Source organism: Ambystoma mexicanum, chromosome 11, assembly GCF_040938575.1.
Source record: "Ambystoma mexicanum isolate Mex_15411 chromosome 11, UKY_AmexF1_1, whole genome shotgun sequence".
NCBI classification, from domain to species: domain Eukaryota; kingdom Metazoa; phylum Chordata; class Amphibia; order Caudata; family Ambystomatidae; genus Ambystoma; species Ambystoma mexicanum.
Genome location: NC_090934.1, coordinates 1,095,001,033 through 1,095,577,748, shown reverse-complemented (window position 1 = coordinate 1,095,577,748; position 576,716 = coordinate 1,095,001,033). Strand labels below are relative to the sequence as shown.

General features: G+C 48.5%; 1 protein-coding gene across 17 annotated transcripts; it reads left to right on the top strand.

Annotated features, from left to right (window-relative positions):
- Nucleotides 1-91,342: 91,342 nt before the first annotated feature.
- SLTM (SAFB like transcription modulator) lies at nucleotides 91,343-424,412 on the top strand. 17 transcript variants are annotated; one of them, XM_069624374.1, is made up of 20 exons: nucleotides 91,343-91,585; nucleotides 106,378-106,465; nucleotides 108,310-108,365; nucleotides 114,176-114,301; nucleotides 139,820-139,844; nucleotides 141,253-141,724; nucleotides 142,211-142,257; nucleotides 196,119-196,228; nucleotides 225,841-225,990; nucleotides 226,162-226,673; nucleotides 226,759-226,949; nucleotides 249,012-249,091; nucleotides 260,693-260,832; nucleotides 291,240-291,399; nucleotides 315,194-315,318; nucleotides 333,912-334,079; nucleotides 367,176-367,466; nucleotides 387,117-387,258; nucleotides 420,790-420,938; nucleotides 423,707-424,137. In XM_069624374.1, the coding sequence occupies exons 1-20, from the start codon at nucleotides 91,457-91,459 to the stop codon at nucleotides 423,813-423,815; spliced, it is 3,270 nt and encodes a 1,089-aa protein (XP_069480475.1). In that variant the 5' UTR covers nucleotides 91,343-91,456; the 3' UTR covers nucleotides 423,816-424,137. The 17 variants fall into 17 exon arrangements, with proteins under 17 accessions (XP_069480475.1, XP_069480468.1, XP_069480463.1 ...); XM_069624367.1 differs by having other exon boundaries at nucleotides 91,344-91,585; nucleotides 226,759-226,892; nucleotides 333,912-334,040; nucleotides 367,281-367,466; nucleotides 423,707-424,412; XM_069624362.1 differs by having other exon boundaries at nucleotides 91,344-91,585; nucleotides 226,759-226,892; nucleotides 333,912-334,040; nucleotides 423,707-424,412.
- Nucleotides 424,413-576,716: the final 152,304 nt, after the last annotated feature.

Genomic DNA, 576,716 nt, shown 5'->3' with positions numbered 1-576,716 from the left:
AATATTGGCGCTAAGCATTGACTTAGGAAGTTGGCTCCGGTCGCTGCTTCCGAGATTACTGTGTGGAGCTTCGGGGCAAGTTCGTCAATGGCGACTTTGTACATATCTATTGGGATACTGCCAGGGCCCGAGGCCTTGCCCGGGTTCATAGCGGGTATCGCCCGTTTGATGTCGGCAACGGTCAGCGGGGTATCTAGCGCTTCATGTTGAGCTTGGGTAATTTTGGGCAACCGGATCGACTTCAAAAATCCCTGCATTGACTGTGTAGGAGTTGCTTCCGGGTTTGCATACAGTTCCGTGTAGAACTCAGCAAATCTGGAATTCATGCCGGGGTCCCCCACTAATAGATTTGCCTCCCCATCCCGAACAGATATGATAACAGTGGCTGCTTGGCGTTGTTTTAGGGCGAGCCATCGACGTAGAATTTTTGGAACCAGCTTGAGAGCCTCATCACGACTTGGGCGGTAACGGTAACGCTATTTCCGCGGGCGGTATTAACCCTACCGCCGAACTCCCCGGTGCTAATAGCGGCGGATCACGAGTTTGGCGGTAATGTAAGTCCCCATTCCCCACTGAGCCCATTCGGGAATGCCCCATTCCCCATTGGGCTCAATGGGGAATCTTTGCGCTAATACTGCGGGCGGATTTCCCGCCGGCGGTAATAGCGCAAATTTTTGGCGGATTTCCCCCCAGCTCAGAGCTGGGGCGAAATCCGCCGAAGCCCTGATTCGGCGGACCCTTAAATCCGGCGGTAATAGCCCTACTGCCGGATTTAAGGGTTACCGCCAAAGTCTTGATGCGGCCCTGAGAATGATTTCTGGGCTCTGGTGGTCATGGTTTCCTTTATCTCAGCTTGGGTCCTGCGTAGCTGCAGGAGTGTCTGTTGATGGTGTGTGTTTTTGTGCCACTTTTCTTGGGCTGCCACTTCGGCAGTCAGCCGTAGTTCCTTGTCGCGCCACAGGCACTGGCCTCTCATATAAGCCTTAAATGTGTCCCAGCATACCCAGGAATCATAGGAAGAGCTAATGTTAACAGCCCAGAATACTGCTATGTCTTCCGTTATATGTTCTACAAAGTCGGGGTAAGCTAGGGCTCTCAAGTTCAAGCGCCAGTTGGGGAGGTTCTGGGAGGTGTCAGGCAGTGTTAGTCTAATGTTGATGGGTGCATGGTCTGAGACCGTTGTGGGGAGGATCGTACATTCCCCTAGTGCATGAAGCAATGTGTCTGGGGCCAGCCAGTAGTCTATTTGTGAGTAGCTGCCAGGAGAGAGGTGAGTGTGGCGAGTTTCCTTGGGGTGCCCGGGCCAGGGGAGTTTGCGCTCTGTCTGCCCAATCTTGGGTCTAGTGCTATATTTAGGTCCCCTCCGATCAATGTGAGTCGTCTCATGAATGGGGCGCATGTAGCGAAGGTGAAGGTGAAGATGGAGGGGGTGTCCGTCGTGGGGGCATAGATGTTGATAAGGGTAAGAGGGTGTTGGTGTAATTGAACTTGGAGCAGGACGTATTTCCCCTCCCTGTCCGCTACTGTGTGCTAGATTATGAAGGGTAGTCATTTGTGAAACAGTATTGAGACCCCTCATTGCCCTCTATAGGGGGCGTGCACTGCAGCACCCACCCACCCCCTCACCAGCTTTTTAGATTCTGCCTCATGTAAATGTGTCTCTTGGAGAAACAGTATGTCCCCCTGCAGGTCACTTAAATGATTTAGGACCCGCGTATGTTTTATAGGGTGGCCCTAACCCTGCACATTCAAGGTTATCAGGGAGATCTCAGCCATAAACTTGGTGCGGGGGGCCTTTCCGTATTGATCCTCTCACATGGATCAGCGCCAGTGTCAATCTCCCCAGAGATAGTGCGGTGTGGTGACACCTCTCATATTTCCGGTATCCGTGTATGTGTCTTGATCCCAATTAGTAGATAAACAGTAACCCTTAACTGAATTTAGAACTGTAGGGAATAACATTTCCCTAACAACATTGGGGGTAGGTATCCCTCCCCCAATACCAGGCAATAAAGCCCAAGCGTGGGACTTCCGAGTGCTGGTCCGAGCGACCACACTCCTTCCCATGCATAGTGATGATCTCTCCGACTGGGGCCTGGAGCCATGCGATCCCTTTGAGGAGCATGGGCCAGGCAGTGGCAGCATTGGTGATTGCGGGCCACCCTCCTCACACACTCCAGGACATGTTTGCGTTGATGTGGCAGTGTGGAGAGTCCTCGCGACGAACATTGTGGGGGTTCAGATGCTGCATGGTCCATCTGCCCCTGCTGGGCCGGTGCCCATTATGTGCTTGCATGGCCGCATCTCCTTCCCCTGGAAATAGCTGCGTATGGTTGTAGGTCAGAGTGAAAGTCACAGTTCAATATTGCGATGCCAGGGCCGAGCCCGTGGACGCTCTTAGGTTCTTCATCTTTGCATAGGGTCATCTTGAGGTCAGCTCTATATGAGAAGCCTCGGGTCCAGTCTGGCCAGGTCGTGGGCTCCCGCCTCCCCCGGTCAGGTCCTCTCAGACTTCTGCCCGATCTATGTCTCCTGCCTCTGCTGTGCGGCGGGCGGAATTCAGACGAACTCAATATATTTTGATGTTGCAGGAATCGCCAAGCATCCTCCGGGTCTTCGCAGAAGCGCCACTGGTGTTCTATTTGGATACACCATACCGCCGGAAATTTCAGGTAGTGCCTGATCTCTTGCCCCTTCAGAGCCTCAAACACAGGGTTGAACCCCTTCCTATGGCGTGAAACCTCTGCCGAATAATCACTGAAAAGCCTATGTTGACTTGCCCAACTTCCCTGTATGCCTTCAAGATAGTTAGTTTGTGCTGGAAGTTGAGTAGCCTGAGCGTGATTGGTCGTGGGTGCTCCCCTGTTGACGGCTTTGGGATGGGTGCCCTGTGGATCCTTTCTATTGTCAGGTCCCTGGGGTTTTCAATGTGGAGCATGTCTTGCATAAAATTGTACATAAAGGTCTCCAGGTCGGGCCCTTCTGCATTTTCAGGGAGGCCAATCATGCGAAGATTGTTGCTCCTGGACCGGTTTTCCTGGTCCTCCATCTTGGCGCTGAGACGGTGGACTTCCCTGATTACACCGTCCAGCTTGGTCGCAGTCGAGCTTTGATTGTCCTCTAGGGAGCTGATGTGTTGCTCGTTATCTGTCGTCCTTTCCGCCTGGACGTTGAATCTCGCCTGGACGTCCTGGAGATCTCGTTGTATGTCCTGGACAGTCGTATTAGTTTCTTGAGTGCACTGTCCTATTAGTTTCATTTCGGCCAGGATGGCTTGGAGCTGCGCCGGTATGTCCATTGTCGTTTTGTGCTGCACGGACCGCCTGGGCTTTGCGTCTGCAGTATCATAGTCTCCTACTGGTTTCTGTTTGTTGTTTGTGCTCTCTTTCAGCATATCCCTCCAGACACTTCTTGACTTTTATTATTGACTGGGGGCTGAGGGGCCACCAACCCTGCGAGAAGGGCGCCGGCGTGAAGTGACTATTGTGTGGACGTTGGTAGCCTCCCCAGGGGGTCCTCCCCCGGGACTGTATTCCCCTCCGTCCCAAGGCGTCCGGGGTGATATATCAAGGTGGTGAGGCGAAGGTCGGTTTCCGGCCTATGTCAGATATGCCAGTACCGGGCACTCCGAAATTGCGGGAGCAGGGTCCTGCTCTGGCATCGCCCCTGAACATTCGTCGTCCCCCTACCATGTGCTGCTGTAGGGGGGGTGTCGGGCGAGGGGGGGAAGGCTTTTTATCCAATGTGGGGGGGGGCCTGGTGCCTTCCTATGGGTGGTGGTGGCGGTGTGTCCAAGCCCTGCTTCTGGCTGCAGTGGGGTGCCTGGGCCCGTGGTCGGCCTCCTCCTATCGTGTTTGGTAGGCCTGGGGTTTAGGGTGAGTTGATCGGCGTCCTGGCTGGGGCTGCCACCGCCAGAGGATGTTGGGTGAGGAGGCGGGCTTCTTTTCCAGTGAGGGGGTCCTGCCACTGGTGGTGATGGCGGTGTGGCCAGGCCGTGCATGTGGCTGCAGTGGGGTGCCCGGGCACCTGGTCGGCCCTGTCTGCTTTATCTGTTGAGTGGGGCCTGAAGGTGATCCCAGCCCCCATGAAAGGGCTGGCTGGGGGGAGAGGACCAGGTGAGCCAGGCACCGGACCGCTCCTCCTCCGTCGGTCTCCCACCCCTCTCAGGTCTCAGACTTCTGTGCGTGGGACCGGGGGGGGCGTATGGTAGCACAGGTGTCTGGCCACCGCTGTAGGGGATCCCACGGGTCTAACGAGGGCCTGGTGCCAATCTGTCCTCCCCCGTGCAGCAGCTCCCCTCCTTGACTGCTCTCCTCACCTCTCACCTCCAGGCCGTGCAGGAGTGTAGGCCCTCTGTAGCACCGCTGTCATTGGGTCAGCCTGTAACAGAGGATATGGAGACTTGAGTGTGGCAACCACAGTGGTCATAGGGGGCCGCCAGTCGATAGGCCGCCCCAGCTCTGGACCCCTCCTTCAGGTCTCTCAGGCGGTCCTGCGGTGGTCACTACGCCCACCTAGTTCAGGGACCTGATTGTTGTTTTTTGCAGTTCTATATCCCAACCCCGCCAAGCTGGCTCACTCGATGTGTGGGGGGGAAGCGGATAGCGGGGGTGGCCCTCTCGTGGTCATCGCAGTCCGACTGCATCTGGCCAGGACCCCATGGGCTTATCCCTCTCCCTCGCCTCCACTGCACCTTGTATGGTGGGTGCTGCCGCTTTGTTCCCTAGCAGTGGCAGAGGGCTCTGTCGGCCCCCCGCGTCCAGCATCCAGTATGTGTGGTGCTGTGGAGTCGGATCCCCGCGTTTACTCCGGAGCGGGGCCGCGAGCAGGGCCGACAGAGGGCACCCACCACTACATCACCCCTCCGCCGTCTCTATCACTGTGCCTGCCCATGTGGGAGCGGTGTAGCCCGGGGCGCAGGATTTATGGTGTCAGAAGGTGTGTCAGCTCCAGCGTTGGGGGCCAGGACTTTCAGGTCTGATGCTGGAAGATGTCATCTTCATGCTGGCGAACTGTTTTGCAGCATTCCGGGGGTCGGTGTGGATGCTTCACATTACGCGATGGCGGGCTCCGGCGGAGCTTCAGAGATCAGCAGCCATCTTCGTTCGGGCTCCCCCATTCCCTGTTTTGAGTTCATTCAGTTTCTGAAGGGCTAATTCACTTCCTTGTAACTCTGTTTTTAATTTGCTTACTTCCTGGCATAGGGTGCCTTTCTCCTGATTTAGGGTGCCTCTCTGCTCAGCCAGGTCATCCCTTTGTTGCTTGATGGTATTACATTTCTGGCGCTCTTGATCGAATTCTGCTTGAGAGTGGAGGTCTCTCATAATTAATTTATTATTTTCCTCTTTTAACCTTTCAACCTGATCTTGCAACATGGTTATCCTGAGCAGACCCTGTTATAGGTTAATTGTTGAGTCAGCTTCTGTTGACTCTCTTCCAGGGAGTCAACCTTTTCCTGACCCTCTAGTCTTATTGCGTCTAATTGGGCCTCTTGATCTACATTATTCTGTTGTTGGAGGATCAAGTCCTCTTTAAATTTTTTATGTAATTTCCAGATTCTACCTCCAACCCGTGGCTTTTTTGTAATTTTTGTTCTGCTAATTTTAGTTCAGCCTGGATTTGATTGAATAGTTCAGATTGATTCTGTGCTAAAGTTTCATTTTCCTCATGCCTTTACCGCATCATGTGGAGATACATGTAGGCCATGAATCTGGCAATTTTAATGTCCTCCTCTCTCATTTTTGGGGTCATATATAATTCACTCAAAGCTTGGTGTAATAGGCCACCGTCCTGCCATGTATCCAGGTTCATGGCAGTGACCTGTTGTGTTATTTCTTGTAGCCAGACTTTTTCATCCTGTTCTGGCCATTTACCTCTGAATTAATAGCTTGTGCAGGCGGTGCTCCCTAGCCATATTGATTTCTTCTATGGTCATTTTGGACATGTTCTTTCTTTCTTAATTTATTTATTTATGTAAGGGTAAACTGTATTCAATGGCTATTTGGGGGTTTATTTAGCTTTAATTTTTAGACACAGGCCTGGTACTTACAGTATTTGTTTTTGGGGGGCACTTGTACAGTGTAACCCAGTAGTCCAACCACACAAAGTAGCACTACCTTGTAGGTTAGTCTGCTATGTTAGACTGCACGGGTGGTAACCAAACTCAATCCCGGATTCGAGCCCCCAAATTTTTTAAGGATTTCAATCAGGCGACACATACCTTGGTCTCGGCCTAGTATGCAGCGCACAACTGAAATTCCTATCTCTTTATATTATATAGATTCAATATTGAGATGTTACAATACTGAGGTGTACCATATCAATGTTGAATCTATATAATATAAAGAGATAGGCATTTCAGTCGTGCGCTGCATACTAGGCTGAGACCAAGGTGTGTATCGCCTGGGACCTGCGTGATTTTTCCGTCGCAGAAAAGTCAGCGACGGAAAAGTTTGCATGAGAAATGTGCGAACCACAAAAGGTTCGCACATTTCCCATGTAAACATGCATTAAAACCCCTACAAATCCACACCACCACCCACACCCACAACACACCCACAACACATCCACAACACACCCACACCTCCAACATACCCAAAACCTACATACCTACATACCTTTCCTTCACGCTGTCTTTGACATACTGATTGAGGAATTGCTGCAAAGATTTGATTAAGCATTGGCGAATATTACATATTGATGTGCAAGGCCATTTGTAGGTGAGGCATGTTGGTTTGGTGGAATGGAGAGTGACAACTAAGTTTGTTTGAACATGGTATTTCCGAAAGCTGTGTTTCTTCTTCCATTATAGTATTGTATATCTTCTCATACCCTCGTCCACTCCGATGTAAGGCAATTTGGTTTGTTTGTTTTTGTTTGTATGATTCTTCATTGAAGCGTGGCTCTGTGTAGGTGGTGTGACCCCATTCACCAGTACAAATGTGGCCAAAGGTATCTATGCTGATACTGTGTTTTTTTCGAAGTAGTGCTTGCAATTTACCAATTAATGTTGTTAGTGGTTTCATTCTGTTCAAAATTACTAAAAACAATTTCCGTTTCACGCTCATTGTACTGTCTACAAGAGCTTCCAGGATGACTTTTTTTGTGCTAGGTTTTGAGGGTTGAACGTGATTTCTGCCCTCTATTTATAAGGATCTGAAGGACTCAAAATTTTTTGTAAAATTAATTTTTTTGAATGCTTGCCTGTGGTTACATGTGTACGTGCTCTGTTAGTAGTAGTCCGCGTTGCACTGTTTTTAGTGCTTTTGTTTTCATTCTCACATTTTGGCAGATGAACTAGCCTGTCTTTACTGGTAGATGCATCCGTTTTCCTTAATGACTGGATTAGCTCTTCTCTTTCAACTTTCTGCAGAAGTTCTGCTTGCAGTGGATGGCTACTGTCTATGGGCCTCATTACACGGATGGTGGTAGGGATTTACCGGTACCGGTAAAATACCGGTACCGGTAAATCCTTACCGCCTTAATACGAGGTCCCTTTGCGGGTTGGGGGATTTAACGCCTGCTTTTTGCAGGCGTTAAAATCCAACCCGCTAAGGGACCTCGGAGCTAATTACGGCACCATTAGCGCCTTCCCCATTCCCATAGAGCCCTATCGGGCAGAAATGGGAATGGGGAAGGGCAATGGTGGAAGGGGGATTTACCGCCCCTCCAACCTTGGAATGGGGCGGTAAATCCCCTTTCCGCCAAGGCGGTGCCGGTATTTTACCGGCATGAACCATGGCGCTAATAGTGCCATGGCTCACCGCCTACTGTGTAATGAGGCCCTATGTTTTTAGGTTGTGTGGCTCTATGTCTGCGTTGCTTTCTACGGAGTTGCACTTTGGTAGGCATTGTGTAGTAGCTGTTGGCGACGAAAGGGAAGTGTGGGTTTGAAGATTTTCAAATGTATATGTGTGCAATGTACATGACTGGGTCAATAGGAGGGTAGGCTTATAAATGGAAGTGTTTCACTGTGTAATGGCCTCTAACTTTCAGTTAGGGACAGTATCTTACTATGTGGTGATTAGTCTAATGGTGGCGACATAGCAAACATTGAGCACCTGTAGACGTGTCATGAGTAACAATGAAGTAAATACTGGTGGATTGCCGCAAATCTATATGCTACAATACAACAATAGTGCACCCTTCCAGTATGACATAGAACACTATGATAGTTTTGTGCTTACTTTGTTGCTTGGTGAGAGTAGCTTTATTGCAGGTTGTATAAGTGCACATGCCAGTGGCTTTCCGGAGAAAGATGGGTACTGCACCTGTATAAGAAGATGGTAAGAAAATATGTAGGCTAATGGCATAGTGCTTACATTTGTACAATACATTCTTTAAAACTATAGGGGGATGTCTTGGCAGGAAGACAAAGTGTGTGTGTATAAATGGCTGGATTACGATATGAATGGGGACTTGGGATGTTTGTTAAGGGAGTAGGTGGGCTATTTAGGAGTGTATTGCATGACGTCTTATTGAACACATGTGTGTATTAGTGTAGGACTATTTACTTTCAAAATGGAGTACTTCGCATTGTGGAAGGATGACAAAAAGGTGCGGAAAGATGTACAGCATGCAAAGCAGAACGTTTTTGTATGTACATTTGCATGTACTTCTCTGCATATATATGCTTGCTACATGAGTGGTGCCAGTGTTTCCGGACTTTAATTTCCTTATGCGCATTTAAGAATGTTACTGTTGTCAATGCACACATACATTTTTTTCTTTTTTAAGTAATGTTGTAATCTATGAAGTGTGAAAGGTAAGTAGCAGGAAACTGTTGTCATGCATGCAATGTATGCACTTGGCTTAGTTTGGTGGGATACGCTGACTGATCCTTTTGTGTGCGATTTTTACAAATTTCATAGGAGGTGCGTTAATGGGGAAAGCATCGTGAAATTGACGGAACAAAAGAACAGAGTAACCGTTTGCATATAAAAATGACCGCTATGGGCAAATGGGAACTTTGCCAGCACCTACCACTGTAAGAGCCATTTCATGGTAGGTGATGGGAGAAATAACAGCCGGAATTTTGAGTACCTTATGGAGATTCAGTCCCAGGTACCTTGGTGCAACAAACTTATAACACAGTTGCAAATGTACTGTACAAAATGCAAAATGTAGTGATACCTACGAGGCGTGGTGATGGGTAGTGATGCCGATGTATGTGGATGCAGAATGCGTAGATCGTTTTACAGTACTTTCTAGTGCAGGTGCTTTTCATTTACAGAACACTTGACCTCTGCGTGTTTAACGGTCGGAATGGACTGTTCAACATAGGTGACAGCGTTACATGCAGAATTCTTGGATGTAATTGGTGGATGCTTATGTGACCGTTTAACAGTAGCCAATGAGGGAGTGCGGGGAAAAGACTACTGGAAAGGGAAGAAGGACTGGCCCTGCTTTACTGGGGCACGGGCCTCGCGGTTGTTGGGGAAAGCGCACATGCTACATGCTGTCTTTCTTAATATGCTTGCCATGTAAATGGGACTACGGATTATCAATTCAGGTGTATGTTTGCTTTTCTGCTCCATGCTAGGATGTTCTTCTGTGCACATGAGAATTTTTGTGCTTCTAGTGTGACGTTTGGCAGTGGAGCTGATATTTTTTTCCCCTATTGAAATTAGTCTTCTGTTCCACAATGTAAAATGTAGTTTGCAGAGACTCGTGTAATAATGTAAGGAGGAAAAGCAGAGAGCAATCCCCAACAACTACCACACAAAAATGTGTTTCTTTACACGTCGCTTTACAAAAAACAAAAAAAACATTTCAGAACTACCGACAAAGCGGCCATTATCTATCATGCTACACATGTGTTTGCGCAGCCCCCCACACAGGACAATATGTTTGCGAAAGCCACGGCATTTGGAGGTGTGCACGTGCTACATCCAGGTCTTTTCAGGGTGGCTGGAATGGAAAGGGGACTGTGCAGGAGTTGCGACTGGTCAATACAATTTCCTGGGTGTGGTGTGTAGCAACAGATTGTGCCAGAACGTGTGTTTGCAAATAGGAGTGGAGATGGCTACGGGTATGGATGTGCCGTTCAGTAGGCAGACTATATGGCTTTTAGGCCTCTCCTGGATACATTGGGTACAGGTTTACACAAAACGCTGTGCACTGGCAGCACGCTGTCATGGTCACTAGGCAGGAGACCAGTCCTCCACTACATACAGGGTCCCAATGGACCCAGTCTTGGTGCCTATGGCACCAAGCTCATTTCAAAGTGTGCTCAGCACACAGAATACCAGGGGCACATGCAGCAAGGCCGGGCGGGCCCGAATATCTCTCAGAAGGCAGGAGGAGGAGCTAGGTGGGGCCATAAGGCGGAGCCTGCAGGGAGTGGCTGGGCCAGGCTATATAAGCCGGCCCCACCCAAATGCTGGCGCTTCTTGTTAGTTTGCTGAGAGCAACGTAACGCTTACCGCTGACTCTTACCTGATCCAACACGTGCGCTTCCAGCCTCCGGAACCCTTCGACACCTACCTGGTTCAGCACACGCATCTTCAGCCACCTCGACCATCTTACCTCGAACGCATCATCGTCGGAAGCATTGTCACTCGCTTCCCTCTCTACAGTCACAGCGCACGCCTTAACTGAGATCACACCATCGTCGGAAGCACAGTCATCTGCTTTCACTCTGCAGTCACTGCGCAAGCCTTACCTGTGATCGCTTTGTCGCCGGAAGCATCGCCATCTGCTCCCGTCGCGACCGCAGCCATACTCGCCTTCCCGGAGTCCTCGACAGGTACAGTCCAGCAACCTTACCTGTTCCGAATTCTATCTACCCAGGACCTTCTTCGGGTGTTGCCTCCACGCGGGCCTTCATCTCCAACCGCTATCAGGAGTCGGATACCGTTCACCAACCATCGCCGACCTGCCACACCTGCAAAGAGAGTAAGAGATACAAGGTGAGCAATCGCACAGACCTTAACTTGCTAAAGCGACATCATTTACGAACTTAGTGCAGTTTCAGAAACCACCCGCTTACTACTAGTGGTGGAAACTCCAGAGCTGCTTCCTTGTCATCACGCTCTCCTGGATCATCATCTTCATTGCTACAGGGGAGAAAGAACAATATGCCATTACGAACAATATCCCTTGGGACAGTATCATTACAAGAACATGGACAATAAGAAAGTCATAAACACTTACCTTCAAAACAGAATGGTCGCAGCAGGCCTGGACCACCACAATCAGGACCAGTGACGTAACTAGGTCCATCCGCAGCGCCCCTGCTGAAGGAAAGCAGGACGAAGAGCTTGCCCTTACATATTATCAGGTGAGCCTGCTTGGGTAAACTTCTGCACACCACATTCTGGCATGAAAGGGCGGAAGGGAACCGCGACTCCACTACGCTAGCCTCATTGTCTCTCATCCTCTCGCCAGAATAGGTCCAGCCTTCCAGGCCTAAGAAAAGGCAGCCGTTGAGGGAAAAGAAGCGACCTGAGGGAGTCAGCTCCAGGGAGGGCTTCACCATACCCAAACACCCCCGCAGAGACCAGGTGAGCATAACACACACCTTGGGTTCCATAATGTTGATGTGCACTGGTATAGAATACGTAGGATGAAGTGGCTCCATGTGGGTCCTCTTTGTGCTAGTTTGGTGACGCTCGCTCATCCAGACATTATTATTGTTCATTGTGGAGGGAACAGTTTAGGACATGTTAGCAGCATTTCACTGCAGTTTGCGATGAAGGAGACATTTTGGCAACTCGTGGAAATGTTTCCAAAGTCGCACATAATTTTTTGTCGCATTGCCCAGAGACAGATGTGGCTGCGTTCTTCCTCGCGTGGGCCACAAATGAACAAAGTGCTGCGCAATGTGTACAAGGCTGTTTGCGCCATTTTGCGAGACGTTGGCATGTTCTTCTTCCACAATGAAAACATTAATTTTCATAGTAGCAACATTTTTAGTTCAGGTGGAGTTCATCTGACTGATGCTGGCAATGAGCTGTTTCTGCGTAATATTCAAAATGCAGTGCAGCACTTTAGCATGCATTTTCTCTGTGGGTGTTCACCACTTCGAACGCTGCAAACACAAACAGCACAAAAAGGCTCTTTTTAGAGCCACCACTTTGTTTTGCTAATGCGTACAATGTTTTTTGACAGAGTCCCGCTGCCCATTGTTGAAAACCGTGTACGCTGCGCTCATAGGCTGCGCCACCGCCTTCATGCTTTCATTCCAATTCTATTTTTGAACAGTGCAAGGTGGCTCTGAAAAGAGCCTTTTTATCACCCACCCACCCTCTTCTGGTTGTGTTGCATTTTTCCTGTTGTTATAAGAAACGCCACAGAAGGCCAGGAATGGAAGGGAGGTTTGGCAAAGAGTACCAACCACAGGGATAAGAAAATGCACGTGGAGAGTACAAGATGTTGCGGGCACCTCACTTTGGTAGGGGGCACTCTTTGTCATGCTCCCGGACCGAAGCCTCAAAAGCGTCAGAGTACATGCACAAGACAGTGGGCAGCATTCCGAGCTTGGAGGTAGCCATGGTGCTATTTGCACCATGGCTGCCTCCAAAACCGGGTCCGACTCCGGTTTGATTAGATGGGGACTTACCGGTCCATTCCGACCTTGGAGGGGCCGGTAAATCCCCATTTACCAAACCATTCCCCATTCCCATTTGAGCCCCCATTTGTGCCCGGGTCCCCTAACGGGACCCGTAAGGTACATTTGGTCCAACCAAACGTACCTTACGGGTCCCGTTGGGGGACCTCGGAATAGGGTGCAAAGGGATTACTGGCGCCGGTGTCCTTACCGGTGACTGGTATCCCTTTGCGCCAGGGTCGGAATGAGGCCCAGTGACTTTTGAAAGGTACGGGTCTGTTGAGGTGCGTATGGCCTGCAAGGCTGGTTGCAGGATGCGCTGGCCCACTGGAGTGTCACTAGTGGTGGCAGGAGCAGAGGCGGAGGATGCTGTAGAGGAAAGAGGAAAGTAACCTACTGCCTTCTTGGAAGCGGACAACCCTCCGAACAGCTGCCTTGTGGTTCAATTTCAGGTGCCGCTGCGTGGACGTGGTGCTGTAGCTGTACATAGCAGGTTTTCCGTGACTGAGTACTATGTTGCATTCAGTGCATTTTAACTGGGTTGCATGAGATTTGGGCACATCTCCAATGGTCGTAAATAGTTTCCACACCCACGACTCACACTGGCTGCAGGCAATGGCGATTCCCTGTAGTTTATCCATGTTTCCTTTTTGATGTTCATCCACATTATCACACCTGTTCCCTTGCTCAGGCCCTTCAGAAGGAGGTGGTGGTGGTGATGGTGTGGGTGCTCCTGAGTCAGAGACAGTAGCAGAAGCCCTGGTGGCCATTACTTGGAGCAGTACTTTCCAGGCACAGAATTGTTCAGAAAGCAATTTCTGCATGAACGAATGTGCACCGCTGCTCTTCTCTGGAAAGCCAAACACGGATTACAGTGCAGTTGTGGGATGTGCCCTTTTGTAGGACTGTTGTGACGCACGTGCAACCGGAAAGTGGCCCTAAATCTTTTGCTACAATAACTACACGCAGAAGGGAGCGTGTAGGATCTCTGTAAGGGTGCACTCTCACTGTAACACGCCATCCATTGCAAAAAATAGTTATTTTTCAATGTGCATGGGTTCGGATTGCATCCACCAAATAAAGGCCCATGCGCAGCTTGGTTCCGTTCCCATGGTGATGTCGCCATTGTTCTCCATTTAGACGGCTGTCTGCGGGACGCATATTGGTCGGAATACTTTGTGGTCACGTGCATAGATCTCCTACGGATACCCTTCGCATCCGCGGACTACTAAAATGTATGGCACACATGCACTTTACATTTCCAAATAAGGTTGGTGTGTGCACGATACACTAGGTGGAATGTTCACGTGCAAAGGTACTCGCAGGTCGTGGGTGAGCGCTTCCACTTACTAAAACTACATCACACGTTTCTTTGCATATCAAGGCATAAAATAAGCGGTATCGCATTGCAGTTTGCAATACAATACTGCATATTTGCTTTTTATTTAAAGCATCATGTCGCACTAACTGCAACATGATTTTTAGAAGAGATTAATTTAGTGAGCCTGGCCTGCCTAGGCTTCGGCTGCACAGCTAGCAGGCGAGGCAGAGGTAGAGGATCCTGGGCTGGGCTCAAACAGTGTATCAATGTATGTGCCCAGCCCAGGCGCTGTGTCAGCCAAGCACATGCGCAGAAGAGTGGCACGAGCAGAGCAGCAGAGCGAGTCATGGGCAGCTTGGCTTCCCAGTCTTTTACATGGATGCCGAACCGTTGCCGAAGGTAAGGTTAACTAAATTTCAGTGTCTTCTGTAAGTATGGCTGCAGGCTTGCCACCAGTGCAGGGACGGTGTGCTTCCTGCACAGATAACACAGTTAAGAATTTCTGAACTTTTTTTAAGTGATTCACTGCTGTTCTGCGCTTCAAAGTACATTTAAAAAGCCTTGTTAGGCTGTTTTACCAGTGCAGGAAGGACACTGCCCTTGCACTGATAAAACAGCATCCAGGCAAAATGCCTTCTTAATGTCTTTGAAGTGCAGGACAGCAGTATTTTTTTATTTTTTTTTATTTTGGTACAGCTGAAATCAATCAACTTTTCAAAATTACGTGTACATAAACATAAGATAAGAAAAACAATTTAAATTACACTTTCATTTCACATTCAGTTACAATTTCACATAGGATACTTATCGAGACGGGAAAGGAGCAATATAAAAGAAGATAAAATAGAATAAGTAAAATAGGTAAAATAAAAAGCAGAAACTCAGCCAGGGAATCAAAACAGATGTAAACAGCTGAAAGAGCATTTTAGATCTGAATTCACATTTGTCATTTTAACTGACTAAGTTCTACTTCATGATCAAGTTATTTCAGTCGGTAAAATTTTTTCCAGAAATTGTACCAGGGCTTTTATGACAGTAAACCTGGGACTGTTTAATAAAATGCTCCACGTCTCAATTTCATTCCTTTCCATATGCAAATTTAACAAATTAGAAAAATATTTATTTCTGATGTCCTTCAATTTTGGACACGATACTACCCCATGTTGCAAAGTTTCTCTTACAAAATGAAGCTCGCAAAATCGGCAATAGTTTAAGTTAAGGGAGAGGATTTGACGCCTCGCTAACTGCTCTCTCGTAGGCCATAAGTTTAGCCTTATACGCAAATATTGCTGTCTAATTTTTGCTGAGGGGCATTTCAAGAGGTAATTCGCCACTTGACCCAATTGCTGGTTACCAAAGATTCTGATGTCAAAGTCTTTGTAATTAGTGCAGAGTTCATAATTCTGAATCCAAGCCCATTGATAAAAAAAAAAATCTTGGCACTTATTGGGCTATCAAGTAAGAACTGTAGAGAAATGTTGGCTTCCACAAGAGTTTTGAGAACAAAAATTCGCCATGTCGTCAGGAAAATTAAATCGAAAGAGATCAAATAACGGGCAACTGTGCTCAGAATATTATTATTTGTCACACCCAATAAACATTTGCGAAAAAAAGCGCACATTCTCCATTTTATTCTACTCGCTAGTGAATTTATACCCAATTCAAAACGCAGAATGGGCATGGGCACACAGTTAGGTAAATGTAGCACCTTTTTCCAAAACGCAGCTTCTAGCTTGTCCCATGGTTGATCATTTGAATAGAGTTTTGATTCAATGCCATATAATAGGCTGGCAATCACTTTTTGTTCATAAAACATAAATAGGTGCTTTAAAGTGAATTTGCCATATCTGTAAACAAGTATTTTGGCTTGTGACAATAAGGATAGTAATTTAGACTGCAACATGGTCAAATGTTTGGGATCCCCAATAGTATTCTGAATAAAAAGACCTAAATATTTATATTCAGAAACTATGTGCAATGGTTCCAGTTGGAGATTCCAAGCGACATTTTGAGCCATGAGTTTCCCCTTTGGACTACATATCATAATTTGTGATTTTTCCAAATGTATCATTAAATGGTTTTTCGCAGCATACTCTGCAAGCACAGATAACATGTTCTGGAGGCCCCAAGGCGTTTGCGATATTAAAACCAGCTCATCAGCGTAAAGTAACCATGGTATACGCTGATGACCCAATTCAGGAGCATCTGATATAATGCGATGAAAAGCGTTAACTATTTCAAAAATAAACAAATTAAATAAGAATGAAGCCAGAATACACCCCTGTTTGAGTCCCAAAAATGTGGCAAAAGATGCAGATAAAGAACCTTCGATGGAAAGTCTAACTCGCATAGTAGTTTCTGAATGTAGTTGAATAATTAAGGATAACAAAGTGGACGGACAACCAAGTGAATGTAACTTATAAAATAACAAATTCCGATTAATAGAGTCAAAAGCAGAACGAAAATCAATGAAGGCAAAATATAAGGATTGTTTTCGGGCTGCATATTGGGACTTGAGCATATTTAATGAAATCATATTAGGTAAGGTGCCAAGGCCGGAGACAAAGCCCGATTGTAAAGGATCCATTTTTGAGCATTTCTTTGACCAATTTTTCAATTCTCTAAGAATTAGGCATAAATAGATTTTACCCGCACATCAAGAAGGGAGATGGGCCGATAGCTGGCAGGATTGGCTCGATCCCGCTTCTTATAAATTGGGATGACAATAGACTGCTTCCATGATATAGGAATGATCTGTGAGGCATTCATAGACTCAAACAGGAGATAGAAAATATCTGCCCAAATGTCCGGAAATTGTTTGAGATGTGTATTAGCCAAGCCATCAGGGCCAGGGGCTCTAGAATTGCTTGCCGGTTTTATGAAATACATTATATCATCTCTATCAAAAACCAAATGAAACGGCGGTAGGACCTCTAAATTCGGTAAATTTCCAATATGGGGGGGCTCAGCAAATAGAGTTGAATAGTGCTGGATCCACATAGACTCCGTCACATCATTTGCCTGGACAGACACCTGATGCCCCGCTGTAGATTGGATAATAATAGTCCAAGATTGAGCCGAATTCTTTGCAGCTAAAGCCTTTAACATAGAGTAACCATCAGATTGATATAGTTTTGCCCTCATGCCCCTAATCCAATTCCTGTACTTTGTTCTGATTTGGGATAAAACGGGAGCATGCATGCCTGGTGGTAGCTTAAAGGCAGCTCTCCTATCTGCTCGCATGGTGGCTTTTTTTACTCTAATTTCCTGATCAGGTAAATGTAGATGAGGTGTCTGTTTCTGTTTATGGAGGGAAGAGTTTGGTTGGAACACTGCATTGAGTCATGGTAAACAACATCACCCGGAAAAGAGCTCCCTTTTCGTTTATTCAATTTTGCTTGATAGTGATCTCTAAAGGCTATAAGTGATGTTTCCGACCATTTCAATCTGTTCCTCGCAGGATTGACTTTAATGGGACCCATTGTATTTGAAGGTTCCAAATTTGGTGTAACAGATTTTGAGGAGAACATCATATTTAAAATATTATGGTCGCTAGCTTCTGTATCAGTTATTTCAAATGCTGTGATATTATTTAAAAAACATGCATTTACATACATAAAATCAATGATACCTTGACTTCGACCACGGTGCCAAGTAGCTCTGGGTGGTATGTCCTGAGGATAAGTTCCATTTAGCATAAACAGATTACGAGATTGAACCAAACTCGTCCACTTTTGTATGCAAAGTTTTTCAGAGTTACATGGGGGACTCAGACAATGCAAGTTTAAATCACCAGCCAATAAAATAAAATCAGTAAAGCCCTCGAGCAAGACTATGTCCAGGGCCTTGGTCACAGAATTTAGAAAACCATTATCAGCAATTCCCAGGGGATTCCAATAAACATTTATCACAGCACATGAGAAATTGTTACCCATGATTTTTGACTTTTGTAAAAAGGCGTTAGGATAGAACCATGCTTCAATTTTTAGCAAAGAAGATTGCTTCACCGCAGTTAACAGTCCCGAAGTGGGACGCCCCCGGCAACCCTTTTCAGCTGGATTCAAAAGCACATCATAGGTGTTCCAAGATGGTACAGTCGTAAACCAAGTTTCTTGCAACATGATAACATCACGACCCAAAAGCTGTGCATTATTGTTGTTTAGCAGATGGGCATGTCCTCTTGAATTCCAACTAACAAAGACCAAAGAGCAAATTGTGAGATTGTGAAGCTTGCATTGGTTACTCTTGGAGTCACACAAACAAGTATGTGAGGTCACAGCCTTTGATTTGTTTAATGATTGAATACAAGGGGAAACATCAGGATGAATTGAAGACGAGTTTGATGTCTCTGATATAGTGTGAAGCAAAAAACCCAGATTAGAGAGTTGGTGTTTAACGGCCCAGATAGAGTTTACCACAATTCGCGAGTTTATCCAGAGATTTACAGATGAGCAATTGCCCTTGTTAAAAAATTCCACAAGCTCGATGTCTACAGAGCCGATGTCATCTAATGAAGGAATATCGCTAAAGATTGCGAGAATGGAAGCACGATTAAGATTATGCTGTTTGGCTGGAACAGGCATACAAGTAAGCGTAACAGCATGAATCGCTAGTCGTTTAAGGCCGCCAATCAGAGGTTTAGATTTTTGTGGCGGAGGCACAGCTTTAGGCATTTGCAAGGGTACACTAGCAAAATTAGGTTTCACAAAGGCAGCATTCTCAAAGAACTTATTCAAGGACGTGTGAATCAGTTTTTCTATGTCTTTGGTAGTATTATTTTCAGCCACAGAGCCAATAGCCATGGACTGTCCAGACACTTGAGAAGTACTTCGAGGTAAAGGCGCGTTGACAACTTTTAGAGGCGCAGTTTGCAAGTGTTGCGCTGGACAAGTCTGTAAAATAGCTTGAGGAGCAACAGCATTTGCGAATTGTTGTGGAAATTTGTGCACATGCTGCGGCGGCGGAACAAGAGATTCTTTTATGGGCAGAGACTGAGACGGAGCAAAGATCAACTTTTTGATAGTGGAATTGGATGTCATGTAATCATCAATAGCTTTTCTTAATTCTTTTAGTTGTATATCATTATCTGCAAGGCCCTTAGACAAATCTGCTTTATGTGCCAAATCATTAGTTGTCTGATACAAGAGTGTATTTTTGGACATGTCAGTCGCCACTCTTATTAAATCATTTAGCGGGCTATGCTCCACTGGCAATGACAAAACCCTCTCTTTCCGGTTCAGAGACTGCATAGAGTATTTTTTGCAACTAGTTTAGCTGCAGCAATCGTAGTAGCGGCAGATATAGATAGATTTTTGACAAATGCTTTGGTTTGCCTACCGCGTTTGGCCACAGATTTGATGTTTTTGGATTTTTTGACGGGGGGGCTTTTTAAAATCCCCTTTAGTGATGTCAAAAGAATTTAATTTGCCATTAAATAAGGGATGAATTGGTTTCATTGATTTTATTTGCTGAACTGGAGGAGAGTTATGTACAACACTCATAAGATCTATGATGGGGTTAGGAAAGCACGGAATGGTATGGTATTCTTTTAAAGGGGTGGTCGACAAAGAAGAGGTCTGAGAACCTATGGACCTCCTGATTTTAGAAGGGCCATGAGGTAATTTCAAACTTTCTAATTTGTTGGCAAGTGTAAGATGCTCTGCCAAAACTTGATTTAGTCGGTTGGAGTGTAGATCAGCCTTTGTGGCTAGGACCTCAAACAGTTTGGCTAAAGCCAAAATCGCTGTGTTCATTGATGTCAAGGCTATTCCAGTTTGAACACTATGTGATTCTGTTGGGCCCAAATCAGGATTGCCATGAGAGTTTACTTTGCGCGGGGTAGGGGCACTGAATGACAAATTTGCTACGGAATTCGCAACACTGATGTTGGTAAATAGGATGGGAGATTTGGACAGATTGTCAGAGAGTGTATGCGTGGAAAAAGCAGTATCGTTTGAATCAAGGTCTATTACCGGCATGTCACCGGAGATTACACTTTTTGAATTTGAATTTCTAATGGAAGTAGCATGCTTATCTGGCGTTACAATAGAAGGAACAACAATACCAGTTAATATATTTTTTAGCAAAATACTATCAGACAAAGATACATTTTCATTTGCAAAGGAGACAATTGCTGGGGTCACAAGGCCGGATTTTACCATGTCTTCGTTTTTGTCATTCACCGAAAGATTCCTGGCTGGATGTCCATTTTGTGAGTCCTTTTGTGGCACAAGGGAACTTTGGACATCCTGACCACATGCTAATAGTTTGATGTTTCCATTTTCAGTTTCCACGGATAAAGCCTTGCTTTGATTACTACAAAAAGGTCAATATCCATACCAAGAAGAATTTCGGCTCTCGTTTTCCCTTTTATATTTGAATTGCCTGCTCGAGGTGTGGAACTCAGGTGAGGTTTTCTTTTAGCCGCAGGTGAATTTTCACCATTGGAGTAGTGAGATGCTGTAATAGGAGGCATCCCTATTTTTAGGGTAGAAATGCCTCGCTTCATTATTTACCAAAGACCCACAAAACGAAATGGTAAAGAAGGCGTAATTGTGCCAATTTAATACAGAAAAAAAAAAAAGTAAAAGAGGGGATAAGAACGCCACCCGCCGCGACGAGCGCGGCGAAGCGGCAAAGCGGGACTTCTGGGACTTGCTGGGAGCACGTGCGCGTTGTGCGTGCAGCAGCCCTTATGTAAGTCCCGCCTCTGAAATGAGGAGAAAAGCCTTCTGGGCATCGGAGTCCAGTAAATCCAGATAGATTCCAAATCGAGGAGAGCACAACAGACGAGTCTCCCGCGGCAAAGCAGGACTTCTGGGACTTGCTGGGTGCGCACGCGCAGTGTGCGCGCAGCAGCCCTTATATAAGTCCCACCTCTGAAATGAGGAGAAAAGCCTTCTGGGCGTCGGAGTCCAGTAAATCCAGATAGATTCCAAACCGAGGAGAGCACAACAGACGAGTCTCCCGTGGCAAAGCGGGACTTCTGGGACTTGCTGGGTGTGCGCGCGCGGTGCGCGCGCAGCAGCCCTTATGTAAGTCTCACCTCTGAAATGAGGAGAAAAGCCTTCTGGGCGTTGGAGTCCAGTAACTCCAGATAGATTCCAAATCGAGGAGAGCACAACAGACGAGTCTCCTGCGGCAAAGCGGGACTTCTGGGACTTGCTGGGTGCGCGCGCGCGGTGCGCGCGCAGCAGCCCTTATGTAAGTCCCGCCTCTGAAATGAGGAGAAAAGCCTTCTGGGCATCGGAATCCAGTAAATCCAGATAGATTCCAAATCGAGGAGAGCACAACAGATGAGTCTCCCGCGGCAAAGCGGGACTTCTGGAACTTGCTGGGTGCGAGCGTGCGGTGTGCGCGCAGCAGCCCTTATGTAAGTCCCGCCTCTGAAATGAGGAGAAAAGCCTTCTGGGCGTCGGAGTCCAGTAAATCCAGATAGATTCCAAATCGAGGAGAGCACAACAGACGAGTCTCCCGCGGCAAAGCGGGACTTCTGGGACTTGCTGGGTGCGCGCGCGCGGTGCGCGCGCAGCAGCCCTTATGTAAGTCCCACCTTTGAAATGAGGAGAAAAGCCTTCTGGGCGTCGGAGTCCAGAAAATCCAGAAAGATTCCAAATCGAGGAGAGCACAACAGACGAGTCTCCCGCGGCAAAGCAGGACTTCTGGGAGTATTTCGCTGCTGTCCTGTGATTCAAAGCACATTTTAAAATTCTAATCAAGCTTCAAAGAACTTTTAAACAGCCTGATGGCAAAACCCTTACTGGCTTGGATGGTGTCTGGGCCTTTCAACCTTTTCAACTGAAAAGAGCCTCGAGCCTCAGAGGAGCTTTCAGCAACTGCCCTCATGTTGGCAGTCAGCAGTCTTCTGACAGAAGCAGCATATTTATTTCAAGCTTTAAATGTGCGCTTTGCAGAGCGCCTATTACAAGCTGCATTTGCTGGAGCCCATAATGCCGTCTCCTCCCTCGGGGTATACAAAAGTGGGCTCATCACTTTTACACTTTTACACTGATTTCTCTGCATCCTCCCCAGCTGACTAAGAAGCAGTAATAGCTTTTGAGTGGATGTTTAGTGTGTGTGCTACCTGCTGGCTGCTGTTTCTTAGTCTCCATTATAATGTATACCCCCCCCACAGGTGATTATGACTATTTTCCTCGACTATGTTCCTCTGCTCTAAGCAGGGAGGGACCCAAACCTGTTGAAATTGGCCAATACACATCTTTAGTTGGTCCTGAACCCAGATATTTGAAATGGGCCCTGACACACCTTCACCAAGCCCTGTTAATATCTTTGAAGTGCAGTACTACGGTGATTCACTGTGGTTCTGCGCTTCAAAGAACATTAAGAAAGCCTCATCCGGCTGTGTCATCATTGCAGGGCTCATGAAGCCCCCATGATAAAGCAACCTGCAGGCTTAAGCAGTGATAAAAATGTAAATTATTAACTGCGGGATCCCACCAGCAGGGGTGGGGGAGGATTGAGGGCAGAGGAACTCCGGAGTGTTTAATTCCGCCCATAAATAAACATTTCCATTTCAGGAGATTTATTTATAAATAAACAACTGAAAAATAACCCAAGGAAGGATGAGCATTTTCTATAATGTTGCAAACAAAGTATAAAAGGTGCACACCTTTTAAACCTGCAAAGCTGTACTGAAACACGTTTTCTACAGAGTAAAATCTTAACAAGCATATTCACAAGTGTCCTGATAAGATGTTCCAGTGGTCTTGTGGGTACGTTTGACCTGAACCCGTCGGCAACAAATGCAGTTCGGAAACACTAAAATACCTGAAGGGTGCAAATTGGATCCAAGACATTTCTTGTCTGATCCCAGATCTGGGAAAATCCGGCCCAATGACAAGGGCTTCTTAATGTCTTTGAAGTGCGGGGCGGTAGTGATTGTTTCTTTGATTGGAGTGTTTCCACTGTCCCCTTCATTTCCCCAGCATAGGATGCTATGCTGGGGGAGAGGGAACACTTCAAGTGATGTCTTCACTGCATCAGGAACAATCACTGCCGTCCATCTAGAAGGCCCCCACATTCTGCATGGGTAAGGCCTTCTAAATATTTTTTGGAGTGTGGAACTGCAGTGATTCGCTGGTGTCCTGCCTTTCAAAGAACATTTAGAAGGCCTTATGCCTGTAGGCTGTGTTATTAGAGTGGGGCTGTGTGCTGTAAAGTGTCTGGAAAGAATCTTTCTCCCACCCGATGATCAGCAGGAGAAATATTAAAACCAACCTAGAGACAGAGTATTCTTCACTCTTGATTTGACTTGGCTTCCGGGGATAATCAGTTCAGTTCAGGGCTGTAGTTGGGACCCGGACGGTACTCCTGCAGCTTGCCAAAAACAAAAATGCAAATAAAATCAAGGTTGCCATGGGCGCTGGCTATCAATCCTTTAGCCAGTCGTCTGGCAGTAGTCAAAAGAAAAATGCGAACCCTCTGGTAGCTGGTTTTCCGCTTCTTGCTTCTTCACTAAAGTCCAGTTTTTCTTTCAGCCAGGCTCTGTCTTGGAGGACGCAAGGGGTACGGAGCCTCTCGGTGCCTGCTCCTCTGTCTTTTAGTATTCCCACTGGAAATCTCCTGGGGTTTCACTTCAATCCTCCTCTGTGATCTCGGGCAAGCTCCGCTCCTGCAATGAGAGACAGCCCTTGAATACCCTTGTTCGGTCTTTAACCCCTTCTCCGCTCCTTCCATCCAATTAACCTCCGCCCATCCCTCCAACCGTTTCCCCGCACCTGAAGTTTCCCTCCTCCCTTCCGTACAGACTGATATGATTCTAATCTTGACCCATCCCACCCCTCTCTTCTAAGTGAGGGATCACAGCTATACGGTAGGGCTGCTTTATGCCTACAGTGTTTTCTCCAATTCCTGTTATATTTCCTGTATCCCTGGTTCTGTCTCTCGTGGGGTTTTCTGGGAGATGTAGTATGCACATGGGTTGGTTTAGCATTGTGGTTCGGGCATACCGCCCCTGGACGGGTCTTTGAAGACAATTTTGTCAGTCATTCCCTTTACAAGTGATGCCTTGTGATCTTCCTGCTGGTCTGCTGGGTTAACCCCCTCCTGCCCTGTCCGGATCATGAGAACAGTATTTTCCTGTGGTTTCAGCACAGCAGTGACAGCTCCCTTCTCACACAGCCCCGCACTAATAACAGCCTGCAGGCATGAGACCTACATGTGATAGAAACTCAAGACTGCTGCAGGGCTGGCGTTCAGGCTTTTCATCTTTGTCATTTGAAAGGTGTCTAAGCCTAAGGGCTCCCCCCATAGTAACTGCCCCGAGTTGACAGTCAGGAGTCTTGTGACACGGCAACTATTTTCATTCGGGACTTTAGATGTGCACTTTGCAGTACACACGGTACACGCTGCATTTGCTGGAGCCTTTCAAGATATTGGGCCTCATCACGAATTGGGCGGTAACGCCGGCGCTAATAGCGCTGGCGCCATCTGCCCTACTGCCAAACCAACCGGCGCTATTATTGCCGGATCACGGGTTTGGTCGATTTGCAAATCCCCATTTCCCCATTGAGCCCATTCGGGAATGCCCCATTCCCCATTGGGCTCTCAATGGGGAAAATTCGCGCTCATACCGCCGGCGGATTTCCCGCCGGCGGTATGAGCTCGAATTTTTGGCGGATTTCCCCCAGCTCAGAGCTGGGGAGAAATCCGCCAAAGCCCTGATTTGGCAGACCCTTAAATCCGGCGGTAACAGCGCTACCGCCGGATTTAAGGGTTACCGCCAAACTTGTGATGAGGCCCATCACCTCCCTGGGCCAATGCGGAATACCAAAGTGTTCTTATCACCTCTTTGCCTTTTTAACAGGTTGCTCTACATTAGGCCCTTGCTGACAAAAAATGTATAGCTTTTCATGAACATTTAGTGTTTCAGCTCCCAGCTGGCTGGCCGTTTTGTGATAATCTGTGGCTATTAAACCCCTTGTCTCCATCATAATGTATGCAACTGTTGCTCAAGCTGTTTTTATCTGCTGTAGGCAAGGAGTGGGTTCCCAAACATGTTAAAATAGGCCCCCACAAGCTGTGACACATCTCTGGCATTGATCACAGCTCATGGGGACACATTTCAACATCATTTTTGGAGTCTCCCTGTGCCTGGAGCTGAGTAAAATACTCTGAGGCACCTATGGGATGCATACATTATAATGAAGACCAGGAAATACAGCCACGGGGTCTGTCGCCAAAGAGGATCTGAAACACTAAACTTCCACTGAAAAGTATTTAAACACCTAGACGTCCTGGTGGTGGTGGTGATGAGTTAAGGCATAGCTTGCTCAAAAAGAACTGATGTACACCAAGCACATCTCAAAACACATTGTAGCCCTACAGGCCTTTAAACATTTTTTTTACCCAGTTTTCAATGAACCAGTAGTCTGTGGTTGTTCGCTTGTAGGGCAAACATTGGTATTAAAATAAAACACACACACAGAAACCGTTCATTCTTTATTGATGCAGTGTTGTAGTTAACTGCTCCTCCCATTGATAAAAGTGATATAAAAATTGCTAATCATTTAGGTTGGATTGCTAATCAATTTATTTTTATTTAGCAATTTCAGCTGATCAATTTTGCAAAACTAATTTATGCCTTGCATATCTCGGCCAGGGGCGGTGTTACCAGGGGTCACAGAAAGAGATACGTATGTGCGAAGTTGTGCGACTGACAAACGTACAGTACTACAGCTACTTACAGGAGGTTCTGTGCATGCAAACATGCGGCCCGTAGTGGCATCCTATGGATGCTTCCATTGTGATTGCGGATAGGGCAGTCAGGTGCGGCGGTCGTATGAATGCTCCATTTCCCTCACGTGCGCTCATCCCCACCAGTGTTGCGCCCTTCACAGTTACAATGGGCTTCTTAAAACAAAGGAAAAGGAACATATTCATTCAGTAACAATTTACATATCAATCTTTATTAGCACACATTCATAGCCACTATTCGGAAAGGGAAGGAGGACCAGAAACAGATACATATACCAGGGATTTCGGCATTTCTACAAGTTGGTGGTTAGGGGAAGAAGGGATTGAGGTCTCATCGATGCGTCACTCATGAAATGCAATCTGTGGGGATGGGGGACTGGGAAATGGGGAAAGGGGTCATGTGCAGGTGGGCAGTGGTATCTTATTTTCTCCATAATGTGTTCTTGTACAACATTTTTCAAGGCGGCAAAATTGTTCATCAATTCATCCATTTTGGTGTCCATGTGGTCTAGTTTTATATTTACAGTGTTTCCTTCAGTTTCTGTGGCCGTATGTTGCTGTGGAAAGGTGCAGCTTCTCGTGTACTCCTTTGTATTCCCGTATGTTCTGTTTAAGACAAACAAATGATTTTATTATACAAGAAGCAATATATTGTCATTGTGTTACTTTTTACACTGCGCTCCCTGCCTATGGGGTTACTATGGTCACTCATTTCGTCATGCAGGAAATTCTCCTCCAGCCATTCTAAGGTGCTTGCCCTTGCAGTAAGTCTTTCACTTTTCACACTGTGGCGGGTAGCAATGGGTTTATCGTCCTCACTCATTTCTTTGTGAGGAAAATTCTCTTTAAGCCATTCTAGGGTGCTTGGCATTGCTGCACACAAACAGAAAGCATCATGCTTTGCTGACATTGTATGCTACAGGACCTGTGCAATTATAACATAAGCTTTAGTGTACTTACCATGTTGCAGTGACGTTCTGCTCTCAGTAGTTGGCGTCCCTAAATCCAGCTCTTTGTCCTTTTCTGGAATGTGAAGCAGGTGTGTGGTAAGAGTGTTGAAGGCAAACGTTACTTCTCTTGTTGGTGCATTCCATTATGCTGCATACCCTATGCCATTGCGCTGTTTGTTTAGAAAGTACAGACTTTGTGCAGCTACTGCATTTTCCCTTCCCATTCACGCTCTTGCTGCTGTTTGTAAATGTTTCTTGTCTTTGCTGCATGGTACCACTTTGTACGACCACCCCTCCCTTTCTTGGCAGGCAGGTTGGACCCCACCCGATGTCTGTGAACAGATGCACTGTTCGCAACCACTGTGGCTATTAGTATAGAGCTACCAGCTTCAGTATGCTGTACAGTACATTTATACAAACTAAGAGTATCCTGTTAAAAACCTATGGAATTCAGTGAAAAAAACATTATTAAAACCCTATCATATTTACTGAAAAAACTATGATAAAGGAATGTTATGGTTAAAGTGCTTTACTAAAAACCTATGAAATTCACTAACAAAAAACATTGTTAAAGGGACATTATGGTTAAGTTGCGCAACTAAAAACCTATCCCCTTTACTGAAAAATCTATGCTAAAGGAACGTTATGGTTAAAGTGCCCTACTAAAAACCTATCCAATTCACTGAAAAAATGTTGTTAAAGGGACGTTATGGTTAAGTTGCTGTAAGAAAACCTATCAAACTCAGTACAACAACTATTAGAAAGGGACATTATAGTTACTTTGCACTAATAACAACCTATCCACTTTATGGTTACAAGTATAACCGAAAAACCTCAGAAATTTGCCAGTTATGGTAAGCTAAGCAACCATAACTTGCACCACCACTGTGCACTGCTAAGACTAACTACCATGCCTAAAGCGTATTCATGTGGTTCTTTACCGGATTACACCTTTATCAATTTCATCCACTGCATTCCTTTTGGGCCCTTAAACTCAACCAGCCCACAAGCTTTCTGCACTACTGTTAAAAATGTCAACTGCAACGCATGTGTATAAAAACCAAAGAAACAATCACCAATTGAACCCTCTCTTCGTGCATTTCCATTCAACCTTAAGATGGGACAGCCTATCTTCTTTCATGTGTTATTGAAACCAAAAAGGGAAGAAAAGAGGTACAAATTTCATCATCCTAAAAATGTATAGAGTTCCTCGTCGATATTATGCCCATTCGGAAATGTACTTTTGAAGTCCAGAATGCAACAAGTCTCTTTTTGTCGCAAAAGTTTTTCTTTATTTCCTTCTCCTAGTCCTGTTTCGATTTTGTGAATCCCAAAGAAACCAAAACTCCCCATGTTTTTCTTATGGCAATCTGCAAAGTGCTTGGCCATCGGGTAATTTACATCACTGTTGATAATGGCCCGTACGTGTTGTTGTATGCGTGTCTTTAGTTTGCATTTCGTACTTCCTATGTACCATTTTTCACAGGCACATGTGAGGACATAAACAACATATTCAGTTTCACATGTACTTTTGTCCGGTATCGAAATCGTTTGGCCTGTGATGGGATGTTTGTATGAACCACAGGTCTTGGCATACTTGCAGATGCTACATCAGGTACATTTGAAAAAACCCTTCTTTTGATTTAATAACCACTTATCTTATTGCTGTCTTCTTCTTTGGTCATGTAACTTTGAACTAGAGTGTCTTATGGCTCGATTCCTTCTAAACATATTTCAGGGCTTGTCTTGAGATTACTGCGAAGATCTTGGTCCACCATAAGGATTTTCCATTTTTTTTTCAGGATTCGCCTAATCGAAGGTGCCTCGGTATCAAAGGTTACAATCAGGCGAGTACTATCTTTTTCTGTCTTCGTAATGTCCTTCCTGTCAGATCCTACTAGGAGGCTTAATCGCTCTTTAGATCTGGCTTTCAGATATGCTCTCTCAATCACTCTCTTGGGATACATCTGTCTTGCGAAGCCATGAGCCGTGATTTTGCTCTCTATGTCATAGGACTCCAGTGTACTGTTATTTCTTCTCAACCGTATGAATTCTCCATACGGGACACTCCAAATTAGATTTTTTGGGTGTCCACTGTTCGCATGCAGTGGTGTGTTCGACCCTGTGATCTTTCTATGCAGCTCACAGGTTATCTTCTCATTCACAATCCTTACGTTGACATGTAGGAAAGTGATTAGTGTGCGGCTGTGTGTTTCCGTGAATTGGAGGTTGTTTTTATTTAGAGTCAAACGGTTGACAAAATCCATCCATCCCTGCTCCGTTCCCTTCCAGATTATGAAGAGATCATCTATGTATTTTAGCCATAAAATAACGTTGTCAGTGAATTCACGATTGCCGTCTGTTCAGACGTCGAGTTCCTCCCATGCGCCCATTGTTAAGTTTGCTATGACGGTGCAAAAGTGGTGCCCATTGCAGTGCCCTGCATCTGTTTGAAGTATTTATTGTTAAAGAGGAAAACATTATTTGTGAGGCACAGATCAATCATTGAGAGTATCATTTTTGTGTGTTCCAGATAGTTTAGGGATTTCGTATGCAGATAGTGTTGGCACGCCTGTTTACCATACTCATGGCCAATGGACGTATAAAGTGAGACCACATCCATACTGGCCAACAGATATTGGGCCTCATTACCACCCGGGCAGTAAGGGATTACCGGTACCGGTAAGGGCACCGGTACCGGTAATCCCTTACCGTCCTATTACGAGTTCCCTTTGGAGGTCCTCCCTTAACGCATGCTTTTACTAATAGCGCCATGGTTACGTCCAACCTCGTAATGACCCCCATTCTGTTTCCGATGGTATATCCTCAATTCTTGATAGGAAATCCGTTGTGTCTCTCAAGTAGGACGAAAGTACAGAGACAAAAGGAAAGAGAACTTCATCTATGTACTTAGACATATTTTCCAGAGCTGAACTGATCAAACAAACAATGGGGCCCTCATTCCGAGCTTGGAGGTAAGTACCGTCCCTTACCGGCATGGTGCAAATAGCGTGTCCGAGCTGGCAATAGACTGCTAAAAGCGCACTATTCCGAGTTCACGGGCACAAGCTTTGCGCCATGCCGGTAATGGACGTAGCTGCATGCCGCAAAAGGGCCCAAAAACCCCCCTACCAGCATGAACCGCACCGTAGACAACACTACCGGCATAGATCAATGCGGCATTAGCAGTGACCGTAAATAGCGGTCACCGTTATTTACGGTCACCGTTACATTGCGGAACCGGAAATAGAGTCATCGCACAGTAACGGGAAGGATCACGGTGGCCATCTTTAAAAACACAATCCATTGCCATGCTCACCAGACATGACCCCTGGCACACTGGTGACCTACCGGAAACTAACTGCAACCACCCAGGAATGCCCAAAGCATCAAAGAAGGGAGCTGCCCGCCTCCGAAAGGAGCGGTACAGCCCAGATGAGCTGCAAATGCTTGTAGATACCCTCCACAAGCATGCTGGGACTGTTTTTACCAGCAACATGCAGAGGGAGGCGGTGCTGAAAAAAAAAAGAAATCTGGGCACTAGTATGCCAGAAGGTGAGCGCAGTGGGCAACACCCCCCACACCATAAGGGATTGCCACAAAAGGTTGGATGACCTGCTGCTGAGGGTACGGAGCATCCTCTCTACAAACAGAAACCAGGCCTTGGAGACCAGAGGAGGCCCAAGTTTGCCAATTAAACTCATGCCATGGGATGAGACATGTGCGGCCATGATAGGGGCCGAATCCATTGAAGGGGTCGGAGAAATGGAGTGTGGCGCGACGTCATCCGCTGATGGAGGTGAGTGTCCAAAGTAAATACTGCTAACGCAAATGTTATGAAAGTCACTGCTAACATGTCACGCCGAGATTACTGCAATGTCTATGGACACCTCCGTCCCCAAGCACCGGTCAGGGAGAAATCAAAGAATGCTCCCTAACCAGTTATTGAGACCACAGGTGCACAAGAGGCAGGAGTGCGGGTACCAGGTAGCTGCAAGGGAAGCAGGTTAGGAAATCGTGAAGACAAGGTCAATAATCACAAAGGGCAATAGTAGGAAGGAAGTAAGAACAGCACCTACCAATGTTGTAGTGAGAGGAGGGAGCAAGTAGACCCCAGGTTTGGAGAATAATAGAACACCCAGAGGAGGACGGGTAACCTGGTTCCCCTTGATGGAAGCACCTGAAGTAGTGCTCAGCGTTCAAAGGACAGAGTCCACAAAAGCAGAATGGTATCCAGAGCCAGTCCTAAGTCCGTGAGCCAAAGTTCCAAAATCCTGAGAAGCAAAAGTTCCAAAACACCAATTCCGAGATACAAGCGAAGGCAGTCCATTAACACGAAGCACGAGGTCAAAAATCCAATAAAACATAGTTCCAAGCAACAAATCCAAGGTAAAAACGAAAACAGTCCAATTCCAAAACTCAAAGTATAATAGCCAGAAGAACGAGATCCAAGCAAAACGAAACGCCACTCAAACACTGTTGAACAGCTGAGAAGCGGAATAGTCCGTGATCAATGTTCCTTTATGCCAGAGACCAGATCATGTGACTGCATCCCCATCAGGTCACATGGGCGGCATGGTGTTTCACGTGATGCAGAGGAGCAGGAAGCGGCAACGGGATTCGTTGGGCGAAATCTCCTAGTATCACGTGACCGGTATCGGATGGCACGTGACCAGGAAGTGGTGCCGGCGTTTCGTGATGCACCCCATCGCCATCAGGGCCACAATCGCCAGGAGCCCGATTGATGTTTTCCCAACGCGGAACTCCGCACGTGATGGATTCTAGGGATGTGAATCCGTGTGGAACGTCTAGAGCAGGTCTCAGGTGGGGTGGTCTGGATTGTACGTGTGGGTGTCATGACAGAACCCTCCCCCAAGGGCCCACGACCGCGTGGGCAAGATGGATGATCCCGATGAAATCTAGCAACTAGGAGGGGGGCATGTACATTAGAGGCGGGTTCCCAAGATCGTTCCTCAGGACCAAAACCAAGCCAATCCACCAGGTAATACAACACCCCTTTTCGGAGGCGTGAGCCCAGGATATTCTTGACTTCATATTCGGTAGAGGAACCCTGCACGAGTGGAGAAGGTGGCAGAAGCGGTCTGGTATGAGGAAGGCAGGACTTCAACAGGGAGGTGTGGAATACCGGGTGGATGCGCCATGAAGGGGGCAAAGACAAGTGGAAGGCCACCTGATTGATGACCCTGGTGATACGATAAGGGCCTACAAAACGAGGAAGGAGTTTACGACAACCCGGTATCCGTAAATGTCTAGAGGACAACCAGACCTTGTCACCAACCGAATACTTAGGGGCATCTGCACGCTTCTTATTGGCAGCGGAGCACATAGTGGCCTGTGCTTCTCTCAGGTGAGTGAGGGTCTGTGCATGCATGTCTTCCAAGTCCCTGAGACAAGAGGCCGCGGCCGGAGCAAGAGCCATGGAAAAATCAGGTATGGGTAAAACCCGGGGATGTTGGCCGTACATGGAATAAAACGGGGAGAACCCAGTGGCAGTATGAGGTGCGTTATTGTATGCAAACTCCGCTAAGTGTAGTACTTGGTACCAGGTGTATTGATGCTGCAAAGAGAGACAGCGGAGATACTGCTCCAATGTTTGATTAACGTGCTCTGTTTGGCCATCAGTTTCGGGGTGATAAGAGGATGAGTACCTGGCATCTATGCCCAAAAGACTGGTGAGGATGCGCCAGAATCGGGAGGTGAATTGCGAACCTCTATCGGACACTATAACAGAGGGCAACCCAAAAAGACTAAAAATAGATCGAAAAAACAACCTGGCTAGTGTGTGGGCGTTAGGGATACCGATACAAGGAATGAACCGCGCCATCTTGGTGAATGTATCTACCACCACCCATATCGTATCATGGCCTTGGACTTTCAGTAAATCAGTGATGAAATCCATGGTAACCGTATGCCAGGGGCGCAGAGGTATGGGTAAAGGTTGTAGCAGTCCTAGGGGGCGTCCCTTCCTGTTTTTACATTGTGCACAGATGGAACAGTTCGAGACATAGGTGGTTACATCTCTGCGCATGGTAGGCCACCAACACCATCTGTGCAACAATGCAAGAGTTCTTTTCTGCCTAGGATGTCCGTTAATTGGAGCATCGTGTGACCACTCAAGCGCCTGAATACGGGTGTCCTGGGTGGGAAGGTACAACCTGTCCTGCATAAAAGGTAATCCTTCATGAAACGTTAAGTCCCATTCGTTGGTGTCATGGTCATGAAGGAGTTCCCACTGGCGGATGGATTCAAGAAGGTCGACAGGAGGGGTACAAAGACAGATCACATATTTGTCAAGCAGAGTCTCAGGAAAAACAGGAAGGGATACACCACCCGGCAGACGCAACAAGGCATCCGCCTTGCCGTGACCTGTACCGAACGTGCCGTATAATGAAATTGAAAGAAGAGAAGAACAAAAGCCAGCGGACTTGCCGACTGTTCACACATTTAAGGGTCGCTAGGTCCTGTAAATGACGGTGGTCAGAATACACTGTGATCTGGTGTTTGGCCCCTAATAAATGGTGTCTCCATACCTGGAATGCATCCTTTACTGCTAAAAGTTCCTTTTCGGTGACAGTATAGTGTTGTTCCGTAGCAGTGAATTTACATGAGTGATAAGCAACAGGGTGCAGCAATCCCGTGGCAGGACAATTCTGGGACAAGACTGCTCCCAAAGCGAAAGAGGAAGCGTCTGCTTGCACCACAAAAGGTAGGTCAGGGTTTGGGTGTTGCAAGATAGGGGCAGACGTAAAGGCAGCTTTCAGTGTCTCGAATGCCTTGTCTTGTAATGGAGTCCAAATGTTGGGTGGGTGCCCGTGGACTAGTAAGGCTAGTCAGGGGGGCTGCGATGGAGGAAAATCCTGCAATGAATCTCCTATAAAAGTTTGCAAACCCAAGAAATGATTGTAAGGCTTTGACTGTTGTAGGTACTGGCCACTTCAGAACAGCATCGACTTTAGCTGAAGTCATAGAGAGACCCTTGGAAGTAATGTGGAACCCTAAGAATTCCACCTCTGTGACATGAAACAAACATTTCTCGGGTTTGGCAAACAGGGCATTGGTTCTGAGCCTGTGGAGTACTTCTTTGATATGGGATACATGAGTTATGGGGGATGAAGAATAGATTAGGATATCATCTAGATATACTATAACATATGCATCCATAATATCATGAAATATGTCATTCATGAATCTCTGAAACGTTGCGGGGGCATTACAGAGACCAAAGGGCATGACGGTGTATTCAAACAGTCCATGTCTGGTACAAAAGGCCGTCTTCCATTCATCCCCTTGTTTTAGTCGTACTAGACTGTAGGCACCCCTGAGAACAAGCTTGGAAAAAATAACTGCATGAGTCAGGTTGTCCAAGAGTGGAGTAATAAGAGGAATTGGGTACCGATTCTTTATAGTGATTTGATTAAGGCGACGATAGTCCACACACGGGCGTAAATCGTCTTCCCTTTTGGGCACAAAAAAAATGGGACTCGCAGCGGGAGACTGGGATGGGCGAATGTGCCCGATCCTCAGGGCGGTATGAAGGTATTGTTTCAGGGCCTGGTCTTCCTTAGGGGATAGGGAATATATTCAACCACAAGGTATGACAGCATCTGGAATGAGGTGGATGGGGCAGTCATTCGACCGGTGTGGTAGGAGATGTTCAGCTCGTTTTTTTTAACAAAGACGTCAAGATAATCCTGGTACTCTATAGGAATACCGGAAAGAGTGGCCCCACAACGTGGCCTTGAGGTTCGCAATCCATGGCTTGCTCGTCATTGAGCTGGAGATGGGCCAATGCACCTAATACCTGCGAAGGAGAGGTTACCGGATTAGTGGTCACCAGGCAGTGATTTTGGCAATAGTCTGACTCAAAAAATAATTTACCATGTGCCCAGTCAATGACAGGATTATGAGTTCGTAGCCATGGGAGACCCAGTATAAGCCCGAATTGTGGGGTAGTAATCAGGTCAAATGAAAGGGTTTCTCTATGTGTTTCCTGTATGACTAGAGTCAAAGGTGCGGTTTGTTGTTTTATTGGACCTGATATGAGTGAAGACCCATCAACAGCTTGCACAGGTTCCGGTCGCTGCTTGTTTAATAGAGGAAGATTGAGAGAAGCGGCCAATGTTATGTCTACATAGTCACCCGTAGCCCCAGAGTCGATGACTAAGCGTACTTGGTGATGAGTGCTGTCTACTGAAATCAGAAGGGCCTGGATATGCAAGGGACCGACGAGTCCTGAGACTGTTTCCGAGGAGGGGAGAGAAGGTGAACCCGTCCGATCCCCCTCATTTAGGGACGGGCTCTCTGAAAAACCGATGACTTAGGTTTGGGGCGTCGGGGGCATTCTCTGACATAGTGGCCATTCAGGCCGCAATAGAAACATGCATTGGAGGACCTACGTCGCTCTCTTTCTGAGGCTGTAATAGGGCTGCGAATACCACCTATTTGCATGGGTTCGCCCTGAGTATTGTTGGTTGGCAGGCTGGCTGAGAAGGGCACGGACTTCCCGTTCTTTTGTCTTCTCTCGGCCCTTCGGGCGTCCACTTGTAGGGATAAATCCACAAGTTCGGGGTATTGGTCTGGTAAGAATGGTATTACAGCTAATGCATCTTTCATAGCATCATTGAGACCACGATAAAACACCACAGCCTTTTTGTTTTCTGGCCATGCTGTCTCTACCGACAACTGGTTGAAACGGGTAATATAGTCAAACAGTGTTGTCTTACCCTGGCTCAATTCAAGCAGTTCTAAGTCCCGAGCCTGTGCTTTATGCCGGGTATCAAAACCTCTGGTCATTTCCGTGATCAATAGGTCAAAATCATATAGCACAGGACTATTGGTCTCGAGTAGTGGGTTGGCCCAGGCAGCAGCTATTCCCCCCAAGTGTGAAAGCGTAAATGCTGCCTTCGTAGCGGAGTCTGGGAAGGCCTGTGGGCGACACAGGAAGTGGAGATTACACTGATTTATAAAGGTTTGAAACATCCGGGGGTCGCCCTAAAACTTCTCGGGAGGGGCCAAGGGAAAAGGAGTCGGGACATAAACAGGCGTAGGGTTTGGAGCAGGAACAGGTGGGGCCCCCTGGGGGGGGCATCCCCGAACTCAGGATCAGGGGGAAGCACATGACGTTCGCTTTGTATCGTGTCCAGCCGCTGATGGATGGCGGCTGTGGCGGCTGACATGTCTGCTCTAAGAACTGTAATGGCTTGGACCAAGGCAGCCACCTAAGCCCCGGCGGCGGCGTCCATAGTCAAGGCAGAAGGCTTCTCAGTCTGTCCCGCCGAGATTACTGCGATGTCTATGGACTCCTCCGTCCCCAAGCACCGGTCAGGGAGAAATCAAAGAATGCTCCCTAACCAGTTATTGAGACCACAGCTGCACAAGGGGCAGGAGTGCGGGTACCAGGTAGCTGCAAGGGAATCAAGTTAGGAAATTGTGAATACAAGGTCAATAATCACAAAGGGCAATAGTAGGAAGGAAGTAAGAACAGCACCTACTAGTGTTGTAGTTAGAGGAGGGAGCGGGTAGACCCCAGGTGGTGGAGAATAATAGAACACCCAGAGGAGGACGGGTAACCTGGTTCCCCTTGATGGAAGCACCTGAAGTAGTGCTCAGCGTTCAAAGGACAGAGTCCACAAAAGCAGAACGGTATCCAGAGGCAGTCCTAAGTCCGTGAGCCAAAGTTCCAAAATCCTGAGAAGCAAAAGTTCCAAAACACCAATTCCGAGGTAGAAGCAAAGGCAATCCAGTAACACGAAGCACAAGGTCAAAAATCCAAGAAAACAGAGTTCCAAGCAACAAATCCAAGGGAAAAACGAAAACAGTCCAATTCCAAAACTCAAGGTCTAATAGCCAGAAGAACGAGATCCAAGCAAAACGAAACGCCACTCAAACACTGTTGAACAGCTGAGAAGCGGAGTAGTCCGTGATCAGTGTTCCTTTATGCCGGAGACCAGATCATGTGACTGCATCCCCATCAGGTCACATGGACGGCATGGCGTGTCACGTGATGCAGAGGAGCAGGAAGCGGCAACGGGATTCGTTGGGCGAAATCTCCTAGTATCACGTGACGGGTATCGGATGGCACGTGACCAGGAAGTGGTGCCGGCGTTTCGTGATGCACCCCATCGCCATCGGGGCCACAATCGCCAGGAGCCTGATTGATGTTTTCCCAGCGCGGAACTCCGCGCGTGATGGTTTCTAGGGATGCAAATCCACTTGGAACGTCTGGAGCAGGTCTCAGGTGGGGTGGTCTGGATTGTACGTGTGGGTCGTGTGGGTGTCATGACATAACATCTGGCCAAAGAGTCACAGCATGATTGGCTACACCCCTCCCCCCTGTAAATCATGCCGAAGCAAGTGAGACCCAAGCCAGTGCCAGGTGCAAGGCGTAACATACATGCCACATACCACACGAAGTTGCCCATCCCGTGAGGCCCACAGGGTAGTTGATGTAAACAGTGTGCATGTTAGACAGCACGATACCTGGACAACATGAGTGACACCGACATATGCATGCATTGACCACCCAAGTATGGAATGACGTGCCCTTGCCTACACAAATGCTGATTACCCACAATTGTCTGAATGTGCTATCGTAGCCATGTATGAATGCTGGCTATCCAAACATCACTCATGCCGTCCCTCTCTTCCACCCCCACAGGCAGTCAGCATGACAGTGAGGAGCAGGAGAGCAACCGTCCCAGCACTTACAGGGGCCAAGGCAGGGGCCGCCGTCTCCCAGCGACAAAGACAACACTGGGACGTACACCACCAGCACCAGCAAGGCCCGTGGAGGGTGCACCACCCCTACCCCTCCATGACTGGCTGCATACACCTGCCCAACACCACGGTCCGAGGAGTACAGTGTGGCTGGGGAGGTGGCAGCCACGGCCCCCCTCGAAGTTGAGGACATCCCCAATGACATCTGGGGAGCGACTGAGGACGACGCAGTGGAAGTCGTGCACACCCCTGAAGACTACTCAAACCCCCAGGTATCCTTCAGTGACTCTGGTGAGAATGACACACTGGAGCAGTCTGGCCAAGGACAGACACAGGGACATGGCAGTCCTGTGTACAGTTCCCTTGAGGAAGCACCGGCAGGACACGTCTGCCCGATCCCCAGCAGGGCCACTGCTTCATCCGCCGATGCACAGCGGGCTGACCAGCTCACAGCCCTGATAACGGAATTCGTGCAGGACAGACAGCAGGCCAGGGAGGAGTGGCGTGCTGAATTGAGGGCACTGGGCCAGAACATAACGGAAAGCACCAACTGCCTCTGCGAGGTGCTCGGCCACATAGCCGATGCTCTGGAGGCTGCTCATCCTGGCCAACAGCCTCAGCATGAGGACACACCTTCAATGAGCAACTCCACCCAGACCAGCCCACTCCGTCGGTTGCTCCATGCGCTGCGCCGCCAGGACATGCCTCCCCCTGGCTCCGGGAGCGCAGAGTGACTTTACTGCCAGCCACATCTGGGCTACGTGGACCCTATGGGACTAGTGTGGGGTTGTTGTGGTGGTGAGGGTGTGGGGAGTTTTGGGGGAGGGAGAGGGGGTGAGGGTGTGTTGGGGAGTTGTGGGGGAGGGGTGCGAGGGTAGTGGAGGGTTTGTTTTTCACGTTGATATTTTCACTTTCAATACACCGGTTGTTCATCAAATAAATTACCAGAGTGGACATTCATCATTGCGCATGTGTCATTTATTCTTGCACAGTGCATAGTGTACATGTATCTCCACGCCCAGTGCCCTATGTCCTAACATTATGTCACCCTCTGCTGACATGTGTGTCAGAAATATTGTGAAATCAATGACTACTGCACGGCACGCCCCTCCTGTGCATCGGCACCATAATGATGTCCTGCCACATCTTCCTCCTCCCCTTCATCATCATCAGGTGGTAGCAGTTCCATGTCAGGGGGCAGGGGCACGTTCCGACGGATGCACATATTGTGCAGCATTACACATGCCATGGGGATCTTGGCCTCCTTCTCATGGCTGTAGAGGAGAGCCCCACCTGACCGGCTGAGGCAGCGAAATCGTGCCTTCAACAGGCCAAAGGGCTGCTCTATCACCACACGTGTATGGGTATGGGAACGATTGTAGTCCTCCTCGTGCCTGGTCTGTGGGTTTCGGACAGGGGTCATGAGCCACGGCTTCAAGGGATAGCCACAATGACCTGCATGAAAGTGGAATAAAGGTAAGTGATAGCACATTCATGTAGGACAACTGTACTAGTCTCACATGGAAGAAGGTAATTTGTGCCCACACGCACATGTCCCTGGATGCATTGACCCCATTTCTGGCCCCGCTATGTGCCCTGTGCAATGGACTAATGGTGTGGGTTGCATCTTCAAGATGGGTCATGGTGTGCACTGACATCTTGCTGCACGTGCATCGAATATGCATACAGCAGTGTTGGTGTAAATTGAGTGATGAGTAGTGTTCTGTGTAATTTGGTCGTAGGGAGCTTTGGCTGTAGTCAATTCTATATTGGACATTCTCCACTGATCAGTTCCATGCTGACATGCAGCACTCCTACTGTGGTGTCCCAGGTCGACTCAGTTCAATGCACGGCCAGGCCTAACTGTCCTGTGTGGTGAAATGCGGCAGTCAGCAAAATAGCGCATATGCAGTGCAGAGTGCTGGATGACCTAACAGTGTCTGAGGACGGTGATGAGTTGTGCATGTGTTGTGGGATGTGGGCTGGTTACCTGTTAGTCGTGTAGTGATGGGTGTCGGCCTTACTTCATCACTATGGGATTTGGTTGTCATGTACCATTTCAGTTGCTTTGGGGCACAGTGTTCGGTGATGTGCACATCGTGCACTGACGTCAACATTCCCACCCAGGTGGAGTATGCATCCCCCCCATTCCCACCCAGGTGGAGTATGCAGCCACCCATCTCACAACCCCAATGCACTGCCATGGCCCAGTCAGGCAACTCACCAAGCAGCCAGGCACGTCGTCCAGCATGTCGCTCCATGTAGCCTGGTAGCGTGGAGTTCCACAGTACCAAAGAGTCATGAGTTGATCCTGGATATCGGGCACAGCAATGTGTGATGATCTTGCTGGCGTCGCATACCATCTGCACATTGATGGAGTGGTATTGCTTGCGGTTGCGATTCACCACCTCCATGGCATGTGGGACCACCAACTCCACGTGGGTGCAGTCAAGGGCACCTACACAATTTGGCATGCCTGCCAGTGCATTGAAGGCAACTTTTGTATCGAATATCTCCTGGGGAGTCCGTGGTAGGGATATGTAGTCCCTTGTGTGCTTGAGGAGGGCATCCAGCACTTGGTTCAGTATCTGGGAAAATAAGGGTTGTGATATGCCATGCATGTGCCCCACTTTGTGCTGGTAGGTGCCTGTGGCAAGGAAGTGGAGCACAGACACTACCTTCAGTAGAGGGGGGATGGCGGTGCGTCTTTCTATGAGGCTCTCTATGTCGTTGTGTATCAGGTCCACTATGGTGGTGATGGTGTCACGGTCAAGCCGGTACAGGGTGTGGATCTGCTCAGGTGTTAGGTTGAAGGGGGTGGCTCTGATGCAAGGGATTGGGGGCTGCCGGCGTGGTAACGGTGGCTGCACTGGTGGGGCATGCTGGGCCTGTCTCACCCTCCTTCTCCTCCTGCGTCTCCTCTGTGGTGGAGGCTGTTGTTGTTGTTGTTGTTGAGGCATTGCAAGCAGGGCCTCCAGCTCCAGTAATGCTACTACTATTGGTATCATCTTGGTGTCGGAGGGGGTGTGGTGTGTGGGTGTGCTCCTTTTGTACTGGCCCTGACTCCATTGCCTCCACCTGTGCTGATTGTGTGCACCTGTGGCTCTTGAAAACACTGCTCAGGGTTCTTAATGCCTGGTCGGAGATGCCGGTATTTACACCATGCCGGTAAGCACTTTTTCAGCATTCAGGAGGCCGTTATTTGCATGTCCGCATCACTTGTGGTCATCTCTGGTTTACGGCATGCCGCTAATGCCGACATGGTGTGTCGCGCGTGTGCACCCAGTCACCTATTTACGGCATCGTTAAGTACGATGCCGTAAATAGCGGTCTGGTTGGTCAGAATAGCCCGTCGCGGTAAGCGATGCCGGTAATTCTTTACCGGCATTGTTTTTCCTTTACCTCCAACCTCGGAATGACCCCCTGGGTCTTCATGGCGGTTTTCTCATGTTCTTGTGAACCTTTGGGAGAAAGTAAATAGTCGGTGTGATTGAATTTGTAGTCGATAAGAACTTGTGGCTCTCTTCTGTCAGTAAACCCTTTTCTTCCCATTCTGCGAGGAGCACATTGATCTTCCTTTCCAGTTCTTTAATGGGATTGGTTTTGATCCTCATGTAGCATTTGTTATCATTGAGCTGTTTAAATGCTTCTCTTATATAGTCTGTTCTGTTCTGTATTACTATATTTCACCCTTTATCGGATGGTTTGATGATGCAGTTTTTTAATTCATATAGCTCTTGTAATGCTTGTCTGTCTTGGGCTGACATGTTATCGTTCAAGATTTTCTTCTGTTCTTTCCTTCGTAATTTTTTTAGGTCTTAGACTACTAGGCTCTGAAATGCCTCAATGTTGTTCCCAAGGTTTGTCACAGGATTAAACCTTGATTTCAATTTGAGTTGGCTCTGGGCTGTCCAGTCTGTTCTGATGTCAAGTTCATCAAAATCTATGGGTTCGCCTTCATCACCCACTTCTGTTCCTTTTTCCAAATCCACTAGATCTGATAGTACATTCAAATCCTTGATTTTCACCTCAGTTTGACCCGTTTCTTTTTCTTTCGTGAGTTTCTTGTATGCATTTGTTGCAAAAAATGTCTTCAGACGTATTTTGCGTATATATTGATCAAAGTCTATTCTTGTTTGTACGTAGTCATTCTTGGCTTTTGGGCAGAAATTGAGACCCAGACTAAGTACCTTAGTTTGGTTAACAGTGAGAACATGTTCTGATAAATTGATTATTTTGAATTTGGTGTCATCTTCTTCAGGTTTCTCACTTATTTTTCAGAGCGCAGCGATCTGGCTGGGGTACTGTTCATTGCATTGCCTGCTCCTCTGCCCCCTCCTCGCTGTTTTCGGCCACCTCTGCCTCTCCCCCGACTTTGATTTCCACCTCTTTGTGGCTTGTTTTTTCTGCCATATTGGCATAATAAACACATTTCGTCTAAAAAATTAATTTGAATATTCGGTTCGTCATTCTCACTGCTTGTTAAATCTGACTCCGAAGCTGATGAGTTTTCACTCGTGCTTCCCTCGGTTTTCGTCAGTGGGTTTAGCTGGTTTCGACAGGGATGCTTATCTCAATTGGTCAAACCTTCTGGCAAAGGTATAGACTCTTCCTCTCTCATAGTCCTCTTTGTCTCTCAAGAATTTCCTCTGTTTCCTCTGTTTTATTTCCTCTTCATAATCGACCAAATTCTTCTCCATAATGCTCTTAAGTTTCTTTCCTTCTTCAGTTTCGGGTATTTTTTTCAATTGTTTTTCCACTTCGCTTATCTTTTCCAGTGTCTTAATAGGTCAACACCTGCATATTTTACCAACAACTGTAAAAAGGTTTTGGAGCATCCATTTGTTGTAACACTCCATTCTTTAAGCATTATTGGGTCCAGCTCTTCAAAGGAAGGAATGGTGAGAATCCTTAAACCTCGTGGGATTCTGCCCACTTCAATGTAATTTTGAAGTGAGTGTTCCTCCCACCCTTTGCTTACTTCTTTACGTTGCAATTTTTCTAGTTCCTTTAATAGACCAATTTCACTGTTGCTTTTGGGTGCTATTAGAGTGAGTATAGTGGTGTGGTCGATTTGCAGAGTCTCATTGAATAATGATACGGCTTGTGCCTTTGTTATTGCTTCTCTGTTGCTCTGGGAGTTAGCCATGTTGTAAGTCCTCTCTTGGAGGATCCTATAAAAGTTCCAGCACTAGCAATATGTTTCCAATCGCTCGTGAAGTGTTGCTGATGTTGATGTGAAAACACAAAATACGGCTGTGAAACTATCAGGCACAATATTGGTTAATCTGTGCAATTTGTGGGCTGGCATAAGGTTGTGGTGTGTTGTGGTACAGGTCTCATCCAATACCTCTGTGGCAATCAATTGCATTTGCAGCCCAACATGAGTACTCATATATATATATATATTTTGATATAATGTCACCTGGCACATATATATATATATATATATATATATATATATATATATATATATATATATATATAATATTATCATCATCAGGTTTTACCTGCAGACTCTCTGTGGCCTGCAGGGGCACTGTGTTCGGTATAGCAGGTCGCAATTCTGTCTCATAGAACGCTGTCGGCGGAAGGAAGGGAGCGCTGGAACTACATGGTCCCGTTGAGCTCCTTCGTCCGTGAGTATGCTGCCCTCTCTGGGGCTCACTGTATGGTTGCCGTTGCCAGATCACCAGCCCCGTTGCCACCGCAACTTTCCTGACCCCACTATATGCGGATATGCCCTGCCAAATTTACACGCTGCGCACGCGTGATTCTGTCCCTATAACACCATAACATTTACAGTATATAAATATAATAAGGAGAAATGAAAATGTACTTAACTCATTGCCGAGCAGCAAAGAAAGCTTAAGTAGAAGAGGAGGGTCAGTGTGGTCATGGTTAAGGACTGGACTGATTGGTTAAGTTTGTCACATGATCAGTTTTGAGACCAATAATATCAGGACTACCAAAGACTCTTTTCTCAATGGATATTGAAGTTTTGAGCTTATTTTAAAAAAGAATTCTATTGGTTTTACATTTCTACATGTACACATCACTCCACAGAGAAACAGAAGAAGACAGAAGAAAAGTATTATGTTAGGTCAATCATTGCTACGTATACATTGCACCAATAACAGAGAAAAATAACTACTAATTTCTGTTAACTCCCCAAAAGTCCAACCCCACCCCATAACAGCCCTCCCCTCTAATGCCTGTAATACACATGTTTAGTACATCATTCCCATGTTGTGCTAGAGTTGGTCTATCTGTATGGTCTCTCAGGTCACCTGTTCCATCTCTGTTTCTAATGTCAATGATGAAAACAGCGAATGGGTAAGTGTGTTCCACGCTGCTATGTCGGCATTAGCATCCGAGAAGCAGACGTGTGTCGCCCGCTGCCATGCTGTTGTCTCGCCCAATGCAAACTTCCTGAGATCCCGCCACCAGTCTTCAATGTGAGGGCCTCTCAGGGACTTCCATGACATTGATATCCTGCGATTAGCCAGTACAAACGCCAAGTCTTTCATCCTAGAGGCTGAACGTAAATGTTCAGGGCGCGTGAACCGTCCAAGTATACAAGCAGTGGGCTACAGCGGGTGTATATTGAGATTGGCTCTACTCATTCTCTCTGCTATGTTCTCCCAGTACTGTCTCACAGTGGGACAGGACCAGAACATGTGCAGTATGCCTGCATTGGGGGCTGCACACCTAGGGCAGTGTTGTGCCTTTGCTCCAGAGAATTTGGATATCCTAAGGAGTGTCAAGTATGCCCAGTGTGTTACATACAATTGTATCAACTCCAAATGCGTTTTCTGGGATACCGTCTTGTGGTATCTCAATATATGTGCCCAGTGCGTGTCTTGGATCGGGGTTCCCAGATCTTCCTCCCATCTAGCACTCAAAGTCATTTCCTGTAAGGGTTTGCTCGTAAGGAGGAAGGCATACAGCCTAGAAATTGTATGTGTGCCTGTGGTAATATCATACAGGGTGTCTATCGCTGTGTGTGCTACCAGCATTTCCCCATACGTGGGCCACCTGCATACTATCAGATTTTTGATGGTTTGGTGCAATAGGAATTGGCCCTGGTGTAGATCTGTATTGTCGACTAGCACCTGGAAGGGAGTGAAAGCCGTGTCCGTAAGCAGATCCCCTATTGTTGCGACACCTTTCGGCTCCCATTGTGTCTGAATGCCCAGGTACGCCTGAGTTACATCTGTGATTAGTGAGACAAGGGGAATCTGTACCGAGAATGGGTCTTTCATTATAAGCAATGCAATTGCCCTATCCCATAACTGTATGCCAAGTGTTAAGGGGTGGCTACCTACTCGCAGCCATTTGATTCACAGCACTGCTTTCAGGAGGATGCCTGCTTCTGCAGGTTGGAGTAACCCAGTGTCTAAGGTGGGTTCATCCACCAGCCATCCCACCACAGACTTCCGTTGCCCAGCTATGTAATACATCTCAAAGTGAGGCACCCTAATCCCTCCTTCTTCGTAGGGTCTCCGTAGTTTAACTAGTGCTAACCTGCATCTACTATTATGCCACAAACATTCCCTGCACCATGAAGCTAAGGTTTAAAAGAAGGACATGGGAATATTATATAGGACATTGTCAAAGTAATGCATGAATCGTGGGAGAGCGACCATTTTTAACAGTGGCACCCTGCCCATCAATGAAAGGGGCAATTTGGACCAAAATGCCATAGAGTTCTTAACCTCTAGCAGCGCTTGTTGTCATGTTCCCTGACCAGATCATGGTATATGTCAACCCCTAGATACCGAAATTTGGAGTTGCACCACTTGAGGGCCAGCACGGGGAGTTTATCAGGATGTATTTTAGCTAGTCCGGCCAATATGAACAGAGACGACTAGTCCACGCTGACTGTAATGCCTGAGACATGGGAGAAGCATGCAAGTGCGTCTATTACAAGTTCTAGGTAGTCTTCCGGGTTCTGCACATATATTAGAGTGTCGTCTGCATACATAGAGATCAGTTGCTGTGTCCCTAGAACCTGTATGCCCGCTGCCATGTGTTCCTTTCGCAGGTATGTAGCCACCAGTTCCATTGCCAAAATGTACAGCAGTGGGGATAGTGGGCAACAGTGCCTTCTGCCCTTCTCCAGCACCCAGGGCTTTGAAAAGTGCCTGCCTGTCCGAACTCTCGCCACTGGCTCTTTATATATCATTGCCACCCACCGTAAATAATACGGACCAAAGTCCAGCCTTCGTAAGGTGGCATGTAGCCAGTCCCATGTAATGGAGTCAAAAGCTTTCACGGCATCTAACGCTGCTACGGTGCACAGTGTGTCCCAAGACGCCGTGCTGTACATAATATGATGCAATCATCTCAGGTTCCAGGACATATGCCTGCCCGGCACGTAACCCATTTGGTCCGGGTGCACTATCGTGTGTATGATCTTTTTTAATCTATTGGCTAACTTTGCCGTAAGGATTTTGCTATCTTGGTTGAGCATAGATAGGGGTCTATATGAGCTGCAATCCTGTGGCGGCTTGTTAGGTTTCAGCAGGGGTATTATTACTGATTCTCTAAGGCTAAGCGGAAGAATGCCCGAATCATATGCCTCTGTTAGGGCATTCAGAAGATGAGGAACCAACTCCATTACAAATTTGTTATAGAATTCGCCCGGCAGGCAATCCGAGCCTGGGGTTTTCCCAGTAGGGTAGCAGCCTTATTGTATTTATCAATTCCTCAGCTGTGATCGGTGTGTCTAATTCGTGTATGGCCTCCTTGCTCAAACTAGGAAGGTCTATCTCACGTAGGACCTCATCCGCCAAAGTGGACGTGTGCTTGCGTGCATCATGATATAAACGTCGTTAGAAGTCGTAGAAGACTGTGTTAATCCCCTCATTGGTGTTGTGTGTAGTGCAGTGTAGTGTCTGTAGAGTATAAGTGTACGTTGTTCTTCTTTTTTTGCATATCCAAGACAGACGTCTACACAGCTTATCCCCCTACGCATGTTGCCTTTCTATGTGTTTGTCGTAACTGTGCTTCCCCAGGCGTTCCCAAAAGTTCAAGCATGGTTGCCGTAAACCTATCTCCTTTGCTTCCTATCCACTTGATCTGCTTGGGATTGCATCAGTGCTTGCAGAGCATCCTCAGTGGAGGACAGTTCCTTGAACAGTTTAGCTTGAATGCCCCCTGGCTTGGCGATTACCATATCTCTAATAACCAACCACCTTTAGAGCTTCCCATAAGGTATCTGCACAGCTCACACTGCCAACGTTGTGCTGGAGATATTGCCCAATACTCTCTTTAATGTGGTCACGGAAAGCAATGTCCTGCAGGGCTTCACCTCTCAATTTCCAAGTTGGGATAGGGGGCCTCAGGGCTGCGTACTGCCATTGAAGCAGCAGGGGGACATGGTCAGACAGAACTGTGCTCTTATATTCTCCATCATTGATCCATCCATCAGGTTACCCCCCGCCCCCACAAAAAAGAAGTAGAGTCTAGTTTAGACAACATGTGAGGAGGAGGTGTGAGAATAATGTCTAATGCCTGGGTGGAGCTTCGTCCAAACCTCACCAGCTCAAATGACGTTAACAATGTTTGTAGGGACCTGGCTGGTGGGGCTGGTCTCAGGCTTTTAGAGTCTGACCCGTCCATACAGGGGTTCATAACACAATTAAAATCTCCCTCCATATTACATTACCACTTCTATATGGGTTGAGCCTAGGATACAAGGTATGGAAGAAGGCTGCTGTGTTGTGATTGGGTGTGTAAGTATTTACTATATAGGTGTCCACACTCTCTAAAAGCCCCTGCATAAGCACCAGTCTGGCCTTGTTGTCTGTTTTAAACTGGGTTACTTTAAAGGGCACTGTGGGTGCAATCCAGGTCAGTACTCCACGGGCATACACAGATTATGTAGAACCTATGATCCGCTCTCTGCATTTTCTGGCCAGCAGCGCCTGCTTTTCTGCCGTGAGGTGGGTCTCCTGTATTAAGGCTATATCGATATGGTGTCTAGGAAGATAAGAGTATACTCTATTTCTTTTCACATAATTATTCAGGCCCCGAACATTCCAGGTCAATAGTTTAAACCCTTTTATCTGCAATCGGGCATTTTCACCAAATGTAACATGTCTCCAAGCTCTCCCGACCATCTTTCCATATTACTCCATAGGGAGGGCTCTAGTTCCAGGGAAATGCTTTGAAATGTAGCATATAGTACAGGCAATCCCAATTCACTTCTAACTTCCCCAACTATCCTAACTAACAACAGTTGCCCAGTGTAGTTGCCCATACTCAGGCATATCCGCTCTTCGCAGCTGGCTCCTAGAATTAGTACCAAGAGTCGTGCGCACCAGTCGGGTGCAGAAACAAGCGCCCAGGAAAAGAAAGCAAGATTAACAAAACTTTGTGGGTGGGTTTTCGGCCGCTGTAGGTGTAGTCTTGTCAATGAAGGTTGAGAGTCAAATCAAGAAATGGATCCTGCTGCTTGAGCAATCAGGGCAAAAACATGAAGAGGAATGCAAGGGGGTATCACCCTGTGCTGGGTGCCAAGGGCAGCCCTTTCCGATGCACACGTACACTTAATGTGCGTCCCTCCAGTCTTGATCACTCCTTTGCTTTTTCATCCAAGTTCAAAGTGTCATTATGCCTAGTGGGGGGAGCGCTGTCGTCCGCCCGAGGATCCATCCTCTCCTTGTCCATCCATTCTTTTGTATATTACCTTAAGTCTGGCAGGATACAATGAATATGAATCCGAGGGGGTATCACCTTGCACTGGTTTTAATCTTAGACCGGGGGCCAAGGGCAGCCCTTTCCGATGGACATGTACGCTCCAGTCTGGATCACTCCTTTGCGCTTGCAACCAAGTTCAAAGTGTCATTGTGCCTAGTTGGGGGGGGCTGTTGTCCGTCCGAGGAACGATCCTCTCCCTGTCCATTCATTCTTTTGTATATTACCTTAAGTCTGGCAGGATACATTAATATGTACTTCAAGCCTGCGGAGCGGAGTCTCGTTTTGGCCGCTACAAATGGTGCCCTGTTCTTCTGGACTTGGAAGGTGTAGTCCAGGTACACCGCTATGTTTGAGGACACTCTCCTTTTCGTGCCACCCTGCCTTGAGTAGGATAAGATCTTTTCCCTATCCCTGTAATTCAGGACTTTCGCTATTATAGGTCGTGGGGGAGCTCCAGGCGGTCTTCTGGTGAGGGCCCTGTGCACCCTCTCTATCGTGAAACCCTGAGAAAGGTTCTCTGTCCCAATGTCTTGCAAAAACATGTTCTCAATGTATGTCATGGGGTCTGTACCCTCTTCCCCTTCCGGTATGCCCACAGTGCGGACATTGTTTTGTCTGACTCTCCCTTCAGCATCCTCCACCCTGCTCTCTAGGAGATTAACCTTTTGTTGTAGAATGTGGATTTGGGTGCCGTGTTCCTGCATCGCCGCTGTGTTTTCTTTCAGTAGTGTTTCCACCGTAGTAGTCCTCTCAGATAATTTACTAACATCTTGGCGCAGTAGTCCCACATCGACTATAACTGCATCTATCTTGGCGCCAAGCGAGGCTTTCAGCTCCGCGATGGCCAGTAGGATCTGGCTGTTTGCCTCACCCACCTCCTCAGGCTTATCATGTGCCATTGCCATATTGGTGTGCCGCCAATGATCTCTGCCTTAATGCCGGTAAAACTGAGATTCTCCTCATCGGCACACCTGCTCCCTCCTTTCCTGTCACTCTCTGGTAAAACCTTAGAAGTTGTGCAATTGCAAGCGCTACCATCGAATAGACAAGCTTTGCCTCTTAATAGATCTGCTAAACTGAGTCTATTTCATAACATCGTCCTATTACGTGTAATTGTGTCTGATGGCATACAACCAGTTGATCAGGTTGACCATAGTCCAAATAACATTACAAATGTGCATTTTAAATCTGAGCCTTGCTGGAATACGTAATGACATATCAAGATGCATTATTTAAAATGGGATATATTAGTATAATCTCGCAAATACCTGCAAGTAAGGTTAATCCATCTTGTAAAACAACTCCCCTCAAAACTAGTGTACCTGTAATTGAAGTACCCCTTAAGATTGTTGATCCTAGGCACATAATGAAGCAGACCGGAATACTAAAAACTAACAGTATGCAACAATGTAACTGTAGTAATAAGACCCAAGTGACAGGTCATTCGATAGATAACTATCCTAAATGTGACAGGCCATCCTCTGACCCTCAGTGCAATAATGCTACACCAGTACCCAGTACTACACAGGTGAATAACAACAAGTCTAAATGTGGATACTGATAATGGCTGCCCATGGTCTTCAAAACCCATTTTGTGCAAATGTCACGATGACATCGACATAGCCATGTCCTGAAGCACTAGATGGTTTGCTCACATCTTTAGTGTGGATGGGCTAATTTCTTATCTAGATAATTATTCCCTGATCGCACTACAAGAGACTTGGCTACGTAAACAAGTCGACTTTGACGGTCGGATAACATTGTCAGGTTGGCTACAAAAGGGCCTATAGGGAGACCAAAAGGTGGGCTGCTGATCTCAGCAGCAGCACCATGGAAAATGGAAGAATTTGAATGCACTATCGAGACAGTATTGGTAGCAAAATTGTCCCTTGGGGCAATAAGTTTGCTACTCATAATTGTTTATGATCTGCCGAATAACGTTACCACGGTAGCAAACATCGGTGCTGTGAGAGAGACCCTAAAGAGATTTAACAGAGCCGTTCGGAAAATTGTGGTAGGAGACTTGAATGCCTTTATTGAACTCGAAACGTTAAATCTAAGTCAGGATAAACGATCGGCCCCTAGGTCCATCCAAAATAATCCTAAGAATAGAGGGAAAAAATGGAAATGGTTATTGGAAGAGTACTCTATGATTAGATTGAATGGCCACTGTCCAGGGGACATTCCCATGGCTTATACAGAAGCAAGTGGCAAATCAGCAACAACTCTTAACTATATATTTGTCAATAAATTAGGGTCATGCTTAATTTAAGACATGGCTGTAATACAACGAAGTGAAAGTGATCACCTACCACTTTGTGTCTTATTATAATTTATTTTTTAATTGGTTTATTCAACCTTTAATAGGAGGCATGACAGAACACAAATCACTCCATTATGATTATCCCTTTCCTCCCTGCCGCCCTCCTTGTGACTTAATGTATCTTTAGAAAAAGAGAAAAACAACCTTCCTTTCATCCCATACAGTACTTATCTTTATCCCTTTTAGGTTATTTCTTTTTCGTCTAGCCAAGTTTTTAGAACTTGTAAAAATGTTATTAGAGCAAACAGTGCTGCTCTGTTAAGTCCTTCAAAGAGAACTTTCCACCACTCTTCAGTGCTCTTTGTACGGTGTGTATTAGTCACTGGGGCAAAGCTAAGGCCCCTTTGATGCTCCAGAGCCGGACATGACATAAACAGGTGTTTCAAAGTTTCTTTGGCATCATTACAAAACCGGCAGTTAAAGTTGAAGTTAGTTTGCTTGGACCAAGTTCCTATACGATCTTTTGTCAGAAAGGCATTTAGTCTGAATCGCATATATAATGCCCTTGCGTGCTGATTTGGAAGGCGCATTAAGTAATTGGAGCATTGGTCGTATGCTTTATCCTCGCCCGGTACTTCGAGCATTGTTGTGGAAATTGCTCTTCGCTCGCAGGTCTTAATCCAATCCAGTCTCCAGAACTTCTTCTTTGCCGCCTCTGGATTTTCCAATAACAGAGTAAGAGTGATATCGTATTCTTCCAGTAAGTCTTGACACAGGCGATTCCATTTCGCTAGAATGGTGTTCGCGTTTTCCGAGTCAGGCCTGTGTACAATGCTGAATTGGGGTGCCGGGTCCTTCATCATTGTTTTGCGGTATAAACTTAATAGATTCCATGCAACTCTAGCATGTATCGAAATCAGCCCTAATTCATGCCGTATACAAACGGTTGATGTACCCTTTGGTAATTTCAGCACTCGAGACCAGAAGATATTTTCTAGTGTGTTCCAAAGCTCGTACGAGGAACCAAATGCATTTTCCCCTTCGTAGATCAAGATAGGTACCACTTTCTGTTGATAAAACGTAATGATTGGTTTTAATGAAAGTATTCCATATCTATTATTGATCAGCGAGGCTTGGGATGCTAGCTGATGACACTTACTTTTAACTGCTTCTGCTCAAGGTCTGTCGTTTCGGCTCGCACTGATTCTCATACCCAGATATGTCGAATGTTTTACAAGCTGAATTTTGTCCTTGGCAATGTGCCAGGTTAATTTCTTACCCCTTCCACAAGAACCTTGTAGCTTTTCCAAGATCAGAATTTCACATTTTCGATTATTGATAGACAATCCGTTTGAAGTTATGTATGAGTCTATGAGATTCATGTTGCGTTAAAGCCCTATTGGGGTCTGATCTATCAACACAAGGTCATCGGCATATACCAGATAGTCAATGGGCTCACCATGTATTTTTGGGGGAAACGTTTTTGCGCCGGAAAAAACTTCTTGTATATCTGATATAAACAGGTTAAATATTGTTGCTGCCAGTGGGCACCCCTGTTTTACGCCTTTATGTGTGTTTATATTAGCAGACAATGTGCCCATCATATCTAGACGTATCTTAATGGAGGTTTCCGTGTGCAATTCACGAATTGCACCCACTAGGCTCGAGGGGCAGTCCCACTTGGCTAGTTTTTTCCACAACAACTCTCTGTTCATACTGTCAAATGCCTGCGAAAGGTCTATCATTGCCAGCTACACCTTGATGTTTAGTCTGATTGTTTCCATCTTTAAGATGTTCAGTATAAGTAGATTTAGGCCACAGACAAACCCCCCTTACAAACCTAGCTTGTCTAGGGTCAATATGGTTGGAGTATTTAGCCCACTTCAGAAGTTTCCGTTGGAGCAGTGTTGCATATATCTTCCCCAAGACATCGAAAAGTGCTATCGGTCTGTAATTTTTCGGGTTCGTTCGATCCCCCTTTTTGAATATTGGCACCACAACAGCACTTTTCCAAGAACTAGGGGTTGAGCGACTCAAAACAATCCGATTGAATAAGGTAACACAAAAGTCTGCCCATAAGTCCGGATTAAGTTTGATCGTGTGGTTTGTTAGGCCATCCGGATCTGGGGCTCTAGATTCTCGCACACTTTTAATTGCGAGTAGGATATCTCTCAAACTCCAGGTCCCATTCAGTTGCAGTCACTGGATCACAGGCTACTGTTGGTACTCCTTTGCAGAACAGGGCTGAGTAATACTCCTCCCATACTTTTTCAGTCACTGCATTGGCCTGAAGAGCATGTTGAGGCGCTAAGTTAATATTTATTAATTTCCAGAATTCTGCTGCTTTTTTTCCCTCCATTTTTGATAGCATGTTCTCAGCGTCATTTTGCAACATGATTGCCGCATGGGACTTGAGCCAATTCTTGTCGTTTTTTTAAGTATCCTTATACTCTGTTTTGTATTTTCGTTAACAGGCCCCATTATCTTCCTTATTTCTTGTCTCATCAGTCGTTTTCGTTGCAGAACGGTCACATCAAATTTATGTTTTGGTCGTAATTCGACTTGATTTAGCTTGTGTTTGCGTTCTTCAAAGTTAATCAAAAGATGTTGATATTCGAGGCCCTCTGTATTTTCCATAAAGTTAGATGTGATCTCTGCTACTTCAGTAACGAGAAGGTTTAAGTGCTGCTAGACCCAGTACCTACCGAATGTGGCCAGTACGAGCAAATGAGTTTGTTCTGATTTTCAAGAGTAAGTTACACCATTTCGTGGTCACTATGAGTCATTTTGAGAACGTCTAGGTGCAGCACTCTCTTGTGGATGTTTTCGCTGACAAATATGTAGACAAGTACTGAAGTTTGGTTCAACCTTCTCCATGTGGGCTGAGCTGGCATGTCGCCCACAGTTTTACCATTCAACATATACATTCCGTGTGAATCCATTTCTATGCACCGTTGGGTCGCTTTTGGCACCAGGTGATTTTTCTCATTTAGACATGTAATGTTTAGGTCCCCACATAGAATCAGGTCCAGCGGATGTATCTTTTCAAGTAGCTCGTCAATCGCTGTTGTCACTGTATCTGAAAATTACTTTGCATCTTTGCCTGATGATTCCAATAAACGTTAATGATGTATAGGTGGTCGCTCTTGAGATTTTCAGACTGTGTGACACCTATTGTAGTTATCTGGATGTAGGGCAACAAGTTATGTGATTCGATTATCCTAAACCCTGAGACCTTTCTAACTGCCGTCAATGGCCTGCCATCGGTCTACCCTTTGACTGACAGATAGCTGGGTTAAATGCAATTTCAAATCCTTCAAGTAGCAGACTTTCACTTAGCCATGTTTCTTGTAGGCAAATAAGACCCAGATTCTTTGCCCATGAGATTTTGAACAAATGGCTGTAGCCTTGGGTGTTCCACGAGGCCACTGTGCAGGTACTTATTATTAACATCTCTAAAAAAAGTGAACCAGCAAACACTGAGAGCAGGGAAATAGAATAAGATGGAACGACCAAAAAAAGGATAAAGCAGCTAACATATCAGCGCCCCTACTAATTACATTTAATGAAATCTATATGATAATAACAATGGGGGAACTGATAGGGAAAATATTGTACAGGCGTTTCTAGATATGACTGTCACTATAAAAGATGCCTCTATAGAGAAGTCTCGGGAAGATAGCTCAGGGGCAACGTGCTCGCCTTGGAAGGAAGACGAAACAGAGCAACACAGGTTCGATCCCCGGGTCCGCGCTTAGAAACCTCTGGGTATTAAGCGCGTTATAAATACCCAATCATATCAATTATATCATGAATACAAGCATCTTACGGAAAGAAGAAATAAATGACAACATAGACAGATAATAAAAGATCCGGATATTGCTGCCGCAAAATGCGATCTCTGAAAGGCTATCCGGAAAATAGTACTCAGTCAGACAAGCTGCAACCCAGCAAGTGAAGTTGCGTCAGGTGTTCCAATGCTTAAAAAATATTATTACAGGTGGTTGAGACACCACAACTAAATGCGAAATGAGAACTTGTGGAAAGGAATAGCCCAATCAGCGTTAGAAAAACATACAAATCGATTTTGGGAAATCATGGAAGGAACTTAGTTACGTTCCTTACCTGTCATTGGGGTCCCTGAACCTTATTGGGAAATACACATCACTAATACCCTGGGGTCAGAGTTGGGTGAAACAGATCCCACTCCAATGGTAACAGACATGTGGACATGTTTGTCTACACCATATGATATAGCCAATATCATCAGAAAACCTAAACAAATCCAGAGCAACAGGCCCCAATGGCATCTGTAATACTCTAATAAAAAGGAACCCGGTTGACTGGGCAAATGGGTTGAACTTGCTCTTAAATCATATTGGGACTTTTGGAATTATTCCAGCGACTTGGTGAGAAAGCCAAATCTTGCCAGTTCATTTTGCTCCGTGTGTCACAGCCCATCTGATGAGTGTCTTATTTTTGGTGCCTCCCCCGCCATCTTGCCTCCATCCACTTCCCTTAGCCCCACTTCGCCCTGATTCACCCCGTAGCCCCTCTAGTTCGCCACTTCCTGGTCCCCCGCCTCCCGACCCGCCCACCGTGCCCTGATTGGCCAGCAGCCCGTGTGCTTGGGAAGTAATATCCCGCTCGTGCAGGAAAGCCGCATTTGCTCCGTGTGTCACTGCCCATCTGGTGAGTGTCTTATTTTTGGTGCCCCCCGCCATCTTGCCTCCATCCACTTCCCTTAGCCCCACTTCGCCCTGATTCACCCCGTAGCCCCTCTAGTTCGCTGCTTCCTGGTCCCCCGCCTCCCGACCCGCCCACCGTGCGCTGATTGGCCAGCAGGCCGTGTGCTTGGGAAGTAATATCCAGCCCGTGCAGGAGAGCCGCTTTTGCTCCGTGTGTCACTGCCCATCCGGTGAGTGTCTTATCTCCTCCCACCTCCCCTGATTGGCCGGACCGCTCCCTCCCTAACCCCATTGGTGCAGACGAGAAGCTCCCCATTTCTTTGCTGGTCCTCCCAAGGCAGCCCTCTGCCTGGCAGCCATGCGGCTAAGGACCCGAGGCAAAGGACGACTCCTTCAGGGATGACTCCAGATCGTATTCTGCAGGTATCCGCAGGAGAAGCAAGAAGCCAACAACAAGTAAGTGTGGCAAGGGCGGGGCCAGAAGCAACTTCTTCAGGCCATACTACCCTACCATTCATCTAACGAAGCATCACCACCACTTTAAATTCATTAAAGTTGCGCTCTGAAACTCTGTCCTTTGCATGTGAAAGGTGTACCCAATTGCATTTAGAAGTGTACCCAATTGCATTTAGAAGTGTACCCACTAGCGTGCCCTACTCAATCAAGTTGCGCCCAGTAGTCCCTATGAGAAAGTTGCATTTAGACGTGTCCCCAATTACATTTAGAAGTTGTGACCAATAGCCTCTCTGAGGAAAGTTGAATTTAGAAGTGTACCCAATTGCATTTAGAAGTGTACCCAATTGCATTTAGAAGTGTACCCACTAGCGTGCCCTACTCAATCAAGTTGCGCCCAGTATTCCCTCTGAGAAAGTTGCATTTAGACGTGTCCCCAATTACATTTAGAAGTTGTGACCAATAGCCTCTCTGAGGAAAGTTGAATTTCGAAGTGTACCCAATTGCATTTAGAAGTGTACCCAATTGCATTTAGAAGTGTAGCCACTAGCGTGTCCTACTCAATAAAGTTGCGCCCAGTAGTCCCTCTGAGAAAGTTGCATTTAGACGTGTCCCCAATTACATTTAGAAGTTGTGACCAATAGACTCTCTGAGGAAAGTTGAATTTAGAAGCGTACCCAATTGCATTTAGAAGTATACCCAATTGCATTTAGAAGTGTACCCAATTGCATTTAGAAGTTGTGACCAATAGCCTCTCTGAGGAAAGTTGAATTTAGAAGCGTACCCAATTGCATTTAGAAGTCTACCCAATTGCATTTAGAAGTATACCCAATTGCATTTAGAAGTGTACCCAATTGCATTTAGAAATGTACCCAATTGCATTTAGAAGTTGCGCCCAATAGCCTCTTTGAGAAAAGCTGAATTTAGAAGTGTAGCCAATTGCATTTAGAAGTGTACCTAATTGCATCTAGAAGTTGCGCCCAATAGCCTCTCTGAGAAAAGTTGAATTTAGAAGTGTACCCAATTGCATTTAGAAGTGTACCCAATTGCATTTAGAAGTTGCGCCCAATAGCCTCTCTGAGAAAAGCTGAATTTAGAATTGTACCTAATTGCATTTAGAAGTTGTGACCAATAACTTCTTTGAGAAAAGTTGAATTTGGAAGTGTACCCAATTGCATTTAGAAGTGTACCCAATTGCATTTAGAAGTTGTGACCAATAGCCTCTCTGAGGAAAGTTGAATTTAGAAGTGTACCCAATTGCATCTAGAAGTGTACCCAATTTGAATTTAGAAGTGTACCCAATTGCATCTAGAAGTTGCACCCAATAGCCTCTCTGAGAAAAGTTGAATTTAGAAGTGTACCCAATTGCATTTAGAAGTGTACCCAATTGCATTTAGAAGTTGCGCCCAATAGCCTCTCTGAGAAAAGCTGAATTTAGAAGTGTACCCAATTGCATTTAGAAGTTGTGACCAATAGCCTCTCTGAGAAAAGCTGAATTTAGAAGTGTACCCAACTGCATTTAGAAGTTTACCCAATTGCACTTAGAAGTTGCGCCCAATAGCCTCTCTGAGGAAAGTTGAATTTAGAAGTGTACCCATTTGCACTTAGAAGTTGCACCCAATAGCCTCTCTGAGAAAAGCTGAATTTAGAAGTGTACCCAACTGCATTTAGAAGTTTACCCAATTGCACTTAGAAGTTGTGACCAATAGCCTCTCTGAGAAAAGCTGCATTTAGAAGTGTACCCATTTGCACTTAGAAGTTGCACCCAATAGCCTCTCTGAGAAAAGTTGAATTTAGAAGTGTACCCAATTGCATTTAGAAGTTCTGACCAATAGCCTCTCTGGGAAAAGCTGAATTTAGAAGTGTACCCAATTGCATTTAGAAATGTACCCAATTGCATTTAGAAGTTGCGCCCAATAGCCACTTTGAGAAAAGCTGAACTTAGAAGTGTACCCAATTGCATTTAGAAGTTGCGCCCAATAGTCCCTCTGAGAAAGTTGCATTTAGAAGTGTACCCAATTGCATTTAGAAGTTGTGACCAATAGCCTCTCTGAGAAAAGCTGAATTTAGAAGTGTACCCAATTGCATTTAGAAGTTGTGACCAATAGCCTCTCTGAGGAAAGTTGAATTTAGACGTGTACCCAATTGCATTTAGGAGTGTACCCAATTGCATTTAGAAGTTGCGCCCAATAGCCTCTCTGAGAAAAGTTGATTTTAGAAGTGCACCTAATTGTATTTAGAAGTTGTGACCAATAGCCTCTCTGAGAAAAGCTGAATTTAGAAATGCACCCAATTGCATTTAGAAGTGTACCCACTAGCGTGCCCTACTCAATCAAGTTGCGCCCAGTAGTCCCTCTGAGATCGCATTTAGACGTGTCCCCAATTACATTTAGAAGTTGTGACCAATAGCCTCTCTGAGAAAAGTTGAATTTAGATTCGTGCCTAATACCCTCCCTGTATAAGCAAATTGAATCTAGAGGCTAATGTAGAATCTAAAACGGCGACTAATAATCTAATACAAAGTTGATTTAGATTCATGCTTAATACCCTCCCTGTATAAAGGTGAATTGAAAGAAGTCCACCCACTAGCGTGCCCTACTCAATCCTATTAGTATAACTAACAGTGTAGCTGTTTAATGTAGAATCTAAAACGGTAACTAATAATCTAATACCCCCTCTAAGCAAATTGAATCTAGAGGCTGACTGAATATCTTCTCTGTGTACAGGTGAACTTAGAAGTGTACCTAATAAACTAATATCATCTCTGTCTACAATTGTATCTAGAAAGCACCAAATAGTCTTTGACCAGTTGAACCTGGAAGTGTGCCTAAAAGCGTGAGCCACCGATCTTAGAACTACAATCAGAAAACCCTCCTAAATCAACCTAAAGCTCGCACCAATCATGAGCACACCCACTCCACCAGAGTCTGTCAGAAACGACCCCTGTGGACCACCCCCACTCTCCGATCTGCCTTCCCTCCCGCCCCCCCTCCCAAATCACCCCATCCTCCTCCGCACTCCCTGCCATTCCCCTCTCCAAACACCAAGCCAGGGGGGCACGATGGCGAGCCACTCACCCTAAGATCACTCATCCCCTGAACCCCACCCCGACCTGCCAGCATTGCCCATACCCGCTCCCCTCACTATCATACCTGGCACACCCCACCCTGCAATCACCCACCCCCCGCCTTGCCCTCATACCCCTGCCACCTTCCCCCCCGACCGTACACTTTGCCCTCCCTAAAAACTGCACGCCTAGCCCTAGCAAGAACCGAAGCTGCTTCCCTTTCCCCCTCTGACCCCCCTACCCTCTCTCACACACCAGTCGCAGCATAGAAACTAAAGAGGAAATCTTCCTGGTCCCCCTCAATCTCTCAGCACTCCTCGCCTCCCCTGTCTCGACCCACCACCTCTCTCCCACAATCTCCTCCTTCCCCCGTGGCCTCTCCCTTCCTGAAACCCCTCTCCCTCGATTTCTCTTCAACTGCAACTGAAACTCCCAACCGCCCACACCCCATCCTCAAATCCCCCAACCCAAACCCGATCATCCTATCACACCAGCCACCCAACCCCGCACGAAGCCTGCCACATTTTCTGCTCGCCCACTATTCCCTAGCACCACCAACCTTACCCCTCTCCCTCCACTCTCTCCGCCACCGCCCCATCCCGCTCCAGCACCAAAACCAACCTTGCCTGCCGATGTTAACTGTATCCTATTTAACGCCCGATCTGTAGCAAAAAACAGACATTGCATCTTTGACCTCCTCGCCTCTGTCAAACCAGACCTAGTTTTCATCACTGAAACCTGGTTCTCTGATGACTTCGGCCCAATCGCTAATGAAGCCTTTCCCCCTGACTACTGCCTCATCCCACTGAACCATCCGTCCAGAGGAGGGGGGGGTTGCATTCGTCTTCAAATCTCTCTTCCGCGCCTCAATCATGGACAACCAACCCTCCATTCCATCCTGCGAATCTCTCCTCGTTAAACTATCCCTCTCCCCGTCACTCTCACACAGCTTCCTAATAATCTACAGGCCCCCTGGCTACGATAGACAATTCGCAAACAACCTTTGCGATTCTATCGCCACCCTCCAACTAAACCATCCCAACCTCACCCTTCTTGGAGACTTCAACATATGGCTCGACATCCCCACCAACCCTATGACACACGCCCTGGTTGACGGTTTAGATGCAATTAATCTCCAACCCCACATAAACGGCCCGACTCGCTATAAAGGACACACTCTTGATGCCATCTTTAGCTCCAATACCCTGATTCATTTAAAGCCCCCCACCCCTATCATCTGGTCCGATCACTTCATTCTCTCATTCGCCATCCACTCACCCGGCCCCCTTCCCGTACTCGCATCTGAACCTCCGAACCTACGCAAATGCTGGAAAAAACGAATAATCACCCCGGACCTAGCCGAGGCACTCCTCCAGTCTCCACCACCTACCTGCCGTCCCAACAACCAACTAACCCCTGAGGCCTTTGACTCATGGCTCAACGCATCTCTGATGCAAATCACCCCCCCGTGCAAACCATCAACCCGGCGTGGCCCTTTCCCCAGATGGTTCACTCCTGAGTTGAAGACCACTAAACGACATTACAAATATCTAGAACGCAATTGGCAAAAAGAGAAAACCCACGAGAGCAGGACCACCTTGGCCCGTCACCTGTATCGGTACAAGGCCGAAATCCGGAAAGCAAAAAAAGCCCACTTCAACACCCGAATCCTAAACTGCAAAAACCCAAGCAAAGAACTCCACAAAATCATCTCCGAATTCACCAATCCAGCTTTTAATACAACCGTCCCGACCCCGTCACAATCACTGTGCGACTCACTCTCCCTCTACTTTTACACCGCGGCTCTTGAAAGGACAAAAACTCTAAACACCAAACTGGCTCTCTTACAGCCACTTGACAATCCTCCGCCCGTACCGGCCAGCCCATCAGCTGCGACCTCTATGCAACCAACGTTCGAATCCTTTAGTCCAATATCACCAGAACAATTTCTCAAACTTCTATCTGCCCGCAAACCATCTGGATCACCACTGGACGCTTGCCCAGCCACAACCCTTAAAGATATTTTTGCTTCCACCTGCGCAGGAGAACACGCAAGATCTATCATAAATGCCTCCCTTTCTTCCGGTATCTTTCCCGAAGCATTCAAAATGGTGCACGTCAAACCTCTAATTAAAAAACCTTTGCTCGACCCTCCCGAGCCCAAAAACTACTGCCCAATCTCAAACACCAGGTTCCTTGCCAAACTCATTGACCGAACCGTCTACTCTCAACTAAATGCCTTTGTTGAAGTCAACAATCTCCTAGACCCCGCCCAATCAGGTTTCAGAACACATCACGGAACTGAAACCACCCTAACCTCGATCTGGAACGACCTTAAAATGACAGCAGACTCCGCGGGATGTGCCGCACTAATCCTTCTCGACCTATCGGCTGCCTTTGACACGATCAATCACTCAATCCTCCTAGACCGCCTCCACTCCCTAGGAATTCGTGGAACCGCTCTTAAATGGATAGCTTCATTCCTCAAAGACAGGCACCAAATAACGACACTCTCCAGCTTTACCTCCCAAGCTCGACCAGTCGACACGGGAGTCCCTCAAGGAGCATGTCTATCCGCCCTCCTGTTCAATCTCTACCTGATCACCCTCCCATCAATAATTTGTTCACACAACATCCTATGTTACAACTACGCCGACGACACTCAACTAATTCTAAAATTCCTGAACTCGAAACCCAACTCCCGACCTGACCTGGCATCCTGCCTCCTTAACATAGAACTCTGGATGACCCAAAGCCACCTCTTGTTAAACCCCTCCAAAACAGAAATCATGGTTTGCGGCAACTCCGATCTTCTTCCGCACCCACTACCCTGGCCACCCGCCATGGGCAACTCACTGACACCCTCCAACACAGTGAAAAATCTTGGATGCACCCTGGACTCCGACCTAACACTCTCGCGCCAAGTCAACAATGTCTCAAAGTCCTGCCACTACCACCTTAAAACCCTTAGGCGCATCTTTCCATACCTCTCATTTCCAAACAGAGTCCCCGCGGTCCAATCAATCGTTATATCCAGACTGTCATTGTGCCTAGTTGGGGGGGGGTCTGTCGTCCGTCCGAGGATCGATCCTCTCCCTGTCCATTCATTCTTTTGTATATTACCTTAAGTCTGGCAGGATACATTAATATGTACTTCAAGCCTGCGGAGCGGAGTCTCGTTTTGGCCGCTACAAATGGTGCCCTGTTCTTCTGGACTTGGAAGGTGTAGTCCGGGTACACTGCTATGTTTGAGGACACTCTCCTTATCGTGCCACCCTGCCTTGAGTAGGATAAGATCTTTTCCCTATCCCTATCCCTTCAGTTGAGGGCCCTGTGCGCCCTCTCTATCGTGAAACCCTGAGAAAGGTTCTCTGGCCCAATGTCTTGCAAAAACATGTTCTCAATGTATGTCATGGGGTCTGTACCCTCTTCCCCTTCCTGTATGCCCACAGTGCGGACATTGTTTTGTCTGGCTCTCCCTTCAGCATCCTCCACCCTGCTCTCTAGGAGATTAACCTTTTGTTGTAGAATGTGGATTTGGGTGCCGTGTTCCTGCATCGCCGCTGTGTTTTCTTTCAGTAGTGTTTCCACCGTAGTAGTCCTCTCAGATAATTTACTAACATCTTGGCGCAGTAGTCCCACATCGACTATAACTGCATCTATCTTGGCGCCAAGCGAGGCTTTCAGCTCCGAGATGGCCAGTAGGATCTGGCTGTTTGCCTCACCCACCTCCTCAGGCTTATCATGTGCCATTGCCATATTGGTGTGCCGCCAATGATCTCTGCCTTAATGCCGGTAAAACTGAGATTCTCCTCATCGGCACACCTGCTCCCTCCTTTCCTGTCACTCTCTGGTAAAACCTTAGAAGTTGTGCAATTGCAAGCACTACCATCGAATAGACAAGCTTTGCCTCTTAATAGATTTGCTAAACTGAGTCTATTTCATAACATCGTCCCATTATGTGTAATTGTGTCTGATGGCATACAACCAGTTGATCAGGTTGACCATAGTCCAAATAACATTACAAATGTGCAGTTTAAATCTGCAGCCTTGCTGGAATACGTAATGACATATCAAGATGCATTATTTAAAATGGGATATATTAGTATAATCTCGCAAATACCTGCAAGTAAGGTTAATCCATCTTGTAAAACAACTCCTCTCAAAACTAGTGTACCTGTAATTGAGGTACCCCTTAAGATTGTTGATCCTAGGCACATAATGAAGCAGACCGGAATACTAAATACTAACAGTATGCAACAATGTAACTGTAGTAATAAGACCCAAGTGACAGGTCATTCGATAGATAACCAACCTAAATGTGACAGGCCATCCTCTGACCCTCAGTGCAATAATGCTACACCAGTACCCAGTACTACACAGGTGAATAACCACAAGTCTGAATGTGGATACTGGTAATGGCTGCCCATGGTCTTCAAAACCCATTTTGTGCAAATGACACAATGACATCGACATAGCCATGTCCTGAAGCACTAGATGGTTTGCTCACATCTTTAGTGTGGATGGGCTAATTTCTTATCTAGATAATTATTCCCTGATCGCACTACAAGAGACTTGGCTACGTAAACAAGTCGACTTTGACGGTCGGATAACATTGTCAAGTTGGCTACAAAAGGGCCTATAGGGAGACCAAAAGGTGGGCTGCTGATCTCAGCAGCAGCACCATGGAAAATGGAAGAATTTGAATGCACTATCGAGACAGTATTGGTAGCAAAATTGTCCCTTGGGGCAGTAAGTTTGCTATTCATAAATGTTTATGATCTGCCGAATAACGTTACCACGGTAGCAAACATCGGTGCTGTGACAGAGACCCTAAAGATATTTAACAGAGCCATTCGGATAATTGTGGTAGGAGACTTGAATGCCTTTATTGAACTTGAAACGTTAAAACTAAGTCAGGATAAACGATCGGCCCCTATGTCCATCCAAAATAATCCTAAGAATAGAGGGAAAAAATGGAAATGGTTATTGGAAGAGTACTCTATGATTAGATTGAATGGCCACTGTCCAGGGGACATTCCCATGGCTTATACAGAAGCAAGTGGCAAATCAGCAACAACTCTTGACTATATATTTGTCAATAAATTAGGGTCATGCTTAATTAAAGACATGGCTGTAATACAACGAAGTGAAAGTGATCACCTACCACTTTGTGTCTTATCATAATTTATTTTTTAATTGGTTTATTCAACCTTTAAAAAGAGGCATGACAGAACACAAATCACTCCATTATGATTATCCCTTTCCTCCTTGCCGCCCTCCTTGTGACTTAATGTATCTTTAGAAAAAGAGAAAAACAACCTTCCTTTCATCCCATACAGTACTTATCTTTATCCCTTTTAGGTTATTTCTTTTTCGTCTAGCCGAGTTTTTAGAACTTGTAAAAATGTTATTAGAGCAAACATTGCTGCTCTGTTAAGTCCTTCAAAGAGAACTTTCCACCACTCTTCAGTGCTCTTTGTACGGTGTGTATTAGTCACTGGGGCAAAGCTAAGGCCCCTTTGATGCTCCAGAGCCGGACATGACATAAACAGGTGTTTCAAAGTTTCTTTGGTATCATTACAAAACCGGCAGTTAAAGTTGAGGTTAGTTTGCTTGGACCAAGTTCCTATACGATCTTTTGTCGGAAAGGCATTTAGTCTGAATCGCATATATAATGCCCTTGCGAGCTGATTTGGAAGGCGCATTAAGTAATTGGAGCATTGGTCGTATGCTTTAGCCTCGCCCGGTACTTCGAGCATTGTTGTGGAAATTGCTCTTCGCTCGTAGTTCTTAATCCAATCCAGTCTCCAGAACTTCTTCTTTGCCGCCTCTGGATTTTCCAATAACAGAGTAAGAGTGATATCGTATTCTTCCAGTAAGTCTTGACACAGGCGATTCCATTTCGCTAGAATGGTGTTCGCGTTTTCCGAGTGAGGCCTGTGTACAATGCTGAATTTGGGTGCCGGGTCCTTCATCATTGTTTTGCGGTATAAACTTAATAGATTCCATGCAACTCTAGCATGTATTGAAATCAGCCCTAATTCATACCGTATACAAACGGTTGGTGTACCCTTTGGTAATTTCAGCACTCGAGACCAGAAGATATTTTCTAGTGTGTTCCAAAGCTCGTACGAGGAACCAAATGCATTTTCCCCTCCGTAGATCAAGATAGGTACCACTTTCTGTTGATAAAACTTAATGATTGATTTTAATGAAAGTGTTCCATATCTATTATTGATCAGCGAGGCTTGGGATGCTAGCTGATGACACTTACTTTTAACTGCTTCTGCTCAAGGTCCGTCGTTTCGGCTCGCACTGATTCTCATACCCAGATATGTCGAATGTTTTACAAGCTGAATTTTGTCCTTGGCAATGTGCCAGGTTAATTTCTTACCCCTTCCACGAGAACCTTGTAGCTTTTCCAAGATCAGAATTTCACATTTTTGATTATTGATAGACAATCCGTTCGAAGTTATGTATGAGTCTATGAGATTCATGTTGCATAAAAGCCCTATTGGGGTCTGATCTATCAACACAAGGTCATCGGCATATACCAGATAGTCAATGGGCTCACCATGTATTTTTGGGGGAAACGTATTTGCGCCGGAAAAAACTTCTTGTATATCTGATATAAACAGGTTAAATATTGTTGCTGCCAGTGGGCACCCCTGTTTTACGCCTTTATGTGTGTTTATATTAGCAGACAATGTGCCCGTCATATCTAGACGTATCTTAATGGAGGTTTCCGTGTGCAATTCACAAATTTCACCCACTACGCTCGAGGGGCAGTCCCACTTGGCTAGTTTTTTCCACAACAACTCTCTGTTCATACTGTCAAATGCCTGCGAAAGGTCTATCATTGCCAGCTACAGCTTGGTGTTTAGTCTGATTGTTCCCATCTTTAAGATGTTCAGTATAAGTAAATTTAGGCCACAGCCAACCCCCCCTTACAAACCCAGCTTGTCTAGGGTCAATATGGTTGGAGTATTTAGCCCACTTCAGACGTTTCCGTTGGAGCAGTGTTGCATATATCTTCCCCAAGACATTGAGAAGTGCTATGGGTCTGTAATTTTTCGGGTTTGTTCGATCCCCCTTTTTGAATATTGGCACCACAACAGCACTTTTCCAAGAACTAGGGGTTGAGCGACTCAAAACAATCCGATTGAATAAGGTAACACAAAAGTCTGCCCATAAGTCCGGATTAAGTTTGATCGTGTGGTTTGTTAGGCCATCAGGACCTGGGGCTCTAGATTCTCGCACACTTTTAATTGCGAGTAGGATATCTCTCAAATTCCAGGTCCCATTCAGTTGCAGTCACTGGATCACAGGCTACTGTTGGTACTCCTTTGCAGAATAGGGCTGAGTAATACTCCTCCCATACTTTTTCAGTCACTGCACTGGCCTGAAGAGCATGTTGAGGCGTTAAGTTAATATTTATTAATTTCCAGAATTCTGCTGATTTTTTTCCCTCCATTTTTGATAGCATGTTCTCAGCGTCATTTTGCAACATAATTGCCGCATTGGACTTGAGTCAGTTCTTGTAGTTTTTTTAAGTATCCTTATACTCTGTTTTGTATTTTCGTTAACAGGCCCCATTATCTTCCTTATTTCTTGTCTCATCAGTCGTTTTCGTTGCAGAACGGTCACATCAAATTTATGTTTTGGTCGTAATTCGACTTGATTTAGCTTGTGTTTGCGTTCTTCAAAGTTAATCAAAAGATGTTGATATTCGAGGCCCTCTGTATTTTCCATGAAGTTAGATGTTATATCCGCTACTTCAGTAACGAGAAGGTTTAAGTGCTGGTAGACCCAGTACTTACCGAATGTGGCCAGTACGAACAAATGAGTTTGTTCTGATTTTCAAGAGTAAGTTACACCATTTCGTGGTCACTATGAGTCATTTTGAGAACGTCTAGGTGCAGCACTCTCTTGTGGATGTTTTCGCTGACAAATATGTAGACAAGTACTGAGGTTTGGTTCAACCTTCTCCATGTGGGCTGAGCTGGCATGTCGACCACAGTGTTACCATTCAACATATACATTCCGTGTGAATCCATTTCTATGCACCATTGGGTCGCTTTTGGCACCAGGTGATTTTTCTCATTTAGACATGTAATGTTTAGGTCCCCACATAGAATCAGGTCCAGCGGATGTATCTTTTCAAGTAGCTTGTCGATCGCTGTTGTCACTGTATCTGAAAATTACTTTGCATCTTTGCCTGATGATTCCAATAAAAGTTAATGATGTATAGGTGGTCGCTCTTGAGATTTTCAGACTGTGTGACACCTATTGTAGTTATCTGGATGTAGGGCAACAAGTTATGTGATTCGATTATCCTAAACCCTGAGACCTTTCTAACTGCCGTCAATAGGCCTGCCATCGGGCTACCCTTTGACTGACAGATAGCTGGGTTAAATGCAATTTCAAATCCTTCAAGTAGCGGACTTTCACTTAGCCATGTTTCTTGTAGGCAAATAAGATCCAGATTCTTTGCCCATGAGATTTTGAACAAATGGCTGAAGCCTCGGGTGTTCCACGAGGCCACTGTGCAGGTACTTATTATTAACATCTCTAAAAAAAGTGAACCAGCAAACACTGAGAGCAGGGAAATAGAATAAGATGGAACGACCAAAAAAAGGATAAAGCAGCTAACATATCAGCGCCCCTACTAATTACATTTAATGAAATCTATATGATAATAACAATGGGGGAACTGATAGGGAAAATATTGTACAGGCGTTTATAGATATGACTGTCACTATAAAAGATGCCTCTATAGAGAAGTCTCGGGAAGATAGCTCAGGGGCAACGTGCTCGCCTTGGAAGGAAGACGAAACAGAGCAACACAGGTTCAATCCCCGGGTCCGCGCTTAGAAACCTCTGGGTATTAAGCGCGTTATAAATAACCAATCATATCAATTATATAATGAATACAAGCATCTTACGGAAAGAAGAAATAAATTACAACATAGACAGATAATAAAAGATCCGGATATTGCTTCCGCGAAATGCGATCTCTGAAAGGCTATCCGGAACATAGTACTCAGTCAGACAAGCTGCAACCCAGAAAGTGAAGTTGCGTCAGGTGTTCCAATGCTTAAAAAATATTATTACAGGTGGTTGAGACACCACAATTAAATGCGAAATGAGAACTTGTGGAAAGGAATAGCCCAATCAGCGTTAGAAAAACATACAAATCGATTTTGGGAAATCATGGAAGGAACTTAGTCACGTTCCTTACCTGTCATTGGGGTCCATGAACCTTATTGGGAAATACACATCACTAATACGCTGGGGTCAGAGTTGGGTGAAACAGATACCACTCCAATGATAACAGACATGTGGACATGTTTGTCTACACCATATGATATAGCTAATATCATCAGGAAACCTAAACAAATCCAGAGCAACAGGCCCCAATGGCATCTGTAATACTCTAATAAAAAGGAACCCGGTTGACTGGGCAAATGGGTTGAACTTGCTCTTAAATCATATTGGGACTTTTGGAATTATTCCAGCGACTTGGCGAGAAAGCCAAATCTTGCCAGTTCATTTTGCTCCGTGTGTCACAGCCCATCTGGTGAGTGTCTTATTTTTGGTGCCCCCCCCGCCATCTTGCCTCCATCAACTTCCCTTAGCCCCACTTCGCCCTGATTCAACCCGTAGCCCCTCTAGTTCGCCGCTTCCTGGTCTCCCGCCTCCCGACCCGCCCACCGTGCCCTGATTGGCCAGCAGGCCGTGTGCTTGGGAAGTAATATCCCGCTCGTGCAGGAGAGCCGCTTTTGCTCCGTGTATCACTGCCCATCCGGTGAGTGTCTTATCTCCTCCCACCTCCCCTGATTGGCCGGACCGCTCCCTCCCGAATCCCCATTGGTGCAGATGAGAAGCTCCCCATTTCTTTGCTGGTCCTCCCAAGGCAGCCCTCTTCCTGGCAGCCATGCGGCTAAGGACCCGAGGCAAAGGACGACTCCTTCAGGGACGACTCCAGATTGTATTCTGCAGGTATCCGCAGGAGAAGCAAGAAGCCAACAACAAGTAAGTGTGGCAAGGGCGGGGCCAGAAGCAACTACTTCAGGCCATACTACCCTACCATTCATCTAACAAAGCATCACCACCACTTTAAATTCATTAAAGTTGCGCTCTGAAACTCTGTCCTTTGCATGTGAAAGGTGTACCCAATTGCATTTAGAAGTGTACCCAATTGCATTTAGAAGTGTACCCACTAGCGTGCCCTACTCAATCAAGTTGCGCCCAGTAGTCCCTATGAGAAAGTTGCATTTAGACGTGTCCCCAATTACATTTAGAAGTTGTGACCAATAGCCTCCCTGAGGAAAGTTGAATTTAGAAGTGTAGCCAATTGCATTTAGAAGTGTACCCAATTGCATTTAGAAGTGTACCCACTAGCGTGCCCTACTCAATCAAGTTGCGCCCAGTATTCCCTCTGAGAAAGTTGCATTTAGACGTGTCCCCAATTACATTTAGAAGTTGTGACCAATAGCCTCTGTGAGGAAAGTTGAATTTAGAAGCGTACCCAATTGCATTTAGAAGTGTACCCAATTGCATTTAGAAGTGTACCCAATTGCATTTAGAAGTTGTGACCAATAGCCTCTCTGAGGAAAGTTGAATTTAGAAGTGTACCCAATTGCATTTAGAAGTGTACCCAATTGCATTTAGAAGTGTAGCCACTAGCGTGCCCTACTCAATCAAGTTGCGCCCAGTAGTCCCTCTGAGAAAGTTGCATTTAGACTTGTCCCCAATTACATTTAGAGGTTGTGACCAATAGCCTCTCTGAGGAAAGTTGAATTTAGAAGCGTACCCAATTGCATTTAGAAGTATACCCAATTGCATTTAGAAGTGTACCCAATTGCATTTAGAAGTTGTGACCAATAGCCTCTCTGAGGAAAGTTGAATTTAGAAGCGTACCCAATTGCATTTCGAAGTGTACCCAATTGCATTTAGATGTGTACCCAATTGCATTTAGAAGTGTACCCACTAGCGTGCCCTACTCATTCAAGTTGCGCCCAGTCGTCCCTCTGAGAAAGTTGCATTTAGACGTGTCCCGAATTACATTTAGAAGTTGTGACCAATAGCCTCTCTGAGGAAAGCTGATTTTAGAAGTGTACCCAATTGCATTTAGAAGTTGTGACCAATAGCCTCTCTGAGAAAAGCTGAATTTAGAAGTGTACCCACCTGCATTTAGAAATGTGCCCAATTGCATTTAGAAGTTGCGCCCAATAGCCTCTTTGAGAAAAGCTGGATTTAGAAGTGTACGCAATTACATTTAGAAGTGTACCCAATTGCATCTAGAAGTTGTGCCCAATAGCCTCTCTGAGAAAAGTTGAATTTAGAAGTGTACCCAATTGCATTTAGAAGTGTACCCAATTGCATTTAGAAGTTGCGCCCAATAGCCTCTCTGAGAAAAGCTGAATTTAGAATTGTACCCAATTGCATTTAGAAGTGTACCCAATTTGAATTTAGAAGTGTACCCAATTGCATCTAGAAGTTGCACCCAATAGCCTCTCTGAGAAAAGTTGAATTTAGAAGTGTACCCAATTGCATTTAGAAGTGTACCCAATTGCATTTAGAAGTTGTGCCCAATAGCCTCTCTGAGAAAAGCCGAATTTAGAAGTGTACCCAATTGCATTTAGAAGTTGCACCCAATAGCCTCTCTGAGAAAAGTTGAATTTAGAAGTGTACCCAATTGCATTTAGAAGTGTACTCAATTGCACTTAGAAGTTGCGCCCAATAGCCACTTTGAGAAAAGCTGAATTTAGAAGTATACCCCATTGCATTTAGAAGTTGTGACCAATAGCCTCTCTGAGGAAAGTTGAATTTAGAAGTGTACCCAATTGCATTTAGAATTTGTGACCAATAGCCTCTCTGGGGAAGGTTGAATTTGAAGTGTACCCAATTGCATTTAGAAGTTGTGACCAATAGCCTCTCTGAGAAAAGCTGAATTTAGAAGTGTACCCAACTGCATTTAGAAGTTTACCCAATTGCACTTAGAAGTTGCGCCCAATAGCCTCTCTGAGAAAAGTTGAATTTAGAAGTGTACCCAATTGCATTTAGAAGTTGCGACCAATAGCCTCTCTGAGAAAAGCTGCATTTAGAAGTGTACCCAATTGCACTTAGAAGTTGCGCCCAATAGCCTCTCTGAGAAAAGTTGAATTTAGAAGTGTACCCAATTGCATTTAGAAGTTGTGACCAATAGCCTCTCTGAGAAAAGCTGAATTTAGAAGTGTACCCAATTGCATTTAGAAATGTACCCAATTGCATTTAGAAGTTGCACCCAATAGCCACTTTGAGAAAAGCTGCATTTAGAAGTGTACCCAATTGCATTTAGAAGTTGTGAACAATAGCCTCTCTGAGGAAAGTTGAATTTAGAAGCGTACCCAATTGCATTTAGAGGTGTACCCAATTGCATTTAGAAGTGTACCCAATTGCATTTAGAAGTTGCGCCCAATAGCCTCTTTGAGAAAAGCTGAATTTAGAATTGTACCCAATTGCATTTAGAAGTGTACCCAATTTGAATTTAGAAGTGTACCCAATTGCATCTAGAAGTTGCACCCAATAGCCTCTCTGAGAAAAGTTGAATTTAGAATGTACCCAATTGCATTTAGAAGTTGTGACCAATAGCCTCTCTGAGAAAAGCTGAATTTAGAAGTGTACCCAACTGCATTTAGAAGTTTACCCAATTGCATTTAGAAGTTGTGCCCAATAGCCTCTCTGAGAAAAGCCGAATTTAGAAGTGTACCCAATTGCATTTAGAAGTTGTGACCAATAGCCTCTCTGAGAAAAGCTGAATTTAGAAGTGTACCCAACTGCATTTAGAAGTTTACCCAATTGCACTTAGAAGGTGCGCCCAATAGCCTCTCTGAGAAAAGTTGAATTTAGAAGTGTACCCAATTGCATTTAGAAGTTGTGACCAATAGCCTCTCTGAGAAAAGCTGCATTTAGAAGTGTACTCAATTGCACTTAGAAGTTGCGCCCAATAGCCTCTCTGAGAAAAGTTGAATTTAGAAGTGTACCCAATTGCATTTAGAAGTTGTGACCGATAGCCTCTCTGAGAAAAGCTGAATTTAGAAGTGTACCCAATTGCATTTAGAAATGTACCCAATTGCACTTAGAAGTTGCGCCCAATAGCCACTTTGAGAAAAGCTGAATTTAGAAGTATACCCCATTGCATTTAGAAGTTGTGACCAATAGCCTCTCTGAGGAAAGTTGAATTTAGAAGTGTACCCAATTGCATTTAGAATTTGTGACCAATAGCCTCTCTGGGGAAGGTTGAACTTGAAGTGTACCCAATTGCATTTAGAAGTTGTGACCAATAGCCTCTCTGAGAAAAGCTGAATTTAGAAGTGTACCCAACTGCATTTAGAAGTTTACCCAATTGCACTTAGAAGTTGCGCCCAATAGCCTCTCTGAGAAAAGTTGAATTTAGAAGTGTACCCAATTGCATTTAGAAGTTGTGACCAATAGCCTCTCTGAGAAAAGCTGCATTTAGAAGTGTACCCAATTGCACTTATAAGTTGCGCCCAATAGTCTCTCTGAGAAAAGTTGAATTTAGAAGTGTACCCAATTGCATTTAGAAGTTGTGACCAATAGCCTCTCTGAGAAAAGCTGAATTTAGAAGTGTACCCAATTGCATTTAGAAATGTACCCAATTGCATTTAGAAGTTGCACCCAATAGCCACTTTGAGAAAAGCTGCATTTAGAAGTGTACCCAATTGCATTTAGAAGTTGTGAACAATAGCCTCTCTGAGGAAAGTTGAATTTAGAAGCGTACCCAATTGCATTTAGAGGTGTACCCAATTGCATTTAGAAGTGTACCCAATTGCATTTAGAAGTTGTGACCAATAGCCTCTCTGAGGAAAGTTGCATTTAGAAGTGTACCCAATTGCATTTAGAAGTGTACCCAATTGCATTTAGAAGTGTAGCCACTATCGTGCCCTACTCAATCAAGTTGCGCCCAGTAGTCCCTCTGAGAAAGTTGCATTTAGAAGTGTACCCAATTTCATCTAGAAGTTGCGCCCAATAGCCTCTCTGAGGAAAGTTGAATTTAGAAGTGTACCCAACTGCATCTAGAAGTGTACCCAATTTGAATTTAGAAGTGTACCCAATTGCATCTAGAAGTTGCACCCAATAGCCTCTCTGAGGAAAGTTGAATTTAGAAGCATACCCAATTGCATTTAGAAGTGTACCCAATTGCATTTAGACGTGTACCCAATTGCATTTCGAAGTGTACCCACTAGCGTGCCCTACTCAATCAAGTTGCGCCCAGTAGTCCCTCTGAGAAAGTTGCATTTAGACGTGTCCCCAATTACATTTAGAAGTTGTGACCAATAGCCTCTCTGAGGAAAGCTGATTTTAGAAGTGTACCCAATTGCATTTAGAAGTTGTGACCAATAGCCTCTCTGAGAAAAGCTGAATTTAGAAATGTACCCAACTGCATTTAGAAATGTACCCAATTGCATTTAGAAGTTGCGCCCAATAGCCTCTTTGAGAAAAGCTGAATTTAGAAGTGTACCCAATTGCATTTAGAAGTTGTGACCAATAGCCTCTCTGAGAAAAGCTGAATTTAGAAGTGTACCCAACTGCATTTAGAAATGTACCCAATTGCATTTAGAAGTTGCGCCCAATAGCCTCTTTGAGAAAAGCTGAATTTAGAAGTGTACCCAATTGCATTTAGAAGTGTACCCGATTGCATCTAGAAGTTGTGCCCAATAGCCTCTCTGAGAAAAGTTGAATTTAGAAGTGTACCCAATTGCATTTAGAAGTGTACCCAATTGCATTTAGAAGTTGCGCCCAATAGCCTCTCTGAGAAAAGCTGAATTTAGAATTGTACCCAATTGCATTTAGAAGTTGTGACCAATAGCCTCTTTGAGAAAAGCTGAATTTAGAAGTGTACCCAATTGCATTTAGATGTTGCGCCCAATAGCCTTTCTGAGAAAAGCTGAATTTAGAATTGTACCCAATTGCATTTAGAAGTTGTGACCAATAACCTCTTTGAGAAAAGTTGAATTTAGAAGTGTACCCAATTGCATTTAGAAGTGTACCCAATTTCATCTAGAAGTTGCGCCCGATAGCCTCTCTGAGAAAAGTTGAATTTAGAAGTGTACCCAACTGCATTTAGAAGTGTACCCAATTGCATCTAGAAGTGTACCCAATTGCATTTAGAAGTGTACCCAATTGCATCTAGAAGTTGCGCCCAATAGCTCCTCTGAGAAAAGTTGAATTTAGAAGTGTACCCAATTGCATTTAGAAGTGTACCCAATTGCATTTAGAAGTTGCACCCAATAGCCTCTCTGAGAAAAGCTGAATTTAGAAGTGTACCCAATTGCATTTAGAAGTTGTGACCAATAGCCTCTCTGAGAAAAGCTGAATTTGGAAGTGTACCCAATTGCATTTAGAAGTGTACCCAATTGCATTTAGAAGTTGTGACCAATAGCCTCTCTGAGGAAAGTTGAATATAGAAGTGTACCCAATTGCATCTAGAAGGGTACCCAATTTGAATTTAGAAGTGTACCCAATTGCATCTAGAAGTTGCACCCAATAGCCTCTCTGAGAAAAGCTGAATTTAGAAGTGTACCCCTGCATTTAGAAGTGTACTCAATTGCACTTAGAATTTGCGCCCTATAGCCTCTCTGAGAAAAGTTGAATTTAGAAGTTTACCCAATTGCATTTAGAAGTTGTGACCAATAGCCTCTCTGAGAAAAGCTGCATTTAGAAGTGTACCCACTTGCACTTAGAAGTTGCACCCAATAGCCTCTCTGAGAAAAGTTGAATTTAGAAGTGTACCCAATTGCATCTAAAAGTTCTGACCAATAGCCTCTCTGAGAAAAGCTGAATTTAGAAGTGTACCCAATTGCATTTAGAAATGTACCCAATTGCATTTAGAAGTTGCGCCCAATAGCCACTTTGAGAAAAGCTGAACTTAGAAGTGTGCCCCATTGCATTTAGAAGTTGTGACCAATAGCCTCTCTGAGGAAAGTTGAATTTAGAAGTGTACCCAATTGCATTTAGAATTTGTGACCAATAGCCTCTCTGGGGAAGGTTGAATTTAGAAGTGTACCCAATTGCATTTAGAAGTTGCGCCCAATAGTCCCTCTGAGAAAGTTGCATTTAGAAGTGTACCCAATTGCATTTAGAAGTTGTGACCAATAGCCTCTCTGAGAAAAGCTGAATTTAGAAGTGTACCCAATTGCATTTAGAAGTTGTGACCAATATCCTCTCTGAGGAAAGTTGAATTTAGACGTGTACCCAATTGCATTTAGGAGTGTACCCAATTGCATTTAGAAGTTGCGCCCAATAGCCTCTCTGAGAAAAGTTGATTTTAGAAGTGCACCCAATTCCATTTAGAAGTTGTGACCAATAGCCTCTCTGAGAAAAGCTGAATTTAGAAATGCACCCAATTGCATTTAGAAGTGTACCCACTAGCGTGCCCTACTCAATCAAGTTGCGCCCAGTAGTCCCTCTGAGAAAGTCGCATTTAGACGTGTCCCCGATTACATTTAGAAGTTGTGACCAATAGCCTCTCTGAGGAAAGTTGAATTTAGATTTGTGCCTAATACCCTCCCTGTATAAGCAAATTGAATCTAGAGGCTAATGTACAATCTAAAACGGCGACTAATAATCTAATACAAAGTTGATTTAGATTCATGCTTAATACCCTCCCTGTATAAAGGTGAATTAAAAGAAGTCCACCCACTAGCGTGCCCTACTCAATCCTATTAGTATAACTAACAGTATAGCTGTTTAATGTAGAATCTAAAACGGTAACTAATAATCTAATACCCCCTCTAAGCAAATTGAATCTAGAGGCTGACTGAATATCTTCTCTGTGTACAGGTGAACTTAGAAGTGTACCTAATAAACTAATATCATCTCTGTCTACAATTGTATCTAGAAAGCACCAAATAGTCTTTGACCAGTTGAACCTGGAAGTGTGCCTAAAAGCGTGAGCCACCGATCTTAGAACTACAATCAGAAAACCCTCCTAAATCAACCTAAAGCTCGCACCAATCATGAGCGCACCCACTCCACCAGAGTCTGTCAGAAACGACCCCTGTGGACCACCCCCACTCTCCGATCTGCCTTCCCGATCCGCCCCCCCCTCCCAAATCACCCCACCCTCCTCCGCACTCCCTGCCATTTCCCTCTCCAAACACCAAGCCAGGGGGGCATGATGGCGAGCCACTCACCCTAAGACCACTCATCCCCTCAACCCCACCCCAACCTGCCAGCATTGCCCATACCCGCTCCCCTCACTATCATACCTGGCACACCCCACCCTGCAATCACCCACCGCCCGCCTTGCCCTCATACCCCTGCCACCTTCCCCCCCGACCGCACACTTTGCCTTCCCTAAAAACTGCACGCCTAGCCCTAGCAAGAACCGAAGCTGCTTCCCTCTCCCCCTCTGACCCTCCTACCCTCTCTCATACACCAGTCGCAGCAAAGAAACTAAAGAGGACATGTTCCTGGTCCCTCTCAATCTCTCAGCACTCCTCGCCTCCCCTGTCTCGACCCACCACCTCTCTCCCACAATCTCCTCCTTCCCCCGTGGCCTCTCCCTTCCTGAAACCCCTCTCCCTCAATTTCTCTTCAACTGCAACTGAAACTCCCAACCGCCCACACCCTATCCTCAAATGCCCCAACCCAAATCCGATCATCCTATCACACCAGCCACCCAGCCCCGCACGAAGCCTGCCAAATTTTCTGCTCGCCCACTATTCCCTAGCATCACCAACCTTACCCCTCTCCCTCCACTCTCTCCGCCACCGCCCCATCCCGCTCCAGCACCAAAACCAACCTTGCCTGCCGATGTGAACTGTATCCTATTTAACGCCCGATCTGTAGCAAAAAACAGACATTGCATCTTTGACCTCCTCGCCTCTGTCAAACCAGACCTAGTTTTTATCACTGAAACCTAGTTCTCTGATGACTTCGGCCCAATCGCTAATGAAGCCTTTCCCCCTGACTACTGCCTCATCCCACTGAACCATCCGTCCAGAGGAGGGGGGGTTGCATTCGTCTTCAAATCTCTCTTCCGCGCCTCAATCATGGACAACCAACCCTCCATTCCATCCTGCGAATCTCTCCTCGTTAAACAATCCCTCCCCCCGTCGCTCTCACACAGCTTCCTAATAATCTACAGGCCCCCTGGCTACGATAGACAATTCGCAAACAACCTTTGCGATTCTATTGCCACCCTCCAACTAAACCATCCCAACCTCACCCTTCTTGGAGACTTCAACATATGGCTCGACATCCCCACCAACCCTATGACACACGCCCTGGTTGACGGTGTAGATGCAATTAATCTCCAACCCCACATAAACGGCCCGACTCACTACAAAAGAACACACTCTTGATGCCATCTTTAGCTCCAACACCCTGATTCATTTAAAGCCCCCCACCCCTATCATCTGGCCCGATTACTTCATTCTCTCGTTCGCCATCCACTCACCCGGCCCCCTTCCCGTACTCGCATCTGAACCTCCGAACCTACGCAAATGCTGGAAAAAACAAATAATCACCCCGGACCTAGCCGAGGCACTCCTCCAGTCTCCACCACCTACCTGCCGTCCCAACAACCAACTAACCCCTGAGGCCTTTGACTCATGGCTCAACGCATCTCTGATGCGACTCACCCCCCCCTTGCAAACCATCAACCCGCCGTGGCCCTTTCCCCAGATGGTTCACTCCTGAGTTGAAGACCACTAAACGACATTACAAATACCTAGAACGCAATTGGCAAAAAGAGAAAACCCACGAGAGCAGGACTACCTTGGCCCGTCACCTGTATCGGTACAAGGCCGAAATCCGGAAAGCAAAAAAAGCCCACTTCAATACCCGAATCCTAAACTGCAAAAACCCAAGCAAAGAACTCCACAAAATCATCTCCGAATTCACCAATCCAGCTTGTAATACAACCGTCCCGACCCCGTCACAATCACTGTGCGACTTACTCTCCCTCCACTTTTACACCACGGCTCTTGAAAGGACAAAAACTCTAAACACCAAACTGGCTCTCTTACAGCCACTTGACAATCCTCCGCCCGTACCGGCCAGCCCATCAGCTGCGACCTCTACGCAACCAACGTTCGAATCCTTTAGTCCAATATCACCAGAACAATTTCTCAAACTTCTATCTGCCCGCAAACCATCTGGATCACCACTGGACCCTTGCCCAGCCACAACCCTTAAAGATATTTTTGCTTCCACCTGCGCAGGAGAACACGCAAGATCTATCATAAATGCCTCTCTTTCTTCCGGTATCTTTCCCGAAGCATTCAAAATGGTGCACGTCAAACCTCTAATTAAAAAACCTTCGCTCGACCCTCTCGAGCCCAAAAACTACCGCCCAATCTCAAACACCAGGTTCCTTGCCTAACTCACTGACCGAACCGTCTACTCTCAACTAAATGCCTTTGTCGAAGCCAACAATCTCCTAGAACCCGCCCAATCAGGTTTCAGAACACATCACGGAACTGAAACCACCCTAACCTCGATCTGGGACGACCTTAAAATGACAGCAGACTCCGCGGGATGTGCCGCACTAATCCTTCTCGACCTATCGGCTGCCTTTGACACGATCAATCACTCAATCCTCCTAGACCGCCTCCACTCCCTAGGAATTCGTGGAACCGCTCTTAAATGGATAGCTTCATTCCTCAAAGACAGCCACCAAATAACGACACTCTCCAGCTTTACCTCCCAAGCTCGACCAGTCGACACAGGAGTCCCTTAAGGAGCATGTCTATCCGCCCTCCTGTTCAATCTCTACCTGATCACCCTCCCATCAATAATTTGTTCACACAACATCCTATGTTACAACTACGCCAACGACACTCAACTAATTCTAAAATTCCTGAACTTGAAACCCAACTCCCGACCTGACCTGGCATCCTGCCTCCTTAACATAGAACTCTGGATGACCCAAAGCCACCTCTTGTTAAACCCCTCCAAAACAGAAATCATGGTTTGCGGCAACTCCGATCTTCTTCCGCACCCACTACCCTGGCCACCCGCCATGGGCAACTCACTGACACACTCCAACACAGTGAAAAGTCTTGGATGCACCCTGGACTCCGACCTAACACTCTCGCGCCAAGTTAACAATGTCTCAAAGTCCTGCCACTACCACCTTAAAACCCTTAGGTGCATCTTTCCATACCTCTCATTTCCCAACAGAGTCTCCGCGGTCCAATCAATCGTTATATCCAGACTGGATTACGGAAACCCCCTATACCTCGGAATCCATGCCTACTAACTGAATAAACTCCAAAGAGCACAAAACGCAGCGGCCAAAATGCTACTTGCGCTCGGTCCAAGAGACCACGTATCCCCAGCCCTTAAGACACTGCACTGGCTTCCAGTAGCCCGTAGAGTGGCTTTCAAAACCTTATGCCTCTCCCATCGAGCACTGCATAAAACTGGACCTCAATATCTTCAAGACAAACTAATACCTTATCATCCCACTCGCACCCTAAAATCAAGCTCAGCCGGCCTCCTAGTATTTCCTAAAACAAACTCAGTCAGGTTAGGCGGATCATCATTCTCAGCCCTGGCCCCAACCCTGTGGAACTCGCTCCCACCCCACATCCGCCTAACTGAGGACATAACGTCCTTCCGCAAACTACTGAAAACCTGGCTCTTCCCCTAAAACCAACCGGTTTCCAAACTAGCATCATCACAGTAACACCGACCCAACAAACTACCTGAAGCGAGAAATTGACACCTAAATAAACTCAAATGTAAACTAGAAAGACAAACAGAGCTAAATGAGTAAAGTAGATCAAAACAGTGAAGTGGATAATAGGAATAAGTCATTGGGAAACTAAGGAGATCTGAACTGATGAAATGGACATAATGAATGAGGAGGGAACATAGTGAATGACATACATGAAATAGTTAGAATGGATGAAGCGTATAGGACAGATGAATACACTAAGTGGAAGAGTGCATGAGTGGAAGAACAGACGACTGGAAAGATCAAATGAGTATGGAGATCAGATGAAATAGATGAACATACTAAAGCCAATGAGTATGTAAAGTGGTTGGGTGTGTAGAGCGGTCGAGCGTGTAGAGTTGATGAGTAGGTGTAGAGTTGACGAGTACGCAAATACAGAGAAGCGAACAGAACGCAGGAGGGCGTAGAACTGATGACTATACTGAACGGATGAACGTATAGACTGGATGAACGTTTGGCCAGACGAACGTGTGAGAGCGAACAAGCATGTAGAGAGGATGAGCGTGGGGATCGGATGAGCGTGGAGAGCAGATGAGCGTGGAGAGCGGATGAGTGTGGAGAGCGAATGAGTGTGGGGAGCGGATGAGTGCAGAGAGCGGATGAGTGTGGAGAGCATATGAGTGCGGAGAGCGGATGAGTGCGGAGAGCGGATGCGTGTGGAGAGCGGATGAGTGTGGAGAGCGTGTGAGTGTGGAGAGCGGACGAGTGTGGAGATCGGATGAGTGTGGAGAGCAGATGAGTGTGGAAGAGCGGATGAGTGTGGGAGAGTAGATGAGTGTGGAGAGCAGACCAGTGTGGAGAGGGGACGAGTGTGGAGAGCGGATGACTGTGGAGGGCGGACGAGTGTGGAGGGCGGATGTGTGTGGAGAGCGGATGAGTGTGGAGAGCGGATGAGTGTGGAGAGCGGAGGAGCGTGGAGAGCCGGTTGAGTGTGGGGAGCGGAGGAGCGTGGAGAGTGGAGGAGCGTGGAGAGCGGAGGAGCATGGAGAGCAGAGGAGCACGGAGAGCGGAGGAGCGTGGAGAGCAGAGAAGCGTAGGGAGCTGTTGAGTGTGGAGAGCGACTGAGTGTGGAGAGCGCAGGAGCGTGGAGAGCGGAGAAGCGTAGGGAGCAGTTGAGTGTGGAGAGCGACTGAGGGTGGAGAGCGGATGAGTGTGGAGAGCGGATCAGTGTTGTGGAACGGACGAGTACGTAGAGCGGACGAGTACGTGGAGCGGACGTATGTGTGGAGCGGATGAGTAGGTGGAGCGGATGATTTTGCGGAAAAGGTGAGTCTGTGGTGCGGATGAGTGTATGGTGCGGATGAATGTGTGGAGCGGATGAGTGTGTGAAGCGGATGAATGTGTGGTGCGGATGAGTGTGTGGAACAGATGAATGTGTGGAGCGGATAAATACATAGAGCGGATGAATGTGTGGAACGGATGGATACGTAGAGCAGACGAGTAGTATTGTCAAGCGGACGAGTAGTATGTTGTGCCGATGAGTAGGTGGACCGGATGGGTGTTGTGGACTGGACGAGTGTGTAGACTGGACGAGTGTGTAGACTGGACAAGTGTGCGGACTGGACGAATGTGTGGAGCCGACGAGAGTGTGGAGCGGACGAGTGTGTGGAGCAGACGAGAGGGTGGAGCGGACGAATGTGTGGAGCAGACGAGTGTATGTGGAGCGGACGAGTGTGTGGAACGCATGAGTGTGTATGGAGCGAATGAGTGTATGTGGAGCGAATGAGTGTATTTGGAGCGGATGAATGTATGTGGTGCTGATGAGTGTGTGGAGCGGATGAGTGTGCGGAGCAGATGAGTGTGTGGAGCGGATGAACGCATGGAGCGGATGGATTTGTAGAGCAGATGAGTATGCTGAACGGAGGAGTATGCTGAATGGATGAGTACATAGAGTGGATGAATAGTATGTTGAGCGGATTAGTGTGTAGACCAGATGAGTGTGTGGACCAGATGAGTGTGTAGATCAGATGAGCGTACTGAGCAGATGAGCGTACAGAGTGCATAGGCAGACAGGAGTACATGCGCGGGGTAGACTGGAGTGCATGCGCAAGAAGGACAGGAGTGCATGCGTATGGAACACATGAGAGCATGCCTGGGGCACACTGGAGAATGAAGGATAGACTAGAGCACGCAAGGTGAACCAGAGTGCGCGAGTATGTCAAGCAGACATGAATGTGTAGGACAATCTTGAACGCCTGAAATGAACAAAAATGAATAGAACGGACCTGTTCGCACGCAATTGCGTGACGTACATAATATGCCTTGGAATGCAGGGAACAATGGAAAGAGCATACAACATACCACACCCCACGCTTACTCTCTCCTTTGCACCACCACTCAACTAGAACACAGAGATACTATGACACCATTCGGTATAACTGTTCTCATATTCAACATCTGCCGCTCACTCCCCATCACTCTAAGTAAACATTGCTGGTTTCACACCCCCCAGCCAGGCGTTCTCCTCAGGCCTAACACAGCCACACTCGGTCTGGATAATTCCGGCCAGAGCGAACACATACTCCTGATCTCTCAACCACCACACCTACCGCTAAGAAGCAGCTACCACATGAATTCCGCACCAGCTGCACACATACCTGGTGCGCACACGCACTTTTTGGACTCTCTCTACTCTCTCTACTGACCCGAACTTCGGTTCCCAAGGGCGTTCAACCTACCAGCGCCTTCAGACCATACCAATGGTATGTAAGGCGCTATATTAATGCAAAATAATATAACATAACATAAAAAAGAGCCGATGAATCTTCCAGGAAACTATTGATTGCTGGCGATGGTCGATGTCCCCTCAAAAATTCTGGCCACGGTTTTATTAATAGAACTGAATAGCTGCATTGATACAAACAAGATACTCCCGACAAATCAGATGGGTTTCATAAAACATTCTAACACGGCATACAACCTACTGACCTTAACAACTTCAATAGAATACACTTGGGAACGAAGAAACACCAAGGTTTATGCAGCATTTATCGATTTCTCGGCTGCGTTTGACACCATATTAAGAGGGCGGCTTTGGAGAAAACTCCAAGATTGGAATATACCAAGTGGTCTACTGAAGATGTTAATATTACTATACACTGACACCTCAATTAAAATTAGACTAGATGGGGAAGGCAGATTATCAGCACCATTTAAAACCAGACATGGAGTGAAGCAAGGTTGTGTAGTAGCGGCCACACTCTTTAACCTTTATCTGTCAGATATGGGGCTAGAATTCATATCATCTGTGTTATGTCCTGTGAAGGGTGGGCGATATTTGCTAAATTGGTTGGCGTACGCCGACGACTTGGTCTTAATTGACCATACTCCTCAAGGCCTCCAGAGATTGGTAGATTTACTCGGGATGTATGCTGGTAAGAAAGGCTTAGTAATAAATACCGCAAAAAGCAAGGCAGTGGTATTTTCAAAAGACATACGCAGAGCTCGAATTTACCCATGCACAGTAAATGAGGAAACGTTAGAAAATGTAGAGCCCTATAAGTATCTAGGTCTCCATTTACAGAGTAACTTAAAATGGGACATTGGTGTGAGACAAAGAAAAAATGCAATCAAGCATTGAATGTAATAAATTGCTTTGTGTGTAGACAACAAGGAATGTCATTTCAAACTGTCTTATTGCTTTACCTAGCGAAAGTTAAATCCATCATATTGTATGGTGTGGAGATATGGGGCAGTAATCTCTTGGCCATTCTGTAGATATAAGAAGCAAAGGCACTGCGCAAATTGTTCTCTCTTCCGCCAACTCTCCCAGTCAAATGAATTTATCTGGAATTAGAAATGGCTGGAATAATATATGACATAACCAAGAAAATGATGTGCTTCTACGACAAAATGCTGAAAGTTCAAAATGATACTATGATTGGGGAATTTATAGATGCCTTTTGCAGACTGGACAATTATTTAAAATTGGGTACTCTAGGAAAGCTGCTTTGTACATGTATGAAATGGGAAGATGGATGCTGCGTGTTGAGCAAAGACGGTGTAATCTATATGATTAAAACCCGTATTAAGAAAACATTATTGGAGATTAGCAAAGAACAATACCTGACCAATCTATTCCCATTGAAAAATCAAACTGAATTTTGCGAATATATAATAAAGAAACAAAGCCGCTGTATCTGACAGCATATCCAAACAGCGCAATAGCGAGGCAATACATAAGACTAAAATGTAATATGACTATTGCCTTACAAACAATGGGTGCCTAGTTGAACATACCATGCGATAAACACTATTGTAGGTTATGTGGAGTTGACATACTACAAACATTGGAACATTTGCTATGTGAATGCGAAAGCTTGGATGGATTGCGCTAGCAATATCTAAAAAAATATGATAATAGATTAAATTCAGCCGATCTACCCAAAATGGGACCAGTCTTTTTTAAAGGAACATGATTTTAATTAGATTTTTTACAATGTAAAATTTTACTGGAAATGTAAGCAAATCAAGGAAATATTAACTTGAATGGTTTTTAACACTGCTCTCTACTGTGCTTTTAATTATTTTTTGTAAATGTTTATACAATGTATTATGTAGTAATTTTATGGAAATTGCTATACTTATGTTGTTGTCATTTTGTATACACAAAGCTTATTGCTCAATGTGTAATAAAATAAAGTTTTAAAAAATTACTCCGTAGGGAGTGCTCTAGTTCCATGGAAATGCTTTGAAATGTAGCATATAGTACAGGCAATCCCAATTCACTTCTAACTACCCAACTATCCTAACTAACAACAGTCACCCATGCTCAGGCATATCCGCTGTTCACAGCTGGCTCCTAGAATTTGTTTCAAGAGTTGTGCGCACCGGTCAAGTGCAGAAACAAGTGCCCAGGAAAAGAAACCAAGAAGACCAAAACTTTGTGGGTGGGTTTTTGGCAGCTATAGGTGTGATCTCCTCAATGAACGTTGCAGAGTCAAATCAAGGAATGGATCCTGCTGCTTGAGCAATCAGGGCAAAAACAATTAATATGAATGTGAGGAATGCGGGGGGTATCACCCTGTGCTGGGTGCCAAGGGCAGCCCTTGCTGATGCACACGTACGCTTAATGTGCGTCCCTCCAGTCTTGATCACTCCTTTGCGCTTTCATCCAAGTTCAAAGTGTCATTATGCCTAGTGGGGGGGGGGCGCTGTCGTCCGCCCGAGGATGCATCCTCTCCCTGTCCATCCATTCTTGAGCTTCTTCCGGATGGTAACGAATAGGGCACGGTTTTTGTTTATTACCTTGAGTCTGGCAGGATACATTAACATGTACTTCAAGCCTGCGGAGCGGAGTCTCGTTTTGGCCGCTACAAATGGAGCCCTGTTCTTCTGGACTTGGAAGGTGTAGTCCGGGTACACCGCTATGTTTGAGGACGCTCTCCTTATCGTGCCACGCTGCCTTGAGTAGGATAAGATCTTTTTCCTATCCCTGTAATTCCGGACTTTCTCTATTATAGGTCGTGGGGGAGCTCCAGGTGGCGGTCTTCTGATGAGGGCCCTGTGCGCCCTCTCTATCGTGAAACCCTGAGAGAGGTTCCTGGCCCAATGTCTTGCAAAAACATGTTCTCAACGTATGTTGCGGGGTCTGTACCCTCTTCCCCCTCCGGTAGGCCCACGGTGCAGACATTGTTTCGTCTGGCTCTCCCTTTGGCATCCTCCGCCCTGCTCTCTAGGAGATTAACCTTTTGTTGTAGAATGTGGATTTGGGTGCTGTATTCCTGAATCATCGATGTGTTTTCTTTCAGTAGTGTTTCATCCGTAGTAGTCCTCTCAGATAATTTACTGAGATCTTGGCGCAGTAGTCCCACATCAACTATGATTGCATCTATCTTGGCGCCAAGCGAGGCTTTCAGCTCCGCGATGGGCAGTAGGATCTGGCTGTTTGCCTCACCCACCTCCTCAGGCTTATCATGTGCCATTGCCATAGTGGTGTGCCAATGATCTCTGCCTTAATGCCAGTAAGACTGAGATTCTCCTCATCGGCACACCTGCTCCCTCCTTTCCTGTCATTCTCTGGCCAGCCTCTATTGGCCCTCTTCCTGCTCCCACCTGTGAGGCTAGAAAACTTGGGGTTATCTTCGACTCTACACTCTCCTTCTCTCCCCACATTACCTGGTAAAACCTTAGAAGTCACACCACCAGCTGCACCTCCTCAGAGGTATTCTTCCTTTCCTCTCCTTCCCCCAGAAGCTCACTGTCTCCAGAGCACTGGTTCTCTCTAGGCTGGACTACTGCAACAGCTTCTTTCTAAATCTGCCTGCTTCTACTCTCCGCCCTCTGCAGCTCATCCAGAACAGGACTGTGAAACTTGTCCATAGACTTAAGCCCAGAGATCGTATCTCTCCAGGACTGAAATCTCTGAACTGGCTCCCAATGGCTGTGAGGATTAAGTTCATAACCCTCTGCATTGTCCACAGGGCCTTCTGGGGCCTCAATACCTTCAACTCTCTCTTCCTAAACATCTTCCTTCTCGAGCTGTTCGCTCATCCACCTCCAACTCCCTCAGGGTCAGTCGCTTCTCCAAACAACGAGTTGGTGGTAGATCTCTTTCTTCGGCTGGGGCCTCCCTCTGGAACAGCCTCCCGAAACTTGAGGAGAACCTTCTCCGGTTCCGTAAGCACCTCAAAACCGTCCTCTTTGCTTCTGCTTTCTCTCCTCCTCTCCCTTGCTGAAATCCTGGCTGAAACTGAAATTGCACTGGTCACCTGGCCACCCTCTGCTCTCGGGCCCTGGTCCACTCCCCCGCCAGTTGCACACCTGCACTGCCGGCAGTCCCCGCACTTGGGGACTGTTTTCTGTATCCATACAGTCCCCTACCAGCTGACACCTGGTGTCTGCACTTACACTTGCACTTGCCACCAGCTGGCCGCACTTTTTACTTATTGATTGTATTTATTCTATTTATTTTTACTGTCCATCCGATGCACTGCACTTTTCCCCTTCCCCCGCACTTGCACGATCTCAATGTCACTGGGCCTAGTAAGATCGTTGTCTCTGTCTTCCCTCTGTTTGCCCTCCCTTGCCTCGTCACGCCTTGAAACACGTGTGTATAGACGCGCTATAAATGCCATATCATATCATTGTCCATAGGCCTTTGTGATTGAATTGCAGTATAGCTGTTGAGGGTCGACTGTTTGCTCTTTGCTTTCGCCTTCCTGGGAGACATTCAACTTGTTCAGTACTATAGGGGCAATCCCTGAGGTGGCAGGCTATTGATCTTTCTCTCCAATCACAGCATTCAAGAGGTGCTTTAAAGTGGCAGTGTGCTCCACAATGCGCTTGTGTGGTCGTACCTCCACTACTTCGTCTGCGTTGGGGAGAAAGAGGAGGATCACTCTGGCATAGAATGTCATTGGGGGTATCCAAGGGGTGCCCACCTCAGTTAGGTGAGACACACTTCAAGTGGCGCAGTGGGCACTCTCTTCAGGCTACTTCCAGTGTGGTATCTTCGGGCAGAATCAAGTGCCCTCTTAGTGGAGCGGCCAACCGGGGTAAACTCCTCTGTTCCCCTTTGCTATGGTTCAGAGCACGAGCATCTGTGCTCCAGTGCGTGGGCCCCTGTTCAACCGTGGAGAGCGGAGGTGAGTCTGTCGCACGGGAGGCCCCTTCTGCATTTGCCGTTGCCCTCCTATCTGCCCTTCTTTCTTCCAGCCCCATGATGCTGTCTGCCTGTTAAGGTTTGCTGGTTATGCGACAGGGTCTATACTTAAAGGGAGATTGAGTGATCGGTCACTTGGCAGGGTCTGCGCATAGAGAACACGTGCCCCTGGTTCCAGCTTGTAGCTGCGTTTGGGAGAGGATTCATGTGCTCCCTCAGGCAGCCCCTTGGCCTTTTTGGTGGTGTGAGGAGGTTTAGTTTGTCCCACGGCAATGGCTCAATGTTGCTCCACAAGCCCTACTTTTATCGTGCCCAGGCCACCTTCTACGGCTAGGCACGAAGGTTTGCGGACCCCGCGATAATAAGTTGTGTACATTTCTGGGCACAGGGTGTCCGGATAATCACCCAGGGGATGCTGCTCACTTTACTCCTTCTGGGGCTCTTGGGCCACTAGTGTAGATCACGTCTCTGGATCAGTCCTCCTCCCCAACAACCCGGCTGCAGCATCAGCTGTCGTGAGCGGCTGGCTCACTTGTGTATATTTTATCCCTCACTCCAGCGGGTCTTTTCTCACGGGTTTCTTCTTCTGTGGCACTCCGTCTGCACACCCGGAGCTTCAGGACGGTGCTGGCTCCTCCCTTCCTTAGATGGTTCCCTTCTCCGGCTCGTCCGCTGTTGATGTTTAACCCTCACAGTGCAGCTGTGAATCTCATTGGGCGCTGTCACACGGGTCGATCCTCACGGGTCCCGTCATTACCATGGGGCCAGTTCCATTGCAGCAAACGACTCCCTCCGCTCACAGCTGCTACTGTTGCAATTTTCGTTGCGGCTCTGCTAAACACCAATGAATAAAGATACTGATCTTGGTCGCTACCAAAAAAACAGACACAAACAGAACCCAAGGAACGGGCTCCACGACAAGCCATAAGACATTATGAGAAATAGCCACAAAAGGAGGACACTAAAGACTGAACACATACTCAGACCAAGACGAAAGCACTTAGACGACTCAGCCACAGATTCCCGGCCTGTACTACACCCAAAGTTCTGGCAGACACATTCACATAGACAGTATGGTAAGAGGAGTCCACAACTCCTGCTCCGACACCTAAGGAGGAGAATAAACACCCATCCCCACTATACTTAGTTCATTAGAATTGCAACACTATACAGAGTTCATTAGAATAGAACAGGGAGCACGTCGCACTAAAAACCTACATTTCTGTCAGGCGTAGGCTCCTTCTCCCAATACAGTACGGACCCTCTAATCTAGCTGTGCTTTAGGATTGCACTTAACTAACGGGACTCGCAAACCTAGCTGTTTCTCACCATGCAGGACTCCCGAAATCGAGGTATTCAGCCACACTGTGATGATTAGCTGCATAACATATAACCCACTAACCAAAAAAAGCTCACATTTTCTGCATATTTAACTCACTCACAAGACTAACACAACCACCTCTCGCACTGCAAGCCGCATCACTTCCTCACACCGCAACAACACATAAACCGCACCAACAGCACATGAGGACTGACATTGCTCCAATACTCGCACCAAAGCTCAGCGCACGGTGTATACCAAGATGAAGCTGCCAAGAGAACACCACTCCTCTCACTATCCTACTCCCTCTTCACCCTACTAACCCATCCCGCCTTCTCCTTTGCAGATCCGCCAGAGCACCTGGGGACCAACTCTGTTGGTGATGGTGCACGGTACAAATACTTTTATTTATTTATTTCCATTTATAAAGCACACAAACTTCCCTCAGCCATTGAGGCGCTGTTACAGCATTTTCACTTGGCAGCAGATTAAAACATAGTTACAATATTTAGGTACAGGTTCAGTGGATAGTTACATATGCTGCTCATGTTCCAAGGTTACAGTGGAGACAGCGGAGCAGGGGTGGTTTACTTGAATAGTTTGGTTTTCAGTGCCTTTCTGAAAGCCATGAGGGAAGTTTGTGTTCTGAGTTCAAGTGGAAGTGAGTTCCAGGATTGTGGTGCTAGTAACACGAAAATGGACCCACTGGCTTTGGTTCTATTGAAGGTAAGAATTGTGAGCTGGTGTGACTATATGTCACGTTTTGGTCTGAGTGTTTGAACTTGGTGTATTCATTCAACTAGATAGGTGGGTGCTGATTGGGATAGGCATCTGTGGGTTATTGTAAGTCTCTTGAACAGTATGTGGTCTCTGATGGGGAGCCTGTGGGCATCTTTTCCTGCCTGACAGATGTGCTCTCTCGTAGGGATGCTGAGAGCTGCTCTAATTGCATTGTTTCGAGCAATTTGTAATCTGTTGATGTTTTTGGCGCATGTGCCGAGTAGGAGGACATTACAATAGTCTAGTTTTGCACCTATTGTTGCTCTGGCGATGTTGAGACAATTTTTGGCTGAGATGTAGGGTTTTACAGCATTGATCATTTTGGTTGTGAGTGGTGCTGCTGAGGAGGAGATATAGCTGACTTGTTGAAGTAGCCGCAGTATATATTATGAATATAGGAGGCAGTTAAACAGGTAAGTATATTTATTGAAGTAAATTATATGATAATATAAGTATAATACATTATAGGAAAAGGAGGAGGGAGACAACAAGTGACATAGGGAGCTGGACAGTTATAATTTAATCTCGGTGCTCCCTTCTAGAACTCTATCAACACCTGAGTTCCAAGTGTTCTGATGCTACCCACCATACAGTGATCAGGCATGTCCCACACAGATCAGGCAGGTTCTGTCCTGTCAGAATAGAAATACTACACTTGTCTATCCATAAATAGGGTTGAGTCCAGAAAGACTCCAAAAGTTTTTACAGCAGTCGAGACCGTGACTGCAATATTCTCTATTTTGAAACTGCAATAGTTCTTGTCTAGTTTTTTGAGTGTCTCCTTGGTGCCAACCAGTAGGATTTCGGTTTTGTCTCCATTGAGACAAAGGCCATTTGCTGCCATCCAGGCCTGGATGATGGCATATGTTTTTTGTAGGATTGTGAGGTCATGTGCATAGTCACCAGTAAGTGGGAGAAGAATTTGTGTATCATCAGCATAATTGGTGAACCTTATGCCGAAATCTTCTAGGTCATTGAATAGTTGTAATGTGAAAAGGTTGTGGAGTGTGGGGGAAGTTTGTGAGCCTTGTGGAACACCACACCCAATAGGGGAGGGAGTGGCTGATGCCTGGTCTGAGAAGACCCTCATGGCTCGGCCCACGAGGAAAGATGTTATCCAGGAGGTGGCCTCATGGGAGAAGAGTGCAGAGTCTGTGAGGTGTTTCTTTAGGATCTTGTGGTCAACCAGGTTGAACGTTGCAGGTAGGTCAAGGAGCAGGAGGAGCACTGATTTGCCCATGCCCATGTTTCCTAGTAGTTGATTTTTTAAGTCAATCAGGGCTGACTCAGTGCCATGCAGGTGGTGAAAACCAGATTGCCTCTTTCCCAATATGTTGTGCAACTCGAGGTAGGATTGGATCTGCAGATATGCAGCTTTGTCGAATATTTTCAGCAGGAATGGCACTGTGGTGATGGCCTGTGATTGTTTGAGGAGTCAGGGTCCTATGTGGGCTTTTTTAGCAGTGGCCGGAACCCAAGCTTCTTTTAGGGAGGATAGAACAATGCGAACGAAGCATTAATGAAGGCTGTGACGAAGGGGGCTTTAACATATTATTGGATTGTCATTTGCTGCTTCAGTAGTAAATTGAAAGAGAAGCATAATCCGAGCCTCTGGTCTTGGTATAGAGTCCAAGCGTTATTCTTACCCTCTGTGTCTTCAACAGATTTATGACTTTCTGGAACAAACGTGTTGAGAATCTGAATTATTTAGATTTCCCCAGATGGAAATAAATTAGGTGGATAGTGAGTTTAAATTGAGCTGTTATTTTTTCAGATATGAGCGTGTGTGTATCTATCATAGCTCTCAACCAGTTGTGTCGCAAAGGCGGGTATAATCACCCGGTTTTGTTTTTGGCGGGTGAGAGCCCATTGGAATGAATGGGTGCGCAGGAGGCTTGGCGGGTGAGTCAGCCCTTTACAAAGCGGGTGACACCCGCTAAAAGCGTGAGTTGAGAGCTATGATATATATATATATATATACACATGTATATGGGTTTTTGATTTTCAAATGTAGGCAGGTCTACAAAGTTTCTAAAGTGTCCTGCAAAGCCATTTGCAAAGTTGGCCTCCCTACCTCCCCCGAGTTATACATTTTGTATTTCTATGGTTTAGTGTATATTTATAAACAGCACAGTTATCAGTCCGCTGCTCACATTTCATGTTCCAATTTATAAACTCTACCTGTCCGATTTCAAGCCACCTCCTGTAAAGCTCCCTACAAAAGGACTGCTTGGCTCGTTGTTCTAGGTATAAGGACTGCTTGGCTCGTTGTTCTAGGTATACCTTCTAGAATCGAACCACTATCCCTTTTATTCAATAAACACTAAAACGTTCTAACCAACTAAACTACGGCCTGATTGTAAAATGGCCGACCAGAAGGACGTATTGTGACGCATGCGTATTCCAAGGTCTATGACGCCTCGTTAACGTTTTTCCGCTCATTTCTCTTCCGACTCGCTTCCATCTGGCTGCAGCTCTGTTTCTTAGCACGTACTTCTTGCCGGGTCACCGCGCGTCTGCCTGTTCCTTCCGTACTCTGCATAATGGCGGCTGCTACCACGGAGAAGAAAAATATCACCGAGTTACGAGTCATCGACCTCAAGTCCGAGCTTAAGCGACGCGGCCTAGATAGTACTGGAATTAAGAGCGTGCTTATCTCGCGCCTTAAGGAGGTAAGCACCGGGCCCGCCGAAGCACAAGGAAACATGCTTAATGTATATGTTTGCCGGTACGCCTATCCGTTTCGCAGCGTAGAAGGGAAGCTACCTGGTGTTTGCGGTCGGTTTACGCGACGTTGTATTTAACTGATGACTGCGTGTAGTGTTCGTCCGCTGTACGTATCTCTGAACCTCGCCTTACCGGTGCGGCCGTCGCCATGTTTGATACGTTGCTTCCTACGTTTCACAGCGCTTATAATTTGCGCACGGTGGAGTGGGCCTCGATCGGTGCACTTCACTTCCGGAGTGTGTTCAAGGCTCGTTGCAGTGGACGGATGTACAGGCATATCGTTCGTTCTCTCTCTCTCCATTCCACCCCTCCCCTCCCTAATCACTCTACTTTTATAACGACAATACAAAAAGTTTATTTTCCCGCATTCGTTTCCGCAGTCATCTGTAGCTGATCGTTTTTATCTTTTCATTTTTGCAACGTCATGTACTACTTAATTGCACATGGCCTCACTGGCAGTTTTACCGAAGGCTTGTGATTTCACCCTGCACCTCTCTTGGTGTCGACGAAAGTTGTATTCGAAATGTTAATAGGTTATCTATATCGAAAGGCAATCGGGTCCTTGTTAATTTTGGTTATTAGATGCTGTAAAGCGCCGCACATAAACCTAAACTATTGCATGCTGCTAGGGAGGCACAGGAGGGACTCGGCTTGTAGCTGATGTTTGGTTGTTTGGCTACCTGTGGCCATGCTAATTACTGTGGCCGTTCACTCCCACTTCATGTCCCTCGCTGACCAAAACACGTTCTCTTTGAGCTAGCTTTAGCAGCCATGCCATCATACTTTGTGCTGTAGGTTCCTGCGCGTGTTTATTTAGCCATATCGGAATCGCGAAATCCTTGCCGGGATACAGACCTGCAGGTCACACGTGCGAGCTGCTATCTTACTGGCTTTAATTGCACTACAACTATAGGCATTTCAGGTTGGTCCACTGAAACTCGCGCGTCTCGCATCGAGCCGTTTACTGGCATTTTTTTCTTTTTTTTTCCTTTTGTTGTGTAGGGCAAGGTCCTATGTTTACCCCGTTGCATAGTTAAACAGAAATTGGGGCAGCACCAAATGGTAGGTGGTGCTCTGGCTCAAACTAGTTTCGTTTTTAATAGCAATGTACATATCCCCCACAAAATACTGACTTGCTATTCTACTATTATTATTGCCGGAGATTTGCACCTTGTTTTCTCTTTACCAGTTGACCATAGACCTTTTATAAACAATTCTGATGTGGGTGCTTTACCCAGGAGCTGAACACCTGTAACTTTTGCATGATCGCATTCCTGCTGCTGTGAACAAGCACGTTATCAAACACCATGTATAACAGTAAAGGCTGAACTGCCTGCCCCTTTGGTGACGGGGCATGGCTATTTTGATTATATTTTTACCTTCCACTGTGAGTTTTGGACGATGTAACGGGAAACCGTTCAGAGCCGTCTATATTGGCTTTGATTACATTGAAAGGTTTGCATGCATCTCTTTTTGGTTTAGGTTTTGCGGCAGCGCCTCTTTTGTAGGACTCGGCGATGTGACTTTTGAAGCATATCTCGGTGTTTTTGTGCTGAACAGCGATATACTATATATTCAGTTGTAAGTAAACTACATGTAACACCGACTCCTTTTTAAAGAGTTCGAAATTCAGATTGGATAAGCAGGAGTTACAAGTGACTTCTGGTTATTCCTTGTTAACCAGGGAAGATGAGCCAGTACATTGCATTCCTCAAACTTCCACATAACAGAAAATGTTTTATATTTGCATCTAGAGATGTATGGGTAATGCATAAGAAGTAGTATAGAGGAGGTGTCTGTCCCAAACAGTTAAATGCATTTAGTTGCGCGTGTTCAGCGTAAGTTAATCTGGGAGCCAACAGTAGCTGTTGGTGCCAAGCAGGAGCTAAATAGTTCCCAGCTGCCCTCAATGTTCACCCCCGCCGTATGACATTGATCAAAACAAAGTGGAAATACAGGGTTTCCCTTCCTGTTTGAGAATACACACAGCTGTGTAAATATCAAATTGTGAGTTAATGGTGTGTATATATCTCAATGTTAATGGTATCGTTTCCTATATCGATATCTACAGCTCAATTTATTGCCCAGCCCTATTTTTTTTGTCAGGTTCGAAGACCCTCCTTTTTGGCTTGTGGGGAGAGTGGTGGTGCTTCTTGTGGGTGATGGCTCTGGAGTTGAACATGTAATTCTGCATGGTCAACAGGTAGTGATGATTAGATGCCCATGTCGCACAAGATGGGTGTGTACATGCATATATCACTGAAACTTCAGTTGACCAGATTTATCGCAACAAAACCCTTGCAATTTAATGGACATGGGAAATCAGGACTGGCTTAACGCTGCATTTTCCTGTTGATGTTCCCCACAATGCCATTTCGAATGTGATCGTCAATTCCTTCTTTTATAGTGTTTATGGACTCTGCATCAGGAACACGCATTTAAGCTGGTCATGACTTTCCACATCCACTGAATTTGGGTTTTTCCGGTCCTGTAGGTTCTTTCAGCAAGCTGCTGAACCCCACAGCCCCAAGAAAAGTTGGGTCAACTGTATCCACAACACGCTGAAATCCTTCCCCTTTGAAAAGTGGGGAGAAAATTAAAAATAAGATATGGGTCTTCTGTAAATGGCACCAATCTGCAGGAACTGAGAGAACAAGAAATCAGAGCACAAACATTCTACTTTGCTACTTCCCAAGAATAAGTCATACCTGTTATCATCGGCAAAGCTGCAGAGAGGATTTTAAAATGTCATTTAATTTAGCTGAATCCTAAAAGTGAAATGTCCTTTACTTCCAAGAGTCTTTCTTATAAGGTCTTTTCTGAACCTTTTACACTTGACCAACCAAACTAGCAACTTGGCTTCTGAAGGAACAGATAATGACCCCATCTCAGTCTGAACAATTTTCAACTTTCTTCCAAATTGAACTTGCAGGAATATAACTTAACCAATGCTGAAGTGGGAGTACATTAACTGTATTAGTCTAGTTTAAACTAGACAAACGCACACAGCCCTCCACTGAGTGAGAGCACCTGAAGGGTCATCCATCCCAAGGTGCATTGTGCACCCCTTATCCACACGAGCACTTTTTCCACGTTTGGCCCAATATCAATTCCCATTTTCTATTGAACTAGACTAGACATGGCTCTCTCGGGATCAGAGCGAGAAGGGACAAACATCAGACTGTATGTGTCCACCCTGAACCAATTGGAACAGCTTTATTGGCAGCCGCTTTACAGATGCACTGTGCATCTTTGATGCATTCGGGGTCCCTTTTCCCTTTCCCCCAAAATTGGAGTATCAACATATACATACTAATATGGCATACAATGAATCAATAAGTGTGGTACCACACAATTGCTAATGCGTGGGCCATGAACCCCCTATGATGCACTTTTTGGCCTACAGACAATATAGTGTAATACCGGATAATATCTGATTGTAAAATCACTAGCATGTTAGAGCCACATGCAACATCTAAAAATGCGAGTTATACTTCCAAGAGGCCATCCATCCCACAGCAAGTGTGCTACTCCACTACAAATTGGCCGCCACGTTTTCATTAACGATTGCGGCTATACCAATGGACCATACGCCTCCTTTGACGAACACGGACATTACTTTACTTAGCCCGCGCTCGCCAGGTTCACGTTTGTTTACCCTAGAGGATCACAGTGCACAGTGGCCAAAGTACAATCATAGGAGCAATGTTACCAACCGCTTCTGTATGCCATATGCCACTCAATGATAAACAGGTTGCTCGCTGGTGCTCCATGCAACGCCCCTCTGGTTTTTCTACTTTAAGGAATCAGTGTTCGGCAAGAAGCGTAGAACACTACAACCATGTAATTTCCGCACCCATATTGAAATTTGAAGTCATAAAGGTAGGTGTGCACCCAAGCGTCGTTGATCACAACACCCCCCCACCCCCATATAATATACTTCTGTCAGTATTAAGAGGTTAGAACCAGACTACAGGGACTATAAGAACTCAGAAGCACCTATAGCTTTGCATATCTTTTTTACTTGCATAATAAGAACTAGTATGCATCTAAAATTTCGTGTGCTTCTTCCGACCCCCCCGCCCCCTCTCGAAGTATTGGAGAAAGCACACAGAGCTAGAAATCTTAACAATGTGGCTGCACGTTTGTCAACATCAGACATTAAGCTATGGGTTTACCCATACCCAGCTTTTTGTATCTTTTTGTCCCCCTATTGGCACGCTGGAATCTGAATTATCTCAGTACAAGCAACGGTACTGAAGAAGATGGCCTAATAGCACATGCCATTGAAACCAGTCGACCAATTGGTCATGAGGGGTCTCATGGCCATTTTGATATCCCTGATAACAAGGAGGGGTACGAGATATACAATCTGTAATTATACTCAGAGTTCGGCTTTAGGATGTCCCAAACACATGGGATTTGTTTGATTTTATTTATTCACATTTGTAGAGCGCACAGCAGGCCATAGGAATTGTGGCGCTAGTTACATGGATGATGTACAGGCTTAGTTACATGGTACATAAGACATAGTGAAAAAGCAAACGGTGCATTCTTGCAGGGAAAAACGGAGACGGGGGTGAACCCGTCTGTCGCGGAAGGGTTAGTAGAAGAGGGTGGTTTTTAAGGCTTTCTTGAATGCTGGACGAGAAGGTTCAGCTCTTAGTGAGTTTGGGAGGGCATTCCATAGTTTAGGGGCAATGTGCGGAAAGCCACTGCCTCCTGCTCTGTTCCTTTTTATGGTGGGCGATGCAGAATTTGTGGAGTGACCGTCTTTTAGCACGCGTGGAGGCCTCTCGTGCATTAAGGTGGGGCATTGAGTGTAAGACATGTGTTTTAGGAGTGTTGAGCGCTTGTCTAAGGGCATTGTTTTGAATAACCTGGAGCCGATTTAGGTTGGTGTTGGAGGTGCCTGCAAGGAGGACGTTGCAGTAATCCAGTTTAGCTCCTATGGTGGCTCTAGCTATAGCAGGGCAGTTTTGTTTTAATAGATATGGCTTTACTTGATGAGTTTTGTCGTGTGTGCTGAGGCTCTTGCATTAACCTGACGTGTCATGGACAATGTGGAGCCTAGGCAGACACCTAAAGTTTTGACAGCATGAGAGACGGGGAGGGCTGTTTGATCTATGGCGAAGTTTCAATATTGGTCCAGTTTAGCTAGGGTTTCTTTGGGGCCTATGATGATGATCTCGGTTTTATCACCATTGAGGCAGTCCATTCGTGGCCACCCATGCTTGGATTGTGCTATATATCCAGAGAATTGCCGCTGTGTCTGTCATAGGCGCCTGTAAGGGGGCAGAGGGCTTGAGTATCATCAGCATAGTTCGTGTAAACTATGCTGAGGGAGCCCAATTTGTCAGTGGTTTGGTGAAGAAGTGGGGCCGTGCAAGAACCCTGAGGGACTCTGCAGTGTATGGTAGTGGGTGTAGCGTTAGAATGACTAGAGAACACTTTCATGGCTCTGTCGTTTAAGAAAGAGTTGATCCATGTAGCTATCTTATTCGTGAGGCGAGGGTCTTGTGATCGACAAGATCAAAGGCGGCTGAGAGGTCTAGGTGAGGGAGAGCAGGTTTGCCTTTTTCCTTGATGGATTCGATTTTTAAGATCGAGGAGAGCAGTTTACGTGCCATGGCCTTACGGAATCCTGATTGTCTTCTGTCGAGGGAATTGTTGGTTTCCAGATAGTTGAATTTGATTGTGACCTGCCTTATCCAAGATTTTTAAGAGGAAGAGGACAGTGGTAATGGGGCGGTAGTTATTAGATGATGGGGTCAAGTGTTTTTTTAATTAGAAGCCGGCGTACCCAAGCTTCTTTCAGGTTGGCTGGGACGGACATGTAAGAGAATGAGGTGTTGACTGCTTTGATGAGGTGCTAGTTCCTTGGAGCATTCTTTGACTAGGTTGGGGGGGTGGCCAGATGTTCCCTTTACACATGGGGGGTTTGAGTTGCTTCAGAATGTTGATGACCGCTACTTCTGTAGCTTCCTGGAAGGAGAAGAGCTGTTTGGGGGCGTCCTTAGGATTTTGGGTGGGTGGTGACATGGGGTTGAGCTTTGGAGGGATTTTGGCTTGTGCTAGGATTTTTTTCCTGGAGTAGTCCTTGCATTTTTAGCATGGCTGCTTGAATGTTCGAGCACCATTTTCGTCTTTAATGATGTCATCGGGGGTAGTAGGAGGAGTGATGAGTTCTTTACAGATAGAGAAGAGTTCCTTAGATTGGGAGTTGGCTTTGGTGATGCGTGCGTTAAAAGAGAAGGCTTTGGCGTGGGTGATGGCTTTTTTGTATTGTGACAGTATTTTTTTGCAGTTTTCTTTAGTGGTGGTAGGGTTGGATTGCCAAGTATTCAGGGCTTGACGCTTAGCTAATCTTAGAGTCACTAGTTTGTCTGCGAACCATGTGTTTAGTGGAGTGATTTCTTTTCTTGTTTTCCAGGGGGGCAATGGTATCAATGGCTTTAGTCATCGTGCTGGCGTAGATGTTGGACAAGGTGGTAGGGTCATTCGAGAAGGGAGGCTTGAGAGCAGGGATCTCCAGGTCAGTTTCTTAGAGCGTCTGGCTAGCGCGAGGGGTGCTTTTATGGGATGTTTTGCTGATTGAGATGCTGCAATCGAGGTCAGTCCATGGGAGGGCTGAGATATCGGTGATGAGGGTCTGGCAGTTGTGGTTGGTCACCCAGTCTAGGGTATGGCCTTTACAATGTGGGAGTGGTGACATTTTGTTGGAATCCCATGTTCGAGAGCTCGTTGTCAAGGGCAGCAGCGCTTTTGTCCTTGGGGTCATTGAAGGCAATATTGAGGTCTCCTATTAGCAGTGTTTTTGGTGTTTTTCTTTAGGTTGTCTCCTAGTAGGGTGGGAGTTGTGCTTGGAATTCAGGGGTTGGGGGGATCCTATAGATGGTGTGAATATTTATAATGCAGCTAGGTGATAGTGACACTTGGCTTACAAGTACAAACAATTGTATGTGATATATTTGATGCCAGTGGGAGAATAAATCATTACCAGAAATCCCAAGGTCCTAACTTGTACTGCCTGTCAATTAGCTATTCCGACATGGTCTAATAACCAGTCCTGCCTAGCTAATTGGTTGTTCCTGTTTGTTTCAGGCCTAATAAAATTTTATATACTCAATTGGTAGCAACGATGGACAGCTGCCTCTTTTACTATCCCTGTTAGATAGGCAGCGCACCATTCACCACCTAGGGTCAGGGTGTTAGGACATTGTTTTTCCACTTGTTCTCCATTCATTCTTTCTCCTGATGAACCGTTCGGTGTAAGACTGATTAACGGTTAGGGAAGGCAATTGTTTCCCGGTAGGTTTTCGAATTTACCCTGTTGTAACTTGGTCTTACTGAGGCATGGTTCACGGCTAGCTCTGTCACAAGCTTTGACTCTCTCCTACTCTCCTCCCTGATAGCTACAAGGTACACTCCGCTCCCAGATCCTCCCGGTTTGGTGAAGGGGTGGCCCTGATCTTTGAGTGGACTCCTGCTTCTATCATTCCCACTCAGACCTACTCTTTTGACTGCCTCGTCTGTAGGCGCTCTCTCTTAGCCATTCTCTCACCATTGCTACTATCTCGCAGCCTCTGGGTCAAATCATCTAATTTATCTGAGTGGGATGACCTCTCCTCCCTCCTTGCCTCTTCCCCCTCACCTTCTCCTCCTGGGTGACCTCAATATCCATCTAGACTCTCTCCTTGTTCCTCCACTTTACTCTTTTATGGCCTCTGCGACTCACTATCCCTGTCCATCCTCCCCTCAGGCCTGACTCACTCTGCAGGGCACACTGTCTTGATCCCTTCTGAACTCCCCCTTGACAATTACTCTCTCCTGGAGCCATCAGTCCCTCATCCACCGCCCCACCCAAGCCAAACCCACCCCAACATTTCCACCTACCTTCTTGGGCATCCAGCACATGAAGTGTCAGTTGAGGCTTTTGCCGCCAAAGCCCCCCTCTTCCTTTGGCTGACTCTCATCCTGACACAGCCCTGTCTCTACTCTTCTATTTTCAATACTCTTGATGCTCTTGGCCCGGCTATATCTGTTTGAAGTCCAAAGCCAAGTGCAATTCCTGATATGACTCCGACCTAGCTACTATTAAACGTAAGTGTAGGGTGACTGCGAGGAAATTGAGGGCTTCACCTGCTCCAAAGGCAATACAGACTGTCCTTAACAAGAAGAGTCCACATTCAAGCCCGTGTTCCTGCGGCATCTAACCACTCAGCCAAACTTTTTAAAATCTGTAAGGAGCTGACCAACCCTGTTGCAGTCTCTACCCCTCCTGTTGCCTGGCAGACTCTTTGCAATACCCTTGCCTCTCACTTGATCTAAAAAAATCCAGGGCCTCCTGTCCACCCTCTCCTCCCACCCCTCCATCTGTGCATGCCGACCCTCCTTCATCCACCCCCACCTTCTTTCTCATCCTTTCCTCTTTTCTCCCCCGATGTGGCCGCTAGACACGTCCGATCTCGTCAAAACAGCTTCATCTGTGCCTCCTCTCAAGAACCCCCCACTGGTCCTTCTTGTCTGGCGAAGAAGAGTGCATTTAGGGTGTGTCCTGCAGTGTGGATCGGGTGAGGTCATTGAGACGGGTAGAGAGCTTGCAGTTTGTCAGAGTCATGTGGTTGGTGGAGACATAAAACCAGATGTTGAAATCTCCTAGCATAGTGAGTGTGGAATGCTGGATCAGGGTGGGTGAAAGGGAATCAGAATCGGCAAAGCGATGGCTGTAGCCGGAAGGCCTGTATAGGAGAAGGAATCGCTGAGTGACTGAAGAGCAGACACGGAACGGAGCGAGGAAGGATTCTTATTTGGCGTTGTCATGCAGGCTCTCTGTGGCAATTACTGACAAACGTAGTTTGTGGGGGATAGCTAGGCCTCCTCCTCTGCTGGGCCTGTTGTGTGGGAGTAGGGAGTAACCAGCAGGACAAGGTTTTGGTCAAATGGGAAGTCTGGGGTTTCAGTCGATAAGAGTATGCCTGATAGATTGAGGTAGGCACGGGAGAGTGCTGGTTGCGTGTGGGGGGGTGGATGGAGGAGCATGGTTGTTGTGGGAGGCTCAGAAGAGGGCAGGTTGAGGGGGACCTTGGTCAAGCTAGGGGGTTTTGTGGAGATGTCAAAAGGGCTAGGACAGGGTTAGGATTAGGCGGCGAGGTCTGGCAGGATTGGGGATGGTGTGTTACATGAGAAACTAGACAAAGGGGATACTGAGTAACCCCGCCAGCACCCTATCGTAAGACAGTGTGCTGGGTCTAGAAAAGTTACAAATGTAAGTAGTCAATTTCACTTTGCTGCTCTTGGAAACAGTAGTTTAACCAAGAGAAGGTATTTAAACCTTTGGGAATTTGAGACTTCCCTGTGCCACTGCACTAAAGTTGCTGTGTCACAATGTAAAAAGATGATGCCCATGGAGTTTGTCGGACTCCAAAACCACAAACACAAGTTCAAATTAAATAAAAATACCTGAGATTGGGGGGGGGGTCTTTATCTCTCAGGATAAATAAAGTCAAGCAAAAAGAGCTGGCGGTCTCTAAGGTAGAAGGGGGAAAAACCCCATTTCTGAGAATTCTCCCTAACCACTCCCTCCCCCTGTACTTGCCTGATTCAGCCTTGTCCATGGCATGTGGACCCGCCCTTTTCCCTGCACTACCTGCTTCCCCCGGCAGTAGTCCTCCTGTCCTCCCCATAGCACTTGCCTAGCCCAGAGCCCCACAACTCCCAGCACTTGCGTGCTCGCCACTCTTCCCTTCCTGTCTTAGCTTTCTGTGTTCTGTACACAAACAAGCCACTCGCATACAGAGAATATAAGACAACGTTCACCCTGGGGCAGAGGGAAAGATTTTGCTAGAGTCAAATTTGACTTTGAATTTCTAACGGAGATAAAGAAAGGGGGTCTGAGGGAACCCACAGGTTTAGAATTAACCTTCCCAGGGGACTGGCCCAAGAATCACGTATTGAAATGTTAGACTCCTGGAACCGGCGGAGGACCTAGACCTTTACCGTACATGCAGAAGTGAGGGGAGGGGCAGGGGGGGGATCTGGAAGTGGGAATCCAACCAGCATCATGAGGACATATCTGGGAATGGGATCGTAGCCCTTCTTACTGCAGTGGTCTCAAATAATGGGAGTACAAAAACCTTCTGCTGGTACAGACCCCAATTGAACTCCATGGTATACATGCTAGTGTCCCAGATAATTGTTGGTGTTAGAAAAGGGTACTGTGGGGCGTTTATGGTGGAAATGCAGAGTCTCTCAGGTTTATTGGAAGAAGATACTTTCCCATTTCAGAACACACTGGGGTTTTAATCCCAAGGGTGGTGATATTGGGTAACGTGGATGAAGAAGGGAATTTACCCAAGGGATGGGCCGAAAGCGAAGGTTGTCACCCAACTCCTTGCACCTAGACTCCCCTTGGCAGCAGCCTGGAAGTGATCTGACACAATCAGAAGGCCCAATGGTAGCACAATGGTGGGTGAGAATTTAGTCCCTAGTTGCTGTCAGAATACTGAAGTAGTTGGATCCTGCAGGAGTGAAGCTGGCCCACCAAACCCCCTAAGCCTGCCTGCTCAACAATCCTGTTTCTTTTAAACTATTGGCCAGGCAAATGAAAGGGGAATGGAGAAAATAAAAGACAAGAACTCCCACTGCAGGTACTTCAGACTGTCTTCACTGGAGTGTTTCAACACAGTTGAGTTCCTAAAAGGGAAATACAACTTTCAATATATAATGTCTTCAACTCGCTTTTAAACTATATCCTTTGACTTAATCCTTAACTCTTAATTACCTGTTGCCTAAGCTTGATTTGCCATTGGGCTGCTTCAAGATTCATGCTGCTGACTGTGGATACTCAGATTACTATGTCTTCAACTTGACTATCTTCTCAACTTTTTCTTTACTTCTTGAATCCTTTTAATAATACCCAAGCAACAATGTGATTATTATTGAATTAATACTACTGTGCGATTGATAAAACTAAATTCTTCCTATGTAAGTTACCTGCTAATTTCTCTATCTGTAGTCTCCATTATATATTCTGATATAATGTTCTCAAATATTTTGCGTGTTCAATAAATGTCTTTTGTAAATAAACTTGTCAGATAACACTCACTCGATCAGCTGCTATAACGAACACACGCTTGCGCTGTAAATGAAACTGACACCTTCCCTTAGCACGTGTTGTATCGTACGACGCGCTATGCAGGATAAACATTAGCAATCCACAAAATGGCTGCCGCGCACATTAGTGCTACGGCGGTTACGATCCGCACGCCTTAATAATACAGTTAATATTAACAACAAATTAACTTGCAGAAACTTTCATGTATTTTTCTTTCCCTTTATTAAACTCTTGTTTAATCCTCAAACAAATACAGAATTCAGTTTCTTTTAAAAATGCAATCCAAAACAAACTTTTACAAAAGTATTAGTTCAAAAGTCTGAGTTTTTTCACAAATACGAAAATTCACTTAGCTCAGTCTTTGTAAACAATGCAGAGCAACTCGGCATCGTGGTTTTCATTGGAAATCTTCCAGTAGATTTCTGCAAACATGTTCTTGGTTGAAAATACTGTGATCTAGAACTAAAGGTTCTATATTTTTTAAATTACCTTTACTGGTTTTACCCAGAGCTAAGAAATATGACCTACTCTAATGAATACTTTAATGAAAGGCAGTTTAGACTCAACCTTCCACAATGAATGCTGCCTGCAGTAAACTAAACCAATCACTGCTGGGAAAGTGCTCCACCATCTTGGCTTGGGAGAATCTCATCTTTCTGATTTGAAAACTTAGTTAAGGGAATACGAGCAAACTTTAAGTGAAAATGTCTACACTCACACCAGAGATGATTTAAATAATTTAATACTTAAACCTCCCTTTTCTAGCTTTCCAGGAATAATATGTGAAACTTCTCAAAGGACCCTTGCAAATGTGAGGTACAAAATGTGAAAACCTGACGGTGGCTATGGAAAAGATCACTTCTATTCCTAATGCCCACTTTCAAACTATCCGATATGGTTACCTGTTATGGATTATTTAACAGACCTCTTAACCCACAAGCCCCAATGTTTTATTAACGACTTTTTGTGAATCGGACCATGAAACCAATGGCGTTATAATGGTGCGACAGTTTCTTTTTGTTTTCCCTTCCTTTGTTTTACTGTTTGATTATACATTGCTTGTTGCTTATGATGAAAACTGTTGTGACTACCCAAAGAAGCCTGATTTAAAAAAAATGACTTTTTCCAATAAGGCAGGAAGTTTCTTCCTGTGGTACTAAGTGCGCTACTGGCCCAACATATCCATGGGTGAAAACAACGGCACATGGTTCTACGTGTCTCTATCTTGAGTGTTTGCATTTTTTTAGGAGTATCTGTAGGGTTGCAGATGCCACCTTGATGGCACTGCTGCAGAATGAGGAGCGTATACTTAACGTGCACCATATCTAACTTGCACGTTAGATGCAAACTTTAACTTTTAGTCCACTCTTCTTTAAATGTCTAAGTCTGTAGTTCGAAGTTACGATTCAATGAGCAGGAGCTAAAAACAGCTCCTGGGGGTCAGACAGGAGCTAGTGCTGGGGATCCAGGAGCAAGTACCCAGCGCACTGCAAACCTTGCTTCCACGTGAGATGCACATTTCAACTTTTTCTCTCTTTTTTTATGATTCATTAAGTTTAAATGTATTAGATGTGCCATAACTCTTTTTGATAAAAAATGGATTAGCATTTTGTAACGAGAGGTTAAGGCACTCGAAGAAAAAGGATCAACATTGTCGTGTCCTTACTATGTGGGGTTTAGCTCCCCCAGTGTGTAGCCCCTACATCCACAAACAACTTTCAAAGGCATTTGTGAGCACCTACATACGCTAGCCCTCAGACTATGCACAATACTTAAAAAAAAACGGTAACCATAAGTCTCCAATTTTGACCCTGAATTCATTGAGAATGTATGTCAAATATTGTATCTCCTAGATCGTCCTGATCTTTTCAAGCCATTCCCTTTCCGTAGGGGCTTTGATCCGCTTCCAGAACAGAGCCACACATCTGGCTGCTACCAGGAGGGTACAGGCCATGGGATTTCCCTGTTCCCCTCACGCATCCTCCTCCTTCCATACCCCAAAGAAGAGCCCCCATGGGGAGGTCTACCAACACATGCAACTGATTTCCCTGTAATATGTTCCCAGGTCCGGGAGCACCCACCCCATGGCAGGATGATGGTCACATGTACTATCCTGGGCCTCTTACCTGCCCATAGGAATCTCAGTAATCTGCATTTAACCATATATAGAAAGGGTGCAGGGACAACCACTGGGAGCATCTGGGAAGGGGGACCATTTTAATGCAGTTGTCTCGCCATCCATGACGGGCCAAGAGCCCCCTTATTTTCTCCCATAACGGGGGTCGGGAGGTAGTGCCTGTAAATGGGTCACCATGGTTTCCTGGGATCTCCACCCCTAAGTAAAAGAACCTGTTTCCCCTGCACCCAAAACCCAAGTTCTTTCATGTATTCCCCAATCTGAGGTTTCTCTGGTCCTATCTGGCATGCCACGGATTTTGAGCCTTTCCAGTAGTCCTGGAATGGAGGCCTGGCCGCTATGTATGTAGGCATCATCCGCAAATAGACTTACCTTATATTCTTCCTCCCCACCCGCACCCCTTGAATTTGGCTGTCAGCCCTGAGCTCTATTGCCCACTGTTCCATGACCAGTGCATATAGGAGCACCCCTGCCTGGGTCCCCTTCCCAACCCGAAGGGATGTGACTTTTTGCCGTTCACCATCACCCCTGCCCTGGGACTGCAGAACAGCCGCTATCCATCTCTCCCATCCCCACCGATGCCAACACCCCTTTTCAAGGACTACCAGCTTATGCAGTCAAAAGCCTTCTCAGCATCCAAGGATGCTCCCCTTTCTTTATCATGGGTCATTGTCTGGGTTGACCAATCTAGGGAGAACCCTCTCAAGCCTGGTGGCCAGAACCCTCGAGAAAAAGCTTAGTGTCCACATTCAGAAACGAAATGGGCCTGTACGCCAGACAGTATGTTTGGTCCTTCCCTGGTTTGGATAGAACCACTAAGGCCTCCAAGAAGGTGGGGAGAACTTTGCCTATTTCGCTGGAGGCATTAAAAACCCTTGCCAATGGTGCTGCCAGCAACTCCAACGCCTTACTTGGCAATGTTGGCAGGACTCACCCGCTCTTCGGTCTCCATGGGGTCCATTGCTGCAGTTCTCGTTCTCCGGGTGCACTGCGTGCTGGAGATGACATCCGGGCCACTTTGCTGGTGTTTGGGTATGGTCCACGGAGCTTGCACCAGAGAGTATGTCGTGTGTCTGCCTGTTTTTCGGTAGCTTTCTCGCTCGGGTGGGTATCCTTATAATGAGCATGGAGCTCCACACTCACGCAGCCATCATCCACTCCCCCTGGTCTCCATAATTTTCACTTAGAAGCATATGAATGTGAAGGTGCCAAAAGTAGCTGTTGGTTTTTAAGCTAACAAAGTTCTCCCAGACAGATGCAGGAGCTAAATGGCTCCCAGCTCACCCCAATTTCAAACCGTGTAGGCCTAGTCTAAAGCTTATTATACACATTCTCAAACAGTCACAATTCACATCTCTATGGCACCAGTTTGGTGGCTTGCCTGTGCGCCTGGTTGTCAGTCAGTGGTTAACCCTGCACCCTGGTTCAATCTGATTTTTTTTTTTTTTTTTTTGAACATGATTTTATTTGTTTCCTTCTTTCAGGCTGTTGAAGACGAAGGAGGGGATCCTGATAACATGGAAGTAATCCCTGCTTCTGATACGCCTACTAAGAAAATAACGAAAGTAAAGGGTAAGTAAGCTATTGGTAGTTTGCCTTCCTTTAGGCATCCAGTACAGGCATTTTTGAAGTAATTTGAATGATTAAAGCTACCCTCCATGCGTTTGTAGTTGTGCTTTTGGGGGTGATGGTGAGTGCTCTGTAAATGTGTAATTGTTAAATGGCAATTGACAACTGCTGAGTGTTGGTGCCTTCCAGCCATTGCTGTTTCCTGTTTTTTTCCCTCTTGGGACATGTATCATTGGGCTCTAAGCAAATGGGGCGTCTGCTGGCTTTTGGTTAGCTGAGCTGCTGCACATCCCAGGACCCTATCTGCACTAGCTAATGCTGCACTTGTAGCTAATGCTGCACGTTCACTAGATGAGTGGGTCTACATATTGGTTTTCATTTTTCATATTACCTTGATTTATATACTCTCAGGCCCCTGGTTAAATTGCACGTGTCCTTTTTCAACCACTGGGATGGGTAAGATTTGGGTTTTGTAACAGAAAGCCATATTCAAATTCTTTGCTATACTTAGACTCCCAATGTGAGTTCACATGTCCTATACCTACTGTAGCAAATGGACCTAGATTTTTTTAATGTTATGTCACAGTTGGGGAGGGGGGTCAGTTTTAACTCGCCTTGCTGGCTCCAGAAGCCAGATCTGCAACCAGAGCCCTGGGTGAAGGCAAACCTGGGCACTTCATAGCACCCCCTCAAGACCACTTGGGAAGAGCTGGGCTAGACTGAGGCAACAGGGGAGCACATTGGGGGTGGGGCGGTTTCATTAGGACATCAAATGCTTTCCCCTCTGGGTGGGCTGTAGGAAGCTTCCCGAAATGAGTAGCTGCTGCAGTGATCAGGTTACAGTGCTGGTGCTAGGGGATGTCGGGGGGAGGGGGGAGGGCCTGGGTCATCAACTCTGCATGAGTTTATTATTGGGCCCAGGAGCAACCAGAATTCAATGGAGGAAGTGCCTCCCACAGCTTTCCTCTGCTTGATTGAGCAGGAGAGCGCTTCTTTTTCAGCATGCAAGGTTTGGCAGCAACGCAATTTACAGCGAGTCCTTAGTGTTCTAGTTTCTCAGGATCCCCACAGATAGTGCTTCAATCACCCCAAAAAATGTTTGCACTCAAGACCCAAAGCATGCATTTTGGGGATTCTAAAGGAAAGTGGTGGCAAAGATATTTTTCCAACACTGGCTCATAATGGTCCGGCTAAACTCCCCCCTCACTCAGTGGCATTATTCCCCACCACAAGGAATGCCTTGGGCCTCCTGGAATTATTCAGCAATGCTCCTGCCACTTAATATCCAGCGGGCCAAACACCAAACCATCCCCCCATGGTACACCCCCAAGCTAACAAATGCTCAATCAGAGCTCTAGAGAAACGGTGGCGCAAAAACCATTACTCGGGAGACCTCTCAAACCTCTGTGCAAACCGCAGGATTTGGGTGACAAGAGGCCAAAGCTTACTACTCCATTTCGGCAGCCTCTAACCAGAGCAAAGCCCTCTTTAAAGTAGTAAAGCACTGTACCAAACCCTCACCTGACACTCATCTTAGATTCCCTCGCCTTGTGCCATCCACCACCTCTTTGCCCACCTTCTTGTCATGGGCCCCCACCTTCTCCTAGTAATTTTTCTCAAAATGCCCATTGTGATATTTTTTTGTAGTGACTTCACGGAAATGCCCAACTACTTAATGTTCTGCCTCTGTAGAAGTGCTTTTGGAGTTGTACATGGTTTTATCTAAACTATTGTCTTGTTCTGGGCTATGGCTCCAACATGGAAGTGTTAATTTAAAACCAATACTGTACCCCCCCTCCCCCCAAACCGCACCCTCATGGTAAATATTTTTCTTTAACTATTTTTAGGTAAAAATGTAGATGGAGATTGCGATGCTGCAATGGAAGATGATGCATCTGCAAAGGTAATGGAGTGTTTTTAAAGCCCTACAGTGTCGACCCATGTGCTTTGTTGGTGGGTGAGAGGTTCATAGTGTCTTCTATTGTCATGCTCTTCCTGCTACGTTACTGGGCAAGTCCTTTGGGTGCCATGTGTTAAAATCGCAGCAAAAATGGCCATGGTTACAAAATATTGCAGCAAAAAGGCTGTAGTTTTGCCGCCGCAATCCATGGAAACCCCTGCACCCCTTAAATGGTATAATGGGGTACACCTTTACCGGGTCAAACCACAGCATTTTTGCCTGTGATTTTTATCACTGCATACCGTTCTGTGTTGGGTCCTAGAAAATACTGTTAAGTTGCTGTCACGTTTCAATGGAACCAGATTTTGCTATTGTGTCCATTCTCAACGAACACAACGCCCACCAACAGTCATTTTCAGTCACTGTTCTGGATATTCCTATCCTTGTAGGCTATGATGTCCGACCAATCCGTCCGGTTTTAAAAAATGCATTAACTGATTGGCACTCTGATGTGAATGCACATTGTCTCGAGAAAATAGTCTGGCAAGACCTTGCACACGTTTCCTTGGACAGCTGGCTGTGTAGTGTGCACTGGTTGATGGGATCCTTCATAATCTGTCCTTACTCAAAACTCCATATTAAATAAAGTGTGATGAGGATATGAATGCGACCTAGAGAATTAACATATGTGGCAGGACCGTAGAAGAACACCAGCAAAAGTTATGTGGTTGGAGGAATACTTCAACCCTTTGCGTTACATTGGTATCCAGTTATATGGAAAGGAAAACAGTTTGGGAAATGTTATTTTTTTCCCCCTCACTCTCCAGCCTTTTTTTCCACATATTCTCGGACTGCAGTGTTTATGTAATTCTACCACTCGTAGAATATTTTGCTATGTAGCAGAAAAAATATTGATTTTGACAAGGTTTTATCTGAGGATGTAGTAACTCTGAAACTGTGACATTTTAGTCACGATTAGGCCAACGGTTTCTCTGGTCATACAGCCCATCTTAAACCGTTAGCAGATTTTGCATAACCTATGTCTTTAAAACTGCTATTTTCAGTGAATATTTATAGGTCAAACAAGCCACTTTTAATTAAACCAGCCTTTCTGCATCCACGTGATTGGCACTGAAAAGGCAGTTATTTAAATATAAGATGTAAATAACGATTAGCTGAATACATTTGTAAAAAAAAAATGAAATCGCACGACACAAGGTATGCAGCCTGAGCTAAAAAGACAACAAGCATTGTCTTGGTGTTCGCCAAGACTGGCAGAGCACTAGGTAATTCAGCAGCTGTTTCCTGTCTATCAAAAGCCCATGCAGGCTAAACAAGGTTTTAAGGGGAATTACTGGACCAGATAGAGTATATTGAGTGAAGTATGGAGAGTATTATGACATGATGATAAACGGGAGATGCATTGTATTCTTAAATAGGCTAGCATTATGGTAAGAAGTAGTTCCCAAACGGATACCCGGCCATGCAGGAAGGAAGACTGCAGCACCCCTTGTAAGGGAAGGACAGTTTTGGACAGAGCCATGCCAGTATCTCTTGACAAAGTCAAGAGTATTTAAGCTCCCTGGCACCAGTCTGCAGGAGCTGGGAGCGGTAGACGGACAGAATATACCGTTCAGGAGCAGTTCTTTGCCCCATCCTCATTTCTGTACAGATTAAATTTATCCTTACAAGATAGACTCTTGGCCTTAATTCCCTATGGTGGTGAACTTTAATCTGGTATGAGCGTGATTAGGGGGAACCCCTCAAAGTTGGGGCTAACTTTCAGTGGTTATGACCCGACCATAGTTTTTTACCCCTGTACTTCGCGAAGACCAAGGCCAGTCAGCCACGCCCATCTATAGTGACCAGTGCGATTAATACATTTTAAAAAAAGCTCTTCCATAGTGGTTTTAGTAGAGGCCATTTTAAAATAAATCCTCTGCTTACTGAAGCAGGGCGTGGCTTCAGAAAGAAAGGACAGCATGGGGCCTTCGTGGCGGAGGAAAAGTGAAACACGCACGTGAGTATACTCTTGCAAGTGAAAACATGGGAACATGCATGATGATGTGAATGATAGTATGGTCATGTGGACGATGTACAAGGTCAATGGCATAGGACTTTTTGGTGCTATATTCTGGAATAGGACTTTTTGGTGCTGTTGATGAGTAGATTGGATAGGAGGTGGGTTATGTATTGTATTGAAATTGTATTTGTTTTTCTACTTTTTATAATGGAAAAAAGAGCCTCGGCGTATAAAAGATTGAGATGAAAGGGAGCTCCAGCTTATAAGGACTGGGCGGTAAGGGATCCTCGGCCAGAACAGGTTGAAGGTGGTTGCACACATGCTTCTTTTATGACAATGGAAGCAATAGGATACTCGGCATATTAACCCCTTAAGTGCCATGGGCGAGGTATCTCGCCCTTGGGGATTACCTCCCTGTTGGGGAGGTAATACCAACCCAATGGCAGTTAAGTGGTTAAAAATGGTGGGGCAAGTGGTAGTACAAAGGATATTAGGAAAAACAGTAATGGCTCAGTAGAAGTAATGCACCTGGATTGTAGTCCTTTTTTTGTACATTTTCTCTCGCTGTCTTTTGTGGTAGGGAAGGAAGGTGGATGAGTCGCGGTGTCTGTGTGAAATCAAAGTGGATAAAGTATCAGGGGTGGGGGAAGTGGGTTGATCAGTATTTTTATATAATAAGCAGAAGGATGCGCAGCATAGCAGTAGGGTTTAAATGAAGCATTAGGGACGTGCACAACATGGGGGAAGAAACTACCAATAAAACACATGCATAGGGTTCTGCCACTGTATTGTGACAGAATAAATAAACAATAGATAGTAGAATCAAAGGAAGGGGGGATATTTCCAGGAGCAGGGCTCCCATAACAAACATGCTAGGAAAAAATGTCCATCTCTTTAGCAGCAAAATACAAAGGGAACAAATCCCCAAAAAGAAGATTCTAGATCTCTGGCAAGTATTTGAGGATATGGAAGTTCAGGAAGGTGAAGGAGATCCAATATACAGGGATACCCTGTAATGCCTATACCTGCAGTAGGGTATACACACCCAGCCTATAAGCCTCCAGTTGTATAGATTGTCAACAGGATTAGCAACTAGTGCTGGAGGAAACTAGCTTTTCCACCTCCCCATATTACGCCTCGAAACACATGTTAATAGGCACGTTATAAATGCCCAATAAATACATTGCTAAATAGAAATAAAGGGATCGACCCTCCATAGCTTTGTCTCCAGGTCTTAATTTGCATAGCAGTTTCCAACACCACCCTTAGCCTACGTGGACCAAAATGACTGACCCAGCTGCCCGCTAGTAGTCCTGCGCTCCTCCCCAGCCTTCTTTGTTGTCTCCTTCAGGAACAGGATATAAATTATGCCCAGTTTAATTCGCCCCACTCCCAACGCTCTCTTCATCGGGGAGTTAATCCTGTCGCAGTAAGCATCCCCCTTCTTGCGCCCTTACACACAGCCGTCGCCTCGGGGTACAATGTTGACATCCAGTGAACACTACACATAATTGAAATTGTCACATTAGGATTCTGGACGTCCAACAGTCAGCGTTTTCAACCCCCTCCTTCCCAGTAAACCCTCCTCATCTCCACCGGTGACCACCATTTTGAGGTGGCACACTAAGATTAAAAACTACCTGCCCCGCCTAACACTGCAACCAAAACTACCAACTCCTAAAACTCCTCCCCACTGAACTAGTCCCATTTCTTCTCCACAGTATACTGCTCAAGTCCACTCCCTCCAGCTGGCAAACCGCTGATGTTACTTGACCGGGAAAGGAGTACCCATCTTAATAAATGTCTTGCCTCCTGGTACTTTTCCTACATTGCACCTGTCTTTGGTGCGGCCTCCTTCCTTTTCCCAAACAAATCTTCAGAGCTTACGGGTGCATCTTAGTCTGAAAGAACCAGTCCGAAGTTGCCTCAGCTCTGTCATAATCCTATAGTCGCTCTCCATTTTAAAGACCTCCGCAAAAGGAAACTACTATTCTTCCTTGACTTTGTGTGAACTGTCGACAATCTCTTAAGTGTCTGGTTCGAGCGTACCCGATAGATTCTTGCTGTCTCCAATCTGGCCTCACCTGCCTACAGGACATCCATCATTCCCTCCAAGCTCAATTGACTTCTTCATAAAATGGGAATGCCCACAACCTCCTCCAGTCCACAAGATATATAATAACTTAGACTTATTTTGTAGTTAAGAAAACTCTTCAGACCATTGAGTGTTGCACTTGGCACAACCTTGAGGAAGCATTTCAGTTTACGGTATTGTTTGATCACTGGGTTTAGTGAACTGTTTCACATGTTCAAAGGTGATTACTACTCTTTGGAGCCTGTGTTCACTGATATCTTTATGCTGTTTCTCCCTGATTTCTAATTCTAGTAAAGTATTGGTGGTCTGATTCATTTGGGAATATAATTTTCTATCAAGGTCCCTCATCCAGGCTAAAAATAATTTGTCGGTTTCAAGGAGAAAGCCGAACCCTGTTTGATCATCCTAGATTGAAAAGCCCATCCCGCAATTTGAAATCTGGAGCAATATGTATGTTCTTGTCTAGCTTTGCAGCAGTTCCTGAACTGGCTTTAGGAATAAGCTCTTTAGAGTGCGCTTTTACCAGATCTGCAATAGCTGGTGTGGCTGGTTACACTAAACCCTGGGGGACTTTGTTTAGTCTGATTTCCAGCTGAATGCTTCAAAAGTATGTGACATTACCAAAACCAAACCTTAAAGAAACAACGGTCAACATTTTTGTAGGACTTCATTAATTTCCCTTATGCGGCTATGCTCCAGCAATTCTTGCCTTTCGGGCCATTGGTTAGTCCCCTACCACACTCCCTCCCTTTCAACTCTTTGGTTTAAGTCCTGTTTAGTTCAATTACTTTGTGGTTTGATGCCTAAAATGACTTCATATAAATGCCAGCTGACTCCAGAGAAGATTTTGAAGTGAGATTTTACTCCCAAATTTTACGTTGGTAGTAAAATAATTTTGATGGGGAGCAAACAATCTTCTATTTCCAGTGCATGTATTTGATAAGCGAGTAAAGATGCTCTAACAAATGAAGAAATGTTTCTTTTTGGCAAGTTATGTAAGCACATTAAAAGATGTATTTTTACCTTTTCAGTTCAGGTATTAAGCCCTCTTATGGCACTACATACACTTCCGATCACCCCCCCCCCCTCCCCCCCTGGAGCTGTGAGGGTGAAAGCAGAATGTTACCAATTTTGTGGGGGTATTTTTACTCCCTGGTTTAATTTTTGGCGAGTATTTGGCTATTTTTAGGTACATGAGACTGATGCACTCTTTAACTGTAGGACTGCCAGCAGTTCATATATTTTGGTGGGTGGATTCCAAGAATGTAGCATTTTGCCATCTTTTTCAAATAAGTAGGATTTTTGGAACTGGCAATCTGCCTTTTTTCGACACATACAGGTGCACTTGGTATTCTAAAATGTTGCCAGTGCTTTGCTTCTGCCATTGCAGAAGCTGTTACTACTTCCTGATGGTACTTCATGCCAAGGAACAGTTCCAGTAGATGGTTGATTGTTTTGGTGACCTATATTTTACCTTTTTTTTGTTTGCTCTGCCACATAATTGACTTCCCTTTTCTTTCCATGGAGACACTACTTATGTCTGAGTGTTGCATACATCCTGTTTCTATGATTCTGGTGTTAATTGTGATGGGAGCGTCATTTGAAATCTAATGAACAATCGAAGTTGAAAAGTTTGTTGGCTTTTTTTTGTTGGTTCTATACTGCAACAATCCTAAATGTTTCTAACACTAAAAGGAAGATGAATTGGAGAGTGCAGATGCAAGTGATCAGGAAGGCAGTGATGATCTGAGGGATCTTGAAGAATCTGCTGAAAATGAAGAGTATGAAAATGAGGACTCTGCTGAAGAACCAGAACTCCAGGTATTTTCCCATACAGTAGAAGCCTCCAGCACCTGGGACCAGCCTTTTTCGCCAGGGTTTTAAGTGTTTTCAAAGTATAACGTTCTCCTCATGGCCCCCTCGTTCATGTATGTATTTCTTTCCATTTTTATTTTGGTCTGGAAAGAAAAATGGTTTGCATGTCGAGTTCTCGGGCGTGCTTGGTATGCTGTTATCTTTCTTAGTGTGCTACCAAGGAAATGAGACTTGTCTGACATACCGTATAGGCTACACATCTTTCAGAATTGCATGGGCCCTTCAAATGTAGTGTTGCAGGTATCCATAAAATCAGTTTTGTACCTTTGTGCACTATTTTGAAAATGTCCAGGGCATGAGTGGTTCTAGACCCGTAATGACTCAATCCTCATTTTGTCCAATATTACTAGAATTTTGCATTCAAATATACCCACTTTCCTGAATTGTTAAAAAAAAATTCCTACACTTTCGGTAAGTTGAGTGCTGGCATATTGAGTAGTTGAATGCTTCCTTATTCGGGTGCTACACCACCGAACCTGCCACCAGATTTTAAAGTTTATGCAATGGTTAAACTACCTTAATGTTCACTGAAAATACCTCACTAATGCTTGAAACAATGTTGCATCATCGTTCAGACAGTGGGCATCCAATCTTTCAGGTGACGTGGTTTTCTAGGTTCTTGCCAAATATTTTAGACCTCTTGCATGCATGTTGTCATCCTATTTCTGTCAGCCAAATATTTTCAATACCCTGATGACTAAGGCTAATGGTTGGCCAACGTAGCAGCACACCTACCACTCAACTGTAAACTATTTTTGACCACCCATAAGCTGTATCCAGTACTACTGACGCACAAACATGCTCCACTGAGGTTGCACATATTAAACTGTACCTCTAATGGGGGGATCTGCTTTCCCTGAATCTGCCTACACCTGCTAGCATTACCTTTAACATTCACTTAATACTTATTATTGGAGGTGCTCTGCGTCATCAGGACCAGTATCCTGCTTGGCCATTTATAAACTGCTTTTTCCTATGTTTCTCCTGGTGATGCAGATACGGATCTTGAGAGCAAATGGTAGTGCCTGAAGTATTCTTTTTACATTGAAAGAGGATACAAATAGTGTACTGGCTTGCACAATGTTGACTAACAATCCAAGGAGTGAATACTGTTCACTTATGTATAAGCATCCACTGGAACTTTATTCTACTGCATCATAAGCCACCCTGCTTCTAGCCTAAGACTGGAAAGAAAATCCAGACATTTCATTACTGACTTACTGAAACCCCGAGCATGGTGTTCTATACAACTCAAATCATTGTAGTTTAAGGGCATTGTTGGAAATGTTATTATCTTGAGTAATTGGTAAATGCATCTTGGAAGTAGTCAATTAAGACTAAACTGCTCTGGTGTCTTCCGAAATTGGGTTAATTTAGGTATGGTGAGCCCAGAGGAACTATTGATCTTCTGCCTTTATTGGAGGAACTATCCTTGCGCTGAAAATTGCTACCTCTACATATTGGACCCCACCCCCACCCCACATCTTTGAAGTTCATGTTAGACCATAATCGCTACCAGTTGGAATTTTTCAACGCCATTAATTTTTATTTGGCATTTATCTAGCGCTCTATATATCAGTATGATCTCAACGCGTTTGTGGGTTGAACACCCTTGGGGACAGTAGTCCAGGTCAGTCGCAAGTAGGGTAGTAGAGTGCTTGGGTGCACTCCTATGTTTGCAGCTAGTGATTTTCCTGATGGTAGCTGCGTCTTAACACTAGGTGCAGTGTTAGTGAGATCAGTTGAATGTGTGCAGTCGGGTGGTTGGTTTCCGAGGCTGCATTCTGGCTGCATTAGGCCTGTGTAGGGCGATGGTGGCCAGCTAGGCTGGTTTATTCCCCCTGCACCCCCCCCCCCACCCCCCCCCCCCTTCCCCAAAAACGGGATAAAGCTACATTCGAGCAGGATGTGAATGGAGTATTGTTCGTAATTGATTGCGGGGTATAGCTGCACTTTATTGTGTTGTGAAGTAGTGAGCATAGTGGTAGGAGAGGTGAGTGTCTGAAGTGGATGGTTTATTCTTACAAGCCCACTATTCAGGATTACATTCTGGATGAGCTGGTAGTGGTTGTCTTCGTGTTTCGCTGCTATGTGAGGTATGTTCTCAGCTAGCAGCAGAGTAATCTGTTTGCTCGGTCAGAGGGTTATTCTTAGGCACTGCATCACAGGGGCCCGGTTTCTGGGGTCACTGGTTGTGGTTTATGTTGGGTTGCAGGGTAGGTCTAGGCAAGATATTTGGTAATAGGACAGGAGGTATCTTGCACCAACGTAGTAACATCAAGGCAGTGACACTAAAGGATAGGCTGGTCACAGGCATTGTAGAGTCTGGGTGTTCAGCACCTAGGTAGGATCGTATCTTTGGTATGTAGTTTGGCAAGCTATGGAGCGAAAGGGTATTAGCAATTTGATGGTGCGAGAGCCTGCTAGGCCTGTGTAGTAGACTCCGGAAGCGGAGAGTCAGCAGTTATATCCTAGAGTCTGCAGGACTCCAAGGTTGCCATCTGTGGTATCCATTTCCTAATTTTGTCTTGGTGACTTATTGGTCGCTTTTTGGTCTCTTCGTTTAGTACCTCCTGGAACCTTTGTCCGCAGGCTATAATTGATTTCCAATGTAATGTCATGGTCCATGTTGTTGGGTTTCAGCGGCCCTAGATGGTCCTAATCTCAGGCTTACGGAAAGAGAATGGTTTTTAAAGCTTTGCGGAAGGCCATGCAGTCTTGTTTGTGTCGAATGTGTGGAGGTAGTTTCACAGTTGGATCCAAGGATGAGAAGGCGGGCCCTCCAATCTCGGCTGAATTGGAGGCTGGCATCACTAGTAAGAGTGATTACAATGTCCTAGTACTCGGCTCATATGCCATTGTAGGACAGATGATCACTTTAGCAGATCTCAACACTCTTAATCCGAGTTGAAATTTCACAAATCTTCATCTTGTTTTCTCTTGGAACCATGTAGATTATACCAAAAAACAGTATAGGAAATTGTGGGAAGGCTTTATTGACGTTTCCCACCCCATTGCCCGGCAAAGGTCTGTTATATTCATGGAATTTCTTTATTTTTTTTTGTACCTTGCATTCAAATCTCTTAAGCAAGTGATTAACTGTTCTGTTGGAAAGCCATATACTGGAAGACTAAAGGATTGTTAGCACATCTGAAGGTATGAAGATATACAGATTAAGAATTTCTCATATCAAACAGCCCTCTGTCAAGTGAAGAACTGTGGATTACTCAGACTTGTTTTTATCACTTGCTTGGTGGTGTTGTCTATTGCCTACTTATCATAATTCAGCTGGTCCCACTCTGGGCCCTCAACCACTTTATTTGAAGTATGCCAGTTTGAACAGATCCCGCAAGCACAATCTGCTATGCTCTGGTTTATTTAATTTTTTTTTCTTCCTCAAATTGGCACCCTCTCATCCTACCTCTCGAGGCTGTGAGCTAATGTGTGGTTTGCGGGACCACTCAATCTACATATTTTCTATGCTTACTTGAGGAGTCTATTGGGACATTAATAACTTGCCCTGTGACTCAGGAAAAATGTTGGTGTGGCAGTACTTTGGGTAGATGACCATCTACTTTCAAAATATGCATTTTTCACCCCTAATTTGCCTTTTTGTCGCAATTTTTATTTTATTTTTACTTTAGGGAAAGAAAACAAAACTGTAGATGTAAGCTTCCCAACAGTTTCACTTCTTTGGGCAAATGCTTTCCACAAGGAAAGAGTTTGGTCTGTTGCACAGATGAAACAATCATAGTACATGTTTTACTATAGCTTTATAAGGCATGTCTCGCAACTTATGCCGACATTGTGGCTGCCAAAACTTTGTTCTCTCTCAGATCGAAGCTGGCTTATGTAAACCAAAAGCGCTGTTCTCCGTTGTTAGAGCATCTAAAGATGAGTGACTAACAGCAAAGGTTAGACCTACACAAGGACTATGCGAAGACCTATCCCAATTTTTTATAACAAAGATTGGTGATATCCGTCGAAACCATCGCAAGCGCTAAAGCAACCTCTCCTAGTAACAATCCTGTTTATCTTGTGGCCCCTAGTGCTGACTCTGCGGTATGGTCCTCATTTTCCTTGTTTACAGAGGATAACGTGTTGTCAGCAATTCAAAAGATTAAATCTTGTTCCCTCTGATGCCATCCCGATCGACGACATGGAAATAATCTACCCAGACCTCTTGACAGTACTCACAGCTGCTGTGAACAATTCCTGTCAATCTGGCTTAGTCCTGCCTGAACTTAAAGCGGCTAGAGTTATTCCTCTTTTAAAAAAGCCATTACTTGATCCTACCACTTTGGCTAATTTCCGTACGATTTCTCTTCCCTTCCTTTCTAAACTACATGAATCTTTGGTATCACCTTCTCTCTTCATTCTTTGAATCTTCTCACCTTCTGGACCCAGCACAAACCGGTTTCAGACCTGGTCGAGGCAGTGTGTACTGATCGCCGTCCGGGGTGATATATCCAGGCTAGTAGACTCAGGTGGGTGTTGGAGCCCTGATATTGTTAGATCTGTCAGCGGCCTTCGACACTGTAGACCACCCCATTCTGTTGTCTCGGCGGACCCAGATGGGGATATCTGGCCAGGTACTGGCTTGCTTCACCTTGTTCCTGGCGTATCATACGCAGACCCTCTCCATGCCTCTGTTTCTATTTGCCCCCTGTCTCCTCACGTGTGGTGTCCCTCAGGGCGCCTTGTCTCTGATCTTATTTAACATCTATATATTTGGGCACTTGTCAGTCTCATCCGCTCCTACGGCATCAGGTGTTACTTGTATGCTGACGACACTCCGATCCTGATCTGGTTGGATCTAGATCAGGCTGAGATGTCATTGTGCATGCAGGGATGCCTGTCAGCTGTGGGTGAATGGATGAACCACAACTGGCTCACACCTAACGGGACAGAAGTCCTGGTGGTTGGGTGTCCCCCAGATACTACACTTTGAATTTCTTCTTTCTGGCCTTCCTCTTGGTGCTCTTCCTTCTCCTGTAAGTAAAGTAAAAAATCTGGGTGTAATTATATTGGCTTCTCGCTCAATGGCTAATCGGGTTGCGACTGTATCCAGCTGAGAACTTTGAAAAGGGTTCTTCCCCTGATTCTTAAGCCCCTCTGCCCCCATGTGGTGGCAGTGCTGATTTTATCCCGGCTAGATTATTGTAACTCATTGTATTTATCCCAACCCAAGTGCCTTATCCAAAGATTACATCGCCTGCAAAATCTGGCGGCCCGGATGGCTACTGGCACTCCCTATGGAGCCCACATATCTCCAGTCTTGCGTTCACTACGCTGGCACCTGTTAGCCAGCATACAAGATTTACTTTATGACCTAGGTGCAGAATTCTTACAGGCTAAATTTGTGCACTATCGTCCTAATCGGCAACTTCGCTCACTTTCTACAGGCATGCTCATTGTACCCCCTTACCGCCGCATTAGCATTGGCGGTAGTTTTCCGTTGCTGCTGCCAGACTATTGAACGCCCGACCTACCTACCTCCACAAAGAAACTCTCGAATCGTACAGCCTTCAGGAAGGCGATGAAGACACTTCTGTTTTAGTTGTTGGCTTTTTTCAATCTTTCATCTGAAAGGTTGGCTCTTTTCAGTCTCATCTGAAAGGTCCTTCACTCTCCAGCGCCAAGATGCTTTCGGGCGAACGTTGCGTTTTAGAAATGTCAAAACCAAACAGAGGTGTTCCAATGTGAGGCCCGGTTGAGACACACTTGTTTCTAGAGCTTGTAAATCTGCTTAGCTTCACATGCTAGTCCTGTGCTACATGTATATGGATATCGGCCCGCCCCCGAAATTATAGGTGGTTGGCTGACCTACAGAGCCGTGGTGGGACAGTGCAGAACACTGACAATAAAAGTTGCCTGCGGCTTCAGTTAACGGCACGGCAATCACTAATATAAATGGCAGCATTGTTAGCACCTGCATGCATACTACTTGGGGTGTATGAAATGTGTTGAAGTGTTAATACTTGCATGTCAGGAGATTGATTCCAATGGTGCGCCGGGGGAGGTGCAGGGGACATCTTCTCACAGCAGTTCTTAAGTTTGTGGTTTCAGACATGAAGGCGTGTTAACTGCTTTTAACATTAAAGCTGCACCACAGTAGTCACATTAGAATGTGTAAAAATGTTGGATTCCCCCCACGTTCCCCCTGCCCCCTTCTCTCACCCCTTCCTCCCCCAGTGTAAGCCCACCTGATAGTAGCCTGGTTGGACCATGACCATTCAAACATAGGCGTTCCTCGATTGTTCCCGCTGCTGGGGGCTAATTGTGCCGAAATCCACATCTGAAAGCGGAGATGAGTGGTGGTGCAGCGAAGGAATGCCTAAAAGGTGTGGCGCGTTTAAGGTGATAGAGTTGTAATTTCTCATTCTTTCTGTAAAATTAGGTAATTTCTTTAACCCACACTGGACACATCTTAGTGTGCTCGTTCTCGTCCATCCCATTGGAGAAAACTCCTTTTGAATTTTGCCCATGCTGTACGACAAAGTTCCCTTGGAAGGAGACATACTGTATAACAGCTGCCTTCCAAGGGACCACGATGAGACACTAAAGGCCTGAACAATAAAGGAGCATTGAACCAAAAAGTGGGCAGATTTCAGGGACCGCCTTCCCTCAGAGGAATTTTGGGTACGGGTGGCTATTTCGCACTCAATCCTACACATGAAGCCAACACCACTTGCATTGGAGCAGTCTCACCTTCCAAACAGCCACACACGGAGCAGGTGGTCCCTCGCCCATTCCCCATCGGGGTTGATCATGTGGCAGACGGAAGGCCTTTAGAGGCACACCCCTGCCAATAAATGACTATCCAACAGCAGTCCCCTCAACCCCAGTAGGACGACTCAAAATGCATGCGCCCACATAGGGGAGGGTATAACATCAGACAAGTGAGTCTTAGTACAGTAAGGAAAGGGTACTTCATCAAGCTTTTACTAAAACACACCATCTACCAAAAAGAGGCAACCTTCAGAACGCTTAACTGTTCAATTGGAAGAGATCTAAGAACTATTGCGAAAGGGGACAATACAAAAGTAACAGTAGACCAGGTAAACACAGGAATATACTGTGTATGGTCCCGAAAAAGGGACAAATCGGTGAGACCAGTCCAAGATTTAAGACCAGCAAACAAATGTCGAAAATTCAGGATGATCCCATTACAAGAAGTCATACCCCTACTAAAAGAGGGACATTTCACGGTGACCTTAGATTTGAAGGCATCTTTTCAAGTCGGGAAATGCCTCTGGTTAAAAATTACTGAACAAACAATACCAATACCAATTCATGGTATTTCCTTTTTGGAATTGCCTCTGCACCCTTTGTATTGTCATTTATATAGCACCCATTCCCCATTTATATGGACTCAAGTTTTTTGTGATTGGAATACCCTCAGTGACTGTAGTGCATGTGAGGCAGATAATTGGAAGATGTTTGTGTGCATTTTGCCAGATTAGAACTTGTGGGCTGGTTGGCTGTAGTAAGCAGCCTAGAGGACAGCAAGATACTTGCAGTGGCGTGGTACGCCAACGTGGTGTTCCCAGGTGAGCTGCAGGGACCCTCCGTTCCATTTTTGCCATTATGTGGCCTGGAGTCATGTGCCCCAAACCCCCCACATGTTGCTCTGTTCCCAGTCTCCTTTGCTTTCCTCTTCCCCCGCCCTCCGCCGGACCTCCCTCGACCCGTGATTGGCTGACTGTCCTGTCTTCACTGAACTGACCAAGGGCTTAAGGCAAAGGGCAGCTCCTACAGAGGCGGCTCCAAGTAGTGTTTGCAGGTGTCCGCAGGGGAAGCCAATGAACCCAGCAGCGATCAGTGTGGCATGGGTGGGGTGTAGAGCAATTACTCTACTCCGAAAGCCCCTGCCACTCTAACCATAACATAAACTGCCATAGACTTGCACCATGCACACTTAGAGATTTGACCACCGACCTAAATCTATTCATAGCTGGGCTGTAAATGTCTTGCATTAGATACTAACATAATTGCCAATTTTAACTAGTGCCACACCTTGAGAAGGGGAAGATTAACAAGACTCGCATTTAGACAGATGTAACAATGTTGGTATATGCTACACTTAGATGGAATTCTTAACTTTAGCCTGCGTCACAACTAGATAGAATTGTGAATGTTGTCATGTGCCATACTTGTATGGAATTCTCCTGCGTCACATATAGATAAGATCGTAAAGGTTAGCATGTGAGATTCCAGAAAGTTGGCAGCAGCTTGAACCTGCAGCTCCTGGCCTTATCCCTGAAGAAATGTCATTGATTATGAACTCTGAAGAAGAAAATTCCAGAACCCGATAAGCCAATTCCTAAGAAGCAGAAGCAGCTCTTGGAGACTTAAGAAAATCCTAGCACACAGGATGTTTACTAATTGCTGATGCAAGTTGCACAGGATGTCAATGAAATTGTAACCATGGCTGAACTCGACTAAAGTTTAATTTGATGTTACTATCAGCATGAGCTTGGAAATTTCGGGAAGCTTTAGAGCTTACAACAACTTAAACTGATCTACACAGGGAAAAGGAGAGGCGTATGGAAATGGGTCTGAAACTGAGGCAAGAACATCAGGCTGATTGGAATTGAAGAAAATGCTGATCCTGGTGGCGAAAAGTTAATACCCTTGGTTCTGCAAGTATTTAAGGATTGCTATGGTATTGACTCTCTTGGCGAGGCTGATATTGAACATATATACCTGGTTGGAAGGATTGTTGGCTCTAAACCTATTCTGGTAACTTTTGTGATTTCCTGTGTAAGGGAGATTATTTTAAATGCTGCAAGGTTTAAAGGCTGTCACCTTCAATGGAAAACCAATTTTTCTATACCCGGATTCTCCAAAGGAGTTTCTGGCAGTTCGGAAGTCTTTCAAAAGCGCTAAAGACTTGGCTAAGAATTTACAGATAAGTTTATCTCAACAAATAACTCTGACTCGAACATTGTCGGATGGTGAAAGTCACCTCGGATCCAAAGGAAGCCACACTTTGGCTGGAAAAGCTTCGTGATGACCCTATTATCACTTGAATTTGCGGTCTTCAGTTTCATTTATGGTGGTTGTATTTTTGCACTTCAGTGATAGTTTTAATTCTGGATGTCATTTTAACATTGCCTTAAATGGCGTCCGTTTGCTTAGTCAGTTCAACATTTAAAATTTCGAATGACTCTTTTGTTCACATCCCGCAGCCGACAGTGCTTTTGGACGCTCACACTCAAAGCACCCGGCTCTGGCTGTCGGCTGACTCGGCGCCTCCGGATGGATGTTTCCTGGTCTGTGGCTTCCTCTAACATTCCCACGAATACTCTGGTGGAAACGGAAGCAAAAGGATAAAAGGCTATGGTCGCTCAATATCTGCCATGCCACTGGCACGAAATGGGGAAGGAGAACTGTCCAGGAACTTGAAGGACATGGAAGGGCGCAGGCCCCAATCTGCGCAAGCTCCAATTGGACAGCTATGGCAAGAAGCGGACACCGTTATCAATCGGCGCAGTTTATGCTGGTGTTGGTTCTGTACAGGACTGTGCCTTACTACACAGCAACGTCACGGCACGTCGACTCTGGTGTTTCTGGACACCTGCACAGTGAATTTTATTCCAGACAGGATTGTAATGTAGTCAGTGTTTGTGTTTTGGTGCGGTTTCATCCATAGTTACACATTTAGGCTATCTGGTTTGATCATTTTCGAATATATGGGATGTTAAATGTTAAAGGTATTTGTACCATGCACTGTCGCCAACGGAGTTGGTCCCCAGGCGCTCTGGCAGATATGCATACGAGAAGGTGGGGATGGGTTAGTAGGTGAAGCGGGAGTAGGATAGTGAGAGGAGTGGTGTTCTGTTGGCAGCTTCAACTCTGTATACACCAGGTGCTGAGCTTTGGTGCGAGTATCGTATCGATGCCAGTCCTCGTGTGCTGTTGGTGCGGCTTATGTGTTGCAGTGATTTGAAGTGCGTGCGGGTTGTGATTTTTTTTTTTTTGTTTTGTTTTTTTTTGGGTGAGATGTCTGCAGAAATGCTTTTTTGTTACTGGGTTGTATGAGGTTTAACATGCTAACATTCAGAACTCTGTCTTAGTGTGGCGCTCGCCAATCCTCCCAATCTCATCAGGGTGGGTGAAGGGGTTACGCCTGGCAGGGTTTTAGGTTTGCGCGTGGCGCTCCCTGTGCTGTGCAACCGCGCTCTAAGTGTTCTAATTGCTCCTCGCCGTTCTATTCTAGCAAGCTCTGTAGGTGTTCTAATGCTGATTAATGTGGGTTGGGTGTCTATTCTCCTCCTTGGGTGCTGGGGCTGGTGTTGTGGTCTCCTCTCACAAACTTTCTATCTAAATGTGTCTGCTGCGGGTTTGGCTATCGTATGTCCGGGAGGCAGTGGATGAGCCATTCGAGGGCTTTCGTCTCGGTCGGAGTGTGTGATCAGTCTATGGTGACCTTTGTGTGGCCATTTCCCATAATATCTTATGGTCTGTCGTGTATGTCCATTTTGGGAGCGACTGAGGTTGGTGGCGTTTTCTTCGTTGTTTAACGGGGTGGGCATTCTAGTGCATCGCTGTTGTAGTTGGGCTGTGAAGAGCCATGATTTGAGGAGTTTCCTGTATGCTAGGTGGTTTGTGTTCCGTATATTCTTAGGTAGGTCATTCCAGGTTTTTGGAGCCTGGTGAGAGAAAGCATCCTCAGTTTTCTTCTGTTATAGGGTTTTGGTTCCAGGCGGATGTCTGCTTGATCTGTGTTCTTGTTGGTTGATCTAGGCGTAGTTTATCGCTTAGGAATTCTAAGCCTTGTTTGTGTATTGCTCTGTGCGTGATGCACATGGACTTGAACTATATTCGCTGTTTTAATGGTAGCCAGTGTAGTAGTTTTAGCGCGGGTGTTCTCTTCTGGGTAGCTTGAGGAGGAGTCTGGCTGACGCATTTTGTATGCGTTGTAGTTTTTTAGAAGTCGTTCGGGCATGCCCAGGTATAGGCTATTGACGTTATCTACTCTGGACATGATCAGAGCGATGATGCTCTGAAGTTTTCTTGGCGAACGGTAGGATCATTTTTGCTTCTCGCAGGTGGAAGAAAGATTTCTTGAGTAGAGCGTGCTTCTCAACCTGTTCGCTTGAAGATGATCCTGGTGAAGTAAGAGTAATTGTGGATCCTTGCAACCGCCTGTGGTTGTATGTACTGCTATGGATTTATTCATGAGCATGTGAATCCATGCCAGACCCCATGCTGGAGAAGGAGCAAGTTACTTGTAACTGCTACAGCATGGAACTGGCATGTATTCACATCCGAACCCTCCCTCCTGGCCCTTCAGCGTCTTCCTTGATCATACTGCCACTTTACGTGCTACCATATCTGAAGATGGCTGCCAGAGGGGCTTAAGGAGAGGGCAGACATTGGCTCTGGGCAGTTGGACCCAGAGCTCAGTGATTGGTTTATAGGAGAAAGACTGCAAGTTAAACTTTAGCCCTTGACCGAGGATTTTCAGCCTGACGGAATATTCATGAACATGTGAATCCATGTTAGCCCCATGCTGGAGAACAGTTATGTAACTTGTTCCTTATCTTACTCGCCTGTGATTTGGTTGTGCCTCTTCCCAGAAGTAATGCTATTGGTTTCACTTCACTATTCCTGTTAGGCTAAATGTAGCAATGTCCGCAACTGGGTCTTGCTTCCCCTGGCTTGATGTTAGCCTGTCCAGAATAAGTGTCTTAGATTGTACCTACCTGGAATAACTTCATTCATAAAGTGTAACATTGGGTTTTGCTTTCCCTGGCCTTTTGTAGAAAAAGTCTTTGTCTTGAAGTTGCTTATAGCTCTCGCAAAATGTCTCTCGGTTTTACTGTCCTTAGTAACTGCTTCCTTTGTCTGTGAACTGAAAAGCAGGGGTAATTGAATATTCTAAGCTCCAACTCCCCTAGAAAAACGCTTAGCCTGAATCAGAGTTATAGGTGTTTTCTATTTTACTAGAATAAGTGTTCCATTATTCACATTGTCAATTTGAGTTACTAAGTGATTTCTTGCGGAGCGGCGCGATACAACTGCTAGGGAAGTCCACCCTTATATTACTGAGTGATCTAAATAGTAACTATTGGTTTGACATCCATAAAATTCATGTTGTTCCAAATTGGGTTATATGCTTTGGTCTGTACCTTCAAACATACTGTTGTCTTATTCTATAATGTGTTTATATATTGTGATAGTACTGATTTCTGCCAAGATTTATCTGGGCCTACTTGTATTTAAATACATTTCTATTTTAAATGCATAGTGTTTCTTTGGACTGTTTCTACAGCCCTCACTCCTAAAATAAGCCTAGCTGCTCTGTCTATACTACCCTGAGCTCGGGTGCTACAGCCTTTATGCTAAGAGTTGTATTGTACTGCCTAACACCCACCCTACAAGACTTCAATAAACTCACGTGAAATGTGGGATTAATCTTTAATCCATGGGGTAATCTCAATTGTATCTGTTGTGGGAGAGTTGAATTTGCTCAATCTGAAAAGGGCCAAATGATCGTGGACCAAATGAGTATTCTTTTTTTTTTAAATTTATTTTTTTTGGTCGAAAGCCGCACCAAAATCACCATAGCTTCTGGTCCACAAACTTTGTAACATTTCTCTTTTGCCCTGTAACTTAGATTTTTACTTTCTACATCGGGAACTTCTACTTCATCCAGGACTACTCCCCTCCAGAATCGAGGTTGAAACCTCTGATTAACAAACAATGGAGACATTGAAGTTGAGTTTTTAGCAGTATTGTAACAGATTTCTGCCAACCATAACCCCAACTCTCACCTGACCCCAAATAACATCGCAGGTACTTCTCTACTTTCTGATTCACCCTCTCGGTTTTACCCTTAACTTCTGGGTGATAGCTAGTCGTGAAATTGATCTAGTTTCAGTTTCTTGCAAAAATCCTGTCAAAACCTGAAATTGAGTTCCTCTATTTAAAATTACCTGACTTGGTGGTCCATTAAGTTTGATTACATTCTGCAAGAAAGCCTGCGCCAAGGGGGAGGCAGTAGCTGTTATGAGTGCTAATTCCCTTCAACCTTGGAGACCCCCAGCTCTCTTGTGGGACTTGGGATTTCATTTTTAACTCCGCAGTGAGCAAGACTTTCTTTTATTTATTTTTTCACTCGTGTGTTTTGACCTTTGTGTTTTCACTGTTTTTGGAGTCTGACAAACTTCATAGGCATCTGCTTTATGTATGGTCACACATCACCTTCAGTGCAGTGTCACTGAAAAATCCTTTACATTTCTCATAGTTTAAATACCTTTTCTTGTGTGAACTACAGTTCCCAAGAATAGTAAAGTGAAATTGACTTAGCTTTTCTTTGTAGGTCCAGCACACTGCTGGGGGTGGGGGGGGGGGAGACTATTACCTATTAGCCTCTTACCCTACATCCTCATTTTGTTACCCACACTGTTTTAAATGGCTGGCAGTGGTTCATTCCCCCCACCCCCATTGTGCTTTCTACTGCCGGCTGAACCCTTAGCTGCAGTACAGCACCCATGGGTGACCATTTTGTCAAAATGGCCCAGTTTTTCTTTTTTCACCATTTTGTGTTTCTGATCCGCATTAGTGCTGTTTGCTAAGCACTGAAACTGCGAAGTGTTGCTGAAACAAAGTGCCCGTAGCTGTAGACAACCTCCCAAGAACCACTGCAGGAGTCCTCCAGATGTCCTCTCCGGTCCCCCAACTGAGGCTCAGGAACCTGGCTGTGCCAGTTGATCCCACAGCCATCAGGTGCGCCCCCTACCAAGAAGAGTGCATCCTCACCTCCTTTTCACTCATCAAAACCCCCCCCCTTCCCTCCCATCTCTGCCGGCCAGAGCCTCTCCGCCTGACGAGAGAGGCTTGTTACTTGCCATGATTTCTAGGGCCTCGGACCTGTTTCAGCTGTAACCCGAGGAAAACGAGGGGTTACTGTACCAACGCCACGAGGCAGAGGAAGACCGTGCTGTCGATTCCTCTAGACGACATTTGGGACGAGGGGTGGTCCCTTTTTGAAGGACCAGTCGTCGGCTCCGGCAAAGAGGTACTGGTACGAAAAGAAATACAGGGTGCCGGACTCTGCACCCCAGTGTTTAAGGTCCCAGCCTTCACTGGATTCAGTATTTTCGGCAGTGGTGAGGAAGAAATCCTCTGGCTCAGCGGCATCCATGACGACCTCTCCCCTGGACAATGAGGGGAAAAAGTTGGATGCCATGTGACTAGTCATCTCATCGGCAGCAATGACCATCGAGGCGGCGGCCAATGCCCTCGCCATCGTGGTGTACTACAACCGGGAGCTCTGGTTTAAGATTGCCCCCCTCCTGGACTTTCTTCCTGAGGACAAGCAGGCGGATCCCTTGGAGATCCTGCAGGAGGGCGAGGTGGCATCGGACAATGCCATCAATGGCCACGGACATTGCTGATACAGGATTCTGCCAAATGGGCAGCAGCGTTTGCTTTAGTTGGTGGGGATGGTTGAAGGCCACAAACTTTCGCCAGGATGTGCAGGTGAGGGTTTTGGACATGTCTTTCGGCAGGGATAACTTGTTCGGAAAGACCATGGACGAGTCCCTCCAGGTCAAAAAGGCGGATACCGAGACGGCGTGTGCCTTGGGCACCCTGCAACAGCGACGCCCTTCCGTACCTCCGGAGGAAAGCCTCATGGTTCCTTCAAGGGCTTTGGCAGAAGCACATCGTCATGCCGTCAACCATCCCGCTCTTCAGCCCAGGAGGCCGACGGGGGCCTCTAGTGGTCACCGCCGAGTATTGCATCTTGGGGGGTGGAGGGGGGATGTCGACATGGGCGTGTCTAACTATGCCTATCGTGACCTGTAGTGTACCCAAAATCCCTCACGCGTCTAGGTCCCTCAGATTGTTTTTTTCCACCTAGCATACTGGTCGTCTTACGCAGAGCTTGTCCAGACAACTTGCTTTGTCCTCTTTGCTGTAATATAATATGGTTATTGATGTTACCCTACTGTCTCTTCCATCGACAGCTGTTCCAGTTGCCAGCTGAAGATGGTCCATGGATCTTCGACAGACTGAGCCCGGTCAGCGCTGCCGACCACTTGGCTGGGCCTTCTGGCCGGCCTACACAGTAGGGAGAGTGGGGTTGGGGGTGGACATATCCCTTTCTGTGAATGCCTTTCCCTTTCCTCTTTGTTCCCTGGGTCTATTTGTCAATTTATTTCCTCAGCTATGGAGAGGACTTTTGTCCTGTTTGCAGGGCCAAATTTCCCCTTGGAAAGGTAAGCACTATGTGTAACCAGTGGTTACCCCTCACTCACGATCGTTTGTGCGGCTTGCAAGCTCCTGCGCCCGATAACTTTGAAGGTGCGCAGTGTTAAGTGGAGGGCGACCTCTGGAATGTCACAGGCCGAGTCTGGTTCTGCTGCAACTGCCGATTGTGGAGCGGGGTTCAGTGACGAACTAGCCGCCGAGTCGGAGGCGATTTGAACTTTCGGCAGAGCACTCTCGCTCTGTGTCGTTTGTCCCCTGCCCTGCTAGGCAAGACCTGGGTCCTGCTATAGGCAACGTACACACAGGCGCACATGTTCCCCACACTAAGGACACAACCCCAGGGACGCCTTCTAACAGTCTGTAGTGCCAACAGGCCTGCTGAAAACTTCGGCCCTGCCTGCCGACAGCCAGGGTCGGCAGCCTTCGCTGCAACCGCAGATGCGCCTTGCGACTGGGCCTACTAAATCAAAGGGAGGCCCAAAAGCCCCCTTCCTGTCGAGACTCATCGGAAGAAGCCCGGGTTCCGCCGAAGTAGTCGTGCAACCAGAGGCCCGTACTTACTGATGAAGTAATTACAGAGCATCGGCAGAATCATTTTGGTGGATTCCCACAAGCAAAGGTCCAAGGATTCGTCGAAGCCCCAGGATAGGCCGAAAAATTTACCGGAACCTACAGAAAGGCATACGGGTAGACTAGAAGACATGCATCAACCATCGGAACCCCAAAAATACTTGTTGGAAGCTCCTGAAGGGATTTCTTCGGCTTTGAAGATTAAATATTGACATTTACTGATGGTGGATCCGCTAGATGAGCCCTTTCCACCCCTGGACCGCTCTGGTTCCTTTGTTTGGACTAGAGAAACATTTGAAGGATTTATGGACAGGCTAGAGAGATTTGTGGAACTCTTAGAAGTGAGGTCTACATCCAAAAGGTCTAGGGAGGAAACACCCCCACCCCTCCTCCCTGTGGCTCAGCTGCAGAGGGACGTTGGCTGTACTCAAGATGAGGAAGAATGCATTTAGGACCTCACTGAGGAGGAGGCTCAAAATGAAGATCCCTTTTATAGACTCGGAGGAGGTCCATTTAGACCCCACTGAGGGTTGGGGGGGGGGGAGAGAAGAGGGGGGTAGACCCGGACTCGATTGATCCTCGTCCTTGGCATTCACCTACTCCAAATCCAGAACCTGATGCCTTGGGCCTGTTCTCGCCACGTACCACCCCCACTAGACAGGCCTCCCTGGTAGACGATCAAATGGCTTTCAATGCCATATTGAGGAATGCAGCTGAACACTTCAATATTGCTACTCAAGAAGCCGTTCCAGAGGCTGATTTTTGTGGAGGACATTTTGATAGAAAAACCTCCTGCCTGCCAGGCGATTCCTCTACTTAATTCAATTAAAGAGGTTGGCTCCTTCTTTAACACCTGCACTTACTAGAGCAGTGAATCTGAGGGTGGAGAAGCTTTTTTGACCCTCCCCCTCTAACCCCTTCTATGTCAGGGGTCGTTCTACTCCAGATTCATTGGTTGTTAAAACTACCAGGAAAAGAGCAGGGGTTCCCATATCCACTGGGGAGGCACCCCCTGACATGGAATGTAAGACTTTTAACTTTGGAGAGAACGATTGCAACGGCTTACTCCACTCGCATAGCCAACAATACAACGTTGTTAGCCAGCTATGCTGATGCGCAATGGGCCAAGCTAGAGTAAGGCCTTCAAGAAGTCCCTGAGCCAGTCTGGTCTCAACGGTGACAGAGGGCAAGCAAGTTAACCAAAGTATGCTAAAAAATACTTTAGATGTCGGGAACAGTTTCAACTCCTGCGGTCGGACCTCAATTCGGCCCTAGGGGAGATGAAGCAGGAGCTGCAGCAGCAGGGCGAGCAAACCGACCTCCTGGAGAGAGGGGTTGCAGGAGATGGCCAAGGAAGTGACGGCACACAGTGAGGCGATCGAAAGGCTCGACGTAGCCACACAGAATCTAGAGATTCAGACATGGAAAATGGGTCCCGCAGGGTTAATATACAGATTAAATTGCTGCCGGAAACGGTCCGAGATGCGGAACTTAAGGGGGTGGTGCAAGCAATTTTTGCTGGGATCCTAGGCGTGTCGCCCCCAGATGCAGTGGAGCTAGACCGGGTCCACAGGGTCGGAAGAGGGGGCAGAGGAGTGACGCAGAGGCCTAGGCAAGTCCTGGCAGCCTTCGCTAGGTACGCCCAAAAGGAAGCAGTTCTGCATGAGGCAAGAGCCAATACAGTACAATGAACACCACATCGCCTTGTTCCAGGACTTGGCGAGCAGCACTCTGCTAAAGCGACGCCAAATGGCCCGGTCCTTAAGGAACTCAATGGCAAGGGGATTAAATACAAATGGACCGTCCCCTTTGGCCTGGTGTTTGAGTGGGAGGGGGCTCAAAAGCGAATAACTACGCTGCAAGAAGGTGTGGACATCCTCCGTCTGGATCTTGAGGAGGCCTCTACTAGTGCGGGGAGACCTGCGTGTGTGGGGGCGGAGCCAAAACACTGGCTGTGGGGGACAAAAGAGAAGGGGGGGCGCAGTTGAGCGGGAAGCCGACCAAGGAGAGGGAGTATAAGCAGCCCGACTGAGGAGGGGAGGAGTGCTCAGGTGGAAATATGAGCCAAAGGGAGTTACCAGGGTGGTGGGCCTCAAAAAGAGTAAATGGCAAGGGGGGGGCATCTATGAATCGGGAAGGCTGGGTATACCCAAGAAGGAAGGGGAGGAGGGGGCGGGAAGGGCAAGCCCTTCGGGTGAGGGGGGGGGGCAGTTAGTGGGGGGGGCGGAACCTTGGGGGAAGGTGGGGGGGGCAAGCAGCAGTGGCTCGGGCCTTATGCCTGGGAAAGCGGCCAATCCTACACTGTAGGAGGAGGCAGGAGACGACTTGTGCAAAGACAAAGCGAGCTCCATGTTTGGATCTGGTGCTAGGGGGGAAAAGGAGGTTGGGCCGGGTCTGTGGCGGTATGAGTAGGATTCAAGTGGCTGATGCATAACGTGAGGGGATTGAATACCCCTCTCAAGAAGAAGAAATTGGAGCAATTTACAAGAAAGGAGGGGCCAGATGTTCTGGCTCTACAGGAGACTCATTTTAGGCAAAAGACCACAGGCTTTTGAAATTGAGGGGGTTTGGCCAGATCTTACATGCCTCGGGGAGCAGTAAGTCGGGCGAGGGGGTGTGGGGGGTGGGGTTGCCTTGGCTATTAGACTCGGTGGATTTTAGGGTAACCTACACTATAAGGGACAAGGAGGGAAGGTACATTATAGTGAAAGGATCTCCCCAAAATGACCCATACACACTAGCAGTGGTATAGGACTCCACTCGGGCCAAGAGCAGTTCTTGAAGCGGGTGTTAAGGTTTTGGAAGAGGGGGCCTGGGGGACCTTAACACAGCTTGGGAGAGGGAAAGGGACCGGTCGGGGGGGGTCCCCGTGAGAGGAGGGGGGCTGTGATGTCTTCAGGTCTTAAGGAGAAAATAGGTGAAGTAGGTCTACGGGATGTATGGTGGGAATTAAAGGAGGAGGGCTATACTTTTCTATCCGGGGTCCATGGGTCCCAATCCAGTATTGACTGTATATGGGTTGGTCTCTAACCTGGTGGGAAGGATTGGGGAGGTTGTAACGGGCCCCATTGGCATAGTGGACCACAAGGTGGTCTTGATGTGGATGCCCTTAGGCCATAGAAGGGGGCGTGGTCTTGGAGGTACCCGAGATCTCCTCAGATCCCATTATCCGGCAAGAAATGGAAGAAAAGATCAGGACCTGTTCCGAGCTTAATAAGCTGGCAAGGCACGAGGGAAGGGGCGAGATGGGATGCTTTAAAGGCCACGCTGAGGGGGAGCTTATAAACTGCAGCGCAGAGGAAGAGACAACTAGCGGTGCTCAAAGCGCAGTTAGAGGGGGAAGTCGAGAAGGCTAGGCAACAGCCAGGAGCTACCCCAACCAGGGTGGCTATGAGGGAATACCGAATGGGCTTTGGGGTAGCTGGAACTTCTCTGCACTAAAAAGGCTGAAGGGGCGCTACTTCGCGTCTGCCAGAAATTTTATGCGAAAGCGAATAAGGCAGATGCACTCCTTGCGCGGTTGCTCCGAGGAGTCCAATCTAGAAATGCAATTACGGCCCTGAAGACGGGTGCAGGGGAACGGGTTACGTGGGTGGGGGAGATGCAGGAAGTGTTGGTACAAGTCTACGAGTCCCTCTATGCGTCGCAGGGGCCTCGGGCTGACGCACAGGTGGAGTTCTTGGCTAGAATGGAGCTGGGGAAGGTCGGGAAGGAGGAGATTGACCTGCTTAACAGGGAAATCTCAGAGGAAGTGAGAAAAGTGATCTGTGCCCTTCCACCGAACAAGGCACCGGGCCCAGATGGATATACTGTGGCCTTCTACAAAACCTTCGCACCCATCCATGTCCCACATTTGACCAATCTTTCTAATACGTTCAGATCAACGGGGAGATTATCTCAGTCTATGGAGGAGGCGAGGCTGACCCTCATTCTGAAACTGCACAAAGACCCTGAAGAGAGGGCGTCCTATAGGCCAATAGCGGTAATTAACATTGACGCCACAATATTCATGAAGATCTTGGCCAGTAGGATGGAGGGCCTTCTCCCGGGGTTGATCTATCCGGACCAAGCAGGGTTTTTTAAGGGCCGGCAAACTGCAGACATCAGGAGGGTGGCCCATCTAGTTTAAAAGGCCGACAGGACAGGAACTCCCGCTGTACTTTTTATCATTGGACGCAGAAAAAGCGTTTGACTGCATGGAGTGGTCCTTTCTGTTCAGGACGATGCAAAAAATGGGCTTTGTTGGAGAGTTCCTGCGTATGGTCCAGGCTAACTACCAGGTACCAACAATGAGAATAGCGGTGAATGGGGTCATGTCGCCGTCTTTTACACAGAGCAAGGGTACTAAGCAGGGCTGCCCCTTGTCTCCAATGCTCTACGCAATTTATCTTGAGCCTCTATTACAGGCAATTGGGAAACCCGGACGATAAGGGGCATTCCATTTGGAGGGAGGGAACAGAGTAGCAGCATTTGCTGATGACATGTTACTAACGCTGACAGCTCCCCGGGAGTCGATCCAGGCAAGCAGGGATTTATTGGAGGAATTTGGAGAAGCCTCCGGTTTGAAGATTCTTGAACTTGACTCTAAACCCAGGGGATCGGGAGACACTTAGAACGCTACCCCTTTCCTATGGAGCTCGGGCGGCATTAAATACTTGGGAGTGAAGATCCCGCCGACGTTAGCTGGCTGGTACCAAGCTAACTATCCAGCATTGTTGAGGGAGATCAAGGGGGATTATCGTTGGTGGAGGGCTCTCCGTGTGTCGTGGCTGGGTAGGGTATCTGCGGTTAAAATGGTGACCTTGCCGCGCCTCCTACCTTTTCCAGGCAATACCGCTGGCTTCTTTAAGGAGCTGGGAACCCTGACCAGTGAATTTTTATGGGTAGGGAGAAAAGCACGCGTTAGCAGGCAGCTGATGATGGCAACCAGACAGGAGGGGGGGGGGTCTTGCTTCACCGAATTTTCAACAATATTATGAAGCTGCGCAGCTGCGATTGAGAGTTTCTTCGGGAAGGGGAGGAGAAACGGGACAAACAGTGGGTGAAAATGGACAGAGCGGTGGCGCACCTTACTTTGGCGGAGGTTTTGTGGCTCCCTAAGCAGCTAAGGCCTCAACATCTTTATGAAAGCTCCATAACGCAATTGATGGCAGAGAATTGGGACAAGCTAGTGAGAACAAAGGGGATCATGACCTTCCCATCTCCTTTCACGCTTTTGTTTTGGTAATGGGGATTTCATCCCGGGGATGGATGGGGGTGAGTTTACGCAGTGGCAGGAGGGGGATGTACGCAACTGGGCAAGTTATTCTGTGGGGAAAGAATCCTTTCATTTGAGGAGTGCAAGAGGAATATGGTGTAACGGAAGGGGACAGGCTCAGATACGCGCAGCTGCGGCACTGGGCATTGAACCCAGCGAACAAGCAGGCGGCAACAAGAGAAAAGACTAGTTTTGAGAGGTTTCTATCTAAGGGGCTGATAACTAATTTATACCAAATCCTGGGCGATGCCACCATTAGAGGCCAATGACGTTAATTGGGTAGGTGGGAGCAAATCATAGGAAGGGAAATCGAACGTATGGACTGGGAGAGGCTATGGCGGAAAATCCCCAAGTTGGCGAGGGCGTCCCAAATCCAGGAAACGTGGTACAAGATTTTGTTTGGGTGGCATTAAACCCCTGCGCGTCTTGAGGAACTTTATCCTGACACTTTGGGGAGGTGCTGGAGGGGTTGTGGTCTGGAGGGCACGGCGCAGCATATTTGGTGGGATTGTCCTGCAATCGGACCCTTTTGGCAGGAAGTTGCGGAGGCTCAGGAGCAGGCTTTTGGGGTGGGGGGCAGCAGACCACCAGCGCTATCCCTCTTGGGGTTGGCAAGGGGAACTATCCTGTGGGAGTCCAGATCTAGGGAGAGGGCAAGGGTGATGCTCGTTCTCGCGGCTATGACCGTAATAGCGCAACGATGGAGGAGTGCCAAGGTACCCTTCATGAGGGACTTGCTGCGGAAGCTCTGGGAAATTATAGCTCTTGAATGGGCAATGGACGATAAACTCCCCTCTTTAGCAACGGATTGGGAGGAAATTATGGTGTTTCTCAAAGACTATTTCCGAATTGGGTGGCGCCCTCAGCGTTTGCAGCTACTGGACTTGCAGTAGACTTGTGTTATTCGTTGAGGTGATGGGTTAGGGTCAAATGAGGGGGGGAAGAAGGGGTGAATCGGGGGTGGTGGGGGGGGGGGTTGTCAAGCTTGGGGTTGTTTCAAAATGACGAACTCATTTGATTATTGTTGAAAATAAAGTTTTTAAAAAAAGTACTTTAGATGCAGCAGAAACTGTCAGAAGGTCTTTGGCTCAAGTTACCCTCCTGAAGAGGCACACATGGCTAAATAAACCAGTGGAAGATGCTAATTTATTCAGAAAGGCAATGGATGAATCCCTCGCAACTGCAAAAAAGGAGCATGACGCCCTTAAGACTCTGGATCAGATCACTGAGAGACCTTCACAAAGAAGGGGAGCGGGAATAGACGTTTCTTTCGTGGGCAACGATTCCCTCAAAGAATACAGCTCGGGGGAATAACTGACCCTCTCCTCAAGGAACCAGAAGCTACAACACCCCATATCCTACCAGGGGGCAATGACGCGCTAAAGTAAGGGGCTGGAACTATGCCCGTTGAGGCTCCTCAGCCAGAAATGACACGCCGTTCCGGGTCCCCTCCCATGCATTCCTGGTCGGGGGCCGGCTAAGATCGTTTTTTCGAGCATGGAATAACTACAGACCAGTGGGTGCTAAAGATCTAATTCGAACAATGGACGGCCTTGTCTTCCCCCTCGGAGGGTCCAAAACATGCAGTTTCAAATCCCTCAATATAGCCAGTCGAGGGGTGACCTTTTTTGGTTCCTCACGAGTTGCTGCGTCCAATACAGGAGTTGCTCAACAGCCAGTGGTGTCAGGCCAGCGGACAATGGAACGATCTAGTGGTTGTCTCGCCAGCCCTCGTTCTCACTACGGTGGTGGTTGAGGGAGAACCTCTTGAAGGGGGAATCTTCACTACCCGCTCAGTGGAGGCCACTCTAACTACAGACTCATCTCTCACAAGGTGGGGAGCTCACCTGCTTCAACAGACTGCACGCAGTTTGGTCGTCAGACATGGCATCCAACCACATAAACCTTTTGGAACTATTAGCAGTATTCAAAGCACTGAAAGCTTTCCAGACACAACTGCAGGGAAAGACGGTCCTGATCCTCAGACAGCACCACAGCCATGTACTATCTGAACAAACAAGGGGGCACTCACTTTCTACATCGCCCTTGACTCCTAATCAACAAGAGTGCACAAGATGCACCAGGAACCAATCACAATGATATTGGTGTCTCCCATGTAGGCCCACCAACCCTGGTTCACTCATCTGATGTAGATGGCCCTATCTCCTCCAATGAAACTTGCTTTGCAAGTTGTCGCAACACAAGGGGGGGAAAACACTTCACCCATGCCCGCAAACATTGAACTTGGTGGCCTGGCTCCTGAGGTCATAGAGTTCAGGCACCTGCAACTCCCTCGGAGATGCATGAAAACGTAACACACGAAATTGCTATTCCAGTAAGTGGAAACGTTTTGTTATCTGGTGCAACTTTAAGAGCATCAACCCCATTGGCTGCTCTCCTACACATCGTTTTGTACAGACTCATTTACTGGACTCAGGCCTAGTCTTAACTCGTTTAAAGTCCACTTAGCTGCTCTTTCAGCCTACACTACATCACAACAAAGGGTGTCATGCTGGAAGATACGTTAAGGCTTTCATGGAGGGAGTAAAAAGAATTCACCCTCATTTCTAACAGCTCCCGGATGGGACCTAAAGGTGGTGTTGACTAGACTTATGGGGTCTTTTTTCGAGCCCATGCATAAAGCAAGTCTCAAAGAGCTCGCCTACAATAAACCAATCTTAGAACTACCAATGTTCTTTCAGAACCCTCAAACATGGGAGGGCTTGGGGGGGAGGGGGGAAGAAGCCTGCACACAGGATGTACGCAGAGCTGTCGAGTTTTACATGGAAAACTCGACCACTCAGTGGCAGCAAGTAGAGAGGGAGACCCTGTATACAAATCTATCTCTAAATGGATTGCCAAATGCATCACTGTTTCTCTCTTGCTAAGAGAACTGCCCTTCAAGCCTAGAGCACATTCTACTCTATGCACTGGGGCTTCCATAGCATTCATTGCAAATGTTCCCCCTAGAGTCTTATTTGCTAAGCGGCAATCTGGAGTTCTGTACACACCTTTACAAAACACTATTGACTAGACATTAATTCTCGGTCCAATTCTCAGGTATGACGAGCAGTACGAAGACATCTTTTCTGTTACTTCTCACATCCTGCCTCCAACTCCGGGTACTGCTTGCTTGTCTATGCACAGCATGTTAATCTAAGCAGATTAACAAGCATCAGAAGACATGCGTTACCGTAAAAGCATTACTGATTGTATCCTTGATTCACATGCGCCCACCCTTCCTCCCCACTCGGATGGAAGGAGCATAGACGTCTTACTAATTTCTCTTTTCTGTACTCGCTCATGTTAGTCATAGGCTCCCTCACGGCAGAAAAAATCCAATCGGAGGGACCTCGACGTGAGGGATTTTGGGTACACTACACGTCACGATAGGAATAGTGTTAGACACGCCCATGTCCCCTTTCGATTCTCGAATTATCAGATGCAATAATTCGCGGTGACCACTGGATGGCAGACTATATGCACAGCACGCGAATCTAAGCAGATGGAATAATCAGAAATGCTTTTATTGTAAGTAATGCATGTCATAGAATTTGAAGAAAATATGTCCTGATGGTTATATCATTCTATTATGGGTCGAGCCTGCTGTGTCAAATTTAATCGGGATCAAATAGAGCTCAGTCTTTTTCAAATCTACTCTGGGTCTGTGTGGCGCCGGCGTAGTTCATGAAATGCGCCCCACCACTGCGTGGCTGGATGTTGACGCAGCGGTGCTGTACGCTTTGGCGTGATGGTGGATTATCCGCCTTCCTCAGTACCAGAGTCAGATCTGCAGTGGGGGGGGGGACACCTGAGGAAAGAGACAAAAGGGGTGAGGAGGGGTGGGTATGGAGTGGTTGGACATATTGCAACTAACATGTTAATGGGCTCCCTCTGGACGCTGGAGAATGGGCTGTAAGGGGACCAACCTGGAAAGTTAATTTCTAGCTTTTTGTTCTTATTTTGAACTCTCATGCATGTCTTGGCAGCTGCCCCCCTCTTTTTATCCATTCCTATTTAATACACTGGTCTCGCAAGCCATCACTTGCCCAGGTTGGACCCCCTTAAGGCAGCTACCTGGAGTTCTGTTCTCACCTTGACTCAACATTACTGCTTAATTGCACCCACAAGCGCCTGCAGTAAACTCTTTGGCGTTCTTAAACAGGAACCAACATCTGCTTGAGGTCCCTATCCAGGTGCTTGTACATTGTCTTAATGTTGTCCCAGAACAAATGATCCTTGCTTATTGAACTCTGGTTTGAAAGCTGGCTGGATTAAGTGTATTGTGGTGGGAGTAGGTGCTGTCGGGGTTAATGTGATTGGGAAATGGTGGTTTATAGTTTTCTGCTTGAATGCATGCCATATTATATTGGAACCAGTTCACTATTGTTTTTTTCAATCTCTTGTAGGAAGCAGATGATGAGGAAAATAAAGGTAAGATGGGTTTGGAGTTTAAAATGGTGTGTTTTGGGAATTTAAAAATGTATTAGACGTGGGGTTGTATGTTTTGTTATTGTGTGCTTGTGATGTGTATGGATTTGCCACAGTGCTGGGTGCATTAGCTTTAAAATGTGGCCTTTTATGTAAGGCACACTGCACAACTTGCGTATATACTTTTAAATCCTGTTTAGACTTTTCTGCTTGAACCTTACATTTTCCGATGAAATGTACAGTCATTTTCCAGATACTCTCCAGTGTGTGGTTCCAGTTTTTTGCCTCGATTATGCTCGTTTAGTCTTGTGACTTAGCAAATTAGGTTTCATCGTTATAGTGGACCTGCAAACTCATTGACAAAAGTTAATTTTAATTGCCATGTCACTCTGGAGCATGGAAATGTGTATCCTGGTTGAATTGGACTAGAATGAATGGTCTTGCAATACTTTGGAACCGAAGTGTGTGGTGGGCCATGGTTTATTTGGACTACAATGCACGAATGGAGCTGGACTGCTGTCGCCTATTCAAGTGCTAATGCTGGATTATGGCTCCGTTGTACTGCCCAGAATGAATAAAGCAACTAATCGTGAAAGCTGCTTGGTCTCCTGCTTTGGACTTTTGAGCAGTCATAGGAGGAAGTGTTGAATTATTCTTCTTGTGGCTGGGAAGAACCTGGAACATTTATGTGACGTTAGGCGGCTTATAAATTGATTGCTGAAACCTTCAAATTGTGGATTAAAAAACGAGGACTGTGGTTGACGATTGCTTCTCTTAAACATGCAGAGTTTGGAAGAGACTGGTGCTATGAAGCACACTGAATGCATCCGAAGTAGCACTAACCTTAAGTGATCAGTTGTAAAGCGAACTTATGGTAGTCTACAAAATGTTGGTTCCTGGTCATTGATGCAAGCCTGGCTTTCTGATGCACAACCTGCACTGGAACAGTTTCTTCATGCGCTCTATCTGGAATAAACAACTCTTGTAAAAACAGTTATGAACACCTAGCAATGGATACTAGAAATTTTGAATCCAGAGTCGTTCTGAATGTTGGATACACAAGTTTACTACGCCATGCTCTCTAGCAGGTAACCAACGAATCTTCTTGCTGTAACGGAAGAGTACTTTAGAAAAGGAACCTCCAATCATGCAACTGACCTTTCGTTGGAGAAGTCTTGAAGAAATGTTCCTCACCGATGGATCAGTGTGTTTGCAGTGCTCTTTTCATGCAATATATAGAGCATGATTTACAATGGTGTCATCCTGGTAAAAGGAGTGTTACAATGTATATGCATCTATAGGTTTTCTGAGCTTCCACCCATGCTAATTAACTTTGTTTTGTAGGTTATGCGAGCCATTGAAATGTTTAAATTTTTGTTTTGCCATGTTTGTTCCTGTTGCATCCTCTTAGATATAGCAGGTTCTGAAGATGGTACACAAGAAGTATCAAAACCTGTTCCTTCAGACGAATGCGTGGATGACACTGAGCCTGCTGCTCATGAAGACATGGAAACGAGCAAGTCTGTGACTGAAGCAGAGGATGATAACATATCTGTCACAATCCAGGCTGAAGATGCCATCACACTGGATTGTGATGGTGATGACCTTCTAGAAACAGGTAAAAATATGAAAATTGCAGATCCTGAAGCATGCCAGACCAGAGATGACCCTGGTGCCACTGTGAAGGAGAGCCTGGGGGGGAAAAAACCTGCTGGAGTGAAGGAGAGCTACAAAGGCGGCAAGAAAAAGCATGATGGTGCTAAAGGTGATTCAATAAAGAAGGAAGCAAGAGAAGTTTCATCCAAGAAAGGAGGCTCTGGAGACAAAGACAAGGATACCGGGAAGAAAGCCTCCTCTACTGGGGCATCAGGCCAAGCAAAGAGGTTTGTTTTTCTATGTCCGTTCTTTACGATACAAGCCCCAGCATTCAGTAAAATCACTCTACATTAAGGGGTTAGCATCAAGACCGGGTGATTACCATATGATCTTCCTTAAATTACATTAGGAAAGTTCAACTACATTGTGTTTGTGCAGTGTTCTTCCGGGTTACCGTTTCGCTTTGTTGGCCTTTTCATTTCAAATATTTTAAACATTTTGGTGATGAGAAATCACTTTAAGAAAACCATGAAGTCCACCCCCTGTCCAGAATTCTGAAGAAGATGGCTAAATCCACTGAATAGTTGCCAGACAATGTAGCTCTTCGGGCACCTTAGGGAAAAGCAGTTGAAAAATCATTAGGCAATCATTTGTTCAAATGAGGCGGCCATTCAGAAATTTGAACTTGCATATTGGTATAAATCTTGGAATGCTGTGCTTGTTTATATTTTTTAATGTTTTACTGGACTCTGACTGATTTATCCTTTTTATAGCACCTCTAAGGACACAAAAGAAAGCAAATCTTCTAAAGATATTAAAGGTAGGTCAGGCATGTTTGGTTTGTTGGATTGATTTTATCATCTCATTGATTTTCTGATAGCGGTTTACCTGCCAAGCTTACATTTTAATGTCTTTGTCATGTAAAGTTGGTGTAATTGTATTAACGGCTAATCAAATGTAATTTGAAATGTTTAAATTGTTAAAAGTACGCTTCATTTTAGGGGTTTACCACTTTGTATTTGGCCGAACTGTCAGAAAAGCAATCTTCGCTTGTTGAACCATGGAGCATTGTGAACTACCAGCACTGTTAATGTATTGACACAGGCACAGCCCTACAGATTAAGAGTGGTCCGGGGGGTGGTGTATCAGCCACTTTGCCTCCCTAAAAATAGGCAAAATCTCCCCAAAAATGTGAGCAAAAATACTCCCAGCAAGAAATAAAAAATGACACGTTGAACCATATGCCCCTGCTTTCACCCAGACCTGAAAGCACAGCTTTTATCTGATCGCTCGTCCTCCACTAACCTACACACTCTTTACAGAGCCATCTCATCGCCTCAAGACCATGGCAATGTTAGCAGTGTCGGACATAAGTCACCTTAACCTAACCCCAGCACTTGAATACTATTAATTGCCAGTTTGAGGGGTTGGTGATTTATATACACTAATTTGTAATACTTCCTTTTATTTTTAGTTCTAATGTTTAATTCCTGCATGTCCTCGATACCTATATCGGCAACATCAACTAAAATTAACATGGAGCAATCTACCCAATTACATTGGCCACCAGCACAATACGTCTCCCCCATTTGCCTTTTCAGTGGGGTAAGGTCATGGGAAGCATAGCCCTGAAAGTGAATTCCTGTTGTAGCCCAGGTTTCTTGGGAACAGATAACTGCTGGTACCTTTTTATACAGTTGCACCAGCCCTCCTTGCACAAGTAAGTCTTTCAAGCAGGACATCTCGTGGGGAAATGCAGAGGTAGTGCTTGCCACAAGACTGCCAAAGCGGCTGTGTTGTGGCAAGTGCTATTTTTGCATTCTGCCTTTCAATCAGGTGCTCCATTCATGAAGGGAACGCAGCCTGGAAAAGTCCATTTTGAGTATACTTGAGTAGTGTCTTTCTAAAGGGGTACAAAGGCAGTGCTTACCATAATGCAGCTGTGTTGTGGCTAGTGCTGATTTTGTGTTCTGCCTTTCAGAAAGGTGATCCTTATGAAGTAATGGAAGAGTCCACACCAATTTTACTTCATGAAAGTAGCATCTTACTGAAATACTGAATGCAAAGGCAGCATTTGCCATACTACAATCTGCTATGTTGCGACAAGCACAGACTTTGCATTCTCTCTTTCAGGTGTTCCTGTCAAGAAGTTAAGACAAGTCTTCATGGCATGTGTCTGGGCTTCCCTCTAACAAGGGCATTCCCATTAAAAAAAAGCACACGGTTGACGATATGTCGTCTACGGGCATGTTCACACCTATGGCTTGGGTGGAGCCGGACTCCTTAAGGCATGTCGAAACACAGTATTCAGCTGCCAGAAATACACAAGTATTGCGGCAGAACAGCCCAGATGCACCCCTCATCTGGCCGGCCTCCTTGGCTTTATTCCTGCTCCCACCTGTGAGGTTAGAACCTCTCATCTTCGACTCCACACATCTCGGATATCGCTAAGAAGTCACACTACCAACTCCACCTCCTCAGACGTATTCTTCCTTTCCTTCCCCCAGAAGCTGTCTAGAGCTCTGGTTCCCTCTAGGCTGGACTACTGCAACAGCCTCTTTCTTAATATGCCTGCTTCTACTCTCCACCCTCAAACTCGTCCCGAACAGGACTACAAGACTTGTACTTGACTTCAAGCCCAGGGATTGTATCTCAGCACTGAAATCTCTGCAGTGGCTGCAAGGATTAAGTTCAAGACCCTCTGCATTGTCCACAAGGCCTTCTTTGGCCCGGATCCTCGATACCCCAAACTCTCTTTGCAAATACCTTCCTAATTGAGCTCTCTGCTCCTCCACTCATTCAGGTTCAGTCGCTTTTCCATGTTAAGAGTTAGTGGTAGATCTGTCTTCGGCTGGGGCCTCCCTCTGGAACAGCCTCCCTGCTTCTCTGAAACCTGAGAACCATCTCTGGTACCGGAAGCACCCAAAGACACTTTGCTTCTGCGTTCTCTATTCCTCTCCCCTGCTGATTACCAGTCTGACACTGGTCACCTGGGTACCCTTTTATTTCAGGCCCAGGCCCCTGCCCACCCAGTTACACACCCGCACTGCCTCCCGGCACCCCTTACACTTGTGTCTGTATCTGTAACCCTACAGTCCCCCACCTGCACTGTTGGACACCTGCAGTCTGCACTTACCCTTGCACCTGCTGGCTGTATTTGTTTTGATCCCCATGTGCAGCACGGCCCCCCTCCCCTGCACTTGCGCGATCTGTATGTCACTTGGCCTAGTAAGATTGTCTGTCCTCATTTTGTTCACCCCTTCCCTCGTCGCGCCTTGAAACACTTGTGTATATGCGCATTACAAATGCCATATATCTAAATATGAAAATCTCACCCTTCTGAGCAGCCTCTTCCATCCCAGATCCCTCTGCTTCATCCCTGTGGACTAGACAGAGGTTTGAGAATTATATGGATACGATATGTGCCAAATCATAGACTTCTCAGAGAAATAAATTACCCACAAGACTGTCCCATCCCACCAAAGCTGCAGAAGCTTCCTAGTTTATCACAAACCCATCCGAGGACATTTTTTGATTATTCGGAAACCAGAGGAAAATATTGGGACAATTCTTTTGATCAAGAGACAACTGACCAGTGCCCAGACTGGGATAAAGATCAGCCAGCAGATCAAGGGCCTTGGCTCTCACCCACTCATACCCCAAACATGATCTGTCTGGACCCACCTTCTTCCCTTAACAGTTGCCGTCATTGCCAATAGATGACCAGATGGTATTTAAGTATCCGGTCATATTTTCGAAACGTGTTTCGAAAATATATAATTGATTTTTTTCTTGGAGATATTATTTTTGAGGAAATGGCATTCAAAAATAAGCCATTCGAAAAAGCTGCTTTATGGCATTATTTAATGCCATCCTAAAAAGCCGCCGATCACTTTCAAATTGCTACGCAGGAGACTGTCCGGGACTTGATTGAGGACATTCTCAAAGAAAAGCCTCCCACGATTATTCCTCTTAATTCCATAAAGAAACGCCATGCTCCTTCTTTGTCTCCTTCCCTCATAAGGGCTGTCAATCCTCTGAAACTGTTTCGCCCCTCCTTCTGACCCCATGTATATTCGATGTCCTGCCACACCGGACTCTGGTTTTGAGAACCACCAGAAAAAGGGAAGGAGTGCCACTGTGTCTACAACAGAGGCTCCCCTGGATAAGGACTGCAAAAAAACTCTGCCTTTGGCAGACTTATTACCACATCTGCAGCCTGTTGAACCGGAATTGCGCGTTCTGATGCTTGTTAATCTGTTTAGAATCACATGCTCCGCATGTGGTCTGACATCCAGTGGTAACTGTGAAGTATTGAATCTTGTCTTTCGGGACAGAAAGGGGACGTCGGCATAGGCGTGTCTGTAAAACTATCCCTATCGTGACGTGTAGTGTACCCAAAATCCCTCACGCGCCGAGGTTCCGCCCAGATAACTGGTGGCACTATTGCAGAGCTCTTCATAAGAGACATTGTTAATCCTTGCTTACCGACTTTTTCGGTTATTCCCTCCTAACGTCACTGACGGTGTTCAGATACTACAACAAAGACTGCGGGAACTTTCGACTTCAATGCCTAAGATCTGGCGGCAGAGCCATCCACATGGCTGGGCCCTCTGGCCGGCCTACACAGTAGGGAGAGTGGGGTCGGGGTGGTCATATCTTCTATTCTCTCCTCTTTCCCCTTTACCCTATAGGTCTGGTCATCACCTTCATTACCTTTCACTATGGAACGGACACCATTTAAGTTTTGCCCATCTTGCACGGTCAGATACCTGTGGAAGGACGAGCACGGTAAGTGCAATAACTGTCTGCCCCTTGACCACGACTAAGTGCAGTGCGCGGCCTGTAGGCTCCTTCGACCTAGGAGTGCCACGTTAAGCAGTGGGCCGCCTACGGCATGTTGTGGGCTGGATCTTCTCCCACCACCGAAGTGAAGGTGGGGGGGCACTAGTGGTGATCGAGCATCTGTACTGGATGCCATTGACCTTACGACAGACCCTTTTAGGTCCACCACGCACGTCTCCAACCCTGCTTGGCCTGACACAAGTCAACGCTATGGGGACAACATCCGGCGACGGGAGTGTACAAAAAACCCACACTAAACACACAACCCCAAGCCCGGTTTCGACGGTTCTGCCGAAACAGGCTAAAGCACCGACAGGACTGCCGTAGACTTCGACTGATTCCTCTGATTTTGGAGATCAACAGCCTTCCCCGCATCCGCAGCAGCGACTGGGCCATTGAAAATAAAGGGCGCTACCTCACACATTTGGCCGGCGAAGCGCACTCAACTGATGCTCCGACACCCACTAAGACCCCAGTAGGCAAAAAATCTACCACTAGGCCTAGTCATAGGGCACGGCCTGCTTCACCAGACATCGCCGAAAGAATCGTGAGAATTACTTCAGCAGTAGGGCTGAAGCCTAACGAGTAGACTATAAGCGTAAGGAGCGTGCGGTGAACACGTTGAAAGACGCGCCACAGCACCCTGCTGCTCACGAGGACTACAAAGACAGTCGGCGCCTTTTGTCTAGCTCTATTAGTAATACATTTCGGCGCCACCCATTGACCCTTCTGGTTCGTCTGAATGGACCAGGGAAACATTTGAAGGGTGCATGTACCATTTGGAAAAGTTTCTCGCTTTCAGAGCACCCTACCCCCAAGAGACCTCAGGAGGACCGCCCTTGTGTGTCAACTTTGAGATTTCCTGGAAATGTAGGACCTTCTCGAACATTTCACTCCCATCCACCCTGACGATGAAATCCCGATGGACGCTTATCAAGACATTTAGGAAGAGGATACTACCTTCCTACAGGACTACACTGCGGATGACAAGGCGGATGCCACGGAGAACTGGGAGGACACTTAACAAGTTGAGACGGAGCCATGGGCGCCCCAACTCACGATCAGGACACAGATGTCCTATGTTTGGATTCCCCTCTTTCCACTCCGGCCCGCCAAGCTTCACCAGTAGACTATCAGATGGCTTTTAATGCCATCTTAAGGAAGGCAGCTGATCATTTTCAGATTGCCACCCAAGAGGCCATACCTGAACAAGATTTCGTGGAGGACAAGAGAACCCCCCCCCCCTTCCAGCCAAGCTATTCCTCTCCTAAATTCCATTAAAAGGAGATTGGCTCCTTCACTGGTCGCATCAGCCCAGACCAGAGCAGTGAATCCAAGGGTGGAGAAATTATTTAGGCCATCGCCTATCGACCTTCAATATATTAAAAGCCACACCACCCCAAATTCCCTAGTGGTTACCACCACCCAGAAATTGGCAGGAGTACCCCTTGCTAGGAGAGGCACATCCCGATAAGGAGTAAAGACTATGCCTTGAGTAAGCGAATTACCATGGCAGCTACTTTTACCACGCACATAGCAAACACTACATTGCTTGCTAGTTATGCCGATGCACAGTGGAACATGATGCGAGGTCTCCAGGAAGTGCCTGAATCTGCAGGAACCAAATTACTCGCTATCGTGGCCGAGGGCAGGCAGGTCAACCAAAATATAATAAACCCTGGATACTGCAGAGACTGCAGGAAGGTTCCTGGCTCAAGGCACCCTGCTTAAACGCCACGCTTGGCTCCCAAACTCAGCCTTCAAGCCGGAGACCCAAGCAGCTCTTATTAACTAACTTATCAGTCAAATCTCTTTGGTAAAGCAGTTGACGATGCTCTAGAGACTGCCAAAAAAGGGCACGAGACCCAAGTCCCTGCAACAAATCACACCCCCACCCCCCAAGGGGAAGCGGGTCCTGCCGGTCCTTTCGAGACCATTCCCATCTGCGCAAAACGTCAAAACATGTACAATACGGGAAACAAACTCAGGACAAGCATCCAGCACCCCCACCTAGGGGTCAGCAGCATGGCAGAGGCCCCAATTCCAGGGGAGCAAAAGCCTCTGGTCAGAAATGACCTACGGATCCAGGTCCCCTCCCATGTCACTCCGGTCAGGGGGGCGCTTAACATCTTTGCTTTCGGCATGGGAGGGAATTGCAGACCAGTGGGTTCTAAAAACGGTCACCCATGGGTATTGAGGGTCTGACGAATTCCACACATTTCAGATCGCCCAAAGCATGACGCCTGACCATCTGCAAATCCTAATTCAAGAAGTAGAGGCACTTCTGGAAAAGGATGCTATAGAAGCCGTCCCTTTTCTTCAGGTAAACAAGGGTATTTATTCAGTGTACTTATTTTCACCCTAAAAGGACCTCTCCCTGTGCCCTGTGTTAGACTTGCGCCGAGCGAACACATTTGTTTAACCAAGTTTTGTATGGTAACCCTACAGGAAGTAATCCCACTGTTGAAACAGTGGGATTACATGACAACATTGGACACGAAAGATGCATACTTTCATATTTCAATGTTACCAGCATACAGAAAATATCTAAGGTTTATGATCGAGGACAGGCCCTATCAATTCAAGGTACTCCTCTGCGGCATTGCCTCAGCGCCAAGGGTGTTTACGAAGGACCCGGCAGTAGCAACACCACACCTGTGCAGACTATCATCCCTGTTTACCCATACCTCAACTGGCTCATAACAGGGGACTCTTACGAAACATGCCTAAGGAATACTCGGAAGACAATACACTTGTTCAATCTGGGATTCTCCATGGAGAAGAAATCCAGCTTAGACCCCCAGTCAAGTCAAACAATTTCTAGGGGCCCTAATTTGGACAAAGGACGGCCTCCCCTCTCCCCCCCCAATGAGGCAGTTAGAACATGCTTTCTCTGATCTCTCTATGTATCCAGTCAGGAAGTGACGTTACGCAAGGCCATGCGCTTGCTAGTTATGGCGTCATGCAGTTACTTGGTTCCCCACGCGCGGCTGCGAATGCGTCCCATGCAAGAATGGCTTAACAGCCAGTGGTGTCAGGCCAACGGACAATGGGAAGATCTGGTAGTTGCCTCGCCAGCCCACTGTCCCTCTCTACAGTAGTGTTCGCGGGAAAACCTCTTGAAGGGGAAGACCTTACAAAACCCCTGCAGTCGAAGCCACCCTCACAACAGGCTCATCTCTCAGGGGGTGGGGGGCCCACTTCAGCAGACAGCGCATGGAGTGTGCTCCCCACGGGCAGCATCCAACCATATAAATCTGTTAGAGCTATTAGCGGTGTTAAAAGCACTGAAGGCCTTTCAGACACCGCTACAAGGGAAAACAGTTGTCCTGACCAACAGAACCACAGCAATGGATTACCTAAACAAACTGGGCCACACTCTCCAGGGCTATCCAAGCTGTCACAAAACATTTGGATGTGGGCTTTCAAACACCAGATGTTCTTGTTTTACCTACACGTTCCAGGGAACTCCATCTTCTAGTGGAAGTGCTCAGCAGAGATTTCCCACTGCCCATAGAATATGAATGGCGTCTACACGAAGACAGTCTTCCACGTCTTCGCAGAATGTGACTTCCCAGAGATCGACCTGTTTGCAACTCAGGAGTATGCCCAATGCCAAGACTACGCCTCCAGGTATCCCCAGAACCGCTCCAAAGGGAATGGACTCTGGATAGCATGGTCAGGGAAATTTGTCTACGCTCCCCCCCCCCCCCATCCCTCTGCCCGCTACCCTACTCAAGATAGTGCACAAGATGCACCAAGAACCAGTCAACATGATATTGGTGTCCCCCATGTGGACCTGCCAACCCTGGTTGGCTCATCTGATGGGAATGACCGCCCCCCCCCCCACCTGTGACTCCCCTGCCTGTAGAACATGTCATCTCAGGACAGGGGGGAGGAGGGGGTTAGAGACTACACCCTTGCCAGCCACCTCTGAACTTAGCAGCCTGGCCCCTGTTTGGACACCTTCAACTCCCTCAGATGCATGGACATACTCGGAAGCTAGAAAACCTAACCCTCGTTATTGCTATTCCAGTAAGTGGAAACGCTTTGTCATCTGGTGTAAAACCAAGGGCGTCAATCCATTGAATGCTCGCCTACCCACAATGTGTTGTACTGAACTTCTTTGTTAAACTCCAATTTGATTTTTAATTCCCTAAAGGTGTATCTAGCGGCTCTATCAGCCTACGCTACGTCACCACAAAGTGTTGTGGTGGGAAATGCCTGTTAAGGCTTTTAAGGAAAGGGTTAAGAGAATTAACCCCCAAATGAACTCTCCTCCCGGATGGGAATCTAAATGTGGGTTTCACCACTCATGGGGTCCCCTTTGAGCAAATGCATAAAGCCAGTCTAAAAGACCTTACTTAAAAGACGATCTTCCTAGTGGCTATCACTTGGGTTAGCGAACTACAGCCCTTTCAGTTCTAGACCCCTTTTGTTAGTCCACAGGGATAAGGTGGTTCTGCGCACTCATCCCAGATTTGCGCCTAAATTCATCTGGAAGTTCATGTGAACCAATCGAACTACCCACCTTCTTCCAGAATCCCACTATCATGGCCGAAAGGAGCCTACACACTAGATGTGCGCAGGGCAGTCATGTTTTACCTGGAAATAACGAAACCACTAATGAAGGCAGCTGGTAGAGAAGGGGATACTGTTTCTAAATCGGCTATCTCAAGGTGGATTGTCAAATGCATCACACTGTTCTACTCTTGCTAAGAGAACTGCCCTTCAAGCCTAGAGCACACTACTCGGGGCAATGGGGCTTCCATAGCATTCATTGCAAATGTTCCCCTTGAGTCCATTTGCAAAGCGGCAACCTGGAGGTCTGTACACGCCTTTACAAAACAATATTGCCTAAACACTCATTCTAGATCTGATTCTCAGGTGGGACAGGCAGTATGAAGACATCTTTTCTCTACTGTTCCTTCTCACAACCCACCTCCAACTCCTGTACTGTGTGCAAGTCTATGCACAGCATGTGATTCTAAGCAGATTAACAAGCATCAGAAGACATGCATTACTCACTGTAATGGCATTTCTGATTGTTTCTGCTTGGATTCACATGTGCCCACCCTGCCTCCCCACTCGGGTAGCAAGAACATAGACTTCTTACTACATTCTCTTTATTTACTCAAAATAGCTTTGGGCTCCCCATGGCAGAAAAATAAAGTTGGAGGGAACTCGGCGTGTGAGGGATTTTGGGTACACTACACGTCACAATGGCACAGGTGTTAGACACACCTGTGCCAACGTCCCCTTCCGGTCCCATAAAGGGTAGATGCAATACCCTGCGGTTAGCACTGGCTGTCGGACCATTTGCACAGCATGTGAATCTAAGCAGATGCAACAATCATATGCTATTGCGGTGATTAATGCATGTCATACGACCCTTCTCACTAGTTAGAGCGACGTGAAATGGGGCCTGCACCAAGAGGTCCCTGAACCCAAGCGATCATGCCGGCTGGTGGTCGTCTGAGGGTAGACAGGTGACCCATATTGGCGAACAGCCTAGACGCTGAAACTGCAGGACACTCTGGCACAAGGAATTTGACATGCCTGGGTAAAGAATTAAATTTTCAAACCAGAGACTCGGGCCTCCCTGATAAATAAGCCCATAGAAGAGTCAAACTTGTTTGGTAAGGCTGTAGATGACGCATTGGAAACGGCTAAAAAAGAACACGAGACACTGAAATCGCTCAATGAGATTACAGCCAAGCCTTTCCAACAGCGGGGAGGTTCAAACTCTCGGTTGTTCCTTTCGAGGTCAGTCCTTCGCCCGATTTCCCCACAAGCAATATGGCACTGGAAATACCCCATGGTCCTCTAGGCAAGGCTCAGCTGGCAACAGCCAATATCCGCAAAGGGGACAGGCTGTTTAGGATTTCTTTGTCGGAGATGGTGTTGCATTTGAATAGCGGTGGTGTGCAGTGCTCCAGATGGGTTTGAGTATTTAACCCCCAATTCTTAAACTGTGTACTCCGCAGCTTCCGCTAGATGTCTGCCAATGCATAGCATGTGAATCTAAGCTACAAGCACCAGAAATATGATTATGGTGGGTAATCTATTCCATATTTCTGATGTTTGTGAAAACTGCTTAGATCACATGCTGTGCATAGGTCGACATCTAGAGGAAGCTGCAGAGTGTTAGTTTGTTTTTCGAAACTCGAAGGGACGTCGAACAGGGCGTGCCAGTAATACTATCCCTAGTGTGACGTCCCCTGTACCTATGATCCCTCACGCGTGTAGGACCCTCGGATTGTTTTTTTCCGCCATACTAGTCGGACACATGTTGCGGAATTCCTTCGGTGCCAAGCCGTTTACAGTTACCAATTACTGTTAATACTTCCCCTTTCTCTTCTGCCAAAGATTGACACTGGTGAAAATCAAGGAAGTCGGCCGTCGAGGACTGCCACAACGGACTCGGGGCATTGGAAGGCCTCTGGCCTCAGCCCTTTAAGTAGGGAGAGTGGGGGGGTGTTAGGCAGAAACCTGTGCAGTTCCCTTAGGGACCACTGCAAAAGGCTTAAGACTACAGGTGTTGGCAGTAAACCCAATTGGTAGCAGTCTGTACCACCCAGATTTACCTGGTAGCTGTGGCTGAGCAGCCAGACTTCTCTCAAGAAGAGTTAGGCAGTATATAGAGTATACAAGGTGGGTACCAAAATACAGTAGCACAGGCAAACACTGACCAGAACTTGGGTATACAAGTATATAATTATTTAAAAACACACTTTGTAAAATACACGAACGCTAATATGGCAAGCAAGTTATAACAGTCACTATTAATATATATAGATCCCTGATTACTTATTGAACAAGTCTTAGTTAAAACACCACTTATTTTCAGACAGAGGTGAGCGCTTAACCTAAGATGGCACTTCAATAAGTTAATTAAAAAGGGAGGGGAGAAGGCAGAATTGGGAACATACACTTTAGGTGAACCAGAGCAAGTCAGAAAAGGCAGAATCTACTGAGGAGCAAGAAAGTCATGGGCCAGGCCCACTCTTGAAGCGAGCAAGGCGGAATGTGTCCAAGATCACACAGTTGAATAGTATGTTTAAAGGGTTGTTGCAAAGAGTTCAAAAAGGTTGGCTCAAGTCAGGAAAAGTTAGTAGGTCCCAAGTCACCCCAGGATAGAATGTCAAAGATTTACGGGACACCTTGAACAGTCTGTTGCAAGGGAGACCAGGCGGGAATCAGTACCTGAAATGGTGAGAGCTCCAGCGGGGGCAGTTGTTCCTGGCAGCGGGTGCTCCTCTTCCCCCTGGACGAGGAGATCTCGACGTGGAGGAAAGCTGAAGATCGTTGCACTGCCAGGGAAGAAACCAGCTGCAGAGTTTCCCGGTAAAAAGGTACTAACGTTTTATTCGCGGTAGTGGTGAAGCGTGGCTATCCGGCTGCCGGGGTGCTTGGCACGGGCGAATCGACCACAAGACGATCCAGGAAGGCGAAAAAGAGGGCGAACTGGTTATCCCCACCAGCTCAGAGGAAGAAGACTCTCCGGGATGAAGATCTTCTGTCGTTGGGGAAGTGGTGAGACGGTTCAGCAGGGCTCCACCAGTGGTGCCGTCGTTACAGGTCGGCTCAGCTTCTCCCTCTTCGGATTCTTTGGTCCTGTGGCGACTTCTGAAGTTCCAGTCCCCAAAGCCCTGCTTTTATGCAGAAAACCCCAATTCATCAGTCCTAGCTGTCATTCAAACATGCTAAGTGGTGAGCCGGGCGGCTCACCACTGGGCCAATCACACGAGTGCGACTTGAGTTGCCGAGGCAACTCAGTCCAGGGTGCCTAAACCCCCCCCCCCCCACCCCCCCCTCTCCCACACATCCTGTATACCCAGACAGTGGCACCACTTTTGGAGGCCTCTGTGGAGAAGCCCGCAAAAAAGTGGAACAAAGGGCTCGACTTGGGTTGGAGTTAGAGGCGAACACAAACGCCATTTTAAAACGGTCTTGGCAAAAAGACCCAACCAGGGAATAAATATTAAATAAATTACCCGGCGGTACCTTTAACATTGCACCAAAAAGTGGCGCGTTTAAAATGAATGGGGAAAATCCCATAGGAAATATTTTGCGTGGTAACCACTGCCACCAGCCAGAAACTCGACGAGGGGGGACTGCACAGGACCTCCTCGAAAAACAGACTCAGGGGCAATCTAATTACCCCTACCAGTACTTCCACAATATGTTGGTTTGTACTGGGTCTGTTCCCAATTTAAGACTAGTAAAGTCAATGGTGACTTTACATGCCCTGGGAGACAGTAGTCAGTCCCAGTGTTATGGAGTCTGTTTGGGGGTCACTATGACACCCCTGTGTTACTGCACTGAGGGTGCTGTGTAACACACAAATACATGAAACCCTATGGAGTAAAAGACCCCATAGCCCATTAAACACGTTACTAAGTCAAAGGATATCTCAAATCTTGTCTAAGTGGGAGAAAGTCTCACTCTTAGGAGAAAAAAAAAACAATCCAGCAAAGCTGCTGGGGGACTCACTAGGTTTGGGAAATTAGCCTTAACAGAGAATTCTCCCTAACAGGGGGGTTGTCATACAGGCTCTCTATGCCCACTTTCATACATGTACTTGTCCACTGCCTTTTTGTAACATATGGAGAGCACTCCATTCAAAGTCTGCCCTAAATGTAATGGGAAGTTTCCCTGTGTGGATGAGCACAATACATGCAATCTGTCTCCCACGAGAGCATCCCGAGGCTACCTGTCGAGCTTGCAAGCTCTTCAAGGCGAAGACCCTTAAGGACCGCTCGACTAAGCGCTGGACCCGCTACACTAGGCCATGGACGTAGAATGGACATTCAGCGATGGCAGCAATGCCGCCGAATCGGACGGCGATGGCTATGCGCATGCCTCCGACCACAACTGGCCGGCGGGAACGTTGTGGGGACAACACCAAGCGGCAAGAGCGCTTCGCATCAGTCCACCACTAAGCACATCAGCCCCGGCTGTGATTCGACACATGTCGAGCGATCGGCGCCGGACGACACCACGAGCGGTACAACGAATCTGTGTCCTCTGGGCGTTCCTGTTCGCCTCATGCCAAAGACCAACTGTCCGTGGTTGAAAAAGATGGTGCACTCCCAATAGTCCCAGAGGCCTTATCGTCTGAGACGATTCAGACCGCTATCCTCAGGCAAGGCGCAGTGTGTCTACTCCCGAGATTCAGTGTCCTTCCTCCAAGGCCACCCCCTGGTGCATGACTCAACGGTAGATAATCAACCACTCCTCAACGAGGTACTGGCTAAGGCAGCAGCCCATTTTCATATTGACACACATGGTGTCAGAGGACAGGGATTCTGCGGAAGAGATCCTAGGTGACAAGAGCCATTACTCAGGCTATCCCTATGTTCAAATCTATCCAACATAGATTTGACCCCTAGCTGGTAACTCCAAATCTTACTCGTGCAGTTAATCCACAAGTTGAAAAATGATTCTGTGCTGCACCCTCCAATTCCCCTGTACATTAGGGGTCAATTAAAACCAGACTCCCTGGTATTAACCACCGGAAAGAGGGCAGGTACACCACTTGCTTCTGAAGCACCTCCTGATAAAGAGAGCAAGGGACTATATTCTCTGGGCAGGAAAGTTGCCTCCACTTCCGCCTATCAGGCACAAAATGCCACTAGTGTCACACTTTTGGCAAGCTACAATTGCCATCAGTGGGATGAAGTAGCTGCTTTGGTATCCTCTGCACCTGAACCACTTAAGAGCCAGTTGGCTCAGCTGGCAGCAGATGGAAGGTCTGGATCCGAATGCATACTGAAAACAGACTTTGATGCAGCAGATAATGCTGGAAGATTAATCGCCGAAGGTACTGTAATAAAGCGTCATGCTTGGTTAAGGCAGTCGGGGTTCAAACCCGAAACCCAAACCACTCTAAGACATGCCGGTAGAGCCGAACATACTTTTCGGTAAGGCAGTTGAGGAAGCCTTAAACAGCTAAGGACGAGTACGAGACTCTAAAATCTCTCGGACAACTGGCGAGTAAACCCTCTGGACAGAGGGGAAACACTCATTTTCATCGCTTTTGGGGCCAAAGCTCTCAGAGGGGATCAAACTACTATCAAAGTCAAGGAACCTCATGGGGCAACAATCTGTTCCAATCCTCACAGGGCTTCCCCAGAGACTGCACTAGGGGTGGAGGCAGCCCCGCCACAGGTGGTATGCCACCCAGTAAACGGTGACGTTCTGCTTCGTGTCCCCTCCCATGCATCCCCAGTAGGGGGGCGCATTTCCACCTTCACCGGCTCATGTGAGGGGGATCACTTCAGACAGATGGGTGCTGTCCAGTGTCCACAGGATACTTTATAGAGCTACTAGGGCGCACCCACGACCTTCCTCCAAGACAGAAGGTACACTCTCTGGAACACCAGAATCTCCTCCTAGAGGAGATCGCCATTCTGCCTGCAAAGGACGCCATAGAACTCATCCCGGGCAGCCAGGTAAACGGGTATTTATTCAACCTACTTCCTTGTGCCAAAAAAAGCTAACCATGTGCCCAGTATTAGATTTGCGCCCTGCAAACTAGTATGTCGAGCCACAAAAAATCCACATGACTACACTATAAGAGGTAATCCCCCCCCCACTAAAAGGATTACATAGCAACTTTGGATTTGAAAGATGCCTATTTTCATATTTCAATGTTCCAAGCGCACACAAGATTCTTGCGTTTCAAAATGGACAACCAGCACTACCAGTTCAAGGCGCAGCCCTTCAGAATAGTCTCGGCTCCATGGGTATTCACCAAGGTGGTGGCGGCACACCCACGCAGGGAGGCAATCCCAGTGTACCCTTACCCGGACGACTGGCTCATTACAGGGGAATCCCCCTTAATTTACAATCAACCTTCTTTCATTTGGGCTTAATAAACGAGAGAAAATCCAGCCTGGTGCCAAGCACCTCCAAACAATTCCTAGGAGCTGTCCTAGACACCAAAGACGGGTTGACCTTTCCATCGGAGGAAAGAATTTGAAATCTGTTACTGCAAATTCCTCAATCAGGCCGGTCGCCAGTTAACTGCGCACAAAGCGATGCGTTTGCTAGGCATGATGGCATCTTGCATTTACCTGGTTCCGAGCGCGTGCCTGCATCCCATGCAGGAATGGTTGGCAAAACAGTGGTCTCGGGCAAGTGGTCAGTGGGAAGATCTAGTGGTTGTTTCGCCAACACTAGTACAGAGTCTATGCTGGTGGACAAGAGAATCTTTAAATGGGGAAACACTTTTACGATCCAGAAATGCAGGCCGTAGTCACAACAGACGCGTCCCTGTCAGAGTGGGGAGCACACCTCCTTCACCACACAGCTCAGGGTCGCTGGTCTCACACGTTGGCTCAGAATCACATCAACCTGCTAGAACTTCTGGCAGTCTTCAGAGCGCTTCGGGCATTTGAACCCCACCTATCCAACCTGTCAGTGCAGAGCCTAACAGAAAGCACAACGGCAATGTTTTACATAAACCAACAAGGGGGCACTTATTCGCCAAATCTGTCCAGGCTTGCCCAGAAAATTTGGATATGGGCACTCAGATGGAACATTTACCTGTCTCAAAATGTTCCAGGGGATCTCAATTCACTAGCGGACGCTTTGAGCAGAGATCCCCTTCCAGAAGAACACGAATGGCGCCTACACAAGTCGTAGAAGATCTCCTCTCAGTGGGGTTTCCCCACTATAGACCTATTCGCCACAAGCGAAAACGGACAATGCCCAGAATTCGCATCCAGGTTACAACCAGGCTCCAAGGGGAACGCTCTATGGATGAACTGGTCATGGATGTTTGCCTACGCTTTTCCACCAACCCCTCTGAGGAAGGTGGTCAACAAGCTACACCTGGAATCTATGACGCTCCTCGTAGTTGCTCCTATGTGGGCGAGACAATGGTGGTTCCCACACCTGCGCAAATTGGTGGTGTGCGACCCCCATCAGACTCCCGTGCTGGTCCAACCTACTCTCCCAGCACGAAGGACAAAATGTGCATCCTCAACCCAACTCGAACCTTGCAGCATGGCTCCTGATGTCAGTTTGGCCATCTCAATTTACCACAGATGTATGGCTGTCTTAAAGGAATCAAGAAAACCTAACACAAGGACCTGTTATTATTTTGATAAATGGAAAAGATTTATTTGGTGCCAGAATAAGCAAATCAACCCAATCGGTTGCACTCCTTCCAATATTGTCACCTACATGCTCCACCTGCTAGATGCAGGGTTGGTATTTAATTCAAAGTACACCTCCCATAACCACGGTGTCATGGTGGAAAGTGCCAGTTAAAGCCTTTATGGAAGACGTGAAGAGACTTCACCCTCCCAATTTCTAACCCACCACCAGGATGGGACCTTAATGTGGTGCGTGCTAAACTCATGCCCCCCCCCCCCCCCCCCCCCAACCACCCATGCATAAAGCTAGTTTCAAACACCTGACTTATAAGACTGCCTTCTTAGTAGCCATTACATCCATAAGAAGGGTCAGTGAAATTCAGGCTGTTATTGCAGGATCCTTTCGTTACTGTACAGCAGGATAAACTGGTTCTACGAACTCACCCCAGGATCTCACCTAGAATTATTTCTAAATTCCATGTTAACCAGTCCATTGAGCTACCAGCCTTTTTCCAAGAACTCAAAAGCTCTGCTGAGGTCATAACCACACACACTAGATATGAGAAGAGCGGTCCTCTACTATGTAGACAAGACCAGACTGCTAAGAAAGACTGATCAACTTTTCGTCTCCGTAGCTACAGGCAGAGAAGGAGATCGCGTCTCAAAAGGGGCCATCTCTAAATGGATAGTCAAATGTATTGAGCTGTGTTCCTCCCTTTCAGAAAAGACACTGCCTTTTACGCCCAGGGCCCACTCTACAAGAGGTACTGGGGCCACTCTGGCTTTCATTGCCAATGTACCCCTTGACACCATTTGCAAAGCAGCTACATGGAGCTCTGTTCAACTTTTACTCTGCACTACTGCATTGACACTCATTCCAAGACAGATACTCGAGTGGGACAAGCGGTTCGAAGACATTCGTTCATGACCCGTCTCACATCCCACCTCCTAATACTGCTCGCTAATCTACACACAGCATGTGATCTAAGCAGATTCCACAAGCCTCAGAAGGGATACATTACTCACCGTAATCGTATTTCTGATGCGTCCATCTGCTTAGATTCACATGTGCCCGCCCTTCCTCCCCACTGAGAGAAGGTGCATGGATGCTTGTAGTCTCGTCTATCTGCTTGGATACTCTGTACTAGTGCTACTCCTCCTGCTACCTCATGTCAGGAAAAAATACAATCTGGGGGTCCTACACGTGAGAGGGATCATGGGTACAGTGGACGTTACACTAGGGATAGTATTACTGGCATGCCCTAGTTTGCCCCTTTCAAGAGACTTTTGAAGCGCTCCTGCCGCTGTGGAGTCCCCACAACATGGCCGCTGGCCTGTCCTATGGGGTCAGGGGCCTGTGCTTGGGCAGCTGAAACTACTCCGCTGCCTTCGCCGTCCGAAAGTGCGGCGTCGCTGCCATCGCTGAAGGCGCCTTCTACTTCCATGGCCTCGAGTTGCCTGGCGTAGTGGGCCCAGTGATTAGTGAGACAGTCCTTCAACGTCTTAGGCTGAGAAGAGCCTGCACGCTGCTCAAGACGTTTTGATGTGGTCTCTCGGGAGACGAGTTGCCAACTAAATGTCTGTCCACCCAGGGGAATTTACGGTTACACTTGGGGCATAACTTAAATTGAATGTTTCCATGATTCTTGGTTGAGGAGATGGCAGCTGGGCGAACAAAGTGTAGAAAGGGGAGAATATGCATTCTATAATGTCCCAACAATGGCCTCCCCCTCGCTCCGTCTGGGCCGAGGCCCGGGGCGGCCTTCCAAGGCCGTATGGTCCATCGCAGTGGTCTGACGGCAGTATTCTTTCTCTTTCCTCGGCGTGGTGTTAACAGCAGTCGAAAGGATAGAAAGAAAAGCTTATCGTAATTCTACAAAGTCAATGGCTTATCGCTGAAAGGAGCTCCGCTATATGCGTCCGTCTAGCATGTCAGAAAAATAACAATCTGAGGGACCTTGATGCGTGAGGGATCATGGGTACAATGGACGTCACACTAGGGATAATATTACTGGCACGCCCTGTTGACGTCCCTCTTCAAGTTTCGAAAACTGTAATGCTCTGCAGCTTCCACTAGATGTCGGCCTATGCACACGGTGTGTGAACGGACCCACCGGGCTGAGGCTGCCAACTGCAAATCACTGCTCTCTTGCAATTTTCCAGCCTATTCCCACTAACTCAACCCCCATCCCCCCCACACCCCCCCTTCCCTCTTTCAGAGCCGCCAGAGCGCCAGGGGACCACTCCGGTGGTGATAGTGCACGGTACAAATATCCTCTAACATTAACATGTGAATCTAAGCCGATACAAGCATCAGAAATACAATTACGGTGAGTAATGTATCCCATATATCGACACCCTCATAACGAAATTAGGACTGGGAGTAACAGACACTGCATTACTATGGATCAAATCTTTCCTAACAAATAGGACGGAAACCGTTGGATGAAACCCTTCAAATCTAGCCCGAGCGATTCGACCTGTGGGGTACCACATGGATCCTCCTTCTCCCCGCTACTATTCAACATCTACCTGTATCTTCTTATCAGAATCGTCAAAAGCCACTGCCTCACCTGCTACAACTACGCAGACGATGCACATCTTCAAAATACAAGACAACCCGGAAATAAACTCAAGGCTTGAAACCTGACTCCGATGTATTCCTGTGGATGAACTACAACTGCCTCAAAATCAATCGGGCAAAACAAATGATCGTCACAAAAAGGAGAAAAACCACTTCATCCCTTGGCCAAGGGAACTCGGGACAACACAATCCCAGCACCCTCGCGGATTTTATTTTTTTTGTTTAAAAACACACAAACATTGGGGGAGGGGGTCCTAATGTGGCTCTAGCGTGAGATTGTCCAAGTAAACGCCCTTCTAAAGAAAAGCTTCTTCCTCCTGCGAGCGGCAAAGGGGATCCTACCATTCCTATCGTTCGCCAACAAAACCACCATCGCCCTAGCCATGTCCCAAGCAAACTACGCCAACAGCCTTTACTTGGGCATGCCGGAACGACTTAAAAAAAAAACTCATTCAAAACGCAGCAGTCAGACTAGACTGCATCTGAAACTACCTCAGAGAGACCACACCAGCACTGAAAACACTACATTGGCTACCAATAAAACAAAGGATCAAATTCAAAACCATGCATCACGCAGAGTGGTACGGAAAGAAGGCGTCGAGTTCTGAGACAAACTGCGTCTATACCAACCAACTAGAATGCTCAGATCAAACATTGACATCCGCCTGGAACCGAAACCCTACAACAAGAGAACTTGGAGGATCCTCCTTCTCTCACCAAGCCCCAAAAACCTGGAACAACCTCCCAAAGTGCATATGTAACACAAGAAACCACCTACTATTCAGGAAATTACTCAAAACCTGGCTCTTCACATGGTAACTAGAAAGACCAGCCACAGGGGCATGCACACAACTGAACAGAGGGAGGCCTGGTTCGACACCAATGGGTGGAAAAACCATCAGGAAAATATCCCACAACATACTAAATGACTAACTGGGAGACAGCCACAATACAACCAAAGACCGTATACATAGCAAGACAAAGACAGACACTAGGACGAATCATCAAGAGGACCATGACCTTAAACCATAGTCATTCCCAACAGACCTTAAGTACAATGGACAGGGAAATTAAGCTCTACAGCACGAGCCCCCTACCTGGTGGGTGAGAAACGGAACGCTTCATCATTACTGTCCACTGACCACACAGAGGAAGCAAAATGCCACATCACAAAAACTACAACTAATAAGATCCCCAAGGATGTTCACCCGACCGAAACCAATGAACCAACGGAAAGAGTCATGACAAGAGGAAACATACAACTGAATACACAGGCTCACCAAGACGGAAACACTAGAACACATCAATACCACTCCAATCCTGAACCATTCAAACATCAAATACCCAGTGTCACACCAGATAACAAGAGAATAGATTACCAACCCAGTCCCACACCAGAAGAAAGGTTCATGCGTACTTATCAAGCCAAACAATAATCATTATGATGCAGCAGTCAGCAAAGCTCTAAAGCGAGTCGGCCCATGAAGAACCAGCATCAACCCAACCCACTGGGATACAACTCTAACAGAATCAGAAAGTATCTGAATCAGGACACAGACCCCACTAACCCAACCCTCAACCTTCTGCATAGCTAAATTACACAAAGCCACACAACCATCTCTCTCCCACCAATCCGCACGCACTTTACCACACTGCATCAACACAAACATCACCTACAGCACTCAGTCTTGCCCGATTCGTTACTAGCACCACAGCACTCTGTGTCTACCGAGTTGAAGCTGCCAACAGCACATCACTTATCCCACTCTCCTGCGCCCCTCCTCGACTAACCATACCCATCCTTCCTGTTTACAAATCCACCAGAGCGCTTGGCGACCAATTCCGTTGGTGACGGTGCGCTATATATGTACCTTTAACATATATCAAAGTCCCTTTTCAAAAATGTTAGCATCTCCCCATTCTTTTTTAAATGTGTCCGCATCTCCTTGGACCCGTATGTCCGCCATTCCATCACCAGTATGTCCCAGAGCTTACGGTAACAGCTGATCATGGACGGGGTGGCGCTCTGTTTCCAATCTTTGGCAATTACATCCATGCGGCTAGTAATGCCGTTGTCTGGGCTCTTTTCTGTGATTTCGAGGTCTGGGTTCAGGGCCCCTAGCATAGTCTCTGCAAGTGTCAGGGGTAGAGTTTCTGGGGTTACTACTTGAAGGCTGTTCCTCACCACCTCCCAGAATCTCTTGATCTTAGGGCACCCCCCACCAGATGTGCATCCAATCCCCTTCTCTGCATTCCTCGGGTGTGGATTGAAACATCTTGCGCAGTTTACTGGGAGTGTAAGGCCACTGGAGCATCATTTTGTACCACACCTCACGCAGTTAGTGACCTGGTCAAGTTTGTTCTTCCATAGCTCCCCCCAGTGTCTTGTGGGTATCACTTCCCCTAGCGAGTTCCCCCAAGAAACTTGATACGGCCTGGGGGTGTTATCGAATATTGGAGTGAAGGGGATGGTGTGGACAATAGGTGGCCTTTCTTGAGTCTCCTGTCCCAAATAGCACAGGTTGTGCAAAGGACCCTGCTCTGGCGTGCATTTGGAGGTCTCATTTCCTTGTAGCCAGAGTAGGCCTGATGGGGACACTCCTGCCACCGCCCTGCCCATGGGCACCCATATTTTCTTTGCAGCCGGTGAACCATTCCTTAATCAGAGTTGGGCTGCTTCGTAGTACTGGTATGTCCCAAGCCCCATGTCTAGGAGACCTCAGTAGTATGTCCATAGCTACACTCGGGGCGTTCATTCTGCCAAATTAATCTGGAGATTAGTGTCTTAAAGCTTTTAAAGAATGCAGTGGGGATAGCTATCGACAATGTATGGTATATATACAGTAGCCTCGGGAGGGGTCACCATCTTAAGTGTTTATACGTCCCATCCATGAGATTTCCATTTAGGACCACTTTGCAAAGTCTGAGTATGTCGGGTAGCTTTGCTTTGTATAATGCGGCCACCCAGCTCGTCAGTTTGATGCCTAGGTATGTCAGGCTGCTCTCCGCTACCCCAAATCGGGCGCACTTCATATGACTGGCCATCTTTCGGGAGTCCTATTTCTAGCATCACCGACTTCCCCATATTTATTTTTAGGCCGGATAGCCCTTTTTCTTTGAGCGCTGTAACTAGGGTGCTTATGGTCTTCTCCGGCTATACTAACTTACTAATGTAAGTAGCATGTCTGCTGCTGTTTTTATGACCCCCCCCCCTCCCCCTCCAACGGCACTACCATAGTAGTCTGGTTCTGCCAAATTGCTGCTAGCAGGGGTTCTAGGTAGATGGCATATAGGTGAGGTGACGGTGGGAACCACTGTCTACCCCGTTTTATGCAGACTGCCTGGGAGATTTGGTCATTTATTGCCAGGCGGATCACCAGGGCGTTATAAGCTTGCTCTCACCATTTGAATGTATCGCGGCCCAAAACCCAACTGGGTTATTGTCTTAAACTGATACGGCCACTCCACAAAAAGCTTTCTCAGCATCTAGTGCAATAGTTAGTGCAACATGTTTAAACATTCTGCAAAAACTAGAAAGGTATCACCGCTGGTGTTATCCCACGTTTGCCTCCCTTTAATGAATCCGGATTGGTCTTGTCCCATTATCCCCAGGTGGACCCCCTTTACTCCCTCTGCTGGTATCCCAGTATAGAGTTTAGCGTCCACGTTCAATAGTGCTATGGGCCTGTATGAACCACAATTTGGAAGATCTTTATTTGACTTCCCAAAGAGGACTACCTTCGCTTCTGACGTGGAATTTGTTACCCCTTTGCCCTCCCTGTAAAAGAGTTGTACAGCTTTGCTAGGAATCCCTTAACCTCATTACAGTAGGGCTTTTAGAACCCCTGTAAAGCAGTCTGGCCCCAGTGCTTTATTGCTCGGTAGGTCTCTTATCATCCTCTCCACTTCCTCTTCTGTTATTTCCCAGTCCAGGCTCTCATCCAACGTCTTTGGCAATTCTATATTTCCCAGGAACGCCCGTGTCTTTTTGATGTTTGGTTTCCCTGTAGCATACAGTTCCCTATAGTATGTGTCAAAGGCCTTGGTTATCCCCACTGATTCAGTCGTTGGCTCCCCCTGCTAACTTTTTTCCCTTTATATGCCTCTTGACACTTCTGCTGTTTCAGGAGCCTGTCAAGCATTTTGTCCACTTTTGCGTTTACATAATACCTTTCAGCTGTAGTGGGGCGCTTTCCGCCTTGTTTGTGTTTAAGAGCTACAGTTGTCTCTGTGCCTCTAACTTTATTATAATTCTCTTGGTTTCTGTCCTGATGGTATGCTCCGATTCTTCATCAGTGCATCCTCTAGCTCTTTCTCTATCAGTTTCTTTTTTTGCCTTTGGTCTTTTAAAGGGATTAGCTCCCCCTCCTTAGCACTGCTTTTAAAGGCATCCCATATGCTCCTCATCGGGGCCCCAGCTGTATCATTCAAAGTAAAGTATTCCAATATCTTGCCCCTCACCTTTTCTAGCATTACTGGGTCCCTCAGTGTTTCGCTTGGCAGCCGCCATGCCCATGATAGATTTGGGTTTGTCCCCTATAGAAATCTTAATCAGCCCATGATCCGATAGAACTATCAGGCTGAGTTCTGAGTGATCCCAGTATCCTGGGGGTCCGCCATGCATAATCTATTGAGTATGTCTGCACATGCGAGAAGCATGTGTACCCTGTTTCCTGTCCCTCTTTCGCCCTCCATATATCCTTCAGGGTCATCCCCCTCCATTATATAGAAGTCCCGCCGAGGGGCGTACTCCCTTATGAATGTTCTGCACACTCATCAGTCTCCTGATCCCAGGTCATATTTAGATCCCCTGTGATTATAAGTTCCCTGACTGCAAATTGTTCTAGTTTCCCTCGAGCCTGTTTAAGAAATGGATCTTAGCCTGTGTTGGGGCTGTAGATGGTTCCGATAGTGACGGTTCTCCTCCTATCTGTGCCTGAATTAATATGCATTTCCCGTTCCGGTCTACTAGCATATTTGGCACTTTTGCAACCAGCGTGTCTCTAAATCCGATAATTAACTCTGCCGTCTTATTCTTTGCATGCGCCTGGTGCAATTGTGTATATTGATGTATTTGTATTTTTGTGTTGCCTGTAGTAGGAATGTCTGCATTGTTTCTTAATCTGGTCTTGAACTTTCTTCTGTTCTACTGGTGTGTTTAGGCACCTCACATTATGTGAGATAATTACCAATGGGTTCCAGACCCTCCTTTTTACTGAGCGCCTTATGCAACCTTTCCCCTTTCGTCCTTGTGGGTGTGGATCCTCTTGTTGTAGGATCAAGTCCCTTGAAGGTGTGCGTGTCAGAGTGGGGTTCCCCTTTCCTGGCATGTTTGGTTTCATCTGGGTTTCTGCCCCCACATGACCCTGCTCTCCCCTAGAACCTCTAACTTAATTTCCTAGGTTGCGGGCCTTTCACTTTCTTTCCTCTTTTCCTGTGTACCGTGGTCCATTCCCAGGGCTTAGGTTCTCGCATGCGTATTTCACTACTTTTCTCCACTGTGGCCGTCGCCTCCATTTCCAGCCCTAGTACTCCCATTCCTTTGTCACAGGTTGTGACCCTTTGTTTCCCGTCCCATGGGAATATCAACACGAAGGGGAACATCCATTTATATGGGACTTTTTTCTCCTGCAGTTTCCTCATGACTGGGCCCATCGCTTTTCTCTTCTGCAGGGTAGCTGTCGCCAAGTCTTGAAAGAGACTGACCTCTGAGCCATTTATTAGTGACTCCTGGCCAATTGCAGCTCTCGATAGTTTTTTCCTTCTCATATGAGGCTGGCGCTGCTTGGACTTCTCTGGGTCTGTTCCCCCTCACCGCTCCTTCGGTCCCACACTATGTACACTGTCTATTCTCTCTTCTGGAGTGGTCTGCTAGCAGAAGGGGAAGCAATCTTGGATCGTGCTCTTTAGCTCCCTGTCGTAAGTTGCCTCCGCCAGGCCTTTAATCCTAATGTTCGAGCCCCTGGAGCGGTTTTCCAAGTCCTCAGTTAATCTCGAGATACAATCTGTTCCAATGATTCTGCATCCTGACGCACCTCAATTTCTGACAGCCCCTGCTCCGTCAGATCTACTCTACTGTCCAGAGTTGATGTCGTCCCTAATTTCTTTTACTGCTTCCTTTAGCTGTTAGTGCGCGGTACAAATGCCATTAACATTATCACCACCAGAGTGGTCCCCTGGCGCTCTGGCGGCTCTGAAAGAGGGGAGGTTGAGTTAGTAGGATAAGTGCAAGAGAGCAGTGATGTGCTGTTGGCGGGCTCAGCCCGGTGGGTCCGTTGGCTGGGCCGGGGGTGTTTGCGGCCGGTAGTCGTCGTGTACTGTTGTGCAAGACTGTTTTTTTGTGATGTAGTGGAGTTTGTGCGGTTTGTTGTGCTGTAGGTTGAGTGTTTGGTTTGGAGTTTGAGAGGTGTATGTAGAAAGGGGGAAATTGTTAGTAGGGTTGGTTAGTTTGGTCTCTATCCTAGTTGAGGCGCTCGGCTTGCCTAGTCTCCCCTAATGTGGCTCTGTCCTGATCTGGGTCCGACTGGCATACAAGGTTCCTTACTCTTCTGCCCCCCACCTCCAACATGCTCTTATAGCTCCTCTTTCAGGCCTCACATACTTTTGCAGATCTTTGTTCAGAGCCTTGGCCTGTAACCCTTTGATTTCTTCTTCCTGCGCCTCCTGTTGGGCCTGCTCTTCTTGCGTTGGTCCTGTGGGCTCCCTGTGCCAATACCTTTCTAGTTGTGTATTCTCTTTTCTTAGGTCTCTATGGGCCCAGGGACTGTTGTGTGCCGCTTTTCCCCCTTTTTTCTTTGAGAGGTCTGTTGTGCCCCCCTAGCTGATGTCTTCCTGACCTGTATGTCTGCACCTCTTGTGTTAACCTTCACGGGGGAAGGAGGGGCCCCCTGCCTTTATTCCTCTGGGCTGTCCACTCCCTTATATTGCACTGTTGGGTTTTATTGCCCCCTTGCTGGGGGCTTCACTGCCCGGTCTGCGCGGCCTATGCTGTGCCTTTATTATAATTGGGCTTGTAGCCACTGTGCACCGCCTGATCACTGCCTAAGATACTAGTGTGTGCGGCTCTTGTTGTTTTTTTTTAGGTGGTTTGTGGCCCTGTTGTCTGCTTCGCTATAGGTCTTCTGCCTCCTGTTTGCGAGCCCCCCTTTGCTTGAAAATGCGAGTGGGGACTTGTGTCCTGTGGCTGTGCTGTCACGTAATTCTCAGCCGCCTGCTCCATCTTAGTGTATCCCTGCGGCGGGAGAGGTTTCAGGGTTTAATTTGGCTTGATATTCGTGTCTTCCCTCTGCCACCCGATACACTCCTCACCTTCAGGTTTCCTCTGGTCCTGCTTTCCTCCTTTTGCTCCCTTTTTCTTCCACTCGCCTTTGTACGCTGGGGCACTCCATCGGCTGCTGGGCTCTTCCTCCCTGGATCTCTTCACCTATGTGCAGGACTGCTCTGTTGGTGGTGGGCCCTTCTGACCTTTGCACCCCCCCCCTTCTCTGTGGAGCCGTTGCGGTGGCTGATCCCCTCTTCCTGGGCAGTTTCCTTGGGGTTTGCCCGTGTCTGCCTCACTGGTGCAGCTCTTGGGCCTGGCAGTTCCCTTTTCACCACCGGGTTCAGCATCCTGGGCGGCTTTCTGCTGGAACCCCTGATCCTCTAGTGTCCGGTGTTCGCCTCCACGCGGCCCAGCTCTGCTCCTTCGAGGGGAGTTGTTGGGCCCGCCTGGCGTATTGTCCACGGCAATGTTTCGGACTGTTTGCAGCTCCTGCCAGCTGCTCCGAAGGCTTGTAGGTGGGCTGCTATGTTGTGTTCCCCGGAGCTTCGTTTGCCGGCTCCCGCCTCTCCTTCCCTGGTCTCCTTCAGTGTGCTCCGTGGCCGGCCCCGATGCTGCCTGGGTATATTTACCCTGGGGAATTCTCCCGGCACTTCCTGCGTTTGGTTGCCGTTCCGGCTTTCTGGCCTTGCCCTGGGTAGTTTTTGCCCCCTTAGCTGGGGTATGTGGTGTTGCTTGATCCTGCTTATATTGCTCCTTTAATCTAGACCCGGCCGGGAGTTCATTGGTGTGTAACCTTGTTCCACAGCGGCCATCTTGGAATTTTCCTGTATATATTTAAATGTTGAAAACACAACCTAGCCAATTACATAGTAAAGCAAACCTGAATTGTATTGTGTTTTTGAGGTTCGATAGCAGAATTCTCTTTCGATGATTAATGAAAATCCTAATTTCCTGGAGTTAATACCAGATGGTATACCAGTGTTATGATACAATAGCGCAGAGAGGAAAGGACGTGATGCTAAATTCTATATCTAATATCAGTGTCAAATGGTTATTTAGTGTTTATTTTTTAAAACATTTTTTACTTTTTTTGGGGGAAAGTGCTGTACATAGAACATGTTTATCACAATTCTCACCAAAGCGGAGTCTGCTCTTTTTATCGACCTCAAAAGGCGGAGTTGGCGTTGCTGGGATTCGAACCTGCAACCTACAGATCACGCATAGATCGCAGCAACGAGTTATCTTGTTGGCTAACATCCTTCAGAGGTCGGTAAGGTCGACTGAGGTATAATAATCACAGCAGTTACTAGATGGTTGACAAACCCTGTATGAAGCACTATAAAGTTAAACTTATCTGGATTATCAGGTTTTGCTGAGTCAATTACAAATGTAACTTGTTTGTTTTTGACCAATGCTTGCACTTGCTGGAGAGTCAGGTTTTGGATGTTTTTAATGGTGGTCTAGGAGATTTGAGAGGCTATAAACCTGTGAATCGCACACCCTTGAGCAAAGTCTCCTGCCACTGACCATTTATACTAATATACCCAATTGACTGCAAGGTTGAATGGATGTTAAGTAGACAGTGCATACTCATTTTACACTTTTTATAATTGGTTTGTAAATTAGAAGTGTAAAAAATGTGCCTCTGCATGATTTTGCACACAGCACAGGAACTCTGAAAAACACAATTGTGCAATACTGGTTATCTTTCACTGGCGGGGGGGAAAAACATAATTTGTTAGATTAATTTTCAATTGCAACTTAGTTTTCCATCTAAATTATACAATCCTAAAATGCTTGGAAAACATGCACAGTGCTTCTGTTTGCTCCGTGAGCATCAACACACCAGAAGCTGAATAGAAAATTCTCCAGCATGGGGTCTGGCATGGATTCACATGCTCATGTATATTCCCCGTCAGGCTGGGAATCCTCGGTAAAGAAAATAAAAATCAGTTTCACTTCTGAACTTTCTCCTAACAACCAATCACTGGTCTCTGGGTCATACTGCCCCAGCCAATGACTGTCCTCTACCTAAGCCTTAATCTGTGCCTGCACAACCTTGGTCGAGCTAAGGGCCTTCACCTTGAGGGTTGGGGAGGGGGGAGGGGGTCAGTGACCCCGCTCCCCATAGCCTTCTCTGACTGGTCCGTCTGAGGCCTCTCCAGAAGCCTACCTGGGGGGGTGGTCAGACTTCCTCTTAGCTGGAGCCCCTCAAGGTCCTTCAAGGTGCGGGGGACCATCTCCTGGCAAAACTCAGTCATCTTCCACGGGTTTGGTTTGAATGCAGGCAGTAGAGGCACACGGAATGCCCATCGTCCAAGTAGATGTTCTGTAGGCCGAATCCTGGACACATTCTGAACAGAGGCACCAAGACTTCCTTCTCTGCCATCTCCATGCAGGATAGGCCTTGAAGCTTCTGGAATCCTCCAAGAAGAAACTCAATAACAAATCGTCCTTGAGGGGCGCTGAAGAATCTGATAATGGGTCCCTGTTAAATCGGAAGATGGCTCGATTTAGAAAAATTGAGTAGAACTTTAGAAAAATCGCAAAACGCAGTAAAAGCTTGAGCGCTATAGCACGAGGACTCCCAACACTTGAACGTGTGGTTAAAAATCTGAAGATGGCTGCCAGCGGAGGGGCTTAGGTAGGAGCAGTCATTGGCTCGGGGCAGTATGACCCAGAGACCAGTGATTGTTTGGAGAAAGTTCAGAAGTGAAACTGATTTATTTTCTTTACCGAGGAAACCCAGCCTGACGAAGGGGAATATTCATGAGCATGTGAATTCATGCCAGACCCATGCTGGGGAACAGTTACTGGTAAGTAACTTGTTCTGTGTATATATATTTCGAAGGGATTGTGTCCTCCGACGTATTCCTCATCTTAGATATATCCTTCCAGCTCTGCTGGCCTCGGAAAAATTTTTCTCTAGAGGGCGCTGCGCGTCGACGTCCCTCGTGTCGATGTCCTTCGACAGCTGCCGTATCGACGCTCGACGTCATCCTGCCTATAAAGGCCGCGCGCAGCGTCCGTTGCTCAGTTCCGTTTTTCCGTGCTTACTCGGCGCCTCGGAATACCGTTGCTCAGTTCTTAGTCAGATTAATCCTTTTTACCTCGAGTTATTCGATCCGTACTCGATGGCTTCCTCGTAGGAACCGACAACTCCTCGACCCGGCTTCAAAAAATGTCGATTGTGGGAAAAAGATGTCGTTGACCGATCCTCACAGAAATTGTCTGTGGTGCTTGGGAGCTGAACACCATTGTTCGGAATGCGAGGACTGTATGTCCATGACAGCTAAGGCCCTGAAGGAGCGTAGGGGGAAGCTGGAGAAAGGTAAGATTTTTAAAGCTGCTTCTTCGTCGACGAAGTCGAGACATTCGTCGCCTCGTCACCATTTGCGCTCCAGGTCTCGGAGTGGGTCTCATCACTCCTCGAGATCGAAGCACTCGAAGAGGAGACGTCGAAGATCCCCCTTCTCTGTCTTCCTCTTCCTGTTTCGCCAAAAAGAATCCCTTGCCCCACGAAACATAGTTCCCGGGCTGAATGGGAGGAATTCCGAAAAAATATGATGAGCATCTTTGAGAAAGCGGCCTTGACCCCCTCGAAGACTGCCGAGAGCGATGCTCTGGTCGAAAGACCCGAAGGTCAAAAACGCCGCGAGTCGCAGTACCCGGCGAAAGAAACCTCTCGAGCGCGTCTCGAACCCTCGAGCAGGACTATGACCTCCAAACCTTCCTCAAAGGTTCCGTCGAGGTCTATGTCTTCGACGCCGTTGTCGAAGGGACCTTCGACACACGGGTCTGTCGACTCGACGCCGGCCTCGACACCAGCGTCGCCGCCAAGAAAAGTCACGGTGACCACACATCCAGTGACTATCCCCAGGCCCTCGACATCGATGGTGTCGATATTGTAGAGTAGAATTCCAATTCTGTCGAGGTCCTCGAGGCCTCCACCTCTGTTTTCGACGCCACGCTCGAAGCCGTCGGCGTCAACGACATCGACGTTTTCGAGGCCAATAATGACAAGTTCGGCACCCTCTGCCTTGGAAATGGGATTTACTCCCTTTATGAGTTCAGAACAATTGAGAACTATATCCTCAATTTTAGAAGAGGGTGATTTGTCTGAACAAGACACATTTGAGTTACAGGGACCTGTAACCCCAGTTAGAGAGGAATTTTCCTTTGAAGAGCGCAGATTAAAGGATCTTCATGATTCGTTACATGAGGCAAGTGGATTAGACACTTCCCCTGAGGTGGATTTTGCTAAGCCAGAACCGGGGGAGCATGCTGAAACCCCCTACAGAGCCTTAATGGCTAGGATTACAGAGTTCATGGGGTGGTCTGCACCTTCACAATCTTTCCAGCAAGATGACCTCACGGATATTCTTGACAAAGGCCCACAAGAGGATCCGGTGGTGCCCTTTCATAAAGCTCTTCAGAGAAAGATCATGACAAACTGGGAAACCCCAGATGTAATACCAGCATTAAATAAAAAACTGTCTGCAAAGTACAGGGTATCTTCCACAGACCCAGAGTTTTTGTCTAAACATCCATCCCCAGAAAGTCTGGTGGTACAAGCAGCATCCTCTACCGATGTCTAGACTGCTTATCCTACAGTCCCACAGGACAGGGACGATAAAAATGATATGGCAAAGAAAGTCTTTTCAGCATGTAGCATGGCGTTAAAGTCGGTTAATGCTACGTGCACCCTTGCTAGGTTCAGCCATACACTTTGGGAGTGTGCTTCTACAGCGGCTGACTGCATCCCTGAGGGAGAAGAAAGGGATGCGTTCCTGAATATTATACAGGACGGTAAAGACGCTAGGTGCGAATCCCTCCAGACGGGCATTGATTCGGCTGACAGTATCAGCAGAGCAATGGCGGCAAGTACATCAACCAGGAGATTCGCTTGGTTGAGAAAGTCTGGTTTTGCCCCAGATGTGCAAGCAGGGCTCTTGAACATGCCATTCGATGGCTCTTCTTTGTTCGGGAAAAAGGCGGATGACAGTTTAGAGAAACTGCAAACTTCAAAAGCTGCAGCAAAATCCCTAGGAGCTGCAATCCGTCAGACTCCTTTTTGTCCCACAGGAACCTCTCCGAGGGGCAAGTCCTTTCGCTTCTACTCCGCATTCGGAAGAGGTAGAGGACGACCGGCTCAAAGGGGTCAAAGAACTACCCGAGGTGGACGGGGTAGATATTCTAAAGCCGCAGCAACAGCAGGTGCCTCTTTACCATCGGCATCTGCATCAGCCGCCCCAAAACCACTCTTGAGGACTCCCCTCACAGGACACCTGTAGGAGGCAGGTTGACTCCACATCTGACGGTATGACAGGCTATCACGTCAGATGCTTGGGCATTGGAAACAGTCGCCCAAGGTTACTGCCTGCCTTTCCTACGTATACCTCAGTCATCCACCGGGGATCAGCTCTCAGAAAGCTCCAGATCCGCTCCTCTTGCAGGAAATGTTTGACCTGCTAGAGAAAGGTGCCATAGAACCTGTAGCGGAGAGGAACAAGGGCTGGTACTCCCCTTACTTTCTCATTCCGAAGAAAGACGGAGGACTGAGGCCCATCTTGGACTTGCGAGAATTGAACAAATTCCTCAGGAAAGACCAATTCAAGATGGTCACTCTTTCTCAGATCCTCCAGGCCCTTCAGTTTCAGGACTGGTTGGTATCTCTGGACCTTCAGGACGCTTATTTCCATGTGCCTATCCATCTCAAACACAGGAAATACCTGAGGTTCGCAATTGGCAACTCTCACTATCAATTTCGAGTACTGCCATTTGGGCTGACCTCCGCCCCGAGGGTCTTCAAGTTAATGTCGGTAGTGGCTGCAAGTCTAAGGAGGGAAGGGATTCACGTCTACCCCTACCTGGACGATTGGCTAATCAGGGCTGTTTCTCCGGAGCAAGCTCAGATCCAGCTAAATCACGTGTGCTACTCCCTTCACAAACTGGGCTTCTCCCTCAATTTAAAGAAGTCTCAAATGATACCATCGCAGAGACTCCAGTTCATAGGAGCGATCCTGGATACTTCCCTGGGAAAAGCCTCGCCACCAGAGGTGAGGGCTCAAGATATTCTACAGATGGTTACCAAGTTCCAACATGCCCAACGTCTCCCAGCCTTCGACTTTTTGAGGTTGCTAGGCCTCATGGCATCCTGCATTTTCCTTGTGCCAGAGGCTCGCCTGAGAATGAGATCCCTCCAGTGGGCACTGAGGACTCAGTGGTCACAATTCTCAGGGAGAATGACAGATCTTCTTCAGGTTCCCGGCAGGGTGGCTCGAGACCTTCAGTGGTGGGCCTGTCAGGAGAACATTCTGAAAGGAGAACAGTTTTGGCAACCCTGGCCGGAGATAACAGTAGTCACGGATGCCTCACTCACGGGGTGGGGAGCCCACGCCAACGACTTGACCATCAGCGGTCGTTGGTCTCCATCGGAGTCCAGACTACACATCAACCTGTTAGAGCTGAGAGCCATCAGACTTGCGTTGAAGGCTTTCCTGCCAGCTGTACAAGGGAAGAACGTCCTGATAATGACGGACAACACGGTGGCCATGCATTACCTCAACAAAAGAGGAGGCGTAGGATCACTACCCCTGTGCAGAGAGGCGATGCAGCTCTGGTTTTGGGCAATCCAAGAAGGAATCTCTTTCGGCAGTTCACCTAGCCGGAGAGAAGAACTTGACAGCGGAAGCTCTGAGCAGGCAGAACAGTCTCCCACGAGTGGGAGCTAGCTCAGGAAGTCCTTCAAGAGATCTTCGTCTTTTGGGGAACCCCTCAGGTAGATCTGTTCGCCACCAGCCTAAACAGGAAATGCGACCTGTTCTGCTCAAGGGAATTTCCTCCGAGAGGAGCTCTGGGAGACGCGTTCATAGTGGACTGGGAGTTTCCGCTTCTGTACGCGTTCCCACCGGTCCCTGTCATTCCTCAAATGATCAGGAGGTTGAGAAGATTCCGGCGAACCATGATCCTAATTGCCCCGGATTGGGCCAGGAGAACGTGGTACCCGGACCTTCTAGACTTGTCCATCTGCCCTCCAATTCGACTTCCTCTCAGAGAGAACCTACTCTCTCAGAAGGGAGGTCAGGTTCTCCATCCAGACATCAAAACCCTCAACCTTGGCTTCTGAACGGCTGAGGTACAAGGATTGGGACCACCCTGATGATGTTATGGAGGTGTTGCTTTCGGCAAGGAGGCCAGCAACAAAGTCTTTATTCCGCTGCCGTTGGAACAGATTTTGCAGCTGGTGTAGAGAACAGAATATCGACCCTTTTTCATGTGGTACACCAATGGTTTTGTCCTTCCTACTATATTTGGCAAATTCAGGCCTTCAAGTTGGCACCATTAAGGGTTATCTCGCAGCGCTATCCATCTTTAAGCGTACTGCGGAAGAACCATCCTATTTCAAATTACCCTTGGTAATACAGTTTCTAAAGGGGTTAACCAATGTTTATCCCCCAAGACCATTCCAAGTTCCGCTATGGGATTTAAACTTAGTACTAACTTTCCTGATGGGTACACCTTTCGAACCTCTCCATTCTTGTTCGTTAAGATTCCTTACCCTTAAAACTGTTTTATTAATAGCACTTACATCTGCTAGAAGGGTGAGCGAATTACAAGCTTTCTTGAAAACCCCCTCATACAATCTTTCACAAAGACAAACTTGTCCTGCAAGTGAAGCCTAATTTCCTCCCAAAGGTAGTTTCTGAATTCCATATCTCTCAGAAGATTACCCTACCATCTTTCTATCCTCCTCACCCGGGAAAGAGGAAGAGAGGTTACACAGACTAGACCCTAGGAGGGTTTTAAGTTTTTACATTAGTAGACTAGCCAGGATAAGACAGGCAGACCAGCTGTTTGTAGGTTACGCAGGTCACAAGCTGGGGTTACCAATAACTAAGCAGACCATTTCCAGATGGATCATTCTAGCCATTCTGGAATGTTATAAACTGGCAGGGAAAGAGCCCCCTCAAAATCTTAGGGCTCATTCGACCAGAGGTATTGCAGCTTCATCGGCCCTCAAAAGAGGCGTACCGGTTAAAGACATATGTGCGGCCGCTACATGGTCGTCTGTCCATACCTTTACACGTTTTTACAATCTGGATTCCTCCTCTAGTCAAGAGACTAGGTTTGGAAGGGCTGTACTGCATTCTATTCATCAATAGAAGACAGCGTGAAGTCAGTACTCCCTCCTCCGAATATAGAATACTGCTATGGGAGCCTATCTAAGATGAGGAATACGTCGGAGGACACAATCCCTTCGAACAAGTTACTTCTTACCTTGTAACGTTCTTTCGACGGGATGTTCCTCCGACGTATTCCTCATCGACCCTCCCATCCATCCCCGCAGTTCTACTTCCCTTGTTGTTGCAACTTACGCTCCTTCAGGGTGATTAGTCTAGTCCAGACAGTAATACTGTGGGCTACAAAACGGAACTGAGCAACGGACGCTGCGCGCGGCCTTTATAGGCAGGATGACGTCGAGCGTCGATACGGCGGCTGTCGAAGGACATCGACTCGAGGGACGTCGACGCGCAGCGCCCTCTAGAGAAAAATTTTTCCGAGGCCAGCAGAGCTGGAAGGATATATCTAAGATGAGGAATACGTCGGAGGAGCATCCCGTCGAAAGAACGTTACAAGGTAAGAAGTAACTTGTTCATCTGTTTCAGAGGCTTTCATCCATGGCTTGCAATTACAAATTGCAATTATTATCATGTAGATAAAAATAAGAATTGGCATGCATTCTGGTTTCTGTCAAGTAACCTGACCTTTGCATGGCCCTCGGCTCTAAACTTTAGTATAAATGTACACAGGAAAATAATAAAGCTCTCGTATTCACAAGATTTTCATGCATAAAAAGACCTTGTACGCACCTTACCTAGAGGCCTGTTGGGTGGGGCTCAGTGGGTGGCCTCTCGGCCAGTGTTGGTCAAGGTGGGTTGTTTTGAGTTTCTCAGGGTGTTTGGCAATGATTTTGTAGTAAACTGATTTTATTTAACTTGGCGCTCAATGCTGTCGTACCATGCACGATCTTTGGATAGCGGGAAGACGAACCTGCTATGCCTTGTGAGCGTTCAGAACGTGCAAGTACGGGGGGGGGAGGGTTATGGGATAGGTGCTCATGGTGAGCAGAAGGTGAGTGCTTTAAAGAAAACAAAGTGCAACTTCCAGTGGTGAAGGGTGAGCTGAGGTAAGTGCAGAGGATAGACAGCAGCTGGGATAAGATGTGGGAGGTCGGGGCCCTGAGGATGCATAAGGGAAGCATCCACCACCTGTCCCACATTACACACAAGAAGTTGGTGCCAGAGGAACACTGGTCTCTAGAGGGGGAATACTTAGTCAGTTGCAGATGGTGGCCCCTGACAGTCTTGTGGATCATGCAGAGGGATCCAGTGAAGACTTTGTAGGGCAGGAGAGATGCTGTCCCTGGGCTTGATGTCAAGGAGAGGTCTCACTGCCCTATTCTGGATTAGTTGGAGGGCTCGCAGAGTGGACAAAGGTAGATTGATGAGGCTATTGCAATAGTCAAGCCGAGGGGGAACCAGAGCCCAGGTAACATTGATTCTTTGGGGGAAGGTTCCTTTTAGAAGTAAAAGCTGAAAGTGGGACTTCTTGGCAATTGTCCTGAATTTGGAGGAAGGAGAGGGGTTGAAAATGACTGATTTCTGGCTTCGAAGGGAGAGCCCATGGATGGTCGGAGTGAAGGCAAGAAGTCTGGTGCCGGGGTCTCAATAGAAAGGATCTGTTTTCTTGACATTGAGGCAGAGATCATTAGAAGTACACCACGCCTGGGTGGCTGAGAGGCAGTAGGAGATGGAGGGTGCAAGGGCGTCCGTAGGAAGTTTGAAGAGTTGTCAGCATAGCACTGGAGGTCGGCAGAAATGAGGCGAGTAAGATGGATGTTAAGCCAAGGCGAGCGAATGGAGCCCTGGGGGACGCCAAAGGTGGAGAAGGAAAGTAGGTGAGAAGGTGGTCCGTATGACGATGGAAGAACGGTCAGTTGGGAAGTCGGCCAGTCCAGTGCCTGCTCCGAGATACCAAGGGTGTCATGGAAACTTTTTTACGAGGATGTCAAATGCAGAAGAAGGATCAAGGGGGATGAGGACAGTAGAGGAGTTGGAAACAAGGGAAGCGAGCAGTTCTTCACTGGTGTTCAGAAGAGCAGTTTCTGTGCCCTTGGATGCTCAGAATCCAGATTGTCGTGGAGACCGACAAGTGCAGTGTGAGTGAAGTTGGTGACCGGGCCAACTTCTCCAGTAGTTTCCCCATGACAGGGGTGATGGAGATGAAGTGATCTTAGGCTGGACCGAAAGGTTTTGCTGACGTTGAGGAGCGGTGCACAAGGGGGAGTGCTTGAGGGAGGATGGAAAAGCACCAGTAGCAAGAGTGGTTAGAAAAGATGAGCGATAGCAGCAGCGAGAGGAAATGTTCTTGATCGTTCTGGCTGAGCAAGGGGCAACCTGTTTGGAAGAGACCTTCATGGAGGGGATTACTCTCCCTTCATCCGGAGACAGAGGGGAAGGAGGGAGTGAGAGTGGTCGGGGGAGGCAAAGAGAGGGAGGGATGGGTTGGAAGAGTGCATGACAAGGCTGTCCGGGCCTGAGAAGGAGTAGGGGCCGAGGATACTGCAGACGCTTTGGCAAGTGCCCTACAGATTTTGAAGAGTTCAGCCCTGTTAGACACCAGATAATCGTGCCTGTATCTGGGTCCCCCCTTTTTTATTTATTTTTTGGCACATAGTCTGTAATGCCTTTGGAACAGGCAGCAGGCCACCTGAGGTTTGCAAGTTCAGATTCATATCAGGTGTTACGCTCGGAGGCAGGTTTCAGGCGGATCCTAATTACTGGTGCAAGAATGTCAGTAATGGATAGATAAAGGTTGCTAAGAGCAGAGTCGGAAGAAGAATCGAGTTGGGTGGGCAAGGGGAATGAAGGTGGAAGTGAAAGCGGCAGCTGACGCTGGTTTAGTCGTTCGGATGTTTGTGAGGAGTTGTCACAAGGTCATAGGGACCCAGGCTGGAGTAGAGAAGTGGTCAGATCAAGAGAGGGGTGACCAGAGAAGATAAGAGGGAGGTTGGAGTGGATGCAGGCATCCAGCCTATGTCCAGCAGAGTGGGTTGGACCAGAAGGAAGAATATAGAGGGGCAGAGGGCCATGAAGAGTGTATGCTGTGCATGGGGAGTCTAATTGGATGTTAGTCACCCAGGAGTAGCAGGTTTGAGGTGCTTGAGAGTAAGGAGGAACCCGAATCGGCCTACTCGGAGAAAGTGCTTGGAGGCTGGTATATGGTAGCAATGGTCTGGATGGAGGAGGGAGAGGATGACAAATTTGCATCCTAGGCTCTCAAAGAATTAATAAAGCGGAGTGGGTAGGATGGAAGAGATCCTCAGAAGATTAAGGCAACCCCACTGCCAGCCCAGTGAATTTGTGCCCCCTGGCATGGTGCCATGCCCCACCAGAGGGGGGGGGGGGATAAACACCACTTTTAATGAACCCTGTTCTAGGTGCATATCATTTGCGCGGGCAGACCTATGCAGATGAATTCAGTCCTGGATGGGTTTAGTTTGAAGTAGTCTGCACTTGGACTCGATGGCTGGGTAATCGCGTAGCTGTCCTACGCTTACAGCTAGAGAATTGCTTCAAGGAGCCTGAAGGGAAGGGCAACAAGGGAACAATCATGACAACACGGGAAAACCACAATGAATGAAACATTACCACGGTTCTACTAGGCCTTGTGACAATTGGAATGTGCAGAGGTGAAGGAGAAAAGGGGCATTAGTGCTAGGGGGGGGGTCCCCCAGTGGGAAGTGCAAGGGACCATATTGCGTTAACAGGTAAGTGGGTGCTAAGGCGGTGACGGCCCACAGAGGTGATTCCAGCGAACAGATCAATAAGTGCAAACCTGATACAGCTCCACAGGCAGGAGAGGGCCTGAATGCAAGTGCCAGGGGGCTATTGCTGAAGGCGATTGGGCACAGGACCAGGCAGGACTCAAAAGCTAACCTGGCTGCCAATCTCAGCGACTGAGTGCAGTTGGCACGGAAGCTAGAGGGGAACGAAGAGTAGAAAAGGAGTCTTGAGAAGCTTTTGGAACTTGAGATCCGGTTCGGGAGGAGAGGCTGCCGAATGAAGAGCGATCTGCCACCAGCTCTGCTCGGAGAAGCATTTGACCAGCAGAGAGTTGAAGCTGGTGGGATCTAGGAGGAGAGCATTTAGTAAGGGTTAGTTGCAGATAACGTGGACCCAGGCACCAGACGGCTTTGTGGATGATGCAGAGGGATTTGAACTTGACCCTTGAGGCAACCATAGATGCGATCCCTGGGCTTGAGGCCAAGGCTTAGTCTTTGCCTCAATGACGATAAAACGGAACGGCTTATCGTAGGCTCAGTCCCGCCTTAACAAATTGGACTCTAGGTACCAATCCTTCACCATTGATGGCAACATCATTAAAGTCTCCGAAGAGGTCAAAACACTAGGTGTGTACCTCGACTCCACCCTTTCACTAAAAAACAAATAAATGCCACCATCTCATCCACCAATAGCAACAAATTGATCAACGCCTGCAGACCGTTTCTTTCTAGCTCCAGTTGCCTCCCCTTATCTAGAGCACTGATATTATCCAAATTAGATTACTGTAATACACTTTACTTGGGCACCACCACCAAAAATCTGAACAGACTCCAGATCCTTCAAAACACCTTAAGAGGCGCTCTTAACCTCCCGCGTAAGGCTCACATCTCCACGGCCAGCAAAGGAAGTCCATTGGCTCCCAATTCGAGACAGAATTAAGTTAAGAACCTTGGTCCTCACTCACAATTGCCTGTCACTGACTGCCCCACGCTACCTATCTGACAAATTCTCTAAACACAACACCCCCAGACCCACAAACTCCCTACCTGCAGCAACTAATGGTTCCCAAATTCAATCTAAAAACAGCAAGAGGCTCCAGCTTCCCAGTTCTTGCAGCTCAATGTTGGAATACACTCCCTCTTGCAATCAGACGCCTCCTTCTGGCCATTCAGAGCCATGGTGAAATCCTGGCTATCTGACTAATCATGCTGCTACGCGCCTATACAACTTCCACTCGCCCTCAATTTCTACATTATGCCTAACTATTATGTAACTGGTCCCTCACAATCTATATTTCATAACATGTAATGTGCACCTTGTGCATCCTGTTTGAATGCATGTACCTTTGTGCTTCACGCAACAATCGGTAACCCTGTTTTCCACATGATTATGCGCCCAGTTCTCCAGCATGGGGTCTGGCATGGATTCACATGCTCATGAATATTCCCCGTCAGGCTGGGAATCCTTGGTAAAGAGACAAATCAGTATCCGTTTCGTTTTCTGATCAGTCTTTCTTAGTAACCAATCACTGATCTCTGGGTCACACTGTCCCCAGTCAGACTTCCCTCTCCCTAAGCCCCGCCCTTGGCAGCCATCCTCAGATTTTTACTGCCCGTTCAAGTGTTGGGAGTCCTCGTGCTATAGCTCTCGAGCTTTTACTCCGTTTTGCGCTTTTTCAAAGATTTATCTCATTTTTCGGTGTAATCGAGCCTCAAGCTCCACCATTTCTACTTCCGTTCAACGGGTACCCGTTTTGGATTTATTTACGCCCCTCAAGGGTGAAGTTTTCGTAGTTACACTTCTTGGAGGATTCCAGAAGTTTCTGAGGCCTACCTCGCGGACGGGAAGACCATGGCCCAGGAGAAGGGAAGCTCGACTCCCGGCAAACTGTTCAGGATCTGCCCTGATGCAACTTACAAAATGTGTCCAAGGAGGACGAGCATTCAAAATGCCTTTACTGCCTCCAGGAGGACAAAACGTACGAGGAGGACTGTGCGTTTTGCTTTAACATGTCGGCTCAGACGATGAGGGATCGTTGGACCCGTCTCCAACTGTCTGGAAGGCAAGAGCCCAGCAGGTGAGAAGAAGTCCAAGCGGTCTCCTAAGTCCTGTGAGGGCACCCCGGCGACGGGGGCCAAACAGAAGGCAAAGCACCACAAGTCTGCAGGCACCGGGAGCGCCGAACAGTCGGGCTCCTCGGCTGCCAGGCAGGGTGCACCTTCACCGACGCCATCAACCATCAAATGCTCTGGCTCGGGGAAGAGACAATCTGAGAACCCGGCTAAGCTTCCGGAGAGGCCCCAGTCGATCTCGAAGGAACCGGCCAAAGGGGAGCGAGGCGGTGACCCTCCCCCTAACGTGATGGCCTCAAGAGCGCCCAAGGTGGTGAAGGCCTCGATTCACCCAGCTAAAGCCTCTATCGAGGGAGTCGCTGCGGCCCGGGCAAAGCCTGTGGAGGCAACCTCAGGGCCCAGAGTTTCCCTGCCTCCGCGGAGGGAATCCTCTTTTGAGCCCATCGAGATGACTCCGGTGGAAAAAGAGGGGGGGGTGGCCGTTACGGACATGGACACAACCTCCGAGGAGGAATTGACCGAGAATTTGGAAGAGGCCCAGTCCCACGGGGGGAATCCCGACGAGGGGGATGACGAGAGCGAGGGTGGCTACAACGACGAGGTTCCTGTGCATGAGGAGCAACCGTAGTGCCCGTCGCAGCCCGAGCCGCAGGACAACTCGGCGGCCATTTTGACGGCAATCCAAGCCTTATACACGAAGAGAAGTATGAGACTGCCCCTATCCCCGACAGACGACCCGGCTGAACTGGGTCTGTCGGGAAGCCGTCCAAACAAGAGAATTCATCCAGTGCCCCTTCAGCCCTCACACCCTTCTCAGCCTTTGTCGCCTTCCCCGGTCCCGAGGGACGACACGGGAAAAGACACGGCCACGACAGGGACGGATGACTGATGACGGGACGGACCTGCCGTCTCAGATTCCTCGGGCATCCCCCGCCCGACGAGATGGTCTCCGTCCACGCCATGATTGCCAGGGCATTCAAAGTTTTTTCAGCTCTGCCCCGAAGAGAAGAAAGGCTTCCTCTACCAACGGCGCTAGGCCAAGAGGAAGACGGTCCTCGCAGTGCCATTACTGGATGACATCAGGGACGAGTGACTTGCCCTCCTCAAGAACCCGTCCACGACACCTGAGAAGTAGTACCGGGTCCCTGACACCGCCCCATTGTGCCTTAGGGCACAGCTGACCCCGGATTCGGTCGTCTCAGCAGCGGCCAAGAAGAAAGCAGGGGGGGCCATCTACTTCATCTTCAACTTCCCCACCGGATGGAGAGGGAAAGAAGCTGGACGCCATGGGACGAGTCATGTCGGCGACGATTAAGGTGGCCAACGCCCTAGCGATTGTGGCCCGCTACGACAGGGAATTGTGGTACAAGATCACCCCCCCCCCCTGTTGGACTTCCTCCCAGAGGGCAGAGGCCCTGGCGATCCTACAGGAGGGTGAGGTGGCGTCGGCACCATGCCATAACGGTGGCTACGGACATTGCCGACAGCGTTTCTGCCAGTTGGGCAACAGCGTTTGCCTTCGGGGGTGTCTCAAGGCGACAAATTTCCGCTAGGACGTACAAGCCAAGGTTTTGGACATGCCCTTCGACGGGAACAATCTGTTTGGAAAGACAGTGGATGAGTCGCTGCAGGCCATCAAGACTGACATGGAGACTGCTCGGGCCTTGGGAGTTCTGCAGCAACGGCGGCCACCCTTTTGGAACTCCGGAGGCAAGCAAGGTGCCTCCAAAGGATTCGGCAGCTCCTCGACCTACCGTCAGGCGGCCCGTTCCTCGTCGCAAGAAGCCTACAGGGGACGAGGCAAGTCAGGTGGATCTCGCCGCCAGGGAGGTCAAGGAGGCAAAGCTGCTTCCAAGCAAGACTGAAACGGCTGTTGCGTCGGGCCCCCACCGAAGCACCCTGGTGGGAGGCTGGCTGGCGAAGTTCGTCAGCGTGTGGGAGTCCATCTCCACCGACAGTTGGGTGCTGGATGCCCTGGCCCACGGGCACTCTCTGGAATTACTAAAGTGCCCCCGAATTCCTCCAGTGGCCAGGAAGGAAATCCACGTCCCTCAACTGCTGTTGGAGGTAAGGGCGATGCTCAAGAGAGGAGCCATCAAGCTCGTCCCATAGAGGCTCCGGGGCTCTGGAGTATACTCGAGATACTTCCTCGTCAGGAAGAAGACTGGAGGTTGGCGTCCCATCCTGGACTTGTGTCGGCTAAACAAATACATCAAGGCACAGAAGTTCCGGATGGACACCCTCCAGCACGTGCTGGGCCAGCTGGAGGAAGGCGACTTCCTATCGTCGTTGGATTTGGAGGAAGCGTACTTTCACATCCCCACCCTAAAAGGACAAAGTTTCTCAGGTTTGTAGTTCAAGGGCGGCACTACCAGTTAAAGGCCCTCCCGTTCGGATTGAAGTCGGTGCCCAGGGTGTTCACCAAGTGTCTAGCACCAGTGGCGGCGCGGCTGTGCCAGCAGGGGATCCACGTCTACCCCCTACCTGGGCGACTGACTCATCCGAGCAGGGACAAGGGTATTCGTTGTTGAACACACAGCAAAGACCGTCCGGCTGCTCACGGACCTGGGATTCTCCAACTTCCCCAAATCCCACCTGGTTCCGTTGCAGGTCGCACTGTTTCTGGGAGCCAAGCTTGATACAGTGGCGCCCGTTGGATGCAAGCGACGGGCAGCTTCGAGGATAAGATCTCGCTGAACGAACTATTCCGCCAAGCAATTCGATGGTGGGGCACCCGTGCGCATCTCGCGGCGGGCACAGACTTTCAGACCCCAGCATACCAGGAGACAGTGACGACAGATGCCTCCCTGGAGGGGTGGGGAATCGCACACCGGAGATCTTCACGCAAGAGGCCTGTGGCTCCCGGAGGAGAGGCCGCTCTGCATCAACATACTGGAGCTCTGAGCGGTGTTATGGGCCCTCAAGTCATTCCTCACGTCCCTCAAGGGCAAGGTGGTGAGGATCTTCACCGACAACACCACCACGATGTTCTACATCCGGAAGCAGGGAGGAACCAGATCCCCAGCCCTGTCCAAGGAAGCCCAGGATCTGTGGCACTGGGCCGTTGCCCAGGGATGTTTCTGGTACCTTTTTTATCTAGCAGGGATAAACACCATCGCCGACTCACTCAGCAGGGAGCTGCGCTCGTGCCACGAGTGGATCAAATCTTCCGGCGATGGAGCAAACCCCAAATCGACCTGTTTGCAACGTCGACAAACTCCAAGTGCCAGAGGTTCGCCAGCAGGTTCCCCCAGCCGAGGAGCAAGGGCGATGCTTTCTCGTTCCCCTGGGACGGCCTGTTCCTGTATGCGTTCCCGCCGTTGCCATTGCTGCTCAGGCTCATCAACCAACTCAAGGGGTCCCGGTGCAGGATGATCCTCGGCGCACCGAGGTGGCCGAGACAGATTTGGTTCCTGGACCTTCTGGACTTGTCAGCGTCCCCACCAGTCAAACTGAAGGATGCAGATCTTCTCTCCAGAGAAGGATGTGCCATTCTTCATCATGACCTGAAGTCGCTGAACTTGCAGTCCTGGCTCCTGCAGCACTAGAATTTGGAGGGTACGACAATCCCGGCTGACTGCAGGGAGGTTCTTGCAAAGGCCAGGGCGTCCTCAACTCTCGTGCTATGGACACAAGTGGAAGAGGTTCACTGTCTGGTGCCGTACAGAGGATTAACCCTCTATGGATTACAGCCCCTCAAGTACTACCATACTTACTGTCGCTGGACTAGCTCATGCTTCCGTCAAGATAAATCTGGCAGCGATTTACTGATCAGAACTGCAGTACGGTCGTCCCTGTGGTCTCATCGCCTGGTGAAGGAGTTTATGAAAGGACTGCTTCGTTCCCGCCGGTGAAGGCTCCAGCTCTGGCGTGGGAGCTCAACGTGGTGCTGACCAGGCTCATGGGCCTGTCATTCGAGCCATTGCATTCGGCTCCGTTGAAGTTCCTGTCGTGGAAGACAGCGTTCCTTGTGGCCATCACCTCTGCACGATGCGTGGGAGAGATTCAGGCCCTATCCTGCAAGCCTCCATACTTGACTTAGGAGGGTAGTGCTGAGGACGCACCCCTCCTTCATGCCCAAGGTGCCGTCGGAATTCCATCTCAACGAGCCCTTGGTGTTACCAGTCTTTTTCGTCGCCGGCCGAGAGGACTTTGCACTCGCTGGATGTAGCTAGAGCGCTGAAGTTCTACGTGGACCGAACACTTTTCGGAAGACATCACAGCTGTGAACCAAGGGAAGGCTCTCTCAAAGGCTTCATTTCCAGATGGCGCTCCGGCTGCATCATGCACTGTCATCGGTTGGCAAACCGACAGTTGCTCGGCCGTCCGAGCCCATTCGACCAGAGCGATCGCTGCTACCACGGCGTTCTTGTCTGGTGTGTCCCTTCTGCACATCTGCAGGGCTGCTACGTGAAGGCCGAAGCACACCTTCACGAAATTTTACTGCGTTGACCGATTCCAGGGAGGAGTCCAGAGTCGGCCAGGCAGTGCTGCGCAACCTGTTCGCTTAAGGTGAGCCTGTTTAGGAGGTAAGAGATGCTTAATGTTTTATGTAATGCTTAATGTTGATCCTTGCCACCTCCCGTGGTTGTGCATGTGTGTACTGCTATGTATTCTTATATTCATGAGCATGTGAATCCATGCCAGACCCCATGCTGAAGAAGGAACAAGTTGCTTACCTGTAACTGTTGTTCTCAGCATGGGTCTGGCATGGATTCACATGGGAACCCTCCACCCTCTGCGGCTCTTCACTTGGTCATACTGCCACTTTACGTGCAACCAAATCTGAGGATGGCTGCCAGGGGTGGGGCTTAGGAGAGGGCATTTATTGGCTGGGGACAGTATGACCCAGAGACCAGTGATTGGTTACTACTAAAAGACAGATCAGAAACAATACTGATACAAATTTTTTATTCGAGGATTCCCAGCCTGGCGGGGATTATTCATGACCATGTGAATCCATGCCAGACCGATGCTGGAGAACAGTTACAGGCAAGTAACTTGTTCCTTTCCTGAGGGTTCGGACGCGCTTTATAAATAAACAAACTAAACTTAGTCCTGCAGCCCTATTCTGGATTAATTGGGAGTGGAGAGAAGAGGGTAGGTTAAGGAAGAGGCTGTTTCAGTAGCCCAGTCTGGGACAAGAGTATTGGTAAATGGTCTTATATTGGGATCTTTGTGGAGAGTGCACCGAGGCTCCATGTAAAGGTTAAAAACGATTGGTCTGAGGATTGAGCTTTGGGGTATTCCGCAGGAGCCCTTGAGTTGGTTAGAATGTGGCAGCCTGGGTTCTGCCTGAGAGGGAGGAGGTAAACCAATTCAGGACAGGTCCAGAGAATCGCACCTTGTCCAATAGGAGGGAGAGAAGGATCCAGTGGTTGACGGTCGAATGCAGCTGAGCAGTCAAGGAGGACGCCCATACCATAATTTGGAGAGCATTATCCACCACCTGGATGGTGGCATTCTCGAAGCTACACTTTGCGTGGAACCCTGACTGGTCATTTTGGAGGTGGAGTTGTTTGATTTTGGCGAGTAGTTTTCCAAGATTTTGCAAATTCACGCACGTTCGTAATGGGCCTGGGGTTGGCCAGTTCGTCTGGCTCTAGGTTTTTTCAAGAGTTTGTATGGGACCAGTCTTGAGTGTTCTGGAATGATCCTTCTGCGAGGGAGACATTGATGATGCTGAGGAGCACATTGAGCGCCAGGTCTGTCAATTGTTTAATGGAGTTCTGAATTGTATTGGGTAGGAAGTAGGTTTGAGGGAGGCAATCCTTTTTCAAACCAAGGGGGGGGGGAGGTCCTGGGGTGCAGGGGATGCTAATGCTGTAAGGTTGATTCAATGGCCTCTTGGATTTTGTCTATTTTTTCAATAAAAATGCTTTTTCCAGAGTTGCTGTACCTTGGGGTTGGTTGAGGATTTGGTACAATGCTTCACTACTTTTTCTGCTGGTTAAATTCAGATTGTTTTATCATTAGTTTTTTGTTGTGTGTTTTTTCAAAGTGAACGGTGTCAGCTGCCCCAGGTACTGGAAAGGTATACCCAAAACATTCACGTTTAAGCATGATTTGAGTACCTTGGTGTTGGTCCTTAAGTCAATGTATGGCTGCTTTCCAGTTTTTATAGCAAATAAAACGGTACAGTAAAATATACAAAAAGGGCCTTTATTACCAGGTGTGCCCTTTTTTGATACAGGTTTCCACATATTCTAGGTCTTTTTCAAAACTAGGCACTACATACATCGCAGAAATCAGACGCATCATATTGTGAATAGTCATCCATAACAAATATATTACAACCAAGCTTATAGAAATATTGGCAAAAAGGTGCCAATGGCAGTCATTACGGGTGTAATATGTTTAAGGTAACTTGGATAAGCATGCAATAATTTGGATTGCAAGGGGTTGGTGATGGTAGGGAAAGGAACTGAGAAACCAAATCCATGAGTAATTGTAGTTTCAAATAGTTATAGTAACTATTTTGCTGTTTAAGTATACCAGTTACTCAAATAAGTAATCAAAGAGATGGCTATGTGATTGGCATACTATTCTGGGCAGTAGGTCAACATCAGTCCTTTTTCATAGTGCGCTATTCAGCATTCATCCACTAGTTCAAAGTACCAGGAATTTGTGCAGAATAGATCCTTGTACTGTAGGTGACTCACCTGATGGATTTCTATAACTCGCGATGTGTGAGCTGAATGAGTCTATGCATATGTAGGGTAGAATCCCCAAATCCTGCGGGAAAAATGTACCCTAATGTATGTTCAAGAGCATGCCACATTATTGTCCATTGGTGATTAAGAAGTGTTCTCCAGCATGGGGTGTGGCATGGATTTGCAAGCTCATGAACATTCCCAGTCAGGCCGGGAATCTGCGGGGTGGGTGGTAGAAAGAGAAGGTTTCACTTCCACTTACAAACTGTTTTCCTCCTCTAAACCAATCACTGAGCTCTGGGTCATACTGCCCCAGCCAATTGATGCCCTCTACCTAAGCTCCTACTCTGGCAGCCATCTTGAGGTTTTTTTACTGCATGTTTAAGTGAGTCCTCGTGTTTTGCTGTGTGAGCTGATCTACTTTTTTGCTGAACTTTTTCAGTAAAAAGTTTGAGTTTTGTCAAACAGAGCCTGTGTTCTTTCTCTACATCGGCTGACAAGCGGGGATCCGTTTATTGGTGAATTTCAATGCGCTGGAAGGGCAAGAATTGTCAAAGTTTCATGGAACATTCCAGAAGTACATCGGGCCTACTCTGCACTGCGGTTCATGTCTGAGCAGAAGGAGGAAGTTCCATTTTCATGCGCTGGTCTGTCCGCTGACTGCGGAATGTGTTTGTGTAGGACATATGCCCCCCAGTGCCTCGGTCTCCATCCGGATCATAGGGAAGTGGATTGCGAAATCTGCCTCAGGTTCTCTAAACTAACCGTGAAGGATCACCCCAGTAGGCTGGTGGCGGGACTCGGCGCCAAGGCCTCTGCCCCGTGCAGGAAGCAGGGGCATGACTCACCTAGGACCGGCTGGTCAGAAGAGCGGTCTTCTAAGTCCTTTGATGGTGCTCCATCCGTGGGGGCCCAAGTAAAGGCCAAGCACAGCGAGTTTCTGTCGGGGGGGGGGGGGGGGGGTGCTGCGCAAGTGGCTCCAGCGACTGGCAGGGGCATGCTCATCACCATCTGCTGCCATCGCTTCAGCTCCTCCACGAAGAGGCAATCTGTTAACCCGGCGAAGCTTTGTGAAAAGGCAGAAAATACTAAGGTGCAGGAAAAGACTTCTCGGAAGGGCCCGGCGGCACAGGTGAAGTCGATGGTGGCGGCCGCCCTCTCGAAGGCCAAGGGAGGCTGACCCAGGCAAGGTAGCCCCAGCAGTGCCCAGAGTATCCCTGCCCGTGAGACTGGAGACATCGGCCAAGCCGGTGGAGAGGACCCGAGACGACGATGCTATCCCTGATCCGAACCAGACTCGGTGATGGAAAAAAGGGGGCTTGGGGAGTGGTGGCAGGCCTCAACTGCACTCCAGGGCCCAGTAGGCCTACAGTCAGGACCCACAATTCCCCCCCGCCCCCCACGAGGATGTATCACTGTACATCCTTTTGACCCTGCACACCCTGGTATCGGATTCAGAAACTGATGCTGATGACACCGGACCAACCTCCAGTTAAGGAGGAAGTAGCACCCTAAACTGCTGGAAGGAGCACCCCATGCTGCTGTAACAACCTCCACATGTGAAATCGCCCCCACCCACACCGCCAGAGACATGGGCACGACGACTGACAGACATGGGCACGGCGGGTGGTTCACTGCAGCAAAGGGCCTCTCACCCAGACTAGGTGGGTTCGTTCCATGTCATGGTTGTCAGTGTCGGACTCTTCCAATTGAAAGGAGACCTGGAAGGAAGGTTTCCTATATCGACGATGCAAGGCCAAGAGAAGGACCATCATGGCGGTGCCTCTCCTGGATGACATTGGGAGGAAGGCCTGGCTTTGAGGAACCCAGCCCCGGCCCAGAGGGATCGGCTGGCGAAGAAATACTGGGTGCTTTTCACAGCTTTCCCTGCACTCCGTGGTCTCGGCAGCAAGGAAGTAGTCGCCCAACCCCTTTGTCTTCAGCCTCGGTATTTCTGGATAGTGAGGGGAAGAAGTTGGATGCCCTGGGAAGAAAATGCATCTACTCTGCGGCGTCAACAATCAAGGCGGCCAACGCCCTTGCTATCCTGGCCAGATAAGACAGAGCTTGGTATAAGATGGCCCCACTGCTAGAGTACCTACCTGACAAGCGTTTCAAAGCACTGTCCATCCTCCAGGATGGGTAGGTGGCTTATGCCATCACAGTGGCCCTGGACATCACGGACACAGGGCTCCAATAGATGATGGGGGGGGGGGGGGTGGTGAGGGTGTCTGTCTCAGTCGTCTTGGCTGGAAATCAACTAATCAAAGTCAAGACAATGTTTCTGGACATGCCCTTCGGGGACATAATCTTTGGGAAGGCCATCAACTAGTTGTAGCAGGCCATTAAGACAGTGACTGAGATGGCCCGTGCCTTGGGCTCTCAAACACAGCCCATCCTTTCGTGCCTCTGTCTAGAAGATTGTCTAAGGGTTTCGGCAGAGGGTCCTCATACTATACTGGTCCACGACCCTGGAGGCTTACCAAGGCCTTTGGTGGAGGTGGCTGTTGTCTTCGCTCCCAAGGTGGCACGCATTCCCTGAATAAAGATTAATCCGGCCAGGACATCTGGGCCCCCACCCATGCACCCCGGTGGGACGCTGGCTGGCAGGCTTCATCAGCGAGTGGAAGATCTCCACTGACCGATCAGTGCTGGACACTCTCGCCAACACACTCAGTTCCAGCAAGAGTGTTTGCGGATACCTCTGGTGGCCCGGCAGGAGCAGCACATCCCTCGGCTCCTGCAGGAAGTACACGCCATAAGAAAAGGGGTGATGGAGCTGGTTCCAAAGTGACTCTGGGGGTCCAGAGTCTACTCCAGCTATTTCTTGGTAAAGACCGGGTGGGAGTTAGAGGCCTAATCTAGACCTGCAGCGTTTCAACAACCTGGTCTCAAATTCAGGATGGTCACGTTGCAGCACCTGCTCGGCCAACTGGTGGAAGGAGACTTGGGGAGGACTGTCTGGATAGTTAACTGAGAACCCCAGGTCCATCAGCATCCGAAGTTCTGCTTGATGTCATCGAACGCGCACTGTTCCTGGGGGCCAGGCTTAACTGTCTTTTGCCTCTTCCTGAGGAGAGCTGCGCTGCTGGGCAAGGTGCAACAGCTGTTGGCTCCGAAGACTGCTACGGTGTGGACCAACAAGTCGCTGCTAGGCATGTTGTTGTACATGTGCCTGATCCGGCTCTGTGGATGCAACCACTTCAGGAGTTGCTGGACGCTCGGTGGATCCAGGTGTCCCGAAGTTTCGCTGACAAGATTGCACTCGGCGAGGAGTTTTGGTGAGCGATTAGGTGGAGCATGCGCTCGAACATCGCTGGGGACATGCGTTTCAAGAGGCCTCGTACCAGGAGATGGTCACCATGGACACTTCCCGGAGGGCTGGGGGGCGAGGGGGGGCCTTCGCCAGGGCCTGTGGCTGCTGTAGGAGAGGGATCACCACATCAATATCTTGGAGCTGCGGCCAGTGTTCTGGGCCCTCAAATTGCTCTGTCCCTCAAGGGCAAAGTGGGACCACACCACCACGATGTTCTATATCGGGAAACGGGGAGGGTCACCAGATTCCCAGTGCTCTCCGGAGAGGCGCAGGACTTGTGGCACTGGGCCATCGCCCAAGAGATGTTCCTCATCCTATTTAATCTGGTGGCTGGTCGAGAACACTATTGCCGACTCCTTCTCCAGGGAGCTTCGGATCAAGTGGGGCAGGACCCAGATTGATGTTTGCTGCAGCGACTAATTCCAAATGACAGAAATTCGCCAGCAGGTTCCACCAGGTCCTCTCGGTTCAGTCCTCAACAGACTAGACCGCTTTCAGATTAGGTCAAAAGAAAGCAGCAGCAATTCTTCTTCCAACTGGGCTTCAAGGATAAGTGACTTCAGCTTCTGAACAAAGTTGGAAGTGAGTGAGCGACAGTCAGATGTGTACATCTAGAGACCAGTCTGCTTAGCATACAGAAGGGCATGCATGCAGGCAGCCAACCAATCAGGCTTGCAGGCATTCAATTCACTTCCACCCAGACACCCATAATAAGGAATGTGGATTGGGGCAAGCACCCAGTCTTTCAACATGCCACACTGCATTCATGCCAGTTTCAGGCACGGCTGTCTCAATCATTTTCACACATAGAAACCAGACACCCATAACATGGAATGCGGTCACACTCAATTCACACAGGTCACATACAACAGAGTTGTTGGGAGAATTCTCCTTCTAGGGCTAATTTCCCTCACCTAGTGAGTCCCCCAGCAGCTTTGCTGGATTTCTGGAGTTTATTTTTTCCACCTGGTAAGATTGTACATCCTTTTTCCACTCTTACATGTGTTTTGGCCTATGTTAATCATTGTGTGATCTTGGGCACTGGAGCACACCACTCCAGTGCCCCTGTTATTGTATGGGTTACACAGCACCTTTTTAGTGTAGTAACCCAGGGTTGTCTTTTAGACTTCCCTCTGAATCCATTTCGCTGGGGCTGACTACTGTCCCCCCCGAGAAAGGTAAAGTTGCCATTTACTTAGTCATTTTTTTCCACAGACCCAGTACACCCCATCTTACATGGAGTACTGGGAAGGGCTAATCTGTACCCCTTTTCTGGCTGTACCTCCCTGAGCATGGTTTTGCTCTTTTAACATTTAGACTTGGCTGGTGGCAGTGGTATCTACCCTAACTTTTCTACCGCCATTATATTAGATAAACGTGGTACTGTTTGTGGCTATTATATTAGCCTCTAACATAAACCCACTTGATCAAATCATTTTTCTTTTGGCTCTGGTTGGGTTTATTCGCCATTTCTTTTTAGTCCTTGTGTTTTACTTTGCGTGGCAAACTAGGTTTGCCTTCTTTGTTCACCGTCTTTTGGCGGGCTTCTGCAGAGAAGCCCTCCTCTTGGCACCTCGTTGTCTAGGTGGGCTGAATGTGAGGGAGGGGTGTAGTCGCCCCCTGCACAGGGTAGGGTATCCTAGGAAACCCAAGTCGCACTTTGCAATGATTGGCTGAGGTGGTTGTCCGGCCAGACAACCACCCCCCCCCCCCCCTGCTGCGTGATTGACAGCCAGGCTGTGTGAATTGGGGGTTTTGCGCATAAAAGGCAGTTCTCTTGGGCTAGAAGTCAGTTGCCTCTGGAACTACAAGGAACCGAAGAGAAGTGGAGAGAATGACGGCTGCTGCAACTACCCCGTCCCGTTGACGCCCTACTGCAGTCCTGAGCTATCTACCCTTAGACGATCTAGTCCGGAGTCGTCTTCCCCTGAGCCTGGTGGGGATAACCAGCTCATCTTCAGCCACAGATCTCCGCCATGGTTGAAATCGCTGCACACTGCTGTCGTGGTCCTGATAGCCACCTGCTGAGCCTCTCCTGTTAAGGAGCACACCTTTGCGTTGTCGTTGCTGTCAGCTTCATCCCTGTGTGGTGCGGACCCCCTTCAGACGTCCTTCACAACGAAGCTCCAGGAACCGTGGGTCTGCGGGAAACCAACAGGAACTGCCAGGGCACCAGCTGCATCGTGGAAATAATGTGTTCTACTCGAGGGAACTGGGTGAATCCCTTTTCTTCATCCTCGAGCCTCGTCCTTGTCTTCCCTCCTTACTTTTGCTTCCGAACATTGACAATATTCAAGTACTTATTGGCTACACAAATCGTGAACTGTCTAACAGTGCGATCTTCGGCACAGGCCTCCGGTGTCACCTAAACCTGGCTCCGACCCTTTGACTTTTGAACTCCTGTTTCTGAGTGTTTCTCGATACTGTCTGCCTAACCTAAATATTGCCTGTGATTTCTGCCTCCAACTCCCTCTGTGTATCTCGGATGCTAAGTGTGTTTTTGCCCCGGTAGCATTTCATGTCACGGATACGTGTTTATTTAGTAGACCGAACTGTCAAAGTGATCGCACCCGTATCCGCGGTATCATGTTTTGTTCATAACACCGGTTCATTCAAACACAGGATACTTACTGAGACTTACCGTACAAAGTGAATTGGTTAGTTGTATATTTAACGTGTGGGTTTGTTTAACGTTTAATAGGTGTGTTTATAACTGATGGTTTTATAAATAAATGTACTTATATTTTTTACCTGAAACCTTGAGTCAGTGTTTGCTTGAGTCAAAGTAATTGTGTTCCCTTTGTGTAATCTCTGCTACTGATCAAATACTCTTGAGATGAGCCTTGCTGCTCTGCTACTGCTACCACTACAACTTAGTAGTACAGGCTTGTACCAAAGGTAAAAACATGTATTGCCACCTGTAGTCTTAGGTGTAGTGGTCCCTAAGGGCACTGCACAGGATTCTGCCTAACAATAGTCACTGGGAAGACTCAGCCAGTCGGGCAGGACTTCCAGTCAGGTCTTCACAGGACTTTGGGGAAGCAAGTTAATGGGTAGTGGAAAACAAGAGGCCACAGGTGCCATGTCGCCTCCTATCAGGAATCCACTGATTCCTATGGCAGGGCCTGGGTATCCCGAAATGTACGATAATACTCTGAACACCTGTCCAATTCAGCATGGAGCTGCCACCAGCCCATACCCTGCACTGTGTTCACCACAACCAAAAAGAGGCCAGTAGCCCCATATGGACTCTGTGCAGAAAACCGAGCACTCATGATAATGGAGTGCAGGACATGGCGGCCCTGTCCCTCCAATGCATTTCCGGCATCACAAGCAGTAGCACACATTTAGCCCACTTGTGCTAATGTGCCATATATTGCACTGATGGACTGCGGGGCATAACACATTGGCTAAAATGCACACACGTTCTAAACCTTTGACTTTTCCATACCTGGACATGCATTCAACCTACCACACGTTGGGACCATACCAATGGTGAAGGGCACTATACAAATGACCATTATATTACATAGAACAGCGGGGCTGGGAAAGGTACTGCCGCTAACCCTACTAAAAAACTCAAACTTCTGCATACACATTTCAAACTCTGAAATAAAAACAACCATAGCTCTACAGCACAACCTACTTCACAACACCACGACGAAACAAACCACACTGACCCAACACCACATGGTGGCTGCCAACCAAAAACACACCTGCTCTGTGAACGGTGTCCTTGAACTGAAGCTGCCAACAGTACATCAAAGCTCTCTTCCCCTGCTCTGTCCTTATAACTTGCTTTACAGATCCGCCAGTGCACCAAGACACCACGCAGAAGGCAACTGTGCGGTATAAGAATCTTTAACATGACATTTAACACATCCTTAATTTGTGAATGGTTCACTTGTCTTTGAATTGCATTGATTGTCAGACCATACCACTGCCTTTTATTCGGTTAACATATCCTTATCTAACGAATGTCCCTTTGTTTCAGGGAGTGCACTCGGCACAAGTGGGAGTTCAACAAGAAATCTTTGGGTCAGCGGACTTTCTAAGAACACCAAAGCAGCTGATTTAAAAAATCTCTTTGGCAAATATGGAAAGGTATTTTTTGTTGTTGTATGGTGTAGAAATTGAAATGAAAGGCTTTAATGTGTTTCAGGTACTGGAAAATGTTAGCGTGACAATACTATACTGGCTTAAATTAAAAGATCTGTAGGCAATATGAAAAATATACATTCTCCAGCATATAGGGTTTGGCATGGATTCACATGCTCATTAATATTCCCTGTGGTCCGGCAGGGAATCCCCAGTAAAAGAAAAATCTGTTTCTCTTTCACTTACAAACTGTTTCTCTAAACGAATCACTGTCCTCGAACATACTGCCCCCAGCTAATGACAGTCTTCTCCGTAAACCACCCCCCCCGCTCCTCCCTGGTAGTACTCTTCAGAATTTTACTGCACGGCCCAGTATTGGGAGGCCTCAAGTTTTGCTCCGTAAACTACGTCTCCGTTTTCTCACGGAAAAAAGTTCTAGTTTTGTCAGAGCCTGTGTGCTCTCCATCTACAGACAACGGGGTGATCTGTTTCAGTGAATTTCAAGAGCCCCTCAAGGGCGAACATCGTCTAAGCTTGCACAAGGCCATCGGCCCTAGTCTGCACCTCCAGCCATGACTGAGGAAAAGGAAGGTCCCTTTTTCAGGCACTGCACCAGGTGGGCGCTATAGATTGTAGAGGACAAACACCCCAATATCTGTCTTCACCCGGACAACATGTTGGGAGTGTGATCTGCCTCGGCTTCTCCCAAAAAATTGATTGACACAGTAAGGCGGCGTGGCTGAACATCAAGGCCTCTGCCCGGGGCCCCCGAGCAGGGCCATGCCTAACCCAGGACTGGCCGGTCCGAAGAGTGGACTTCCATTTGACGGTGCCGCATTTGTGCAGGCTGAAGACTAGGCCAAGCACCGCAAGTCCAGCCACCATGGTCACAAGCCATGGATGTTTTGTCCATGGGCGACTAGGACCTGGAGTCCCTACACATCCTCCACGAGGATGTGGAGGACTACTAGTGTTCCAGTTATGCCAGCGCCACCGAGGGATGTATCCTGAACATCCCCTAGACCCTGCACATGTTGGTGTCTGAAATCTTGAAAAGGATGCCTCTGGGCCTTGTTCCTACATCCCTGATCAGCCTCCCGCTAAGAGGAAGCATCTGACACCCCAGTATCAGCCTCTGTGGCCTTCTGGCCGGCCTATGCAGTAGGGAGAGTGGGGTCTAGGGGCTTCTATTCATCAAGAATGTCTTTCCTTCTCCCATCTTGATCACCACAAGGTTTCCCATCCGTCTTGTCAGCTCTTGTGTCCTGAGACGATCAAGGAGCGTCGAGTTAAGCGGTGGGCGGCCTATGCCATGATGCAGGCCGAGGGTAGCTGCCCCGCAGGTGTCGAGTGATTAGGTGTGCGGCAGTGGCCCTGATATGGATGGCATCGACCTCATCGGAGCAACCATGCTCTGAACAGTCTTTCCCCACCAGGCAGGACGATAGTGCAGCTATGGGGTATGTACACCCTGTTGAAACGGTCCAAGGTGCCAACTGCTGTGTTGAGCTCCTCGACGGCACCAGCTGATCCGCACGGTCGGCTGCCCTCCCTACAACCGCATAATCGGAATGCGTCCAGTCACTCTACAGACCAGGGCATCAGCACCAAAAGTCACAAGGCCGTTGAGACGCCCCCTAAGAGCGCGCCAACACACATTTCTGGCTACATCAAAATCCATGGCAAAGCCCTTGGACAGCCTAAACCCATCCCGGAGGTGCCCAACATCCGCAAGCGTCTCGCATAGATAGTTTCGGCAGCCAGTAAACCCCAGGACAAGTTGAAAGACTCTTCCACGCGACGGAAAAGGCAGGATGGGTCGGCAGCCCCTCCCTGCAACCGCAGGTGTGCCGTGCGACTGGGCCTACTAAACCAAAGGGCGCTCGCCCCAATATCCACCATCCCGTTGAGACGCATTGGAAGGATTCCACGGCTGAAAAGGCTGTTTCCACTGAAAGTCGTGCAACCAGAGGCCCAGACTTCAGAACCTCCCAATGAAGTGATTACCGAGAGCATCGCCAGGATCATTTTGGCGGATTCTCAAAGTTCCAAGGATGCATCAAAACCACAGGATAGGACAAAAAATGTACCAGAACCTACGGAGAGGCCTACAGACACCATCAGAACCCTCAAAGACTTTCTTGGGCGTTTGAGAAAAAAATCTCGACGTTTGCAGACGGAAGATCCACTAGATGAGCACTTTGCACCCCTGGACGGCTCTCGTTCATCTGTTTGGACCAGAGAAAAATGTGAAGGATGTATGGACAGATTAGAGATTTGTGGAACAGTCCAAACCCAAGAGGTCAAGGGAGTATTCCACCCCCCCCCCCCCCCGTGGCTAAACTGCAAAGGGTCTTTGACTCTACTCAAGATGAGGAAGAGGAATACATTTATGACCTCACTGAGGATCGGAATGAAGATCCCTTTGTCTTCGAGGAGGTCCATTTAGACCCCACTGAGGGTTGGGGAGTAGACCCGGACTCCATTGATCCTCTCCCTTGGCAGTCACCTACTCCAACTCCGGAACCTGATGCCTAGACTCTCCTCCAACCACCCCCAGTAGACTGGCCTCCCCGGTCGACTATCAAATGGCTTTCAATGCCATATTGAGGAAAGTAGTGGAACACTTCAACATTGCTACTTAGGAAGTCGTTCCAGAGGCTGACTTTGTGGAGGACATTTTAAAAGAAACCTCCTGCCAGCCAAGCTATTGCGCTACTATGTTTCAAAAACGCAAAGGAATCCAGGAAATTGCGCCCAATAAAGTAAGAAATGTATTTTGTTTGTATTGGCCCCTCTATGATAACACGTGTGTCGGCCAAGTGGCCATTTTAAAATCCGGGCCTCGTACCTTAATGTCGTATTGGGTTTAATCCCATATTAGGTTATCGGTCATCCGCGTTGGCTGGTTTGGTGTTATCATAGAGGGGCTAATACAAACAATAAAATTTCTTACCTTATTGGGTGCAATTTCCTGGATTCCATTGTGTTTTTGAAACATTATATTGGACGGATTTTCTCTCAGGCTTGCCGTCAATCCAGTGATCTGCGACCTGTTTTTATGGGATGGATGGATGGAGTGAGTGCAGGGGTCTCATTTCCGTACAACACATGAACTTCTTAAATCACTTATTAGCTCTATAAATCCAAAAGTCGCCAACCAGACCAGCTGTACCCATAAGCCTGGAGTACTTTTGCTATTGCGCTACTAAATTCAGTTAAAAAGCGGTTGGCCCCTTCACACCTACAGTGAATCTGAGGTTATAGAAGCTTTTTCGACCCTCCCCCTCTACATCGCGGGGTCATTCTACTCCAGATTCATTGGTTGTTAAAACTACCAGGAAAAGAGCAGGGGTTCCCCTATCCACTGGGGTAGCACCCCCCCGACAAGGAATGTAAGAGATTTTATCCTTTGTGGAAAAGGATCATTGCGGCGGCTTACTACACTCGCATCGCCAACAATACGTTGTTAGCCAGCTATGCTGATGAACAATGGGCCGAGCTAGAGGAAGGCCTTCAAGAAGTCCCCAAGCCACTGCGAGCCCAGCTGCTCTCAACAGTGACAGAGGGCGGGCAAGTTAACCAAAGTATGCTAAATACTTTGGATGCAGCAGAAACGGCCGGAAGGTCTTTGGCTCAAGGTACCCTCCTGAAAAGGCACGCATGGCTAGAAAACTCTGGGTTCTAGCCAGAGATACAAGCTTCACTTATAAATAAACCAGTGGAGGATACGAATTTATTCGGAAAGGCCGTGGATGAATCCCTCAACTGCAAAAAAGGAGCCCGACACCCTTAAGACTCTGGATGAGATCATCCAGAGACCTTTATGAAGAAGGGGGAGCGGGAATAGACTCCTTTCGTGGGCAACGATTCCCTCCATCAATACAGCTCAGGGAATAACTGATCCTCTTCCCCAGGGAACCAGCAGCTACAACAATGCGGTAAAGGAAGGGGCCAGAACTCTACCCCTTGAGGCTCCCTGACCTCAGGCCAGAAATGACACGCAGTTCCAAGTGCCCTCCCATTCGTCCCCAGTCAGGGGCCGGCTAACGTCGTTTTTTCGAGCATGGGTGGAAATAACTACAGACCATTGGGTGCTAAATACAGTCGCCCACGGGTAATGTATAGAATTCAAACGAACACCACAGTTCAGGCTGCAACGAGCAAGACGCCAGAACACTGCAAATCCTGCTACAAGTCGAGACCCTGCAGGAAAAGGGCGCCATGGAGGTCGTACCTCTTCTACAGGTAAACAAGGGTATTTATTCAGTGTACTTCCTTGTACCCAAAAGGATCTCGCCGTGCGCCCTATACTAGATCTGCGCCCAGCGAACAAATTTGTGAAGCCCCAAGTATTATGGTCACTCTGCAAGAAATGATGCCCTGCTCACACAGGGGAATACATGGCAACATTGGACATGAAAGATGCATACTTTCATATTTCAATGTTGCCGGCGCACAGAAAGTACTACCCTTCAGCATAGCTTCTGCACCAAGGGTATTTACAAAGGTACTGGTAGTGGCAGCAGCACACCTGTGCAGGCAACCCATCCCAGTTTATCCTTACCTCGACTGGCTCATAACGGGATTCCTATGAAACTTGCCTGTCAAATACCCAAAGAACTATAGATCTTTTATTCAGTCTAGGATTCTCTTATCATGGAAAAGAAGTCCAGCCTAGACCCCAGCCAGGTCAAACAGTTCCTAGGGACTCTATTTTGAGCAATGGATGACCTTGTCTTACCCTCCGAGGATCCAAAACGTGCGTTTTCAAATCCCTCAATATGTAGCCAGTCCAGAGGTGATGGTACGCAAAGTTATGCAACTGTTGGGAATGATGGTGTCATGTATGTATTTGGTTTCTCACGCGCACTTGTGTCCAATGCAGGAGTGGCTCAACAGCCAGTGGTGTCAGACCAGCGGACAATGGGACGATCTAGTGGTTGTCTCGCCAGCCCTCATACACTCGCTACGGTTGTGGTCGAGGGAGTACCTCTTGAAGGGGAAATCCTTCACCACCCCCGGAGTTGAAGCCACTCCAACTACAGACTCATCTCTCACAGGGTGGGGTGCTTCAACACAGCACATGTAGTTTGTCAGACATGGCATCCAACCACATAAACCTGTTGGAACTATTAGCAGTTTTGGAAGCACTGAAAGCTTTCCAGACACAACTGTTGAGGAGAATTCTCAAAAATGTGCTAATTCCTTACACCTTAGAGACCCTCAGCAACTTGACTGGATTTTGAGGTCTGGATTCTTTCACCCGGAGAGTCCCCCACCCCACGCTCGTATTTTGATGCATGTTACTTTTGTGCTCTTTGATTATGGAATTTTAGTCAACTCCACAGGCATCATCTTTTCATGTGTCACTGCAGTGGCACAGGGAAGCCTTTCAAGCTTTCCCAAGGTTTAAATACCTTCTCTGGGATAAACTACTGTTTCCCAGAGAAAGTAAAGTGAAATTGACTTACTAGTCTCTTCAAATTCCTAGACCTAGCACACCCTATCTTACACCTTATCTTACAATAGAGTGCTAGAGGGGTTACCTAGTATTCTGTCTAGAAACTCATGTAGCAGTCAAATGCAACCCTTTCCTCTCAAAATGGCTGCTGGCAGTGGTTTTGCAACACACTACCATGATTTTTCCCCGACCGCGAACACCGGTAGCAGTAAATCGCTGGAGCCATGTTTTTCAAGATGGCATCTGAGCCCCTTTTTGTTCAAACAGGTCCTGGTCGTCTTTTTTTTTTCTTTTCTCAATTTCTTTGTGGAAAGGTCCTTCTAGAGTTTTGCTTTGCACGCCAAACCAGGTTTGGTCCCGGTTTCATTGCCTTTGGCGGGCTTCAGGACTGAAGACCGCCTCTGGTGCCGAGTGTCTGTGGTGGGCAGGAAGTGATCGAGGTGCCCGAAACTCCGTGCTTAGTCTCCTAGGAGACCCAAATGCACTCTGGTGTGATTGGCTGGCTGACTGTCCATCAAGGACAGCCACCCTGCTGGGGGAGTGGCAGCTAGGCTGGAATGAAAGAGGAAACTGAATAAAGGCGAGTCTCTTTGCTTGGAAGGCTGAGTCGACCACTTGAACGAAAGAACCGAAGACTAGCTTGAAGAGGACGGCTGCTGCAACTCCTGGGCCGTTGGTTTGCCCGGTGAAACCCTGCTGTAGGTTCCAAATCGCTAAGTTCATCTTGACAGAGAAGCCCTGCAAGAACGACTTCTCCCTTTGAGTTGGTGGGGCAATGAACTCGACACTAAGCCACCTGGATACCATTCTCAGAACTTGTTGGATTTTCCCCAGAGTGCTGCAGGAAACTGAATAAACAGGGAGAGGGACACCAGCTTGTGTGCTTGACTACAGCTACCGGAATTGAAGATTTGCTAGTTGTCAGCTTTTTGACTTGTCGCAGTGCAGGAGTCCCTCCCCCCTGACGCCCTCCCTCTTGTCCACACGACTGAGGCCCAGGAAGAGCGAGATCTGCAGAAACTGCCAGGAACAGAGGTCACCATCTGCATCTTTTTCTTTTGTAAACTTACTGTAAAACCAGACTGAGTACTTGTCTCTCGTGGTGAAAGTGCTTGAAACTTTCCCAACTCGCAGGCCTAATCAGCTTGTGACCCAACGTATGATTCTTTTTACAAACTATTCCTGAGAACTTTGGCAGAGACTTCCTTTTATCTACCAGAACTGCTTTAGCCTATCCAAGACTTTAGCCCCTTGATTTTGGCCTAGCCTTTTGAATTGACTCTTCTGGTGAACTCAAAATACCTGCACTGCCTAAGAAATAACTGTATTCTTTCTATGTTCTGATAATCTATGCCTTTTTGCTCCTCCAAAGTATTCTGAATGCCTCAAACATAGTGTACAGTACTGAAGTATATTTGTGTGAGTATACTGCCTCCTTATGAATGTTTTTGAACTGACAGTTTAATAAGTATTTTACAAAGAGACCTTGAGTGGAAGTTTATTTGAACCACCTGTGATTGTATACCTCCATGTACGATCACAGCTCACATTCCCTCTTGAGATGCCTGGCTACTCAGCTCCGCTACCAAAAACTGTGTAGTACAGACTGGTTTTGTTTACACCTGTAGTTATAGTTGTGTGTAGGGTACTGCATACAAACTTCGCTTAACATGGAGCATTGGCAAGGACCTGAAAAACATGGTTTTGCAAATGTGCCCTGGTTTTATTTTTTGACCAGTCATAATGTAGGTACAGAAAATACCATTGGTAACTGGTATAGCAGTGGCCATATTGTCTGGGTCATTTTATAAGGTCATGACCCGGACAATCTGGCCATGACTGCGAGGGATGAAAAATGGGGTCAAAGTGGCCATGTCCACCTGGGACAGCTATATGATAGTTTTTCGAAGTGGGATAGGTTTGAAGGGGAAAAAATGTGCGTGTGGTAGTGGTTCTGTCTTTACATTCGGCAGGCTGCCATGGAAAGGAAAGAGGGGCTCTGTACAGAGCCCTGCCTTCACTTTCCATGGTGGCTGCAGGAAGATTTATTTTTTAAGCACTCTGGGTTCCCTCTTTGGGAATGTCCTTTATCTCCCATCGCAGAGCTTGGAATGGAGCCCTCATTATTTGTGTTTCTCCTGCTCCTTGATTACAGCTTCAATAGCTCTTCAAAATTGCTTCCCCCTGCAGAGTGGTGTGTTGCAGTTTATTTTGCATTTGTATAGCGCCTTATGTATCATTGGTATGATCTCAAAGCGCTGGCAGGTTGGATGCCCTCGAACCACAGATCAAGTCTGTGAGAGTCTTAAAGTGCGTGGGCGCACCAGGTATGTGTGCAGCTGGTGTGGTTGTTGCATGATAGCTGCTTCCTAGCGTTAGGTGTGGTGCTGAGATCAGTTGATTGTGTTCAGTCTGGAGGGTGGGCATCCAGACTGAGTTCTGGCTACGTTAGGCCTGAGGAGACGCCTAAGCTGGCCGGTATGTGCTAGCTAGCTGTGTTTTATTAGTTTGATGGGTGATGTTACTATGAGAACAGCTTTACCGAATGTCATATTACTGCTGTGGTCTAGTTGAATGGTGGTGTATAGGAGAGTAAGCGTAGTAGTGTTTTAGTGGTAATCAGTAAAGTGTTTGCAACCAGGCACACTCGGTGAATGGTGGGAATACCTTCTAAATTCAATTAATACAGTGAACTATTAGGGCACATTAATTGATGTTGGGAATACGATCTTCAACTCTAATTGTGACGCTATTGGTGCATACTTCTAAGTTCAACTTTAACACAGTGACGCTATTGGGGCACACTCAATGATGTTGGGAAATCCCCACATAATTCAACATTAACAGTGACGCTAATGGGGCACACTTTGTAGATTCAACATACACAGTGACGCTATTAGGGCACACTTTCTATACAGAGAACTTGTCTTCGAAAGATATAGGTCAACAGCCTCTTATTGCTTGCCGGAAAAAACAAATTTGCCAGTTATGGTAATCTAAGCAACCATAACTCACGCCACCACTGTGCATTGCTAAGAGTAACACCCATTACAAAACGGAGCCTGTGTGCTCTCCATCGGCCAAGAAGCAGTGATCTGTTTGCTGTTGTGGGTGAATTTCGGTGCCCCTCAAGGGCGAGGATGGTCCGTTTCATTAAAATTTCCAGATGGCCTTCGGGCGTACTCTGCTTGCCCGATCATGTTTGAAGCAAAGAAACAGTGCCGCTCCCTTTTCAAGCTTTGCTCCAGATATAGAGAGAGGAACTTGTTTGTGGAGGACAAACCCCTTCAGTGCCTCTGTCTTCACCCGTACCACAAGGAAGGAGATTGCTAAATCTGCCTTGTGTTATCTAAGAACGATGAAGGATCGTCACAGTAGACTGGTGGTCTGGCTAAGCGCCAAGGCCTCTGCCCAGTGCCGGAAGCGGGGTCATGCCACACACAGGACCAGCCAGTCTGAGGAGCGGGCTTTTAAGTCCTTTGTGGGCACCTTGAGTCCTTTTCCGTTGGGGTTGCCATGCAAGCCAGGCCGGCAACGGCACGATCAACCCCAAAATCTGCCGTTCCAGCTCCTCCAAAAAGTCCCACAACCTTTCTAAGCTGCGGGAGAGGGCAGAGAAGCCTAGGGTTGAAGAGAAGGCAGCCAGCCTGCCCAAGAAGGCCTCAAAGCATTGAACTCACTGGAGATCCTCGCCAGGTACGTCGGGGAACTGTGGTACAAGCTGGCCCCTATTCCGGAGTTCCTGCCCTATGACAAATGTGTGGAGGCGGTCGCACTACCAGGTGGAGGAAGTGGCTTCGGACCATGCCATCACAGTAACTCTGCACATCGCACACGCCAGTTTCCGACATATTGGGGGGGTAACGGGGTGTGCCTTTGCCGAGGCTGGCTGAAGGCCACCAATTTCAGTCAGGAGGTCCAGAAGAGGTTATTGGACATGCCCTTCGACGGGGACAACTTCTTCGGGAAGGCAGTCGACAAATCCTTGCAGGCCATCAAGATAGACGGCCTGTACTCGGAGCACTCAAACAGCACCTCAGGAGTGAGTGGCAGATTGGAGAGGTTTTGTTGGAAGCTTCTCATCGTACAGTCAAGCCTCCCGGTCCACAACCCATGAGGCCAACCAAGGCCGTTCCAAGGCTTTCGGTGGAGGTGGTCAGCGCCGTCGTCGCCCCAAGGTGGAACGCAGGTGCGAAGCAGGACTGAACCGGCCACGACGTCCGGTCCCAACCAATGCACGCTGGTGGGAGGCCAGCTGACTGGATTCGTCAGCAAGTGGGTAAAGGTATCCACCAACAAATGGGTGCTGGACGCTCTCACCCAAGGACATATCCTGGAGTTTCAGCAGAAGTGTCCTCCCTCAGCTGCTGTTCAACATTCTGAAAAAAGCTGCAGAACACTTTAAGCTACACACTCTAGGCGGGGCCTGACATCTTTAAACCCAATGAGTCCATTTATTTAATTACTTAACTCTATAAAGAAAAGGATTGCCCCTTTGCTCACTCCTTGTGAACCGAGCAGTCAACCCGCAGGTTGAAAAGGGGTTTAGGTATAAGCCTGGACCTCTCTGGTCCTGATTCTCTGGTTAATACAACCAGGAAGTGTGTAGGAGTGCCACTGGTTTCATCTGAAGCGCTGCCTGATCAGGAATGTAGTTATTTATTCTATTTTAAATATTCTAAACCACTCCACTCAAGTGCCAAGCATGGTTAGGGAACTCTGGATTTGAACTAGAAACGCAGGCTTTCCTTATTAACAAACCAGTAGTCTACTTTGTTTGGGAAGGCAGTCGAAGCTCTTGAGATAGCAAAAAAGAGCACAAAACTCTAAAGCCATTGAATCAAATATTCAACAAACCGTACCTGCAGCGATGGGTGTTCTACGCGTGATGGTCTTTTCGAGAGCAGTCCTTTTCCAGACCTGCTACACCACAGGGGGGTTCACCCTGGTACTCCATTTAAGGGTAGCACATCAAATGATTTAATGTGTTTGTTGAGATGGAAATGCAGCTGTCGGGCTCCCCTGCCAACAAATGACTCCAGTCAGTCTTCCCATGCATCTCCAATAGGTTGGAATAACATGTTTTACCCGCACATGGCAGGGGATTACTTCAGACCAGTGGGTGCTCCAGATGGTCGTGGAGGGATGCTGGTGTAGTTTTCCCAGACATGTCAGTACCACCAACCAAAACAAGAATGACGCAAGACAATCTCCTTGTTCAAGCAGAAGTGGAGGCCCCGCTGCAAAAGCGAGCAATAGATCTTGTCCGTTCACCAGGTAAACTATTCAATATTCTTGCTTGTACCCAAAAAGGATCTGACCCTGCACCATTTGTTAGATCTGCGTCCTGCAAACAAGTATGTCTAGCCTTGGAAGTTCAGGATGACCACTCTGCAGGAGGTAATTCCGTTGATAAAGCACAGGGATTACATGGCAACTTTAGATATTTCAATGTTGCCAGCGCACAGACTATCAAATACGCTATCAATTCATGGTCCTTTACTTCGGCATTGCCTCAGTGCCAAGGGGTTTTACCAATGTTCTTGCATTGGCAGCAGCTCACTTGCGCAGTCAGTTCTGGTGTACTCTTAGCTAGACAACTGGCTTATAACAGGAGATGGAGAAACCCATTATAGACCTACACTTCCAGCTGGTGTGCTCCATCAATGAGAAATAAATCTAGCCTTGTCACCTGCAAAGTACAATTTCTGGGAGCTCCCATTTTTGTCAGACTGGCTTGTCTTTCCCCTCCGAGGGTACAAAACAAGTTCCAAACCCCTCAATATCTGATTTCCGCACGGAAAGCCATGCGGCTGATGGAAAGGATGACTTCCTGCATTTTTCTGGTGCCACTTGCCAGTCTGTGCATGCGTCTGATGCAAGAGTGGCTTTTGAGCCAATGGTGTCAAGCAAGCAGTCATTGGGATGATCTAGTGGATGTCTTGAAAGCCCTAGTACTATCACTGCAGTGGTGGACAAGGGAGAATCTTGTGAAAGGGTAATCTTTCACCACCCCCACAGTAGAAGCAACCCTCACCAGACTTACCCTTTCAAGGTTGGGAGCACACCTTATCCATCAGACGGCACACAGCATGTGTTGGGTAATAATTGGTGCAGTCCAATTGATGTGGGACTACACAAGACTTTTCTCTTGGTATTAGATAACTCACCTTTGATATAGGCCTGTACTACACGGTAATGTGACTGAGCAGGCAGGCTTATCTTAAGAGGGGTAATGTGAGCTGAAGAGGTGTACAATGAAATTAGTAAACTCCTAGTTCTGTAATACATTATACACCTATATTTAAAGCATTCTTTAAAAAGCAGCAATTGGCTATAACGTGAATCCCAAATTAGGATTTATTTCAAAAAGTGAATAAAGCAGGTGAGTAATTCATTTGTTACGTGTTCCAGCACCCAGAGGTGACGTCAGTTGAGGTCAGTAGAACATTTATATTATCACCGTTGCAGTATATTTAAGGAAGGAAAGGTTTGGGCTAGATCCAACTAGTTGGATTATATTCCAGCATTAAAGTGTTATATATTAACCTGTAACGGAACAAGCACTGCCAAAGTCAATAGGTGCAGGAGGCCTTTAGGGAACCAGGACAGCCAAAGTCGATGGGCGAAGTCAAAGTTCTGATGCTCTTCAAAAAAATGTCTTAAATCGTCGGTGCTCAAAAGAGAAATCCTAGCAACTCAAGGAGTCCCCTTTCGAAAGCACAAGCGGTAAGACCAATGCAGGTAGGTTGAGGTCAGCTTAATGTAGGGTTTAATCGCACTCCCAAAGGTAGGTAACACCCCAAATGACAAAAGGATAATGTACCCCTAACCCCACAATAACTTTGAAATGAAGTTGTTCCAGCTGGATGCCTTCTCCATGCAATGAAGCAGACCCTTGTTCCTGGGCCTTAGTCATGGCAACAAAAGGGAGGACATCTGGCAGGATCCTGCATGGTTTTGGCACCTTTTTTTTCTCAGAGCTATAGAACGAAAAGCTCCCGTAGAGGTTCCTTGATGCCTCAGTCCTGGACTTTTGTGGGGGGACTCTGGACACAGATTACTTGTTTCTGTATGGTCCTCTGGATCACCATGAAGATTTGGTCAGATTTGCATTTCAGAAGACCATGCGCTCGCAGGTGGTTAAGCTGTACCCCATGTATTGGGCTGCTGCAGCCTTGGAAAGTTGCGCCAAAATAGTTGAACTTGATTCTAGTGGGTCCCACCAGCTGGGCTTCCACTGGACACTTTGTGGTCCAGGGGGAGGTGCTGCTGGCGTCTCGTCTTCTGCTTTGGATGTCCTCCAGTGGTCGACTCTGCTTAGTCCCAAAAACCTCGCTTTTTATGCAAGTTCCCATTCATTCACAACCCTAGGCTGTCAATCACACAACATGATGGCTGTCCTCAAGGACAGCTGTCCAATTGGAACTGGTTTCACTTGGGCACACCTAGAGACGAAGGACAGGGAAGTTTGGGGACCCTCACTTTTTGCCTCTCCAGACAAAATGGAGCCTGGGCGGGCTTCAGGGCTGAATGCCATCCAAGGCAAACTATACACAGGACTCGAACCTGAGAAACCAGAGTAAAAGCCTAGCTGAAACTAACAAATGGTGAAAAAAGATGGGCACCATTTAGAGAAAATGGTAAGCCCTGGGTGCAGCACTGCAGCTGAGGCATCAGCCTGCAGATACATTTCACTAGGTAGTTAAAAAAGAAACCATTGCTACCAGCCATTCAAGTGAGTTAGTGTAACAAAATGTTACATTTGAATGGATTAAAAGTTACTATGTAACCCCCCCCTTCCCCAGCAATCCACATTGGGTGGTGTGTGCTGAACCCATAAAGTAAAGGTAAGACACGGGTCATCTTACTATTCTTGGGAACAGTCAAGAAAATGTAGTTAAAACATTAAGATGAGTCAAAGACTTCTCAGTGCACTGCACAAAAGGTGCTGTGTGTCGCAATGCAAAAGCAGATGCCTGTGGAGTTTGCCAGGCTCCATAAAACAGTAAGGTACACAGAAAATAGTCTTGGAACTCACTTGAGTGAGTTAAAGGTCCCACTCAGGAGTAAACATTAAAAAGCAGTGAGTCCAGTAAAAAAGCTGGGGGGGACTTGAAGGTTAAAGGGAATTGGCACAGAAATAAATTCTCCCTAACAGCATGTGAACACAATCAACGGCAAGACATATCAACCTGTCGGCACTTCCACCAGTGTTCACAAAGCCTGAAGTTTTCCAGCAATCACTGCAGGGGGGAAACTGTTGTAGTCTTAACAGACAGCACCATGGCCATGTTTTACATAAACCACAGGGAGGGACACTTTCTTGGGCTGTCCAAACTGGTCCAAAGCATTTGTCAGTGGGCACTCCTGTTCCTGTCACATGTTCCAGGGGGAACAGTCTTCTTGCAGACGTGTTCAGCAGAAACTATGAACTACAGTAAGAACACGAGTGGCATTTACATGCACACTTGGCATGATGTCTTTGCAGAATGGGGAATCAGAAATTGACCTCTTTGCAACACTGTAGAATGTATAACCAGACTGCCTCCAGCTATCCCAAAAAAAAGTCCATGGGGAATGGTCTCTGGATCAAATGGTCAGGGCAATTTGCTTATGCGTTTGCCCCAACTACTTTACCCTACAGAATAAGTCGCAAGCTTCACAAGGAGCAAGGTACTCTGAACTTTATAGCACTGTTGGCTCGCCAGCCATGATTCTCGTATCATGAAAATGTCATTCTCCCCCCCCCCCCCCCCCCCCCCCCTCAGTGAGTTGCCTTGCCCTTACAACATTCCATCCCAAGATAAAGGGACAACAGTGCAACCATGCCCTCCAACTCAGCAGCTTTTCTTATGAGGTCATAGAGTTCGGACATCTTGAGCTGCCTCAAACATGTATGTATGTTTGGCTTGCGTGCCTCTTTAATATTTCAATTAATGGAAACTGTCATTTGGTTTGGTACTCTTAACATCAACTCTATTGATAGTTTGCCCACACTCAATTCTTGGACTTGGGACTTTTTTTTTTTAAACACACTAAAGGTCCACCTTGCTGTCCTTTCTGCTTACACCACCTCTCAAAGCAAGGATTCCCGGTGGAAAGTCCCTGCAGTCAAGGCTTTTATGGATGAGGTAAAGTGTCTTATTCTCCCCCATTTCTATGCAACTCCTGGAGGGGACTTGCATGTCACCATTACTAAATGTATGGGCCCTCCTTTTGAGTCCATGCCCAAGGCTAGTCTTGGGGTTCTCGCCTACAAGACCTATCCAGTAGCTGTTTCCATTGTGGGAGGGTAAGTGAACTGCAAGCTCTCGTTCAAGACACATTTGTTACCTTTTAGGACAATGTGGTTTTGCGCACATATGCATGCTTTGCTCTTAAATTCATCTCCAAATTCCATGTAAATCAATTCATAGAACATCAAATGGATTTAGAAGTCTCCCTACACTAAATGTTAGAGCAGTGATGGGAGTTTCAAGTCCTACTGGCAGGAAGAGTTTAGTAGGCTATCACAATGGTTTGTAGATTCCCCCATCCCCAACTTTGTGTTCCCAAAGGGTACTGCATATCTTGCCCAACTACCTTGAGCTAATACAGACCGATACAAACACTGACTACAGGTAATGGGAAACCCAACCTTTGGTGTAAGCTTGTACTACATAGTGTTGAGCAGCCTCGCTTATCTCGAGGGGTCAATGTGAGCTGTAGGAGTTGGAGATCCACAGTGACCAGTGTTCAAATAAACTTGCACACAAGGTTTCTTGAATAAACAATTATTAATTTACCAGTCAGAATAAGCCTTCCTCCGAAGGGAGCAATATAATGGTACACAAATACACTCCTATACTGTAAACACTTAGTTTCTAAAATCAGTAAAGACTCTTTTGGGATGGCCCACAGACACAACCTACACCCTCAGGTGACTTCAATAGCTAGGGTGCTGGGGACATTAATCTCTTACTGTTGGCATTTAGAACACTCTTAGAAGTTGGTAAAAGGAAAAGGTGATTAGAGCAAACAATACCACAAATATTAAGCAGGCTAACCCTTTTGGATCTCCTAAGCAGTCATTCAGTATAATAGGCTAAGCCAACGTCAATGGGCAAAAGTCTTATATAGGATGAAGCACTTAAGTAGAAAGTCTTTGCACAATGTTTTAGAAGTCTTTGAAGAAAGGAAGAATCAAATGTAGAGTCACAAGCTGTTAAACTAGTAATAGAGATGCAAGCAACTCAGACCTTTTACAGTACCTTTTTTGTACTGGTGAGGACTTCTGGGGACCCCTGCACTGCAATGGGACGGTCACCTCTCGCAAATGTCAATCTTCAAATCAGTGGCTGTTTGGTGTTTCAGCTCCCTGTGTCTACCGCAAATAGCAACACTGCAGTTCCTGGCTGTCGAGATGGACTTTCCTTGCTTCTGGGGCCCCACGCTCTGTAGAGGGGTGCTCAGGCTTGGTCAGTCCTGCTTCTTGGGAATCGGGAGGATCTTCCTGGAGCTCTAGGCCATCTTAAAAGCAACGCACACAATATAGTGTTCCTCTCCCTGGCTATAAGGTTTCCAGCAGCAACTCTGTGGAAATTCAACCAGCTCTGAGAAGGATGTCCAGGTGGCTTACTTTGTCCCACCAACTCAAGGGGAGAAGTTGTCCTTGCAGGGGCTTCTCTGTCCACACGAATTTGGAGTTCCTGCACAGAAGCAGGGCTTTACCGGTCCAGGAGTTGCAGCAGGCAACTCTTTTGGGTTACTTCGTCCAGTGGTCGACTCTGCCTTCCAAGCCAAAAGCCTCACCTTTTATTCAGTTCTCTCCCATTCATTGCAGCCTAGCTGTCAGTCACCCAGCAGGGTGGCTGTCCTTGCTGGACAGTCAGCCGGCAAATCACTAGAGTGCATTTGGGTCTCCTAGGAGACTAAGCACCAGGAGTTTCGGGCACCTCCCTCACTTCCTGCCCACCCCAGACACCCTGGAGCTAGAGGTGGGCTTTGTAAATGCCACCAAAGGCAAAGGGACCAAACCTGGTTTGGGGAGCAGAGTAAATCTCACCAACTACTTTTCCACAATAAAATGGTGAAAAAAGACCAGGACAATTTTGATAAATAATGGCACCCTTGGGTGCTTTACGGAGCTGCGAACGCAGCCACTGCCACCAGCCATTCATTGAGGACAGGGTAACATGAAATTGTTACTTGAGAATCTAGACAAAGGGATACTAGGTAACCCCTCCAGCACCCTATTGTAAGATAGTGTGTGCTGGGTCTAGAAAGTTACAAATGCAAGTAAAGTAAATTTCACTTTACTGCTCTGGGAAACAGTAGTTTATCCCAGATAAAGGTATTTAAACCCTGGGAAATCTGAGACTTCCCTGTGCCGCTGCACTGAAGGTACTTTGTGACACAATGTAAAAGATGATGCCTATGGAGTTTCCCAAACTCCATATCCAAAAGAAACACAAAGCTCAAATCACATTAAAATACATGAGTGGGGAAAAGGGGTCTCACTTTCTCCAGGTAAAAAAAAATAAAATCAAGTCCTCAAAATCCAGCAAAGTTGCTGGGTCTCTAAGGTAGCACATTTCTGAGAATTCTCCCAAAAGTAGTGTGGCACAGCAGTCTGGCTTATTTTAAGAGGAAGATGTGAGCTTGTAGGTAAGTACTCAATCTTAAACCGGCACAATAAAGTAGCACTTAAACATCTAGTTCTATAAAATATATTGCTGAACTTGTAAATCTGCTTAGAATTACATGCTGTGCATATAGTCTGACATCTGTTGGTAATCGTGGAGTATTGCATCTTGTCGTACGAGGATCGAAAGGGGTCAACATGGGCGTGCCTGTAACACTATACCTAACGTGGTGTAGTGTACCCAAAATCCCTCGCGCGTACTGGTCCCGCAGATTTGTTTTTCCACCCAGATAACTGGTCGCCAAATAGCAGAGCTCTTACATAAGAGACATCGTTTATCCTAAACCAACAGTTATTCCCCTTTAGTCACTTCGACGGCAGAACCAACTTCAATGAAGACTGCGTGGGATTTGTCTGGCGGTGGATTTCGGTGCCTAGGCTCCGGCGACTAAAGCATCCACGTGGCTGGGCCCTCTGGCTGGCCTTCACAGTAGGGATAGTGGGATGGCAATATTTTCATGGTCTTTCCTCTTCCCCCTCTTTATCCTCCTAGGTCTGGTCATCTTTTTTACACCTTTCGCTATGGAAAGGACTCCATTTAGGTTCTGCCCTAAGTGTGGGGTTAGATACCTGTGGAAGACTAGCACAGGACTTGAAACTCCCGTCTCCCCTTAGATCACGACGAGAAAGTGTGCGGCTTGTAAACCCCTTCGGCCTAAGACCCTTAAGGAGCGCTGTGTAAAGTGGTGGGCCGCGTATGGTATGTTGTGGGTGGCACCCTCTTCCCCCACTGAAAGTGATGGGGGTGCCTTGATGACCAAACATCTGTTGCAGATGTGATGGACCTCGATGCGGACACTTCAAGGTCCGCCACGCCTGTCCCTGACCCTTTAAGGCCTGACACTAGTCTTGCTTCAGCGACAACACCCGGGGGCGTACAAAGAACGCATTACACTAAACACAACCCCTCCACCTATTTTGTTGGGGGGTTTTCGTTGAAAAAGGTGAAGGCGCCAGCAGGGCTGGCAAAAATTTCAGCAGATTCCTCTGATCGTTCAGATCACAAGACTTCCCTGCATCTGCAGCAGCGTTTTGCGACTGGGCATTGCAAAACAAACCAAGGCGGTAGCTACCCCCTAAATCGGGTTTACACGTCAAAATTCGGCGTTCCCTAAAGGCCCGCTAGGCCCAAAACCTATGACTAGGCCTCAAGGCAAAAAACCTACCGCTAGGCCCTCTAACTCCGCGGTAGGTTGTAAATCTACCGATAGACCTTCGACACTAACTCGTGGTGATTGAACACAGTATTGCAAGAATTACTTTGCGGTTGGGCTGATGCCTATAACATCGGAAAACATGGGGCAGACCGCAGACAAAACTAGATACGCCATGATGCCCCAATTCTTCTCGCAAGACCTACGAGGACAGTCGGGAGCCTCTTTCCAACACCCTGAGTGACAAATTTCAGCGTCAAGGGGCAGAAGATGACGTTTTGGAAAAGGGAGAAATTTGAAGGGTGCATGGATCATCTTGAGAAAATTACACATTTTTCTCAACATCCTTCACCGAAAAGGTCTTGTGGAGAACCTAATCCTAAATCTGCTTCACATTTCCAGGAAGATCAGCCCTCGGTCCACGTCCATCATGAAGACATCGTCCAGATGGATACTTATCAGGACGTTTACACTGAACATGAAGAACCTTCCTTCCTGCAGGGTTTCGATGAGGACCAGGCGATGCCACCGAGACGGACCCATGGACGCTCGCCCCCTCCCTCACCCTCCCCCCACAAGATCGGGAAGCTGATGTTCTGTGCCTGGATTCTCCTCCGTCCACCCCGGCTCGCCAGGCCTCGCTTGTAGACGACCAAATGGCCTTCAATGCCAAGGCGGCAGATCACTTCCAAATCACTACTCAAAGCGGTACCCGAGCAGGACTCTGTAGAAGACATTCTCGAGGAGAAACCCCCTTCAAGCCAGGCCATTCCACCTCCTAATTTCTTAGACAGGATTAACCCCTTCCTGGTGTCGCCAGCGCAGACCCGGGCAGTGAACCCAAGAGTAGAAAAGTCATTTCGGCCAGCTCCTTCGGACCCTCAATACAAAAGGCATGCCACCCCCCCGATTCCTTTTTGACTACCAGCCGGAAACAGGCAGGAGTACCCCTTGATACGGGGGAGGCACCTGCGGATAAAGAATCAGAGGTTGTATGCCTTAAGTAAGCGGGGTTACCTCGGCTGCTGCATATACCACACACATAGCGAATCCTAGGCTGTTGGCGAGTTGTGCAGACACTCAATGGAACCTAGTAAAGGAAGTTCTCCAGGAGGACCAAAAACCAGTCGGGTCCAGGCTTCTCACCATTGTGGTCGAAGGCAGGCAAGTAAACCAGAATGTGATAAAGAACACTCTGTACACTGCTGAAACAGCAGGCAGGTCTCGGGCCTAGGGCACTTTACTTAATCGGCACGCTTGGCTTCGTAACTCTGGTTTTCAAGCCTGAGACACAGGCCGCTCATCAACAAACCCATTGAAGAAACTAACCTCTTTGAAAAGGCGGTCGATGAGGCCCTGGAAACAGCCAAAAAAGAGCATGAGACTCTTCAGTCCCTTCAACAGATCACAGAAACCTTCCCCCAAAGGGGAAATAATTCTAGTCCGTCCTGACTTGCACAGGACTGCCCTCGAAAGAACTATGGCACGAGAAACTTTAATGCTGGACAAACATCTGGAAGCCCCGCATACTACCCACCAAGCCAGAGGTCCCAATCCTAGAGGAGCTGCAGCCTCTGGTCAGAAATTACCATCAGATCCAGGTCCCCTCCCATGTCACCCCGGTCGGGGGGGGGGGGGTGCTTAACATCTTTCCTCACAGCATGGGAGGGGTTAACTTCAGATCAGTGGGTCATAAAGACAGTCGCCCACAGGTACTGCGTGGAATTCGCCCGACCCCCACAATTCAGACCACCGCGCTCACAGCGCCTCTCACCGGACCATCTGGAGATCATTAATCAATCGGTGGAAGCGCTGCTGGGAAAGTACGCCATAGAATCCGTCCCTATTCTTCAGGTAAATTGGGGTATGTATTCAGTGTACTACTTGTACCCAAAAAGGACCTCACCATGCGCCCTGTTCTAGACCTGCGCCCAGTGAACAAGTTCATAAAACCTCAGGTTTTGCATGGTAACGCTACAGGAGGTGATCCCACTGTTGAAACAGGGGCACTACATGGCAACATTGTACATTAAAGATGCATACTTTCATATTTCAATGTTGCCAGCGCACAGGAAATATCTAAGGTTCATGATAGAGCAAGGCAATACCAATGCAAGGTACGCCCCTTCGGCATTGCCTCGGGCGCCCAGGGTGTTTACAAAGATCCTGGCAGTAGCGGCAGCACACCTGCGCAGACTATCCGTCCCGGTTTACCCTTACCTCGACGACTGGCTTATAACGGGGGACTCATACAACACATTTTTTTTAACGCCCAAAAGACCATAGACTTTCTGTTCAATCTAGGGTTCTCTATCAACAAAAAAAAATCCAGTCTAGTTCCCAGTCAAACAAAACAATTTCTGGGAGCTCTAATTCAGGCGAAAGACGGCCTTTTCTTCCCCTCCAATGAGGGTTCAGAACATGCTTTTTCAGATCCCTCCATATGTAGCCAGTCAGGAGTTGACAGTGCCAAAGCCATGCATTTGCTAGGAATGATGGTGCCATGCATATAATTAGTTCCCCACATGTGGATGCGCATGTGTCCCATGCAAGAGTGGCTCAACAGCCAGTGGTGTCAGGCCAGCGTGCAATGGGAAGAGCTGGTAGTTGTCTCGCCAGCCCTCGTTCTCTCTGCAGTGGTGCTCAAGGGAAAACCTCTTGAAGGGGAAAACCTTCACCACCCCTGCAGTGGAAGCCACTCTCATGACACTCCTCTCACGGGGTGGGGGCTCACCTGCTTCAGCAGACAGCGCATGGTGTGGTCCCCACAAGTAGTGTCCAACCATATAAATTTACTGGAGCTATTTGCGTTGTTCAAGGCATTAAAGGCCTTTCAGATGCAACTACAAGGGAAGACAGTGCTGATTCTAACAGACAGCACGACAGCCATGTATTACCTGAACAAACAAGGGGACACTCCCTCTCCAGGGCTATCCAAGCTGTCCCAAAACATTTGGATATGGGATCTCAAACACAATATGTTTCTGTTGTCCCAACATGTTCCAGGGGAACTCAATCTTCTGGCCCATGTGCTCAGCTAGGATTTCCTGCTGCCCATAGAATACGAATGGCGTCTGCAAGAAGACATTGTGTCCAACGTCTTCGCGGAATGGGGCTTCCCAGAGATGTACTTGTTCGAGATTCAGGTGAACGCCCATTGCCAAGACTACACCTCCGGGTACCCCCAGAACCGCTCCAAGGGGTTAGTCTCTGGATATCATGGTCAGGGAAATTAGTCTACGCCCCAGCTCAACAAGATAGTGCACAAGATGCACCAGGAACCAGTTACCATATTACTGGTGGACCCCATGTGGGCCCGCCAACCCTGGTTCGCTCATCTAATGGAAATGTCCCTCTCCCCACCAGTAAAACTACCCTGCCTGTACATCATCTTGCCTCGGGACAGAGACCCTACACCCATGCCCTATTTTTCAGTGGCAGCTGGTAGAGAGGGAATCCTGTCTCTAAATCGGCTATCTCAAGGTGGATTGTCAAATGCATAACACTGTTACACAGAACTGCCCTTCAAGGCTAGAGCACATTCTACTCTAGGCACTGGGGCGTCCATAGCATTCATTACAAATGTTCCCCTAGAGTCCATCTGTAAAGCGGCAACCTGGAGCTTTGTACACAACTTTAAAAAATGCTATTGCCTAGACACTCATTCTAGGTCTGATTCTCAGGTGGGATAAGCAGTACTAAGACATCTTCTCTTTACTGTTCCTTCTCACACCCCACCTCCAACTCTGGGTACTGCTCGCTAGTCTATGCACAGCATGTGATTCTATGCAGATTAACCAGCATCAGACATGCATCACTTACCGTAATAGCATTTCTGATTGTATCTGCTTAGATTCACATGCACACTCCCTACTTCCCTGCTCGGGGTGGATGGAACAGACGTCTTACTACTTTCTTTCTTCATGTACTCCTCACAATAGCGTTGGGCTCCCTCATGGCAGAAAAAATATAATCGGAGGGACCTCAGCGTGTGAGGGATTTTAGGTACACTACACGTCACGATAGGGATAGTGCTGCAGACACGCCTATGCCGATGGCCCCCTTTCGGTCCCCGAAAGACAAGATGCAGTACTCCAGTTACCACTGGATGTCGGACCATATGCACAGCATGTGAATCTAAGCAGATACAATCAGAAATGCTATTACGGTAAGTAATGCATGTCATTTTTATTCAGTGTACTTCTTGTACCCAAAATATCTCACCATGTCCCCTGTCCTAGACTTGTGCCAAGCAAACAAATTTGCCAAACCACACAAGTTTCAGGTAATCCCTCTACTAACACATGGCAACATTGGACATGAAAGATGCATACTTTCATATTTCAATGTTGCCAGCGCACAGAAAATACCCAAGGTTCATGATGGAGGACACACTAGTTCAAGGTCCTTCCCTTCGGCATTGCCTCAGCGCCAAGGGTATTTACGAAGGTGCTGGCAGTAGCAGTGGCTCACCTGCACAGGCAATCTATCCTAGTTCATACATACCTCGACGACTAGCTCATAACCGGGGATTCTTGGGGAACATGCCTTTCAAACACCCAGAAGACGATAGATCTACTCTTCAGTCTGAGATTCTCAAACGAGAAAGTCCAGCTTAGACCCCAGCCAAGTCAATCAATTTCTGGGTGCCCTGATTTAGACTGAAGACTGGCTACATATGGAAGGATTCTGAAACAGTGCGTTTGCAGTCGAGAGGTGACGGTACGCAAAGCCGTGAGACTGTTTGGAATGATGGTCTCCTGCATTTATTTAGTCCCACACACGTTTGCGCATGCGCCCCATGCAAGAGGGGCTCAACAGCCAATGGTGTCAGGCCAGTGTAGAATGGGACGATCTAGTGGTTGTCTCGGCAGCCCTTGTTCTCTCTGCATTGGTGGTCGAGGGAAAACCTCTTGCAGCGGAAAAACTTCATGACCCCCGCAGTGGGAGCCACTCGCTACAGGCGCATCTCTCACTGGGTAGGGGGGGGATGGGAGGGGAACTCCCCTCCAGATGGCGCAGCGTTTGCACCACAGCAGTAGCATCCAACCACATAAACCTGTTGGAGCCGTTAGCAGTGTTCAAAGCCCTTTCAGACAGTTACAGGGGAAGACAGTACTAGACCTCACGGACGGTACCAGAGCAATGTATTGCCTGAACAAGCAAGGGGGCACTTCCACTCCAGGGTTTTCCACACTGTCCCAGAACATATGGAAGTGGGCTCTCGGACACAAGATGTTCCTCCGTCTCAACCTGTTCCAGGGGAACTCGATCTTCTGGTGGATGTACTCGGCAGAGATTACCTGCTGCTCAGAGTACGAATGGCGACTACATGAAGACAGCACCTCCAACTTTTTCGCAAAATGGGTCATCCCAGAGATCGACTTGTTCGCAACTCTGGAGAACTCGCAATGCCCAGATTACACATCCAGATACCCTCAGAACCGATCCAAGGGGAACTGTCTTAGGAGAGCATGGCTAGGGAAATTTGTTTACGCTTCCCACAACTCCCCTACGCAACAAGATGGTGCACAAGATGCACCAGGAACCAGTCATGATATTGGTGGCCCGATGTGGGCCCGGCCGCCCTTGTTCTCCGAGCTGATGGAGATGTCATTCTCCCCTCCGATTAAACTACCTTGCCCATACAACATGCGATCGCCGGACAAGGGGGGGGGGGACACTTCATCCATGCCCTCAAACTCAACTTAGTGGCCTGGCTCCTGAGGTCATAGAGTTGGGGCACCTCCAACTTCCTCAGATGCATGGACATACTTGTAGAAGCAAGAAAGCCTAACAGCAGACATTGCCACTCCCAATAAGTGGAAACGCTTTGTCATCTGGTGCAATTCCAAGAGCTTCAATCCCATAAACTGCTCTCCTACTCATATTGTACTATTCCTGACTCACCTACTAGACTCTGATCTGGTTTTTAATTCCCTCAAGGTCCATGTAGCAGCACTTTCAGCCTATGCCACGTCCCAGCGAAAGGTGTAATTGTGGAAGATCCCAGTAATTGGAGCTTTCATGGAAGGGCTTAAAAGAATGAATCCCCCTATTTCAAACCCAGTTCCCGAATGGGACCTAAATGTGGTATTAACTAGACTAATGGATCTCCATTTGAACCTATGCATAAGGCTAGCCTCAAAGGAATCACAAGACCGCCTTCCTAGTGGCAGTCACCTCAATAAGGAGGGTTAGCGAACTAAAAGCCCTTCCAGTACTAGACCCTTTTGTCACATTTCAGAGATGGTGGTTCTGTTCTCTGACCCACGATTTGCACCCAAATTCATTTCAAAGTTCTATGTGACCCAATCAATAGACCTACCCACCTTCTTCCAGAACCCCACTAATGTGGCAGAAAGAAGCCTACACACACTTGATGTGCGCAGGGCAGTCCTGTATTATCTGGAAAAGACGACCACTAAGAGACACAACAGCCATCTGAAGGTGGATTGTCAATTGCATCACACTCTGCTACACTCTTGCCAAGAGTGATCTGCCCTTCAAGCCTAAAGCACACTACTCCCGGGATTGGGGCGTCCATAGCTTTAATTGAAAATGTTCCCCTCAAATCCATTTGCAAGGCGGCAACCTGGAGTTTTGTACAGGCATTTACAAAACACTATTTCCTAGACACTTCCTCTAGGCATGATTCTCAGGTGGGACAAGCGGTACCAAGACCTCTTTTCACTACTGTTCTCCAGCATGGGGTCTAGCATGGATTCACATGCTCATGAATATTCCCTGTCAGGCTGGTAATCCTTGGTAAAGAAAAATCATTTTCACTTCTGAACTCTTTCTCCAACAGCCAATCACTGGTCTGTAAGTCATACTGTCCCCAGCCAATGACTGCCCTTTACCGAAGTACCACCTCTGGCAACCATCTTCAGATTTTTATCGCACGTTCAAGTGTTGCGAGTTATTGTGCTATAGCTCTCGAGCTTTTACTGCGTTTTTCTAAGTTTTGCTATATTTTTTTTCGGTCAATCGAGCCTCAAGCTCCTTCGATCCACCTTCCGATTAACTAGGACCCGTTTTCGGATTCTTCCTCGCCCCTCAAGGGCGAATTTCGAGTTTCTTCTTGGAGGATTCCAGAAACTTCAAGGCCTATGTCGCGTGGACATGTCAGATGAGGAGGACTCGGCGCCTCCAAGGATTGCCCTGGCTTCAACCTTCGGAATGTCTTTTCGGATGACGGACATTCCCTGTGCCTTAACTGCCTGCAATTGGACCCGACGCATGTAGAGGATGACTGTGCGTCTTGTCAGGAGATGGTACCCCACACGCTGAACGACCGATGCAGGTGTCTCGAGTGGCTGCAGGCTAATGCCCCTGCTCTGGGTGAGTCCCGGCAGCATGCCTCCCCTGCCCAGAAGAAGATTGAGCGGTCTTCGAAGACCTTTTGAGGGCGCCCCTCTCACGGGGGCCCAACATAAGGCTAAGCACCGCAAGTCCACTGCCACCGGGAGCGCTGTTGCGTGGCCTCCGTGACGGCCAGGTCGAATACAGCATCTCCGGTGCCTTCGACCATGAGCCAACGCTCAAGTTCTTCTAAGAGGAAGTCGGACCATCTCGGCAAGCTCCTGGAGAAGACCCAGACAGGCCCAGGTACATCTGACGAAGGCCACTTCCATCGAAGGACAAGGGTGACAAGACGACGATGAGACTGAGGAGCAACAGGGCGTTGAGGACTTGCAGGACCAGCCTAAGCCCCAAACGCCCTCGCCTCGTTGCTGCAGCCTCAGCAACCACCTGGAGACATCTGTGGACATTCTCACTGCTCTGCATACCCTGTGCTCGGAGATCTGGATGAGGATGCCTCATGTGCCGGCCATCATTGTGCATTACGACAGGGAGCTCTGTTTCAGGAACGCTCCCCTCCTGGACTTCCTTCCCGACAAGAGGGCAGAAGCTTTGGAGATCCTACAGGAAGGTGAGGTGGCATTGGACCACGCCATTACGGTGGCCACGGACATCGCTGACACGGGTTTCTGCCAAATGGGCAACAGCGTTTGCCTTTGTTGGCTTCGGGCCACTAATTTCCGCCAGGACGTTCAGTCTAAGGTGTTGGACATGCCCTTCGATGGGGACAATTTGTTCGGGAAGACTCTCTTCAGGCCATCAAGGCGGACACTGAGACGGCTTGTGCCTTGGGCACGCTTCAGAAACTACTGTCGTCCTTCGGACCTCCAGAGGAAAATCGGAGGGTTCTTCCAAAGGTTTTGGGGGAGGTGCTTCGTCCTAATGTCAATCCTCCTGCTCGTTGGCCCAGGAGACCTACAGAGGCCATCCCAAATCTGGAGGTCGTCGCCAAGCCGTCAGAAGATTTAACCAGCCGTTGTTCTGACCCCAGCCGAGCACCGGCTGGCAAACTTCGTCAGCGTGTGGAAGGCCATCTGACTGTTGGGTGCTGGATGCTCTCGCCCACAGAGACACAATAGAATTCCAACGGAAGTGTCCTTGTATACTACTATTGGCCCGACAGGAAAACTACATCCCTCGGCGTCTGCTGGAGGTGCGGGCCATGCTAAAAAAGGGTTTGAGCTTGTCCCAAAGAGGCTCCGGAATATACTCTTGTTACTTCCTCGTCAAAGACTGGCAGTTGGAGGCCCATCCTGGACCTCTGCTGTCTGATCAAGTACATAAAGTCTCAAGTTTCGGATGGTGACTCTTCAGCACATGCTAGGACAGCTGGAAGAGGGGGGATTTTCTATCGTCGCTGAACTTGGAAAATGCCTATTTTCACATCCCATACACAAGGGCCACCGCAAGTTCATACGCTTCGTGGTTCAAGGGCAACATTACCAGTTCAAGGCCCTTCCCTTCGGATTGAAGTTGGCGCCAAGGGTTTTTACCAAGTGCCTGGCTCTGGTGGTGGCGCAGCTGCATCTACGAGGGATACACGTCTACCCTTACCTGGACGACTGTCTCATCCGGGCAAGCTCAAAGACATCGCCGTTGACCACACAACGAGGACCGTCCAACTCCTGACGCATCTGGGGTTCTTGGTGAACGATGCAAAGTCCTCCTTGATTCCATCGCAGGACACGCGGTTTCTGGGGTCCCTGCTCAAGTGTCGTGCTTGGCGTCTCCGTCGGAGGAGAGGATAACAGCCATCTTGGGCAAGGTACAACTGCTGTAGCCCCTAAAGATCGCAAGGGTGAGGTTCATCAAGTCCCTGCTCGGCATGTTGTCATGCATATACCTCATTCGGCTGTGCAGGCTTCGAATGCGTCCACTGCAAGAGTTCGACGCCCATTGGATACAAGTGCCGGGAAGCTTCGAGGACAAGATCACTCGAGAGTTTACGTTGAGCGATAGGTAGTGGGGAGTGTGTGGCATCTGTCCGCAGGTATGGATTTCCAGGCCCACCTTATCAGGAGACTGTCACGACGGATGCCTCCCTGGAAAGATGGGGAGCGCACACTAAGTCTTCATGCAAGAGGCCTGTGGCTACCGCAGGAGAAGACGTTGCACATAGACGTGCTGGAGCTAGGGCAGTGTTTTGGGCCCTCAAGTCCTTCCTTCCGTCCCTCAAGGGCAAGGTTGCACAGGTCTTCACGGAAAACACATCCACGATGTTCTACATCCGGAAGCAGGGGGAACCAGATCCCCGGTGCTCCCCAAAGAGGCACAGAACCATTAGCACTGGGCTTTAGCCCAGGGTATGTTCCTCCATCCCCTTTTATTAGGCAGGAGTGAAGAACAGTCGCCGACTCTGCAGGGAGCTGCGCTTGTGCCACAAGTGGGCACTTTGGCAGAACCAAGCTCCGCAGACGGGACAATCGCAGATGGATATGGTACCGGACCTACTGGACAGGTCAGCGTCCCCTCCAGTCCGGCTTCCAGCTCTCACAGATCTTCTCGCCAGGGAAGGAGGTGCAATCCTGCACCACAACCCTGGATCGCTCAACATGAAGTCCTGGCTCCTTCAGCACTAGAGTTTGGGGGCTATGATCGCCAAGCGGGTTATAAGGAGGTGCTTGCCAAGGCCAGAGCTTCGTCTCTCAAATGCTATGGCCACACAAGTGGAAAAGGTTCGCCGTTTGGTGCCGTACTCAGATCGACCCTCTACGAGTCAGTGCTCGGCAGGTGCTTCCGTATTTGTCGTTGGCCAAGGCGGGACTGGCCCATACTTCCATCAAAGTTGATCTGGCGGCTATCTCCTGCTACACCAGATCTCCTGGACGATCATCCTTATGGTCGCATCGATTGATCAAGGAGTTTGTCAAAGGACTATTTCGCTTGTTCCCGCCGGTGAAGGCTATGGCCCCGGCGTGAGAGCTCAATGTGGTGCGGACTCTGATCATGGATCCTCCGTTCAAGCCTATGCTTTCGGCGCCAATGCAATTTTTGTCGTAGAAAACTGCTTTTCTTGTGGCCATCATCTCCGCACGACGAGTGGGAGGGATCCAGGCCCTTTTATAAAAACCTTATTTGACATTCCATGAGACTAGGGTAGTGCTACAGAAGCACCCTTCCTTCATGCCCAAGGTGCCGTCGGACTTTCATCTAAATGAGCCCTTGGTGTTACCTGTATTCTTCCTGACGCCTTCGTCGCTGGCTGAGAGGACTTTGCACTCTCTGGATGTGGCTAGAGCGCTGAAGTTCTAGAGGACCGCACAGAGTTTCTGGAAGACATTGCAACTTTTTGTGAACTTTGGCCATGTCAACCATGGGAAGGCCCTCTGTAAGAATTCCATTTCCAGGTGGCTCTCCGGCTGCATCACTCACTGTCACTGGTTGGCCAACCGACCGTTGCCTGGCCATCTGTGAGCCCACTTGACCAGAGCGATCGCTGCAACTAAGGCATTCCTGTCTGGTGTGCCCCTGCTTGACATCAGACCCCATGCTGGAGAAGGAACAAGTTACTTACCTGTAACTTTTTCTCCAGCATGGGTCTGGCATGGATTCGCATGCAAACCCGATCTCATGGTCCTACTGCCACTGTGTTACCAAATCTGAAGATGGCTGCCAGAGGAGGGCAGTCATTGGCTGGGGGCAATATGACCCAGAGACCAGTGATTGATGGTTGGGCCTGACGGGGAACATTCTTGACCACGTGAATCCGTTCCCAACCCATGCTGGAGAACAATAGTTACAGGTAAGTAGCTTTTTCCTTACTAGCTAAGTACATATAGCTGCAACACTTAACAAACTGAGCAATTCAGTGTTTGATATAATGAAGAAACCCACAATTGAGAGCAAGTTTACTTGTAAACCACTTTGTACCCTTTCTTTTGATCATTTTGGAGTTGCATTGGGAAATAGTAATTTTACTATTAAGCTTTACAATAACTTTGTTTTGCAGGTTCTTGTTGCTAAAATAGTCACAAGTGCTCGCAGCCCTGGAGCAAAATGCTATGGAATAGTTACTATGTCATCCAGTTTAGATGTGCCTAGATGCGTCTCGCACCTTCATCGAACTGAATTGCATGGTCAACAGATTTGTGTTGAAAAGGTGAGTTTACCCGATCTCTTATGCAAATTGACTTCATACTCTTGACTATTCTGTAAACCAACAACTGGGCACACTGATTTCAAAAGTTATCAAAAGGATATATCGTTACAGAATTAGCGCTTTACAAATGGAATGTAACCATAATTGTGTTTTTTTTTTTTTCTGATATAGGTGAAAAATGACCCTTCCAGGAACATAAAGAAAGAAGTTGAGCGGATCAGTTCAAGTAGATCTTCTGCAGACAAAAGGTCTTCTGGCCATGACAAAAGGTCTTCGGGAGTTGACAAGAAGCCAGCCAGGGGTGACAAGAAGCCTTCCTCTGCTGGCGGCGACAAGAAGCCTTCCTCTGCTGGCGGCGACAAGAAGCCTTCCTCTGCTGGCGGCGACAAGAAGCCTTCCTCTGCTGGCGGCGTCAAGAAGCCTGCCTCTGCTGGCGGCGACAAGAAGCCTGCCTCTGCTGGCGGCGTCAAGAAGCCTGCCTCTGCTGGCGGCGTCAAGAAGCCTGCCTCTGCTGGCGGCGTCAAGAAGCCTGCCTCTGCTGGCGGCGTCAAGAAGCCTGCCTCTGCTGGCGGCGTCAAGAAGCCTGCCTCTGCTGGCGGCGTCAAGAAGCCTGCCTCTGCTGGCGGCGTCAAGAAGCCTGCCTCTGCTGGCGGCGACCATAAGGCGGCTGCTAAAACTAGCAGGTAAAGCTGTGCATGTAAACTTGAAACATAAAAGATGAGACATTTTGAAGTTGCAGTGTGCTAATCACGATTTTATTTTTTAAAGGGCCCAAACTTCATCCAAAGAGGAAATTAAACCTGAGAAAGAAAGCAAGGATAATCTGGAAAAAGCTACCAAGGAGCAAAAGAAAGAGGGTACAACTATTGATTCCAAAAAGCGGGAAGAAGGAAAGCGGAGAAGTATGTGGAAAAATTACTTAACTGAAACGATAATTATTCCTACCTCTACAGTAAAGGGTATGGAACATTACCGTGGTATGTTTGATATTTGTATACTGCCTACTATCATTGTTATGGCTTCAAAGCACTGTGGGGTGCATAGTCCTTCGGAAGACCACCTTTGAAAACAAGCTTTTATTTCTATGAATAGCAATTTTAAAGTTGCTATTCAATTGCCAACTGAGATTACTAGTTTAAAGACCTTATAAAAGCCATGCAAAGCATCTTGTTCAGGCGCAGAGGACTGTTAAGTTAGTGGCTGTGACAGCTGCACCACATTTAGTGCAAAACTGGTGGGTATTATGAAATAATGTTCCAACTCCGAAGGCAACTATGTTGAGAGCACTGCTATTTATGTGCAGAACACACCACACTGATAATGCAGTCCCATGCAACAGATATGTGCACAACCGTCTGAGGGCTGTATTTTGCACATCCGTCTGATGGATGTTTAATCTAATGGTGGAACAGTGTTGCCCAAAAGGAAAGACTAGACTATTTAATAGCAAGCCTGTAGCAGAGCAGTAAGGCTTCACTTGAGGGTCTAATGGTCCAGACAGAGGGCACACAAGAACACCCCAGTATACTGAAAATATACACTTAACACATACAGTATTTGATTGGGGGTGGGAAGCGAAGTACTGAAGTTACACAGAACAAATCGAGCAGTGAGGATGAAAGAGTAATTGGCCGGTAAAGTCTATACCTAGAGGTTGTTAATCCAAATTGTTGCTATACTATTAAAGCTGAATTTTCTCTTCTCCTTATAGAAGACTTTCTTATTTAATCTTCTTTTTACTTCTTGGTCCTTCCTTGAAAGAATGGTCCTTCCTGTAGTTTAAAACCTTTGTCAGTCTCTTGAGGTTTTTATTTTACAACTGTAGTTGCTTAACACTACAATGCTAATCTCTTAAATGTAAACGGTCTTCTCAGAATTACATTAAAAAACGAATTTGTTTATGTCTTGGTGTACACTGGTATGAACCTTTTTGCTGCTATGCAGAATTAACCTTATGAGATGAAGCGTTACTAGTTGTAGCTTAACTGGTGTGTGAATATTTAAATGACAAGAGTTCAGAACTTGTGCTCGAGTTTCTTGCTAAGTTCTTTAATTTTGCCGAGTGCTGGAAAATAGTAATGAACAAAGCTTCCCAGACGCGTCGCAGTATACGCCAACTCCGAATCCCTCTGGCTCGCAAATGCTGCCCTCTATCTCTGAGCACAAAGGAACTCAACTCTTCAGTCACTCGAGCACTGGTTTTCACTGACACGTTCCAACCCCTTACGAACTGAAAAGATGGTTAATGTACTTTTTGATGCTGCAACACTCGCGTGCATCTCTCTCTCGTAGACCCGTTCAAACCACTGCTGAATTAAGTACTACGTCTTGTATTATAACTTCCTAAAATTCTGAAAGCTTCATTACTTAACTTTTACTGAAAATATTTACTCCTTGGCTGGACTAAGTTTTAGAAATATTTCAGCTTCCAAATTTAAAGTTAGTTTCTCAAATTCCACTTTCTTCAAAATGTAAATATGAGCCGTCCCACAGAGTGCTGATGGGGCCTGAAAACTGGAGTTTGTCTCTAGGTTTGCAATCTATGAAAGGCAGTTTAGAACCCTTGTTAGGAATCAAACTAACCTCAGTATCTCCAGTAGAAACCTTAATTATGCCTTCCATCTTGCCATGGACAAGGCACTTTTTCCTATAAATGGTGATTAAGAAAAAAGAAAGGGAAACTTATGCCTGCCTAACTAAATAAAATATGTCTATATATACATATAAGTAACTAGGACCTTGACATCGATGTTCCTCTTCAGCCTTTTCCAGCTCATGTCCTAAGACTTCCGCAGTTGGACTCGACGGCTAGCTGATGCTTTCATAATCAGGCTTTGGCCATTTCACAGTAGGGAGACTGGGGGTGGGGCTGCTTTTCTTGACATTCTCCATTTCAGAATGTCTTTTCGTATTCCCTTTTCTTTTCCTCCTGTCTTTTTCTCCATTTAATAATGGAGGCTACTCTATTGAAACTTTGCCCTTCCCAATCTCGATGTGATCTTGTAGCCTTCTTATTTTCAAAATAAAATTCACATGATTGGAAACCATATTCGTGATGAGAGAAGTATCATCCCTAATTCCACTGAATCCTTGTACTGTCCAGTTCTCAAATGCTTCAATCTGTTTCAGTTTGCACCCATCACAGATAGTGTGCTTATAGAGGCGCTCCATAAAGTTAATTCGGCCTGGATCTGATGCCTCTTTATATTTTACAGGACCCAGCGCTGAATTTGACCCCCTCTATTACTGAGGTGCTTAAATTCTCATGCAATACGATTCCTTGAAGCATGCAGTTGTCGCTCCGCTGATCAAGAAGCCCTATTTAGATCCTGAGATGGTGGAAAATGATCACCCTAGATCGCTTCTACCCGCTCTGTCCAAACTGTTAGAAGCCATTGTCACTCCTCAGCTCTCCACTCACTTGGAGATTAATGACATTCTTTGCCACTTCCAGGTGGGTTTCTGTCCTGGGATGGGTACAGAATCTGTACTCCATGACAACATTGCACTGGCATCAGACCGCGGAGAGGTGAGTGCCCTCCTTTTACGCTATCTCTCCGCAGCCTTTGACATTGTTGACCAACAAGACTGTTGCATTGTTTCCTGGAAGCCGGTGTTTCAGGAATTCCTTTGAAATGGCTTCTTTCCTAACCGGGTACCCCCAGGAGGTGTTTCCCCCTTCACTTCTTGCACAGTGGTTGACTGGAGTCCCCCAGGGATCGGCGCGCTCCCCTCTGATTTTTAATTTCTATATGGCTGCCCTGGCTCAACCTATTGCCAGTTTTGGTGTTTTACATGTAAGCAGACAACACACCTTTCATCTAAACACCCCTGCTGATAGTCCCCAACCCTTCTGAAAGACTGTCCCTCTGCTGTCTGCCAATGGCTCCCTGACAACTGCTTAGAAATAGTGATAAATCAGAAATACTTCTAATCTGTAAGTCGTCTACTGGTATTGGCCTACTTGCCTTGGGCCTTGTCTTCAACCTGCCAGCGTAGTGAAAAGCATGGGCATTAAGATAATGCCGTCCGGCTCCAGAGGCACAGATCTCTGCAGTATGCCGCGGCAGCTTTGCTTAACTCGGGGTCCATGAGGAAGGTGCCTCCTTTCCTTCCTCGCAACGCAAGTAAAATTGTCACCGCCGCCATTATTGGTGCCATTGACTACTGCAATGGCATCTATTTGGGTCAACCAGCGGCTCTACTTCAGTGAATTCAAATGCTACAACATTCGGTGCCCAGGTTGGCCTTCAGTGCCCAGACTTACTCACTCTCTGGGCCTTCTGCAGTGTCTTCACTGGCTCTCGGTTAAGTATCAGTTTAAAATTGTATGTATTCTCCAGCATGCGGTCTGGCATGCATTCACATGCTCATGAATATTCCTGGTCAGGCTGGGAAACCTTGGTAAAAGAAAATCAGTGTTTAATTTCTGAACTGTCCTTCTCTTAACAACCAATCACTGAGCTCTAGGTCAAACTGCCCCACCCAATGACTGCCCTCTACCTAAGCCCCTCTTCTGGCAGCCAACTTCAGATTTTTACTGCACGTTCAAATATTGAGTCCTTGTGCTATAGCTCTCGAGCTTTTACTGCATTTTGCGATTTTATTTTGTAAGTTTTGCTCTATTTTTGTTCGATCAATCAAGCCTCAAGCTCCATCGATCCACCTTCCGATTAACTGGGACCAGTTTTCGGATTCTTTAGCGTCCCTCAAGGCCTACCCCGCATGGACATGACGGAGGAGAAGGACTCTGCGCCTCTCTTCAGGGTTTGCCCTGGTTGCAACCTACGGAATGTCTTCTCAGACGGACATTCCCTGTACCTTTACTGCCTGCACGCAGACACGATGCACGTGGAGGAAGACTGTGCGGCCTGTCAGGAGAAGGTGCCCCGCACGCTGGCTGATCTGCACAAGCGCTTCAACGAGTGGCTGCCGGCCAAGGCTGCTTTGGGTGAGACCCAGCGTCAAGCCTCCCCTGCCCAGAAGAAAGGGGAGCGGTCTTCTAAGACCTTTTGAGGGTGCCCCACCCAAGGGGGCCCAGCCCAACACAAGGCTAAGCACCGCAAGTCCACTGCCTCCGAGAGCGCCGCTGCGATGGCCTCCTGGGTGAGTAGAGTCTCCAGTGACTTCGACCACGAGCCAACGCTCAGGATCTTCGAAGAAGTCGGACCATCCGGGCAAGCTCTTGGAGAAAACCCACACTGGCCCAGCAGAGAATGCCAAGGTGGAGCAGGGGCCCGACCCTTCCCCCTAAGGTGAAGGCCGCGGATTCGGCCAAGACCGTGAAGGCCCAGGTGCATCAGACGAAGGCCAAACCTTCCATCGAAGTGGTGGCAGGGTCCCTTGTGAAGGCCACAGTAGCGAATCAGCAGGGCACAGGCCCAAAGGCGCGAGTATCCCTGCCTGCCAGGAGGGAATCCTCTTTCCAGCCCATCGAAAAGACCCTGCAGAAGATAATGGCCATCACGTCCCTGAAACCATCTCGGGGCGGGCTGAGGGCCACTAATTTCCGGATGGACAGTAGACGGTGTTGGGCATGCCCTTCGGGGACAGTTTGTTTGGGAAGACTGGGCGAGTCCGTTCTGGCCATCAAGGTGGACATTGACGGCTCGTGCTTTGGGCGCACTCCAGCAACGATAACCGTCCTTTCGGACTTTGGAGGAAAATCCCAAGGTTCCTATTAAGGATGTGGAGGTGGTGCTTCGTCCTACCGTCAACCCTCCTGCTCATCGGCCCATGATACCTACAGGGGCTGTGCCAAGTTTGGAGGACGTCATTGCCAAGGCCCCAAGGTGGCGCTTGGACATCAAAACAGGACTGAACCGGCCGTGGAGTCTGTTCCCCACCCGTGCACCCCAGTGGGAGGCCTGCTGGTGAACTTTATCAGCATGTGGAAGACCTTCTCCACTGACGTTGGGTACTGAACTCTCTCACCCACGGACACACACTAGAGTTACAACTGAAGTGTCCCTGTAGGCCACTGGTGGCCCGTCAGAAAAATAAAGTCCCTCGGCTGCTGCTGGAGGTGCAGGCCATGCTAAGAAAGGGTGCGATAGAGCTTGTCCCAAAGAGGCTCCGGAGTGTACTCTTTTTACTTCCTTGTCAAAAATACCACCAGCGGTTGGAGAGCCATCCTGGACCTCCGTCGCCTGAACAAGTAAATCAAGTTTCAAAAGTTTTGTATGGTGACTCTTCAGCACGTGCTAGGACAACGAAGAGGGATTTTCTGTCGTCACTGGACTTGGAAGATGCATATTTTCACATCCCAATACACAAGGGCCACCGCAAGTATCTGCACTTCATGTTTCAAGGACAAAACTACCAGTTCAAGGCCCTTCCCGTTGGGCTAAAGTCGGTGCCAAGAGTGTTCACCAAGTGTCTGGTGCCGGTGTTTTCGCAACTGCGCCTTCAAGGGATCCACGTGTACCCTTACCTGGATGACTGGCTCATTCGGGCAAGCTCAAGGGACATTGCCGTTGAACACAAGGCAAAGATGTTCCAGCTCCTGACAGATCTGGGGTTCTCGGTGAACTATGCGAAGTCCTGCTTGATTCCATCGCAGGACTCATGGTTTCTGGGATCCCGACTCGACAGTGTTGTGCCTGGCGTCTTTCGGAGGATAGGATAGCGGCCATCTTGGGCAAGGTACAATGGGTGTTGGCCCTGAAGGTTGCAAGGGTGAGGTCCACCCAGTCGTCGTTCATACACCTAGTTCGGCTGTGCAGGGTACTGATGCGTCTCCTGCAGGAGTTCGTCAGCAGCCATTGGATACAAGTGTCGGGAAGCTTCGAGGACAAGATCACACTCAGTTTCCGTCGAGCGATACTGTGGTGGGGAGTGTGCACACCTTTGTCCACTTGTTTGATTTCCAGACCCCACCTCATTAGGAGTCTGTCATGACGAACGCCTCCCTGGAAGGATGGGGAGCACACACTACAAGTCTTAATGCAAGAGGCCTGTGGCTACCGGAGGAGATGACGTTGCACATCAACGTGTTGGAGTCCTTTCTCCTGTCCCTCAAGGGTAAGGGGGTACAGGTCTTCACGGACAACACCACCACGATGTTGTACATCCGGACGCACGGGGGGGGCAACCAGATCCCCGGCGCTCTCCAAGAGGTGCAGGACTGGACCGTAGCCCAGGGGATGTTCATCCTGTTTGATCAGACAGTGAAGAACAGTCGCCAACTCAGCAGGGAGCTGCGCTCGTGCCACGAGTGGGAACTTCGGCAGGACCAATTGGATCACATGTTTCTGCAGATGGGGCAATCCCCAGATCGATCTGTTTGCGACAGTGACGAACACCAAGTGCCGCAGGGTTCCCTGCTGGGAAGCGTGGGCGAAGCATTCTTTCCCCTGGGACGGCCTGTTCCTGCATGCATTCCCTCAATTGACGTTTCTTCAATTAGTCAATCAACTAAAGACTGTCCCGGTGCAGGATGATCGTCATCGCACCGGCGTGGCCGAGACTGACCTTCTGGACATCTCAGCGTCCCCTCCTGTCAATCTTTTGGCGGTCACAGATCTTCTCACCAGGGAAGGAGGCGCAATCCTGCACCACAACCCAGGATCACTGAACCTGAAGGCCTGGCTCCTGCAGCACTACAGTTTGGTGGCTACAATCTCCCAGCAGACTGTAAGGAGGTGCTCGCCAAGGCCAGAGCTTCGTCTACTCTCAAATGCTACGGGCACAAGCGGAAAAGGTTTGCCGTTTGGTGTCGCGCTCGGATCAACCCTCTGAGTCAGTGTTCCGCAGGTGCTTCTGTATTTTTTTTTTGTCATTGGCCAAGGCAGGACTGTTTCATGTTTCTATCAAAGTTCATCTGGCGGCTATCTACCGCTGCACCAGATCTCCTGGAGGATCATCCTTATGGTCGCATCAATGGGTCAAGGAGTTCGAGAAAGGACTATTTTGCTTGTTCCCACCAATGAATGCTACGGCGTGAGCTCAATGTGGTGCTGACTAGGCTCATGGGTCCTCCGTTCGAACATATGCAATTCGGCGCCACTGAAGTTTGTCGTGGAAAACGGCTTTTCTTGTGGCCATCACATCAGCACGACGAGTGGGAGGGATCCAGGGATTCTCTTGTAAACCACCTTATGTGGCATTCCACGAGACCAGGGTGGTGCTACAAACGCACCCCTCCTTTATGCCTAAGGTGCCATCAGACGCAGCTAAACAAACCTTTGGTGTTACCTGTGGTGTTCCCGCTGCCTTCGTCGCCGGCTGAGAGGACTTTGCACTCACTAGATGTGGCTAGAGCTCTGAAGTTGTGTGGACCGCACAAAGTTTCCAAAAGACGTTGCAACTCTTTGAACTTTGGTCCTGTGAACCATGGGAAGGCCCTCTCCAAGGCTTCCATTTCCAGGTGGCTCTCCGACAGCATCACCCATTGTCACTGGTTGGCAAACAGACCGTTGCCTGGCTGTCTGAGAGCCCATTCGACCAGAGTGATTGCTTCAACTACGGCGGTCCTGTCTGGTGTACCCCTGCTTCACATCTGCAGGGCTGCTACGTGGAGGTCGACACACACCTTCAGGAAGTTCTACTGCGTCGACAGGGATTCCAGGGAGTAGTCGAGTCGGCCAAGCAGTGCTGCTTGAAGGTGAGCCTGGTGAGGAGTTCATGTTGAGCCTTGCCACCTTCCGTGGTTGTGCATGTGTACTGCTATTGGCTGGGGGCAGTATAACCCAGAGACCAGTGATTGTTTTTTGGGGAAGACCGTTCAGAAGTGAAACTAATTTTTTTCTTTACCAAGGATTCCCAGCCTGACGATGGGGAATATTCATGAGCTTGTGAATCCATGCCAGACCCATGCTGAAGAAAAGTTACAGGTAAGTAACTTGTTCCTTATTTGAGTTTTCAGAGCCAGAGGACAATCCTTTTGGGCAGGATACAACCCACCAGTGTCCAGATTGGGGACCAGATCAGCTAGCAGATGAAGCACCTTGGCTCTCACCCACTCCTAACCCAGATGATATTTTGTCTGGACCCGCCTCTCAACAGAGACAGGCATTGTCTATTGACTACCAATGGCTCTCAATGCCATCTTGAAGAGGGCCACATACCACTTCCAAATAGCCACTCAGGAAGCTGTTCAGGACTCTGATTTTGTTGAGGAAATTATAAAGTAAAAACCTCCCACAATTCAGGTTATTCCCCTGCTGAAGCGCTCTGCACCTTCTTTACTGCCCCCTTCCCTTACCAGGGCTTTCAACCCTCGGGTTGAGAAACTGTTTTGATCTCCATCTGACCAATGTGCATTCTGGGGCATGCCACCCCAGACTCCCTGGTTACCACCACCAGGAAAAAGGGCTGGGGTGCCACGGTCTACCGCAGGGGCTTCCCCCGACAAAGACTGCAAGACACTCTATGCTCTTGGCAGGCGTTATCACCACGTCGGAAGCACATTCTATGAGAATTGCTAATACTACTCTTCTCACAAGTTATAGCGATGTGCAGTGGAACCTGCTTCAGAAGGGCCTCCAAGAGGTCACTGAACCTGCGCAATCACACCTGCTGGCAGTCTACTCTGAGGGAAGGCAGGTGACTCATAAAATCCTTAAACACACTAGATGCTGCAGAGATGGCGGATGCACCCTGGCACAGGGTACTCTTCTCAAGAGGCACGCCTAGCTGAAGAATTCAGGGTTTAAGCAGGAGACTCCGGCCTCTTTGATAAGCCTGGGGAAGATTCGAAATTGTTCAGTAAAGCTGTGGATGACGCCTTGGAAACGGTGAAAAGAGCATGAGCCTCTCAAATCTCTAAACCAATTCAGCCAAACCTTTTCAACAGCGGGGAGGTGCAAACTCTCGCCGTTTGTTTTGGGGCCAGTTCTTCTCCAGATATCTACACGGACAGTATTTCACAGGAGGTAAAAGGTTCAGCTGGCAGCACCCAATACCAGCAGAGGGGACAAAGCAGAGGCAAGGATAGAGGCAAACTCCACCCGAAGATGCTCCCTGGCCTCGTCGTCAAAATGACTTGCCAGTCCACGGTTGACATCATCCCTTTGTGCATGGAAGGGGGGGTCACATCAGACCAGTGGGTGCTCAAGACTGTCACCCACGGTTATTGTATAGTTTCACTGCCCACCTCAATTCCATCCACCAAAGAGCAGATGCCCATCGGCACACCTGCAGATCCTTCAGGAAAAGGGTGCCATAGAAGTCGTCCCCATTCATCAGGTAAACAAGGGTATTCAGTGTCCTTTCTTGATCCTAAAAGGATCTCACCATGCACCCTGTGTTAGACTTGAGCTGGCGAACAAATGTGTCAAACTGCAAAAGTTCAGAAAGGTAACATTGCAGTAAGTAATCCCACTGCTGATGCAGGGGATTACATGGCAACATTGGATATGAAAGCTGCTTATTTTCTGTGCGCTGGCAGCATTGAAATATGGAGTACCTAAGGTTCATGATAGAGGACAAGCATCATCAGTTCACGGTTCTTCCCTTCAGCATTGCCTCAGCCCCACGGGTGTTCACCAAGGTACTGGTGTCGGGGTCCAGCTTGACTGAATTACACAGGAGCTGATGCTGGCCCCACAGACCCTCACAAGGAGTTCACCTCTCAACCCTTAAGTATAAGCTGAGCTGAGAAACCCAAGAAAGGGAAAGGGGAATTTGGAGAAAATAACAACGGAGACACTCAGCCCTGCAACCTTCTGGTAGGCTCTGGTATCTGTAGTAAACAAATACACTTGGTTACTTATATGTTAATATAAACTTCTTTTCTAATATTGTTCTAAAACAAACTTCTTTACCTCTTAAACCTCAGTAAAAGACTTTGAGGCTAATTATCTGTGTGGAATCTCTTGTAAATTATCTTGATTTGTGCATGTAGTTTCAAGCCATTCAAGTCTCTTTAGAATCCTAAAGTAATGACCCTTGCAAGCACCTTACAGACTCAGATATTCTTGCTTTTTGAGTTCATTTAACTCTATGAAGTTTTGAGTTTTAAATGCTTTTGTAAAATGCAGTCTTTCTCTGAAGTACTGAATTCTATTTGCATAAAGTTACATTAAAAAGAGTCATTAACTTTCTTGAATGCTGCTTTCCTTCTGCGTGTGAATAGTTTTCTTTTTTACACATAAACGTATAGATTCTTTCTTGACAAGCGTGTGCGATAAACACGTGAAATCAAGACGTGAAGAATTGTCCTCGCATTTAAAATACACACGTGCATCTTAACAAAACGCGCGTGAAAATAGTGTATGCGCTAAAAAACAACTTGCACTAGTTAAAATGGACTTGCGCTGTATCGCTACCGAACATACACGGTTATACGAAACGTAAATCATGTAAAAATAGTACACGCGTTCAAAACAACTCGCGCTTAGTTAAAAATGGACTTGCGCTCTATTGCAACCCAACACGCGCTTAAGTACGCAACGTCTCACGTTAAAATTGTGCACCCGCTAAAATCCACTCGTGCATTTCATTCGGACACGCGCTCTATCGCTCTGAATACCTGCACGCTCCCATAAAAACGCCAACGACGTCACGCGAACTCGCGCACGTGTTAAACAGTCTAAGTAGTTAACAAACTTTAAACTTGAGCGAACAGTCTTATAGTAACTTAACTGTAAAATGTCTTTTTTCTCAGTAAACTTTAAAACTTGTTAACTCTAAGTTTTCTTATGAAAAATGAAAGTTCACTGTGAAAATCTTAAAGCCTTTAAAAAGAACGATTCCCACCTGATGTCGTCTTGTTCACTCTGGCTCAGCAAACGATTTTCTTACTATTTTGGTAAATCTTCTGAACTCCGAAAGGCCTTATCTGAAAGCTTAACTAATGTACAACCAGTCACTGAATTTCTATGGATGAAAGGCAGTTTAGAATCTTGCTCACATCACAAGAATCAAACCCATTGTCCTTTCCACCAATCGGGCTACCAAACCTATCATTGTTCCTTTAACCAATCAGATTAAGTTTCTTTCTCTCCATCTTGACTTGGGCAAGCACAATGTTAATTCTATGTACAAACACTTTCTGACTACTACTCAGCCAATTCTATGCACATACTCTTTCTGATTACTAATCCAGCCAGCCCTGACAACTGGCTGCTCACCTGCGCACGCAGTCTACCCTTACCTCGACTGGCTAATAACAGGGGATTCCTACGGAACATGCCTAACATCTAACCAAAAGACGGTAGATCTCCTTCAGTCTAGGGTTCTTGATCAACCAGCCTTGACCCCAGCTCAGTTGAGCAGTTTCTGGGGGCTCTAATTCGGACCAGCGACTCTAGTCTTTCCCTCCAACGAGAAGGTTAAAAACATGCTGTTCCAGATCCCTCACTTAGTAGTCAGTCTTGCAAAGTGACTGTACGCAAAGCCATGCGACTGTTGTGTATGATGGCCTCCTGCATTTATCTAGTCCCACACGCATGTCTGCACATGAGCCTCATGCAAGAGTGGCTCTTGAGCCAATGGTATCAGGCCAGCGGAAAATGGGACAATCTAGTAGTTGTCTCGGCAGTCCTCGTTCAATCTCGGCAGGGGTGGTCAAGGGAAAACCTCTTGCAGGGGGAAGACCTTCACCACCCCTGCATTAGAAGCCACTCCTAACATGAACGCATCTGACTGGGTGGGGAGCTCACCTCATCACACAACGTGTGCTTCTCCAGCAACCAACCACATAAACCTGTTGGAACTGGTAGCCGTATTCAAGGGCCTGAAAGCATTCCAAACACACATTCAGGGAAAGACAGTCCTAGTCCTCAGACAGTATCTCGGGCATGTATTAACGGAACAAACAAGGGGCACTCACTCATCCGGGGCTATCCAAACTGTCACAGAACATATGGAAATGGGCTCTCAAACACCAGATCTTGTCACAACATGGTTATGGGAACTCCATCTTCTGGCAGATGTAGTCAGCAGAGACTTCCCACTACCCGTAGAGTATGAATGGCGATTACACGAAGACCTTGTTCTCAACGTCTTCGCAGACTGGGGCTTCCCAGAGATCGACATGTTCGCAACAGTGTCCAGTCAAAGGGTTGAATGCATTGCTTCGAATTACAATAGTTTTGAGTCGAAGGGACCGAAAAAAAGGTTGAATGGCTTTTTTTAAAATACATTTTTATTTTTTGGCTTCTGTATAGGAAAAAAGTCTTTTTACGCCAAAAACATGGGTTTTTGGGTGCCCCCCCCAAAAACTTTTTTTCCCTTTTTTATACCCCCAGAAACTCTCCGGTCATTTTGACTCGAAATGATTGCATTTGAATCCATTGCAGTCGATCCCTTCACCTACAACCGTTCAACTCTGGAGAATGCACAATGCCCAGATTACGCCTCCAGGTACCAGCTGAACCGCTCCAAGGGGAACGGGCTCTGGATAACATGGCCAGGGAAATTTGTCTACACGTGTTTCTCGGCTTTTTCAATAAGGAGAGTTGAACTACTGCCCCTCAAGACCCCTTAGTCACGGTTCACAAGGATAAGGTGGTCCTGTGCACTCACGATTAGTGCCTACATTTATTTGAAAGTTCCATGTGAACCAATCCATAGAACTGTGGTGGATGGCGAGGCACGCACTCCAGTTCCCAGTCATTAGACCTGATGCAAAAATAGCTAGGTTAGATCCCAAAACACAATTTAACAAGTATCAACCGGGTTAAATCCCAATCCAAGAGACTCACCTTTTATCGAGTTTCCTCCCATTCCGGGCCTAGCTGCCACTCACCCAGCAGGGTGGCTGTCCTTGCTGGACAGTCAGCCAGCCAGTCATGCCAGAGTGCATTTGGGTCTCCTAGGAGACTAAGCACGGGGAGTTTCGGGCACCTCCCTTACTTCCTGCACACCCCAGACACACTAGCGCCAGAGGCGGTCTTCAGTCCTGAAGCCCGCCAAAGGCGAATGAACAAAGCAACCAAACGTGGTTTGGCGCGCAGAGCGAACTCTAGGACGTTCCCCAAAGAAATGGCGAATAAAGACCAGGGCCTGTCTAAACAAAGGTGGCTCACACCATCTTGAAAAACATGGCTCCCGCGATTTAACACTACCGGTGTTCGCGGTCGGGGGAAATCAGGGTAGTTTGTTGTAAAACCACTGCCACCAGCTATTTCGATAGGAAAGGGTAGCATTTGACTTCTACATGAATATCTAGACACAGGGGATACCAGGTAACACCTCCAGCACTCTATAGTAAGATGGGGTGTGCTGGGTCTAGGGATTTAAAAATACTAAAGTCAACTTCACTTTACTTTCTCTGGGAAATAGTAGTTTGTCCCAGAGAAGGTATTTAAACCTTGGGAAAGCCAGGAAGGCTACCCTGTGCCATTGCACTGAGTATGCTGTGTGGCACACATTAAAAGATGCCTATGGAGTCGTTTTCTTTGGTTATGGAGTTTTAGGCAAGAGTAAATCACATTTCAAAACACATAGAGGGGGGGGTGTGTGAAGGGTCTCTCTCTCCAGGAAAAAATAAATTCCTCAAAATCCAGCAAAGTTGCTGGGGGTCTCTAAGGTGAAGGTAATTGGCACATTTTTGAGTTCTCCTTAACGGCACAGCATGTGATTCTAAGCAGATTAATAAGCATCGGAAGACATGCATTACTTACTGTAATAGCATTTCTGGTTGTATCTGCTTAGATTCACATGCGCCCACCCTCCCTCCCCTCATGGAGTGGAAGGAACATAAACCTATTACACCTCTCTACTCGCTCACGATGGTTCTGTGGCTCCCTCACGGCAAAAAAAACACAATCGGAGGGACTTGACACATGAGGGATTTTGGGTACACTACACATCCCGTTGTGGATAGTGTTAGTCACGCCCATGTCGTGTCGATGTCCCCTTTTGATCCTCAAGATGCAATACTAACAATTACCACTAGATGTCAAACTATATGTACAGCATGTGAATTTAAGCACATACAATCATCAGAAATGCTAATACGGTAAGTCATGTCATTTGGAGTGTTGTGTGATAGTATTACTTGCTTATAGCTTTTTTTAAGTGTTTGCTTGGCCATAGAGTTTTTAGAACTACTTGTCTAAGTGTAATACTGGATTATTTTTTTATTAACATTCATATAGCGCACAGCAACCCTGGGGCATCGTGGTGCTGTTGCATGGTTACAGAAGAAACATTACTGACCTTGTGGACACTTTACCAGGCTCACCCTTTTAGACTTGGTTTTGGCCTCTCTCCATGCTACCTTGATTGGTTTGGCTATAGCTCCCAGAGGTGTTCCCTGTTCAGTAACTAGTTTGGTGGCCTCCACACCTGCTCATCAGGCCAGAGTGTAGAAATCCAGTCTAATGTGAGCAGGCTTAGGTAGCGGTTGAAGGGTGGGAGGAGGGTGATTTGTGAACAGCTGTTGAAAGATGAGAACCCTCTTAAAGCAGAGTCCTTGCTGCTTAGAGACTGGTGTTTGTCCATGAGGATGGCGTCGATTTTGTCCATGGCTGCCGAAGGGTCAAGAAGTGCTGCACATACTTCTGAGTCTGCCGTCTTGTTGGCCCAGATTGAGACTAGGGAGGTTTCTGTTCCTCGGAGCAGCCATTTCAACTGGGAAGGGTCAAGTAGGCAATTGGATTCTGTGAAGACAGCTGCGAGTATGTGCAGTGTAGGAGTTTGGCAATTAAACCAGGTGTGTGAGGTGGGCAGTAGTTGGAAGAAAGGAGGGGGTTGAGAGTGCTTTTTGAGTAAGGGTTTGATGTGCGAAGTTTTAAAAGCGGTGGGAAAGATGCCTGAGGTCAGTGATTGTTGAATTATTGATCTTGCAACACTGCATGCAGAGATTGAGGATAGGATGTTCTTTAGGAGGGTGGGGGGGGCGGCGACGGGTGTCTCCAGGGGATCCACAGGGGTGAATAGTAGTCTCAGGATATCGGACATGAAAAACGGCAAGCAGAGGGGGGTGCCCAGGTTGAGTGAATAGTCAGGATATTGAGGGGTGAATGCTAATTTCCTTTTGATGGGTGTAGTTTCTTTTGATAGAAATGTAAGTTGACAGTGCACCGAAGAGTGCTTGGGAGGTAACGGAAAGGGCAGAGGGGCCTTGATCCCTGAGATGATCCTGTGAAGTTCCCTGCTGGAGGGAGTTTGCAGTTAAGTTTCCATAGGATCTTTTGGCTTTCCCATTTTCTTTCCTGTGGTCCCCGATCTGCCTGGTCGAAGTGACTCTGTTCATGGCGTCGTATTGGCCCACCATTTGTGCTCCTGGCTGAGGATAAGGGTTTTGAGGGAGGGTAAGAACCACTTGGGAGTAGGGCCTAGTCTGTGAAGAGGATCTCGATGAGGAATGAGGACATTAGAGAGCCATCGGCTGATGGTGGCCCTCCTTGGAGCGGGAGGTTTGGAAGTGAGTTGGCAAGGTCAGGCTTTACAATGACCTTGTTCCAAAGAAGTGCAAAGGATGGATAGGGGCTGGTGAGGCTGGGGGTTGGGGCATCAAAAGAGCAAAGATGGCAGTGGTGATCACATTTGTAGAGCTAAATATCCTCCAGCAAGGGGTCTGGCGTGAATTCACATGCTCATGAATATTACCCGTCAGGCTGGGAATCTTCAGTAAAGAAAAAATCAGTTTGTTTAGTTTCTGAACTGTCTTTCTACTAATAACCAATCACTGGTCTCTGGGTAATACTGCCCCCAGCCAATGACTGCCCTCTACTTAAGCGCCTGCTCTGGCAGCCTTCTTCAGAATTTTACTGCTCGGTCAAGTGTTGGGAGTCCTCATGCTATAGCTCTCGAGCTCTTACTGCGTATTGTGTTCAGTTTTTTTTGGGTCCATTGAGCCTTAAGCGCCACCGATTCATCATCCGATAACGGGGACCTGTTTTCGGAAGCTTCTACGCCCCTCAAGGGCAATTATTTGTCGAACTTCATTTCTTGGAGGATTCTTGAGGCCTAGTCCATTTGGACATGTCCGAGGATGAGGGAGATGCCTCTGTTCAGGATCTGCCCAGGATGTGGACTACAGAACGTTTTCCTGGAGGATGGGCACTCCTGGTGCCTTTACTGCCTACACTCAGACAAATCTCACGTGGAGGAGGCCTGTGCGTTCTGCAAGGACGTCTGCCTGCACCATGAAGGACCGTCGCAAGCGGCTTGCTGAGTGGCTGTAGACAAAAAACCCGATGGCAGGTGAGCCCCGGCAACATACTTCTCCCAAGAGGAAATCTGAGTGGTTTTCTAAGACCTTTGAGGGCGCTCTGGCGACAGGGGCCCAACAGAAGGCAAAGCACCGCAAGTCTGCTGGCACCGACAGCGCTGTTGGTATGGGCTCTGCGGCAGCCAGGCTGGGTGCATCATTGCCGACGCCGTCTTCCAAAGGAAGTCGGAGCAACCTGGTAAGCTTCAGGAGAAGGCACGATCGACTCTGGAGAAAGCCCAGTGAAGGCCTCCAGATGCGCCCAAGGTAATGAAGGCCCAGGTTCACCAGGCGAGAGCATCTATTGACGGATTGGTGGCATCCCTGGCGAAGGCCGTGGATGCAGGTTCCCAGGAGACATCCACCAAGAAGAGTTTCCCTGCTCGCTCTGAGGGAATCGTCATTCGTGTCCATTTAGAAGAATCGCGTGAAGATGCCGATCTCCGCGAGACCGTCGCCCCTGGCCGAGAAGGGGGGGGCGCACAGTGGTCAAGCTAGACTCGGATCTCTTCTGAGGAGGAGCTTTCAAGCCGGACAGTTCCTGAGAAGGGCATCGAGGCCGGGCCCTACGGGAAGGACCCCAACGAGGCTGATATGGAGCGACGAGGGAACCGATGAACGGCAGGGCAGGAAGAAACCGGACACCCTCCCGTTTCAACCGCCTCCACCACCGACTGACAGATCGGAGGACCTCCTACAAGCTCTGCACACCCTGTGCACAGAGATGCAGAGAAGGTTGCCGACGGCGACCCGGCGCCTGACCATCAGATGATCCACCAACTAAGAGGAAACAAGTCCATCCTCATCGTACAATCCCTCCCCTGCCGAGGGACAAGACTGAGCCGGGTATGGACGACAACGGAACAGATCTCCCGTTGCTGGTACCCAGGGCTTCTCCCCGATGAGATCGGATCCTTCCACGCATGATCTCTAGGTCCTTGGAGCGGTTTCAGCTCAACCCAAAGGAAAAGGAGGGTTTCCTTTATCAATGACGAGCGGCCAAGAGGAAGACGGTGCTCTCGATCCCGCTATTGGATGACATTTAGGACAAACCACCTGAAGAACCCATCCTCGACCCCCGGCAAAGACCGGTACAAGAAGAAATACTGAGTTCCAGACTGCACTGAAGTGCCTCAGAGCGAAGCCGTCCCCAGACTTGGTGGTCTCAGCGGCAGCCAGGAAGAAATCGGTAGGGTCGACGGCATAGACTTCCCCTTCCCTACCGGACGGCGAGGGAAAGAGGCTAGACACCATGGGACGGGTCATCTCGGCGGCGACTATCATTAAGGCGGCCAACGCTCTCGCCATTGTGGCCCGCTACAACAGGGAGCTGTGGTTTAAAATCGCCCCTCTCCTGGACTTTTCTCCCAGACAAGAGGGCGGAGGCCCTTGAAAATCCTACAAGAAGGCGAGATGGCTTCGGACCATGCCATCACGGTGGTCGGACATCGCTGACCGTTCTGCCAGATGGGCAACAGCGTTTGCCTTCAGAGGGGTTGGCTCAAGGCCACCAACTTCCGTCAGGACGTCCAGACGAGGGTATTGGACATGCCCTTTGACGGGGATAACTTGTTCGGCAAGACGGTGGACTAGTCACTGCAGGCCATCGAGGCAGACTCCGAGACAGCCTGTGCCTTGGGCACACTTCAGCATCGACGGCCGTCCTTTGGGATCTCTGGAGGCAAGTCCCAGGGTGCCTCCAAAGGGTTCGGTGGCAGCTTTTCCTTGTACCGTCAAGCGGCCCGTTCTTCATCCCTGGAGGCCTACAGAGGCTGCTCTGGAGGAAATCGTCGCCTCCAAGGGGCCCAAGGTGGTACAGCCTCGGCGAAGCAGGACTGAACCAGTTGTGACGTCGGGTCCCCACACGAACTCCCCAGTGGGAGGCCGGCTGGCGAACCTAGTCTGTGTGTGGAAGTCCATCTCCACCGACCAGTGGGTGCTGGATGCCCTGACCCACAGACACACCCTGGAGTTCCAAAGGAAGTGTCCCTGGTTTCCAGCTGTGGCCTGAAAAGAAAACCATTCAACAACTGCTTCTAGAGGTACGAGCAATGCTGAAAAAGGGTGCGATAGAACTTGCCCCGAAGAGGCTCCTGGGCTCCGGAGTATACTTGTGGTATTTCCTCGTCCGAAAGGACTGGTGGTTGGCGACCCTTTCTAGATCTCAGCCGCCTCAACAGATGCATAAAGTCCCAGAAGTTCTGGATGGTTGCCCTTGAGCACGTGCTGGGTCAGCTGGAGGAATGAGACTTCCTGTTGTCGCTGGACTGGAGGATGCTTACTTCCACATCCCCCATACACAAGGGGCATCGACTGTTTCTGCGCTTCGTGGTCTAAGGGCAGCCCTATCAATTCAAGGCCCTTCCCTCCGGCTTGGTCTGTTCAAAGGGTCTTCACCAAGTGCCTGGCACCAGTGGTGGCTGCGGCTGCAGGGGGGTCCACGTCTACCCCTATCTGAACGATTGGCTCATCTGAGCGAAGTCAAGGGAACTTGCCGTCGAACACAGTGAGGACTGTCCACCGGCTCACGGAACTGGGGTTCTCGATAAATTATGCAGTGTCCTGTTTGGTGCCATTACAGGACGTTCTGTTCCTGGGAGCTAGGCTCAACATGGTTGCACGGCTGGGTTCACCATGGCAGAGGATGAAAGCCATTCTGGGAAAGGTACAACAGCTGTTGACCTTGGAAGTTGCCAGGGTGAGGTCCATCAACTCCCTGCTTGGCATGATGTCGTCGTGCATTTACCTAGTTCGGCTGTGAAGGTTGCATTTGCGGCAAGAGTTACTGGACGCCTGTTGGCTACAACTGTCGGAGCTTTGAGGACTAGATCACCCTCAACGAGACATTCCGTCGAGCGATTCGGTTGTGGGGCACCCGCGTGCCTCTGGCGGCAGGCACAAACTTTCAGACCCCAGCACATCAGGAGACTGACAACGAACGCCTCCCTGGAGGGGATGGGGCACACACACCGGAAATCTCCACGTAAGGGTCCTGGGGCTCCCAGAGAAGTCGTTGCACATCAAAGTCCTGGAGCTCCAGGCCGTGTTTTGGGCCCTGAGGTCCTTCCGTCCCTCAAGGGCCAGGTGGTGCGGGTCTTCACCGACAACACCACCACGATGTTCTACATTCAGAAACGGGGTCACCATATCCCCCAGCTCTCCGAGGAAGCGCAGGTTCTGTGGCACTGGGCTGTCGCCCATGGGATGTTCCTGGTACCCTTTCATCTGGCAGGAGTGAAGAACACTATCGCCGACTCACTCAGCAGGGAGCTGCCCTCTTGCCACGAGTGGGAGCTTCGGCAGGATCAGGTGGACCTCCTGTTCAGACGATGGGGCAATCCCCAGATCAATCTGTTTGTGACAGCAACGAATACCAAGTGCCAGAGGTTCGCCAGCACATTTCCCCAGCTGAGGGGCATGGGGCATGCATTCTCCTTCCCCTGGGACGGCCTGTTCCTCTGTTCCCCTGTCTGTTGCATCTGCCACATATCAGTCCACTCAGACCGTCCCGGTGCAGGATAATCCTTGCCCCCTGTTTGGCTGAGGCAGTTATGGTACCCGGACCTGCTGACATGTCAGTGTCCCCTCCCGTCAAGCTTCCGGCGGACGCAGATCTTCTCTCCAGGGAAGGAGGCGCAATTCTGCACCACGAACCAGAGTCGCTAAACCTGCGCTGCATGAGCAAGGCCTGCTAGAGTTTGGAGGTTACGAGACCCCGACGGACTTCAAGGAGGTACCTTGGCAAGGACAGGGCTTCTTCGACTCTTGTGCTACAGACATAAATTGAAGAGGTTCAGTCTGGTGCCGTGCACAGAAGATAAACCCTTTGCGGATTACGGCCCCTCAAGTGCTGCGTACTTGCTGTCGCAGGACTGGTGCACGCTTCTATCAACATTAATCTAGCCGCTATCTCCTGCTACACCAGAACTCCGGGCGGTCTTCTCTGTGGTCGCATCGCCTGGTGAAGGAGTTCATGAAAGGACTTTGCCGCTCGTTCCCGCCGGTGAAGGCTCTGGCGTGGGAGCCCAATGTGATGCCGACTAGGCTCATGGGTCCTCCTTTCGAGCCTCTGCATTTGGCGTCTCTGAAATTCCTATCGTGGAAGAAGGCTTTTCATGTGGCCATCACATCTGCACGACGAGTGGGAGAGATCAGGCCCTTTCCTGTAAGCCCTCATACTTGACATTCCACGAAACGAGGGTCGTGCTGAGGACGCACACGTCCTTCATGCCCAAGGTGCCATCGGACTATCATCTCAACAAGCCCTTGGTGTTACCGGTTTTCTTCCCTTCGCCTTCGTCGCCGACTGAGAGGACTTTGCACTCGCTGGATGTGGCTAGTGGACCGCAGTGTTTTCGGGCGACATCATAGCGGTTTGAACTTTGGCTCTGTGAACCAAGGGAAAGCCCTTTCCATGGCTTCCATTTCAGGTGGCTCTATGGCTGCATCACCCATTGTCACCGGTTGGCAAACTGACCATTGCCGGGCCGTCTGAGCCCATTCGACCAGAGCAATCGATGCAACTACGGCGTTTCTGTCGGCCGTGCCCCTGCTGGATATCTGCAGGGCTGCTATGTGGAGGTCGACGCATACCTTCACGAAGTTCTACTGCATCGATCAGGATTCGCAGCAGGAGTCCAGAGTCGGCCATGCAGTGCTGCTCAACCTGTTCGCTTGAAGGTGAGCATGGTGAGGAGGGAAGATTTGCCTAATGTTGAGATGTTGTAATGCTTAATTTGAGCCTTGCCACCTCCTGTGGTTGCATGTGTTTACTGCTATGTAGTCTTTAGTCATGAGCATGTGAATCCATGCCGGACCCCATGCTGGAGAAGGAACACGTTACTTACCTGTAACTGTTGTTCACCAGCATGGGTCTGGCATGGATTCACATGCGACACCCTCCCGCCTACCCCTCTGCGGCTCTTCTCTTGGTCCTACTGCCACTTTATGTGCTACCAAATCTGACGATGGCTGCCAGAGGGGCTTAGGTCGAGGGCAGTCACTGGCTGGGGGCAGTATGACCCAGAGACGAGTGATTTGTTTCTGTACTGTCTTTCTACTAATAACCAAACTGATTTTTTTCTTTACTGAGGATTCCCAGCCTGACGACTGGGAATATTCATGAGCATGAGAATCCATGCCAGACCCATGCCGGAGACAAGTTACAGGTAAGTAACTTGTTCCTTGCCCTGCTGTGTTCAGCATGGTATCAGTTGGGCCATGTTGAGGGCTTCCATGTTGTCCATGGACATGGGGTTGGTAGGGGCATCAGACCAGATGTTCAAATCACTGAGCATGCTGAGGCATGGGTGCAATATCCAGTTGTCCGCCAAGGAGTCACTGGGGGAGTCTGCAAAGTTTCTATTGTAACCTGGAGGTCTGTAAACCTGTGGGTGAGGAAGGGAGTGAATTGGAATTTAACTAGCAATGATTAGCAGTCATTGCTAACCACCACCCCCACCCCCTCCTCCCCCCCCACACCCAACCAACCCCTGCTGGGTCTGTTGTGCAGTCAGCGACTAACCAGTGCGGATAGCCTAGTGTGCCTCAGGATGGAAGTAGTCGGAGAACACAGATTCAGTGATAGCCTGTCTGGGCTTTTAGAGGAAATTGAGTAGAATATTATGTTAAAGGTGAAACACATGATCAAACACGGTATGGAATCATTTTGTTGTATCCATTCATGGCAAAAGTAAATTTGTTCTTGAAACATGAACATGTTAAATTAGGTAATGAAATTTAACAGCTCAATTGGGTGTCCTATACAGACTTTCGCAGAGGATAACTTTCCTGCAAAAGATTACCCCCAAATCTGTACCTCATATTTTTGTAGAGTAACTTTTACTACCCTACTTGTCGAGTTGCATTGTTCGGTCATGTTTGTCATTGAAAAAAACATTTTTATTTTGTTTAGGAATGCCTAGTCCTGATGATTTGCTTGTTATTGACGAAACTAAAAGAGGACGTCCAAGGCCTATAAGACGGAGAGAGCGGGTATGTTTTACATTGTTCAAGAATTGTATTGTATGTCAGACTGTGGAGTTTGCTCCCTCCATACCAACTGAATACCTTATTTCATACCCATCCTCCAGCCGGGTGTACAGGATAAATGGCAAAAGCTAATGAGGTTCCAATGTAGTAAATTCATGACTGCCATTACTAGTTCAGTGTCCTGCTTTAGATTGAGCCCCAAGTTTTTTTCACCAAGTGCTTTGCTGTCAATACTTTTCCCAATCTTGGTACAATGACCTCCAACTTTCAGAACGATCAAGTGCCCATGATTGCAATATAGCAAATATCCTAAGCAGTAACTCGATTCTTTCATTCCTGTCTCCACAGCTGGATCACGTGTTTCTCCTTTGCAGAACTTTTACTGGACAGTTTGCCTACTGCTTAAAGATTTTCCTTAACCCATTCCCTTTACCCCATAATTTTGAATATAATCAGGTGGCAAGCAGCCATGTGATGGAGCTTTAATCTCGCCTAGCGTATGGACTACCACATTGAGAATCTTCCCTGTTGCATGCTTTTGGTCCCAGCTACCGCTCATTTACACTGAGTGAAAAGAATCGGTGCATTGGGAAGTAGCTACCCAATTCTGCGCACTAAATGCAATATTTGCATTACGCATACATCCGTCCCAATTCCCCCCATCCTTGTGGGGCATCCCCGAACATGGGAATGATACCAGAACAATTGGCAGCGAAAGATTGGTCCCCCGGCAGCCCTTCAAATTTAGAAGCGCGCAGCCATGCTAACCTCTGGCGCCTCACCTCAGTTCCTTTTTCTGCATGAACGATGTCAGACCAGCCAGCTAGGCGCAGTTTGTCTGCTTGCTTCCTGTTAAATCATCTTCCCCCTCCCTTTGGTGCCTCGCCTCCCCTGCACATGTCGGCTGCAGGAGGCTTCACAAGATGCACATCCTGCGATCTCTCGTTCCTGGCCTTGGACCTCCACATGCACTTGTCTTGAGCCCGACCACCACTGACGGGTGGGCAGCTTGCAGCGCTCAAACACCGGGCCTCGATGAATCATCGTTCTAGATCAGATCTTGCACCCTTCTCCAGGTAAAGAATTTGTCTACAGGACCTTGCGTCAAAGGCCCTTTGTTTAGCATTGCTCCTCGGCGCATATTCCCCTTCCTGGGTGCTTCCATGGGAAAGGGTACCCTGGATTCTGGTTGTGGCAGACCCAAGGCCGTTGAGACTACCAGCTCTCGAGCCGAGGGGCTCTTCTGGGTGGTCCATGGAAGGGTTTGTCCTCTTCGGCCCCAGTGTGCAAAGGATTGTTCTACCTCCAGGAGTCTGGTGTGGGCACTATCCAGCGTGACTACCAGCTCTGTAGCTGAGAGCAGCCTACCGAAGACCCCTTCGAGGTCACTGCGCAGGGCGATTCAACTACAGGCCGAGGGCTCTGTGCCTACAAGAGCCATCTGAAGTTGCTCCTGATTCAGGTTCCAGGGCCAAAGAGTGCCCTTCCAGATCTGAGCCACCACATGGCATGCGGCCTTCACGCACTCCCTCTAAGGGTATGGTGCAAGGTCCCCAGGTGGCTCTTCGCCCACAGACTTGCAAGAAGGTTCCAGTCACCTTCTCTTGAAGTGGTGGTCCTTATTGTACAAGTGGGTTGGCTTTCTGGAAAGGTGGCTGGGGGGTGGGGGGGCAGTAACGCTGACACCTAGAACTAAGCTCCTTCGCCCACAGTAAAGGTGTTGCTTGACAGTCTTCAGGTCCTTGCTGAGTTTATGGGAGTCCGTCAGCCCGAGGATACCCACAGGAGTCGCTAGTGCTAGCAGAGGATTTGGCCAGGCACACCACAAGCCTCTGTTATTCAACTCCAAAAGGATGTCCTGCAGGTGATGAGAAAGATCGGGCCCAGATGAATGGGGAGCCAGTACTCCTGCCCTCCATCCCCACTTTCGTGGTGTCATCGGCCTCCTTGTATTCTAATCAGTCTTCCTGTGCAGCAGCTGCCTCCACTTGTCTTTCTAAGTAGTACAAAGCTAGTCTTTTGGCAAGCGCTGCTACCTTAACTCTGTGCTGCATTTGCAGCAGGCCAACGCTGACGCCCACCTTGCTGCGGCTAACCAGATGCTGTGGCAGGAGCTGGAAGACTTCCTACCTGGCCTGTCTCTGGGGAGGCAGGACTCCTTCAAGGCCGGCCTAGCAGACGCACAGGCAGTTGCGCAGGATCTCATGGAGTCTTTGTTCTCCGACATCGACACGGAGAGCAGAGGGCGGCGCCTGGGGCTTGAGATGAGGCGGACGGCTTGGGTGCATGAATAAATTCATGTGCACGAGAATCCTGGATCATGCTTTTGCGGGGTCGAATCTTTCATTCGTTCACTGATGTGCTCGCCAAAAAGACCTCCGTAGATCGCCAAGTCGCGCACCGTCCAGGTCAGAAGTCCTGTTCCCCCTCCTCTGCCCCCCCCCCCCCCCACCAATCCCAGCGGCGCAGGACAGACTCCAAACACTGTGCTTTCACTGCTTCAAGGGGTTTCTGAGACCAGAGGCTGGACCTGTCCCGCAGCGATCACCGAAGGAAACTGAGGACTTTGCAGGTTTTTCCGCGCCAGCTTCAGACGTTAAACCAATGAAACAGTCAGGAAACCCAGCTTGCAGCTGAAGGTAACATTTCTAGAGTCCTTGGATCCTTTCTGTAGTCCCCAAAGGCTTAAGTCTGTCTTCCTTTCCCCTCTCCCGTCTCTGCTCTGCTTTAGAAGATGCTTTCAGCTGGTGCAGCCGGTTCTTCAGTCAGACAGGGGCTCCGGCTACTACTCCAGGATCTTTGCGGTACCCAAGAACAACCAGGCTGCCCTGCAGTTAGTTCTGGACCCATCATTTCGCAAAAGTATCTTTACTGCTAGAATGTGTCAAGATTACACTCTACATTGCCAAGTCTCTGTGCAGGGGACTGGATGTGTTCCCTAGACCTCAAGGATGCGTACCTGTTTGCGATTGTCGTACCATTTCCAGTACAAGGTGCTGCTGTTCGGCCTGAACTCTGGCACCTTGCGTCTTCACAAAGCTGATTAATGCAGTGGCGAGTCTCCTCCGCCTAGAGGGCAATCACTTATATCCTTCTCTGGACGACTGTCTGAGGGCCAACCTGCACGAGGTGGCTGTGTACTCCTGCCAAAGACTGGCAGATGTTGTTCTCCATCTGGGCTTCTTCCCTGGTGTTCCTTGTAGTACACTGGGACTAGGTTGTTCAGCGAGTGTTCCGCACCCATCTAGAGGCTCCTCTCTGCAAGGCGAATGGATACTTTCTGGCTACTCAACCATCTCTGCATGATGGTTCCAGAGCCTTCTGGGACTCGTGGCGTCTTGTGTACTCTGGGTGCGGCACACCTGCCTCAACGAGGCACATTCAGCTCCATCTGGCAGCCAATTGGGACCAGGACTCGGTCTCAATGCCCCTGTCCCTCCTCCCGTATCTTCGATGGTTGTTGGACTACATGTGGCAGTGGAGCCCCCTTTACCCTACCCTCTGGTGGTTACAACTGAATCCTCTTTCAGGCTGGGGGGGGCTACTCTGGAGGGCTACTCCATGCATGGGCCAAGGTGAAGGCCCTCCTGCACATCAATCTGCTAGGCGCAGTAACTGTAGGGTTCCAGCTCTGAATCCACCAGACCCCATAGTCCTGCCCTCCCAACAATTTTTAAATCACAATTGCTGAGCAGACCAGACCATCGGTAAAGGGGAAGTGGATAAAATAAAAAAACAGGTCCCTGATGCTTGCCCTCTAACTGCTGAACTTCGCGCCTTCTGGAGACCCGCATCTTGGTTACATTGCTTCTCCTAATCGGTCTCATTAAAATGCTCTGTTCCTCCCCTTATTTACCGGTTAGTCCCTCCACCAGAACTTGAGGTACCTTTTGAACTATGTTGAATCTTGTCTCCAATGTTTTCTTTAGCACACTGTTTCAGATAAAAAAAAAATCCCAGCTGAGGCTGTCCTTTTTGACAATCGCGATACTGCAGATAATGAAAATCTTTTCTCCAGCATGGTGTCTGGCATGGATTCACCTGTTCATGAATTTTCCCCGTCAGGCTAGGAATCCTTGGTAAAGAAATCTGTTTCACTTCGGTACTGTCTTTCTCCTAACAACCAATCACTGGACTCTGGGTCATACTGCCCCAGCCAATGATTTCCCTCTGGCAGCAATCTTCAGATTTTTATTGCACGTTCGTGTGGGGAGTTCTCGTGCTATAGCTCTCGAGCTATTACTGTGGTTTGGGTTTTTAAAAAAAAAAATTAACGGGGACCTGTTTTGGTATTCTTCAGCGCCTGTCAAGGGCGATTTTTACATCTAATTTCTTCTTGGAGTATTCCAGAAGCTTCAAGGCCTACCCCTCATGGCAGAGGAAGATTCAGCGCCTCTGTTCAGGATTTGTCCAGGATGTGGCCTGCTGAAAATCTACTTGGACGATGGGCATTTCGTGTGCTGCTACTGCCTGCATTCCGACCATGTGGAGGATGACTGCGTTTTGCCAGGAGATGGTCCCCTGCACCTGCAGGCCAAGGCCCCTGCTACGGGTGAGTCCTGGCAGCATGCCTCCCCCAGCCACAAGAAATCTGAGCAGTCTTCTAAGACCTTTGAGGGTGCCCGGGTGACGGGGGCCCAACAGAAGGCCAAGCACCGCGTCTGGGGGACCTGGAGTGCCATTGCGATGGGCTCCCCGGTGGCCAGGGCTGGCACAGCATTGCCGGCACCTTCGACCACGAGCCAACGCTCCGCTTCGGCGAAGAGGAAGTCGGACCACCTGGGTAAGCTTCTGGAGAAGCCCCAGGCAGGCCAGTCAGAGAACGCCAAGGGAGTGGGGTGCTGACCCCCCAACCCCGACCTGCTGCCCCCTCCCAAGGTGAAGGCCCTAGCTCGACCAAGGTCGTGCACGCCCTGATTCACCCGGCAAAGCTGTCCATTGGTGGCATCCCTAGCGAAGGCCACGGACGCAGGTTCGCAGGGTACAGTCCCCAAGATGAGTTTCCCTGCCTGCCAGGAGGGAATTGTTGTTCCAGCCCATAGAGAAGACTCCAGAGAAGGTGATGGCCGTCATCTCCCTGGTCAAAATGAAAGGGGGCACGGTAGTCCTGCAGAGCAGACACCACCTTTGAGGAGGAACTTTCTACTCTCAGACCATTTTGGAGAATACATTTGTCAGTCTACAGGAGGGACCCTGACTAGGGAGACGTCCAGAGTGGCGACAAGACCGAGGAGGAGCAGGCCGTGGAGGTGTTGGGAGAACCCTACACTGCTGCCACCGTCTCTCCCGCCAACACCACCTCGGCAACCACCTCAACCCCCAGCAGACATTTGGTGTTCATTCTCCAGGCACTCACACATTGTGTTTGGACTTTTGGACAAGGAAGCTCCTTCGGCCGACCGATGATCCTGTGGCGCTAGAAGACCCACAGCACCAGGGCCATCGGGTGCACCCCCAACCAAGAAGAGTGCACCTTCCACCAGTGTAAACCCCCCCCCAACTCCCTCCACCGAGGGAGGATACAGACGCAGACATTGCGATGACTGGGATGGGCACGGACGGCGGCGGGTTAGACCTCCTGTCTCTGCCGCCCACAGCCTCCCCACCCAACTAGATGTAGATGCTCATTCCATGCCATGATCTCTAGGGTCTCGGACCGGTTTCAGCGGACACCCAAGGAAGAGTGGTTCCTGTACCAACGCCGTGGGGCAAAGAGGAAGACTGTGCTGTCGATCCCTCTGTTGGGCGACATTTGGGATGAGGGACTGTCCTTTTGAAGAACCCTTCATCGGCTCTGGCGAGGAGGGACCGGTACAAAAAGTACAGGGTGCCGGACACTGCACCCAAGTGTTCAGATCCTAGCCTTCCCCCTCATTCAGTAGTCTCGGCAGCGGCGAGGAAGAAATCCTGTCTCTGCGGCGTCAACTTCCTCCTTTCCCCGGACAGTAATGTGAAGAAGTCGGACGCCATGGGACGATGAGTCATCAAATTGGCAACGACGACCATCAAGGTGGCCAACGCCCTCACCATTGTGGTGCGCTATGACGGGGAGCTCTGGTTTAAGATTGCTCCCCTCTTGGACTTCCCGTGGACAAGAGCGGAAGCTTTGGAGATCCTGCAGGAGGGCGAGGTGGCATCGGACCATGCCATCATCGTGGCCTTGGACATTGCCGATACAGGATTCTGCCAAATGGGCAACAGCGTTTGCCTTAGTCGGCGGGGATGGTTGAAGGACACAAACTTTCGCCAGGAGGTGCAGTCGCAGATATTGGACATGCCTTTCGACAGGGATAATTTGTTTGGAAAGACCGTGGACGAGTCCTTCCAGGCCATCAATGCAGATACCGAGCCGGCGCATACCTTGGGCACTAACAGCGGCAGCCGTTCTTTTGGACCTCCTGAGGAAAGTCCCAGGGTTCCTTCAAAGGCTTTGGTAGAAGTTCTTTGTCGTACCGTCAATCATCCAGCTCTTCAGCTCAGAAAGCCTACAGGGGCGCAGCAAGTCCGGAGGTGGTTGCCGTCACCAAGGCCCGCAAGGTGGCACCACCACAGCCAATCAGGACAACCAGCTGTGATGTCGGCCCCCCACCAGCGCACCCCGGATTTCCAGACCCCCCCATTCATCAGGAGACAGTCACGACGGACGCATCCCTGGAAGGTTGGGGAGCACACACACACCAGAAGTCTCCATGCAAGGGGCCTGTGGCTACTGGAGAAGTTGTTGCACATCTCTCAAGGGCAAGGTGGCTCGGATAACGCAAAAATAAATGCTTCTCATTAGAGATGAGAAACCCACCAGGCTTTGACAACACCCCCCCCCCCCCCCTCGCCCCCTCAGAGAAACTGCAACAACCTGGCAGACCACTTCAAGAAAAAATCAATAACATCCGACCATACAAAATATACCAACCAACTTCAACATACTACCAAGCGAACCTGTCAGAGAACCTCAGCACAAACTCCAACTTCCCTGCAATATCAGCAGAGGCATTAGCAATGCTGGTAAAACACAGCAAGAATGCTGGATCACCCATGGATCCCTGTCCCCCGGACATCTACAAATCGATCCTTGCAGAAGGAACGCCAGCAGAATACTACAGAAACCTTCTGAACCTATCGCTAGCAACAGGAACTATACCGAGGACCTTCAAATCAGCATATATCAAACCACTTCTGAAAAACACAAGTGGTGACATAGAAGACCAACTACAGGCCGATTTCAAACATTCCCTACCCGGCAAAACTGGAAACCTACGTATATAAACTAACCCAAGAACACATAGAAAAGCACCATCTGCTAGACCAAGTCGGTTTTCAGACCCACAAGAGGAACGGAAACCGCACTATCCATCTGGGACGACCTAAAAACTAACGCAGACTCAAACGCAACCTCAGCCCTTAATCTACTCGACCTCTCTGCAGCCTCCGACAGTTAATCATGACACCCTAACCAAAAGACTAGTTGACATAGGAATAACAGACACAGCACTACTCTGGACTAAATCATTCCTAGCAGACAGAGCAGAAACTGTATGGATTAAACCCTTCAAATCCACTCCCAAGATTTAACAACTGGAGTGCCACAAGGATCCGCCCTATCACCACTTTACTTCAACATCTACCAGACTCCGATTATCAGAATCTTCAAAAAGTACAACATCACATGCTACAACTGCGCAGATGATACTCTAATCATCTACAAAATCAGACACCCAAGCCGATCACCCAACCCTTATCGAATGTCTAAAAGAAGTCTTCAACTGGATGACTTCCAACAACCTGAAAATCAACCCAGGAATGACAGAAATCATGATCATATCCAAAGACCAGAGAACGAAACCGCCATCCCGTGACCAACGGAAATGGGAACTGCACCATCACCATCTAAGGTAGTAAAAAATCTGGGAGTCCTGATGGACAACACCCTGACCTTAGAACCACAAATAAATGGAACAGTCAAGTGCTCTTTCCTCCTCCACGCGGCAAGAATCCTACCGTTCCTCTCCTTCACGCACAAAACACTAACATCGCCCTCATGTCAAAAATCGATTATGCAAACAGCCTCTATCTTGGAATTCCAGAATACCTCCTGAAGAAACTACAACAGATCCAAAATACAGCAGCCAGACTACTCCTCAAACTAATCACTCCCGCCCTAAAGACACTACCATGGCTCCCAATAAAACATTGCATCACCTTCATAACAGTGTGCATAACGCACAGGGCAATGAGTGGACAAGGAGCAGAATTCCTACAAAAGGAAATAACAATCTACAAGCCAAAGCAGATGTGTATGCGGGACTCATGGAGGAAATTGCGGAATAAATGGGTGGTTGAACTAGGTAGGGATATATCTGAAGCTGTTTGGGATCATGTGTGGAGAGTGACGGTGAGAGCAAAAATGGATTTGAACCTGAGGTATATCCACCAGCGAAATTTGGGGCGTATTTATTGGACACCAGTGAAGATGGCTGAGCGGGGTTTGAGTTGGATTTATGTTGGGGGGGCGGTGCTCGCGTTCAAAGGGAACTTACTTGCATATGCTTTAGGAATGTGATAGGGTTCTGACTTTTTGGAAGGAGGTAATTGATCGAGTAGATCTAGTGATTGGTAGGTTGTTTCCTCGAACTTTCATGTCTGCAGTTTTTCTCTCCAATGAAAACAGAGGTTTAGAGATATGTGGTGTATCTGAATGGATTGATGGGGCATTGTTGATGGCAATAAAGCATATTATGAGAGTTTGGAAATAGCATAAGAAACCACATACTGATAGTTGGATGGTGGACATGCGCACGCTTTCAAAGTATGAGTGGTCTCGGGTGTTTCGGCTTCGAGAGGCTGAATACTGTGAGAATTGGGATTCCTTTAATGATTTGTTCGAGTAATGGCATGGAATTTTTTTGTGAAATTTGGGTATTGTGGGGGTGGGGGGGAATTAATGGGTTGTTTTTGCTTCGTGGTCGTGTGTGTGTTTGTGGTGTTATGGTAAAAACATTAAAAAAAATCTACAAGCCAACAAGACACCTCTGGTCCAGCAACGAAATCTGCCTGGAACCAAAACCATACCTCAAGAAAAAAACTTGGAGGCACCTCCTTCTATCACTTAGCAGAAAAAACCTGGAACAACATCCCAAAAGAAATCAGACACCAAAGCGCACCTCAAATTTAGGAAATTACAAAAAATCTGGCTCTTCAACACCACAGACTCAAACTGAAAACGGAAAGGAAAAGGGCTGACTAAACTGGAGTGGACAAGGACAACTCCCAGAAGCCACTAGGAAACACCCACGCCAACCTGGACAAGTGACACCGGGTAGAGTGAAACACAGGCGTCACCGAGGGAGACGGACACCCGCACCGCACTCGCCCCTTGGCTGCCACCAGGTACCACAGTGTTGTAGAATTGTCGGGATATTAGCAATCACTACATTAGCTAAGCTGTGGACATTGGCAGGTGCACTGGCCGTATGAGTGGGATGGGAAGACGGGTAGGGCTGTGAGGGAGACTGGGGGAGGAGGGACCCAGATCAGGAAAGAGGCGCAGGGCTGCTCCTGAGCCCCATCTGGGGAGACTACAGAAGCCCAGTGCCTCAATTCAGGATAGATATGCCAACTGCTAACCAATTGCACTAACAATTCTCCCCCTCTGCATACACATCTCAAACCCTACAGCACAACAAACCGCACAAACTTCACTACATTGGAACAAAACGCACATAGACTCGCACAATAGTACACGACGACAGCCGGCCGCTAACACCTCAGGCCCAGCCAACGGACCCACCTGGCTGAGGCCGCCAACAGCACATCACTGCTCTTGCACTGTTCCAGCTTCCTCCCACTAAACCCCCCCCTGCCGTCCTCTTTCAGAGCCGCCAGAGCGCCAGGGGATCTCTCCGGTGGTTATAGTGCACGGTACAAATGTCCTTTAACATTAACATAACAGTGCTTTACATCCGGAAGCAAGGGGGCACCAGATCCCCAGTGCCCTCCAGGGAGGTGCTGGACCTATGGCGAGGGGCTGTCGCCCAGGAGATCAGATGCTCCTCGTCCCATTTTCATCTGGCAGGAGTGAAAACACTGTTGCCGACCCCCTCAGAAGGGAACTGCGCTCGTGCCACGAGTGGGAGCTTCGGCAGGACCAAGTGGATCTAATATTCAGATTATGGGGCAATCCCCCCCCCCGATCAATCGGTTTGCAGGGGCGATGAACGCCAAGTGCCAGAGATTCGCCAGCAGGTCTCCCCAGCCGGGGAGCATGGGGGGGTTGTGTTCTCCTTCCCCTGGGATGGTCTGTTACTCTATGCGTTTCCCGCGTTGCTTCTGCGATTCATCAATCAACTCGGACGGTCCTGGTGCAGGATGATCTTTATCGCACCGGTGTCGCCAAGGCAGATATGTTACCCGAACCTTCTGGACCTTTCGGCGTCCCCTCCAATCAAGCTTCCTGCAGACGCAGATCTTCTCGCCAGGGAAGGAGGCGCGATTCTGCACCACGATCCAGGGTCGCTGAACTTGCAGGCCTGGCTCCTGCCAAACTAGAGTTTGGAGGATGCGATATTCCAGCAGACTGCAAGGAAGTGCTTGCCAAGGGGAGGCCCTCTCCAAGGCTTCCATTTCCAGGTGGCTCTCCGGCTGCATCACCCATTGTCCCTGGTTGGCAAACCGACCGTTGCCTGTCCGTCCGAGAGCCCATTCGACCAGAGAGATTGCTGCAACTACGGCGTTCCTGTCTGGTGTGCCCCTGCTGGACATCTGCAGGGCTGCTACGTGGAGGTAGACGCACACCATCACAAAGTTGTACTGTGTCGACCAGGATTCTAGGGAGGAGGCCAGAGTCGGCCAGGCAGTGCTGCACAACCTGTCTGCTTGCCGGTGAGCCGGTAAAAGATGCTTATTGGTAATGTTGAGCCCTGCCACCTCCCATGGTTGTGCGTGTACTGCTATGTATTTTTATTCATGAACATGTGAATCCATGCCATACCCCATGCTGGAGAAGAAACAAGTTACTTACCTGTAACTGTTCTCCAGCATGGGTCTGGCATGGATTCACATGCGAACCCTCCCGCCTACTTCTCTGTGGCTCTTCTCTTGGTCCTACTGCCAATTTACATGCTACCAAATCTGAAGATGGCTGCCAGAGGAGGGGCTTAGGCAGAGGGCAGTGATTGGCTGGGGGCAGTATGACTCAGACCAGTGATTGGTTGTTAGGAGAAAGACAGTTCAGAAACGAAACTGATGTATTTTTTTTTCTTTACTGAGGATTCCCAGCCTGATGGCAGGGGAATAGTCATGAGCATGTGAATCCATGCCAGACCCATGCTGGAGAACAGTTACAGGTATGTAACTTGTTTCACTGCATGCCTCGCTTTTTGGTGGCACCACTGCACCAAATAAATATTAAGTGTGCGTTTGGCAAAATGATCCATTTTACAGAAAGCACTGGTAAATATTGTCACCAGTCACAATTGGGGGACAGCATTAAGAATATGTAAACTAAAGAACAGTGCGAGACCTGTTGCAAGTGCTTTATTGCAATCTTTTTTGTTTGCATTTGGGACTTGTGGAATGTATTTAAAACTGGCCGCTTTTGTCTTTCTGCAGGAACAAATTAAGTACTTCCCCAACAAGAAGTTTGAATTCCAAGGTAAAAAAGTAATGCCGTATGAGAGGGTAAAGGCTTATCGCATCAGAGAACACTTGGACCGTGTTGACAGACTACGCCGTGCTGTTGAATTGAGAAGGTAAATCTAACCAGAACAAACTTTTAGCATTTTGCCTGATGTAGTCTTCATAGCGATTTAATGCCTGAATCAACACTGATCAAATCTGTGATGCCTTTGTTTTTAAAAAGCAGCTTCTTTGTGATTTGAAATGCTATGTTTGGATGGCTCCCATCATATCCTTTAAATCGCCGCAGGTTTTGTCTTTAACCATGAAGCAGAGTTTTAGGCTGCAGTTGTACCAGTCTCCAATCTCAGCACTATTTTTCTGGGATTCATCCTTCTCCAGCGTTGGGTCTGGCATGGATAGATTCACATACATTCCCTGTCAGTCTGGGAATCCTCAATAAAAAGGTAAGATTCACTTTCGCTTCCAGTTTCACTTCCACTAACAGTATTTCTCATTTAACCCAATCGCTGTACCAATACTGCCCCCAGCCAATGACCATCTTCTGCGTAAGCCCCTCTGGCAACCGCCTTCAGATTTTTACTGCACGTTCAAGTGTTGAGAGTCCTAGTTTTGCTCTGTGAGCTATTTTATGGTTTTCATACCTTTTTTGGGAAAGTGCCATTTTTGTCAAAACAGAGCCAGTGTGCTCTTCATCGACCGACAAGAGGGGTCCGATGTCTGTCCATTTCAGCGCCCCTTAAGGGAAAGGATCATTCCGTTTTCATCAAAGTTTACAGAAGGCCATCAGGCCTACTCCCCTCCTCGTCTGTCATGGTTGGAGGTGGGAAGTACCCTTTTCAAGCTCTGCTCCAGCAGCTGGCTGCCGAACATGTTCGAGGACAAACCCCTTCAATGTCTGTCTTCACCCGGACCACAAATAAGGGGATTGCGAGATCTGCCTCGGGTTCTCCAAGAGAAGGCTTGTCGCAGTAGACTGGTGGCGTGGTTAAGGACAGGCAATCCGAGGAGGGGGCTCGGCCTTTGAAGGCGCCTCGTCCGTGGGGGCCCAAGATAAGGCCAAGCACTGAAAGTCTGTTTCAAGCACGCGCAAGACGGTCCTGTGATGGGCAGGGCGCGATCTGCCTCCATCTCGGCCATTGATCAAGCTCCTCCTCAAAAGAAATGGCCCTGGTTAAGCTGCGGGTGAAGCCTAGGATCGAAGACAAGGCAGCCGACCTGCCCAAAAAGGCTCAGGCGACGCTGAAAAAAATTGTCTTCGCAGATATGAGATGGTGGTGGCTGCTCTCTCAAAGGCCAAAGGCTTGACCCGGTTATGGCAGCCCCGACTGCGCCCTGCCTGTCCCTACCCTGAGCCGGAAAATAGGATGCATTCGCTCAGCCCTGTGGAGACCCCTCAGGCTGCAAAAAGGTGGAGGGAGGGTGGGGGGGAATGAGGTCCCAGGTCAGCCAAGACCTGAAGGTTTCTTTCTTGGATGAGGAGGATCGAGACTCCGTACACACGTTCCCTGAGGACGGCTGACGAAACTGAGGTTGTTGACCGCGTGGGGCCTAATAGGCCTACAACCCTAACTCCACCAACAAATATGTATCTGGACATCCTTTCAACCCTTCACACGCTGGTGTCTGAAATTCAGAAACGGATGCCACCGCTCTCGGCCGCAGTGGCCCTGGATCAGCCTCCTGTGAAAGAGGAAGTGCCATCCAACGCTACTGCATTATCCTCTTGCCCGGACACGGCCTCAACGGATGTCCTCATCATGGCAGGCGGTTTGCCGCAGCAGATGTCAGGCTAGGGAGGATGTCTTGCCTTGGAAGCAAGACAGAGCAACACAGGTTTGATCCCGGGTCTGCACTTAGAATCCTCTGGGATTATAAATAATCCTCCACCTTATAAATAACCTATCATATCATCCCCGCCGGATGAGGTGGGATCGTTTCATGCCATGGTCACCAGAGCTTCGGAGTTATTCCAGTTGACACCCTAGGAGACCAAAAAGGAAGGTTTTCCTCTACCAGGGGCGTGAGGCCAAGAGGAAGACAATCATGACGGTGCCCTTACTGGATGATGTGTGGTAAGAAGGCCTGGCCCTATTGTAGAATCCTGCCGCAGCAAAGTGGGATAGGCTAGAGAAAAAGTAGCGGGTACCGGAGTACGCTCCAGGTGCCTACGGTCGCAACCGTCGGCAGCTGTGAGTAAGATAGTCTAAACACTCATCCTCCGTCCGGACAGCAAGCAGAAGAAGTTGGCTACCTTGGGGAGAAAGGTCATCTACTCCGGCGTCGACCGTCAAGGCGGGCAATCCAGGCCACTACAGGGAACTGACAAACTGGTTCAATTCTGGAGTTCCTGCCTGACGAAGTGGGTGGAGGCGGTCACACTCCTCCAAGGGGTGGGGGGAGTGGCTTTGGACCATGCCATCACAGTGGTCCTCGACGACACGTTTCCGGCATATGGGCAATGGTGTCCGCCTTCGTTGTGTCTGGCTGAAGGCCACCAATTTCCATCAGGAGATCCAGACAAGGGTACTGGACATGCCATTCAACCCTTTCAGGCTGGTAATCCTCAGTTAAAGAGAAGTTTAACTTAAAAACTGTCTTTTCTCCTATAAACCAATCACTGAGCTCTGGGTTATACTGCCCAAGCCAATGACTGCCCTCACCCTAAGCACCGCCTCTGGCAGACATCTTCAGATTTTCTTTGCACAGTCAAGTGTTGGAGTCCTCGTGACTTGCTTTGAGCTATTCTACATTTTGGCGCTTTTTTCAATAAGTTTCTATTTTTCTCAGTCTGTGCTCTTTTGTCCTTTTGTCAAGCAGGGATTTGTTTGTCAGCGTCTTTAAACGCCCCTCAAGGGCAAGAATCATCGAGTTTCATCCAAGATTCCAGAAGGCCATCAGGCCTACACCGCACGCTGGACCATGTTGGAGACGGAGGGAGGCGCCCTCTTCAAGCGATGGTCTAGCTGCAGATTGAGCAAGTGGTTTGTGGAGGACAAACACTTCCAGTGCCGCTACTGTCAAGGATCATAACAGTAGGTTGGCGGCATGGCTCAACGCCAAGGCCTCCACCCCGTGTGACAAGCAGCAGCATGCATCACCCAGGAACGGTCGGTCCGAGGAGCGGGCTTTGGTGTCCTTTTGATGGTGCTCCTTCTGCTGGGGCCCAAGACGAGGCCAAGCACTGAGTTGGTTTCCGTCGGGGTTGCCGTGCAAGTGGGTCACTCTACGTGCAGGGTGCGCCCATCTTCAGTCTCCCTCCATCTCCAATCATCGCTCCTTCTCAAAGAGGAATCGGCTAAGCCGGAGAAGACCAAGGCGCAGGGGAAAGGTGTCCGACCTGGCCCAGGGGGTCCAGGCGAAGTAATCCTCTATCGAGTTGGTGGCGGCTGCCCTCTCAAAGGCAAAAGGAGCTGAACCGTTCTAGCGGACCCAAACAGCGCCCGCAGTGGCCCTCCCCCTGAGTCGGGAAGCCTTGGCCAAGCTTGTGGAGAAAACGCCAGAGAAGAGGATGCCATCCCTATGCCAGAGACGGACCCCCTCAGGATGCCAAAGGGGCAGGGAGGTTTGGGAGGGTGGAGGGGGGGGGGCAGGAGTGGAGGCCTCAACCGTGCTCCAGGCATTTCTGATGCTTGTGAATCCGCTTAGAATCTCATGCTGTGCCTATAGTCCGACATCTAGTGGTACCTGCAGAGTATTGCATCTAGTCTTTCGAGGATCGAAAAGGGACGTCTACATTGGCGTGCCTGTAACAAAATCCCTCGCGTGTCGAGGTCCCTTAGATGGTCGCCTTATGCGTAGCTCTTACAAATTACAAAATATATTCTTCCCCACGACCTCCGGTCGTTGATTTATATTCGTTCTCTCATTGACTACTTCTTGGCCACCGACTATGACATCGGAAAACAACCCCCGACTTCGAATGTTGGTGCTCTGGTCAACGCGGTCTACCGCGTGGCTACGCCTTAAGCCGACCTATACAGTAGGGAGAATGGAGTACAGGGGTTTACATTTCTTCTAAGAATGTATTTCCCTTTCCCATTACTTTGCCCCTCTGGTTGCGGGTGCCATTGACCTTTCATCGGAGCGGTTACGCACCAAATCGTCTGGCCCCGGCAGGCTGGCCAATGGTTCTGCTATGGGGTATGTACATACCAGTGACGGGGACGCACCCACTACACAACACCCAGTACTGCCACGACTGATTTGTCAGGGGTGGTCTAAGGCGCCAACAGGTATATTGAGTTCCTCGACAGCACCCGCCAATCCACACCCCTCCCCGCAACCGCATAAGCGGCATGCGTCCGAGCACTCCGCAGACAAGGGCGTCACGACCAAAAGTCAGGTCGTCGACTCCTAAGAGCGCGCTGACACAACCTTCTGACTACATCAAAAATGACGGCAACACCGCTTGAACACCCGAAACACCTCCCGGAGATGCCGAACATATTGTCATGATCACTGCTTCCAAGGAGCTAGGACCAGCCCAACGTCCTTGGAAGCAGGCCCCTAACCTTCATCCTAGGCACCAGCCGGTCCCCACTGGGACCTTTTGGACCTTGTCCTGGCGCCGGTGGTACCAGGACAATTATGAGCGCCGGGCTCATAATTTGTATGAAGATGCTTGGGTGGACTTACCTGCAGCAGACCATGCTGCTTACTTACCAGCCACATAGGAATCCTCTGTGAGCCGGGACTACTTTCTTACCTGGGTGGGGCAAGCTCCACTCCCTGGATACAACACTGGAACTCTTCTGTAACAGGAACTCTTTTCTTACCTAGGCGAGGCCGTGGAGGAAGACGCCTCATCACTCCAAGGCTATTTAAACCACACCCGATTGATGAAACGTGCTTTGCGTTATTCTGCATCTGCAGCAGCACGCTCACCGTGTCTGTTCCAGTTTTCTTCTTTCCGATCCTGAACCTGCAAGAACAAACGCTTACCATTCCTGTATCCAGACTTCAGTAGCACCTGCAAAGACAAGAAACAGGTTAGCACGGCAACCTTGACGCGCAGCGCTTTCCTCACCTGATCCATCGGCAGCTACCATCTCTTCACGCTGCTCCTCCGCCTGTGAAGACAAAAGCATAGTTATTCCTGTGAGAAATTACTTACCGGCACTCCGCGAATTCCGGTTTTCTTCAACGCTGCAATCCTGCACCTGAAAGACAAAAGAAGAGACATTAGACAGGTATTTTACTTACGCGCCATCGCGCCCGCCACAATAGGGCGCCTGCAAATACTCTGGCGTTTCCAGCGTCTCTTCAACACCCGAACTCACAACTGCAAGGGAAAAGAGACAGAGCTTTTGAAAAGCAGACAACCGGCATTTACTTGCGCATTTCCAAGCGCTTCATTCCAAGACTCTGGCTCGAACTTCGGCTTTCTTCACACCATCTTCTACCTCAAGAGCCCTGCAAGACTAATAGAAAAAGCATTATACAGAGCCCTGTTCCACATTAACGTGCCCACGCACCTAAAGACTGTAAGGACTTAAAAGGTGTCCGGAAACTCACCGTTCGTGCAGTTAACGACGGTAGCAATCCTCTGATGTCAAGAGGCCTACGTTTCACCCAGTGAAGGAACTGGCAACGGCACCTTGCACCAGACGCAGATGGAGAGTCCAGCATTCACCTATCGAAGGTGAGCACGTTGACCTTGGGGCTCCACGGAAAAGCGAGGAAGGGAAAGGGAGAGAGATTCCCGACAACCCCAGATCATTAACCCCATATTCTTTCACCTGCAGATATCTCACTCTTCGAGTTAGACACACAGTGCGAAGTGGCTCAGCCCCGGAAGCCAATCGAGTCCTGCACTTCACTTTTCGAGTCACAGACACCATCCTGCCAAGACGGCGCCTCCGTGGGAATCAGGTGAGCGTTACACATATGCAGCCAATAAGACTAAGGATAGGTTGAAAGACACGTCCACGCGTTTGGATCAACAGGAAGACTATTCTGAGAGCCCCCATTCCTTATCTAAAAAAACTCTGATAAATCTTGACGTTCTAGGCGGGTAGACCCATCCCCCACCCCACCCCCCAGGAGGAGCACCCCCTTCTGGCTCCTCATTATGGAGCAGGGATGGGTTTGAGGGGCATATGGATAGGCTTGCAGAGTAAGTAGATTTGTCAAAGGTTTACACGCCCAAGAAGCCTAGTGAGGAGGAGCCTTTACCCTTTAGTCTCTAAATTTCAGAGGACCTTCTGCCCTCTTCATGGGTAGGTCTTTGACCTGACCAGGATGAGGTTCTACAAGACCCCTGTTTACAAGAGGATGATCCTTTTGAGGATCACACTAACCAGGCCCCTGATTGGGGAGATGAACCACCAGTGTTAAACCCACATTGGTTGCACCTACCAGTACCCCAGATCCTGACGAAATATGCATGGATCCTCTCCCCTCCCCACCTCTGCGCCAGGCATCTCCCTTAGATGACCAGAAGGCATTTAATGCCATTCTGGAAAAGGAAACGGAACATTTTCAAATAGCCACGCAGGAAGCGATGCAGGACTCATGGATGATATTTTAAAGGAGAAGCCACCTGCCAGTCAGGCTATCCCTTTACTCCATTAAAAGGCGCATCACCCCTTTACTGACACAATCAGACGAGTGCTCTGAACCTTCAGGTGAAGGAACTTTTTCGTCCCTACCCTACAGACCCCCCTCTATTTGGGGACATGCCACACCAGATTCTCTTGTGGTCACTACAAGAAAGGGAGCCGGGGTACCCTTGTCCACAGGTGAGGCACCACCAGAGACTGCAAAAAACTGTGTGCCCTAGGAAAACAAGACACTTCCACCAGGATTGCCAACAATACCACGCTCTTGGCCAGTTATTTGAATGTGCAGTGGAACCTGCTACAAGAGGACCTACAGGAAGTCCCCGAACCAGTCCATTCACGGCTGCTCACAGTTGTTTCCGAGGGTAGACTAGTAAATCATATCCTTAAGAACACCCAAGATGCTGCAGAGACGGCAGGGTGGACTCTGGCCCAGGGTACCCTTTTGGAAAGACCCGCCTGGCTAAACTTGGGGTTCAAACCCGATGCACAAGCGTTTCATCAACAAACTGGTGGAGGAGTCCAACCTGTTTGGCAAAGCTGTAGATGAGGTGCTGGAAACCGCGAAAAAAAGAACAAGAGACTTTGAAATCATTGAATCGGATCACTCCAAGGCCCTTTCAGCAGTAAGGTGTAAGTTATTGCCTCTCATTTCACGTACAGTCCTACTCACGTTCCCCATATAACCAATATGGAGCGGGTAACACTTGGTCCTCGGGTCAAGGGTCCGCTGCTTCCAATGAGTATCCACTTAGAGCAGTGGTCTTCAAACTTCCCCGGAGCAAAGTTTGGGCAGGCAGAGACCCCCAAAAATGCCAAATGGACAGTATGTATGATATGATAGGTTATTTATAAAGTGCTTAATACCCAGAGGTTTCCAAGTGCAGACCCTGGGATGGAACCTGTTGCTTCATGTCGCCTTGCTTCCAAGGTGAGCACGTTGCCGCTGAGCTGTCCTCCTGGACTGTCACCACACCCTACTCTCAGTATAGTCCCTGGGCTCCCTCATCCCACTCCTTCCCAGTCCCTAGGCTCTCCATGCCCCATCACACAATGGGCTTTCCCCCACCCTCTCCCACCACTATCCCATGGTTTCCGCCCATCTTGCTCCCACCACAGTCCCTGGGCTCCCCATCCCATTCCCAACACAATTCGAGGGCCAGTGGCGGCTGGTGAATTTTTTAAGTGGAGTGGCATAACTATTTCCTCCAAAAATGCCTACGCGACTGAGACCAGTCAGGGAGCTTGAACCAATGAAGGGGGGGAGGGGGCCGGGGGGGGGGGAACAGGGGGTTTCCCCCATTATTTTTTAATGGGTTAAAATGTTGCATTTTAGAGCATACTTTATTCCCCCCGCCCCCCTTTTTTTAAATAGCCAAACAGTTTGCAGTTGGTGCCTGGGGGGGGGGGGCTCAGGGGGCAGGCATGACATTTTTTACTGGACTTCTATGATAGACGTCCAGTAAAAAAATACCATCCCTGGCCCCCACTGGGCCTAACACAATCATGATTGTGCGTATGCAAGGCATTGGGGTGCCAAGGGAGCAAGCATGGTATTTTTGACTGAACATCTGATGGAAATCCAGTAAAAAAATAAATACCATCCCTGTTCTTCTGAGGCGCTGTGGAGCCCAGGGGAGAGCAGATTTTGGAAAGTGGGTAGGGGGATTGTGCAACAAATTTTTAAAAAGCCTTTGTACAACCCACCTTCCCCTTCTATCCACCACTTGGCAAACTAACACACACCACATTCATACCGCAATCACCTTATCATTCACACGAGCATATATCACATACACTCGCTCATAACGCAAGCATACATGCATCCAGACACATGTTTAAATAAAAAAAAATGAACATAAACGTACCTTCTGCATTGGCCTGCATGTGGGTGCTGAAACGCCCTGCTCCAAGCTGCTCTGTCCGTATTTCCGAGGAGGCGCAGGAGCTCCCCCTTGAACATAGACATGCAGTGCCCGAGCCAGCATTTCCAATGAGCTACGCGCAATGCTGGCGAAGCAAAACACTCCAGCCTTGCATGGCTCAGTGAGCATGTGGGGCTGGGGGCACTGAACTGTTAAAGGGAAATAGTGTTTCCCTTTGACAGTTCAGCCAGCCCAGGAGCACGCCCTCAGCTGCTTTTTCCAGTGTGAATTGTTTTCACTGAGCTGGCTACTTAGCTCCTCCATAATGGACACGGGGGCCACTGGGTGGGTGCCCCCTTGCCATTATAGATAAAGCCGCCAGGCTCGGACTGGCCTACAGGGCAATGCATCTATCAAAAAATGTGAAATGCTAATGTGGGCCTGTGTGAGTTACTTCACTATGCAGTTAGATTTGGATCATTGAGCAGTTAGTAATTTTGACCATTGTTGCTGAATAAATATTCTTTAAATATCGCTATTTGCACTTAACACAAAGCAGTCAAACAGTCTGACTAAAGGAATGAATATCCATTTACAACTGCGGGCCATTTTCATTTTTGCTGAGTTTCATGCTTCTTACCGACCATGTGAGCCGCCCCTGCCATTTCTTCTGATCTTTATCTTTTTTTTTTTAGATTTCATGCTGTCCTCACGGCCCTCCAGGGATGCGGCTGCAGCCCCCCCCTGCAGGGCCGCGACCCAGTTTTAATACCGCTGACCTAGGGGGGGACAGCACCATGGGAAAGGAAGGGGTTGCAATGCCACCCCTAGAGGCTCCCCGGCCTCCAGTCAGAAATGACTTCTCCAGGTCCCCTCTCATGGCTTCCCGGTCAGGAGACATATTCTTACACGAATTTACCACAGACCAGTGGGTGCTCAAGACTGTCCCCCACGGTTATTGCATAGAGTTCAGCCGGCCACCGCGATTCAGACCACCAAAGTCCAGGTGTCTTACACCAGAACATCCTGCTGTGCAAGACCGCGAAATCCTGCAGGAAAAGGGCTCAATCGAAGTCGTCCCCGTTCTACAGGTAAACAAGGGTATTTATTCAGTGTACTTGTACCCCAAAAAGGATCTCACCATGCGCCCTGTGCTAGACTTGTGCCCAGCAAACATTTGTCAAACCACATAAGTTTCAGAGGTAATCCCTCTAACGCAGGGATTACATGGCAGCATTGGACACGAAAGATGTATACTTTCATTTTTCAATTTTGCAGGGGCACAGGAAATACTTAAGGTTCATGATGGAAGACCAACACAACAATCAGTTCAAGGTCCTTCCATTCAGCATTGCCTCGGGCCCCAAGAGTGTTCACAAAGGTGCTGGCAGTTCCAGCAGCTCACCTGCGCAGGCAATCCATCCTGGTTTATCCTTACCTCGACGACTGGCTCATAACCGGGGACTCTTACGAAACATGCCTGTCAAACATCTAAAGGATGAATGACCTATTATTCAGTCTGGGATTCTCTATAAACCAGAAGAAATCCAGCCTGGACTCCAGCCAAATCGAGTGGTTTCTGGGGGCTCTAATTCGGACAGAAGACTGCCTAGTCTTCCCCTCCCAGTGGTGATGGTACGCAAGACCATGCGACTTAAGAATGATGGCGTCCTGCATTTACTTGGTTCCTCACCACATTTGCGCATGCGCCCCATGCAAGAGTGGCTCAATAGCCAATGGTGTCATGCTAGCGGATAATGGGACAATCTAGTGGTTGTCTCGGCAGTCCTCGTTCTCTCTGCAGTGGTGGTTGAGGGGAAAAACTCTTGAAGGGGAGTAGAAGCCACTCTCGCGATGGACGCATCTCTCAAGGGGTGGGGGGGGGGGGCTTCCTTCCCTCTGAAGACTGCGCACAGCGTTTGGTCCTCAGCAGTAGCATCCAACCACATAAACCTGTTGGAGCTGTTAGCACTGTTCAAAGCACTGAAGGTCTTTCAGACGGTTTCAGGGAAAGACAGTACTGATCCTCACGTACAGCACCACAGCCATGTACTACCTGAACAAGCAACAGGGGCACTCCCTCTCCAGGACTATCCAAACGGCTCTCAAACAAAAGATGTTCCTATTGTCTCAGCACGTTCCAGGTGAACTCATCTTCTGGCAGACGTGCTCTTTAGACTCGTCCTACTGCCCTTATAGTACAAATGGCGACTACACGAAACCAGAGTCTCCAATCTTTTTGCAGAATGGGGCTTCTCAGAGCTGGACTTATTCGCAACTCTGGAGAACTCAAAATGCCCAGATTACACCTCCAGGTACCCTCTGAACCGATCCAAGGGAAACGGTCTCTGGATAACCTGGCCAGGGAAATGTTGATGCTCCCCCCGCCCCACCCCCCTACTCAACAAGATTGTGCACAAGATGCACCAGGAACCAGTCACCATGATATTGGTGGCTCTGCCAACCCGGTTCTCCCATCTGATGGAGATGTCTCTCTCCTCTGTAACTTCCTTGCCCATACAACATGTTAGGCAGAATCCTGTGCAGTGCCCATAGGGACCACTACACACAATTAAGACTACAGGTGGCAATACAAGTTTTACCTTGGGTACAAGCCTGTACTACTATGTTAAAGTGGTGGCAGTAGCGGAGCAGCCAGGCTTATCTCAAGAGTATATGAGCAATAGTAGAGATTACACAAAGGGACCACAATTACTGTGACTCAAGCAAACACTGACTCAAGGTTTCAGGTAGAAAAATGTAAGTACATTTATTTTTAAACCATTTGTTATAAACACAACACTTCTATTACTTCAAAACAACACAAAAAAATATACTACAACCGACCAATTCACTTTGGGACACTCTAATCCAAGGTAAGTACCCTGTGTTTTAACGGACTGGTGTTGCCAAACAAGAGATGTTACCGGGAATACACTTGTGATCACGACAGTAATGACAGTTTGGTCTTACTAAAGAAATGCATATCTGCGGCAAGAATAGTTACCGGGGCAAAAAACACACTTGGCACCTGGGTTAACCAGAGAGAGTTGGGGGCAAAAATCATAGGCAATACTTTTGTCAAGGTAGACCGAATCAGAGAACACTATTTGACAGAAATTGAAGAGTCAATAGGCCGGGGCCAATGTCAAGTGGAACCGGGTTCCTGTTGTCGAGGATCACACAGTTGGACAGTTTGAGATTCAACGTTGCCAGGCGTACTTGGATATTGTCAACCGAGGAAGCAAAAGTTATAAGGAGGGAAGACCAGGGCAAGCCTTGGAGATGAAGAAAAGGGATTCACCCTAACACCCTAATTCCTCAAGCAGAACACAGTACCTTATTCAATGGAGAGGCTGGTGCCCCGGCAGTTGTTCCTGGTTGTTTCCCGCAGACCCATGGTTCCTGGAACTTCGGTGTGAAGGACGACGTCTGGAGGGTTCTGCACCACACAGGGATGAAGCCGGCAGCAGCGACAATGAATAAAAGGTGCGCTCCTTAAAAACAGGAGAGGCTCTTCATATGGCTATCCGGACCACTACAGCCGTGTGCAGCGATTTCGACTAAGAGGAGGATCCTCTGGCTGTGGAAGATGAGCTGGTTAACCCCACCAACCTCAAGGGAAGAAGACTCCTGACTGGATCTTCTCTGGTCGTCGAAGGGTAGATGGCTCAGGACTGGAGCAGGCTTCACCGGGACGGGGTAGTTGCAGCAGCCGTCTTCTCTGCTTCTCTTTGGTTCTTTGTGGTTCCAGTGGCGACTCTGACTTCTAGCCCAAGAGACCTGCCTTTTATGCAAAAATCCCCCATTCACTCAGCCTGGTTGTCAATCAAGCAGCAGAGGGGTTGTCCGGCCCGGACCACCACCTCAGCCAATCATGGAAAAGTGCGACTTGGATTTCCTAGGATACCCTGTGCAGGGGGTGACTACACCCCTCCCTCACATTCAGCCCACCTAGACATCGAGGCGCCTGGAGGAGGGCTTCTGAGCAGAAGCCTGCCAAAAGACAGTGAACAAAGGAGGCAAACCTGGTTTGCCGCACAAAGTAAAACACAAGGAGAACTTTGACAAAAAGAAATGGCAAATAAACCCGACCAGAGCCAAAAGAAAGTATTTGGTCAAGCGGGTTAATAGAATAAAACAATACCACGTTTATATAGTATAATCGCGTTAGAAAGGTTAGGGTAGATACCACTGCCACCAGCCAAGTCTAAATGTTAAGAGCGAAACAAGGCTCTAGGAGGTACAGATACAAAGGGATGTGAAGTAACCCTTTCCAGTACTCCATGGAAGATGGGGTGTAATGGATCTGTGGTAAATTGACTAAAGTTAATGGCAACGTCACCCTTTTCTGGGGGACTGTCGTCGGCCCCAGAAATGGAGTCTGTGGGAAGTCTAAAAGACAACCCTGTGTCACTGCACTGAAGATGCTGTGTAACACACAAAAGAAGGGGACTACTGAAGTGGTGTACTTCATAGTCCACAATCATAAAAACGCATGACAAAACATGGGTAAGAGTGGGGGAAAAGCTCTCACTCTTACCAAGTGAAAAAAAATAAACTCCAGAAGTCCAGCAAAGCTGCTGGGGGACTAACTGGGTGAGGGAAATTAGCCATAAATGAGAATTCTCCCTAACATGCTATCTCAGGAGAAGGGGGAAACACTTTATCCATGCCCGCAGACTCTGAACCTAGCGGCCTGGCTCCTGAGGTCATAGTTCGGTCATCTCCAACTTCCTCAGATACTTGGAGAAGCAAAAAAGCCTAACACCAGACCGTGCAATTCCAAGACCATCAATCCCATTGACTGCTCTCCTACTCATATTGTACTATACCTGACTCGTCTACTAGACTCTGGTCTAGTTTTCAATTCCCTGAAGGTTCACTTAGCTGCACTTTCAGCCTATACCACGTCCCAGCGAAAGGTGTTATGGTGGAAGATCCCAGTAATTAAAGCTTTCATGGAAGGGGTTAAAAGAATTCATCCCCCTATTTTAACCCAGCTCCTGGATGGGACCTAAATGTGGTATTAACCAGATTTATGGGGCCTCCCTTTGAACCTATGCACAAGGCAAGTCTTTAAAGCACTCACAAGACCGCCTTCCTAGTGGCAGTCGCTTCTCCAGGCCCTTTGAATTCTAGACCCCTTTGTCAAAATTTAGAGATGGTGGTTCTGTGCACTGACCCTCGGTTTGCGCCCACATTTCTAAGTTGCATGTGAACCAGTCAGTAGAACTACCTACATTCTTCCAGAACACCACTAATGTTGCGGACAGAAGCCTAAACACTGGATGTGCTCAGGGCAGTCATGTACTATCTGGAAAGTACTAAACCACCAAGGAAAATAAACCAGTTTTTTGTTTTAGTGACTGCTGGTAGAGCAGGGGTCCTGTGTCTAAATCGGACATTGCAAGGTGGACTGTCGATTGCATCACTCTGCTACATTCTTACCAAGCTTCCAGAGCATTCATTGAAAATGTTTATCTCAAGTCCATTTGCAAAGCGGCAACCTGGAGTTCTGTGCAGACCTTTACAAAACATATTGCGTAGACGCTCACTCTACGTCTGATTCTCAGGTGGGACAAGCAGTGCTAAGACATCTTTTCACTACTGTTCCTTCTCACATACCACCACAAACTCCAGGCACTGCTGGCTGGTCTATGCACAGCATGTGATTCTAAGCAGATTCACAAGCATCGGAAGACGTGCATTACTTACGTAATAGCATTTGATTGTATCTGCTTAGATTCACATGCTCCCACCCTTCCTCCCCGCTCGGATGGAAGGAACATAAACATCTTACTACTTGTTCTCTTATGTAGTCATTCACAATAGTCATAAGGCTCCCACACGGCAGAAAAATACAATTGGAGGGACCTCGACGCGTGAGGGATTTTGGGTACACTACACATCACAGATAGTGTTACAGGCACGCCCATGTCAGCGTCCCCTTTCGATCCTCGAAAGACGAGCTGTAAAACTGTGGTTAACACTAGATGTCGGACTATATGCATGGCATGTGAATCTAAGCAGATACAATCATCAGAAATGCTATTACGGTAAGTAATGCAGATCTTCCTCGGATGACTAGGTGCCCCTTCACATGGTCCCAGAGGACGTGTGGGAAAAACGGAAACGCTGAGGACGACGTGGGTGATGGGCCCAGCAACCCCCTCCCTCCCCCACACACACTGGTGTCGGAGATCAGAAGAGGATGCTGATGTCGCCGGTGGCACCAGATCCGCTGCGGCGAAGATAACTGCACCCTACGTTGCCTCACCAACCGCTGCACATTCCCCCTCCCCCAGGGATACAGTGATGGACACAGCGACTACAGAGGTGTTCCATGCCATGGACCCCTGCGCATCTGAGCTCTTCCAGCTGATGCCAGAAGAGACAAAATGAAGGTTTCTTTACCAATATGAGGCGAAAAGGAAGACTATTCTGGCAGCTTGATAAGCCCAGGCTCTGACCCAGCGAAGAGGGACAGGCTGAAAAAGTACTGGGTACCCGGAGTCTGAAGTGCCTATGGTCGCAGCCCTCCCCGGATCTGGTCTCGGCAGGTGCAAGGAAGAAGTCTTCTAATCTCTATATTCAGCCTCCATTCCCCCTGACAGCGAGGGGAAGAAGTTGGAGGCTGTGCGTAGGAAAGTGCTCTACTCACCGGCAACAGTCGAGGTAGCAAATGCACTTGCTAGCTTGGCCAGAAATGACAGAGCTGTGGTATAAGATGGCCTTGCTGCTAGAATTCCTCCCCGACCAACTGGTCGAGGTGCTTGAGATCCTCCAGGAGGGCGATGTTGCATCAGACAATGCAAGCACCATGGCTCTGGAGATTGCAGACACTGGGTACCGACAGATGGTGATCAGTGTCTGCCTGTCGTCGTGGCCGGTTGAAAGCCACCAACATTTGGCAGGAAGTCCAAACTAAGGTTCTTGACATGCCTTTCGACAGGGACAACCTCTTTGGGAAGGCTGTCTACGAATCCTTGCAAGCCATTAAGACTGACAGAGCCTGTGCCATAAGCACACTTCAGCAACATCGTCCTTTTCGTGTATCAGGGGGGAGAATCCGGCAGATCATCTAAGGGTTTCGGCGGGGGATCATCTTCGTACTTCCAGCCCTCCTGTTCCACAACCCCGGAGGCCTACAGGGGCCAATCCAAGACTTTCGGAGTTGGCTTATGTTGTCGCTCTCAAGGCGGCACGCAGGCCCCAAAGCAATTCTGAACCGGTCAGGATGTAAGGCCCCCACCCATGCACCCCGGTAGGAGTCCTGCTGGCAGGGTTCGTCAGCGATGATCTCCACCGACCAATAGGAGCTGAACACTCACTAGTTTCCGCAGAAGTGTCCGTGGATACCATTGGTGGCCCGGCAGGAGCAGCACATCCCTCAGCTCCTGTAGGAAGTACTCGCCATGCTAAAAAAGGGGCGATGGAGCTGGTTCCAAAGCGACTCTGGGACTCGTCTACTCCAGATAATTCTTGGTAAAGACCAGGGGCTGGAGGCCCATTCAAGACCTGCAGTGCCTCAACAAGTAACCCTGTCCCAAAAACTCAGGATGGTCACGTTGCAGCATGTGCTCTGCCAACTGGAGGAAGACTTCTTGACGTTGCTGGATCTGGAGGACACATACTTCCACGTCCCCAGTCACAAAAAACATCAGATGTTCCTGCACTTCGTGGTACAGGGAAGGCACTACCAGTTCAAGGCCCTTCCCTTCGGACTGAAGTCGACGCCCAGGGTGTTCACAAAGTGCCTGGTGCTAGTGCCGGGCCATCTGTCTACAATGGATACGTGCACCGGTAACACTATGACTGGCTCATCCGTGCCAAGTTCAGGGAAGTAGCCGTAGAAAAGAGTGTCAGGCTGTTGCCGGATCTTGGGTTCTCAATCAACTATCCAAAAATCTGTTTGTGCCCTCCGCAGAATGCGCTATTCCTGGAGGCCAGGCCCAACATGGTCTCCTGCCTGGCGACCCCCTCGGACGAGGATGGCGGTCATGCTGGGCATGGTGCAATGGCTGTTGGCACTGAAGACCACCACAGTGCAGACCATTAAGTTGTTGCTTGGCCGGATGTCTTTGTGCATTTACCTGATCTGACTCTTGTAAAGTATTCCAATCGGGCGTCACACACCTAGGACCCTTGCCATTAGCCTAGGATGTAGCGCTCCACTAGAATGCTTTTTCTTTAATTTCTTACGACTTTGGATTGAGATGGTACCCACGTCTCACACCCCATTTTTACATATACCCTGGGTCACAATGGACCATGAACCAGGCCGGTTGGAGGGAATGCAATTTTTCTTTTAGATTCATAGAAAAATCACTCTTCATACTGGGCAGCAATCACCATTGGGGTGATGATTAAAATGTAAACTGATAAAGTACACTTGGTTGACATGCTACTAGAACATATCCAAAGCTGAGATGAATAGGAGCAATTTTACTGTTCGGGTAGATGGCACCCGAGTTAAGATTTCCCCCTGCAATGCTCCCTCAAACCTCAATTCATCGAATTTTGAGTGGATACAAAAAGGATCAGCTAGGAGTCAGGGATATACGAAGCAGCCAACAGAATTGAAATCCAACCTTCCCGCATAAAATAAGAGGCACATTTTCAAACCCTTTGCAATTGCATAAAATGACACACAGAATTGTTAATTAATTTAAACGTACGGTTCAATAAATGAGGCAACTATGATTTATCACAGTATCAGGGATGTAATAACACTAGCAACTACAAGGTATCAACAAAGGGCATACCGTTCAAAAAGCAACTTGAAAGTAAGAACAGTCAGCCAAAATCACTTGTTGAAAAGTTGCATTTTCCTCAACTGTTGAAATGGACAGAATCGGAATGCGGTTTTTAGGCTGGGTGGTAGATGCACATGACTGGGATAATATAGAAGTGAGTGACTCTAACTGAAGAACTAGATGAGATTTTCAATGCGGAAGGAGATTCGGTTTTGGGGAAAATAAACGCAGTGAACGGAGAATCGGTTTGGAAAGAGAGGACGTTTTACTTAAACTAGGTTATCAAGGCTAGGTTGTTAAAGAGAGACCTGGTACGCTCCAAGGTTAATTTGCAAAGTTAACCATTTCACCCCGTGTTCAGCTCTGTGAATTACTTAAATTAGTCAAAATATGACTAAGGATCTATGCAAGACTGAAATGAATGGAAGAATGGTGCTAACGCTTGGAGATAAAGAGCAGGATGCACAGAAAATTCTGAGTTTGAAACAAGTTACCAGTGTATGGATAGGATTACCTGGAGAGTAGGGCAAAGACAAAATATCAAGATGGGGTAGGCTGTGTTGCTATGGGATGGGGAAATGCTCACAATCTGCCGTTGAGTTTGGTATTCGGGACAGCCAACCAGGTTTCTGGATTCAAAGGCTCTGGTGGTCACAGCACGGCAGGCTCTCCTAACAGCAAACAGCTGGGCCTGTTTGGTCACTAGATAGCAATGGTATAGCTGGCATGCAGGTAGTGGGGCCAAAAGCTGGTCTGGTCACAGGATACGCTCAAAAGGGTACCACAGCTTTCCCCCTAGTTAGTGGGATTTTTAGTGGGATTTCTGGATCAATGGTCCTGTCTGGATATGGTTAGCTATGCTCTGGCCTGGCAGTAGAATCTGGACTCTGTATACGCAGGCGCTGGAAATTCAGTAGCGACTGCTGTCTCTGTGCTTACCTTTTTTATATAAGGTGGGTGACCTCACAGGATTTGTTGGGCAGAACTAAGCTAGACCTACCCCAAGAACCAGACAGGTCAGCCTATGTTGGCCGCCTCCTCCAGGATGGAGACTCAGTTTATGGGGTTTTATGAGGTACAAAGCCATCCCACAGTCATTTTTGCACAAAATCAATTGACATAAATTCCTCCTTTTTACAGTTGTGGCACTTTTGCAAATTACATGGGCAAATGATGTATATTTTTTATAGAGCATGGTATTCCAACTCTCAGGTCTGTATGACATTGTTTCACCCTTCTAATAATTTTCACAATTTTTAGTGGGAACTGCTTCACCCAAAATTCCACAATGTCAGATATCTACCTAATTCCTTGGAGCATATTCCCATTAATTTTTAACGTTCCACCATAGGTACTTTTCCCATGATTCGCATTTTCCATGTTTGTCCCATTCATGCTATGGACAGCCACAATAACTTGTTTTAAAGTCACAAAAATGACATTTAAACTCTAAAACATATACATTGTGTTGTCCGCATGTAGAAAGAAGTCTTGCTATTTATTCATTAAAATAGTCTTTTGAGCCAGATGGGCTGGCCTTTGTACTCCAATATGGTCCCGTTTTACCAGGATACCCCCAACTGTCAGTTTAGCCCAGGGTTGCTATGGAGTTTGTCTTTGGAGCTCCTTAGTTTGAGGGGCTGGGAGGTGTTGCTTCCAAAAGTAACTAATAGGTGTCCCAGAAGCCCAGCCAGAGTCTGATGAATGTGTTCTATTCTCCCACCTTGGTCCATTCAGGGCTTCCAGATGCTGGTCCCTTTGGGGGGATGTAATGTCCTTTGAAGCCAGGGCTGGAAAAACCTGTTCTGTGGCTTCCAGTACAGCCAATACCTTTATTTTTCTTGAGCCCAAAAAGGAAGGCTGTTGGAATAAAACCAATTAGATTTTAACCAAACCCCCCACTGCCTTACATTTCTAGGCAAGGACAGGGCCTTATTCAACATTACACTTTTAAACCAGATATTTTTCTTGTTTGCAAAAGCACATTTTGACACATTGTGAATTCTGCTATGATGTCCCTTTACAATTCAGTTTTCTTTCATCTGGATTCCCAACATTGTTTTCAGTCCTAGTCAGTTTCTCTTGGACCACAATCTGTTCAAAGCACAGGTCCACTGAAATTGATATATGCCTAGAGAGCTAGGGTTTCTTTTGAAGAGTTTTTTTTTGACATTTTGTAGCATAAGTCCAGTGTTTTTCCATATGGCTGAGAGTAACGTTTCTGGTGATTTCCCAGATCTTGCCTGACAAAAGCCTGTCATTCTTTGAGAAATGCTTTCTTTTGCTAAATCACAACTTGTATATGGATGGGCAAAGCTGGGTCTTGCTGATAAAAGCAGTGTAATGTTGAACAGATGAAAGAGCATCAGGTCGCCATCATTTTAAATGCCAAATATATCCTTTTTCAATGGGATACTTTAAGCTAGAAGCAAAGAAGCGCTGCTTTTCAATTCTCTTCTTGGTGCACATAAGAAAACAGTGGCAGCCTTTCTCGTGTGCTCCCTGTTCCATCTTGCCCCATAGGTGGTTGGCAAGACAGTGCAGCCATCATTTTGTAGCTGAATAATGCAATTTTGATGCGAGGCAATGGTGATCAAAGGAGCCAGCGCAGCCGTTCTGCTGGTAACTGCTGAAGTGCAGCTTGGTGATGGAGGGGAATTCTGCTGAGTGGGTAAATGTACCCCACACTCTACAGGTTGCAGATGCGACCCCTTCAGGATGCTTGGTGTATCCAGAAGCTTTGCAGACGAGATGGTTCTCGGCGAAGAGTTCCGTCAAGCGATGTGGTGGGGCGTGCGCTCCAACATCGCTGTGCATTGATTTCCAGAGCCCCCCATACCAGGAGACTATCGCCATGGACTCTTCCCTGCAGGGTGGGGGAGCAGACCAGAAATCTCCACGCCAGAGGCCTGTGGCGAGCAGAGGGATCTCCACATCAATGTCCTGAAGCTGTGGACCCTCAAGTCGTACCTTTCGTCACTCAAGGGCAAGGTAGTGGGGGTCTTCGGACAATAACACCACAATGTTCTACATCAGCAAGGAAGGGGGGGGTACCAGATTCCCAGTGTTCTCTAGAGAGGTGCAGGACTTGGCACTGGGTCGCCCAAAAGATGTCCCTCATTCCTTTTCACCTGGCGGGAGTCTAGAACCGTTGCTGACTCCCTCAGCAGGGAGATGTGCTCTTGGCACTAGTGGGAACTTCGACCAGATCCAAATGGTCAGCCTCTTCCTCAAATAGGGCAGACACCAGATCCATCTTTTTGCGGTGGTGAACTCCAAATGCCAGAAGTTTTTCAGCAGGTTCCACTAGCTGAGTAGCATGGCCAATGCATTCTCCTTCCCCTTGGAAGGCCTGTTCCTGCTTGGGTTCCCTCTGTTGCCTCTCCTCCTGCGAGTCATCAATAAACTGTGTTGATGCAGGATGATAATAGTTGACGTGACCGAAGCAGATTTGGTACCCGGACCTTCTCAGCCTGTCAGCGTCGCTACTCACGTGCTACGGTTACAAATGGAAGCATTTTGCTTTGTGGTGCTGGTCACAGAAGATTACCACCTCTGTTGGTCACAGCCCCGCAGATACTTCCGTACTTGTTGTCCTTGGCTAAGGCGGGTCTGGCGCACACCTCTATGAAGGTTCATGTCGGCTATATCGCGCTACACCAGGTTGCCGGGAAGATCTTCTCTTTGGTCCCATCGTCTCGTGAAGGAGTTGCTCAATGGACTTTTGATCTTTCCCGCCATTGAAAGCTACTGCCCCGGAATGGGAACTCGACATGGTGCTGACGAGGACCTTGAGAGCCCCCTTTGAGTCTGCATCAGCACCCTCTTGTTTCTCTCGTGGAAAACAGCTTTCCTTATGGCCATCCCCTCTGCCAGGAGAGTGGGTGAGATCTAGGCCTTAACCTTCAAGCAGCCGTATCTGCCTTTTCACAAATCGCAGGTGCTGTTGCAGACGCACCCCTCCTTCATGCCAAAGGTTCTGTCTGAATTCCATCTCAACAAGCCTCTGGTCTTACCTGTGTTCTTTCCAAAACCGGTGTCGCCTGCTGAAAGGACCTTGCACTCACTGGACGTTGCTCGTGCTCTGAAGTTCTACATGGGACGCAGTGTTTTCGGAAGACTTCTCAACTGTTGGTGAACTTTGGTCCTGTGAACCATGGGAAGCCCTTGTCCAAGGCCTTCGTCTCAAGGTGGCTCTCCGGCTGCATCACGCTCTCATCTGACAGACCACTGCCTGGCCATCGGAGCCCATTCCACCAGAGCGATTGCTGCAACAGCGTTCCTGTCTGATGTGTTCCTGCTTGACCTCTGCAGGGCTGCTACCTGGAGGTCCATGCACACATTCACGATATTCTACTGCGTCGACAGGGATTCCAGAGATGAGTCCAGTGTCAGCCAAGCAGTATTATGCAACCGTTTTGCTTGAAGGGTAACCCTGTTCTGGTGCTAAGAGCATTTGCTTCTGTTGAGCCTTGCCACCTCCTGTGGTTGCAATGTTGTACTGCTGTGTATTCTTTATTCTAGACTCCAGTTATCAGAATCTTCAAAAAATACATTGCATGCTACAACTGCACAGATGATACTCAAATCTACAAAATCGAAGACACCCAAGCCGATCACTTGAACCTAATCGAGTGACTAAAAGGTCTTCAACTGGATGATTGACAACAATCTGAAAATCAACCCAGGAAAGACAGAAATCATGATCATATCCAAAGACCAAGCAAACAAAACCGCCATCCCGTGGCCAACAGAAATGGGAACTGCACCATCTACGGTAGTGTAAAATCTGGTTGTCCTGATGGACAACACACTGACCTTAGAACCACAAATAAATGCAATAGTCAATTGCTTTTTCCTCCTCCACACTGCAGGAGGAATCCTATCTTTTCTCTCCTTCATGCACAAAACGCTCAATTGTCGCCCTTATGTCAAGAATAGACTATGCAAACAGCCTCTACCTCGGAATACCAGAATACCTCCTGAAGAAACTACAACAGAGCCAACACACAGCAGCCAGACTACTCAAACTATCCAGAAGAGACCACTTCACTCCGACCCTAAAAACACTACACTGGCTCCCAGTAAAACATTGCATCATCTTCATAACAATGTGCATAACGCACAGGGCAATCGATGGACGAGGAGCAGAATTCCTACAAAAGAAAATGACAATCTACAAGCCAACAAGACTTCTCAGGTCAAGCAACGAAATCCGCCTGGAACAAAAACCAATACCTTAAGAAAATTCTTGGAGCCACCTCCTACCACTTAGCTGCAAAAACCTGGAACATCCCAAAAGAAATAAAACACCAAAGATCACCTAAAATTTAGGAAATGACTAGAAACCTTGGGCTCTTCACCACCACATACTGAAACTGAAAACCGATACAACAAAGGAAAAAGGATGACTAAACTTAACAGGACACTGACAACACCCAGAACCGACCAAGAAACTCCCACCACAACTAGACGGGTAACGCCAAGTAAAATGGAACACAAGTGACACCCATTAGGACAGAATCAACAACCCCAGCCAACATCTTCACTCGCCCCATATTTGCTACCAGGTTCCCCACTGTTAGTTATCTGAATGTTAGCAGTCACCATGCTCAAATGTAGTTGTGGACATTAGCAGGTACACTGGCCGTATGAGTGGAAAAGGAAGGCATGTAAGGTTATTAAGGAATTTGATGGCATTGAGGGCTAGATGTGAAGGGGACTGTGTACCTGACCGGGAATACTCATGAGCATGTGAATCCATGCTGGAGATCAATGGTTACAAATAAGTAACTTGTTCCTATCCTCACCTTTCCCAGGAACTCGGTCTCCAGAGCTCTGGTTTTCACTAGGCTGGACTACTGCAACAGCCTCTTCTTAATCTTACTCTTTCCAGGGACCACATCTCTCCAGCCCAAATATCTCTCCACTGGGTCCTGGTGACTGCAAGGATCAAATTCAAGACCCTTTGTATCATTCCCAAGTCTGAGACACCTGGGACCGTGCTACAGCCAGCTTGCTCTTCCTAAATGCCTCCATGCTAGAGTTCTTCCGTCCTCTAGCATCAACTCTGCAGATCTGATGTTTCTCCAAGTGGAGAGTTAAGGTAGATCTTTCTTCGGCTGGAGCCTCCCTCTGGAATGGCCTCCTTGCCATCCTCGGACTTGAGCCAGATCTTTCTTTTCCGGAAACATCTCGCCTTTGTTCCCCTGCTGCTCCCTTATGGGTCTTACAGGGGCCAGGCCCTTTATCAGTCTACACCAGCACTTGCCCTTGGGCACCCTTTTCGGACTAGCCTGAATCTGGTCCTCCCCGTCCATCGCACTCAGTTTTCCCTTTACCGTCGTTTACCCTGGCACTTGCCCTCCATGGCTCCCCTTAGTACTTGTTCAGTTCCTTTGCCCCGCCCCCCGCACACGTGGCAATCTGTCATGGAAAGTCAATGGGGCCACTCCCGCCCGGCGGAAGCGGTTGTTAGTGCGCGCGCACAATACTTAGCAGCATCACTCAGCTGTGCGCACCTGTGGTGCGGCTCGCCGGCTGATTTGTGGAGCGTGACGGCTCTGTTGCCCCTCCATCACCCCGGGATGGATCCAGTGGTAGTTGGGGCCTTGGGGGGTAGTGGGGTTACTCCCTCAGTTATGTGCCATTTGGAGATGCTGGAGATGCCCAGGTGGTGAGGTGTGTTCAGAGTTCTGTTTCTGAAGACTCCGGGAGGGTGTCTGTTTCAGGTCGAAGGCAGGTTGCATCACTTTGGTTACAGACGAAGTCCTGGTTAGTTTGGGGTCAGGTCAGGCAGGTGGCATGCTACATTGGTCTTCAGGCTGAAATTGTGATGTCTGTTGGATTTTCTAGTCGGAGCCTGAGAAGAGGTTTGCATGAAGCAGCTTTAATACAGTTTATGCCTAATAAAATGGAGTCACATTTAACAACCATTCATTTGGCTGTCTACTTTTTTTAGGACACATGTCTCGAGGGTCAACTTTGGGGGATCCTGAACCTGCTTTGTGACATTGTGAGTGAGATGGGTTTCTAAACTCTGACCTGGTGGGCAGAAATTTAGGAGGCCACCATCTGGTTAGTGAAACAGAAAGCTTCTGGACAAGCCAGACCAATTTAGGTAGCATGCAGGCGGTCAAGACTTCTCGGGAGAGGGTGATCGGACGCCCATCTAGGTGTAGCCTCCATCTCTTACATGTTGTAATGAATTATGAAGCCTAGGCCTCTCCCACTATAAAGGACTCTCAAATCTAGGCATTGAGACAAATTGCAAATGTTTGTTGCAAGACTCGTAACCCACTAACAAAAAAAGCATCAATTTTCTGCATACTACACAAACCCACACAACCACCTCTCGCACAGAAAACCACACACTTCAACACACCAACAGCACACAAGGACTGACATCGAACCGATTCTTGCACCCAAGTTCAGCGCACAGTGAAAACCAAACGGAAGCTGCCAGGACATCACTTTTCTCACTTTCCCACTCCCTCTTACCCTACTAACCCACCCTGCCTTCTCGTTTGCAGATCCGCCTGAGGACCAATTCGGTTGGTGACTGTGTGTGGTACAAATACCTTTAACATTATCATGAGCACACAGTAACGAACCACAATTTCAAGTGTGAAAAATATTAATACATTTATCGTCAGCCGAACAAATACACATGAACTTACGCACAAACTACTATATAATATAAATGCAACACGTTTCCTTATGTGACATGAGTAAAACACAGCCACAACCTGTAAAGCGAAGTGAGTTAACAAACTAGGAGCATTAGACAATTGAGTCATACCCTAACTTTTGAGTCCAGCCGTAAGTGGGGAGCCTTGTGCTCAACAGTACAGTTGTGCGTAAAAATGCACGATCGCACAGGCAGAACAAAGTGGGTTTTGGTGGGCAAGCTGTAGTAAGTCAGGAAGGGGCTTGAGGCGATGAATTGGTTCCCTTTATTGAAGTAGGATCTTCCCTTGGCGGCAGAGCAGTTTTGAGAAAGGTGAGAATAGCTAGGGAGCGCAGGATAACGCAGCCAAAAGCAAATGCCTTTTTAAGGGATGGTTGTGTGTAAAAGAATGGTTGTGCCAGGGGCCCATCGGTAGGTGGTGCAAGTACTCACCAACCCTTGGCACAGTCGAGACTAAACTTGGCCAGTTTAGTTAGCCGCTTGTAGGTTTGAGACCTGAAGTTTCACGGCACTCCGGCTCAACAGCTGCGGGATAGAATGGTCATCCATGACGGCACAGTTTACTTTTCTCAGCTGGTGCCGCAGGCTTCAGGGCACAGGAGTGTTGGGGAGAATTCTCAGAAATGTGCTAATTCCCTCCACCTTAGAGACCCCAATAACCTGGTGAGTGACCCTTCCCCCCCCCCCCATTCTTTCGTATTTTGATGTGTTTCACTCTTGTTCTTTGATTATAGTTATCTAAAACGCCATAGGCATAATCTTCATGTGTTACACAGCACCCTCAGTGCGGTGACACAGGGATGTCTTTTTAGACTTCCAAAAGGTTTAAATACCTTCTCTGGGATAAACTGTTTCCCAGAGAATGTGAAGTTAAATTGACTTTACTAGTCTTTTTAAATTCCTAGACCCAGCACACACTATCTTCCTATAGAGTGCTGGAGGGGTTACCTACTATCCCGTGTCTAGAATCTCATGTAGCCGTCAACTGCTACCCTTATCGATATGGCTGGTGGCAGTTGTTTTACAACAAACTACCATGATTTTTCCCGACACCCGTAGCTAAAAATTGCGGGAGCTATGTTTTTCAAGATGGCTCCTTAAGCCCCTTTGTTTTAACGGGTCAGGGTCTTTTGTTGCTGTTTCGTTTTGGAAAGGTCCTAGAGTTTCTCTGCGCACCAAACCAGGTTTGGTCCCTTTGTTCGAATGCCTTTGGTGGGCTTCAGGACTGAAGACTGCCTCTGGCGCCTGAGTGTCTGGGGTGGACAGAAAGTGAGGGAGCTTCCCGAAACTCCCTGTGCTTAGTCTCCTGGGAGTCCCAAATGCACTCTGGCGTTATTGGCTGGCTGGCTGGCTGACAAGGACAGCCACCCTACTGGGTTAGTGACATCTAGGCTGGAATGAAAGGGAGAAAACTGTTTAAAAGGAGTCTCTTGGACTGGAAAGCAATCGACCACTGGAACGAAAGAACTGAAGACTAGCTGGTTTGAAACCGGTGAAGCACTGCTGCAGATCCGAATTGCCAAGTTCATCTCGGCAGAAAAGCCCCTTTAAGGAGTTGGTGGGACCAATCAACTCGTAAACCACCTGGATACCATTCTCAGTGCAGATTAGGATTAACCAGGGGGGAGGGGAGGACACCAGCTTGTGTGCTTGACGGCTACTAGAACCGAAGCCCTTCCGTTTTGCCAGCTTGTTTGACCAGTCCCCACGCAGTGCAGGAGTCCCCTGACGTCCTCCCTCTTGTCCCCACGACTGAGGCTCAGGAACAGTGAGATCTGCAGGAACTGCCAGGAACCAACAATCTTTTCTTCATATTAAGGTACTGTGCCAACCCGTACTTGGTACTTGAACCACTGTGCTTGTGAGACCTCATCCTTTTACTGCTCACATTCCCTCTTGAGGTAAGCCTGACTGCTCAGCTCACTACTAAAAACTGTGTAGTACAGACTTATACCAAAGGTTGGTTTTGCTTACACCTGTAGTCCTTGTTTGTAGTGGTCCCAGAGGGTACTGCATGCAATTCTGCCTAACGGCTCTGTTCCTAGGAGCCGGGCTCAGCACGGTCACCTGCCTAGCCCTACCCTCAGAGGAGTGGGTAACGGCCATGCTGGGCAAAGTGCAACGGCTGTTGTCACTGAAGACTGCCAGTGAGGACCATCAAGTCACTTCTCAGCATTATGCCGTTGTGCATCTACCTTATCCAACTATGCAGGTTGCAGGTGCAGCCTCTTCAGGAGTTCCTGGAAGCTGGTTTGGATACAAGTGCCCGGAAGCTTCGCGGACAAGATCCTACTTGGCGAGTATTCAGTGGGGCAGTGAGATGGTGGGGTGTACACTCAAACATTGGCCGGGGCACTGTATTTCAAAACACCCATACTAGTAGACTGACCAGATGCTTCCCTGGAGGGCTGGGGAGCCCATACCAGACATCTGCATGCCAGAGGCGGGTCTCCATTTAATATCCTGGAGCTGCAGGCAGTGTTCTGGGCCCTAAAGTCATTCCTTCTGTCTCCAGCGCTCTCCAAGAGGCGCAGAACTTGTTGCACCGTGCCGTTGGTCAAGAGATGTTCCTCATTCCCTTTCACCTGGCAGGCGTCGAACACAATTGCCTACTCGCTCAGGGAGTTGTGCTCTTGCCACGACTGTGAGCTTCAACAGAAACAGGTGGACCACATCTTCAAATGGGGAAGTTCCCAGATCAATCTGTTTGTGGTGGCGGCGTACTCCAAATGCCAGAATTGTGCCAGCAGGTTCCACCAGCCAAAGAGTGCGGTGGGCGTCTTCCTTTCTGTTTGAAGGCCTGTTCCTGTACGTGTTTCCCTCTGTTGCCTCCCCTGCTGCGATTCATCAGTCAACGCCAGTGCCAATGCAGAATGGTACTCGTCACCCTGGCGTGGCCGAGGCACATTTGGTACCCGGACTTTCTCAGCCTGTCGCCTCAGATCAAGCCACTAGTGGTCGCGGAACTGCGCACCAGAGGAGGCGCAATCCTGTATCACCACCTAGGATTGCTGAACCGGAGGGCTTGGCTCCTGCAGCCCTAGAGTTTGGAGGATAAGAGTTCCCGGCACACTGCAGGGAGGTGCTTGCTAAGGCCAAAGCATCATCCACTCTTAAATGCTATGGTCACAAGTGGAAGACTTTCGCTACATGGTGCTGGTCGCAGTAGAGCACCCCTGAGGGTCACGGCCCCACAGATTCTTCCCTACTTGTCCTTGGGCAGGGCTGGCGCACGCCTCTATCAAGGTGCATTTGGTGGCTATCCTGCTACAATGGGTCTCCTGGAAGATCTTCTCTTTGGTCATTCCATCTCGCCAAGGATCTTTCCCGCCAGTGAATCCTCTAGCCCCGGCGTGGGAACTCAACCTGGTGCTGATGAGGCTCATGGGAGCCCCCTTCGAGCCTTTGCATCAGGTCCCTCAAGTTCCTCTCGTGGAAAACTGCTTTCCTTGTGGCCATTACCTCTGCCAGGAGGGTGGGGTGGGTGGGTGAGATCCAGGTCCTGTCCTGCAAACAGCCATAATCTGATTTTCTACAAATCGAGGATGGTGGTATGGATGCACCCCTCATTCATGTCACAGGGTCCATCGGAATTCCACCTCAGGTCGTTGGTGTTGCCTGTGTTTTTCCGAAGCATTAGTCACCGGCTGAAAGGGCCTTTGACTCGCTGGATGTTGCTTTTGTGCTGAATTTCTGCGTGGCACGCACTAAGTTTTCGGAAGACACAACTGTTTGTGAACTTTGGTCCTGTGAACCATGGGTAGGCCTTGTCCAAGGCTTTCTTTTCCCAGTGGCTCGCTGGCTGTATCACTGTCATTGGTAGGCCAACTGCCTGCCGTCCAAAAGCCCATTCCACCAAAGTGATTGCTGCGACAGCGTTCTTCTCTGGTGTGCCCCTGCTGGACATCTGCAGGGCTGCTACGTGGAGGTCTCTGCACATCTTCACAAGGTTCTACTGAGTCGACAGGGATTCCAGAGAGTCCAGGGTTGGCCAAGCAGTGCTACGCACCCTGTTCGCTTTATCTGTTCCAGAGGTAAGAGTTTTGCCTTGCCACCTCTGTGGTTGTGAATGCATGTACTGATTTGTATTCTTTGTTCATGAGCATGCGAATCCGTGCCAGACCCATGCTGGAGAACAATAGTTACAGGTTGGTGTTGGGGAGAATTTTCATTGCTGTGCTAAAATCCTCGAACCTTGGAGACCCCCAGCTCTTTTGCTGGACTGGCGACTTTTTAATTTTAACCCCGGAGTGAACTTTTTTTATTTTTTCACTTTATTACTTTTACACAATTATAAATCAGAAAAAACCTACATTTGGGTATGGATTTGCAGGTAATCCATAGAATCAATTTCTACGTAACACATGCCACAACAATTTACCATATTATATTACTGTAAGTTACCCACCCCCACATTTCCTATCAACTACAAGACACTGTAAAGACAATACAAAAGACAAAACAAACGCCCTCCCGCCACCCAACCCGATATTTACACACCTATAAAACAAGTCCTACCTAATTTGGATTTTGTTTCCACTGGTTTTGGAGCATGACAAACTCATAGGCATCTACTTTTTGTATGGTGACACACTGCATGTTCCTCAAGGTTTAAATACCTCTTCTTGGGTGGAATTGACTTCACTTCTTTTACGTTTGTAGGTCCAGCACATCCCATCTTATATGGAGTGATGTGTGGTTACTTAGTAGCCCGTTTTCCTACATTCTCATGTAACATTTGTTACCCTCACTACTTTACGTGGCTGGTGGCAGTGGTTTAATTGTTCCTACCATTGTGCTTCTCTACCACAGGCTGAACCCTTAGCTGCAATACAGCACCGGTGATCATTTCGTCAACATGGCCCTGGTCTTTTTTCACCATTTTCTGTCTGGTCTTTCTTGGGTTTTACTGTGTCAAAACAGATGCAAGCCCTTTGTCTTGCTTCAGCCCTAAAGCCTGCCCCTGGCTCAGTGTCTGGAAGGTTGGGATGTGGGTGAAGGTCACGAAACTACTGTACTTTGTCTCCAGGATTGCCTGAATGCAATCAGTCCAGATTGGCTGGCTGTCCTTTGAGGATAGCCACCCTGCTGTGTGATTGACAGCCTAGGCTGTGCACGAATGGGAGAAACTTGCTCAAAAGGTGAGTGTTTTGGGCCTAGCGGCAGTCGACCAAGGAGAAGGACCCGACGAATACGTGAACAAAGCCTGCTGCATCCTCCTGGACTTTTGAATGACCAGTGAAGCCCTGCTGCTGTGTTGAAACTCCTTTTTCAATTGGACAGAGAAGCTCCAGAAGGGATAATTTCTCCCCTCGGGTTAGTGGGCCCAACTAATCCCTAGACAAACTCCACTGGACCATTGTCCCCGAACAGTAAGTAACTTGTTCCTTATGTACTAATGGATCATCCTCACTTTATTAAAGCATGGTATGTGCTAACTCCTATGCTCTACTGCCCTTGTTCCATTGCTGATCTGGTACTATCTAATGATTCTATTGTCACTCTTGCATATGAAATACCATAGTTACTGTGATTAATTGGATCTTTTGCATCACAACTAGTCAGGTTGACTGGATAATCCCAATACTGCTTGCAAGTGTTTTGTGCAGTTATATTTTTCTAAAATTACCCTTTTCTTAATAGACGTCGAGAGATGGCTGAGCGCGAGCATATAATGCGTGAGCAAGAAATTCATGCCCACTTGCAGAGGGAGCGGGAGCATCTGGAGATTGAAAGACAAAAATTGGAACGGGAAAGAATTGAACGAGAGCGATTAGAAAGAGAACGTATTCGAATTGAACAGGTATGGACTGTCCAAGTGTGAACATAGACTGCTTTCAACCTGATTAACATGGAGAAGTCAGTGCCTTAGAGAGCAGAAGTCAAGAAACCGAATGAACCTGTTTTCTCAAACGAACCACCTCAGTTACACAAAGATGGATTGTTGGAGGAAATGTTAGTCCTGAAGAACTTGAGTTAGCACATGCTTGCATTGGGTGTATTTTTAGTTGGCTCATTTCTCTTGAGGAACTTGGGCTGGCACCAGTGTGTGCATTAATTAGATCTGGGAATGGCCATGTGTGCTGCGCCCATGTGGGTAGGTGCCTTTACACCCCATCCAGATCTATGCTGGTAACCTGGAGGAGATATTCAAACCCTGCAAAGTGGAGAACTGAGAAGGACTGTGGCACATCTTGTCAGGAGAGCTTATCCCTGACTATGGAAGGATAGAAAGTAAGGCCCACAATTGCCAGCCGAGGTAGAACCTCAAAACCTTTATCTTTATGGTAGCCGCCTAGTAGATACACTAGGTCAGGCTATTGCGCTAAGAAGACTTGCTATTTCCCCACCCCCTAATGCATAGAAGAGTGAAGGTAGCTTGTCTCTTAAATTTTCGAACTGCAAAGCGACATCAAAAATGAGCTCCATTGGTGGTCTTAGTATGTATAAATGCACCACTTTTGCTGCAGGCATGGCTATCCAGTCACCCTCAGTAGAAGGCAGCTACAACAAAACTCGGGCTAGTACATACACCATACTATGCCTCAACCTGACATCAGTATGCAGCGAAGAATGTTAGTGAGATGTATGCTGAATCACCTCTCCTACTGAGACCTCAGCACTTTTTGCTGGATTTTTTATTTCCATCCTGAATGAGGGGAGCCTCTTTCCTTTCATTCTAATGGGCTATGACCTTTGGAACTATGCAGTGTTTTACCTTTTTATATAGTCTGCTTCTTCCAGATCTCGTTAAAGGCATCTTTGTTTTACTTTTTCAGCACACTACACTCTATGTGCAGTGTTGCTTGAAACCCCTTGGTTTCTCTTTTGAGATTTTTTCACTATCCTTAAACACTATTTATACGGATGGAGGGTTATGCAGAGTTTGTATGCAGTTCCCTCTGGGAACACTACACACAACTATGGGTGTAAGCAAACCAACCTTTGGTATAAGTCTGTACTACAGTTTTGGTAGTGGGACTGAGCAGCCAGGCTTATCTCAAGAGGGGAATGTGAGCAGTAATGATGTTACACAGAGGTCTACAATAAACAGGTGTTCAAATAAACTTACACTCAAGGTTTCTTTGCTAAAAAATGTATCTGTCAGTTATAAAACATTCATAGAAGGAGGCAATTATATAGCACTCAAATATACTTCAATACTAGTTCAGAATATTTTTAAAGAGTAAAAGGCAAAGATTATTAGAACATGAAAGGGTACAATTACAGTGCAAATGCATGGAGTTCACCAGAAGAGTCAATTCAATAGGCTAGGCCAAAGTCTTGGATAGGATAAAGCTGTTCTGGTAAGTAAACGTTAAAGTCTCTGCACAAGTTCCCAGAAGTAGTTTGTAAAAAGAATCATGTTGGGTCACAATCTGATTAGTTGCAAAAGTTTCAAGCATTTTCACCGCGAGAGGCATGTACACTCATTCTTGTTTCACAGTACCTTACAATGAAGAAAACGATGCAGCTGATAACTTGTGTTCCTGCAGATTTTGCTGTTCCTGTGCCTCAGTCGTGGGGACAAGAGGGAGGACGTCTGACTCCTGCACTGCACTCGGACTGGCAAACTTCAATTCCGGTGGCTGTAAGTAACGCACACATGCTGGTGTCGCTCTCCCTGGTCCTACGGTTTCCTGCAACAACTCTGAGGCAATTCAACAAGCTCCGAGATAAGTATCCAGGTGGCTTACTTTGGAGTCGATTGGTCCCACCAACTCAAAGGGAGACGTCGTCCTTTGCAGGGATTCTGTCTATGCGAACGTGGCGATTCAGACCTGCAGCAGGGCTTCACCGGGCAAACCAACGGTCCAGGAGTTGCAGCAGTCATCCTCTTCAAGCTCTTCGGTTCCTTCGTCCAGTGTTTGACTCTACCTTCCAAGCCAAGAGACTCACCTTTTATTCAGTTCTCTCCCATTCATTCCAGCCTAGCTGTCCCTCACCCAGCAGGCTGGCTGTCCTTGCCGGACAGTCAGCCAGCCAATTATCAGAGTGCATTTGGGTCTCCTAAGACTAATTACAGGGCGTTTTGGGCATCTCCCTTACTTCCTGAAACCCCCCCGACACCCAGGCGCCAGGAGCCCGCCAAAGGCGAATGAACAAAGGGACCAAACCTGGTTTGGCGCGCAGAGAAACTCTAGAAGGACCTTTACACAAAGATATGGCAAACCGACCAGGGGCTCAGGTGCCATCTGAAAAAACATGGCTCCCACGATTTAACGTTGCCGGAGCTACAAATTGTGGTTGCGAAAAATCATGGTAGTTCGTAGTAAAACCACTGCCACCAGCCATTCTTGGAGGAAAGGGTAATGTTTGACTTGAGTATCTAGACATAGGGGATAATGAGTAACCCCTCCAGCACTCTATTGTAAGATCGGGTGTGCTGGGTTTAGGGATTTAAGACTAGTAAAGTCAATGTCACTTTAGTTACTCTGGGAAACAGTACTTTATCCCAGAGAAGGTAGTTAAACCATGGGAAATCCTGAAAGGCTTCCCTGTGTCCTCAAAATCCAGCAACTTTGCTGGGAGTCTCTAAGGTGAAAGGGAATTGGCACAGTTTTGAGAATTCCCCCTAACGGAGGGATACTTGGTTTCTGATGCTTGTGGATCTGCCTAGAATAACATGCTGTACATAGTCTGACATCTAGTGGAAATTGCGGAGTATTGCATCTTTCTTTTGAAGTTTGAAAGGGCACGTCGACGTGACTAACACTATCCCGAATATGACGTGTATTGTACCCAAAATCCCTTGCGTGTCAAGGTCCCTCAGATAGTTTTTTCCACCAACCTGGTTGGTCGCTTATGCCGAGTTCGTAAGTTTTATATTGCAAAGTTCATTTCCACGGTCGTCTAGTCACTTCAACTGCTTCGTGGGTTTCCTTCCATCTACAACTGCTCGGCGACTGTTGACCACGTGGCCTCGGCCCTCTGGCCAGGCCCTTACAGTTAGGAGTGGGCCCTGCGTTTTATTACTCTGAGAATGTATTTTCTTCACCCCTCTTCTTGGTCGGCTGCTGCTAACCTCTGCTATGGAGATGACTCCTTTTTAAATTCTACCAGTCACGTAACCGCTAATTCTCCAGCATGGTGTCTGGCATGGATTCACATGCTCATGAATATTCCCAGTCATGCCAGGAATCCTCAGTAAAAGAGTTTCTCCAGCATGGGGTCTGGCATGGATTCACATGCTCATGAATATTCCCCGTCGTCAGGCTGGGAATCCTCGGTAAAGAAAAAACCAGTATCAGTTTCGTTTCTGATCTGTCTTTCGTAGTAATAACCAATCACTGGTCTCTGCGTCATACTGACCACAGCCAATGACTGCCCTCTACCTAAGCACCGCCTCTGGCAGCCATCTTCAGATTTTTACCGCACGTTCATGTGTTGGGATCCTCGTGCTATTGCTCTCGAGCGTTAGTGCTATTTTTTCGCGCTTTTTCACAAAAACTTCGATTCTTTCGGTCAAAAGAGCCTCAAGCTCCACCGATCCTACATCCGATCAACGGGGACCCGTGTCGGATTCATCTGTGCCCCTCAAGGGTGAAGATTTCGTCGAGCTACACTTCGGAGGACTCCAGAAGCTTCTCAGGCCCGGTCTCGGAGATGGCCCAGGAGAAGGGAAACTCGACGCCCGGAAAGCTGTTCAGGGCCTGCCCTGGATGCCAGCTGCAGAACGTCTTCAAGGAGGACGAACACTCTTTCTGCCTTTACTGCCTTCATGGGGACAAGACGCACGTGGAGAAGGACTGTGCGTTTTGCGGCAACATGTCGGAACGGACCATGAAGGACCGCCATCAACGTCTCGCCAGCTGGCTGGAGGGTAAGAGCCCGTCTGGCGAGAAGAAGAAGAAATCTGAGCGGTCTTCTAAGACCTTTGAGGGCGCCCCGGCGACGGGGGCCCAACATAAGGCCAAGCACCGCGAGTCCGCTGGCACCGGGAGCGCCGAACGGTCGGGCTCTACGGGCGCCAGGCAGGGCGCACCCTCCCCGGCGCCATCAACCACGAGCCAACGCTCTGGGTCGGGTAAGAGGAAGGCCGAGCACCCGGCGAAGCTCCTGGAGAGACCCCGGTCGAGCTCTAAGGCAGAGGAGGAGCGTGGCAGTGCCCCCTCCCTCAAGGATAAGGCGGTGAGCGCACCTAAGGTGGTGAAGGCCTTGATCCATTCGACCAAGCCCTCTATCGAAACGGTCGCGGCGGCCCTGGCCCAGCCTGTGGAGGCTGCACCAGTGGTGGCGGCCTCGGGGCCCAGAATCTCCCTGCCTCCTCGGAGGGAGTCTTCTTTCGTGCCCATCGATAGGACCCCCGTGAAACCCTCCGTGGGGAAGAAGGGGGGGCAGGGCGTCGTCGTAGATTCGGCCTCAACCTCAGAAGAGGAACTGATCGAGGTCTTAAGCCACGGCCTAGGCGTGGAACAAGACCAGCCCGTCGGAATGGGCCCCGACGCAGGTGACGACGACGACATCGTCGAGGATACCGACGGGGCCCCTGCTCGCCCGTCGGATTCCCCTCTGCCAGCGCCGCAAGACAACTCAGCGGCCATTTTGTTGGCTATACAGTCCTTATGCTCCGAGATAAGGACGAGACTACCGTTACCGACGGAGGAACCTCTCCCGTCGGGGGATCCAGAACCGGGACCTTCTGGTGTTCCCCCTACCAAGAAAAGAAGGATCCATCCACCGCCTCCTTTTCAACCGTCGCGCCCCGTCCAGCCCTCCTCCCCGTCCACCCGAGGGGATGATACGGGGACTGACACGGCAGCGACGGGTACGGACGACGAGGCATACGACGAGGATTTTCCGTCGTCGCCTCCCACCAGGGCTTCTCCGCCCGACGAGATTGGATCGTTCCACTCAATGATCGCCAGGGCATCCGAGCTTTTCCAACTCTGCCCTGAGGAGAAGAAAAAGGAAGGCTTCCTTTACCAACGGCGCGAGACCAAGAGGAAGACGGTCCTCGCAGTGCCTCTGTTGGACGACATTTGGGATGAGGGCCTTTCCCTCCTCAAGAACCCTTCCACGACGCCAGCGAAAAGAGACCGGTACGAGAAAAAGTACCGGGTCCCGGACTCGGCCCCCCTATGCCTCCGGGCGCAGCCTACCCCGGACTCCGTCGTCTCCGCGGCAGCCAGGAAGAAAGCGGGGGGGGGGTGCGGCCTCCACGTCGACTTCCCCGCCGGACGGCGAGGGAAAGAAATTGGATGCCATGGGACGCAGAGTCATCACGTCGGCGGCGACGACGATTAAAGCGGCCAACGCCTTGGCTATCGTGGCCCGCTACGACAGGGAACTCTGGTACAAGATAGCTCCCCTGCTGGATTTTCTGCCGGACGACAAGAGGGCGGAGGCCCTTGAGATCCTGCAGGAAGGTGAGGTGGCCTCGGACCACGCCATCACAGTGGCGACGGACATCGCCGACACTGGGTTCCGCCAGATGGGCAACGGCGTTTGCCTTCGACGTCGCGGATGGCTCAAGGCTACGGACTTTCGGCAGGACGTCCAGACCAGGGTCCTGGACATGCCCTTCGACGGGAACAACCTGTTTGGGAAGACAGTGGACGATTCCCTTCAGGCCATCAAGGCGGATACTGAGACGGCCCGGGCCCTTGGAGTACTGCAGCAACGGCGGACGCCCTTTCGGAGCGGCGGAGGCAAGGGCGCCTCCAAAGGTTCCGGCGGCGGTTTCGCTTCCTACCGTCAAGCGGCCCGCTCGTCGTCGCAAGAGGCCTACAGAGGACGAGGCAAGTCTGGCGGCCCCCGCCGTCGTCGCCAAGGAGGCCAAGGCGGCAAGGCCGCGTCCAAGCAGGATTGAACCGGCCGTGGGGTCGGGCCCCCACCGAAGCACCCCGGTGGGAGGCCGGCTGGCGGGCTTCGTCAGCGTGTGGGAGTCCATCTCCACCGACCGTTGGGTGCTGGACGCCCTGGCCCGGGGCCACGCGCTCGAGTTTCAAAGAAGGTGCCCGCGCGTCCCCCCCGTGGCCAGGAAAGAACTTCACGTCCCTCAACTTCTCCTGGAGGTAAAGGCGATGCTCAGAAAGGGCGCCATCGAACTCGTCCCAAAGAGGCTTCGGGGCTCCGGAGTCTACTCGCGTTACTTCCTCGTGAAGAAGAAGACGGGAGGATGGCGCCCCATCCTGGACCTGCGACGCCTGAACAAGTTCATCAAGGCGCAGAAGTTCCGGATGGTCACCCTCCAGCACGTCCTGGGTCAGCTGGAGGAAGGAGACTTCCTATCGTCGTTGGATTTGGAGGATGCCTACTTCCACATTCCCATCCTAAAGGGGCACCGAAAATTCCTCAGATTCGTGGTCCAAGGGCGTCATTACCAGTTCAAAGCCCTTCCCTTCGGACTGCGGTCGGCACCCAGGGTTTTCACCAAGTGCCTCGCACCGGTGGCGGCGCAGCTGCGCCGCGAGGGGATTCACGTCTACCCCTACCTGGACGACTGGCTCATCCGCGCCAAGACGAGGGAGCTCGCCGTGGTCCACACGGCAAGGTGAGGTCCATCAAGTCCCTCCTCGGGATGATGTCTTCCTGCATCTACCTCATTCCCATGTGCAGGCTCCGGATGCGCCCGTTGCAAGAGTTCCTGGATGCGCGCTGGATCCAGACGACGGGCAGCTTCGAGGAAAGGATCAAGCTCGACGAGAGTTTCCGACGAGCGATACGGTGGTGGGGCACCCGCGCGCATCTGACGGCGGGCATGGACTTCCAGACCCCAGCCCACCAGGTGACTGTGACCACGGATGCCTCCCTAGAAGGGTGGGGAGCGCACACCGAAAATCTGCATATCAACGTCCTGGAGCTCCGTGCAGTGTTTTGGGCCCTCAGGTCCTTCCTTCCGTCCCTCAAGGGCAAGGTGGTGAGGATCTTCACCGACAACACCACCACCATGTTTTACATCAGGAAACAGGGCGGAACCAGGTCCCCAGCGCTGTCCAAGGAGGCGCAGGACCTGTGGCATTGGGCCGTCGCCCAAGGGATTCTTCTGGTGCCGTTTCATCTGGCAGGGATAAAAAACACCATCGCCGACTCACTCAGCAGGGAGCTGCGCTCGTGCCACGAGTGGGAACTACGGCAGGATCTGGTGGATCGCCTCTTCCGACGGTGGGGCACACCCCAGATCGACCTGTTCGCGACGGCGACGAACACCAAGTGCCGGAGGTTCGCCAGCAGGTTTCCCCAGACGAGGAGCATGGGCGATGCTTTCTCGTTCCCCTGGGAGGGCCTGTTCCTCTACGCGTTCCCTCCCTTGCCTCTGCTAATCCGGCTCGTCAACCAGCTCAAGAGGTCACGGTGCAGGATGATCCTCGTCGCACCCGCGTGGCCGAGGCAGATATGGTTCCCGGACCTTCTGGACTTGTCGGCGTCCCCGCCAATCAAGCTGCCGGCGGACGCGGATCTACTCTCCAGGGAAGGAGGCGCCGTCCTCCACCACGACCCGAAGTCGCTGAACTTGCAGGCCTGGCTCCTGCAGCGTTAGAGTTTGGAGGATACGACATACCGGCCGATTGCAGAGAGGTTCTTGCAAAGGCCAGGGCGTCCTCGACTCTTAAATGCTACGGACACAAATGGAAGAGGTTCTCTGTCTGGTGCCACGCACAGAAGATTAACCCTCTACGGATTACGGCTCCCCAAGTGCTGCCGTACCTGCTGACGCTGGCCAAAGCTGGTCTGGCACACGCGTCCATCAAGATTCATCTTGCTGCGATCTCCCGATACACCAGAACCACGGGCCGGACGTCCTTGTGGTCTCATCGTCTGGTGAAAGAGTTCATGAAGGGACTGTTCAGATCGTTCCCGCCGGTGAAGGCTCCGGCCCCGGCGTGGGAGCTCAACGTGGTACTGACCAAACTCATGGGACCTCCGTTCGAGCCTCTGCACTCGGCCCCGTTGAAGTTTCTATCGTGGAAAACAGCTTTTCTCGTGGCCATCACCTCCGCACGACGAGTGGGAGAGATCCAGGCCCTTTCTTGCAAGGCCCCGTACTTGACTTTCCACGACACGAGGGTAGTGCTCAGGACGCACCCCTCCTTCATGCCCAAGGTACCGTCGGACTTTCATCTCAACGAACCCTTGGTGTTACCTGTGTTCTTCCCGTCGCCTTCGTCGCCGGCTGAGAGGACTTTGCACTCGCTGGATGTAGCTAGAGCGCTGAAGTTCTACGTGGACCGCACGAAAGGTTTTCGGAAGACGTCACAACTCTTTGTGAACTTTGGACCTGTCAATCAGGGGAAGGCTCTCTCGAAGGCTTCCATCTCCAGATGGCTCTCCGGCTGTATCATGTACTGTCACCGGTTGGCAAACCGACCGCTGCCTGGCCGTCCGAGAGCCCATTCCACCAGAGCGATCGCAGCTACCACGGCGTTCCTATCTGGTGTGCCCCTGCTGGACATATGCAGGGCTGCTACGTGGAGGTCGACGCACACCTTCACGAAATTCTACTGCGTCGACCGGGATTCCAGGGAGGAGTCCAGGGTCGGCCAAGCAGTGCTGCGCAACCTGTTCGCCTGAGGTGAGCCTGGTGAGGAGGTAAGATGCTTAATGTTGAGTTGATGTGATGCTTAATGTTGAGCCTTTGCCACCTCCCGTGGTTGTGCATGTGTGTACTGCTATGTATTCTTTATTCATGAGCATGTGAATCCATGCCAGACCCCATGCTGGAGAAGGAACAAGTTACTTACCTGTAACTGTTGTTCTCCAGCATGGGTCTGGCATGGATTCACATGCGAACCCTCCCGCCTACCCCTCTGCGGCTCTTCACTTGGTCATACTGCCACTTCACGTGCTTCCAAATCTGAAGATGGCTGCCAGAGGCGGTGCTTAGGTAGAGGGCAGTCATTGGCTGTGGTCAGTATGACGCAGAGACCAGTGATTGGTTATTACTACGAAAGACAGATCAGAAACGAAACTGATACTGGTTTTTTCTTTACCGAGGATTCCCAGCCTGACGACGGGGAATATTCATGAGCATGTGAATCCATGCCAGACCCATGCTGGAGAACAACAGTTACAGGTAAGTAACTTGTTCCTTCTCTTGCTCTTACAAACTGTAAGAGCCTCTGTTCTCTTGCTCTACATAGGCCGACAAGCGGGGATCCGTTTGTGAATTTCAACACCCCTAAAGGGCAACAATTATCGAAGTTTCATCGAACATTCCAGAAGGCCATCAGGACTACTCCGCACCATGTAGGGGGAGGGAAGCTCCCTATTCAAGCTCTGCTACAGCTACATACTGCAGAATGTATTTGTGAAGAACAAACTCATTCAATGCCTCGGTCTCCATCCGGATCACAGGGAAGCAGATTCCGAAATCTGCTTCTGGTTTGTCAAGCGAATGCAGATCGTCGCAGTATGGTAGTGGCGTGGCTCGGCGCCAAGACCTATGCCCTGTGCTAGAAGCAGGCGCATGCCTCACCCAGGACCAGCCGGTCCGAAGAGCGAGCCAAGCGCTGCAAGTATGTTGCGTCTGGGGCACCGCGCAAGCGTGCCCCACAACTGGTAGGGCACACTCCTCTTCACCGTCTGCCTCCATCTCGGATATTGCTCCAGCTCCTATTCAAAGATGAAATGGGCTAACCCGGCCAAACTGTGGGAAAAGCCAGAGAAGACTAAGGCGCAGGAAAAGACTGACCTGCCCCAGAAGGCCTATGCGGCCCAGGTGAAGTCGACTATAGAGTTGGTGGTGGCCGCCCTCTCGAAGGTCAAGTGGGCTGACCCAGGCAGGGTAGCCCTGGCTGTGCCAGAGTATCCCTGGCCCTGTGGCGAGAGGCGTTGGCCAAGCTGGTGGAGAGGACACCGAAGACTATGCCATCCCTGAGCGCCTTGGACGAGGAGGACCAGTCATCTGTCCAAATAATCCAGGAGGACGTGGGAGACCACATTCAAAATCCTGGTTGCCGATGGGACCTGCCGACGGCTTGGGGCCCAGTAGGCCTGCTGCCCGACCCCCTCCAAGTGATTGATCGCTGGACATCCTTTCGACCCTGCACACTGTTGGAGATTCAGAAACTGATGCAGACACCGGTGGCTCCGGACTAGCCTCCAGCAAAAGAGAAATGGCACCCTGTGCCGCTGCATCAATCTCCACACATGACTTCCCTCTCCCCCCAGAGACGCACAACATGGACATGGCGGGCGGTTCGCTGCAGTGAAGGGGTCTTTACATGCCTTGGTCGCTGAACGTCTGAACTCTTACAATTGAGACCAGGATGGAATGTTTCCTATGTTTCCTATATCAACAACGCGAGGGCAAGAGGAAGATCATCTTGGCGGTGCTTCTCCTGGACGACGTTTGGGAGGAAGGCCTGGCCAAGAGGGATCGGCTGGAAAAGAATGCCGAGTCGAGTGCCTACGTTCACAGCCTTCCCCAGACTGTGATCTCAGTAGCAGCAAGGAAGAAGTCTTCTAATCTCATATCTTCTGCGTCCATTTCCCGGGACAGCGAGGGGAAGAAGTTGGACGCTGTGGGTAGGAAAGTGATCTACTCAGCAGCGACAACAGTCTAGGCAGCTAATGCCATATTGGCCAGATATGACTGGGAGTGTTGGATAAGATGGCCACACTGCTTAAGTTCCTACCCAACGAAAAAAGCGGGTCGCATCACTTTCCATCCTCGGGGGAGGGGGGGTGGCATCGGACCATGCCATTACGGTGGCCCTGGACATCACAGACACAGGGTTCTGACAGATGGAGAACGGTGTCTGCCTCTGCAGAGCCACCCTGCTGTTCGAGTGACGGCTAGGCTGTGCATGAATGGGAGAAACCTGCTTTGTGCAAGACTGGTATCCAAGTACCTCAGCCCCATAGACTATGCGCCAATTGATTCAGGCTGTCCTGGCTCCCTTCAGTCTCTTCTAGTCCACTTGACTTTGCTATTTCTCCAGCATGGGGTCTGGCATGGATTCACATGCTCGTGAATATTCCCCATCAGGCTGGGAAACCCTGGTAACTTAGTAATTTTCCTGTGGAAAAACATTGACACCATCAACATTGTGGGTGTTTTTGGCTGCACCAATGGGATCTAGTGTATAGCCCCCTGCCCCCCCCCCCCCCCAGCAGATTCCCCTCCAATTTCAACCGTCTTCCGAGCTGTTGGATTTCCTTGCGTTTCTCTCCCGAGATAAAATTATATTTCTTCAAGAATCTTTTTCTTAAAATTTAAACTTTCGGTGCTTCTGACGTCAAACTACATACAAACTACATAGATTTCCAGTTCCAACATGGAAACTTCAGGACCAGAGAAGTCCTTACTTAGGCCATGTGAGACCTGCCTAAATGTTTACGAGGGGGACCGGCACATTAAATGCCTTTACTGTCTATAACTGAACCATATGGCTGACAGATGGAACATCTGTCAAGGGTTCTCTCAGAAGGCCCTGAAGGACAGGAACCAGCATCATATCTGCTAGCTCAATGAAGGGGCTTATCTGGCGTCGGTTGGCTCGTCCGAGTGGGAGAGCAACCACTCCCTCTGACAGGAGGTCACCGTCAAGATGGAGGTCCATGTCCGAAGAGCAGGTGGCAAAGGACAGGTGAGGCAATATATCCTCTTCGGAGCATGATAAGGCCAAACACTCTGCCTGCGAAGAGACCATGGTCTAGAGGTAAGGTCCCATGTAGGGTCTAAACTGTCTTCCAAGGGTACATTGTTGAAGTCACTGTCAGACAAACCTAGAAGGGCTCGCACCATTCTCAAAATCTACAGATCCATCCCAGAAATCTCCTTCGACAATAACCAAACCGGTTTCGACCTCAACCTAGTCGGTGAAACTCTACCACGACGAGCAGCAAAAAAAAGCACTCATCAGAATCCTGGAAATCCTCCTCTGGTCACGAGTTATGAAGACACCAGTCAACGACCATATCGTTGTCAAAGCTGATGTCCACACCACCACCGATTGCATCGGTAACTGACTGCTTTTTCGTCAGGGTCTATGGCTCGTCTCCAGTTAACCTCGTAGATGACCATCCTGTTGACAACCACGATAAAAAATTGCCAGCTGAGAAGCACACCTCCGTCAACCACCAGGTTGGAAGCTTCCGAATTGAAAGGCAATGTATTGTCACCCAAGGGGATATTAATTGCAACTAGGACTGCGACCATGCAAGCAGGCTTTCCTGGGAATGTCCCCAATCGAATACCCAGTGATCATGCTAGAAGACATTCTGCAGCATTAGATCATGTCTAGATTTCAAGCCGCCGCCAGATGAATGCCATGGGGTGTTTGAATCGGATCCTGAAGAAGCAACTTCTGATGCTCCCGTTCAGGGACCGGCTAAAGTGGTAGACATGCCTCTAAGGTCTCGGACACCTACTCTACCCTCAACATCGGCAGGAATAGGAGGTACCCAGACACAATACTGCCTTTATAAATCCCCAATCCTGCTTTCCATGCAGGTCCTTACTTATTTGTGAACTTTGGTCCTGTGAACCATGGGAAGGCCTTGTCCAAGGCTTCCATCTCCACATGGTTCTCTGGCCGTTTCACAGACACTGGTTAACAAAATGAGTGCTGCCCAGCCATCTGAGAGCCCATTCCAACAGTGCTGCAACAATGGTGTTCCTGTCTGGTGGGCTTGCTTGACATCTGCAGGGCTGCTATGTGGAGGTCTACGCGCACCTACACGAAATTCTACTGTGTCGACAGGTATTCCAGAGAGGAGTCCAGGGGTGGTCGAGCAGTGCGGCGCAACCTGTTTGCTTGAAGGGGAGCCTGGTGAGGAGGTAAGAGTAATTGCTTCTGTTGAGCCTTGCCACCTCCTGTGGTTGTGTAATATTGTACTGCTATGTATTCTTTATTCATGCGCATGTGAATCCATGCCAGACCCCATGCTGTTTACGGAACAAGTTAATTGCCTGTAACTGTTCTCAGCAACCCCTCCTGCTGTCCCCTCTGTGGATCTTCTTGGTCATACTTCCACTTTACGTGCTTCCAAATCTGTAGATTGCTGCCAGAGGGGCTTAGGGAGAGGGCAGTCATTGGCTGAGGGCCGTATGACCCAGAGCTCACTGATTGGGTTATAGGAGAAATACAGTTTATAAATTAAAGTGAAACTGTTTCTTTTACTGATGATTCCTGGCCTGACTACATGAAATATTCATGAGCTTGTGAATCCATACCAGACCCATGGAGTACCGCGCGGTGAGGGGAGGGTGTTTGGTTACTTAGTCCCTTTTCCTACTTACTCGTGTAATATTTTTTTGTTACCCTCACTACAATTAATGACTGGTGGCAGTAGTTTAATTTTCCTACCATTCTGCATTTTTACCGCAGTCTGAATCCTCAACTGCAGTATTGCACCCATGGTTTGATATGGCATTTATAACACACCTATTTCAAGGCGTGTCAAAATGGCCCCAGGCTTCTTTTTTTCACCATTTCTTGCTTGTGAAGTCTGTCTTCGATTTTACTCTGCGCGCCAAATCAGGTTTAACCTTTTTGTTTGCTCTGCCTTTGGCGGGCTTCAGTGCTGAAATCCGCCTCTGGTTCCAGTGTCTGGCAGGAAGCGAGGGAGGTGCCAAAAACTGTCCTTGGTTACCTGAATGCACCCAGTGCTGATTGGCTGGCTGTCTTTAAGCCGGACCCGAGCTCCAGGAAGATCCTGAGCACCCTCCCGAAGCAGGACGAACGAAGCCTGATCCACCTCACCAGAGTGCTGGACCACAGAAGCAAGGGATGATTAAATGTTCAAGAACCCCAGTGGTGCTATTGACCGGTAGCTGAAACCGGAAAGTGCAGCTGCATTGAAAGGAGCCCGTAGCCGACATCAACTGCAGCGCAGGAGTCCTCCAGACGGCCTCCCTCTTGTCCCCACGACTGAGGCCCAGGCATCCAGGATCTGCGAGACTGCAACAAGTCTGGAGACTTGCATTAGCTGCCTTTCGCAGAGTTAATTGCAGCTCTGCCCTTCACAAGCCTTACAGCTTGTGGCCTAACAGGGATTCCTTTTATTACAAACTCTTAACTTTGCAAGACTTTTGTGCTAACTGAAAGTTCCTTGGCTCCATAGACATTGCTCAAATTGACTTTGGCTGTTCTGGCTCCCTGCAGACTCTTCTGACCTATTGACTTTGGTTCTAGGTGGTGCATACGTTTTTTTAACTTTTTTGCTGAGAAAGATCTAATCTAGACTTCATTGGGAGATGGAAAAGTATTCACATGCTCTAGGAACCTGTTGACCTTTTCCTTCCCTAACCTTTTCCTACTCTCGCGTCCCCTTTCCTCCATACTGTATGGGCGTCTCTTGCTAGGGACGGGAGACAACCTTTTTCGCCTGCCAGCACAATTCCCCAGTCCCCTTCTCAGAAAGAACTGGTCATTTTCCCCAGTGCTCCTGGGTTTCTTTGGCCTTGTAATACCACACTTCCCCGGATATTTCTTTTTGTCTTCTGTTTTTTGGTCTTATCAGGTACCTGGTCCTCTGGTGCCGCACTCTTGCCAGGCGCGTGTCGACGTCAGTGGGCTTCAGTAGATGTCCAGACTGCAAAGTGCTCTTCCCTACATCCGATCCCCGTGCTCTTTGACTCCGCTGTCTTTGCCCCGATCACGGCTGGGAGGGTTGTACCGCGCTCACACAGCGCGCACTGAACGTGTTAGCTTGGTGGATGGAGCTCTTGAGAGGTCACCTCCAGAGGACCTGAAGGACATTGTCGGACACAAGTCAAGGCCCAAGTTAGGGCTGCTTATTTCCATCGCACCCTGCAAGGGTGACTCCTTCCCAAGTGGGAGGAACCAGTCAGGTTCTCGCACTGGGGAGGGTACCCAGCCTGCTTCAGCTACTGGCTGTCAGGCTGAGGGCATCATGAGTTCCTTCCGGGGACTGTGCTGAGGGACTGCCAGTTTCTTTTACTGGGTGTCCACCCGAGGAGCCATGCCCTAGTACTGGACAGATATCGGGGGGGGTGCGGCTGTACACAGCATTACCAGCAACTCCGCCCAGGGCAACACGCCTACCAGGCCCTGTCCTGAGGTGCAGGGTAGGCCTCATGCTCCACAGCCAAGATTCATTGAGGCCGGGCCCAGCGAGCAGAGCACCACGACTTTGGCTCGTGGCACGCAGCCTGTCTAATGGCAGCTACGCCAGACAAGATTGCTGCATGTCCAATACCGCACCCCTGTGCGGAGCAGGTGGGAGAACGAGTTTCAGGGTGGACTGGTCTCAACCAGGTACATGGCCTAGAACTTATTTATCAGCATCGCAGGGCAGATATACCTGCAGCCAGCAAGACAGAGTACGCACAGGCCCCAGCAGCCACACTCTACACCTATACCAGCCTATGAGGACAGGTTTTTTGAAAAGTTCCTCATGCTCATGAGGTCTCCTCAGATGGGGTCCATACTTCAGGATGTGATCAGGGAAATGCTCCCTCTGGTCCCACCGCCGGTGCCCATAGTCATGCCTTCCATGGCTCGCTCCTCAGGCCCCTGGGCAGCCATTGCTGCCCACGCCGGGTCCTTAGATTCTGGCTTCCTTGCCTACCACAGCTAAGGCGGTGCCACACCAGCCACTAACTGTGGTTCCTACACTGCAGCCCTCGGTGCCTAACACTCCTCAACCCGCACTGGACCAACCAGACACCCTGGTGGACACCGAGCAGGAGGACCCTGACCACGCCAACTTCCGTTCATGAAAGGCCTTGGTGGATCGCTGGTTTGCCCAAATATTTGGGGCTTCCTCAACCCAAAGTCGAACAGCCAGAGGCAGGGGTCATAGCCGAGGTCCTCACTCTACACCCTGCAGCTAGAACGGTGATCCTGATGCAGAATGATGATGTTGCCTTGGCCAAAAAGGGATGGCTTAAACCCCATTCGGCCCAGCCCGTCAATCGACGCCAAGTATAGGCAATTGGAGGGGATCCACTGTTTGTCGGCACACCATCAACCACACTCTTCGGTGAATGCTACGGCGTCCCTCTACTTGAAGCATCAGTCTTCGGGGCTTCTAGGCAAGGAGATCTTGGAGGCTTACGGAAAGGTTTATTCCAATGCTTCCCTGGACCTTTGTCATTCCAACGCAGATGCCATGCTAGCGGACGTTAATCCGAGGCTTTGGGGGGGAAATGGCTCACTTCCGGTGCAGAGTCGGGCATGTTTCAAGGCGGGCCTGGCAAAACCTAAATAGGTGGCGCATGACATCATGGAATCCACTGTGGCTCACATGGACACCTCATGCTGTGACGTCTGCATTGCCACGGACATGACTGCCTGGCTACAGACTACCAAGTTCAACCCGGACATCCAGGAACACACATTGGATCTTCCATTCGAGGGTGGTGACCTTTCATTCCACCACTGATGAGCTAGATAAAAAGAAAAACCTTTCCCAAACTGCAAAGTCGTTATCCTCACGAAGGCCACACCCAAGGCTTGCACCCAGTCACATCAACGCTTTGACAAGGGGTGTTTTTCGGCGGGTTCCGAGGCTTCCAAGAACAGAGGTTGAGGCAGCCTGACCGTTCTCAGAGTCGGCACCAGCGCAAACAGCAGAAGTGGAACAAGGCCTTCTTTCAGGCCCCCTGCTCCGCACCAGCCTCAGAGGGAAAGAAGGCATGCCTCGCCCCTTTGGGTACAAGTGTCTCCAGTGGGGGGCAGGCTTGCCCTTCATGCGCAGTCTTGGCATCAGACCTTCGCGGATCCCTGTATTCTATCTGTAGTGTCAAAGGGTTACTGCCTACCGATTCCTTACTTTCCTCGCACAGATTGGGACAAAAACTCGGTTGGCTGAAATTCATTCGCTCGTAGAGAGCCAGGCAGAGAATTTTCAGATGTGCCAATTCCCCTCTGCCTTAGAGACCCCCACCAACCTTGCTGGATTTTTTGAGGACTTGAATTTTTAACCTGTAGAGTGTCCACTTTATTTCCCTCCCCCTCTCGTATTTAGTGTTTTTATATTTATATATATTTTTTTAACTTTCTTTTGGTTGCACCGTCTGACAAACTCCATAGGCGGCATCTTTTACATTCTCACACTGCACCTTCAGTGCAGTGGCGCAGGGAAGTGTTTTAGATTTCCCAAAGGTTTTAAATACCTTCTCTTGGATAAACTACTGTTTCCAAGAGCAGCGAAGTGAAATTGACTTCAGTTGCATTTGTAACTTTCTAGATGCAACACACACTATTTTACAATAGTGCTGGAGGGGTTACTTAGTATTCCCCTTTGTCCAGCTTCTCATGTAACATTTATGTTAACCTTTCCTCAATTAATGGTTGGTGACAGTGGTTTTCTTAACTACCGTGGTGTGCATTTACCGGGGGCTCCCTTCGCAGCTATTGTAAAGCACCGAAGGGTGCCATTTTTGTCAAAATGGCTGCTTTTTTTTTTTTTTCGCCATTTCTTTGTGGAAAGGTCTTTCTTGAGATTTACTGTGTGCCAAGCCAGGTTTTGTCCCTTTGTTCGTTTGGTCTTTGGCATGATTCACGAGTGAAGCCTGCCGCTGGCTCCGGGGGTAGGAAGTGAGGGAGGTGCCCCAACTCTGTGCTGTCTCCTAGGAGACAGGAAAGCACTCTAAGCACTCCAAGGTGGCTGTCCCGCAAGGACAGCCACCCTGCTGGGTGACTGACAGCTAGGCTAGAATGGAAGGGAGAAACATGCATAAAAGGCGAGGCTTTTTGATTTGGAAGGCAGTCGAGGAATCCAAATAACGTCAAGAGGACACCTGCTGCAACTCCTGGACTGTTAGTTTGCCCTGCTGCTGTGCTGAAACTCCAATTTCGTTTCGACAAGAGCAGCCCTGCAAGGACAACTTCTCACCTTGAATTGGTGGGACCAATCAACTCCAAAGTAAGCCACCTGGAAACCCTCTTGGAGCTGGTGGAAATTCCACTACAGTTGCTGCTGGAACCGAATAGCCAGGGAGAGGAACACCAGATCGTGGGCGTTGCTTTTAAGCTGGCCAAGAGCTCCAGGAAGATTCTCTGGACTCCCAGGAAGCGCGACTGGCCGAGCCAGAGCCACCTCAACAGAGTGCTGGACCCCAGATGCAAATTAAGCCCATCTCGACAACCAGGAACCGTTGTGTTGCTATTTGCAGTAGACGCGAGGAGCTGAAACACCGAAGTGCCACTTGTTTGAAGATTGTCGGTTGCGGTCAGTGACTGTCCCATTACAGGATTCCCCAGAAGTCCTCCCTCTTGTCCCCACGACTGAGGCCCAGGATCTGCAGAGCTGCACAGGAACAGAAGCCATCTGCTGCACTTTTCTTCAATCTAAAGGTACTGTACAATCTAAGAACTTGCCTCTTGTTGTGTAACCTCACTTGTCCTTGTCAGACTTGTCTTGGTTGCACCTGTAGAGTTGCTAACCACTTATTTACCTCATAAGACTAATCGGCTTGTGGCCATGCTTTGATTCCTTCTTTTCTAGAGACTTCTAAAGCTTTGTGCAAGACTTTCCGCTCACCTGCAAGAAGTGCTTCAGTTTACCTTGACTTTTGCTAATTTAACATTGGCTGCCCTGGCTCCCTGGATGACTCTTCTCTCCTTATGTGTTGCCTTCCTTCCCGGAAGGGGTTAACTGACTTTGCATTGGGGGAGGGGTTATTGTGAAAGTTCTTAGCTGCTTAAGAATACTTGTGTGAATACTTGTCTTATTCTGAAACCTTTTCTTTGAAATATTCTAAATGCAACAGTGCTATATGAATGTCCCCAGCACCCCAACTATTGATGTCACCTGAGGGTGTAGGTCGTGTCTGTGGGCCATCCCAAAGGGGTATTTACTGATTCAGAAAACTAAGTGTATTTTGAAGTTGCCTCCTTCTGAAGAAGGCTTACTCTAACTGACAAATTAATAATTGTTTAATCAAACCTTGTGTATAAGTTTATTTGAATACTTGTCACTGTGAATCTCTCCCCTACAGCTCACATTGACGCCCCTTGAGATGAGCCTGGCTGCTCAACACTATACCAACCTGTTGACTTATACCAAAGGTTGGGTTCCTATTGCCAGGAGTTCAGGGTTGTAGTGCACCCAAAGGGTACTGTTTGGCAACGTTTGTATGCAGTACCCTCTGGAAACACTACAAACCACTCTTGACTGCAGGTATAGGAAACCTAACCTTTGGTATAAGCTTGTACTACAGTTTTGGTAGCGGGTTGAGCAGCCAGGCTTATCCCAAGAGGGGTCAATGTGAGCTGTAGTGGAGTTAGAGATTACTCTTACACTCGAGATTTCTTGCATAAACAATTATTCATCTATCAGTTTGAATAAGCCTTCTTCAGAAGGGAGCCATATCATAGTAACACACACATGCACTTCAATACTGTACACTTTGTTTCTAAATCAGTAAAGACCCTTTTGGGATAGCCCACAGACACAACCTACACCCACAGGTGACTTCAGTAACTAGGGTGCTGGGAACATTAATATCTTACTGTTGGCATTTAGAATACGCTTAGAAGTTGGCAAAAGGAAAAGGTTATTTAAACAAGAGACCACAAATATTCTTATGCACTCAAATACTTTTGGATCCTTCAAGAAGTCCTACAATTCAATAGGCTAAGCCAAAGTCAATGGGCAAAAGTCTTGGATAGGATGAAGCACTTCTGGTAAGTAAATGGGAAAGTCTTTGCACAAGTTCTTAGGAGTTTTGGATGAAAAGAATCAAATGTAGGGCCACAAGCTGATTAGACTTGAGTTGCAGAAGTTGTAAGCACTCTACAGCAAGAGGTAAGTTCTCTCAGACTTTTTATAGTACCTTAGAAATGAAGAAAAAGATGCAGCTGATGACTTCTGTTCCTGTGCAGCTCTGCAGATCTTGTTGTTCCTGAGCCAGTCGTGGGGACAAGGGGAGGATGTCTGGTGACTCCTGCAATGTACTGGGACGGTCCTAACTTTCAACCGGCAAACTTCACTTTCAGTAGCCGTTCAGTGTTTCAGCTCCTCCCGTCTACCGCAAATAGCAACATCGTTGTTCCTGGCTGTCGCGATGGACTTTCCTTGCTTCTGGGGTCCTGCACTCTGTTGGGGCTCAGGCTCGGTCAGTGTTGCTTCTTTGGAGTCCATAGGATCTTCCAAAAGCTCCAGGCGAGCTTAAAAGCAACACTATGGTGTTCCTCTCCCTGGCTATCGGTTTTCAGCAACAACTCTGTGGAAATTCAACGAGCTCCGAGATGGATGTCCAGGTGGCTTACTTTGGAGTTGATTGGGGAGAAGTTGTCTGTGCAGGGGCTTTTGTCGATGCAAACATGCCGTTTCGGCACTGCAGCAGGGCTTCACCAGGCAAACAAACGGTCCAGGAGTTGCAGCAGGCGGCCTCTTCAAGTTCTTCTACAGTTCCTTTGTCCATTGGTCGACTCTGCCTTCCAAGCCAAAAGACTCGCCTTTTATTCAGTTCTCCCATTCATTCCAGCCTAGCTGCCACTCGCCCAGCAGGGTGGCTGTCCTTGCCGGACAGTCAGCTGGCCAATCACCACAGTGCATTTGGGTCTCCTAGGAGACTAAGCACAGTTTTGGGCACCTCCCTCACTTCCTGTCTACCCAGACACTCTGGAGCCAGAGGCGGGGGGGTGTCCCTTGTGAATCCTGCCAAAGGCAAAATGAACAAAGACCAAACCTGGTTTGGCACGCAGAGTAAATCTCAAGGACCTTTCCACAAAGAAATAGCGAAAAAAGGCTGGGGACAATTTTGACAAAGATGGCTCCTGTGGCTGCTTTACTCTAGCTGCAAAAAAAGCCTGCGGTAAATACACACTATGGTAGTTGAAACTTAACCACTGCCACCAGCCATTCAGTGAGAAAAGGATTACATACAAAAGTTACATGAGAAGCTATACAAAGGGGATACTAGGTAACACCTCCAGCACTCTATTGTAAGATAGTGTGTGCTGGGTCTAGAAAGTTAGTGGTAAAGTCAATTTCACTTTACTGCTCTGGGAAACAGTTTATCCCAGAGAAGGTAGTTGACCCTTTGGGAAATCTGGAAGACTTCCTTGTCACTGCACTGAAGGTGCTGTGACACAATGTAAAAGATGCCTATGGAGTTTGTCAGACTACACAACCAAAAGAAAGTGTACAAAATCGCATTAAAATACATGAACGAGTGGGGGGGGGGAAAGGGTCACTCTCTCCGTTAAAAAAAAATCAAGTCCTCAAAATCCAGCAAAGTTGCTGGGGGTCTCTAAGGTGGAGGGAATTCGCCCAATAATTCTCAACACTGTCGTCATTCAGATGGACAACTCGACCAGCATGTTCTAGGTCAACAAGTAGGGAGTTAACAGATCGGCCCCCACCGCCGCTGTGCAGGCTGGCAGTCAGCATGTGGAGTGGGCCCTGGAAAACATCTACCTCAGGGCGGTCCAACTGCTGGGGAATTCAACCTGGAGGCAGACGGGCTCAGCAGACTCGGAGTGGACAACTAGGATTGGAAGTTGAACGGCCTAGTGCTGCAGGAGATCTTTTGCGAATGGGGTCAGCCTCAGGTGGACCTCTGCCTCCTGGGGTGACAAATGCCAACTGTTCACCTCCTGGCAGGGCCCGGGCTCCCTGGGCGATGTCTTTCAGATGGAATGCCAGCATACGCCTTTCCGCCAACTCCCCTGATTCACAGGGTGATATGCAAGAGTCTGCTCATCCTCTCGGAGAGGCCTCCCATTCGCCTGCCGACGGGCCCAGCACATCTTCTGGTGCAGCAGTGGGGCAGCATCATCCACCCCGCACCAGAGAAATTGGCCCTCACAGCGTGGTTCCTAATCGGGTCACGTTGGGACATCTCAGGCTACCAGGCTCCAGGAGCAAATCTACCAGGGCCCAGTATAAAAGCAAGTGGACCAGGTTCTGTCACTGGGGAGACGCTAAGGGCTCTGACATTTTCTGGACGACGTGCTCTCGTTTTTGGCGCATCGCACCCATTCGGGTGTGAGGTGGGAACTTTCTGCACCTACCTGGCAGCCATTTGGGCATAGAGAAACTCGGAGGAGTTTTTCCTCTTCCAACCCAATTGTCAGACATTTGATGGGTCTCGCCAGGCTCTAGCCATCCATTAGGAGGCTGCACCCTGTGGAGGACCTCAACATAGTCTTGAGTGCACTATTCGAACTGATGGTGTCCGCGGACATCAGGCTGGTCACCATTAAGACGGCCTTGTTAGTCTGCCTCGGCTCGCAGAATCGGCGAAATCCAGGCACTGGTCGCCTCAGAGCCATACACTACATTTCACAAGCTGGTCCCACGGACGCACCCAGCCTTCCTACCTAAGGTGCTGTCTGCATTCCATCTGAAAAAAAATGGTGTTGCATATGTTTTTGCTGAGACAGACGAGGCACAGAGTTCTGCACTGCCTGGATGCCGTGCGTGCCCTGAAATTCTACCTGGACAGGTCCAAGGGCTTTCGCAAGTCGGACGCTCTTTGTCACCTTTGGAGGATCAAGACCAGGGTATCAGGCCTCCATAGCCCGTTGGATGGTCTCATCAAAGAAGCCTGCGAGGGACAGCACAAGCCACTGCCGGCCAACATGCATGCCCACGCAGTCAGAGCCAAGGCAACAGCCATTGCTTTCCAGTGGCATGTCCCGTGGCAAGTCATCAGCAGGGCAGCCACACGGGCCACCCCTTCGGCTTTCTGCAAGCACTACTGTTTGGATGCTGGCTGGTTCTTAGAAATCTGTTTACTTATGGAGGGTCTCCTCTCCACCCTGGGGCTACACTCAGTTGTAATCGCCCATGCAGTATGACCAAAAGGGGACGGGACGTTAGAGTAATTCAAAGTTAATCACTGTAGTGACTAATGTACTTAGTCCCCTTTCCTCCAAACGTCCCACCAACACCCCCATAATAACACTGGTGTCATTAGGCAATGTTAAATCTATTGTCGACGTCTCTGGGGACTGAGGTGTGGTGCAGAAGGAGGGAGTCAGGGCAGCGCATGCTCCCAGGGCCGCACCTCTAAATTTAAAGGGGAAGATTGTTTCCGGTGAAAAAGGTTCCGTCCCTCACGAGGGACGTCCATGCAGTATGGAGGAAAGGGGACTAATGTCACAAGGACTGTTAATCACTACAGTGAATAATTTATAATTTACCACAAGATGTTGTACTATATGCACAGCATGTGAATCTAAGCAGATACAATCAGAAATGCTATTACGGTAAGTAATGCATGTCATGCGAAGGAAGTAATGTTTACTTGTTGAACTCCTTCGGAGATTTTTGCACAACTGAGAACTGTATAGCCCCATCTTCACCAAAGGAAGGACCAGACCATAATGGTGCAGCTGTAGGAGAGTAGTCCAATATACCTTGAGATGAGGAATGGTAGTTTAGTTGGTTATTAAAGTTAAACAAGAAAAATATTCACTGCTACTAATTGTAGCAAATGGAACTTGCACACAATACAGCCCAGTGTGTTTTTCAAGTTGGACTATATAACGCAAATATTTCTATGGGAATTTGCAGTTCGGCTTGAACTAAATTCAGTCTTTACAGAAAACTGAAGGTTCTGTACAACTAACAAACCACAATCCACCTTTAACTAGATTTCCCATCTTGCGAGTGGTAATTTTAAGGGTCAGTTATATTTATTTTTACATGTGTTAACTTGTTTCTATATAGGAAATATTTTAAGGGTTTTAAGAAGCGTTAACTAGTTTATTAATTTCTTTAAGGAGCGTCGCAAAGAAGCAGAGCGGATAGCACGTGAGCGTGCCGAACTTCGTCGCCAGCAAGAACAGCTTCGTTTTGAGCAGGCAAAAAGAAATTCTCTAAAACGCCCCCGTGACGTAGATCAAAGGTATTACTGCACCATCTAAGAATAATTAGTAATGTTCAATTGTTGAGCCGTGTGGTAGCAATAAGAATGCCAGTCTTGGCATCATTGGAATGTTATGCTATTGTGATTTATAACCATGCACAACTAACTTTTGAATGCTCTTGGGCACTCTGGCGGAACTGTAAAGGAAGGGGGGTTGGGAGGGTTTAGTGCGATTGAGATGGGAAAACTGCAAGAGCTTTGATGGGCTGTTGGCTTCAGTTCGCAAAAAACAGACACTGTGCTGGATCGTTTTTAGTTGGTAGACGTTAAGTGGGGTTTGATGCACGAGTGTGCATGGGGTGATTGCAATTTATTTAGTTTCCTGTTTGTGTTGGAGGGGTGTCTGTATTTTGCAATGGTTTTATTTTTCTCTGGGGCCCAGGTATGCTTGTGATTTTGTTCAGTGTTTGAGGATTGGTATGTGCTTGGTAAGATTTTCATAGCAATGATAAATCTTACCTGTCAACTCAAACATTTGACGGACTGTTTATTTTTCCCTATACCTCCAGTGAGTGGGAGTCTTTTTAGAGTCTTTCTCTTTTTATGGGTGTCATTTTTAAGACCCTCCATAGTGTCTTAAGTTCTTCAGCATAGAGTCTGGCATGGATTCATATACTTATGTATGTTCCCCGTTAGGCCGGGAATACTTGGTTAAAGTTTCACTTTCACACTTTCTCCTATAAACCAATCACTGAGCTTGGTCGCACTGCCCCAGCCAAATACTGCACTTTCCCTAAACCCCTCCTCTGGCAGCCATCTGCAGATTTTTACCACACGTCCAAATGCTGGGAGTCCTCGTGCTTTGCTCTTAGAACTTTCTGCCTTTTTTGCCCTTTTTTTGCTAGTACGTTTGTTTAGCTCAATCGAGCCCATGTGCCCTATTGTTACGGGGACCCGTTTGTCGGCATCTTTCATCGCCTCTCAAGGGCAGAATCGTCTAGTGTTTTTCTTAGATTCCAGAAGGCCATTGGGCCTACACCGCACGCTGGACCATGTCGGAGAAGGATGGGGTGTACTTTAACGCAAAAAGGACCTCACCATGCGCCCTGTACTAAACTTGCGCACAGGAAGCAAATTTGACAAACCTCAAAAGTTTAGTATGCTAACTCTGCAGGCGGTTATTCCACTGTTGAAGCAGGGGGATTACATGGCAACACTGAAATATGAAGGTATACATCTTTCATGTCCAATGTTGCCAGCGCACAGAATATAAGGTTCATGATAGAGGACAAGCACTACCAGTTCAAAGTACTCCCCTTTGGCATTGCCTCAGCAACAAGGGTGTTTACGAAGGTCCTGGCAGTAACAGCAGCACACCTGCGCAGACTATCCATAACGGTTTAACTTTACCTTGATGACTGGCTCATAACAGGGGACTCTTACGAAACATGACTATTGAACACTCAGAACACTCAGACAATAGACCTCTTGTTCAGTCTGGGATTCTCCATCAACGAGAAGAAATCCAGCTTAGAATCCAGTCGGGTCAAACAGTTTCTGGGGGCTCTAATTCGGACCAGACTACCTAGTCTTCCCCTCCGAGAGGGTTCAGAAAATGCTTTTTCAGAGCCCTCAAAATGTAGCCAGTTGGGAAGTGACGGTACGCAAGACCATGCGACTGCTAGGAATGATGGCATCATGCATTTATTTAGTTCCTCACGTGTGGCTGCGCATGCGTCCCATGCAAGAGTGGCTCAACAGCCAGTGGTGTCAGGCCAGTGGACAATAGGAAGATCTGGTAGTTGTCTCTCCAGCCCTCGTTCTCTCTGCAGTGATGGTCGAGCGAAAACCTCTTGAAGGGAAGACCTTCACCACCCCTGCAGTAGAAGCCACTCTCGCGACAGATGCATCTCTCACAGGGTGGCAGGCCCATCTGCAACAGCAGACCGCATGGTGTGGTCCCCACAAGTAGCGTCCAACCACATAAACCTTTTAGAGCTATTGGCAGTATTCAAAGCAATGAAGGCCTTGCAGTCACAGCTACAGTGGAAGACAGTTCTGGTCTTGATGGAAAGCACCACAGCCATGTATTCCGTAAACAAACGGGGGGGAAGGGGTGGGCACACTCTCCAGGGCTATCCAAGCTGTCCCGGAGCATTTGGATGTGGGCTCTCAAACATGAAATGTTCCTGCTGTCCCATCACGTTCCCGGGCAAAGTCAACCTTCTAGCCGACGAGCTAAGCAGAGATTTCCCACTGCTCGGAGTACAAATGAAGTCTACGCGAAGACATTGTCTCCAATGTCCTTGCAGACTCTGGTTTTCCAGAGATCGACTTGTTGGCCAATCAGAATACCCAATGCCAAGACTACGCCTCCAGGTATTCCCAGAACCACTCCAAGGGGAACAGACTCTGGTTACCTCGTTCAGTAAGGGGGGGTGCGTAAATTTCCCCTGACCATGCTATCCAATCACCATGATATTGGTGGCCCCCATGTGGGCCTGCCAACCCTGGTGTTCTCAAACTGATGGAGATGTCCCTCTCCCCCTATGAAGTTGCCCTGCCCATCACTTGAACTCAGGACTGTTTTTTTTTTTTTGCTCTCAGCCTACACTACGTCCCAACAAAAGGTGTTGTGGGTGAAAATACCAGTTAGGCTTTCATGGAAGGGGTTAAAAGAATTCATCCCCATTTCATACCCAGCTCCCGGATGGGACCTAATGTGGTTCTAACCAGACTTATGGGTTTTCCCTTTGAGCCTATCCATAAGGCAAGTCTCAAAGACCTTACTTATAAGACGGCCTTTCTAGTGGCTATCACCTCTATCAGAAGGGTTAGTGAACTACCGGCCATTTCGGTTCTAGACCCTTTCGTTACAGTCCACAGATAAAGTGGTTCTGCGCACTCCTCCCCGATTTGCGCCTAAATCGAAGTTCCATGTGAACCAATCAATTGAACTACGCACTTCCTTCCAGGATCCCACTAGCATGGCCGAAAGAAGCCTACACACTAGATGTGCGCAGGGCAGTCATGTTCTACCTGGAAAGAACTAGACCACTGAGGAAGACAAACCAGTTTTTCGTCTCAGTGGCAGCTGATAGAGCAGGGGACCCTGTCTCTAAATCAGCTATCTCTAGGGCGATTGTCAAATGCATCACACTAGGCTACACTCTTGCTAAGAGGGAACTTCCATTCAAGCCTAGAGCAGATTCTACTCGAGGCACTGGGGCTCCACAGCATTCATTGCAAATGTTCCCCTTGAGTCCATTTGCAAAGCGGCAACCTGGAGTTCTGTACACACCTTTACAAAACACTATTGCCTAGACGCTCATTCTTGGTCTGATTCTCAGGTGGCACAAGCAGTACTAAGAACCCACCTCCAACTCCGGGTACTGCTCGCTAGTCTATGCGCAGCATGTGATTCTAAGCAGACTAACGAGCATCAAGACCTTCATTACTCAACGTAATAGCATTTCGGATGATTGTATCTACTTGGAATCACATGCACCCTCCCTGCCTCCCCGCTCGGTTGGAAGGAACATGCACGTCTTACTACTTTCTCTTATTTACTCGCTCACAAATAGCCCTGGGCTCCCTCATGGCAGAAAAAATACAATCAGAGGGACCTCGGCACGTGAGGGATTTTGGGTACACTACACTTCACGATAGGGATAGTGTTAGACACGCCTTTGCCGACGTCCCCTTTCGAGCCTCGAAAGATCAGATGCAGTACTCCTTGGTTACCACTGGATGTCAGACCATATGCACAGCATGTGAATCTAAGCAGATGCAATCATCAGAAATGCTATTACGGTGAGTAATGCATGTCTTGCCAAGGGTAGAAGGGATCTTAAGGTGCACCTTTACTCCAGGCTCTTGTTCCTTCTCATGACTGTTAGGGAGAATCCTCAAAAATGTGTGAATTCCCTTCACCTTAGAGACCCCCAGCAACTTTGCTGGATTTTGAGATTTTTTTTTTCTTTTTACCTGGAGAGTGACCATTTTTCCCCACTCGTGTTTTGACATGTTTTACTCTTCTGTTTTCTTTGATTTATGGAGTTTTAGACCACTCCATAGGCATCTTACTCATACGTCCTGTCCCCTTTCCTCCATACTGCATGGGCATCCCTCGCGAGGGACGGGAGACGGAACCCTTTTCACCAGAAAAATCTTTTTCCCCTCTAAATTTGGAGGCGCGACCCTGGGAGCATGCACTGCCCTGACTCCACCGCCACACCCCAATCCCCTTTTCCGCATCGATGGGAACGGGCCAAATTCAGCATCGCTCCTGGGTTTGGCTTCGGCATTGTAATTCCATGCGCAAATTCTTCCTCTATTTCTTTTTGTCTTTTTTCAAAAGTTATTCTGTCCTCAGACGCCAAAACTCCTCCCCAGCATGTCAACTTTGACGGGGTTCAGCAGGTGCCCATCCTGCAATGGGCTCTTCCCAACTTCAGACTCCCCACGACCTCTGCCTACGTTGCCTTGGGCCAGACCACTGTTCGGAGTGCGGCTCGCTGTACTTGAAAGCGCTGAAGAACAGACTAGCCAGGTTGAGGGAGCTCTTTCAGCGGTCTCCTTCGGATCTCAAGAGTTTCGTAAAACCTGGATCCGGGCCTGAGGTAGGGCCTATATTTTCATCTGCACCTCGCAAGGGAGACTCCTTCCCAGGGAGACTCCTACGTGGAATGGACCGGTCTGGTCCTTATACCAGCACATGCACCGAGGCTGTCGCAGCTACCGGCCTTCGGGCTGAGGGGTCCTTGATCGTCCTGGTGCCAAGGTTGAGGGGCTGCTAGGCTCAATTACCGGGCATGCACCCTTGTACTGGCATTATGGCTGAGGGGCTACGCCCTGTTACTGGCAGCACGTCTGAGGGAGGGATGGATGGGGGGGGGTGGTGGCGCCTGAACGCAGCTCTAATAACCCACAGGTTGAGGTGGATACACCTACCGGGTCCGAGGAGCGGGGCAAGTTGCACTCTTCTCACATAAGAGACTTGGCAGAGGCTCGCACCAACGAGCCGAGCAACACGTCGCAGCCGTGTGGTTGGCAGCTCAACAAAATGGCTGACGTGCCAGAGAAGGACACCCGTTCGCCTCTGCAGGACCGAACAATGAGCATCGAGGTGGGACTGGCATCAACCAGGTACGTGGCCTACGGCCTACCCTTCTTATGCGCAAGGCTGTTTTCCCTTGCGTTTGTATGTTCAGGGTCGACAGCGGCCTCTGCTGCCTCTAGCTATCCCGTCAGTCCCTCCTTCGACCAGCGAGGACCGGATCTTTGAGAGGTTCCTCTGCCTCATGAAGTCTCCAGATATGGGGGCCATCAAGGACGCAGTTAGGGAAGTACTTCCTGCTATGCTAGCGGCACCGCAGATGCCGACGTCTCTGGCGGCGGTACCTGTGCCCCAGCGTCCGGCTCCGGATACCCCTCCACAGGATCCCCCCAGACCCTCAGGATACTGAGGAGGATCCTGACATGCCATCATGCGCCAGGGCATTCCACAAACGTATCTTGGGCCTGGGGGGATACCTGGGCCTATCCCAGCCCTAGGTAGAACAGCCAGCAGAGGCGTCCTCGCTGAAGTCCTAATGAGGCGCCCATCTGCCAGAACAGGAATTCTACAGACCGACATGGTGTCCCTCGCCAAGAAGGGTTGGCTCAAACCCCACTCTGTCCAGCCAGTCAACCGCCGCCTGGACGCCAGGGAAAAGGCAGATGGAGGGGAATAAACTCTGGCTCTCCTCTCATCCTCGGCCGCACTCCTCGGTGTTTGCTGCATCACTGTACTCAAATTCTCAGTAGTCTTGGTCATAGACTGCTCTGTTGGGCAAGAAGGAGAAAACCTTGGAGGCATATGGTCAGAGGCTGTATTCCAATGCTTTCTTGCACATGTGACAGGCCAATGCAGATGCCATGCAGGCAGCCGCTAAACAGAGATTATGGCGGGAAATTGCCGACTTCCTCCTGGAACTCTCCTCCCACAGCCAATCACGTTTCAAGGCGGCGCTAGCCGAAGCCAAGCTCGTGGCTCAGGATATCATGGAGTCCACTCTGACACACATTGATACCTCCTGGATGTGCCATCTGTATTGCCACTGAACTGAGACGGATGGCCTGGCTCCGGGCAACCAAGTCCAACCCGGATCTCCAGGAATGTATTCTAGACCTGCCCTTCGAGGGCAGTGACCTCTTTCACTCTAGCACAGACGGAGCTGGACAAGAAAAATAGCGCTCAGACGGCTAAGTCTTAATCCATTCTGACAAAGATCACGCCCAAAGCGTACTCCCAGTCTCAGCAACGCTCAGATAAGGGTCGCTCCTCTGGAGGCTTCCACAGCTTTCAGGAACAGAGGTCTAGACAGCTGGAACGCTCGCCGACCCCTAGGCGCAAGCATCAATTGGGGTGGGGGAGAGGGGGGGGGGGCGTGCAAGGGCTTTTTCCAGTCCCCCTCTGCGGAACCAGGCTGCCCGAGTTGTACTGGACCTTTCCACCCTCAACCTCTCCTTACCTCTCCAGAGGTTCAAGATGTTGACGCCAGCTTTTATTGCAGAGACATTATGCAGGGGAGAGTGGATGTGCTCCCTGGATCTGAAGGGCGCTTATCTGCATGTCCCGATATGGCAACCCCATCGTTCTTTCCTCCGGTTCAGGATCATGGGCTGCCATTTTCAGTACAAGGTCACCCCCTTTTTGACCTCAACTCGGCCCCCAGGGTCTTAACCAGACTCATTAATGTGGTGGCAACCCTCCTCCATGCTCGGGGCCTCCATACATACCCCTACCTAGACGACTGGCTCATAAGGGCTACATCTCGAGAAGCAGTTCACCACTCCTCCCGTGCACTGATGAACACGCTACACGACCTAAGCTTTTCGCTCAATCTCAAGTCACAGCTGCAACCTGCCTTCCAAGCAAAGAGACTCCTTTTTATTCAGTTCTCACCCATGAATTCCAGCCTAGCTGTCACTCACCCAGCAGGGTGGCTGTCTGGTTGTATACGAATTGTTCTTTTTACATCTGTTCAAATTACAATTGACCGAATTAATTGTGAAGGTCAATTGTAACATATATATATATATGGGGGAAACCCCCACCCAATGACAACCCCTGCCCCCCCCCCCCCCCCCCCTCAATTCGGTCAATTGTTCATTCGAACAATTGTAAATGAACAATTTGGGTAATACCGGCTGTCCTTGCTGGACAGTCAGCCAGCCAATCGTACCAGAGTGCATTTGGGTCTCCTAGGAGACTAAGCACAGAGTTTCGGGTATCGACCTTACTTCCTGCACATCTCAGACACTCAGGCGCTAGAGGCGGTCTTCATTCCTGAAGCCCGCCAAAGGCGAATGAACAAAGGAACCAAACTATTTTTGCCACGCAGAGCAAAACTCTAGAAGGACCTTTCCATAAAGAAATGGCGAAAAAGACCAGGACCTGTTTTAACAAAGGGGGCACGGACGCTATCTTGAAAAACATGGCTACTGCGATTTAACGTTAACGGAGCTCCGAATAGTTCGCGGCCAGGAAAAATCATGGTAGTTTGTTGTAAAACCACTGCCACCAGCCATTCTGAGAGGAAAGGGTAGCATTTGACTGCTACATGAGTATCTAGACACAAGGGATACTAAGTAACCCCTCAAGCACTCTTGTAAAATGGGGCGGGCTGGGTTTAGGAATTTTCACTTTACTTTCTCTGGGAAACAGTTTATCCCAGAGAAGGTATTTAAACATGAGAGAGCCTGAAAGGCTTCCCTGTGTCACTGCACTGGGGGTACTGTGACACACATGAAAATATGCCTATGGAGTTGTCTAAACTCCAAAATGAAAGAACACAAGACTAAAACATACAGTAAAATACATGAGAGGGGGGGGGGGGGTAACACTCCCAGGTAAAAAAAATCAAGTCCTCAAAATCCAGCAAAGTTGCTGGGGGTCTCTAAGGTGAAGGGAATTGGCACATTTATGAGAATTCTCCCTAACACTGACTCGACAGTGTTGTGCCTGGCGTCTCCATAGGAGAGGATAGCGGCCATCTTAGACAAGGTACAACAGCTGTTGGCCCTGAAGATAGCAACGGTGAGGTCCATCAATTCTCTGCTCGGCATGTCGTCATACATATAACTCATTTGATTGTGCAGGCTGCGGATGCGTCCACTACAGGAGTTCCTCGACGCCAGTTGGATACAAGTGTCGGGAAGCTTCGAGGACAGATCATTTGAGTTTCAGTCGAGCGATACAGTGGTGGGTAGTTTGGGCAGATCTGTCCGGAGTTGCGGGGGGTTCCAGATCCCTCCTTACCAGGAGACAGTTACGACTGACGCCTCCGTGGAAGGATGGGAGCTCACACCGGGAGCCTTCACGCAGGAGTCCTGTGGCTGCTGGAGGAGAAGGCGTTGCACATCAATGTGTTGGAGCTGCGAGCAGTGTTTTGTGCACTCAAATCTTTCCCTCCTTGCCTCAAGGGCAAGTTGGTCTGGGTCTTCATGGACAACACCACACTGTTCTACATCAGGAAGCAGGGGGTAGGGGGGTGACCAGATCCCTGGCGCTCTCAATGGAAGCACAGGATCTGTGGCACTGGACTTTCACCCAGGGGATGTTCCTCATCCCATTTCACCTGGCAGGATTGAAGAACACTGTTGCTGACTCCCTCAGCAGGGAGCTAGGCTCATGCCACAAGTGGGAGCTTCAGCAGGACCCAGTGGATCACCTGTTCCGCAGATGAGGCACTCCCCAGATTGCTCTTATATGCGCCGACTAACGGCCAGTGCCGGAGATTCACCAGCAGGTTTCCCCAGCTAGGGAGCGTGGGGGGGCATGTCCTCGTTCCCTTGGGACAGCCTGTTTCTGTTTGCATTACCACTGTTGCCTCTTCGACTAGTCAGTTGGCTCCTGCAGCATTAGAATTTGGGGGCTACAATCACCCAGCGGACTGCAACGAAGTGCTTGCCAAGGCCAGAGCATTGTCTACTCTTAAATGCTACTGACATAAATGGGAGAGGTTTGCCGTTTGGTGCCGTGCGCAGAAGATCGAGCCTTTACGAGTCACAGCTCAGCTAGTGTTAACGGGAGCTACTGTATTTAGTCGTTGGCCAAGGCTGGAGTGGCACATGCTTCAATCAAAGTTCATCTGGCGGCTATCTTACGCTACACCAGATCTCCAGGACAGTCTTCGTTGTGGTCCCACTGTCTGGTCTAGGAGTTTGTCAAATGACTGTTTTGCTCTTTCCTGCCGGTGAAGGCTCCTGCCCCAGCGTGGGAGCTCAATGTGGTGCTGAGTAGCCCCATTCAAGCCCCTACATTCGACACAGCTGAAGTTCCTATCGTGGAAGACCGCTTTTCTTGTGGTCGTCGCCTCTGTACGACGAGTGGGAGAGGTCCAGGCCCTCTCATTTAAACCTCCGTACTTGACTTTTCACGAGACGTGGGTAGTGCTGGGGACGCACCACTCCTTCATGCCCAAGGTGCCGTCGGACCTCCACCTCAACGAGCCATTGGTGTTTTCTTCCCATCGCCGACTGAGAGAACTTTGCACTCGCTGGATGTGGCTAGAGCGCTGAAGTTCTACGTGGACCTAACGAAGGGCCTGCAGAAGACATCACAGCTGTTTGTGAAGTTTGGACCTGTGAACCAAGGGAAGGCCCTCTCGAAGGCTTCCATTTCCAGATGGCTCTCCGGCTGCATCATGCACTATCACCGGTTGGGAAACTGACACCCGTCTGGTGTGCCCCTGCTGGACATCTGCAGGGCTGCTGTGTGGAGGTCGACACACACCATCACGAGGTTCTACTGCGTGAACTGTGATTCCAGGGAGGAGTCCAGAGTCAGCCAGGCAGTGCTGCGCAAACTGTTCGCTTGAAGGTGAGTCTGAGGAGGTAAGATGCTTAATGTTGAGCCTTGCCACCTCCTGTGGTTGTGCATGTGTACTGCTATGTAGTCTTGTAGTCATGAGCATGTGAATCCATGCCAGACCCCTTGCTGGAGAAGTAACAAGTTGGTTACCTGTAACTGTTCTCCAGCATGGCTCTTGCGTGGATTCACATGCAATCCCTCCCCCAACCCCTCTGCGGCTCTTCTCTTGGTCCTACTGCCACTTTATATGCTACCAAATGTGAAGATGGCTGCTAGAGGAGGGGCTTAGGTAGATGGCAGTCATTGGCTGGGGGCAGTATGACCCAGAGGCCAGTCATTGGTTATTGGTAGAAAGACAGTTCAGAAACGAAACAAACTGATTTTTTTCTTTACCGAGGATTCCAAGCTTGACGGGGAATATTCATGAGCATGTGAATCCATGCCAGACCCATGCTGGAGAACAGTTTCAGGTAAGTAACTTGTTCCTTGTTTTTTTTTTTTTTTTTTTTAAGCAGTGCTTGCACCTCTGTAGAGCCAGGTATTTGATGTTTTAATAGTTGTCTTGAAGATTTGGGGCTTTAACACCTGTGATTGGTGTAATGACCATCACTCACCATTGAGCAAAGACTCTGCTGCCACTGAGCATTTATAGTAATGTAGCCTATTGACTGCAAGTTCCAAAGATGTAAACTAGACCATGCATACTCATTTTACAGTTTTTACGATTGGAGTGTAAATTGGTGTGATTGTCTGCCTCTGCATGATTATGCACACAGCACAGGAACTTCACTGGAAAAACATAATTTGTTATAAAAGATTAATTCGCAATTGCAACAGTTTTCCATTTTATTATACAATCCTTTGATGCTAGGAACATAAATATGCATAACACACAGCAAAAGCTGAATGGAAAGACACCATTACTTTTATTGGTTTCTTTATATTTTTTTGGAGGGCTTCAGAGAATTAAATTCTCTTTCAGAGGCTTTTCTCCATGGCTTAAAATTGAATCCATGTAGATAAAAATCAAAAGCGTTCTGTTTCTGTAAAGATGGCTAATTTTTGCAATGCCCTCTGCTCTAAACTCGTGTGAAATATACACTGGAAAAAATAATAAAGCTGTAATTTACAAGCTTTTCATGTATAAAAAGGCCGGCTACGAATCTTATCTGGAGGCCTGACCCCAGCCAACACAGTACCTCAGCACAGAAGTTGCAGCAGTAAGACTTCAGGATCTTTAGCTGTTGGGCAAGATTTGGAGCAGTACCCTTTGGGTGCACTGGAATAACCTTGACCTCCTGGCATTAGGGACCCAACCTTTGGTACAAGTCTGAACTACACAGGTAGGTAGTGTGGCTGAGGAGCCAGGCTTATTTCAAGAGGGGTCAATTTGAGCAGTGGGGGGGGTGCAGGGGGTTTACACAGATTCACACTCTGTTTCTTGATTAAACCATTAATCAATCAGTTTGAATAAGCCTTCTTCAGAAGGGGCAATATAATACTAACACACATACACTCCAAAATAAAGTTTCTCCAAATCAGCCAGTACCCATTTGGGATGGCACACGCTTCCTACACCCTGAGGTGGCTTAAATAGCTAAGACACTGGACATTAATAGATCTCTGGTACATTTGGAGCAATACTGAGATTAGTGTTAGAGGTTTCAGAATAAAACAATCACACAAATTCTGAAGCAGGTAAGTGCTTTTGAACTCCCAATGCAAGGTACATTAACCCTTACCTGGAGGGAAGGTAAGATACAAGCAGAGGCGAGGAGTCATTCAGGGATCCAGGGCAGCCAATGTCAATTAAGCAAAATTCTAGGTGAGCTGAAGCACTTCTTGCAGGTAAGCAAGTCTTGCAGAATTCTTGTTTTAGAAGTCTTTGTAGAAAAAGTAGAATCAATGTAGGACCACAAGCTTGAGAGGCTAGCGAGTTGTAGAATATGCAAGCAACTCTACAGAGGTAACGAGACATGTCTCAACTGAGATCAAGTAAGGCTACAAGACAAGAGGTAAGTTCTCTTAGACTGTTAGTGAGAATTCTCAGAAATGTGCCCTTTCCCTCTCCCTTCGAGACCCCCAGCAACATTGCTGGATTTTTAGGACTTTCTTTTTTTTTTAACCTGGAGAGTGAACCTTGTTTGCACTCACTCGTATTTTAATGTTATTTCTTTTGTACTGTTTCTTTTGGTTGTGAGGTCTGACAAACTCCATAGGCATCATCATTTACATTGTCACACAGCACCTTTAGTGCAGTGACAGAGGAAAGTCTCTTAGATTTCCCCAGGTTTAAATACCTTCTCTTGGATACACTTTTTCCTAGAGCAGTAAAGTGAAATTTACTTTAATTACATTTGTAACTTTCTAGACCCAGCACACACCATCTTACAATAGGGTGCTGTAAGGGTTACCCAGTATCCCCTTTGGCTACCTTCTCATGTAACATTTTTGTTTCCCTTTCCTCAATGAATGGCTGGTGGCAGTAGTTTCCTTTTTACTACTGTGGTGTGCATTTACCGCAGGCTGTGTTCGCAGCTGTAGTAAAGCACCCAAGGATGCCATTTTTGTCAAAATGGTCCTGGTCGTCTTTTTTTGCCATTTCTTTGTGGAACGGTCCTTGAGATTTTCTCTGCAGTCCAAACCCGGTTTGGTCCCTTTGTTTGCTTTGCCTTTGGCAACATTGAAGAGTAAAGCCCGCCTCTGGCTCCAGAGTGTCTGGGGTAGGCAGGAAGTGAGGGAGGTGCCTGAAACTCCCTGTGCTTGGTCACCTAGGAGACACAAATGCAATCTGATTGGCTGGCTGAGTGACTGCTAGCCTGGAATGAAGGGGAGAGAACTGTATAAAAGGTGAGTCTTTTGGGTTGGAAGGAGAGTCGACCACTGGACGGATGACTTCTCACCTGGAGTTGGTGGGACCAATCAACTCCAAAGTAAGCCACCTGTACATCATCTCAGAGCTGGCTGAATTTCCAGAGTTGCTGCTGGAAACCATAGAGCATGGGAGAGAAACACCAGTTGTGTGCATTGCTTTTAAGTTGGCCTGGAGCACCAGGGAGATCCTCCGGATGCCCAGGAAGCAGGACTAACCAAGCCTGAGCCCCATCAAGTGTGGGACCCCAGAAGCAAGGAAAATCTCGACAGTCAGGAACTGCGGTGTTGCTATTTGCGATAGACGTGAGGAGCTGAAACACTGAGCAGCCACTGAAAGTGAAGTTTGCCGATTGCAAGTTTTGACCGTCCCAGTGCAGTACAAGAGTCCCCTGACGTCCTCCCTCTTGTCCCCACGACTGAGGCTCAGGAACAGCGAGATCTGCAGGAACTGCCAGGAACAGAAGTCATCTGCTGCAGCTTTTCATTTTAAAGGCACTCTACAAAGTCTGAATGAACTTACCTCTTGCTGTACAGTTGGCTTGCATCTTCTACTACTCGCAAGTCTAACAGCTTGTGGCCCTACATTGATTGATCTTTTTCTTCAAGGACTTCTCAAACATTGTGCAAAGACTTTTCTACCCATTTTGAAAGTGCTTCAGCCCATATACTCTTTCCTATTGACTTTGGCTTAGCCCGTTTTAACTGAATGACTCTTTTTGGGGGGGATCTGAAAGTATTTGTGTGCTTAAGAAATTAGTGGTTTCTGGTTTGCTGTAACAATCTTCCCCTTTTTACTTGCTCTTAACTAATTCTGAATGCCAACAGCACCCTAGCAATTGAAGTCACCTGAAGGTGTATGTCTCTGCTGTATGCCATCCCAAATAGGTATTTACTGATTCTGAACTAAAAGGTTGTGTAATTTTGAAGTATGTGTGGTGTTTTACAGTGCTCCCTTCTGAAGCAGTCTTATATTGACTGAATGGTAAATGGTGTTATCAAGAAACCCTGTAAGTGTCTGCTTGAATACTTGTCACTGTGAACCTGTGTAACAGCTCACATTGACACCTCTTGAGATAAGCCTGGCTACTTGTCCACACTAACAACCTGTGTAATACAGACTTGTACCAAAGGTTGGGTTACTACTGCCAGGAGGCCAGGGTTGTTGTAGTGCACCCTGAGGGTACTGCATGCAATCTTGCCTAAAAACTGTACAGTACCTTAGGTTAGAAGAAATAGTTCCAGCTGGCTTCTGTTCCTGTGTGGCTCTGTAGATCCTGTTGTTCCTGGGCCTCAGTCGTGGGGACAAGAGGACTTCTGGGGACTCTAACAGGGCAGTCAGTGGCAGAAAAGGACCAACTTCTGTTCAGCAGCACTTTGCGGTTTCAGCTCCTCGCGTATTGTCAAATAGCACCACTGTGGTCTCACGGATGCCACTCTGGACTTTCCTTGCATCTTGGGTCCAGCACTCTGAGGTGGCTCGGCCTTGGTCAGTCCTGCTTACTAGGTGTCCGGAGGATCTTCCAGTAGCTCGGGTCAGTCTTAAAAGCGATGCCCTCAGTTTGGTGGTCATCTCCCTGGCACTTCTGTAACTTCAGTGAAAGTACCGCCATCTCCGTGGAAGTATAGCCAGCTCGGAGAGGATGTCCAAACGAGTTCACTTTGGAGTTGATTGGTCCCACCAACTCAAAGGGAGAAGTCCTCCTTGCAGGTCGTCTATAGTCGAGACGAATTTTGAGCTGCTGCACAGAAGCAGGGCTTCACCAGGCAAACCAACGATCCTGGAGTTGCAGCAGATGTCTCTTCCAAGTTCTTCAGATTCCTTCGTCCAGTGGTTGACTCTGCCTTCCAAGCCACAAAGCCTTGCCTTTTTATGCAGCTAGCTCCCATTCATTCCAGCCTCGATGTCATTCACCCAGCAGGGTGGCTGTCCTTGCCCGACAGCTAGCCGGCCAATCACCTTTGGGTGCATTCCTGTAACCAAGGGGATTAAGCACAGGGTTGCGGGCACCTCACTTCTTGCTCCTGCCAGACATTCTAGAGCTAGAGGCGGGCTTCACTCATGAATCCCCCAAAGACCAAACAAAGGGACCAAACCTTGTTTGGCACAGAGTAAATCTCAAGAAGTAACTTTCCAACAAGAGATGGCGAAAAAAGACTGGGGCCATTTTGACAAAATGGGCACCAATGGCGCTTTACTGCGGCTGTAAACGCAACCCATGGTAAAAACACACAATGGTAGTAAACTAAACACTGCCACGAGCCCTTAATTGGTCGAAAGGGTGACCTAATAATTTTACATGAGAAACTAGACAAAGGGGATACTAGGCATACTAGTTTTTCAGGCTCCAAAACCAAAAAGAAACTGTTGAATCTCAGAAAAATACATGTCAGGGAGGTGGGGCGGGGGGGTCACTTTCTCCAGGTTAAGTCCTTGAGTCCAGCTGGGGTTCTCTAAGGTAGAGAGGAATTGGCATATTTCTGAGACTACTCCCTAACAGCAGCCAAAAACCTAGTCGATGGATTTTTCCATCATGAAGACGGAAGACACTTAGGAAGGGATTTTGAAGCAGGAATCAACGGAGAAGGCTCTATGCAAGAGTTTCATTGTGGCATTGATGTGGCTCTGGTTTTGGCACCCTTTTCAGGAGCCAGTAGGAGACTGAATATCAATGGCCAGATTCTTGTTGTTTGCAAGGCCCAGCACTTTGAGAGGACACAAATCGTGTCTCTGGAGGTCCAGCAGGATGAAGTTTCAGCTAGATTTGGAAGAGTGCACCGCACAATGGCTATAGCCCAGTTAATTGGGGGTATTGCAGCTTTGCAATGTTGCAGCATGACGTGGGATGGCTCAAACTGCAGGTCTTGACTCTAGTTGATCTCACCAGGCTCTGGGTCATCCGTTTCGGGATCCCCAGGTCAATTGGAAGGAAGGGTTACAGCAGGCTCTGGTTACACCGCAGGCTTTCCGGTCGTTGGAAGTCTCTACGGCCTTTGTTTCTTAATCTCATTTGGTTTCAGCTCCAGTGGTCGACTTGTATTTTTGTATTTTTATTTACTTATATTGCGCAGCTAACCCAGAGGTAGAAAGGCGCAGAAGCATCATGAGGATTGCAAAGCTTGGTTACATACAGGGGTATGAGGTCCAGCTGTGGTTAGTGCTGTCATACAGGAACAATACACACCGAAGCAGCATAGGTTACAGCGATAAACAATATAAACAATATTATATACAAGGTGCAGGTTGTCTCGCGAGAGGTATCTGTGCCGCGCAGTTGACAACCTAAATGTACATAATTTACAAACATAGTGGTGTGGGGCATCCGGGTAGCAAGAGAGGAGGTGGTCGTTATGTATTGTGGGCCTTGAGCCAGAGGATGGTCTTGGATCTAAATTGGCGGTAGGGAAGGTCCTCTCTGCAAGTAGGAGGAGGGGAGTTCCAGAATTGTGCTGCTTTTACTGGGAAGCTGTTCCCTCCAGACATTGTGCTTTTAAACCTAGGCACCAGGAGGAGGTTAGAGTTGGCTATTCTAGAGGGGCGAGAGGAAGTTGGTCTGGAGAATCTAGTGATAAGGTATTGAGGGGCTGCTTGGTGGAGGCATTTGAGTCTGAGACCGATTTAAGGAATATTTTGTCTTTAGTGGAAAGCCAGTTGACGGATCTTCTGGAGTCAGAAATGCAGGCTTTCTTCGGGATACTGAGGGCCGCTCTAAGGGCATTATTTTGGAGAATCTGTATTTTGTTAGTGATATTTGTTACAGCCTACATATAGTGCGTTGCAATAGTCCAACTTGGATAGGATCAACGCCCTGGCTAGTGTGATGCAATTGGATGGAGAGAGAAAGGGTTTAACTGCTCTGATAAGTTTGCATGTGTAAGATGTGGCGGAAGCCATAGCATTAACTTATTTTTTGAAGGTGAGAGTTGAGTCTAGCTAGAAGCCGAGGGTTTTGACCTCCTTGGCTACCGTAATCTTGTTGTCAATTATGAAAGAGTAGTAGTTTTGGTCCAGTTTGCTAAGGTTATGTGAGGATCCTAGAATGAGGAGTTCTGTTTTGTCATCATTCAGGCATAGACCGTGTGACGCCATCCATGCCTGAATGATGAGGTACACTCTATTGACGAAGGCCAAATCCTTGTCATAATCCCCCGTCAGCGGGATGAGTATCTGGGTATCATCGGCATAATTAGTATAGGTGATAACCAGACCATCGAAAAGGGGCTTTGTGAATGTTGTACAATGTCAGGGAAACGCATGATCCCTGGGGCACACCACAGGTGATAGGCGTTGGGTCAGCTGCTGCTATTAAGAAGACTCATCGTGCGGTTTAGAAAGGATTGGATCCAGTCAGTAGCCTCTTGAGAAAGTGGGCTGCTTTTTGAAGGTGGTCACATAAGATCTTGTGGTCGACCAGGTCAAAGGCTTGTCAGTAGCTTTCAGGTTTTTATCTGGAACTACAGCACAACCTCTGCATGCTCTCCCTGCATTTTACAGAAAGGGGTGGTCTGGCTGTCCAGTCGGGATAGCCGTCGCCCAATGTGAGTTGGTAACTTTTCAGGCAAGGTCCAAGTCAAAGGACTGCAGTTTTGGACTCCTACCTCGCTTCCTGCCTCTCCAGACACTAGAGCCTGGATGGGGAATCCACAGGATTCCTCCAACTGCCACTGAGGTTGTTCTGCCTCGAATGGCAATGGAAGACCTCAAACAGCAAGCACACAAGAAATGGTGGCCCTTCTGTGCATTACCAAAGCTGAATTAACAACCTGTGAGTAATTAGTCATAAACGTAAAACCACTGCCACTAGCCATTCATGTAAAACTCAGAAATGTAACAATGTTACCAGGGAAGTAAGAAAGTGGATGCATTGTATTACCCCAGCACTCCACATAAGGTGGGGTGTGCTGGCTCACTATATAACATAAAAAGGGGATGCACATGAAAGAGAAATGAACATGAAAGCCCATCGGGGCGTGCAGCCCAGCCTAAGCCCAAACGTTGTAGTAAACTAACTTCAATCATACAATATGGAGAGACGAAGTGTAACATTAGGTGAGCCGGGACAAAACTTTCCCTTCATCTAGGGTTCAAGGTAAAATAGTTAACTAGTCAAAGCAAAAAAAGTTTAGGGTTTGACACGGGTCGGGAAGATCTCATGGATATGAACATTTTACCTTAACAGCCGTTGTGGTGGCTTAGAAGTATACTGGGATGATCATGTGGGCTGCCGACAGCTGTTGGCTCTTGCACAGTTCTAGACTGGTTGTTCCCAACAGCCCAAGGAACGAAGCACTGATTTGAGTAATTTAGTATCGATCAGGGCCTTAACAGGACTGCCTTTTGAAAATGCTGGTTGTCCACAGCAGCTCCTGTTTGGTCTTCAGCTCAGTACTCCTCTTCCTCAGTCTTGGCTCCAATTGATTGAGCAGCTGCAGTTTTCTCCTTATAAATAAAGACTGTCCTCTACAAAGCATGTTACTTAACCAGTACAACCCACAGAAAGATGCCTGGTTATCGATTTACATGCATGTGTTGAGTAGGGACTGTGTGGCACTTGTATTACCTGGCTCTCTAGTTGCACACCAACCGATCTCCTAAGACTGCCTTCATTCTCAGCCTAGGCTGCCATGAGAGTTTGGTAAGACAAAGTATGAAAAGCCCTTCTTACTACCACCTAGGTTTGCCTCAACCTCCCAACTGGCTGGATACTGAAAATCACTAACACTATGGAACAAGTATAAATGACCACAGCTTTCATTTCTGGACATTTTTGGGTTCTTAAAACTGCATATTCTGTGCTGCTTCGCATTCTGGGGAGTATACCCCATTGGTATGTGGGTCAAAGGAGTGTACGATATATTTGTCACTACTGAGGTAAACCTTTTCTTCTTTCTTTGTATATAGACTGGAAGATCCATTCTGGACTAATAACAAAAAGGTGGCCCTTGATACAGATACCCGCTTCAGCCGCAGCTCTGACTTCAACAGTCCGCAAAACAGATATAGTGATTTTGATCACAGAGGAGAAAGAAGGTACGCGGACGCATCCTCTGTGCCAGCCTCTTTTGAAAGGTGACTATTTGTTTTCTCATCTATACATATTAATTGAAACTTGTTTCTTTCACATGTTCAGGATGGGTCATGCAAATTAACGTGGTTTCTCCTGTCTTTTCATAATGCATTTTTTACCTGTTAACACTTTATGCACTCATCAATTTTCACCCTCTAGTGCAAAGTATTAAAAATACAAATGCACACATCGTAATCAAACAAGGCCCCGGTAGGAAATATTTCAAACCATAGTCTAAGGCTTCCAAGTAGTAATGTATATTTACTGTTATAGCAATACATTTTAGGGGGAAAATATTTGCACGGCCTCCAAAATGTAGTGCTTTAATAAATTCCCCGATTAGGGAAATGCAGAGCATTGCATTAAAAATATACATAACCTTTTAAAGGTTCTAGAATCCTAGTTCTCCAGCATGGGATCTGGCATGGATTCACATGCTCATGAATATTCCCCATCGGGCTGGGAATCCTCAGTAAAAGAGAAGTTGTACTTTCACTTGCAAACTAGATTTCTCCTCTAAACCAATCGCAGTACTCTGGATCATACTGCCCCCAGCCAATAACTGCCCTCTACCCAAGCCCCTCCTCTGGCAGCCATCTTCAGATTTTTACTGCACGTAAGTCTTGGGAGTCCGTTTTCTCTTTTCCAAGAAAGTCCTATTTTTGTCAAACCAAGCATGTGTGCTAGGAATCTGTTTGTTGCAGAACTTCGGTGCCCCTCAAGGGCAAGGATCGTCTAGTTTTTATGAAGGTACAGAAGGCTATCGGGCCTGCTCCTCATTCAGGACCATGTCGGAAGTGAAGAGGGAAGCTCCCTGCTCTGTTCCAACTGCAGAACGTGTTTGTGCAGGGCAAAACTTCAGTGCCTCTGTCTCCACCCGGACCGCATGAGCTCTTCCCCTGGTTCAGCAAGGGAACCATGAAAGATAGTCACAGTAGAAGGGGTGGTGTGGCTCAGCACTAAGTACTCTATCCTGTGCCCCAAGCAGGGGCATGCCTCACCCTGGACTGGCCGTTCTGAGGAGCAGGTTGAGGGAGCCCCATCTGCGTGGGCCCAAAACAAGGCCAAGCCCCACAAGTCTGTTTCCGCCAGGGTCGGAGCACAAGCGGGTCCTGCAATGGGCAGGGTGCATTCAACCTCACCATCTGCCTCTGTCTCCAGCCATCAATCCAGCTCCTACTCAGAGGAAATCGGCAAAGGCGGCTGACTTGGTTAAGTAGGCCCAGGTGGCGCAGGAAAAATAGTCTATCGAGATGGTAGCAGCCGCTCTCTCGATGGCCAAAGAGGCTGACTCGGTCAAGGTAGCCATGGCTGTGCTGAGTGTCCTCGTCGAGGCGGGAAGCATCAACTGGGACTGAGGAGAGGACACTGGAAAAGAGGATGCTGGAGCCAAGCCCTAATACGACCCCTCAGCATGCAAAAAGGGGGGTGGTGGGAGGCGTGGAGTCATCCGGGCAAGTCGTACTCCAAGGAACGGATGTTTCTTCCTCGGACAAGGAAGACCAGGCGTCCATACAGGACGTGCACCAGCTGAGGAGCATGGGGGACGTATTACCCTTCCCATGGGAAGGCCTGTTCTCCGGCATGGGGTCTGGCATGGATTCACATGCTCATGAATATTCCCAGTCATCGTGCTGGGAATCCTTGGTAAAAGAAGAAATAATTTTAATTTCTGAGCTGTCTTTCTCCTAACAACCTATCATTGAGCTCTGGGTCACACTGCCCTCCCTAAGCCCCTCCTCTTGCCGCTAACTTCAGATTTTTACCATACATTCAAGTGTTGGGAGTCCTCGTGCTTTGCTCTTCGAGCTGTTTGCTGCATTTTTCACTTTTTGAGAGTTACTCTATTTGGTCAATCGAGCCATTGGGCTCCATCCATCATCCTTCTGACTAACGAAAACCCGTTTTTTGGATTATTCAACGCCCCTCAAGGGTTGTTTTCATCGAGTGGTCGTCTTGGAGGCTTCCAGAAGATTCTTCAGGCCTACACCGCGTGGATCATGTCAGACGAAAAGGACAACCCTTCCCTCTTTGTACTCCGGCTGCAGTTTGCGGAATGTATACATGGACGACAAGCATTCCCAGTGTCTGTATTGCATGCACCAGACGAGGAGGAAGATTGTGCGTTTTGCCATGGCTTCTCGAAGCGCATGTTGAGGGACTGACATCCACGGTTGGTAGTGTGGCTGAAGGCCAAGGCTTCTGCACCGGGTGGTACCCAGGGGTATGCCTCTTGGATCCAGGAAATCTGAGCAAGCTTCTAAGTCCATGGGGGCCCAACACAAGGCCAAGCGCCGCAAGTCTGCTTCCGTCGGTGTTGCCGCTGCTGCGGGTTTGCGATGGTCAGGGCGGGGCCATCATCCCCATCTGCATTTATCTCCGGTCATCCTCATCCAAGAGAAAGTCGGATAACCCAGGTAAACTAAGAACCCCGGAGAAGACAAGGCAGGACAACGCCAAGCAGGGTGCAGTGTCTGACCTACCTGCAACTGCGAAGGCCGAAGGAGGCGAAGGGTCTGATCTGGCCCTGAAGAAGGGCCAAGCAGGAGAAGACCTCTGACCCGGCCGTGAAGGGCCAGACGAGGGGCCTGACCTCTCCGTGAAGGGCCAGGTGCACCAGGCAAAATCTTCACCCTCCCTTGGTAGTCGTGTCCCTTTCAAAGGCCATAGGGGGCGGACCGCAGAGTGCCCTGGCGATGGCAAGGGTGACACATGATGCCTCCTTGCTACCCTTCCAAACCTCGCCTCGCTCCCCCCTTCCTCCCAAGGGAGACTGAATCAGACGCAGCGACGACAGGCACATAGGGCAACATTGGGATGGGGGCCCTCTCGTCTCCTCCGCCCAGAGCCTTTCCTCTGGATGAGATAGGATCATTACATGCAATGATCGCTGGAGCATCAGCTTTTTCCAGCTCACACGGGAGGAAAAGGAAGGCTTCTTGTATCGGTGCCAGGAGCCGAAGAGGAAGACCATCCTCTCGGTTCCTCTGCTAGACTGTTTGGGACGAAGGGCCTGCTCTGAACCACTCTACACCCCCAGTGAAGAGAGACTGGCTGGAAAAGTACTGGGTGCTGTACCTCTGCACCCAAGTGCTTGCGGTCTCAACCGTCATCTGACTCTGGTCTCAGCAGCTGCCCGGAAGAAATAGTCGGGCTCGACCTCCGGACAGCTTGGGGTGGAAATTGGACTTGATGGGTAGGAAGGTGATCTACTCTGCAACTACAGTCAAGGCTGCCAACACCCTCGCAGTCATGGCCAGATACGACCGGGAGCTGTGGTTTAGGCTAACTCAGCTGCTGGACTTCCTCCCAGATGACAAGTGGGTTGAGGCTTTGGAAATCCTTTGAGAAGGTCAGGTGGCATCGGATCATGCCATAACGGTGGCCATGGACATTGTGGATGCGGGATTCCGCCAAATGGGAAATGGTGTTTTCCTTCGCTATCGTGGCTGGTTCAGGGCCACCAACTTTAGCCATGTGGTCCAGACAAGGGTTTTGGACATGCCATTTGACAGGGACGTGTTCGGAGAAGCTGTGGATGAATCCCTCCAGGCCATCATGGTGGATAGACGGCATGTGCCCTAGGCACGCTAAACCTCAGGTGGGAAGTCTAGCCAGTCTTTGAGGAGTTTTGGCCGGGGCTCCGCTTACCACCAGCCCTCAAGCTCCTCCACCCAAGAAGCCAACTGCGGGCGCTTCAAGGCCTTTGTGGGCGATCACTGTCACGGGCCGCAAGGCGGTCCTTCAACCTCAAAGCAAGATTGTACCACCCAGGACGTCATGCCCGACCTGTGCACTCCAGTGGGAGGCTGGTTGGCGAACGTCATCAGCATGTAGAAGACCATCTCCACCGATCATTGGGTGCTGGATGCTCTCGCCCAGAGACATACTGGAGTTCCAAATACCACCAGTGGCACGGCAGGAAAACCACGTCCCTCAGTTGCTGCTGGAGGTTCTGGCCATGTTGAAGAAAGAGGCAATAGAGCTAGTGCCAATGCGGCTCCGGGGCTCGACTTTACTCGAGGTACTGCCTCGTGCGAAAGAATACCGGAGGCTGAAGGCCCGTTCTCAACCTTGGACGACTGGACAAATGCATGAATTCCCAGAAGTTCAGAATGGTCACTCTTCAACACTTTCAGACAACTGGAAGAGGGGGGCTTTCTGTCGGACCTGGAGGATGCGTGCATCCACATAGGACACCAAGTTTCTGTGCTTCGTCGTTCAGGGTAAGCATTACCAATTCAAGGCCCTTCCTTTCGGGCTGAAGTTGGCGCCCAGTCTCAAGTGTCTGGCGCCAGTAGCGGCCCATCTAAGTCCACAAGGGATCCACGTCTACCCCTATTTGGGCGACTGGCTCATTCAGGCCAGGTCAAGAGATGTTGCCGTCAACCACACAGCAAGGACCGTCCGCCCACTGACTGGTCTGGGTTTCTCGGTGAATTACGCAAAGTCCTGCTTGACTCCATGGCAGGGGACACTGTTCCTGGGATCCTGGCTCGATGCAGTCTCATGCCTGGCATCGCCCAAAATGACTGCTATCCTGTCCTCAGATGGCAAGATGCAACGGCTGTTGGCACTGAAGATCGCCCCGGTGAGGGCCGTCAAGTCTCTTCTCGGCATGTCCGTATGCATTTACTTCATCTGACTCTGTAGGCTGCGGATGCGCCTGCTACAGGAGTTCGACGGCCGTTGGGTCCTGGTGTCCAGAAGCTTCCAGGACAAGATCACGCTCGACGAGGCATTCCATCGAGCAATCGGTTGGTGGGGCGTGCGCTCCCATCTAGCCGGAGGCAGGGATTTCCAGATTGCCCCCCCCCCCCTGTACCGGGAGATTGTCACAACAGATGCTTCTCTGGAAGGTTGGGGAGCCCACACCGGCCTTCATGCCAGAGGCTTGTGGTTACCAGTGAAGATGTTTCACATAAACGTCCTGGAACTATGGGTGGTATATTGGGCCCTCAACTCGTTTCTGCCGTCCCTCAAGGTAAAGGTGGTGAGGGTCTTCACGGACAATATCCCCACAATGTTTTCTATGCCGAAACAGGGGGTGGGGGGGGGGCAGCAACCAGATTTCCAGAGAGGCGCCTGTTTTGTGGCACTAGGCCATTGCCCAGGGGATGTTCCTCATTCCTTTTCACCTGGCAGGAGTAAAGAACAGTCACCGACTCCCTCAGCAGCGAGTCCCTCTCATTCCCTTGGGAAGGCTGGTTTCTGTATGTGTTCCTGCTGTTGCTTCTACGAGTCCTCCAACTCGGACGGTCCCGGTACAAGATGATCCTCATCGCACCAGCGTGTCCGAGGTAGATCTGCTACCTGGACCATCTCTGTATGTCTGCTTCGCTGCCAGTGGTTGCGGATCTTCTCGCCAGGGAAGGAGGCACCATTCTTCACCACAACCCGGGGTCTCTGAAGTCCTGGCTCCTTCGGACTGCAAAGAAATTCTAGTTCAGGCCAGGGCATCTGCTTTCAAATGCTACGGACACAAATGGAAGCGCTTTAGTTTGATGTTCTCAGAAGATCAGCCCTCTGCGGGACACAGCCCCTCAAGTACTTCTGCATTTACTGTCATTGGTTAAATCGGGACTGGCGCATGCCTCCATTAAGGTACATCCGATGGCGTTTTCCTGCTACACCAGATCTCCAGGATGGACCTCTGTGGTCGCACTGTCTAGTTAAGGAATTCATCAAAGGACTGTTCTGCTCGTTCTTGCCGGTGAAGTCCCCGGCGTGGGAACTCAATGTGGTGTTTACTAGGCTCATGGGGAGCCCCATTCGAACCCATGCACTCCTTGGGTTTCTGTCATGGAAAACTGCTTTCCTCGTGGCCATCACCTCTGCAAGACTAGTAGGTGAGATCCAGGCCCCATTATGCAAGCAGCCTTGCTTGACTTTTTCACAAGACAAGGGCGGTTCTGCGGACGCACCCCTCCTTCATGCCCAAGGTTCCGTCGGAATTCCACCTCAACAAACCCTTGGTGTTACCTGTGTTTCTTCCAACGCCTTTGTTGCCGGCTGAAAGGACTTTGCACTCGCTGGATGGGGCTCCATGAGTTTTACGTGGCCTGCATGAAGAGTTAACCGAAAACTTCTCAACTTTTTGTGAACTGTGGTCCTGTGATCCATTGGAAGGCCCTGTCCAAGGCTTCCATTTCCAGGTGGCTCTTTGGCTGGATCACTTCCTACCACCGGTTGGCCTACCGACTGCTGCCTGGCCACCCGAGAGCCCATTCCACCAGAGCGATGCCTGCTACAATGGCATTCCTGTCTGGTGTGCCCCTGCTGGACATCTGCAGGGCTGCTACGTGGTGGCCGACACACACACCTTTCTATTGCGTCGACAGGGATTCCAAGGAGGAGTCAATCGGCCAAGCAGTGCTGCGCAACCTGTTCACTTGAAAGTGAGCCTAGTGAGGAGGTTGGAGATTGCTTCTATTGAGCCTTTGCCACCTCCCGTGGTTGCATGTGTGCTGCTATGCATTCATGAGAATGTGAATCCATGGCAGAAGCATGCTGGCGAAGGAACAAGTTACTTACATGTAACTGTACTCCAGCACGGGTCTGGCATGGATTCACATGTAAACCCTCCAGCCTACCCATCTGTGTCTCTTCCCTTGGACCTTCTGCCACTTTACGTGCTGCCAAATCTTTAGATGGCTGCCAGAGGAGGGGCTTAGGTAGAGGGTAGTCATTGGCTGGGGGCAGTATGACCCAGAGCTCAGTGATTGGTTGTTAGGAGAAAGACCGTTCAGAAATGAAACAACCTGGTTTTTTTAACCGAGGTTTCCCAGCCTGACGGGGAATATTCATGAGCATGTGAATCCATGCCAGACCCATGCTGGGGATCAACAGTTACAGGTAAGTAACGTGTTACTTCCTATACACGTTTCCTCCATTGCCTCCTACTGCGAGTCATCAATCATCTCCGTGCCGATGCAAGATGATACTCATCTCCCTGGCGTGGCTGAGGCCGATTTAGTACCCAGACCTTCTCAGCCTGTCGACGTTGCCTCAAGTCATCGACTCTTACGTGCTACAGGCACAAGTGGAAGCTTTTCGCTATGTTGTGCCAGTTGCAGAAGACCATCCCTCCGAGTGCCACAGCACCTCAGATTCTTCCAGACTTGTTGTACTTGGCCAAGGTGGGGCTGGGGCACGCCTCTAAGGTGCATCTGGCAGCTATCCTGCTACAACAGGTCTCCAGGTTGATCTTTGGTCCCATTGTCTTGTCAAGGGACGTTACAATGTTTCCCGCCAGTGAAGGTTCCTGCCCCAGCGTGGGAACTCGACGTGGTGCTGACGAGGCCTATGCATACGGCCCCTCTCAAATTCCTCTCATTGAAAGCTGTTTTCCTCGTGCCCATCACCTCTGATATCCAGACCCTAGGTGATATCCAGGCCCTATCCTGCAACAATCTAGGGTGGTGCTGTGGACACACCCCTCCTGTATTGTATTTTATTTATATAGTGCTCTTCCCTACTTGTGTGGCCTCAATGCGCTTTTTCCTTGGTTGAACGCCCTTGGTGACCGTAGTCAATGTGATAGAGATTCTAGGGGAATAGCTTAGATGCATGTGTGCATGTTTGTCATTTTAATACTTGGGCTGCTGGGTGGCTGGCAAGGCTCGGCTAAGCAGCCCAATAGAGGTCTGACACGTTGGTGGGTGCTCTTGAGGTTCGAGATAGATTGATGTGGTGTCTGAGGCCAGCTAAACCGGGTGGTGGTCGCTGTATGCTAGAGGCAGAGATGTTGTGGTACTTCGGGTGTTTCAGTCTGGACGGCTATGTGTGAAACTAGGCCGGATGTGCTTAGCTGTAGACTTGTTTTATCCTGCATGTATGTTTGGCTGTGCCTGCAGCCTGTGTCCACGCTAGTGGTGTAAGCAATACATACCATAGGGTGAGAATTGCTTATTTGTCCGGGTCTAGAATGGAGTCCTGTAGCGATGGGCATGGGTTACCTACTGTAGCTGGTATCGGCGTAAGATAAGCAGACTAAACACAGCTAACTAACGATGCAATTTGTGTACAAGACTAAACACAGCTAGTTTTTAGAGCCCTGTACGGTTCACAATAGTACAACATTAGACATAAGGGTTAACATCTACAATTCTTATCCAAATGTGGCACATGCTAGTAATCACAGTTCCGGGGCAGGGTAATGTAGGATGGCAGGGTTTTTAGAGGTATTGCTTTACTCCCCACCCATGCCACACTTGGGTGGTTGACGGCTGGTCACTGGCTTCCCCTGCTGACACCTGCCGACACAGTATGGAGCCGCCCTTTGCCTCAAGGCCCTTATCCACAGGGGTTGCCCAGGCTTGGTGTGTAATGAATCCCGGCCTGCCCAATCAGGCTCTGAGGGGGGATGGAGAGACTGGTGCCGGGGACTGCGAGGGCCGCGTGCCGAGTAGATCAAACGATGCCCAGAAAGTATGCTAACAGGCCTGGATGGGTCACTGGATTGGGACACGCACCTGCAAACACTCTGGATGGAGGGGGGGGGGGGGAGGAGATGAGCGTGCAGGTCGTCGCTGGTGAGCTACACAAGGAAAGAATAAGGGCGCTGGCCAATCAGGCTCCAGGGGCTGGGTGGGAGGCGATGGGGAGGGAGAGAAAGGTGCCGGGGACTGCGAGGGCTGTGGGCCGAGTAGATCAAACAATGCCCAGAAAGTATTCAAACTGGCCCGGATGGGTCACTGGTCTGGAACACTCACCTGCAAACGCTCTGGATTGGGGGAATGAGGTCGCTGGCGAGATATGCCAAAGGTTCAGCCGGAATTCACAAGATTCTACTGCGTCAAGGAGTCCAGGGAGGAGTCCAGGGTCGGCCCAGCAGTGCTATGCAACCTGTTCGCTTGAAGGTGAGCCTGTTCCGGAGGTAAGAGTATTTGCTTCTGTTGCGCCTTGCCACCTACTGTGGTTGTATAATGTACTGCTGTGTATTCTTTATTTATGAGCATGTGAATCCATGCCAGAGCTGGAAAAGGAACAAGTTAGTTACCTGTAACTATTGTTCTGAAGCTTGTGAATCTGCTTAGATTTGCATGCTATGTATATAGTGACATCTAGTGGTAATCAGAGTATTGCATCTTGTCTTTCGAAGATCGAAAGGGGACGTTGACATGGGCGTGCCTGTAACACTATCCGAACATGCCATGTAGTGTACCCAAAATCCCTCGCGCGTCTAGGTCCCTCATTGTTTTTTTCTGCCCAGCTAGCTGGTCGCCTTATACAGAGCTTGAAATATTGCTAATATATCTTCTCCAGCATGGGGTCTGGCATGGATTCACATAATCATGAATATTCCCCGTCAGGCTGGGAATCCTCTGTAAAGAAAAAATCAGTTACACTACTGAACTGTCTTTCTCCTAACAACCAATCACTGGTCTCTCGGTCATACTGCCCCCAGCTAATGACTGTCCTCTACCGAAGCCCCTCCTCTGGCATCTTCAGATTTTTACCGCACATTCAAGTGTTGGGAGTCCTAATGCTATAGTTTTTGTGATTTTTTTTTTTTGTAAGTTTTACTCTAGTTTATTTGGTCCATCGAGCCTCGAGCTTCACTGATTACATTTTCCAATTAACGGGGACCTATTTTCGGATTCTTCAGCACCCCTCAAGGGCGAATTTTCATCAGTTTCTTCTTGTAGTATTTCAGAGTATTCTTCGAGCCTGCACGGCGTGTCATGGCAGAGAAAGACTTGGCGTCTCTCCAAGGTTTGCTTCGGCTGCAACCATCGGAACGTCTTTTCGGATGATGGACATTCCCTGTGCCTCTACTGCCTACATTCGGACCAGTCGCATGTGGAGCACGACTGCGTGGCTTGTCGGGAGATGGTGCCGTGCCGTGCATGCATGCCGACCAACGCATGCGCTTCAAGTGGCTGCAGGGCAAGGCCCCCAGTTCTCGGTGAGTCCCCTTAGTCAGCATGCCTGCCCTGCCCAGAAGAAGAAAGCTGAGTGGCCTTCTAAGACCTTTGAGGGTGCGCCTTCTGTGGGGCCCAACATAAGGCCAAGCACTGCAAGTCCACTGCCTGCGGGAGCGCCGTAGGGACGGGCTCCTCGGTGGCCAGGGCGAGTTCAAGGTCTCCAGCACTTTCGACCATGAGCCAATGCTCAAGTTGAAAGAAGTCGGACCATCCGGGTAAGCCTTTTGGAGAAGACCCAGATGGAGCAGGCCAAGGGGGTGCAGGGCTCTGACCTTCCCCCTAAGGTGAAGTCTGCAGACTCGGCCAGGACCACAAAGGCCCACACCTCCGACATAGTAGCGGCCTCCCTCCCGCCTGCCAGGAGGGAGTCCTCATTCCAGCTTATCGAAAAGACTCTGGAGAAGGTGATGCCCATCACTTCACCGGAACAGTCTCCGCTGGTCGCAGAGAGAGAGGGGGGGCGCGCATGGTAGTCCACCAGGGCACAGACATATCCTCGGAGGAAGAGCTCGCCAGCCTCCCGGGCCTCCAGGAGGGGAGATGCGTCAAAAGCAGGCCCTACAGGGGGTTGGGGGGATCCCAACGAAGGTGACAAGACCACCGACTAGGAGCAACAGGGCAGTGATGACGGAGCGGATCAACCTAAGCAGCAAAGCCCCGATCCCTGTAACCTCCACCCCAGCAGCCACCTGGGGTTATCTCAGACATTCTAACGGCTCTGCATCATACCCTGTGCTCAGAAATCAAATCAAACAAGGATGCCTCTTGCACCGGCTGCCCCGCCCTTGGCTCTCGAGTTCATGGGAGGAACCACCACACAAGAAGAGTTCACACCCCCTCCTGTCTTTTCACCCCTCGCCCCCACCGAGGGATGACGTGGAACTGGACACGCTGACGGCACTGGCATGGACGATGGCAGCCTGGGGGATCTCCCGTCTCCGCTGGCCAGATCTTCACCACCCGATGAGATTGGCTCTTTCCACACCATGATCTCCTAGACCTCAGATGTTCCAGGTCATCCCAGAGGAGAAAAAGATTTACTTTACCAGCACCAGGATGCGAAGAGGATGACCGTACTTTCGGTCCCGTTATTGGATGTCCTTTGGGACGAGGGTTTGTCTTTCCTGAAGAACCCTTCATCGGCTCCAGCAGAGGGATTGCTACAAGAAGTATAGAGTGCCAGACTATGCACCTAAGCGTTTACGGTCCCAGCCGTCTCCAGACTGGTTTTGGTGGCGGCCAAGAAGTCTTTGGGCTCATCCTCGTTGGCGCCCCCCAGCCTGGACAGTAAGTGGAAGAAGTTGGATGCCATGTGCCGAAGAGTGAGCTTGTCTGCAGCAATGACCAAGGCCACTAATGCCCTCGCCATCGTGGCACATTATGACAGGGAACTTTGGTTCAAGATGGCCCCCCTCTTGGACTTCCTTTCCGACGACAAGCGGGTCCAGAGCGTTGGAGATTCTACAGGAAGGCAAGCTGGCTTCGGACCACGCCATTACAGTGGCCACGGACATTGCTGACACGGGATTCTGCCAAATGGGCAACAGCGTTTGTCTTCGGCGAGGCTGGCTGAGGGCCACAAATTTCTGCCAGGCTGTTAAGTCGAAGGTGTTGGACATTCCCTTAGACGGGGACAATTTTTTTTGGAAAGACTGGACTAGTTTCTCCAGGCCATCAAGTCGGACACCGAGACGGCTTATGCCCTGGGCACGCTTCAGAAACTGCGGGGGAGGTATCTCGTCCTACTGTCAGCCCCCCCCCCCCCCCCCCCCCCCCCCCCCCGCTCATCGACCGAGGAGACCTACAGGGGCCGCACCAAATCTGGATGTAGACATCATAGCCGCAAAGGCCCCCAAGGAGGTGCTTTGACGTTGAAATAAGACTGAACCGGCTGTGGGATCGGGCCCCCACCCGTGCCACCCCGGTGGGAGGCTGGCTAAAGAACTTCAGCGTGTGGCAGACCATCTCCACCGACCGTTAGGTGCTGGACGCTCTCGCCCACGGACACAACCTAGAGTTCCAACGGAAGTGTCCAAGAATACCACCAGTGGCCTGTCGGGGAAAACCACGTCCCTCAGCTGCTGCTGGATGTATGGGCCATGTTAAAGGGGGCGATCAAGCTCGTCCCTAAGTGGCTCCGGGGCTTTACAGTTTGGGGCTCCAGAGTTTACTCTCGTTACTTCGTCGGAAGACAGGCGGTTGAAGGGGATGTTCCTCATTCCTTTTCACCTGGCAGGAGTAAAGAAGTCACCGACTCCCTCAGCAGGGAGCTACGCTCTTGCCACGAGTGGGAGCTTCAGCAGGATCAAGTGGACTACCTTCTTTCAAATGTGGCAATCCCAGATTGATCTGCTTGCAACAGCGACGAACACCAAGTGCCGGAGGTTCGCCAGCAGGTTTCCCCAGCCGGGGATCATGCAGGGCTGCATTCTCATTCTCTTGGGAAGGCCTGTTTCTTGTATGTCATGCTGTGAGCATAGGAAAATGCGGGCGGGTTAACCCACACATTTTCCAAAGGTAAATCTACCGTCACGTAATTTCAAAAAAGCCCAGTTGAGAGCACACCCACCGTGCAGCTGGTCGAATTCCTCAGTGTGCCATGCAGTTTTAGACAAAGTTGTGCAGATGTTCATCTGTGGATTGCCTGCCTTGTTCCCTCCGTTGCTTCCTCGAGTTAACGATCAACTCAGACGGTACCGGTGCAAGATGATCCTCATTGCACCAGCGTGTCTGAGGCAGATCTGTTTCCCAGACCACCTCAGCAGCACCTCCATTCAAGCTACCAGTGGTCGCGGATCTGCTTGCCAGGGAAGGAGGCGCAATCCTGCACCACAACCCAGGATCAATGAACCTGAAGGTCTGGCTCCTGCAGCATTAAAGTTTGGTTACGAGTTGCTGGTGGACTGCAGGGAGATCCTTTCCAGGACGCCCTGAGAAACTATTCCATTTCTGGACTTGGTGCTGGTCACACAAGATTTAACCCGCTGAGGGTCACGGCCCCCCATGTCCTTCTGTACTTGTTGTTGGCTTAAGTAGGAGCTGGCGCACTCCTCCATAAAGGTGCATCTGGCGGTTATCTCGCGCTACACCAGGTCTCCGGGACGGGCTTCTCTTTGGTCACACCGTTTAGTGAAGGAGGTAAAGGACTGTTCTGATTGTTCCTGCCCGTGAAGGCGCTGGCCCCGGTGTGGGAACTCAACGTGGTGCTAACTAGGCTCATGGGCGTGGGGGGGGGGTCCTTCGAGTCTATGCATCAGGCGCCTCGAAGAGCGCTTTCCTCTTGGCCATCACCTCTGCCAGGAGAGAAAGTGAGATCCAAAAGTGAGATCCAAGCCCTGTCCCATAAGCGGCCCGATTTTGACTTTCCACGAGGCAAGGGTGGTGCTGCGGGCGCATCCCTGCTTTCATGCCCAAGGTTGTTGGAATTTCATCTCAACAAGCCTTGGTGTTGCCAGTGTTTTTCCGATTACTTTGTCGCCGGCTGAAAGGATTTTGTACTCTCTGGATGTGGCTACAGTGCTGAAGGTTTGTGGCCTGCACGATTAGTTTCCAGAAGACTTCTCGGCTTTTTTTTTTTTTTAAGACTTTGGTCCTGTGAACCATGGGAAGGCCTTGTCCAAGGTTTCCATTTCCAGGTGACTGTCCGGCTGCATCACTCATTGTCACCGGTTGCCTCTCGACCAGAGTGATTGATGCTACGAAGGTGTTCCCCTGCTGGACATCTGCAGGGCTGCTACGTGGAGGTCTACGCACCTCTTCATGAAATTCTACTGCGTCAACAGGATTTCCAGAGATGAGTGCAGGGTCTGCCAAGCAGTGCTATGCAGTCTGTTTGCTTGAAGGTGAGCCTGGTGAGGAGGTAAGAGTAGTTGCTTCTGTTGATCCTTGCCATCTCCCATGGTTGTGTATGTACTGCTATGCATTTTTTTGTTCATGGGCATGGATTTGCATCCCTCCCTACCCCTCTGCGGCTTTTCTCTTGGTCTTACTGCCACATTAAGTGTTACCAAATCTGAAGATGGCTGCCAGAGGGGCTTGGGTAGAGCGCAGTCATTGGCTGGCGGCAGTATGATTCAGAGTTCAGTGATTGGTTATTAGGAGAAAGACAGTTCAGAAATTAAACTGTTTTTTTTTCTTTTCCGAGGATTCCCAGCGTGACGGAATATTCATGAGCATGTGAATCCATGCCAGACCCATGCTGGAGAACAGTTACAGGTAAGTAGCTTTTTCCCTTTTTGACATGCGGTGCGCATAGGAAAATGTGTGCGGATTAGCCCCACACTTTTTCTGAGGTAGATCTACCTTCAATTTTCTTAAATATCAAAAAAGCTCAGCAGAGTACACACCTGCTGTGCGGATGGTCCAATTCCTCACATGGTATCTGGTTAATTGAGCTCTGTCGTTCTTGATTAAAGCGGCAGCTCGCCCTTGAAGCTGCTGTGTAGTTTCTCCAGCATTGGATCTTTCATGGATTCACATGCTTAGAATATTCCCCGTTGACAGACTGGGAACCCTCGGTACATTTATAAAGCCGTTTCCCATAGGAAAACTTTTGACACTTTTGTGTCCGATCTATGTCGTTTTTGGGGCCACCCACGCATGCCCCACTAGGACGTAGCGGTATAAATGCCCCGCCCCCGCGGCTCCGTTCAGATTTCAACCATCTCCAAAGTAGTGGGAGCACCTCGTGTAGTCTATTTTGTCTAGGTTGTGCTGTTGGAGTTTTGTCTTGATGTCAGGAAAAGCGCTGTTCCGCCCGTGCGATACGTGCGGGTTGAAGGTGTACGAGGGGAACGGACATATGGATTGCATATATTGTCTACACCATCATTCGGCAGACAAGTGCGACATATGTAAGGGCTTCTCCCAGAAGACTCTTAAAGATTGAAGTCGAAGACTAGTGGCATGGTTAAACGATGGAGTGGGGGAATACTTTCCTTCGGATGTGGGCTCCGCGCGCAGCGTGGCCTCGGTGTCAAAATCTTCAGGGGCCCCGTGCCGCTCGACATCGTCGAAACCCCCGGTGAAGAAATCACGACCGGTGGAGAAGGAATCATCGAGAAGCCATTCTAAGTATTTTTCGTCGAAGAAAGCCTTGTCATCCTAATCTTCGACAAAGACGGACAGAAAAGAAAAATCAATCCTCCTCGGGCGATCATCATAGATCGACCTCGAGTCGAGATGCGGAGAAGCGTAGGTTCAGAAAAGGTGGGACTGCCTCGACCACTTCTCTGCCACTGACACAATTGGTCTCAACCGTTCTTGGGGCGCAGATGTTGACGACGGGGCCAGCTTTAGCCTCGTCGACTGAGATCCTGCAAGAGGCCTGGCGACCAGAAGTATTCGACCCAGTTTTGCCGGAGACCCCACTGCAGCAAGAGGCCTTGTCGGTGTCCTCGGGAGATGAGGATGAGTAGCTGGCCCTGCAGACCTCGGGTTATGAGGGATTACCAGGCCTCTTTCCGGGAGCATTCCGGGGTCTACCCCTCTTCTCAATCCGCAGTCACTCTTGTCGCTGGAGGTTTTATCCACGTTACAAATGTTGCTGAAGACACTGGACGAGAGACTACCTCAAGCAACTTCGGCCATCGACAAACCGGGCCTGTCTCGTCGACCACCTCCGTCAACCCCCACGGCAGTGCCGGCAGGTGGAGACCTCAGCTCCATGAGGAAGGAGAACTGATAGATTCGGACTCGGACAGTAGAGCCTTATCGGATGTCTCACTTTCCCCCTCCAGGGATCCAACCTGGGAGTCTGAAGTGGAATTGGAAACCCCGAGAAGCCCGGCACGGCGTCTCCCACGGACGACATTGGGTCATTTCACACCATGATGGCCAAGGCATGTACAGAATTTGGGTTGGCCCAGGAAGAGGAGAAAAGGGACTGTTTTTTTCTTTTCGACCACATGGGAAAGAGAAGGTTGGTGTTTTCAGTACCCATCCTGGATCATGTGTGGCAGGAGGGGTTACAGACCATGCGCCACCCTTTCTCGGAACCAGCAATAAAAGGTCGCCTGGAGAAAAGATTTAAGGCCCCAGAAACTACCCCCAAGTTTCTGTCCTCCCAACCAACCCCTGACTCGGTGTCGGCGGCAAGAAAGGCGAGGGCCCAGCACAAGTGCACAACCCCACCGGAAAGTGAAGCCAGAAGACAGGATGCCTTCGGCAAAAAAGTGCTGTCGGTAGGTGCAACCACAGTGAAAGCGGCTAATTCTCTGGCTATAGTAGCCAGATACGACGGAGATGTGGCACCCACTGGCTCCTATGCTGGAGCATCTCCCGGAAGAACATCATAAGGCGGCGATGTTACTGGTCAGGGAAGGTGAAGAGGCCTCCAATCGTGCCATAAACATTGCGGTGGACCTCGTGGAATCGGGTTTTAAGCAGGTTAATAGCATTGTGGTTCTCCGAAGGCAAGCATGGCTGAAATGCACCATCTTTAGACCAGAGGTGCAATACAAGGTGCTGGATATGCCTTTTGAGAAGGTGGACGAGGCCCTGAAGGGCATGAAAGAGGACTCGGACATGGAGTGTTCCTTGGGGGGGGGGGCCTCCAAAGTGGTCGTAGTTTCAGGTCTTTTCGTCCCTTCAGGGGCGCATCGGGGAAACTCCAGAGTAGGCCAGGATACCCCTCCCAGGGATACAGACGGGCTTCTCAAGCAGCGAAACGACGCCGAGACTACCAGGCCACCAAGAAGAGAACAGGTTACTCGTCGACGAGGGATAAGCAGGCAAGGGACCAGCAATGACGGGCATCGGAACGTTCTGGGAGGCAGGGTATCGTGCTACATCAACGAATGGGAGCACATAACGGACCAATGGGTGTTGGACACTGTAAGATACGGACATTCCCTGCAATTCAAAAGCAACCCTCCGCACATTCCACCGGCGTTTATAGCTCAACCCCCATCTGAGCGTGTTGCAGCAAGAAGTAGCACTTGTGCTACAAAAAGGTTCTATAGAATTGGTTCTGTCGTCGCAGAGGGGTCAAGGGGTTTATTCCCGATACTTTGGGGTGAAAAAACCAAACGGAAAGTGGCGTCCCATTCTAGACCTGCGCGATCTAAACAAGATGTTGAAAAGCCTAAAATTCAAGATGCTCACGCTCCAGGAAGTGATCCGGTCAGTTCAGGAAGGGGACTTTCTGGCGTCTCTGGACCTGCAGGACGCGTACTTCCACATATCAATGTGTCGGCGACATAAAGTTCATAAGGTTTGTGGTAGGACACTCGCTACCAGTTCACAGTACTTCCTTTTGGGCTGAAATGCTCTCCCAGAACGTTCACGAAATGTTTGGCCCCGGTGGCAGCCTGGCTGAGAAGGCAAGGCCATCATGTATACCTGTATCTCGACTGGTTGGTGAGGGGGTCCTCCCCTATGTCGACTCACACAAGTTTGCAGGCCACCATGCACCTCTTACAATGGCTGGGGTTTGCGGTAAATTTCGAGAAATCCTTGTTAACGCCGTCGAGAAGCTTGGTGTTCCTGGGTGCACAATTCGAGATCCAGTCGGGGTTCGTGAAGCCATCCCTCGACAGAATCCCAAAATCACTCGTTTGGCAGGTCAGCTGAAAATCAATACCAGACTAAATGTGTCGATTTTGGGCGCTATGGCGTCCTGCATTCCTCTAGTGAGCAACTGCCGCCTGTTCATGAGGCCGGTTCAAGAGTTTCTGGTGGACGCAGGCCCAAGGGCTCTGGTCGGACAAACTGACCGTCGACGAGCTCCTACTAGCTCTTCAGTGGTGGCAGAGCTTTCAGAATCTATCCAGAGGGGTACCCCTACAGGAGCCGGAGTTTCGGCTAACCATAGTGACGGACGCGTCCCTGACAGGCTGGGGAGCACACATGGGCACTCTACAAACACAAGATCTTTGGTCTCGGAGGGAATCTCTCCTGCACATCAACGTTCTGGAACTGAGAGCAGTGCGCTGGGCCCTGAAGTCTTTCCTGCCGCACATCAGAGGGTCCATAGTGAGAATATTGACAGACAACACAACGGCAATGTTTTACTTGAAGCAAGGGGGCACCCGATCCAGAACCGTTTCCACCGAGACTCAGAAGGTGTGGCATTGGGCTCTGAAACACGATATATCCATTGTAGTTCATCTTCCAGGAGTAAGGAACGAGCAAGCGGACTCACTCAGCAGAAAAATTGACCAAATACACGAATAAGAGATGGACAGCGTTCAGTTGTCGAAGGTCTCCGCTGGATCTCTTGGCTACGAAAAGAAACAAGTGCGAAATGTATGCCAGCAGGTGGCCACAGGAAGGTTCTCTGGGGGAAGAGTTCTCCTTCCCATGGACGGACAAGTTCCTCTACGCCTTCCACCCGTTCCCTCTTATAAGGAGAACTCTGCAGTGGATACGCAGGTACGTGTCAGGTCATCCTAGTGGCACCGTGTTTGCCGCGGCAGCTGAGGATTTCCAACCTGCTTCACCTGTCAGTGGATCAATCAATAACATTCCCGAAGGTTCCCAATCTCCTGTCCCGGGACGAAGGAACAGTGGCATCACAATCCAGACAGTCTCAATCTCACAGCTTGGCTCCTGACTTTTCGGAATTTGGTGCCTTGAGCATTTCGTCGGATTGTCGGACAATCCTGCAAGCAGCACGAGCCCCTTCCACCAACAAGTCGTATGAGTTTGTGGAGAATGTTCTGTACATGGTGTCGAGGACAGACGGGAGTGCAACCTCTAAGGGTAACTCCAGAATAGCTTCTGCCGTATCTGCTACACCTGGTGAAGAGCGGATTATCTTTCCTCAATAAAGGTACACCTGGCGGCCATCTCTAGGCTCACGAGGAGGCAGTCGTCTCCCTTGTTTAGTGACAGGTTGGTGAAACACTTCATGAGGGGTCTGTTCCGGACGTTCCCTCCAGTTAAACGTTTTCCACCAACGTGGAGTCCTAATGTGGTGCTGGCAGGATTAATCAAAGCACCCTTTGAACCAATGGCCACATCATCGATGAAGTTCTTGTCATGGAAAGTGGCTTTTCTAATAGCTATAACATCGGCTAGGCGGATCTCAGAGTTGCAAGCGTTGGTCGTAGACCCACCGTACCTAAGGGTTTTTTTAAGGACAAAGTGGTTCTGTCACCTAATCTTCGTTTCATTCCAAAGGTTCCTACAGCTTATCATAAACACTCATCCATTGTCCTGCCCACCTTTTTCGCGACCCCCATCATCGGCTGCAGAAAAAGTCCTCCATACCTTGGACGTGAAGAGAGCTCTAAAATGTTACCTTCATCGAACTCAGCAACTTAGATCTATGCAACAACTCTTCGTTGCATATGGTCCGGGGAAAGGAAAAGCAATTTCAAAGCAGGGACTGGCCCGATGGGTCTCGTCGACAATTGCCCTCTGTCTTTCCAAAGCGGGAAAACCGCTACAAGGGCGTCCGAGAGCTCATTCCACAAGGGCAACTTCGTCGACGGCGTTGTGGGCAGGAATCCCGCTGACAAGACATTTGCCAGGCAGCGGCATGGTCAGTGCCTCACGTTTACCCGCCATTACTGCCTCGAACGGCAGCATGCGGACAAGATACAAATGTGAAGAGCAGTCTTACGCCATCCGTTTCAATAAGGTAAGCCCTTTTCAAGAAGGGTCTGTACTTATTTTGACATTTCTGTATATATATATTGCATGTACTGTTGCGTATTTATAAATTAGCATTTTAAGTAAGTGTGATTCGCTATACATATGCTTAGGAGGGTGCCAGATTGCATTCACACCTTTTTTCAGGATCACGGCTGTGCATTCTATTCTAAGCATGTGAATCCATGAAATATCCAATGCTGGAGAAGGGAATAGTTTCATACCTGTAACTCCATTTCTCCAGCATTGGTATCTTTCATGGATTCACATGCGCCCGCCGGCCTCCCCGGAATGCAATCTACTTGTATAACTAGGTTTTCACCCCATTCTGCTTTGGAGGGGTCGAAATCTGAAGGGAGCCGCGGGGGCGGGGCATTTATACCGCTACATCCTAGTGGGGCATGCGTGGGCGGCCCCAAAAAGGACGTAGATAGGACACAAGTGTCGAACATTTTCCTATGGGAAACGGCTTTATAAGTGTACGGAGGGTTCCCAGTCTGTCGACTGGGAATATTCTAAGCATGTGAATCCATGAAAGATACCAATGCTGGAGAAATGGAGTTACAGGTAAACTATTCCCTTCTGGCTTTTGCAATCCATTCTTGTACCTTCTGAATGCGGTTGCCCTTCGGGGATGACTACTGTAAACAGCTGCCCCACACATTACTTTTTACTGCCCTTGATACTGGGAGGCGGGAGCTGGCTTCAGATTGACACAGATGCATATCAAAGGTTGTTGGGTTTTTCTGTCTCCTTTTGTTAACCTCTGCAGCCAGGCCCCATGTGGGCCTGTTTAAAGTATACTCTATTGGCATGCTTATTATGTTTATCAATGCCACCATTCTGCAGGGTTCAACAAAAGGATAGGGCGGATCCATTGAGCCTTTGATGGTTATTACGCTGGCCATGGCAGGAGGAAGATTTTGCCCTCCCCCTTCTGAGATGGTATGGTGTAGTCTTAGCTGTCATATCAACTAAATATGACTGCAGGGACGGCGCATGTACGCCGTGGTCACCCAGAGTACATAGGTTTGTCATGCTATAAGCATAGAAAAATGTGCGGGTTGGCCCCACACATTTTCCAGAGGCTGATCTACCATCATTCAATTTAATGTAACCTTTCCAAAAGGCACAGGTAGACGCGCTCCCACAGTGCGGATGGTTGAATCCCTCACCTTCTGTTTCCAATGCTTTGATTGTGCCATTAAACCACTGACAATCATTGCCCTCATGTCAAGAATAGACTACGCAAACAGCCTCTACCTCGGGATGCCTGAACACCACCTGAAGAAATTACAACGCATCCGAAATGCAGCAGCTAGACTCATCCTCAAACGATCTAGAAGAGATCACATCACTCCAGCCCTGAACATGTTACATTGGCTTCCAATCAAACATTGTATCCTGTTCAAAACAATGTGCATAACACACAGGGCAAACAAAGGACAGGGAGCAGAATTCCTACAAAAGAACATAATCTACAAGCCAACGGGACTCAGATCGAGCGATGAAATCCGCCTGGAACCTAAACCATACGCCAAGAGAAACTAGGGGGCTCTTTCTCCCACCAAGATGCAAAAACCTGCAACAACCTCCTGAAAGGAAGACCACCTCATATTTAGGAAACTACTAAAAACCTGGCTCTTCAACACCTCTGAACCAGACAGACAACAAACAATCAAACGGGAAATACAAAATAACAGGCTGACAATCCATGACTGCACTGACAACACCTAGAACTGGCTACGAGCAACTCGAACAAGAGATAATGCTAGGTGGAACAGACCACGAGCGACAACCCTATCGGGACAGACCAATAGCAAACAAGCCGAACACAAGGCACAACCACCAACCTTACCCACCCAGACAGGGAGTTTGGTACAGGCGTAGGTTGCAAGTAGATTAATCAGAGAGGGCTACTTTGCACCAACCACAAACTGGGATGTAGGGGTTGGCCAAAAAAACCAAACTAAGATAGCAATGCTAAGACTAGCTAACTCAACATGAGATGAGAAAGCCTTATCATGCTGAAACTAGATAACTGAAAGGAACACAACCGTGTCTAAATCCTGAAAGACACACAAAAGGAGTGTGCGTTTCTTGGGACAAGGCTACTAACCAACCCTACAGAAACTTATAACACCTCACACCCTAACTAAACACACCCCTCTTAAACCGCAGCAACCTACATGCACTTCACCACACTGCAACAAACACACCACAGACTCGCACACGACAGACTGATTGGATACCAGAACAAAAAGCTCAGCAAACGGTGTTAACCGAACTGAAGTTGCCAACAGTAAATCACAGCTCTCGTTCCTTTTGAAACTTTGTCCTACTAACCCACCCTAACCTACCCCCCAGTTTTTTTTTCCAGTTCTGCCAGAGCGCCAGGGGACCACTCCGGTGGTATTGTGCGGTACAAATATCCTTTAACATTAACATGTTGAGCAGTGAGATGGGCCTGTAGGAGGCATACTACCTTGCGTCTTTTTCAGGTTTCAGTAAGAGTGTGGTTGAGGATCTGCATTGATGATGGTATTGCGCTGAGTGATGAAAAGAGTTAGAGGGCTGGAATGTGGGGACGGGGGGGGTTCTAGGAGATGGTAGTGCTTGTAGAATCCAGTTTTGAACTCTTGGCTATTAAGTTTAAAGATTTGATTACAGAGTCTACTTCCTCACTAGTGATTGAGGAGTCTAAGGTTTCCCAGTCAACCTCTGTGAGGTGTGGGAGGGTTGCGCCTTCAATGCAAAATGCCTGTTGTGGGGGGGGGGGGGGGGTGCTGTCATGGTTAGGTGGGCTGCCACCAGCTGCATCTTGGCATCTTCCACATATTGGAGGCTCACCTGTGGGCCTGTTATTAAATTTCACTGCTTTACTTTTGCAAATTTTTTTGACCCAAGAGTTTAGCTATGTTTATGGCATAGTAACTGTTTGGTTTTGGCCAGGGAGTGGGCTGGCTCTTCAGTGTAATGGGCTTCCAATTTGTTTCGGGGCAACCTGCAAGGAACGATTGTTTCCCTACTGCAACTTCCTTCTCTACCCGGGTTCGGGCCTCAAATAGAAAGCAGCTTGGGCTAGACGGTACCCTCATCAGCCTTCATGGCATTCAATGTGGTTGTGAAATAAGTACATTCTGTGGGGTTCTCCTGTAAATTGGCCTGATTAGCTTTGGTTACAGCATCAAGGCCATGTTTTTCCGGATCGGGACATATAGGCACCATTGGCATCAGTGGGGTGGGGTGGGGTTTGGGCGGAGGAGTTACCGGTCTTGAAACTGGGATGTTAACAGAACTGGAGCATGGTCAGATAATCTGTTTCATAACCACCTGTTAGGCAAGATTGTATGTAGTAACACTGTCGGACAAGCCATGTCCTCTCAGTAATGGGTAACCCACCTATTGGTATAGGTCTGTACTACACAAGTTTGTAGTGACTAAGCAGCTGACTTATCTCAAGGGGGGGGGCAAATGTGAGCCCTCGAGATTTAACACTAAGATTCACAATTACAAGTATTCAATTAACACTTGTACTCAAGGTTTTCTAGTAAAATAAATATTTAACTGCCAGTTTTAAATAAGCTTGTTTTAAAAAGGGAAATATGCAACAATAAAAATACACGTCACAACTTATTCAGATTTAAGATCAGCAAGTAGATGCCCTTTTGGGATGTCTCTCACGTGCGCACTACCTACACCCTGAGGTGACTTCAATTACTAGTACACTGTGGACATTGATATATCACTTTTTACACTTAATACTGAGTTTGTGGAAAGGGTCATGGTAGAAAAAAGGTTAACAGGTTCTTTCAGAGAATGTGGATCTCCCAATGAAGTGTAAGTTGGTCCTTTCCCTGCAATAAAAGTTAAACCTGCACACCTGTCCCACTATGAGGGACAGTTAAAACCAAAGTCGGTGGGTCAGAAGAGTCTGCAGGGAGCCAGGACAGCCAAAGTCAATTTGAGCAATGTCTAGGGAGGCGAGGCACTTCTTTAGTTAGCACAAAAGTCTTGCACAATGTTTTAAGTTTGTAGAAAAATAATCACTGTAGGGCCACAAGCTGTTAGGTGTGTGCAGGGCAAAGCTGCAAGCAACTCAACTGCAAGTCTCCAGTGAGAGCAAGCAAGCTATAGACTAGAGGTAAATACTCCTTAGTAGAGACAGTACCTTAGGTTGGAAGAAGAGGATCCAGCTGGCTTCTGTTCCGGTTGCAGTCCTGCAGATCCTGGGCCTTAGTCGTGGAGACGAGGGAGGACATCTGGAGTACTCCTGCATTGCAGTCCAGAGGTCAACGGCGCCTACGGGCTCTTTCCAATTCTGCGGCACTGTTTCAGCTACTGGTTGTTAGGCGAGATTCTATCAAGTACCCTGTGAGACTGCACCAGCCTTCTCCTCTTGGCAATAGTTAACTTAACCTTTGGTATAAGCATGTACTACACAAGTTGGTAGTCACTGAGCAGCCAGGCTCATCTCAAGAGGGGTCAATGTGAGCTGACAGGTTGTAAGTTTCACAGCGGCAGTTATTCAAATAAACACTTACGCTCAAGGTTTCTTGATTAAACAATTATTTGTCAGTTGTATAAGGCTTCCTTAGAAGGGAGAAAAATATGCAACACTTAAAATATACTTCAAAACACACTTAGTTTCTCTAAATCAGATTATACCCCTTGGGAATGGCACCCAGACGCTTCCTACACCCTCAGAGTTCAATAGCTAGGACACTGTGGACATTGATTAATTACTGTTCTATTTAGAGCAATACTGAGTTTGGTGCAAAAGATTAGATGTGAGAATAAAACAAAGGATAACCATTCATAAACTGGTAAGTACTTTTTGAACCCTCCGATGCAACCCTTTCCTGGGGGGAAAAGGCTAAAGCACATTGTCTGAGGTGAGTCTCTCAGGGAGCCAGGACAGCCAGTGTTGAGCAAAGTCTAGAGGAGCTGAAGATCTTCTTGCAGGTAACTAAGTCTTGTACAATGTTTTTAGAAAAGTTTGTAGAATCGAAATCACTCAAGGGCCACAAGCTGGGAGGCTTGTGAGGGGCAAATCTGCCAGAAACTCTGCAAAAGGGGCAACCAAGACTGGTCTCAACTGAGAGCTAGTAACGCTACACAGTAAGAGGTAAGCAACCCCTTGCTTTACAGTAACTTTTGGTTTGAAGAACTTGACTTCAGCTGCTACTGTTCTGTTGTAGGTCTGCAGATCCGGTGTTCCTGGGCTTCAGTCGTAGGGACAAGAGGAAGGACATCTGGGGACTCCTACACTACACATTGAAGGTCAGTGGCAGCAGTGGGTGAACTTCAGATCGGCGTCACTTCTCAGTTTCAGCTCCTTGCATCTCTCGCAAATAGCACCACCGCAGTTCTAGGATACCTTGTTGGACTTTCCTCGCATCTGGGGTCCATCACTCTGTTGAGGTGGCTCAGGCTTGGTCAGTCCTGCTTCATGGGAGTCTGGATGATCTTCCTGGAGCTCGGGTCCGACTTAAAACGACTCTATTCTGGTGGTCCTCTCCCAGGCAATCTGTTCCTGCAGCAGCAATTGAACTACAGCCAGCGCCGAGAGGATGTCCAGACAAGTTCGTTTTGGGGTTGAGTGGTCCCACCAACTCAAAGGGAGAAGTTATCCTTGCAGTGGCTTCTCGGTCGATACGAATTTGGAGTTTCAGCACGCAAGTAGGGCTTCACCAGGCAAACCAACGTTCCAGGAGTTGCAGCAGGCATCCTCTTAAAGTTCTTCTTCAGTTCCTTCGTCCAGTGGTCGACTCTGCAGTCCAAGCCAAAAGCCTCTCCTTTCATGCAGGTTTCTCCCATTCATGCCAGCCTAGCTGTCAGTCACCCAGTATGGTGGCTGTCCTTGCCGGACAGTCAGCCAGCCAATCACTACAGAGCGCATTTGTGTCTCCTAGGAGACTAGGCACAGGGAGTTTTGGGCACCTCCCTCACTTCCTGCCCACCCCAGACACCCTGGAGCCAGAGGCGGGCTTTACTCGTGAATCTTGGCAAAGCGAACAATGGGACCAAACCTGGTTTGGCGCACAGAGCACATCTCAAGGACCTTTGCACAAAGAAATGGTGAAAAAAGACCACGGCCATTTTGACAAAAATGGCCCCTTGGGTGCTTTACTGCAGCTGGGAACGCAGCCCGTGGTAAATGCACACCACAGTATTTAAAACTAAACGACTGCCACCAGCCATTCAGTGAGAAAAGGGTAACAAATGTTACATGAGTAGCTAGACAAAATGGGATACCAAGTAACGCCTCCAGCACCCTATTGTAAGATGGCGTGTGCTTGGCCTAGAAAATTACAAATGTAAGTAAAGTCAATTTCACTTTACTGCTCTGGGAAACGGTAGTTTATCCCAGAGAAGGTATTTAAACCTTTGGGAAATTTGAGACTTCCCTGTGCCACTTCACCGAAGGTGCTGTGACACAATGTAAAAGATGCCTATGGAGTTTCAGGCTCCATAACCAAAAGAAAAGAAATGCAAAGCTCAGAAATCGCACTAAAATACATGAGTGGGGGAAAAAAGGGACATCGCGCTCTCCAGTTCAAAAAATGTAAGTCCTTAAAATCCTGCAAAGTTGCTGGGCGTCTCAAAGGTGGAGGAAATTAACACATTTCTGAGAATTCTCCCTAAGACCATGTTGGAGAAGGAACGAGTTACTTAGTGTAACTGTTATCCAGCATGGGTCTGGCATGGATTTGCATGCTAACCCTCCCGCCTATACCTCTGCAGCTCTTCTCTTGGTCCTACTGCCACTTTGCATGCTACCAAATCTGAAGAAGGCTTCCGGACTGGCTTGGTAGAGGGCAGTCATTGGCTGGGGGCAGTATGACCCAGAGATCAGTGATTGGTTGTTAGGAGAAAGACAGTTCAGAAATGAAACTGATTTCTTTTCTTTTACCTTGGATTCCCAACCTGACTGGGAATATTCATGAGCATGTAAATCCATGCTGGAGAACAGTTACAGGTAAGTAATCTGTTCCATTCATGGCAAACTGCAGGTTCAGTATACTTTACTACAGCCCTTTCTCCCTCCTAAGGTGTAAGCCTGTCTGCTCCATCTACGCTACCATATACTCGCTACCATATACTCTGGTACAGCCTTTTACTAAGAGTGGAGCCTTGTACTATGTCAGTTGAATGGTTTTACTAAGCCCATAGAACAGTTTTTCTGAAGTCTAACAGGGCGTTGCGTGGAGGTGGAAGAAGCCGCTTTGCAACAGGCTCCAGTCTGTCCCCATTCCATGGGACATCAGTTTGCAGGAAAGGCAGGGGGACTCTGGACTAAGTGCAATTGTAACTCCTTTCCAAACCCGCTGGAAAAGGGGGCAGAACAGGTCATTAGTGTAAAAAATAATTTGCTTGATGGGGATTTGGGGGTGGGTGGGAGTCAGCCTGCAGATGTGTGGGACCAAACTCCCTTGGCCCCTCACCCTTGAATACTGTTTAGGACTCCTCATGCCCTAGTCCTTCCTCTCTTCTTCCTAACGCCCTCCCAGCTGTCCCCCCTGTATGCATATTGCAACCCTCATGGTGTAAAAAACTGGGAAAGAGAGTGATGCAATGCCAGGGCTGGGCACTTAAAGGATGGCAGTGTTCACAGAACCCAATTTTCTCCAGTATAGGGTCTGGCATGGATTCACATGCTCATGGGAATCCTCGGTACTGAAAAAAATCAAGTTTTAGTTTCGTATCTGAACTGTCTTTTTTGCTAATAACTAATCACTGGTCTCTGGGTCATACTGCCCCAGCCAATGACTGCCCTCTTCCTAAACCCCTCCTCTGGCAACCATCTTCAGATTTTTACTGCACGTTCAAGTGTTGAGTCCTCGAGCTTTTACTGCGTATTGTTTTCAGTTTTCTCAATTTTTCAGTCAATTGAGCCTCAAGCTCCACCGATTCGTCATCCAATTAACGGGGCCTGTATTCATAAGCTTCTACGCCCCTCAAGGGCAATTTTTCGTCAAACTTCACTTCATGGAGGATTCCAGAAGATTCTTAAGGCCTACCCCGTGTGGGCATGGCCGAAGATGAGGGAGACTCAACGCCTCTGTTCAGGATCTGCCCAGGATGTGGACTACGGAATGTTTTCCTGGAGGATGGGCACACCTGGTGCCTCGCTCGGTGGCTGGAGACAAAGAACCCAGCAGCAGGTGGGCCCCGGCAACCTACTTCTCCCAAGAGGAAATCTGAGCAGTCTTCTAAGACTATTCTGGGTGCTCTGGCTAAGGGGGGCCCAACAGAAGGCAAATCACTGCAAGTCTGCAGGCACAGGGAGAGCTGTTGGTACGGGCTCCGCGGCAGCCAGGCTGGGTGCAGCATCGCCGATGCCATCAACCACGAGCCAGCGCTCCGGCTCAGTGAAGAAAAGTCGTAGCAACTGGATAAGCTTTGGGAGAAGGCCCGATCGACTCCGACAGAGAAAGCCAAGGGGAAGCAAGGCGCCGACCCCCTCACCCCCACAGTGAAGGCCTCAGTGTAGTGGCGTCCCTGGTGAAAGCCGCAGATGCAGGTTCCCTGGAGACATCCACCAAGACAAGGGAATCTTCATTCGTGCCCATTGTGAAGACGCTGATCATTTCCTTGAGACCGTCACCCCTGGCCGAGAAGTGGCGGGGGGGTGCAGTGGTCCAGCTAGATTCAGGTATCGAAGGACCCTGACGAGGCTGATGCAGAGAACGAGGGAATCGACTAGAAACGGCAGTGTGGGGAGGGACCGGACGACACTCGCCTCTCAACTGCCTCACCACAAACGGACAGATCGGAGGACATCCTACAAGCTCTGCACGGAGATACAGACAAGGATGCCCACGCCAACAGGCGACCTGGCACCTGGACCATCAAAGGATCCACCAACTAAGAGGAGACAAGTCCATCCTCCTCCACCGTACAATCCCTCCCCTCCCCTCTGCCGAGGGACGAGACAGAGCCTGATACAGCGACAACTGGTACAGACAGAACAGATCTCCCGTCAGCGGTACCCAGGGCTTCTCTCCACCCCCCTGCCCCCCCCAATGAGATCGGATGCTTCCACAACATGATCACTAGGACTTCTGAGCTGTTTCAGCTCAACCCAGAGGAAAAGGAGGGTTTCCTTTAGCAGTGACGAGAGGCCAGGGGGAAGACTGTGCTCTCGATCCCGCTGTTGGACGATATTTGGGACGAAGGGCTGTCCCTCCTGAAGAACCAGTCCTTCGACCTCGGCAAAGGGAGACGGGTACGAGAAGAAATGCTGGGTTCCAGACTGCACGGAAGTGCCTCAGTGCAGCCATCCCCGGACTCGGTGGCGGCCAGGAAGAAATCTGCAGGGTCGATGGCATAGACTTCCACTTCCCCACTGGACGGCGAGGGAAAGGGGCTAGACGCCATGGGAAGAAGTCATCTCAGCTGCGACTACCGTTAAGGCAGCCAACGCTCTTGCCATCGTGGCTCGCTACGACAGGGAGCTGTGGTTTAAAATCGCCCCTGTCCTGGTCTTCCTTCCAGACAAGGTGTAGGCCCTTAATCCTACAAGAAGGCGAGGTGGCTTTGGACCAGGCCATCACGATGGCCTCAGACATCGCCGACACCAGGTTCCGCCAGATGGGCAACAGTTTGCCTTTGCTGGCGTGGTTGGCTCAAGGCCACCAACTTCCGTCAGGATGTCAGACGAGGGTATTGGACATGCCCTTCGACGGGGACAACTTGTTCGGCAAGGCGGTGAGCGAGTCACAGCAGGCGATCAAGGCAGACTCAGACGGCCCGTGCCTTGGGCACTCTCCAGCAATGATGGCCGTCCTTTCGGGCCTCCGGAGGCAAGTCCCAGGGTGCCTCCGGAGGCAAGTCCCAGGGTGCCTCCAAAGGGTTCGGTGGCCTGTTTTGTCCCAGGAGGCCTACAGAGGCCGCAGGAAATAGTCATTGCCAAGGTGGAACAGAACTGAACCAGCCAAGACGGGCCCCCACACGAGCACCCTGGTGGGAGGCTGTCTGGAGAACTTGGTCGGCGTGTGAAAGTCCATCTCCACTGACCGTTGGCTGCTGGATGCCCGTGCCCACGGACACACCCTGGAGTTCCAAAGGAAGGGTCCCTGTTTTCCACCTGTGGCCAGGAAAGAAAACCACGTTCCACAACTGCTTCTAGAGGTACGAGCAATGCTGAAAAGGGATGCGATAGAACTTGTCCTGAAGAGCCTCTGGGGCGCTGGAGTATATATTTCCTCGTCCGAAAGAAGGCAGCGGTTGGCAGCCCATTCTAGATCTCCGCCGCCTCAACGGATACATCAAGTCCCAGAAGTACCGGATGGTCACCCTTCAGCACGTACTGGGACAGCTGGAGGAAGGAGACTTCCTGTTGTCGCTGGACTTGAAGGATGCTTACTTCCACATCCCCATACACTAGGGAGATCGAAAGTTTCTGTGCTTCGTGGTCCAAAGACAGCACTATCAATTCAAGGCCCTTCCCTTCGGCTTGAAGTCATCTCCAAGGGTCTTCACCAAGTGCCTGGCACCGGTGGCAGCCCTGTGCCTACAGGGGGGGTCCCCTTTAACCCTATCTGGACGATTGGCTCATCTGAGCGAATTCAAGGGAACTCTCCGTCTAACACACAGCGAGGACTGTCCGCCTGCTCACGGAACTGGGGTCCTCGATAAACTCAAGTCCTGCTTGGTGCCATTGCAAGATGCTCTGTTCCTGGGGGCCAGGCTCAACACGGTGGCGCGCCTGGCTTCACCGTCGGAGGACAGAGTAAAAGCCATCCTGGGCAAGGTACAATGTCTGACCATGGAAGTTGCCAGGGTGAGGTCCATAAAGTACCTGCTCGGCATGTCGTCATGCATCTACCTCGTTCAGCTGTGCAGGTTGCGGATGCGGCCGCTGCAGGAGGTCCAACGCCCGTTGGATACAAGTGTCGTGAAGCTTTGAGGACAAGATCGCCCTCAGACATTCCGTGGAGCGATGCGGTGGTGGGGCGCCCACGTGCATCTGGTGGCAGGCACGGACTTTCAGACCCCAGCACATCAGGAGACTGACGAGGGATGGGGCGCACACACCAGAAATCTCCACGCAAGAGGCCTATGGCTCCCGGAGGAGAAATCATTGCACATAAACGTCCTGGAGCTCTGGGCCGTGTTTTGGGACCTCGGGTCCTTCCTTCCCTCCAGGGCAAGGTGGTGCGGGTCTTCACTGACACCACCACCACCATGTTCTACATTCAGAAGCAGGGGGCACCAGATCCCCGGCTCTCCAAAGAAGCGCAGGTTATCTGGGACTGGTCCTTCGGCCAAGGGATTTTCCTGGTACCCTTAATCTGGCATGAGTGAAGAACACTGTTGCCGACTCACTCAGCAGGGAGCTGCGCTCTTGCCACGAGTGGGAGCTTCAGCAGGATCAGGTGGACCTACTGTTACAATGATAGGGCAATCCCCGGATGGCTCTGTTTGCAACGGCAACAAACCCCAAGTGCCGGAGGTTCGCCAGTAGGTTCCCCACCCGGGTGCAGGATGATCCTCATCGTACTGGCGTGGCTAAGGCAGATATGCTACCTGGACCTTCTGGACATGTCGGCGTCCCCTTCAGTCGAGCTTCTGGCAGACGCAGATCTTCTCGCCAGGGAAGGCTGTGTGATTCTGCACCACGACCTTGGGGTCGCGGAACCTGTTCAGTTGAAGGTGAGCCTGGTGAGGTGGTAAGAAATGCTTAATGTTGAGCCTTGCCACCTCCCGTGGTTGCATGTGTACTATGTATGTATTCATGAGCATGTGAATCCATGCCAGACACCATGCTGGAGAAGCAACAAGTTACTTACCTCTAACTGTTCTCCAGCCTGGGTCTGGCATGGATTCACATGCGAACCCTCCCGTCTACCCCTCTGCGGCTCTTCTCTTGATCCTACTGCCACTTTATGCACTACCAAATCTGAAGATGGCTGCCAGAGGGGCTTAGGCAGAGCAGTCATTGGCTGGGGGCAGTATGACTCGGAGACCAGTGATTGGTGGTTAGTAGAAAGACTGCTCATAAACTGACTTTTATTTTTCTTTACTGAGGATTCCCAGCCTGACGGGGAATATGCATGAGCATGTGAATCCATGCCAGACCCATGCTGGAGAACAGTTACAGGTAAGTAACTTGTTCCTGAAGTCCCTTCCAGCATGTCGTGCATGCTATCTCAACTGGTTGTGACGTACTGAGAAGCCAGAACTAGGAGTACCAGAATCCACATGAAGGTAATTTTTTCAAGTTGGGCAGGTTTGTTGACTTCATTTTCTAGTTTTTCCTACTTTGTTTTATCCATGATTACGGCAGCAAAAATCCTTGTACGTCTCAATGGTGGACTTTACTTCACTGTACATGACTTGCAGGAAATGGATTCCTTAAATTGAAGTAAACTATGCATACTTTGTATCTGGCTCTTTTTTCTAATTTTCCCTTTAGTCCAATAATCCTGTGGTTCATTGAACAGAAATTGGGCTAGGGGAGTTTCTGGGAGTAGAGAAAACCAACTGAAGAAGGCAATGCAGAAACTATCTACCTGCACCTTCCTAAAACCATTATCAAGTCACCACATTTTTCAATGACTAGGCCAAACAGTAACTCATGCCTGCATGGACACCTGAAATGGCAGTAGCACCACAAAACCAGGCCATGCATGTCAGAGGAATGTTGGTACCAAAGCAACATGCACCTAAAGAACTGGCCATGTACCTAACCATTGGAGCTCCAAAAATCCCTTGTCCTACCTGAACTAGAGTGACTTGCAGTAACTGAACAACACCTTTTTGTGACTGGACTGATCACCAGCAGTGAAACCTTTGATCAGTACCAGCTACCTCTACAGGTCTTCATTGTCACTGTGCTACTGGACATCAAGCACTTCCACTGTTGACTTCGAACTATGCACAAACCTAAATGTGGCTTGTGTCTGTAAACCTGTGAATAGTTAGGACACAAGATTTGCCTGCATACGAAGAGTCTGATTAATGACAACCATCTTCCTCCTCTGTAACATTGGGCCTTTGCCTAATATTGAGGGTACTGCAACCTTGGGACCAGTATCATGATGAACCAATTGCAGTCCGGTCCCTCGCTTTTTTCATGTCTTTTTTCATTACTCAAAGTTGCTGTGATACAGTTCCCAAAGTGCCTCTGGTTTACAACCTGCCAAATTTAGTATCCAAAAGAACTATGAATGTTACTTATGACCTTAACGGGCAAAGTCTTAACTCTGAAAACAATTCTTACTGTAACAGAAGATGAATTGGTATATTAGAAATTCAAGTGTGGACACTGCCTGCTTTAACGTTGGAGGTGTCTAAACCTTGCTCCCCTCCTGTGAATTGATGCTACCAATAGGTGAGCCAGGGAAAGCTTGATGAAACCCTGCTATCCAGCTGTGGGAGGCAGTGGCTCACCAGCTGAACACTGGGTCGAAGGAAACTGAACAGTCTACCTTGTAATCTGGTATTGGTTTTAAAATGTCACTCAAACGTTTTTGTACAGCATTTTGGAAACAAAGGACAAATCTGCACTCTTCTGGATGTGTAAACCTTTTTTTCTCATTGTAACTTTTCAAATTTTGCTAGGCGTGAACATTTTGTTGCTCAAAGTGACCCAAAGAAAACAATTTCAAGTGCACGAATAGAGGAAACTGGATTTGAGCAATACAAGAAATCATTCATTTATTCTAGAAATAAAGGTTCTATACCTCAAAGAAATGTTCCTGATGCTGACCGAAGAGCAGTGGTCATTGATCGTGATGACAGAATGAACAGCACAGATGGACTTGGCCGGCACCCCAGGGAGACTGGCTCTTCTCAACGGCATCCACAAAATTGGAAAGCTGAACCTGCCATTGCCATCCAGAAACTGGACAGGTAACGCATTTGATCTCCAGGTGTATATTTGACATGCATCATTCAAAACAACTTCATGTACACAGCCTCACGCAAATTGAGTTGATTTTTGAGAATTATGTATCATTAGCACTCAATCAACATAATTGCCAATGTGAAACCATTCACTGCTCTCGGAAATTGTCTGACGTCTATAGAACCATGCTGCTGCGGGGTGAGTTATTTGGGGCCGGGAACCTCTGTTTACCCACACTGGTAACCAGAGCTAGCCAATTGTGCAAGTCGAAGTTTGTCCTTTTCTAGTATTTACTTGGTTCAGATGTCTATTCCCAGCCATCATTATGCAATCCCCGTAAAGTTAAACTTCTCCACTTGTAAACCATGCTTTAAATGTAAATGTGTCCTTAAGTGCATGGGCTCTTCTTGGATCAGAATTCTTCAGAGATTCCAAGGCCACTTTTTAGGTCCCCTCAACTTCTGAAGTACTCCAACTCTTCTAACCTTTTATACTTTACATACACTTTATGGTATTGCACCACCACCTCACTCTTTCGACACACACACCCACCCCCCCACCCCCTCCCCCCCACCCCCCAGCCTTCCAGAGGCTCCCAATGGTTCTGCGGACTCCATTTTTGCCCTAGGGTGACTAGCCCTATACAGGTTTTAGGTTGTGTTGGTGGCCGCTAGACTTTACTGCACTCGAGGTGCAAGCCATTTTACCACATTGGCAGCCCAATGTACCTTTTTGGTAGCAATCAGTTTTTTAAAGATCCTTCTTTCCATTTTGTTTCAGGGCTTCCTTTTTCTCTGGGTGGCCGAAATATGGGTATTGTGACCCTGTGGGTGTTTTGTGAGCCCACGCTAGCAGCCTCAATATTGGTCCGAGGGATAGTTTAGGCCAGTATAGATCCATGGGCTCTCCCTCACTACTTGGGGGGGGGGGGGGGGGGGGGGGTGCTGTGGCTATATAGCGGTTCCAGTGAAAGGGCTTTTAGGCTTTGCCCTGCCCCTGCTGCCTTGCTTCAGGCACTTGGTGAGGACCGGTACTTGGACCGGTACTTGCTGAAGGAGTTTTCCTGCCCTGAGATTTACTGCACTCTAACTGGTTACCAGACAACACGTCACCCCCGAAAAACGCCTGGACAGCTGATCCGACCTTATTATATGCAATGGGGCCTTATCCAAAACCCTGCTTGTCGAATACCTGAAGGCCCAGCACAGGCAGATCCTATTCTATCTAATATCAAAGGGGACTTGCCCAAAACACACTACTTGATTAGATTGCCCCACAGGAGGTAGCAAGTGTAGTGCGCATTGTTGCATTACGGGGAATAGTATGGTATTGGGTCCCCCCGAGGGAGGGAGCTCCTTAAGACTCTCCTCTTTACCGCTTTCCACCCTTCTCTCCCCTGCTAATCCCACAGTTGCTGTGCTGTGTCCTGGGCCCTTATGCATCCTCAGGTTCTGTCCCTCACCCAAACAGCCCAGCTCTTGTCCATCTACACTTACGCCCTGGTGGCTCGCACTTTGACCCCTTGCGTCTCTAGGCCGTGTAGCACTCAACATTTCTAGCACTTCATCTGTGGCTCATCCATGAGCTCGGACTCCACATCGCTGAGCCCCCCTGCCTTCTTTGCTGCATTTGCACTTTCTGAATACTCACAAGGCATAGGTTTGTCCTGTCCCCCCTCACCCCCCACTGCTCTTGTAGATTGTTTTTAATGTATTTCATTTCACTTGCCCTGTGGGTGCGTTGAAACAGTATTTTCTTATTGTATATGCGCCTAACAAGCAAACCACTAAATATGACCTGTTCTGATGCTTGTTAATCTGCTTAGAATCACATGCTGTGCATATAGTCTGACATTTGGTGTAATAGTGGAGTATTACATCTTACTCTTACGTCCCGTCCCCTTTCCTCAAAACTGCGTGGACGCCCCCTCCTATGGATGGGAGACGGAACCTTTTTCACCAGAAAAACCTTCTTCTCCCTTTAAATTTAGAGGCGCGCTTGGGTGCGGCCTTGGGAGCATTCGCTACCCTGACCCTGCCCAGCAGCGGCACTCCTCAGTCCCCTTTTCCACGTCGGCGGGAACGGGACAATTTCACCAGTGCTCCTGGGTTTGGCCCTGCCATGTAATACCACACGCTCTTCTATCTTTTTCTTTTATCTGTCATTTAAGTACTTGATCCCCCGTGTCACGCTCCTCCCCAGCGCATGTCGACTTTGGGTGGCTTCAGCAGGTGTCCAGCCTACAAGTGGCTCTTCCCCACATCTGACCCACCACACTCTTTGCCTCTGCTGCCTTGGCTTGGACCACAGCTGGGAAGGTTGTACTGTGTGCGACGCATTGACTTCATGCGCACTCAAGAACGGACTAGCTAGGTGGAGAGAGCTCTTCGAAGTTCACCACCAGAGGACCTGAAGAACCTGAAGAACTTTGTCAAGCCGAGATCAAGGCCCAAGGCCCAAGGGAAGGCCACGGTTTTCCATTGTACCCCTCAAGGGCGACTCCTTCCTGAGGAAGCGCCCGAGCAGGAGGAACCCCTCGGGTCTGGTACCAGCACACACCAAGGCTAGCCCAGCTACCGGCCTTATGGCAGAGGGGGTCCTCGGATCCTTCTGTAATCGGTGCTGAGGGACCGCAAGGTTCTTTTACCGGGTGAACACCTGTGGGGGCTACGCCTTAGCATCGGCTCAATGTCTGAGAGGGTGCCTACATACAGCAGCCGAGGGCAGTACGCCTTCCAGGTCTAGATCTGAGATACCAGGTAGGTCTCTTGCTCCACCACCAAGCGTATTGGAGGAGGCTGAACCCAGGGAGCCATGCACCATCGCTGGGCCAGACAACATGGCTCCTCGTCCGATGCCACTCCCAGGAACAGAGCAGGCGGGTGAACAAGTTTCGAGGTGGGATTGGTGTCAACCAGGTACGTGGCCTACAATTTATATATCGGGGGCGGAGGGCATGTTCCCCCTGCTACCTAGGCAGTGTGCTCTGGCCTCAGCAGCCTCAGGCCATTCTGTCAAGATCTCGTGTCACCTCTTCAGCCTCTGAAGATGGGTTCTTTGAAAGGTTCCTTGCGCTGATGCAAACCCCCACACCCCCAAATGGGGGGCCATCCTGCGGGATGCAGTCAAGGACTTTCTTCCTCCAGTCACACCACCAGTGCCTATAGTCATTCCTCTCATGGCTCTGGCTCAACAGGCCTCAGTGCAGCCCCCACTGCCGGCCCCTGCAATGCTGGCTTCCTTGCCAGTTAAGGCAGGGCTTTCCGGTTTGGCTGAATATTTGGGCCTTCCTCGAAGCACGGTAGAGCAGCCCGAAGAGGGGATTTTGGCAGAAGCACTGTAAATCCTGTTGGCTTTTTCAGCCAAACACCCTAAAGGATCAGCAGGCAAAACGCTGGGCCTCTCACGCCATGCACGCCGGACCTCCTTAGACGTAACGGACTCCAGCGAGGGCAGCTACGGGGTCATGAGCAACACCATGGGTGATCAGGATGTATCGGAACCCCAAGTGCAGGCCCCTGACTGAGAACCAGGGCAGCGGTCCTGTGATTAAGAACCCAGGCGGCCAGGGCACACAAACACACATACACCAAGGACATAGTCCACAGCGGACACTTGACGATATCGAGCGTCGAGGCTCATGCAGTCACCGGGATAAAGCCTTGGTTCCTCACTGTCCTCTGGGCCATTGCACATGCTTTCACCTCGTGGAAGTTCCCAAAAACCAAAAGCAATGGTCGGTTCGGACACCGGCATATAAAAAAAGCCATCCTTACTGGCGGCAAAAGGCATTTTGGTGTCTCCTAAATAAAAAATGCTGAAAATACAAGCGCTAATCAAAAAACATGTCGGTGATCACTACTCAAGGCAAGGTTGCCGAAAAAACAACTTCGACGCCTTTGGCCTAAAAAGACACCAAGACAGTTTTCTAACCACAGACAACCTCTCTGGGGCGATGAGCCATAAAGACACCATTCCCTCCATGCCCACCCCTGCTAAGGATGTCAATCACTCACAGGGCCCTGTCATCTCAGGCTTCCCACCCTCGTGTAATTTTACACCAGAACCATTTAATAGAATTTTAGGGAGAATGTCCTGTTTCGTGGACTTCATGGACAAACTCCGACCAATTGACTTTTCTTGGAGGCACCTCACAGCCGGGGGCATCAACCGAGCCACCCCCCTGCCAAAATGTCTCGCCTTGAGCCACAGCCGAGCACCTCTGATGCACTCTGGCCTCAGCATTCCATCGCAGGACTCGTATAACGAGCAAGCAGGGTCTCTGGGACCTCTATGGCCAAGACCAGTTCTATGATGACCTTTACATAGTGCAGTCACCAGACCATCAGGACCAGCCGGCAGCGGTTTTGCCAGTTGTCAACCAACTCCAGGAGATCAAACTGCTAATAAAGGCGGCGCGACATTTCAATATCGACACTCGTACACAGGTCTATAAAGATTTTCTTGAGGATATATGGGGGACAACAAGTCCGCCACCCAATTTATACCTCTCCTACAGTCAGTCCAGAGGTGTATCCAACCATCCCTGCTAAAGCCTAATATTACTCAATCCACAGATAGAAAAGCTATTCAGACTACCATGATTTTTCCTGACCGCGAACACTGGTAGCAAAAAAATCGCGGAGCCATATTTTTCAAGATTGTGCCTTAAGCCCCTTTGTTTAAACTGGTCCCGTTTTCTTTTTTTTCGTCATTTCTTTTTTTGAAAGGTCCTTCTAGATTTTGTCCCTGCACACCGAACCAGGTTTGGTCCCTTTGTTTCTATGCCTTTGGTGGGCTTCAGGACTGAAGACGGCCTCTGCCGTCTGTCAAGGGTGGGAAGGAAGTGAGGGACTGTTTTACCAAGAAAACTTGAGTGTCAGTGAACCACTGATTGTAAGACCTCTGTCATCCTTGTACTGCTCACATTCCCTCTTGAGATGAGCCTGGCTGCTCAGCTTGCTACCACAAAACTGTGTAGTACAGACTTAAACCAAAGGTTGGTTTTGCTTACACCTGTAGTCCTAATTGTATGTGGCGGTCCCACAGGGTACTGCATGCAATTCTGCCTAACAGACAGGACTTGGGAGTAATTAGAAGTTACTGACCGTAGTTCTAACATACTCGTAGTCCCCTTTCCTCATACGTCCCACCACCCCCCCTCCCCCCCCCTAGTAAAACTAGTGTCATTAGGCAATGGTAATATTGTCAACGCGTCAAAGGGGACTGAGCGGCGCCAGTGGGCGTAGTCAAGGGAGCGCATGGTTTCAGGGCCACGCACATCTAATTTTAAAGACCATTTCTCTGGTGAAAGGTTCCTTCTCCAGCATGGGGTCTGGCATGGAGTCACATGCTCATGAATATTCCCTGTCGGGCTGCGAATCCACGGTAAAAGAAATTTCACTTTCTCCTATAAACTAATTACTGACCCCTGGGTCATACTGCTCCTAGCCAATTAACTGCCTTATTCCTAAGCCCCTCTAGCAGTCATCTTCAGATTTTTACTGCACTGCATGTTCGAGGGTTGGGAGTCCTCGTGTTTTGCTCTGTAGAATTTTTCTGCCTTTTTCTAGTTTTTTCGTTCAAATTTTCAAATGTTGTCAAATAGAGAGCGTGTGCGCTCTTTCGTGCTTTCGACCGGCAAGCGGGAATCGGTTTGTGATCATCTTTCACCGCCTACACCACACGCTGGATCATGCGGGTGAAGAGCTCTCCAAACTCTGCTCAAGCTGCGTACTAAGGAATGATTTTGTGGAGGACAAGCACTCCCAGTGCCTCTGTCTTCACCCGGATCACAAAGAAGCAGATTGCTAGATTTGCCTTGGATTCTCCAAACACACCATCGATTGACAGGCGGCGTGGCTCTACGCCAAGGCCTCTACCCTGTGCAGCAAGCAGGGCATGCCTCACCCAGGTCCGGCCAGTCCGAGGAGCAGGCTTCGAAGTCCTTTGAGGTTGCCCCATCCATGGGTCCCGCGACAAGCAGGTCATGGTCATAATCGGCCTCCAGTTCAAGCCATTGCTCCAGCTCCTCCTCAAATAGGAAGTGTGCTAACCAGGGGAAGCGGTGGGAGAAGCTGGAGAAGGGTAAGGTCGCCGACCTGCCCCTGAAGGCCCAGGTGGCCCCGACCACATCCTTGACCATGGAGCCGGTGGTGGCTGCCCTCTAAGGCTAAAGGTGCTGACCCAGCCCAGAGTGGCCCTTCCTCCCAGGCCTGAGGCTTTGTCCAAACCGATGGAGAAGACACCGGAGAAGAGCATGCCAGCCCTGAGCCCAGCTCCGACCCCCTCGGGATGTAAAAGGTGGTGGGGCAGTGGAGGCCTCTACCCTGCTCCAAGGCAGGATATTTCTTCTTTTGATGAAGAGAACAATGTCCGTTCACACTGTCCTGGAGGATGTGGGGAGTGACTACTGAGGAATCGTCGAGGGGTTAGATGATGGCAACTTAGGCGCAGGGCCCAGCAAGCCTACTCTTCCCCGAGCCCCCTTCCACCTCCCAGGAATGTGTCGCTGTATGTACTCTCCACGCATGGTAGAAGCCGGAGAAGACCACGTCGCAGGGTAAGGTGGCCAACCTCTTCCCAGAAATGTTGCTGGACATCCTGTCCCCCACATTCCCAGGAATACAGGGACGGACAAAGTGACGAAGGACGCGGACGACAGCAGTGTTACCCTGCCACCTCCGCGGAGGAAATGGGGCCGTTCCACTCTGTTGTCAACCCCGCATCTGGGCTCTTCCAGCTGATGCCAGAAGAGACCAAAAAGGATGGGTTCCAGCGCCGAGAGGGTAAAACCATTCTGGCAGTGCCTCTCCTGGATGACATTTGGGATGGGATGAGGACCTAATGCCGATGGAAAATCCAGCTTCGCGCTGGCGAAAAGAGACTGGCTGGAGAAGTACTGGATGTTGGAGTTTGCACCCAAGTGCCTACCATTGCAACGGTCCCCAGACTGTCGTCTCACTTGCTGCGAGGAAGAAGTCCTCAATCCATATTCTTCAGCCTCCATTCCCCCGGACAGCAAGGGGAAGAAGTTGCACGCCATGGACTGAAAGTTGATGTGCTCAGTGGCAACAAACGGTCAAGGCAGCGAATGCTCTTGAGAGCTTGGCCAAGATGACACTGTTGATTGAATTCACCCTGATGACAAGCGAGTTGAGGTGCTGGAGATCCTCCAGGAGGGCTAAATGGCATAGGACCATGCCATCACCGTGGCCCTGGACATTGCATACATGGGATTCTGCCTGATGGAACGGTGTCTGCCTCAATCGTCGGCAGGAAGTCAGATGAGGGTAATTGCTTCTGTTGAGCATTGCCGCCTCCTGTGGTTGTGTAATGTTGTACGGCTATGTGTAAATGAGCATGTGAATCCATGCCAGACCCTATGCTGGAGAAGGAACAAGTTACTTACCTGTAACTATTGTACTCTTACATCCCGTCCCCTTTCCTCAATACTGTATGGGCATCCCTTCCAAGGGACGGGAGATGGAACCTTTTGCACCAGAAAAAACCTTCTTCCCCTTTAAGTTTAGAGGCGCACTGCCCTCCGCCGCCACACACCAGTCCCCTTTTCCATGTTGACGGGAACAGGCTGAATTCACCAGCGCTCCTGGGTTTGGCTTCGGCCATGTAATTCAACGTGCAGATACTACTTTGTCGTCTTGTTTTATCTTTCATTCAGGTACTCGGTCCTGAGGTGTCACGCTCCTCCTCGGCACATGCCGACTTCTACGGGGTTCAGCAGGTGTCCATCCTGCAGCGGGCTCTTCCCAACTTTAAACCCCCGCGCCCTGTCTATGTTGCCTTGACCAGACCACGGTTGGAAATGGTGTTCGGCTTGTGACTCGCTGTCCTCGAAGACGCTGAACAGGCTAGCCAGGTGGAGGGAGTACCAGAGCTCGCCTCCAGAGTATCTCAAGAACTTCGTGAAGCATCGAACCAGGCCCAAGATAGGGCCGATATTATCCAGCACACCCTGCAAAGGAGACTACTTCCCAGGGACTCTCCAGCGCCGACCGGCCAGGTCCTTCTTCCGGCACGTGCACTGAGGCTGCTTCAGCTACCGGCCTTTGGGTCGAGGGATCCTTGGATCCTCCTGGGCGCAGTGTTGAGGGACCGGAAGGTTCTTTTACCGGGTCTACATTCGAGGCGCTCTGCCCTTGTACCGGCACCATGTCCGAGGGGCTATGCCCTAATGCCGGCAACACGTCGGAGGGGGGTGCCTAAACGCAGCTCTATTGACCCCCGGGTTGTGGGTGTCGCAGCTACCGGGCCAAGGAGCAGGGTAGGCCTCATGATCCACACGCAAGAGTTTTTGATGAGGCCAGGCCCAGCAGGCCAAGCACCACATCGCAGGCAAGTGGCAGGCAGATCAACAAAATGGCCGCCGCACCAGAAAGGCACCCGTCCGACACCATTCCACGAATTTGGCGAAGAACTGGTGTCCAGGTGGGACTGGCCTCAACCAGGTACATGGCCTACAGTCTACTCTTCATTTACACAGGGCAGCTTTCCTTCGCATCCATATGGACAGGGTACACAGCGGCTCCAGTAGCCCCCTGCTACCCCGTCTGTACCCTCTGCCTCTTTGGGCAGTGAGGAGGTGCTCTTCAAGAAGTTTCTCGGCCTTGTGAGGTCTCCTCGGATGGGGGTTATCATCAAAGACTCCATCAGGGAAGTCATCCCTGCAATGCTAGCGGCACCACAGATGCCTCCATCGGGCCCCGCTGCAGCCGCCTCCTCCGGCTCCACAGCCAACTCTGCAACCTCCGTCGCTTCCTCAGCCTCCGGTTGCGGTACCTGTGCCCCAGCCTCTGGCGCCATCTACTCCTCAGCCACAAGATCCAAGAGGATCCGGACACACCATCCTCAGCCAGGGCCTTCCATGAACGTCTTGCTGGCCTGGTGGAGTACTCCCCCCTCACTCCCCAACCTGAGGTCGAACAGCCGGCAGAGGGGGTTCTGGCTGAGGTCCTCACGAGACACCATCTGCCAACACAGGGATTCCACTGCAAACCGATGTAGTCTCCCTGGCCAAGAAGGGTTGGCTCAAGCCCCACCCGGCCCAGCCGGTCAGTCGACACCTGGACATCAAGTACAGGCAGATGGAGGGGGATACTCTTGCTCTCGACCCATCCTCGATCACGCTTCTCGGTGATTTCTGCGGCATCACTATATATACTCCAAGCCTCGGTCGTCCTCGGCCGCCTCCTCTGCGGCGCTGCTAGACAAGGAGAAGATTTTGGAGGCATACGGCAAAAATATCTACTCCAACGCCGGCTCGCACCTGCGTCGGGCCAACGCAGATGCCATGCTGGCTTCCACCAACCAACTTTTATGGCGGGAAATAGTGGACTTCCTCCTGGAACGCCCCACCCAGTGCCAATCCTGCTTTAAGGCGGAGCTAGTGGAAGCCAAGCTCGTGGCACATGACCTCATGGAATCCACAGTGGCTCATATCGATACCGCAGGCTGTGCCATCTGCATTGCCACGGACATGAGAACAGCTGTCATGATCTCTGCTTCCAAAAGGTCAGGGTTTTCCCAACTCCCTTGGAAGCAGATCCATAGCCCAGGTTCCGAGGGCCAACCAGTCCCAATTGGGACCTTTTGGACCCAGTCCTTGCGCCAGTGGCACCAGGCTCATAAATGTGCCCAGTCCCAGCGCTGGAAGCGCCGGGCTCATGATGCTTGGGTGGACTTACCTGCAGCAGACCATGCTGCTTACTTGCCTGCCAGCTGAGCCTCTGATCCTCTTCTGTTTGGAACTACTTTTCCTGTTGGGTGGGGCAGGAGCCACTCCCTAGATTCAGAACACTGGAACTCTTCTGGAAAGCAGGAACTCTTTTCTTACCTAGGCGTGGCTGTGGAAGGAGACACCTAAGCACTACAGGAGGCTATATAAACCACACCCGGTGGATGAATCTTGCTTTGCGTTATTCTGCATCCTCTGCAGCAGAACGCTCATTGTGTCTTCTGCATCGGATCCTGGGCCTAAGGAAAAAGGCTTACCATCCTGAATCCAGTCTTCAGCAACACCTATAAAGACAAGGAACAGGTTAGCATTCCGGCATCTGAAAGACAAAGGCTTACCTACTCTTCGTGTGCTCCGGAGGTCTTCACACTGCATTCCGGCATCTGAAAGACAAAAGCTTACCAACTCTTCGCACGCTCCGGAGGCCTTCGGCGCTGCATCCTGCATCTGAAAGACAAAACAAGGTGCGTTTAAAGACATTGGGGAACCTTGATACTCACGTGCCATTACTCCTTTCCACATCAACCCCAGTGGGTATTCTGGCACCCTGCAGCCGCTCCGAACTCGTACCTGCAAAATAAAAGACAGTTAGAGCGCATCGTGAAGCAGGCAACAAGCGCTTACTTACGTGCTTCCAAGCGCTTCTATTCATCATACGGACTCCATCTTCAACTCACTTCAGCCCGTCATCCGCCATCGCCGGAACCTGCAAAACAAGAGACATCATTGCTAAAGACTTTAAAGACAATAGAATTACTCGAAACTTACCGTTCGTGCAGTAAACGACGGACAGCAGTCCTCTGAAGTCAAGAGGCCTGCGCTACCGATCCAGTGAAGAAACTGGTTACAGCACCCTGCCCCAAGGCAGATGGAGAGCTCGGCATTCACTTACCTAAGGTGAGAGCGTTAACCTTTGGGGGTCTACAGGAGGGCAAAAAAGGGAAGAGATAGGGACACCCCAATAACCCCAGTTCATTAATCCCATATTTTCTGTCTGCAGACATCTTACTCTTGAAGTCAGGCATACAGTGCACAGAGGTCCAGCCCAAAGAGCCAACCGGGTGCTACACATCACCTTTGAAGATACGGTAGTCGCCCAGTCAAGACCGGCGCCTCTGCGAGAATCAGGTGAGCGTTACAACAGCCTGGCTCCGGGCAACTAAATTCAACCCGGATTTCCAGGAGCGCATTCTATACTCATCTACGGACAAAGAGCTAGACAAAAATAACAGCTCACAAACAGCCAAGTCTTTATCCATTCTTACAAAGACCACACCCAAATCGTACGCCCAATCTCGGCAGCGCTCGGAAAAGGGTCGTACATATGGAGGATTCCGCGGCTTCCAGGAACACAGATCCAGGCAGCCGGACTACTCGCTGTCTCAGAACTGGTGCAAACAAAAAGGGTTGGGTCTTTTTCCAGTCCCCCTCCTCAGCGTCGGCCTCCGACGGAAAGGCATGACACGCCACGCCCCTTCGGGTCCATGTGTACAGTGGGGGGCAAGCTTGCGCTCCAGGCACAATTCTGGCGCCAGAATTTCGCGGACCCCTAGATCCTCAGTATCCATTAGGTACTGCTTTCCTTTCCTATCCAATCCTCCCCTCCCACAGGTTGGGACAGCAGCTCATTTGGTTGAGATCTGTCGCTCAGAGCCAGGCAGTGGAGGAAGTCTCAGCCTCCCAGCGAGACTTGGCTTCTACTCCAGGATTTTTGCCATTCAGAAGAACCAGACGGGCCTGAGAGTTGTGTTGGACCTTTCCACCCTCAACCGCTCCCTACCCCTGCAAAAACGTCAAGATGGTTACCCCAGCTTTTATAGCAGAGACATTGGACAAGGGAGACTGGATGTGCTCCCTGGACCTGAAGCACACGTACATGCACGTCCCGATTTGGTAGCCCCATTGTTCTTTCCTACAGTTCAGAATCATAGGCTACCATTTCCAATACAAAGTCCTTCCATTTGGCCTCCACTCGGCCCCCAGGGTCTTTACCAGACTCATGAACGCTGTGGCGGCCCTACTCAGAGCACAAGGCCTCAATCTACCCATACCTCGGACTGCCTTGTCAGGGCTACATCTCCAGAAGTGGTTTGCCACTCTTCCCATGCCCTTACAAACACACTGCATGTTCTGGTCTTCTCCCACAACCCCAGGAAGTCACAGATGCAGCCTATGCAGACTGATATTCCTGGGACTCATTTAGGACACGTGCTCCGAGATAGTTTTCCCGTTGTCGGACAAAATCTCGGCCATCAAGAGGGCCACCACCCACTTCCTCACCAGAGAGGTGACCTCGGCATGGTGGTACCAACATCTCCTGGGTATACTGGTGGCGGTCCTGTTGGCCGTGCCGCACACGAGACTAAGGATGAAAAGGATTCAGCTGCACTTCACGGACTCATGGAATCTGGAGCAGGGCTTGCAGTCCGAGATCAACTTTCCTCCATCGCTCCACCTGGACCTAAGCTGGTGGTCCATGGACTGCAACCTACAGACGGGCAAGCCCTTTCGGGCGCCCTGTCCACAGGCCATCATCACCGGACTCCTCTCTCGAGGGCTGGGGAGCTGGGCGATCTCTTGGTCCACGGCACCTAGACTAGACAGGAGCAGGAATACCACATCAATTTGTTGGAGCTGAAAGCCATCTGGCTAGCGCTCAGAGCATTCCTACCACTGCTCAAGGGCAAGGCTGTCTTCATCCAGACAGACCACTCAACCAGCATGTACTACGTCAACAAAGAGGCACCAGATCCCCCTCTGTGCAGCATGGCGATCAGCATGTGGGAATGGGCCCTGGAAAACTACATTTACCATTTCAGCAGCCCACCTCCTGGGGGAATCCAACCTGGGGGCTGACCCTCTCCAGGCTGGGGGTGGACAAATACGAGTGGCAGCTAAACAACCTTGTTAAGGAGATCTTCAACAGGTGGGGTCACCCCCAAGTGGATCTCTTTGCCATATGGCACAACAAGAAGTGTCCCCAGTTCGCATCCTGGCAGGGTCAGGGCCCCGGCTCTCTGGGCGACACATTTCACCCCCAGTGGACCGGGATGAAGGGCTACGCCTTTCTGCCCACTCGCCTGATCCACAGGGTAATTTGCAAGATCAAGTCTCACTGACTCATCATTCTGATTGCTCCGGTTTTCGGAGCTGCTCAGCTTCTCGGAGGTGCCAAGGACCCATCCTGATGAGCCGAGCACATCTTCTGGCACAGCAGGGGGGCAAAATCATCCACACCATGCCAGGGAAACGCCCTCACAGCGTGGTACCTGAGCAGGCAGCGCTTCAGCACCTTAGCCTCTTGCAGGCCAATCCCGAGATCATACAGGGCGCCAGGAGCAAAGCCACCAGGGCGCAGTACAAAAGCAAATGTACCAGTGTCTGCCACTGGGCAGACTCCAAGGGAATTGACCCCTTGGCCTGCCATTTGGATGATGTGCTTCTTTTCGGCGCACCTCACTCATTCTGGTGTACAGGTGCTCTTTTTTGCCGTAAATATATGCGGCCATTGGGGCTTACAGGAACTCTGAGGAAGGCATTTCCTCCTCCACCCCTATCGTCAAACATCTAATTGGTTTTGCTAGGCTCTACCCGCCCGTCAAGAGACCGCACCCAGTGTGGGACCGTAACATAGTCTTGGGCGCCCTGGCGCACCAAACCATTGGAGCCAGTGGCGTCCGTGGACATTAGGCTGGTCACCTTCTAGACGGCCTTACTAGTCGGTCTTACCTTGGCTTGCAGAGTCAGCGAGATCCAGGCGCTGGTCGACTCGAACCATATACCACCTTTAGCAAGGACAAGGTAGTAATGCGGACGCACCAGGCATTTCTGCCCAAGGTTCCATCTGTATTTCACTTGAAGGATGAAGTAGAGTGCTGGACTGCCTGGGTGTCGGGCGTGCCCTGAAATTTCCCTTGGACAGGACCAAGGGCTTCCGCAAGTCTGACGCCCTGTGTCGGAGGCTCGAGGCCAGGCTATCAGGCCTCTAAGGTCTCCATATCCCGCTGCATGGTCTCTGCCATCAAAGAAGCGTATGCCGACCAGCACAAGCCGCTCCCATCCAACATGCATGCCCACGCAGTCGGGGCCAAGGCAACGGCCATCTCATTCCAGCGCCTTGTCCCTTGGCAAGTCATAAGCAGGGCGGCCACTTGGGCCTCTCCCTCGGCTTTCTGCAAGCATTACTGTTTGGATGCCGGCTCTAGATCTGATGCGGCTTTCGGACAGGCGATTATCAGGACCCTATTTGCTTAAGGAGGGTCTTCTCTCCACCCTGGGGCTACAATCAGTTGTAATCACCCATACAGTATGGAGGAAAGGGGACGGGATGTAAGTAATTATAAGCTACGCACCATAGTGACTAACATACTGTTAGTCCATAGTCCCCTTTCTCCAGCATGGGGTCTGGCATGGATTCACATGCTCATGAATATTCCCCGTCGTCAGGCTGGGAATCCTCGGTAAAGAAAAAACCAGTATCAGTTTCGTTTCTGATCTGTCTTTCGTAGTAATAACCAATCACTGGTCTCTGCGTCATACTGACCACAGCCAATGACTGCCCTCTACCTAAGCACCGCCTCTGGCAGCCATCTTCAGATTTTTACCGCACGTTCATGTGTTGGGATCCTCGTGCTATTGCTCTCGAGCGTTAGTGCTATTTTTCGCGCTTTTTCATTCCGTCGTCGCCTCCCACCAGGGCTTCTCCGCCCGACGAGATCGGATCTTTCCACTCCATGATCTCCAGGGCTTCCGAGCTTTTCCAACTCTGCCCTGAGGAGAAGAAAAAGGAAGGCTTCCTTTATCAGCGGTGCGAGGCCAAGAGGAAGACGGTCCTCGCAGTGCCTCTGTTGGACGACATTTGGGATGAGGGCCTTTCCCTCCTCAAGAACCCTTCCACGACGCCAGCTAGAAGAGACCGGTACGAGAAAAAGTACCGGGTCCCGGACACGGCCCCCCTATGCCTCCGGGCGCAGCCTACCCCGGACTCCGTCGTCTCCGCGGCAGCCAGGAAGAAAGCGGGGGGGGTGCCGCCTCCACATCAACTTCCCCGCCGGACGGCGAGGGAAAGAAATTGGATGCTATGGGACGTAGAGTCATCTCGTCGGCAGCGACGACGATTAAAGCGGCCAACGCCTTGGCTATCGTGGCCCGCTACGACAGGGAGCTCTGGTACAAGATAGCTTCCCTGCTGGATTTTCTGCCGGACGACAAGAGGGCGGAGGCCCTTGAGATCCTGCAGGAAGGTGAGGTGGCGTCGGACCACGCCATCACCGTGGCGACGGACATCGCCGACACTGGGTTCCGCCAGCTGGGCAACGGCGTTTGCCTTCGACGTCGTGGATGGCTCAAAGCTACAGACTTTCGGCAGGACGTCCAGACCAGAGTCCTGGACATGCCCTTCGGGAACAACCTGTTTGGGAAGACGGTGGACGATTCCCTTCAGGCCATCAAGGCGGATACTGAGACGGCCAGGGCCCTTGGAGTCCTGCAGCAACGACGAACGCCCTTCGGAGCGGCGGAGGCAAGGGCGCCTCCAAAGGTTCCGGCGGCGGTTTCGCTTCCTACCGTCAAGCGGCCCGCTCGTCGTCGCAAGAGGCCTACAGAGGACGAGGCAAGTCTAGCGGACCCCGCTGTCGTCGCCAAGGAGGTCAAGGCGGCAAGGCCGCGTCCAAGCAGGATTGAACCGGCCGTGGGGTCGGGCCCCCACCGAAGCACCCCGGTGGGAGGCCGGCTGGCGGGCTTCGTCAGCGTGTGGGAGTCCATCTCCACCGACCGTTTGGTGCTGGACGCCCTGGCCCGGGGCCACGCGCTCGAGTTTCAAAGAAGGTGCCCGCGCGTCCCCCCCGTGGCCAGGAAAGAACTTCACGTCCCTCAACTTCTCCTGGAGGTAAAGGCGATGCTCAGAAAGGGCGCCATCGAACTCGTCCCAAAGAGGCTTCGGGGCTCCGGAGTCTACTCGCGATACTTCCTCGTGAAGAAGAAGACGGGAGGATGGCGCCCCATCCTAGACCTGCGACGTCTGAACAAGTTCATCAAGGCGCAGAAGTTCCGGATGGTCACCCTCCAGCACTTCCTGGGTCAGCTGGAGGAAGGAGACTTCCTATCGTCGTTGGATTTGGAGGATGCCTACTTCCACATTCCCATCCTAAAGGGGCACCGAAAATTCCTCAGATTCGTGGTCCAAGGGCGTCATTACCAGTTCAAAGCCCTCCCCTTCGGACTACGGTCGGCACCCAGGGTTTTCACCAAGTGCCTCGCACCGGTGGCGGCGCAGCTGCGCCGCGAGGGGATTCACGTCTACCCCTACCTGGACGACTGGCTCATCCGCGCCAAGACGAGGGAGCTCGCCGTGGTCCACACGGCAAGGACCGTCCAACTCCTCACGGACCTGGGATTCTCCGTGAACTACGCCAAATCCCACCTGGTGCCCGCGCAAGTCGCACTGTTTCTGGGAGCGAGGCTCGACACAGTGTCCCTTCTGGCCTCCCCGTCGGAGGAGAGGACCAGGACCATCTTGGGCAAGGTGCAACGGATGTTGGTGGCCGACGCGGCCAAGGTGAGGTCCATCAAGTCCCTCCTCGGGATGATGTCTTCCTGCATCTACCTCATTCCCATGTGCAGGCTCCGGATGCGCCCGTTGCAAGAATTCCTGGATGCGCGCTGGATCCAGACGACGGGCAGCTTCGAGGAAAGGATCAAGCTCGACGAGAGTTTCCGACGAGCGATACGGTGGTGGGGCACCCGCGCGCATCTGACGGCGGGCATGGACTTCCAGACCCCAGCCCACCAGGAGACTGTGACCACGGATGCCTCCCTGGAAGGGTGGGGAGCGCACACCGAAAATCTGCACGCAAGGGGACTCTGGCTCCCGACGGAGAAGTCCCTGCATATCAACGTCCTGGAGCTACGTGCAGTGTTTTGGGCCCTCAGGTCCTTCCTTCCGTCCCTCAAGGGCAAGGTGGTGAGGATCTTCACCGACAACACCACCACCATGTTTTACATCAGGAAACAGGGCGGAACCAGGTCCCCAGCGCTGTCCAAGGAGGCGCAGGACCTGTGGCATTGGGCCGTCGCCCAAGGGATTTTTCTGGTACCGTTTCATCTGGCAGGGATAATAAACACCATCGCCGACTCACTCAGCAGGGAGCTGCGCTCGTGCCACGAGTGGGAACTACGGCAGGATCTGGTGGATCGCCTCTTCCGACGGTGGGGCACACCCCAGATCGACCTGTTCGCGACGGCAACGAACACCAAGTGCCGGAGGTTCGCCAGCAGGTTTCCCCAGACGAGGAGCATGGGCGATGCTTTCTCGTTCCCCTGGGAGGGCCTGTTCCTCTACGCGTTCCCTCCCTTGCCTCTGCTAATCCGGCTCGTCAACCAGCTCAAGAGGTCACGGTGCAGGATGATCCTCGTCGCACCTGCGTGGCCGAGGCAGATATGGTTCCCGGACCTTCTGGACTTGTCAGCGTCCCCGCCGATCAAGCTGCCGGCGGACGCGGATCTACTCTCCAGGGAAGGAGGCGCCATCCTCCACCACGACCCGAAGTCGCTGAACTTGCAGGCCTGGCTCCTGCAGCGCTAGAGTTTGGAGGATACGACATACCGGCCGATTGCAGAGAGGTTCTTGCAAAGGCCAGGGCGTCCTCGACTCTTAAATGCTACGGACACAAATGGAAGAGGTTCTCTGTCTGGTGCCACGCACAGAAGATTAACCCTCTACGGATTACGGCTCCCCAAGTACTGCCGTACCTGCTGACGCTGGCCAAAGCTGGTCTGGCACACGCGTCCATCAAGATTCATCTTGCTGCGATCTCCCGATACACCAGAACCACGGGGCGGACGTCCTTGTGGTCTCATCGTCTGGTGAAAGAGTTCATGAAGGGACTGTTCAGATCGTTCCCGCCGGTGAAGGCTCCGGCCCCGGCGTGGGAGCTCAACGTGGTGCTGACCAAGCTCATGGGACCTCCGTTCGAGCCTCTGCACTCGGCCCCGTTGAAGTTTCTATCGTGGAAAACAGCTTTTCTTGTGGCCATCACCTCCGCACGACGAGTGGGAGAGATCCAGGCCCTTTCCTGCAAGGCCCCGTACTTGACTTTCCACGACACGAGGGTAGTGCTCAGGACGCACCCCTCCTTCATGCCCAAGGTGCCGTCGGACTTCCATCTCAACGAACCCTTGGTGTTGCCTGTGTTCTTCCCGTCGCCGGCTGAGAGGACTTTGCACTCGCTGGATGTGGCTAGAGCGCTGAAGTTCTACGTAGACCGCACGAAGTGTTTTCGGAAGACGTCACAACTCTTTGTGAACTTTGGACCTGTCAATCAGGGGAAGGCTCTCTCGAAGGCTTCCATTTCCAGATGGCTCTCCGGCTGTATCATGTACTGTCATCGGTTGGCAAACCGACCGCTGCCTGGCCGTCCGAGAGCCCATTCCACCAGAGCGATCGCAGCTACCACGGTGTTCCTATCTGGTGTGCCCCTGCTGGACATATGCAGGGCTGCTACGTGGAGGTCGACGCACACCTTCACGAAATTCTACTGCGTCGACCGGGATTCCAGGGAGGAGTCCAGGGTCGGCCAAGCAGTGCTGCGCAACCTGTTCGCCTGAGGTGAGCCTGGTGAGGAGGTAAGATGCTTAATGTTGAGTTGATGTGATGCTTAATGTTGAGCCTTTGCCACCTCCCGTGGTTGTGCATGTGTGTACTGCTATGTATTCTTTATTCATGAGCATGTGAATCCATGCCAGACCCCATGCTGGAGAAGGAACAAGTTACTTACCTGTAACTGTTGTTCTCCAGCATGGGTCTGGCATGGATTCACATGCGAACCCTCCCGCCTACCCCTCTGCGGCTCTTCACTTGGTCATACTGCCACTTCACGTGCTTCCAAATCTGAAGATGGCTGCCAGAGGCGGTGCTTAGGTAGAGGGCAGTCATTGGCTGTGGTCAGTATGACGCAGAGACCAGTGATTGGTTATTACTACGAAAGACAGATCAGAAACGAAACTGATACTGGTTTTTTCTTTACCGAGGATTCCCAGCCTGACGACGGGGAATATTCATGAGCATGTGAATCCATGCCAGACCCATGCTGGAGAACAACAGTTACAGGTAAGTAACTTGTTCCTTCCTCCATACGTCCCACCAACCTCCCCCTAATACTGGTGTCATTAGGCAATGTTAAATCTATTGTCGACATGTCAATGGGGACTGTAGTGTGGCGCAGAAGGGCGGGGTCAGGGCATGCTCCCTGGGCTGTGCCCCCACGTGCCTCTAAATTTTAAAGGGGAAGGTTTTTTCTGGTGTAAAAGGTTGTCTCCCATCCCTTGGAAGGGACGCCCACACAGTACGTAGGAAAGGAGACTATGAACTAAGAGTATGTTAGTCACTTCAGTGAGTAACTTATTATTTCTCCAGCATGGGTCTGGCATAGATTCACATGCATGTAATTGGCTGGGGGCAGTATGACCCAGAGGACAGTGATTGGTTTTGGAGAACTAGTTTGAAACTAACTTTCTTTTACCGAAGATTCCCGGCCTGATTGGGGAATATTCATCAGCATGTGAATTCATGCCAGACCCATGCTGGAGAACAATAGTTACAGGTAAGTAACCTGTTCCTTCTCTGATACAAGTCATAAAAACAAATTAAGGTAAAAAGCAAACCATTTTCAAGGGCTGTCTACCAACAGGTACATTGTGGATCCTTTCTCGTCTGTTCCTGCCAAACTACAAGCTTAGCAGAGCCTAATATCCAAACCAACCACTAGATGGCAAAGTATGCAAAACCCGTGAATCTAAATGTATACAAGTGCAAAAATACTTGCTTTTCTGATCTATTGGGCATGTACTTGAAAACAGCATTTATCCTGTGGTATGAAATAATGATCAATGTGTTTTGTTACAGAGAGAGGACAGAGCGTTCAGGCAGAGATACCACTGCAAGTAATGCAAGGACAGTTCCTATTAGCCGTAGCAGTACGTCTGCGTTTGCAAGCAGAGATGTGGACAGAGGTGTAGTGATGATGGACAGAGGGAGCAGCGGCCAGGTAAAGGATGTTTTACCTATTCTGGGATGCTTTTTTTAAACGAAAAAATGTATGTTATATTTGTATAACAGGCTTTTCCTTCTGTCAATGGAGGGCACAGTAAGACCTTGACACACTGTATGTAACTTGTAACGGATTCCTTGCTCCGTCTGGAGGTGCCTTTTGGCCCTGCCAGAGGAAGCATGTGCAGAATGAACAGGAGACTTGCACCATTGGGCAACCAACACAAGAGCAGCACTGTTACCTCTATGGGCACTGAATCAAACCCTGAAAGGTACACCACTACGTAAATGCGATTTAGGGAGAGGGGGGGCCAAGTTATACTCCATGCACAAACGTGTTATTGGAGAATGCCTTTAACCCCCATTACAGAGGTTCCTGGCTACCCAATTGAGGACTTAATTTAAACTCTGCCCTATGTGCAATACAAAATTTCCTTGCGTTCCGCGGGATCATGGCGACTCTTGGTGCAAAGCCTGCAGGCTCTTTAGAGCGAAAAAGTTAAGAGCGTTGAACAAAGAGGAGATGGCCAGCCTATGCTAAGCTGCCGAAAACAGATTAGGAGAATCTGCTGCTTATCCAAAAGATCTTGAGGCACAGTAAGCAGGCAAGAGCAAGAAAGTGAGGAAGTGTTTGCCTTGGTGGACAGGTTTTAGGAGGCCACCTAGTCATAGTTAACAGGGGAACTCTGAGGTTAGCCAAAACCCAATCAAGTTAGCAATGGAAAGCATTCAAGTCTATTCTGCGGGGGGTGGGGGGGGGTTGAGGTCTAGAGTCCACACAATGAGGCGCACACTGATTCAGTTTTGACAGGAAGTTGTACATAATTTAGTCTAATCCTTTAACACACTAACAAACGAAACTAGCAGGTGAAATCTCACTACACTCGAACATAAATACAATTCCCCGTGGGTTCTAAAATGCATTCAATGACCCAGATCAATAAAAGTTGTAAAATGGTACAGTAAGATGGAACCAAGTCACAGGAGATATTCTCTAGCTTTAGAAGTCACTGGCTATAAAGAGTGGGATCTTGTGCCCTAAAATCACAATGCTGCTGCCCAGTTTGTATCTGATGCATGTAAGTTAGTTGTGTTGATGAGTGTACTAAGCTACTGGATAAATAAAATGTGTAATCTTTCAGTTTTCACTGCTCTGGTGCAACGCCCAAAAAGCACTGCAATGGAAGGATTCAAAGAGACTTGTTCTTAATGTTATGCTATGGAGGACAGGGAGAGCCAAATGTTTGCTTGGCTCCCTTACTACAGTATCCCCCAGAAGACTGGGGGTTGCTGGAGATGGGGGGGGGGGGGGGGGTTCCTGCTGTTTGTTCCGGTGAGAAGTGCTAAGGAGCAGCAGTTGCAAGGATTCTTTCAGTCGGGCCCAGAAGCGGAGTGTATCCCTTAGCGATGGAGAAATGCACGATGCAGTACTGTGGGAGGAGGGTACATCAACCACACAGACTACAGGTGTACTTCCATTCTTGGTTGTAAGCTACCTTCCAGAGCATGATCCCTTAAAGCTGGAAGGCTGAAAAATGACAGGAAGCCGACTTGTACCACAAGTTGCCAACCACGTTCGAGCGAGGTAGTCTACTGAACTGGTCACTTTACCGGGTGGTCCAGGGACACTTCTGAAGGCTCAGGACGGTTGGAGCCTCAAGACGTTGAGACAGGTTGATCCCACCAGTCCAGGGGTTGAAACACGGTACAGGACCTTCGCAGATCTGTTAGTCCAACAGGGCTTAATCAGGCAAGGCGTAGGAAGGGATGCTGGGGCCTCTTGGTTGTCTTCGAATCTTCAGTAAGCGGTTCTACTACAAGGGATTGTTGGCTCCAACTCTGATGTGAAGAAATGGCTTCCTCTGATTTTCAAATGATCCAAAGAAACACTTTGTATTGTAAAAATAAAGGATTTATTTAAATACAGGTAGGCCCAGATAAATCTAGTGGGTAAGTACTAACACATTATATGAAATCGCAGTATAAAAACGCAACACTTGGAGCCCCAAGTATAGACCTTATTTGAAGTACCTAACAGTAGTTCTAGGGAAGGCAAAACCTTTTTATACACATTCAGAATATGTCAAGCCTATTCTTGGGGCGTAAAAACCAATGGTTACTTTTTTCAATTGCATTCAGTAATGCAAGGGCAGTAGACCCTTCAAGTTGTATAATTCTCAGTGCAAATCATACTTTTGGTGAATAGTGAAACTTATTCTAGGTGCAGTAAAAACCGATAACTAGTTTTGTGATAACGCAGTTATACCAGGTAAGCAAAACCTGAGGATGTAATATACAATTACAGGTGCTTTTGAAATCGGGGAACCCTGGATTGAGGTAAGCAGTGACTCTTGTAACTTATTTTGGATGGCACACAGCTAACGCAAGCTAAGTAAAACCCACATACTTTGTTTGACCTCACAATGAAGGGGAAAGTAAAACCCCATAGTCACACTTTATTGAATGACTGTTATTCTAGGTAGGCGACAACCTAATACAGACTTATTCTGGACAGGCTAGCAGCAAGTCATGGGAAGCAAGACCCATTTGGGGGACACTCATACAATTAACCTCAAATGACTAATCTGGGGATACCAACACTTTACTTTTGGGAAGAGGCACAACTTAATCACAGGAGAGTAAAATACCTTCACATCTATTTTCCATTAGACTGGCAAAACAGTTGATAAGGAAGAAAATATGTTAACCATACTTTAAAGAATAGTGCATCACACATTCAAGATCAGTAAGAACCTTTGTAACTGTTCACTCTTAGAATTAGTAACCAACTCTTTAGAAGTAAGTGACTTTTAAACACTTTATTTTCTTTTCTAGGCAGAAGTCCCAATCCCTTGAGTCTTTCCCTTATTCTTAAAGCAGGAATGTTCTCAGTGGCAGAAGGAGGGTCACTAGGACTTGTGACCAACGAGCAGTGTCCGAATAGGTTCTTCAGTAGTAAAAGTCAGTTCCTTGGAAAAACTGGTCAAACAGGTGAGTTCTTTACATTAGAGTTAGAAGAGGGTCCACGGGCTTCGCAGAAGACACCCTAGCAGGATTCTAGCAGTGGGACTGGGTGCACTGGATGTGAGGACTTCCATCACAGAAAACCCACAGCTACACAGAAATCCTAACAGGCTTAAAATGATACCCAAGCCAACACAGCACCTCAACATTGAAGATTTAGCAGCAGACAGACTCCAGGGTCTGCAGCCAAATACCTAGTCAGTGGATTCCTTGATGTGGTGATTGAAAACAAGACCTCTGAAGGAACTTTGCAGCAGGGATCGATGAAGACTCTAGACAAGGTTTCCCTTGCGGCATAATGTGGTTCTGTGGATTTGGCGCCTTTTCATGGAGCACAGAAGACCGAAAATCAGTGGATTTCTCGTCGTTACAAAGGTCCAGCACACTCTTTTCGGACTCGATTTGTCTCTGGAGATCCACCAGGATACCCACGAAGTTTCAGCGAGATTCGGAAGACCGTTCACCACATGATGGCTCGTGGTCCCAGGGTATTCGGGTATCGCAAGGTCGCAGCAACGTGTGGGATGGCTCAAAATGCAGGTCTTGAGTCTAGTGGGTCTCACCAGGCTCTGGCTCGTCGTTTTTAGTCCCTAGGTCGATTGGAAGGAAGGGCTACAGCAGGCTCCGGTTATACAGCAGGCTCTCTGGTCGCTGGAAATAGTCTCAGCCGCTTTCCCTTCATCTTCCCTTTTCAGTTCCAGTGGTCGACCTTTCATCAGCTTCCAGGTTTGCAGTATTTATCAGGAATTACAGCACAACCTCAGCCTTCTCTCCCTGCATTTTACAAGAAGGGGTGGTCTGGCTGTCCAATCAGAACATCCAGCCCCCCACTTGGATTTGTCCCCATTCAAGCAAGGAAGAAGACAAAGGGCTGGGGAGTTTTTGACTCCTCCCTCCCTGCTCTCAGGCACTGGAGCTTGGGAGTGGAGTCCAAGGAACACTGGCCGAAGATAATCACACAAAGGAATTTCCTGCCCTGCATGTCAGGGGAAGGAACAAGAAACAAAAAAAAATAAAATGGCAGAAAAAGAAGACTGGGCCCTTGGGTGCCTTTACTGCAGCTGTGAACACAGCCCACGGTAAAGGTACACCAAATTAATACAAGGTATTCCTGCCAGCAGCCATTGAAGGTAAGCTTGTCACTATAACAATTATTTCTAATGTGAAAAGGGGATACACTGCATCTCCCCAGCTCTCCACATACTGTAGTTCACTCAAGGTTAGCACAAGAATGTTAAAAGGGGAGCCTCTAGAGCAACCCAGCAACAGGCTTTTATTGCCAGTAAGTTGTTGGAGGATGACTTTGAAAAGACACCATGGAGAGTCTTCAAAATTACACCCATAAGAGTTAAAGATTGAGTGTGGAAAAAGGTTCTCCAGCATGGGGTCTGGCATGGATTCACATGCTCATGAATATTCCCCGTCAGGCTGGGAATCCTCGATAAAGGAAAAATCAGTTTAGTTTCTGACCGGTCTTTCTTAGTAGTAACCAATCACTGGTCTCTGGGTCATACTGCCCCAGCCAATGCAGCCATCCTCAGATTTTTACCTCACGTTCAAGTGTTGGGATTCCTCATGCTATAGCTCTCGAGCTTTTACTGTGTTTTTTTCAATAAGTTTAATCTAATTTTTTCGGTCAATCGAGCCTCAAGCTCCACCGTTTCTACTTTGACAAATGGGGGACTGTTCTAGAATTTTCTACGCCCCTCAAGGGCAAAGTTTTCGTCGAGTTATGCTTCTTGGAGGATTCCAGAAGGTCTGAGGCCTACCTTGTGGACATGGCCCAGGACAAGGGAAGCTAGACACCCGGATCCAAGCTGTTCAGGAACTGCCCTGGATGCGGTTTACAGAATGTTTTCAAGGAGGATGAGCATTCGAGATGTCTCTACTGCCTTAATTAAAACAAGACCACTGGAAAAGGACTGCGTTTTGCAAGAACCTGTTGGAGCGGACTATGAGGGATCGTCTGACCCGCCTCGCCAGCTGGCTGGAGAAGGGCTCAGCAGGTGAGAAGTCTGAGCGGTCGTCAAAGTCCTGTGAGGGTGCCCCGGCGACGGGGGCCCAACAGAAGGCAAAGCACAGTAGGCACCAGGAGCACCGAAGGGTCAGGCGCCTTGGCTGCCAGGCAGGGCGCACTTTCACCGACGCCATCAACCACGAGCCAATGCTCTGGCTCGGGGAAGAGAAAATCCCGAGAACCTGGCTAAGCTTCTGGAGAGACCCCGGTCGATCTCGAAGGGATCAGCCGAGGGCGAGCGAGGTGGTGACCTCTCCCCCAAGGTGAAAGCCTTGATTCACCCAGTGAAGGCCTCTATTGAGGGAGTCGTGGCGGCCCTGGCAAAGCCTGTGGAGGCTAACCCAGTGGAGGCGACCTCGGGGCTCAGTTTCCCTGCCGCCACGGAGGGAATCATCTTTTCAGCCCATCGATAAGACCCCCATGAAGACCCCGGTGGAAAGGGGGGGGGCAGTGGCCGTCATGGACACAGATACAGCCTCTGAGGAGGAGCTGGTTGAAGTCGTGAAGCGCCTCAAGAGGTTCGAGGAGGCCCGGTCCCACGGTGGGAACCCCGAGGAGGCAGACAAAGAGAGCGACAGTGGCGCCGGCGAGACTCCGTGGAGGAGCAACCATCGCGTCCGTCGCAGCCAGTGCCCGAGCCTCAGGACAACTCGGTGGCCATTTTGATGGTAATCCAAACCTTAGTGACAGATGTGGACAAGATTGACCCTCTTCCTAACGGACGATCCAGCAGAACCCGGCTGTCTGGAAGCCCTCCAAACAAGCAGAGGAGAGTTCAACCACCCGCCCTCTGCCTTTCCAGCCCTCGTAGCCCGCTCAGCCTTAATCTCCTTCCCCTGATCCTAGGGATGGCACGGGAACGGATACAGCCACGATGGGGACGGGTGACTACTGTGGTGACAACGGGATGGGCCTTCCATCACCACCCCCTCGACCTCCCCGCCCGACAAAATTGGCTACTTCCATGCCATGATTGCCGGGGCAGCCAAGCTTTTTCAGCTATGCCCTGAGGAACAGAAGGAAGGTTTCCTCGATCAGTGGCGCGAGGCCAAGCGGAAGACGGTCCTCGCGGTACCATTGATTGACGATATCTGGGAGAAGGGACTGGCTCCCCTGAAGAACCTGTCCACGACGCGAGGGGTCGGTACGAGAAGTAGTACCGGGTCCCTGATTCCGCCCTTTGTGCCTTGGGGCACAGCTGACCCCGGATTCGGTCGTCTCGGCGGTGGCCAAGAAGGCGGTGGGGGGGGGTCATCATACTCAACTTAGACCTCCCCACCTGACGGCGAGGGAAAGAAGCTGGACGCCATGGGACGAGTCATCTCGTCTGCGGCGGCGCCAATTAAGGTGGCCAACGCCCTAGCAATTGTGGCCTGCTACAACAGGGAGCTGTGGTACAAGATCGCTCCCCTGCTGGACTTCTACTGGACAAGAGGTCGGAGGCCCTGGAGATCCTACTGGAAGGTGAGGTGGTGTCGGACCACGCCATAACGGTGGCCACGGATATCGCTGACACCGGATTCCACCAGTTGGGCAACAGTGTTTGCCTTCGACGGCGGGGATGTCTCAAGGCAACAGATTTCCGCCAGGATGTGCAAACCAGAGTTTTGGACATGCACTTCGACGGGAACAACCTGTTTGGAAAAACAGTGGATGAGTCACTTCAGGCCGTCAAGACTGACAGACGGATCAGGCCTTGGGAGTGTTGCAGCAACGACGGCCGCCCTTTCGGAACGCCAGAGGCAGACAGGGTGCCTCCAAGGGATCCGGCAGCGGCTCCTCGACGTACCGCCAGGTGGCCCGCTCCTCATCACAGGAGGCCTACAGAGTATGCGGCAAGTCAGGAGGATGTCGTCGGTGGCAAGGCCGCCTCCAAGCAGGACTGAACTGGCTGTAGTGTCGGGCCCCCACCGGAGCACCCTGGACGGAGGCCGGCTGGCGAAATTCGTCAGCGTGTGGGAGTCCATCTCCACCGAACGTTGGGTACTGGATGCCCTGGCCCGCGGGCACACTCTAATTTCAAAAAGTCCACCGCATTCCTCCCGTGGCCAGGAAGGAAAATCACATCCCTCAACTGCTGTTAGAGGTAAGGGCGATGCTCAAGCAGGGTGCCATTGAGCTCGTCCCAACGAGGCTCCGGAGTATACTCTAGGTACTTCCTAGTCAGAAAGAAGACAGGCGGCTGGCACCCAATCCTGGACCTGCGGCGGCTAAACAAATATATCAAGGCACAAGTTCAGGATGGTCACCCTCCAGCATGTGCTGGGACAGCTGGAGGAGGGCGACTTCCTATTGTCGCTGGACTTGGAGGATGCTTACTTCCCCATTCTAAAAGGACACTGAAAGTTTCTCCGATTTGTAGTCCAAGGGCGGCACTACCAATTCAAGGCCCTGCCATTCGGGCTGAAGTCGGCACCCAGGGTGTTTACCAAGTGCCTCGCACCAGTGAGGGCGCGGCTGCGGGGGATCCACGTCTACCCCTACCTGGACGATTGGCTCATCCGTGCAAGGACAAGAGAACTTGCCATCGAACACACAGCGGAGACCGTCCAACTTCTCACGGATCTAGGCTTTTCCATCAGCTACTCGAAATCCCACCTGGTCCCTTAGCAGGTCGCACGGTTTCTGGGAGCCAAGCTCGATACAGTGGCGCGATTGGTCTCGTCGTCGGAGAGGACGAATGCCATCTTTGGGCAAGGTGCCGTACCTGCTGGCCACAGGCGTGGCCAGGGTGAGATCCATCAAGTCTCTGCTCGGAATGATGTCCTCATACATCTGCCTGTGCAGGCTACGAATGCGTCCTCCAAGAGTTCCTCGATGCCGTTGAAGACATGATCCCGCTCAACAAGGTTTTCTGCCGAGCGATTCGATGGTGGGGCCCCCGCGCGCTTCTTGGGGCGGGCAAGGACTTTCAGTCCCCGGTACATCAGACGGTGACGACAAACGCCTCCCTGGAGGGATGGGAGCGCACACCGGAGATCTGCACGTGAGAAGCCTTTGCTCGGAGTTCCAGGATGTTGTTGTGGAATGACCTCTCCTCCAGGAGCCAGTGTTCTGGGCCCTCAGGTCGTTTCTCCCGTCCCTCAAGGGCAAGGTCGTGAGGATCTTCACCGACACCACCACAATGTTCTACATCTGGAAGCAGGGAGGCATCCGATCCCCAGCCCTGTCCAAGGAGGCCCAGGATCTGTGGCACTGGGCCGTCGTCCAGGGGAGGTTTCTGGTGCCCTTCCATCTAGCAGGAACTAAGAACGTCATCGCTGACTCACTCGGCAGGGAGCTGCGCTCATGCCACGAGTGGGAGGGGCGTCGGGATCAAGTGGATCGACTTTTCCAACTATGGGGCAAACCCCAGATCTACACTGTTTGCGACGAACTCAAGTGCCAGAGGTTTGCCAGCAGGTTTCCCCAGCCGAGGAGCATGGGTGATGACTCATCAACCAACTCAAGAGGTCCCGGTGCAGGATGATCCTCGTCGCACTGGCGCTGCCGAGACAGATCCAGAGAATGCGCCATCCAACATCACGGAGTCGCTGAACTTGCAGGCCTAGCTCCTGCAGAACTAGAGTTTTGGAGGATACTATATCCAGGTGGACTGCAAGGAGGTGCTTGCAAAGGCCGCAAGGGCATCCTCAACTCTTAAGTGCTACGGACACACAGAGAAGAGGTTCTCGGTCTGGTGCCATGCACAGAAGATTAACCCTCTGCAAATTACAGCCCCTCAAGTGCTGCCGTACCTGCTATCGCTGGCCAAGGCGGGACTAGCTCACGCTTCCATCAAGATCCATCTTGCAGCACTTTCCCGTTACACCAGAACTTCGGGACGGTCATCCCTGTGGTCTCATCGCCTGGTGAAGGAATTTATGAAGGGACTCTTCGAATCGTTCCTGCCGGTGGAGGCCCCGGCGTGGGAGCTCAACGTGCTGCTGACCAGGCTCATTGGGCCGCCATTCGAGCCTCTGCATTCGGAACCGTTGACATTTCTGCCGTGGAAATCAGCGTTCCTTGTCGCCATCACCTTCGCACGACGATTGGAGAGATCCAGGCTCTATCCTGCAAGCCTCCATATTTGACTTTCCATGAGACGAGGGTGTGCTGAGGACGCACCACTCCTTCATGCCCAAGGTGCCGTCGGACTTCCACCTCAACGAGCCCTTGGTGTTGCCAGTTTTCTTCCTGTCACCTTCGCAGCTGGCCGAGTGGACTTTGCACTTGCTGGATGTAGCTAGAGAACGTGGACAGTACAAAGTTTTCAGAAGACATCACAGGTTTTTGTGAACTTTGGACCTGTGAATCAAGGGAAGGCCCTCTCGAAGGCTTCCATTTCCAGATGGCTCTCCAACTGCACCATGCACTGTCATCGGTTGGCAAACAGACAGTTGCCCAGCCGTCCGAGCCCATTCGACCAGAGCGATCGCTGCTACTACAGCGTTCTTGTCTGGTGTGCCCTGTTGGACATCTGCAGGGCTGCTACAGGGAGGAGTCCAGAGTCGGCCAAGCAGTGCTGCGCAACCTGTTCGCCTGAAGGTGGGCCTGGTGAGGAGGTAAGAGTTGCTTAATGTTGAGTTTATGTAATGCTTAATGGTCAGCCTTGCCACCCCTGTGGTTGCATATGTGTACTGCTATGTAATCTTCTCCAGCATGGGGTCTGGCATGGATTCACATGCTCATGAATATTCCCCGTCGTCAGGCTGGGAATCCTCGGTAAAGAAAAAACCAGTATCGGTTTCGTTTCTGATCTGTCTTTCGTAGTAGTAACCAATCACTGGTCTCTGCGTCATACTGACCACAGCCAATGACTGCCCTCTACCTAAGCACCGCCTCTGGCAGCCATCTTCAGATTTTTACCGCACGTTCATGTGTTGGGATCCTCGTGCTATTGCTCTCGAGCATTAGTGCTATTTTTTCACGTTTTTTCTCAAAAACTTCATTTTTTCGGTCAAAAGAGCCTCAAGCTCCACCGACTCTCCATCCGATCAACGGGGACCCGTGTCGGATTCGTCTGCGCCCGGAGGACTCCAGAAGTTTCTCAGGCCCGGTCATGGCCCAGGAGAAGGGCAGCTCGACGCCCGGAAAGCTGTTCAGGGTCTGCCCTGGATGCCATCTGCAGAACGTCTTCAAGGAGGACGAACACTCTTTTTGTCTTTACTGCCTACATGAGGACAAGACGCACATGGAGAAGGACTGTGCGTTTTGCGGCAACATGTCGGAGCGGACCATGAAGGACCACCATCAACGTCTCGCCAACTGGCTGGAAGGGAAGAGCCCGTCCGGCGAGAAGAAGAGGAAGAAATCCGAGCGGTCTTCTGGTCTTCTAAGACCTTTGAGGACACCCTGGCGACGGGGGTCCAACATAAGGCCAAGCACCGCGAGTCCGCTGGCACCGGGAGCGCCGAACGGTCGGGCTCTATGGGCGCCAGGCTGGGCGCACCCTCCCCGGCACCATCAACCACGAGCCAACGCTCTGGGTCGGGTAAGAGGAAGGCCGAGCACCCGGCGAGGCTCCTAGAGAGGACCCGGTCGAGCTCAAAGGCGGAGGGGGAGCGAGGCACTGTCCCCCCCCCCCCCTCAAGGATAAGGCGGTGAGCGCACCTAAGGTGGTGAAGGCCTTAATCCATCCGGCCAAGCCCTCTATCGAGTCTGTCGCGGCGGCCCTGGCTCAGCCTGTGGAGGCTACGCCAGTGGTGGCGACCTCGGGGCTCAGTCTCCCTGCCACCTCGGAGGGAGTCCTCTTTTGTGCCCATCGATAGGACCCCCGTGAAATCCCCCGTGGGGAAGAAAAAGGGGGGGCAGGGCGTCGTCGTAGATTCGGCCTCAACCTCGGAGGAGGAGCTGGTCGAAGTCTTAAGCCACGGCCTCGGCGTGGAAGAAGACCGGCCCGTCGGGATGGATCCCGACGCAGGTGACGACGACATCGTCGAGGGTACCGACGGGGCCCCTGATCGCCCGTCGGATTCCCCTCTGCCAGCGCCGCGAGACAGCTCGGCGGCCATTTTGTTGGCTATACAGTCCTTATGCTCAGATAAGGACGAGACTACCGTTGCCGACGGAACCTCTCCCGTCGGGGACCCAGATCCGGGACCTTCTGGGGTTCCCCCTACCAAGAAAAGAAGGATCCACCCTCCTCCTTTTCAGCTGTCGCGCCCCTTCCAGCCCTCCTCCCCGTCCACCCGAGGGGATGATACGGGGACTGACACGGCAGCGACGGGTACGGACGACGAGGTATACGATGAGGATGTACCGTCGTCGCCTCCCACCAGGGCTTCTCCGCCCGACGAGATTGGATCGTTCCACTCCATGATCGCCAGGGCATCCGAGCTTTGCCAACTCTGCCCTGAGGAGAAGAAGGAAGGTTTCCTTTATCAGCGGCGCGAGGCCAAGAGGAAGACGGTCCTCGCAGTGCCTCTATTGGACGACATTTGGGATGAGAGCCTCACCCTCCTCAAGAACCCTTCCACGACGCCAGCTAGAAGAGACCGGTACGAGAAAGTACCGGGTCCCGGACACGGCCCCCCTGTGCCTCCGGGCGCAGCCTACCCCGGACTCCGTTGTGTCCGCGGCGGCCAGGAAAAAAGCAGGGGGGGGGGGTGCGGCCTCCACATCGACTTCCCCACCGGACGGCGAGGGAAAGAAATTGGACGCTATGGGACGCAGAGTCATCTCGTCTGCAGCGACGACGATTAAAGCTGCCAACGCCTTGGCTATCGTGGCCCGATACGACAGGGAGCTCTGGTACAAACTGGCTCCTCTGCTGGACTTCTTGCCGGACGACAAGAGGGCAGAGGCCCTGGAGATCCTGCAGGAAGGTGAGGTGGCTTCGGACCACGCCATTACCGTTGCGACGGACATCGCCGACACTGGGTTCCGCCAGTTGGGCAACGGCGTTTGCCTTAGGCGGCGTGGATGGCTCAAGGCTACGGACTTCCGTCAAGATGCCCTTCGATGGTGAACAACCTGTTTGGGAAAACAGTGGACGATTCCCTTCAGGCCATTAAAGCGGACACCGAGACGGCCCGGGCCCTTGGAGTTCTGCAACAACGACGGACGCCCTTTCGGAGCAGCGGAGGCAAGGGCGCCTCCAAAGGTTCCGGCGGCGGTTTCTCCTCCCGTCAAGCGGCCCGCTCGTCGTCTCAGGAGGCCTACAGAGGACGAGGCAAGTCTGGCGGACCCCGCCGTCGTCGCCAACGACAAGGCGGCAAAGCCTCGTCGAAGCAGGATTGAACCGGCCGTGGGGTCGGGCCCCCACCGAAGCACCCCGGTGGGAGGCCGGCTGGCGAGCTTCGTCAGCGTGTGGGAGTCCATCTCCACCGACCGTTGGGTGCTGGACGCCTTGGCCCGGGGCCACGCGCTCGAGTTTCAAAGAAAGTGTCCGTGCGTCCCCCCCGTGGCCAGGAAAGAACTTCACGTCCCTCAACTTCTCCTGGAGGTAAAGGCGATGCTCAGGAAGGGCGCCATCGAACTCGTCCCAAAGAGGCTTCGGGGCTCCGGAGTTTACTCGAGATACTTCCTCGTGAAGAAGACGGGGAGGGGGGTGGCGCCCCATCCTGGACCTGCGACGTCTGAACAAGTTCATCAAGGCGCAAAAGTTCCGGATGGTCACCCTCCAGCACGTCCTGGGTCAGCTGGAGGAAGGAGACTTCCTGTCGTCGTTGGATTTGGAGGATGCCTACTTCCATATTCCCATCCTGAAGGGGCACCGAAAATTCCTCAGGTTTGTGGTCCAAGGGCGTCATTACCAGTTCAAAGCCCTCCCCTTCGGACTACGGTCGGCACCCAGGGTGTTCACCAAGTGCCTCGCACCGGTGGCGGCGCAGCTGCGCCGCGAAGGGATCCACGTCTACCCCTACCTGGACGACTGGCTCATCCGAGCCAAGACAAGGGAGCTCGCCGTGGTTCACACGGCAAGGACCGTCCAACTTCTCACGAACCTGGGATTCTCCGTGAACTACGCCAAATCCCACCTGGTACCCGCGCAAGACGCTCTGTTTCTGGGAGCGAGGCTCAACAGTGTCCCTTCTGGCCTCCCCGTCGGAGGAGAGGACCAGGACCATCCTGGGCAAGGTGCAGCGGATGTTGGTGACCGACGCGGCCAAGGTGAGGTCCATCAAGTCCCTCCTCGGAATGATGTCTTCCTGCATCTACCTCATTCCCATGTGCAGGCTCCGGATGCGCCCGTTGCAGGAGTTCCTGGACGCGCGCTGGATCCAAACGACGGGCAGCTTCGAGGAAAGGATCACACTCGACGAAAGTTTCCGACGAGCGATCTGGTGGTGGGGCACCCGCGCGCATCTGACGGGCATGGACTTCCAGACCCCAGCCCACCAGGAGACAGTGACCAAGGGTGGGGAGCGCACACCGAAAATCTGCACGCAAGAGGCCTTTGGCTCCCGACGGAGAAATCCTTACATATCAACGTCCTGGAGCTCCGTGCAGTGTTTTGGGCCCTCAGGTCCTTCCTTCCGTCCCTCAAGGGCAAGGTGGTGAGGATCTTCACCGACAACACCCCCACCATGTTTTACATCAGGAAACGGGGCGGAACCAGGTCCCCTGCACTGTTTAAGGAGGCGCAGGACCTGTGGCATTGGGCAGTCGCCCAAGGGATGTTTCTGGTTTCGTTTCATCTGGCAGCGATAAACACCATCGCCGACTCACTCAGAAGGGAGCTGCGCTCGTGCCACGAGTGGGAACTACGGCAGGATCTAGTGGATCGCCTCTTCTGACGGTGGGGCACACCCCAGATCGACCTGTTCGCGACGGCGACAAACTCCAAGTGCCGGAGGTTCACCAGCAGGTTTCCCCAGGCGAGGAGCATGGGCGATGCTTTCTCGTTCCCCTGGGAGGGCCTGTTCCTCTACGCGTTCCCTCCTTTGCCACTGCTAATCCGGCTCGTCAACCAGCTCAAGAGGGCACGGTGCAGGATGATCCTCGTCGCACCTGCATGGCCGAGGCAGATATGGTTCCCGGACCTTCTGGACTTGTCAGCGTCCCCGCCAATCAAGCTGCCGGTGGACGCGGATCTGCTCTCCAGAGAAGGAGGCGCCATCCTCCACCACGACCCGAAATCGCTGAACTTGCAGGCCTGGCTCCTGCAGCGCTAGAGTTTGGAGGATACGACATACCGGCCGACTGCAGAGGTTCTTGCAAAGGCCAGGGCGTCCTCGACTCTTAAATGCTACGGACACAAATGGAAGAGGTTCTCTGTCTGGTGCCACGCACAGAAGATTAACCCTCTACGGATTACGGCTCCCCAAGTACTGCCGTACCTGCTGACGCTGGCCAAAGCTGGACTGGCACACGCGTCCATCAAGATTCATCTTGCTGCGATCTCCCGATACACCAGAACCACGGGGCGGACGTCCTTGTGGTCTCATCGTCTGGTGAAAGAGTTCATGAAGGGACTGTTCAGATCGTTCCCGCCGGTGAAGGCTCCAGCCCCGGCGTGGGAGCTCAACGTGGTGCTGACCAAGCTCATGGGACCTCCGTTCGAGCCTCTGCACTCGGCCCCGTTGAAGTTTCTGTCGTGGAAAACAGCGTTTCTTGTGGCCATCACCTCCGCACGACGGGTGGGAGAGATCCAGGCCCTTTCCTGCAAGGCCCCGTACTTGACTTTTCACGACACGAGGGTAGTGCTCAGGACGCACCCCTCCTTCATGCCCAAGGTACCGTCGGACTTCCACCTCAACGAACCCTTGGTGTTGCCTGTATTCTTCCCGTCGCCTTCGTCGCCGGCTGAGAGAACTTTGCACTCGCTGGATGTGGCTAGAGCGCTGAAGTTCTACGTGGACCGCACGAAGTGTTTTCGGAAGACGTCACAACTCTTTGTGAACTTTGGACCTGTCAATCAGGGGAAGGCTCTCTCGAAGGCTTCCATTTCCAGATGGCTCTCCGGCTGTATCATGTACTGTCATCGGTTGGCAAACCGACCGCTGCCTGGCCGTCCGAGAGCCCATTCCACCAGAGCGATCGCAGCTACCACGGCGTTCCTTTCTGGTGTGCCCCTGCTGGACATATGCAGGGCTGCTACGTGGAGGTCGACGCACACCTTCACGAAGTTCTACTGCGTCGATCGGGATTCCAGGGAGGAGTCCAGGGTCGGCCAAGCAGTGCTGCGCAACCTGTTCGCCTGAGGTGAGCCTGATGGGGAGGTAAGATGCTTAATGTTGAGTTTGATGCAATGCTTAATGTTGAGCCTTTGCCACCTCCCGTGGTTGTGCATGTGTGTACTGCTATGTATTCTTTATTCATGAGCATGTGAATCCATGCCAGACCCCATGCTGGAGAAGGAACAAGTTACTTACCTGTAACTGTTGTTCTCCAGCATGGGTCTGGCATGGATTCACATGCGAACCCTCCCGCCTACCCCTCTGCGGCTCTTCACTTGGTCATACTGCCACTTCACGTGCTTCCAAATCTGAAGATGGCTGCCAGAGGCGGTGCTTAGGTAGAGAGCAGTCATTGGCTGTGGTCAGTATGACGCAGAGACCAGTGATTGGTTACTACTACGAAAGACAGATCAGAAACGAAACTGATACTGGTTTTTTCTTTACCGAGGATTCCCAGCCTGACGACGGGGAATATTCATGAGCATGTGAATCCATGCCAGACCCATGCTGGAGAACAACAGTTACAGGTAAGTAACTTGTTCCTTATTTCTGATGTTTGTTAATCTGCTTAGAATCACATGCTGTGCATAGTCTGACATCCAGTGGTCACTGCGAAGTATTGCATTTTGTTTTTCGTAGTCGAAAAGGGGACGTCGACAAGGAGTGTCTGAAACACTATACCTATAGTGATGTGCAGTATACCCACAATCCCTCGCGCGTCGCGGTCCCTCAGATTGTTTTTTTCCGCCCAGTTATTGGTTGCCTTTACGTGGAGCTCCTCGAGAGAAATTGCAAGAACATTTACTCGACCCTTTGGTCGTTTAACATTATACATTAGAACCCTCCTTTGACGTTGTAGCGGAGAAGCTGTTTCACCGCCGAGTAAGAACTCTACGGCGGTGACTTCGATGGAAGGGGTCCTTCGGCGCTGCTGAACACGTGGCCTGGCCTCGCCGGCCTAAGACAGTAGGGAGAGTAGGTTTGTGGGACATTTCTTGTTCTTCCTTAGAATGCCTTTCTCTTTACCCTCCCTTTCCTTCGGGGACGTTGTCACGTCTAACTGTATCCTCAGCTATGGAGAGGACTCCCTTTTAGATTTTTGCCGCGCTGCAAGGGCAAGTTCACTTGGAAAGACCAGCGCAAACGGTGTAACCGTTGCTTGCCCCTCGACCACAAAGATGGCTTTGCGGCCTGTAAGCTTCTTAAGCCTGAGACTTTAAAGGACCGGAGGGTCAAAAGGTGGGCAGCCTACGCTATGTCATAGGTCTGATTCCTCACCCGCCGCCAAGTGTGACGAGGATAGTGATAACCGGATCTCCGTGTCGGAGGTCGTACACCCCTCTAGGGAGCGTTCCCGCTCCTAATCTGTCCCTGGCCCAACAAGCTCGGCTCACGCCCTGCTTATGGGGATGAACACCCCAGCGACGCGGACGAACACAGTAGACACAAACACTAGCACACAACCCACAGCACGTCTAAGACAGCCCTAGCGCCAACGGAGACACCGGGCCTACCGGCGACTTTCGCCGCCCGTAAGGGTCGCAAGCCCTCGCCGCCACCACAGCCGCGACTAGCGACTGGGCTACCTTCAGACAAGGGCGCTACCACCAAAACATCAGGCGACGCGCCTGGCAAGAGCACGATCGTCGCTGATAAAGATTCGGCACCGCCTAGTACGACGCCAGACGAACCCTTGACGGAGAAACTAATCGTTGAGAGCTTGGCGCGTATAGTTTCCAAAGACTGCCAGAAACGGACGGCGTGTGACGCGCCGAAAACCGCTCACAAGGCCAAGGAAGCGCCGAGGATGCCGGAAGAAAGGGTGGGATCGCTCCTGCCGTCGAAATCAGGCCCTAGCCTGCGAGAAGGTTTCTCAGAAGACGAAGAGACCTTATCCTCGACGTTATGGGACAGACATAGATGGATAGAGGCAGAGGGACCTCCTTTTCTGCCTCTAGACCGTTCTGGTTTACCATACTGGACTGTTGAGAGATTCCAGTCATGCATGGACAAGCTGGACAGATTTATGTCCACTCCTGAAAATAGGACACCTAAGAGACCAAGGGAGGCGCTTCAGGAGGACCCTAGAGCTAAATATCCCAGATTATATAACCCCTTCCAAGAGGACATGAATACTTATGACCTCACTGAGGAAGACCCTCACTTCCAGGAAGATGAGTTCTTAAATTGCGAAGACCAACAAAAGCTAGCAACGGAAGGTTTTGAGGAAAACACGGTCTTCCTTCGAGGAAGACCCAGATGAAGGTGGCTCACAGCCCTGGCAGTCACCAACAGAGTCTGCAGACCCTGACATCTTAAACCTTCCCTCTCCGCAGACCACACCGGTCAGGAATCCATCTCCAATAGTTGATCAACCCACCTTCAATGCGCTACTTGGAAAGGATGCAGCGCTTTTCGAGATTGAGACTGGCGAAGTTACACCTGGTACTGATTTTGTGGAAAAGATCATTAAAGAAAAACCTCCCACTAGCCAAACCATTCCCCTCCACGCCTCAGTTAAGAGACGGATTACTCAATCGCTGTCCACACCTGCACTGGTAAAAGGAGTCAATCCCAGAATTGAAAAATTGTTTGCTCCCTCTGTCAGACCCATTATACATCAGGGGTCACTCAATTCCGGACTCCTTGGTGGTTACTACCACAAGGAAAAAGAGCGGGTGTTCCACTGTCAACCAGCGAAGCACCCCCAGACAAGGAAGGAAAAAAGCTCTATGCCCTGTGGAAGAGTACAACCTCGGCAGCTTTTTCAACCAGCATTGCCAATAATACACTACTGGCAAGTTATGCTGATGCCCAATGGGGAAAATTACGACAAGACCTCGAAGTTCCTGAGTCCTTAAGAACTCGCCTATTGGTCACAGTAACAGAAGGAACTCTGGTTAATCAGAGCATCATTAAAAACACTCTTGATGCTGCAGAAACGGCTCGCCGTTCCTTAGTACAGGGAATTCTTCTGAAGCGTCATGTCTGGCTCCGCAATTCCGGTTTTAAGCCAGAAATACGGGCGTCACTCATTAACAAACCAATAGGAGTCTAACCTCTTTGGGAAGGCAGTGGACGACGCACTGGAGACTGCAAAGAAAGAGTTCGATACTCTCAAGACCTTAGACCAAATCTCAAGGCCTCCCAATAAGCGAGGATTTGGCAACAGATGCTTTTTTTCTAGGGCAACGTCAACAGCAGCAACAGTGCACTTCATGCAACTGGTCCTCTACTCGGGGGAACTAGTGGCCAGTGCACGCAAAGAGGACAGCGCTGTGGCAAGGGCAGAGGTCGGGCCCCACTCCCAGAGGCTCCCCGGCTACCAACACCAAATGACCCGAAGATCCGGGTCCCCTCCCATGCATCACCGGTCGGGGGCTGGTTAACATCTTTCCTACCAGCATGGGAGGGAATAACATCGGACCGATGGGTATTATCAGCTATAGCCCACGGGTACTGTATAGAATTCAGTCGGTCCCCCCCAGTACAGACCCCCAAGGGGACAACGCCTGTCATCGGAACACCGCACCATTCTTCTTCAAGAAGTGGAACTATTGCTACTAAAAGGGGCAATAGAGGTTGTGCCTCTCACAGGTAACGGAAGGTATTTATTGTATTTATTCAGTGTACTTCCTTGTACCCAAAAAGGACTTAACCATGCGCCCTGTACTAGATCTGCGCCCAGCAAAAAGTGTCAAACCTCAAAAATTTCGCATGGTGACCCTACAGGAAGTAAACCTCCTACTTTTGCAGGGAGATTACATGACAACACTGGACATGATTACTTTCATATTTTAATGTTGCCAGCGCACAGAAAATACCTTAGGTTCATGATAGAGGGCAAGCGCAAAGGTTTTAACGGAAGTACTGACAGTGGCAGCGCCCCACCTGCGCAGGTTGTCCATCCCAGTATACCCTTACCTCGACGATTGGCTCATAACAGGGGATTTTTACAAAACATGCTTCTCAAATACCCAAAAGACTGTAGACCTTTTGTTCCAACTGGGCTTCTCCATCGAGAAGAAGTCCAGCCTAGAGCCCAGCCAGATCAAACAATTCATAGGGGCTCTAATTCGAACAAAGGACGGCCTTGTCTTCCCCTCCGAGAGGGTCCAAAATAGCTGTTTCAGATCCCTCAATATGTGGCCGGTCGAGAGGTGACTGTGCGCAAAGCAATGCGTTTGCTAGGAATGATGGCGTCATGTATATATTTGGTACCTCGCGCGACGGCGCCCAATGCAAGAGTGGATCAACCGCCAGTGCTGTCAGGCCAGCTGACAATGGGACGATCTAGTGGTGGTCTCGCAGGCCTTGGTTCTATCGCTACGGCAGTGGTCGAAGGAAAACCTTGTAATAGGGAAACCGTTCGCCACTCTAACCACAGACGCATCCCTCACAGGATGGGGGGGGGGCTCACCTATCCCATCAGACTGCACACAGAGTTTGGACTCTGAGCGTAGCATCCAAACACATAAACTTGCTGGAACTGTTAGCGGTCTTCAAAGCACTGAAGGCCTTTCAGGTACACCTGCAAGGGAAGACAGTGATGGTCCTCACAGACAGCACCACAGCCATGTACTATCTGAACAAGCAAGGGGGCACTCAACTCTCCAGAACTGTCCAAGCTGTCCCAGAACATTTGGAAGTGGGCTCGCAAACGCATGTTCCTGTTGTCGCATGTACCAGGGGAACTCAATCTGCTAGCAGACAAACTCAGCAGAGACTTCCCTCTGCCCGCAGAGTACGAATGGCGGTTACAAAAAGACGTCTTAGACGTCTTCACACAATGGGGATTCCCAGAAATAGATCTGTTCAACTCTGGAGAACTCCCAATGCCAAGATTACGCCTCCAGGTACCCCCAAAACCAATCCATGGGGACAGTCTATCGATACCATGGTCAGGGAAATTTGTTTACGCTCACCACCACCCCCGTAACCCCCCCCAACTCCCCTTCTCTACAAAATAGTGCACAAGATGCACCAGGAACCAGTTACTATGATACTAGTGGCCCCTATGTTGCCCGGCAGCCATGGTTCGCTCACTTGATAGAAATGTCTCTATCTCCTCCAGTGAAACTTCCCTGCCCGTACAACATGCTGTTACAGGACAAAGGTAGAACACTACACCCATGCCCACAGACCCTGAACTTAGCAGCCTGGCTCCTGAGGTCATAGAATTTGGTCATTTACAACTCCCTCAAAGATGCATGGATATCCTTAAGGAGGCTAGAAAACTTGTTACTGCTATTCCAGCAAATGGAAAAGATTTGTCATCTGGTGTAGAGATAAGGACATCAACCCAGTTGACTGCTCTCCCACACAGATTGTTCTTTACCTGACTCCCTTTTTAGACTCCGGTCTGGTCTTTAATTCCATTAAAGTTCATCTAGCAGCACTTTCCGCTTACACCACTTCTCAACAGTGTCATTGTGGAAAGTCCCAGTTATTAAAGCCTTCATGGAGGGAGTAAAGAGAATACACCCTCCTATAGCTAACCCAGCACCCCAATGGGACCTAAATGTGGTACTTACCAGGCTTATGGGCTCACCCTTTGAACCCATGCACAAAGCATCCCTAAGAACCTCTCTAAAAACTACTTTCTTAATAGCTATCACCTCCCATTAGGAGAGTGAGTGAACTACAGGCGCTCTATACTAGACCCCTTTGTAACAGTTCACAAAGATAAGGTGGTTCTACGCACACATCCTAGGTTTGCGCCAAAATTCAGTTCTAAATTTCATGTCAACCAATCAGTAGAACTACCTATGTTCTTTCAGAACCCTTCAACTTTGGGAGAAAAGAGCCTACATACACTAGATGTACGCAGGGCTGTCATGTTTTACATGGAAAGAACTAGACCTCAGAGACTAATCAGTTCTTTGTCTCGGTGGCAGCAGGAAGAGAAGGAGATGCAGTTTCAAAATCCACTATATCTAGATGGATTGTACAATGCATCTGTTTCTCTCTTGCTGAGAGAACTACCCTTCAAGCCAAGAGCACACTACTCGAGGCACTGGGGCTTCCATAGCATTCATTGCAAATGTCCCTCTGGAGTCCATTTGCAAAGCGGCAATCTGGAGTTCTGTACACACCTTTACGAAACACTGCTGTCTAGATGCCCACTCTAGATCTGTTTCCCAGGTGGGGCAAGCAGTGTTAAGATATCTTTTTTTCTACTGTTCCTTCTCACAACCCACCTCCAACTCCGAGTACTGCTCGCTAGTCTATGCACAGCATGTGATTCTAAGCAGGTTAACAAACAGAAGACAAGGCATTACTTACCGTAAAAGCATTTCTGATGGTTGTATCTGCTTAGATTCACATGCGCCCACCCTTCCTCCCCGCTCGGATGGAAGGAACATAGACTTCCTTACCTTTCTCTCTTCTGTACTCGCTCACATCTGTTAGGCTCCCTCAGGGCAGAAAAATTACAAACAGGGGGACCTCGATGTGTGAGCTATTGTGGGTATGCTGCACGTCACTATAGGGATAGTGTTTCAGACACGCCGTGTCGACGTCCCCTTTTCGACTACGAAAAACAAAATGCAATACTCTGCAGTGACCACTGGATGTCTGACTATGCACTGCATGTGAATCTAAGCAGATGCAACCATCAGAAATGCTTTTACGGTAAGTAATGCATTGTCATTCATGAGCATGTGAATCCATGCCAGACCCCATGCTGGAGAAGGAACAAGTTACTTACCAGTAACTGTTCTCCAGCATGGGTCTGGCATGGATTCACATGCGAACCCTCCCTCCTACCCCTCTGCGGCTCTTCACTTGGTCATACTGCCACTTTATGTGCTACCAAATCTGAGGATGGCTGCCAGGGGCGGGGCTTAGGGAGAGGGCAGTCATTGGCTGGGGGCAGTAATACCCAGAGACCAGTGATTGGTTACTACTAAGAAAGACGGATCAGAAACAAAACTGATACTGATTTTTCCTTTATCGAGGATTCCCAGCCTGACTGGGAATATTCATGAGCATGTCAATCCATGCCAGACCCATGCTGGAGAACAACAGTTACAGGTAAGTAACTTGTTCCTTCCCACTCAATCGGGTATTATGGAAAAATAGCCCACTAATCAAGCGCAAAGTTCTGGGGTTGAACCAGGAAAGGAGGATTGACCAGTTCTGTGCAAATCTTACCAAACATGGCCCCACCTGTGGGGGCCCAAGACGAGGCCAAACACTGCAAGGCCGTTTCCATTTGGGTCACACTGCAAGCGGGTCCCACAATGGGCAGGTCGCCATCAACCTCACCATCTGCCTCAGTCTCCAGCCATCGATTTAGCTCCTCCAAAGAGTAAATCTGCTAAGCTGCGGGAGGCCAAAGAAGCCAACGCTGCAGGAATACGTGGCCAACTTGCCTTAGAAGGCCCATGCGGCGCATGAGAAATATTTGTCTATGATTGAGATGGTAGCGGCTGCTCTCTCGAAGGCCAAAGAAGCCAACTCTGTCAAGGTAGCCCTGTCTGTGCCCAGGGTCCTTGTCCCTGAGGCGGGAAGCCTCAACCGGGGCTGGGGAGGACACTGGAAAGGAGGATGCCGGAGCTAAGCCCAAATCCGAACCCTCAAGATGCAAAAATTGAGGGGTTGGGGCAGTGAAGTCCTCAGGGCAAGTCGTGCTCCAAGGAACTGATGTTTCTTCAAGACCAGGAGTACATATACCAGACCAGGAGGACGTGTGAGACGTCGGTGGAAATGTTGACGGCGCTAGGCCTAGTAGGCCTACCACCCCAACTCCAAGGTATGTAGCACTGAACATCCTTTTGACCCTGCACACTGTTGGAAATTCAGGAAAGGGTGGTCTTCGCATCAGCCTTGGCAAAAGAGGAAGCAAAGTTTGTATGCAGTACCCTCTGAGAACACTACGAACAACTCTGACTACAGGTATAGGAAACCCAACCTTTGATATAAGCTTGTACTACAGTTTTGGTAGCGTGTTGAGCAGCTAGGCTTATCTCAAGAGGTGTCAATGTGAGCTGTAGTAGAGTTACACAGATTTAGTTACAAGTATTCAAATAAACTTACACAAGATTTCTTGATTTTCAAGATTTACAGTACCTTTAAAATTAAAAGATGCAGTGGATGCCTAATGTTCCTGTGCAGATCTCACTGTTCCTGGGCCTCCGTTGTGGGGACAAGAGGGAGGATGTCAGAGGGGGGGCAGGGGGGCTCCTGCAATGCACTGGGACGGTCAGGACGCGCAACCGGCAAATGCCACTTTCAGTGGCTATTCAGTGTTTCAACTCCTCGTGTCTAGCGCAAATAGCAACACTGCAGTTCCTGGCTGTTGAGATGGACTTTTCTTGCTTCTGGGGTCCTGCACTCTGTTGTGGCTCAGGCTCGGTCAGTCCTACGTCCTGGGAGTCAAGAGGATCTTCCTGGAGCTCTAGGCCAGCTTAAAATCAACACACAATCTGGTGTTCCCCTCCCTGGCTATACGGTTTCCAGCAGCAACTATGTGGAAATTCAACCAGCTCCTGGACGACACTTGGGAGGAGGGCCTGATGAAGATGGCCACTGCCCCAGCCATGCAGGATAAAGTAGAAAAAAATAGTCCACGCCTAGGTGCCAACAGTCACAACCGTCAGCGACTCTGGTATTAGTGGGCGCGAGGAAGTGGTTAACCCCTTGTCTTTGTCCCCATCCCTCTGGACAGTGAGGGGAAGAAGTTGGACGCCATGGAAGAAGGCTAATCTACTCGGCAGCATCTACAATCAAGGCGGCCAATGCACTGGCGATCCTGGCCAGGTATAATATAACTCTGGTGCAAACTGGCCCTGATTGCGGACTTCCTGCCCGACTAACTGTTGGAGGCGATCGGCTTCCGGGAAGGGGAGGTGGCGTCGGACCATGTAATCAGTGGCCCTGGACATCGCCGACACAGGCTTCCAACAGAGGGGAACTGGGCATGCCTCGGTCGTCTAGGCTGGCTGAAGGCCACCAGGAGGTCCAGACAAGAATACTGCTCATGCCCTTTGACATGGACAAACTTTTCAGGAAAGCCATCGACTAGACTTTACAGGCCATCAAGACTGATACAGAGACGGCTAATTCCCTTGGCACTCTTCAGCAGCACCATCCTTCCTTTCATGCCTCTGGTGGAAAATCCAGCAGTTTTTTGGTGGATGTTCCTTGTCAGTCAACCCTCCTGGTCCATGACCCAAGAGTGCTACAGAGGCTGTTCCAAGGCTTTTGCTGGAAGTGGCCAGTGCCTTTGCTCCCAAGGTGGGGATGTAGGTGCTGAAGCAGGCCAAACTGCCAGGATGTCAGGGCCCCCCCCCAACCATGCACCCTGATGGGTGGCCGGCTGGCGAGTCATCGGTGAGGGGAAGATCTCCACCGACGGGGGTGTGTTGGATGCTCTTACCCACGGACATACCCTGGACTTAAGTCTCCATGGATCCCTCCAGTGGCCCGGCAGGAACCGCACATCTCTCAGGAGGTACAGGCCATGCTACAAAAGGGGGCGATGGAGCTAGTTCCAACATGACTCTGGGGCTCCGGGCTCTACTCCAGATACTTCTTAGTAAAGTAAGACTGGAGGCCCATTCTTCGCCTGCATCTTCCAAAAATTCAGCATAGTCGCTGCAGCACGTGCTTGGCCAACTGGAGGAAGGAGACTTCTTGACATCGCTCGATCTGGAGGACGCATACTTCTCCAGCATGGGGTCTGGCATGGATTCACATGCTTGTGAATATTCCCAGTCAGGCTGGGAATCCTCAGTAAAAGAAAGTTTCACTTTCGTTTATGAACTTTCTCTTATAAACTAAACACTGAGCTCCATCATACTGCCCCCAGTCAATGACTGCCCCCTCCCGAAGACCCTCCTCTGGCAGCCATCTTCAGATTTTTACCACATGTTCAAGTTTTGGGAGTCATCGTGTTTTGCTCTTAGAGCTTTCTGCATTTTTGTGCTTTTTGGCTAGGAAAACCTATTTTTGTTCAATTGAGCCCATGTGCTCCATCGTTCCTTCATTCAATTAACGGGGATCCTTTTTTTCAGGCATCTTTCATCGCCCCTCCAGGGCAAAATCGTAGTATGTTACTACGTGGAAGTTTCCAGAAGGCCCTGAGGCCTGCACCATGCCGGATCATGTCGGAGAAGGACGGGCCTGCCCTCTTAAAGCTCTGCACCAGCTGCGGGTTGCAGAATGTTTTCACGGACGACCAGCATTCCCAGTGCCTTTTGTCTTCACCCAACGCACAAGGAGGAAGATTGTGAGATCTGCTGTGGCTTGTCCAAGCGCACAATGAAGGATCGCAAAGTCCGACTGGTGGCGTGGCTCAAAGCCAGGGCCTCTACCCAGTGTGGTCCATGGGGGACGTGCCTCATCCAGATCCAACCAGCCAGAGCGGGCTTCTAAGTAGTTTGAGGGAACTCCATCCATGGGGGGGGGGGGGGGGGAGCCCAAGACGAGGCCAAGCACCGCAAGTGCACTTCCATCGGAGTTGGTGCCCAATCTGGGTCCTGCAACGGTCCGGCCGCATTTATAGTCACATCAGCCTCAATCTCCAGCCATTGCTCCAGCAAGGAAAAAGTCTGCTACCCCGGAGAAGCTGCAAGAGAAACCAGAGCAGGACAAGGTGTCCAACCTGCCAGCTAAGGCCCAGGTGATCCAGGCCAAATCGTCCTATCGAGCTGGTTGCTACTGCCCTCTCAAAGGCGAAAGGGGCTAACCCGGTCCAGGGTACCCTGCTGGCGGTTATGGTGGCTGTTCCTCCCAGACGGGAGGCTTCGCCAAACCAGTGAAGACTCTGGAAAAGAGGATGCTGGACCTTAGCCCAAAGCCAACCCCTCAGTACCCAAATTGGGGGTGGTGGGGGGGGGAACCCTGGTAGAGCTCCAGGGCACAGATGTTTTAGTCTGACAAGGAAGACCTAGTTACCGTCCCAGAGGAGGGTGGTGACTACGACGAGAACGGCGAGATTCCCGCCGGAGGCTGCAACGACTGTCAGTGGGCTCAGCAACCCTGTTCCCCTGGCATCTCCCAGAGACCTGTCGCATGATATACTCTCAACCCTCCACACACTGGTGTCAGACTCAGAAGAGTATGCGGACACCAGAGACGCCACCAGCGACTACCCTGTTGACACCAGGGCCACCTTTGCTGAAGAGGAGCCACCCTACGCCTCCACTCCAACCATCACTGCCCTCACCCTACACACCCCTCCCGCTACCACCTCCTAGGGGATACAGGGACAGACAGAGCAAAGACTAGCAGACAGCGGAATCTGTGCCACCAAGGGCTTCTCCGCCAGACGAAGTGTGATCCTTCCACTTCTTGATTGCCCATGCAACAGCTCTTCCTGCTTAACCAGAAGAGGGCTTCCAGGAATCATCGCTGGGAGGCAAAAAGGAAGACAATTCTGTCAGTACCACTCATGGACAACATCTGGGATGAGGGGCTGGTACTGCTGAAGTACCCCAGCGAAGAGGGACCGTTTTGAAGAAATATTGGGTGCCTGAATCTGCACCCAAATGTCTGCAGTCAGACCAATTGCTGGACTCGATGGCCTCGGGAGGTACGTGTCCCACTGCTTATCCATTGGCAGCACAGGGCAGGTTTTCCACGCAAACATCAAGACTGAGTACGCACAGGCCCCAGCAGCTGCCCGCTACCCCGTCAACCTCACCTACCGCCCCACCGCCCAGTGAGGACAGGTTCTTTCAAAAGTTCCTCACCCTCATGAGATCCCCAGATGGGTGCGATCCTTAGGGATGTCATCAGGGACATGCTCCCATCAGCCCCTCCTATGGCTCCAGCGCCACAGTACAGCCACTGCTGCCCTTGCCAGCTCACTCGATTCTGGCTCCCCTGCCTCCCACACTACAGGCAGTGCCACAATCGCAGCCCCCGGTTATTTTCAACGCTGCAGCCCTCTGCGCCCAGCACTCCTCCATCAGCTCCGGACCAGCCAGACACCCTTGTAGACACTGACGAGGAGGAGGACCCCGAAACACTGGCAGTCAAGGCCTTCCATGAACATCTCGAAGGTTTGGCAGAGTGCTTGGGGCTTCCACAACCTGAGGTTGACCAACCAGAGGTGGGGGTCCAAGCCGAGGTCCTCACTCTATGCCCCACTTGGCCCAGCCTTTCAATCAGTGCCTCAACACCAAATATAGGCAGATGGAGGGGCATCCACTCTTGCTGTCAGCACACCCTCAACCACACTTTTCGTTGCTTGCTGCAGCGTCACTCTACTCAAAGCCTGTCGTCCTTTGAAACATCATTCTCGGTGCTGCTAGGCAGGAGGTGATCTTGGAGGCTTATGAAAAGCTTTATTCCAATGCCTCCCTGCACCTTTGTCAATCCAAAACGGATGCCATGCTGGCAGCCGTTCATCGGAGGCTTTGGTGGGAAATAGCCGACTTCCTCCCGGATCATCCAGTGCAGAGCCAGGCACGCTTCAAGGCGGGACTGGCGTAGACCAAATGGGGGGCACAGGACTCATGCAGTCCACTGTGTCCCACATTGACACCTCTGGCCAGGCCATATGTGCCCGGATGCCTATTGTCCTGGCTGCACTTTATAAATAAAACAAATACGCATCACTTTGGGCTACTAAATTCTACCCAGACGTCCAGGAACGCAAATTGGACCTTCCATTCGAGGGTGGTGACTTCTTTCACTCCACCACCGATGAGGAACTAGATAGAAACAGTTCCTAAACTGCAAAGTCTTTTACCTATCCTTACAAAGGCCACAGCCAAGGTGTACACCCAGTTGCATCAACGCTCAGACAAGGGGCGGGCGTTCAGCGAGTTCCGGGGCTTCCAAGAACAGAGCTCTGGACAGCCTGACTGGTCTGAGTCAGCACCGACACAAACAAAAGTGGGGGGGGGGGGGGGCTTCTTTCAGTCCCCTTCCTCCAACAGTCCTGGAGGGAAAGAAGGCATGCTGCTCCACTTAAGAGTCCAACTGTCTCTGGTGGGGGACAGGCTGCCCTTCATGCACAGTTTTGGCATCAGAGGTTTGCAGACCAGACCCCTGGATCCTTTCAGTGGTTTCCACAGGGTACTCCCTCCTCTCCCCCACACCCATAGATTGGGACAGCAACTCTGGTGTTCATGTGGTCACTCGTGAGCCAGGCAGTGGAAGAAGTCCCAACCACCTAGAGAGGCATGGGCTTCTACTCCAGGATTTTCACCATACAAAGGGAGAAACAGGCTGGCCTGGGAGTTGTTGGACATCTCCCTCAACTTCTCCCTCTTCAAAAATTCAAGATGGTTACGCCAGCACTCGGCGGAAACACTGTGCAGGGGACACTGGATGTGCTCCCTGGAGCAGAAAGACGCTTATCTAGACGTCCCTATTTGGCAGCCTAATCTCTTACTTTCTACGGTTCAGGAGCATTGGCTGCCATTTCCAATACAAGGTTCTACCCTTCGGCCTCAACTCAGCCCCCAGGGTATTTACCAGACTAATGAATGCTGTGGCGGCCCTCCTCAGGGCCACCACGTCTACCCATACCTGGACGACTAGCTCGTCGGGGCGAGGTCTCCAGAGGCGGTTCACCATACCTCCTCTGCGCTCATGGCCACTCTTCACGAGCTGGGATTTTCTGTCAACCAAAGGAAATCGCAGCTGCAGCCTACTCGGAGCCATGCAATCATGGGCCTTAATTGGGACACGAGCTCCAAGAGTTTTCCCTTCGGAGGACAAGATCAGGGCCATCAAGGGGGCTGCAAATCACTTCCTCAGCTGAGAGGTGACCTCTGCCTGGTGGTACCAGCATCTTTTGGGTATCATGGTGGCAGTTCTGTTGGCTGTGCCGCACACGAGACTCGGGAGGAGATTACAGCTGCACTTCGCAGCCTCATGGAATCGGGAACAGGGTTCCCAAGAGGAGCTTGTCAGCATTCCTCCCTCTGTACACCCAGATTAATTGGTGGTCCAGGGACTGCAACCTGAGGACCAGCAAGCCCTTCCGGCAACCGGTCCCTCAGGTCACCATCACCAGACTCATCCCTCGAAGGATTGGGGGGGGGGGGGGGGACCAGTACAACGAGTGCCCAGAGAGTCTAGTCCCTTCAGGAGCCGGAGTCTCATCAATTGGCTGGAGCTGAAAGCCATCTCGCTAGCTCTCAAAGCTTTCCTCCGGCTCATTGAGGGCAAAGTCGTCCTCATCCAGACGGACAACTCCACCAGCATGTACTATGTCAACAAGCAGGGTGGCACCAGGTCCCCTCTGTGCAACCTAGCGGTCAGCATTTGGGAATGGGCCCTGGAGAGCATCTACCTGATTGCCATCCACCTCCTGTCGGAGTCCAACCTGGAAGCGGACAGACTCAGTAAACTGGGACAGACATTACCAATGGCAATTGAACAATGAGGTTCTGCGCGATCTTCACATGGGGGCATCCTCGGGTGGATCTCTTCGCCTCCTGGGTCAACAGGAAGTGCCAACAGTTTGCGTCCTGGCAGGGGCTAGGCCTGGCTCTCTGGGCGACTCATTCCAAATACAATGGAATGGCATGACAGCTTATGGATTCCCACCCACACCACTGGTCCACAGGGTGATCTGCAAGATAAGGGAATCATGTCACCTCTGCGTCACTGGGATAGCTCTGTGGTGGCCAGCCAGGCCATGGTTCTCGGCGCTCCTCAGCCTTGCGGACAGACCTCCCATTCACCTACCGCTGGGCCCAGCTCCCCTCCTCTCGCAGCGGGGGGGGGGGGGGCAGAGTAATCCACCCCGCTCCACGCATTGATGCTCGCATTGTGGTCCCTGAGCAGGTCACACTAAAGCACCTAGGCCTGTCTCAGGCTAACCTGGAAATCATTCAAAAGTCTAGGAGCAAGGCTATGAGGACCTTGCACACTGGACGGTGTGCTATCCTTTTCTGCACACCTCGCTCACTCGGGTGCAGGTGGACACATGCTGCACCTTCTTGGGAGCCATCAGGCCTACAGGAATTCGGAGGTTCTGGTCTTCACCGCCAACCCAGTAGCAGTGGTCAAATGACATCTCGCGCGCCTCACCAGGCTCTACCCGCCCATCAAGAGCTACACCCTGTGGGATCTCGATATAGTGTTGGGCGCCTCAGCGCACAAACCCTTCAAACCAATGGTGTCTGCAGACATTAGACTGGTCACCATTTAAAAAACTCTGTTGGTGGGTCTCACCTCGGTTCGCAGTCGGCGAGATACAGGCACTGGTAGCTTCAGAGCACTACACTACCTTCCACAAGGATAAAGTGGTCCTCAGAACACACCCCACGTTTCTTGCTTTCCATCTGAATGAGATCGTCCTATGGATTAGCAAAAAAGTTAGGTAAGACTATGTGCAAAGGGTCCTGCACTGTCTGGATGTCGGGAGGGCTCTGAAATTCTATCTGGACAGGACCAAGGGCTTCCTTAAGTCAGACGCTCTGACACCTTCAGCGGGTCAATGCCCCGTTACCAGGCATCCAAGGCCTCTGTAGCAAGGGGGATGGTTTTGGCCATCAAGGAGGCCTATGAGGGGCAGCACAAACCACTTCCAGTTAACACGCACGCCCACACTGTCAGCCAAGGCTACGGCCATCACCTTCCAGAGGCAGGTCATCAGCAGGGCAGCCACCTGGCCCACTCCTTCAGCTTTTGGTAAACACTACGGTTTGGATACTGTCTCTAAATCCGATGCGGCTTTCGGACAGGCGGTTCTAAGGAACTTGTTTTCTTAAGGGGGGTCTCCTATCCACCCTGGGACTGCATACCATGCAGTATGGAGGAAAGGGGACAGGACGTGAGAAATTATAAGTTACTCACTGTAGTACTCTGGCCTTTCCTCCATACGTCCCACCATCCCCCGTCCCCTCCCTAATAATACAGGTGTCATTATGCAATGTTAATATTGTCCACTTGTCCATGGGGACTGAGTGGCGCTGGTGGGCAGAGTCGGGGAGCGCATGCTCACAGGGCCGCACCCCAGCACCTCCAAATTTAAAGGGGAGATTATTTTTTCTGGAGAAAGTTTGTCTCCCGTCCCTAGCGAGGGATGCCCACGCAGTATGGAGGAAGGACAAAGAGACGTTAGTCACGACGGTTAGTAACTGCCAGCATGGGGTCTGGCATGGATTCACATGCTTCCCCTTTGCCCCTCTACGGCTCTTCTTGGTCATACTGCCACTTTACGTGCTACCAAATCTGAAGATGGCCGCCAGAGGGGCTTAGGGAGAGAGCTGTCATTGGCTAGGGGCAGTATGACCAGAGCTAGAGAGACAGTTTGTAAACTAAAGTGAAACTGGTTTTTCTTTTACCGAGGATTCCCGGCCTGGCGACAGAATATTAATGAGATTGTGAATCCATGCCAGACCCATGCAGGAGAACAGTTACAAGTAAGTAACTTGTCCCTTATACTACTGAGGTTGCGTCTGGATGCTAAAATGGTAAGTCAACAGACATCGATGCTGCAGTGCCCTCTGCTGTCGGAAAAAATGCCAAGACTTCGAAGACTCTGTGGGAGAATCATCCAAAACAGGGGTAAGTAATCTGTTCTGTGGCTTGTATCTGCTTAGTCACACGTACCCTCTTCTACCGTTGTGGGAGCAAAAGGCACATTTTTAAACCTCAAGAATCCTATGGTTAGTGCGCGGTACAAATATCCTTTAACATTATCACCACCAGAGTGGCGCTCTGGCGGCTCTGAAAAAGGGAAGGGGGAGGTGAGTTAGTGGGAATAAGCAGGAAAAGTGCAAGAGAGCAGTGATGTGCTGTTGCAACCTCAGCCTGGTGGGTCTGTTGGCTGGGCATGGGGTGTTTTACGTTTGGTAGTCATTGTGTGCTGTTGTGAGTCTGTGTGGTTTGTTTTGTTGTTGTAGTGAAGTTTGTGCCGATTGTTATAGGCTTGTGGTTGTTTGGTTAGAGTTTGAGAGATGTATGCAGAGGGGTGAAATTGTTAATGGATTGGTTAATTGGCATTGTTGGCCTTGTAATTATGTCTAGGTGTGATGCTTGCTATCATTCACTATGCCATCTGAGTGTGGGACATGCTAATCTTCAATATCCTATCTATATGTGAGGCAGGCTAGTGATCACGATTCCATCTAAGTGTGGTACATGGTAACATTCACAATCCTATCTAGATGTGACGCAGGCCAATTTTCAGTTCTTTCTAGGTGTGGCACTAGTTAACATTGGCAAGTAAGTTGGTGTGTAATGTAAGGCAACACTTACAGTCCAGCCATGAATATATTTAGGCTGGTGGTCACAAATCTCTCTAGGTATGCATGGTGTAAGTCTATGGCAGTCTACGTTATGGAAAGGTGAGGTAGAGTGGCCGGGGCTTTCCGGAGTAGTAGTTCCTCTACACCCCGCCCATGCCACACTTGCGGTTTTTGTTGGCGTCTGACTGCTGGCTTCATTTGCTTTCCCAGCTGACACCTGCAGACACGTCTTTGAGCCGCCAATGTAGGAGACACCCTTTGGTTTGGGGCCCTTAGCCGAAGGGGCTCCCGGGCAGTGGGCTGCTCTGGGAGGGTCATTTATGGCCAGATAAATCAGCCAATGGGAGCTGGAGGGCGGAACACCAGGAAGTGTTTGCCGGGTTGGAACATAACATGGGGGCTGGGGATCGTTAAAAAAACCATGGAGACGTGACCCAAGGTCAGAAAATGGCCCAGATGGGACAGGGGGTTGCATCAGCTCACCTGGGAACGCCGCGTTGGTAATGGTGTTATGCCACAGTGAAGCTGCATGCCCCAACAGTGAGGGCCAGGAGGTGGGCAGAGGGAGGGGCAGAGGAAAGGAAAGGGGTTGGGGGAACGAGGCAGCAGGCAGGACCTAAGAACACATGGAGGCACGGCCCAAGATCCGAAAATGGCCCAGATGCAAGATGGGGTTGCATTAGCTCAACTGGGAACGATGCATTGGTTGTCAGAAAAAGAACTGAGGATGTCGACGCGTGGGGGAGCATGAATAGCTGTGCACGTATTTGAGGGAGTGCAACGGACACGTCTTTTTAAATTTGATTTTAAATGTCAACCTCTGCCTAGCATGTGACTAGCAGATGCAAGCCACATAAAAGGTAATTGCTGTGTAAGTAATATTTGTCATAGCTGTTATGTCTGGTGTAGAGTGGTCCTGTCTAGGAATCGTTAACAGATTTGTTTTAACAGAACATATGTAGTGATCTGAGATGACCTTGGCCAAATACAATTGCTGATTGAAGGTCATTGTGACATATTCAAGACTGTTTATGGTCCTTATCCTTGTCAATGTTGGGCATTGGTAGTTCTTGTGGAAATCATAATGGCCTTTTAAACATTGCAAAAGAATTTGTCCTGCAGTATTGGTAAGGGGCCATTAATTTTGATGACTTTGGGCATATATTGGAAGTTTCGTTAAATAGCAGAAACTGGCATTAAAATGTGTTTTGTCCCCACAGCATTTTGATGCTAGACATGTTGATCGCCATTCCTGGGACGTGGTCGGACCAAGAAAGGAATGGCATCCACCCAACACTCAAACTAGTGCGTTTTCTGATGCTAGGAGAATGGGAGAAAGTCGTAGTGGAGTGATATCTCAACATCCAAGGTACAGTGACCATTTTCATTTGCACCCATTGTGTATTAATGCAATTTTCAGAATACTACTTCTAGGTTTCCAATTCTCAATTTTAAAAATGGAATTCTAAAATGTTGCTTCATAACTAGCTCACATGGCTTTACAAATCCTTTTATGTAAACAGGATTTATTTTTATTTTTTTCTCACAACTGCTATAAAGTTCGTGGTGGCTCCTGCTTGGGACATGCAGGATAATTGGTTGTTTGGGTAGTAGGAGCAAAGAGTGCAGCGCAAGATTGCTTAGCTGTTGCTTGCATATCTTTAAAAAACAGGCTGTTTGTGTGGGCTAAAATCCTAGGTCAAGGGTTTGCAGCCGTTGGGTCTGATCTAAAATGTTGTCACACCATGCTCCAATCCATCCCATTTTCTGGACGAAATCCTTGAAGTATAGGGAAGGGGACTAGGAGTACAGTAATTGCTGATGAACAACATGTTCTTATTACATCAACAAACTGGGTTGAGGTTAACCTACTTCCCAGTTGTACATGGACCGAGATAGGTCAGGCTACATGCGCAGCAGGGATATTTTCTTTTAGATGGTTACCAAACCTAGCAGGCGCTCAACTGGGAGCTACACCCCAGCACACAACTATTTTCAGTAAAGGAAACTTTACACCCCTTTTGTTTCCTGTAGGGTGCAAAACCACTCAGATAGCCACAGCCAGTGAATCCAGGAAATAAACTGCGTCTTAGTCCGGATACATTCACACTCTTAACTTCTAGGAACAAACACTGTGGGGTTCTGGAAAGCCGACCTATTGAACCTGCAAAACACTTTCATGCTTGTGTCTAATCAAACTCTCTTGGGAGGCTTAGTCGCAAGTACATTTAAGTTCAAAGGTGATTGTGAGTTAAATGTCCAGACGTTACAAGCACTCTCAATTTTCTACATACAGGTCTATTATACCTTGCCAATGGGCAGTGCATGTTTTGAGGCCTGCTAGTATGTTTTACTTGCTAGACAAAAACAGGTTATACTTAATACCATGTACGTTTATCATTTACCAAGGCTTCTATTGGATCATTCCATGTAATGAGACCTGATCCAGTGTCTAGCGTGCACATGTTCTTCTCTTGCGGTATGGGACACTTTAATAAGTGACACGCAGTATGCCACTGGGCCTCTGAGGTTAAACATCATGCTTGCACAACATTGAGTGTTTATGAACCTGCCAATCGGTAAGATTTCTTACTGTGCCACCACCCCAAATATGGCTGCAGTCACCTAATCTGTTATGGCTGCGGTTTTTCTCATTCGGCAGCTCGTTAGAAATAAAATACTGTCTACTCTGACACCTAAAAGATTTAGAAGTCCTAGCCTACAAAACCAGTACAGACCTTTCAGAGTGGAGTACATGGAAATGGGGTCCATGCAATCTTAATGTTGGCCAAGGTAAATGGGTACATGCTTTAGATGACACGCCGGCTTAAGTTTAAAGGGTTTCCCAAAAAGATGTTGTAGCTCCCAATTCCTATCTAATGAATAATCCCAGGTAGGAATCCTCGATTATTTTCAATGAGAACAGGGTCTAGTTCAAATGTGGTGTGTGATCAGTCCCCGACCTATTAATCAAAGAAAAAAAAAACAAGTGGGAGACTTTTGTGACAATTGCCCACCCTTTTTCCCAGTTACAAGGTGGTCCAGTGGTCATTTTTGGTGTCTAATTTGGACAATCGATTCTAATGTCCCACTAGCTGAGCAAAACAAACTAAGGACAACCAGGGCACCAATACACTTCAGACATAGTGAGTTGCTTCAGTGACCCCACACGGGCAGACTTCCATCATAGGTGGTAGAAGAGGCTCCAGGCAGGCCTCTGTACAGGGGAGAGCAGCAGGTAACCAGGTTAGTCCCACTAGGATTGGATCTGCATTGTTTTGCTCATCCAGAGACGATGTGGACTTAAACTAGTTAAAGCACCAGTCTAAGAGCCGAATGCACCCAGCCCATTGTTGCTAGGAGGTCCAGAGTTTCCCTCGATGGATGCCTTTGGCAATGTTCATCCCCATCAGCAGCCCTCTGGTGTTCCTTTGTGGTATCTTCCGACCTATTGTTTCCAGTGGGCAACTTCCACAATGGCTCTAACACGGTTTTAGGCTTGGAGCCCCCTTTCCATGGTACATGGGGATGATTGCAGCTTTGGGTGGTGAAGCGGGAGGTGAGGCTGTTGCATAGATTTCATGAAGATTGATCGAAGCTCAGCAGGCAGGTGTTGTAAGGAGATAAAAAAAATGGAAATGGTTAAGGCTGAAAATGCCTGCTAGTGGTATTGACCAGCATTCTGAGACTTCCGACTTCTAATTGGGGATTGTGTGTCTCCTGTGTGCATTTACATACAAAATTTCTGACCATTGACTGCCCAGGGCCCAGGTTCGCTCGGGACTTAATGCGTGATATGATAGGTTGTTTATAACACGCTTAATACCAAGAGGTTTCTAAGCGAGGACCCGGGGATCGAACCCATGTTGCTCTGTGTCGTATTGCTTCCAATGCAGCATGTTGCTTCTGAGTATTCCCCCAGCCCCCCCAAATACGACCCCCTCCACCCCCCCAGACCATTGCAGTTACTGGTCAGTGAAACCACAATACACAGCTCCCACCTGAATAGTGTATAACTAATGGCAACATGGGCATGTGAGCTGGTGTGCTAATGGCTTTTTAATTTTATGAATTTGGCTTTGTGCAGTTCAGTGCGTTTGTGTACATAATTTACCAACATTTGTTATTTCTTTCTAGTAATGCTTCTTCAATTAATAGAGTTCAAGCCACTGCAAATTCACTTCAGCGAACAAGTGGGTCTGGCTTTAAAGCTGCATTTAAGAGTGGACTTCAAAGAAGATTTTAATTTCGAAAAGCACCACTCTGGTTTCAAGATTTTTTTGGAATGTCTTGTAACTCTTCGCAGACCTGCATCAGGAATCGAATGGAAATCCTGTTATGACTTTTTGTTTAACTTTTTTAATATTTTTAACGTGATCATTTTCTTCCTCTTGTTTTCAGAGGCGTTTTAATGGTTATGTTGTAATTTCTCTCGTTTTGCATTGAAATGCATCTTACTCTGCCGTACTAGAGCTTTGTAAATCTAGTTTGAATTCAAATGTTTGTTTTAATACTGTATGTGATGCTAATTCGACTGTAGTTCGCAGATGTATTATTAACCAAACATAGCCATCTGTCAATAGGCTTAAATTAGTTACTTGAAACCAACACTTTGTCGATTTGGACTTATAAAATATTGAAATAATTACTGTGTAACGAAGTAGAAAGGAATTTATTTTTGCATTTTCTGAAATACTTATTACAAGAGTTTGAGCGACTGCTACATAAAGTTGGTGTTTTGTGTCTGGCTTATTTGTGTTTTTGCACATGATTCAGCTTCTGTACAACTTATTTAACTTGTTCTAGGAATTTGTATGTGTAAGAATAAACTGGTACATTTCCATCCATAGTCTGGTTTCTATTTTGTGGCCAATGTTCACCTGTCTTATTGGAAATCACTTGGTTTCTTTTTTTTTTTTTTTTTAGAAGAAAAGCTTCTGAAATGTGATTTATTTTTTTAATTGACATGCTGTGATCTCGTGTTTTCGGAAATGGCGTCTTGATATGGTGTCGTTCCAGAATTGCAAACACTATGACCTTGTACTGGAGCATGCAGTGACCCACACATGCCATTTTCTCACCTTTATCGGTTTTGGAGTGGATGGAAAAATAGAAAGGACCGAACCATTGGTGACCATGAAAGTGGAATACCACACAAGTAGGCCTGAATGGCTGTAAAAGTATTTGATCAGAGCCGAATAGTGACCTTTAAAAAAAAAAAAAGTTCACAAGAAAAACATTAAAAATACACTTTATAATATTGTTTTTTACTAAAGTCCGCCTGTGGGTGGACTTCAGAAGACTCACTCTTAGTGTACTCCAACTCTTAAGATTTGGCCTGAACTACTCAAAAGGTTTGGTAGCTATGGTCGAGCAGCCAGGCTTAGTCTAGGGCGGAGGAGGGCTGTAGTTGAGTACAAAGACCTTTGAGTGAGTATATTTATAGTCTAGAACACATACACACTTTAGTTGTATAAATGATTGTCATACCCTAAGGCCTAATGCAATTCAGGTAAGTAGGGAAAGTTTCACATACATACAGTAGGACTTTTGCTGTAGCAACACTTTGTTCAATAATAGACCTTTAGATGAGAAGCGGTAAAGTATCAAATGTAGCTTTCGGTTAGCAAATCAGCCAACATTTACTAACCAGCAATACTGGTAAGTTTAGATAACTTTGTAGGCCTACGGCCAACCCTATCTGGGGAATGAGTGTCTCAAAAGTCAGATGGGGTACTGGGGGACCAGCAAGCTGTGGGAAGCAGAACAAAGGAAGCCAGATGCTGTCAAAGTTGTCAAATTGAGATTATGCTTTTTGTAGCAAGTAACTAAATGGGATTCAAAGGATTCTGAGAGACTAGGCAGGCCACCTGAAGGATTTTAGCCCAAAGGACTGGAAGAACACTGAGTAGTCTACCCCAACGTGACAAGCTCAGGAGTGAACAGCAGCACAACTGGCCAGGTAAGTACCCAGGAATAAGTACCTTCTATGATGTCGCTGACTGGTCTCCAAGGTAAACTGACATCGGCTCTGGTTTTAGTCTCTGGCCTTGCTGGCTGTTGGAGTAACACTTGTTGGGAGCAGGTGGTCAGACTCTGTAACTGGGATACCCAGCATACTAACTTTGTGGCACTTGGTTGTGGAGGCTCGACACAGGCTTTGTAGCCGTGACTTTTGTCACCCAGCATACTTTCTTCCATCTCTTGGTCCACGACTCAGCTGAGACGGTATGATCATGATGCAGTCTGTAGGCTAACGTAAGCTGTGCTTGACGAGACAATGCACCATAGCAGTGTCGGAGGTCCCAGGGTATTTGTGTATTGCAGGCCTGGAAGGAACTGTGGTAAATTACCACTAATCTACCAATGATTTTATAGCTATTGTCTCACAAATGGTCAACAGTAAACTTATTTCAAGAGCAAGATGCACATCTCCTAGTTTTGGTGCAGTTATCAACAGAATACATTTTTTGTTCACAAGATTACCAATCCATACAAGTATTTCTCCAAATTAAACTTAATTAGCATTTCAAACATTAGATTACCCCTCATCACTCCCCATCAAAAGCCAACCTTGCAGACACCCCTCCCTGTGGTTTTACCACCCTTTTTCCCCATTCCCTGCCCCCTCCCCATACTGCAGATTTTGGTTCATGCTGAGGGTATTGGTTCTCCCACCGCTGTTTGGACAGTCTCATGGGTCCTCTTTTATGAGCAGCGTCCAAGATCATGGGTCACAACCCACTGAGTCCCTCTAGACCAAGCCCCCATCCCACCCATACATCAAACCCCAAGCCCTAGTATTACCCACCGGGCGTGATTTCTCAAAGGGCATCTATTGGCCTTCGATATAGCTCTGGGATTCGTCCCGAATGTGTTTAACTCCTTCTCCAGCATGGGGTCGGCATGGATTCACATGCTCATGAATATTCCCGGTTTGGCTGGGAATCCTTGGTAACAGAGAACAAAGTTTCACTTTAGTTTACAAACTATCTTTCTCCAGTGCGGGGACTGGCATGGATTCACATGCTCAGGAATATTCCTAGTCTTCAGGCTGGGCATCCTCGGTAACAGAAAAAATCAGTTTAATTTCTGAACTGTATTTCTCATAACATTCACTGAGCTCTGGGTCATACTGCCCTCTACCTAAGCCCCTCCTCTGGCAGCCATTTTCAGATGTTTACCGCACGCTCAAGTGTTGGGAGTCCTCGTGCTTAGCTCTTGAGCTTTTACTGCATTTTCGCTTTTTGGAAGAGTTTCTCTTCAGTCAATTGAGCCCCTGTGCTCCATCAATCAACCTTCGAACTAGGCACCTGTTTTTCGGATTCTTCAGCAACCCACCAGGTTGAATTTTGTCCATGTCTTCATGGAGGCTTCCAGAAGATTCTTCAAGGCCTACACCACGTGGGTCATGGCGGACAAGGATTCCCCCTCTTTTCAAGCTTTGTACCAACTGCTGTTTGCGAATGTTTATATGGACGATAAGCATTCCCAGTGCCTCTACTGCCTGCACCCAATATCAGCCAAGCTTACGCTCTCCCCCAATAATCTAATCAACGTCCACATCCTATACAGACCTCCTGGACTCCCAGCTGACTTCCAAGAGCACCTCTCCTATCGACTCAGCAACAACATTAAAAGGTCCTCCAAAATCCTATTAGGAGACTTAAATTTAGGATACAATGATCCTAAGGATAAATCCGCCGCAACCCTAGCTAAAGAACTCGCAGACTTAGGTTTCTCCCAAAGAATCCTCACCCCTACTCACTCTAAAGGCCGCACCCTTGACTGGGTCATGGATCACAACTGTGCATCCAACATTATATCAAACACCGCCCTTCCTTGGACGGACCACACATGCATCGAATTCCTCATCCCCACCAACCCTATACCTAAGACTCTCACCCACACACCACCTGCCACAATAAGAAGTTCTAAAAAAACTCAACGCAGACAATTTGCGTCCCCACCTTAAAGGCCCCCTGCCTAGCACCACCTTTCTCTCAGGACCCAAATATACTATCGGCTATCTTCCCTGATACTCTCACCAATGCCATAAACTCTATAGCCCCAATTGAAAGCAAGAAGGAAAAAAAATAATTTCACTGCAACTCCAGACCCTCCGAGCTCAAAAGCGCCAGTCGCTAAAAAGCTGGCAAACTGATCCGAGTGATCTAAGTAAGAGCCTCTTCAAACAAATAGCCCTCCAATATAAAAAAGACATTTTAGCAGCAAAATCCAACTCCTTCAATGATAGGATCTCAAAGGCCAACTCCCAAGCTAAAGAACCATTTGTAATTAATTAATTAGTCACTCCTCCGGCTACCGCTGACGAGATAAATAAAGACAGCCTGGTGTGCCAGCATTCAGTCCGCCATGCTCAACAAAATAAAACTCCAGAACAAAATCCAAAACCAAAAAACCAACCGCCCAAGACAAGCATAATAATCTCAATTGCGCTCAATTCTCCTTCAGAAACGTCACTGAACCTGAGGTCCTTGAGATTCAAAAACCTCAAACCTTCCCTCTGCAAAGCAGACATTTGCCCTCCCAAAATCAAGGAATGCGCTAATGACCTAGCACCCCTGACTACTGCCTTCATTAACGCATCTTTCCAAACAGGAACTGTCCCAAACAATCTCAAGGAAGCCTGGGTGCGGCCACTTCTAAAAAAAGGCCACACTTGACCAAGTGCAGTCCAACAACTACCAACCGATAACGACAGTCCTGTTCCTCCTAAAAATCCTGGACAAAGCAGCTCACATCCAGATCCAATCATACATAGAAGCTAACTCCATACTAGGCAAAAGACAATCTGGCTTCCGTGTCGGGCATGGAACAGAATCCGCCTTATTAGACCTGAAAAATCAAATCTCACAGATCATGGACAAAGGCAAACCTGCCTTGCTCCTCCTCGATCTCGGCTGCTTTTGACCTGGTAGATCACCAAACACTCACCACCCACCTCACCCATGCAGCCCATTTCTCGAGTCAAGCAGCATCCTGGATCACTTCCTTCCTTGAAGGAAGAGCCATGAAGGTCTACTCCGACACAGCTAACGCAGATCCTACCACTATAAACTGCGGTGTTCGCCCAAGGATCTTGTACAGCTCCCACCCTCTATAACCTCTTCACAAAACCCCTCTTCGACCTACTTGACTCGATGGGTGTTGCATATACAAACTATGCAGACAACACTCTTACTTTTACCCCTATCTGGACTATCTCACCAAGACGCCACAGCCCTTCACAACATCTGTGCCACTATCCAAGCTTGGATGGCAATCAATGACCTCTGTCTTAACGGAGAGAGGACTGAAATTCTCATCATGGGCCAGTCAAACACATTATCGAAACTATGTCCCCAATACAACAACTTCAACGTAGACCACTCAACCATCTCGTATCATCCTCTGTCAAGACACCAGGTGTTCACATTGATGCAAATCTATCGATGATCAAACAAGTCAGCGCCATAGCCTCTGCATCAGCGTTCAGCACCAAACTCATCAATGCCACTAAACCCTAGTTATCCACCCCCCAACCGCTTGGCAAGAGCTAGAGCAACTATAGGAGCCAAACTCGATTATTGCAACGCCCTTCTAGCTGGCACCTCTGCCAAAAACATTCACAGACTGCAAACCACACAAAACAATGCCCTCAGAGCCGCCATGAGCATCCCTAGAAGAGACCATATATCCCACGCCAGACGTGAAGCCCGGTGGCTCCATGTCAAAGACTGTTACTTTGAAAATCCTCACAGGTGCATCAACAAAACCGATCCAGCATACCTATCTGAAGCAATTTCAAGGACCACATCCACTCGCCCCACCAGAGCTCAATACACCAACCAGCTGCACAAACCACGCATAAAGAGAGCCGCAGCGGGAGGTCTAGGCTTCTCCTATATTGCACCAAAACTCTGGAACTCACTCCCTGCCACCCTTAGAGCTGAAACTTCCATCTGATTCCGCAACAACCTCAAGGCCACTCTCCTCCACTTCTGCCATGTATATTGTAATGTAACACAAATGTAATATAACTATATTGCAACCTGTATAAATATTGCTAATGACCATGTAACTAAGCTTTGTACTGTAACAAGTGCCACAATGTCCTTGGGCAGTTATGCGCTATATAAATACGAATTAAAAAAAAGGATTGTGCGTTGTGCCGTGAGCTCTCCAAGTGCACGTTGAAGGATCGGCCTAAGCGGCTGGAAGAGTGGCTGCAGGCCAAGGCCTCTGCACTGGGTGCGTCCCAGGGGCATGCCTTTCCCAAATCCGGGAAAGCAGAGCGGACTTCTAAGACCTCTGAGGGCGCCCCTCCCACAGCAGTCCAACAAAAGGCCAAGCACTGTGAGTCTGCTACCGTCGGGAGTGCTGTTGCGGCTGGCTCATCAGCGACCAGGGTGCGTTCGTCTCCTGCTGCTTCGGTCACCAGTCAACTCTCAGGATCTTCGTCCAGGAGGAAGTCTGACCATCCGGGCAAGCTCAAGGTGGCCCTGGAGACGGCCAAGGAGAAGTCCAAGCAGGGTGCAGCGGCCAACCTGTCCCTGACTGAGAAGGTCAAAGGGGACCGAGGCTCTGACCGGTCTGTTAAGGAGAAGGCCAAGCAGGACAAGGGACCTGTCCTGACATGTAGGCCCAGGTACACCCGACGAAGGGTCCACCTTCCATTGTGGTGGCATCTTTCGAAGGCCGCGGGGACAGACCTGCAGGGTGCCCTTCTGGAGTGTCCCTCCCAGCCAGGAGGGAGTCTTTATTCCATCCCATTAAAAAGACCTCGGAGAAGATGTCGGACATCTCCCCGAGAATGTCCCCTCTGGATGCGAAGGGGGTGGGGGGGCAGAAGTCCTCCAGGGCACAAATCTCCTCAGGAGACGCTCACCTACCTTCAGACCAACCAGGAGGACGATGAAGGACACGTCTGAGTCGCGCCCTATGACGAGGGCGATGAGGCAGCAGTAGGGGCTTATTGGAATGAAGAGAAGGGCCTCTTCGAAGGGATTGTCCTCCGACATATTCCTTATCTTTGATAATACTTTTCCAGCTGGCTGGCCTCAGAAATTTTTCCTGTAGAGGGCGCTGCGCGTCGACATCCGCCGAGTCGATGTCCCTCGACGGCCACCGTATCAGCGTCGACGTCATCATGCCCATAAATAGCCATGTGCTGCGTCCGTTGTCAGTTCCGTTTTTCCGCGCTTCGTGGGGCCTCGAAACGTCGTTGCTCAGTTCAGTCAGGATAACTCTATATCTACTCGACTAATACCTACTCGTTCTCGATGGCATCTTCATCGGAACCGACGACGCCGCAATCAGGCTTCAAGAAATGTCGAGACTGCAGTAAAAAAAATGTCTAGCACCATTGTTCGGAGTGTGAGGACTGCATGTCCATGACGGCGAAAGCCTTGAAGGAGCGCAAGGGGAAGCTCGAGAGGCAAGTCAGTCAAAACCTCCTCGAAGGTTTCTTCGGCCGAGGCATTAGTCTCCTCCACATCGAAAACATTCCCATTCTAGATCTCGAAGTAGCTCCCACCATTCGTCGATATCAAGACACTCAAAGACGTCGAAGATCCCCTTCCTCGTCGTCTTCTGTGTCCCCAGAAAGGGTCTCCTGTCCCACAAAAGAGCTCTCAAGCGGAGTGGGAGGAATTCAGAAAGGAAATGTTAAGCGTCTCCGAGAACGCGGTTCGACCCCTTCGAAGACAGCGGAGGGTGTTACCCCGGGTGGAAAAACCCCAAAAATCAAAACGCCACAAGTCGCAGCACCCGGTGAAACAATCCACCCGAGAGCGCCACGAGCCATCGGGTAAGAAGGAACCATCTTCGCCGTCGTCGAAGATTCCTTTCGACGCACAGATCGGCGCCATCAACGCCGTTGTCGAAGGGTTCCTTGACGCATCGGTCAATCGACTCGACGCCATCGTCGACGCCGATGAAAGAGAAGACCAAGGCCATTCAGTGAGTCTAAGGGCCTCCGGCACAATGCTGAGACCGTCGTCGATGTCCTCGAGTAGGCTCCCGATCCTCTCGAGTTCTTCGAGACCCCTTCCAGTTTTTTCGGCGCCTTCGAAGCCTGTCACATCGGCGTCGACGACATTGACGTTTTCTCGCCCAATAATGACGAGTTTGGCTCCTTCTGCCTTAGAGATGGGTTTTACACCATTTCAGACGTCAGAGTACCCTGGACTATCTTCAATTTATGAAGAGGGGGAAGACTGACCAGGAAACATTTGGGTTACAGAGGACCACACTGCCTATTTCAGAGGATTTCACCTCTCAGGAAAGAAGGCTGAAGGACCTACAAGAGTCACTACATGAGGCAAGTGGGCTGGACACTGCCCCAGAAGTGGAATTTGTTAAACCAGACCCAGGGGAACATGCCGAAACACCCTATAGAGCCCTTATGGCAAGAATTATTGAATTTATGGGTTGGTCTGCGCCTTCACCTGTTTTTCAACAGGATGACCTAACAGACATATTAGACAAAGGTCCACAGGAGGACCCTCTGGTCCCCTTCATGCAGCCTTACAAAGGAAAATTAGATCTAATTGGGAAACTCCTGAAGTTATCCCTGCGGTCAATAAAAAGATTGTCAGCCAAGTATAGGGTAGCGGCTGCTGACCCTGAATACTTATCAAAACACCCGACTCCAGAGAGCCTGGTGGTTCAAGCGGCAACTTCATCTAGCAGTAGGACCGCATACCCTACTGTCCCACAGGATAGAGATGACAAGAGGTACGATTCTATGGCGAAGAAATTCTTCTCTGCTTGTAGTATGGCGTTGAAGTCCAACACCACCTGTACGCTCTCCAGGTTGTCACACACTATGGGAGTGTGCTTCATCAGCGGCTGACTGCATACCCGAAGGAGAGGAAAAGGAAGCCTTCCTTAACATTATTAAAGATGGCAAAGATGCCATGTGCGAATCACTTCAAACTGGCATCGATTCCGCTGACCGTATCAGCAGGGCCATGGCGGCAAGTAGAACAATCCGCAGGCATGCGTGGTTGCGAAAGTCTGGCTTTGCTCCAGATGTACAGGCCAGACTTTTGAATATGCCCTTTGACGGCTCTTCACTATTCGGGAAAAAGGCTGATGACAGTATGGAAAAGTTGCAGACTTCTAAAGCAGCAGCAAAATCTTTAAGAGCTGCTATCCGCCAAACTCCTTTTCGCCCCTCAGGAACCTCGGAGAGGAAAGTCCTTTTGCTATTATTCCGCATTCGGGAAAGGCAGAGGACAGCCGGCTCAAAGAGGCCAAAGGAGATCCACCCGAGGTGGACGGGTCAAAAGTACTAAGGCCACAGCAGGTGCCTCTTTACCCTCGGCATCTGCATCAGCTGCCCCCAAACCACTCTGAGGCCTTTCCACACAATACACCTGCAGGGGGCAGGTTAACTCACCATCTGACGGAATGGCAGGCTATAACGTCAGATGCTTGGGCATTGGAGACAGTTGCCCAGGGTTACTGCCTACCCCTTCTAGACATCCCGGAGTCATCCACCGGGGAACAGCTCTCTAAAAGTTCCAGATCCGCTCCTCTTGCAGGAAATTATAGACCTGCTAGAGAGAGGTGCCATAGAACCGATACCTGTAGTGGACAGGAACAAGGGCTGGTACTCCCCCCTACTTTCTCATACCAAAGAAGGACGGAGGACTGAGACCCATCCTGGACTTACGAGAATTGAACAAGTTCCTCAGGAAGGACAAGTTCACGATGGTAACACTCTCTCTCAGATCCTTCAGGCCCTCCAGCTCCAGGACTGGCTGGTATCTCTGGACCTTCAGGATGCTTATTTCCATGTGCCAATCCATCTCAAACACAGGAAATACCTGAGGTTCGCAATTGGCAACTCTAATTATCAATTTCGAGTTCTGCTGTTTGGGCTGACCTCTGCCCCGAGGGTCTTCACCAAGCTGATGTTGGTAGTGGCGGCGAGTCTAAGGAGGGAAGGGATCCACATCTACCCCTACCTGGACGATTGGCTGATCAGGGCTGTATATTTGAAACAGGCCCAGGTCCAGCTAGATTATGTCTGCCACTTCCTTCACAAACCGGGCTTCTCCCTCAATTTAAAGATGTCACAGATGATACCATCACAGAGACTCCAGTTCATTGGAGCGGTCCTGGACACTTCCCTGGGAAAAGCATCACCTCCAGAGGTGAGGGCTCAAGATATTCTACAGATGGTCACCAAGTTTCAAAATGCCCAACGTCTCCCAGCCTTCGACTTTTTGAGGTTACTAGGCCTCATGGCATCCTGCATCTTCCTTGTGCAAGAGGCTCGCCTGAGAATTAGATCTCTTCAGTGGGCACTGACAAGTCAGTGGTTGCAATTCTCAGGGAGAATGACAGATCTCCTCTGATTCCGGACAAGGTAGCCCGCGACCTTCAATGGTGGGCCTATCCAGAGAACATCTTGAAAGGAGAACTGTTTTGGCAACCATGGCCGGAGATAACAGTAGTCGGACGCCTCACTCACGGGGTGGGGAGCCCATGCCAACGACTTGACCATCGGAGTCCAGACTACACATCAACCTATTGGAGCTGAGCGCGATCATACTAGCGCTGAAAGCTTTCCTGCCATCAGTACTGGGGAGAAATGTCCTGATAATGATGGACAACACGGTGGCCATGCACTACCTTAACAAAAGAGGAGGCGTAGGATCACTGCCACTGTGCATGGAGGCGATGCAGCTCTGGTTTTGGGCAATCCAAGAAGGAATCTCTATCGGCTGTCCACCTAGCCAGAGAGAAGAATTTGACAGTGGATGCTCTGCATTCTCCCACGAGTGGGAGCTAGCTCAGGAAGTCCTTCAAGAGATCTTCGCCCTTTGGGGAACCCCTCAGGTGGATCTGTTCGCCACAAGCACCAACAGGAAGTGCGATCTGTTCTGTTTAAGGGAATTTCCCCTGAGAGGAGCTCTAGGAGACCCGTTCGTAGTGGACTGGGAGTTTCCACTCCTTTACGCGTTCCCACCAGTCCCTGTTATTCCTCAAATGATTAGGAGGTTGAGAAGATTCCGGAAAACCATGATCCTAATTGCCCCGGATTGGGCCAGGAGAACGTGGTACCCGGACCTTCTAGATATGTCCATCTGTCTTCCAATCCGTCTTCCACTCAAAGAGAATCTTCTCTCGCAGCAGGGAGGTCCGGTTCTCCATCCAGACACCAGAACCCTCAACCTTCACGCTTGGCTTCTGAAAGGGTGAGGTACAAGGATTGGGATCATCCTGATGACGACATGGAGGTGTTGCTTTCAGCAAGAAGGCCAGCAACAAAGTCTTTATACCTCTGCCGTAGGAACAGATTTTGCAGCTGGTGTAGGGAAGAGAATATCGACCCTTTTTCATGTGGTACACCAACGGTGTTATCGTTTCTACTCTACTTGGCAAACTCAGGCCTTCAAGTTGGCACTGTAAAAGGCTATCTCGCAGCGCTTTCTATCTTCAAGCGCACCACGGAGGAACCATCGTATTTCAAACTTCCTCTAGTGGTACAATTTCTCAAGGGATTAACTGTTTATCCTCCAAAACCATTCCAGGTGCCCTTATGGGACTTAAATTTAGTCTTAAACTTCCTAATGGGCACTCCATTCGAACCACTTCACTCTTGTGCGCTGAGATTTCTCACGCTTAAAACTGTCCTATTGGTAGCACTAACATCTGCTAGGAGGGTGAGCGAGCTACAAGCTCTCTCCTGTAAACCCCCACATACAATCTTCCACAAGGACAAAGTTGTCCTACAGGTGAAGCCTAATATCCTCCCAAAGTTGGTTTCTGAATTTCATATTACTCAGAAAATTACCTTACCTTCGTTCTACCCTCCTCCCCATCCGGGGAAAAAGGAGGAAAGGCTACATAGGCTGGACCCAAGGCGAGCTCTCAGCTTTTACATCAGCAGAATGGCTAGGATCAGGCAAGCGGACCAACTGTTTGTAGGATACTCAGGTCACAAGTTGGGACTACCCATAACAAAACAAACCATCTCCAGGTGGATTATTTTGGCCGTTCTGGAATGTTACAAACTGGCAGGTAAAGAGCCACCCCAAAATCTCAGGGCTCATTCAACCAGGGGTATCGCAGCCTCTTCGGCTCGCCAAAGAGGGGTACCAGTCCGAAGACATGTGTGGCTGCCACATGGTCGTCCGCACATACATTCACAAAATTTTACAATCTGGATTCCTCCACTACTCAAGAGGCCAGATTTGGCAAGGCCGTATTACATTCCATCCATCCCTAAAGGGATACATAACATTCTCACTCCCACCTCCAATTACATGCCACTGCTATAGGAGTCGATCAAAGGTGAGGAATACGTCGGAGGAAACAATCCCTTCGAAGAACAAGTTACTACTTACCTTGTAACGTTCTTTCGACGGGATGTTCCTCCGACGTATTCCTTATCGCCCCTCCCATCCATCCCCGCAGTGATACTTCCCTTGTGGTTGCAGCTTACGCTCCTTCAAGGTCAATAACCAATTCAGGCATGACTTTTCTTATGCTACAAAACGAAACTGAGCAACGGACGCAGCACGTGGCTATTTATGGGCATGATGACGTCTGCGCCGATACGGTAGCCGTCGAGGGTCATCGACTCGGTGGACCTCGACGCGCCGCGCCCTCTGCAGAAATAATTTCCAAGGCCAGCAAGCTGGAAACATATTATCAAAGATAAGGAATACGTCGGAGGAACATCCCGTCGAAAGAACGTTACACGGTAAGAAGTAACTTGTTCTTCTCTTCCAACCCGGTGGTCAAGTGACATCTGGCAGGCCTCCAGACTCTTTCTGCCTATAAAGAAACCACACCCTACGTGGGGACCTCAATGTAGCTTTGGGTGCCTTTGCACATAAACCATTTGAGCTAATGGCACCAGCAGAAATCAGATTTGTCACCATTAAGAAAGCCTTCTTGGTGGGTCTTATGTCTGCACGCAGGGTCAGTGCAATCCCAGGCCCTGGTGGCTTCGGAGCCCTATACTACCTTTCATAAGGACAAGGTTGTCCTTCAAACTCATCCTGCATTCCTTCCTAAGGTAGTCTCCTCGTTTCACCTCAATGAGGAGATAGTGCTACCTACTTTCTTTGCTGATCCCAAGGACGAGGCACAGAGGGTTCTGCACTGTCTAGATGTCAGGCGTGCTTTAAAATTCTACCCGGACAGCACCAAGAGCTTCCGCAAATTGGAGGCTCTTTGTCACCTTCGGTGTTTCAGGGCCAGGCTATCGAGCTTTCAAGGCTTCCATAGCAAGGTGGATGATTGCAGTCATCAAGGAGGCTTATGAGGGGCAGCACAAACCACGCAAATATGCATGCCCGCGCTATCAGACCCAAGGCCACAGCTGTGGCTTTTCAGAGACCTGTTCCGTGGCAGGTCATCAGTAAGGCAGCTACATGGGCCACACCTTCGGCCTTCTGCAAGCACTACTGCTTGGATGCCAGCTCCAGGTCGAATGCAGCATTTGTTCAGCCAGTTTTAAGAAACTTGTTTTCTTAGGAGTCACCTCTCCACCCTGGGGGCTATATTCAGTTGTAATCACCCATACAGTTTGGCGGAAAGGGGACAGGACGTAGGAGTAATTATAAGTTACTCACCATAGTGACTAACGTACTCCTAGTCCATAGTCCCCTTTACTTCATACTTTCCACCATCCTCCTTAATAAAATGGGTGTCATTAGGCAATGGTAATATAGTCGACGCGTCAAAGGGGACAGAGGAGTGGCACCGGTGGGTGGTGTCGGGGGAGCGCATGGTCGTGCCTCTAAATTTAAAGGGGAAGAATATTTTTTCTGGTGAAAATTTGTCTTCTGTCCCTAGCGAAGGACGCCCATACAGTATGGAGGAAAGGGGACTATGGTCACTACAGTGAGTAACTTATAATTTCTCCAGCGTTGGTATCTTTCATGAATTCACATGCTCCCTCCAGTCTTCCCCCTACCGGCAAACATTTTCTTATCAGGAATATCCTCCAGCTGGCATGGTTAAAATCTGAGGAGAAGCTGGGGCAGAGCTACACGCTCGATGTCCCATTGGTGCATACCGAAAGCCCCCACAACGACATTGATGGGAAACTCAAGGTGTCAAGTTTTTCCATAGGAAAATTACTAAGTCAAAGTAACTGGAGTTTCCCAGCCTGATGACAAAATATTCATAGCATGTGAATCCATGAAAGATACCAACGCTGGAGAAATGGAGTTACAGGTAAGAAACTACTCCCTTACTGCCTGCCTTTCTGTGAAAACTAGGCTTTTCTCCCGTTATCTAGGTGTCTCAAATCTGGGTATATTTCACTACTGCCTGCCTTTCTGTGAAACCTAGGCTCTTCTCCCGTTATCTAGGTGTGTCAAATCTGGGTATATTTGTTGTACTGCCTGCCTTTCTGTGAAACCTAGGCCTTCCTCCCACTATCTAGGTGTACTCCACCCCTCATCCATGGCTGACTTGCCCAACCTGACAGAAATACCACAACAACCAGGACCACGTATAGGCCCGACTTCCCCTGCACCACTGCCGCCAAACAATGCACCCCACCTGGTCCTTTTGTACTAGCGCCTTCTTTCATGAACCCCCACTTCATCCCACCATCTCCAACCTCTGTACTCAACTATCCAAACACTCTAACCCCCCCCCACCCTATACCAAACCACCATACCCCCTCTAACTCTATGTTCAGAGGAGGATTCTGGCGCACCAAATACCTCCCACCGGCCACCCATTTTCCCCACATACTCCAGCCCACCCTCCATATTATCCCCCGAGCTTCCACTGAGATCGTTCCCCTACCCCCTCACTCCTACACCCCACGCAATTTCCAACTCATAAGCCAAAGAGCTCCTCTCTAGCACTGAAAACACAAACCACACACCTCTCCTACCCCCACCCCGAGCTTCCACTGAGATCGTTCCCCTACCCCCCATTCCTGCACCCCATGCAATTTCCAACTCACAAGCCAGTGGAGCTCTCTGGCACTCCAAACACGAGCCACCCACCACTACCCCCCCTGCCACTACCACAGCATTAGTGGGGTCTGGCAAGTAATTGCGCCTACCCCCAGAACTGCCCGCCCCTGCCAAAACTCAATCTACCCCTGAGCTACCATTCACCCACTCGTCCAGAGCTCCACCCACCAAAATATCTTCAGCTATCCCTCTGCAAATACCTCCCCTTTCAAGCTCTTTGCTCCCCTACCTATAACTCCCTCAGGGTCAATTGTTTTTCAAATAAACGAGCTGGAGGTAGATCTGTCTTCAGCTGGGGCCTCCCTCTGGAACAGCCTCCCTGCCACTCTAAAACTTGGAGAACCATCTCCGGTTCCGGAAGCACCTCAAGACCTTCCTCTTTGCTTCTACCTTTGCTCCCCCTCTCCCCTGCTGATCGTTTCTCTTGGCACCGTGCACCTGGCCACCCTCTGTCCTCCCGGCCCAGGTACTTGCTCACCCTGGCACCCTCCCGCACTGCCTCCGGGCCACCCCTTGCATTGGGGTCCGTATCTGTACCCATACAGTCCCCCCGCCCTTTTTTCTTCCTCCACTTAGAACTACCCTGTCTGCTGCCTTAAACCCACCACTTGCCAAATGCTGGCTGCACTACCACTGTTTGTTGCCTTTATTATTAATCGGTTTCTCCTTTGCTCTGCACTTTCCACTTGTGCCCCCTCCCATGCACGTTTCCCCTCCCCCTCTCCCATGCACTTGCATGTTCTCAATGTCACTGGGCCTAGTAAGATCGTTGTTTTGTTCTCCCCTGTTCCCCTCCCTTGCCTTGTCGTGCTCTGAAACACTTGTGTATGAGCGTGATAGAAATAAAATGTCAATACCTCTCCTACCTCTGAGCTCCTGCCAAAACTACTCCTACCCCTGAGCTACCATCCACCCACTCGTTCAGAGCTCCACTCCATCCAACAACCAATATGCATCCCTTCCATACATGCCCTCATCCTCAATCCCACAGATCCTCACCAGAAGCACCACTTCTGCACTATCCCAAAGTCTACCTGACAGCACAATCCCTCCGTTGGTCCTCTCTGCCCTCATCACTGCTCCTCCCAGGGCAGCCCCCTGCCCGTGCAGCCCACGGCTAAGGGCCTAAGGCCAAGGGCAGCTTCAATAGAGGCTGCTCCAAGAAGTGCCAGGAAGTGTCTTCAGGGGAAGCAGTGGCCAGCCCTCAACCATCATATACAATGGACCAGTAAGGAGTGGCCTGAGTCAGGACTGGAACAACCACTCTATCCCAGATTCCAAGCCACTGCTCTGTATAGACCTATGCAGGTCTCTCGTCTAACTGGAGGTTTTTGTCTCAAAACTGCATTATAGGATACTCATTGCATTGATGGGCCTCTTGCCCACTATACAGGTTTACCAAGTTTAGCTGGGGTTCTGTCTCCAAATTGCACTGTATGATAATCAAATTGCACTGATAGGCCTCTCTCCCACTATACAGGCCTCTCAAATCCAGTAGGTTCTCTCTCCAAACTGCATTGTATGATGCTCAGATTGCACCGATAGGCGCCTCTCCGACTATACAGGTCTCAAGTTTAGCTGGGGTTCTGTCTCCAAACTGCACTGCATGATACTCAGATTGCATTAATAGACCTGTCTCTCAAATCTAGCAGGGCTTCGATGCCCTGACTACATCAAGGAAGTAAGTCCTAGCTGCGCCCCTCAGTCACTCCACAATCGGTGCATGTTATTGTTATTTTGCATTTATATAGCGCCTTATATACCATTGGTATGGTCTGAAGGCGCTGGTAGGTTGAACGCCCTTGGGAACCGAAGTTCGGGTCAGTAGAGAGAGTAGAGAGAGTCCAAAAGGTGCGTGTGCGCACCAGGTATGTGTGCAGCTGGTGCAGAGTTCAAGTGGTAGCTGCTTCTTAGCGGTAGGTGTGGTGATTGAGAGATCAGGATTATGTGTTCGCTCTGGCCGGCTTTATCCAGAACGAGTGTGGCTGCGTTAGGCCTGAGGAGAACGCCTGGCTGGAGTGTGTGAAACCAGCAATGTTTATTTAGAGTGATGTGGAGTGAGCGGGAGATGTAGATATGAGAACAGTTATACGGAATGGTGTCATAGTATCTCTGTGTTCTAGTTGAGTGGTGGTGTAAGGGAGAGAGTAAGCGTGGGGTGTGGTATGATGTATGTTTTTCTAAGTGCAATTGGGTACACTTCTAAATGCAAATGCAATTGGGTACGCTTCTAAATGCAAGTGGGAACAAATTCTAAATTTAACTTTCTCAGAGAGGCTATTGGGTGCAACTTCAAATGCAATTGGGTATACTTCTAAATGCAAGTGGGTACAATTCTAAATTAAACTTTCTCAGAGAGGCTATTGGGTGCAACTTCAAATGCAATTGGGTATACTTCTAAATGCAAGTGGGAACAATTCTAAATTCAGCTTTCACAGAGAGGCTATTGGGCGCAACTTCTAAATGCAATTGGGTACACTTCTAAATGCAAGTGGGAACAATTCTAAATTCATCCTTATCAGAGAGGCTATTGGGCGCACCTTCTAAATGCAATTGGGTACACTTCTAAATGCAATTGGGTACACTTCTAAATGCAATTGGGTACACTTCTAAATGCAATTGGGTACACTTCTAAATTCAACCTTCCCACAGAGGCTATTGGGGGCAACATCTAAATGCAAGTGGGAACAATTCTAAATTCAACCTTCTCAGAGAGGCTATTGGGCGCAACTTCTGAATGCAATTGGGTACACTCCCAAGTGAGGGGCATGCTAACAGTCACAGTTCCATTTCGATGCGACGCGAGTTACAGTTCAGATTTAAGTGCTAGTGTGGCACAAGCTAACAGTCACATTTCGTCTAGTTGCAACACAGGCTAGGTTCGGAATTCTATGTGCGGTGTATGCTAAGAATCATATATGCTAGCAATCACATTCTGTCTAGATTTGGGGCAGACTAAACTTGAGAAATTCCATCTAAGTGTGGCATATGCTGACAATCACATTTCTGTCTAGATTTGGCGCAGACTAATCTTTGTGGTTCTCTCGGGGTATGGTACTGGTTAACATTATACTGCAGGCCATTGAAAGGTAAGTTAGAGTGGCAGGAGCTTTTTGGAGTAGAGTAATTGCTCTACTCCCCACCTATGCCAGCTCTTAGTTTTGTCGGTGTCTGGTGGCTTCATTGGCTTCCCCTGCTGACACCTGCAGACACTCTCTGGAGCCGCCATTGTGGGAGCCGCCCTTGGCCTTGGTGCCCTTAGCCGCAGGGGCTGCCGGGCAGAGGGCTGCCCTGGGAGGGTATTGGCCCGTTGACCAATCAGGGGGCGATGGGAGGGTTGGGAGGTGGGATTGGGCTTGGGAAGGAGGGGGAAGGAGGAAGGGGACTAGAGCGCCGGGTGCGCAGGGTTCAGGCACACCAGGCACCAGGAAGAGGGGGCAGCCAATCAGGGAGGGTGTGGGCGGGCAGACAAGGAGGGGAGGCGGGCGGGAGAAAACAGGGAAAAAGTTACCGGCGAGCAGCGAGCCGGGCCCAGGGGGCCACCGGAGGCACACTACGGGTCAGGATGGGGGCCCAGGAGGGTCTTAGCCGTGTTGGAGAAGCTGCAGCACCCGCTCACTCCAGGATGGAAATGAAGAGCGCGGTGCGCAGGATTCTGGCACACCAGGCACCAGGAAGAGGGGGCAGCCAATCAGGGAGGGTGTGGGCGGGCAGACAAGGAGGGGAGGCGGGCGGGAGAAAACAAAGGGAAAAAGTTACCAGGGGGCCACCGGAGGCACACTACGGGTCAGGATGGGGGCCCAGGAGGGTCTTAGCTGTGTTGGAGAAGCTGCAGCACCCGCTCACTCCAGGATGGAAATGGAGAGCGTGGTGCGCAGGATTCCGGCACACCAGGCACCAGGAAGAGGGGGCAGCCAATCAGCCAATAGCCATGTCCCTCCTAAACACACATGGCTAACTCACCGCAGTGAACCACGTTCAGGGAAACAGACTAAAGAGAGGCACTGTTAAAACCCAACTATATAACTATACAACCCTCAACTACCACCCTTACCCCCACCAAGTCAGCGACTGAACGAATAGTCAACATCGGCTGGAAATACCACCTACAGACAGACTAAAACCGGTAGCGGACAGCATCCACACCAAGTACTACACCACAAGACCAAACAGAACCAACTGGACAACAGAAAAAAAAAAACAAAAACAGACTAAACAACTCTGAATCGTACAATGCTGCACAAAAGACCCATCCCAAGGGAAAGAAGAGAAGAAAGAACAAACACTCTGTAACTGCAACTAAGAACCGCAACAACAGAACACACCCCCCACAGACAGGATAAAAAATCGGACCAACACTGAGAGAAGAGACAAATCCCTCTACCTAACTCCATACCTCGCTGAGAACTGCTCACCAGACCGAATTAACGCAACGCCAGAAGCAGCAACATTAAACAACCTAACAAAATCACGAAGGACGAAAACCACCAGAAACAACACACACATGACTGAAGCGATAACACCTTACATCACCAAAGCTAGAAGAACCCCCAATCCACAACCCCTGGAAGACGAACCCGATGAAAACACCCAGGACAAAACAAACCTAGAACTATTCGAGGACGCCGACAACCCGAAACCTACACCTCAACAAGATCAGATGACCCTAACAAGAAAATCCAAACTAAACTACACCTCCAAACGCCACTGCAATCTAATAAATGCAAGATTCATGTCAAAATACTCCACAGAGATCTTCGACCTACTAGACAAAAGGCATTGACATCGTATTCATCACAGAAACTTGGCTGGATGACCACTACAAAATCACACTCCAAAGCTGCCTTCCAGCAAACTTTAAATGCCTTCAAAAAAACAGGAAAAACAAAAAAGGAGGCATTGCAATAGCATTTAAAGAACACCTAAAAATAAGAACAGACGAACCACTCCACATCCTCAACTGCGAGTCCATAATCGTACACCTAACAGCTAGCCCAAAAACCAACATCACATTCATCCTGGTGTACAAACCTCCAATTTAGGATGCATCCTTCGTCAACAACTTCATAGAAGCCATCACCAACATAGCCATCAACCTTGAACACCTAATCATCCTGGGGAACTTCAACATCTAGTCCGAAGACAGTCATGCCAACTCCCAAAACTCACTGACTGAACAACTCACCACCATGAAACTACGACAACTAGTACAGGGGGAAACTCACTCGGCAGGGCACACCCTGGATGCAATTTTTGCCGAGGAAAAACTCATCACCACAGTGCCGCCAATGCAAATACTGTAGAGCAACCATCTCCCATCCCATTCGTAATCCCTATGCCTACTCAAGTCTGCATCCAACCTCCTAAACTCACAACCACCACAAAAAAAACTGGAAAGACGTCAAAGAAAGCAACCTATTCGAACAACTGGAGTTAACCAAGCCCTCAACAACAGAACTAGGCCTAGCTAGGAAAGCAGAGATATCACACAAATGAATTGCAGATACACTTGACAAGATGACCCCAGAAAAACCATTCACACCATCAAAAAAGAGAGCAATGGCAAAAAATTTTACCCCACTATTAAGCACCATGAAAAAAGAAAACAAAAAGATGGAAATGGAATGGAGGAAAGATTACAACCTAAACAAAAAACACTGTTCCAGAAGCAAATCCGTGCATACAAGAAGGAAATTCAAAAAGCAAAGAGAAGGTATTAGGATGACAGAATCATAAATGCCACCAACACACAAAGAAATGTTTCACATTAAAGACTTGAGAAACCCACCAGGCTGTGACAACACCCCAACCCCCTCAGAGAAACTCTGCAACAACCTTGCAGACCACTTCAAGAAAGAAAACAATGACATCCGACAAACCATTCAACAGATGCCAAGCAACATACAACAGAATGAGCCGAACTCAGAACCGCAGCACAAACTCAATTACTTTCCTGAAATATCAGCAGAGGCATTCGCAATGCTGGTAAAACGCAGCAAGAAAGCTGGTTCACCGATGGATACCTGCCCCCCGGACATCTACAAATCAATCCTTGCACAAGGAACGCCATCAGAATATTACAGAAACCTTCTAAATCCATCACTATCAACAGGAACCGTACCAAGGATCTTCAAATCTGCTTACATCAAACCACTTCTGAAAAACACAAGCAGGGACATAGATGACCTCTCCAACTACAGACCAATCTCTACCATCCCCTACCCGGCAAAACGCCTCGAAACCTACGTATACAAATTAACCCAAGAACACGTTGAAAAACACCACCTGCAAGACCAAGTTCAAGTCAGCTTCAGACCCACAAGAGGTACAGAAACAGCACTTTTTATCTATCTGGGATGACCTAAAAACAAACGCAGACTCCAATACATCAGCCCTCATTCTGCTTGACCTCTCTGCAGCCTTTGAGACAGTTAGCCATGACACCCTAACCAAAAGACTAGAAGGCATGGGCATAACGGAGACAGCACTACGCTGGACTAAATCATTCCTAGCAGACAGAACAGAAACCGTTTGGATTAAACCCTTCAAATCCACCCCACGAGTTAACGACTGTGGAGTGCCACAAGGATCCTCACTATCACCACTGTACTTCAACATCTACCAAACCCCCAGTTATCAGAATCTTCAAGAAACACAACATTACATGCTACGCAGACAATACTCAAATCTACAAAATCAAAGACCGCCAAGCCGATCATTCAAACTTAACCGACTGTCTAAAAGAAGTCCAACTGGATGAATGCCAACAACCTGAAAATCAACCCAGGAAAAACAGAAATCCTGATCATATCCAAAGACCAAGAGAACGATACCGCCATCCCGTGGCCAATGGAAATGGGAACTGCACCATCACCGTCTAAGGTAGTAAAAAATCTGGGAGTCCTGGTGGACAGCACACTAACCTTAGAACCGCAAATAAACGCAACAGTCAAGAAATGCTTCTTCCTCCTCCACACGGCAAGAAAAATACTAACTTTCCTCTCTTTCACATACTAAACACTCACTATTGTCGCCCTCATCATGTCAAGTATCGACTATGCAAACAGCCTCTACCTCGGAATTCCGGAATACCTCCTGAAGAAGCTACAACGGATCCAAAACGCAGCAGTCGGACTACTCAAACTATCCAGAAGAGACCACATCACCCCTGCCCTAAAAACACTACACTGGCTCCCAGTAAAACATTGTATCACCTTCATAACAATGTGCATAACGCACAGGGTGATCTGCGGACAAGGAGCAGAATTCCTACAAAAGAAAATAACAATCTACAAGCCAACGTGACCCCTCAGGTCAAGCAACGAAATCCGCCTGGAACTAAAACCATACATTAAGAAAAAATTCAGAGGAACCGCCTTCTACCACTTAGATGCAAAAACCTGGATCATCCCAAAAGAAATAAGAAACACCAAGGATCACCTAAAATTCAGAAAATTACTAAAAAACCTTGCTCTTCAATACCAGACACTAAACCGAGACAACAGTAAGATAAAACATGACTAAACTGGAAAGGACATTGACAAGCTCCCAGAACAGACTGAGAAGCACCCACGGCACCTGGATGGGTGACGCTGGACAGAGTGGTACAAAGGTGACACGCATGGAGACGGAGGCAACAACCCCTGCCACTCCTAACCAACATTCCCCAACCGCCCCTTTAGCTGCTACTAGGTACCACTGGGTTGTGGAACTGTCGAGATACTACCAATCACCACACTGAGGTGTGGACACTGGCAGGTGCACTAGCCATATAAGTGGGAGTGGGGAACATGCGGGGTTGTGGGCGGAGCAGGTGGAATAGGCAGTGACATGTTAAAGGGCCTCGAATGCAGAACGGGCACAGACCTTCCAGAGGCACAGGGTGCCCACGCACTCCATCCGGTGAGAGTAAGCAAGCTCAACTCAATTCAGGATAGAGATGCCAACTAACCAGTACCACTAACAATTTCTTCCTCTGCATACACCTTTCAAACTCCAAACACAACCACAAACCTACAGCACAACAAACCGCACAAACTTCATTACACCGCAACAACAAAACCAAAAACAGTCGCACAACAGTACACGATGACTCCCGGCCGCAAACACGCCAGACCCAGCCAACGGACCCACCGGGCTGAGGCTGCCAACAGCACATCACTGCACTCTTGGACTTTTCCAACCTCCTCCCACTAACTCACCCTCCCCCCCCCTCTTTTTCAGAGCCGCCAGGGGACCACCCTGGTGGTGATAGTGCACGGTACAAATGTCCTTTAACATTAACTAAGACCTCCAAACTCCCCACAGCCTGGCAAATCCCTTGCCTCACCTGTTGAACCTTCTAGCCCTTACCCCCTGCTCTTCCGTGAACCCCTTCAACAGACCTCCCCCCTCAACCCCTTTCCCGTCTCTCAAAGTAGCTTGTCTTGCCCTATCTAAAACCATTGCTTCATCACTTCCCCCTCTCACCCCACAACGCACTCTCACACTCCTCTAGCAGCCAAACGCACAAAATGCCTGAAGGGTGGCGAGCCCTCTCCTTCGAGTCTCCATACCCCGCCTTTGTGAGTCCAACCTCCCATCCTTTCCCAACCCTGCCATAAGGAACACCCCACCTGCCACTCCCCGTTTGCACCTCTTTGAACACAACCTCTCCCCCAGCAATCTTAAACCCCTAACTCAATCCAGACACAAGCCACTCAACAACTCGCCTAACCCCACACATGCACCACTCACCCCCCCCCCACCCTCCCTCTCCTGATCCACCCACACCATCCCACAAATACCACCGCCTGTCTACTCTTCCCGCTCACCATTGACCTAGCCCTCCCACTGCCCCCTCAAAGAACACCTATGTCCAAAACCCTTACTACCACCACCGCCCGGCCAGCCTCAGCCACCCTGACTGCTCCGACCACACCTTACATCGCAACGACTGACACCTTACCCACTGCCTCTTAGTCCAACCGAGCCATCCCTGCCAGGAACTGTAGGAAAACAGCCACGCCTGGTGAAATCCCCTGTCTCCTTTTCAATGGCCGCTATGTGGTGAGAAACCGACAGCATCTTTGACCTCCTATCCTCTGACAACCCTGACTTCATCTTCATCACTGAAACCTGTTTTCCAGATGATTTTGCACCAGTTGTGCACAAGGCCTTCCCTACAAGCTAATCGCTTATCTACCACAATAGACAGTCCAGAGGTGGAAGAGTATCGATCCTCTACATGTCTCACTTCTCCATCTCACTCATCGAAATCCAACCTTGCAATGCTAACTGTGAATCTCTTCTAGTAAAATGTTCTCTGCTGCCACCGGGCACTCGCAGCTTCCTACTGATTTATAGACCCCACGGATATGACACACTTTGCCAACAATCTCTTTGACTTAGCTACCATTGAGGTAATCCACCCAACACTCGCACTACTGGGAGACTTCAATATCTGGTTCGACATGCCAAACACCTCCATGACCCAACCACTAGTCGACAGGCTAGAAGCACTCATTCTCTCCCGACACCCCGCAGTTCAAACTCACTCTGGAGGTCATACCCTTGATGAAATCTTCAGCTCTGATGACCTAGTCTCTGTATCTCCCTAAACCGCTCATCTGGACAGACAACTCTGCCATCCCATTCTCTGTCCTCACTCCACCCCCTCCACCCAAGACCGACCCTGCCTACACACACAATCACAAATGCTAGAACAAAGTCAAGGTACTGCCTGATCTAGCTGAAGCCCTGCTGCACAATCTCCCAGCACCGTTGACCTCAAATGGACCATTAACTACCGAATCGTTTGACTCCTGTCTCAACGAATGACTACTTCCTCTCACCCGCTCAGATCCCGCAGCCTCTCGCAAAGGACTATCCCCCAAATGGTTCACGCCCCACCTGAAGACCTCCAAAAGCAAAAACAAGTTGAACGCAAATGGATAACATCGAAAACCCCTCTCAGCAGATCTGTATTCGCTCACCACCACCGCAATTACAAATCCGAGATACAAAAGGCCTGCTACAATAAATGAATCATGAATTGTCGCAACAGCAGCAAAGCGGTCCACAGGATCATCTCTAAATTCATGAAACCCTCCTGCATGTCTACACCGACCACGCATACGCTCTGCGACACCCTCTCCCTTCATTTCTACAACACTGCTCTAGACAGGATGGCAACCATTAATCCCACACTCTCCACCCTCACACCATGCCCAATACATCCTCCCCCCCCAATTGCACTGCTCCAACCACCATAATACCCTTCTTCGACTTTTTCAACCCCATCTCGAATGACAAGTTCCTTGATCTAGCATTCCGGCAGCAGACCCTCCAGATCACCGCTTGACCCCTGTCCAGCCTCGCTTCTGAAAGAAATATTCTCCCTCACATGTGTGGGGGATCAAGCAAAGTCTATAATAAATAACTCCCTCACCTCTGGTATCTTTCCCGAGGCTTTCAAATAGCGCATGTCAAACACCCGATTCTTAGCGAAATTCATTGAGCGGGCTGCATACACTCAGCTCATCCACTTCGTAGAAACCAACAACCTACTCAGCCCCCGCTCAATCAGGCTTCAGGCCGCACCATGGAACAGAAACCACTCTGATCTCGGTCCTGGATGATCTCAAGGTCTTGGCGGCATTGTAGGGCTGCACAGCGCTGATTCTCCTTGATTTGTCAGCCGCCTTTGACACCGTTAACCATTCTCTACTCCTCGACTGACTGGACTCCCTTGGATTCCGAGGCTCGCACTCAAAATGGATTGTCTCATTCCTCAACAGGAAACAAATCACTTTCCTCTCCCCTTTTCTCTTAACCGCACGCACCATGAACACCATAGTACCACAAGCCGCTTGCCTCTCTGCTCTCCTTTTCAACCTCTGTCTGACCACGCTACCAGGGATCATCCACGCGCACAACCTCACCTGCTAAAACTACGCTGACGATACCCAAGTTATCCTGAGATTTCCCAAAACAAGCCTCAACCCACGACCCAACCTTGAAGCTTGCCTCAGACATTGACCAATGGATGACAAGAAACCACCTCCTTCTGAACCCTGATAAAACTGAGATCATGGTTAGCAGCAACTCGGTCCTTCTCCTGCAACCACTCCCTTGGCCCCCCGCCCTCTACTTCCGAAGTAGTCAAAAACCTTGACTGCACTATGGACTCGGGCCCAATCCTCTCCCATCAGATCAATAATGTATCAAAATCCTGTCACTACCACCTCAATCCCCTAAGGCATATTTTCCCGTACCTCACCTACCCCAACAGACTTGCTGCTATTATGTCCACTGTTATGTCGACTATGGTAACTCTATCTGGGTACCCCGGCATACCAACTAAACAAACTCCAAAGAGCCCAATACGCTGCTGCCAGACTCCTCCTTGCACTGAGACAGAGGGATCACATCTCCCCCGTTCTCCGCACGCTTCACTAGCTGCTTGTTGGACAAAGAGCAACTTTCACAATTTTATGCATTAAACACTGAGCAGTGCACAAAACCGGCCTAGCATACCTACAAGAGAAGATTGTACACTACCGCCCATCGTGCACCCTAAGGTCAAGCACTGTCCTCTTACTAGTGATTCCAGCTTCCAATGCAACCAGAATTTGAGGGTCTGCCTACTCATACCTGCCTCCAACTCTGTGGAACTCACTGCCTCCTTACATTCGACACACCCAAGACACTACATGGCCTTCCTTAAGGCTCTAAAAACCAGCCTTTTTCCATAAACCATGACTTATGCCTGCCCAAACTCACTGCAATTATAGAATCATGAGTTTAAGGAAAACAGGCTCTCCGACACTTAATGCTGACCCTGAGACCCAAAGCGCTGGTAGATTGAATGCCCTCAGGGGCCGCAGTCCAGGTCAGTCGAGAGACTAGGGTGCTTGGGTGCACCGATTATGTGCGCAGCTGATGTGAATGCCTGATGTTAGCTGCATCCTAGCATTAGGTGTGGTGGTATTTGATGTCAGTTGAATGTGTGCAGTCTGGAGGGAGTTCACCAAGAGTGGGTTTTGGCTGAGTTATGCCTGTTTAGGATGCCTATGTGTGTAGCTAGACCCGAATTGCGTGGGTATAGCTGTGTTTTATCAGAATGTTGAAGTGTTCATGGAGTATTGTTCGTATGTGAGCAGCTAGACCGAAGTGATCGAGGGGTGTAGCTGCGCTCTAATTTTGTGTTGGTGTAGAGTAGAGTGTGAGCATAGTGATAGGAGAGGTGAATGTCTGGGTCGAGTTCTGACCTAACAAGCTCAGTATTCTGGATTTCATGTGCGCGTTTGTGATTGCTGTGTTCAGGGTAGACTTATTAGTGACTTAAGCGCTTTCGGTGGTGTCATTGCTCTAGATCTCATTTAACATTTGTGATCGGGTTGTAGGTCCCAGTCGCCTTAGATGGTCTTAGTCGGTTTTATGGAAAGAGCCAGGTTTTTGAGCTTTGCGGAAGGTCATATAGTCTTGGGTGTGTCGAATATGAGGGGGGAGTGAGTTCCACAGAGTTTGGGCTAAGGTTGAGAAGGCGGATCCTCCGATCCTTACAGAATTAGAGGTTGGAATCACTAGAAATAGGGCAGTGCTTGATCTTAGGGTGCGAGCATGTAGGTAGGGGTTTAGTTTCTCTTGTATGTACGTTGGGCCGGTCTTGTACACTGCTCGGTGTGTAATGCAAAGGGTCTTGAAGGTGGCCCTTCGTCTGATTCTGAGCCATTGCAGGGTTTGGGGAGCGGGTGAGACATGGTCTCTGTGTCCCAGGGCAAGGAGGAGTTTGGTGGCAGAGTTTTGGCCTCTTTGGAGTTTGAGTTGGCATGCCAGTACTCCCAGGTAAAGGGAGTTGGCATTATCCAGTCTCGACATAACAATAGGCATAAGAGGCAAGTCTGTTGGGGTAGGAGAGGTAAGGAAAGATGCGTCTAAGAGGTTTGAGATGGTAGTGACAGCATTTTGAAACATTGATCTGGCGGGAGAGGGTTAGGCCAGAATCCATCGTGCAGCCTAGGTTTTTTACTATATCGGAGGGAGGAGTGGTGGGCCAAGGGAGGGGGGCCATGGGAGCAGATGTGGGAGAAGGAAAGTATTGCTGCATACCATGATTTCTGTTTTGTCGGGGTTCAGGAGGAGGTGGTTACTTGTCATCCATTGGTCAATATCACAGAGACAGGCTTCAAGGTCAAGAGGCGGGTCGGTGTTTGTCGTGGGAATTCTTAGGGTAATTTGGGTATCGTCGGCGTAGTTGTAACAGGAGAGGTTGCACGCGCAGATGATTCCTGGTAGAGTGGTCCAGATAAAGGTTGAAGAGAACAGAGAGGCATGCACATTGAGGTACTCAAGTGTTCACTGGGCAAGCAGTTGAGACAAAGGGGGGGAGGAGGGTGATTTGTTTCCTGTTGCTGAGGAAAGAGGCAATCCAATTGAGTGCCTAGTTACGGATTCCTAGGGCGTGGAGGCGGTTAAGGAGGATTGAATGGTAGCAGAGAGTTTGAGGAGAATCAGTACTGTGCAGCACTCTGTGTCTGCTGTGAACTTGAGACCGTCACAGATCGAGATCAGAGTGGTTTCTGTTCCATGTCGTGGCCTGAAGCCTGATTGTGCGGGGTCGAGGAGTTTGTTAGATTCTATAAAACTGTTGAGCTGAAAGTATGCAGTCTGGTCAATGAGTTTTGTGAGTAATCTGGTGTTGGAGATTGGCCTGTAATTCTTAGGGTCAAGGGATGCCTTTTTTAAAAGTGGCTTGAAGTGCACTATTTTAAAGGCTTCAGGGAAGATACCAGAGGTTTAGTTTATTTATTTGTAGAGCGCGTCTTACAGTTTACAGAGTTATGAATGTACAATTAAATTTAACAGGAACATAGAAGCTATATATACAGTTAACAGGAACATAGATATGGAACAGACGCGGGATTGCTAAGGCGGTGCTTGGCGACCAACATTATAAATTTTACAGTAGTTACATTTTAGTTACGCTCACCTGGTCTCTGCGGGGACGTTGGAGCACGGTTGGAGCCCTCCCTGGATTCGGCTCCCTGGGACCGGTTCTCACCCCCAGCTGCTGCCAAGTATACTGTTCTGGATGCTGGTACTGCCCCTGCGGGAACAAGAGAGGCAATGAGAAGGGTGTGGAGGTATTGTGACTCCCCTCAGAACCTTCGTGCCAAAATGAGGTAAGTAAGCGTTTACCCATATAGGCTCACCTAATATATAGTTAAGGGGAGCTCTCCGTCTTGCTTCTCATCAGCAAGGGTGCTTCAAGAAGACCCAGTTGCGTCACTGGTCCGTAGATGTGGTGACCCAGGCTGGCTGTAACCGAACCACTTTAGAGGTAGGAGTCTTTATGGTGATTATTGTTCATGTAAGTATTAATGTCTTGTCACATGATTTAAGTTCGTACTCTTAATGTCTTTCTCCCTTATAGGTGGTGGCAGCCCAGCAGAGCCGTTGCGCCGGTGGAGGACTTCAAAGTGTTCCCAAGAAGATAACCAGTTGGGATCCAAAGGTAAGCTCTAGATGCGATGGCGAGCGACCATGGCGAATGTCTCTATTAGGTTTCTAACCTTATTTGTTCTTTCCTCCTGCAGGTGCAGTCTGGCGGCGCTTGGAGAAGAGTTGCAGTGCGCGGACCTGGCGGCGGGTGAAGGATGGCTGCGACAGCGATGAAGCTGACCATGTAGAACTTCGGAGTTGGTGTCCGAGCTGAAGGTCAGGTAAGGCGTGCAGTCGGTGGTTGTATTCCACGAGCCAGGTAAGTACGCCCAGGATGATCGCGGATGGAGTCACTGCAAGCAGGTAAGAGACGCTTCAGGGAACATTCGGCTGGTTCTGATGGAGAAAACGGGTAAGTAGCGCGTCTGCAATGGTTTGGCTGGCTATGCAGGTAAGATGCTTCCCCGCAATGGTTTTGCTGGTTGACAGGTAAGATTTTCCTCCAAGATGATTTGCTGGAAAACAGGTCAGAGGCTTCTCCAAGATGGTTGAACTGGAAAACAGGTAAGATGCTTCTCAGGCAGCGGTGAGCGTTATGCTGCTTAGGCAGAATAGCGTGAAGCCTAGGCCTGCGGGCAGAGCAGGCTTAGATAGCCTGGCCCCGGCTACGCCCCGTTGCTCTGCTAGATGGTTCCATCCTGCCACTCCCAAATGATGATGCACGTGCAGCTTCATTGATTCCTATGGCCACGCCTGACCCTAAAGCACGTGGTTGACTGATGTGAGATGGAATGACACGAGCTCAAGGGAAAAAGTGTGCAAAGCACACTTTCTTATGCCAGGACTGGGTCCAACTGGAGCCTTTAGGGGATGTGAACTGGTGTTCCTGACCAGTGGCCATGACAGCACTCACCCTCAAGGCCCCTCTCACGATTGTTTCCCCTTTTGGTCTTGGTTTGGTGGGATTATTACGATGAAATCGTCTAACTAGCTGTGGGGCATGGACAAAGTCACTGGGCTCACAAGTTCGTTCTTGCGGTCCGTATTCTTTCCAATCAATTAAGTAGTACAATTTGGATCGTACTACCTTAGAATCCAAAATGTCTTTGACTTCGTATTCCCGTTCCCCTTCTATGACAGCTGGTTCGGGTCCTGTTTCAATCAGAGTATCTGGCTTCATTGGTTTCAAGCGGGAGACATGGAATACCGGATGGATCCGCATGTTAGGTGGTGAATCTAACTTCATGGCTGCAGGATTAATAATAGCCTTGATGGGATAGGGTCCTAAGTACCTGGGTCGGAAGGACTATGGTCCTTTCAATGGGATGTTCTTAGATGCCAACCAAACTTTATCCCCAACTTGGTAATCTGGAGCTTCCTTTCGATGTCTATCTGCAAACCTTTTCTTTTGTTCTTTAGCCCTGGTTAGTGTCTCTGTAGCCCTTTTTAGAGTTTGAGAGATAGTTTTGTGTAAGGTTTTGACAGCTGGCATTTCCAAATCATCAGGAGAGTCAAAAACGGATGTTCGAGGGTGGCGACCTTGGACTTTATAAAACGGTGTCTGTCCAGTGTGGACTGAGTTGTTGTAGGCAAATTCCGTTAACCAGAGAAGGTTTTTTCCAAGGTTCCTCGGTTTGTTGCAGCATGCACCGGAGTTATTGCTCGAAGGTCTGGTTGGTTCTTTCGGTCTGGCCATCGGTTTGGGGATGGTGACTCGTGGATAGCCAGAGGTCAATCTTGGCTATTTTGCAGCATCTCCTCTAGAGAGCAGAAACAAATTGCGTTCTGCAATCTGAAATTAGCACCGACGGGAAACCATGTAGTTTTACAACTTGCTCTAAAAACAATGTGGTAAGTGTGGAAGCAGTTGGAAGCCCCTTCAAAGGAATAAAATGGGCCATCTTGGAGAACAAGTCTACAATAACCAGAATTGTATTGAACCCGTTGCAAGAAGGTAGGTTGGTAATAAAGTCCATCGACAGTGTATGCTGGTGGTACCACTAAAAGACGTAATAGCCCCGCTGGGCTTTGTTTCGGAGATTTATTTTGTGCGCACACCCCACAGGTGGAGATGTATTGAGCAATGTCTTTTCTCCAGGTTGGCCACCAGTGGCCCTTTTGGATCTTGGCCCGAGTCTTGGTGATTCCAGGATGCCCTTCTACTAGCGATTCATGGTAATTTGCTATTATCTGTGATGCAAGGTTTTGTCTTGAATATATAACCTTTCTCGGAAATGAGGCAAATCATCCTTAATGGAGTATTGGTTTCCTTGAGCTAGCCATTCCTGTTGTGCAGTTGGAGTCATTCGAGATCGGAGATTAGTTTTCACTTCTTCCAAACAGGAGGTTGCAGCGATTTGATTCTGAATCCGTACTTCGAGTATATGGGCACAGGCAGGATAGGGCATCAGCTTTCCCATTGCGCACCTCTGGTCGGTATGTAATTACGAAGTCATATTCTGCAAAGAAAAGTGCCCAGCGGAGCTGGCGCGAAGATTGGGCTTTGGCTGTTTTTAGATATTGTAAGTTTCGGTGATCTGTAATTACCGTGACCGTGTGTCTGGCTCCCAAAATATAGTGTCCATGTTTTGAATGCCCCTTTGATTGCCAATAGTTCCTTGTCGGTAATTGCATAGTTCAACTCAGGTGCAGAGAACTTATTGGACCAGAAGGCTATGGGATGCAGTTGTCCAGTATCCGAATTGCTCTGTGATAAGACGGCTCCCATGGAAAATCTAGAAGCGTCTGTTTCTACTGCGTATGGCAGGTCAGGACGGGGATGCTGCAGAACTGGTGCTGAAGTGAAGGCCTTTTTCAGTTCCTGGAAGCCCTTTTCTGCCTCCGGAGACCAAAGGAATCTTTTATTTTTCTTCAGTTAGGAAGTGATTGGATGGACTATTTGCGAAAATCCGGGAATTAATCGTCGGTAAAAGTTAGCAAATCCGAGTACGCTTTGCACCCCTTTGATGGATGTTGATGATGGCCATTGTAGAATTGCGTCCACCTTGCGGGTATCCATATAAACACCTCGTGGGGTATGCATGAAGTCCAAAAATGTGACTTCTGTGACGTGGAAAGAGCACTTTCCAATTTGGCAAATAGGCAGTGTTTACGTAGATTTTCTAAAACTGCTCTTACATGGGTGACATGTTCTTCCTTGGATGATGAGTAAATGAGAATGTCATCAATGTACACGAGTGCACAAACGTCTAACAATTTGTGCAGTACATCATTCATGAAGAACTGAAATGCAGCAGGTGCATTGCATAATCCGAAGGGCATGACCTGATACTCGAAAAGCCCGTACTTGGTTCGGAATGCTGTTTTCCATTTGTCCCCCTATTTGCCCACACAAGATGGTAGGCCCCTTGTAAGTCCAATTTAGTGTAGATTTGGGCGTGCTTGACTTGATCTTGCAATTCCGGGATAAGTGGTAAGGGATACCTGTTCTTTACCGTGATTTGGTTCACTGCTCTATAGTCTATACAAGTTCTCAAATCACCTTCCTTCTTACGAAGGATAGAGCTAAAGAGGCAGGGGACTTAGACGGGCGGATAAAACCGTTAGCTAGGTACTGGTCCAAGTAAGATTTCAGATGCTGGTTTTCTTGCTCGGATAGAGCATACATTTGACTGCATGGAATTTGTGCCCCCGGTACCAGGTCGATTTGGCAGTCAATAGGCATGTGAGAAGGAAGAGTATTTGCTTGTTCTTTTTGGAACACATCCTGATAATCCCGATATTCCAGGAGTAAAGAGCCAGAAAGTCCCAAAATGGATTTGGTTTTGAGTTCTTTGATCTTCTCTTCTTGGTGGAAGCAAACGTTAATGCATTCTTGAGGAAAAGTCAGCACTCTTGTTCGCCAATCGATCCTTGGGTTATGTGTTTCCAGCCACGGAATTCCTAAGATCATCTGGAACTTTGGAGCTCCAATAAGGTCGAAGGTAATGTCTTCTCGATGGCCGCCTGACATATCAGTGTGACTTTGTCGGCATGTCGCGTCACAGGGCCAGATGACAGTTGAGACCCGTCCGCCGCTGTGACGTTTGCTGACTTCAGCTTTTGCTGAAGAGGAGGCCTATTTGTTCGGCCAGATTTTGATCAATATAATTTCCTATAGCGCCACTGTCAATATATGCCTCCAAGGCATGCACCTTTGTGGGTTGCTGATGGTTGACCAAAAGTACCGGGATGACCAGGTGTCAGGTCTGTACAGATTCCTTCTTTTTGCTCGACAAGTGGACCCCTACACTTGCCGGGCGCTGGAGTTTTCCTGATCTTGTTCCTTTTCTTCCTTCCCATTGTCAGTTGCTACTACACTCCTTTCGGGGGGTTTGATGGGGCACTCTCGAAGGAAATGTCCTGCTTTTCCACAGTATAAACATAGTTGTTGCTGCCTCCTCTTCTCTCACTCCGCCTTGGAGATAGGACCGCATATTCCTCCAATCTGCATTGGTTCGACTGGTTCATGGGTTTTGGCTGGATTGTCCTGGGGTCGCATGTAGACAGACCTCCCTTCATTCCTTGAGAAGTCCATTCTTCGATTCTGCAGCCTGTGATCTGGTTGTACCGTCAAATGTATATACTCTGCACACCTTTCAGGAGGATTAACCACTTGGGCTTGCACATCTTTTAATTCCCCACACAAACCCCGATAAGAGTGTAGTTCTCTTTTCTTCTGGCCAATTTGTCTGCGCCACAAGGCGATTGAAGGTATCGATATAGGTAAGCAGGTCTTGGCTCCCCTTTCTGAGGGACAACAGTTCAATGTCCAGGGCTTGTCCTTGGGTATGTCTAGCAAACACCTTTTCCGTTTCTAGTTAGAAATCCCCAAAGTTTCAGAGCAGGGGATCATCCTGGTTCACTAATGGTATCGACCAGTCTGCTGCGCTTCCTCCTAAATAGGAAAGGACGAAAGCCACTCGTGCACTATCGTTTGGAAAGGCCCCAGGTCGGCACAAAGTTAAGACGACATTGATTCATAAATATTGCATATTTGTTTGGATCGCCAGTGAAACATTCAGGTGGGGCTAGTGGCACTGCCCCCAGAAGCACCACCTGGACTGGTGGTGATGGCTGCGATGTAGGAGGTTGTGACATTCCAGATAGCAGAACCTGTCCTGCGTGTGTCTGAAGCATTTGCCTTGCCAAATCATTGGTTCGTTCCCGAGTTACAATTAAGTCCCTTCGCAAGGCACTGGTCTCTTGTCTGGAAGCATGGACTCCAGTCCATAATTCCCTTAGTAGTTGGGCCAGCTGGTCGGTTTCAGAGGTTTCCATAACACCCAGGCAGAGATTCAGAGAGGCTTTGCGTTCTGTTACGCTCACCTGGTCTCTGTGGGGAAGTTGGGGCACGGTTGGAGCCTTCCCTGGATTCGGCTCACTGGCAGGTATTGGTTCTCACCCCCAGCTGCTGCCAAGTATACTGTTCTGGATGCTGGTACTGCCCCTGCGGGAACACAGGCAATGAGAAGGGTGTGGAGGTATCGTGACTCCCCTCAGACCTTTCGTGCCAAAATGGGGTAAGTAAGCGCTTACCCATAAAGGCTCACCTGATATGTAGTTAGGGCGGGCTCTCCGTCCTGCTTCTCATCAGCAGGGGCACTTCAAGAAGACCCAGTTGCGTCACTGGTCCGTAGATGTGGTGGCCCAGGCCAGCTGTGACCGAACCACTTTGAAGGTAGGAGTCTTTATGATGATTATTGTTCATATAAGTATTAATGTCTTGTCAAATGATATAAGTTCGTACTCTTAATAATGTCTCTTTCTCCCTTATAGGTGGTGGTAGCCCAGCAGAGCTGTTGCGCCGGTGGAGGACTTCAAAATGTTCACAAGAAGATAACCAGTTGGGATCCAAAGGTAAGCGCTAGAGGCGATGGCGCGTGACCTTAGCAAATGTGTCTATTAGGTTTCTAACCTTTTGTTCTTTCCTCCTGCAGGTGCAGTCTGGCGTCGCTTGGAGAAGAGTTGCGGTGCGCTGACCTGGCGGTGGGTGAAGGATGCCTGCGACCGCGTTGAAGCTGGCCGTGTAGAACGTTGGACTTGGTGTCCGAGCTGAAGGTCAGGTAAGGCATGCAGTCGGTGGTTGTATTCCACGAGCCAGGCAAGTACGCCCTGGACAATCACGACTGGAGTCACTGCGAGCAGGTAAGAGACGCTTCAGCGAACATTTAGCTGGTTCTGATGGAGAAAACGGGTAAGTAGCACCTCTGAGATGGTTTGGCTGGCTATGCAGGTAAGATGCTTCCCCGCAATGGTTTCGCTGGACAACGGGTAAGATTATCCTAGGAGATGGTTGTGCTGGAAAACAGGTAAGATGCTTCTCAGGCGGCGGCGAGCGTCGCACTGCTTAGGCAGAATAACGCGAAGCCTATGCCTGCGGGGCGGGGCAGGCTTAAATAGCCTGGCCCTGGCCACGCCCCTTGCTCTGCTAGGTGGTTCCACCCTGCCACTCCCAAATGATGATGCATGTGCAGCTTCATTGAGTCCTATGGCCACGCCCGGCTCAAATGCACGTGGTTGACCGATGTGAGATGGAATGACACAAGCCCAAGGGAAAAAATGTGCAGAGCACACTTTCTTATGATCCTGGCGCCAAATGCGCCAGGATTGGGTCCAACTGGAACCTTTAGGGGATGTGAACTTTGGTTCCTGACCAGTGGCCATGACAATTTTGTGCAGAACGGTACATAAAATATTTACATTGTCAGAGGAAAACTGTAAAAGGTAGGCAGTGTCATAAAGGTTTGCTACTTTCTTGTTCGTGTAGCCAGAGCTTGACATTTTTCCTGAATATATGGTAGGAAGATTCAGATCTTAGTGTTAAGGGGAGAGCATTCCAACTTTTAGCTGCTGGGACAGGGAAGCTAATCCCTCCTGCTCTTTGTAGATTGAACTTTAATGCGGTGTGTCTGAGCAGTTCTGGTCGGACAGGCAGGTAGATTACATTGCAGACTGTTGGACAGGTATTTTGGTGCCAAATTAGTGAGACACTTGTGAGTGAGGGACAGGATTTTGAGTGTGATTGTTTGATCGACGGCAAGCCAGTTCAGGTTGCAGCTGGTTTCAGAGATGTGTTGTGATCTCGGTATGTTCAAAGATGACCTTTATTCTGTATGACTTGCATCTTATTTAGGTTCTGTGGAGTGGTGCCTTACAATAGTCCAGTCCAGTTTTGAGAGGAGTAAGGCTATAGCTATTGTGATGCAATTAGCCGTAGTTATGAATGGTCTGCAAGCAGTGATTAATTTGCAGGTATAGGCAGAAGAGGAAGCAATAGTGTTGGTTTGTCTTGTTAAGGAGAGAGCAGAGTCAATGTAAATGTCTAAGGTTTTTACATTCTTAGAGATTTTGATTACTTTTCCGTCAATGTTGAAGGAGATTAATTTTTCATTTAGTTTGTTCAGGTTACATGGGGATCCGAGGAGGAGCAGCTGTCTTATCATTAAGACGGAGTCCATGCTTAGCCATCCAGGTTTGTATAATGAGGTAGATGTCTTTTAGAATGTTTCTGTCTGTGGCATAGTCACCAGTGATAGGGATGAGTATTTGGGTGTCATCCGCGTAATTGGTATAGGTGACACCCAAATAGTCAAGGTGATCAAACAGAGGCTTGGTGAACACAGAGTGTTGGTGACACGCAGGAGCCTTGGGTAACACCGCAGGTGATGGGTGTTGGTTCTGCGGAGGCTGAAGGTGCAAAGACCCTCATAGATCTATTATTAAGAAAAGACTGGAGCCAAGCATTGGCTTCATCTGAAAAATGCTCAACAGTCATTAGATGGTTGCAGAGGACTTTATGGTTCACAAGGTCGAACGCTGCTGATAGGTCTAGTAAGAGGAGCAGGGCCATTTTGCCTTTGTATTTAAGGGCTTGAATTTGGGTCTTAAGGTCAATCAGCACTGTTTCAGTCCCATGTCTGGGTCTAAACCCTGATTGTCTGAGACCAAGAAGATTGTTCGATTCAAGGTGATGTTGAATCTGCAGATAAGCTGCACGGTCCAGAATTTTCAACAGAAAAGGTACTGTGGTGATTGGTCGGTAATTAGAAGGATTATATGAGTCTAGAGTTGGTTTTTTTTTTTAGGAGTGGGAGAACCCAAGCATCTTTTGGGTTATTGGGTACAGTACTGGATTTGAATGAAGCATTAATAAAAGAAGTGATGAAGGGGGTGAGTTCCTTCACAGCCTCTTTAATGATCGAAGCAGGACAGATATCTCTGTGGCAGTTAGAAGGTTTTAGTTTCGTGATGATGTCCTCAACCTCTTTGATAGACAGGGGTAGAAGTTAAATTGGTTATGGGTATTCCGGCCTAGAGTAATGGGATTAGGAGTAGAGGAAGGAAGCATTGGAGATATGGGGTTTTTTAGATTCCATTTTACTCTGGAGCGTTGTAATGTTTTCTTGTAAAGCTTTCTGAATATTGGTACACCAAGAAATATCTTTGGTACATGTATCTAGTGGTGAGGCAGGAGTTTCTAGTTCTTTCAAGATGTTGAAAAGTTCCTTGGTGCTAGATTTGGCCTTGGTGATGCAGTCGTTATAATTGTCTTTTTTGGCTTGGACAATGGCTTCTTTATAATTGAGGGAAAGCTAATAAGAAATTGTCCTTGTTGGCTGTTGAAGGGATAGTTATTCAGAGAGCCTCTTAGTTTCTTTTCAGTTTCCGTAGCGATCTGGGGAGTGGGGTGTACCATGAGTTAAGGTGCACCCGTGGTTTAGATTTGCACAGTTTTAGTGGTGCAATTGTGTTAATGGCACTGAGTAAAGTGCGATTATAGAGGTCGACTAAGGCAGTGGGATCCGTGAGTGTCGTCGAGGAGCTGATAATTGGCTGAAGTAGGGGCAATAGTTTCTCCATTGTTATATTATGTTTGTTTCTGGTACTCATGGGTGGAGCCAGGATCTGTTGGTTGGGCTGGATATTTTCCTTTATGGTGAAAGAAATGAGGTGATTGTCTGACCATGCGCAAGTTGTGTTGGACAGGATATTTATGTCACAGTTAAGGTAAGCTAACCAGTCAAGGCATCTGCCTTTGTTGTGTGTTGGTTCGGTTATGCGATGTAGGAATCCTAATTCAGTGATTGTGTCTGCGATAGTGCGTGCCTTTGCGTCTTTGGGGTCCTGAATGCCCAGGTTAAGATCACCCAAAAGGATAACCTGAGATTTTGGTTTGATGTTAGTAGATAAGAGTAGCGAGATATCGTCTTCGAATGTGGTAGTGGGGCTGTGGGGGGATCGGTAAATGAGGTGGATGCTGATATTGGGGGATGGTGACTTTGGTAGTTTAATGGATAATAGTTCTGCAGAGGGCATAGTTTGGTTGGCAATGACCCTTAAGCAAAGTGAAGTTTTATAAATAAAGGCGATACCCCCGCCTTTAGATAGGTTGGAATCTCATGCCTGATGATGGAATATTTGTCAGGGATAGCAAGGGCGAGAGAAGGTCCTGATGCGGCATGGAGCCAGGTCTCTGTGATTGCTATAAAGTAAAGGTCATGCGGTGTAATGTAATCAGCCATATCTAATGCATGGGCTGGCAGTGATCTGGCATTAATAAGGGCACATTTAATTACAGCTGGGGAGTTGTCCAGTTATCAATTGGATTGTGAGGTGCTATGTTTGGGTGCAGAAGCACTAGGTACTGACTTCTTTGAGGAGTTGGCTGCCGTGGGGGTATGTTTGATGATGGGAGTGGTACGCAGCAGTGGGAATCTAGAGCCTAGTCGATGATGCCTGTAGTCTATTAGGCATGGGAAGTTAGATAAAGGTGGTAATATGGCTTGGCTAGACCTTGGGGACGGTGTGCTGCAAGTAGTGTCTGTGGGTAGTAGTACAGTTGGCAAGAGTAGTGGAGTCATCTGGAGTGAATAGGGCTGAAGGAATCCTCATGGGGGTGTAAGGTCCAAGGAGAGCAAACTCAGGTGTGAAGCCTTTAGGTGCTGTTTGAAGGCACGGTGGTAGGAAACCTGTGGGTGGTAGATGGTCTGATAACGGTAAGCTTGGAGCCATGGATATGTGGATACGTGGCGTTCTGGGAGTGGAGTTAAGGTCCATGGTGGATGGGTGTGGGAGGCTGATCCTAGTGGTGTCCAGGGTAGAGAAGTACTTAATCGTAAGGCAGATAATGGTGTGGGCTATAACCAGGAGTAGCATATGCATGACTAGGCACTTTATGACTTAGACTACTGACCCTAGCATAAGGAGACTACTAGTGGTATGGACTTGCTATTGGAGAGTCAACATGGTGACTATAGGAGTCTAATAGAAATAAAATATCAATCAATCGCATGAGTGCTGTTAGTGTAGGCCAGGCATGAGATGACCAATGTGAAATTCCATGGGTCCAGACTGAGTGAGCCAACTGGGGAGACACCCTCTCGTGGTCGACTAGCATTTTAAATTTTGAATTGCATGTGGTGTTGATGCCACCTAGAGAGGCATAAATGTGGGTTTGATGTGGAAGAGTTTGTTACATGCGACTCTGGCGTCCCTGCAGGAGCCTTCACTACTTCTTTCTTGCAGGCTGTAGTGCTGAGGCTAGTGGATGCACTATGATGGCAGCACCCAGGAGGATATTGCATATCATGGCTTGCACCACACTGTATTTCATTTTTTATAGCCCATTTCCAGCGAGGCCAGGGCCGGGTAAGGAGTCTCCTGACCCCCACCTCCCCCAAAAAAAGCAATATTATTTTGTAAAGGTGCTTAAAAGCACCATAGCACACTCGGCACTTGGTCCCTCTCCCCCTTCCCACCCCTTCCTGGTTTCCCTCTGCTCGCCTCCCAACAAGCCCACTCCATCCGGATTGGCCCACATCAAGGACACCCTAGGGCAGCCCTCTGCCCGGCAGCCCTGCGGCGAAGGACCCCGAGGCAAAGGACGGCCCCAAGATGTGTCTGCAGGTGTCTGCAGGGGAAGCCCAGGAAGCCAGCAGCTAACAGACACCAACAAAAATCGTGCGCGTGGCATGGGTGGGAAGTAGAGCAATCACTCTACTCCAGAAAGCCCCTGCCACTCTATCTCACCTGCCTTACTTGCATGTCCACACCTAGATAGAATTATGAACACCAGCCTGCGTCGCATCTAGATAAAATTGTGAATATTAGCATGTCAACACTTAGATTTGTGAATGTTGGCATGTCCACACCTAGATAGAATTGTGAACACTAGCCTGCGTCGCATCTAGATAAAATTGTGAATATTAGCATGTCCACACTTAGATAGAATCATGAATATTAGCAGGTCCACACTTAGATAGAATTGTGAATATTAACATGTCCACACTTAGGTAGGACTGTGAACATTAGCATGTCCACACTTAGATAGAATTGTGAATATTAGCATGTCCACACTTAGAATTGTGAATGCTGGCATGGCCACACCGAGATAGAATTGTGAGCATTGGCCTGCGTCACATCTAGATAGAGTTGTGAATATTAGCATGTCCACACTTAGATAGAATTGTGAATATTAGCATGTCCACACTTAGGTAGAATTCTAAACAGTGGCCTGCGCCACATCCAGATAGGATTGTGAATGTTGGCATGCCCACACCTAGATAGAATTCTGAACAGTGGCCTGCGCCGCTTCTAGATAGGATTGTGAAGGCCAACAAGTGCCACGCTTAGACAATACTTTGAATGTTAGCATGCTAAAGGGCAGGTAACCCACTAACCAATATAACCTCAAACTCTGCATACTTATCTCACTCAAAAACTCACATAACCATCTCTCACACCACAAGCACTTCACAACACTGCAACAACACATAAACTGGAGCAACAGCACACGCGGACTGACACCGATCCAATACCCGCACCAAAGCTCAGCATCCGGTGGATACCGAGTTGAAGCTGCCAACAGAACACCACTCCTCACAGTATCCTACTCCCTCTCCACCTTACTAACCCACCCCCCCTTATCGTTTACAGATCCGCCACAGCGCCTGGGGACCAATTCCGTTGGTGACGGTGCGCGGTACAAATACCTTTAACATTTAATAGTACTATAAGAGCAAGACACTTTAAACTGGCATGGGCTGATGAGCGATGCTAGAATTGCTCTAATTTCAGGCATGAGTGGCAAGGGAGCAGATCATGCAATACAGATTAGGCAAGCGTTGCAGCCATGAATGGCATGGAGCAGATCAGAATGCAATAGGCAAAACAATGCAGGTAAAAAAATGGCAGTACGTTACAGGCATAAATCGTCATAACATTGTAGGCATAAATGGCAAGGAGCAGATCAGAATGCAATTGGCAAGGCGTTGCAAGTATACAATGGCAGAACTTTGCAGGTATAGGTGGCAGGGAGCAAATCACGGAATGCAGACAAGACAATTAATAATATGCTAGGGCACAAAGCTAATATTGCAGGCATACCACATTAAACTGATATACTAGGAACAATGCTGTGTATTGGAGCAGATAGCGTATGATGGAATAGGCGCAGTGGGGGCTGACTAGGGCATATGCAAACTGAAAGGCAAAGTGGGGCTCCGTGCTATCACGGCCGGAATACAGTATTGTCAACTGCAGATCATGTAGCGTACAGTACGATTCACAGACATATTAATCGGCTGGATGCTTATATGATCGGGACGGCTGCTGACAAATAGACAATTGCCAAAGCTAATGTGTATAGGGCAGCGTAGGCTGGTGGTTGTTCATGCGTGGATGGAAATGGAGGTGAGGGATTTTGCATACCCTCCGAGTGATACTGGAATTATTCTTGGTATTGTGGGCAGCGTGGGGGGCCCTTGCACCCGTTGCAGCCCGGACAGGCTCAGACAGGAACTGGCCTTAGGCAATGGGCCTTTGGCGGGTGGCCGGTTTCTGCCTTACGCCACCTCAATGGACCTATGAGGGCATCAGGAAAGGTTCCTAGGCAACCAAATGTAATCAATAAGCAACCAGGGTTGCGGCAGCCATTTAGAGGATCTAGACACACGTGGGGGTGCCACAGAGTTATGGTGGTGGTAGCCTATGCTGGATATGAAAAAGGTAGCAGGTGCCCCTCTCTTGAAAGAACATGGCATGATAACCTGTTCAGTGATTATTAACCACTTTGAGAGTTCGCAGCCATCTGTGAAAGGTAAAGTGAGCAAAAAGCAGATGGCTGCGAACTCTGTGTTAATAACCACTGAACAAGTTATCACGCCGTGTTCTTTCGAGAGAGGGGCGCCTGCTACCTTTTTTGTATTTTTTGAAGGAACTTGGGGTTGGTCACCCTAAGTTACCTGGGGGCAACTAGACGTGGACTCCCTGCTCATTGTGCTCAGAGAGGCACAGCCTGACCTCACTGATGAGGCCCAACAAGGCTGAAATACGTGTATGGGGTTGCTGTTGGTACTCTTGTTCAGAAGAGAATTGCCAAAGCATTTCGGTTCTGGACTGCCCATGTGGGTGGGGACAAAGACTGATATGCAAATGAATATTTCCCATCTGTGAAAGGTACAGTGAGCAAAAAGCAGATGGCTGCGAACTCTCAAAGTGCGTCTCGTCGAGGGAGAAGATCAGCTGCTCCTGCAGCTGGTAGATGGTTGAGGCTCCTGCCATTGTGGAGGGGGGATAGGGAATGAGGCCCAGACAATATCTGGCCTTAAACTACAGGACTTTGGTGTGGGCCGGCTTCCAGCACCTCAATGGACCTATCAGGACGTCAGGAAAGGTTGCTAGGCAACCAAATGTAATCAATAAGCAACCAGTGTTGCAGCAGCCATCTTGGGGGATTGAAAAGTATGGAGCTGCTGCGTAGACACACGTGGGCGTGCCACAGAGGTATGGTGGTCGTCTATGCTGGATGGGGCCACGGCCTCATGGCGAGGGTAGCCCGCTTCAATGGAGAATACCTGTTGCTAACAGCTGATTGCACAGTGTGTGTCGATGTGATCCGAAGTCTAGCTGATCCTGCGTGTCATTTAATATGGTTCTCGCATGTTCTCCTGCGCAGGTAGAGGAGAACATTTACTTCAGGAGAGAGGCAGGGCAAGGGTCGAGGGGCGACCTGGAATGGTTGGCTGGGTGATAGTAGGTCATGTAACTCGTCTCTCGAGACAGGTTTGAAAGAGTTGAAGGTCGGAAAAGTGGGCGACAATGGAGTGGGATCACAAGGGGTCGGTGTAGCGTAGGGGGGAGCAAGGACAATTTTGTGTTGAGGGTTGCCATCCTGTCAAGTGCAGCATACCCCGGTCCAACCTGTGAATCTATCTGAGTACTTCTACTATGAAACATGAGAACGATCACGGTCAGCTCATCCTGAGACACAAAGTAACCAGGACCAGTGGGCTCCAAAGAGTACACCATCCATTCCTGACACTCGCCACTTTTACCACTATGCTCAATCTCTACTTTACACCAGCAAACAATAGAATGCAGCTATACCCCTCGATCAATTTTGGCCTTGCTGCACACATACAAACAATTCTCCACGAACACCTCAACAACCTGCTAGAGCGCAGCTATACCGCATGAAAGGATCAACCTAGCTGCACACATAAACCACCTACACAGGCCTAATGCAGCCAGAATGCAGTCTGCGACCAACTGCCTGACTGCACACATTCGACTGATCTCTCACTACCTCCACATCTAGTGTTAAGATGCCGCCACCATCACGTAAATCGCACCGGCTGAACACATACTGAGTGCACCCAAATACTGTATTCTACCCTACTCTCTCGACTGACCTGGACTGCGGTCCCCAAGGGCATTCTGTTCAACCAACAAGTGCTTTGAGATCATACCAGTGATATATAGGGTGCTATATAAATGCCAAATAATAAGTTACAACACAGGCGCCAGTCCTTTCGTTCGGGGAAAGGGCATTAGAACTTTGCTGGACAACCGCAGTACGTACCAGTCATCCTTGTCCTACAAGACCCCTTATTCATCAGAGGATCAGTACAGGAAGTGAATTTAGTCCTACAGGGGATCCCATTGACGCTGAGGCTCTTCCCAGCAGAGGGGCTAGTCCGGCAAGCAATCATGACTGGCCCAGAGCTGGAGCCTCCCACTTCAGCACCCCATTGGGGGTGGTCTATCAAACTTCATCAGCGAATGGGCTTGAGTCGCATCCGACAAATGGATGCTGTCCCTCCTCCATCAGGGGCACTCGCTGAAGTTCATAAAGTACTCCCAGACATTCCTCTGGTACGCAAATCAGAAAGATTGCAGTTCCTTCTGGTCCAGGAAGTGCAGTGTCTGCTACGAAATGGCACTGTGGAAAAGGTCCCTAGGAACGAGATGCAGAAGGGGGTGTATCGCTGCTGCTTCCTGGCAAGAAAAAAGGGCTTACTGAACAAACCAGGTAGTTGGAGACCCATACTAGACCTGAGGGTGCTCAAGTTTCTAAAGACACAAACCTTCTGCATGGTAACATTGCAACAAGTACTATCCCAGTTGCAGAAGAGGGATTTCCTAGCGTCCCTCGAGCTAGAAGACGCATACTTTCACATTCCTATTCACCCTTCACATCGGAGCTACCATTGTTTCGTGGTGGCAGGAGTGCACTATCAGTTCAAGGCTCTTCCCTTCAGGCTCAGATTGGCCCTTCAGGTGTTTACCAAATGCCTTATTCTCAAATGGCAAATACCATGCTCTAACAACAGACTTCTTGCCACATAGATAAGATCATTAATATTAAAAAAAGAAGATGTAAATACAGTTGTCTATGCCCACAGGGCAGAGGAAACGGGGGCAAGTATATTACCAAATGTTCATATTAACACATATTTTTATTTAAATTTAACACTCATAAAATGATCACATTAAATAAAATTCAATGTCATCACACAATATATAAAACACGTAAAAGACTGTACTTTACAAAACACATGGAAAGCCCATACTGTGGGTTGATTTTTAGTGGTTATAACACAGCTCTGCATGAAACTTCACACTGGAGTAATTTCTCGTATTTATAAATGCTATTGATGTATTCTCAAACCCAACTTGTACAAGTTTCTATCCTTAAAACACAGACAAATGTAGGACATTCATCAGGGGTAAAATTACTATGTGTTTTTCAATGGTGATGGTATTTCTTTCCTATCACTTTCTTGCTGCCAATTCTTCTAAAATGGTGGGCCCTTTTAGAGTGTGGTAGATAAATCCACAGTCAGGGACCAAACTATTGGTGTTCCAGGTCATTAAGGAAGATCATTCCAAATCTCCTCTTTAGTAGTAGGGCATATCGATGGTTTCTACTCATGTGTGGAATACCCTACGCGCATAATTGAATATTGGACCCAGCCAGGATATATTTCTAAAATCAAGAATCCCTCCTGGCTACCAAAACATCACCCTTCAAGACGGATGACGTATTCCACAACTTTGAAAAACACATAGTAATATTACCCCTGATGAATGTCCTACATTTGTCTGTATTTTAAGGACAGAAACATGTACAAGTTGGGTTTGAGAATACATCAATAGCATTTATAAATACGAGAAATTATTCCAGTGTGAAGTTTCATACGGAGCTGTGTTATAACACTAAAAATCAACCCACAGTATGGGCTTTCCATGTGTTTTGTAAAGTACAGTCTTTTACGTGTTTTATATATTGTGTGTTGACATTGAATTTTATGTAATGTGATCATTTTATGAGTGTTACATTTAAATAAAAATATGTGTTAATATGAACATTTGGTAATATACTTGCCCCAGTTTCCTCTACCAAATGCCTCACACCAGTGGTGGCTCAACTGCGGCGGAGAGGAGTCCACAAATTTTCATTTGCGTTGCCATCTACGAGGAAGCACTTAATCGACTAGGCCAGTGCCTGGAAGAAGTAAGTAGCTGGATGTCAAAAAATCACTTACAGCTTAATGCTTCAAAGACTGAGCTCATTCTGTTTGGGCCAAGACACTTGTTGAATAGTGCAAATAATTGACCTATACCTTTGCTTTTGGGCAAAAACCTTAAATTTGCATCTAAAGTAAAACATCTGGGCCGCATCTGGCAGGAGTACCTTGGGGTTGATGCCCAGGTTGGAGCCAAGATTAAATCAGTGCACTTTTTTTTGAGATTGCTGCGTTAAGTGCTTTCTTACATACCCATACAAGATCAGATGGCTGTGGTGGGAGCTCTAACCAGCGCCCACTTAGAGTTAAACAGCTTCAACAACTTCAGAAGGCACAGAATGCAGCAGTCAGATTGATATTTAAATTGAAGAAAACGGCTCATGTATCTCCATTTCGCTGTGAGATACATTGGCTTTCAATTCAAGACAGTATTAGGTTTAAGACAGCTTGTATCGGCTTCAAGGGTGTAAATGGTATTGCCCCCTCATATCTGAGGGAGCTAATTCAGTTATATCACCCGGCAATGCAACTCTGCTCCAGTGATTGTCAGCTGTTGGTTATTCCTAACTCAGTTTATAAGTCACGGGGTGACAGAAGATAGAAGTCTGGCTACCAAGACCACCAACACCACCAAGGCTGCTCCAGCTACCGGCCACGAGGCCAAGGGGTTGCAAGATCCTACCGGTGCTACTGCTGACGGTCAGCAACGCTCTATTACCGGGTCCCAACCCAAGGGGCTACGCCCTAACACTGGACCCATGTCTGAGGGGGCACGTGTACGCAGCACTACCGGCACCACAGCCGAGGGCACTCCGCCACCAGGACCCGACCTGAAGTTCAGGGTAGGCCTCAACCACCACCGCTAAGCGCACTGGTGGAAGCCATTCCCAGCTGAGCAAGTTCCACGATGCAGGCACGTGGCACAGAGCAAAACAAAATAACCGCCGGGCCATACAAAATGGCAGCGCACCCAACGCCTTTTCCCTTCAGAGAACAGGCCAGGTTAAGAGCTTCCAAGTGGGATTGGCCAACCCCTGTCACTTGGTCCACATCCTATCCATCCACTTCTCAAGGCAGATATACTTTGCCCCGTGCAGCAACACAGGGCGCGTCCAGGACACAACAGCCTCACGGCATGACCACCCTATGCCTATACCATCAGGCACACCTCCAGCCTGTGAAGACAGGTTCTTTGAGAAGTTTCTCACACTGATGAGATCACCACAGATGGGTACTATCCTCAAGGATGTGATTAGGGACATACTCTTACAGCTGCAAGCACCCACGGCCACACCGCCTCTGGGTCCAGCTCAGCCCCTGGCTCCCATGACTGTACCAATCATGATGGCACAGGCACCTCAGCAGCTTCCGGCACTGATAATCAGCACATCACAGCTGCCTGCGCCCAGCACTCCTCCGGCTCCCTCGGACCAGCAGGACACAACAGTGGAGACAGACTAGGAGGAGGATCCGGACGCTCCTTTGTCAGCCAAAGCTTTTCATGAGCGGCTGGCGGGCCTGGCTGAGTACCTAGGAATCCTGCAGCCACAGGTAGAATGGGAATCCCACTTCAAAAAGATGTTGTAGCGCTTGCCAAAAAAGGTTGGCACAAGCCCCACACTGCCTGTACTTAGAGTCGAAACGCCTATTCATAGGCTGGGTAAACGGAAGGGGACCCCCTCTTATTGTCGGCGCACCCCCAACCACATTCCTCGGTGATAGTGGCAGATCTTGGTAGCTGTCAACCAAAAGTTATGGAGGGAGATTGCCGATTTTCTCCCCGAGCTCCTTACCCAGAGACAGGCTCACTTCAAGGTTTGGCTGGCGGAAGCCATAATCGTGGCACAAGACATAATGGAGTCCACGGTGACCCACATTGACACTTCAGGACGTGCCATTTGTATTGCCACAGACATGAGAAGGATGGCTTGGCTCAAATTCAACCCAGATTTGCAGGAACACATAATAGACCTGCCTTTCGAGGGGACTGACCTGTTCCATTCCACAACAGATGAGGAACTTGATAAGAAAAAGAATAGCTCACAGACAACGAAATCTTATCTATCCTCACCAAGTCCACTCCTAAGATCTACAGCCAAGCGCACCAGCGCTCGGACAAGGGTCGGTCCTTTGGAGGCTTCAGAGGCTTCCAGGAGAAACAGTCCAGGCAACCGGACAGATTGCCTAGCCAGCACAGGCGCAAACAGCACAAGGCGGCTAACAAGAGGTTTTTCCAGTCCCTAGTCTCAGCCTCAGATGGGAGGAAATTGTTAGGCCCATCCGGATCCACAAGTCTGCGGTGGGGGTGCAGGCTTGCCCTTCAAATGCACTGCTGGCGGACAAAGTTCCCGGACCCTTCGATCCTCTCAGTAGTATTCATGGGCTTCCGGCTCCCTGTTCCTCCTTCTCCACCTTCATTATCTCCACTCCTGCAGATTAGTACAGCAACTCTGTTGGTGGAAATACGTTCCCTAGTAGCAAACCAGGCAGTGGAGGAAGTCCCAGCCTGACAGTTCCTGAATTTTCATCATACACAAAAAGAACCAGGCTGGCCTGAGAGTTGTGTTAGACCTTTCCACCTTGAACCTTTCCCATCCCTTCCAAAAGTTCAAGATGGTTACCCCAACCTTGTGTGTGGGAGACTGGATGCGCTCCCTGGATATGAAGGATGTCTACCTACACGTCCCGATCTTGAAACCCCATCAGCCCTTCCTGAGATTCAGGATCATGGGTTTTCACTTTCAATGCAGGGTTCTACCATTTCAACTCAATTCTACCGCCAGGGTCTTTACAAGGCTAATGAATGCAGTGGCAGCCTTACCCGGGGCACAAGGCCGTCACATTTATACATATCTAGACAACTGGCTAGTCAGGGCAAGATCTCTGGAGATGGTCCAACATACAGCCTCCACCCTCATGGATACACTATATGACCTGGGATTTTCTATCAATCTCAAAAAGTCACAGTTGGTGCCCACGCAGAGTCTGACCTTCCTGGACCTTATCTGGGACACAAGCTCCGAGGGGATCTTCCCCTCAGAGGACAAGATCACAGCCATCAAGAAGGCCACTGGGCATTTTCTCAGCAGAGGAGTGACCTCAGCGTGGTGGTACCAACCTGGGAGTTATGGCTGTATGTCTTCTTGCACTGCCACATATAAGGCTCAAAATGAGGTCGATGCAGCTACACTTCTCAGCCTCCTGGAACCAGGAGAAGGGTTAGCAAACGGAGCAGGTCAGCATACCACAACATCTCCACCAGGATCTAATCTGGTGGGGTGCAGACAACCTGCAGATAGGCAGGCCCATCCGGCAACCATCACCTCAGGTCACCATGACCACAGACTCATCCCTAGATGGATGGGGAACTACCTTGGACAGCCACATTGTCCATGGAGTATGGTCCCATCAGGAGCAGCTGGCGCACATCCACTGGCTCGAGATGATGGCTATCTGACTTGCTCTCAAAGGCTTCCTACCCACTATCAATGGCAAGGTGATTCTCATTCAAACAGGCAGCTCCACCTACATGTATTACATCAACAAGCAGGGTGGCACCCGGTCCCCTGCCCTATGTAGACTGGCGGTCGACATTTGGGAATGGGCTCTGGAGAACAACATGCACCTGTCGGCAGTCTACCTCCCGGAGACGTCCAACCTAGAGGCGGCCAGGCTCAGCAGGCAGGGTGCGGATAACTACGAATGGCAGTTGAACGAGCAGGTCCTTCAGTGGATCTTCAGCAGGTGGAGTCATCCGCAGATGGACCTCTTCGCCACCAGTACCAACAGGAGGTGCCCCCAATTCACCTCCTGTCAGGGGTTCGCTGGGTGATGCAATGCAGATCGATTGGAACAACATGAGCGTGTATGCCCGCCCCCCCACTCTGCTGGTGCACAGGGTCATCTGCAGGCTCAGCGAGTCGCAGGACCTTGGATCATCCTGATAGCTCCATGGTGGCCAGAAAGACCCTGGTTCTTGGAACTGCTCAACTTGTCGGACCAGGCTCCAGTACACCTCCCGCTGGGCCTAGCACACCTCTCTCAGCAGGGGCCACGGTCATCCACCCCTCCCCGCAGACATTAACCCTTGCAGCATGGTTCCTGAACAGGTCTCCCGGAAGCATCTGCACCTGTCACAGGCTAACCTGGCCATTATACAGGGGGCTAGGAGCAAAGCTACCAGGAGCCAGTACAAAAGCAAGTTGAACAGGTTCTGTCTCTGGGCAGAATCAAAGGAAATGGATAACTTGATTTACACGCTGGACGACGTGCTAACCTTCTCTGCACACCTCGCACACTCTGGTGTGCAAGTAGACACATGACGCACGTATCTGGCAGCCACTGGAGCTTACAAGTATTCGGAAAAGGAGATATTCTCATCCTCGAATCCGGTCATTAAGAGGCACCTGGTGGGCCTGACTAGACTATATTCTCCTATCAAGAAATCATACCTGGTGTGGGACCTCAATATGGTCCTGGGTGCCCTGGCGCATAAACCTTTCGAGCCTATGGCGTCAATGGACATCAGGCTAGTTACCATCAAGACGGCCCTCCTAGTTGGCCTTACCTCGGCACGCAGAATCAGTGGGATTCAGGCGCTTGTGGCTTCAGAGCCATATACTACATTTCATAAGGACAAGGTGGTGCTTAGAACACACCCCGCGTTCTTACCCAAGGTCGTCTCCTCTTTTCACTTAAATGAGGAGATAGTGTTGCCAACTTTCTCCGCGGACCCTAAGGATGACGCTCAGAGGGTACTGCACTGTCTAGATGTCAGATGTGCGCTAAAGTTCTACCTGGACAGAACCAAGAGCTTCCGCAAATCGGACGCCCTCTTCGTCACCTATAGGGGGGACAAAACCAGGCTGTCAGGCCTCCATGGTTTCCATAACAAGGTGGATGGTTATGGCCATCAAGAAGGCGTATGAGGGGCAGCACATGCCATTACCAACAAACATGCATGCCCACTCCATCAGATCGAAGGCCACAGCGGCAGCTTTCCAAAGACACATTCCGTGGCAGGTTATCAGCAAGGCCGCTACGTGGGCTACTCCTTCAGTCTTCTGCAAGCACTACTGCTTGGATGCCAGCACCAGGTCGGACACAGCATTTGGTCAGGTAGTGTTAAATAACTTGTTTTCTTAAGAGGGGCAATTCTCCACCCTGAAGCCACGTTCTGTTGTAATCGCCCATATAGTATGGAGGAAAGGGGACGGGATGTAGGAGTAATTATAAGTTACTCACTGTAGTGACTAACATACTCCTAATCCATAGTCCCCGTTCCTCTATACATCCCACCGCCCTCCCCCTAATAGTACTGGTGTCATTAAGCAATGTTAATATTGTTGACGTGTCAAAGGGAACTTAGGAGTGGCACCGGTGGGAGGTAGTCAGGGGAGTGCATGCTCCCAGGGCCGTGCGTATCAAAATTTAAAGGGGAAGATGATTTTTCTGGTGAAAAAGATTCAGCCTCCCGTCCCTAGCAAGGGGTGCCCATACACTATGGAGGAAAAGTGACTATGGACAAGGAGTATGTTAGTCAGTACGCTGAGTAATTTATCATTTTTTATCTTCTAATTGGCAGGTACTGCTCTGTTCTCTGGTGCCACGTTCCTCCCCGGCGCATGTCGACGATGATGGGGTTCAGTAGGTGTCCAGCCTGCGAGGGTACCTTCCCTACGTCTGACCCCCACACACTCTGCCTCTGGACCACGGCTGGGACGGCTATACCACGTGGAACGCCTTGACCCTACGTGCTCTGAAGAATCGGTTGGTCAGGGTTTAGAGAGTTCTTCGAAAGGTCACCTCCAGAGGACCTCAAAGCATACTTCAAGAGGAAGACCGGACCCACGGTAGGTGCTCTGTTCACCTCTGCACCCCATATGGGCGACTCCTTCCCCAGGAAGCGCCCAAGTGGGAGAGACCAACCAGGTCCTAAAACTAGCAAGGAGACAGAGGCTACTCCAACTACCGGCCCGGAGGCCGAGGGGTTGCAAGATCATACCGGTCCTACTGCTGAGGGGCCTGCAAGGCTCTATTACAGGGCTCAGCACTGGGGGGCTTTGCCCTAGTACTGGATCCATGCTTGAGGGGGCACCTGTAGGCAGCACTACCGGCACAATGGCCGAGGGCACTCCGCCTCCCAGGACGCGACCTGAGGTGCAGGGAAGGTCCCAACCTTCGCTCTCAGAAATCACCACGCCTCAGGCAAAAGGTGTGGAGCAGGACAAAATGGCCGCTGGGCCAGGCAAAATGGTGCCTCACCCCACGCCCTTCCTGCACGAAGATCAGGCAGGGGAGCGCACATCCAGATGGGATTGGACAACACCTATTACCTGGTCCATGTCCTATCCCTCCACTTTGCAGGGAAGGTACGCATCCTCCAAGTTTGGTGAGACAGGGCCTGCCCAGGACACCACAGCCTCTGGGTCCGGTCCCTATACCCTCAGGAGCTTGGGCACCCCTCCTGTTTGCGAGGATAGGTTCTTTGAGATGTTTCTCACCCTCATGTTTGGGGATGCTTGTAGTCTCGTGCAGAAGGGATGTGACCTAGCAGTTCGGGCTGGACTGCCCCTTTTGGGGTGGGACCAAGCCTGATTTGCATATGGTCTTTCCCCTTCTGTAATGGCTTGGCAGGCGAAGAAGATGGTCTGGAGGGTTGCCCTGAGCAATGCCAGTGGTTAAGATTCATTCTAAACTTTCCAGCCATCACCTCTTTGTTTTTGCGTTCTCACCCTCATGAGATCACCACAGATGGGTACCATCCTCAGGGAAATGCTCCCTCCGGTACAGCCCCAAGCTTCAGCTGGGGTCCAGGCCATGGTTCCAGCTCAGCCCTTGGCCCCCACGCCAGTCACGGCAGCTCAGCCCCCGGCGCAGCCCTCTCAGCAGCCTTCGGCACTGCCAGTTAGCACGCCACAGCTGCCCGCGCCCAGCGTCCTTCTGCACCCCCAGATTTGCAGGACACAACTGCGATCACAGATGAGGAGGAAGATCCGGACACACCATCGTCGGCTAAAGCATTCCATGAGACTGGCGGATCTGGCTGAGTATCTAAGCATACCTTGGGAGGATAGCTCAGAGGCAATGTGCTCGCCCTGGAAGCAAGACGACACCAAGCAACACACGTTCAATCCCCGGGTCTGCGCTTAAAAACCTCTGGGTATTAAGCACATTATAAATAACCAATTAAATAAATACATTAAATAAAATCTCAGCTCCTGGCAGATCTACCTGAGGCTGGGGTCCTGGCTGAAGTGCTTACACTGCGTCTGGCCACGAGGAACGGCATCCCTCTCGAGGAGGATGTGGAATCCCTAGCCAAAAAGGGCTGGGTCAAGCCACACTCCACCCAGCCCACCAATAACCACCTAAATACCGGCAGATGGAAGGGTATTACCTCTTATTACCCCCAGCCACATTCATCTGTTATAGCAGTGGCATTGCTATACTCCAAATCACAGTCTTCCTCAGCTTCATCGACTTCGGCACTCCTGGGCAAGGAGAAAAGCTTTTGGAGGTGTTTGGTAAAAAGATTTACTCAAATGCCACACTCCACCTGCATCAGGCCAACGCTGGCGCCATGTTGGCGGCTGTTAATCAGAAGCTGTGGCGGGAGCTTGCAGACTTACTGCCAGAGTTCCCTGCCCACAGCCAGGCAAGGTTCAATGCAGGGTTGGCAGAGGCCAAGATTGTGGCCCAGGATATAATGGAATTTACAGTGGCCCACATCGACATATGTATTGCCACCGACATGAGGACGACGGCTTGGCTCAAGGCAATGAAATTCAACCCACATGTGCAGGAGCGCATCCTCAACACCCTTTGAGGGAGGAAGACCTTTTACACTCTACAACAGACGAGGAACTAGACAAGAAAAATAATAGCTCCCAGACAGCTAATTCCTTGTCTAACTTAACTAAGTCCACCCCCAAGACCTACAGCCAGGCTCACCAGCGCTCGGACAAGGGTCGGTCCTTTGGAGGCTTCAGGGGCTCTAGGAGAGGCGCTCGAGGCAACCTGACAGGTCTCCGAGCCAACACAGGTGCAAGCAGCATAACGTGGCTAACAAGGAGTTTTTCCATTCCCCTTCCTCAGCACCAGCCACAGACGGAAAGAAGTTGTGACAGGTCCATCCAAATCCATGAGTCTCAGGTGGGGGGCAGGCATGCCCTTCACGTACACACCTGGCGGATAAGGTTTGCGGACCTGTGGATCCTCTCAGTAGTGTGCATGGGCTTCTGGCTACCAATTCTTCCGTTTCTTCCTTCCTCCCCTTCGCTCCCGCAGATTGGCACAGCAACTCTGTTGGAGGAAACTTGCTCGCTCATAGTGAGCCAAGCGGTGGAGGAAGTCCCAGCTTCTCAGTGAGGCAGGGGCTCCTATTCCCAGATACTGGCCGTACACAAAAAGAACCAGGCTGGCCTGAGAGTTCTGTTGGACCTTTATTCCTTGAACATTTCCCTTCCACTCCAAAGGTTCAAGATGGTTCTCCTCCTTTGCGCAGACTTTGTGTGGAGGAGACTGGATGTGCTCCCTGGACCTGAAGGATGCTTACCTGCATGTCCTGATTTGGGAACCCTATTGGTCCTTCCTGCAGTTCAGGATCATGTGTTTTCACTTTCAATACAGAGTTCTACCCTTTGGACTCAACTCTGCCGGAGGGTCTTTACAAGGCTAATGAATGCAGTGGAGTTCTACTCGAGGCACAAGGCTACCACATTTATCCATACCTCGACGACTGGCTAGTCAGAGCGGTGTCACCAGAGGCAGTATGTCACACTGCTACCTCTCTCATGGATACCCTACACGATCTGGGATTTTTTTTATTAATCTCAAACTCACAGCTACTGCCCACTCAGACCCTGACATTTCTGGGTCCCATTTGGGATACAAGGACCGAGAGGATCTTTCCCTCAACGGACAAGATCGCAGCAATCAAAAGGGCTACGAGGCATTTCCTCTGCAGAACAGTAACCTCAGCCTGGTGGTACCAGCACCTGCTGGGAATAATGGCAGCATGTCTCCTCGCTGTATGTATACGAGACTCAAGGTGAGGAGGCTGCAGCTTCATTTCTCAGCTTCCTGTAATCAGGAGAAGAGTTCTCAGGTGGAGCCAGTCGGCATACCACAGCATCTCCACCAGGACATAGTCTGGTGGGATACAGACACCAAGGTAGGCAGGCTATTCCGACTGCACTTACCACAGGTCACCATGACCACAGACTCGTCCCTAGAGGGATGGGGAGCTACCCTGGACAATCACAGCATGCATGGAATCTGGACTCATCAGGAGCAGCTGGAGCACATCAACTGGTTCGAGATGATGGCCATCTGGCTTGCTCTCAAGACCTTTCTCCCCATGATCGGCAGCAAATCGGTCTGCAGACAGATAGCTCCACCTGCATGTATTACATCAACAAGCAGGGCGGTACCAGAGCCCCTCCTCTCTGCAGGATTTTGATAGACATCTGGAAGTGGGGACTGTCGAACAACATTTACTTGTCAGCGGTCCACCTTCCTGGGGAAGCCAACCTGGAGGCGGACAGACTCGGCAGAACTGAGGATGGAAAATGACAAGTGGCAGTTGAACGAAGAAGTCCTCCAGGGGCTCTTCAGCAGGTGGGGCTACCCTCAGGTGGACCTCTTTGCCACCAGTTTCCACAGTTTGCCTCATGGCTGGGGCAGGGCAAGGGCTGGTTGGGCGACACATTGCAGATCCCGTGAAACAACATGAACATGTACGATTCTCCCCTGCTCCTTTGGTCCACAAGGTCATCAGCAGGATCAAGGAGTCTCGGAGACTGCGGCTCATCCTAATAGGACCTTGGTGGCCCGCAAGACCCTGGTTCTCAGAACTCCTCTGGCGGATCAGCCCCTGGCACTCCTCCCAGTGGGCCCTGCCCACTTACTCTCCCAACAGGGGGGCACAGTGGTTCACCCTGCCCCAGAGAAGTTAGTCCCTGCAGCTTGTTTCCTGAACAGGTTGCCCTGAAGCATCTGCACTTATCACAGGATAACCTGGCTATCATAAAGGGAGCTAGAAGTGACTCCAACAGAAGTCAATACAAGAGCAAGTGGACTAGGTTTTGTCACTGGGCAGAATCAAAGAAGATTGATCCATTAACATGCTCGCTGGACGATGATCTATCCTTCTCAGTGCATCTGGCTCATTCAGGTGTGCAAATGGACACATGTCGGACGTATCTGGCCGCCATAGGGGCCTACAAGAACTCTGTTGATGATATTTTCTCATCCTCCAATCTGGTGGTTAAGGCACCTGGCGGGTCTAACCAAGTTATATCCACATATCAAACGTCCACATCCAGTCTGGGACCTTAATGTGATGCTCGGCGCACAAGCCTTTTTGAGCCCATGGTATCCGCGGACATCAAACTGGTTACCATTAAGATGGCCCTGCTGGTGGGCCTTACATCGGCCTGACCTATCAGCGAAATTCAGGCCCTGGTGGCTTCAGAGCCCTACACAACATTTCACTGTGACAAGGTGGTGCTCAGAACGCATCCCGCCTTTGTGCCTAAGGACGTCTCCTCCTTTCACCCAAACGAGGAGATAGTACTCCTAACGTTCCTTGCTGACCCAAAGGATGAGGCTCAGAAGGTGAATTGCACTGTCTGGATGTCAGGCGTGCCCTAAGATTTTATCTGGACAGGGCTAAGAGCTTCTGGAAATTGGATGTCCTATTATTACATTCGGAGGATCAACACCAGGTTGTCAAGCATCCAAGGCTTCTTTAGCAAGGTGGATGGTTATGGCCATCAAGGAGACGTACGACGGGCAGCACAAGCCTTTGCCAGCAAACATGCTGCATGCCCATGCCATCAGAGCCAAGGCCGCTACAGAAGTAGCTTTCCAAAGAGACTTACCAAGGCAGACTATCAGCAAGGCGGCTACGTGGGCTACCCCCTCTGCCTTTTGCAAGCACTACTGCTTGGATGCATGCGCCAAGTCGTACGCATTATTTGGCCAGGCAGTTTTGAAAAACTTGTTTTCTTAAGAGGGGCAACTCTCCTCCCTGGGGCTGCATTCAGTTAGAATCGCCCATACAGTGCTGAGGAAAGGGGACGGGACGTAGGAGTAATTATAAGTTACTCACCGTAGTGACTAACTTACTCCTAGTCCATAGTCCCCTTTCCTCCATATGTCCGACCGTCCTGTCCCCTAATAGAACTGGTGTCATTAGGCAATCTTAATATTGTCGATGTGTCAAAAGGGGCTGAGGAGTGGAGCCGTTTGGCGGAGGCAGGGGAGTGCATGCTCCCTGGGCTGTGCCCCACACGCAACTAAATTTAAAGGATTTTTTTTTTCTTGTGAAGAAAGTTCTGTTTCCCATCCCTAGCGAGGGACAACCATCCAGTATGGAGGAAAGGGGATTATGGAATAGGAGTATGCTAGTCACTACAGTGAGTAACTTATAATTTCCCTCCAGTCTGCTGCCCCGCACCAGCCTGGGAACTCAACATACTGCTCACAAGGCTTATGAGGCCTCCTTTTGAGCCCATGCACCCGGCGTCCATTAAGCACCTGTCGTGGAAGACGGCAGTTTTTGGTGGCAATTACTTCAGCGAGACAAGTAGAGGAAATGCAGGCATTTTCTTCAAAACCACGTTATTTGACGTTCCACAAGGACAAGGCTGTATTGCGAACAAATCCAAAGTTCATACCTAAGGAACCGTCATCCTTCCACCTTAACCAGCAGGTGGTATTGACAGTGTTCTTTGGCTCTCATGCATCTCGGGCAAAGCACACCCTGCACACGCTGGATGTGGTGCGTGCCTTCAAGTACTATGTGGCCTGCACAAAGTCGTTCCGTTTAACGGATCAACAGTTTGTTGCATTTGGACCTACAGGGCCCGGCAAGGCTGTCTCCAAATATTCGATTGCTAGATGGATTGCGACCTGCATCTCATTCTGCCCCCACTGCATTTCTCTCTGGGATACCGCTGCCAGATGCAGCGTGCAGACACCTGGAGATCAGTGCACCCATTCACCATATTCTACTGCATCTACAGGATTCCGCAGTGGAATGTAGAGTCGGCCAGGCAGTTCTACAAAACCTGTTTGCATAAGGTTGGTAAGTCTCCTGTGGTAAGTGTTATGGGGGGGATGCTCCACCCTTGTGTATTGGTTATTTGTACTGCTTTGTAATCTATTCACAGCATGTGAATCTATGAAAGGTCCAATGATGGAGAAGGAACAAGTTACTTACCTGTAACTCCTGTTCTCCAGCATTGGTATCTTTTATAGATTCACATGCAACCCTCCCTCCAACTCCTCATGGCTCATCGTTTGGCTCTTAATGCCACTCGCATGCGCTTGCCAAATCTGAAGATGGCCGACAGGTAGTATAACCCAAAACGACAACTTATTGAGCACTAAAGTGACTGAAATTTCAGTTTAATTTAAACTACTCTATTTTACTGAGGATTCCCAGTCTGACGATTGGGAATATTCACAGCATGTGAATCTATGAAAGATACCAATGCTGGATAACAGGAGTTAAAAGTAAGTAACTTGTTCCATCTCCTTCCCCAGGAAGTCCCATAACACCTGATCTCTAACCAGCATGTCATTGCACTTCCAGGGCAACTGCCATTGCAGTAGTCTTGTCACCTTCCACTTTGCCACCACTAACTCATGGTCTGACCAAGTCACCACCTCAACTTCAGGTCATCTCACCTCTCCCTGCGGGACCAAGAGCAGGTCTATCCTAGTTTGTTGTTTGTGAATCTGCTTAGATCACATGCTGTGCATATAGTCCAATATCTAGTGTAAATTGTGGACTATTGCATCCTTTTTCGAAGATTGAAAAGGGACGTCAACATGGACGTGACTGTAACACTATCCCTAACGTGACGTGAAGTATATCCAAAATCCTTCATACGGCGAGCTCCCACTAGATTGTTTTTTTCCACCTACCTAGTCGGTAACACATAATGTGGAGCTTGTAAGAGTTTTATATTGCTGTTTCCTATTCAGCGGTTTGCTTTCCTTCGACTACTCAACGGTTGTTCAATGCCTTATCTTGTTCGCCGACGATATATCCAGTGACTGCTCGACTGTTTTCCACGTACCCTTGGCCATCCAGCCTGGCCTTTACTGTAGGGAAAGTGGGGCCCTGTTCATACTGTCTTCTTTTTTCTTCACCCCTTCTTTCCTTTCCTTTGGTCTGGCTACCATTTCCCTCTGCTATGGAGAGGATGCCTTTTAAATTTGCCCGTCTGAGAGGTGCTGTTGAGCAGCCGCATGTAATGGCCACCTAAAAGTGGAGCTCTGTGTACATCATAAATCCTGTACTATATGTGCCATCTCCAGACAAGAAATATAGCCTCTAAGAAGCCAATGGGGCACAGGAACCGACTGGGCACTTGCTCACTGAGACGGGGGTGAAACCGCGAGCTACAGCAACATCCACAGCTGTTCCAGACAGCGCTGGTGCTGGCCGGGCCATCGCACCGACCAAGGGTAAAGGAGGAGCCTGCCCCCGCCGAGCCAGCAGAAGGTGGCTGGGCGAGGCGAACTACACTGAGACCACGGACAGGTCGTTCGGGGATCCTGACCAATACTGCTCCGGGCGGACCACTCTGTCCATCTGAGACCCCGTGCAGAGGTCCAGGGGGCAGCGGTGCAGTGATCCCTCGCAAAACATGCGGGCTACTGCTACGGCCCACTTCGTCCATGACCGGAGTGTATCCTGACTGCGCTTGCCTCAGCGATCCAACGCCATTCGTCCCGCTGGGAACTAACATACAGAAGGCCCCCACACCTAGGAGTGTGAAGCACTCCTTTACCCGAGGAGTGGGACGGGAGTAAAGAGTGCGCTGTCCGCACAGGCCGGTCGATGCGCCTGAACACCCGCCGCATCACAAGCAGAGAACCTGAAAGTAGCTATCAGACCCCTGCGACAAACATTGGCTATGAATGCCGAGAGACCTGGCGAAGCAGAACAGTGCGGTACAGTAGGGATATGCATGCTATTTCCATCACAGCAAACATATAAGCCACAAACCGATTAAGGCCTGTTGGATACCTGAGCCCAATAGAACTTCTTAATATACCATGGGGCTCCCTGGACAGTGATAGCCGCATGAGCGGGAACAGCACAGATAAACATCCCAGAATAAACACTACAAGTAAACACCTGGGGTGAATACAAAGACCCTGCTCCAACACTACACCAGTGACAGTGTCAGAAACGGAGGTGAAACTCACGCACTGTGCGGGCATATCCCGGCTGCCACGAGACCCTGGTGTTGCCTTGGCATTCACCGCGCAATCCGGCAGACTGAAAGGCTCCATGATACGGCCTACAGACCATACAATAAGTAACAATTATCCGTAGCGTGACTGATAACTAATTCCGCCCGTATCGGTATCCAGTGTAGGGAGAATTAACCGCACCTGGCCCACACTGCCCTCCGGCGCTCGCGCATGGATTGCTGAATGGACCGACATATGCGCAAAAGAAGTACACTATACACTAAATTCAGTGTGCAGCGGAGTCCAAACAGGAAGATTAACGGGCCTAACGTTGTGCGGCCCACGGGCCTCCTGGGCCAGTGAACACCAGCGCAAATCACCAGTGTAACAAGAGCAGCAATTGGTCGGACTATACAGTTACCACCGGTCCACACTGAAGCCCACAGCAGAGAACCACGCCTGACACAGATGATATCTGCAACAACCCATACAATCACTACGATTCGAAATATACAAAGCAGACAACCCTGAAATCAGAATAAGGGCTTGCAATCCGTCAGGGTGACCGGGCCGGGCTGCACAACCGCCGCCTATACAGTGGGAAAGGTACCAAGCTACAGTCATCCCGATAGAGATATCAGGAGGGATAGAGCACAGCCCCCACCATAATATACCACCACCACCACCACAAGCTGCCCGCGCAGGGTCTGAGGCTGCCCCTGCATCAATGCGCAACAATTATAACAGGACCATAACGGGGCTCGCCCCGCCGCCCTCAACTGAAGCACTGAACAGCAGTAGTTTCACTGATTCCTGATCAAGGACCAGACAAAGAATTAGCACCTGGAAAATATCTGCAGTAGCGAATCCACACGGACCTTCCGACAGGGATACACCATAACAAAAGGTGCTATGCTAACAAAAACAAAAAGAAAGGCCCAATGGACTCTTTCACTGGCCTTAGACCAACAGCAACAACCGCTTCCCCACCTTCTAGCTCCTCATCTACTGAGAGTGGCGAAGGTAGCTCTAGGGATGACCATTTATTACAGACCATGCAAAACAGCTTCCTAGCTATCAATGTTAAGCTGGACGATATAGTTGGCACAATAGGCTCTCTGAAAGCGAAGGTAGAAAAAGAAAGCACACACATTACGGAAGTTGTTGCTGAGGGAGTAGGATGGGATAACAAGGGGGGACAAGGGATGTTGTTGTTTAATGTTCACGTAGACTGGGGCACGGTTAGCCCAGAATCGTTGGGGGGGAAAGTTCAAAAATCTATGGCAGATAGCATGCAGGTTCGGTCCTATTTGGTGGTTTCTGAAGAGGGCATAAAGGTCAACACAAAGATATATGAGACCGCTAAGCGACACGGCGGTGCACCTTGGAATGATATCTTGGAATGTGAGAGGTTTAAATCACCTGATAAAAATGAGAAAGCTCTGGATATATTTAGAACGACATACCCCTAACATAATAACATTACAGGAAACCCATGCACTGGAACGTGCACACAAACGCATGGCGCCGAAATGGGGGAACAATAGCTTCTACACAAATTACTTGTCACATGCGAGAGGAGTGGTAACAATGATACATAAGAACGTTGACTTTAAGGCCGGATTGGTACACATTGACACACAGGGCAGATAAGTTGTAGTGTCGGGTACGATCAATAACAAACCGTTAACCCTAGTGAACACATATGGCCCTAACATGGATAACCCCACATTCTATGTCAAAATATCAACCCTAATAGGCCAGAATCCCAATATCCCAATAATATGGGGTGGGGGTACTTCAATACAACACTAGACTTAGCCATGGACAGAATTAGTACCAAGCACAGAACCACGACCAATGCTTCCCTCGCCATCAAATGGGTCATGATCCAATTCGGACTAATCGACATCTGGCGCATACATCAACCATCATCGACAGAATATACCTAATACTCCAGTGTACACGACACACACTCTAGGATAGATTTATGGCTTCAACATCGGGCATTCTAAAAACTGTTAGAAGGGAACTAGGAAAAACAGAGAAGGAACTTCGGGACCTATAAAATCAGTATGGGAAAACACATGACAGAGCACTTTTGGGATTAATTAAAGGAAATAGACTAAAATTCTGCGACTTGGCAGACCAAGAAACCTGGTTTATGGCCAAAAAGGAACAAGCTAGGGGATATGGGGAGGGCAACCGACCCGGTCTGCTGCTGGCAGGCATAGTTAGAGGGGAGCGTGAAATGCCAATATATCAGTGGGATCAGGGAATACTATCAAACACTTTACACCAATACCGATACAGTGACAGAGGAGGCGGTGCGAGAGTACCTGGCTAATACCAAATTGTCTAAATTGACAGGGAGGCCAGCGAGAAACTGTGCAGCCCAATTACTGAGGAGGAAGTCTCTGATGCTATAACCTCCCTGGCATCCAGCAAGAATCCCGGCCAGATGGCATTAGCATTGAACTATACAAAGTGTACAAAGATATCCTGGTTCCCAAGCTACTAAGGGTATGGAAGGAAGCCTGCGCCGTAGGCACACTACCGCCTTCCCTCAACGAAGACCCCCTAATGAAATGTCCTCATACTGCCCACTTTCTCTATTAAATTTAGTAGCAAAAATGTTCGCAAAAATTTTAGCAAATAGACTACTACCTCACATGCCCACGCTGGTGCACCCCGACCAGTCGGGATTCATCCCAGGTAGATCCACTGCGCCAAATCTGAGAAGATTGCTTGGCCCAATGGCACAGATCAACCCGGACATCCCTGCTGCAGCAATGGTACTAGAGGCTGAAAAAGTGTTCGATTAGGTATCATGGAACTTCTTATTCGGGTTTCTCGAGTGCATGGGGTTGGGAGAGGGCTTCAATAAATTTGTTAAACTACTATACAGCATCCACAAAACCAAGATACGGAGCAACGCAAATCATTTAGTGGACATAAAGTTACCAAGAGGTACTCGCCAGGGATGCCCGTTCTACCCCCTGCTTTTTGTGCTGACAATAGAACCCTTTGCCAGCAGAATTCGGGAATTCCATGGACACAGGGGAATAAGAATATTAGGGGCCCTACAGATAATATCGCTATACGTGGATGATACCTTTATATATTTAAAACACCCTGAAAAAAACATAGGAATTATACTTGAAGAAGTTAGTAAGTTCACCATGCACTCAGGGTATAAGGTCAACACACTGAAATCAGAATTGTTCCTGCTAACTGATAAAACCGCTAAACCAAAACAACTGCATGGGATGAAGTGGGCTGAGGGGACAGTGAAGGATTTGGGAGTCATAATGGCAAGGTCACGTAAACTTTTGTACGAAAGAAATCACTCCGACTACCGCAATACACTTCGGAACAAACTCAACCTATGGGACAAGTTCTCATTATCGCTAATAGGACGGATAACCATTTTGAAAACGATTGTTGCTCCTAAACTCCTTTGCCAGGCCATGTTGGTATGGTAGTGAAGTAGTAGACAGTTCTTTAAGGCACTCCGGAAACTATCAGTAGGGTTCATATGGGCCGGGAGGAATGCCCGAGCAAAATGGGAATCTCTCACTGCGCCACATGGCAGGGGATCGACTGGCAGCCCCCGATTTTGAGATGTACTACCTAGCAGTCCAAACCCAGTATGCAGGCCTATGGAATAGCCCAGTCAACAAGTATTCATATGTAGACCTTGAGAAACAGTCCTCTGCACCGGTTGACATAATGACCACCCTCATATGCGAACACAAATGAGACCCCTGCCCCTTCGATTCATTGCGCACCACGCTAGAAGCATGGAGGCGAGTTATGACCAAATTAAAGATCACAAACCCATATAGTAAACACATTCCATTATGGTACACCCCTGACCCCCCTCCCCCACAATGGACGTAGATATTGAAAATGCCTGGGACCCAGAACGGGCAATGAAATCAGGCTATCTCTTCCCTAAAGGCAGGTTTGTTACGCTGAATGCATTTAAGAGTAAACTAGTAAATAACCAAGTGAAAACATTACAATACTACCACATGAGTGCAGCGGTTCAACGAAAACGGCTATCATACCCGGATGAACCTCAACCCAACGAATACATGGAAATGTCATACAACCAGATAATAAAAGGAAACTATTAGTAAAACTATATTCCATGATACAACGGGACATACCATACCATAGCACTCTTGGATGGGGGATACAGGGACTACAATAGATGAACACAAGTGGGAGAAAATGTGTAGCTTGACCAGGGAAGTAACACTTAGCACAAGGTTACTGCTGATACAATACAAAGTACTGAATCGCCTTCACTATACCTCCATACACATCACCAGGTTCAACCCGCAACGAACACAACTATGCCCGAAATGCAATTCGGACAATGCAGACACCATACATATGTTCTGGAGCTGCCCCCAAACAGCGGAATACCGGCACCACATTGCATCAACACTACACAAGATGGTGGACATACCCCCAACGCCTCTTCCATTGAAATACATCTTGGGCGATATAAGCAAGGCTAACATTAAAACCTGCAGACTCTTTAACCTTGGCTGCGTAATAGCAAAGAAATGTATATTACAAGAATGGAAGGCAAAAGAAGCGCCAACATTGAAGCAATGGTATACCGAAATGGTGTATGTGAACGAAAATGAGAAATGCTATATACAAACTGTAACGGCTGCATCGCGGCCCAAAGACATATGGGCCCCATTCCGATCTCACATGGAGAAAATGACCGGAACTAATAGCTAAGGCGTATAGGAAACAACAACATGGTAAATGGACTGTACATGTAACATTGTATTTGAATGAAAATATTGACTATCCCAATAGAACCTGTATTGGAAACTGATTAAGTATGTACAACAAATTGCATGGACCTCTGTATGTAACTGCCATATGTTAAATAAAGTTATACAAAAAAAAAATATCCAATCAGTGTCTCCATTGTGACCACGACAAGCGTAACTGTAAGGCCTGTACACTTTCGAGCCAAGACCCTGAAAGACAGGCATACGAAACGGTGGCCGGCTTACGCTATGCGAGAGTCATTTTGCCGCCGGTGCCTCAGACCAGGGGTCTGTCAGCAGCCACGGCTCCAATTTGGAAGCAGTCAACCTTGCCATTGATCCCTCATGCCCCCCTGTGTCAGTCCCTGGCCGCGACAAGTATGCTACCGTCTGTATCATGGAGAAGCCACATCCCGGCGACAAAGACACACATACCACCTGCTCCAAAGCACACAACCCCTAGCCTTCCCTCAGCTGACCTGTCGAGGAAGGCTTCTTGACCCGCAGGCCCATCAAAGTCCTCGGCGGGGCCTACCAAACCTCATGGTTTGACACCCTTTGTGCATACGCCCTCACAGCCTACGCATGGCAGTAAATCCTTCTGTAGCGGGCGCACCCATTAAATTTATGGCCTCTGACGCAGTGTTGTCGATAGCCACTCGTCAAACACTCCTAAAGCTTTAAGAGAATCTTTCCAAAAGTGTTTTGTACCCCAAGAAAGCCCGCTTTTTGTCTGAGGACCATTATTTGGCCTCTTCTCCAATTTCTGAAGCTATGCACCAGGACCCAGTCCCTCCTGCATGGCCCCTCCCCACTCCTGATCTGTCGGACTCCTTTGAATGGACCAGGGACAGGTTTGAGGCGTGTATGAATAAAATGGCCTAGTTCATTAATTTCTCAGGCCACTTCGATGATGTTTTGAAAAGACTTAGGGATGTTGTGTAACCACCTGTGCCGCCTTCTCCACCAGAATGGCCAATAATACCACGTTCCTTGCGAGTTAAAGGGATGTTGAGTGGGGCCTCATCCAAGAGGGCCTCTAAGAGGTCCCAGAACCTGCTCACACCCGCCTTTTGGCCGGGTTGCGGAAGGACGGCAAGTCACCCAGAGTATTCTTAAATATACCTTGGACTCTGCCGAAACTGCGGGGCATGTCCTTGCCCAGGGGACCCTTCTCAAACGCCACATCTGGCTCCAAAATTCAGGCTTTAAACCAGAGACCCAAGCATCCCTGATCAACTCGCTGGTGGAGGAAGCCAACCTTTTCTGGAAAGTGGTTGATCTTGTCATGAGCACTGCTCCCGAGAAGCCAAGTCAAGCCCAGCATCCCCGGAAGCAGGCTCACGACCCTCGTCCCCGGCTCCAGCAAACCCCTATTGGGGCCCTTTGGACCATGTCCTGGCGCCTCTGGCGCCAGGCTCATAAGGAACCTCAGTCCCGGCGCCAGGGGTGCCGGGCTCATAATTCTTGCAAAGTTGCTTGGGTGGACCTACCTGTAGCAGACCATGCTGCATACTCACCTTTGCAAATGCTGGCAGGATGAAGTCCCCAGCCTTCTGCTGGGAGGAACTATTCCCTGAACTGGGACTACTTTCTTACCTGGGAGGGGCTGGTGCCACTCCTTAGCTCTGGAACACAGGAACTCTTTTAACTGGGCGAGGCTGAGGAAGAAGACACCCAATCACTCCGACACTATTTAAACCACGCCCGATTGGGAAAACGTGCTTCGCGTTATTCTGCATCTGCAGCAGGACGCTCACCGAGTCAGCTCCAGCATTCCAGTGACATCTCCAGCTTCAGCTCAGCAACCTGTGGAAGAAAGACACGAGAACTATACTTACCATCCAGGAATCCAGACACCGGCAGAACCTGCAAGCAAAAGAAACATAAGGTTAGCAAGTTGCAGCACGTTCGCAGCCGCGCTCGCTTACCTGATCCATCGGTGCTTTCACGGATTCTTCGCGGCCTTCTCTTCAGCAGGCTAACGGCACCTGCAAAGACAAAGAACATTGTTAAGTAGGAATCGGGTGAAGGCGGCCACATTTACTTTTCTTACCTGCTTTTGTGCGCGTATTACGATCTCTTCAACCGCAGCAGCCCGGCACCTGAAAACAAGAAAAGACATTATTTAAGTGCCATTAAAGACTGCAAGAAAGCCTAACACTTACGTGTTTCCCCACGTGCATCCGCGACTGGGAAAACGCCTGCAAGGTCCCGACACCTGCAAATAAGAAAAGAACATTGTTAGAGGTGCTATAATAAGGTCACAGATCATTATACACGTGCAACGGCAACGGACGAACAACGCCCGCAACATCTCAAGACCTGAAAACAGAAAACAAGGGACATTATTGAGGTGTCATTGAAATTCCCATACCTACGTACAACCGCACGTGTCGCGCTCTCAGTGACCACGCCCTCAGCATCCAGGCACCTGAAAAAGACAATGCAAAGACTTCATTAAAGGTGCCCATCTCTTCAAGACTATAAACTCTTTATACCTACTGGCATCCGCTCGTGCAGTAACGGCGGCATCACCTTTTGGCATCTCAGCACCTGTGCCACTTCTAAGGCCACAAAAGACTTTGAGGACCTCCAGTGACGTAACTGGAACCCACGCACCCCTGCATAAGTCGCAGGATGGAGAGCCCAGCATTTATACGCCTAAGGTGAGAGCTCACCAGGACATTGGACTTTCGGAGAGTTAGCGATTAGTGAGGAGGAAGTCCAGCCAAACGGTCATTAACCCTTTTTTCTTCCGCCTGCAGAAACCTTACCCTGCAAGCCAGACGGTCAATAAGAGGAAGCCCAGTCCAGAGAGTCATCCGAGCTCTACGCTTCTCAATTGAAGAGACTATAACAGTTCAGCCGGGACCAGCGCCTCCGTGGGAATCAGGTGAGCGTTACAGATCTGGGGACTGCCAGAAAAGGGCACAGGACTTTAAAAACACTCAATCAAATCTCAACCAAGCCTCTAGCAAGGCAATTTCAACACCTTACGGCCCTTTCAAAGTCCTATCGCTCTTCCCAGGGACAATGTGGTTCGGGGGCTCCATTTGGACCTCTGGACAGGGCTCCCCAAGTGGTTTCCAGTCCCTTCAACAAAGAGGATTTCCTCAGAGGGTGCGGAAGGAAGGCATAAACTCTGCTTCCAGAGGCTCCCCGGACTCTGCCTCCAAGTGACTAGGCAATATAGGTCCCCTCCCACACTTCCCTGGTCAGGGGACATCTAACATCTTTTACCCATGTGTGGGAGGGGATGCCATTAGATCAGTGCGTACTGAAGACCGTTGCCCAGGGGTAACACCCTCAGCAGACATCAGACAATCTGTGCATCCTCTTGGATAAAGTCCAGGTCCTGCTAGAAAAAGGCACCATCGAAGTTGTCACTCATCTCCAGGTAAACAAGGGCATTTATTCAATATACTTCCTTGTACCCCAAAAGGATCTAACCAGGCGCCCTCTTTTAGATCTTCGTTCTGCAAACAAGTATGTCAAACCTCAGAAATTCAGGATGACAACTCTTCAGGAAGTAATCCTATTGCTGCAACAGGGGGATTACATGGCCACATTGGACATGAAAGATGCATACTTTCATATTTCAATGTTGCCAGCACACAGCGAGTGTCCTCTATCTTGAACCGGACATACTTTCTATCATTTCAAGGTTTTCCCCTTCAGCATTGCCTCAGACTCGAGGTGTCAGCCTCGGGGGTGTTTACAAAGGTGCTTTTGGTAACGGCGGCTCACCTGCGCAGGCAGTCCATCCCTGTGTACCCGTACCTCAACGACTGGCTCATAATCGGAGACACGTACGGAACATGCCTGGGAAATGCCCAGAAGACAATAGTTCTCCTATTCAATCTAGGATTCTCTATCAACAAGAAAGTCAAGTCTGGTCCCCAGCAAAGTCAAACAGTTTCTGGGGTCCCTGTTTCAGACAGAAGACGGGCCCGTCTTCCCCTCCAACAAGAGGGTTCAAAACATGTTGTACCAGATCCCTCGTTAAGTAGCCAGTCACTGGGTAACTGTTTGCAAAGGCCATGCGGCTGCTGGGTATGGCTTCCTGCATCTTCCTAGTGCCTCACGCTAGTTTATGCATGCGCACCGTGGAGAACTGGCTCTCGAGCCAATGGTGTCAAGCCAGTGGGTCAATCTAGTGGTTGTCTCAACAGCCCTCATTCAGTCTCTGCCGTGGTGGTCAAAGAAAAACCTTCACCACCCCAGTTTGGCTCCTGAAATCATAGTTGGTCACCCTCTAGCTCCCTCAGAGATGTATGGACATACTCATTGTTACTTCAATAAATGGAAACTTTTATCTCCAGTGGTAATAACGTCAATCCCATTGACTTGCTCTCCCAAAGATATTGGGCCTCATTACACGGTAGGTGGTAAGGGATTACTGGCACCGGTAAGGGCACCGGTGCCGGTAATACCTTACCACCCTATTCCGAGGTCCCTTAGCGGGTCCCTTCCATAAAGCCTGGTTTTACCAGGCGTTATGGAAGGGACCCGTTAAGGGACTTCAGAGCTAATAACGGTACCGCAAATTGCGGTACCGTTATTAGCTCCATCCCCATTCCCATTGAGCCCTATGGGGGCTCGAATGGGGAATGGTTCCCAGAATGGGGACTTACCGGGCCCTCCAAGGTTGGAATGACCCGGTAAGTCCCTATTTTGGGAACCTGGACCCGGAATGCGGTAAGGGGGTAGACATGGCGCTAATAGCGCCATGGCTACCGCCTACCGCGTAATGAGGCCCATTGTCTTGAACCTAACACACCTATTAGACTCTGGGCTTGTTTTCAATTCCATAAAGGTCCACCTGGCCGCTCTCTGCGTATATACTTCATTCCTGAGCAAGGTTTCATGGTGGTTGATTCCTGTCATTAAGGCCTTTATGGAAGGGTTAAAAGAGTTCACCCCCCTTTTTCCAACCCAACTCCCAGATGGGACTTGAATGTTGTCCTCACAAGAATGAGAAATCCTCTCGAACCCATGTACTTTTTAGGGGCCATCACCTCGATACAGAGAGTTAGTGAACTACAGGCCCTTTCAGATCAGTACCCATTTGGGACTATTCACAAAGACACAGTAGTTTTGCGCACACACCCACGTTTTGCGCCTACATCCATATTGAAGTTCCATGTGAACCAATCGATCTAACTTCACACTTTCTTTCAAACCCCACTAACTTGGCAGAAAGAAGCCTCTATACACTATATGTGAGAAGGGCAGATATATACTACCTCAAAAGACTAAGCCACTGAGAGAGACAAACCAATTCTGTGTCTCTGTTGCAGCTGGTATAGAAGGACCCTTTCTCTAAATTGGCTATTCACAAATGGATTGTAAATTGCATCACACTGTGTTACTCTTGCAAAGAGAGATCTTCCCTTTACGCCTAGAGCTCACTCTACTCTGGGCACAGGAGTTACCATAGTATTAATTGCAAATGTTCCTCTAGATTCCATTTGCAAAGCAGCACAACCTGGAGTTCTGTTCATACTTTCACCAAACACTACTGCTTGGACACAATCTGATTCTTTGGTTGGACAAGCAGTACTAAGACATCTCTTTGCTACTGTTCCTTCAGACATCTCACCACCATCTCACCACCATCTCCAGGTACTGCTCGCTAGTCTCTGCACAGCATGTGATCTAAGCATATGCACGAACATCATCAGACAAAGATTACTCACAGTAATCATATTTCAAATGGAGTGTGTCCTCCCACGTATTCCTCATCTTATGATATCTCCATATCCAGCTTTAGCTGCTCCAGATTTCTTTTTCCAGCAGGGGGTGCTGTGCGTTGATGCCTGTCGACTCGATGTCCCTTGAGGGCCTCTGTCTCGGTGTCAACATCATCAATGGTATATTGCGCGTGCTGCGACCATTGGCTTCAGTTCTGTTTTTCTGCAAGAGCAATCACTTCGGAATATCGGCGCACTTTGGTTCCTTGGCAAGAAACCTTTTGTATTTAGTGAAAAATATATCGGCCTTTTTGACTCGGGGTTGGTTAAAAAATGTAACAACTGTGGGGTGAAAATGTCCCTTTGAACCCCCATCGGGTGTGTCTTGTTTTGCTTAGGACCCACTAACTTAACATCAGAGTGTGGGTCCTGCCCATCGATGACAGCAAAAGCCCTGAAAGAGCACACAGGGAAGTTAGCTGCAGGTAGTTCTCATAAATCCCCTTCGACAATCCAGTCGAAAAAGCGATCCTGTGATGAGTCGTGAGACAACTCTCCTCATCAGAAAATAGCTAGAAGGTCCCGATCACAAAGTGGTTCACACGACTCGTCATCCTCACACGGTCAAAGAAAAGGTGCCACAGACCGCTGTTGAGTTCCTCCCCTGAACGGGTCTTGTGCCTCACCAAATATGCCTCACCAGCTAAGTGGGAGAAGTTCAGACTAAAGTTGCTCAAAGTATTCGAGAATGCAGCCTTGACCCCCTCGAAGAAAGATAAGAGCCATGCCGATGTCGACACACATGACAAAATGACAAAGGACAAAACCTGTGCGTCTTCGTAGCCGAGTGTCTAGGAGAAAACTCCTTGTGACCTCTTGAAGGTTCCTTTAAGTAGAGAAAAGACTCCTTAGAAGCCAAAATCATTGACACCATCGACGCGGAAAGACTCCAAGTCAATGCCTAAAATAGCCTAGATGCCACAACCGTCTAAGACATCGAAGCAATTGGCTAAACCCTCAAAGGAAGTCGGGAAAACGTTCACCCCAATGCCTAAGCCTTTTTTTTGTTTTTATTTTTATTTTACAGCATTCGCACATGGCAGAGCATATTATGCAATCAGTAGGTTTTCTACAAAACAGTACACACAGGAAGGAGGTAACACATTGTAGAGGAGGACCCAAATACAGTCTGGACCTTCCATTTTGAAGTACCAGGAACGTTCACACCGAAATATGTGACGTCTGATGAGCAAATAAACCAGCAGAGAGCCGCAGTGGGGCTCTGTCAAGTACCTATCAGAAGAACAGCACCTATTAAAATAGCAATACCAAGGAAACCACGGACAGTAAGATATCCATTAAGAAAACCCTTTCAACAGATGAAACGAAATGAAGATTGTCTAAGTACAGTCCCTGAAGAAACCAAAAAGGTCTTAATAAAAGACGAATGGTGACATCACGAGAACCCGGACTGACTCATATATAGAAGAAATGATGATCAGAGAATGACGTAAAGAAACAAAACGCCATGAACAAGGATATTGTGAACCTAAAGTGAAAGGACAATGTCAAATATAAGGCGCTTAAGCTGTAAGCATGACGAAGATATTTGACCAGTTTCAACTTGTACACATGCTTGGAACCGCAAGAAAGCTAAGAAAACAGTGCAGCTTGCTATGCTTAGTAGAAAGATAGTGCGGCAAGCGCCACTATGCATAATCCACCTTAAAAGAATCATGTTATATAAGTATACTTCCACTTTGCACAAGGAGCAGAATTAACCAAGGTTACTAGAGGCAACACTTGGAAAGCTTCATTTTTAGCAAAATCGAGAAGAAGAGGCTGAAACGAAACTCAGCAGAGGCAACTTGTGCCAGGAAAGCCAAGGTCATATCAGTAGAAGAGACGAACAGTAGCTACAATTAATTGAAACTAAGAACAAAATATCCTGCTTCTGAAAGGTCAAGATAAGAAGACAAAGGCAAGTGGTGGGGGAAACGAAAATCAAATACACAAATTATGTGGAAAAGAGGCAAATTCACAATGTCTGAACCACGTGACCAGCCGAGCAAGAAGAAGCGAGGGTTCACACCTGCGCATGGCAGCAGGCCAGGCGAAGATATCAGAACTTTCCAGACAGAAGATGCAGTCTCGAGGCCAACCACAGTGAAATAATTGACGAATGGCTACTAAAGTGATGATTGATTGTAACAATAATTGGAGGCAGGCCGGATAACTAAGGTGCACTCCTCACCTGGCCGACCATTCTGCGTGCTGCCAAGCAAAGTGTAAAAGTATGCATGGGGTTGGTGCCAACCCAATCACAATGGACCAAGTAATCTAGGGTCATATAGTTAGTAGAACCAATAGGACGTCATACTTTTAGTGACCTCTGCAGTAGTCATTTTGAAGGAAGGGCTTAGATGCCCCACCTGACAGTGTTTACCCAATCCCCTCACTCTGTTACCATATACAGATATACTACCTATATTAAAGTTACTTTCCTGAACCAATAGAATTGTATGCCAACTTTTAAGCGTTACACGTCAATGATGAGTTTTCAGTATAAATTATGTTGTTTTTATGAAGTTCGTTAGAGTTGAAGAGAGAAGGAAGATCGCGCCACTGCTGATATTCATAACTCCCCGTTTTTTGTACTTTTCATTAAACGGACTCCATTTGCCAAACCGTCGAGTTGTCATTATTGATTTGGTGTTGGAGTATTATTCTGCACCCCCATCCATCTTATTAAGGGTGCTGCTATCTTGTCTTAAAGTGCTTCTGGGCAGACCCCGACTCTATGGGCAGGCTGGAGGTCTCAGAGCACACTTGGTAGCAGAGGATGGTTATCGATTAGATAAGACACCCATTGACCGTCGACATAAAGTAACTCTAGGTCCTCGGTAATATCACAAGTCCTTTGCCATCCGGCTGAGTAGACCGTGAAGCTCCCTGTAGACAGTGGTTAGATTAAAAGTAGAACCTGCAGACAGGGTCTGAAGGGACCTGTGTTCCCCACGTAACCCCTTCCCACTCCTACGGGCAGCTGAGAGGGTGAACAGCAGGAGAGTCGGTTACGGAGGCGGTGATCCCGAGGATCCAGAGAGGAAACATGCGAACAGTGAGTGAAAAAGACTAAATGCTTTGTCAAAAAGTTGTATACCTTAGAAAAAGTAAGGGAAAAGGTAACGGAAGGAGGCAGGAAAACAAAATATAGTCAGACGTAGAGTAGGATGTGTATATATTTATATATATATATATATATATATATATATGGAAGGAAATAGTGACTTGAAGGGTGACTAAAAGTAGTAAAAGAGGATAGTGGGTGGGGGACACCCGAGAAGAGAGAGGATTTGCCTAAATTCCTACGCTTTAATATAGCGGCTAGAAGAGACTTGTATCCAGAGTCCTGAATGAAGAGGAACAAATAGGTCACCACTGCGGTTAAAGACGCCTGTGAAAGGGATACATTTAAAATTCCATGTCGGGGTAATCTTTAGAGGCAGAGGTATATGTGACCAGCTGGAGTTCGTCTAGTCTGTTAACGTCTGTCTTATGTGTTATTTGTTGTGACTTCATAGGTTGAAATTTTTCCTTCAAGGAACTATCATAAAATTTACGAGATTAAGTAACTGAGATATTGTAGTGTACGAATTGATGTTTTTTGATTAAAAAGGAGATATACACATTTTTGTTGAAAAATGGGATTGGAGCTTGCGACGATTGGTGCTCGCTCATGTTGTTGGAATTGTTTAAGTGATAAAAGACACTAACAAGTGTTGTATAAAGAGAAAGTGAACAAAGTTAAATATGAAAGACATGACTCCATTATAGATCTGTGCAAACAATTGCCAAAGCACGCACCTAAACTGAAAAAGTACAGTGCAGAATGGGTTAAAGAAACCGCCCACAAAATGTTTATGCCTTGGCCCCAGGGTGGATCCTTAACTAAAACGGTCTTGCAACGCATGACGACATATTTACACGCCACATATACGGGCAAAAAGTTAGACAAACGCCTAGCTAGTCTAGAATTGTAGAAAATGTATCAACAGGATAAGGAGGAGGAGCCGCCAGTAGATTGGATACTTAATGTATGCAGAGAGGGGGGTGAGACGCCCACAGCGTTACCCACCCCGTCTGAAACAATAATTGAGGACAGTAAAGACAAAGGGTTATACTCACTAAGAGGACTTAAAGCAGCCACAGGGTATAGCAACCCGGCATATGAGTCACCTACGCAAAGCGGTGACGAAAATCTAGACAAAGATAGAGACAGAGATATCACCGCCAAATTCTAGAGGGACAAGGAGAGACGCGAGAATGAGAGAAAAGACCAGGCACAAGCAAGTACATCTCTCGACACGGAGAGAGAAGGCAAAAGATGGAAAGGGAATGAGGCTAGAACTGATGAGATAGCACTCATACAAAACAAATGGATGGGAGGTAAAATTTTATTAAAACTCGATGCCAAAGGCATTGATGACGTGAAAGAAAAAGAGAAGCTAGGTGATGTACAGAGAAAGGAGAAGGAAAAAGAAAAAGGATTGCGAGACGAAAGAATAAGGAAAAAAGATAGACAGAGACGAGAACAGTTATATTGTGAAGAGCAAGAAAGGCAACACAATTGTAAAGAGAGAGCAGCCAATGATCAGGACAGACAGGAGCAGCGCAGGACAGAGGAAGAGCAAAGGATACGAGAGAAAAGAATAAAGAGACGAAGGGATGAGGAAATCCGAAGGGCAAGTGAACATAGAGACGCAAAGAAAGAGGAAGAAGATAGGGTCAGAGAAGAGGCGAGGAAGCGCAGAGAATTTGATGACGATGTAGAACGTAAGCGAAGACAGAGAACATGCAATCGTGAATATCTTGAAAGGGAGGTTAAAAAGCCTGAGCCAGTAGTAGACATGGAAGATATACAAGAATTCTTTCCTGGGTATGATTCAGTACCAGGCACATCTAGAGCGAATATCGAGGATGACTTCGACACCAGAAGCAGCGGAGAGACGATTGATAGAATATATGATAAAATGGGGCTTGAACAAGTACCCCAAGGGGAGGGGGAAGACGAACACCTGGACAGCACTCAGCTTTATGATACTGAGGATGTCTCCCAAAGTAGTGGGAATAGAGAACTGTCCCTAGATAGGTTGGAAATAAGTCGGAACAAAGAGGATGCAAGAAGTTGCACGAGTTGGGGGCAGACAATGTCTGATACCAAAAGAGAGGAGCAGGAGGAAAAAAAGAGATGCAAAAAGCTATTCCCAAGGGGGAAAGGGATAAGATGGTCAGACACTAGTGAGTCTGCACTGAGGGCATCAGAGTCAGCCTCACAGTCAGACCAACGCGAAGAAGTATCTCTCGGTCAGAGGGAGTCTGCACCACCCTATGTGATCCGGCTAAGGACATTGCCAGGCATACGGTGATGCAGGAACATTACCCCTGCAATAGACAGGAGAACAATGAAAGAAGAGAGAGAGGGCTATGCGTCCTAATTTACGTTGCTCGTGAAAGGGGGAGCAAGACCACAGTATATTCCATGGCCACACATGGATCGAAAAACCTGAAAAATAAGCTTCCAATGCTGACATCAGGAGCCGGAAAATAGATACACGAACTAGAAAAAATGACAAGAGGGAACATGTTAGCTATAGGGGATATCAAAGGTCTCTTAATCGCCATACTTGGTGATAGAGCAGACGATGTGTGGATGCGGGCAGGTTACACTGGTGTGACCACAGTTAATACCGCGCATGACGGAGCTCCATTTAACAATTGCAGAGCCGCGGTATGGAAAGCATTACGATTGTTCTATCCAGATACTTCCGACATGGGAGCTATCATGAATTGGAAAATGAAGGAGTCGGAAGACCCGTTCATTTACATTCAGAATTTCCAAGACACGTGGGTACTCGAGACTTTGGAATCTTGGGCGAAATCTATACCCGTGTTCTACCATATATTGTGCCAATGGCTGCCAGAGCCGGTACAGAAACAGCTCAAGAAATTGGTAGGAATCAAGGCCAAACCGTGGTCGGAAATGCAGCTGACCATCGCACATTATTGCAGGCTGCTGCAAGAAAAGAATTGCAAAAAAGAAGCAGCATGAAATTGCGAAGAGGCAAAATTAGCGCAGAAAACATTGTCAAAATATGTTCTTGAAGAAGCAATGAAAGCTAGCACAGACGGATCGAACATGAAACAGGTGAATAATCCACAGCAGAACAATCAGGGCAATACTTGGTTTTACCCCAGGGGAAGAAGATTTAGAGGGAGAGGATGTCAGAGTAATCAGGGAGGTTTTCAGAGTAATCAAGGAGGTTTTCAAAATATGCAAAATGGTAACCAAGATATGTCAAATGGGCAAATGATCAGACCACCGCCAGTATGTTGGTTGTGTGGGATGACAGGGCATCTAGCGCGCACATGCAGAAGTCAAGGCATGATGCAAAACGGCCAAGTAACAGGAGCAGGCATGGTGAATCCACCTGTTTTTACAGAAGGGGGGGAAATGGAGTTGCACAGAATCACACGGTGCAACAGCAAACGCCAGGAGCACAGCAAAGCTTGCAACCTCAGAATTTGATGAGTTTTCCACAAGGACAGTCTCAACAGTCACCTATGCAACTGTCACAGACAGTAAGTGCAGGACAGGCTGCGAACCCTGGAATGAGGAGTAGCACTGGTGATGGGGAAAGCCCATTCACACAAGGTGGGCCAAAATTATATATGAACCTAGTGGCGGTGAGTGGCAGTTTTGCAGCAGCCAGTGTTTTTTCCAGATCTATCCTTGACAGGTGTGTCTTCCGCTACACCTATTCTACAAAAACTCACTTACTCCGCGGAGCGGACGGGGAGTGGCGGTGAGTGGCAGTCTTGCAGCAGCCAGTGTTTTTTCCAGATCTATCCTTGAGAGGTGTGTCTTCCGCTACACCTATTCTACAAAAACTCACTTACTCCGCGGAGCGGACGCGGAGTGGCGGTGAGTGGCAGTCTTGCAGCAGCCAGTGTTTTTTCCAGATCTATCCTTGAGAGGTGTGTCTTCCGCTATACCTATTCTACAAAAACTCACTTACTCCGCGGAGCGGATGCGGAGTGGCGGTGAGTGGCAGTCTTGCAGCAGCCAGTGTTTTTTCCAGATCTATCCTTGAGAGGTGTGTCTTCCGCTACACCTATTCTACAAAAACTCACTTACTCCGCGGAGCGGACGCGGAGTGGCGGTGAGTGGCAGTCTTGCAGCAGCCAGTGTTTTTTCCAGATCTATCCTTGAGAGGTGTGTCTTCCGCTACACCTATTCTACAAAAACTCACTTACTCCGCGGAGCGGACGCGGAGTGGCGGTGAGTGGCAGTCTTGCAGCAGCCAGTGTTTTTTCCAGATCTATCCTTGAGAGGTGTGTCTTCCGCTACACTTATTCTACAAAAACTCACTTACTCCGCAGAGCAGACGCGGAGTGGCGGTGAGTGGCAGTCTTGCAGCAGCCAGTGTTTTTTCCAGATCTATCCTTGAGAGGTGTGTCTTCCGCTACACCTATTCTACAAAAACTCACTTACTCCGCGGAGCGGACGCGGAGTGGCGGTGAGTGGCAGTCTTGCAGCAGCCAGTGTTTTTTCCAGATCTATCCTTGAGAGGTGTGTCTTCCGCTACACCTATTCTACAAAAACTCACTTACTCCGCGGAGTGGATGCGGAGTGGCGGTGAGTGGCAGTCTTGCAGCAGCCAGTGTTTTTTCCAGATCTATCCTTGAGAGGTGTGTCTTCCGCTACACCTATTCTACAAAAACTCACTTACTCCGCGGAGCGGACGCGGAGTGGCGGTGAGTGGCAGTCTTGCAGCAGCCAGTGTTTTTTCCAGATCTATCCTTGAGAGGTGTGTCTTCCGCTACACATATTCTACAAAAACTCACTTACTCCGCGGAGCGGACGCGGAGTGGCGGTGAGTGGCAGTCTTGCAGCAGCCAGTGTTTTTTCCAGATCTATCCTTGAGAGGTGTGTCTTCCGCTACACCTATTCTACAAAAACTCACTTACTCCGCGGAGGGGACGCGGAGTGGCGGTGAGTGGCAGTCTTGCAGCAGCCAGTGTTTTTTCCAGATCTATCCTTGAGAGGTGTGTCTTCCGCTACACCTATTCTACAAAAACTCACTTACTCCGCGGAGCGGACGCGGAGTGGCGGTGAGTGGCAGTCTTGCAGCAGCCAGTGTTTTTTCCAGATCTATCCTTGAGAGGTGTGTCTTCCGCTACACCTATTCTACAAAAACTCACTTACTCCGCGGAGCGGACGCGGAGTGGCGGTGAGTGGCAGTCTTGCAGCAGCTAGTGTTTTTTCCAGATCTATCCTTGAGAGGTGTGTCTTCCACTACACCTATTCTACAAAAACTCACTTACTCCGCGGAGCGGACGCGGAGTGGCGGTGAGTGGCAGTCTTGCAGCAGCCAGTGTTTTTTCCAGATCTATCCTTGAGAGGTGTGTCTTCCGCTACACCTATTCTACAAAAACTCACTTACTCCGCGGAGCGGGCGCGGAGTGGCGGTGAGTGGCAGTCTTGCAGTCATGCCAGGCAAGACGGGCCTGGCAGTTCCACCACCTCCAAAGCCACAACGGTTGAACTCAGAAGACCTTACAGGCCGCTCTCTAAGAAGTAAAGTCAAGTTGCTAACTAAAACCACAACCACATCACTCACACACCACCAATTCCACCGACTTCAATGGAAATAACAGAAGATCGAGAAATCCTCGCGAACCCAAGCTCCAACATTCTAACAAATATGGGAAACAGAAACTGTGCTGCTAATGCTCAAATTCCCTACCAAAAAACTATTGAGAAAGGTTCTGGCATATTCAACAACAAACATTTACCATCTTGCAGCGAAGCTGGCTTACCCGAGGAGGAGGTCGCAGTCCCGGGAGTGGACGGCGCTGGTTTTCCCCCGACCGCTGTATTGGAGCTGGTCGCTAGCAGCCCGCGGGCCGGGCCGGCATTCTCGGGGGTTTTGCCTCGCCCCGGTAGGGAGCCGGCGCCGCACGCTTCGGTGTCCACTTTGGTCGCGGCCACGTCTGAGACTTGGAGGCCCCCCAGAGGGGGGACCGCCTTGGACCCTGTGCCGGAGCCCCCGAGGGCACTGCTGGAGCTGAGTGCTTCGATCGCCGCCGCTGCTGCAGCCGCGGCTCCGCGGCCTCTCGAAGGGGAGGTGGCGTTGAGCGGGCAGGCAACGCGTGCCGCGACGGAGATCGAGGCAGACACGTCGGGGTCGGGGGTGGACCCCAGAGAGGGCGCCCCCCAGGTCAACCAGTTGAAGGAAGGAGAGGTGCGGACATCTGGCACCTCTGGGAAACGGCGCCCATCGGTGGCAGGACAGGAGTGCCTGAGTGGGTTGGGAGTCGAGCGTGGCTCATCAACCTCGGCGAAAGAAAGAGAAATAACTGCAGCGCCACCCATGGCTGGCCTTTTGGTAGCAGCAATCGTACATAGGGAAACTCATAGCAATTCACAAGCAAACAAGACAAATCCAGAAAATAATGCGTTAGCCTCAACAAGTCCAATTGTGTCTCAAGAAATTAAGTTACCACCGCAAGAGCCTAACAGCATAGTCAAAAAAAAGAGATCACGAACCAGCGACGTTCCTACCAAGAAAAACTCAGTCCTAGAATTGCCGAATAACCAAGTGGAAACCACAAGATTGGTTAAATCCCTGCCTAAACAAACACATTCTACCAAAGTTCCCCGTGCGGGCCCTAAAGTAACGAGAAAGGGCGGTAAAAAACCACAACGCCCCTTGAAGCTATTATCAGACTTTTTCAACAGGCACTCCAAAGCCATCCAAGAAAAATGTAAAGAGCTGACAGATGCAGAAATTCTTGAGGCAGCTGATGCAATTACACCACCTAGCAAATATCGTAGATTGTTTCAAGCTAAACGAAGACTTTCTATCCTTCAAACAAAAGACGACACTTGGCCAGCTCCGGATATTGACCCAACAAAATGGCACTTCTTAGGCCAAGTGACTTCAAAAATACCACAAATTATGCAGGTAGAGCTGGGGACTTCGCAGACTCGAAACTTGGCAGTACTACCTATAGCTAATCCTACACCAGCTTTGGAAAGCATAACCCCTGCAAAACCTCCAGCTTTAGTCCCCATTTTGGGTCCACAACAAACTCTTACCAGTGATCAAGAAGTGCAGAGTTGCACTCAGACTCCCACACGAGAGCAAGTCGAAGTAGAGAGCTCTGTACCCATCCCAACCATTTCGACACCATCAAAGCAAATTGGCTCGGTGGCAACGGGTTCCCCTCAATTCTTGATGCAAGACCAACCACTGATCAATGATCCAATATATCGACCAATCGACAGTACCAAGCGTAAAGACCAGGTATCGACGATTTCACCACAGTCACTAAGTGAGCCCTTAAGACTAATTCCACAAACTCAAGAGAAAGATGGTGGAAGTCAACATCCTGTCAAATCTAAAAATAAGTTACAGTTTGAGAAAACTTTAGACTCTTTCTACTCAAACCTAGACAATTATACCAATCAAAGAAGATATTCTTCAGACTTCCCCCCCAGAAGATCATTAAACACCACCACACCACCTACACGACCATCAACTTCTGGGATAGTTAAATCAGCTGCTCATCGTGACAACTCTTCAACTGATTCACATCCAAAAAAGCTTGACACTTGTACCTTGATGTCAGCTCTATCGATAGCCCTCAACCCATTCATCAAACTATATGAAACAATAGGGGACACGCTGAAAGACCATACAGCGATTCAAACTTCAATGTTGAACAAAATAACTTTCTTGGAGGGTTACATCATGGCACTAGAATCAAAGTCTTCTGCATCTACGACCAAACCGAGCCAAGATCTGATTATGGGCCATCTCAAAAATTGACTTCAACCACGTGCCTTATCTCCCAGGGCATTACGCAAACAAACGCAGAAAGTACTCGAAATCCTTCTTTCATTGACTTAACTGTCCCACCAACTCTTTTGATAGAAAAAACCAAGTTAACTAAAGGGGTGGAAAAAACTAATTCCCACCAACAAGAACCAGTATTGATAACATCTTCAATTTACCAATCAGCCTCAACAACCTCAAAAGCTATAGATGCTCAAAGAGACCTTTTTACCCCACTAAAAATAAAGGGCAATGTAAAGAAAACTGGGGAGGTAAATAGAGCTGAAAAAGAAACATCGAACGTTTCTCCTAGAGGAATAGAAGCATTTCTAAATAACGAAGACATGATGAACATTACTCAACATATCACTGATCAATCAACATTCTCAAACCAAAACTTGGAAGAAATACCTGATTCATCTACAACTTCCATACTTCCGGCAGGGAATCCTAATAAAGAAACAAAGTCTAGAGAATCTCCATTTCTAACCTTAGAAGAACGAAGAACGCGACTGGCCATGACCAATCATAAATCAATAGATCCTGTATTTGGAGAGTCCTCGATAGTTCTTAAAACTAACTATCCAAAACAAGAAATTGAAACACGAAAAAAGTTTTCTAGCCGACAGCCAACAAGACGATCTCATAGATCGCATAGTAATCCTCAAACTCCGTGGCCTAAAGCGCAGCAAAAGAAATTTTCAATAAGAGCTCCCATCAAGGAAACCCAGCGACCAACCTACAAATCAAAAACCACAAAACACCACACTAAACCTTTAATACGATGGATATTGAAACTAGAACAGATCCCTGGAAATTATGATGAAGTAATATTCAGAAGATCGGTTATGGACTTATTCAGTTACATCCCGAAACTACGACTAGTAAAGTCAGATGACCTCCAAATTGTTGACCCGAGCCATCAGGGATCCAGGGCAATTTCACACCTATACATAGCGTCACACGCAACAAAAAACGCCCTGGAATCTGCCCTTGAAGAACTTTTAATAATGGGCTACGACCTCACCGAATCTTCGAGAGAAATCAAAACTTGCAATCACCAAGCAAATAAAGAATCCCAGACATCCATAAAAGCAATTGAATACTCCCAGTCTTCACGCCAAAAACGTCGCCAATCACTAAAGAAAACGACAATCGTCACAGTTTTGGACCAAAAAACAAACCAGACTGAATCAATCAAAAAAACACAACCCAAGGGGTCAGCCAAAGATCTTGAAAAACTAAACCCAGCGCACAAGGAGCTGTCTGGTAGACTGGCGCTCCCAAAAGAAGGTCAAAAACTTCAAAGGACAGTTCAGAATGAGCCCTATCCTGTGACAGCAAACCCATTTTCAAATTCATCTTTACATTCTCTTTGGTCATGGTTACCAAAAGCTTTAAAGCTAAACCAACAAAAATAGCCACTCGAGAATACGATCAACAGCAACATAATAGACTGTCTAAATTCAAACGCCCAAGACCAAATAAAATTGTGCTCGTGGAACACCCGAGGTTTCCTTCATCTAACATCAGGACCCTCAAACCCAATAAACTACGACATCATCTGTTTGCAAGAGACATGGCTTCTACATCCTCCAGTACTCGATGGCTATGAAACCCACACAGTGTTAGCCACGAAAGGTTCTTTAGGCCGCCCAATGGCTGGACTCTTGATCGCGATCCGTAGCGGACGAGGCCTTGTAAACTCGCAAAAGCTAAAAGAAAATCATTTCATACTGATGGTAAAGCTAAATTGGATTACTAAAAAAAGAGGATCGTTTAAAACCTTGATAAAGACACTCATAATTTTGACCATCTACTGGAACCCAGCCACTATTGAAAGTTCAAGATTTATCAACACAATAGAACAAGAGTTGGACTGGGCGCAAGTTTCACATAAGCCTGACCACGTAATTTTATGTGGCGACCTGAACATTAATAGCCAACCTTCGACAAACTCAAAGGGATATAGATCAAAAAAACCTTCAGTAGATCAGAGGCCAACAAAATGGCAAAATTTAATGAAGTATAGATCTTTTGACAACTTGGATCTAGCCTTTCCTGATCCTAATAGACTTCCAACTTGGGAAAGAGCAAATTCAACTTCCACAATTGACTATATATTTGTATCTCGCTCTCTATTACTTCATATCAACTCCTTTAAAGTAATCAAAACAAAGGAAAGTGACCATAATCTTCTTGAAACTACTTGGTCCACAACCTCATCGATTAACCACACTATGACTTCAGATATAGAAGTCTCTATGCAAGGAACAAGACTCAGAATAACGGAAAAGGCTATAACCACTATTACAGCCCAATATAAAGACCACAACAACCAATTGCCTAGGATAGACGTGGACTATCTACCATTACTAACCACCTTTAGAGTTCCTCAAAAAAAAATAAGTCATCACCACCAGACCAAAAACATACCTACGATAAAGTAGTAATGGAAAAAAAGAGAGAATTGAGGAGAATAAAAAGACAAGCAAAGAGATTCGAGCCCTCAGCCGCACTTGAGATCATCAAAGTGGCTGTTAAAAATTACAAATCATGGTTAAAAAGTCACTGTCATAAGTTGTATCAACAAGACGCGGAAAACATTCTTACGGCCATCACCAGAAACAATGCCAGAGACTTTTGGACCCTACTCCATTCAACTGCACCAGGAGACCGGCCATGTCAAATAAACGGAATTGGCCAACTGGCCTGGGAAAGCCACTTCAAACTCTTTTTAAGAGTCCAATTACCAAATCTCCTTTGATGGAATCTAATAATACCCCCTGGATCAGCGTGGACAACATTGAGGACATTATAGCTTTAATTAAAAAGCTAAAACCATCACGTGCGCCCGGACCTGATGGCATTACGAATTTTGACTTGAAATCCCACCCAGAGACCTGGGCTCCTTTCTTGAGCCAAATATCTAAACGCTGCACAGCCACAAAATCCATCCCGCCCTCATGGACATGTGCAAACGTGGTCCCTATCTATAAAAAAGGAGATAGGTTAGACCCAGCGAATTATCGTCCTATCGCCCTCCTTGATCCAATAGGCAAGATGTTTGGGTCTCTGCTGTTAAAACATTTCATTACCTGGGCCAATGATTCCCCGTGTCACGACAAGCTCCAAACTGGCTTTAAAAAGAATTTGGGGACAAATGCCAACATTTTGATACTGAGTGCCCCTAAAAGCAAAATCTTGGAGGGTCGCCCACGCCTATATATCACCTTTGTCGATCTCACACAGGCTTTTGATAAAGTAGATCGAGAAAGACTGTGGAGAAAGCTTGCCTCATGGAAATGCCCATTAGACGTACTCAACCCAATCAAAGCTCTTTATTCAAATACTACCATGAGGGTCCGCCTGAATAAGCAAGGCACATTAACAGAAGCAATAGCAACTAACAGAGGTGTTAAACAGGGTTGTCCATTGGCTCCGGCTTTGTTTTGGTCTTATTTAGGCGACTTCCAAGAAACTGAAACAAAGATTCGAGCTTTCCCTCCTAAACTTGGAGGAGAACAAATTAGTCGCTTACTTTACGCCGATGACCTAATCTTGCTGGACGACACCCCTATTGGTCTTCAACGCCAACTAGCAAATCTTCAACTTTACATGATGTCAAATAATTTGGAAATTAACGAATCGAAAACAAAAATGATGATAATAGAGAAACTCCCTAAAAAGAAATCCACACCGAATTTGAAACTAGGCACAACTACCATCGAGAAAGTCACTAACTTTAAATACTTGGGAGTTATTATAGATAGCTCGTACAAAGAAAAAGCAATGCAAGAGTACCTACGCGCAAAAACTACCAAGCTAGCCACACAAGGAAAGGCAATTGATATCAAATACGGCAGATTCTCAATTAGACCTGCAAGAGATTTTTATAAAGGGAAAGTTATTCCATCTTTGACATATGGCGCCGAAGCAATGCCGAATCTTCCACACGACTTATGGCCAAAACTAGAAGCAAATTTCTGGCGCCCAATCTTGGGCCTCCCGAAAACAACTCCGATATCAGTAATCAGACGTGAACTAACCCTCTCCTCATTAAAATCAATTGTGGATTGTAATAGTGTCATGCTCTATCGGAAATGCAGACAGAAAGATACGCCTCACGCTTACCAGTTGATAAGTGAAGAAATCCGACTGGGAACTTGTCATATGCTCACTCGATGGGAAACTAAAGTTTTGAACATCTTAGACTCAGTTGCCGGCAATACAGAAGACCTCATCGCCAATCCAGTCCGAGTTATCAAGAAAATCAAAGAACTCGACTGGGTCAACACCAACGACCTTGCTTCCAAGTACAAACTCAGCAGCCACCTCCCTCCTTTCTCTAAGAAACTTGACTCCATCCAACCATTTCTGAAACTATTTCCAAATAGAGCGGCCCGAAATTACTTCTTAAAAATTAGATTGAATCTCCTAGAAACCAACGAAATACTGGCGATTAGACAACAATCCTTGTCAAGCTGCTGCCGTCTCTGCAAGTCCACTAAGGACAAGGAAACTATACGCCACTTACTTTTGAACTGTCCATCGACGACAGAAATTTGTGATAGATACCTGACAGACATTTTTACAAATTTTACTCTTCAAAAGGAAGAAACGTGTTGGAATAAACTGCTTGACGGAGATAAACAGGCATGGCAGTTGGCCACCATAAACATTATGAAATACATCCTCAACGTGCTTATTCCAACACAGATTGAATGAAAAAGATTGAATGAAAAAGTTCCACCGGTTCTACACCTTGTCTGGCAAAGCAATATAGAATAGCGAGATCTTTAGGAGTTAGCAACGACTTTATCTTTTCTTCACCTTCTTATTTTTTGTATTCTCCTCACCTGCTTCTCGAAATTTTGTTAAAAAATCTAAGAAGATTATATACAAATAAAAAAAAAAAAATTATATATGAACTAGGACAGTTCACTGGGAACCCTGATGTGTTCTATCCTATCAGTGACACCAGACCCTCACCATGAACCAAGGGTAGATGTCGTCGTAGGGGATAAAGATTATTCCTTCCTATTTGACACGGGTGCAACACGTTGGTATATACGTGAAGGCAAATTTTCCTTGTCCGGCGATGCTATAAATACTCAGATTTCACAGGAGATATAAGTCGTGTTCCTGTTACAAACGCACTTCCAGTATCTATCGGAGAATGTGATATGAATGTATGTTTGTTATATTCGTGACAAACCCCAGTAAACATTTTGGGTCGAGATCTGATGACGAACTTAAACATGACAATCTCGTTCACGGAGGAGGGCATAGTATATTCAACTCCAGGAATGCACTATTTGAACGTATGCGAAATGATTAGAACATACGCAGGACACACGGCTATGAGGGCTGTACCATTCGAGCCTGAAATATTTGCATATGGAATATGTGTGCTAATAGCAGGGCTGCCAGGCCTTGCTGAGAAAACCATGAGGACCCCAGATGAATTTCTATTTAGACCAAGAATACCTATGCACGAGGAACAGGGACAAGTATTTCCCTTGGTGATACACACAGCTGCAATGCGAGGGAAAATGGCTTTGATTGATGGTTGTGATGATGAAGGCTGTCAATGGTGCACAGTAGTCGCCATTGAAGAAGGATACAGATTGACTGACGTCACTGATGACGATCTGTTTGATGAGCAAGCAGCTGGGGGAGAAACAGCAGTTGAGATGAACCTCGTTTTTTGGGTGAAAATTATCAAAAGAGAAGTGCCTCAGAGAATGATGTTGGCACAGACTCGTCCTGGATATTTTGATGATGACATGGCCCAGATGCCTGTCTCAGTGTGGACCACATGACCCTATGATGTAGGATTATTGAAAGGGGTCGGAGAAGCGAAAATCAAACTGAAGCCAAGAGCAATTCTTCCAATAGCACGACAATACCCCATGTCCAGGGAGGCAGATGAAGGGATTTTTAAGACAATTTCGGCTATGATAGAGGAGGGCATCTTAGCTATCGACTATATTGGCTGAGAAAGGATACAAGGTTGACAAAGAGAAGTTACAATATTGTCAACAAGAAGTGCTATACATAGGTCAGCTAATCTCTCACAAGGGAAAAAGTTACCCCAGAAAGAGCTGAAGCCATACTGAACACAGCCAAGCCACACACGGTAAAGCAGATGCAAAGTTTCTTAGGCCTTTGCAATTGTGTCAGAGCATGGGTTTTCGACTACAGCTCATACACCAAGCCTTTGCTTCAGGCCCTAAAGAAAGCACAAGTGATGAAAGAAAAGATTGAATGGTCTGAAACCATGAAGGAAGGATTTGCTGAACTCAAAAGAGCCATTTGAACGGCACCAGTTTTAGGGATTCCCAATTATGCAGAGGAATTCTACCTGTTTTCACACACGAACGGCAGCGTTATGACGGTAGTGCTCACACAGAGAACCACATTGGGGTACAAGCCCCTGGCATATTATTGTGGAAATTTGGACCCAGTGAAGAGAGGCCATTTCCCGTGTGAACAAAACTTAGCTGCCGCAGTGTTCACCATCGACAAGGCTACTACCATTGTAATGCGATGCTCAATGACATTGTACGTCGGGCAATCGCTATTTGCTATTCTAGAGAAACCGAAAAGCACACTGACATCTCAGAGATGTCACTTAATAGTGATCATATCGAATCCTACGATTAAAATAGTCTGATGCAATATAGTGAATCCAGCTATGTTCATAGCCTAGCCAGTCACTGAAGGAGAGCCAATACATGACTGTGCAAATTATGAAGAATTCTATGATGAAATTCCCAGAGTGAAAGAAAATGCATTGGCAGAAGGAGAAATTGGGTTCTTTGACGGTTCTTCGAGAATCGATCAAAGCGATGTACAAAGATATACAGGCGCTGCTGTAATGAAACACAGAGCAAACGGAGAATTTCGAGTGCTTCTTAGTGCACGATTACCATCTCATTATTCAGCACAGGCTGCAGAATTATTAGCGTTGATCCTCGCTATTGAGAATCACACAGGCCAGGAAGTAACAGTGTACAGTGACTGCGCCTATGTAATGTCCACACTGCACGCAGGCTTAGCGCGCTGGAAAAGGAAGGGCCACCTCTGAGCAGACGGTACACCAGTGCAGCACACAGCCCTATTGGACAGGTTGATTAAGGCACTACAGCTCCAGGTGGGCAGGGCGGTCATGAAATGCGCAGCCCACACGAAGGGGACATATTTGATCCCACGTGGAAATCAAGCAGCAGAGACAGAAGCCAAGCGTATGGCATCCAAGGGCGAGACAATCATGGATGTGGAAGTCACTAACATAAATGAGAAAATGATTGTCGCACGGAGTGAACATGAGTGTTACAACAATATGGGACAAACACAGCTAATGGCACTCCAAGGGAAGGCACCACAGGAAGAGAAAAACCTCTGGAAGCCGCAAGGGTGTTCTTTAAACCCCTCCGAAAGCTTGTGGTGACAAGACAGCACTGGTAAACCAGTAATTCCTGTAACCCTGTTAAATAGCGCTCGAGCAGTTACACTATACAGCACACATGACAAAAGAGAATCTAGCGGCAACGCTCGCTGAAGACTGGTTCATACCGAACTTAGCGAAGCATGTTGCATTTTTTATGGTGAACTGTATAATTTGCCAACAGTTCACGGCTGAGCACACACTAAAAGTAATTAGAGGAGTCATCCCAAGGCCCAATGGACCTTTCCAACACTTGCATGTCGATTACGTAGATATGATTCAAGTATGTAACGGGTACAGGTATCTAATTATTGTGCTGTGTCCATTCTCTAGATGGATAGAAGCAGGTCCATGTACACACCCAGACTCTACCTGTGCGGCCACATGTCTAGTGAGAGAGGTATTCCCCAGGTGTGTGGTATGTGAAGTCATGAGATCAGATAATGGGACTCATAAGGTTTTGACCAGATTAGCATTTTGCTTGGCATAAAGCACAAGTTCTAATCGGCGTATCATCCGCAAGGTAACGGCATATGTGAGAAGCTCAAGGGCTTGTTAAAGGAAAGAATAGCCAAGTTGAAGCTTACTCTAAAGAAGGGATGGTTGCACTGCCTTCCTTTGGCACTTAGGAACCAACCCGGTTCTGACCATCATCTTATGCTGCACGAAATAGCCACAGGAAGAAGAATGCACACTCCACTGACACCCCGAGACAGAGCTAGATGTGATGCCCAGTCAACAGGAGAAATCTTAGGGTCTGAAATGCAAAATTACTTGAATTGCATGAAATCTTCCCTTACTGTAATTTATGGCCAAAAAATTACGAAAAGGGTGCAGGGCAGCACGGAAAACAGACGGAGATATTACTGCAGACACAGCTCAAGGACTACGTCTTCCATCCATCTTCCCTGGAGACACCATCCTGATAAAGAATCACACGAGGAAAAGGTGGGACGAGCCAAGGTTTAACGGTCCCTTTACCGTGGAAGATTGCACGCCCGCTGCAGTGAAGCTACAAGGAAGAAGAGCTAGGATCTTTTTGGGTGACATCAAACCATACATCAGAGAAGGGCCCTTGCCTGCACGAACAGACTACAGACGATGAGGAAGAACCACAGCACGTGCAGACGAAATCCCTGATGAGGAAGAAGGACGCATGAGCAGCAGCAAAGTAAAGACAAAGAACTTTTGTGAAAAAATTGTGGCTTCATTTTGTACATTCCTCTGAGCAAAAAAAAAGGGGAGAAGGACATAAAAACGGACACCCTGTGCATCCTAGTTGCAGGGTGAAGAAGAACATTGCATTCATAAGCCACTACATAGTCTGTTGACTTTGAACATTGGACTGAGGCACACTGAAGCCTTGATTAGGAAAGAATATGCCAAATTATGATCGAGGACACATACATTGGAAGAAAATACAGTACCCAGATTCTTTCAACACAGAGACCTTGTTTGGAATCACTTATGGTGTCCCACAGTAGTGACATCACCAAAGATGTACTGTCCTATTTCAATCTAGTGCTAAGATCATACCCGTCATTGGTGGGAAGACTCACCAGTATCACTGACTTTCTTCAAGATCCTGAAAACGAAAAGACTATAAGGAGGCTGCTTACTGTAATTGCCAAACAGTTCCTCCTAGTTCCGTAATACAGTGAGGCAAAACCAAATGTCCTAAGTGGAGGAAGAATCGAATAGGCTTATCAATGTACTGTTCTTTAGCCTAATTGAAGACTATCCAGATCTTGTCGGAAGAACGACAGATGTATTAACTTTTCTTCGAGATCCAACAAATACAGAACTTCTAAGCATAATCCTAAATGGCATTGTGATCCAAGTTGCTCTTCTCACACACCGAAATTGCAGAAACTGTTCACAGTGAGTGAGAGCCTACAGTCCCAAACTTCAGCAAGACAGGGCAAATGTCCCTGTCACCAGAAGACAACAGGTTGGCGAGTAATGTCTTCTTTCGCCTAATCCAGGATTTTCCAGAGCTTGTGGGGAGACCTGTAGATGCTGACGTTCTCAGATTCATCAGAGACCCAGCTAATTCTACAAAGATGAGCATGCTCTTGCATGGTATCATGATGCAAGTGGAACTTTCTAACCATCAACAGAACTATTTGAGAAGATTTAAACTTTCCACCGAGGGACAGATCGAGAGAGCAGTACCAGAGATTTCATTTCTTATTTTTATATTGACAATGACACAACATGTCTTCGGGAATGAAGCAGATCAGGGGCATAGATTGGGAATTAATATTTCTTGAACATGCACAGTAAAGAGACTTGCTGATTTTGACACTTCCCATAGCCCAACAAGAGAACTGTGTCCAGAAATAATAGACAATCCATTGTTCAGACAAAGGGGGACAACTGTCTGGCACCTGCAACTCACATACAGAATCCAGAGATAATATTGCTTAGAAGTTGTATTAAAAGTTAGCATATTTTAACGGATAATCGAGATGCGGATCCAGAGCAGCAATCTCGTCCTCCCGCAGGAGGAAAGACGTCCTCACTTTTCTGGAAGTAAATGCTGCCAATTGACCTACAGGGGCATAATGTATGTATGTATAATATTCATCATTGTTTTACTGTCACTGACAATCAGAACTGCATTTTTTATTGGTAAACAACACGTCCCAATTCCAGTGCACCCACCTAATGATGCACGCATGAAACCCAAGAAGGCACCCAGACCTTACATACTCATTCCAGTCCCTAGAAGATCTGATAATGGAGTGAGTGAACTTGAGATGGATGTGATTAGCAATGACACACACACTTGTGGTAACAAGTGAATCAAAAATCCGGAGACAGAGTCGGCCGAGTATGAATGTAAAAAGGATACTGACAACCACACGCATGCAAACATTGAATATATATATATATATATATATACACACACACACACACACACACACACACACACACACACACACACACACACACACACACACACACACACACACACACACACACACACACACACACACACACACACACACACACACACACACACACACACACACACACACACACACACACACACACACACACACACACACACACACACACACACACACACACACACACACACACACACACACACACACACACACACACACACACACACACACACACACACACACACACACACACACACACACACACACACACACCCCCCCCCCCCCCCACCCCCCCCCCACCCCCCACTCTAGTGTCAACGACTGCACGACTGCAGAACCACAATCCAAAGCATGGCAGAAGAAAAGACTGCCTACTATGAGAGGTCCCACTATAAGTAAAATAAAAAGCCAAATGAAGAAAGCGGATGTCATGGAGAGACAAGAAGAGTCGGAAAGAAAGCCAACAGAAACTGTGGTATTAGAAACTCTTAATCCAACACCAAGAAAGGCAAGAGCAAACCCGGAGAAGATCTCTGCACGAGCACAACTGATAGCAGATTCATTATGGCCGTTCATAGCGTTCCAGTGAAAGGGACAACTACAAGTTCTACAATACAGCCATATACTGGACCAATGTCAGAGTGGATATGGACATTTCTAACCAGAAAGAGAAAGATGCAGAGGACAAGGAAAGAACTGCAGGACTTTTGTCTACTCAAATGGCACAGATGAAAAGGCATACACCATGGACCGGGATACCTGAGAATCCTACAGCAAGAAGGAGCCATACAGATGCATTCAAGGATGTAGTTATAGCGAACTACATGAAAACCTTAAGAATCAAGAGAAGTATGCACAGAGACGACAGCAAACTAAACGATTACTTGGACAGCACAGCCCATTTGGAAAACCACATTTGGTACCAGCACATAAAAGAAGTTGGAAGACGAAGTTGAGAGGGGTAATGCTTTGTTTGTGCATCCCTACCGTACAGCATGGGGAAGTCCAAGATCTTCGTAGCTGTAGAAATTGATGCCCAGACAGCACACTGTCTCTCACACATAGCAATGTACAAAACCAGAGGCCAGTTCATGAGTAGTGACGCCTCAATGAAATGGGCAACTGAAGCAACTGATGCAACTGATCCAAATGAAGACGATTATGTCCAGGACATAAAGACAAGAAACTGTAAAAATTAAACACATTGTGATCAGATACGAGAAGCCTGGAGTTAAAGGAGCAGAAATCAGAAGAGAGCAAACCAGAAGCTAAATGTCCAAGAGAAGAGGCTCGAAGTTGGAAGAACAGAGGCCAAATGCAGATTTGGGGAAAAGTGCTTTCACCAGATGGATGGGAGAAAGGAGTAGTAATTTGTAGAGCCTGGATGGTCATAGGTCAATACGAGCCTACCATCAACATGGTGCAAGATGGATGCAAGCCATTGTGGCCAAAGCTTGCAAAACTGCCGACATGGGTCGAAAACAGAGGAGGACCCTTGCAGATAGTGCCACTGGAAAGCCCAAAATTCTGCTTCTGGAATAATGGCACAAGAAAAATGGGAGAAAATCAGAACTGTGGACGAGTTTTTGATGCTCCAGGAATGGTGCATGGAACTGTAGTAATTATGGATCATTATAGGGCATGTGGATCCAAAGCATACATCAGACTGCCGAGAAACTGGGGAGGTATATGCACAATAGTGAATGTCCACGTTCCAGCATTGGTGATCCCGAAAAGTGAACTGAATATTGACAGTTTCCCGAAAGCAGATGCTCACCTGAGGAAGAAGAGATCTGTGGAACTGCTGAATCGAATGAAGAGAGAGAATGTCTTTTCTGCTAAATCAGAAGAAGCTTTTCATGCAATTCCATATGAACACAGGCTGTTTAGCCTCACCTCATCAGTGTTTGCGACAATCTTCATGCAAAGATTCCAAGTTGGAGCAAATACTAAATGGTTGCAGATAACCAGATGGGAGTTACTGCAGACCATCAACACGACCATAAAGGGATTCAACGCAATTAAGGAGAAGTTAAGGGTAATCTGACTGATGACTCTCCAAAACAGATATGTACTTGACATGGTCACAGCTATGGATGGAGGTGTTTGTGCAAAAATCAGAGAATCATGTTCCACATTTATACCTTCTCACGATGAGGAAAATGGAACTCTAACAGAAGCCATAGGTATGCTGACAAAGCTACAGAATCAGATGATTGATGAAACTGATGAAACTGATGAAATTGATGAGCTGGTTTGGATAACTATTCTCATGGGTTCCACAATGGATGGCGGATGCACTCAAGTTCCTGGGAGCCCTGCTATTGATAATATTGCTAGGATTCTGTGTTATTAAAATAATAATCTCTCAGTGCCAGAAAACTGCTAACAAAGCCATAGGGATGAAGATCATGATTGATGTCAAGCCAGGACGGAAACCCAAAGACCTGACTGACAGAGAAATAAGAGACTTTGTGAAGGCCAGCATTCATGCACCAAAAGGAACAAAGTTTCTATATCCCAGGAAGCATAGAAATTATGTGGGAAGATGGGTTTACTGAAACTCAAATGGAAAATGTCAACTGATGACGTGGAACAAAGACAAACACGTAAGAACAGCAGGAAGTTTAAAAGGAGTAGTAAAGATATGGACCCCAAAGAGACATTTCTTCAGACCATCATGTATAGACCTAGAAGATGAAGAAAGAATGGACCCAGGTGATGAAGTGAAGGTGAATACAGAAGAACCAAAGAAGATGGATCCAAAGAAAGAGGTGAAAGTGGTCGATGAATCGCCCAGAGGGGGGGGTGTAGAGGAGGTCCCAAATACAGCCCACACTCCAACCGTCCATTTTGAAGTACCAGAATCGTTCACACCGAAATATGTGATGTATGATGACCAAATAAACCAACAGAGAGCCGCAGTGGGGCTCTGTCCAGTACCTATCAGAAGAACATCACCTATTGAAGTACCAATAGCAAGGAAACCATGGACAGTAAGGTATCCATTGAGGAAAGCTTATCAACAGATGAAACGAAATGAAGATTGTCTAAGTACAGTCCCTGAAGAAACCAAAAAGGTCTTGATAGAAGACGAATGGTGACGTCACGAGAACACGGACTGACTCATATATAGAAGAAATGATGACCAGAGAATGACAAAGAGACAAAACGCCATGAACAAGGATATCGTGAACCTAAAGTGAAAGGACGATGTCAAATGTAAGGAGCTTAAGCTGTAAGCATAACAAAGATATGTGACCAGTTTACACCTGTACATATGCTTGGAACCGCAAGAAAGCTAAGAAAACCGTGCAGCTTGCTATGCTTGGTAGAAAGATAGTGCGGCAAGCGCCACTATACATAATCTACCTCAAAAGAAACACTTTATATAAGTATACTTCCACTTTGCACAAGGAGCAGAATTAACCAATGTTACTAAAGGCCACACGAGGAAAGCTTCATATTTAGCTAAATCGAGAAGAAGCGGACAAAATGAAACTCAGCAGAGGCAACTCGTGCCAGGAAAGCCAAGGTCGTATCAGTAGAAGAGACGAACAGTAGCTACAATTAATTGAAACTAAGAACAGAATATCCTGCTTCTGAAAGGTCAAGATAAGAAGACGAAGGCAGGTGGTGGGTGAAACGAAAATCAAATACACAAATTATGTGGAATTCACGGTGTCTGAACCATGTGACCAGCCGAGCAAGAATAAGCGAGAGTTCACACCTACGCTTGGCAGCAGGCCAGGCAAAGATATCAGAACTTTCCAGACAGATGATGCAGTCTCAAGGCCAACCACAGCGAAATAATTGAGACATGGCTACTAAATTGATGATTGATTGTAACAATAATTGGAGGAAGGCCGCGTAACTAAGGGGCACGCCGCACCTGGCCGACCATTCTGCGTGCTAAGCAAAGTGGAAAAGTATGCATGGGTTTGGTGCCAACCCAATCACAATGAACCAAGTAATCTAGGGTCCTATAGTTAGTAGAACCAATAGGATGTCATACTTTTAGTGACGTCTGCAGTAGTCATTTTGAAGGAAAGGCTTAGATGCCCCACCTGACAGTGTTTACCTAATCCCCTCACTCTGTTACCATATACAGATATAGTACCTATATTAAAGTTACCTTTCCCAAACCAATAGAATTGTATGCCATCTTTTAAGCGTTACACGTCAATGATGACAAGTTTTCAGTATAAATGATGTTGTTTTTATGAAGTTCGTTGGAGTTGAAGCGAGAAGGAAGATCGCGCCACTGCTGATATTCATAACTCCCTGTTTTTTGTACTTGTCATTAAATAGACTCCCTTTGCCAAACTGTCGAGTTGTCATTATTGATTTGGTGTTGGAGTATTATTCTGGACCCAAATCCATCTCAACGGTGCTGCTATCTTGTCTTAAAGTGGTTCTGGGCAAACCCCGACTCTATGGGCCGGTTGGGGGTCTCCGAGCACAACATCCAGCTCCGGCGAGCATACATTTGTGAGATACTCAAACATTCGAGAATACACTTAGGAGACCCAGAGTGAGTTGCTCCCAGATGCATTCTCTGATTGGTTAATTAGGTAACTATTAAAGGCAGCCCACACGTTCTTAGGGCGGGAGTGTGCTGGGAGCATTGTCAAGTATTCCTCCTCGCAGGAGCGTATGCTGCTACTCAGGCGATCACGCTGAGCCATTTCTGGAAGGTTGGAGGGATGGGGCTTTTCCAAGCCTGAAGTATACCTTTCTTAGCTACCATGCAACTTATGTCAAGAAACTTAGCAAACCAATTGGCGTCAGAGGATTCCCAAATCCCAAACAGGGCTCATAACGGGCTAGGGTCGATCCCCACTTTGGTGATATCTGAGAGGGCCCTCACAATCCCCTCCCAGAAGTCCCCCAGTTTATGACATGACCAAAACATGTGTAAGTGGTCCATAGCCCCATCTCAACATCGAGCACACGTATGCATATCAGTACTACTGAACCTGGAGATTTTGCTGGGGGTGTAGTACAATCTGTTAAGCAATTTAAACTGCATGACTCGGTAGCGGAAGTTGAGGGATACCCTTTTGGTATGTGTGCGCATCTTCTCCCATAGATGGTTAGAGATCTCGAGGCCCAGCTCACCCGCCCACTCAGTGCGGGCCCTGGAGGGCTGGGTTGGGATCCCGGTCAGTAGTAGTTTGTACAAAGAGGAGACAATGCCACAGGTGTCGCTTGAGTTGGCTACAAAGGCAACCTCAGGGGTACCAGGGGGTTCATCTGGGAAGGTGGGCCACCTGGCCCGCAAGGCAGCACGGAGCCTGTAATATTGTACCACCTCAAGCGCAGATCCAGAGTGACCCGGTCTCAACGATTGTTGATTGATGAATTTCCCATCAGGGAAAAAATCTGTGATTGCATGGTAACCCAGGACTTCCCAGTGTTGAGAGAGAGCTGTATCGTATGTGGGTTCCAGCCCGGGAAACCTCCAAGCAGGAAGCCACTTGTAGTATGGGCATGCTTCGGTTATGGCATTTAATAAGCGGCCCCAAGCAAATAGGGTAGCTGCAACTGGGTCAAGCAGAGAATCAGGGGCGTAGTCGCACTGGAGTATTAAAGTCATAATATTGGTCTCAGCTGCAGCCAGCATCTCTAATTTAACATGTGGACGAGTAAGGGGGCTCGGGTACCAGTACGTTGCATATTGGGCTTGTGCGACTGTCCAGTATAACATCAAGGTGCTGTAAACCATCCTCTCTCATATGGGAGCACCATGTCTTGCAATTTCTTACGGACCGCACCTGAATGCCAGAGGAATTGTGCAAGTTTCGTAAAATACTGTTTCCCAGGCCAGATTGGTATATTGCAGAAGCCATACAGCAATTTGGGGACCAGAACCATTTTGATAAGGGAAAGTTTTCCAGCCAGTGAGAGCAGTAGAGATCACCACCAGGTCATTTTAGACTCAGCAAGGTGTGGAGTAGCAACATAATTACCTGCCAATAGGGTAGACTTGGTCAGGGACACATGGACGCCCAAATACATGAAACCGCCGGGGGACCAGCGGAGTGGATATTCTGAGACAGGTTGCTGGGTGTTGCTAGTAAGCGGGAACATTTCTGATTTGGAATAATTGATTGTAAAGCCTGAGCAAGTGCCAATATGTGTGATGTCCAGTAGGATGGGGTCAAGTTGGGTGGTGGGATCTCTAAAGTACAAGAGCATGTCATCTGCGTACATAGATATTATTTCAGGGTTATCTTTCAAACGGATCCCTCTGTGGGCATGTCGCCCTCTAACGTGATCTGCCATGGGCTCTATGACAAGCACAAACAGAATCAGGGAGAATGGGCAGCCCTGGCGGGTGCCCCTGATAAGTGTGAAGATCGCAGAAGTCAAGGAGTTGACCCGAACCCTAGCCACCGGGGCATTGTACAGTAGTTTAATATATTTGATCATTTCAGGACCAATTCCCATAGTTTCCAAGACCACCAATGTATACTTCCACAAAACCATGTCAAACGCCTTCTGGGCGTCAAGTGTAACAGCGATGGCAGTGGCGTCCTGGTCGATTCTGGCCATGACATTAAAAAGCCGACAGATGTTGTGGGAGGTAGACCTACCAGTCACAAACCCTCCCTGGTCTTCATGCACTAAGTGTGTCATGAGCGGGAGAAAATGGTTAGCTATAACTTTGGCGAAAATCTTGGTGTCAACATTCATAAAAGAGAGGGGTCTATATGAGCCACACTCGTCTGCCGGCTGCACTGTAATGATAGCCTCACGTAGGGAAGGAGTAAGGAAAGCCAGTCAGAGAGATTCGGCCCAGACCTCCAAAAGTCTGGGAGCTAGAATGGCGACATGCTCCTGGTAGAACTCTGGGGTTAGCCCATCAGGGCCGCCACCCTACATTTCGGAAGGTCTGAGATCTCCTTGACAATCTCGTCCAGCGAGATCAAGGTATCCAATTGGTCCCTGGTGGAGTCAGAGACGTAAGTCATGGGGATCCGGGCGAGAAGGTCTCCCATGTGTTGTTCACTGTGTTCCGGGGGCAACGGCTAAAGGCAAGTGTACAATTCAGCGAATATCCCCAGTATTTGTGGATCCGACCATTGTGGTTCACCATCGGCATCTTTAATGGACACAATCTGGGGCTGAGCACATTCCCCCCTAATCAACCTGGCAAGTGTTTTCCCAGGCCTTTCACCCTCCCCATATTTCCGTGCAGCTTGTGGACGGCTGAAGTAGCGTACCTCCCTGGTGGCATGTGCCTCAAAGACTTCCAGTTGCTCACTAATTAGTGCAAGTTTAGGAGGATCAGCCACAGTGGTGCAGTCACGCTCGAGGTTGCGCAGCCTGGACTCAGACCGGTACAGGTAATTTCTTATAGTCTTCAACACCCCAGCCTGGAGATGGACATCCCCCTAATATACACATTGAAAGCTTCCGATCAGATCCCAGCGGCAGTGTCCTGTAAGGTATTTTGTTCGGCAGACTTAAAACATAAGGTACTACATGTGGGCACCGGCAATCCTAGTTCCATAGACAGGGTAAAAGGTGCATGGTCGGATAAGGTGCAAGTTGGTATCTGGGTTTCAATAACTTTTCCAATCAGATCGCTCGACAGCAAGAAGAGATCTATTCTGGATGAGCTATTGTGTACTGTTGAGTAGTAGGTGTATTCACGAGAATGGGGATGGAAAGCCCTCCAAACATCACAGATGTCAAGCATGGTGCTGTGTGCGTGCAATGTTCGTGCCGCCCATGACAATGTCCTGGGTGCCGATCCAGTTCTCTCCAAACCGATGTCAAGTATAAGATTCATATTGCCACCCCAGATGATCTGAACCCCTACTTAGCCCAGTACGATTGTGGCCACAGTATCGAAGAATTCAGGGGAATCGACATTAGGTCCATAGGTGTTCACTAAAAGGTACTCCCTATTTACCAGTGTACAATATAATATGACATACCTGCCATCTGGGTCGATGTAGCTTTTCTTAAGAGTGAATTTAATGGATTTGTGAATCAGTGTAAGCACACCCCTGGCCTGTGTGGAATAAGTTGCATAGAATCTGTTAGGTCCCCAGGACGGCGCATAGTAGTTGCTAGACGGGCACAAGAATGCATCTCCTGCAGCAGAAGTATCCTAACACCGTGTCTTTGGGCGTAAGCAATAATTTTGCAAGCCTTGGTATAATTGCTCAAGCTCCGGACTTTCCAGGACATCAACTTAGTGGGCATCTTGTAGTTCTAGGGTACATCCCAACATGTGCGGATCAGTGTATATCTCCCATAAGAACCGTTACCATTCTGTGACTCTTTCATGGCGGTGTCCCCATCCACCCTCCACCCAAAATTACCAACAACTCCCCTAAACCAGATGACGGCGGACCCACCAAAACTCAGTCCAACCGTTCTGTGGGTCCAACAGGGGCCGGCAGCCAAAAACCCCTCAAAATTAACCATTGCAGCTGCCGTGGGGTGCGCTGTTACCGTGCAGGTGACTAGTCAGGAGAAGAGAGGTACCAAAGGCGGTACATTGGCAGGCGTTACACATTGCCAGTAAACAGTTATGTCATAAAGATGTGTGCAGTAAAAGAAGACAACATAAAAAACTTAAGGACATGCAGTCAATCGGTACTAGGCAACCATTAAAGTAGGTGGTTCTACCAAGGGTAAGAGCATTAAATTGTATCACACAAGCCAATTAGAGCGCTCATCTGGGAATGACCGGATGTAACCGTAAAGGTGAGGTGTGCCACAATTCAGCAGCCTGTACGTATAATGCGTGGTGAGCCAATGCAGCTATTACTCCCATCGGTAGTACAGCAAGTGGATAGCAATATTCAAGATATGGGTCCTGCGAAGAGAATGAGATCATACCTCAGTCATTATCCATAAGATCATCCGCAGGGTTGTGGATAGGTATTTGTGATTCTATGAACTTCACAGCTTTGTCTGGAACAGTGAAAAAGTCACATTTTTCCTTGAAAGTGAACTTGAGGCGGGCCGGAAACAACATTGCGTAAGAAATATTCCACTCTCTGAGTAGTTTTTTTAACTCCAAAAAATTGACGTCTCTCCTGTTGCACGCCCACAGAGAAGTCGGGGAAAATCTGGATTATGTGGGAGCCAAGGCACAGCTCGCCCTTCTCACATGACAAACGAAGGATGAGGTTTCTGTCCCTGTAGTTTAGGACCCTGGCTATGATAGGCCTAGGGAAGTCTCCAGGTTTTGGTCGCAGTGATGGGACCAATAGCATATAAGCATGCTCAATAGTGAAAAAAGGAGAAAGGTCGGGGTTCTTTAGCAAATCCTTTAGTAGGTTTTCCACTGCTGATTCCATGCGACCCTTGAGGGCATTTTCCAGAACTTTGATGATCCGAATATTATTCCTGCGTGATCTGTATTCCAGTTATACAGTTATCCAGTTTTTGAAAGGATTGACAAATGTTTTTACTCGGGTTCCCTTTCAAGTCCTGGTTTGGGATCTCAACCTAGTTCTGAAATTCCTAATGTGCGCCCCATTCGAGCCTATCCACGCCTGTCCTTTAAGATTGTTTACCTTAAAGACCATCCTTTTAGTGGCTCTTACATCAGCCTGCAGGGTGAGTGAGCTTCAAGCCTTGTCCTGCAAGCCTCTTTTCACAATCTTATTTAGAGATACAGTGGTACTTAATTTTAAACCTACCTTTCTACCAAAAACTGTGCCTGAGTTTTATTTAGCTCAAAAAATCATTCTACCTTCTTTCTATCCCCCACCTCATCCTGGAATGGAAGAGGAGAGGCTACACATGCTTGACCCAAGACGTGCACTTAGTTTCTACATTTCCAGAATGTCTAAATTAAGACAAGACAATCAACTTTTTGTTGGTTTCACAGGCCATAAATTTGGTATGGTGATCTCAAAACAAACGTTATCTAGGCGGATCATCCTCGGAATCACGAATTCTATATATTGGCTGGGCAAGATCCTCCTGAAGGTCTCGTAGCACATTCGACCAGGGGCATGGCGACTTCCTCTGCCTTACAGAGACGAGTATGAATTCAGAATATTTGTATGGCTGCAACATGGTCTTCAGTCCACACTTTCACCAAGCATTATAGTCTGGACTCTTCCTCAGGCCGGGAAGGTGTTTTTGGGAAGGCAGTGTGTTAGGCAAGATTGTATGCAGTACCCTTTGGGTGCACTACAACAACCCTGACCTCCTGGCAATAGGAACCCAGCCTTTGGTATAATTCAGTACTACACAGGTTGGTAGTGTGGTCTAGTAGCTAGGATTATCTCAAGAGGGGTCAATGTGAGCTCTAGGGGAGTTCCACAGAGATTCACAGTGACAAGTGTTCAAATATACTCTTACAAACAAGGTTTCCTGATTAAACAATTCTTAATTTATTTAACAGTCAGTTAGAGTAAGCCTTCTTCAGAAGGGGGCAATATAAAGCAACACACACACCTATACTTCAAAATACAACCTCTTAGTTTTCCAAATCAGCAAATACCCATTTGGGATGGCATACAGACAATTCCTGCACCCTTAGATGACTTCAATAGTTAGGGTGCTGTTGACATTTACATATCACTGTTGCATTTAGAATATTCTTGAGAGGGATGTTAAAGAGAAGAGAGGTCAGAATTAAACAAGTATTTACACAGTTATTCTTAAGCAGGTAAGTACTTTCGAAATAACCCCCAATGAAAAGTCAGTTAACCCCTTCCTGGAAGGAAGACGCAACACCTAAGCAGAAGAGAGAAGTCATTCACGGAGCCAGGCCAGCCAATGTTAAGTTAGCAAAAGTCAAGGTGAGCTGAAGCACTTCTTGCAGGTAAGTAAGTCTTTCACAATGTTTAAAAAGTCTTTGTAGAATAGAAGAAATCATAGTAGGACCACAAGCTGATTATGCTTGTGAGGTAAAGACACTGTTAGCAACTCTACAGATGCAACCGAGGCAAGTCTCCAACGCGGACAAGCAAGGTGGCACAACAAGAGGTAAGTGCTCTCAGACTTAACAGTACCTTTAGGTTGAAGAAATGTGCAGCAGATGGCTCCTGTTCCTGGGCAGCTCTGCAGATCCTGGTGTTCATGGGCCTCAGTCGTGGGGACAAGAGGGAAGGACTTCTGAGGACTCCTGCACTGCAATGGGACGGTCACCGCTCGCAGCCGGCAATCTTCAAACAAGTGGCACTTCAGTGTTTCAGATCCTCGCATCTACCGTAAATAGCAACACCGCAGTTCCTGGCTGTCGAGATGGCCTTTCCTTGCATCTTGGGTCCCGTACTCTGTTGGTCAGTCTGGCTTCCTGGAAGTCCGGAGGATCTTCCTGGAGCTCTTGGCCAGCTTAAAAGCAATGCACGCAATCTGGTTTGCCTCTCCCTGGCTATTCGACTCCAGCAGCGACTGCAGTGGAATTTCAACCAGCTCAGAGAGGATGTCCAGGTGTATTACTTTGGAGTTGATTGGTCCCACCAACTCAAAGGGAGAAGTCATCCTTGCAGGAGCTTCTCTGTCGATACGAATTTGGAGTTTCAGCACAGCAGCAGGGCTTCACCGGGCAAACCAACGGTCCAGGAGTTGCAGCAGGCGTCCTCTTCAAGTTTTTCTTCGGATTCTTTTGTCCAGTGGTCGACTCTGCCTTCCAAGCCAAAAAGTCTCGCCTTTTATGCAGGTTTCTTCCATTCATTCCAGCCTAGCTGTCAGTCACCCAGCAGGGTGGCTGTCCTTGCCAGACAGCCAAACAGCCAATCACTTAAGAGTGCATTCCTGGCTCCTAGGAGATTGAGCACAGAGTGTTTCAAGCAGCTCCCTCGCTTCCTGCCCCCGCCAGACACCCTGGAGCCAGAGGCGGGCTTTACTCGTGAATCCCGCCACAGACAAAATGAACAAAGGGACCAAACCAGGTTTGGCGCGCAGAGTAAATCTCAAGAAGGACTTTTCCACAAAGAAATGGTGACAAAAGAGGACCAGGGCCATTTTTACAAAAATGGCACCCTTGGGTGCTTTACTGCAGCTGCGAACGCAGCCCGCTGTAAATGCACACCACGGTAGTTCAAAGTAAACCACTGCCAACAGCCATTCATCGAAGAAAGGGTACCCTGCAGGAGCAACGGGTCTACAAAGGAGAAGCTTACTTCAACCCCGAGCACATCCTGGTAAGCGCTGCCACATCGCGCTCTTTTTGCAAATGTGCAATTTCAACTTTCCATTATTGCACACGGGCGCTCATGGAAGCCCTGCAATGAAAATCCAGTGACCAGTACAAAATCTGCCAAATGGAGCACTTTTTGTGCCTTTTACCCCCTTCCAGGTACACGAGGTACCAAACACCAACAAAATGGCCGTTCGTTTTTGCCTGGAGCTTCCTTTGTCTAACCAGGCTCCTAGCAGTAGTCAGTGCCCTCTACTGATTGGCTACTGAACCCTCTTCACTGCCATTGGCTGCCGGCAGGCGAAGCTGGCCACGAGCTCCAAGGCTCAAGGAATCAAGGCTGGTGCCTGTTGTATGCTTGTTTGATGCCGTGATTGCTGTTAGCCAGACCCCCTGGATCACCTTCAAAGGTAACATTTCTAACCCTCCCCAGCCGCCGCGCTGTACTGAGTGACCTCACCTTTGCAACGTGCTGCCGCCCCAGACCCAACGTTGCAAAGCTCTCAACTCACCCGCTTTTGGCGGGTGTCACCCGCCAAAGCATCTACACACCCGCCCACTCGCCAGCTCATCTGTTTCACCCGCCTTGGCAAAGGTGGGAGCTACGACTCATATTTTTGCCGGGACCCGATTTCGAGATCCCGAAATCGGGTCCTGGCGCGACTCTTCCTGCGCGAATGGAGGCGTGAAAAGCAAGTGTCATGCTTTTCACGCCCCCATTTCCTCCCCCTTCCCCTCCCTGGCGCTCTCCTCCAATGAGAGGATTGTGCCTGGGAGCATTCCTCCCCACCCCCCTCCCGTAAAAGGTCAGCGACATAGAAGTAGGACTGCCGGTTCATGTTTTTACGGCAGTCCTACTTTTATGTTTATGGCCTTTCTGGGTTTTCACCCGCCTTGGTATCAAAAAAGGTTGAGAGGTATGACGTTGTGAAACTTGCATATCCAAACTATTACACACACATGTGCAACCCATTGCCACTAGAAATGATAGTCTACGCTACCTGATTGTTATCTGATTGCTCCTACCAAGTCTCCAGCCTCGAGACATGCGCTCCTCCACCCTTACTCAATACGTCCCATTCACTGCCAACTGTGCATGCACAATCCCCCGCTACTATCTCATCTAGTGCTCTTCACAACCTAAGCGTTCTGCTGATTTACTGCTCCCGATTCTCGACTCACTGTGCCTGCTATCTGTCAAATACTGTCAACGCTTACTCTATGCCTCATATGGCACCTATTGCGTGATTTATATGAATGCCCAATGCTTCTTGTACTCCATCAGCAAAACTTAACAGGCCCACTTTTGCATTGCCCTAGCATAGTCGAATTTGCCCACTTGTGCTTTCTATCTGCAAAACTGAAGCTACATATTGCTGTATTCTACTAGCAAAGTTGATTAGTGGGGACCACTTTGTTGGCAATAGTGCGCTGTACAAATGTCCTTTAACATTAACATATATACAATATTATCTCTGCATCTCAACTATACTGCCTCACCCGAATCCTGTTGTTTCCAGGCATTCTTGCCAATCTGCCTCATTTGAATCTAGGTATTTATTGATGCATTTCTGCCGTTTCGCCTCAGTTGAATCTAGATGTTTATACATGCATTCCTGCCAATCTGCCTCAGTTGAACCTAGGTGTTGATACATGCATTCTTGCCAATCTGCCTCATTTGAATCTAGGTATTCATTGATGCATTTCTGCCTCTTCGCCTCAGTTGAATCTAGGTGTTTATACATGCATTCTTGCCAATCTGCCTCAGTTGAACCTAGGTGTTGATACATGCATTCTTGCCAATCTGCCTCATTTGAATCTAGGTATTCATTGATGCATTTCTGCCTCTTCGCCTCAGTTGAATCTAGGTGTTTATACATGCATTCTTGCCAATCTGCCTCAGTTGAACCTAGGTGTTGATACATGCATTCTTGCCAATCTGCCTCATTTGAATCTAGGTATTTATTGATGCATTTCTGCCTCTTCGCCTCAGTTGAATCTAGGTGTTGATATACGCATTCCTGCCAAACCACCTAATCCTGATGCTAGGCATCTATCTTGCACCTCTGACAAACTACCTCTACTTAATTTACTTAATTTTAGGTGCACTCCTTCACATCTCAGCCAAATTGCCTCATTCTGTCTGTAGTTGCTTACTCCTGCAACTCAGTTTAACCACATTAGCTTGAGGTTATTATTTAGTATGTGTCTATTCACCACCTACCTGCTGGCATACATCCTGGTTAGCATTAATAGTGAACCACTTACTAAGATGGCTCCACAACTACTTAATTTGCCAGCCTTACCTACACTCAATAACCAAGTACCTAATTTAGCCTTAAATGACCCTCAGGCACTGCCACCCTCTAGTCACCCTCGTACCAGTATAGAAAGGAACCTAGGACTTAGAGCCAGGCTAGCCAAAATCCATGAGCCCTTGGCCCGCTCACTGCCCAACACACAAAACCGTAGAACACAACCAGTCCGACTGAATTTCGCCACACAAATCAGTAACCTTTCACAAAAACTCCATTGTACACCCTCTCTTAATTCCTTCAACTTGGGCACTCCCGAACTCCCACAGGACAAGCGCCATACTACCACCTCAGAAAAGAGAAACTCCACTCCCAATAATACAGTCAGCCCTAAGATCAAGGGAGCTTTGATCAACGCCAGATCGTTGGTAGCTCATGCTTTAGAAATCGCAGACTTAATACTGACAGAAGAGCTCGACTTCCTCGCAATCACCGAAACTTGGATACACCCAGCAGCAGGCCCTATGCTCATGCTGGCTATCCCTGACAATTACACCATCCAGAGACAAGACCGTCCCAACTCGAGAGGAGGTGGTGTCGCCATCATCCATAAGTGCAGTCTTACCTTGAGACTAGCCACCACTATAGATATCCCCTCTTGTGAAACACTAGCAGTCAAAATACCTCTCACAAACACCCAAACTCTTAACATCTATTTGATCTACCGCCCACCAGGCTCCATTGGTTCTTTCGATGAAGACCTTAACTCTATCCTAGCTAGCAACCTTAAGAGCTCCACCCAAGCACTCACCCTAGGAGACTTCAACTTGGGCTACAATGACCCGGAAGACCTTCCTGCCAGCATTATAGCCAACACTCTCACTGAATTAGGCTTGGCGCAAAGATGCACTTTACCAAAACATTTAAAAGGCAGAATACTCAACTGGGTGGTCGACCACAACTGCCTAGCGAATATCACAAATATCTCACCTCCAGCTTGGACTGACCACCATTTAATATCATTTATGCTCTCTACCGATAGACCACCACCTCAGCCCACTATCAAGGCCCCACCTACCCTCACCAGAAACAAGAAAAATATGACAGCAGAAAGACTTATCCCTAATATATTCCCCACTCTCAATACATTGTCAGACGACCTAGATCCTGAGTCCCTAGTCGAAGAATATAACAATATTATGGCCACTTCACTGGACCGTATCGCCCCCCTTAAACTCAGATCCAGTAAACCAAAAACACACCTCAACAAATGGTATACTCCATTCCTCAAAAACCTAAGACAGCAAAAAAGCAGCTGTGAGTCCATTTGGAAAACATCCCCTTCAGACTCCCCCGATACTTGCACTAAAGATAAAAGTTGGTGCTCAGAAATTCAAAATGCCCTAGCAAATAAGATTGTGACTCTTCAAAGTAAAATCTCCAACAAAAGAGCGTCCCTGAATAACACTCCCAACTTAAAAATCCATGAAAAACCCATGCCCACTGACTTAGCCCGCTTCCAATTTGCCAAAGTCAATATTCTGGAAGTGGAAAAAATCATCCTATCTCTGAAACCGTCCAATTGCCAGGGAGACTTGTGCCCTGCTCAGCTCATCAAAGATGCTGCCTGGGACCTCTGCCCTTTTATCACAAAATTGATCAATGCCTCCTTCGTCACTGGCTCCGTCCCTACTAACTTAAAACAATCCTGGGTACTCCCATTATTGAAAAAACCCACTCTAGCCCCTGCCATACCCACCAACTACCGACTCATAACAACCGTTCCTTTCGTACTAAAAATTCTGGACAAGGTTGCCTATGTACAAATACAGGAGCACTTAGAAGAACACAACCTCCTAGGATCTAGACAATCCGGTTTCCGGCCCCAACATGGGACCGAAACCGCTCTCATTGACTTGAAAGCCCAGATCGATTCGCTCCGAGACAATGGGCAAGCCACCTTACTCCTTCTCCTTGACCTATCTGCAGTCTTCGATCTGGTCGATCACTCCGTCCTATGTTCACACCTCCACACTGCAGCCCACTTGCCAACGGAGGCCATCACGTGGATTACATCCTTCCTTAACGGTAGGACCATGAGGGTCTTTTCTCCCACAGCTGCAGCAGACCCCACACCTATCACCTGCGGTGTCCCTCAGGGCTCCTGTGTCTCCCCCACACTATACAACATATTTACCAAGCCCCTTTTCGATGATATGGATCATCTCGGTATCACCTACACCAACTACGCAGATGATACTCAGATCTTCCTTCCGCTTTCTGGAGATTATGGAAAGGATTTGGCCTTGTTAAATAGGGTGTACATCATCATCCAGGAATGGATGGCCACTCATGGACTATGCCTGAATGATGATAAAACAGAACTCATCATCTTAGGCACTACACTCAACATAAGAAAACTCGGCCCGGCCTACAATTCCTTTATGATTGACGGTAACAACATCAAAGTCGGACAGGAGGTTAAAACCTTGGGATTCTATCTTGACTCCAACTTTTCCTTCAAAAGACAAGTGAGCTCCCTTGCATCTTCTACGACTTATACTTGCAAATTAATCCGTGCAGCCAAACCCTTCTTGTCGGACTCCAGCTGCCTGACACTCGCCAGAGCCCTTATTCTGTCTCGCCTTGATTACTGCAACGTCATATACCTGGGATCTACCAAGGATACCACTAGTAAACTGCAAACCCTTCAGAACAATGCTCTCAAGGCAGCCTTGGGCATTCCTAGAAGGGAACACATCACGAATCTCAGCCAACAGAACAATTGGCTCTCAACCAAAGATAAAATTCTTTTAAAAACGGCATCACTTAATCATAAGTCTCTGAACAATGCTGCCCCAACTTACCTGATCAACAGATTCCACCGGCAGGCCTCATCAAGACCCACCAGAACTGCTTACAAAAATTGTCTATCGGTTCCCCACTACAAGCGGGCCACTATAGGGGGCAACAGCTTCCCAGTAAAAGCTGCTTTGCTATGGAATTCCTTGCCACCCAACCTTAGAATTGACATGCCCTACCAGAATTTCTGCTCACTGGTAGTCTCCTGGTTGAAACTTGAGACCCGCTAAGACTTTGTTGTGCCAGAGCCGCCCCCACAATCTGTAACCATGTTTGCCTCCTGATTATTACCTGCCTGCGTGCCTTCTTGTTAGCCTGCAAGCCTACCACTGACTTGTATATAGCAATGGTGTATTTTATTCCTGCATTATGTATATTCTCCGTACTGTAACTAAGCTTCGAAAATTCTTGTAAAGGCTGCGCCCTGATACCCCCGGGTACGCTCGCGCATTATAAATAATAAAACAAACAACAAACAAACAAACAAACATAAAATCGTTACATGAGAAGCTAGACAAAGGGGATACTAAGTAACCCCTCCTGCACCCTCGCGTAAGATGGTGTAATCTGGGTCTAGAAAGTTACAAATGTAAGTAAAGTCAATTTCACTTTACTGCTCTTGGAAACATTAGTTTAACGAAGAGAAGGTATTTAAACCATTGGGAAATCTGAAAGACTTCCCTGCGTCACTGCACTGAAGGTACTGTCTGACACAATGTAAAAGATGATGCCTATGGAGTTTGTCAGACTCCACAACCAAATCACAGTCAAAATCACATTAAAATACATGAGAGAGTGGGAAAAAGGGTCTCACTCTCTCCGGGTTAAAAATTAAAGTCCTCAAAATCCAGCAAAGTTGCTGGAGGTCTCTAAGGTAGAGAGGAATTGGCACATTTCTGAGAATTTTTCCTAGCACAGTGTTACATTCTATACATATATAGACCAATAAGCGAATCCTAAATTCTAATTGGAAACTATACATTCCGAATCCCTCTTCCAAAAGAACATAATACTGCTTTGGGAGCCTATGAAAAGATGAGGAATATGTGGGAGGACACAGTCCATTCGAATAACAAGTTACTTACCCATGGTAACGTTCTTTCGATTGGATGTTCCTTCCACGTATTCCTCATCTCTCTTCCAAACTTACCCCGCAGTAGAATTTCCATGTCATTGCAGCTTATGCTCTTTTCGGGTGAGACACTGTCAGGCTTTGGATAAACCAATATATGTAAAAACGTAACTGAAGCCAACAGCTATATAGTGCAGCTGACGTAGACTCTGAGACAGAGGCTCTCAAGGGACATCGAGTCAACAGATATTGACGTACAGCACCCCCGTGCTGGGAAGAAATTCTGGATCAGCTAAAGCTGGATATGGAGATATAAGATGAGGAATATGTGGGAGGAACATCCAGTCGAAAGAACGTTACCATGGGTCAGTAACTTGTTCTTCTGATGGTTGTATCTGCTTAGATTCACATGCACCCACTCTTCCTCCCCTCTTGGAATGCAAGGAACATATACATCTTACACCTACTTTCTTCTATGCTCACTCACACTGCTGTAAGTCTCCCTCACGACAGAACAAAAACAACCTGTGGGATCGCAATGCGTGAAGCATTTTGGGTACACTATACAACACGTTAGGGCTATTGTTAGTCACGTCCATGTCGACATCCCTTTTTAATCTTACAAAAAAGATGCAATACTCTGCGATTTCCACTAGATGTCAGACTATATGCACAGCAAGTGAATCTAAGCAGATGCATCCATCAGAAATATGATTACAGTGAGTAATTTATGTCATATGACTGGAGCAGGGGAGAAGAGAATGTTCTTTGTAATCTTTATATCAACAAGCAAGTCATGAAAAGTGCACATACCTCTTCACACATCATAAAATACTTAAAACACATGGAAAAGAATATATAGTGCCCTGGAAAGAGACCCCACCAAACGTCTGCCCAATAGTCTTGCAGGAAGTTCTGAAAGTCAATGTTCTGCATAGCCGTCGCCTTCAGGCCTTCCCTGTAGCATGCCACCAATCTAGCACAGGGTCGGCCACTAGATTAAAATCACCCCAGGATCGTGGCCCCCTTCTGCCCAGCGTTCAACATCGCAAAGATCTGATGCAGGAATTGCATCTGTCCCGCATTGGGCGTGTATAGTGTGGCCAATGTGACATGCACTCAGTCGTAAAGACCCTTAATCCCAAGGAACCACCCCCTATACTCTCTCTTGATCTGGACCCCTGTCATTTGAAATGTTTTTCCAACTATGATGCCTACCCCCTCCTTCTTGTGATCCTTATACAAAGCTCAGTAGGTCAGACCAATATCTTTACCCTTTGTCGATTCCACCCCCTGTTTGTAGTGAGTCTCCTGCAGAAAGAGGATCACCACGCACTGTATATGGAACATGTTGCTAGTCCACTCTTATTTTGTGAGTTAAGCCCCTTTACATTTAACGTGGCCACCCTCAGCTCAGCCCGTTCTCCCCCTATATGAGGCGTCTGACCGTGCATCTCAACCGTCATGCCCCTACCAGTCGAACCACCAAGGAGGTGACCCCTGTCCTGGCCGTGTCACCCCCTACCACAATCCACCACCCCTCCAAATTCCCACAGTGCCACCCCTACTCCCTCCCGGATTCAATTCCAACAAAACCCATAGCACCTTGAAACCCCCCGCCCCCTTTAATACACCCTGAAGCCTCACTATTCCCAAATCCACCTCCCTGAACACAACATCCTAAAGCCAACTATGTACTTTGTAGGGAACAAGGACATCCCCCCTTACAATCAGGGTAAAGGAGGACCCCAGGAGTGGGGGCCGCAGCCCATCAGAAAACATAAGGATCACTGCAGTCCCCCCGGTCCCCCTTCATGTGCTGTCTTTCCAGTGCGAGAGGCTAAATTTCTGAAATGTTCTGGGACCTAGGACTTTGTGCCTTGTGGTTCTTGGCGAGGATCTACTCTGCTCCCCCCTCCTCCTGGAGTGTTCCACTGTGGGGCTCCACCAAGTCCTCCATGACTTGCTTGGCATCCTCTGTGACCAGCTGGTATATCTTCCCTTCCCATTCAAACACCAGTGCAAATGGGTAGCCCATCTGTACTTCACCCCCTTCTCCTGGAGTCATCTGGTGAGGGTCCTGCATTTCTTGCGCCTCAATAGTGTGTGATTCGACACGTCCTGAAAGATGGCCACCTTGGAGTCTCCATACTAAAGATCGCCCAGGCGGCATTTCTTTTCAAGGATTTTCACCTAATCACCATAGTAGTGCAACCGTGCCAGAACGGAGCACAGACCTCTGCTCCCTCCCCCAGCACAGTGCACCCTATCCAGAGTTACCTGCTCACCCTCTTTGCAGTACAAAACCATTCCTATTATGTCCTGGATATTCTGCTCCAGGCCAGTGGTGGACTCACCTTTCCGCAACCCAAAGAACCGGAGGTTGTGCCGCCTCTCCTGGTTCTCGACGTTGTCCACTTTGAGCTGCAACTCCTCCTCATGTCACGTCTCTGTCTGCGCTTCCAGGATCCCCATTGAGGCCTGGTTAGCTTTCAACCCTTCCACTCCTCCAGGGTAACCATCGTTGCTGAGACATCTGCCACCTTTGCCCCCATGTCTGTCCTCATTCCTCTTATCTCTTTCAGGATGGCCTGAATGTCACTTTTAATTGTGCCAATCTCTGCCGAGCAGGGATGAGATCTCCCATCCTGGTATCGAGACTGCGCGAGGGCACCTCTCCAGCTCATCCACCTAAGTCCTCCCTCTTCTGCTTGGTTAGTTGGGTTACACTTAGGCGAAGCTGTCCCCCTCATTACCCTTTCCAGTCCCAACGTCTCCACATGCCAAGAAGGGGAGGGGGGCACAGAGCCAAAAGGACCTCTTCCACCTTGCTCCGCCGCCGGGCAGATACCTCGATGGGCCTTGCAAAGCCCGTCCTTCTCCCAAGACTCCCTCCAAGCTCCAGTCTGCCACACCCTACCCTGCCTTTTCAGGAGGATTCTTCTGCACCTCTGCTAGGGGGGCTGCACTCTATGCCACTTGGGCCCCTCCATTGTACACCACAGGATTACCTGATTTTCATCCAGCCATCGTCATGCGCCTGTCTTGGGGCTTCTCCTGTCAACCAGCCTTGCAGGGAAACACTGATTGCTGCTACCACCCCATACAAATGTCTGTGGCAGTCTTTCCAGCGGGCCTCCTCCCCCACCCCCGTCACAAGCACTCGGGTATGGTGTTTTAGTGTGTGCAGAGGGAGTCACCGGCCCCAGGGAAGGTGGCACCACTGAAGTCTGAATACTCAGGGAGGGGTGTTGCACTCTTCTGCTCTGGGGACCGGGTCCTCCACTCTTCTAGCACAATGGCAGCTACTACAGCTGCAGGCTCACAGGCAACTGTTGGCCTCCTTAACAGTTGGGCTCGTCGACTGCTGGAGATTAGTTTTCCTATCGCTAGCGCTGGACTGGCCTCCTATGCAGCTTCCCAGCTTCCTGGTCAGGTATATTCTGCTTGCTGTCTGGCCTGTGTTGCTGCGCTCCCCGCCACCACTTGCCTGTGCACCGTGCGAGCAGTGCACCTCTGTAGCTCCCACCTGGGGTTCTGCATCACTCAGCCTCCTGCTGGCCTCCTTTGTTGGCTCCCCTGTGCAGTCAATTACTCAGCGGGCCTCTCCACTGCTGCCGGTCCTAACTCTGGAGCTGCTGTCATGACGCACCACTGCTGCGCCACTGTGTCCCAGGCTGTCAGCTCAGGCTGTCTGCTCGCCCTGCCTCCAATTGCACCCTGCGGGTTGCACACTCCACAGCACCCCCAGGCGCTCTCGGGCCACACTCTGACTAGGTGCCCTTTCATTATAGGCCTGGAGCCTCCACTTCTGTATTAGGCTCCTCTCGCGGCTCAGCATATGCCACGATAACCCTGCTGCCTACTCAGGGGGCCGGGACCAGCCACAAGGTAAGCAGGGCGCAACTCCTGGGGGTCCGCTCCCCAGGCCGTCTGCGACAAGGGGCTGCCTCCTCAACGGCAGGGTCTCTGCAGCTCTGACTACAACTCGGTCTGCTGCAACTGAAAAAACAAGTGGGTGTGGAACAACGGCTCAGCACTGCTCCTGTCGCACTGCTCTCTGCTCCTCTGGAGCAGGCCTTGGGTGCGTAGGGCTCTTCACCTCTACTGCAGTACTGCTTCACATGCTCAAGGGACCCCCTCCTGGGGTTCTGAGCACCTCAACTCTGCAGAACTCTATGAAAACACCAGAACAGCGGACGGAGCTCAGCGCTTAGGCTGACATTTTGTCTGCACCTCCTGGTGGCCTATACATCAGTTTTGTATAACAATATTAATTTGATACATACATTACATCAGTAAAAGAGGTTCAAATAATGCTGAATGCTGAGTTTATTTTGGACAATGTTTTTACTGGTTTGTTTTAACCTAGTCCGTTCATCAAGACCAATCACCTCTAGTCCTAAATGATTCACACCAACAAGTAGGAAGGCCCTGACTAAACCTAGGAAGATTCATCAAATCTTGATTACCTAGTTAGCCTAGACGTGTTTCAACATATAGAGTGCTTGGTTAGTAAGTCTCAGTATATTTAAACAAAAAATTATTCTGAATGTCATCCCTTCTAAGGGATGTCAAGTACTGAAAAATAAATGGCAGCCCACGCACGTCGTCTTCAGTGCGATGTGTGAATTTGAGACGGTCACAAGCACTGCTGTTGAATATTTTGTGATGTGAGTGCACTGCCAAACAAAGCCACGGATAACATTGCAATCTGTTAATTTCATTTAAGGTGCACAATCAATGCAAAGGGAAACTAATCTTGAACCAGTATGCTGTGAAGATCAGCTTGTGTCTACCCGCTTGTCAATTACTGGAGCCTCCAATGAGACCCGGTACATTTGCTAACTAGCTAAGCCTCCATCGGTTCGGCGATCGAGGCCTGGAAGTTTGCAGCACTTTGTGGGATGCCTCAAACTGTAGCTGGTCTCGAGGCTGGTTAGGCCCACCAGTACATGGAGGAAGTAGTCTGGTTTGGATCTTCCCTGTCACACAGAAGAAAGGGCTGGAGCAGCAGTGGTCAATTGTTGGCTTTGGCGGCTGCTGGAGGTGGCTACAGAAGTCCTCCTCCGGAATGGATCTTCCAGTGGTCAACTCTGGCTTCAGCATAAAGACCCTCTCATTTTATGCCGTCGCCCAACCAATCGACATGCATGCGACATTCAGACTTTGTGTTTTGCACCCTGTCAGAAGTGGATCCAAGCAGACACACCAGAGGACAATGACCTCAGGAGTTTTGGTGACCACCTAGTTTCCTATCCTCCCAGACACACTGGAGCCTTCGGACAGTTTTCCCACGGGGAGCCCAGCAACGGAATGTGTGGAACTCTTTCCCCCCACCCCACACCCTGGTCGGCAGAAGAAGGCTTAAGAAAAGACAAGTCATGAGTTGGAGAAAAAGAAGGGCACTGTTTTCAATGGTGACCTGTGTATCAATACCGCAGCTGTGACTGCAGCCTGCATGTAAAATTCACAAAAATATCCACTGCCGCTAGAAAGTTAAAGGAGAAGTGGGAAAAGGGATACATTGTGTCCCCCTAGCACTCAACATAAGGTGGGGAGTTCAGATTCCACAATATAAGTGGGTAGGATATAAAAAGTATCCTCTGTCCTTGGTAACATTTGATATCACAAGGAAAATAAAAAGGGCTGCTCAAGGAGCTCCCAGCAACCCTGCACAGAAAGTTCTGTGTGATGCAATAATAAATTGCAGATGCCTTAAAAGTTGGAGGAAAGCATGACTTCAAAACGATACAACCAAAAGTGTTGAAAAAGGTTCACAACAGGAGAGTAAAAGACTGAGTGTGGAAAAACGTTCCCACACACTCAGGAGAAGTAGTTCAAAGCCCAAGAGTCAAGCAAAAAAGTGCTGGGGGACTAGAGTGAGGCCAAAAAGCAAATTCTACCTTACAAATATGTACATTCATTCTTGATTACATCTCTTGTCTACAGAAGATTGTCATATGCCATTTGTACATTACTTGTGCATTCCCCACAGTCGTTTTGTTGAATTTCTCTGTTTTGTTTGGAGGGCGTGGGAGGGGGGATGTGTATGGCAGGTTGACGTGATGGGGGAACGTGCCTTTTTTTTTAAATGGCCAAACTAAAGTTTGTGTAGACCAAGAAAGGAATACATTATCAGAAAGAAACTTTTCAATAACAACAGAGTTTGTTTTTGTGCTTTCATAGGTGTTGCTTGTTGGGCAGGGCCTAAATAATAGTAGCAGTCATTTTTTAAAATTAATTAATTTATTGATTTGATTTCATTGCATTCGCAATTTTTACTAAAAATACATAAGATAATAAGTTTATTTTCCAATCAGCTTTTGTCCTCATTGAAAGAAAAAGAACAAGAAAAGAACATTATTAAGATTTCAGCCCATATTCCTCAACCTCAACTGTCTCCCATTGAGCGTCCTTGCTTCTTTGGTGGTTTGGTACAATTGCAGAAGGAAGGATCATCTGGATAAATGAGGCCACTGCGATGATCCAGGACATTTTGTGGCCACTCATTAACGCCGCCCATCTCCAGTCCTCGTACATGGTTGTATGATTTTGGAAAAGTGGCTTAAGCAGGAGGTCCCGCTGACCAGTCAGTCCTGGCCAATTCATTATCACATGACATTGTTTCTACTTTAGGTGGATTCAGGCAAAATCTGCACCCTTTGATTGGCTCTTGCCTCGGATTGCTTTGATCTCATTTGTTTCTGTCAAGTTGCAACGTATTCGCATAAAAGTTTCTCTATGTGATCTGTTTGGAAACTTTAGCAAGTATGGACATACTTGGTTCAACTTTGTGTGTGCTGTTGGTATGTCTCCAATGAGTTTTCAGGCTCCAGCCCTGTCTAGAGTAGTGATCCAGTCCAGCTCTAGGAGTTTTCTTTTCACTTTCATGGGGTTCGTTCTTAAATCATCTTCTGAGCAGGCCAAGTCATCCATTTTCTTTTTATTATTGCTAACCCATTGTGTCAGCTGGACTGAGGACCCTTTCGTTATCTCCTGGTTTATGATTCTCAGGACCAGCAGACTTGTCAGCAGTAGGGCCAGTCATTTCCATTCAACAGATGCTTTAAGAGATGTAAGACTCAGTTATCTATGAATTAGTGCCATGGGGATTGAATTTGGCAAATTAAGAACCTTTTTCCAGAGGACGGCCTCTAGGCGTGGCCATATCTTCTCAGGTATAGCCAAAGTAGCCCCCGTGCCACATGTAAGTGAGGGTACCACCTTTCCCTTATAAAAGTTTAAGGCCGCTCCTAGAGAAAAACGTCCAAATTTAATATCCAGAAATTTGGATTGGATCGCCAGTGTCTTCGCTTTATCCAATAGAGATTCAAGCAGTGGGGTCTCGGCACGGCTGTTATTCACCATTATTCCCAAGTACTTGAAAATCTTGACCTTTTTTGTTGTTTTTGTCCTCAGCATTCAAGTGAAGGATTCTTGTTTCGACGTTCCTTGCTGGAAGCACATTATTTTTGGTTTTGATTAGTTAATCTGAAGCTGATTAAAGTAAACATATCGCTGTAAACTGTCCAACTGTCTTTGTAGACCTATTTTAGTTTTGTCTATTAAAATAAGGTCATCTGCATATAACATTCGTGTGATCTTCTCCTCCCCGATTGTTGGTGGAAAGGGTCTCAGCTGAGGTTCAAATTGCTGAAGATCTGATATGAAAAAGTTATAGATTGCCGGTGCCAGGGGGGGCACCCCTGCTTTACCCCTTGTGCTGTAGGGATAACAGAAGAGGGTAGGCCTGCATGATTTAGGTGAACTCTGATCTGTGTGTCAGTGTGGAGGGCAATTAGAGGCTCCAATACCTCGCTTGGATATTTTTCCCCTCCAGTTTTGCTCATAGCAGTTTACAATTCACCCGATCGAAAGCTTGGACAAGGTCCACAAACGCAATAAAGATCTTCCCCTTTCCTTGATGTGATTTGCTTTTAAGTATGCTAAGTAGTATAATATTTACCAATGTGCCCACTGATTTAAAAAATCCAGTTTGGAAAGGATCTATTTTATTTATTTATTTATTACATTTATTACACGCCCAGGACCCTGAGGTATCACAGCGAGGTTACAGACAGCTTTTTAAAACAATTAAGACATATACAATTTCATTCATGAGTAACAATTACTATTCACAGATTAATTACACTGTACAGAGAAACGGGCTATATCTGATCTATCAATACTGGTTAAATAACCAGGTTTTTAACAGTTCTTTAAAACCAGATAGTGTTTCTTCTTTTTTGATACTAAGCGGGATGGTGTTCCAATGTTTCGGCACTAGGTATTGGAAGCTTCTCCCTCCTGCTCAAGTGTTCTTGAAGCAGGGCAACCCTAGAAGGAGTTTGTTATTTGATCTTAGGGTTCTGACCGATTATTTTTTGGCAATGGATTTGTTCAGATAAATGGGCGCTTTGTTATGGTGGCATTTGAATGTGATGCACAGAGTCTTGAAGAGGGTTTTAGCTTTGATGGGAAGCCAATGAGCATCTCTTCTGGTTTTAGATCTATGATCAGATCTTTTCAATCCTAGGTCAGCCCTTAAAGCTTTGTTTTGGATTAGTTGCAGTTTGTTAAGATTTGTAGCCGAGGTCCCGACTGACAGTACATTACAGTAGTCTAGTTTGGATAATATTAACGCTCTGGCACCCCTTAGCAGTTAGTTGGGGTCAGGAATTGGCGGCTTCGGGCTATTAGTTTGGCTGTGTAGGAGGGTGATGAGGATAATGTGTTGATATGTTTAGTCATTGTAAGGTTGGCATCCAGGTACACTCCTAGTGTTTTTACTTGCTTAGAGACAGGGATCATTGTGCCATCGATGTTGATGGCAGAGTAGTCTGGGTGGAGTGTGCCTAATTTAGATTGGGAGCCCACAATGAGAATCTCTGTCTTCTCATTGCTGAGGCACAGGCTGTTTAATGCCATCCAGTTCTGAATTATGGCATAGATATTGTTGATGGTTAACGTGTCTTGAGAGTAGTTCCCTGAAAGTAGTATAAGGATCTGAGTGTCATCAGCAAAGTTGGTATAGATGACACCCATATATCATCTAGAGCTGCAAAGAGGAGCTTAGTATAAGCATTATAGAGTGTAGGAGAGAGGCATGACCCTTGAGGTACTCCACTGGGGACTGGGATAGGGTCTGCTGCTTCTTTACCTATGGCGACTCTAGTAGTTCATTCTGCCAGGAAAGATTTAATCCACATAGTGGCATCCGTGGAGAAATTGAAGTCTTTTGATAAGGTGGAACAGAGTTTGTCGTGGTCTACAGAATCAAACGCTGCAGACAGGTCCAAGAGCAGGAAAATATACAGTTTGCCTGTGTCTCTAATGGTATCCACCTGTATTTTTAAATCTAAGAGCCATTTCCGTGCCCTGTTTTGGTCTAAAGCCTGATTGTCTAATGCCAAGAAGTTGGTTGTCTTCTAGATGTGCGTGGACTTGCTTATAGGCTATTTTATCTATAATTTTGAGCAAGAATGGTACCATTGTTATTGGTTGGTAGTTAGTGGGTACCATAGGATCAAGGGTGTTTTTTTTTTAACAAGGGTGTAACCCATGCTGCTTTGACACTGGCCGGTACCACATTGGCTTTAAATGAGGCGTTAACAAAATTGATTATGATAGGTGTGAGGCATAGGGCACATGACTTGACTACATGTGCTGGGACAGAGTCTCCTTTGCAATTAGATGCTTTGAGTTTGGTTATAGTATTAAGCACCGACTCTTGGGAGACAGGAGAGAAGTGGAATATGGGATTGGAATTAGTTTTAGAGGTTGGAATGTGGTTGGTGGGTAGAGGTTTGTCCGATTTTCTTTTGGTAGTGATTTTATTTTGCAGGAGAGAGATCTTGGCGGTCAGTGCATCTTAAATGGTGGTGCACCATTCTTTGCTGGAGTTAGTGGCATTTATAATGGGTGTAGGATTTCCCAATTCTCTCAAGATAGAAAAGAGTTCTGTGGAATCGGAGGCAGCGTTGCTGATTCGGGTATTGTAGGCATTAGCTTTCTGTGCGATAATGGCTTTTTTGTAGGTAGTGTTAGCCAATTGGAAGGCATTTCCAGATTCTATGGTAGGGTGTATTCTGTGTGCCTGTTCTAACGCACGTTTGGTCTTCTGAGGGTCGCTATGTCATCATTAAACCAAGAGCACAATCGTTTTTCTGTTATTTTGGTTTTGGTGGTGAGGGGGGCTACTGCATTCACAGTGGAGGTGAGGCAGTTGTGGTAGGTATCAGCCAAATGGCAATGATTTTCATTGGTAAATGATGTAGTCTTAAGAACTTCATTAAGCAGTGGCATAAGGTTATCCGGTGTAAGCTTACGACGGTTCCTAGTTTCAAAGGAATGAGTGGTGGTGATTGTGGGGGAGAGTGGTTCATCGGCATTGATTGTGAATTTGATATATGATGGTCTGTCCAGTCAACGGGAGTAATGGATTCCATGGTTATGTTCGTGTTAAGGGTTAATATCCAATCCAGAGTTCTTCCTTTGGCATGAGTTGGGGCATCCACTAGTTGCATAAAGTTCATATCCTTTAATGCCGAGTGTAGCGCTTCTGCTTTGGTGTCTAGAGAGTCCATAAATCCTAAGTTGAAGTCTCCTAAGAGGATACATTTGGTTTTTGGTTTAATCATTGGGGCTAGTAATAATGGTAGATCTATTTCTGGGGAGCTATTCGAGTTAGGGGCTCTGTAGGTTACTATAAAGTTAATAGTAGTTTTGTCATTGGGGGTGAATTTGACTAGTAGTGATTCATAGCCTGTAATGCCTTCGATGGGATAGTGTTTGAATTTGAGGTCTTTTTTGGATATGATGGCTACACCACTGCCATGTGAGTGGGATCTGTCTGTCCTAAATATGGTGTAGTCTGGAGGGATTGCTAGAGATAGTAATGGTCCAGAGGCTTGGTGGAGCCAAGATTCTGTGATTACCAGGAAGTCTAATTTAAGATCAATGATGAGGTCATGTATTTCAATGGTATATGCTCCTAGGGACCGTGCATTAATGAGGGCACCATTATAGTTCGAGAGTGGTTTCTGTCTGGGGGTAGGTGGTGTAACAGTAACTGCTGTAGCTGGGCATGGTGAGTCATTGGTAATTGGTTTTCTAGGGCATGTGATTACCATAGGCGATGACTTGTTGAATGTGTTGGCGTTGGGTGAATGTCTCTGATCATGGTACCTAGTATGCAATCTTAGGCGATTATTTCTAGTAATCCCCAGAATGGGAGTAGTGGAAGGGGTTTCCACTGCAGAGACATGAGTCTGTGGGCTTTCTTGTTTGAGGTGTGCTAGAGAACTTATTTGGCAGAGTCCCCGAGAGTTGGAGCGTCTGGTATTTTCGCCATTAGTGTGGTGAGGGAAGGGTGTTTGGGTGGGCAGGAAGGGGGTGGGACAAAGGATGGGGTGGTGGCGATGGCAGGCTAGTTTAGTGAGACCATCTTTGTAGTTCACATAATGGTTCCCTGTGCAGGGTATGTTGTTTGCGATGATAGTGAATGGGAACATGATGAGGGATAGCCAATCACACATAGTTGTGAACTAGTGATGGTGTTTGGCACTGTAAGTCAATAGGGTATGTATTCCTGGAAAAATATACTTTTAGGATCAGGTTAACTAGCAGATGTAGACAGATTATTAGCTAGCTGTAGATGTCAGGGTACAAATATGCATATATGTACCAAATGGTTGCTATCAGGACGCATGGCGAGAGGAACATAGACAACTGGCAATGTGCCGTGCGACAATCTGGGTGCTTTAGCTAGTAGGGAAGGCAATTGGTATCCAAACGAATTGTCTAGAGCCCAATAAGTGAATAATTGTAGCTCAAGCTGCTATACTGGGTTACTAATACAGTTTGAATTGCAACAGAAGATGGCAGACACTGAAATAACATACAGATAAGCATTTACTGTAGCAGAGTGCTATATGGTACTAAAGGCATAACGTCTGCAGGAAACCTGGATTACTGTGCTTTTATAACAAAGAGCAGAGGAAACGGTGGGTGGCGTGGTGGCTGAGGTAGGTAGTTCAGTCAGGGATCGAGCAGCATCATCAGTACATTTTACTAATATACAGTTAGTGTTAGTAATCCTAATGCCTGGCATTTGTGATGCTAGTCTCTGATAGTTTGCTACGCCGAGGGGATGATGGTGAGGAGGGGCGGGATGGGTTCCGATCGGACTTACTTGATCGGGTGGATTAGTTCGCAGCGGAGCTACTCGGGGCTCGCCGGTCCGCCGCGGACAGCCGCAGACAGGCCCTTGAGGTTGCGGCCCTTTAGGGGATGCGGCCGGCTTCTGCTCCGGTCTTGTTGCCAGTAGTAAGTGGAAGGTCGAGCCAATCAGGGCGTCCTCAGGACAGGATGCAGGGGCCTCCACTGGCTAGAATGAATTGAGCGGCCATCTTTGAAAGTGCATACAGTGTGTGTCTGTGATGCAGCTCAGGGACATCCAGCACTTGCAAAAAGCAAGAGCAAGCGAGATACCATCGGGCTGGGTATTTTTGATGATCTCTCCTTAATTAGTATTTCAGCTTGCCTGTGGTGATGGCATCAATACGCGCTCTGCGTGTCGCATCTGGCTCTCATGGTGTGGGCTGGGGCTGGCGGCGCTGGGCTCCTGCCCTTCCTGGATACAAAGTGAAATGGGGGACAGCTGCAGACAGGCCCTTGAGGTCGTGGCCCTTTAGGGGATGTGGCCGGATTCCGCCTCCGGTCTTGTTGCCGGTAGTAATTGGGAGGTCGAACCAATCAGGGTGTCCTCAGGACAGGATGCAGGGGCCTCCACTGGCTACAACGAATTGAACGGCCATCTTTGAAAGTGCGCACGGTGTGTGTGTGTGATGCAGCTCAGGGACATCCAGCACTTGCAAAAACAATATTTGCAAAAAGCAAGAGTAAGCGAGATACCATCGGGCTGGGTATATTTGATGATCTCTCCTTACTTAGTATTTCAGCTTGCCTGTGGCGAGGGCATCAGTCCGCACTCTGCATGTCACATCTGGCTCTCATGGTGTGGGCTAGGGCTGGCGGTGCTGGGCTCCTGCCCTTCCTGGATGCGAAGTGAAAATCCGCTACCCTTGTCCAGACTACAAATTTCATCAGTAACGGAGACCCATACATTTTTTCTATCACGTCAAGAAACGCAATAGGTCTGTAGTTTTTTGGGTCGGTCTTGTCACCCTTTTTGTAAATGGGAACTATTGTGGCCGTCTTCCACAAGTCTGGGATGTTCTTTTGTATTGAGATGTTCTTAAAGACTGCTTGTTTGAAAATTGACCATTCGTCCGGGTGTTCTAATAGCATTATGTTAGAAAGCCCATCAGGACCGGGAGCTCCTGATCTATTGAGTTTTTTTGTATCTTCTCTCGGATGTCTGGTACCTCATATTCACAATACCACGGTTTTTCTTGTGCCCGAGGAATCAATGGCTGGATTTTATAAGTCACCCCATGATACAAAGTTAAGAAATGCTCCCTCCAAGCATGGTGACTCGGTGGCCTTTCTCGATGTTTTGATTAGGGACCAAAAGATCTTAGAGTTTTCACCACTTAATGTTCTCAGCATATTCTCAGTGTCTTGTTGGAGAAGGTTATGCCTGTGGGAGATAATCCAGGATTTGTACTCTGTTTGCTTTGAGGGCTTGGGCCATCAGGACAGGATGATTGCACCTAGCTGCCACTCTCTTCAGTCGTCTCATTGATCTCCTTTTTTCCACTAAAATAGAATCATAGTTGTGGTGGGCAGTTTCTTTTGTTATGCTGTTTCCTGACTTCTTACTGCTAAAGGGATGTAAAAGTGGACTATAATCAACCCTCCTCGATAGCTTTCTGTCTTCTTCTTTTTCTGTGATCTAAATTTTCATTAAAGCTGCTATATCTTCTGATTTAAGTCTCAATCTGTTCCCCCCGTTGTTTACTTCTACCTCGGCCTTCATGTGATGATTGCAAGACGATGTTACCAAACTTAGGCTCATACTCAATAGCTTGTGGTCACTGTTTGCTGTTCTTGTGACTTCATAGGCTCTGATATATGGGAGTTATGTATGGAGACAAATATATAATTCAAGTCAGCTACTTGGTCTCCTCGTTCCCACGTTGGAATGGCCAATTTGTCACTTCCCTCTTTTAATTTTATTTGATGTAGATCCCTGGTTTTCATTAATCCTGACCATAGTTTTCCTCTTTTCAGAGCTGATAAATTTGGCCTTTGGTCATTTCTGTTTTTCCAATTCGATTGGCAGATTACATTAAAATCACCACAGATTATAATGTGTGAATCAGTGTTGTTTATCAGAACAGTGTCAATTGTAGTGGTCATTAGTTTCAGGAAGTTGACTACTGACATGGCTTGAGGGTTCCAATAGCAAGTTATTATAGCCCTGTTTTCCCTTTTATTTCGCTTGCAATTTTCAGAGGTGTTCTGCCAGTCCGCAAGGATAGCCAGGCAGTGGTGATCTGAGTGCAAGATCTTTCACATATTCATGCCAGAACTTGATCTTAGGGCTAGCATTAACCCTGAAAAGGGCCAGCCTTGTTCACCTTTTGCTGCATTCGCTGTAGTTAGGTAAAAAACATCAAAGTATGGGCTTTTTAACAGCTGCATTTCTTGTAGGCATAGAATGTCATAATCTGCCAAATTCAAATCACTAGGTCTCGTCACGTGTGCGAAAACCCTGGTGTTCCATGATGCCATTGTTCTGCCTTGATTTGAATGTATTTCTGATGGTGCAGGATCCTTACGAGTCATCTCATCCTTGTGGAGCCTCTTCCTGAATGGCTATTCTTGTTGTCTTGATAATGCTTCTTGTATCCAGGACCAGTCCTCCACTTGCAACGCTTGGTCTTCCGATTCGAGTTCTTTGTTATTCGTTTGGGGACCATCTTCCGTGTTGTCAACTTCGAATGTGTCCTTTATGCTGGTTCTTGGGCCACTTGGCTTCCTGCCAACTCCTAATGGATCTTGATACTTGTACGAAGATTCTGAATTATTCAAGTATTTTTTGTTAGGACTGGAAAGCTCTTTTCTCCCTTAAATAGTCTGCTCTCTTTTTCCCAGAGCTTGTAGTTCTTTTTCTCTCTGTCTGTTTATGTTCTACTTGTTCACTGAGTGTTAGGTCAAATCCTAATGTATGTAAGTTTTCTATGGCCTCTCTTAGCATCTCTTTAACAATCGGTGAGAGCATATGCAGGTACACAATGTCTGTTCGATGTTTTATTCCAAAAATCGACAATTGTTATATCGTCAGACTGTATTTGTCATAAATTTGGAACAGAGTGGAGTATCTGCATTACAGTGCTCCTGTTTAAAATTAGCTTGTTTTGTTTCTCCAGCAAGCATTCTAATTTGAATGTGCGATTGTGTCTTTGATCGTTCCAATCTGAAGTGGAGCTTCTCTGTTGAAACTGTGTCTTTTTGCTCCCTTGCAGCTTTTTCTCTTTTTTTCCCTTCACTTCTGAAATCCTCTCTGCTAGTTTTGGGCCTTCTTTTCCTATTATCTGATGAGGCCCTGTTCCTCTCTACCAATGTAGCCTGAGTCTCTGGGCTCCGATCAATCCTGTTCTTTTTACTTTCTGAGTCCTTTTTATTGTCTGGTAACTCTCATGAGGAGGTCAATTGAGTCTTCTAGGCTTTTTTTCGGAGACCCGATGTTTCTAGTTTCCGCCACCTTTCCTGGATTTTCCTGGGGGATTGTTTGTGGTTTATCTTTGTCTGCATTCCCTATATTTTTTTGGTTTGTAGTTTAGTTGGCGACTCCCCCCTTTTCTCTTTATCAACTTTCCAGTTCCCCTTTTATTACTTGAATTTCTTTTGTCAAAAATCCAATACTCTTTGTTACCACAATCTTGGTGCGGCTTCTCCAAGGTGATTTCTCTGCTTCGTTGAGGTGAAGTTGACTTTATGAGCTGGCCCGCAAGTCTCAAGAGGACACAGCCATTGTTTACATTTTCTCTGTGCGTGGTTTCTGTTGTGATCTGGTTCCCCTTTTCAGATTCCCTCGAGTTCCCACTTTTCTGTCTTTCTTCCGAAATTACTCGCTAGGGACTCGAGAATGATTCTTCCTTGGGTCGTTTGTTAAGTCGATCTGATTGGATGTATCCACTTTTTGCCCCCAGTGGCTCCCACTACTCAATCTATAGGGGATTACCGGAAGACAGAGAGGGAAGAACCAATGGTTCGACACCTAAGGACATGATCAGCAGTGGGGGGCTCTAACGAGAAAGTGACTGTAGATCAGGGCAGGGTGGCTATTCGTCCTACTCCTGCGAAGTTGCCCATCATGGAGCTAGTTCCAGCTTCAGTCACGGCTCAAGTTATATCGATCTATATGAAAAAAAACAGAACATTACAGGGAAAAAAAGTCACCAAAACAAAAGTTTAAACCGGGAGGCAGCCTGGGAAAGCAGAAAACCAAAGTGAACTCCCAAAAACCAGTGAAAGCACTTGAAAAGTCTCCAACAGAAAAAATCCCAGCAAAAATAAAACTACCATCAAACAAAACAGGAGACTCCAGACCGATTAAAAGAACCTACAGGAAAATTAAACCAAAGGGACAGCTCCTTTCAGAAAGTTTGAAACTTTTCTTTTTTTTAAAGAAATTGCATGTTGATGAGCCACCTTTTTTTAGATCTTCCGTTGTCTGTGTTCCCCTTTCCACTTTTGTGTGCTCGGGTCTTTTTAATTGTGGTGGTTTATTCATGGCTGTAATAAAGCTCTCCAAGCTCTTTGTATGCATCAATGCAATGATCGTCATGTGATCTTTCAGTGTATAATTGGCTGTCAATCAGCATGGCTGCAACCCTTGAAAAATGTATTGCACAGTGCTCCCTTCTGCCTACTATGTTCCCCGCCGGGGTTGACCGTGCCACTACTTATTTTGGTATACTTCTAACACTACCGACCACCCCTAGTCCTACCAGAAATCTTCTAAGTTCTAGAAGAGGCTAGTATCGGGCATATTCTAAGTCCAATATCAAGGATAGCTGCATATACCTTTTAAGTGTTACAATGACTAACTTATAGATCTTCTAAGTGCAATGGATAGGTTTCCATCATGTATCTTCGAGCGCAATGGACAGGCTAACTGACTAGCCCAAAAGTATCGAATTGAGGTTTGCAATCACTGTGAGGGGGCTGGGATGTCTCTATCTTGTACTTTCAATATTATTGGGGACTGAAACACAAGGCGTGATTACATCAATTGACACACTGCTGAAGTATACTGAATACAAACCTGTGATGCTGAATCCATGCTTTCTACATGTGGTACTGAGTAGGAATGAGGAATTTGAAAAAAATATCTTCATTGATATTTTTCTTTCTTTTTCTGGTGGGATATGTTTGTGGTGTTTTGAGGCATGGTAAGAAAACCAGACAGAAATGTATAGGGATTGCAGGGTCCTCCATGGTTCTCAGCTGACTTTATAGGGAAGGGATAGTGCTAATGTTCTGATTTTTAATTGGCATGTGCATGTTTATTTTACTTGTTTCACTTGTCCGTACATTTGGTGCAATGTTCCTAAACTGTAAAACATTTAACCCCTTGTCTTGATTACACAAATATCCCTCAGCTCTCTAAAGTTGAGATGAATATTTCTGCTGCCACAGACAGGGGCGTTTTGTTTAACCACATCTCTGCCGCAGGCCCACTTATCACTGAGTCATCTGACCTACTTCATAACCTTGGCCTGCAGGCTGTATACAGTTCTTTGCTGCAGGCACATTATCTCCTAAACTATTCTACTCCGGGTTTGGCGCTTACTGGGATCTCTGCAACAGCTATAATAATCCACTTGATTGTATTATTTGGATTGAGAATTGGAACATGTAACTTTCAGATTTCTCACACAGGTCTTCAGCAAATCAATAAACGCCCAAAGAAAATACAATTTTCCAATAGCAACTTCATAAACTATTGCTCCAGCTCAATGGTTTTCAACTGCAAAATATAGGGGAAAACACAGATCCATTCAAAATACAGTTTTGCCTCTGGCTTACCACTCCTAAACAAACTACCAGATTAAAGTCTGGGCAGCACATGAAGGTCAGGGGCTTTGCACTGTCAGTCCTCAGCCTGTAATCCATCATAAAAGTGACATCACTAATAATTGTCCACCCTAGGATCCAACGTGGTTTTTAGTGTGTAACTTCATTATTTGTACGTGGTTTTATACAAACTTTATACATAAATATTCAACAAATACATTAGGTTTAAGATTCCTCAAACTTCATAAAACACAAACATCATACATTAACCATCATACAGAAAGAGTACACAATTTAAAATTCAACTGTAATAAATAGCTCAATTTTTAATAATCATTCAATTTCAGGTCCTTTTTTACAAAGGTTACTACCTTGATTAAAAGCGATACAGGGTGACCTGGTATAATTCGGTGCCAGCATGAAGCAGCATTCAAATATGTAATGTTACTGATGCTTGTGAATCTGCTTAGAATCACATGATGTGCATATAGTCTGACATCTAGCGGTAATCGCAGAATATTGCATCTTTCTTTCCGAGATCAAAAAGGGACATGGACCTGGGTGTGACTGTAACACTATCCCTAACATGACGTGCAGTGTACCCAAAATCCCTCACGTGTCGAGGTACAGCCAGATAGTTTTTTTCTGCCTTTCTAGTCGGCCACTTAATGCAGAGGTAGTTACCGAGTATATATTGCTATTATATTTATATTTGCTTGGTGCGTTATCACCAGGCATCTTCGGCTGTCTCTACAACTACTCAACATACTCGCAACGGCTGATCTTGCCTTGCTGACTCTACACCTTCAACAACTCAATGGCTGCTGCTTCTCAGCCTTGGCCCTCAGGCCCAGCCTCTCAGTAGGGAGAGTGGGGACACGTTTATACTGACTTTCTCTTGAGAATGCCTCTTCTTTGCCCCTCCCTCCATTTTCTTCCATCTGGCTGCTCTTTCGTCTTCGGTATGGAGCACCTACCTTTTAAATTGTGCCCGTCTTGTAACGACAAATTCCCATGGAAGGAAACTCATAAAGAGTGCAATCGGTGCCTCCCTCGTGACCACAAAAAGCAGCATTGCAAGGCCTGTAAAGATTTTCAGCCCAAAACCCTAAGAGACAGGTGCACCAAGCGGTCGGTGGCCTACACCATGCAGGCTGAGAGTCACTCACACCGTCGCCTTAGACGAGGAGTCTATTGGCAACCACGGCTCCAATTTGGATGCCGTAGACACAACTGTGGAGTCTGTTGATTCCCATGTGCCCAGCCCTGATAAGCATGCCACTAGTAGTGCAATGGGGACTATACACCCTGGCAACAAGGACACATACCACACTTCTAAGCGTAAGCAGACAACCCTCATGCCTTAGTGGGCGGACTAATTGAGGAAGCCATTGAGGCCTGTAGGCCCGTCAAACTTCAATACCTACTGAACTTCGCGTTTTCCTATCCTGCTGCGCCATCGTGACCTGCAAAAGGACTTAAGACTTAAAAATTACCAGGCCCCCAGTGCGGTAGCATCAAAATATGTGCCAAAATGGGCCCTATCTTCCAGAACGCTTCTCAAGCTTCAGGAAAAGCTTTCTAAGGCCCATTCTCTCAGTTCTGGGCCTAAAAAGGCCTCCCCTTTGCAAGAAGGGTATTTTCCAGCCACTCCGCCTCTGCAACGGGCCATGCAGCAGGATTCTGTTCCAGCTGCTTCATACATCCCCCACACCCCTATGGAACCCCAAACTTGTTGCTTTTATTTTTGTATATGACCTTTCTTTTTAAAGAACAGTGAGGCTTTAAGCTTCACTACAGTGGCTTTTTCTCATCTGTTATGGGCAAAATGACATGTCCTTCAGGCTGTCAGTACTGGAAAACATTGTTTCCCTTAGTCTTGTTACTTTGTTACTACTTTTAGTAACTTGTTATCGCTTGTGGTAACTTTATCATTGTACAATGCATCTTACAATGCAGTACAATGGGGTACACTTTTTGTTTTGCCTTAGCCTAGAACTAGAAGGGTTTTTGGTCACTGTAGGTTAAATGGACAAGCTGGTGGCAGCATTGACTTATTACAATTTATTTTGGTGCATTTCATTTTAGCCTTAACACGTTTAGCTACCAACTGTGACTAGTAGTCAAACATGAGAACATACTGATGAGTTCGACCCTGCTGTAAATTAAATTAAATCAAATTTGTTTCAATTATTTTAAACTGTAGCACGTATCTGAACAGATATGAATTTGAATTTTCCCGTTTTCATTCTAGATGCAATCATGTCAATCACTCAAGTGTAAAAGGAAATTCTGATTTATTTAAATGTGAACACTTGAAAAACATGTTTGTTTAAACTTGTGAACAAGAAAAAGATACTGGCCCTGATTCATGGGCCATCTTCAGATTTGTACCGTACGTTCAAGTGCTGGAAGTCCTCGAGTTATACTCCATGAGCTACTTCTACAGTTTTTGTCATTTTGGACAGAAAAAGTTTCTATTTTTGTCAAAAAAGAGCTTGTGTGCTCTTCTCTCCATCTGCCGAAAGCGGGGATCCGTTTCGGTGAAATCAGCACCCCTCAAGGGCAAGGATCGTTGAAGTTCCCTTGAAGTTTCCAGAAGGCCATCGGGCCTACTCCGCACCTCTGGCCATAACGGAGAAGAAGGAAGGGAAGATCCCTTTTCAAGCTCCACACCAGATGCAGACTACGGAATGTTGTTAGTGGATGACAACCACCTGCAATGCCTCTATTGTCTTCATTCGGACCACAAAGAAGGAGAGTGCGAAATCTGCCTCAACATCTCCAAGAAAACTATGAAGGGTCGACACAGTAGACTAGCGGTTGTCTAAACTCCAAGGCATCTTCCCCATGCCCCAAGCAGGGTCATGCCTCACCCAGGACCGGCCGGTCCGAGTAGCAGGCTTTTAAGTCCTTTGAAGGCACCCCATTCATGGGGGCCCAAGACAAGGCCAAGCACCGCAAATCTGGTTCCATCAGGGTTGCCGCGCAAGCGGGTCCCGTGATGGGCAGGGCACAATCAACATCACAATCCGCCTCCATCACCAGCCAGTGATCGAGCTCCTCCTCAAAGAGGAAGTCATCCAGGGTGGATGGGAGGGGGCAGCACCAATGCAATGAGGAGGCTTTGCACTGGGCTCCTGCATGATCCGTTAATATATGCCCTGGTTCTCTCTAGGCTGGACTATTGCAACAGCCTCTTTCTAAATCTGCCTACCTCTACTCTCCGCCCTCTGCAACTTATCCAGAGCAGAACTGCAAGACTTGTCCTTGGCCTCAAGCCCAGAGATCGTATCTCTCCAGGACTGAAATCTCTGCACTGGCTTCCAGTGGCTGCGAGGATTAAGTTCAAAACCATCTGCATTGTTCACAAGGCCTTCTGGGGTCTGGGGCGCGTTACCTTCAACTCTCTCTTCCTAAATATCTTCCTTCTCGATCTCTTCGATCATCCGCCTCCAACTCCCTCAAATTCAGTCGCTTCTCCAAGCAAAGAGTTGGTGGTCGATCTCTCTCTTCTACAGCGGCCTCCCTCTGGAACAGCCTTCCTGCCTCCCTGAAACTTGAGGAGAACCATCTCCGGTTCCGGAAGCACCTCAAAACCTTTCTCTTTGCTTCTGCTTTCTCTCCCCCTCTCCCCTGCTAAATTCCTGGCTGAAACTGCACTGGATACCTGACCACCCTTCTGATCTCAGGCCCAGGCCGTGCCAGTTGCACACCTGCACTACCTCCCTGGCAACCCCTGCATCTGGGGACTGTTTTCTGTATCCCTACAGTCCCCTACCAGCACCTATGTCTGCACTTAAATTGCACTTGCCACCAGCTGGCCGCTTTTTATTTATCTTATTTATTCTACTAACCCATGTACTGCATTTCCCCTCTCCCTTCCCCCATGCACTTTTCCCTTTCCCCTTCTCTTGCACTTGTGAGATCTGAATAACACCTGGCCTAGTAAGGTTGTTGTCTGTCTTCCCTTTTTCCCCCTCCCTTGCCTCGTTACGCCTTGAAATACTTGTGTATAGGCGCGTTATAAATGCCACATCATATCATATCATATATCCTAAAGACTGCCAAACTACTGAGCAAATCTTGGTCTCTGTCGGTCTGTCCATTACCTGTGGACTTCTGGAGTGCACTTTCCTTCTGTGCAAACTTCTGCTCCTGCCGCGTTTTCGATACGACAGCTTTTTTTTCCTTGGGCCACTGGACAGGAAGGAAAATGGTGCCATAAACCGTGTCTCCTTGAGCCCTCTGAGGAGTGGGGTGCTTAGGGCTTTGCTGCTCCGGGGATCAGCTTGGGGTAGTGTCGGGAGCATAACAACCCGACGTATGCACAGGTGAGCTGACGCAGCCCCATTGCGGCTAACGAGCCGGGGACTTCACGCAACATCAACTCCGTTGCATGGAACAGCGGCCTCGGCCGGGCCTCCCCCGTCTCTCTAATTGCTGCATTGCTGACGCTTGAACTCCACAGTGCATTTGTCATCGCCTTTTAAAAAAGAAAATACATTTTTTGAATTTCGCAGAGTTCGCAAACCCATGTTCTTCAGTGGCAGGCCTGGCACTCCCATAAACGCTAGATGTAAGGCTACCACTATACTAATGCTACATACTCCCACAAGCCACAACAATATCCTATCACCGATTGGCGGTTTCTGGGTGTGGCTGCCCTGCTCACTTCCCCAGGGAAACTACACATTGGACTCACCGCCTGGATCCAAACAAGAAGGCAGCCTGCGGGCAAGGCAACAACAGGAGCTTCTGCTTCCCTCAATGTGTGCAGTTGGCAAAAACAACAAAAACAGAGGCATCCAGATAGTCCCACTCACCTTATCCTGGAAGCTCGCACCTGTGGGATTCAAAGGATAAATCCATACTTTTGGCCTAGAAAGCAGACATGCTGAACAGCTGGATGCCTTCTAGAGGGCCAAAAACTAAGGGCTGCCAAATTACATTAGATAGTTACACCAAAACGCAACTGCAGATGCCCGCTGCTACGCTGGATGGAACTAAAATGACTGGAGAACCTGACAACCAAATCCTTCTGGCTATAGCTGAGCTTAAAACCTCACTGTGTTCCAAGATAGATGAGGTCAAGATCGACCTCAGTCTGCTGTGCAAGGACGTCAGGAAAATGGTGGAACAAACTACCAACCTAGAGAAGCAACTCACGCACAACACAGCCGTGATCCAGGAGATCCACCCTGAGGTCCACTTCCTCAAACAGAGGGTTAGGCTACTGGAGGACAGGGCAGAGGACGTGGAGGGGAGAGCCTGACCTAATAACATACGCATCATCGATCTTCCGTAGGGCGAGGAAGGGCCCGACCCCACATCATACGTCGAAAATATGTTTTTGCAGGAGGTCGGCCCTGGAAATCTTTCACAAGGCTTCACAATAGAAAGAGTGCACAGGGCCCTAATTTCGCAAACCACCCCCAGAAACCCCTCTGCGCCCAATCATAGTGAAAATCCTCAACTACAAGGATAGAGAGAAGATCGTAGCTCACGCCAGACTAGGTGGTACGATACGGAGGGTGGGCGTCAGCTAACTTAGCAATATATCCCGACTATACCCTCCAAGTTCAGAAAAACAGAGCCAACTTCTCAATGGTGAAAGCCAGACTCTGACAGGTGGACCTAAAGTATATGCTCATGTACCCGGTAAGATTAAAAGTCCTACACAAAAACTGTGCCCTTTTCTTTGACCTCATGCATGGATGGATAGAGAAAAGATCGGCCCCATCACATACAGCGGTGCCACTCTGCAACAAAAATGAAAGCTACGACTCTCTGATTGAGGGGCGTATTGAAATCAGGGCAGAGAAACGACCTCAACACCACCTGATTGAAATCGGATTATTGGTTTAACTGAGAACCCCAGCGTAAACTGGTTGTCGGTGGCACTGTCTACTTCATAGGTTTGCAGTCAGCACAACGCTTATGCGAAAGAGCAGGACCCACCCGTAAGAAGCTCCTATGTCAACTGCTTGCGAGGGCCCGATCCCAGGCTACTGCCCAACCACCCTCCAAAGTGCTTCCTTTTTGGGGCACTTGGTTTTGCCCCCACTCGCTGCGCAAGAGCCCCTGGTAAGCGTACTGGGGGCATTAGCGAAATGCAGACATGCCAGAGCATCAGTAACGATGCTGGGTGATTGTTAACGGTTAATAAAGTTGAGAGTGTTAAGTACCCCCTTTTGCCTGCTTCAGTGGATGGCCGACTTCCCCAATCTGGCACTCCTGGCCCTTCGCTCAGAATATCCTAAACGCAACAAGCTGGTGGGCCCATCATGCGCATTTTGTTGGCTAAACAAGAGTCGCTGCTCGCTTTCAGATGTTACTAAATAGCAGAATAAACTCAGCAACTGGCCGAAAATACGAGGACACATAAAAATAAATCAGCTTACATGGCCAAAGACTTGAAACTGATTACCCGGAATGTCCGGGATTGAACAACTAAGTGAAAAGGAACAGAGTCCATGCGTACCTTCAAAGACATACCATAGAGATTGCCTTACTTCAGGAGACCCACCTTACGGCTGAATAAGCAAGACTTAAGTGCGGCGGGCAGACTTGGGGCTTCCCATTATTGGCATATGCTTATGGGGTATGGATTTGGGTTGCCCCCTCCGTGCCTTTTAAATTGATTCAACATAAATCAGACAATGAAGGTAGAACGGTGGTAATACAGGGGTTTCTGGAGAGTGTGGACTCATTCTTAATTGACACTTATGCCCCCAATCATGACACAGCTGTTTTTTTCCAAGCACGCCCTGGGCCTTTCCGGGACACAAAGGTTATATGGGGAGGTGACCTCAATTGTGTGATAAACCCGCAAATGGCTATATCAGACACCAAGTTCCATAGACCCTGCCCATCAGCCTGGTCCTTATCAGGACTCCTGTCATCCTTCGAGTTATTAGATATATGGCGTATACTCCACCCTACTTCTAGGCATTGCTCACACTTTTTTGCCCCACACACAGTCCACACCAGACTTGACAATTTTTTCATTAGTAAAGATGTGGCCTCGGAAATCACACTCTAAATACAAGTGGCTGGTTTTGTCAGATCACACCCCCCCTCATGCTGCAGTGGAGATACATACCTCCTAGACCCCCAATTCCAACATGGAGAGTCAGAACTGAATCATTACAGGACCCTCAGTTTAGAGGTCATATTCGTGATTGCATCACACAATATTTCATACATAACACTGGTAGTGTAACCAGCGCCGGTACCCTATGGTGGTTATTAGAGGAGCAGCTATCGCCAAATCAGGGGGCATATTGACCTCACTTAGCAAAGAACTGACCATCAAAGAGAAGGCACTACAAAAAGCTTGCACAGTCAGGTCTGGACCAACAGACTGGGGAGACCAATGAGACAGTCTTGCGTCAAAAACACACTGAATGCTGGGATAACTTGTGCATGCACAGCTACACTAAATATGTCGTGAGACAACACGCGGAAGGCGACAAACCGGGCTGGCTTTTGGCCTGGCTATATAAGAGGGAGGAACAACGAACACCCATATTTGAGATACATACACAGCAAAGCAATACATGCTCTACACAAGAGGGGATTAGTGCTGTTTTTCAGGAATACTACCACACCCTATATTGCACGTGGCCTATGCCCACAAGTGTACGTGCACAGAAAATACTAGAAGAAATACAGCTTCAATTGGATGACATAACGGTTAATAATGTAGACGCCCCCATTACTGTAGAGGTGCTTATAGATACTATTAGGTCACTGCCATAGAGGAAAATTCCTGGCCCCGACGGACTGCCCAGCTAGTTTTATAAAGCATTTGCCGAGGACCTTGCTCCCCATCTTCTGAATACACTGACGAAGCGTATGAAATCGGTATCCTCCATCCTAGCCTTGGAGAATCAATAAAAATACCTTTACTTAAGCCACGCAAATTGCCATTGGGAGTGTAGCTCAAACAGGCCTTTGTCCATGCTAAACCAAGACAGTGAAATCCTAACTATGTTGCTGGCTAGTAGGTTGAAATGGGTAATTCATCTCCTCGTGCACCCTGATCAAACCAGATATGTGCTGGGTAGACATTTGTCCTCAAATCTGAGACGCCTGCACCATGTAATTGACCAAACTGCAAAATGGGACATTCCCTGTGCGATAGCCTTGTTAGATGCTATAAAAGAATTTAACTCCATTAAATGGGACTGGCTATATGCCACGCTGTGTCGGTTCGGGCAGACGTTTCCTGGGTGAGACTTATTTACACCAAGCCGATGGCCAGAGTTAAAACCGGCAAATGTGTCTCAGGCATATGGGAGCTGGAGAAAGGTACACGACAAGGCTGCCCATTATCCCTGCTGCTCTACATCTTAGCGATGGAACCGATAGCAGCATACTTAAGGCCAGAATACATGAGCACAGGTATTCTTATCGATGGAACACATCACCTAATTTCACTGTATGCTGATGGTACATTGGTGTATGTGCAGAATCCTGAGGACAACCTGGAACTAATTAGAGAGACCTTAGGGCTCTTTGCACTGTATTCAGGGATTGCAATCATCATAGATAAATTGTCCCTTTTCCCTCTTGCAAGCCTTGCCAAAACTCGTCCTAATAGCTACCGGTTTTAGCTTTGCAGTGGAGCACAGACTCTTTCAGATATTTAGGCATCAATATATATCTCGACCTGCAGTAGAACATGCTAATAATACCCTAAAAGCTCTTAATGGCATAAAAAGCTTGATGCAGTTCTGAACTAGACTACCCCTTTCACTCAGGGGTACAGTGGCGTTGTTGAAGATGGTGGTGCTTCCCAGACTCCTGCATTATTTTGAAAATGTCCCTTTCATTATACCTAAAACCTTCTTCAAGACGTTAGACTCCCTAGGCAGGGAATATCTATGGCGCAACAGAAGATACAGAATAGATTTATCCTCCCTACAAAGGCCATATGATGAGGACAGGATTAAGGCTCCACAATTTGAGGCATACTATATTGCAGGGCAACTGCAGTTTGTGGTGGGTTGGCTGGCAGAAAAGCCCAATGCTGACACCAAACTCCTTCAGCCCCCATCGCCTGTTCACTTCCTCAGAGAGCTCTTGTGGCATAAGAAGCCTTGGCCCACTTCAAATCCACACTTGGAATCACTGGGCATCCAAAGATGGGACAGGGCTCTTAGAATATTAGGGATGACAGACCCCTTCTCAGTGCAGATACCCCTGGACTCTTTGGTTCCACTGGCACCCCAGACTCGGATGGGTATACACAAGTACTGGGTAACTAACGGCATTGCCACTATAGAGGGCCTGATTAACGACACCTCCTTCATACCCTTCGATGAATTGGCAATCAACACTGGCATACACCAAGAACAGTATTTGCTGCACCGTACAATTTTGAACTGAATAGCGAGTAGATGGACAACATATAGCAAAACTATTCAAACACATTCCGTAGTTAACGCCCTGTATGACATTTCAGAAGACAGCCATGTAATATAAAGGTTATATGACTTTCTATTGACCAGCGGGCCCCCTCCTCCGTGATTAAGAGCAAATGGGAGGAGGATCTAGGCGTCCCCTTATGGGACACAGACTGGGCAAAGATATTGAGATATCATAAGAAAGTATCTCGAAATGCTAGATTGAAATTGATTCAGTCGTTCGTTACTCATAGGGCTTAGCTGATGCCCCTTAAAATATCTATAATCTATATTCCCTGGGGCCGCCACACAACACTACCCCAGATGTCACACCACTGATGCCAGCCTGCTACACATGTCCTGGTCATGCCCAACCATCGCGACATACTGGGGCAAAGTAGCAACCTGATTGTGTTAAGCTGGTGAACTGGAGGCTTCCAGGACTTTAAGACAAGGTAGCAAGTCCCTTGAGATGGATGGGGATGCAGAAGTTACTCAAACATCTAAAATCGAAACGACCCAGGTATTTGGCAAAAGGATAACTGTTTTAATATCAGTTATCTAAAACAGGGCGTACAACGGACATCAACGGACGTCTCAGCGTAAGATCTCTCAATGCATTTTTTTAAAGCATTCTTTTATAGAAAAAAATCATCATTGATGACGTTAACCTACGCATCACTAATGTCATCCTACATGGCAAACTACAAAAACCTGGTGGCAATTGTGATAGGCTCTTAAGGAACCTCTAAGTATACGATCCATACTCGTCTAGGAGAGTGAAGAAAAGTGATAAGTTTCTTAACATCAGGTGGGGCATCTAAGCCCTCCCCTGAAACAGGTCACTATGAACGTCACTAAATAAATGACATCCCATTGGCTACACAAACTATAGGACTCTTAATCAGGCAGCCCCCTACCATTGGTTGGCACTCTAATCTCTGTCAGTACTTTTCCACCTACGTTAGCAGCACGCAGACTGGACTTCCAGGTGCTGGTGAGCTAGTCTTTAACCATAGCTTCTCACCAATTAGCATATTCATCTATCATCACCTCAGTGGTCTGCTGTCAATTAAGGCTTTGAACTTGTCCTTGGGAGTGTTCTTTTGCTCTGGAGAATTCAGGGGAGTGAAGGCACGCTCACCCCTCATGCGTAGCCTTCTTGTTTGTTCAAGTTCATCTTTCCACGTGACTGAAGACCACAAAATCGAGCCCTAGTGTATTCAAAATACTATTTTCTAATAGACCTCTGATGTCTTCCTTGTTTTTGTCCATGTCTTCTGAACAGGAGTTTCGTTCTTTCACACGATTTGTGTCCAATGTCTGCTCACCCCAGCCTGATTAGACCGTGTCTTCTTGGCTCATCCAGTCTCGCCTTTCTGAGATCTGCTTTTGTAATTCAAGTGCTTTTTTAACTGCGACATCCTGGAAACAAGGCCTTCTTTCTTTAGCCCAGTTCTGCTATAATACGTAGTGGAAACATCCATTCTTTACTCACTTCAATATGTATATATGTATATGTTTGTGCATGCCGCAATCTATTCACTATAAAGCTAGCTTAAAGAATACTTTGCTTGCGTTTCTTTGCATCTGTACATGTGTAAAATAACTTGATATCTTCATTGTTTCTTCAGCATAGGTTTCTTCATCTTGATCCCAAGATGTCACTTATCTTTCATATTTTCTTGATGCCTTATAGAATATCTGCATTCTCTTGTCTCTGCATCACTTCCATGTACGTCAGCTTTCTTCATGTGACGTCACCATTCTTCCCTTCCATGTATCGGTACTGCTTCTTCTGGGATTTCATTCAAATGGCCATCATACTGTCTCGTATGGAAGTATGGCTTTCTCAATGGGAACTTTGCCTCTAGGATTCTCTTCGATATCAGTATTTTCACTGGTACTGCACGTGTCTCACACTCTGGTTCCCAACATATAGGCAATATGGGTGAAGTGGTTGAGGTGGGGGTACTTGGCTCCTTTTCTACACTGGCCTGACCACAAACCTACTATCACCTTCTGCTTGCCTGCTGGGATGCTTTACACGCCCCAAAACAACAAGTTATGTACCTAAATTGAAGAAACTTGCATTTATACTTGCCAAACATAGAATAGCAATGGCGTGGATATCTCCACATGGCCGCAACATAGAAGACTGGTGGCGCAACCTCAGAAAGTGGTCAGCAGCCGAAACAGCGGCTTGGAGGAGCATAGTGCACTTGAGTTCTATAGACACCAATGAAGACATTACTTCATGGATCGCACTAACCCAGTCATTGTTTGTGCCAGATGCAGATGGCCCGCAATCGACGGATATATTCTGCAGTCACCAACTTAGACAACCTTACACACACAATCACCATGTGCATGGGCCGGGTGTCCGCATAACATGCAACACTGGACAGTCGGAAGTATGGGTGGGGGAGAGGGGTAAGGTGGGTATGGGTTATTGTTCAACAGTGGACCCGTTGGATCACATATTTTCGATTTTCTAATAGATGTGTGTTTCTTTCTATGCTGTTGGATCTGTAACTTTTATTGTAAACAATGTAAAACCAATAAAACGTTTTTAAAAAAGAGGAAATCGTCCAACCCGGCTGAGCTGCGGGTGAAACCTGGATGAAAAGGCGGCCGACTTGCCAGAGAAGGCCCAAGTAGCGCAGGAGAAATCTTCATCGACGATTGAGCTGGTGGCGGCTGCTCTCTCGAAGGCCCAAGGGGCTGACCCAGTGAAGGTAGCGCCTACTGCGCCCAGGGTGTCCCTGCACCCGAGGTGGGAGGCCTCAGCTAGGGCAGCGGTGGAGCCTGCTGGCACACCGGAGAAGAGGATGCCATCTCTGAACCCGAGCCCGAGCCGTCAGGATGAAAAAGGGGGTGGGGGAGTGATGAAGCCCCGGGCCAATCACTGGCTGTACTCCAGGCCAAAGAATGTTTGTCCTCGGACGACAAGGACCAGGAGTCCCTGCACACGGTCCACAAGGACGTGGAGGCTGATGGCGGCGGTGATGACGACGGCGGCGCAGGCCTAGTGTTCTGGCCACGCCAGGTCAGCCGAGAGATGTATCCCTGTACACCCTTTCGACCCTACACACGTTGGTGTCAGAAATCCAGAAAAGGATGCCGCAGGCCCTGGTCACGGTGGCCCCGTATCAGCCTCCGGCTTAAAAGAGGAAGCGCCATCCGACGCCCCCGTATCAGCTCCCACACCCGCGCCAGGTGCCTTCCTCCGGTGGAAATGGGGACGGATACGGGCACAGTAACAACATACGATGATACCATCACGGCGGGCGGGTCTCCGCAACCAAGAGCATCCCCTTGCAGATGAGGTGGGGTTCTTTCATTCCACGGTTGCCGAAGCCTCCAAAATTTTCCAGCTTGCGCCCAAGGAAACCAAGAAGGAGGGATTCCTGTACCAGAGGCGCAAGGCTAAGAGGGAGACCATCATGGAGGTGCCACCTCCTGGATGACATGTGGGAGGAACGGCTGGCCCTCTTGAAGAATGCTTGCATAGTCCCGGCCAACGGGATAGGCTGGAGAAAAAGTACCGGGTGCCAGAATCTGCTCCCAGGTGTCTGCTGAAGCAACCATTATTGGACTCAGTGTTTTCGGCGATCGCGAGTAAGAGATAGTTAAACCCTTCCTTGTCATCCTCAGTCCCTGCAGACAGTGAGGGGAAGAAATTGGATGCCATGGCGAGGAAGGTTATTTACACTGCAGCATCAACCAACAAGGCTGCCAACGCATACGACAGGGAGCTGTTACAAGCTGCGCCTGATTGTAGAGTTCCTGCCAATGACATGAGGACGGAGGTGATCCCCATCTTCCAGGAGGGAGAGGTGGCTTTGGCCCATGCCATCACAGTGGCGCTGGACATCTTTGACACATGTTTCCGGCAGATGGGGAACAGTGTCTGTCTCTGTCGCCAAGGCTGACTGAAGGCTACGAATTTCCGCCAGGAGGTCCAGACCAGGGTGCTAGACATGCACTTCGACGGGGATAACTCCTTTGGGAAGGCCGTTGACGAATCCCTGCAGGCCATCAAGGTGAATACAAAGATGGCTCGTGCCCTGGGCACTCTACAACAACACTGCTCTTCCTTTCACACCTCCAGATCGACGAAGGGATTCTCCTCGTCGTACCGCCACGGTCCACAGCGCAGGATGCCTACAGGGGCCATTCCAAGGCCTACGGTGGAGGTGGTCAGCACCATCATTGCCCTCAAGGCAGAACGCCAGCACAGAAGCAGAACTGAACTGGCCAAGACGTCGGGCCCCCACCCATGCACCCTGGTGGGAGGCCGGTTGACGGGATTCGTCAATTAGTGGGAAAAGAACTCCACCGACAGATGCTGGACACTCGCGCCCACACACATACCCTGGAGTTTCATCACAAGTGTCCCCAGATCCCTCTGGTGGCCCGGCAGGAGCAGCACATCCCTGAGCTTTTAGAGGAGGTACAGGCCATGCTGCGAAAAGGAGTGATAGAGCTGGTTCCACAACGACTCTGCGGATCCAGCGTCTTACTTTTTAGTCAAAAAGAAAACCAAGGGATGGTGGCCCATTCTAGACCTGCGACGTCTCAACAAGTACCTCAAGTCCCTAAAATGCAGGATGGTCACGTTGCAGCACATGCTTGGTGAACTGGAAGGAGACTTCTTGATGTCGCTGGACCTGAAGGATGCCTATTTCCATGTCCCCATCCACAGGAAGCAGCAAAAATTCCTATGCTTCGTAGTGCAGGGATGGTACTACCAGTTCAAGGCCCTCCCCTACGGCCTGAAATCGGCCCCCAGGGTGTTCACAAAGTGCCTGGCACCAGTGGCAGCCATCTGCGTCTACGGGGAATACACGTGTACCCGTACCTCGACGACTGGCTCATCCAGGCCAGTTTGTAAGAGTTGGCCGTTGGACACACAGAGACAACTGTCCAGCTGCTGATGGATATGGGGTTCTCCATCAAATATCCAAAGTCCTGCTTGACACCATCTCAGAACGCGCTGTTCCTAGGAGCCAGACTCAATACAGTTTCCTGCCTAGTGTTGCCCTCGGAGGAGAGGTTAGCAGCCATTCTGGGGAAAGTGCAGCGACTGCGGTCACTAAAGACCACCACGGTGCGAACCATCAAGTCGCTGCTCGGCATGATGTCATCTTGCATATACCTTATCTGGCTCTGCAGGTTACGGATACGACCTCTTCAGGAGTTCCTGGATGCTCGCTGGGTTCAGGTGTCCAGAAGCTCCGCGGAAAAGATCCTGCTCGATGAGGATTTCCGACAAGCAATTCGGTGGTGGGGCATCCACCCCAACGTCGCCCGGTGCACAGGCTTCCAAAGACCCCCGTACCAGGAGATGGTCACCACGGGTGCTTCCCCGGAGGGCTGGGGACCCACACTGGATGCCTGCATGCCAGAAGACTGTGGCAGGTGGAGTAGAAGGATCTTCACATCAATATCTTCACATCAGTATCCTGGAGCTGCAGGCAGTGTTCTGGGCCCTCAAGTCATGCGTCAGGCGAGGTGGTGAGGATCTTCACGGTCAACACCACCACATTGTTCTACATCAGGAAGCAAAGGGGGGGGCACTCGATCCCCATCGCTCTCCAAAGAGGCGCAGGCCTTGAAGCACTGGGCCGTCAAACAAGGGATGTTCCTCATCCACTTTCACCTGGCGGGAGTAAAGAACACCATTGCTGACTCCCTCAGCAGGGAGTTGCGCTCCTCTCACGAGTGGGAATTTTGGCAGGACCAGGTGGACTGTATCTTCATCAAGTGGGGCAGGCCCCAGATCGGTCTGTTTACGATGGTGGTGAACTCCAAATGCCAGAAGTTTGCCATCAGATTCCACCAAACGGAGAGCATGGGGGATGCATTCTCCTTCCCGTGGGACGGCCTGTTTCTGTATGCGTTCCCTCCATTGCCTCTCCTGCTATGAGTCATCAACCAACTCAAAAAGTGCTGATGCAGGATAATACTCATCGTCCATGGCGTGGCCGAGGCAGATTTGGTACCCAGACCTTCTCAGCCTGTCAACAGCGCCTCCGGTCCAGCTGCCGGTGGTCCCGGATCTTCTCACAAGAGTGGGAGGTGCAATCCTACATCACGACCCAGGAGCGCTGAACCCGAGGGCTTGGCTCCTGCAGCCCTAGAGTACGAGTTGCCAGCAGACTGCAGGGAGGTCCTTGCCAAAGCCAGAGCGTCGTCGACTCTTAGGTGCTACGATCACAAGTGGAGCGTTTCACCCCTCGTTTATGGCAAAGTTTCCGTCGGAATTCCCCCTCAACTAACCTTTAGTGTTACCAGTATTTTTTTCGAAACCTTTGTCACCCGCTGTGAGGGCCTTGCACTTGCTGGACGTTGCTCGAGCCCTGAAGTTCTACGTGGCACGCACAAAGAGTTTTCGAAAGAGATCTCAACTGTTTGTGAACTTTGGTCCTGTGAACCATGGGAAGGCCTTGTCCAAGGCTTCCATCTCAAGGTGGCTCTCTGGCTGCATCACGCATTGTCATCGGGTTGGCAAACGGACCGCTGCCTGGCTGTCCGATAGCCCACTCCACCAGAGCGATCACTGCAATGACGGCATTCCTGTCTGGTGTGCCCCTGCTACACATCTGCAGGGCTGCTACGTGGAGGTCCAAGCACACCTTCAGGAAGTTCTACTACATTAACAGGGATTCCAGGGAGGGGTCCAGAGCCTCCGGTCCAGCTGCCGGTGGTCTCGGATCTTCTCACCAGAGTGGGAGGTGCAATCCTACATCACGACCCAGGAGCGCTGAACCCAAGGGCTTAGCTCCTGCAGCCCTAGAGTACGAGTTGCCAGCAGACTGCAGGGAGGTCCTTGCCAAAGCCAGAGCGTTGTCGACTCTTAGGTGCTACGGTCACAAGTGGAAGCGTTTCACCCCTCGTTTATGCCAAAGTTTCCGTCGGAATTCCTCCTCAACTAACCTTTAGTGTTACCAGTATTTTTTTCGAAACCTTTGTCACCCGCTGTGAGGGCCTTGCACTCGCTGGACGTTGCTCGAGCCCTGAAGTTCTACGTGGCACGCACAAAGTGTTTTCAAAAGAGATCTCAACTGTTTGTGAACTTTGGTCCTGTGAACCATGGGAAGGCCTTGTCCAAGGCTTCCATCTCAAGGTGGCTCTCTGGCTGCATCACGCATTGTCATCGGGTTGCCAAACGGACCGCTGCCTGGCTGTCCGATAGCCCACTCCACCAGAGCGATCACTGCAATGATGGCGTTCCTGTCTGGTGTGCCCCTGCTACACATCTGCAGGGCTGCTATGTGGAGGTCCATGCACACCTTCAGGAAGTTCTACTACATTAACAGGGATTCCAGGGAGGAGTCCAGAGTCGGCCAAGCAGTGCTTTGCGACCTGTTCGTTTTAGGTGAGCCTGTTCCAGAAGTAAGGGTGATTGCTTCTGTTGAGCCTTGCCGCCTCCCGTGGTTATGTAATGTTGTACTGCTATGTATTCTTTATTCATGCGCATGAGAATCCATGCCAGATCCCATGCAGGAGAAGGAACAAGTTACTTACCTGTAACTATTGTTCTTGGTCTCACTGCCCCTTTAGCGCTTTCCAAATCTGAAGATGGCTGCCAGAGAAGGGGCTTGGGAGAGGACTGTCATTGGCTGAGGGCAGTATGACCCAGAGTACAGTGATTGGTTTAGAGGAGAAATAGTTTGTAAGTGAAAGTGAAACTGTGTTTTCTTTTACCAAGGATTCCCAGCCTGACGATGGGGAATATTCATGAGCATGTGAATCCATGCCAGACCCATGCTGGAGAACAATACAGGTACGTAACTTGTTTCTTTTGCAGCCAGTGGTCCTGATTGGACCACTCCTGGGGTTTGTGTGTGGGGAAGATCTGTCATTGGCTAGTGGGAGCTGCTGCACATACCTGGCTTTTAGTATAAGAGGACCCTTGCACCCACTCTGGAGAGATCTCGGAAGAAACTGAAGGAGCCAAGACTCCTGTCCAGCTACAAGACTTGCGAGGAGTCCGTGGACCTGTTGGAAGAAGGCTTGGCGACCAACGTCTGCCCTGGGAGAGCTCTGTCCTGTGGAATATCTCCAGCAGTCCTGTGAAGGCGCTGTGACCCTTTGAGTGGAGGGAACATCCATTTTCGACAACGGCACATAGTCCTACGAAGAAGAGCCTTCCGAAGTGCCCCAGAACCGCTCTGTGGCTGACCAGCTCTGAGTTTGGGCTACCGTGCTGCAGATTTCGCCAGTCCGACTTGAGGTCCGGAACTTGGGGGATCCTCAGCTTGTGCAACAAGACTTACATCTGCAGAATTTCCCGATCTAGCATCAAGGGGACCCGATTTAGCATCAAGGGGACCCGAGCTAGGAGGGAAAGTCTGACCGCAGCAAGTGAATCCCTTTGTGTCGCACTGCATCGGTGGCTGTTATCCGAAACTGCTTACTTGCGTCCATTTATGTCCTGAGAGGGGCCCTGCATCGAGTTCTTCTGCATTCCTCAACTGGGAGAACTTGCACCAGCATTAGACACCGACCGGAGAGCTGCTCGAACCTGCAACCCCTGGGAATCAAAGGCTGAGGCTTATGGCAGGAAATACGACCTCAGACCTTCTTCAATTGACCTGCCAAGTCTTGTGAACAATAGGAGTACATGGGTGAGTTATTGCAATACTTACCTGAACCCCTTTACTCCCTTTTAAACGTTTGGTAACTTTTAGAAACATTTAGATTACTTTGGCTTTGCCATTGCTTGTTCACACAATTAGGAACACGTTTGTTAGCTAGTTTAACTTGTCCCCTGACACTTGACACTTAAAACTGTGAACTGGACCCCAGAGACCCTACCTTCATTATGTCAAGCTTTAAAAAACTGTATGGAATTTCGCTGAACTTTTGGGCACAAGGTCCCATACATTTTAGGGATGGACTTCTGAAGTTAGTATTGAATCTCTGTAGACTAGCAGTGCTAAAATTAATCTGCACCTTTCTTTTCTGGGGTTTGGTATGTATTTTGCCTTACTCCAGTAATTGTATATATTTATATCACATTTTTATTATTGAGTGATATTACCTGCTAGTAATCATTTTTCACTATTGTATTTGGCCATAAGAAACACATTACTTTTATACCCGTTTGTCTAAGTGTGTTCCTTGACTATTTCACTGTGTGTGTTCATCGTGGACCCCTTACAAGCTCACCACCACTTGAGACCTAGCCTAGACCACTCGCCTTGCTACTTTGAACTGGTTTGGCTACAGCTCCCAGAGTTGTCCCTGTCACAATATAGGTTGGCCTTCTATACATATGTATAGAAAATCAGTCCTAGCAATATCCTCAAAGAAAAAGTCCCTGTCAGTCAAGCAATTCCTCTTCTGAACTCAATGAAGAAACTCCTTGCTCCCTCCTTACTTACACCCTTGCTCACTCGGACTGTAAACCCTAGAGATGAGAAAATTTTCCGTCCAGCGCCCTCAAATCCTTTGTATATCAGAGGACATGCTGTTCTGGACTCAGTGTTTGTAACAACCACCAGAAAACAAGCAGCTGTTCCACTGTCCTCGTCCGAGTCACCTCGGACAAGGATTGTAAAAAGCTTTATGCTCTTGATAAATGAATCACCACCTTGGCTGCTTTCACCACTCAGATCGCTAATAACGCCACGCTCATCGCAAGCTATAGTGATATCCAATGTGGTCTTGTGCATGAAGGCCTACAAAATGTCCCAGAGCCTATTAGTTCACAACTGTTAGCAGTGGCGGCTGAAGGGCGTTGAGTGACGCAGAACATTCTGAAGAATACCCCAGATTCAGCTGAGATGGCAGAGCGTGTTCTCGGAGAAGGGACTCTGTTAAAGTGCCATGCATGGCTCAAAAACTCTGGCTTCAAACCAGAGACACAGGCTTCTCTCATAAACCTGTAGAAGACTGCCCTGAATGATTATATGTCACCTACCTAAATTCAAACCAATACAACTTGAAGTTTACAAATAACCAAAGTCCCAACCAAATCCAATTTCTAGATCTGGAAATATATATAAAAAATGGAAGAATCCTTACAACACTTTATGTTAAAACAACTGCTGGTAACACAATTTTACAAGCAAAAAGTCATCACCCCCAACACATTATCCGAAACATACCGTATGGTGAAATATTAAGAATCAAAAGAAACTGCACCAAACCACAAGAATATGAAAAACATGCCAAACAGGCACTGTAAAAACTTCGAGAAAGAGGTTACAAGTCTAAACATTTGAAAAAATCTTATGAAAAAACAAAGACAAAACCAAGAACAGAACTGCTGAAAAACAAACAAGTTAAGATGGATGAAAAAGAACAAAAACTGAGATTTATAATGCAATACAGTACCAATGCTAAACAAATTCAAAATATTTTGAAGAAAAACTGGCATATTTTGAAAATGGATCAAGATATTTCTAGATACATAGAAGAAGATGTACACATCACTTTTAAAAAAGCGAAAAGCCTAAAGGACATATTAAGTCATTCACACTTTATTTCCAAAAAACAAGAAGGACGACTAACTCAATTATGGTCCAAAACACCCCTCAAGGGTAACTACAAATGCGGAAAATGTATCATTTGTCAATTTTCAGCAAATGGGAAAAAAGTGTTTCTTTGCCGAATGGAACTAAATACCAAATTAAAACTTTATCAATTGCAACACAAAAACAGTAGTATATGTGATCACATGTACATATAAAAAAGTATACGTGGGAAGCACAATGAGAAAAATTAAAACTAGAATTCAAGAGCATATGAGAGCCATAAATAACAAAGACATGCGATACCCACTGGGATACTATCATCTAACAGAACATGCAAATGAACCCAACAAGGATATAACGGTTTTTGGAATCGAAAAAGTAATCCAACCACACAGAGGAGGCAATTTGGAGAAAATCCTCAGAACCAGAGAAGCTTATTGGATCTGTACTTTGGACAGTTGCCATACGGGCCTTAATTCGGATACAGAACTAATACATTTACTATAATAACAGCACTGTTCAGCCTACAGGTATATTTGAAACTCAACAGTCATAAATGCTTATGCATGTTAGTTTAATGTATAGCTAACAAAAGTATGCATGTTAATGTTTATTGCAAGCACTGAGCATAAGAAACTACAGTCTAGTAAGTAACAAACTAAAAATAATCTTGATATTATACAACACACATTAGTATGATATTAAGAAAGGGATACTAATCTGTTGCCACTATGAAAATGGCACTCGTATTGAAAATCCACTCGAAAAATAGGTAAGTAAAGAAATAAAGACAAACCTTAAAGTGATAGAACTCTTTGCCTTCCGAATAAAACAAAATAACAAAGTTAGTCATAAATGAACCACCAAACGAACCAGCAAAACTTAGAAAAAGCAACCAAAATGGTCCCAAACTAAGATGGCGGACTTGCGACCACGTGACACATACCATATACCATCACGTGACCGCGCTCCCGAGCAATCATATATGTGAAATGAAACAGAGGAGCATTATGGATATTAAGCGCCACTATTCCGCATCCACAAAGATTGTTTCCTGCAGCAGTAAAAGTCAGGAAACAACAGGAATAGAAGGTAAGCCAAATGTGAAGGAAAAAACTGAAATGGTCCCAAACTAAGATGGCGGACTCGCGACCACGTGACACACACCATCATATGACCGCGCTTCCGAGCAACCACAAAGCGAAAGGAAACAGAACGGCATTACGGTTATCAGGCCGCACGATCCCGCATCCACAAGGACTGTTTCCTGCAACAGCGAAAGCCTGCAAACAACGGGAATAGAAGGTAAGCCAAATATGAGGGAATTCACAAACAATAAGAGGAAATTACATGACTCACATTAGAAACGCTAGCTACAAGCTGAACGCTGTAACAAGTCTACCATTTTGGTGTGTTTATCTTCTAAGCTTATCCAAAATTTGGGATAACACAAAAAAGGAACAACGCTTTCTCTGGCGAATCATTACTATATATTCTGGCCAAAGAGCAAATTGAAAGTGAGTGCATCTTTTTCTTACAAACAAGTTTACCAAATTGTTAATCTGTCCTATAATAACGCTAAGAAATACTGGTTAAATAAAACTAGAAAATGTTAAACACAATCTGAATAACAAATGCAATTGGGAGAACCAAAATTAGAATTTTGAATGTTCAGTATTTGAATAGAATACTTAAGGCAAACTATATCAGCAAGTGCTTGCAATACATTTAAAGGCAATGAAGTGAAAAAGTGTCTTTTCTTTATTTTCAGATAAAATATTTTCTTTTCTTTTGATAATAAGTGTGCAAAAAAAGGCTTCTATATGTTGTATGATCTGGAAAAAAGACTTGCTACTCCCTCCTGAGGATCTGTCTGAAAACTAAAAGACAGTGAAACATGTGTAGAGGGCATAGACTCATAATTTTGAAAATAAACACAAAACTAAGGACAAACAACAAAAATTGGATTGTACTCTTCATTATTTTTTCAATCAATAAGTTCGCTGAGGGCGCAATACAATTGGTTTTCGTCTTTTTTCTTTTAAAAAGACAATCTACTAAACCATCCCCACAGTAGAAGCCACTCACAGGGGATGCAACTCTGTCAGGATGGGGAGCGCACCTACTAGGACAGAACGCACACGACATGTGGTCTCCATCGGTAGGTTCCAAACATATCAATCTGTTGGAACTACTTGCAGTGTTCAAAGCCCTAAATGCCTCCCAAACACACCAACAGGGGAATACAGTTCTTGTCCTTAGACAGACCATGGCCATGTATGATCTGAACAAACGTGGGGGTTAGGGGGACCACTCTCCAGGGCTATCTAAACTGTTACAAAACATTTGGAAATGGGCACTCAAACACATGTTCCTACTATCACAACATGTTCTAGGGGAACACAATCTTCTGGCAGACATTCTCAGCAGAGACTTGAGCCTACTGATAGAACACGAGTGGCGGTTGCAAGACCATATTCTACTCAACGTCTATGCAGAATAGAGTAATCCAGACATCGATTTGTTCGCAACGCTGGAGAATGCCCAATGCCCAGAGTACACCGCCAGGTACTCTCAAATGATCCATAGGGAACAATCTCTGGATAACATGGTCCGGAAGATTTGCCTACGCTCCCCCTCACCCCCACGCCCTCAATTCACCTTCTCACCAGGATAGTGCACAAAATGCACCAGGAAAAAAGTCACACTGATCTCCAGCATTGGATCCTTCATAGATTCACATGCTGTGAATATTCCCCGTCAGGCTGGGAATCCTCGGTAACATAGAGCAGTTTATGCTCTATTAGTCATTTTTGGGTCAAACCGCCCACAGCCAATAGGACCACCTCCCTTAGCTCCTCCCCTGTCGGCCATTTTCAGATTTCTTACTGCATGTTAGTGTAGGGGGGGGGGTACTCAAAAATCATCTCTTTGACTTTTCTACAATAGAAATTAAAAATGTACATCTTTTTCACGAAAAATAGATATTTTTCGACATCTACTCGATGACCGGCTTCATCGGCCACAGTGCAGCTACCGTTGACGGTCCTGCTGCCCATATCATTTGATGAAGCTTAGTCTGCGTAGTTTGGGCTACCTCATGTTGGAATCCGCAAGGAAAAGCCTGTTGAAGGCATGTGCCCACTGTGGACTGAAGAATGTATACATAGACGATCACCACCACGATTGCCAGTCTTTCTCCAACAAGACACTGAGGTATCATCATCAACGCCGTCTCATTGCTTGGTTCGAGGGCACCGGTGGGGCCTCTGACCCTGCTTTATTACAGAGTCTTGCTTCATTAGGCTGGGGTAGGTTGGCCCAGCAAACCACCTCCAGCAAGAGGTCTAAGTCCAGGCCTCCAAGAAAAGGCACAAGGATTCCTCAGCCGACGAGCCCAGATCTTCGCACAAGGACCAGTCTTCGACAAAGGCCAATGCCCAAGGTGTATCAACATGGGATGAGAGCCGAAGCTCCTTCCTTCGCCCCAATGATGTAACGTCCCCTAAATCCACGTCCAAATCTGTGGGCCACTCTTCATCTTCAGGGTCGAAAGCAAGCTCCTTGTCCTCTAAATCTGCAATGAAAATGTCATCGATGACCATGCTTCACTCCAGGTCGTCTACCCCGAGGCTGTCAACACCGTCCACGACCACGACTGGCTCGCAGTGACCGTCAACAAAACCGTCTACGGCCATAACTACTGTTAGGAAGGAGCTAGCGCCTTCCTTCATTCCCGAGCGCTTTAAAATTAGGCTGTTGACTGCTTCTAGGCACTACATGAGAAGCTTTTTCATGCAAATATAATCATGTACGCAAACATGGGCAAGCACCAAAATAATGCAGTTATTTAAATATCAGGTGCAAATAACTATTAGCTGAATACATTTGTAAAATCCTATTTAGTTTTAAAAATCTCAAGGCACAGTAGAAGCAGGCTCTCTGCCAAAAGGAATGTGGCCTGCACAAAAAATGGATTGCAGTGCTCATGCAGTGTTGCGTCACTGAGGCTAGCTCTGACAGAACAGCACGTAACACAGCAGCTGTCTGCTGTCTGTCAAAAGCCCACGCATGCTAAAAGGAGATTTTAACATACTCATGCACAACATACAAAATTATGAAAACCAGGTTTAAAAGAAATTTCAGCACCAGATAAAAAATATGAGGAGAATGAATGAGGTATGGAGCGAATGACTGGAAAATGTTTTTGTACATTAAATAGTCATAAGTGGCAAAATGAAACTACACTGTATTTTTGCATAGTCTAGCAATATGTAAAGTAGTATGTCCTAAACAGACATCGCCGTCCATGAAGGAAGGAATACTGGAGCATCCCTTGTATGGAAGCAGGACGAGTTGGGCTAAAGCCATGGCTATATCCAGAGATGCCACTACAGCATATTATGAGTATAAAAGCTGCTGCCTGGCACCAGTTTGCAGGAGAAAGGAACGGTTGAGGGACAGGAGAGACCGTTCAGGCAGCAGAGTTCTTTTTTCATATCCTCATTTCTGTAAAGAATAAATATGTTATCCTTGCAAGATAGACCCTTGGCCTTACTTCCCTAAAGGGGTGTACTTTACTCTGGTGTGAGCGTGATTAGCGGTACCCTTATAATTAGGGATACCCCTGGAAGTTGGGCTACCCTTACAGTCTGCAACTCAGCCAGAACAGGACTGCGAGACTTGTCCTTGGCCTCAAGCTCGGGGATCGTATCTCTCCAGGACTGAAATCTCTGCACTG

Bases quoted from the DNA above. Each gene is read 5' to 3' on its own strand.
- SLTM (XM_069624374.1), top strand. From the start codon at position 91,457: ATGGCGGCTGCTACCACGGAGAAGAAAAATATCACCGAGTTACGAGTC. The intron at 114,302-139,819 runs GTATTTTCCCAT...AATCTCTTGTAG, and splicing joins CTGAAGAACCAGAACTCCAG to GAAGCAGATGATGAGGAAAA. The intron at 226,950-249,011 runs GTATGGAACATT...TATTTTGTTTAG, and splicing joins TCCTACCTCTACAGTAAAGG to GAATGCCTAGTCCTGATGAT.